Raw genomic sequence first — 532554 nt, 5'->3', positions numbered from 1 at the left:
GCATCACTGACTTCCTGGATAGTCTAAAGTGCAATCTGGCGCCATCAGATGGACCAAAAGCATAATATTCCAGAGGAAGCAGGAAGTCAATGGTATCGATTCCTTCATTCTCCAGGAAATATCTGCATAGTCTTGCCACATGAGGCTGGAAATTGTCATGCAGCAGGAGGACCCACTGTGGCAATATAGGAACATTAAATCTGCTTAGCCAGAGGTTGTTTGGTTTGGTTTGGTTTCCCCAATGTATAAATCCTGGCAATCCTTCTGGCACTTCATACACTATATTACTCTGTTTGTGTCGGGGGACCCGATCCTTGGGGTGGATCAATTTTTGGTGCAGCGTGTTTTGGGGTTTAAAAGCCACAGATGTGCTGTGTTTAGAAAAAATGCACCTCAACTGTGCCGATACTCCAGACACTATGGGATCACTAAGGGTTTTCAATTAGTAGTTGTCCTTCTCTCCTGGATCAGCTGGAGCTTTCTTTAGGTTCCTTCCCAGATATTTATACATCGGGGAAACCAAAAAACCTCTGGGGAAGCGAATGGCACAACACAGAAAAGCTAACTCTAGCCAGGACTCTGCAATCTGTTTACACCTACAGGCCAGTGGACACTCTTTCAGTGATGAGGATGTACACATCCTGGACAGGGACGAATGTTGGTTTGAGCGCGGAGTAAAGGAGGCCATTTACATGAAAAGGGAAATCTCTGAATCAAGGAGTGGAGCTAAGGGTACGTCTTTCAGCATCTTACAATGCTGTGATTGCAGCCATTGCAGCGTCTCTACCACCTCAGACGCTTGAGAGACTTCCAACTGCCCTCCAAGGTGCTCAGGAACTTTTACTCGTGCACCATAGAGAGCATCCTGGCGGGAAACATCTTAACCTGGTTCGGGAACAGCACCATGCAGGACAGACGAGCTCTACAGAGGGTTGTGCGGTCAGCTGAGCGCACCATCCGCTCCGAGCTCCCTGACCTGCACTCAATCTACAGCAGGCGGTGCTGGACCAAGGCCAGGAAGATGGTGAAGGACCTCAGCCATCCCAACAACAGACTGTTCTCTCTGCTGAGGTCAGGAAAGCGATTCCGCTCCCTGAAGACCAACACAGAGAGACTGAGGAGGAGCTTCTTCCCGCAGGCGATACGGTCTCTCAATCACACCACCACACAGTACTGACCCACACATATGGTTCTTACACACACACTGGACTTTCTGGACATTGTTTTCACTTCATCACTTAAATCACTTTAAGCATATTTGCACTGCACAGGACATAATGTGGATTGCACAACACTGGTCACTACATTCTTCATTTCCAGTTAATACTTGTACAGCTGCTGTTATTGTGTATATATTTATTTATATTTCTTCATACATTTTTATATAGTTCTATATTGTGTATTTTGTTGTACAGTTATTTTATTTTCAACTTTAATTTATATATTTTATCTTATTCTTTCCCAGTTAAATTTACCCTTCATTCTAATTTGTGTTGTACAGTTATTTCATTTTTAACCTTAATTTATATTTTATTCCTTCCTAGTTAAATTTACCCTTTTTAATTTTTCATATTTATTTCCTATCTTATTCATAGCCTTTTCCTTTTTTGTTTTCTTTAGGTCACGAGCAGTTGTCCAAGCATTTCACTACATATCGTACTGTGTATGACTGTGTACGTGACAAATAAAATTTGAATTTGAATTTGAATTTGAATTCCCCAACTCTCTGTGAATGGTACTCATGGCCATTGATCAATGGTCATGACAATTTGCATATTAATGATCAAGGAACTGACCTCACAGCCCACTGTTCATTCAGTGGGCTGGTTTCAGTTATTGTGCTAATGTACTGTGTATAAGTTTGTGTCATGGTGCTGGGTCGTTGACCCAGCGTTTTGTGTTTTATGATTATTTTCCTCTGTTCTAGTTATTCTGATTTTGGTATTCTGTGTCCTCCCCCCTTGTGTCCGGTTCGTGTTCTAGATTTCCTGTTTTATTCTGAAGGTCTCTGTCTGTTGTCATTGTGTTCAGCTTGTGTCCTCCAGTCATCATGTGTATTAGGATCAGCTGTTCTTCCCTCCTGTGTGTGATTACCCAATTACCTTGTGTGTGTATATTTAGTGGGTGTCGGTCTGTGTTCGTTGTTGGCTCGTCTGCATTTCTCTGTGTTCCATGGTGTTTCGTTCCTGTGGCTCTCTGCCCCGCACCCCTTTTGTATGCTCTTAGGTTTGTTATGTAGTTCTCCCAGTTTAGGTTTCTTCAGTTATTTGTCATGCCTCACTGCTTGCTTGCCACTATCCCACCTTGTAAATAAACGTCACACTCTTCATCAGTCAGCTGCCTGCATTTTGGGTCCTTTTCATTTCACTACACGACTGCTGCCCCAGCCGCGACAGTACGAGCCGACCAAACATGGACCCAGCAGCATCCGCACCTTCCCAGGAGTTTTGGGAGGAATTAATTGACTCTGTTTCAAGGTTGGTTAACCTGTGGCTCGAACGTGAGGGAGAGGAATTTCACCGCGTTATAGAAGCCAGGCTACAGCAATTACTCTCTCCTCACCCCTGGCTACTGGACTCTCTTCACCCGCTCGCACAGGACTTCATTCTGAACGAACTCCATCTTCACCCTCCAGCTGCTACCGCTTCCCGACCCAGCCCGGTGGTGAATGTTTTGCACCGCCGGCCGGGGAATCTGCGGCCCGGCCCGCCGGATGTGGAATTACCCGGCCGGTCGGTGCTATCCCTGAGAAGGAAGCGACGTTCACGCCGCCGACGCCCATTGCCACAGCCGGGTCCCGAGACTTCTGAGTTGCCGGCTGTGGTGAGTGGAAAAGGCACTCTTTGTTTCGCCAGACCTTGTGACTGTTTATACCGGGGCTGTGTGGTTTTTTGTTTTTTTTTTTTGAGTTAGCTGCCCAGCCGGAAGCTCCGTCAGCTGCCCAGCCGGAAGCTCCGTCAGCTGCCCAGCCGGAAGCTCCGTCACATTCAGCCTCACTACCCATAGCCCAGTTACAGTCACAGCCAGACTTATTACAAACTATGTTACAGTCCATTGCCCAGTCAATAGCTCAGTTGGTAGAGGAATCATCAGCCTTATCGTCAGCTCAGTCTCCAACTTCACCACCATTATTTTTCCAACCTTTTCCTCAGTCGCCCTCAGCTCAGCCACCTATTCAGCCATCATCTTCACCTACTCCTCCAGTACAGCAAGCTATGTCTATTCAACCCATAAAGAACTGTTCTACGACCTCTAATCCTAAGCAGAGAGACAAACCACACAATTTTGTTATCAGTCCTCAAAAGCTGGCCAGTTCAGAGACTGTGACGCACTCCAGGGCCCCCCCAGAGGCTGAGTTTCAGCCCTCAGCCCACTCTGGACCCCTGGAGGCTAAGAACCGAGCTGAGGACTGCACCCGGCTGTCGCTGCCTGAGCAGGGTCAGTGCTCCGTGCAGCTGCAGTCAGCCATGTGTGTGCCAGGGGGCCCTGTGCCCGCTGGTTCAGTGACTGTTTCCACTGTGGGTTCTGGAGAGCCCGGCCAGCCTGTCCTCGTCTCCGTCTCCGCTGGAGGGCCCGAGGGACCGTTCCGGCCTCCTGTCTCCGCTGGAGGGCCCGAGGAGCCCGTCCAGCAACCTGCTTCTTCACCTGCTTCACCCACATCGCCTGCAGCAGCAGCTGCATCCACATCGCCTGCAGCAGCAGCAGCTGCAGCTCCGGCCTCGTCCTCGCCTGGTCCAGCCTCTGCCTTGCCTGGTGCTGCGGGGGCCACGCAGCCTTTGTGTCCCAAACTGCCGCCTCGACATCGGCAGTCATCTGCCAGGCTGCTTGTTGGGCGTCATCGCCACTATGGGCGACCTCCAGAACGCCGCTGCTATCTTCCGCGCGGCCGGCCTCCGGACTTGCCGTTGCCGTCCGCACGGGTGGCCCCTGAAGATGAACTGTTCTAGACTCCTGAATTGTCAGCCTCCGGGCCGGCCTCCTGAACTATGTTTTGGGACCCTGTTCAGGGACGTGTGTGTGTGTGTGTGTGTGTGTGTGTGTGTTGGGCAATTCATTTGGATCACTGGAGCTTGTTTTTTGTTTGGTTTTGGAGAAGAAGAGAGTGAGCGAACGGCAGATGATTGTGGAGTTTGAGGAACATGGCGTATGTGGATTCCCCTGCCTGCACTTCATATATATCGTGCACATTGGTGACTGTAAATAAACCTTTGACCCTGAAAAGCCTGCGTTTGTGCCTGAGTCCGTTCCGTCCGCCTTGACAGTTACATGTAATACATTTGGACAACAATGTTATGTCATTAGATCCTCGGCTTGAACAATTTGTTTTTCTAGTAGTTTAACAAGCCCTTTTTCAGATGAAAATAATGGAAAATGTACATTTTTTCATGCAGTGTTGCTTCCTTGAAATGGCTCTGACTAGACCCTAACAGTTTGGTGTTACCCACTTCCACATCAAATATTTACAGAGAAAACTGGGCATTTACTTGAAGTGGTCTTTGCCCTTTGAAAGTCCAACATTCTCTCTAAGTTTAGCTCTGATTTGCTTCCCGTCAGCTGCTGAGAAAAACATCAGGCTCTTTACCTGATAATGTTCATCTTTCCAGCAGTTAATTTTTTACTTTGCCTGCCTGCTGTTTGCTCTGTGTTACAGTACTTTTATCAAATTTACTGGACCTTCCAACTGTTCCAACCTAATTTAACCCCGTTTCACTTTTTCACTGTACATAAATGCTCTGTGTTCACTTGGAGCTTTGCCACAAAGCTTGTTTTCAACATCTTGGATGAGCAGGCATTCCCTCCACTTGCGACAGACCGTCTATGCTCTTCCTCACCATTACTCAGCTGTGAACTCGGGTTCCTGGCTTCTTCCACCTGCTCTACGAATCATCCGAAGGTGAGTAGGTCCATCACATTCATCTCAGGGATTGGGACCTTCTTCAGGTAACTCAACACATCCTTCATCATCGAGCATCTCTGAAAAACCTCATAATTGGAGACTCACTTGTGAGGGATTTAAGAATAAAAGAGGTTTACTCTTTTCCAGTTTCAATGATTTTGCCACTTCTACACGACCTCTGTCATATGCTTATCATATCATTATATAATCATTTGGATGAAATGACAAAGACTTTATATACCGTGAAAAGTGATGCTCAAGGTAATGAAAGCACAGTGAATGACAACCCAGCTCTGAAATTACATTTCAAATTATTCACCAGGTGATCATAAACAGCACTCTAAATATCACAGTCAAGGTATAATTTGTGATAATATTGGTCTGTGTGAGCTGGGTTGCACAGTTTAATTTCTAGGAATCCACTGGGAGCGACTGAATCATGACACTTAATCCTGACGAAGAAGGAAGACGTCAGCGAACACAGGAAACCAGACCACATATTTGCAATGGACTTTAAATTGAAACAAAATTTAGACTCTGCTTTTAGAATAACTATGTACTGCAGTTAAACAATTACCATAAAATTAGAGCTGTATTCAATTTTTTCTGTATTCTGTCAATGATTCCATCGATTAATTTGCTAGGACACTTTGGTCTTATGAATTATACGGAGCCCCGCAAGGGACATGGGAGAAAAAAAAATTAAGACGGACTTTTGCGAGATCTCGCAAAAGTTGAATTCCAACAATGGTGGCAGCTACTTAGTTGTAATATTACTCTTTCTGGGTCACAAAATACACTTTTGAGATATTTTGAGGCATGAATGTAGTTGTGTAAACGTCAGATACCTGCTCTGTTTACAAGACATCACATATTTGCAAAAGTGCTCCGACGTTTTTGGAGATCTGACACCCACTAGCTCGAAGCTAACGGGAGGTCGAGACCTACTACAGCCGGGAGGAACACCGCTTTCCCGGCACATCGTGCCTCGACCTCCCGGTCGGCTTCGAGCTGGCGGCCTCCGAAGAATGCGCCTAAAACTTTTGCGAGATCTCGAGTTTGTTTTGCGAGATCTCGCAAAAGTCCGTCTTAATTTTTTTTTTTTCTCCCATGTCCCCTGCGGGGCTCCGTAGGATTACAATGATTCATGTTCAAAAAAGAAAATCGTCTTTGAAAATGAACTGCTCATTTAAAAATCTGTTTAAAAACAAAACCAACCATTTTGTTGCCATATTAAAATAATATTTTTAAACAAATTATTTTTTGTAAATGCAAAATAAATAAATAAATCACAAGTACAGTATTGACAAGAAAAGGTATACATACAACCTAAACTAGGGCATAAATTAAGAGCTGTTTCTCCCTTTTCGGAAGCCTTTCTTACATTAGCAGGAGGCTGTTTTCCATCCAGGGGCTGGTATAAAACTCGGGGCAGGCATTTACTTCCCCAAGCAGCCACAGAAACAACGTTTCTTTAAAAACCACTGTTGTATATATTATTCAGCAAATTGTTAAATTGTCATGCTGTGCCGAGGCCAAAATGGCACACAAAATAGAACTAAGCTTCAACACAAACTCAGATAATCTACCTCAAAAACACTGCTCCCATCCAGAGCATGTCTACAATAAATGGCTTAAAGGTGTTTTTGCTCTATTTTTTGTTTACATGCTGGATATGGGGGACAGGGGGAGAGAGAGAAACTTTATTCAAGCCTGTTGCCTTGACTTCTCATCTGATGAAGACCATGGAAAGGCTCATCCTGCACCACCTTCGGCCACTGGTGGGCTCAGTGTTGGACCCCCTGCAGTTCGCCTACCGTTCTGGAATTGGGGTGGATGACGCTGTCATCTACCTGGTACACCGATCCCTCTCTCACTTAGAGCAGGCGGGGAGCACTGTGAGGATCATGTTTTTTGACTTCTCCAGTGCTTTCAACACCATCCAACCCGCACTACTGAGAGGGAAGCTGGAGGGAGCCGGAGAAGGCAAACAGCTGCCTGCATGGACCATCGACTACCTTACCAACAGACCACAGTATGTGAGGCTCCATGACTGTGTGTCCGAGGTGGTAATCTGCAGCACGGGGGCACCACAGGGCACGGTTCTCTCACCTTTCCTGTTCAGCCTTTACACTTCAGACTTCTGTTATAATTTGGACGATTGCCATCCACAGAAGTTCTCAGATGATACAGCCATCATTGGATGCGTATCAGACGGGAATGATCAGGAATACAGGGGGGTCATCAGTGACTTTGTTGGCTGGTGTGAGACCAACGTACTCCAAATCAACGCTGGCAAGACAAAGGAGATGATCATAGACTTCAGGAGGAAGTCACCCCCTACAACACCAGTGAACATCCAAGGGAAAGACATTGAGATAGTGGACTCTTATAAGTACCTGGGTGTTCACCTCAACAATAAACTGGACTGGACTACAAATACAGACGTCCTGTATAAGAAGGGCCAGAGTCGACTCCACCTGCTGAGGAGACTGAGGTCCTTCGGAGTCTGCAGGGACTCTGTTATTCTATGACACTGTGGTAGCATCTGCCCTTTTCTATGCAGTGGCCTGCTCGGGGAGTGGCTGCACGGACAGGGACAGGAGCAGGATTGACAAACTGGTGCGGAGGTCTAGCTCCGTGCTGGGATGTCCCCTGGAGTCTGTGGAGGTGGTTGGTGAGGGGAGGATGTTAGTAAAGCTGACATCCATCATGAACAACCCACATCACCCACTGCATGAGTATGTGAGTGGGCTGAGCAGCTCCTTTAGTCAGAGACTGAAACACCCTCGCTGCAGGAAGGAGCGCTTTCGCAGATCATTCATCCCAACAGCAGTTAGACTTTATAACTCCTCAATCATGATGTCATGAGTCACTGGACACTGTGAACATCCACGGTCACCACTTCATGCATAATGGACCTTCCAAGCTATATAGTTTATGTCTTCCATATTTCCAACTATATCCATAATCACATACTGTGTATGCTACCATTGTGTATATAGTGTATTATCTTACTTTTTTTCATTGATTGTACTTATTTGTATTTTTGTATTTCCTTCATATATCTGTACCTGAGCTGAGGTGACGCAAAGATTTCCCCGTTGTGGGATCAATAAAGACTTATCTTATCTTATGTCCGTTTAGCTGGGCTTCTTGCATCTAGAGTGTGCGTCATACAGGCTCAGGTTTTTCCTGTTTGCTGGTGCTTGCCTGGGTCTGCCCTCCATCGATGGCTCCAGTGAGCCTGTACTTAAAGACCAGAGCTGCCATCAGTTCTTTGCTAGTCTGTCAGCTACCTCCTGTTCTCCTCGTCCAGTCTTCACTTTGCTTACCTGCAGTCAATTACCTGAACACTGGTTTTCTTGGCAAGATTTTCCAAACTTCTCCACAGACTCACCCTTGGCACGCAATTAATTACCTCCTTCACCTGCTCCTCCTGTCTGCTGTCTTCTCTGGATCGTCTGGAACTTAAAGTTGGAATCGCATTTTGTCACTCACCTGTCGGACGCTCCCTCAGCTGCCTCCCCTCTATGCTTAACAACCTCCACCTGCTAGTAAGCCATCAAGTCTCTCTTTCTGGTTCTCGCTCATCATCCCCATATCTAACTACACTATCCCTCTGTTGCAGAGCCTCATGTCAGTGATTCTCTGCCTCGTGCTCACGTCCCATCCTTCGCCCCCTCGTCATTGTTATTCTTGTGTTTGCAATAAAACTCATATATTCCATTGATGTCTTCTGTTTGGTATTTGCGCTTGGGTCCACTGCCATGTACTGGCTTCTAGGCCCTTAGTCCGCTCAGCAAACAGGAGTCAGTCGCAGGACTCGTCTATAAAATTACATGAATTTATTTTCAACTTGGACTAAAACAACAATTCAGATCCAGAAACACTGATTAACTCACCGCTAACCACGGAGGAATCTTGCCACAGGAATGTGCACACAAGAAGACAAAGGTTAGCTTTTCTCAACAGGATAAACCTTTAAACGCTAAACCGTCGCCAGTGACGGGTTAGGGCAACTCCAGGCCTCAAGGGCTGGTGTCCTGCAGCGTTCTTGTCAAACCCTGGTTTAAAGCGTAAATGAGGTTAGGGGTTAAAGGGATAAGGTAGAATAAGACAACTATAGTGGAGAAACGTGGTGTTGAACACTGACTGTAGTAGTTCAATAATCCAACAAAGACTGAAGTTCAGCCACTTTCTTAAGTAGGGGCTTCTGACAAGGTTAACAGAGAGAGGTGTGCAATCACTCACAAGTGTGTGAAGCCCAAGGGGGGGCACCTGTGGTAACGCCCACCTCTGCAAAAAAAAACAACCCACCAACACACGCAAGAGTGGAATTTTATCATTTTATACTTATACAATGATGATACTTCAGGATTATGCAATTCCATTATTATGACTTATGTCTCACTGTCTCCAGTTTGAGACTCACCACCGTCACAAAGCAGCATTTCAAAGACACTACAGTCCTGCAAATGAACTGCATGCTGTTTGTGCAGATGTTTGTACATGTTGGCGCTATTACCACTCTTTGTTGTGAGCAGTGTTGGCTCATTACTCAAAAAAGTTAATGTACTACACATATTATACAAAACGTACTTTTCTTAAAAGTCAAAAACTCAACGATCCAGGTGAGGAAATCCAAAAAGGTGATTCTGCTCATCTGGACGTAGCGTTTTCAGTGGCAGGAGCGTTTCGCCTGTCACGGTCCTGGGTCTTTGACCCAACGTTTTGGGATTTTGAGTTAGTAGTCTTTGATTTCATTGATATTTATAGTATTTGGTCTCTTGGTTTCCGTCACTGTGCTTCCTCTGTGTTCCTTGTGTCACATCTGATCTAGTTATGTGTTCATATCTGTGCTTCTCATTGTTCCAGTGTCAGTCCATGTCTCTCTGCCTGTTTCCTCTCGTCCTGTGTCTCATTCCCTCGTTATCCCTCTGTGTATTTAAGCCCTTTGTCTTCCTCTGTTTGCTGCCTGATTGTCTGCGTATCATCTACTGCAGGTGTGGGCAACTCCAGGCCGCAAGGGCCAGCGTCCAGCAGGTTTTAGATGTCCTTGATCTAACACAGCTGATTCAAATGGCTAAATTACCTCCTCAACATATCTTGTAGTTCTCCAGAGGCCTGGTAATGAACTAATCATTTGATTCAGGTGTGTTGACCCAGGGTGAGATCTAAAACCCGCAGGACACCGGCCCTTGAGGCCTCGAGTTGCCCATCTCTGATGTATTGCCTTTACCACATCTCATGTTTCTAGTTTCTTCCCAGTTTTGGATTTGTCAGTTTAGTCTCTGTTGCTTTCTGCTTTTCACACATCTGTCATAGAAGATGTGACTCATCCAAATGACTTTTTCAGTCTGGAGTATTTGGAGTGTGTTACTTAACCCTTGTGTGGTGTTCGTATTTTTGTTACTCAGCCAGTGTTCATGGGTCTGGTGGACCCGCTAGAGTTTTGGCTTTCCAAATTAACACTATCAAACAATTTTATGTTAAATTACTCAACAGATGTTTACTTCATCCCAATTACAAGACATATGAACAGCAAACATGGTTAATTTTTTCCCTTTACCTTTGTTAGATCACATTTATGAATTAATGTGCTTCTCGTTTTTCTTTTATATAAAATGTTATAAATAAATCAGTTATAATCAAGTGGAGTGAGTGGAAAGACACAACACATTTACACGTGAAAAAATAATTAATTGTTTAATTTTTCTTTTGAAAAAAACTGAACACGGGTCTCACAGACCCGAACACCATACAAGGGTTAATCACTCCCAGGAGAATTTCCTTATCCTATAGGATTAAAAAAAAGTAATGTGTTGAGTATACTCGTTGCATTACATTCGTGTTTCTCTGTAAAACAACATAATTAACAACAAAATCTCTTCTAAAAGTGATACCAGAGTTAAAGGATGGTAAAAAAGCTTTCAAATCATAATGTGGACTGTGCGTGGAATAAAAGCTGCAAGCTGAATGAAAGAGAAATATAAATTTTGTCTCACAAAATGAGTAAATTCAAAGTAACTTTGGAAAAATGAGCTATTATAACTTTTCATTTTTTATTTTATTAGCACACTGCTAATATGTGTGCTTCTCACTGCAGATGATTACTGTCAGAATATAGGAATACATGCTGCTTTTGATCCGACCACGTAGTGTTGGTCAGCATGGAGAGAGATCAGACTGCACAGAGAGCTGCTCTCAGACATCACATCACATTTTAAGACAGATCAAGTACTGACATTCTGTACTAATTTGGGAACAGATCTCTTTGGGACCTTTATGGAAACAAAGAGCATTTCGAGGGACCCGATGCGTTTAAAAATGACCCTGAACATTATACACTGCCTGGCCAAATAAAAGTCGCCACCTGTTGGTCAATTACTGCATTGGCAATTACCTTTCAGCTGGCAACAAGTTATTTAACCCCAGCTGGTGAAATGAGTTGCTTCTCATTTCATAAACAACCATGTCGCGAGACACATCACGTGGTCCTGGAAAAGATGTTAGTGTGTTTGAGAAGGGTCAAATCATTGGGATCCATCAAGCAGAGAAAACGTCTAAGGTTAAGAACTGTCCAATGCATTATTAAAAAGTGGAAGGATAGTGGGGACTCATCGTCTTGGCGGAAGAAATGTGGCCAGAACAAAATCCTGAATGATCATGATCGGCAATCACTTAAATGTTTGGTGAAATCAAATTGAAGAAAAACAACAGTAGGACTCAGGGCTATGTTTAATAGTGAAAGTAAGAGCATTTCCACACACACAATATGAAGGAGTGGGACTGAACAGCTGTTTAGCCGTAAGAAAACCACTAATCAGTGAAGCTTCAGTTTACTAGGGAGCATAAAGATTGGACTCTGGAGCACTGGAAGAAGGTCATGTGGTCTGATGAGTCCAGATTTACCCTGTTCCAGAGTGATGGGTGCATCAGGGTAGGAAGAGAGGCAGATGAAGTGATGCACCCATCATGCCTAGTGCCTACTGTACAAGCCTGTGGGGGCAGTGCTATGATCTGGGGTTGCTGCAGTTGGTCAGGTCTAGGTTCAGCAACAGCATGTGCTCCAAGAATGAGGTCAGCTGACCAGCTGCTATGGACCGCAAACGCCTGCAGAGAGTGATAACAACTGCGGAGAAGATCATCAGGACTCCGCTGCCCTCTCTGCAGAGCAGCTACCATCACAGAGTCCAGAGGAGAGCTGCCTCCATCCTCAAAGACCCCACACACCCCCAACACGGACTGTGCACACTTCTGAAGTGTGCACATCAGGTCATCCTGCATATTAAGCTATAGCTCTTTGCACACATCTCTGTTTCACACCTCCATATTTTGTCTCCTTTCCTGTCTTCATTTATTTATTTGTACTATTTGTATTTTATACGTTCTGTTTCTATTGTATATATTAATCGGCATCTGTGGGTGGACAGCAAAGAAAGGATTTCATTGCACAGAGAAACGCCTTTGAATCTTTGAATCTACCCGACTATACTGAATGACCAGGTTATTCCATGAATGGGTTTTTTCTCCCCTGATGCATGGGCCTATTCCAAGATGACAGTGCCAGGATTCATCGGGCTTAAATGATGAATTAGTGGTTCTGGGAGCATGAGACATCATTTTCACACATGGACTGGCCACCACAGAGTCCAGACTTTAACCCCATTGAGGATCTTTGGGGTGTGCTGGAGAAGGCTTTGCACAGTGGTCAAAGGAGCTTGCAAAGAAAAGCGTCTGGACTTCTTTAAGTTACTTGAAGACGTTTCATCTCTCATCCGAGAAGCTTCTTCAGTTCTAAGGTCAAATGGTGGAGAGTCCCAGATAGTCCCAGAGAGTCCCAGTCCCAGACCTCTACATTGGAGAGACCAAACAGCCACTTCACAAGCGCATGGCACAACACAGAAGAGCCACCTCCACAGGACAAGACTCAGCAGTCCATCTGCATCTAAAGGTCAAAGGTCACTCTTTCGAGGATGCCAATGTTCACATTTTGGACAGAGAGGACAGATGGTTTGAAAGAGGAGTGAAAGAAGCCATCTATGTCCACTGTGAGCGACCATCTTTGAACAGAGGCGGGGCTTACGACACCAACTCTCTGCCATCTATAATCCAGTTTTGAGATCCCTCCCCAGACGCCTTAACGCCCACTCACATCCTGGGCCATCTGACCTCAGGAATTCACATGATAAGGTGGGGCCAGGTTTCACAATGAACACACCCGAAACTCTGGCTGATTGGGACCCACACCCAGTTTCCCACCTTGGCTCAGGTGATTAGAGGATCATCAGGGGGTCCTTTTGTCCCTCTGTGGGGGGTCACTCCCACTAGGTTTATATCTGGGACTCTCCACCATTTGACCTTAGAACTGAAGAAGCTTCTCGGATGAGAGGTGAAACGTCTTCAAGCAACTTAAAGAAGTCCAGACGCTTTTCTTTGCAAGCTCCTTTGACTACGATGACCTGGATGACTGAGAACCTTCACAGACACTTTACACAGTGGGCAGACTCCACCATCATCAATTCAAGATCTTGGTGAATGAATGCAACACTGGATGGAAATAAATCCTCTGACATTGCAGAAGCTTACTAAACAATGCCACAGTGAATGCGCCAAAGCTGAAGGGCGACCAACAAAATATTAGAGTGTGTGACCTTTTAATTTGGTGGTGACTTTTTTTGGCCAGGCAGTGTATTAATGCAGAATAGCAAATTAGTAAATCTTTCTTTTAGACTTAATGAGAAATAAGTAGAAAAGGCTTTTTTTTTTAAAATCTCTCCAACATAGAACACAATAAATGAATGTTGATTGTTACAGCGAAGTCTTTGCTTAACATTTAATAGTATTTTAGAACAGAAGATTTTGTTCATATGAAAAAAAGTTTCAGTATGGAAGTATGCAATCTGTTATTTACGTATAAAACAAACAGTGTATAGCTTTGTGTAACAAATATTTGGGCATGCTGCAGCACACTCCTGCTAGCTGCTTTTAAATGTTTTCTATGTGATTTAGTATTTTAAATCATTTTTGTTGTCCAGTTTCACTAAAGTCCAAGTTGATCCCAGAGAGCAGTTCTCCTTCACAGGAACGGTTTAAAAGCTCTTTCAGAGTTTCATTCACGTTGTTGAAAGCTGAGGAGAAGCTGCAGTTGGGGTATCTTCTACCTTCATCTGTATGAAATGACCCCATGACATCCTGCACCCACTTCACCTCGTTGCTTAGTTCCAGGGCCAGGGCATCAAACCGGCTCTGTCTCTCCTGGAAGCGGTTGCTGATGGCACCGAGGCTGCAGCTGAAGGCTTGGATGTCATCCTGCAGGCTCCTCTTCAAGGCCTCCACCTTACGGAACTCGTAGCGGATTTGCGAGAGCTCGTGGCGCATGGCTTCATTCTCCTCCTTGTAGCAGGCTTCCTTTTCATTATAAATAGAGACCATGGCGTCTATATTTTCCTGCAGAGAGTCGTGGGCTGCGGCCAGGCTAATGAACGAGCTCTCCATCTGGTCAATGTCCTCCACAACCTGGGCAAAGCGCTCAAAGTTCACGTAGGTGTTGTTGGGTGGCATGCTTGAGTGGGACTTGATAGTGTACTCCCTCAGGCGCTTGGTCTTCAACTGGCGCCGCTCACTTTTCTTTGGCCCCCTGGCTTTATTCTCTTCCTTGTTCTCATTGGACTAAACAATTTCAAACACAGAGAGAGATTAACTGTTTTAAAGAAGAATCTTGGGATTCTTGAAAGGTGCTCTACAAATCCAAGTTATTATTATTATAAATAGTAGTGACTTTATTTATAAAGAACCTTTCAAAAACACTGTCAACATGTTTTTTATTCAAAGAATTAAACATTAAGTCAACATCAAAAGTTTGAGAGATAGCATAATAAAAATGTGAAAAGAAAGGATAGCATGCTCAGGTTTTTAAGAAAACTGCAGGAGATAACTGCAGCAGGCGCTGAAAGGACTGGGAACAAACAATTAGGTCTGCAAATGTGGGACAATTACAGTTTGTTTTTGTTTTTTTTTTGGGGGGGTAATTTTGATTCTTTACAATAAAAATATTTCTTTAAAAATTTCAGAGGCTTAAAAATAACTGGAGAACTGACAGTTTCGTGGACGGATGAATCCTGTTACCTAATTATTCCCAGAGAGAGGACACTAAGTAGATAAAACAAAAATTAATAGCTTTTCATGGAAACTTTCAATAACCGTTCCTGTTGGACAGTGACTTGGTTTTCCTCGTCCCTGTTCAGGATTTCCGTGGCTGCTTGTGAATCCTTGTTAGGATCCCTGGGGTTTGGACCCGGCGTTTTGGGGAAGGAATTTTGTTGTTGATTTTGGGTTTTATGATTTCTTTAGTTTCTGAGAATCTCTTATCTCCAAAAGTTGATTCTGTTCATCTGGACGCAGCGTTTTGTGGGAGAAACGTTTCGTCACTCATCCAGGTGACGTCTTCAGTCTCAGCTGACTGCAGGTTTCAATCTTATAAACAGGACATTTGCACAATGACTGAAACCAGCCCAGTGAGGGAACAATGGGCTGGGAGGTCAGTTCCTTAATCTTAATTATGCAAATTCTCATGACCATTGATCAACAACCACATTCGTGGTTGATTCGCTCTGTTCCTGTGCTACTGCCAGTGTAACTACCGCCCCTCCCCCCTCTGCTCAGCGCAAAGCGTCGTTCACGTCAAAGATCCGGCTCTAAGAGCCATTTTGTTCGTGACTGACACATCACTAGTGGATGCACAACTCTGTGAAAACAACTGAAAACGCTAGTGTGGATAGTTTTCAGAAGAAAACGCAGTTTTCAAATTTATCCGGGCTGGTGTGGACGTAGTCACAATGTTTTGTTTTATCTACAAAGAGCTCTTGGACTTCACGATTCAGTTTTTGTCCTGATGTGCAGTGTGAATTGCGTAAAGTCTCCTTGATCAGGTCATTTCAGAGCAACTCTACGTTAAGTCTGAATATTTTCCTAAATGAGAGATTTCAGTTTTTCATGCTCGAGTCTCCTGTTTCTCTGTAAATTTCTGAATTTATATCAGTGAAGTTTTTAAAAAGCGAAGAGCCCTAAGTGGTTTCTGAGGCATCATTTCTCTATAAAGCTCTCTGATAGCCATGCATTGCTCTGCGAACTGAGATGGCTTCAACAGAAGCATTACCTTGATCCATGGGTGATTGAGGGCATCTTGAATTGTTAATCTTTTCCTGTGAGACAAAAAAAAATCTTGCTAACTTTCATTATGTAAAAGTGGTGATGTGACTATAATGAGCTCTCCAGAATTAATGTGCGTTTTACTCTCCTGCTGTGGCACAAGTATCCTTCACTAAGCTATCCCTGAGCTCTTACTTCTTATCCTTCTCGAGTAGCTGGCTGATGAAGTTCTTGGCCAGCTTACTGGTGTGACAGAAGAACTCTTCATCAAACTCATAATTTATGGCTGAAATGTTCCCCAGTGTGTCCTGTTTTGTGTCCCCCAGGAAAGGAGAGGCACCACTCAGCCTGGAAGAAAACAATAAAAAAGTGCAGTTTATTATACTGCTGCATTACTATGTATATGATATTGTAGGAGATGCCACATTAATATTGGGCGAGGTTAACTTGCAGGATGTAAGTGATGACACCAATGCTCCACATGTCTGCTTCCAATCCAAGGGGCTCATAGTTGACAATCTCTGGAGCTTTACAGGCAACCAATACAAAAATAAATAAATATGCACATAAAACAGAAAGGTAAACATTTCCTTGTATTTAGATCTAATATTGCAAACCCTTTAATGCGTTTCTATTTTTAAAGACATGACAGTTCAAAACCAGATTGCTAACTGGATAACTGGGACCAAACTCCTTTAAAATGTCCATTGCATTGTAGAACTGCTGGCAGTAAACAATGCTTTTCTTTCTAGCTTTTCTTATTTCTATTATTTTGTGGATATTTTTTGATTATTTTTGTTTACCTTCGTCTTTGTCCAGATTATTTTCTGATCGTTTAAGCAAAGCTGAGAGTTGTGATTAAGTGGCTAGATCGACATCCCCTAAATCTTCAGGCTGCCTTTTCCAGAGTTTTGGGATGTAGTTATTGACTGCTGAGAGGTCAGAATCAGAATCAGTTTAATTTCCTGAGAAGACTTCAAAAATTAAATCTTAGACAGATTGGCAAGTGATGTAAAGATTTTAAAAATGGAATGAAAAAGATTGGGTGACTGTAGCTCCGGAGATAGAGCTCGGACATCTACTAATCGAAAAAGAAAAAAGTTCTGGTGTGAATGAGGTGTTGTACAAAGCAATAGGAGTCCCCAGGTAGAGCAGAAAAGCACTATATAAGAACCAGTCCATTTACCAACAGTGAAGGAATATGAGCTCTTTGCTACCCCAGTTTATAAATAATAATCTTACCTACAAACTCAGGAGTTCCAAAGATGTTCTTGAACTCAACTCCAGCTTCAATCTTATGGGCAAGACCAAAATCAATCAGTTTTATTCTTGGCAAGGGTGTGTTCTTATCCAAAAGCATTATGTTTTCAGGCTGCAGAAGACAAGAACATGTACTAAGCAACTTTGAACACTTCACATTAGGAGGTTCTAAAACATGTGAGTTGATTTTTTGATACAAAAAGGGAAGAAAAATTAAAAAAGGGAAAAATCATTTGTGGAAAGCAGTGAAAAATGGACCCATCATGTTTCTATGCACAGCTTAATTCATGAATTTACTTTATTTACTATATGCTCAGTGGCATTTTGGTCTACGAACAAGTTTTCAACTACGAGTGAAATAAATCATTTTATTGATTAGTACATGGGATACATTGTCAGATAAGTGATTGTTTCTAAATGTCAGAAAAATGTTGTTACAATGTTTTGTTTTTTTCACTTAGCACATTCAGATGTGTTGCTACATATGAAGACCAGTCAATCATTTTGGACACACCTGGTCTTATTCTTTTTTTCTTTTACAGTGTTTGAAATAACACATACTGATGTTTGAAGCAAAGAAATGTGTTAACTGTTTCACACTCTTTATTCTTTTCACTTCTTCAGTTGTTCTCTGTTTTCTTTACTTTGGTCTCTAACTTATCCCACACCCATCCTAGTTCAAACCGTACGGAGCGATGCTTCTTCCAGGAGAGCACCAGGTACGTGTCTGAAACGCTGCATCACCAATACAGTTTTAAGATAAGATAAGATACAGAGTTTAAAAAATTGATTGTTTTGTTGACTTAGATTGTTAGATTCTGTTTAGAAATACAAAAGCAGCTTTGTAACTGCAGGAATGTCTTAAAGACACAACGTCCTGAATGACCTCGAATTTTCTGCTTCTAAATTCAGATAAAACTGAGGTTGTTGCACTAAATATCTAAGAAATATGGCATCTGGATGGCATTACTTCAGCTTCCAGCAATACTGAGGAATCTTGGAGTCATTTTCCACATACAAAAAATCAGGCCTCATCTTATCTTAATGATCTAGTCACCCCATTAGAGCAATTTGCTCTCAGACTCTGGGCCTACTTTTGGATTCTAGTCTAGTTAAAAGTAGAATGGGAGGCAGAGCCTTCAGCTTTCGGGCCCCTCAACTGTGGAACCAGCTTCCAGTTTGGATTTGGGAGACAGACACCCATTCCACATTTAAGATTAGGCTTAACACTTTCCTTTTTGGTACAGCATATAATTAACGCTGGACCATGTGACCTTTCTGAATCCCTCCCTTAGCTATGATGCAATAGGTCTAGACTGCTGGGGATTCCCATGATGCATTGAGTGTTTCTTCTTCAAACATACTTTTTCACTCATTATCTGTTTATACACCACGTTGCGTGGTTCCACTTTGCATTTAATTATTTTTAAATGCAATGGTTCTCATCCACACTTTGCCCTGTCTTGATCCCCTCACCCCAACTGGTTGCGGCAGATGGCCCCGCCCCTCCCTGAGCCTGGTTCTGCCGGAGGTTTCTTCCTGTTAAAATTGAGTTTTTCCTTCTCACTGTCGCCAAAGCGCTTGCTCATAAGGGGTCATATGATTGTTGGGGTTTTTCCGTTTTCTTTGTATTATTTACCTTACAATATAAAACACCTTGAGGCAACTGTTTTTGTAAGTTGGCTTTGTTCATCATGACCCCTCAGAAGGGACTCGATCCATGAAACTACTGGCCAATAACCTGCCTCAGCACAACATGGAAGCTCCTGTCAGTTATCACAGCAGCTAAGATGGCACATTGATCAATACATGAGCAGGAAGGAATGGGTACAACATTAACTACTGGAAGACTTGAGACTATAAGACCAAACTGACAAACCAGTGAAACACCTGGATTGACAACAAGAAAGCCTGTAATTCAACAGAACCCTAAGAGCCTTCATCATGAACCCAATGCAACACACTAGAAGTCAACTCTCACAAGTCGCCATCAAGTGTGGGATTGACCAAGGAGATGCAGTATCTCCCTGGCTGTTCTGCATAGGCCTAAACCCCTCAGCCAGATCGTTAGCAAAAATGGCAATGGATACAGACTGCAGAATGGAGCTAATGTTAACCACATGGATAACTTCAAGCTCTATGCCAGGAGCGAACATTGATCCAGACCACTAGGATCTACAGCAATGACATATGTTTCGGAGGTGTTGTCCCTGGCTCAGCTGCAGGGGAGGAGTGGTGCAGTGAGCTCGAGGGGGTGGTACCGGGAGGCAGGTGAGCCACAGGTGGTGGTGACTGACTGATGACAGTGTCTCTTTCTGTTTCTCTATATAGTGAAGGCAAAGTTGAGCGGGGACGGAGAGAGCTGGACTGGAACGACTGTGTTCCCTGACTTCACAACTTTCAATAAAACGCAATTATAGTGAGCACGATCATCGTGTGCGTCGTGTACTTTTACAAGTGGTACCGAAACCCAGGAGTGGGATGTCTGACCCGCACGATGCGCTACCTACCCAGCCTGCACAGTTGTTGGCACAGATGCTGGTTGAATTGGCAACGATGTGTCAAGATCAGGCGGTGGCCCAGCAGGAGCGTCTGATTAAGCTGCAGGAGCACTCAGACCAGCAGACCAGGGTCCTTGAGCAGCTAGTTGGGGCTCCTGCACCGTCGAAGCCTCTGCCTCTGTCAGTAGTGATGCAAAGGATGGGGGACGGTGATGATCCTCAGGTTTTTTTGGAGGCATTCCATGCAACAGCGGAGGCGTGCCAGTGGCCACAAGCACAGTAGACCCCCTGATTCCAATACTGTCGGAGGAGTTGCAAACGGCAGCCCTGAGCCTACTACCGACCTCACAGAGCTGCGTCGCTGACATGAGCCAGGCCGTGTTTGAGCAGATGGGCCTCACCCAAGAAGATCATCGCCGGCGGTTCCGCGCCTGCAGGCTGACTGGGGAGGATCATCCGCTGCCGGCGAGACAGCTAAGTGGACGTGGACGTGGCGGTCACACTGGTGGAGGATCACCTGGCCGCAAAAGCAAGGGAGGACGCGCCACCCCCCGCCACCTGGAAATTACCCCCACAGGAGATTTCCCACTGGAGCATTCTCTTGATGACACTCTGCGCTCAGCCTTTGACCAAGTGATTGAGATTGATGGTCACGTGGTGCACCCTGAAGCCGTGCGGACCTACCCGCACTTCATGTTCGTGTTATTAAAAGACAGGTTATATTGAGTGAGTCGTGACACTCGCACGGAGGAGACACACAGCCAGTTGTTGGTGCCACAAGGCCGCTGGGAAATGATTTTCCAGGCGGCTCATTATAACCCCATGGCAGGGCATATGGGATGTGACAAAACTCTGGAGCAAATAATGGCCTGGTTTTATTGGTCGGGCATCTGGGTGGATGTTCACCGCTGGTGCGCATCCTGCCCAGAATGCCAGCTTGTTAACCAGCCAGCCATTCAAAAAGCGCCTTTGCGCCCACTCCCACTAGTGGAGGTTCTGTTTGAGCGCATTGGCATGGTTCTCATCGGGCCATTTCACCAGAGTGCACGTGGCTATCGCTTTGTATTAGTTCTGGTGGATTATGCAATGGGATACCCGGAAGCAGTGCCACTGCGTGACATCTCTACAAAGCGTGGGGCACAGGCACTGTTTCAGGTCATCTCCCGAGTCAGTATCCTGAAAAAAATATTGACTGAGCAGGGCACGTCATTCATGTCTCGCACACTGCGGGAACTGTCCAAATTGTTGGGCATTAAATCTGTTCGGATCAGCGTCTACCACCCTCAGACTGACGGGCTGATGGAGTGGCTGAATAAGACTTTGAAGTCCATGATTTGTAAGTTCATTCACGAAGATGAATGCAATTGGGATCGCTGGTTAGACCCTCAGTTATTTGCAGTTGCCGAGGTCCACCAGGCCTCCACAGGATTTTCTCCCTTTGAGCTGCTGTTCCGCCAGAAGCCACATGGGGTGCTCGACCTGATTAAAGAAAGCTGGGAGGAAGGTCCGTACGGAGCCCCGCAGGGGACATGGGAGAAAAAAAAATTAGGGAGAAAAAAAAAATTAGGGAGAAAAAAAAAATTCATACGGACTTTTGCGAGATCTCGCAAAACAAACTCGGGATCTCGCAAAAGTTTTAGGCGCATTCTTCGGAGGCCGCCAGCTCGAAGCCGACCGGGAGGTCGAGGCACGATGTGCCGGGAAAGCAGTGTTCCTCCCGGCTGTAGTAGGTCTCGACCTCCCGTTAGCTTCGAGCTAGTGGGTGTCAGATCTCCAAAAACATCGGAGCACTTTTGCAAATATGTGATGTCTTGTAAACCGAGCAGGTATCTGACGTTTACACAACTACATTCACGCCTCAAAATATCTTAAAAGTGTATTTTGTGACCCAGAAAGAGTAATATTACAACTAAGTAGCTGCCGCCATTGTTGGAATTCAACTTTTGCGAGATCTCGAGTTTGTTTTGCGAGATCTTGCAAAAGTCTGCCTTAATTTTTTTTTCTCCCTAATTTTTTTTTCTCCCTAATTTTTTTTTTCTCCCTAATTTTTTTTTTTCTCCCATGTCCCCTGCGGGGCTCCGTAGGTCCGAGCCCTGCAAAGAATGAGATTCAGTACGTGTTGGACCTGAGAGCAAAAGTCCATCATTCCCACCTCCCTCCATTGTGATGACCATCTGACACGCCCAGAGAGCGGGCAACAGCGCTTTGCGGATGTGTTCCCCCCCTGCCTGGCAGAACGTCTCTCATTGAGCATCGTTTTGAAACGCAGCCTGGCGTGACGGTGCGTTCACGGCCCTACAGGGTTCCTGAACATAAAAGGCAAATTGTTCAGAGGGAGTTAGCCAAAATGCTGAAAATGGGAGTAATAGAAGAGTCACACAGCGCCTGGCTGATATTGATCCCTTTGTCCTGTTTATTTTGGGCTCGTTCCTGTAAGAGCTCTGGGTCTGAAAGCTTGTACAAGTAGTATAGAGGCCTTTGGCGGTTATTGGGTGGTTTGGATCACTACATATAGGAGACATCTAATACGATTACCCTTGACAACTGTGCCAGAAAGCCTCCCCTGGCACTGCCCCCTGAACCCACTGCACCGCTGCTCCCTGGCAGCTGAGTCTCAAACCACACCCCACCACCACAAACATCTTATCTGTGGTGAAAAAAGAGACTGTGATATATCTTGTTTGGACAAACCTTAAGATCAAAGTGGGCTATCTTTCTGGCGTGAAGGTAGTTCACCCCCTCAAGGATTTGCTTGATGAACTGAGTAGCCTCCTCCTCACTCAGAGACTCCTTCTGGGCCAGGAAATCAAACAGCTCACCACCAGAGACTCTGAAAGGGTTAAAAAATCACTGTAAAAAATGCCGGTTTATCTCTTTTTATACGTTTCTCCTTCATTTCCCACTGAATAGCTTCAGGAACATACTGTCCGACAACCTTTCACACATTCAGTGAGCAGGCCTATCCGTCCACTGATGCTGGACGAGTAGGCCTGTCTTGCAGTCGCCGCTCTTCTGTCAGGTCATATTAGAACAGAAAGGACCATCTCCAAACTTTTCCCACACATTTAAAATTGTGAATATTTGGTAGCCAGAAAATGTTATGACTGGGCAAGAGCAATGCTATCACAGTCGGACGCTGGAACTCACTGAGCTCCTGAGAGCGACTTGTTCTCTATAGAAGCAGTCTGCATTCTGAGGTGCTTGATTCTGTGCATCTGTGGCCCCGGAAGTGACAGAAACACCGGAATTCAATTACATGGATGGGTGAGTGAATACTTTTGGCAATCTAGTGTATATACTTAATATCTAAAATATATAATATGGTGTATAGCTTCATATAGCAAATGATTTCTTTTTAAAGATTTTTTTTTCTCCATGTTTTGTAGCCTTTTTTCTCCCCGGTCATGTCCCTGTGTCTGTCTGGTTTCTCCATGTCCTGTCTCTGCAGGTTCCTGGTTTCCCTGCCATGGCTAGTTAATGTCTCCAGTTCTGGTCCCTGAGTTTCTCTTCCTGTCAATAGTCTCTCTGTGTTTCATCCTTTTTTCTTCCCAGTCAGTCATGTCTCCCTGTCTTTCTCCAGCCCCTTTATCAAGTTCACGTGTTTTAGTCTGGGTCTCAGTGTGTGTTACTTCCTGTTTTATTTTGATAGCCTTGCTTTCACTTATACAGTACCAATTTAATTTCAGTAGTCCCCTCTAGGCAACATATATTATAAGGACATGTTTCAACATCACAACCACATCTAAAGAACAGCAGGACTTACTCGCCTCACCTATGATCAGTGTTCATGATTCAGTAACAAGAAATGGGGAAAAAAGGTAGATTTCCAAGGTGAAAACCATTACTGACAAAAAAGAGCACAAAGGCTCATCTCATTTGCCAAGAAACATCTTGATGACCCTAAAAACTTAGGAGGAACATGTTCTATGGACTAAAAAGACAGATGTTTTACTTTTTGTAAGGTTTGCATCCTGTTACATCTCACATAAAACTAAAACAGCAAGTCATATAAGGGTATCAGCAAACGTGGTGGTGGTAGTGTGATGTACCGGGGCTGCTTCGATGCTTCAGGATCCAGACAACCTGTTATCAGTAATGGAGCCATGAATTCTACTCTATACCAAAAAATCCTGAAGGAGAACGTCTGATTGTCCGTTTGTGGATGTTAGTTAAAGTCTGGACTTGCATGTTCCCAAGAGTGGGACAAAATTAATACAATCAACCAAGTTTTAGGTAGGTACTTAGGTAATGGTAGTTATTTTCCATTAATAAATGAAAACACAATTTAGAAACTGTTTTACATTGACTCCAGTTATCCTTGTCTAATATTGATCTAAAACATGGAACTTTAGCAGACACGATAAAATGAAATCAAGAAGGTGTCAAATGCTTTTTCACAACACTTTGAGAAAATTGGACAAGTAGAGCAGAAAAGAAGAAATATTGGGCTTAAAAAACTATATACAGCAGACGAGCCGTATCTGAAAGTTACGTCCTTCAGAAAAATCCAGCAAAAAACTGTCTTATGATCCTTCAGTTGATCCTTCTGCAGCCTCATAAGAAATGGGCTCTGCAGACACGGTACCTTAACATTACTGAAGCACTGCGGGATGATCTTGACAGAGGACAGAACAAACCAAAGCCAATATCCAATAAATAGTGTTGAAATGACCTTCCTATTCTGTTCATGAAAACTCATTTCACATATTGACTTTCACACTTGTTACCACCAACTCAGAGTTTGCTATATTATGCATGCCTGTATTTTCATGCATATTTGCACATTTCAATGATTTGTGCACCCATTTCCCATCTGCCTGGCAAAATATAGAATATACATGAAGATTTTCCACTGTACTGTATTTTAGAGAAGCTAATTGGGATTACTCAATAATCTTTGAGTAATTATAGTAGTTATAATCAGCTACTCACAGCTCCAGGATAAGCACCACATCAGTGCGGTTCTCATAGACGTCGTGCAGCATGACGATGTTGGGGTGCTGAATCTGCTGGAGGATGTTTACCTCTCGCTCTATTTCGTCTCGCCGGACTCCACGAGAGCTGGCCATGCTCTGCCGCTTTTTGATAAACTTAGCAGCAAATTCCAAACCTGTAGTTTTCTCTCGACATTGCTTCACAATGGCAAACTGCCCACTCAAACACAGAGAGGAAATCACACAATCAAATGAAGATCATTGAAAAAATCACTTCCTAACTACCACACAGAACCATGAACATATCTGCAGGTTAGATGGAAACAAGGGTGCAGTCCTATTGACTGCACATAACTGTCATAAATATTTGGCAAAGTCTGGCGCACTGCAAAGTTTAAGCAAACTACAACATTTGTAGGTCGTTTTATTGACTGTGGAAAATTAGAGTTATTTTAAAATAGACCAATGAGTAATTTAGTTATTAGTTTGACTGTTTGACACTTTACTAACTAGAATGCACCCCACAAATTTCCTTATCTATATTGAAAATGACAACACAAACAACAACAACAACAAACTGCACAGTTACACCACAGGTCATGTACAGTATTTAACATTCAAATTCACTTATATGACCATGCAGATGCATCTATTTTTTCCTGGTTCACTTCAATGGTTTGTAAGCTGACACTCCACTTCCTGCAGCCAGGCTAAGAGCAAATATAACCTCTGCTAAATATAAACAAGTCCTTTAAAAAGCAGTTTGATGTGCATGACATTTGTCTCTCTCACACAACACACAGCAACACAAGCAAAGCCAAACATGCAACTTTGTTTCTCACTTCTCTCAGAAATAGAAACCACCTGATATTTAGAGAGTGTGTGTCAGCAATCATCAGCTAAAAAGGAAGCTGTGTGCAGCCAAAGACAAATAAAAGACTTTTCACTGGTGCAGTTAATGACCCAGTGTCATTTCCATACCGTTAGAGCTCAGAAATAACTCTGTGGAAGAGTAAATGTAAGTCAAGTTTGAAAAAGATCCCAGTGTATTTTGTGTAGGTGTCTACTCTGCAAACATGCCTTATATTTCCTACACCAGGATTACCAGTGATGAGCAGTTAAATGAACACAGGAATACACGTTGAAGTAGTTGGTGTTCTGGTTGGTGGTTGAGTTTGTAGTCAATCCATCCGTCTCACTATCTGCATTCTGATTTACATTAAACTAGCCGCTGTTACTCATTAAACTACATTTAAAGCAGATGCAAAAGCCGTGCGCGTCTGTACCTGCCAAGCTCTTCACCAATTTCATAGAAATCTTCCACTTTCTGTTGCTTGAATAGATCCATTACTGCCGCAGTCCCCAGTTTGATGTTATTTCTGTCTGTCCTGAAATGATAATTAAATAACACGTAAAAAGTGCTTTACTTAAACAACATGGCCCAATTTTAAAAAACCATCTACAAATAATAAAGGGAAAAGATTTTGAAGTAAGCCTGTCCCCGAAAATAACCAGTTTCCGATGTCATCTGGAAAAACAGATCACAGGAACTGCAGCGTGTCGTGCCAGACAGACGCTACACAACGATAATGTGTAGAAAATGTTTTTAAAACATACGTAACTCTGTGCTCGTGGACTTCCTCCTCGTCATGCCCTGTCCCCGTGTCCGTGTCCCCGTGTCCGTGTCCCCGTGTCTGTGGCTGCAGCGCTCTGCACAGATCACGAAGTCGGGCAGAAAAGTCTCACAAAATTCGTATAGTTGGAAACAAATGTCGTCGTTATATATCGATAAAACGTGTATTCAGAGAAACAGTTACAGGATCTGAACGATGTGTTTGTGTTTGGTAAGATTAACATGATTAAAATGGTGAAGCAGTAAAAACGGAGACGCTAACGTCGAATTTGTTGAATCACACATGTGACATATGAAAACAAATACACAGTGGTCCTGTTTCACGTTTATGAGTGGACTGTTTTAGCAACACTTCAAGTGTTACTCAAGAGACTTCTCTATAACGCGTGTAATCTTCCTCCTTACAATGAAATGCAGGTAATAATAGAACAAGAGGTATCAAGCAGTTTCAAAGGAAAGGAGAAAAATATGTGTAAATATTATGTGAAGGCACAAAGCAAACTGTAGTTATGGTTACTGTAGATGGTGTAGTTAAAGTAAGAACTGTTCATTAAGCTGTAGCTACATCCTTACCTTCAACATTCACCACGTCACCTATAACCTGCTGGGGCCAGGGTGACATGTGGTGGGTTGGTAGACTGGTAATAAATAATAAATGTTAGGAAATTACAGCATCAGTTGTGGGATATAATTGTTCTACCCAGATTTTGAATTCTCTCTTCCTGCAGTTTCAGTACTTGCTATTTTTAATCTCATATTTCTGTTCTGTTTTCAATAAGCAGTAGCGTATATAGATTTTACAAAGTAAAAGTCTGTTACAGGTAAAGAGAACAGAGGTAAGCAGGAGGCGTTGGGTAGGTATGTTGTTTTCTTTTCCTGTTTTATTTAGTAATCCCTGTTATCAGTGTTACTTTTTGTTTTTATTAGTCTTTCACTCTTCAGTCTGCTCAGTCAATTAGAGTCTAACTCTAGTTATTAAGCTCCCCCTTGCAAAAATGCTTGTGAAATCTTAATAGTCAGGCTTTCCAGTTGGTCTTGTATTCCTATGTCCAGTAAGATCCTCTTGTATGGTTTTTTTTTTGACCGATTCTCTTATTTTCCCCCTTTGCTGCATTTGCTTTTCGCTAATAGTCTTTAAAGTTTTATTATTGTTGACCATAGCACATGAACAATGTAACTTTGGACTCCTATCCTTTGCATGCAGTGCACATAATGTGCTTTAAGTTGTGACATTAGTAGTTTTATATGGGCTCAGTGGGAGAGAGTGAGACTGGGTGTGCTTAGAAACATGAAAAGGAACATGGGGGGAAGGTCATCTAAAGCTATATGTGTTTTTGTATAGATCTGTTAATCCAAGGTACAAACCAAATGAAATATTTACTTTGGGCCAAGCTGTTAAAGTTCAATCTGGAACAAGGAACACAGATAGTAAAATGAAAGTGCCTGTGCAATGTGAGGCAGAAAAGCTGGTGGCAGATGAACTAGATAAACTGCAACAATACCCCGATTCAGATGAGAGACAGAAGTAGTCAAATGAGGCACCTCTGCTTCCTTTAGAAGTATTACGTCAGAGCAGAGAGTATGCACACTGTATCACCTGTGCTCTGTCAGCAGCTCACATATGGATGTGGATGGAGAAGAGGTCGGGTGTTGAGCTGAATATGGAACCACAGGAAGGAGGGGGCCTGAAGGAGCTGGTGCTTCGATGGTTTACTGAGACACAGGCGCCGCTCGTCCAGCACAATGGAAACTTCCCTGATTGGTTTCAAGGCCTTGCTACAAGAAAGTAAGCAGCATACAAAAGACCTTTGCTTCAGGACACGTAGAGACTAGTGACGAGAAGATACCCAGAAAGCTGATTCTGTTCACCTGGACGTAGTGAAGAAGCCACTTTGATGACTGACCAAACATTTCTCCCACTGAGAACGCGACGTCCAGATAAACAGAATCAACTTTCTAGATGACTGAGCACATGAAAAAAATTAGGCTTTTTTATAGGAAGTTCAAGAATTTCTGCTTCACTGGGGCTTCATCACTTACTTGTGATTTCATTTGAACACTGTAAATACTGTAAATATCTCCCATCACTATTATGGTTTTACTGTCCGTGTTTGTGGGTAGCTACTGAGGAAATGCAGAGTTTGAATATCATTTTCATTCCATGCTACCTCATGCCTCACGTTAGGACTGCTGACTTGGTGTTAGACGAGGGAAGAACATATAGGTGAACGTATTATGTATTTGTCCGTTTCTAATTACTTTTCACTGATTGGGATAAAATAGAGATGCAGATAGTGTTGCAGCAGTAGGACATGCACTTAGAGCTTTTTTTTCTTATACTTAAACATGTTTTGCTGAAAGCACCCACAAACTTTTACCTCAATGACTTTTTCAAAGCAAAAGTTTAGCTACATCTGTTTGGGAGAACAGGAGTTGTATTCAGAAAATAAAAAGCAGCCAATATTCTGTTCCATATTAATCACAGCCAAAAACGAGGTAAAATATGAATTGTCTTTGCTCGCATCATACTATTCAGATTAAAGCTCCTTCTTAAAGACTGGCATTCGACATAAAAACGAGTCGAGAGCTAGTTGTAAGTTATAGCGCATTAGCTACAAGTCTGTTGACATTAATGACCAGAAGGCTCTTAATGAACGGCCGTGGCTGTGCTGAACAGAAGACGGCTGTCCCCGCTTCCAAGGAATTTTGCTTAGAGCGTTAAAAATGTTACCTCTGGATTCGGCATCAATAGAGCTCTGTTTTCTGAGTGATGTAAGAGTGAAATGAATAGTTTCATGGCGTGTTTCAAATCCAGTTTGACTGCCGGTTTGTTCAATTGGATCGGTTTTGTTTTCCGCTGCAGGGAAGCAGAGGATCTCCTGAGGGATAAAAGTATGGGCTGTTTTCTCATTCGTCTCAGTGATAAAGCCTTCGGCTACATCCTGTCCTACAAGTAAGGCAAAGCATGTCAACTGGACCTTGTTGAACTGTTTCAGTATTCTTCCTCATTCCTCTCTCTGCCTTCTCCCAAGGGGTAATGACAGGTGCCGCCATTTTGTTATCACCCAAAATCAAGACGGACATTTTATCATATCAGGAGACTCTCAGACATACGGCAGTCTCACCGAGCTGATCCAACACTACAAGGTCAGCGCCATCCAGCCCTTTGGAGAATATCTGACCTCCAGCTGTAATGAGGTGAGGCTGTCAGGGTTTATAGAAGTGGAACCCAAGCACAAGACACAGAAGGCAGATTGAATGAACCAAACAGCCATTTGATTAGGCTGGTGCAGAACAAAGAAGCCCCAAAGCAGTCGTCCCAGAATTAGGAAAACACTGGGAAGTGTGAACTATATGACACAGGAAATAACCCAAGAGATTACACTGCCACACAATGAACTGAGAGGCCCAGTAAAAAGATGCATGTAACCTGAACCACAAACCTCCCCAAAGTAATATGGAGCTTGACATTAATGCGTACTTCACTGTGACCTCAGACAGCCTCTGATAGATGTAAACCAGGGGTAAAATGGCCTGTATTTATAGCGCTTTACTAATCCCTAAGGACCCAAAGCACTTTACACATCCACACATTCACACACTGGTGATGGCAGCTACATTGTAGCCACAGCCACCCTGGGGCGCACTGACAGAGGCGAGGCTGCCGGACACTGGCGCCACCGGGCCCTCTGACCACCACCAGTAGGCAACGGGTGAAGTGTCTTGCCCAAGGACACAACGACCGAGACGAAACTGTCCTTCCGATTACAAGGCGAACTCCCAACTCTTGAGCCACGATCGCCCCACAACCAAGAAGGTGCACAACCGATTTCCTCACGGGGCCACACGAGAAACTGGGATTGTTGCCTTTTTGTCTTCTCTTTTTCTCATCTTAAAAAGAGGTTACAATTATGCATAATAAAAACACGAATTCTTTTAAGTTCTTGCTTTCCTGTTCTGTGAGAAAAAAGGAGTGTATAAAATCAGGTTCAGTGTCTGAGGCAGAAATGCAAATCTCCAGCAAATGCGAGATCTGCCTTCCGTTCTGCGTCTGAGAGCAGATCTGAAATATCTGGAATGTCTTTGCTTTTCTGCTCAACAATGAAATTCTCCTCTCTGTTCCTGTACTGTGTTTAGCTCACTGCCAGGCTGAAGAAAACTTAACCCTGAACTCTGTTTATTTCAGCAGCTTAGCTTCATACTATCACAGACCAGCATACGTGTCAACAACAAAAGAAAAGTATATTAAAAATTCTTAGCAAAAGAAAATTAGCAAGTCCTCTATATACAAAACCCCCCAAATGCTTAAACACATGTAGCAGACATATTTAACCTCGCTGCCATGTTAGATGAAGCTCAACTCCTTGTTTACTTTCCCTGTTTCTCCGTGTTTCATTTCTCTCTCTCAGTAACCTCTAGCTTCCTTTGCTGTTTTAGACTTTTTTTATTACCTTTCTGTAATTACGAGTGTAAAGCTCCAGTCAAAGTAAGACATTTGTTATTACAGGAGAGAAGGGAGCCGGAGATCGACAGACGGATTGGGGCTGCAGCTGCAGTAATGCGGACGCTGCACCGGTCCTGAGTGTAAAAGCGAAGCTCTCAATTTACCGGTCGATCTACGTCCCTACCCTCACCTATGGCCACGAGCTGTGGGTAGTGACCGAAAGAACGAGATCGCGGATACAAGCGGCGGAAATGAGCTTCCTCCGAAGGGTGGCTGGCCTCTCCCTTAGAGATAGGGTGAGAAGTTCGGCCATCCGGGAGGGGCTCAGAGTAGAGCAGCTGCTGCTCCACATCCAAAGGAGCCAGCTGAGGTGGTTCGGGCATCTGACAAGGATGCCTCCTGGGCGCCTCCTGGGTGAGGTGTTCCAGGCATGTCCCACCGGGAGGAGGCTCCGGGGCAGACCCAGGACACGCTGGAGAGATTATATCTCTCGGCTGGCCTGGGAACGCCTTGGTATTCCCCCAGATAAGCTGGAGGAGGTGGCTGGGGAGAGGGAGGTCTGGGCTTCTCTGCTTAGGCTGCTGCCCCCTCGACCCGGCCTCGGAGTAAGCGGAAGAAGATGGATGGATGTTATTACAGGAAGGCTCAAAACATTTATAATAAGAAATAACTGCATTTCAAAATTTACAAACCTTTACAGCACACTGCATTGGAGGCAATTTACACTCCCGACTATTTCATTTGATGCTGTACATGCATTGTAACTTGAAACAGTTTTTTACAGAACACTGTATCATCACTGTTAGTGAGCGCTCCAAGCAGTTTGCTGTTTATGATTACCGTGGGTTCGTACAATAGCAAAGTTACATTGGTTTCCTATGAGGAACGTCAGCTGCTTTCATTTCATTCTGGCACATATAAAACTGATTCCTTGGTCACACTTAATTTGTTGACTGAGCGCCATAGTGCAAAAAAGCAATGCAAACCACTGACGAGAGCATTGGTTGACAGATTCCATAACAGTTCAACATAAACAGCACAAGAGCTAAAGCATGTAAACAGCAGGGCGTATTTCTTGTGTTCCTCGCATCCCTGTTTGGTCTTGAATGGGCCGACCAGTCTACGCCACAAAAACTCAAAGGTGGCACCACAGTAAGTGGCGGGTGGGAAGGATTCCATTCGCTCTGTAGGGAGGTTGCTCATTCTTTTATCTTCCATAGGTTTACTTGGTCTCCAACAGACCACACACTGACAGCTGTGGGATGAAACCAACTGACTTAATCTTCATGAGCCAGTAGATGGTATATCACTGGAGGGGACATAAAACCATATAAAACCACTGCGTGCTATTTACAACCAATGTGGGAAAACGGTGTACTTCATTATCGATGTATAATGAAGCTCGGCACAGCTTTAGAGCTTGTCCAGAAGAGTGCTTCCACATTGCTGTAACACAGCTCTTACCTGAGCATGTTACTCACTGAGACTGAGACAGCTGCTGCTGCTGCTATAAGGCGTATATGATTTACTCATGAAAGTGGCCACTTTCATATATCATTTTAGTAAGAATCCAAAACATACAAGTTTCTTTTATATACTTTTTCTAGGGATATTATATCTGTTTTCACTCTTGTATGCTTTTCATACAAGTTTCACTCACAGATAAAAACTCTATAAGATTTATATGTATCTTTTCCATAAGGGTGATGGTGCTTGCATCTAAAAAAGGATGCAGTCCCTTTTTCATCCTTCAAAGCTTTCAACATCTGCCTATCCTTCTGTCTCTAGACTGGCAAAGTCCTCTCTCCATTGCTCCCACCATAGTTTCAGATGTTCAGGCAATGGGTCATCCCATCCTGTGCTTTGACATCTCTTGCAGGATTCTTTTTCTACTGAGAAGATGGGTAGTAGTACATCCCAGTGGGTTGTATGTGGATGCAATAGTGGACAATATTCCACACTGTATTACAGGTAGTCGAGGGATCTCTTATATACCAAGATGATGGGAGAAGGTCTTCACCATGTCTGTCTTGAAGGAAGATGATAAACCAACAACTGTGTTCTGCCCTAAATGTTTGAACAGTGTAACCCTCATCGTCTTTGCAAAGTATCACTCGTCTGGGTGCTAGTGCTCTGGGGCAGTTGCAGCCAATCAGGAGACCTGTTTCACTATTGAGGGGTTAATCTATGGTTGGTGATAGGCAGGAGGGAGGTGGGTGTGTGCTGCAGAGGTGTAACCCGTCACATGGAGACCAGATACTGTTTTACTGTGCTTTCTCACAGAAGTGTCACAGTGTTGACATCCTTCACACCTGACCTTGCTTTTACCTCCTAGGACCTGGCATCCACATACAGTGGGGCAAAAAAGTATTTAGTCAGCCACCGATTGTGCAAGTTCCCCCACTTAAAATGATGACAGAGGTCAGTAATTTGCACCAGAGGTACACTTCAACTGTGAGAGACAGAATGTGAAAAAAAAATCCATGAATCCACATGGTAGGATTTGTAAAGAATTTATTCGTAAATCAGGGTGGAAAATAAGTATTTGGTCACCTCAAACAAGGAAAATCTCTGGCTCTCACAGACCTGTAACGTCTTCTGTAAGAAGCTTTTCTGTCCCCCACTCGTTACCTGTATGAATGGCACCTGTTTGAACTCATCATCTGTATAAAAGACACCTGTCCACAGCCTCAAACAGTCAGACTCCAAACTCCGCCATGGCCAAGACCAAAGAGCTTTCGAAGGACACCAGGAAAAGTATTGTAGACCTGCACCAGACTGGGAAGAGTGAATCTACAATAGGCAAGCAGCTTGGTGTGAAAAAATCAACTGTGGGAGCAATCATCAGAAAATGGAAGACATACAAGACCACTGATAATCTCCCTCGATCTGGGGCTCCACGCAAGATCTCATCCCGTGGGGTCAAAATGATCATGAGAACGGTGAGCAAAGATCCCAGAACCACACGGGGGGACCTGGTGAATGACCTGCAGAGAGCTGGGACCAAAGTAACAAAGGTCACCATCAGTAACACACTACAACGGCAGGGAATCAAATCCCGCAGTGCCAGACGTGTTCCGCTGCTGAAGCCAGTGCATGTCCAGGCCCGTCTGAAGTTTGCCAGAGAGCACATGGATGATACAGCAGAGGATTGGGAGAATGTCATGTGGTCAGATGAAACCAAAGTAGAACTTTTTGGTATAAACTCAACTCGTCGTGTTTGGAGGAAGAAGAATACTGAGTTGCATCCCAAGAACACCATACCTACTGTGAAGCATGGGGGTGGAAACATCATGCTATGGGGCTGTTTTTCTGCCAAGGGGACAGGACGACTGATCCGTGTTAAGGACAGAATGAATGGGGCCATGTATCGTGAGATTTTGAGCCAAAACCTCCTTCCATCAGTGAGAACTTTGAAGATGAAACGAGGCTGGGTCTTCCAACATGACAATGATCCAAAACACACCGCCCGGGCAACAAAGGAGTGGCTCCGTAAGAAGCATTTGAAAGTCCTGGAGTGGCCTAGCCAGTCTCCAGACCTCAACCCCATAGAAAATCTGTGGCGGGAGTTGAAAGTCCGTGTTGCTCGGCGACAGCCCCAAAACATCACTGCTCTCGAGAAGATCTGCATGGAGGAATGGGCCAAAATACCAGCTACTGTGTGTGCAAACCTGGTAAAGACCTATAGTAAACGTTTGACCTGTGTTATTGCCAACAAAGGTTATGTTACAAAGTATTGAGTTGTATTTTTGTTATTGACCAAATACTTATTTTCCACCCTGATTTACCAATAAATTCTTTACAAATCCTACCATGTGGATTCATGGATTTTTTTTCACATTCTGTCTCTCACAGTTGAAGTGTACCTCTGGTGCAAATTACTGACCTCTGTCATCATTTTAGGTGGGGGAACTTGCACAATCGGTGGCTGACTAAATACTTTTTTGCCCCACTGCATGTGGACATCACATTTTAGGATGTCTGGATGAAAATATCCACCACTTATATTATACACTGTATATCGAAATTTAAAATGAATGTCCTCATATGTGGATTTTTTCTCAGAAACGAAAATCAGGTAGTAAAATAAATAAATAAATAAATAAATAAAAATCAGGTAATTCTTTGTTTTTACATTCATCAGGTCCCAATCAGCCCAAATAGCAAAGAGAAATTAAAAATGCATGCTGTGGAAGAGTTCAGGTCTTAGGAGGTCAAAAAGCCATAGCACAGCTCATTAGCCGTCAAATACGTCCTTCTGTCTTCTAGAGACCTTTTTATGAGGTTTGTGCAGTTGTGAAGCTGATGTGAGTTTGGTGTTCCCCATGTGATCTGGTTGATGTCTTGTCACAGTGTACATTTGTTTTGGTGCTTGGTCCTTTTAATGTCCTTTAGCTTCTCACTGTCGCTGCGTAACTTGGGCGAAGAGCAGAGTTGAAGGTAACTGGGTTCCAGATGATTTCCACAACAGGGATGACACTATGGCACTGAAACTGGGAAACTCTCCACTTCTATTAAAGCGTTTGTAACAGGCAGTTTCTGATTTTTCTCACTGTCATTCAATATTTCCAGGCCCTTTACATAAGGCATTGCTACCATTCATGGAGTCTGTAAAGTTCCTTTGGGATCTTTCGTCTGTACTTTTGACAGGTTTGATAGCTTCTCTCTAAATGCTCTTTGAAAAACAAATGCCTGACCGTATTGTTGATTATGTTTTTTCCAGAACATGCCTTGTAGACATTACAAGTGGGGCCACCAATGCATTTTTTAAATCAGCAGCAGAGATGCCCTATTGGTCTATCAGTGACATTAAGGAGGTTTTCTATTGGATTTGCTCACCACTGAACACTGTTGGTTCCGGTGTGGGTAGCCTGCTCAGCGTTATACTGTCCTAAACACTTTGTGCTAGTAGAGCAACAGCAGGAGATGGAGATCCCATGGATCTGTCACATGGGTGTGCTGCGCTCTTAGCAGACTGGATACGACCAACCTGTAGTCTTTCTCCATTATAAGCTTCTTTCTTATGCTCTTCTTCCAGAGTGATATCTGCACTAATATCTCCATCAGCACCTGTTAGCCTTTTATATGTGATTTTGAAAAAACAGTTACTGGCTTACATGCATCAGTGCTTTTGTCTCAAATCCACGTGACTTCTTATGTCAGCATAGTTTCATAATGTCAGTGTCATCCTTTCCTTTTATTTTTCTCTAAATTGTCTGCAAGTGATGACGAGCATGTTTCGGTTCTGTCTGACTTCAGCTTTTCTCTTGGTGATAAGGTAATACGTCTATTTTTTATTTGTTTTTTAAAACGTCTCCCTTGATGTTAGTAAGAATTTTTTCTGTTGACATTCTGTTGTGTTCAGAGCAGCAAGATTCATCTTTGGATGTTAGACTGCAGATATGTCAGCGTTTTTACTTATTATCAGTTGTTCGCTTTATACCCTCCTTCTTTGTTCACTTGCATTTTGAAGCAAGCTTTGTTCATTAATGTCCTCAGGACTCACTGGTGAAGCTTGTATATTGTCCATTTTCTGTGCAGCCTCCTCTAGTCTTTTGTCACTTCAGTTTTTAGAGCACGTGCTGCCACCTGCAGGCCGTCATGAATGTACACTTTGACATTTTGAGACACTTTCACAGCAGCTTCTAGCCAAAGAACACTTAAGCCTAAGCTGACGGATTTTGTTGTGTATAGCAGTTTAACTCACGACTGTCACAGAACAAGAGCTGAAGAAACTTTAATCAATAAAAGAAAAATCCATTCAAAACTATTAGCAAGATAAAAACTGCCATTTTTTCATGAAACTAAACTAGGTGTTTGCTGTCTGTGATTCAGTTAATGCCCTGAAGTATTTGGCCATTTTAGTTACATCTTCAACACCACTGTTAATTGTTAGCATTAACAAAAACTACCGAGTGCTTCTCAGTTTATTTTGTTGACTGGACAGGAACACATTCCCAAATGCTTCTTTTTTCTGAGACCATATTAGTGCAACAGAGTCTTCCAAACACTGTTTGATAAACAGAAGGGCCTGCTGTTTTTATTTCACCAAGTTTATGAGAAATCATAACGCTGGTCAGATGGCTCCATCCCTGGGTATGCAAAGCTTGGTTCAAAAGTTCTTGTTGCTAGCAAAGGTCCAGATGTTCATTCCCACTGCATCAGTCAAGTTCTTGCAATCTTTTGCATGTTTAGTTCCATAATAGCAAATTCATTCTTAAACCTTAATCTTGTCCAATGTCTAATCCTTAAATGCAGCAGTCTGGTCTCCACAAGCTAATCATACCTTAACATGTGACTGAATTTGATGTCATGTCATCAGATGATCTGTCTGGTTTTGCTTGTTGAAGCTCTTATTAGACAATAATGTTGCTTGTGATTTTCAGGTGGACACAAATGAACTGTATGATGTGGTGAACTATAACACCAAACAGATGTCTGGGGTGAGCGTGCAGGCACTGCGGACTCTGTGGGATCAGAAAAGTGATCATCACAGCCATGTGGGTACTAATCAAAGGATTCAGCAGCAAAATGACCCTCCTGCAGTGCAGCCACCCATACCACCGAAATCCACAGCCAGAAGGCTGACGGGGACGGTGTCTGTGGATGCAATGTCTCTTTCCCAGGTAAGCTGGACACTTGAACTGTCCTTTTTGAGGAATACAGAATTATAAGTGCTGTAATTACATAACATGTAATTAAAAGTGTGCATCTCACCACATACAAAGCTTTATAGTCAAAATACTTCTTAGGGAATTACAATTTTATATTTAATTTTATTCAATAGCTCAAGAATCATGTAGGAGAAAATTTGTGTAAAACACTGCACGTGCATACTTATGTGCAAATTATGCTCATGTGTGCAGGTATGCAACACAGTTTCACAATAATTAAATGTTTGCTTTCAGTGGCAGCATCCAACAGCAAAATCAGTTTAATCCAACTTCACAGTTAAAGCTCATTTTGTGCATCAACACAACAAAGATTGCAAAGTAACATAATATGAGAGCTATATTTCATATGTATATGATAAGAACTGCATTACAAACATGGACCAAAAATACAGTAATTCTTAACATTTGTGAAACCTGCATAAATATGACCTAAAATGTGACATGACCTGTAATACAGACAAATAAAGCACTGATCCAAAAAAAAAAGAAAATGATCCAGTGTTACATTTCTGTAAGAGAAAAGTGTGAACTTTTCAGTATCGGGTGTGATGCTTTTGAGCAGCAAGAACTGCAACTAAACAGTTACTGCGCTGTTTGTCTGGAGCTGAGAGCTGTTACACGTTTATGGCACGAACCACTCTCCTGATATTTTACTGTAGAATTTTCTGATAACGTTTAGAACTTATTAGTTTGTCAGTGATGGGAGCTATGCTTTCTCCTTACAGTCTTGCCATCCAGTATGAGAGAGGCCTGTATTTAATTTACTCTTACTCTATTACATGCCTTGCTGTTGAAGAGATCTTTGTTGGGCCAGGGTAACAGTGGTCTTGAATTTTCTGTTTAGCCACTGTGTATTTGAAGTACACAGAATCTGGTTTGGTGTGCTTTAATTAACTTCAGCAAACAGGTACAAAGGTTTACTAATGTGTGGAAAATGTGTTTCCTTACTCGACTCCACACACGTACAAAAACCCCACAATTTTATATATGACACAGAACGGTGTTTTGCAGCTTCCTGCATATGTACAGCCTAATAAGAGCACGCTTGAACAGCCTTTCATGGCCATAGAATTACTTGATGGAGACTTTCAGCAGGACAGTGCACCTGCATGTCACTTTTGCTAAAATCACAATTACATCAGAAAGTCCTGCCTGTTCTGAGGTCTACTCAGTTTTATTGAGAATAAAATCTCAGACTCTGTTTCAGTTTCACCCATAGATAATACTAGCTCTTTAGATGAATGTTAAATATGTTGTGTAATATCTACAGTTCCAGTTTGCTGTCCTGCCCTCTGGCAGATCCACTGTTAATTTTGGTGACAATTTTTTTTCGGATGAAAGCAAAATGATAAGTAAAATAAAAAATAATGCAGAAGGATAAAAATGATGAAATGAATTGACACATTTTTCAACGAGTGAAAATGAGATGAAAATATTCTGGAGAGATGAGAACAAATCATAAAGGAAGTTGAGTATAAACGTGACGCGAGTTTGGAAGTGATTCAATCAGAAGTAATCTCCTTGTTTGCTAAACTTTCACACACATTGATTTGCCTCAGGGAACAGTATAACCTTCCTATTTCCCATGCTCTGTAAAAACACAACAACATCTCAACACTTGAACGTTTAATGAACATTTGATTTCATGGAAAATAATTTGCTTTTGGAGCAACGTGGTCAAACTTGGACACTTAATATTTTTGTTAACTGAATCAACTTTAGATTAAGTCAACTATAATCTTACGATATTTAGTTGATCTTGATGCCTAAATTTGACTAAAATTCATTGTTGTTCGTCTTTTCATTCAGAAGACTAAAAGTCAAAATTTTATGTGAAAATGACTCAACGTCCAGTCAGTTGTTCTTCTTTTCCATCGTGCCATGTCCTTGGTAAAAGTAGATCATGTGATTCTTGGGCTTGGGTCTTCATCTTGCAAATATAGAGCATCTTGAGGCAAATATTGTTATGAATTGGTGCTAAATACAATAAAATCTAATGAAATTTATTTAATTTAAAGAAATGCTAGTGAATTGTGTAACTGGACTACTTTGTCACTCATTTTTATTAAGGGTATGCCTCCAGGACCAAAAAGAGGGATTCCTCTAGGATTTACCCTGAGTGGTTCCTTGCCTGATACAACTTCACATCCAAAGAAATCCCAGATGGACGCATACAGAGCAGATGGAATCATGGCAAACACAAATTCAGCAGTAATGTCTAACAAAGACTCGGTTGATGCAACTGACACAATGTACCCTGGTGATCTTTTTCCTGGCATCACAACCTCTCAGTCGACACAAGTAGAGAGCAGGAGCAAATCCCTACCACAACTGGACAACAACACCACAGAGGAGGAGTACTCCAACCAGCTCAGCAGCCTGTCTCTGACATCGCCTGTTCCAGGAAAGAGGGTTACCTGCCAAACCTATTCCCTCCACGCACCCCATGAAAGCGTGATCAGGTCAGAAGAGCACAATGATGACCAGGAAATATCAAGATCCAACCCTCTGTACCAGACCTCTGAGGGGTCTGAAAGCCGTTCAACCCAGCGAGGAGATGACATGTATGCTGAGGTTCCTCCGGTGACAACTCCTGCTAGGCTGCGAGATGACACCTACGAGCAGATCCCTGGTGAGGCAGCTGCTGTTCAAGGCAACACTTATGAGACGCTGGACGACATGAAGACCAAGAAGTCAAAGTCCACCTGGAGTAAAAGTGTAAGCCTGAAAGAATACTATGTATTCCAGTTCTTACTGTAAGCAGCAAAATATTAATATATGAACTTTTCTTATGTTCTGTTTGCAGAACATGAAGTGGAAGAAATTCCTACCTGACTACAAGAAGAAATAAATGCAGAATCTGTTGTGGAGAACCTCCTTAATATAAACGAGATGAACATTGCTCCTCCAGTTATTTGTTCTTATATGCAGATGACTGTGTGCTGTGAGTGACATAGGGATAGAGATAAAGTCAAGATAAGAGGCTTACACATAGGTAAGATTAAGAAAATCAAAGCTACAAAAAACCCTGAGCTGGACAGACGAGGGTTTTTTGGGACTGAACCCAATCACAAATGTTTTTAAATCAGAAAGGATTGGTTTTGTCTGAGGTTGGGTCCTTGGATATGAACAATGTCTAATCTGTAACACCTGCTGTTAAATACTTGGATTTTATTGTTGACAAGAATCTCAGCACTGCTGTCATGGATTTGAATGGGAAAAAGGTTTGAAATCATTACGTTAGGTCCTGATCTTAGCCCTGTTTTAACTCACATCATCAGATCCTTTGAATCAAACTCAGGGCTGTAACGCACAAAAACATCCATAAATATTCTTATTTACTCACAATTTATTACAATTACTTATTTTCAGCAGATTAGACCTGTGGTCTCCTTTGTCTCCGACCCTTATTGTGAAGCACTTTGTGGTTTTTATCCTGTGTAGAGTGCTCTTTAAATCAATAAAGTAAAGACCAACTGACAATGAGGCGGGTGGTTATGGGCTAACATTACAACAGCTAATATTAGGCTTCCGTGTCCTAAAAATCACTTTCCCTCTAAACAGGTTGAATATATTGTCACATCATGTCAGGATTAATTTTCCAGGTGTCTGAGTCAAACAATGTTAGATCAAAGTTTTATGAACGCCAGCTAACAAAACGGCAGCACTTACTGACAGAAAGATTCAGGATATCCTGAGCAACTCAATTCAGTATTGTCATCAGATAGAAGTGAGCTCTACTGATTGATCCACCCATCCTGGACAGATTTCTCAGCTTTACAGCCTTCTCCAGAGTAAATAGACATATTGACATAGTAAACTTGGCTATCTGAGTTGAAATAACAAATATGTGAAAACAGTATGCCACTTCCTAACCAATGAACAGACAACATTTTTCAAAAGGGTATCCACTCCAAGAAAGGAGGCGAGATGCTGAAACAAACTGATACGTACTCGGCCCTGGATCATTAAGGGCAACTGTGCTGCAGAGACAACCATACCTAAGTACACCCAGTACTTTGAAGAGCTTAGAAATGCTCCTGTTGTTATTTTTCTACGTGTCCTTTGGCATCAGTGTCTTGTCTTGTGGTTTTAGGTAAAGTAAACTGACAAACACCAGGGTAAAAAGTGAAGCCAGTGCAAAATCAACAAAACTCCAAATCCTACAGGGGGTGATTTTAAAAAGAAGTTAGTTAGTCAGTAAAAAATAAATAATAAAGTGTGCTAACACTTTATTATTTATAACTCGCTATAGTCACTAGCTATCTGTAGGTCTCAATTCTTTAATTATCTTTAATTATTGTTTTTTATGTAAATGGTTTACAGGCACCATGATACTGAAAAATGCAGCCGTACACTCTGTCTTACATCCACTTGTTGGAATCACTGTACTGATCTCATTTATGAGATGACCATGCTGTTTGTGCTTCTGGAGGTGTGGGACCTGATGGACCAACCAGAGGGCAGCAGGTCGAACATGTGGTGGGTGGGGTGCAAGGAGTCACCTGTGATTGCTTCCAGGTAAGCAGAGGGAAGCCAATGATTTTTTTGGGGCAGTTCTCAGTAGTGTGTACCAAACACCAAGGCAGCAGGAGAGCACGCTCTTCACTGAGGAGCGGTAGAAGGCCAGCGGCAGCTTCTAGGTTATCCTTTCTCAAGACACGGAGTAAGTGCAGCCAGTGCAGGTCCGGGGGGACAAAGATATTGGTTGGGTGGCTTGGGGTACAGTCATAGATGTATAGGGCACACAGTAGGGGCTGAGAGCGTAGTCCTGTGAGGAAATCTTTGATCAAGGAGCAGGTGGCAGGGGGGTGTGGAGGTGGTCTAATTTGGATTCAGGATGTCTGGGATTATAGTGCTGAATTCTGAGCTGTAGTCCATGAAGAGGATCCTTATATAGCTCTTCCTGTTTTCAAGATGGGTCAGCGCTCTACAGATGGGTCAAGGGATGAGGGTAGACAGTCCCTGATGTGCAGCGACACTATCTGCTCGAAGCACTTCATGACTACAGACGTTAGGGCTATCGGTCTGTAGTCGTTGAGCCTGTGTAGACCAGACATTTTGGGGATGAGAACAGTAGTGGAGGCCTTCAGAGAGTGGTGTGAGTCAGGGAGAGGTTGAAGAGCCTGGTGAGGATCCCCCCAGTTGGTCAGCACATTTGTAGTTGGTGAGGGCTTGGATGCCTCTCCACACCTGGTGCAGGTTGTTATCAGTTAGGAAGCCCTCTGTCCTCCTCCTGTAAACCTCCTTGGCCTGTTTGATGCCCCTCCTCATGTTGACTGTAGCAGTGCTGTACAGGTAACTGTCTCCTCAGCCTGAATTACAAGTTCAACACAATGGACTCGAGTGAAGTGGATGCAGGAGGGTGACGAGATAGCCTAAAACATAGTTAAAAATGAGACAAGGAAGCAAAACTAAATGCAAAACAGAGGAGACATCTAGCTGTGCAAAATAAAATGGGCAGTAAACTTGTGGAACAGAGAAAAGACACTGGAAAAGCTAGACTAACCAAAACAGAAAGGATTACTTAATCAATATAAACACTCCATGTAAATATTTATTTAAAAATATTAATTAAAAACACTCAATACAAATGCAGTTAAATCAGCACAACATTTATTTTCAAATACAAAGAAATACAAAAAAATACATATCAGCTGGGCACTTTTCTGCTGACTAATAAACAAGCATATTTCCATTACTTTAGCTTGTTATTTAAACATTTTTTAACTATGATAAGATTTAAATTTTATATATTTGGTTTATTTGAAACTTTAATCTTCATCTTCACTGACCACAGTAAGCACACCATCTTTGATGGAGGGTTCATGTCTCCTGGCATTAAAGGTTGGAGAAGGTTGGGGGAGGGGCATTTATAGATTGGTGTTGATAGATTTTAAATTTGTAAAATGTTAAATGCAATTACCCATGACCATGCCGGATAGCTAGTTAGCTAGCACATTTACTATTAGCTAAAGTGGTTTTTGCTGCTGCTACTGAAGCGCAGAACACATGAATTTGGGACTTCTGAGGGTGCAGTTGAGCGCTTGCATTCACTGATCTGAGAGGTTGTAACCACAGAGTTATAGCTGTAAGCAGTTAAAAAATTAAATAAATAAATGAGTAAAAACTGAATTGCAAACATTAATCTACACATTTATGTATATTTTCTCTGTAACTATACATTTAAAGCGCAAGTGAAAATACAAGTTTACATTTTTTTTTTACACATTATCTCTTTTTTTGACAGCTCTCGCATTTTGCAACGTATTTACTTCCATATATCGGGCCTAAAGGAAAAGTTGATAGTTGGGACGTATATTTTTGACCACTAGATGTCTGATGTCAGAATTATGTCGTTTTTCTGCGGCAGCGAATGAGAAGAAGAAAATACGGAAGTACGGCTCCCAAACACATTCCCGTTGGAAGAGTAAAATACTGCAGATTGCCGTATTTGCTTTGAAACGAAGCATATCTTGGACTAAATATTCAATCTCAATAAGACGATGGGGACTAGAGACGATGAATACGATTATTTATTCAAAGGTAAAAATGTGAATTTCTCGTTAGTGTCGTAGCTTTTAGCCGATAAGCTAAACAGGCCAGCTGGTCAGCTGTCAGGCTAACTAAGCCAGCGTCAACCTTTGTGCTGTGGTTGATTTTCACCGAGCTTTCAGGAAATTGATTTGAGGGTGTATACCTCTAAACGGCCTTCACTTGAGGGTTGGCGTTATAGTGCTATTTTCTTTACGTACGGTGTATTGAAGTGATGGGGCGAAAAGAAAAGAACATTAGCTGTTAGCTACTGTTAGCTTGTTGATGGTAGGCGCGGACACGCCTAGCGTTAACCGTTATCACGTTATCTTAGGTCGAGCTTGACAAGCTACAGGAACTTGTGTGAGGATTGGAAAGAATGCGTTAAGAGCTGCTTCATGAACACGTGACCACAATTTTAAAAGTGACCCAAATCATTCTTTTCGCCATTATGTTATTTTTAAAGTATTTTTATTACTGTGAATGTGTAAAATTTGCTTAAAAAGTCAGGAAGATTACTATTACTATTTTTGTGTCATAACAATGCTTCTTGGTAATAAGTCGTGTACTGTTGGAATGCCTTTCTATTACTCCTTAAATGGTATCGCATGTTTGGGTTGCACCCATGAAGAACTATGCCAATGTCAAACAACTATCAACTCTTGTTTTGAGCTTCTGGTACGCCAGGTATGGACAATCTGATGTCTGATTAGCAGGGCATGAACCTGATCAGTCAACATGTTTGACTGATCTGGATGAGATCCATGTCATAGGGCAACTTCAAGTTGGTGTTTTACAAGACTAAGTTTCAGCATTATTTTTGAGTGAGTCCTAGTGCCATCTCCACATTGAAGGCCAGGTCCCATATGAGGGTGGATATCAGAGACAGGCTGTGCAGTCGGTGTCCCAACAAGACAACATCACAAACACACTGTCAGTGTGGTACTCAGTCTTCTACAGATTTGCAATCAAAGTTTGGAGGACAATATTTCTTATGGTTTTGTAACCAGACAACCTGGAACAGACTGCCATGACTGCCCTTCACTGTTAGTTTCATTTAGTGTTGATAATGGGTGCAGTTGAACCCTGAATGTGTATAGCAATGAGTCCAGATTGTGCTTACTGCAGTTGGCTCATAGTGTCAAGTGTCAGAGTATGGAGAGGATGTGGAGAACCCTGTGCTGATTTATGCACCGATACGGTGAAAGCTTTTGGTGGAGGCAGTGTGATGGTGAAGAGCAGCATCTTCCTCAGTGAAAAAACAAAGCTTCTGGTAATCTCAGTGGAGCTAGATATCAAGATGAGTTTCTGTAACCAGTGGCAATCCATATCTCCACAGTCTGGGAACAATCTCTGTCCTCCAAGACGCTTAACCCACACAGAGTGGAGTTTATCAGAGACTAAATCCAGAATATAGGTGTGGAGAGCATGGAATGACCTGCCAGCAGTCCTGATGTCAACACAGCTGAATGCTTGTGGCATCAGGATGGAGGGTGCTAGTCCTGCCAGAGTAACCAACACAACCACACTGGCTGCCTTGTAATAAATATGGGTTGAAGAATAGGATGCAATCCCACAGCAGTGTGTGACCAAGCATGAGGAGAAGATGAGGCTGTCGTGGCTGTTTGGTTCTTCCACATGCTACTGAAGTCTCTGTTAAATGAATAAATTGTGAAATTGCCGGTGTGTCTTGTTTCTTCACATTTTCAATCCAATAACTGAATAACGAGTCAGCAGCAGAATATGTCTGACGTTGGCATTGGAAGTTTTGGCAAGTTGTTATTGGTGTAACCCACATACTCACCTTTGTTACTTAACCCACAACTCTGTCTTCCTTTCACCATCAGGCAGCATTTAAGGGGAAATAAACAGGTTCTTTAATGGTTTAAGATTTATTGCCAGGCAACATTCTTCCATTAAAGAAATAATGAACCGAACACTAATTTCATTACTTTCTGTGCTAAGTTATATATTTGTACCCACACTAGTTTCTGTGATAGGCCAACATCTTTATTTTTTAAAGATTTAGTGGCTTTTTTTGAACAACCAACAACCTATGAGATAAACAGCAGACTTTCACATATGGTAAAATTCACTTTAGATATTTGGGATCCCACCACTCTCCTCATTTTGCTGTCACATTCCTGTTTATAAAATTTGCCTTATCCTGCTGTGTGCTTTTGAGGTCCCAGTTGAAGCTGTCACAAAATTATTAACACGCTTTATGAGTTGTTTTTTCTGTATTCGTTGCAGTATGATGACTACTAACAAAGTTCAAGACAGACAGGCTTTCTCTGCCTTTGCTTGTTCAACAAAACCTCATTGAAGTTTTCAGGCGGGTGACCTCATACCTTTCCCTATTGAAGATAACAGGAATCACAGAGTTGATTATCAGCTTTCTCTGTTACACCGGGCTTTCTGCTTCAGGATCTGTGCATGCTCACAGAAAAATGGGTGTTTTGTAGGTTATGATTCTTCTTTTGGGTAGAAAAGGATCCCCAAGATTGCTGCCTGTGCTACTCAAAACATTATTATGACTTCTAAGGTGACGGCTGCACATTAGAGCGCTTTAAACTGAACATATTGTGTGAGGTTATATATGTGCACATGTCTGGGATCAGTCCAAAGTATCTACCCAACAGTCGTTGCATTTTTCTTTTATGTTCCTGTGGTTGGAACATGATTAACAGTGAAGGCCACCATAAAGGCCCTGCAGTGGGAAAACATCCTCATAACATCCCAGAATTTCATAAAACACGAACCGCTTTGTTCTCTTACAGTAGAAACATGGCTAGGCTTTTTGAAAATTGTTGTTTTTCTAATCTATGTGGGCCTATCGTGCTCCCAAAGACTGAAAATGAACAGCTGCAGATGTTTTTTTTGAATTTGTGTGCATCTGTTTTAGGCCTTTATCTGTAGTGGACTTGCTTATTGTCAGATTTCTGCTGGAGTAGGCTCTAATCCTACCGGCATCACCAGAAAACACTGATGCTAACTAGTTTGTAGAAAATGGATATGATGTTAGGCGTGGATATTACTAAAGAATATCACACAAGAGTAGTAATGCTAAGTTAGGCCTAGCAATTTAAAGACTTTTACAAAAGTTTACATTGTGTAATTTAAGGTAATGAATTAAAACCCAAATGTCAAATAGTTTTATCGCAGCTCTAGTTTTCACATAAGTGTAATTATTGGCTATGAGCTGTGTTTAGCTGATGAGATGAGCTCCAGGAATATTTCTGATGATTGTGTTATTTTATGCAGAGGCTGCATTGCAATTATTGCTGGGAAGGGTTTCATTTTAATGTGAAAAATACAAGGTTCATTTTGACTTAAATATTATTTCTTTTGTAACAGAAGTCAAACATGTACTGCAACATTACGTATATTGTTTATTTTAAATAAGTACAGTTTAACAGTGTAACTGTTTCTTCACCATCTCCCAGTTGAACTTTCACACTGCTAGACTGCAGCTACACCTTATGTACATTCTGTGGTGGTCATTTCATTTCTGTAATCCTGTATTTTCTGTATATAAGATTTAGATTGGTTATTATATTGTTGGTTTATATACAGTGGGGCAAAAAAGTATTTAGTCAGCCACCGATTGTGCAAGTTCCCCCACCTAAAATGATGACAGAGGTCAGTAATTTGCACCAGAGGTACACTTCAACTGTGAGAGACAGAATGTGAGAAAAAAATCCATGAATCCACATGGTAGGATTTGTAAAGAATTTATTGGTAAATCAGGGTGGAAAATAAGTATTTGGTCAATAACAAAAATACAACTCAATACTTTGTAACATAACCTTTGTTGGCAATAACAGAGGTCAAACGTTTACTATAGGTCTTTACCAGGTTTGCACACACAGTAGCTGGTATTTTGGCCCATTCCTCCATGCAGATCTTCTCGAGAGCAGTGATGTTTTGGGGCTGTCGCCGAGCAACACGGACTTTCAACTCCCGCCACAGATTTTCTATGGGGTTGAGGTCTGGAGACTGGCTAGGCCACTCCAGGACTTTCAAATGCTTCTTACGGAGCCACTCCTTTGTTGCCCGGGCGGTGTGTTTTGGATCATTGTCATGTTGGAAGACCCAGCCTCGTTTCATCTTCAAAGTTCTCACTGATGGAAGGAGGTTTTGGCTCAAAATCTCACGATACATGGCCCCATTCATTCTGTCCTTAACACGGATCAGTCGTCCTGTCCCCTTGGCAGAAAAACAGCCCCATAGCATGATGTTTCCACCCCCATGCTTCACAGTAGGTATGGTGTTCTTGGGATGCAACTCAGTATTCTTCTTCCTCCAAACACGACGAGTTGAGTTTATACCAAAAAGTTCTACTTTGGTTTCATCTGACCACATGACATTCTCCCAATCCTCTGCTGTATCATCCATGTGCTCTCTGGCAAACTTCAGACGGGCCTGGACATGCACTGGCTTCAGCAGCGGAACACGTCTGGCACTGCGGGATTTGATTCCCTGCCGTTGTAGTGTGTTACTGATGGTGACCTTTGTTACTTTGGTCCCAGCTCTCTGCAGGTCATTCACCAGGTCCCCCCGTGTGGTTCTGGGATCTTTGCTCACCGTTCTCATGATCATTTTGACCCCACGGGATGAGATCTTGCGTGGAGCCCCAGATCGAGGGAGATTATCAGTGGTCTTGTATGTCTTCCATTTTCTGATGATTGCTCCCACAGTTGATTTTTTCACACCAAGCTGCTTGCCTATTGTAGATTCACTCTTCCCAGTCTGGTGCAGGTCTACAATACTTTTCCTGGTGTCCTTCGAAAGCTCTTTGGTCTTGGCCATGGCGGAGTTTGGAGTCTGACTGTTTGAGGCTGTGGACAGGTGTCTTTTATACAGATGATGAGTTCAAACAGGTGCCATTCATACAGGTAACGAGTGGGGGACAGAAAAGCTTCTTACAGAAGACGTTACAGGTCTGTGAGAGCCAGAGATTTTCCTTGTTTGAGGTGACCAAATACTTATTTTCCACCTTGATTTACGAATAAATTCTTTACAAATCCTACCATGTGGATTCATGGATTTTTTTTTCACATTCTGTCTCTCACAGTTGAAGTGTACCTCTGGTGCAAATTACTGACCTCTGTCATCATTTTAGGTGGGGGAACTTGCACAATCGGTGGCTGACTAAATACTTTTTTGCCCCACTGTACCTTTGTGTGTGTGTGTATGTACACAGCGCTCCCTCGTTTATCGCGGGAGTTAAGTTCTAAAAATAACCCATGATAGGTGAAATCTGCGAAGTAGGCAACTTTATTTTTAGTTATTATCAGTTATTCTAGATGTTTTAAGGTGGTGAAACCCCTCACTACACACTTAATACACTTTTCTCAGACAGGCGTGAACATTTTCACACTTTTCTCTCTTGTTTAAACTCTCAAAGTTCAAACCAAAGGCTCCTGCAAGTGACGACGTTTTGTCAACATTGTTGTTTGTTAGGGAGAAAACGTACAAACATACAGTACAGCATTTCAGAGTTACACTGCCAGCCACTGAACAATTCTGTACTGTACAGGAGGCACAGCACGAGATTGATTGACAATGGTCTACAGTAGGGATGGGTATCGTTTAGGTTTTATCCAATACCGGTGCCAAACCGGTACTTTTGAAACGGTGCCGGTTAGGGCTGAACGATTATGGAAAATAATCTAATTGCGATTTTTTGCCCCAATATTGCGATTGCGATGCGATATGCGATTATTTTTTAAGGTCTTTGTCTTCTGTATTATTAAACAAAGACAAGCAATACATCATATAGTATGGCCAATACTATATTACATAAATTTTAAACTGTTCTTTCCTGGAAGACAGACCTCTGTTATGATGACATGAGGTGATGCATGAACTGATGACTGACATTTTTATTTAACTTCTTCAATCACAACAGTATATTTGAACATACACAATAGTTTATTTTTAGCTTACAAACATCTGAGCATAAAGTGCTGACAAGGAACCCTGGTGTAAACATTAAAATGAAAGTCAGTACAATGTGCAGATTGCAGAAATATACATAAAAAAAAATCAGTGGCTTTACCACACTCAGTTTTTCGACATCTGTGAACTACTAGACAGTCATTCAATTACAAAATAATATTAAATAAATAAAACTAATAAATAAAAAATACACACATCTTACTGATCTCTGCAGTCAGTAACATTACACATAAAGTGCAAACATAATAGCAATTGTATAAACACACACACAAACACGCCTTTAAAGTTTAAAGGCGTGAAATTGGACGGTCTAGTTCTGATTAGCGTCACCGCTGTCTCGGTGGAGTTTAATAAACTCGGCCGTCTGCTTCTTGCTATCTAAAATATAACCAGACACTGGTGTAAATTCTCGACTGTCTCATACTTCTGTTTAATAAGTTTTCTGTTTGACGTTTAGTCAGCTGTGTGAAAACCAAGGAGGAACCCACCCGGGGGATTAATAAAGTTTTATTTTATCTAATCTAATAACTTTAATCTCAGCCAAACCGATTTACTCACGAACAAACAAAACACTGAAAAAAGCCCAACAATAACATTTTTAGGTTGTCTAAGTGACTTATATATTACGTTTAACCCGAGCAGCGAAACTCCGCGGTGATCTGAAAATGATGTGCCGGGAGTTGTGCCGTTCTCGGCCGCATCAGTAACCCTCGAGCTCCCGGCTAGCTGTCGAGCTGGTGGGTAGCAGACGCCTCTGAAAACGTCGAAGCACTTTTGCAAATATGGGATATCTTGATAAACCGAGCAGATATTTGATGTTTACACAGCTACTTTCTCGCCTGAAAATATGTTAAAAGTTTATTTTGTGACCCAGAAAGATTAGTATGAGTAATTTTAAAACTTAGTAGCGGCCGCCATTGTTGGAAACTGGAGTTTGGCTGGGCCGCGCTATGAATTCTGGGATATGGTAGTAATTTGGACAGCCTTCGGCGCGTCGCTGTGACGTAATCGGTCTACAAATGCGGCCTCAGGAGGATGCAGCCCATGAATTTGGACATGTCCAGAGTATAATCGCAGCCTTTGCGGTTAGAAAATTGCACTTGATCATGTCGCGATATTATCGCAAATGCGATATATCGTTCAGCCCTAGTGCCGGTGCTCAAACGGTGCTCAAACCGGTGCTTAAGGAATGGAGAACACAAAATTGGTCCAAAAACCTCTCATGTTTAACTGTTTTCCACTAAAGCGCTATACAAATGCAGGCCATTTACCATTTTTCTTTGGTCATTTTAGCCTTTTTGGCCAGGGTGAAGCGAGTATCTGCCATCAAACAAGAGGACAGCCGCATGTAGCTATGATGATGTTTGCTAGTTCACCTTACATGCATTAATGTAATAACGTGGTTAGCCTACTCAACGTAAATTACACACGAACAACATTAAGCTACTCACGCAGACAAGAACGGCTGCTGCTGCATCATCATCCTCATCATTTCTGCTACACTGGCAGGGCTCTTGGGGGATGTTGCATAACAGGCAACCCACCCGCAGTAGATGTGCTCAGTGTGAGGTCTCGCAGCAAGCTATCAAATACGGCGCATTTCTCGGCTTTTAAAAAAAACTGCTATGCGTCGCCAGGTGTTTCATCGGATTCGAGGTGTTACCTCCTTTGACAGTATCACAGTATCAGCTTAAAGCACTTGTTGCTGCTGAGTTTGCATCTTTTGCTGTGAAGTACAGCCAGACTTTTGACCGCTTTGCCTTGGACATTTTTAATCTGTAGCTCTGCTCTAAAAGAACGTACGTACCTGGGCCCGCCTACTACGCTCGCAAAGGTAAAATGATTGGCTAGAATTCAAAGTGTATGACATCTCAGGGAAAAAAAGCACCGAAATGTGCGCTGCTTTTCGGTCTGGTTACTACCGTTTATGTCAGAAAACGGGATGGGTACACCGGTACCCATCCCTAGTCTACAGCCAACCGCGTTATAGCGAGGGACCACTGTGTGTGTGTGTGTGTGTGTGTGTGTGTGTGTGTGTGTGTGTGTGTAAAAACATGGATGGAATAAGTTCTGTGGACTTTATATTGACCATCTTTTATACCGGTATCATTTTACTGTTTTCTTGCCCAGATTCAGTTACGTTGCATTTTCTCCATTGTGTGATTCAGTGGTCCTTATTGGGGATTCGGGTGTGGGAAAGAGTAACCTGTTGTCCCGCTTCACCCGCAATGAGTTCAACCTGGAGAGCAAGAGCACCATTGGAGTCGAGTTTGCCACGCGGAGTATCCAGGTGGATGGCAAGACGGTGAAGGCCCAGATATGGGACACAGCGGGCCAGGAGCGTTACCGAGCCATAACCTCAGCGTGAGTATAACAGCGACTGCCAGAGGAGGATTCACGTCTAGATCTCTTGTTATATATCAGTGAATTTATTTTATTAAGTTAATAACCACCAGTGTTACTTATTTAATAATTCCATCAGATGAGTTGGATATTTCAAGGGAAAATTGTTATCCAAAAAACATCCACAGTTCTCCACTCTCAAAAACCAAGTAAATTTCTTGGAATATTAATATTTTTTTACTCAAAAAAACCCAAAACAAAGTCAATAAGTTGAGCTGATGTAAAAATCTTACAGTTTCTCGAGGAAATGATGTGTTGTGGGCTGATGTAGTTCAATGACTGTTCAGTTGTTGGAAAATCATGACCATAGCTAATATTGACCGAACAATAAACCACAGCCCTCCAACATACCCCTCAGCACCTGCACACACAGTGTTCAGGTTTGTTTCAGCTCTCACTGCGACAGTGTAATAACGAGTGTGTCCATGTGCACATGGCTCTGATGCAGATACTACCGTGGGGCCGTTGGTGCTCTCCTGGTCTATGACATTGCCAAGCATTTAACTTATGAGAATGTGGAGCGCTGGCTGAAGGAGCTGAGGGATCACGCTGACAGCAACATTGTTATCATGCTGGTGGGCAACAAGAGTGACCTGCGCCACCTCAGGGCTGTTCCCACTGATGAGGCCCGGGCTTTTGCTGGTGAGACATCCTTTTCTGTTACCTTGTGGAATAAAGTGTCTATTAAGTATCACAATTACACAGAAATCTCATGATAGAATACCCTAAATGGCAATTCTAGAGCCTGAAATCTTGTAAAAATTCTAAATATTAGAACTATGCTCTGAGGATCAATGCATTAGTGATACTAGTAATAAGACCCATCTTTCATTTGCTGTGCTACACAGTGAAGTAATTCTGTGTAACTGTGTGTGGTGCACACATTCAGATAAACCTGTGTAATGGCTCAGACTGACTCATTGTTTGTGAAAATGCTACATATATGATCTGTTCATAATGATTGTTCCGCTTTGCCCCGCAGAGAAGAATGGCTTATCTTTTCTGGAGACATCGGCTTTGGACTCCACCAATGTAGAGACGGCCTTCCAGACCATTCTGACAGGTGTGTGATGTGTGTGCACCTTTAGACTCCTGTCCTTTCACAGGTCACCATAAGGTAAAAAATACCCATCAAGTAACACACTGTTGGCCACTGATATCTGAGGGAATGCTGCCCAGTTGAACAGGTGTCTTTGTTATCAAGAGCTGTCACTTTTATGAGGCCGGTCACAGTGTGAGGAAGTTTGGTGCCAAGTGAACTTCTGCTGCTGGGAGTAAACAGAGTTGACCCCACAGCCTTTCTGGACTCACTTTATGTCATAGTGGGTTGTTTACAGTTTTTATGGGGATTATCCAGGCAAATATTTTGTTTTAGTGTGTGTGTGTGTGTGTGTGTGTGTGTGTGTGTCAGACTGTAAACTAGGGTTGGGCGATATGTAAAAATTTTCCAACCAACAATCATCAGTCCAATAATCGCTGATGGGCGATATGTTAACGCATGCGCAGACTTTTTGATGGGCCGAGCAATGTAATCATGCACAGACTGATTTGCAAACTGATTTCCCCCCCAAAAAATTAGGCCTGTCGGCATTAACGCGGTCATTGCGTTAACGTGATTACAATTTTCAACGAGCTCAACCCATCTGGAGCACAGACTGAACAAACTTTGGAGAAACTGCCGAAATCCGTTGACAGAGACATTTCAGGGATTTTGAGCCAGTCTGCGCTGCAGATACGTTAATTGTAAATCGCATCAGTCATGGCGACGGCGCGTTAACACTAAAAAAATATAAAGTCACCAATTTGGGATGAAAGACGTAAGCCTAAGGATGTAACCAAAGCAGCGTGTCACGTGTGCAGACGTATAGTGTGAGCAAAGTACTCAGACTAACCTGCACAGCATGTACGTGTCCACCATCCGGTGAGTATGCTAGGCTATCGCCCGCTTCTGCAGCTCCATCGACGAGCATCTGGGCGCACTCTGAGGAGGGGGCGTTTGCTCGCAGATGAAAGAGGGTGCTGTTAAAACAGCGCTGTTTTTTCTTCTGTTGACTGCTTCTATTAGCGCCATCATTATTAGCAAACTTACTGATGGGCAGACAAATAAATAAATCGCCTGTTTAAAAACAATCGTCGATATATTCGCCCAACCCTACTCTAAACATATTTCTGTTGAAAAGTTGAGCACTTTGATTTAGATTTGATGGGTACTGACTCTCTTTTGGCATCAGCTTCCAGTGGCCGTTAGAGTAACTGCAGTTTTCCATCGGAGATTGCTCTTTGGTTGTGTTCATACTTTAAATGTGTAATTGTACTTAAAGTGAACAACAAACGTGATACTCGGGTTTTAGATTTTTTTCTCTCCATAGAGTACCGAGCACAATGACACTCAGTGCTCTCTGCTAGAATCCAATCACAGTTGGTTTACTCTGATTAAATACTGTTTCGCCTTCTGTTTAATGTTTGCAGGTTGCAACTAACTACTTTTCTGCAGGAACATATTTGCACAGTGTTTTTAATAACATGTGACACTGGGGAATAAAATGCATGCATGGTATTTGTTAGATAACACTGTGTGATGACCAGAAAGTAGGTGTGATCTACATCCTGGTCACAGGACGACAGTACTTGGAAGAGGCGGAGCCAACATTTAAAGCTCGATTGATTTTCAGCTAGACACTTACGGGATGTTATGAAAGTTTTAAAAGAGTCTCTTTCAGTGATAGTTGTAGTAATGACTTACATGATGAGAAAAGTCGGCCATTGTTTTTTTGGCTGCCATGCTTCCTGTTAGTCAGCTGCATGGAGGAATTACACGCCTTCCATAAGAATAATTTGTTTTGTCACATGTCTATCATCTATCAACTTGACGCATTACTTTTCTTCTCCTCCTCGTCCTCCCATCAGAGATTTACCGTATCGTCTCCCAGAAGCAGATGTCGGAGCGCCAGGAGAGCGACATGTCTCCCAGCAACAACGTGGTTAATATCCAGGTGCAGCCCACTGAGAACAAACCAAAGATGCAGTGCTGTCAGAACATCTAGCCCAGCCTCAGATCCGCTACTATCTCTCCCCCCAATTCCCCCATTTCTCCCTGTCCTTTCCTCCCTCGATCCCCATCAACCTTAAGCCCCGCCCTCGGATAATAGACTGCCTCGACATACTGTTTGGCGTGTGGGGAATGAGCCGCAGCTTCGAAGCCGTGACCTGATCTCTGCACCTACCTCCTCCTGTTAACCCTATTCTTCCCCTTCCCCCGGTAAATATTATCCCAGTTTAGGATGAACCCATGTGGGGCGGCCCTCCCTAAGCAGAGCCCCGTTGTCTTTAGACTACTGCAGGACAGCAAGCAGCAGGCATTTCATATCACGTTAGATTTCATTACTGCAGATGCGCTGACATGTCACAAAAATGTCTTAATATATGAATGTGATTCGTTTTCTTCTTCTCAAGCTCAGTGCTCCAGTTGATTTCTCCACCTTTTTTAATGTCTTGTATCATATATCTGCTACTAAATCTGAATTTAAAGCTTTGCCTCTGTTATTTTAGCGCCCCTCACCTCCTCTTTAGTGCAATGTACTGTTTTGGAAACTACGTGGATGTATCGAGCACATTGCGGACGTTTGCTCCGGTAGTGTCATGCTGTTTGATGTGATTTCTGTGAAAATGACGCCGGACTCTTTTACATTTGTTGAGCTTCAGTTAGTGGAAAGGCCAGGGGAGTGTAGCTAGCATGTGGCGCGCAGCCTGGTAAACTTTGTCGGCATCGTCACTGCATTTGCAGCAGGTGACGGGTTCGTGACAGCGTGCCGAAGATGGACCTCTGACGTCCAGGTGGTTGACTTGAACTGGACTAAATGTGGAACACTATCATCATTTTAGGAACCCTGAACAGGAAGCCTGTGCATTTGAATCATCATGTTCTATTTTAAGTGGCTGCATACAGAGTTACTCATGCTCACGTTGAACGGGACTGAATACAGAATAAATCTAGCAGGCTTTTTTGCTCAGCATTAAGAAAACATGCATTAATTTCCAACATATTTGACCACTATGCAGAAACTAGCACATGGCTGTTTGGGTTTTTTCCTATAATGCGACTTCTATAGCAAGTGAAGGAAAAAGAAGTATGAGTAAAGTAGCTGATAGCAGTCTTGTATGACATTCCTATTATAGTCAGTAATCTTATAATGTGAAGTTTCCTGTTGTCTAGCCAATTCTGCTTTGCATGTAACCACAGTACTGTAGTTAAGACACACTGAGAAAGATGTTTTTCAAGGTTTGATTTGCTTACTAAATCATGCACTTAAGTGTAAGAGCTGATCTAGTAAACATGCTTACTTATTTAGGATTAGGCTTTTGCTGCACATACAAAATTTGGACCTCTTTTGCCAGTTTGGGACACCGGGTCTGTTTAAGAACCAAAAAGTGACGTGGAGTCTGAACCGAACCTAATTTAGTGTGAAGTTGCTCCTCTGGCAAACAACAAAAATCAGCGGCTTAAGCTTCTGGCCAACTTACGAATGCCTCCTCGACCTGTGGAGACCGCTTCTCATACGCTCACTAACAGCTCACCGTCGTGTCCGCCGCCTCATTAACCAAGCTTTGTGTGTCTCTCGAGGAGGAGGACAGCCATGTTGCCCCTGTCACATAAAGCCTACGCACACCAAGCTGCCTCTGACTTCAACACAATGCATGGCTTTGTGTACGACTGCACCTCCACATTGTATCGCCTTATGTAGCTAACATTGTCATTACCGTTTATGAAATCTTGATGGTTGGTTAGGCTTGGCTAACGAATACAACATGCTTAACGAGTTAGCTCAGTTTAATCCGCTAACTGGCAGGCTCCTGCTAAAAGCCTTCAAGCTGAAATTTCAGGTTATCGCAGACATATACAAAGCTCGAACTTGGTGTATGTGTCTAGCAGAAGAGGGTAAATGGGTAACTCCAGAATGTGTGAGCTTTAGCTGGCCGTGCCAATGGCGTTTTATCGAACAGACGGCACTGTCCACTGGGCCTCTCCAGACTTGACAGCAGGAAATCTGTGGACAAAGCAATTTCTTTCTTCTGACAATATGATTTCTTGTTTCATGTACCTTTGTCTTCATTTTTCCCTGTGTGTGTATGTGTGTGTGTTTCTTTGTTTTTTTTAAATATGTGTTTTGATTTCTTTCTTTTTTTAACTATTGAATTCTATAACTGACTGTAATTTCAGTGTAAACACATAAGTGAGAAATTATGTCATTTCAATGAATTTGGAGCGTTAAATATGAGAACGGGTCAAAATGAACGGTTTTGTTCTGTACAGATTGATAAATTGTACAATTGTGTCTATATCTTAAGTTATCAATTCATCTTAATAAAGCGCACCGGTCAAAAAGCTTTCTGGATTTTACTTTTTTTTTAATTGTAGATTTTTATTGTACTGTGAAGTCTTACTGCCGTCAGGTATAACATTATGGCCACTGACAGGTGACGTGAATACTACTGATCATCTCATCATAGTGTCAGTGAACATTTTTCCCTCAGAGTTACGTTAGAAACAGGAAAAATGGGTAAGCATAAGAATTTGAGCGGGTTTGACGATGGCCACATTGTGATGGTTAGATCTGTGTGACCTTTGAGCCTAGGTCATCAGCTACATGACTGGGCTTCCAAACTGAAGCTCTTGTGTTGCCAGCCAGTGGTCAGTATACTGACGTCAGATCTCAACGTTGGTTCTATGACATCGCCTGATATTGACTAAACATTGTTTCAATGTTTCCTTGCTATCTGTGTAGCTTTTTAAAATGTCCAAAAAAGGAACAGTGGTGGCGTAAAGCTTTTTTATGCATGTGAGGAGCAAAGGCTGGTGCAATTCAATCGATGAACTGCTCTGGCTCAAAATGCAGAAAAGTTATGCTGGTTTTAATCAAAAGCTGTCAGGACACACCGTGCACAGCAGTTTGTTGTGTATGGGGCTGCAGAGCCGCAGACCAGTCAGGGTGCCTGCGCCGAAATATCCACTGCAGAAAGTGGCAACAATGGGCACACGAGCATCGGGACTGGACCATGGTCCGAGCATTGAGGCCTGGGCTGATGAATCACACTTTCTTTTACTTCACAGGATGGCTAGGTGTGTGTGTGTCGCACACCTGGGGAACACCTGGCACTATGGGAAGAAGGCAAGCCGGCGGAGGCAGTGTGATTCTTCATGGCTTCGGCATCTTTCAGCAGGATAATGCATCTTGCTACGAAACAAAAAAGACAAATTCAATCCAGTTAAGGAAGTCCAATACATGGAGGCTCTACCTGGCAACTTAAAGAATCTGTTGCTAACGTCTTGGTGCCAGATACCACAGCATATCTTCAAGGGTCCGGTGGACTCCATGACTTGATGGGTCACAGCTGTTTTGGCAGTAAAACAGCCGTCTGTTTTTGCTTTATAAAGCATTTATAAATGAAATTGAAAGTACAGTTATTTTCTCAATAGAAAAATGACACAGACAAAGCACAAAGAGATGCAGAACATAAAAATATTTATTTCCAGATGCAAACAGAACACTGTAATGTAGGTAGGGTCAGAGTAATAATATGATCTCTCTCTCCAGCGTGTCCTGGGTCTGCCCCGGGGCCTCCTGGTGGGACATGCCCGGAACACCTCGACCAGGAGGCGCCCAGGAGGCATCCTTGTCAGATGCTCGAACCACCTCAACTGGCTTCTTTCGATGTGGAGGAGCAGCGGCTCTACTCTGAGCTCCGTCCGGATGTCCAAACCCCTCACCCTATCTGTAAGGGAGACACCAGCTACGCTTTGGAGGAAGCTCATTTCCGGCGCTTGTATCCGCAGTCTCGTTTTTCTGGTCCCTACCCACTGCTCGTGACCATAGGTGAGGGTGGTGACGTAGATCGACCGGGAAATTGAGAGCTTGGCTTTTACACTCATATTTATTCAATACAGTAACAATACAGTAACAGTTTTACAGGTTAGAGATTTTAAAATTCCATAGAAATGACCACTGAAGTATTAAGTTAGTAGTAAACTAAGGAAAGGAGACTAATTAAACCAAAAATAATGAATGTTTTAGTTTGACCCCAGTCCCATCCACTAACAAAGGAGGCTTGTCTGTGTTATTTTTCTGTTGTGAAGATAGCTGAGACTTGTTTGATGAAGAGTGAAGTATTTAGCCTTTAGCACAGTATTAACCCTTTCACGCATAGCGGTCACGACAGTGGACAGCTATTCAAAGGCTGTTTTCTTGCACTTGTGTCAGTGTTGATGGCATACTTGCACATAAACCACTACATTGGACATGTGTCACTCCATACCAGTGGCGGTCCTAGCCTGTTTGGCGCCCTGGGCGAACACTCCCTCTGGCGCGCATATTAAACATATTAAGGATTGCACATTAACATAAAACTGTTGTCGGAACCATACTGAATTTCACCAGAGAAACAAACACACACACACACACATATGAAGAGAGAGAGAGAGTATGCATAGTATGCAAACGGCTACCAAACAGCCATCATAATCTGTCATACAATGAGAACAGGACAAATCAACTGACAATGACTCATTAATATTGTGCTGAACACAGTCCAAAAGATTCAATAAGCTACATCAGTGTCTACTGTTTACTATCATAGCCAAGTGGCTAACGAATGTAAACGGAAGTTTTCGCTATCCCTACTAATTGATGTTATCTTGTTGTATCTGTTGTGGTCAGTGCCATCCTCTATGCTGTTGCATGCTGGGGCAGCAGGTCGAGGGTCACAGATGCCAACAGGCTAAATTAACTGATCCAGAGGGCCAGTAATGTTGTGGGGATGGAGCTGGTTAGGGTGGTGTCTGAGAGGCAGATGTTGTCCAAGATAAAGACAATGTTGGATAATACCTCCCACCCACTCCATGACATGCTGGCTAGTCACCGGAGCACGATCAGTGAGAGACTGAGGTCACCAAAAAGCACCACTGAACGACACAGGAAGTCATTCCTGTCTGTGGTCATCTCCCTGTACAACTCCTCCATCTAACACACTGTAAACACTGCAACAGTTTCACCCTTTTTGCACACACTCTTTTCTGCTCTGTAATATTCTTCTCAATTTTCTTGATATTTATTTATAATCACCTCTGTTAATCCTTGATGCTTATAATTGACTGATCTGTATATATTAGTGTTATTTCTTAAATGTGTAAAATCTGTAACATAATGTATTATTTGGAGTTTAGTCTGTTACTATTTTTTACCATTTCTTCTTGGAGCAACTGTAATCCACATCCTTTCCTTAGGGATTCATAAAGTAATCATAATATGATTCTGATTGTTTCAGGATGACCTGCCCTTATCCAATCACACGTCTGCTTACCTGCATCTTTTGCTCGTTTCTCTTCTTTTTTCTCTTTTTTCTAAACTGAGCACCTGATGGCTTTGAACTTTTCTTGTCCATTTTCCATTGGTTTTACTTTTGCACTCCAGTATCCATCCGCCAACCTAATAGACCTACACCTTAGTTCACAGAATCGCTTTGTCTATGGCTGGGGTCGGCAACCTGCGGCTCCGGATTCGCATGCGGCTCTTTAGTCTTCATACTGCGGCTCCAAGTGGTTTGGAAAAAAATTATAAGTATTTAACTGAAGTGTATTTTATTTGTGTTAGTTCTTTTTAAACTTGTAGTTCTAAATTGGAAGATTATTGTGATCTTGAAATACAAAAATAAAATTATATGTTTTATATGATCTCGGACATGTGAAAAAAGTATGTCCTTTTTGACCACAAATTCACTTTCATTTGGACATATTTTAGCTTTATGTCCCAGATTTCCGCATCGTGGGACATTCTTTTACTTGATGATCAGAAGCCTGGCAAATAAAGCATCTAGCCGCTTGGATAGATAACACGACCATTGTACGGGCCCAGAGAGATGGAATTGGGGATATGGATGAAATGTCCATCTTCATCTCTCCGAAGACGAACTTTAAACTTCCGTACCCATAATTTGTCCCTCGGTTTAATAGGTGGATGTAACACCTCACGATATCTTTTCAAATATAAGTCGATGCCATGATCAGGGATTCTTCCTGTCCAGAATTTGACCACAAGGGTGGTCATTTCAATTTGAAGAGATGATTCTACTGTCCACTCTTTCCATTTTGGTTGGCCAGAGTTTGAAGCAACAATCTCCATGAAACATCGAAGAGGAGCTTCCTGGAAAAAACACAGTTCAAAGTCCCTTCTGTTTGGGAGAGAGATGAAAGAGTAAATGTCCGAGGATTCACCCAAGAGGACTGAAAAAGCAATTCCTCCGCAACATAATCTCTAGTGGGAAGTTCTCCTTCTCCAACATATTTCAATCTGACTCATAAATTGCCAAACTTGGAGGCATAGGGTGCAGGAGTATAGGGCGGCATGATAGATTCTGAGACAGGGCACAGTAGGAGCAGATGGGCAAGGATAAACTAAGAGTTCCCTCCCTTACCCCTTCCACTCGTTTTGGCTGTTCAGAAACGAAAGGAACAAACTTCCTTACTAGACCCCCACCGTCTGTCTTACTGTATGAGTGTGAGACATGCTACAATCCAGTGGCACCAAGGCATTATACAATAAAATAATGTGATTAATACATAAATAAAAGAAATTCCTATACACGTATTTCATCGTAATTATTGTTATTTAACTCTGTCATGCATGAATTATGACAACCTCAATCAGGATTTTTTCTTAAGTATTTTTATTAATCTTTTCATGCCAGAATAAAAATACTTAAGAAAAAAATCCTGATTGAGGTTGTCATAATTCATGCATGAAAGGGTTAAGCATTTACCTTAGCAATGCTTACTAGTGTCACATTATAAAGTCTTACCTTTATTTTAAAGCTTTAGTTACTTATTCGTTTGCATATTAATTATTATATATCAAGCTGCAACATATAGGGAAGTAGCTCATCATCCCCTGGACCTTAGCTCTTTCACTCACTAATCACTAATGTCAATTGTCAACATGTATCAGCCTGAACATTTGATATTCAATTCAATTCAATTCAATTCAATTCAATTTTATTTATATAGCACCAAATCACAACATAAGTCGCCTCAAGGCGATTCATAGATACAGAGAAAAACCCAACAATCATATGACCCCCTATGAGCAGCACTTTGGCGACAGTGGGAAGGAAAAACTCCCTTTTAACAGGAAGAAACATCCAGCAGAACCAGGCTCAGGGAGGGGCGGGGCCACCTGCTGTGATTGGTTGAGAAGGAAGACAGGATAAAGACATGCTGTGGAAGAGAGACAGAGGTTAATAACAGATATGATTCAATGCAGAGAGGTCTGTGAACACATAGTGAGTGCGAAAGGTGACTGGAAAGGAAAAACCCAATGCATCATGGGAATCCCTGGCAGCCTACGTCTATTGCAGCATAACTAAGGGAGGATTCAGGGTCACCTGGTCCAGCCCTAACTATATGCTTTAGCAAAAAGGAAAGTTTGAAGCCTAATCTTGAAAGTAGAGATAGTGTCTGTCTCCTGAGTCCAAACTGGAAGCTGGTTCCACAGAAGAGGGGCCTGAAAACTGAAGGCTCTGCCTCCCATTCTACTTTTAAATACTCTAGGAACAACAAGTAGGCCTGCAGAGCGAGAGCGAAGTGCTCTAATAGGGTGATATGGTACTACAAGGTCATTAAGATAAGATGGGGCCTGATTATTTAAGACCTTGTATGTGAGGAGCAGGATTTTGAATTCTGGATTTAACTGGAAGCCAAAACAGGAGAAATCTGCTCTCTCTTTCTAGTCCCTGTCAGGACTCTTGCTGCAGCATTTTGGATTAGCTGAAGGCTTTTCAGTGAGTTTTTTGGACATCCTGATAATAATGAATTACAGTCGTCCAGCCTGGAAGTAATAAATGCATGAACTAGTTTTTCAGCGTCACTCTGAGACAGGATGTTTCTAATTTTAGAGATGTTGCACAAATGGAAGAAAGCAGTCTTACATATTTGTTTAATATGTGCATTGAAGGACATGTCCTGGTCAAAAATGACTCCAAGGTTCCTCACAGCGTTACTGGAGGCCAAGGTAATGACATCCAGAGTAAGAATCTGGTTAGATACCATATTTCTAAGCTTTTCAGGGCCGAGTACAATAACCTCAGTTTTAGCTGAATTAAGAAGCAGAAAGTTAGCGGCCATCCAGGTCTTTATGTCTTTAAGACATTCCTGCAGTTTAACTCATTGGTGTGTGTTATCTGGCTTCATGGACAGATAGAGCTGGGTGTCATCTGCATAGCAGTGAAAATGTATGCTATGTCTTCTAATGATGCTGCCTAAGGGAAGCATGTATAATGTAAACAGAATTGGTCCTAGCACTGAACCCTGTGGAACTCCATAATTAACCTCAGTGTGTGAAGAGGACTCTCCATTTACATGCACAAACTGGAGTCTATTAGATAGATATGATACAAACCACTGCAGTGCAGTACCTGTAATACCTACAGCATGTTCTAATCACTCTAATAGGATATTATGGTCGACAGTATCGAACGCTGCACTGAGGTCTAGCAGGACAAGCACAGAGATGAGTCCACTGTCAGAGGCCATAAGAAGATCATTTGTAACCTTCACTAAAGCTGTTTCTGTGCTGTGATGAGCTCTGAAACCTGACTGAAACTCTTCAAATAAGCCTCTGCAGATGATCTGTTAGCTGTTTGACAACTACTCTTTCAAGGATGTTTGATATAAAGGAAGGTTGAAGATTGGCCTATAATTAGCTAAGACTGCTGGGCCTAGAGATGCTTTTTGAGTAAAGGTTTAACTACAGCTAGCTTGAAGGCCTGTGGTACATAGCTGATCATTAGAGATAGGTTGATCATATTTAAGATTGAAGAATTAATTAATGGCAGGACTTCTTTGAGAAGTTTTGTAGGAATGGGGTCTAAAAGACACGTTGATAGTTTGGAGGAAGTAATTATTGAAGTTGACTCAGAAAGATCAATTGGAGAAAAAGAGTCTAACTTAACATCAATGGTACTAAGAGTAGCTGTAGATAATATTACATCTGTGGGATGATTATTGGTAATTTTTTCTCTAATGATAAAAATTTTATTTGTGAAGAAGTTCATGAAGTCATTACTAGTTAACATTAAAGGGATGGTTGGCTCAAAAGAGCTCTGACTGTTTGTCAGCCTGGCTACAGAGCTGAAGAGAAACCTGGGGTTGTTCTTATTTTCTTCAATCAGTGATGAATAGTAAGATGTTCTGGCTTTGCGGAGGGCTTTCTTATAAAGCAACAAACTATTTCTCCAGGCTAAATGATGATCCTCTAAATTTGTGACACGCCATTTCCTCTCCAGCTTACGAGTCATCTGCTTTAGGCTACGTGTTTGAGAATTATACCACGGAGTCAGGTACTTCTGATTAGAGACCTTAGTTTTCACAGGAGCTACAGTATCCAGAGTCGTACGTAGTGAGGAGGTGAAATTATTAACAAGATAATCGACCTCTGTTGGAGCAGTGTTCAGATAGCTGCTCATCTCTGTGTTGGTACAGGGCATTGAAGATGATAACAGTGGGTGGATTATATTCTTAAACTTAGTTGCAGCGCTTTCAGAAAGACGTCTACTGTGATAAAGTCTACTCTCCACTGCTGTGTAATCAATTATTGTAAATGTAAATGTTATCCATCAAGACTATCAAGGTTAAACTCTTTGTGCATGAGAAAGCCTTACTATGCCTTCAAGAATAACAACATATTGTTAAGAATATTGTGAGGCATTGAACCACAGGAATTGGTCTGTCCACCCACAGAACTACTATTCTGTATGGTCTCTCAGGAGCTGTGTGATGTCTCCTGTGGACCCCAAGTAGCCTTAGTGATGGAAATGATGGTATGATTATTCCTCACTAAGTACTCTGATCTAATAGGATAATCAAAAGATTCCCACTGACAGTTCCAGGATTTGTAATGTGGATAGCAGGATAAACTGAAGCAAATAAACAATAAACACAATGTGATTAAAATAGATCTGCAAATCATGCCATTAGAATAAATTACTACTAATAATTCAAATCTGGCCAATTACACCTTCAACTTTTATTAAAACCCAGCAATTCATTATCTTCCACCTACCATAGGCCAACAGGCAGCATTCACCCTGGACAGGTCGCCAGTCTAAGCTAACACAGACAGACAGACAACCAGAATTTGGGAATTTAGAATTAAAATAACCCAGCTCCACTAACTGCATGTCTTTGGATTGTGTGAGGAAGATGGAGTACCCAGAGAGAACCCATGTAATAACAGGAAGAACATGCAAACTCCACACAAGAAGACCAGATGGTGGATATGAACTCATTGGGCAGGCGTGCGGCCCCCTATTAAGACCTGATTAGCAAACGGAATCATTTTTACAGGAAAAGGAGGACTCCCAAACTTCTGGGTAAACATTAAACATTAAAAACAGAAACATTCCACCACATGACTGCAGCTTTATATCTCTGGATGAAAGGTGAAAACAGAGTTTGTTTGTTTTTTAAAATCAACATATGACACCACTCTCCTGAGCTGTCATGACTTTATTCATTTCAGGGTTTTCAAAAACAAAAAAACAAACACACACCCTCCCCCCCAAAAATGTAAGCAGCACTACATACACCTATACACATGAACTATTGTTTGGATCAAACATATCAAACCACTAAAAAAAACAAGATAAATCAGAGCAAATAGAACAAAAACAGGAAACCAAATCATTGGGATAGCAAACTGTACACATAAGATTGTCAACATGTCCTCTTATTGCTGTTTGCTACAGCTGAACTTTAGTTGCTTCAGACCCTTTTACTTTTGCGCACTTTGTAAATGCAAATTTATGATGAAACAATGTATTTGTAAGACAAAATAAAAATGTATTTGTGAATCCTTAATTCATTCCTTTGTGTAAGCAGTTGGTCTTCATGAGTTTCAGCCAGTTAAAAGCCTGGTTTAAGTCTTCAGCTTGTTTTAGTTAACTGGTTGGGTTAAAATAACATTAGTTGAACTCATTCAAACATTTCTAAGCATTAGGTGATGAATAAATATAACTGAAAATCTATCATTTCATCAATTATAGTGTAAATCTATAATCTGTAAAAAAGGAGAGCAGTCTGAATATTTAAAGTGATTGTATGTCTATCATTTTAAAGTTACTGCTACGTTGCATAACACATTTTTGTCAGAGCTACATGAAAACACATTTAATTGTGTTTAGTAACACAACTCTAGCGACTCTACAATAAAATCAGGGAGGGGGGAAGTTGCCTACAGAACTGTTATAACCACAACTTCCAACCTAAAATATATTTATATTTCCAAGAAGTATGTTCCAAATGGCATGTCCACAGTAGCATGGCAATTATCAGCAAAAGAGCTTAGCCATCTGACCATGATCACAATAAAAGCCAAAGAATAAGGGTATTCCTCACAAACCATTATGCCCTGAATCACCTTTTTACATGCATGTATAATAAGCTCAACATAAAGAAAAAAAATTACAACTATAATCACGAGGTGTACAGTAAGTGTACATCAAATACACCACTTTGTCTACAGTACATACAAAAAATAACGTTTCTGAGCAAAAACATGAACCCCAGCAGGATCTTTAAATATGTAAACACGAAATAAGAAACAGTGTGTATAAAATACTATACAGGTGCTGTAAGTCTGAAGATACTCCAGTTATCTTTTTTTCTGTCCTTTTCTCAGTCCTTTTTTCTGGGGAAATAAAAGGATAGAGAGCCTTTTCTTCGGAGGAGTCCATTGGATTTCTTTCCCACAGCACAACCGTAATGCCCACATGATGTTCATTTGGACCTAACATGCTAGTAAATAAAGTAGTCTTTGCAGATGTACAGTGGGCCTCAGTCCTTTCTTTGGCACAGCCATTGCAGTCTTTACGTGAGCAAGTCAGTTTCTTTTTTGACATTCATCTTCTGAGTCGAGATGTCTCAAAAACCGCTGAAACGAGTATATTTATGTGTATATGTACTTGTATTACCCCGCTGCTGGCAATTTTGGTGTGAAAATAAGAATATAAAGATGTACTGGTGACTGACACAAAACAGCTCAGACTGGTTGGTTGGTATATCATAGTAAAATGTCAAACAGCCGTCTAGCAGTCTGGACACTGCAAAACAAAAAGAAAAACAAACAAAACAAACAAATAAAATGCTACTTAGAAAATAAATAAGTAAGTATTAGTCCCAGCAACACATTTTCTCCATCCTTTAAATATCAACCTGTATTTACTCATCAGTGTCAAAACACTTTCTACTTTCATACTTCAGTTTCTTAGTTCTGAGTGCACTGGATCCTGTTGGGGGGCCCTAGAGCAGGGAACTGGTGGGGCTGCCGGGCAGTGGGGGACTGCAGCTGTTCAGGGTGAGGCTGTGGCTGTGGGAGGGGCTGGGGCGCATTGGCAGCAGGTCGTAGTGGCTCGGGATGTGGCTTTTCCTGGGGAGGTCGTATGGGTTCTGAGGGTAACTGGGAACCACTGCAGCACCACTTGCCGGCACAATACTTATGGTTGGTTCTGGGGGAACAAAAACCAAGAGAGTGGGACTTTTATTTCATTTATATAATTTACACAATCCGGTTGTTCAGTCTGACGTCACTAGCCGTGTCTGGGTCTAAACTCCGCTGCAGGTCCATATATCAAACGATCACTATGGCATTACTGAGAGTTGAAAAACTGTCTAAAGTCTTTCATCTTTAATAAAATGATCAGCGTTCTGCTCTACCAGGTGTAACAATTGAGTTTAACATCCAGGCATCCATGAAAACGGAATTTATGACATTTAACGGAGTTAGAAGTTAGCAGGAAGTTAGCTCGCTAGCTTCTATCTAAATACAATATAGCATGTCCTGACTGCGGCGGTTTGGAAACAAATTAAAACGTACAGCTCTGTTATCACTTCCAGCATAAATGAAGACAGAAAACTAAACAGCAGTGACGTTTGTAGGGTTACTGAAGTTGGGCTAGCTGGTATATAATGATGTGCTACGTGACCGCTAGCGACACAGCTATGTTAGCATAATATAAACAAGCTAACTTTTTTTCCACTCGATAAAAGTTAACGTGAGTGTTCTCGGTGGTCAGGAACAAATGTAATCGCATGGCAGGATGCTGTAAAAGGACCAAACTTTCAGCCAGGAGAACAACTGAGATAATCCATCCACAATACGAGGTTAGTCATTCATATACTGCTGCATGGGCTGGGCTGTAGTTACATCCTAAGGTTTTAAAAACTGAGCTTAAATAAATGATTAGTGGTAATAAAAGCCGAGGGAGGTCAACAGTGATCACTGACTGTTTTAGGAGCTTTTTGAGATCAAATAGAAGAAAATACATAACATTAAACATGTTAACAACACAAAAGCCATATTAAACGCAGACTACTTTAACCTACTACTTTAACTTTAACCTTAGTTAAAACCATAAATTTTCACTGTTATGCCGATGACACCCAGCTCTACCTTTCTTCTAAACCCAATTCATCCCTCCCACCTACCTCCCTCTCAGACTGTCTTATTGAGATTAGATCCTGGTTCTCCTCCAATTTCCTCAAACTTAACAGTAATAAAACTGAAGTTTTACTTGTTGGTTCACCATCTATCTTAACCAAATCCCACAGCTTTTCCATTAACGTTGAAAATTCTCCCACCCTCCCCTCCCCTCAGGTTAAGAGTTTGGGTGTCATACTTGATAATACTCTTTCATTCCAGTCTCACATTAATTACATAACCCGGTCTGCTTACTTCCATTTACGTAATATTCACCGACTCCGTCCCTTCCTTACTCCCCATGCTGCTGCCATCCTTGTCCATAGTCTTATTACGTCCCGTATTGATTACTGTAATTCCCTCCTATTTGGTCTCCCTAAAAGGTCCCTTCATAAACTCCAACTTCTTCAAAATTCTGCAGCTTGGATTATAACCCGTACTCCGTTAAGTGCTCATATTACCCCAGTTCTTCAGCAGCTTCACTGGTTGCCCATAGAAGCCAGGATAAATTTTAAAATCTTACTTCTTACATACAAGTGTGTCCATAAATCTGCTCCTTCATATTTGTGTGACCTGCTCCATATCACCACTGTTTCCCGCCCTCTTAGATCATCATCTGCTATTCATCTTTCTGTTCCATCCTCGCACCTTATTACTATGGGGAACAGAGCTTTCAGTCGCTCTGCTCCTCGGCTCTGGAACTCTCTTCCTCCTGCACTAAGAAATATTGACTCCCTCTCCGTATTTAAGACACAGCTCAAAACACATCTGTTTAAACTGGCTTATTCGCTTTAATGCTGATTTTATCTGTTGTCACGCTCTGTTTTGTAATTTTAACTTATTTTATGTATTTTATGACTACTGTTCCTTTTATTAATTGTGTTTTTTGTAAGGTGACCTTGGGTTTCTGAAAGGCGCCCTCAAATAAAATGTATTATTATTATTATTATTACTTTAGGCCCGGAATTAGGATTCGTCGCGTCATCACTGAACAACCAGATACAATGCTGTTGTCAACAAAGAAAATAAGTTTTCTTCTGCCTTATTTCAATCAAGTCCAAACTTAGTAAAATGTACTACAGGCATCAAATTCAAACACTTGAACCACAGAGTGTCATAATTCTGTGATAATGTCATGATCCCCCTGGTGTCTGGCCCCATTCCAGATTGCTTGAAAACAGCCAGTGTCTTTCCTTGTTAGATCCCACTGTTTTTATAATTATAGACCAATTTCCAAACTCCTGTTTATTTTCAAAATCCTTGAGAAAGTTGTTGTTCTTCAGCTCCTTCAAATTATTGTAGGAAACATCTTTGATAAATTCTCTTGTGGTTACAGATAAAACCACAGCACTAAAACAGCTTTACTGAAAATGATATTGTAATGCACTCAGATAAAGGTGAGCATTCCATTCAAGTTCTGCTCGACTGATCTGTAGCCTTTGATACTGTTGATCAAGCTACTTATTAACAGACTACAAAACTGGGTTGGCACCACTGGTACTGCCCTCAGATGGTTTTCTTCATACTTATCAAACAGATACTTCAGAATTTCTATTAATCAGTGTATGCATTCATCTGTACTGCTTGCATGTGGAGTCCCCCAGGGCTCAATCCTTGGACCAATTCAGTTTTTTTTAATATATGTTACTCCTGGGCCATCTCATTAATGGGTTTAGTTTAATGTAGATGACACACGGTTTTGACATACCCTTCTGTCAAACCCAACAACCTTAACAGCTTCCCCTGCCTCAACAAACGTTTCTCTGCCATTACTAATTGGATATGCTCTAACTTCCTCCATCGCAATTCTGGTAAAACTGAGGTTCTAGCACACGGCCAAGACACATTCTCCAAGGAGGTTAGTCAGTACATTAGCCCATGCAATCCTCCATAACCACAACTGTGCATTAATGTACAAGGATTACCTATAAGTCTGCTGATTGCTGATTGGTTGACAAGTGGGCTGGAAAAGGGAAGGGAGCAAAAGTGAAGATCACTAGGAGCAAAAAAACTTCAAAAATAAAAATATGTCTGTGAAGGTTCTCAGTCATCCAGGTCATTGTAGTCAAAGGAGCTTGCAAAGAAAAGCGTCTGGACTTCTTTAAGTTGCTTGAAGACGTTTCACCTCTCATCCGAGAAGCTTCTTCAGTTCTAAGGTCAAATGGTGGAGAGTCCCAGATATAAACCTAGTGGGAGTTTCCCCCCACAGAGGGACAAAGGACCCCCTGATGATCCTCTAATCGCCTGAGCCAAGGTGTGAAACTGGGTGTGGGTCCCAATCAGCCAGAGTTTCGGGTGAACTCGTTGTGAAACCTGGCCCCACCTTATCATGCGAATTCCTTAAAAATACTTGAAAGCACATGGTTCAGTTCCACCTGCTGAACTATACATTTTTCTGTGATCTAGTTTTATTAGTGTAGTGCGGTGACTCGTACAGAAAGGATAGCAAAGATGCTGTTTGTTGGGCTGCAAGACGCTAATTAAGCAATGAAAAAAATGGCAATACTCACTATGTTTTAATAGACTTCTCTGGACTGAATCATACGTGTTATTAACCTCTGTCTCTCTTCCACAGCATGTCTTTATCCTGTCTTCCTTCTCTCACCCCAACCAGTCACAGCAGATGGCCCCCCCCCCTCCCTGAGCCTGGTTCTGCCGGAGGTTTCTTCCTGTTAAAAGGGAGTTTTTCCTTCCCACTGTCGCCAAAGTGCTTGCTCATAGGGGGTCATATGATTGTTGGGTTTTGTCTGTATATATTATTGTAGGGTCTACCTTTTGGAGATTAAGTATTGGAATTTCAGTAGCGGGACCACACCTCCAAACACGCTCCTTCCGGTTCTCATCTCTATAGGTTCCCCCAGTTCTGCGAGCTGTTCATTCTCGTTTACGTGCCCCGCCTTCCGTCCCTCCTTTTTTTCAATTCTTTAACTTCTTCACTTCTATTTAGTACATGGGGATCTGCCAGGCCCGGGAGCCGTCACCAGTCCCCTTCAAGGCCTTGAAACCGCCGCTCGATTCATGTTCAAGCATTCACCTTTATCTACTAAAACCTAAATCGAGGACGTGGGCCCAGCTAGTGAAACAATATAAAGTGCCTTGTGGTGACTGTTGTGATTTGGCGCTATATAAATAAAATTGAATTGAACTGAATTGAATTGACTGACAACCTGACATGACATCAGATGCTGTAGGCTAAATTTTTGCTTAGTGTGCCTTTCACTCAACAGATATCTACACTTACAGACCACGTCATCAGTTACACCATCCCAGTCCTGGGCTGGACCCTTTGCCTTAAAATGGCTTAAATTCTCTGTGTATAGCTTTAAGAAGCTGCTGAAAAGGTAAATTTTAACATAACAGCGTGACATCGTTACATACCATGCTTTCTCTACATCAACTCTGTCTATCTAACATTGCCTCTGCATTGCCAATGCTGCTTCTCCACTTTATTCATCAATGATTGTGCTTTCCACATGATAAGAAAGGCCAGATGCAGCTTATAACTTGTGCTTTCTCCAATACTCTCTGCTGTCATCTCTCTGTTTCTTCTTCTGTCCACCTCTGCATTCTCTGTATTTTTCTCTCAAGATTTCAACTGGAATCTCCACTGTTCTAGCCAACAGAGTGGTCAGCTTCAGGGCAATCAGCTATTCTCTGAACTAAACAATGAGCGCAGCCTAATGTTGTTGCACTGCAGTCCATTGTCTAAAAGAAAAAAGTATTCCCAAAGGAAAAGACAAAGCAAAACTAGGGGGAAAAATCAAGAAAAAGAACAAGAGTAAGTTAAAAAATACCTGCAACAGGATGCACACAGGCTGAAACATGAGCACATATTGGACATAGGCAGGCTGCGTGGTTTGAACAATGGTAAAGTGGTCCAAAGGGGCCGTAGGTCTGACCAGAAAATATCCCCCACACTAGTACACTGCCAGGAGCCTGAACTGTTGATACAAGGCATGATGGATCCCTGCTTTCATGCTGTTTACTGATGCTGCTGTCTGAATATTGCAGCAGAAAGTGAGACTCAGCAATGTTTTTCCAGTTTTCTGTCCCCTGATTTTGGTGAGAACTGCATCCACAGTTTCATCTTTTTAGTTGACAGGATTGGCACCATTTCTGCCATGTGATTGGCTGATTAAATATTTGTGTTTAAAAGCAATAGAACGGGTGTATCTAATGAAGTGGCCGGAGAGTATACTTTAGTACAAAACAGTAAAACTAATCACAATAGTGGAATTATTAATGCAAACCTGGGGTTATATTATTCAGCCATACAAACACTGTGCTAATGGAACTCCACCTGCACCTCTGTTTGCTCTGCATGTGCACTTTGACTGTGTATCTCAAATGTGCCTAAAAATGTTCTTATTAACCGAAAACAGGAGACAAATGTAAAACACTGCAAATGTACCCATGTTGTAGACATTCTTGGCAGGCACAGTGGTGGTTGTAGTCGTACTGATGATGGCAGCAGAACAGCAGTGTGCCGTGTGTTCATGGTGTGCTGGTGATTTCATCTCCACGTAGCTGCTCTCTGAGTGCTTACATAGGCTGGGATTGTCGGTTATGGTGGCGTACGGGTTTTCACTGTTGAGGGAACAGGTGCTGGACAACGAACTCTTCACATAGTCTAAGGAAAGAGTGAGACACAGAGTGTTTAATCTTGTGTGGTATGACATTATTCAATGCTTAATTAATTAAAAAATTAAAAAAAAGCTTCTTCAAAAAGCTCTGTTTTTAAAAAAAAAATCATTTTTGATGATTTTAACCCAGCAGCACTCCAGCTTTTCATAAAATGATTTTTTGTGTGTGTGTCAAATCAGAAAGACGACTCTCTGCAGCTATTTCCTGCATCCCTGGTCATTATTTTAGTTACCATAGTGACCAAATTCTCCTTGGATAACTGATCACATCATGTACTGTTAAAAGAAAATGAGACACTTCACAGTGGTAAACACGTCTCTGTCACAACCTTTTTGATATGTGTTGCTGCCATCAAATAAAAATGCTGCAATATTTTTCTTATAATATTATTTTATTTTTCAGTTTAATATTTGATATTTTTTTCCTAGGTTCTACTGTGAATAATATATTGATTTCTTAGATTTGAAACTCATTCTATTTTGATTTACACTCTATATAGTGTCAGCTTTTTGGAATTCAGATGGTAAAAATATTAATTTGCATAAGAAAAACACTTTAATTTTTAAATTGCCATTGCTTAGGTTGCATTTCAAGACATTAGATGGCTGGAAATGTCCTAGTCTAATCCATGGACCTTATAGTGAGATATGCAGGTATTCTGTTCACCTTTTTGCTCAGTGTAAAGTAACTGAAGAGGGAAACAGACCAGAGTCAAACTCTAAAATGAGAAGCTGAGTGTGCCTGTATGGAGCTGTGCATCTCCTCTATAGCAACAGAGTGAGAGACGTTCAGTCCTTTTTAAAGCAATGAAAACATGTGTTAAGTAGGAGCGACAAAGAATTTAAAATAATCTGTATTCCTCTCTAAAATCAATACATATTCTGTGTAGTCTTTTAGTTGGATTTGTTGTAAAGAACAAAAAAGCTGAGGAGTTTTCCTTTAGGAAACATGGATGTTAGAGTCTGCATTGGAACACTTGACACCAAAGATTACATTTTAACACCAACATCAGCACTCAAGGGCAGCTGAGGTTAAAACCTGCAGATAAAGGAAATGTAAATCAAGGCACAAAGAGAGCATTCAGTTATAGAGAAGGAGAATTCTGTTTCCAAGGGGAGTTTTGGGGCTGATGAGGGTTAAAGCAGGAGGATGACTCCAGCAGGGAGGAAAAAAACACAGTGAGAAGAGACGTTGGGTTCACCCTGCAAAGACACAAACACATCTATGAGCACAGGCTGGAAAGGATCAAGAGGAACAGTGACAGTGGTAGTAAAGTAACACCACCTGTGTGGCATGCTGCACCTTTTTCTTCATCTACATGAAATCACACTCTGCACTGCGAGCAGCTCTGCGAGGCTGCAACTAAAGTGGTCAGACATCAGACGTTTTCCTATATTTGAATTTTTATCATTCTCGCAGGAATGATAAAAATAAAGATGTTAGCTTTATACTGTTGTTGCAGGGGTGGATGCTGATGGACAGCACTTGTGAGTCCAAAGTTCAGGTTCAGTTTCTGAATGTTTTATTTCCAAATCTCGGCTCTCGTCTAACTCACAGAAGAGACGACACCAGCTGCTGTTCAATTTTCTTTTTTGTCTTTTCCCTAAAACAAATATTTCATACGACTTAAAATCGCAACAATAAAAGCACATGCCTACACCTCACCACTCTATGAGCCCTGAAGGTGTCCTGTGTTATCAGACCCCAGATGGTAGCAGCAGATCTTTAGGGCCTGAAGTGATCAGAAGCCTCCAGAGATCTGACTAGAGCTTTCCTGCACATGACATTGTGGTTTTCTACTTGTCCTTCTCTATAGTGCTTTGATAGATATTAAGGGCAAGAAAAAATGGTTGCCTATTGCCTGTTGCTGGGCCGTGTCACGTTTGAAAACAGGACGGTGCAGTGTTACATCCTGGTCTAGGGGTACTGGAACGCAACATAAGGTTTATAAGGAAAATGACCCTCATCCCCAAAACCATACCCAGAAGCTGATTTACAAGTGAAAGGTGGTTTATTGTGTCTAAACTGAAGCTTAACTTAACTTAAGCTTCAGTTTAGACACATCAGCTTCTGGGTACGGTGTTGGGGACCAGGGCGGGGTCATTTTCCTTATAAACCTTATGTTGTGTTCCAGTACCCCTAGACCAGGGAGTAACATGCAGTGAACAAAGTATTAGTTATTACTAATAGGGGGTGTGGTAAAAGGCACGCCTTGTGGTGAAAACCTTTTGGAGTAGGTAACTATAAAGCATTTCTTTAACTCCACAAGAGCTGGCATTCTGGAAAGATCCAGAGCATTACAATTTATACATATCAGAGTTGCTGCCTTTCATGTTTCAAACACATCAACTTTAAGAAATAACTGTTCACTTGGAACTTGATCTAACATAAGATAAGATGATGATGTGCTAGATGATTGGTACATAAAAGGGTCATTTTAAACTGGACTTCCTGTAGAATCAGTATAATCAGCAGGTCTCCTGTTGTGTCACATGCAGTTTGGATATTTCAGCACAAGCCACAAGAAGCTGGGGTTTTAAATGCAAGAGAAACGGTCACTAGCTAACTGTTCGAGTCAGGTGACGAGAGCCCTGTGTGGCACAGTACCTCTGTAGCGTGGCTCCATGTGGTAGCTGTAACGTTGATTAATGCAGTAAACACCTGCACAAAGAAAAGAAAGACCACGAGATTTATATGATTATCATAAAGAACATTGCTAAAATCCTCTTAAAAATCTATTTATACGCATGAAATTTTTATAGTTCTTGACATTTTAGATGCTCTATAAATGTACAGGGAGTGCAGAATTATTAGGCAAGTTGTATTTCTGAGGAATAATTTTATTATTGAACAACAACCATGTTCTCAATGAACCCAAAAAACTCATTAATATCAAAGCTGAATGTTTTTGGAAGTAGTTTTTAGTTTGTTTTTAGTTTTAGCTGTTTTAGGGGGATATCTGTGTGTGCAGGTGACTATTACTGTGCAGAATTATTAGGCAACTTAACAAAAAACAAATATATACCCATTTCAATTATTTATTTTTACCAGTGAAACCAATATAACATCTCCACATTCACAAATCTACATTTCTGACATTCAAAAACAAAACAAAAACCAATCAGCGACCAATATAGCCACCTTTCTTTGCAAGGACACTCAAAAGCCTGCCATCCATGGATTCTGTCAGTGTTTTGATCTGTTCACCATCAACATTGCGTGCAGCAGCAACCACAGCCTCCCAGACACTGTTCAGAGAGGTGTACTGTTTTCCCTCCTTGTAAATCTCACATTTGATGATGGACCACAGGTACAAAGATATTTCACATTTTGAAACCTGTTTAACATATTGACACATTTTAGAAAATCTGCTGAAAGATTCAGCAGAGAAATCTCCAAAAAAGAATATTCAATAATCATGATCTTTGATGGTTTAGAAAGCACTGCATTAAAACATCCATCACTGCTCAGAAATACTTCTGATACTTATTATTGGTGAACATCAACGCATTCATAAATACAAGCTAAAATTCTACCAAATGCCAAAAATGCCAGCATGGATAATTAGAGGCTGTGTGGTGAATCAAAAATCCTAAATACTTGGAAATCAGTGACACCATAAAAAGAGCAAAGGGAATGTCTGTCTTATCAGCACAGATTTGATCACTGTCCATGAGCTTATGTAGAGTCCATTTGTGCACATCGCATGGGAAACTTTCACCTTCCATGGCAAATGATACTTAAGTGTAAACTTGGTTCATATTGGAGCAACAAACAAACAAACAGGCTTTAATCAGTTTACTCAGATTTGCTTCTACAGCATCCTGATGACATCATGTGGCAATCAATGTCTTTATTTTTGTCACCAACAATTTTTATTTATTTCATTTTAAACTTCAATAACAGAACTTAAGGATAACTAAATAAATAAATAGTTTAAAAAACAAACAAACAAAAACAAAAAAAAAACAAAAACCAAAACAAAGGGAAGTTATCCTATTCTTTCTTCGCACACCAATCCCCACACCACCACCCTGTCATTACTCCTGTTCTTCAAGTTACAGAAAGCCAGCTTGTAAAGGGGACCAAATACAATCATATTGATGCAATTTGTCTAATAAACCATAAGTCACTTTTTCGTAAGACGCCAACTTAGCCATTGTCTTTAGCCAGTCTTCATAGGGAGGGGGACTCTTTTTCCGCCAATGTCTTAGCAGCACCTGTTTGGCCGTAGTGAGAGCCAGAATAATCCATCTTTTTGTATAACTGGAAAAATCTCCATCAGAAAGTTCTGTGGTTATACCAAGTATGGACAGTTTTGGTGAGATACCAAATCTCCTTTTTAAAACACTGAAAATTACCTCCATTATATTTTCCCACCAATCCTGAAGTGCCGAACAGCTCCATAAGATACGTAAAATCGAAGCGTTTTGACCATCACATCTCCAACATTCGTCCGTAGAGGCCAGGTTCCATTTATACAATTGTTGCAGTGTTCGATGCCACCTATGGACTATCTTAAGTTGAATAAATCTACTGCCTGTTTCTTTATACGTAGTACTAACATTTTGAAAACATGAATCCCGTTCAACTGAAGATATGTCCAATGCCATGTCCTGGGCCCAGTAGCCCTTAACTTTAAGGAGAGGGTCAGCTGACCGTTCTTGCAATAAGTGATAAATCTTTGCGGTGATGCCTTTACCCAAGAGTGATCTTGAGAGCAGGACTTCCACAGGGCCGCCCACAGGACAACTCAAGGGGGTTCCCAGCCACTTCGATAATGAACTATGTATTTGGACATATCTCCAGAATTGATTACGCTTCAACTTATATAACTCCACAATTTTATCAAAGCTTAAAAAACATTTAGTCCCACAGTCAAATAAATCTGATACATTAAGGATGCCTGCTTTACACCACTGTAACCAGTCAACCGATGTCCCTCCAATTAGAATTCTTTTATTCCCTCATAAGGTTGCCGAAGGTGATTTAATAAAGTCCCAGCGACCTGCCCTATGTAATTTACACCACAATGTCTTTGCATTTGCAATTATAGGATATGGGACCAGATGGGTTTAACTGGTGCAGTAGGTAACCAAGCTCTAAGTTGTTTCACGTTCATCACCCAATAATACCATTGGAAATTAGGCAATGAAAAACCTCCTTGTTTTGCACTCGCTTGAAGTTTCTTAATACTTAAACGATGCGGTGAGCTACCCCAAAGAAAGTGCCGGATTAAAAAGTCCAGATCTTGGAAATACTTATCTGGAATGTGTAATGGAATATTGGATAAAATATAAAAGATCATGGGTGCAGTCATCATCTTAATACAGCTAATTTTACCCCATATTGTGAGACGCACTCTGGACCATCTACCAAATTCCATTTTTATTCTTTCAAACATTGGCTCCATATTTGCTCGAACCATCTTAGTGTAATCCGAGGGAATTTGTATCCCCAAATACCTCAAACCATTCACGGACCACCGAAACTCCCGCTGTTTAAATAAAGTATGGGGGCAGTGTCCTGACATAGGCATTGCCTCTGATTTATCCCAGTTGAGGCGATACCCTGAAAGCAGCGTAAAGCTTTCTATACATTCTAATAGGGCTGGAATTAACTTCCCAGGCTGGGTCATAAGTAACAACATATCATCTGCATATAATAGAAGCTTATGTTGACTATTACCCATCGAAATTCCAAATATATTTACATTATTTCTCAGTTTTTGTGCCAGAGGCTCTATAGCAATTAGAAAGAGCCCAGGGCTAAGGGGACAGCCCTGTCTTGTGGATCTCTGTAAAAGGAATAGGTCTGATATGAGCCCATTCGTCAATACTCGCACTGAAGGCGAATCACATAATATCTTTATCCACCTGATGAAATTATCACTAAAACCAAACTTTTCTAATGTCTTAAACAGATAATCCTTCTCAACACAATCAAAAGCTTTTGCAGCATCCAGCGACAGGGCCACTGTTGGATATACTGAGTCATATACATAATTTTGCAAATTAACCAACCGCCTAATATTATCTGAACTCAACTGGCTAAGAACAGTGGGTCATAAAACGAGGCTGAAGGTGCAGAAAAGACTGACCGAGCTCACTGAGGTTGCAGTAGGCGCCCCACTCTGGAGCGCTGTTCCTGTGTTGCTTCTTTGTCTTCATCTGGAAATTTCACAAAGACACATTAAAGGTAAAAAACAAACAAGACATCTTCTTAAAGAATGTTTCAGAAAAACTGTCTCGATCTTAAAAATGAACACTTCTATCAGCTGTAGACAGGATGATGTAACAGGGTACAAACATTCGAATTCAGCTGTAAATCAGTGTGTTGAGAGTATATACTGTAGAGTGAAATGGGTTTGTTTTTGAAGAAAATAAATTTAAAAAGAAAGTCCTTTTTTTCTTGAAGGGAACCATAAATGTGGAACAGCAAAAACTCATATAGTCCTGTGTGAAAATTAAGCACACGACCCATGACTCAATAGCCTGAAGAACCACTCTTAGCAGAAATAACGCAGTAAGCGTCTTCTGTATGATTTTATCAGTCTGTCACATCCCTGTGGGGGGATTTCGTCCCACTCGTCTTTGCAAAACTGCTTTAAATTATTGAGGTTTGCAGGCATTTGTTATGCACAGCATAAGATCCTTCCACAGCATTTCAATCAGGTTGGTGTTTGGACTTCCTGCAGCTTTTCTGGTATGCTTGAGTAACGGGGTTTTGACTGTTGGACAGATGGCTTCACATTTCACTCTAGTACACATACTTTGTATATGTTGGGTTCTTTCTATTTTTATTTTCTTCAGCAGTTTGCACAGTCTGACCTTGGGACCAGCAAAGTGCTTTTGATTTTATAGAGGTGATCACATTTGACTGGATATGATGCTGTTGTGCTTTCTTTCTGTTGTATCAGCTTTTTAGAGTTTGACAGTAAGATCTGTACTGAGGGCAATTTAGTTCAGGTGGGATTAAAAACGTCACATTAAGCTGGAGTTTCTTAGACTGAGATGTGGCAAAGGAAAGAAAAAGACAAAACAAATTGCACTGAAAATTTGGTCACCAATAAAAAGTTAAATCTTTATGGATTAACACTGGGTTGCTTTTTTCCCCTTAATAAATGAAATGATCATTTAAAAACTGCATTTTTATTTACTCAGCTTATCTTTGTCTATGATTAAAATGTGTGACAAATATCCAAAAAGTAAGAAATCAGGAAGGGGGCAAATATTTTTTACACAGATACCCATTAGCAAAAAAGTCTTTCTTCCTGCTAAATCATCCAACTTTGCTTCTATGTACCTGACCTACAGAGGTTAGCCTCAAAGCAGCACAGCCTAAGGAATACCTTTGAATTGTTTGTTTTCTTTTAAATAAAGACAGTTAATTGCTACGAGGAGGTACTAATCAGTTTGCGTTTTTCTAATTTGGGTGAACTGAACCTTAAAGTAGAAACTTATTTGTTGTATAACAAAAAAAATTGGAGTATATTTATTAGCAGCCCCTCATTAAACAAACTCTTAAAGCTTTCTGAGGGCAAAATATAAAAGGTTTTTGAACCCACCTTGGCGAAACTCCTCTTATCTGGCTTGGCATAGTGTGTGGCATAGGTGCAGGACCCCAGGGTGCGGTAGCTGGGGTTGGAGAAGCAGCCACCTAAAGAGCTGCTACTGGGAGAGGACTCTGAAGAAGAAAGCAGGCCTGTGCACTGCAGCCCTGCTGCCCCAACATCAAGACATGTTCTCACATACTGAGCTCTATGTGTCATACATGCATATATATGTACAGTGCACCTGATACAAAGTATTTAACCTTTAATTTAATCACCCAGATCTGAAAAAACGGATCATTCATTGTCTTTACCTGTTGGTTGTGTAATTTCCCAGCAGGTTACGATTACCATCAACTGCTCTGAATTCTGTTGTATGCCATTCTAAACATAAATAACACCAGTCAGATGAAAAGGACAGACACACGGATATCGTACCTGAGAGGGAGTAGTCAGTGGAGCTGATGTTCAGGGCAGGTGTATAGGTGACACTAGGCACACGGTGGCCTTTCTCTCTTTGTCGATAACGGAACCAGACCACCAGAGCAAGCATGGCCATGATCATCAGCAGCAGGAAGACGATGCCCAGGACAGCCCCCGTCGACTGCCGCTGCGATGCCAGAGCTGGGCTCATCTTGGTGTAGGGGTTCAGCTCCTCCATCATCAAGGCCGCTGAGGAGAACACAGATGAGTAACAGTGCATTTTAATGTTTGACACACTCACATCACCTGTACAGTGTAATCAGGCATTTTTGCTGAATGAGAATTTCAGAATAAAATTCCTCTCATTTCACTGAATTTATTGTGCTATTGACTTTTATTTTGGTATTTTGCCATGATACAAATGCATGTATCTACAAAGGACAGATAATGAAAGGCAAACAGTTAAGGAGTAGGGTGGGGTGATACCGCCAAACTGGCGGAGTCTGCAGTGACACGGGTTCCATAATCTTCTTTGGAGGTAAACAGAGAGCTGAGCACGAACATGAAGCTGTTGAACTACTTTTGGTAACCGAGTCAAGCATTCAGTCATCGCCAGATGCTCGCGGCTGCCATCTAGTGTGGATTCTGGTTTGATGCCTTGCATTAATCCCTCCCTCTGTGCAGATCTTGTGTACGCCCTTGGAAGCTTGCAATACCATGGCTGTGTCCCAATTAAGAGACTGCACGCTTGAAGTACGCGCACTACGCGTACTACGTACGGTGCGTACTATAAGTACGAGAAGTGTGGAAGTGAGAGGCTTGTGAAATGGGACGGTATACACTTCGTCGCGCTGTTCAGGTTGCCTAGCAACCATGATACTAACCGCGAGACATGTTTCATACAGCTTTGTTTGACAGAAATGAAGGAGAAAAATGTTTTGTTGGTCATTCATTTTTGTCATGACATCACTTTAGCTGAGTATCTGAGGCTGAGACCACAGGACTGTAAAACATGATTGTTGGGCTTCATGTCTGTGCTGAACAGTCATTTAAGATTAGTTAGTAAATAAGATTAGTTAGTAAATAAGATTAGTTAGTAAATAAGATTAGTTAGTAAATAAGATTAGCTAGTAAAGAAAAATTAGCTCATGTTGTTCATGAGACTAAAGTCATCTCACTGTGGCAATGTAAATATAATATGGCCAATATTATAGTATTGTCAGATTATTATGAGATATATATATATACACACATATACATATATCACTGACTTTCAGCTTGTTGTGTTTGTGGATATATGACTGACTTTAATTATTACACATTCGCACATAAATAAGTGACGTCATATTCAGTACTTTAGTTCACTCTTCGGCCGCTCCATCTTATTAGGGAAATTCCACATACATAAATGTAAATTTCAAAACTCAACCCCATCATTTAATTTGTTTTTGATTGAAATTGAATATTACTTAAACTCTCTTAAATTAACTTCCAATAAAAAAGGTTTATCATTGATTGAAGTTCATTCAGAAATGTTTAACGAATGAGCTGTCACAACTTTCAAGTACAAAGTTGTTATGAAGTCTGTCACATCCCCCCCCCCTTTTTTCTTTTTTTATCCTTTATTTATTTATCCTTCTCATTTCATTGTGCTGTATATTGTTACTCTTATTTGCCTTGTATGTCTACTGTACAAACTGAACTGGAATGACTGACTGTTCGCTTTATGATTTCAATAAAGTTTGAAAAAAAAAGAAAAGAAAAACCTCTTCGGCCGCTCCCTTCTGCCGTATTTTGCGGCAAATTATCCACACCCACCGCCGCGCTATGAATTGTGGGATATATGGGACCACGAAGCGTGCACCGGACCACGCTTGATATTTGGGGAAATCGACGGAGTATGCATTTGAAGCACACTTCGAATTGGGACAGCCGTCGTCACGTGGCGGTGACGTAACCGCACTTGAAATGCGTACTTCAAGCGTGCAGTCTCTTAATTGGGACACAGCCCATGACCGCACACTCTTGGAAGTCAAACTGACGACTCTGGTGCTCTTTGCTTGGGTGATCATGCAGCTGCTTAAGAGTATGTATTCTGTATTTACAGTCTTGCATGTCATTATTTTTGTTTCCACTTCATTTCATTTGGAGTATTTAAGAATTGCATATTTAGTATATTTTTATTTGCTACTGTGTTTCCCCTTTAACCAAAATAGTACAGTTATTCAATCTGCAGTCATTGTAGTGGTTTATACATTTACTTGGCAAGTGAATGGTTGCTGGTTCAGCTAAAGACCATTAATATTTTTTATCAGAGTACCATTTGCACTTGTCTGTCTATTCGAGAGGTCTTTGTACTTCCATCTTTTAGGAACAGTCTTATCTACTATTATATGAAGATTTGTCTGTATGAGTTTTGCAGATGTTCTGTTATTTTATATTTTATTATTCAACTGAACTGAGGGTACATCTAAAGAAACCAAAAGAATAAGTCAGATCATGTTCCATCCTTTCTCTTTACAGAGCCATTTGTTCTCACCCTGGTCACAACGGATGCCTTTAAAGCCGATGCTGCAGTAGCAGGTTCCGGTCACGTAGTCACAGGTGGCATTGTTCATACACTCACACAGCTGCTGGCAGCCGTAGCCAAATGTCCCTGCGGGACACTCTGGACACAGGAACAGGGATTTAAGACATGTTGAACTTTAACACGTGAATGTGCAACTCTCCTGCATGTAAGAACCACTAAACACACTCACTGAGCTCACAGCTGTGTCCTATAAAGCCTGTCCTGCAGGAGCACTGTCCCGTGATGTGGTCACAGTCTGCTCCATTCTGACAGCGACACACCTCAGCACAGTGAGAGCCGTAGAAACCTGCAGGACAGCCTGAAGGGAAACAACCACTGGTTTAAAAAAAATCTATATTATGCTTTACATGTGGACAAGAATTTTCAGTAGCAGCAGCAATTTCACTCTGTCACTCTGAACCCATCTCTGTGCAGAGACATGATCAAAAACGTGAAATGTCTTTGGAAGCATTTTCTCTGGGACGAGCTAATCACTTCTGTCACAGTGGAACCAAAGTGGAAATTCAACAAAACCCTCATTTCATGCAGACGTTTAACTGACCACACTCTCTCATGTAAATTTCTGGTGATGCAAAAACATGGAGAAACAGCTCCTATAGCAGACAAATCAAATGACATGACAGAAAACAAACTTGGCTGGTTCTAGGCTAGAACTGATACTAGTCAAAAGAAAATAACATACGGATTTGGATCCGTTTTTTTCTTTTGTGCGTCAAGCAAATGTACAGATACATGGTTACTGTGACTTATCAACTTTATAAACGCAGGACCACAGACTGAAAAATGAAGTAAACATGGAAGAGCGTAAAAAAGATGTTCTTTACATGGCCTTACAGCATGGAGTAACAATGTGTGGGAGTGTCGTTCAATTCAATGTCTTTTAATACATTTTAATACATCAATTTTTAATATAGCGCCAAATCAGAGCAGCAGTTGCTTTAAGGCATTTTATATTGTAAGGTACCCTGCAATAACACAGAGAAAACAGAAAACCCAACAACCACATGACCTCCTATGAGCAAGTGCTTTGGTGACAGCTGGAAGGAAAAACTCCCTTTTAACAGGAAGAAACCTCCAGGTGGGGTGGCCATCTGCTGGAGGCGAGGAGAGGAAGACGGGGCAAAAACACATCGTGGAAGAGAACAAGAAATTGATAATAAGTAATGATTAAATGCAGAGTGGTGTGAAAAAAAGAGGTAAGTGAAGAACAAATACTTTTTATCAAAAAGAAAAGTTTTAAGGCCAATCTCAAAAGTACAGAGAGGGTGTCCATGACTCGAATCGAAACTAGGAGGGGGTTCCACAGCAGAGTGGAAGCTGGAGGCTGCCAGGAGACTGTTTATTGTGTGCATTGAAAGACGTTGGTCAAAAAGTCCTCAAAGTGTTCCTGGAGACCAGGGTGATTCTAGCTTTGCAGAGGTTTTTTCTTTTTGTTTTGTTTTACAGGACAAAAACGTTTTTTTCAGGTTAAACAAAAATGTTCTAAATTAGTTAGATGCCGTCTCTTCTCCAGCTTACGAGTTATCTGCTTTAAGGTACGCATTAGTCAGGGGAAGAGGACGACTGCAGGTGATGGCTGTGGCACACACATCCGTTGTTTCAAAAGAGAGCATTAGGTGTTAGGCTGATGAGATTCTTTGGAGTAACACATACAAACTAGGACACATTAATACTGAAGCTGCAAGTTGCAAGTGTTCATAGTCCAATGCAAACAAAGTTAATTACAACTTTGTTTGATTGTTAACCACATTTTCTCAAAGTGACCTGCTTCGTTTGTTATAATATCTAATTTTCTGTAGGTGTAACACATGTTCTAATTCTAAAGATTTGAGGTGTCTCAGGGGTCTTCCAGTTTTTCTCGCTAACAGCATTGATAAGGAAATGAATGGCCTGAGCATCATAATGACCACTTACACTGTTTGAATCAACCCAGAATTAGGGTTGTTCGATATAACGATATATATCGATGACGATATAAAAACGTCTATCGTTTCATTTTACGCTATCGTTTGTTTCGTGGTGTCGCAAAATAAACTGTTTACGGCAATATTTCTTCATGGTTCTGATGTCACTGTAGTAAAGTTCTCTCTCTCTTATATTTAATATAACCACACTACGGACAGACAAGCACCTGTTTTTATGCGTTGTCGTTAGCAACAACGACGGTAACAGCATCGCGTGTCCGCTTGTTTATGTTCCACATAAACCTTTCACAATAAAGCTCAAGATCCTGTTGAGACTTTTCAAAATAAACTGAATCACGTGAAAGAGCAGATTTTTAGAATTTAAAAAAGAGCCGCCAGGTGCTAAAAAATAAACCTTAGACTCAAACGTTAGAGCAGGCTTTCCCCCGCAGCACGCCGTGTAATAAATACTCACAAAGAAAACGGCGCCGTTACAACTTATGTCTAAAAATGTGTCGTTTCATGCATCATTAAAACACTCGACTCCAGCTACATGACGCACAGCTGGAAACACTTCACGCAAGACGAGCTGCATTTAACATTTGACGGATAAGGTGTGCCAATAATGTGCTATATGCATTATAAAATGGACTGCTGCCTTTTTCCAGTGGCTTCTAAATCCACCACTGCCATATTGACCAGTTTAGAAAATTTACTCTTCCCTAAAAAAAAAAGAAAAGACAGAAAATGTCTACAGAGGCCTGACTGACAGAGAGGGGTTTGCTCATGAGCTTCAAAACACCTATTTGTGGTCTTTCTGTGTGGCCATCTTCATGATGACCTCCCTATTTTGGGGATAATGCTGCCCAACAGTGAGGGGCCAAGAACGTCCTACCGCAAGAGGTTTAGGGGCCAAGGAGTGATGTGCTCTTTCCACCAAACTCATTTCCCCTGAAAGTATTCAGACCCCAGCAGGAGATGGAAGATAATCTGAGATGAACGCAGTAGGCTTTCTTTTCTCTGTACCTTCTGGAATCCTCATAATATTAATGTTCTGATGCCTCAAGCAAGATTCGAAATCTGCCAGTTTCTTTTTTTTAAATATATATATATTTTTAAAAACTATTTGGTAACAGATCTGTAACAGGACTGAAACAGAAAACAAAGCTTTAGAGAGGGTCTCAGCTCTCTGTGCAAGTTACTGTGAAAGAGTGTGAGAAGAGAAAATTGTAACAATTTAAAAATAACATTTCTCAGCATAAAATTAAAAAAAGATTTGGTTATTTCATCTTCTACAGTCCATAATATTGTGAAAGGTCTGTGAGTCTTTGGACACTTTGTATTGTAGCCTCCAATTCTACTTTAAAATGTCCTTTGAACCACAAGTAAACCAGCAGCCTGAGAGCGAAGTGCTCCATCGGGGGGATTTGTTTCCCCTGCACAAACAGATTTCTCCAGATTCACAGAATCTTCAAATCAAATCAAATCAAATCAAATCACTTTTATTGTCACATCACATGTGCAGGCACATTGGTACAGCACATGTGAGTGAAATTCTTGTGTGCGAGCTTCACAAGCAACAGAGTTGTGCAAAATACAATAATGTAAACAAGCAAAATACAAGAATGGCTACATCTGAAACTAATAAATATATGTACAATATATAATAGTATATGCATTTATGGATGTGTATACTAAATATTTTTCTACGTGTGTGTGTGTGTGTGTGTGTGTGTGTGTGTGTGTACACATATTTTACAAATTAAATAGAGTAAACAATAAATAAAATATATAAAAATATACAGAGTGAGACATGTGCAAAACAGTGGCATTTATATACAGTATGGAGTGCATAATGTTGAAGTTCCAGTAGTGAAGCTGAGGTGTCTATGACGTGTTCAGCAGTCTGATGGCCTGGTGGAAGAAGCTGTCTCTCAGTCTGCTGGTACTTTGAAATATTCAAAGTTTTTGATATTTTACATTATTTTTTTTGCAAACTGGTAAACCCCTGCCGATCTTTCCTTGTGAGAAATTCTACTAGATGCTGTTTTTATATTTATATTTTTTTAGTATCACTTATGTTTCCTGTTTTTGTTGTTGGCGCTGTCCCCACTGAGACATGCTCACAACATTAAACTCAAAATGAGCTAATATTTTTCATGAAATAGTAAACTGTTTTCCGTGTTTTAGTGTGAATAAAACATGGCTTTATGAGATGCATTCTCATAAAGCCATCTCACAGCTTTTTTAGAATTGGATTTGTAGTTTTGTCTTTTTCTCCCTGCATTTTTCTTTTTCTCTTCTCTTTCCCTTCATCCTCCAACCTGTTGTGCAGACAGCTGTCCCTCCCTGTGCCTGATTTCTTCCCATCATCACTAAGTGGTCCTTAAGGGATCCTTGTAGGGGATCATCTGATTGTTGGAATTTTTTTCTCTAATAATTTAGGGTCTTTACCAAAGTACAGCACATGATTGATGAAAGATGTCAAAGATAGCAGAGGCAATACTATTGCATGGACATATATGGCTATCAGTGGAACTGGGTCACTAGTGTGATGTTTCGTCACTCATCCAAGTGACTTTTTCAGTCTCAGCTGACTGCAAGTTACGTAAAAAGGGAAAGACCATCTCTGAATCGAGGAGGGGGCCTAAGGCTACATCTTTCACCAACTTACAATGCTGTGATTGCAGCCAGTGAATGGTACTCATTGCCATTGGTGGGCTTTGATCTTACATTTGCATAATTCAGGGTTCATCAGCATTTTTCAGGGTCAAATTTAAGCACTTTTTAAGCACTTTCAAGGTCCATTATCAAGCTTTTCCAGCACATTACCAAAAACAGATTGCATGTTCCACTTTGCATCACCTCAGTAAGACCATGTAAAAATTAAAACAAATCGTCTTAGGTTGACTTAAATGTTCTTTGTTCCTCTTTTGTTAAAACAGAGAAAAATGCACCACACAAAAATACTGAAAAAGGAAATGGTTGTCTTATATGCATATAGTGCACAAACTCAAAAAACTCATTTCTCTCAAAAATGCAGATGTGCAAATGTGAACAAATCAACTTGTTAGAGATGCTCATCTCCACTTGGAAAAAACAACCACACAAAAGAAGAAATCTGCACAAATGAACAAGTCTGCTCATCAGATATTGATGCTTCTTTCCTACGGGACACAACAACAGGAGACAGATGTTTACTTTAACTAGTTAAGCAAGTTTGATAGCTAGCAAAATAATAATCATAGTTTTAAACATTAGCCTGTGTTATGTACACATACTCGAAATTATTTACTAGGACTCACCTGTCATGTGACTCAAATCCCGCCAGTGTCGTTTTCCATCAAACACTCATTAAAACAACAACGTCAACTTAGCGCACTCACCCCCGACTGTCCGGAGGGAGGGGCGGGGTCACACATTGAAACAGACTGACATGTGTGCGAGGCAGCCCAGGCGGAGAAATTTAGCTTTTACACTTTGCAACTCATTTTATTTCTCTGATAAGAAAACTATTCGGTCAGATAGTTGTTTGTGGTGAATGAAATATGGTTTCAAGCACGTTTAAGCACCACATCTGAAATTCAAGCACTTTTCAATCCTTGAAAAGACAATATTAAAATTCAAGCATTTTCAAGGATTTCAAGCACCCATACGAATCGTGATAATTATGATCAAGGAACTGACCTCCCAGCCCATCGTTCCTTCGGTGGTGCTAGTTTCAGTCATTATGCAAAGATCGGGGAAACCTGCAGTCAGCTGAGACTGAACAGAATCAACTTTTGGAGGTTCACTGATGATGTGACTGCTCATAGAAATAGCAGGATGAATTATCAAGTGAACGAGGCTATCAGCTTCAGTCAAATACTCCAAATTGGACAGCAATTTGCAGTGCAAATGGAGAAATTCAATCTTTTTCCGTGTTGAAACTAGAAACCACAAAGGAATTGAGGAGATAAGAAGAAGGGATTTCAAGGGTATGCAGTTTTTTCACCTGTCACTAGATGGAGTTAAAGGTTTGAGGTACTAACACATTGCAACTAGTGAGTGTGCATTAGTGATGAGCTCTCACAGCAGCCAGAGTGTTTTGCTTGGTCTGTATGTGTATATGAACTGCCGGTGTGTGTGAGAGAGACAGAAACATACGCTGAGTGCAGTAGAGTCCTGTCCATCCAGGGCTGCAGATACACTCTCCATCTGTAGCGCTGCACTGAGCTCCATTGTGACAGTTACATGTGTGGATGCAGTCAAGGCCCCATGAGCCCCAAGGACATGCTGCCAGAAGCACACAAAAATAAGTGCACAAAGACACATACAGTGCACAGAGTATGCAATAAAAGTCAGCACACTCTTGTACAGCAACACTATAATGCCCCATCACAGCAAGTCAAAGTGTCGTTACTAGGATTCACTTCTGCACATGGGCACTTTATTCTCTCCTCTTTTTTCTCTTTTATTCAATTCATCTAGACACGTATAAGTCTAGTAATATATAAATACATAATAATATGTCAAATGTTGCCACAGTGAAGACCAGACATACATTAGGATGCTGTGTGCCCTCATTAAACTTACAGATAATTGAGTGACTGTGGTAGATGCTCAAAGTAAGAAAGATAATTAATGTCAAAGCCACTCCAGTGACTGCCTTTAGGAAGGTTTTTTCTTCAGCTGTCTCTCACTGATCAACTAAAACACGTGGGGTGAATAACAACATACATTTTCTTTGTTCTTTTGTGAAACTGAAGTTAATAAATGCTACGGTACAAAAACGGCTATAAACGTTTCCTCTTACGCTTAGAACAGTCTTCGCTGGTCCATCCAGGGTAACACTGACAGGAGCCATCGATGGGGTTACAAGTGCCATTATTAGTGCACAAGCAGGTCTCGGCACAGGCTTTACCAAACTTTCTGCTGGGACATACTGTGGAGACACATGCACAGACATGATGGGTTCATATTAGATTAAAAGCAATATTCTGCCAATACTATTAACACAACCTGTATCTATGAAGCGCCTTGAGGCGACTTTTGTTGTGATTTGGCGCTATATAAATAAAATTGAATTGAAATTGAATTGAACCTCCTTGTATTTTGGATGTATTTGGATGTAGTTCAACAGTTTGACAGCAGACAGACAACAGCAAATAGAAGATAACTGGTTCAGATATCTGTTCCTGTTGTTTTTCATAATTCATTTGCTCAGCTTCTACCCATATGCCGCGAGTATGTCAAGAATGCTGAACATTCGAATCATCTCCTGTGAGATCACAAGGACGCGAGCAAAACTGCGTGTTTTTACCAAAAGAAAGTGGAAGTCTGGTGGATTTCAGTCCTGGTTAAAATGATGACACGTGTAGTAACTGGTGGTGCAAATGCAGTGTATTACTAATTGATACTTTTAATAAAGAAGCCGGGAAAAAAGTTCCTCTGTAGATTTAGCACGGTCAGTCTCTTCATGCAGTCCAAGAAACAGTGCACGACGCTGCCCTCAGGGCCTGACCTGATCATCAGTTGCAGTACAAACGATGATTCGTCATGGCCCTCTTATTTACATGTTTCTGTTTCTGGACACATACTTAGAAGTACTTCAGTATTCAGCTCTTCAGTATACCCATGAATGAAGAAGACAAGTAGATTGTTCTGATACTGTAGAAATAATACAGAAAGAAAAAAATACTCAGAAAAGTTCTGAGAATTTCAAATTCTGACATCCCTGACAAAGTAGACCAGTTCCCAAACTTTGCACAGTGCTGTACAAAGCAAAGCCTGTACAACATTCTTATACAATATACACACAATATACAAGAAAAGATCCAAAGTAGATATTTTATAAACACTACAACAAAAAAATATTCATTCATAATTTAAACATTCTTCATGATGGAAAAAAGACACAAAAAACTGAATAGAAACAAGAAATATTGAGGGAAGAATAAAGGGGCCAAATATACTTGGAAAATACAAGTGTGTGGTAATACTGGGAAGAGCCCAAAGGTAGATACTAAAAGGGAGAATGTGGATATGATCAATGAGAATTAAAAATCTAATTTCACACAAAAGAAAACATAGGTTATCCAAACTGGGCAACGATGACCTTCTGCTTCACTTAAATGTTCAGTACAAAATGATACTGTTAATTTCACTTTGTGCTTGTTTTTAATTTGATGGGAATTCCCATTCCAACACTTTCAAAGCGTTTTACTGCTGCTATGAGTTTGGACATGAAAAAGAACATCTCTAAAGCCCGAATGCTGGAACAAGCTTTATCCAAAACTGGTTGCTTTTGCTGACAATGGAGGTTTTGGATGCTATCAAATCCTATTTCTCAAGCTTTAAGTTTTCCATCTTCTTGATGTTGCTATCACTTGGTATTGATATCACTATCACTAGGGCCTTCTTCCTTTGTTTTTTCACCACTACAATGCCAGGTTGGTCAGCCATCACCAGTTTGTGTGTATATGGAAGTCCCACAGGATCTGAGCTCAGTTATTCCCGATCACCTTTGGGGGCTTATCCCATTTTGCCCCCGGAACTTCCAGGCCATACTCGGCACCCCCATATGTGCTTATTGTGAAGAATAAACCTGTGACCACAAGGAGTATTAGGAGGTATTTCCCTAGTGGAAATGCAGAGTTGCTCTGAGGCAACAGACTGGTAGGCGTTTTGTGAGCCCCACAGCGAGGAAATCAATTGGCCTACTGTGGAAGAGGTCATGCTGTAGCAAAGACGTCACATCCCAGCGGCACCGACTTCCCACATCACGAAGACCCTCGATCAGCTCCGACCTATAGTCAGGCCGCCTTCACTTTACTTACCAGCCCCACCTCATAGTGACGTCATCTACCTACTCCATCATGTCTTCACCAATTTGGACCAGCCAGCAAGCACCGTGAGGGTCATGTTTTTTTCCAGTGCATTCAACACTATCAGGCTGACCCTCCTAGCTCAACGACTCAAAGCGATGGATGGTGGATGCCCTTCTCGTGCCCTGGATTATAGACTGCCTGACAGGAAGGTCATAATATGTGTGTCTTCAACACTGTGTGGCTGACAAGGTTATCAGCAACACCGGGGAGCACAAGGGACGCTCCTCTCCCCTTTCCTATTCACCCTTTACATCACGGCACAGACACCTGCCATTTTCAGAAGTTTTCTGATGACTCTGCGGTAGTTGGATGAATAAGTGGAGGTGATGAAACAGACCACAGGGAATCAGTGGACATGTGGTGCAAGCAGAACCATCTGCAGCTCAATGTGACAAAGACCAATGAAACGATTGTGGTCCCCGTTTCCATCCATATAGTGGAGGACTATAAATAACTTGGAGTACACACTGACAACAAACTGGAGTGAGACAAAAACACCACTGAACTGTACAGGAAGGGCTAGCCCTGTCTCTATTTTGTGAAATGGCTGAGGGTTTTTTTAATATCTGTTGGACAACGCTCAAGATTTTCGATGAGTCTGTTATGGCAACTGTGACACGCTGCTGCATGGCTGAGGGTTCAGATATCTATTCCTGTTGTTTTTCATAATTCATTTGCTCAGCTTCTACCCATATGCCGTGAGTATGTCAAGCTACCATTAGCAAGTATATGTAATATAGTATATATATATATATATATACTACTATGACTACTATGGATCAAAGCATACAAAGAGCATATGATTAAGACCAGGAGAGTTCAGAGAGCATAACTTTCAGGAGAGGGACTGCTCACTATTTCCCTGTTGATCATCTATGAAATGAGCACACAATTAATTTTAATTATCTATGCTGTGGCTCTCTGGTGATGCCATTCTGTCCTTCTTTACAATAACTTGGTCCAGGGTGAAATGCCTGAGTGACTTCTTGAGGGATTATTCTGAAACTACAAAATGTACACATATTCATATTCCACACAAGAGTAATCCCCTGACAATATCCACCGAGTGCATTTTGTGAGGAACACGTGTAATTTCAAATGCATTGACTTGTTACTTTTTATGTCAATGTCTGAGCAAGTAGTGATGATGTAGCAGTCAATAATATACTGAAATGTTACCAAAACTCTGTCCAGTGTTTTGAAATATTACATCAGACAATTCACATGCATTAGTCTATACAAGCTCAATTAAAAGGATTAAAGAACCTCTGCATCACTCTAGAAAGCTATTGTTTTTAATGACTCCTTTGGCTCTAACAAGGGAGCCCTGGTATCTGTGCATTGTATGTCATGTACTTTGTGCAGCAGCTGGAGGAGCAGCATACACTGTACACCTGGATATCAGTATAAAGACAACAAAGATGACTTTACAAAATACAAATATTGTGTATTGCATTTCCACTTGGATATGATCCGGATTGGAAGTTCGCGGATGACACCACAGTGGTTGGACTCATCTCAAGGGGGGATGAGTCGGACTACAGAGATGAGGTCAACAGACTGACTGAGTGGTGTTCAGTTAACAACCTCCAACTGAACACCACGAAAACTAAAGAACTTATCTTGGACTTCAGGAAGGGCAGAGCAGACCCGGCCCCACTTTACATTCACGGGAGCTGTGTGGAGAGGGTACACTCCATGAGGTTTCTGGGCGTGCAGATCTCTGATGACCTCTCCTGGACTGCAAATACTACAGCGGTGGTTAAAAAGGCCCAGCAGCGTCTCCACTTTCTGAGAGTGCTCAGGAGGAACAACCTGGAGGAGAGGCTGCTGGTGACATTTTACAGAGCCACCATAGAGAGCATCCTAACGTACGGCATAACAACATGGTATGCAGGGTGCTCAGCTGCAGACAGGAAAGTACTGCAGAGGGTCATCAACACAGCCCAGAAGATCACTGGCTGCTCTCTGCCCAGCCTGGAGGTCACTGCAAACTCTCGGTACCTCAGCAGAGCTGGCAATATCATCAAGGACCACTCTCACCCCAGCAACCAACTGTTTGAACTATTACCGTCAGGCCGACGGTACAGGTCACATAAAACCAGGACAAACAGATTCAGGGATAGCTTCTTTCCCAGAGCTATCACCGTAGTAAATAAGCACAAAAACAACTGAACCTATTCCATACCGTCACTGTCATTATATTATGCTGCTATTCATACTGTCATCATATTAATGCTGCTATCCTGTATATATTGTACATACTATTGTTTGAGTACTTACGATTGTTTTTTTGTACTTTTTATATTTTACATTTATATTTATTATTGAAACTTGCACCAAGGGAGTGGCACTCCAATTTCGTTGTACTCTGTACAATGACAATAAAGGCTATTCTATTCTATTCTATTCTATTCTATCCAAGAAAGACAGCTGAGAGACAAAGCTGATGACGAAAATCAAACAATCCCTGCTGATGAATAAATAAAAATAACAAGTCCTGCTGATGTTGACCTCTAGCTGCCAAGTTCAGCCAAATTCAGCATGATGAACCTTGTTTGGGGGGATAAAACTGCGTTCTGTTTTTGCCTACTGTTAGCTTTATTGTGTATACATATAGTATACAGACATAAGCTACCATTAGCAAGTATATGTAAGACAGCATAGACATACTACAAATTTCTATTTGTAACTGTTGAGGCCTTTACAGACTAAACAGAGGCTCAAAGATGTAGCACACCTCTGCACACCTCCCTCAGCTTGTTCCTCATCTGTGGGTGAATAACTGTTGCTATAATTCTGGACCAGGCCGTCTCACTTCTTCTCAGTAGTAAAGATTATTGTGGGAGACAAGGCGGTGGCAATAATAAGGTAGAAAATGAACAAAGGTTGTTAGAGTTTCTATTTATTGTTGTAAAGAAAGGGAGAGGTTTTTCATCCTATTCTCCACCTGCATGCGTTAAGCAAGCGTCTGCAGTCTTACAAGTTTAAGATGCTAACACTTTTGAATGGAGTTGACTAAAGATACTGGGTTACAACAACTGATCTAAAACTACACTGACTTACTTTCTTGGTACAAGGGTCACCAAAGCAGGCATGTCCACATCTTTCATTTGGTACAGTTTCTTTTCTGATGCAACCAAGGGGGATTTATGCCAGTGGCTGGACTCAAACTGGCCCCCTTTCATTTGCCAAGAAACCTGCTTACTTTTATGTGGCTGTATACTTAGACCACAGCCAATTTGTAAGGTCTGCACTCAAAGTTGTAACCTACAGATACCAGGTTCTGCCTTTTGGGTTGTCTGTCACTTCTCAAACCCTCACCAAATGTTTTGAGGCAGCGTTAGTTCCCCTCAAAGACAGCGGTATTCCTGTCATTTGGATCAAGCTAGTGCAGGATGCTACAGAGAGAAAGCGGCAATGCAACTGTTGTTGGATCTGTCACACAATCTGGATTTCTCAGTGACCTTTCAGTAAAGCTTGCTACCCTGACTCAGTAGTTGTTAGAAATGTGGGCTCGAAATACGCTCACCTTTCAGCCACGTACATTTGCCAGGACACCGAGTGCCATGTTTCATGTCAGCCTCGCTTATTTTCAGTTGGGATGCTGATTGGGCTCCCAAAGGATTTTAGCTTTTTAATTTCTTTGCTGTTTTTCTTGCTGCTCAATCTTTTAAGCATAAGAATGTTTCAGTGCTGGACTGTCTCACACTATCGATTACCAAAACTTGCTTATTGGCTCTTCACGCTTCGAGGGAGCCCAGGCTGCTGAGCTAGGAGTCTGCAATTGGAAAGGTGTCTTTTTTTTTTGATGTTGAATTTCATTTAGTGTCTGAGCTTTTAAAACATGCATAAGAAGCTGGATTGTGTTGGCTGCCTAAGGGTAAAACGTCTTTTAAAACATGTTTTGAAGTTTTTCATTTAAAATGCAAGACTGCAAAAGAGGAGAATGTGTATGTTTCCTTGGTCCTATATTCATATTAAACAAATAAAGAGGCAGGGAACGCTGTTTGATTGCTGCTCACACTGACATTATGGACACTGAAATTAAACCTCTATTTCAAAAAAGCACTTGGTGTTATAACAATGATCAAAGGTTTAAATGTAGCCAGTGTGTTGCTGTGTATTAAGGTCCATTAAATAAGAAGTGGGTTTTTTCTTCTTCAAGCAGGACACCATGTGTGATATGAAAAATATGAGGTAAGTAAAACCTTTTTTATTCCTAAAGTTATATTTAGGACAATGTCTCCTGTAGTTATTACCTTGTGCCACATACTATCCACTAACAGAGTAGCTAACAGTAGGTTAGTAGCTAATGTTAGCTTAGCTAATAGTACTCAGAGTAGCCACAAAATTTAAGTAAGGTTGTCGTGACATAAGCTGAACATTATTATTGTAAATATGGATAGAGAACTAGATGCAGCACACACGCACACACACACACACACACACACACACACACACACAAATTCCCACAGTAATATAAACTGTCAGATGATGAAGTAAAATACAAATTATATCAAAGCAGCCATAAAAATAATAAAAAGGAGAACCAAAGTTCAAGTAATGCAGATACCTGTGAGTTGTAAAGTACTGAAGTACAGTACAGAGTAAATGTTGATCACCTTTTTGAATGAAAATGAGATGGAGACTCACCTAAACTAAGTGCTAGTTGATAAAAGCTGAGGTCAGTCTGCTTTAATATTTTTAATTATGCACCACACTGAGTTTTGTAGTGTGGAAGCGATATCTGCAGCAAACATGGGGTGCACTAGACCATATTGATTTAAAAGCTTTTGTGAAATAAGGTGAAATAATATAATAATGTATAATAAATATTGCATTAATTAAAATGTTCAAAGGTTGATTCTGTTCATCTGGATGTCGCGTTATCTGGGAGAAACGTTTCGTCACTCATCCAAGTGACCTCTTCAGTCTCACTTTGGAGATTTATTTTCCTGGATGATTGAGAATGCATCAAGACATTAATTAAAATGCATTAACATGTAAAAATCTTAAAACAAAAACTTTTTTACAAGCCAATAAAACTCTAGTCCACTGACCTTAGGGTTGTTAGGTTACTACTTAATTATTACTAATATTAATAAAGGTTTACACCATTGTAATGTCTTGTTTTCAGCATCACAAACATTTTGCATCAAAGTACAGGTCAAACTTCAGAATGATGATATGCTTGGGTGTTTTCATTACAGCCACTCATTCTCCTTTAAAGGCTTAAAGGCAACATCTCCTTCATTCACTTGCAGATTTAAAACTATTCAGATTCAGAAGACTTTATTGTTCCCCAAGGGGCAATTAAGAGACTGACCTTGCCGACCGTACAGACAATACCATCTATGTTGGAGACAAAACACTGTCAGTGCTCCTGTTACGATCAGCAAGCCTGAACACAGAGTACAGGTACATTTCAATGCCTTAGAAATTTCTATTGCATAGACATTTTATTTTATTTGACTTTGACCTTTGACTGTACTTATTATTTATGTATTTTTGCATTTAAAAAAATGTTTTCGTTCAAAAATATCATTTTAATATGGCACATAAATAAAGTCAAAGGGTTTAGTTTTTTGACAGATGACCACTTCCTTCTGTTTTTTCACTTTTTAATATTTTATTGTTGCCCATTAATAAAACAAAAGTATTTCTTATCCCATTACATGATGGAATAATTACTCGATTACTAAAATAATCAATAGCTGCAGCCCTACTGAAAAGAGCTTTCAAAGACTTAAAGGTGTGACCCAATACTTTTGTCTGCATAGTGTTTGTAGAATTGAGGAAAACAACAGTGGGAACAGGTTTCTCTCGGGGAATTACCTGCACTACAAGGGTATACTGTTATTTGTTAACACTTTCACATACGCTGTTCTTTTAAGATCCTACATATCCTGTTTTTTACATTTACCGGTCAATAACATATTTAGCTGCAAAAGGTTATCCAGCAAGAGAACAGGGATAGAGCTGGACTGGCACTTCAGGCAGTATAAAGCCTCAATGCTGGACATCTGATTTATCAAGCCTCACCCAGTTATCTATGGGCTGCTCAAAGATGCAGTGGCCAGCAGAATGGCTAATGTAGGACAGGGCATAACTAAGGCTGTCCTCATGTTTAATGATGATGAATATTTCAAAGCACACTCCTCCACTGCCTCTATTTAAAACTCGACTTAGCAACAGACCTTGAACCAACTGGGTTCACAGGATGATGAACACCTATTCAACCTACTGAGAAACCAAGCCAGACTAAGATATTGATGTAAAGGAGGAGGCAACAAAAAGATTATTGAGATAAAATGGTTGAATACTTTGCACTAAAAGGGACTAAGAATGAGTTCACTTGGTAGATTTTCCACTGAAACGCCAACAGTCAAGGGCTTTGCTTTTGAATGCAGAGCTTGCATTCTGACCTAAAGCTAATGAGGGATGTCAGTGTTTTACAAAAACGGCTGCGTTAATAATGTCAGGAGGCTGACTGCAGTGATTATATTGGACGCCAGCTCTGTTCTGGTGCTGTGCCTACGTAACCATTAAAACACTATGAAAACACTAAGAATACAGGTTTGGACAGCTTTCTTAATACATTTAATTCATTTTAAAAGCATATTTTATATTTACTCATGCTATCTTTGTCTAGAATAAAAATTGGTTTGATGATCGGAAACATGGAAGTGTGATGAATCTCCAAAAAATTTGAAATTAGCAAGGAGGTAAATACTTTTTGACAGCACTATGAACAGATAGATGAAGTTGCTAACCTCAAGAAATCCTCCCAGTGGCTAGAAAAGACTTATTTAAAAGACACTACAGATCCAGTGATCACGGTAGCACAAGAACAGCACCACATCCATAGGGGCAGAAGTCTACCACAGCTGACCTCTATCTTGGAGAACAACCACTACACACTGTCCATGTCAGTTTTGATAAGCTAGCAAAGTTTCATTTGTTTTCACCTTCCAGACTGTACTTAGTTTGTAATTGAAGTATAAACAGGGCACCAACTCTGAGAAAAAAAGACTATGGAACCCAATGACAGGTTCATCCATCCATCTTCTTCTGCTTATCTGAGGACGGGTCGCGGGAGCAGCAGCCTAAGCAGCTTGTCCGGGGGAACACCATGCTTTCCCAGGCCAGCCAAGAGATATAATCTCTCCAGCGTTTCCTAGGTCTGCCCCGGGGCCTCCTCCCAGTGGAAGGTGCCCGGAACACCTCACCCAGGAGGCATCCTTGTCAGATGCCCGAACCACCTCAACTGGTTCCTTTTGATGTGGAGGAGCAGCGGCTCTACTCTGAGCCCTCCCGGATGGCTGAACTGAACTGAAGGGAGAGGCCAGCCACCCTTCGGAGGAAGCCCATTTCTGCTGAACCCATCCCTGACCCGGAGTGGGCTCTCCACCCTTTTCTGGCCCAATGAAAGGTGCTATATGCACTGATGTGGACACTAAGTCAACATCAGTGCAATATCATCAGCAGAAGACAGCTACGATCAAAGCTGGAGATTCAAAGGCAACAGCACAGTGAAAACAATAGTGAGAATAATGGACAAACATTCTCTATACACACACACACACACACAACTATATATATATATATATATACACATATATAAATATATATATCGTATCAGGGGGCGTTGGGGCTTAAGAGGTTAATAGCATTGTTTCTTCCTCCCCTCAGCAAGTATTGCTAGTCTATCTATCTCAACTTCCTGTTAAGCACACTGCTTTTTGCTGTTTTCCCTCAGAAGCTCAAAATCTAGCGCTTTTCAGTCTGTGTCTAATCTATATCATTTCAGTCTATACCAAGCATAGAACAGCAGTTCCTTCATTACACATAAATGACTATTGTATAGAAAATATTGCATGTTAGTCTATTGCACACTGAAATGTGGATTGCATATAGAAATATATATCATACTGGATACATTTGATTTTGTGTGTATTTTACTGATTTTGTTTTTCGCCATCAGTCTGACTGTGGTGGGAAAGAAGCTGTTGTGGAAGCGTGTTGTGTGTGTGACAGACTGTCCACTCTGCTGCATCTCTGGCTGTATCCTGATTGTTTTGGTGCAAAGAGGGTGTGACCTGAAGCAACACATCATCAGAGACCTGACTATCTCTGATGATGTGTTGTTCTCTTTTCTTACAGCGCTCTGTGTCCACTGATGGAAGATCCGTTCATATAATCCTCTCTGCAGGCTTTATGACTCTCTGGAGAGTTTGTGGCTGTAGTGAGACTCAAAGTAGCCACCAACCAAGAACCCCCAGCTACCTGACAGAGTTTCATTAGTGGAAATGCTTGTAGATGTGAACACTGCTCTACGCACCATCCCCACTGGCAGTATCACTGAAATCTTAAGTACTTGGGTATTCCACAGGCCAGTGGGAATGATTCAAAAATACATGAAGTTCCACATTTCATGATGAAAAAAAGAGCATCTGTAAATACATCAGAAAGACGGCCCTCAGAGATTGCCTCAGACAGCTGAAGACAAATGGTGATGCTGAACAGGAAGAGGAATTCATGGACATGGACAACCAAGTCCCTGCATGGGATTACAATCAACAGATAGATGAAGTTGCTAAGATCAAGAAATCTGTCATGGTTTGTGTCTCTGTGTCTGAGGAGCGTGTGGGATGCCCCGGTGGCCACCCTCAGGCTGGGCCATCACCTTCACACCTGCATCCCACTCCAGGCGACTATTTAACTCTGCACAGACGGCTGCTCCACGCCAGTCCGTTAGTCACCCCTCAGTGGTAACTTGGCTCCCCGCAGAGTGTGTATCCAAGTGTTGCTTGAACTGTGTTAATTCTATCTCCATGTGCTCAGGTTACTGTCTGGTGTTTCGTACCTGCCACCTGCCTGCTTGGATCTCTGAGTGCACCACCTCAGAGTCCCACGGTCCGGCTCTGGCCAGATTGCTATAGCCCTGTCTTGTTGTGCCTCTCCCTTCCCCTGTACACGGACCTTTTCCCCTTTGTGTTGCAGCCTCCCAATGACGGCTTCCCTGTGTGCTTTGTCCTCCTGGTTTTCTTCAGTTCGGCGATTTCGCCTCCCTTGGTTGTTCCGGGTCACCTTTTTTTAAATAAATAAAACCTGTACTTGCTCACTCTGAAGTGTATTGAGTTTGCTTTTGGGTCCCGCTTGTGTGCACGACCTGCGGTTAATGACACTTATTTGTAATTATGAAGTGTTTCTACTTCTGTACTTCTGAATTACTTTTCAATGGAATCAGACAAACTGACCTTCATTGCAGAGGGAGCCAAAAAATCCAGCGAGACATTTGCAGTGGCCGGTGATGTGGTGGCATGCCCCATCGCTGTGGACACACTGAGGACACATCTGACTGCAACGATGGCCATAGAAGCCAGGAGAACATGCTGTGGAGGAAAAATCCACATTATGGCTCATCATGTGCACTCTGTGATGCTGTGTGTACTGGGAATAGCGTTCTAGCCATTCCCTCGTCCCATGGGTCAGCCTGTTAGCTGTATTAGTTTTGATTTGTTTTTCCTTCCCACACAGGAAGGACTCATAAGTCTTCCTCTGGCCTTTAATTTGCTTTAATTGACGTAACTCTAATTACTCTAACTGGCAAGGCAACCCTCTTCCCTCATGCTACAGGATTTTCCTCATTATGATAATTGTGTAAATTGTGAATCAAGAGAGCTTAAATGTATTACTCTGATGCCAAAAGAAGCAGAAGAAACGGTCATACAAACACACTCCATGTACTCACTCTATGAGCATCATCAGACTTGGGCTCGATTTCAAGCAGATGCAACATGAATGAGTTGCAGTTATTTTCTTAAACAAAATAAATGAACTTTAAGCTTCAGTTTCACTGGGCCATTACCATGGGAATTTAGACTCTTAATTTCAGAACACCAGCATCACCCATTAAATAAACCAGCGTGTACAGGTTAATATGCAGGGTGACACACAGATCCCTAATGCTAAAGTCAGTAAAAATGGCGATATCCTTGTGGTTATTTTCACCCTGACTGAAAACAAGCCTCAAAATGGATTTCTGTAAAACTCTGATGTTTTCTCCTCTGAATCTTTACAGAAGAGGTGGAAGTGCCAACATAACCCACAGCATCCCTCTGGCCAGCCACGAGGACTGTTTCTGTTTTCGTAAGACAAATGCTGCGATCATTAAATTTGCTAATTAGTTCTGAAACAAATTTTACACAGACTTTATTTCAAAGACCTGCGAAGAAGTTACAAACTGGAATAACAAAGATTATCCAGTAGAAACAGTGCACCAGGTGGCAGCTATCACTTTATTCTAGTGCCGTTAATCTCGTTAAAATGACGTTAACGGCATAACCGCATTAACGCGGTAAATCTCCGTTAGCAAGTTAGCGCCCCGTGCGTGGGACTGCACGGCGTCAACGCGTTAGCAAGGTTCACTCGTTAGCACGTTAGCGCTGTCCAGCCCCATGCACGGGGCAATCTGGGCTAACGTGCTAACAGAGATTTACCGCGTTAATGCAGTTATGTGGTTAACGTCATTTTAACGAGATTAACGCTGACAGCAGTATTTTATTCATTTCTCCTTTTTTACTAATTGTATAGGAGTCTTGTTAATAGTACTATTTGTAGTTTCTATTTAAAGCAAAATGTCAGGACTGCAGCTGTGGTCGAGTGAGTACAGTACACGACTGCAGAAACGTGGGTGTGAAAAATAATCCCTTACTTCTTCTGCAGTTGGTGCCCCGGTAGCCTGGAGCGCACACACAGGTGCCGTCCTCTGGAGAACAGGAGCCCCCGTTCTCGCAGGTGCAGCTGTAGGAGCAGTTGGGTCCCCAGCGACCCTCCTCGCACACACTGTCACAATGGACACCTGCACAAAATACACACAAACACACACAATGTAGGCTATAGTAAAGCAAACAGCTTTATTCTGCCGAGCGCTGAGCTATGAGCTCTTAAATAAAGTCAAACTGGTATTCCTAACACAGAGGTTCACATGTCACTTAAAGGTGAAAAGTGAGACAGCAGGGTGATAAAAAAAAAAAAAAAATCAGCAGAGATGAGTAGAGTTCTCACAGGAACTCAGCTAGCAGTTAACATAATGCTGTACTAGCAAACTGTGGGCTGTAGTAAGTAAACCTGGTCACCTTCACTTAATTGATGTCTTCCAATTGGCCCCCGATTGTGATATTTGTGATATCTGTTGATCGATGTAATGTTTAGACACTTATTAAGCATTGGAAATGTCAATAAACTGTTATTTAGTTCATTATATTATAATCAGGCTGTCTGCAGGTTTTTGTGTTGTGTGTGTTAGTCTAAAACAAAAAGATGGTAAACTGGTGTGCATGTAAAGGTGATAACTGGCATTGTGTTCAACAAAACCAAACATGCTTTTAATTATTTTGCTGTCTAAATATTCATTTGTGTGTGCACATGTATGAATAAATGTCAGTTTATATGAATAAACACATAAAATCTCACAAATACTACCCAAGACTTTTCCCTGTCTAATTCTTTGGTAAAGTGTCTCCGTCTTTCATCAGTCTTGCATGTGTGTGTGCGTGTGTCCTGAGGGGCAGCAGTCTGTCTGCACAAAAACTGGTCTGCACAATAGTTCAGAGCCCGTACGGCTCACAGGGGACAGTCTGACGGAATAGAAACAGAGAGTATGTGTAAATACAGTACACGTCTCACTTCAGCCTGCAGCTCATTAGAAACTTTCTTTGACATTTAACATTTCTTTCAGACATTATGATGCAATTAATAACATTCTAACATCTAAACTTAACTTAAAAAGTAAAGAAATGTTTGTTTGGTCGATTATTTCTTTGTTGTAACAATCCTTCTTTTCAATAGATCGTAGAGTGCTGCTGGAAAGTCAGTTTATTTCCCTTTACATCCCTAAGATCTCTTTAAATAGTAGAGTTGTGTATGTGAATTGCACCCCTGAAAAAACTGCCACCGAATCTTCTCAGCCAATGCCCAACAGCTTATTCTGTTATTGACTCTTGATTTTGAGCTGGTACTGCAGGTGCTGGCTGTCAGGTTCCTGATTGGCCCAGATTAACAGCACCTTTGAGCCCGGACTCAGCTTCAATGGTGAGCTGGTGTCTGCTTCAAACATGTCCTGTTTATAATTATATCTATGTACCTCTATCCTTCAACAATGCATTCATATGTAGTGGAATGGACAAATAAAATAAAGGATATTTTCTTCAATCTTTCATTTTTATAGTATGACTGCTTATGTTTATATATACCAAATTTTCCAGTGCTTGAGCCTACAATAATAATTAATCTTATCGTATGTTATCTTAAAATCACCCATTAGAATTATTTTTTCCGAACACTAAATCAGTCACAAAAATCAAATCAAAACTCCAAGTGCCAGCTGGACAACAGATAACAATAAACTGCTTTTTCAGTTATCTGTTGTCCATCGATGGTTAATTCAATCAGTTCCAGTTCAGTTCAATTTTATTTTATTTATATAGCACCAAATCACAATATTGTTATGTAGAGACAGTAATACAGAAAAACCCCAACAATCACACGACCTCCTATGAGTACGCACTTGACAGTGGGAAGGAAAAACTCCCTTTTAACAGGAAAAAACCAGCAGAACCAGTCTCAGGGAGGGGCGGCCATCTGCCGTGACTGGTTGGGGTTGACGGGGAAGGAGACAGGACAAAAGACATGCTGTGCTTCATAAGTTGAAGATTGCTGCTGCTGCTCGTCCGTCCTGTCTTGAGAATTCTGACAGGACGACTCGGGTGTGTTGATTCCTTTAAACTGACGTATTCATCCCGCTGTAACCAGGTTTCCTTCAGTCAGAATAAACTGATGTGTTGATCAGTTATTAAATCCTTTACTAACAGGGACCTTATGTGTACTGATCCACATTTAGGTGCTTTATCTTTGGTGCAGTTGAGGATGCTATATTGTTATTTAATTTCATTTGGAATTGTTTTTTTGTGAACAGACATAGTTTCTGCAGGGATGCAGCTCTGGATCATAACAGGAGGAAGGACGCTGCAGAGATGGTGTATAAGACTCTGCTTCCTGGTCCCAACTCTGGATAAATTTGGTCAGACTGCTCCATCTAAAGGGGGATGGGTACCATCTCTCCTAACAAGACCACGTTTTCCCCAGAAAGTTGTTCAGTTTACACTTTACTCTCTGCAGACTTTTTAAATTTGATCTCACTGAGTCAGAGTGTAAATAATCACAGGAGAATCTTTGGGGTCTTTAATTGATATGCACTGTATTATCTTTCAGCTTCACAGACTCTCACAAGTCTAATTGTCATTCATAGTTATTACCTGAACTGTAATTACACAGGCTTACTAATTTCAGTCTAACGCAGATATCTGGTGTTTCTTTGTTTCTTCAAACTTCATGTAGTCGTTAACTCTAAACTTTGATCTATCTATTCATCAATATGTTGAAGTTTCCCTCAATGTCAATTCATTATCAGTTTTCCCTCTGGCAGTGAATTAAAATGTCCTCTCCATATTCATCACCTCTCATATTGATCCTCTCTCACCACAAGTTTACTAATTGACAATTAGTGGATGAAACAAGGAGAGGTACAACTCGAACATGACAATTAATAAAGTAAACAAGGGCACGGTGAAGTGTAATATCACTGCTGAGGAGAATGTTTGTGTAAAAAGGCTCTCTTGAAAGGTGCCTTATCCGTGGGAACATTTGTAAAGTTGAATTATTGAAAACAGCTCAAACTCATCCAAGCTTGAACGTCCCTAGTTTTAGAATTATAGGTTTGAATCTGCTGTGTGTTTGTCATATCGATTTGTAGTCTGAATTCATACCTTATTGTTGTCTGCACCCTTCTCCTCTGTCTTCTATTCCCCATCCATGTTTTATTTTATTCTCCTCTACTGAATGTGTGTTGAGGTATTTTCCATAACTGCTCCAGCTGCCCTCATTTCAGAGGGTCTAGATATGGCCCATGATCCCATGTCCCCTGAAGAGGCCAAAGGTCAAACTAAAGTGCATTTTTTAAGCTCTTCTGGAGTGTTTTTGATGAAGATTCATCAGTTTCATTGGATAGTTTTCAACGAAGTTGTTCTTCTCTGAGACCATGTGACTATAGAGGCACATCTAAAATAATTTTTAAACCCACTCTCAGTATATTTATTACTTTGTTGTGCACCTTCGATTTGATCTTCCAAGGGCTGGTTTTAGAGAGACACGAGACGCACGACAGCTTAAATAAAACTAATACAGTGGTCGGATTTCAGGTAAATTCATCAGTGGTACAAAGTCACTATGTTGACTTAAACACCATTAAATGTACCAAAAAATGTAATTATTCAGTGCCATCAGCCAGCAAGTGTCATTGATTGCTACCATGGAAACACTAATGCCAGGGGAATGTATCATGGGTATGGCATAGGTCTTACACAATAAGCTGCAAAATGAAGAAGAAGCTTCTGAAGAAGCTTCTCGGATGAGAGGTGAAACGTCTTCAAGCAACTTAAAGAAGTCCAGACGCTTTTCTTTGCAAGCTCCTTAGACTACGATGACCTGGATGACTGAGTAGCTTCACAGACACCTGCCTGTGAAAGTGTCACACGTGGTTTATAAAGCACTTTGAGTGCTCGAGTAAAGTAACAATTTCATATAGTTCATATTCATATTGCACCAAATCACAACAACAGTCACCTCAAAGTGCTTAATGCTTCTATGTGAAGACTACAATAGTACAGCTAAACCCCAACAATCAGACGACCCCCTTTGAGCAACTTTGGTGAGACTGGGAAGGAAAAACTCCCTTTTAACAGGCAGAAACCTCCAGCACAACCAGGCTGACATAAGCTTTGTCCAAAAGGAACGTTTTAAGTCTACTCTGAAAAGTAGAGCTGGTGTCAGTCCCCCAAATCCAAGCTGGGAACTGGTTCCACAGAAGAGGAATCTGAAAGCTGAAAGCCTCCCAATTTACTTTTTAATATCCTAAAGAACAGAAGAAAGACAGCAATCTGAGAGCGGAGTGCTCTATTGGGGTGATATGGGCGGTATGGAAAGATGGGCTCTGATTACTCAATATTATTTGCTATATAAGAACCAGTCCGTTTGCCATTTACATAATGTTTCAGCACAAGATATATGTTACATTACTGTGCTCAACATTTGTCCCACTTTTTCAAAGATCATGTTTCAATCCTTCTGTTCACTCTTTAGCTGAAAAAAGTAAAGGAAAAGACAAATGTGATTTTTTTGTGATATGTGTATATTCAATGTTGGGTCAGTGAACTATACGTTATAGAATAGAATTCTATAGAATAGAAAAGTGCTATATAAGAACCACTCCAAATGCAATGCAAGTGGTGTAAAGCACCCAGCTACTGGACTCTAGAGCAGTGGAGATGTGTTAGAGCGGTTTCTGCAAGGCAGAACTTTTCATCCGGGTCTAGTCTGACCTCACAAATGTTTAATAGAATAGCCAAAAATTCCCATGAATACAGGAAAACTTTGCCACAAGACTGGAAGCTGTTATAGTGAAAAAGGGTGTCATTAAAGTTACTTAATACTTTTAATAATATAGCGTAGAAGGGTTATTATTGTTATGAATATTCAGTGAATGTAAAATTGGGAAAATGCTTTGAATGGCATTTTGTCAACAGACTGAAGCAGGCGTGCTGGTATGAATAAATATTCTACTGTACCACCAATATGCAACCAAAAATGCACAAATTATATCACAGTTGCCAAATGCTTGACTTTGAGGTCAAGGCCACTAAAATGTGAACTTGTCTTGCTGATATTTCTGTGGTATCAATCTGAACATCATAGGTGTTCTTTCTAATGTTACTGGATTCACAGCATTTTCAAATGTTGGCTCAAACTGCAGCTCCATAACTCACCCGTCCAACCTGCAAGACAGCGGCAGAAACCCGTAACTGGATCACAGCCATCGGAGTTAACGCAGTCACATTTCTCTCTGCAATCCAAGCCGTACGATCCATCCTAACAGCACCAAGACAAACATCAGAGAAAACACATTTTTTCTTTTATTAAGTAACTTAACGAAACATTAAAGAAGCAAAGTAGAATGCTATGAATGAATGCTATGAGCACTCACAGGACAAGGTACGTCACAGTATTCATCCGTCCAGCCTGGGGAGCAACCACAGGTTCCACTGACGGGGTTGCAAGCTGCCCCATTGGCACACTGACACGTCTGATTGCAGCTCAGTCCCCAGGTTCCACTGGAGCAAGGGATGGAGCAGTCGACACCCTGCCAACCTGCTCAGACGACAGATCATTTTAGTTTGTAATGGAACTTTACTCTGCAATTAAGTATTATAAGTTTTATATTTCCGTATGTTTGACCTTGTGATTTTGATTTATTTTATGACTTTTCTTCTAACTTGGTGTAATTGTAGTTTATAAGAATGTGGATCCTATTTTCTCTACATTATCCATCTTTGCTGTATTTGTTATAATGACTAAATACGTGTCAATACCTATTTTATAGCTGCAACAGTGTCCAAGAGGCACGAGCCGACAGACAGACATATTTACAGTTTAAACAGATTATCAAAAGTAGTTTATTTGGAGCAAAAAAAAAAGTCCCTTTCCCCATCTTTGATAAGTGTTTCCAACAAACAGTTTGAGTAATCGTTTTTCTGTTTAACTTCATTTCCTCTTCCAAGTAAGTCTGTCTGGTTGTTGTTTGAGTTTTTCCTGCAGTGACAAAAGTCATAGAAATAAGCCAAGCTGCAGGACACAGGAGTTCATCGTTACTAAGGGCTGTACATTGAATTATCAGAGCGTATGTTAAACATATATCCTGATAATTCAACTGTTCAGTTCAGTAATATTTTGGATTATTGTTTAAATGACTTTTAAAAATGTATTTATCTTTTTAAAGGCTTTGCTTAACTTGAATGTAAGTAATAAGAAATGTTTCTAATTTGTCATTCCCTTCCATCCTTCACCATTTCCTGGGCTTTTCCCACTAAAAACACTGAGCATATTAAAGTACATCAAAGTAAATTAAGTCATGGGTGACTAAAGAGAGAGAGTACGCGGGTTTCACAGGGTTCGTTCTTGTTCTAACCAAAGCTCTCAGGCCCTGGTCCTGTTTTCTGCTTCTTCAGATGTCTCTCTATTTTAATTACCTGTGGTCCCAACCACGTTCAGAGGTGTATAAACATTTAAACATGCTGATATTGAGAGATATTAAGCAAGCAGAAAAAAAGACCAGGTAAGGACTGGAGATTGTTACAGTTGATGTCTTCACATTTTTAGAGATGTGAAATTGAATGAATGGTGAAATTGGAGAAAATTTGGGGTTTCTGGTTTTCAAATGCAGGATCAAACAAAAACAGGGCTAGGAGATCAAGGCTGGAACTTTTTAATATCAAATAGTTTGAAATTTTCTCAATTTTCTTTAAGCGTTTAGAAAAGTCCGAAAGTGTAGAAAAGATCTGTCAAAAAAAGCTGCAAATAATTTCACTGAGTTACTGTGAAATATAACAAAGAAAAAGCAGCAAATTCCCAAATTTGTTTAGTGATCTTGTGGAATTAGCTAAAAACTTTTGTATGTGTACTAGAAGCACAACTTGAATAAAGCAAGAGTTTGGAAACATTATGTCAAGGCCATGTAACCTAACTTTTTTAAAGGTTTTTATCACACTTGACCTCTTGAAATAAAAACAAGCATTTTTATCTCCTGGTGATCACTGAAATTCAAGTTATACACCCTTCCCCACTCACTTCAGATAGGCCTGGTTTTCTTCAGATTCAAATAAATGCAACACCATCAACATTTAATTAATTTCAATAGTCAACAGAATATGTAGTACTTAAAATAGCAGTTTTTCAAGCTCTCGTCAACGATATGCTCTGCAGCTTCTCCACAGGAACATCCACATGTACATTTTTAGATTAGAAAGAAGTACCAGAGGCTCTGCTGAAAATGTTAGACATTCAGGGAAACACTACAAGTTACAGTGAAGACTGTGACTCCTTACAAAAACAATTTTGATAGTTGTTCCTCTTGTCCAATTCTAAAACATAATAATGAAGGAAATTTCAACACTCTGTCTTTAAGAGCGTGCTTGTAAAGCACTACCTTCTCTGCAGATGCAGGAACCATCAATGTGTGAGCAGGAGATCTCGTTTTGGCAGGAGCACGATGAGGAGCAGTTGATCCCGTACAGGCCTGCAAGACAGCTGATAGAGCAGTCGTCACCCTGGTCACACAAAAGGAGACAGGAAGGAACTGAAAAATAGTGGTAAAGGTAAGATAAAAGGCCTGGAGTTGATTTGAGGTGAAGTGCTTGCATTTGGAAGATTTTGCTGTGAATGGACAACAGGTGGTCAAATCAGCTCTCCGTGAAGGTGAAACAACCAATGCTTAAGCTCACAAAGACAGAAAAAACCCATCGGAGAAGTTGCTACTATATTAGGGTTGGACTCAGCAATGCAAAAAGACCTGGACGTCCACAGGAAGACAGCTTTCCAGGATGATCGCAGAATTCTTTCTATTGCAAAGAGAAACCTCTTCACAACAGCCAACCAAGTGAACAGCTCTCTCCAGGAGGTAGACGTATCGATATCCAAGTCTATCATAAAGAGAAGACCGCATGAAAGTAAATACAGGGTGTTCACTGCAAGGTGCAAGCCACTCATCAGTCTCAAGAATAGACTGGCTAGACTTTGCTAAAAAAAACACCCAAAAAAGCCAGCACAGATCTGGACAAACATTCTTTGGACAGATGAAACCAAGATCAACCTCTACGAGAATGATGGCAAGACAAAAGTATGAAGAAGGTGTGGAACAGCTCAGGATCCAAAGCACACCACATCATCGGTAAAACGCGGCGTCGGCAGTGTGACGGCTTGGGCATGCATGGCTGCCAGTGACACTGGGACACTCGTGTTTACTGATGATGTCACTCAGGACAGAAACAGACGAATGAACTCTGAGGTGACTGTCTGCTCAAATCCAGCTAAATGCAGTCAGATTGATTAGGCGGTGTTTCATAATACAGATGGACAATAAGCCACAACATACGGCCAAAGCAACCCAGGAGTTTATTGATGCAAACAACCTGATCTTAACCCAACTGAGCTGCATTTCACTTGCTGAAGATTAAACTTTGCACAGAAAGACCCACAAACAAACAGCAACTGAATGCCTGTGAGAGCATTAAAAAGGAGGAAACCCTGGGTGTTGATTTAGCTCACTGCGATGAGCAGGTGACCATATGTCGCATGGCTGAGACCAGCCGGCCCACATTCGATTCCAACCTTTTGCTGTATATCTTCCCCCATCTCTCGCCCTCCGCTTCCCTGTCACTCTTCACTGCACCCTGTCAAATAAAGCTGTAAAAAGGCCAAACGAAAAGGAGGAACCCAGCATTTGGTGATGTCCATGAGTTCAAGACTTCCGGTTGTCATTGCCTGCAAAGGCTTTTCAACCAATTATGTAGTAATAAACATTTTATGCTCAGTTATTTAATTTGACCAATTATTTTTGTTTAAAAATCCCTTCCTTTTTATGCAATCTTTTCTTTCAACTCACTGAATTAAAACTGAGTCTAGTCTGCACTTCAACTGCATCAGAATTGTTTCATTTAAAATTGAACCCCCTGTCTGGGGCTCTCCTCAGCTCTTTCCAGGAGGGTGGCGTGGCTGCCCCTCCGATGGTCCTCCTTGGGCTCTCACGCTCCTGGGGGCCACCAGATGTCTCCTCCATGCCTGCTTCATGCAGGCACATTACAAGGAGAATCCTTTTGAATACAAGTGCGCTCACGCACACAGGTGCTCACAGGCTTTCTTGCCTCCCACCTCAAAGCACATTCTGCGCTGTCAGTCTTGTGTGCTGCAAAATAAAATTCAATATTTAGTATTTACTGTTAGTTACACTTATCTAGGTTATTGCTGCAGTGCTGTTTTTATTGTGTTGCTCTCCTTTTACTTGTTTTCTTTTTTTGTATCAACAGGTAAACAGCAGATTTGTTTTTAGTGTCTTCTCTCACTGTCCCTCTTCCCCTCTGTCTGTCTGTCTGTCTGTCTGTCTGTCTGTCTGTCTGTCTGTCTGTCTGTCTGTCTGTCTGTCTTTCTTTCTTTCTTTCTTTCTCTGCCCCCAGGCATGTCTGTCCTATTTGTGACTTAAAATAAAATAAATTGAATAAATAAATAATAATAACAAAGGTCAATCAAGTGGACCAATATGGCAAAGCCATAATGATCTACTTAGTAAAATAAATCCATCTTTCTTGGCCTTCAGACAATAACTCTGATTGCTAAAGAACTGAAGAGGACAGGGGGGAAAATCATTGTGGTGATGTACAGAACCAAAATCTCTGTCCAAATATTTATGGACCCAACTGTATATGTGTGTTATGTGTTACATGTTAATGTACATGTATAAATATTTTTAATGTTGGAGAGTTCTGTATGTGTATGCAGCTGTCTAGAGGCAACCTTTTCAGAAAAATCTGAAACCTTCTAATTATAAATTAAAATCAAAGACCACTCCCAGTTCCCTCCAACAGTCCGTGTCAAGTTCTGCTCTCTTATTTTAAAATAGCTGTATCATTGTGGCTGCAATGTGTGAGCCTTGAAACATTTTGGATAAAGAGTCAGAATAGAAAAGGTTTGGCATCGGTTTAAAGTTCTGAGGCAATGACATACTCACTGACATGAGCTTCCCCTGGCATTCCATATGAATCAATATTCAGGCTTAAATGAGTCACAAGTAGGGATGGGTATCTGTGGTGGGGCGTGGTCTGCGGTGCCGTGCAGGGAGGGCGGACGCACCTGCACGGCATCCTTAATCACGCCCAGGGGTTTGGGTGTGTTGTGGTGTGACGTGAATTAAATAAAGATGGCTCTGAACGTTGCTCCATGGTCCCGCCGTGCCTTATTCACGCCACAGTGTCGAACCCCGGTTCTTGTTGAGAACCGGTTCCCACTGTCGATTCCAATCGCCCCGAATGACGTCACCACGTTGTGGAGCGTCATTTACCTGGCAGGAAACACGGCGCCTAAGCGGCTCAAACGCTCAAAAATTTGGTTATACTTTACGAGAACGGATGACAACAGGGCAACTTGCAATACTTGAATAGTGGATATTTCATTTAAGGGAGGAAACACTACGAATATGCAAAAGCATTTACTCACAAAACAACACGATGACCTTAAATGAATGTCGTGTTTTTAATTCCGCTCCGGACTCGTGAATCTCAACCCAGCAGCAGCGCTAACGTTTGCACGTCCTCTCCCGTTAATGCGGCAGGTAAATAATCAACAACAGTGCATATTATGTTAGCGCGATCTACCTTATTACAAACCTGCCATTACTGTGCATTTAGTGACCATGATGAGAGAGACAGAGTCTGGCTCAGATGCTGCCAGTTCTCGCTGCAGTCTACCGGTAGCGTCTCCTTTCAGGCCAGGATAGACGAATGTCACCGAGCAGTGACTCAGTTTGTGGTCAAAGGCTTGCACCCATTTGCCACAGAAGATGATTTCCAGTAAGTGAATGTGTTTAATTGTAGGCAGGGACATTACTGGATATTCTTGTGTAATTGCTACAGAATAATTTATGTTATACTTTGTTATTGCTACAGAAGAATATTTATTTTATTATTTTACATTTACATTTTTTTTCCTGGGGACCCTGTGACACCCCATTGAAGAGCCGTAGGCTGGATCTCTTAAGATCTCACTGTTCTGCTCTCTGGCAGCAGCACCATGCTCTCCCCCTCTCTCCCATGCACTTTAGAGCAACACGCAGCAACACTACACATGAGCGGGAGGAGGGAGGTATGGGGTCTTCACACACCCCCGTTTTCTGCTAGCCATCGGGGCGGGGGGGCTGGGAGGAGATGTTGGCTGTCCGATTGGCCTCCCTGCTGATGCGGAGCCTGGGACGGTCTGCTTGCCTCCACCCCGGGGGGAAGGGTAACATCTCTTGGGTCTGGGTTCTGTTTCCCCCTCTGGGGGCGAGGGTACCTGGACCCGGGGTATAGAGTATGTTTGGGGAGTGTGATTGTGTGTACATGTCCATTTATGTCAATCCCTACGTTGGGTGAGTGCTGAGTGTTTGTATATGTTTGTGTCTGTGTGTGCCTGTTTGTCTGTGTCTATATGTCAGGTCGGGTCTTAGACTCCACCTCTCTGGGAACTCCCAGGCCCTCCAAGGCCTATCTCCCCTCACCACACTCCCTGCAGGTGACTCCCTGCACACCTCTGGATGTCTGGGGCCTGGATCTCCTCCATGCCTGCTTCATGCCCTGGGGGACGGGACTATGGCTCTCTACATCCTCTAGCAGACCATTACATGTGGAAACCATTTGAATACAAGCGCGCTGATCCACACAGGTGTTCACTGTTCATGGACTTAAATAACACCTTTCTTGGCTGCTACTTCAAAGCACATTGTGCGCTGTCTGTCCTGCGTGCTGCACAACAACATTGAATATTGAGTATTTACTGCTGTTTACACTTAGCTAGACAACAAAGACAAAGATAACAAAGACTCCTGACTCTCAACTTGCCTCATCTACTGATTCACATAAGCATAAATGCTTTGTATGTAACATTTACTGATGAACACATGAGAGAGTAGCTAGACTGCAGACTAATCAATAAAGGACATGTCGTAGTGGCGAGACAGACAGCTTGGCATTAGCAGGATATCTAACCTTATCCTGTGCTGATAGCATGCTGGGAGAGCAAGCTTCACACATCTGAAATCTCAGGCACCATGACACATTGATTGGGACCTCCAACATATAAACTTTGCCAATTAAAATTGTATGCTTCAAACCTGCTGCCTTTAAATTGCTATTAATCTAATATTCACAAAGCTATCCAAAAGACAGGAGGACAAAGAGCTCTTATTAAATTTGAAACACTTGAAAAATAAATAAAATTGAACATCAATGTGTTCAGTAAGGAAAATCAACTGAATTTCCCAGGACTGTAAAGTCACCTCTTGTATAATAATTATGTACAGATTGGTGGATTAATGATCATTTGCTTGGCAACTTTGATTTAAATTTTTGTTCTAAAAGCCAGTTATTTTCAGTTTTTAAATCAAAGATAACAAAACAAAAATAATGTGTTTTTTACTTCATAACCCAAACACTAGCTGTGCAGCCTTGGAGGAAAGCAAAGAAATTTAACAACTCTACGTAGTCCCCTAAAATAAACAAATACCATCACTGTCACTATAGGAATGGAGAGACTGAGTATCAAACTGCTGCTTCTGTACTTGGTTAGCAGATCATCAACGACTGTGATTGCCTCTACACTACTAACAATTACAGGAACACTTGGAAAACGCATCAGATCTCAATAGGGGAAAATTGTGCCGGATATCTATACAGATATGGACTGAGTAATGTGTTAGCAACAAAAGTATGAGGCACTGTTTGATATTAAAATCATGAACCTAAATTCACAGACACCCTGAAAATTAAAGTGAAACATTTAATTGCAGCAACTCCAAATTGGTGCGTTTTAGTTTGTATGGCATACAGATACTTGTAATGATGCCTGACAATGTTGGAACAACATGTGGTGTTGAGGAGAATCCCCTATGTTTCTGTTCACCCAACAACATCAGGTCTTCTATTGGATTTAAGTCAGGTGAGTATGGGGGTCAGTCAGTAGTATCAATTTCTTCATCCTCTCATATCATTGCCACATGAAGCCTGGGATTGTTGTGCAGCAGGAGGAACCCGATGATGTTAAAGGGTTCTGCTGACCCTTTCACTTCTCTCATATGTGATCAGGGTGAGCCTGACCACACCTACGAGAGGTCATTTGTCGGGTTCTGGTCGTGCTCATCCTGTTCCTCCTTGCACAAAAGAGCAGATATTGGTCCTCCTCATAGATTAAGTGTTGCAGAGTGTAGCATTGTGGAAAAGAGTTGAGAGAATCCTCCACTAAACATTTTGGTTGGCATTACTTTTCATTTTTTTACTAATTGCATGCTTTGGTGTTTTTGTGTCTTGTGTGGGCCACACCCATGTGGGAGTGGAGATTCTACTCTAGTCCAACAGCCAGCTATCTGGAGTTGAGTACAGGGAGCAGTTGATTGGGAAGGATTTTAGGCCTTCTCTATAAAGGGGAGAGGGCAGGTTGTTGTTTTTTAGTAGGACACTGCTGGAGCAGGGAAGCCAGCTGACCTTGGAGACTCCAGGATGAAACATTTTAAAGGAAAGGATTTTTAACTTGGCCTGGTTTTGCTTTTAAAATAATCTGATGATGCTGGAGGGAGGACTCGTTTGAATTAGGATTCATGTGGATTTGCTGGGATAAAAACACTGGACTGGACACTATCTGTGCCCAAGGAAAGGAAACTGGTCAAGATTTAGAGAAGTGTGAGCTCCAGAGTGGAAGCCCCAGGATCTGGTGTAAAGACCCACCCTCGAACAACACCAGGCCTGATAAGGCTAACAATCCTGACCACGGCAGCTTTGGGCCTTGGATTCCAGACCGGAGTTGTGTCCTCAGCCAGTAGTCTGACTTGGAGGGGAAAAAAATGAACATTGTGTACACCATTGCAGTGTGAGTGTGTAGATTTCTTACTGGTCAGTATTGGAGCTTACTACGTTCTTGTATGGAGGAAGTTTTGAGCTGTACGTAACACAAGGACGTTCTACTTTTGTGTTCAGGTCTCCTAGACTAATATCCTGTATCCTTCTCCTGAGACTGTGCCTGGAGAGACAGCAAGGTGTCACTAGGTATCACCTCATAATACCACTAGTGACAATGACCCAAGCCAAATACAGAAGTAGTGAAAAAACTGTCAGAAAATAAGAGGATGGGAAAAATGTGTCATTTTGCCCCTCTAGTGCGCCTGCTGTTAACTTCATTAACACCAAAGCACCTGAAACTGATTAATAACTCCCTCTGGATCTAAATCCAGCAAAGGTGCAAAGGTTTTAAACTCTGAATATGTTAAGTGTGTTATTGTAACACATTAATTATTCAGTGACCTGGGGGGCTGGGGACTTTACAGGGAGTGCAGAATTATTAGGCAAATGAGTATTTTGTCCACATCATCCTCTTCATGCATGTTGTCTTACTCCAAGCTGTATAGGCTCGAAAGCCTACTACCAATTAAGCATATTAGGTGATGTGCATCTCTGTAATGAGAAGGGGTGTGGTCTAATGACATCAACACCCTATATCAGGTGTGCATAATTATTAGGCAACGTCCTTTCCTTTGGCAAAATGGGTCAAAAGGAGGACTTGACAGGCTCAGAAAAGTCAAAAATAGTGAGATATCTTGCAGAGGGATGCAGCAGTCTCAAAATTGCAAAGCTTCTGAAGCGTGATCATCGAACAATCAAGCGTCTCATTCAAAATAGTCAACAGGGTCGCAAGAAGCGTGTGGAAAAACCAAGGCGCAAAATAACTGCCCATGAACTGAGAAAAGTCAAGCGTGCAGCTGCCAAGATGCCACTTGCCACCAGTTTGGCCATATTTCAGAGCTGCAACATCACTGGAGTGCCCAAAAGCACAAGGTGTGCAATACTCAGAGACATGGCCAAGGTAAGAAAGGCTGAAAGACGACCACCACTGAACAAGACACACAAGCTGAAACGTCAAGACTGGGCCAAGAAATATCTCAAGACTGGTTTTTCTAAGGTTTTATGGACTGATGAAATGAGAGTGAGTCTTGATGGGCCAGATGGATGGGCCCGTGGCTGGATTGGTAAAGGGCAGAGAGCTCCAGTCCCACTCAGACGCCAGCAAGGTGGAGGTGGAGTACTGGTTTGGGCTGGTATCATCAAAGATGAGCTTGTGGGGCCTTTTCGGGTTGAGGATGGAGTCAAGCTCAACTCCCAGTCCTACTGCCAGTTTCTGGAAGACACCTTCTTCAAGCAGTGGTACAGGAAGAAGTCTGCATCCTTCAAGAAAAACATGATTTTCATGCAGGACAATGCTCCATCACACGCGTCCAAGTACTCCACAGCGTGGCTGCAAGAAAGGGTATAAAAGAAGGAAAACTAATGACATGGCCTCCTTGTTCACCTGATCTGAACCCCATTGAGAACCTGTGGTCCATCATCAAATGTGAGATTTACAAGGAGGGAAAACAGTACACCTCTCTGAACAGTGTCTGGGAGGCTGTGGTTGCTGCTGCACGCAATGTTGATGGTGAACAGATCAAAACACTGACAGGATCCATGGATGGCAGGCTTTTGAGTGTCCTTGCAAAGAAAGGTGGCTATATTGGTCGCTGATTTGTTTTTGTTTTGTTTTTGAATGTCAGAAATGTATATTTGTGAATGTGGAGATGTTATATTGGTTTCACTGGTAAAAATAAATCATTGAAATGGGTATATATTTGTTTTTTGTTAAGTTGCCTAATAATTATGCACAGTAATAGTCACCTGCACACACAGATATCCCCCTAAAATAGCTAAAACTACAAACAAACTAAAAACTACTTCCAAAAACATTCAGCTTTGATATTAATGAGTTTTTTGGGTTCATTGAGAACATGGTTGTTGTTCAATAATAAAATTACTTGCCTAATAATTCTGCACTCCCTGTAATATTAGGCTTTGTTTCTACAAATCTATGGGAAAATAACTGTTAAAACGTCCTTTTAACAGGAAGACACCTCTGGCAGAACTGGGATGGTCAGCCATCTGTTGCAACTGGCTGGGAATGAGGGGAGCAGACAAAACAAAACTGAGAAAGAAAACCAGAGATTAATAATAATTAACAATTTGATGTGACGTGGCATATAAACTAGACTCCAAATTCCTCGCAGTGTTACTGGAGTCCAAACTTATTCCATCCAGAGTAATTATCTGGTTAGACACATTGTTTCTAAGACTTTTCAGGACGCGTACAATAGCTTCTGTTTGTCTAAATTCAGAAGCAGGGAATAAGCAGTCACCCAGGTCTTTACATCTAGGAATGTATTTCAGTTTAACTAAATGATGTGCTGGGTATCATCTGCAAATGTGTGCTGTGCATTCTAATAATACTGCAGAATGAAAGTATAATGTAAACAGAATTGGTCCTAGCACAGAACCCTGTGGAACTATGTCATTAACGGCAGAAGAAGACTCTACGTTTACATGAAAAAATTGTGCTCTACTTGATAGATGATCTGCAGATGATCAGTTAATTGTTTCATAACTACTCTTTGAAGAATTTTTGGACAGTAGCTTAAATAGTCTATTTAAATATTAGTACTATTGAAAGTAGCTGTACGTAATGACAGGTTTGTCAGATGGTTACAAATAATTTCTCCAATGGTTGAAATTTTATTTGTGAAGAAATTTGTCAAGTCATCACAAGTTATGGTTAAAGGAAGCTCAACACAGCTCTGACTCTTTGTCAGCCTGGCTGCAGTGCTGAGAAGAAACCACCTTCAATCAATGATGAATACTAAGATGTCCTCGCTTCACAGAGGGCTTTTCCTTATATAGTGGAGCAAACTCTTCTAAATCAGTGAGATGCAATTTTTTCTCCAGTTTTCAGGTTGTCTGCTTCAAGGCGTCCATTGTGGATTTAACCAGGGAGTCAAGAACTTCTGATTCAAGGCTATTTTCAGAGGAGACACAGTATCCAGAGTCAGAAACAGTGAGGAGAGAAAACTATTAACAAGTTAATCGACCTCTGTGGGATTAGAGTTTAGGTAACTGCTCTGGACTGTTGCTAAATGACATTGAAGACGATAACAGTGGAGGAATTACATCCTTAAACTTCGTTACAACAATTTCAGAAATCATTTACTGCAATAAAACACGTTCTCCACTGCTGTTAAATTTAATATTCACTTGAATAGAACAGGAAACAATAGCCCTATATGGTAATTGTACATGTACAACGAAATTATGAGTGCTAGACGCCAACTCTGCAGGAATAAAATGTAAATAGTAAGACAGCAGCAATAAACTGGAGAAAGGTGTACAGTTAAGATGAATATATACAAGAGAAAGGCACAAAATAAGAAAAGGCACACATAGAAAACAAAGTGCTTGGAAGTAGAGCAAAGGACTTGGTCTAATATAGAGTCAATGTGTAAGTATAGTGTAGAGCAGGGGTGTCAAACTCAAATACACAGTGGGCCAAAATTCAAAACTGGAACAAAGTCGCGGGCTAACATTAATATTTACTGAAAAAAATCTTCCTCCAGATATAAGAATGAATCTCTTCTTATGGACTCAAACAAGTTTTGCTGAAAAACTGAATATGGAACAAGCAAAGCTTAATACTAAACAATATATATATTAGCTGTATAATACCAGTAGGCCAGCTCTGATAGTAATTTGGTATGGCTTCGCGGGCCAAATGTAATTAGGCTGCGGGCCAAATTTGGCCCGCGGGCCAGAGTTTGACACCTATGGTGTAGAGTAATGAGGGTTACTCAAACTGACCCACCACGGGTGGGCTTTCAGCGGATAGTGTTTGTTAATAGTCTGAACGGCCCAGGGGAAGAAGCTGTTTGTGAGTCTGGAGTTGGGAGACCTGACTGACCTGAGGCGCAGACCAGAGGGCGGTGGGTCAAACAGGTTTTGGGCGGGGAGCGAAGGGTCACCTGTGATGGTGGCGATGGTTATCTGGCAATGGGCTCCAGGGGTGGCAAATGACAGCCAATGATTTTTACCTTCTGCGCAGCCTTCCCATTTTTAGTAGTGGCCCCTGCGTACCAAATATCCAGGCAGCAGGAGAGCATGCTTTCCACATGGCCAGGAAGACCAGGAGAACTTCCAGTCCAAGTTATTGTAGTGGTAGTGCAGCCGCTGCTGGGCCTTATTTACCAGAGCGTTGGTGCTGTGGGTCCAGGTGAGATCGGTGGAGTTTATTATAAATTTAAATGTTATTAAAAATTATCAGAGAAAAAAGGAGTCTGTGTGTCAGAGGGGGTCAGAGTTTGATTGACTCTTCTTAGCTGCCTCACAGCATTACGCTTTCAGACAGCACAGCGGTATCTTTATGATAAGCAACAACCGCCCTGGTTCAAAGCGGCATCTACGCTGCTTCACAGAGTAAAGCACCTGTTTCTCATAAACGTAACTGGAATAGACTTCATGCTGACCTCCTGTTTTTACCAGTCTGTTTTGCATGCTTGGAACTGGACTGTTTTTATTGTAAAGATGGTAATGTAGAGGAGGCTCTACTTTACAATCCCTTGATACCAAGTATGATGCTCAGCACTGTTAGTGTTCAGAGGTTCCTCATAAATGCTGGCCTAACAAAGCTGGCGGGGCTGAGGACAGCAGGCCAGTGGAAAACAGCTGCCAAGCTGGCTTAGGAGACTGGAGTGAGATCTTTGTGCCTTCAGGAGAAGCTGGTGGAAGAGGTCATGGCTGGTCTTCCTGGACTCTTAAGGGCTGCACTGGGCACTCACTCTGCAGGTAACAAACCAATTTCATCTGACAGTTGGACGTCCCTGTACAAGCTTCCCATAGAGAAACGCAGTGTGGCTCTCCAGTGGAGAGTGGTGCATGGGGTCATGGCTATGAATAAACACGTGGAACATACAGGGAGTGCAGAATTATTAGGCAAGTTGTATTTTTGAGGAATAATGTTATTATTGAACAACAACCATGTTCTCAATGAACCCAAAGAACTCATTAATATCAAAGCTGAATGTTTTTGGAAGTAGTTTTTAGTTTGTTTTTAGTTTCAGCTATTTTAGGGGGATATCTGTGTGTGCAGGTGACTATTACTGTGCAGAATTATTAGGCAACTTAACAAAAAACAAATATATACCCATTTCAATGATTTATTTTTACCAGTGAAACCAATATAACATCTCCACATTCACAAATCTACATTTCTGACATTCAAAAACAAAACAAAAACAAATCAGCGACCAATATAGCCACCTGTCTTTGCAAGGACACTCAAAAGCCTGCCATCCATGGATTCTGTCAGTGTTTTGATCTGTTCACCATCAACATTGCGTGCAGCAGCAACCACAGCCTCCCAGACACTGTTCAGAGAGGTGTACTGTTTTCCCTCCTTGTAAATCTCACATTTGATGATGGACCACAGGTTCTCAATGGGGTTCAGATCAGGTGAACAAGGAGGCCATGTCATTAGTTTTTCTTCTTTTATACCCTTTCTTGCCAGCCACGCTGTGGAGTACTTGGACGCGTGTGATGGAGCATTGTCCTGCATGAAAATCATGTTTTTCTTGAAGGATGCAGACTTCTTCCTGTACCACTGCTTGAAGAAGGTGTCTTCCAGAAACTGGCAGTAGGACTGGGAGTTGAGCTTGACTCCATCCTCAACCCGAAAAGGCCCCACAAGCTCATCTTTGATGATACCAGCCCAAACCAGTACTCCACCTCCACCTTGCTGGCGTCTGAGTGGGACTGGAGCTCTCTGCCCTTTACCAATCCAGCCACGGGCCCATCCATCTGGCCCATCAAGACTCACTCTCATTTCATCAGTCCATAAAACCTTAGAAAAACCAGTCTTGAGATATTTCTTGGCCCAGTCTTGACGTTTCAGCTTGTGTGTCTTGTTCAGTGGTGGTCGTCTTTCAGCCTTTCTTACCTTGGCCATGTCTCTGAGTATTGCACACCTTGTGCTTTTGGGCACTCCAGTGATGTTGCAGCTCTGAAATATGGCCAAACTGGTGGCAAGTGGCATCTTGGCAGCTGCACGCTTGACTTTTCTCAGTTCATGGGCAGTTATTTTGCGCCTTGGTTTTTCCACACGCTTCTTGCGACCCTGTTGACTATTTTGAATGAAACGCTTGATTGTTCGATGATCACGCTTCAGAAGCTTTGCAATTTTGAGACTGCTGCATCCCTCTGCAAGATATCTCACTATTTTTGACTTTTCTGAGCCGGTCAAGTCCTTCTTTTGACCCATTTTGCCAAAGGAAAGGACGTTGCCTAATAATTATGCACACCTGATATAGGGTGTTGATGTCATTAGACCACACCCCTTCTCATTACAGAGATGCACATCACCTAATATGCTTAATTGGTAGTAGGCTTTCGAGCCTATACAGCTTGGAGTAAGACAACATGCATGAAGAGGACGATGTGGACAAAATACTCATTTGCCTAATAATTCTGCACTCCCTGTAAAGATCCAAGAACGGGGAGCCACAGTCTTTTCTGTCGGACCAAGGAAACACTGCAGCGCCTGTGGCTTGGCTGTCCCAGGCCTGCTGGCCTCTTTTCTTTGCTGTGACAGTGGCTTCCTGGGCTTAGGATTGTTTTAGAGGAGAGTCTCTTTATCCTGGGTCCAAAGTACTCTGTGGTGCAGCGTTGAAAGGTTTGCTTAATTAATTTTTCAATAGGTCAAGCTAAGATGAGTACATGGCTCACAAGGAGGAACAAAATGAAGGGGCAGGATCAGTTAATTCTGAAATTACGTTCAAGGGGATAGTAGGTGCACGTTTAAAAGCAGAATTCGTTTATTATGAAATGGTGTCTAACACTGAAGAGTTTGTCTCTGTTTGGGGAATCAGTGGAGTTTTGTGTAAAGTAACTGGAGATGTTTTAGTTTTAAATTTCTGTGAAAATCAAACGGACACCATCTGTTTTGTGTTCATGTGTGTTTATTGTGTTTTGGTTGGGTTTTGTAAAGATCTTAATTTGGCATTCATCTTCAGTTATGGTTGTAGTATAAGCATCGATATAATAAAAGGTGTGTCAAAGGTCTTCTGTCAACACTTATGTATTAAATTATAGAAAAACAGCTCATGGAACAGACGCCAATGAAACTGCTGATACAGACGATCAGCCTTGATGTGACTGTTTGATTTGGTTCTTGCCTCTGTGAGCTGACAATAACAGACAGCATTGAAAGACCAAAGATCCAAACAGGACACACCGAGGTAAGATCTCTTATAAGGATAATGAGGGTTTCATCTTAAGCATTACTATAACTCACTTAGTGTAACTGGAAAGACATTATTGGACAACCACATCATTGGAGCAAGTATAGGTCTCACAGCTTTATAGACAGTGGCACAGCTTTGGGTCCATCTTGTAAGTTTACGGCCATGCCAACTTTATTTATGAAACGCTACGTCCAACCACTGACCAAAATGCTGGACTGACTTCATGGACAAATGCTAATTTACTTTGTACAACTGGCAATTAGCATTGATAATTCAGAGCAACCAAAGCTTTCTAAATATGATGTAAGATTAGAAGGCAAACTAAACTTCACCTAAACTTACTCATCAAAATGGGAACAAGACCTGCTTAATAAAACGGAGCATACATCTGCACTAGTTACAGACAAATCAACAAGAGATTTTAAATATTACTGCATGCAAACCTTTAAGGTACTCTCACTGTTACATATAGGCAGAAACTCCACATACTTTTGTACCATCCTGGCACTCGTGCTCTCTTTGTCAAACATCGTACGAGTTGCACCTGCATTAGCCTTTCTGCTTTGCGAGCCACATTAGCTCTGTGTCTAAACCTGCAGAGTCAACAGCACCAGTTGTTAGAGGATGTCCTACGCCTTCTCTGTGCATCTTCTGCACACACTGGCTGTAAATACCCTCTCCTCAACCAGGTGGAAGTTGTTCATTATTTTTAACCTGTCTTCAGGTTAAATAATACTAGGAACCTCATTTACATGTGCAATTCTTTCTGAGGAAATCCTTTTGATTTCTTGCCGTTAAAGCCTCTGAGCCTGTGCTTTTTTCTTATGAATAGACCTATGGCTGATGCAATGCACTTAAACTTAAAAGTTCTGACAGATGTGGAGGATGTTAATTAGGCAAGTTTTAGTGAATAGCTGCATGCTCTGATCAAAGACATTATGCTTCTCTTAAGACTGTGGAATAGAATGGGTGGTGGTGAAAACTGAATTTCACTCTATGCTGTCCACGTGTTGTATCATCCGATAATGTAATGTAATATAATATAATATGATATGATATGATATACAGTTTTGATTGTAAAACAAACAGCAAATGTTTGAAAATACAAAATAAAACGTTTTACAAAATAAAAAATGCTGTTTTCTTGCAATCTCTGCACAGAGTATTCCAAAAATGATAAACACATGAATTGTGGCTCTTTAATAGAAAATAAATGATCTTCTCAAATATATATTGATTTGTGTGCAATTACATTGTCCAGCAAATTGAGGCATTCTCATGAACTTAGAATGAATCAATTAAAAACACACAGGTGAAATGGTAGAACGAGCAGCTTAGAGAAGAATCAAAGTATTTGCTTTGAGAGACGAGTCGTCTATTTGTTTCCATAGCACAATACAGTTAGGCAAGAAGCAAGGCAGCTGGCTCATCCTTTTCTGTGGGCTCCCTCTAGCTTGTAGATAGTTTGAAGATAATAGTTTGTTTTAAAAATACTCAGTGTTAAATCTTCCCATAATCCCATAATCTATATTTGGCAAGTTTAGAGTGAGACAAAACAAAAAGAACCAATAAAATTCCAATAACTGGACTGGGGGAAAAGGAAAGGGTTGGTGTTAAGCCACAGAAATCTTTTGCACTTACTATGTATCCTGGTGCACAGATACAAGCTCCAGTGATGCCATCACAGTAGGCTCCATTAGCACAAACACACAGCTCTCTGCAGCCCTCACCGTAGTAACCTGGTGGGCAGGTCTCGTCACAGTAAAGCCCAGTCCATCCCGCAGCACAGGTGCACTCTCCTGACAGAGGGTGACAGCTGAAAGAGCAGGAAGATTAGAAGGTTTTTTTGCAGTGTGTATATTGTTTTGTAGTTCTCCCATTTTGACCACCCTCGACACAAAGTTACTTTTATAGTAGGTTTAGTGGGAAAAGCAGAAATATGTGAAACAAAATATCAACTCCACTTTAACTAGATACAGTAATTCAAACATTCTATTCTACTGAAGTGTTGTACAGTAAGAAAGCCTGAGCAATGATCCAGTACCTGAGTGTGTTTGTGTGTATGCAGGGGCAGTATTTGTCACAGATGAGTCCATACAGGCCAGTGGGACAGAAACGATCCTGACAGCTAGGCCCCTTGAAGCCTTCGTTACAAAGGCAGGCGCCGTTGATGTGGTAGCATTTGGCTCTGTTCTGGCAGTCACACTTGTGAGCACACTGTGGCCCATAAGTGCCAACTGGGCATTCATCCTGGCATCTGGGTTGGTTTAAAAAACACGGAGGAGTTATTTTCCAACATTCTAAGCCTCTCTTCTAAAGGTGCCTGGGATTTTTCTTTTTACAAGTTAGAGTGAAAGAAACAGTTATTACTGCAGCATTTGGGACTTCTATTACTTCTAATCAACTTTGTTACCTGGAAAGACACAATTCAGAGATAATAAATCGAGTTGGAATACAATCCTTGAGTAAACACCCCGTTTTTCTGCAAAATGTTGAGCTGGTATTTGGGAAAAGGTAACCATAGCTGTTTAGACAACTTCCCCTTGGTTCCCGGTAGGAAAATAACCTGGGACCAGAATAAGAGCCAAAATATTTTCAGTGTAATTCTGCAAAGAAAGCTAGTTTTCTATTGCACTGAATTTCATCACAAATCATTATTTCCATTATTATTAATCCGAGTCGTGTATTGTTAAATTATGTGCTCTCTGTACATTTTGAAAAAAATAATTGTCTAAAGATAACACATTAGAGCACATGGATAAGAGACTGCAACTGTTCTGCACTTTAAATACAACGCACTAGACCACAGTTTTGAAGAAAAACACTGGATTGTCGACCCTTTGAACTATTTTTATTCTGCCTCACTCAGCAAACCTCCACAATAACAAATTAGTTTAAAAACTTCACAAAAACCAAAACACAAAGGTCTAGAATGACCAAATTTGTATCTCTACTTTTTAGCCAACAGATCGCTGTATGACTCAGAATGGATCGAATCAAGCTTGTTAGACGGCCCATGGCTGAACCTAAAACAAGCTCTCTGTGGACAAGTAAAGATCTCTGATTTGAAGTCCAGCCCACAAAAATGATTTACCCCAGTAAACTGAACTCAAATGTCTACATGGGCAACAAAATATTTAAAATATCTCTACCCCTAAATGGTTATCAAACACATATAAAATGTGTAAAATTGGTGATTCCATTTCCCATAAAACTGCAAAACGGGAGCAAGATCTTTCCATCAACCCATATCAAAACGTCTGATCCTAATACAGCAACTTACAACATGCAGAACTCTCCATAGAACACAATATACAGGACAAAGGATGTTCCAAATGGGCCTCACACACTCAGACATATGCACACACTGCAAACACCCACTGAAAACTATGTGCACGCTGTATGGTCTTGTACGCCTACGAGGGCCTGTCGGAGGACATGTGAAGACCTTTCCACACGGTTTAGTTGCCACACCTAAACTGTTCATGTTAGGTGACATAAGCACATAAATGGAAGCACATAAATCAAACATAGTTGTTACTGCCTCACGCATCGCTAAAAAAATTATCTTCAAGAACTGGAAGTCATAACTTTGTGCATAACTCCGGTTGGCAGGGCCATTCATGTGCTACCTCTACCACACCTTACTTGAGAGCTCACTAGTCTGTGTACACGGAAGAATCCATTACAGAGAGAGTGCGAAGAAGAACAAAAAGGGAGTGACAAGGGAGTCATGAGATAGGAGGCGCCACCATGCGGCAATACACTGCATTACAACGGCAGCTGTTACACTACGCCAGGCTTCCCCAACTCAAGGCCTCGAGGGCTGGTGTCCTGCAGGTTTTAGATCTCACCCTGGGTCAGCACACCTGAATCAAATGATTAGTTCATTACCAGACCTCTGGAGAACTTCAAGACATGTTGAGGAGGTCATTTAGCCATTTAAATCAGCTGTGTTGGATCACGGACACATCTAATAACTGCAGGACACCGGCCCTCGAGGCCTGGAGTTGGGGACCCCTGCACTACGCAGTGACCCACCTCTCCTTTTTAATTACACTACAGCTGTATCATCATATATCACCATACACAACAACGATGGGCGACCTTCTAAATTCCTTGTTAATACACGTGGAGCTCCTGGTTTTCTGGCCAGCACTAAAGCCTCCAGTTCATCTCAGGCTGTGGCAGCACTCGAGGAGGAACAATATGAAAGTAAATACGGAGCAAAATGTGAGAACCTGAAAACTAAAGTGTGAAAATGTATAGGAAAAAAGATTAAGCTTCACACACTTGTGTTTATCATTTTTACATATTTACACAAATATATGGAGAGCTGCAAAACTTGTAATTCAATCATTTTAATTTTTTTTTTTTACTACTCACAAGCACCACTCTGTGATTGCAACCTTTTAAATTAGTGAATACAACTGTTGACTTGCACTGATGACCAGTGTTGGGAAGGTTACTTTTAAAATGTATTCCATTACAGATTACATGCCCCAAAATGTAATCTGTAACGTATTCAGAATACTTTGGATTACTTAATATATTATCATGCTTTTTACAACTACGTGAATGTACTATTGCTGTGATTTATTACTGTTACTGAAGGGCCGCGACTCCGAACCGTAGTAAAGGGACCTCTGACTAATACGTCGGGTTCGTGTTGGTTCGTAGCCGAAAAATAGCTTTACTTTGTTGTGTGGGTCAACTTTTCTAGCCAGAGACAGAGAGAGGCGTTGAAAGGCTGCTCCAACGGAACTTATTGTTTCGGAGGAAAACACGAACACGGTGTACAGTCGAGTCTTAATAGCTTACTTACAGCTGGGCTCGTCAGGCTCTCTTCTTGGCTGCAGTGGTTATTATTATATTTACATGCTTCCAGCTAGAGCAGGGCGACATGACCAAAAATATTTATCCCAATATACATTTGAAAATTTGCGATAACGATATAACTGACGATATAACTGACACCAGACAAAATACTTTACAACTCCACAACTTTATTAGTGCAAAAAACCCCATCAATGTATTTTCACTTAAACAAGCAGCTGTTTTTTATGTCCATTAAAGTTATATAAAAATGTAACAGTGCAAATTCCTCGCTGACAGTTTAACCAAAAGGCATTTCCAGTGGAAACTGGCCGACATATCCTCAGCATAACCATGTATAATATCCACAAAACTTAAAAAGAGGTTACACACACAATACGGTAATATCATGTTGAGGTGCAGTACGTATCACTCCGCGAGGCGCCTGCCTACGATAGCCGTAATGCTCCGACAATCCATCGAGCGGTGCGGCTTTGTAGCTTAGCAAAGTCGCCGTGCACATAAAACCGTTTCGAGGTCAGTAAACACAACCAGAGTTCATACATAAGGCACACGGGATTATAAGGGGCTCTGTCGACTTTCAGAAAATTCAAAGGATTGATTTTAAGTGTGCCGTATTTTCCAAACAACACGGTAATAACGACGGCCCGCTAGCATGCGCTACCAAAAATTGTGCTTTGTTGTGTATCTGACGGATGAAAGCGAAACCAGTTCCAGACCACTGAAGCTGCAGCATTTTTACAAACCAGTTCTGGTTCATCCGTTTCATTCAACGATCCGCTCTCGCTCTTCTCTTTCTGCGTCGCTGCCTTGTGTGTATGTAAACACAGGCACTGCGCATGCACGTTTTACCCATATTCTATCGCCATATTTCATTTTCTTATCGTTGCCCAAAATTACACCGGTATTACTGTGAACGGTGTGATATAGCCCAGCCCTAGTTCCAGCTCCCGTTTTTGCTCAATGACAACTCGTACTTTTCCTTTTTCTCCCTCCTCGCGCTCACAGACACATAACGTGTATGGCAGTCCATTCTCCCTGCAGCACAGACTACACTGCCTATGATGCTATATTCTTTAGAGCTATACCTGTAGCATTAGTCATTACAAGAAGTGTTTGTGAACTAAAAATCAAGAATGTGGGATACTGTTTGTCCATGCGCGGACGGGGGGGCGAACATTTTTCTTGTAAAACAAAGGGGGGCCCAGCAAAAACAGTTTGGGAACCACTGCTTTAAACAAACAAAATGCCAGCACTCACTGAGTGTTTACTTTTAAGCGACATGAATACGTTTCAGCTATAGCTGTCATCAGTGCAAGTGAAGAGTTGTATTCCGTGATTTAAACAGCCCAGCGCTGCTCCTGACGGAGGGAAAACCAACCCTGCAGGGAGACCTACCTCGGCACTTGTGCAGGTGAAGCCAAAGGGAAGATTTGCTTCATCATATTTTCTAGTCTTTGTCTTAGAATGAAGTTGGTTTGGAAACATATTCAGCGATGCTTCATCTCCTACTTTGCATTTCTGTGGGTGCCCTGTGCTAGCAGTGTCCAAGTGTTTTGTTTTTTTCCCCCCTTTTCATACCGCGCCCCCCCTGCAATGGCTCTGCGCCCCCCTAGGGGGCGGGCCCCACACTTTGGGAAGGCCTGGTTTAAAGGATGGATAAGGGTATAAGATATAGAGTTAAGCACACAGCTTTTTGTATAATATCAAAATGGATCAAGTCGAAAACGCTGTCTCAGATGTAATCACTACAACTCTGCTTTATAGTCTCAACTTTCAATAAATGATTACTGTATGTGATTATGGCAGGGGAAACTCTTCTTATGATTCTAAAAGCCTTTCACAAGGTCTATAAAAGTATGTCTGCTTTTATAAACCTTGAGAAAGGAAGTGAACTCCAGTTGCTCTTAATAGTTAACTTCCATGTTTCTCATGTTCTTCAGTGTGTAATTGAATAGGAGTATATTACAAGCAACTAGTAAAAAGTCTGGACAAAAGATCAAGTATCTTGGAATTTAAAATAATGGTGCACAAAACCTTGTGGGGGGAAAAAAAGCCAGGTATTCTAACTAAGGCTACGTTCACACTGCAGGTCTTAATGCTCAATTCTGATTTTTTGATCAAAGCCGATTTTTTTGTCTCCTCGTTCACACTACAAATAAAATGCGACAGCAAACGCGCTCTAGTGTGAACGCTCAAAGCGGCCCGCATGCGCAAAAGAAGACGTCACACACAACGCGCTCTGTTTAGACCCAGAGCAAACAGTATTGTTTGACTGATGGCCTTAATATAAAGACTTCGGACTTTACGTTTCCCAATTTTTGCTTTAAGTTATTTTGTTATTTACATAATAATGTAAATAACCTAATAATGATCCTTATTGCTGTTTTAGAGGAGCGGTGCTTCAAAGGATAGTTGCAGATTTCTGTCAGAATCTGCAGATTATACAGTACAAATAAAATGTTCACGTTTCTCCAACGTTGTCTTCCCAACAGTTTCACTGATATCTACACGGGATGGCCAGAGAAGCGTTCGCGATGTCTTCTCTGGCGCTGATAATTGGCGTCTGTCTTGTGTCGGTGACGTAAAAGACGGATTTAATGCGACCTGACCTTTCACACAGCAGTCGCTTTCTGAAACATCGGATATGTATCGGATTCAGTACCACATACGAAAGTGACCCAGATCGGATTTGAAAATATCGGATTTGTGCCGTTCACACTGTCATACCATGATCGGATAGATGGGTCGCATAGGGTCAAAAAAATCGGATTTGATGCGCTTTCGCCTGCAGTGTGAACGTAGCCTATGATACACTGTTGAAGGTAAGAACACTTTAAACAGTATTTAAATAGATTTGCAGACTCAATCTTTTAGCAGTTTTTATATGTATGAAGCTACAAGTATCGCAGTCTGAATACGACACCCCTGTAATAAAGCCTCCCTTTACAAACGGTTTTATTGCATTCTGTTTTAGAGAGTTGTTAATTAAACCAAAAACCTTATATTTAATAACTATAAATATACTCTATATATTTATATTTATTTATATTTACTCTATAACTATAAATATGAACACATGACGTTCTAGCAGGACAGCTGTACAGTACTGGAGACAGACCTCATAACCTGCTAGCTAAAGATGGCGTGCTTTCATGTTCGTGCTTTCAAGTGTTCAGTGCTTTGTCTCAGTTTTGCATAGAAGTGCCGATGAATATCCAAGAACTACGGCAGATGCTCAGCTACTGTAGTCTCGAGAAAAGGCACAACTTGGTACATTGATGGAAACCCCAAATTGATTTGTAGTCCAAACTAAGTTTTAATATTTTATACATTTAAAGTTCAAATTTATACATTTGCACTGCAGTTTTATATTTTTAAACCTGTATTTGTGCAATGATTCTGAGCTAGAAAAAGAACACTTAAAAGTCCAGTGTTTCCTCTGCAGGTTTGTAGGGTTTCCTTTTAATCATTTGCTAAATACTAACATTCACAAACTACAGGATATAGCTTTCAGATGAGGTGCCATACAATAGTTTTGGCATTGCACTTTTTCTGCAAAATTCTACAAAAAAGGTTTTAATGCAACAGAAATAACAATGCCGTCCAAGACAGGTTGCTGGTGAACTGGTGGATATTAAGAGATTAACAGCCATAAAGTAATTAAATTGTTGTTTAGAATAATAATGTCCAGAATACTCACTATACCCTGAGTTATAACTTAAGCAAAGAATTGTCAGTCTGGCTTTTACTAATATAAATAAAAACTGAATGGCACTACTCTCAAAGAGAGTGTTCAGAGCTCCAACATCAGAATCACTCACACCATACGAAGGTCAACAAACTTCATCATAAGACCCTGAGTGGTGCGCTCAAGGTGAATCTTTCAAAGTAACTGAATGGACTCTAATAAGAGTGAACTGTATAGAAAATTCTATAAGCCGAGTCAAGGCTGAATTTAGACCTGCTGCATCATTCTTAACACGTCTACAAGTTGAAACCATTAAGAAACAGACAAATCACTCAATTAAAATGGCTCAGTGAGGATTTCTGTTTAGTGTCACGTTTAAATCATGCCGACTTCCTCAGGACTGTTATCTTGGCTAATTCCATTAGAACGTGGAATGGCTGGGAGAGAACTCAATCTAGGAATTATTCCATGTAGGCTAATTCACCTGTCTGGGGCCTAAATGAATGGAGGTAATTTGGCTCAATTGAGAGTAATGACAGAGAGGGTGAGAGGGAAAGAAAGACGGACAGGGTGGAAGCAGGAGAGAAAGGATAATTAAAGCAGAAATAACGAGTGGGAACGATTCAGAGCTGACCAACGGCAGATGAGGGTGCAAAAAGTCTTTTTCAAATAACAGACTCAGAAATTATGACGCTAATAAAGAAGAAAACTATTTAAAATGACTTGTTGTTCAAATGTGCCTCTTGTGGTGATTGTGCTTAAACAAACGTGGAAAAGTGTAGCAGTCTGAGTATTTGGGAGCAAGTGGATAAAGGCAGAAATTGCACAAGTATTTTCTAATTTACACTATGTGGAGTAATTTCTTACCACTGACTTCATTTTTTTATATCAGTATTATTTTGCCCTCACTGCGCAGACAGCACAGAAACAAAAATCACAGCTCAAACGCTGGAATCACGTCGTAGACACCTCATAACTAATGTGCAATTAGAAATCATTGTGTGTGTTTGCAACTTATGATATCGTGTTGCCTTTTGTTCATTTCTTTTTAAAGGCCACTATAGGTTTCTTGGTAGGGTATCATTGTAAGGTCTCTACCTTCCACTATAAAGCACCTTTGGGTGACTGATGTTGTGATTTGGCGCTATATACTGTAAATACAACTGAATTGAACCCACAATCTATTTTTGGATTTTATGAATCAGTGTGGTTTTCTAAACTAAAACTGCAGCAATAAACATCAGTTTCAAGTGCAGGCAGCTCGTTCTGTCACTGTGAATACTGATAGTGTTTTCGGGCTCTGACACAGAGTTTTAGTTTTGGTTTGGGAACCGGTGACAGCTGATGGAAGAGCAAGGATTGTTTTGGTTATGATTTCTCAGGAAAAAGTAAACGTGGCAAAAATGGCTGAGAAATAAAACAGTCTTGATAATTATCACAAAAAAGTCCTCTAATAATAATGATAAAAGCAGCATGATGGGAAGCCAGCCCTGCTCTTACTTCCACACCCTTACACTGCACCTCTCACTTTGTAAAAGACAAAAATATATATACACAGTTGCACAAGTGATGGCTTATGCAGTGAGGTAACCATGGGAACTGCCTGCTAAACTTTGATCATTTTTGTCCTCTGTAAAACAAGCTGTCCAACTTTTAAAATGTTGTTAAAATCATATGTAAAAACATTTATTTCAGGATGTTTCTACCAGAAGTGTTCTACAATCTATTAGTCATTGGGTGCACTATAGTTTTACACACACTGCAAAAACACCATCTCAACTGCAAATCATGGTGGCAGGAACATCTTCTGAGGCTGACCTCACAATAACTGAGGGAACGATATATTCCATACCGAAAATACAGGATTAGCTAAGTCAGAGAACCTGAATAGGGCTGTTCATTTCATTAATTCCATTTTGAAGGTAAAATGTTCAAAAATTCTTGTTCATTTCTTTTGAAAGTATCAAAAGCAGCAAAAGAAAATGCTCAGTAGAGTTTGCTGTTGGTAAATTACTGGCTGTTAATTACAGAATGCAACTAAGTAAGTTCCCATTTGTGCTCCATTCCAAAATTGTCTCATCCTATGAATACCACCCCACAGGGAGGTCATCCATACCATTTTCTCTGGGAAAATGTTATCCTCCATACATACATTCAAACATCCATCTTCTGTTGTTTATCCAGGTCCAGATCATGTGGGCAGCAGTCTAAGCAGAGACTTCTCAACGTTCCTTTGCTGGCCACCTCCTCCATTTTCCAGATGTAACTTCTCCAGCATCCTGGGTCTGGCCTGGGGCTTTCTCCCAGTTTCTCCCATGCCTGAACCACCTCAGCTGGCTCCTTTTGATGTGGAGGAGTAGTAGCCCAACAAGCCCCTCCCAAATACCAAGCTCCCTATTCTATCTCTATGGCTAAGTCTAGCCATATGCAGTCTAGCCTGCATAGGAAATTTCAGTCACCACCCATTATTCAGCTCTCTCTTCACTGGTATAGCATTTGTCCCACTGCTGTCACTCCACCAATCCTTCAGATCCCCACTCCTTCACTCACGAAGAAGACCCCAAGATATTTAAACTCCTCCACTTGCTATGCACTCCAGCGCATTGCTATGGACAGAATCGGTAACAAAGGCCAGCCCTGGCAGAATCCAACACCCACCAAGAACTAGTCTTACTTATTACCAGCAATTTAGACCAATCTTTCGTAATGGTTGTACAGGAAACGGCTAGGCCACAAAAACGGACCTAACACCTCTTTGGTATTTGATCAAACTTTAAAAAACACATGTAGACTGATTGGACAAATTCCCAATTAACCTCTAATATCCACAATCTCCTGATTGTGGATATTAGAGGTCCAACTAACAGGCTTATTCTCCTCTTCAGCTCCCTGGCATATCCAACCTGATGGTTTCCACCATCTGGTTCAGGTTTATTTTGTCATGACCACTGACCACCTTGCAGACAACTTCACACAACCACTCCAGCAATTGAGGTGCATAATATAGTCCATTTAGACTCAATGTTCTCAACCTTCCTCTGTTGAAGGACAGTCCAGCAACCTCTCCTGCCACCTAATCAAACTCATTACTAAGTGATGATCAGTTGATAGCTCTGCTTCTCTCTTCACCTGGAGGTCCAGAACATGTGGCTGCAGATCTGATGATAAATTTACAAAATCAATCATTGATCTGCAGCCCAAGGTTCCCTGGTGACATGTACACTTATGTTTGAATGTGGTGTTTATTATGGATAAGCAAACTGCCCTTAGCACAGAAGTCAAAGAATAAAACACCTCTTTTAAAATGTACAAATGTAAAATTCAAAAAACAGAGAGTACAGTCCAAAAGTCTTTAGCCACCCCCTATTTCGTTATATTTTTCCTGGAAAATGGGAAGTAGGTGCAGTAATTTATTGAAATTGCAAACATACACTACCAGTCAAACGTTTTGACACACTTTCTCATTTAATGGTTTTTCTTTCTGTCTTTTTTTTTTACTGCTTTCTACATTGTAGATACAAACTATGTGAAAAAAGATTTATGGAATTATGTAGCAAAGAAAAGATATATAACTCTAGCCGCCCTTTGCTTTGCTGAAAGAGCTGCAAACCCTCGGCCTTCTCCCAGTGAGCTTCATGATGTACCGGTAGTCACCTGAAATGGTTTTCACGTCACAGGTGTGGCTTGTCACAGCTCATTTGTGGAATATCTTGCCTTCTTAATGGGGTTGGGACCATCAGTTGTGCTGTACAGAAGTCAGTTTGAGTTAGCTGACAGCTCTATTTAACAACTGTTAGAATTCATATTATGAAATGACAGTCAGTCTGCAAAATCAAAGTAATCGAAGCAAAGGGCGGCTATTTTGAAGAATCTAAAACATGTTTTGAGTTATTTCACTTTTTTGTTTACTTCATAATTCCATGTGTTCATTCATAGTTTTGATGCCTTCACTGAGAATCCACAATGTCAATAATCATGAAAATAAATAAAAAACATTTAATGAGAAGGTGTGTCCAAACTTTTAACTGGTAGTGTACATAGAACTAGAGTATATAAGGCACAGTTTTTATAATTCTATAAAGCTTGAAAATCAATACTTCATATGAAAAAACGATGACACAGCCTGAATTCTCTTAGGCGAGCTTTCTTGTAATGTCTCTTTGGAGATTAATATCTAAATTTCAGGAGCAGGACCACACCTCCAAACGCACTCCTTCCGGTTCTCATCTATATGTGTTCCCCCAGTTCACTAAGCTGTTCATTCTCTCTTCCACAGCATGTCTTTATCCTGTCTTCCTTCTCTCACCCCAACTAATCACAACAGATGGCCCCGCCCCTCCCTGAGCCTGGTTCTGCTGGAGGTTTCTTCCTGTTAAAAGGGAGTTTTTCCTTCCCACTGTCGCCAAAGTGCTGCTCATAGGGGGTGATATGATTGTTGGGTTTTTCTCTGTATGTATTATTGTCGGGTCTACCTTACAATATAAAGCACTTTGAGGCGACCTTTGTTGTGATTTGCTGCTGTATAAATAACATTAAATTGAATTAAAATGCTATCAAACCCCAAATGAGGAAGTGGGCCCAGCTAGTGAAAAGCAGTCTTTGGAAATAGACCTACAGGTTTCTCGACAAATCTTCCCAAGCTCTTCTTAAGATGTTGAGTGTCTTTTTCTTTTTTTCCATTCTGATCCAACACTGTTCTGTTAATATTAAAGTCCGCGATGTGGGGAGATCAGTCGAAGACTGGCTGGAGTATTTTGTGTGTTTTTCAATCTAGATTTGCTTTTATGACATTGGCAGTTTGTATAGAACCATTGTCATTGACACAATTGACTAACCGCAAGCTATGCCAGAGCCTCCACTACGTTTTACAGATGACTGTAGAGACCTTTCTTGTAGTGTTTCCTGACTTTCTGCACATACTGAAGATGCTCTGCACCAAGAATTTCAGCTTTAGATTCATCATTGATTCATCATCAATAAGATTTGTTGCAACTGATTTTCAGTCCAGTCCTTGTGTAATTTGGCATACCTCAGCCCTTTCTCTCTGTTTTCTTCCTGAAGAATGGATTCTTGCCAGCCACTGTTCCATTTGGAAGCCTCATTTCTGATGAGGCTTCAACAAACAAACTGAAAGGCCAGATGTATCGGTCAAAAGGCTTCTATCAGGTCCTTGCTGCATTTATTACAGATGGTAGATCAATTTCAATTTCTTAACGACACGACTTTCAGATTCCATTCATCTGCTGTAGATGCTTTTTTTTCACCACTTGGGTATGTTGCTGAGTGGTGGTACGGTGATTAGCACTATTGCATCAGATCAAGAAAGTCCTAGTTCAACTTCACCACCTTACCTGGGCCTTTCTGTGTGGAGTTTGCATGTTCTCCATGTGTTTTTGTGGGTTCTCTCCAGATGCTCCGGCTTTCTCCCACAGTCTAAAGATATGTGGGGTTCGGTTAAGTAATGATTCTAAATTGTCCATAGGTGTGAATGTGAATGGTTGTCTCTTTCTACGTGTTAACCCTGCGACAGGGCGTATCCTGCCTCTCGCCCTATGGTACCTGGGATAGGCTCCAGCCACCCTGCGACCCTGCCAAGGATAAGTGGAACAGCATGGAATTATTATTATTGTAATGAAATATAATTAATGACACCCAGTTACTTCAATCAGAGATCACTAAAGTAAATTGGTGTGTAACATTACTAAACCAATGTCTGACTCTGTAGTTTTCTCTGGTACCCATCCCCCACCAATTGGACCAGAAGTGACATGTTTAGCTGCATGTTCTCCTTAAATTGCTGGCTGTCTAAGAGACTGGGTCTGCTCCTAGACCACCAAAAGTTACCAAAAAACATTTTAAAAATAAAAAAATCACAAAGAAAGAACAATAATTATCCACAACTACACCAAAGAGTAAAGCAGTGAAATGCTGTTTATTAAACATTCTCTCTCTCCGTCTTAGTACACGAGTTAATAATTAATCAATAAATCGATTTCCTCTGCCTTACAGAAACCTGCTCACAGCAGGATGATTATGTTAATGACAGCAATCTTCCTCTGCAGCTTATAACCCAACCAAAGATGCAGAAAGTTTTAGTTCATTTGAAAGCCTGACAGGTAGCTGGACAACTCAAAAACAGTTTTATTTGCTGTTATCTATTGTCCATCTGGGCCTTACTCATCTGGGTGATTTCAACATCCATCTAGATACTAAAAATGACAGCCTTAACACAATTTAATCTATTATTAGACTCAGTTGACTCAAAAGTCATTTCTGTGCTTGTCCTGCTACATCTCACTGCAGCATAATATTTTAATACAATGATTAGAACATGCTATGGGTATTAAAGGTACTGCAATGCAGTGGGCTGAACCATATCTATCTATTAGACACCAATTTGTTCCTGTAAATAAATTGTCCTGTTTAAACACTCAGGTTAATTATAGAGTTCAGCATAGTTTTGTGCTGGGACCAATTCTGTTTACATTAAACTTGATTCCTTTAGGCAGGATCATTAGAAAACACAGCATACACTTTTACTGCTATACAGATGATACCCAACTTTATTTGTCCATGAAGCCAGATAACACAAACCAATTAGCTAAGCTTTATGTCTTTAAGACATAAAGAGTTGAATGACCTCAAGGTTTCTGCTTCTACATTCAGATAAAACTGAGATTGTTGTACTCTTAAAATCTTAAATCTTAAATGATAATGAAATGATGGGCCCAATGATAACCCTGAGAAAAGAAAATCGTGCGGTCTCATTGGAGTTATAAGATGTTTTTCAGTTTCCAACCATGGGGGATCTGGATCCAACCAATGTCTAATGTGCTGTATGGTAAAAGACCAATGATATAGTTTGGATTTTGGTACTAACCAACCTCCTTCTAGTCTTTGTTTGGGGCGATCGTGGCTCAAGAGTTGGCAGTTCGTCTTGTAATCGTAAGGTTGCCGGTTCGAGCTCCGACAGTCTCAGTTGTTGTGTCCTTGGGTAAGACACTTCACCCGTTGCCTACTGGTGGTGGTCAGAGGGCCCGGTGGCGCCAGTGTCCGGTAGCCTTGCATCTGTCAGTGCGCCCCAGGGTGGCTGTGGCTACAATGTAGCTTGCCGTGAATGGGTGGATGACTGAGTGTGCGCTTTGGGGTCCTTAGGGACTAGTAAAGCGCTATACAAATGCAGGCCTTTTTTTTTTTTTGTAGCACTGTCCACTCTATATGTGAACAGCTGTTATTCCATATAAATTACTTAAACAAAGAGTCAAGTTTTTTCCAGTAATCAACTGGGGGAGGTAAAGGAAGCACTGAACTTTTCTATTTTTTTAAATAGTAGAGTAATTGTTCTTAAAAGTAGAAGCTACAGAGGACACTATTTGAATACCTAAATAATTTATATTATATATATATATATATATATATATATATATATGATATATATATATATGATATATATATATATGATATATATATATGATATTTATATATGATATTTATATAAATAGTTGCACAATGTTGACATCTAATTGGATATTGAGAGTCTGAATTAAGCAACATAGGGGCAGATTGTGTGAGGTTGATTTTACAACCTGACAGTTTGCCAAAAGTACCTATGATGTTCAACAGTGTGGACAAGGACAACTGAAAAGCCAATATGTATACTAAGGTTTCATCAGGGTATAATGAAATATGGTGTATATCCTACAGTACAAAGTGTGTGGGGGGGGGGAGTTCTAAGGTTTGTATGGAGCAATTAAAATAAGTAGTGAGAGTGAGCATCCCCGTCTTGTTCCACCAGAGTATACTAAATATAGATGAGGAAAACTCTAATGCAGATACTAGCTGAAGGGTTAGCATATACATTTTTATCATCTTAATAAATTTGGGACCTTTCCATAAATATTTCCACTCCAATCGATCAAACACAAAGAAGCATCAAAGAAGAAAAGTCCAGTCTGAGACTGGGACCTTCTGGACTCACCGATAACATTATGTTGTCAGAAGACAATCTTCCTTTTGTAAAGCCTGTTTGATCACTGTGAAGCAGTTTGCCCAGCACTGTCTCAAGGCATGCAGCTAATATTTTGGCATATAGTTTAACAACTGCATTTATTAAGTAAATGGGTCGGTAATTACCACACTCCTCCAGCATTTCTAAAAGTGTCAAATATAACTCAGGAGGTTTTCCATCAATACCTGATAAACGACCTTTGTTGGTAAGTTCGAGGGCATAATGCAGTTCTCAGAGAATCTCAGGATTTTACGTGTTCTGGAGAATGAACTGGAAGGTGAATATTCTTAAAGAAAGCTTCTGTTTCCTCCTCAGATAGCGAGTATTCTCACAAATATAGCTGAGCAAAGAAAGTTTTACAGGTATCATCTCTGAAGGTGAGGTAAATATTTTTTTATATATTTCTATTATTATTATTATTATTTATATATATATATCTCACATTCTTTGCATTTTTTGTAATAAGTGCCATGGTCTCTGTGCTTCCCTGGCTGGCTCAATGCCAGGCCAGATGTTTCTATTATTATTGTGCCCTCTCTTTCTGTCTCTCTCCTCCGTCAGAGCTCTGGGCAGAGCTCATCTCGGGCTCCCGCCCTTGGCCCATGCACCTGGCCTAATTACTCACCTGCCGCTGATCTGCCTGATTAGCTGGCCACTATTTAAGATGGCGGTTCAGTGCTTCTTGTCACTCTGGACCTGTTCCCATTTCCTGATTATCTGAGAGTGGATTAGTGGCGAGGTGTGTGTGTGGACCTTTTTCCTTCCTTCCCACAGATCCCTGGAACCCCGGCCCGCTGCATGTTGTGTATATTGCACTTGGTGTTTCTGTAAATAAACTGTTGACTTTCATTTTGAAAAGAAACCTTGGTCTGCACTTGAGTGCGTTCAGTCCTGTGACAATAAGAGCAAAGCTGCTTCTCAAGAAACCGTTAACGACAGCCCATACAAAGAAACCTGAATAAGAAAAACTGCCAATATAAATATTGATGACTTCCTCCAGTTTATGGCTTAACTGGTCAAAAATTCTTTGTTCCCTAAAAGTGTAACATTAAATCTCCATATGTTCGGTTTACACTGGGTGGGGGAAAAGTTAAACTGACTAATAATTGGATTATGATCAAATGGACTTTTTGGGAGGATATTAGCTGATTGAACACACTGAACCAGTTTAGCAGAAGTAAGATTATAGTCTATACTTAAAGACATTTTGTGGGGTGCAGAATAAAAAGTAAATTCTTTAGTGGCTGGGTTCAATGATACAGTCTGAGCTGTTGTCTGTGAAGGTTCTCAGTCATCCAGGTCAGGGTAGTCTAAGGAGCCTGGAAAGAAAAGCGTCTGGACTTCTTTAAGTTGCTTGAAGACGTTTCACCTCTCATCCAAGAAGCTTCTTCAGTTCTAAGGTCAAATGGTGGAGAGTCCCAGATATAAACCCCGTGGGAGTTCAATTCAAGGTTCAAGGTTCAAGGTTCTTTATTTGTCACATGCATAGTTATACAAGTATAACACACAAAACACACGCAAAAATTGGGGGGGGGGGAGTTTCCCCCCAAGAGGGACAATGGACCCCCTAATGACCCTCTACCTCAGTGGTTCCCAAACATTTCCCCCCCACAGCTCCATTGCTGTTTATTTCACACCTCAAACATTTAATAAACAATTAAGCAAATACAAGTAATCTGCAATAAATTACAGGTAGCAAGAAAATAAACTACTAACTCTTTTACGCTGCGTCCGCACCTACACGGGTATTTATGAAAACGCAGCTGTTTCGTCCACGTAAACGGTGTTTCGAATCACCGAAAACTGAGATTTTTTAAACTCCTTTTTTGCGTTCACGTGTGGACGTCAAAGGTATGTGCCTTTTTCACGTCACGCTGTGCACCACGTTATTGTTTACCTGAGATGAATTGCAGAATGGCAGATAGAGACGAAATACTGTTAATCTATCTTCAGTTTTACACGCTTACATATAAACACGCAGTTGCTGTCCCTCCATTTACAAAGGCAGAGGCGTCACGATGTGATTATTTTACATGTAGTTGTTTTTTTCCTCTGTAATAATGTTCAACATTGCTGTCAATACATTTTTCAAAAAATGCCTCTCTGTGCAAAATGGGTTCAAAAACATAAACAGCTGTGGGATCCTGTTCATCCCTGATTTAGACAAATCGTGGCAGGATCAGCCTGATGTTATTTGTATCCCACTGTAACTTTACTCTATAAAGAGCTCACATCTCCAAAATGTCAGCAGTAGTTAGTCATTAACTACTCATTAACTAGTCATTTTTCACACATGGTTGTAGTGCTTTATTGATAGAAAGTGTGGTTGGTTTGTTTGATCTGTTGTACCAAGTGTGAAATAAATAAATAAATGAAATGAAATTACAACAAGTGTTTGTGAACTAAAAATCAAGAATGTGGGATACCCAGGGGGCGGGCTTCACACATTGGGAAGCTCTGCTCTACCTAATCACACGAGCCAAGGTGTGAAAACGGGTGTAGAACCCACTATGAAACCTACCACTGTGAGTGGGCATCAAGGCGTCTGGGAGGGATCTCAAAACTGGATTATAGATGGCAGAGAGTTGGTGTCGTAAACCCCGCCTCTGTTCAAAGATGGTCGCTCACAGTGGACATAGATGCTTCTTTCACTCCTCTTTCAAACCATCTGTCCTCTCTGTCCAAAATGTGAACATTGGTGAAACAAATAAGGTGTGAGGTACACTCCATGGTCCTTCTACGTCACAAACCATGAAGTTGGCTCACTTTAAAATGCACTCCTGTGTTTATTTTGTTTTTGATTTTCTTTTTTGTTGGCTTGAAATGAAATCTCTCTCCTGGTACTGCAGCTTACTGCAACGTCTGCATGAGTGTCCATTGCAGGCATTGAAGAGACAAAGCCTGAAATGGACACATTGGACAAATGGACACGCACACACACACCCAACCCACCGACTGACTCACTCACACATACCCACCCACCAATGACACAAAGACACCCATGCACACATATCAACCCCCTTTGAAGTGCACCCCACCCCCCACTTCCCTCCCATGCCAGCAGCAAATCCAGGCCATACCCAAGTCTTGGGGCTCACCTGCACGCTGCGTCAAAGCCAATCACAAAAATGGGACAAGACAAACTGCTCTGAGTCTAAGACAAGCTACAGCTAGCAACAATCGATAGGTGTTCACATATCCTTTCCCAGAGCCTGTCAACAGGCATACAAGACCATATAGCATGCATGTAGTTCTTCTAATGACTGTCTATACAGTGGGTGCATATGTTTGAGTATATGACGCCTATTTGGAACATCCTTTGTCATATATAGTGTGTTCTATGGAGAGCTTTGTATGCCACAAGTTGCTGTAGTAAGAGCACATTATGTTGAACATGGCAGCATGCATTGTTTGAAAAACGTTGTAGTTATGAATTTTCTCTGCTAGTTTACTGCTAGAAAGCTTTAAAGTTAATAAAAACGCCCTCAGTTCTTAATGGAAGCCCATTAGCCATTACAATTTGTTAACATTTCAGAATTAAAGCCCTTATTTTGATACAGAAAGTTATTCTGTTAAGCATGTCTGAGTCAAATCTTCCAAATAAAAATCCTTGAATAGTTACAGTAAAGGAATTGAATACTCTCACTTTGTTAAAGGAAAAGCATTTGATTGCTTATTGAAAATATTAAATACTTTCATACTATCCCCCTTAAACTTTTTTAGGCAAACTCTTTACCTCTAGAGAGCAACAGAACAAGTCCAACATTAGCATCAGTTCGTCCAATTTCTCTAGAAATACTTCTAACAACTAAAGACAGGAAGATGGTCATAGATTAATAAATGAAAACACTTTCTGAATGCTTCATTTATAATGGTTTATGCTGCGTATGACTAATATACGCACACAAAGAAACCTAAAAAAAACTCAGTCAAAGATAACTGTTAAAATTTGTATTGCCATACTGTAGTATTTGTATCTGGCCACTGTATTTACTGTTTATTGCATGTTGCTCATCATTGTTGCTCATGTTTTTCTCCCTCTGCTGGTCTTCAAATAAAATTTTTACGTGCAACCACCCAATTTCCCCGTGGAGTACAGTAAACTTTCATCTTACAACCATCATTTTAGGCTGTACCTTTCTCCAATGTAGCCAGCTGTGCACTGGCACTGACCGCTGATATGGTCACATAGCCCTCCGTTACGACACGTGCACTCCTGGGAGCAATTAATGCCAAAAGATCCAAATGGACATGGCTGGGCACACACTGGACCCTGATGGAGAAGAATATATCACGTTTACATGCGCATCAAACATGTCTCGGAAGGAAGCGACATATCAAACATATTAATTATTAGCAAATTAGGTAATGACAGTAATGTCAACAGTATCCAGTGAGCAGTTTCAAACTTCTCTAGTCCAAGAAAAACCCTTGGTTCATGTTTATGGCCTGGATTTAAACTTGAATTTATGGAAAAAAAACCTCAAATTAATTTAAACTAAGACAAATAGTTTAATATATGCAACTTTACATTTCACAATTCTTTAAAGGTAGATTCTGTTATTTGAAAAACTAGGCTCTGATGTCTCATTTTTTCCATCTAAAGTAAAACAAGGAGCAAAAATCTCTGGAATCAGTCCAATAAATAGTAAGCAAGACTGTTATGACTGGATACCTGCAATGTAATCCCATGTGGTAACTACCCACTTCAAAGTAAAAGTACTTGGTGTCTGACAATGTGATGCAAACGACGACGTGACTAAGAGAAATGTCATGGGAGGTGAGCTGTTGCAGGAAGACATTAGTGTAAAATAGACAGATATATTACAGCCTACGCTCACTCCCAGAGCTTCACATATTGCAGGACAAAATACTGACTCTGGTTGACATATTTGTAATGTGAATATTTACCCCGGGATAAAAACAGGCTGCTGCATGGAAATCATAGCTTAATGTTAATTGAAACTAACTAAATCAAACTAACTTGCAATAAGAAAATCTAGTTCCTAATTTAAAATGTGGCACAGTAAAGTGCAACACTTGGTAAAGCTTTCAAAGACTACTGTGGGGGCAGGAACAGACTAAAGCTGTGGGCAACTGTACCACAAATAGATGGAAACACTCCTGTTTTCAAGTTCAAGTTACAAGAAGAGAGGCTTGCTGCAGAATTAGTGAAGCTAAATGTTAATCTTACAATACAGCAAATAAATGAAACTAATTTACCTTGAAAACTTTCACAGACACAGTATTTCAGCTCAAGATAGGACCAATGCAGAACATTTATGTACTGCATTGGTCCCATGTTCAGAATAATTTAGGCCCAAATGGTAAAACAGAGCCTAGGACACAAAAATACCAGAATTTTCTGCTATTGTAACATTTCCCTGGCAGTTAATTCAGATAAAAACAAACAAACAAACAAACATTTGACCAAACTATTACAAAATGAAGAGTGTGACCCAGCAGCCAGTGCCACATGTTGAGAAAATGATGACTGATAAATTTTTGTCACTTAAAATGTGGCATGAAAAAAGTTTTTTAAGAAGGTATATTTTATAATACAGTATCATGGCACTTAACTGTTGCTAATCCTTAAATATTCTTTTCGGCAGATTAGTTGTATGATGCTTATCTGCTTTTGCATGTGTCATGAAGTCCTCACCATCCAGCCAGCAGGACAGGAACACTCCCCAGTGACATGGTGACATGTTCCACCGTTCTGACAGGGACAGTGATGCTCACACAGGGGGCCATGTTTACCTGGAGGACAAGGTTCCTCACAGCTGGAGGGACAGAAAGCAGGAAGAGGTGTTCGCGTCAAGCGGTGAAGCTTTTAATCACTGACAAAGCTCAAAGGTTCGACACAGACAAGTGGAAGGTTAATACAGCTACACTTTAGGTTACTTCAGTAACTTATGAAAGAGTTTATCAGAAGAGAATATAGAAGAGCACTAGAAGTAATTTCAACTGTTGTCACTCTGAAGAAAATATTTATATCAAAACTTACTAACAAACATCTGAGAAAATAATGTCTGCTTAATTCTTTCTTTTCAGTGGCAGGAATAAGCTGTGATATGTTTATAGACTTCCCAAATCATCATTATACCTGACAGCTTAATGGCAAATCCTAAAAAAGCTGGAAAGGGGAAATGAGAGCATATGATACAGATCGATTTAATGACATGGAACATGACAATTTATTTACAGTACGATGCGAGGCTTGAGGAAGCTCTCATTTTCTTTTCTTTTTTATTTTAAAGTGGTCTATAACAAAGATAACACAATCTGACAATTCAATTCAATTGTGAACAGTTGCCTCAAAGTGCTTTAAACTGTAAGGTAAAGACCCTACAATGACACAGAGAAAAGAGAGAAGGCAAACAATCACCAACAAGGTGATTCTCAAAGGGCTGCTGGCCAAAAATTATCTCAGCATTGTGTGCAATGTGTCCTTAAGAGACTGAGGAATCTGAACAAGTCAATGATAAAAGAAGAAATGGCAGGCCTAAAGATGAACAATAACTGAAAGTCATGTCCTCCAGAAATAGGAAACAATCCAATAACACAGGACCTGAGATGCAGCTGACCTGGATGAACCAGATACTGTTTGCCGAAGCCTCATCTGGTCTTAATGTAAGGATGACACATATCGGGTCTATGGCTGCAAACCCTTGGTCTTCTCTCAATGAGCTTCATGATGCAGTCCCCTGAAATGGTTTTCACTTCACAGCTGTGGCTTGTCAGGGTTCATTTGTGGAGTTTCTTGCCTTCCTAATGGGGTTGGGACCATCAGTTGTGTTGTGCAGAAGTCAGGTTGGTACACAGCTGACAGCTCTATTTGACAAATGCTAGAATTCATATTACGAAATGACAGTCAGTCTGAAAAATTGCAAAAACTTTGAATGTGTCTCCAAGTACAGTCACAAAAACCATCAAGAGCTACAATAAAAGTGGCTCACATGAGGACCGCCCCAGGAAAGGAAGACCAAGAGTCACTTCTGGTGCTGAGGTAACAGCACCTCAGACTAGAGCACAGATCAATGGCACACAGAGTTCCACTAGCAGACACATCTTTACATCAACTGTTCAGAGGAGACCGCGTGAAATTGAAACACTGAAAAATATCACTTTCTATTCAATGACCTAAGGAAAAGCAACAAGCAGAAGAGATTTGTTTGGGCCAAGAAACACAAGGAATGGACTTTAGACCAGTGGAAATCTGTGCTTTGGTCTGGTCCAAATTTGAGATCTTTGATTCCACCGATCGTGTCTTTGTGCGACGCCAAAAAAGTGACCAGATGATCTCTACACCCATGGTTCCCAACATGAAGCACCGAGGAGGTGTGATGGTGTGGGGGTGCTTTGCTGCTGACACTGTTGAGGATTTATTCAAAACTGGAGGCAAACTGAACCAGCATGGGTACCACAGCATCCTGCAGCAACATGCCATCGCATCCAGTTTGCGTTTAGTTGGACCATCATTTATTCTTCACCTCCGGGCTGTGTGAGGGCTATTTGACCAAGAAGGAGAGTGATGGAGTGCTGCCCGGCCTCCACAGTCACCTGACCTAAACCCAATGGAGATGGTTTGGGATGAGAGGGACCGCAGAGTGAAGGCAAAAGTGCCAACAAGAGCTCAGCATTTCTGGGAACTCCTTCAAGACTGTTGGAAAACCATTTCAGGTGACGACCTCATAAGATAAGATGACTCTTTTTTTTGTCATTGCACAGTCTTACTTACTACAATAGTTCAGTGAAATTGGAAACTGTCCCATATCAGCACAAGTCAACACAACAAAACACAACACAGTGGACTTTAAAGTGGCTTTAAAAAAAGTGCAAGAAAGGTACGGGCAAAAACAGTAAGTGAATGTTTATTGCACATTATTATTTTTCCCCCAAAAAGTCCAACGAAGTAGCCAATCAGGTCAGCTCGTAGCATTGCCCTGTTGTAAAATCTGTCCTCGAGTCTGTTTGTCTGCGACCTCAGCAGCATGAATCTCCTGCCAGATGGCAGCAGCTTCAACACCCGGTGTCCTGGCTGTGTACAGTCCAGTAGGATGCTGCATGCCCTTTTGAGACAGTGAGTGCTGTACAGGTCCTTCAGGGAGGGAAGAGGATGTCCAGTGATTTTTTTGGACCATATTAATGACCCCATGAAGTGCCTTTTTGTGTGCAATGGTGCAGCTGGAGAGAATCCATTGAGAGAATGCCAAGAGTGTGCAAAGCAGTAATCAAAGCAAAGGGTAGCTTTTTTGAAGAGTTATGTTTTGAGTTATTTCACACTTTCTTGTTTACCACATAATTCCATATGTGTTCATCCATAGTCTTGATGCCTTCAATGAGAATCGACAATGTAAATAGTCATGAAAATATATTAAATGGGAAGGTGTGCCCACACTTTTGATTGGTAGTGTAGATTGTAATGCTGCTACATAATTTTCTGCCCAAATTTGAAAGTATGGACACCAAAGCATTGTTTTTACGTTTAGACTAGACTGAAATAGAAATGTGTAGAAAATGTGGATATGTTATACTGCTTTGTATGCTAATATTTAGATTTGTAACTGTTTAAAAAAATCATACGCATTTAAAACAGCCAAATGCTGTTTGTCATATTGAAAGACATGCAGCCCTATTTAATGTTACTCAACTCACAAGGCCCCAGTGTATCCAGGTGCACAGAGGCACTCGCCAGTCTGGTGATGGCAGGTAGCGCCATTAAGGCACTGGCACTCCAGCAGGCAGTCTTTGCCATAGAATTTGGGGTCACAGGGCTCCTCACAGCGCCAGCCCTGGTAGCCATCAGTGCAGACACACGCTCCTGTGATTGGGTTACATTTGGCACCGTTGCGGCACTGACAGCGGTTACTGCAGTGTGGACCCCAAAAGTCACTCTCGCAGCCTGTAAAGAAAAGGGACTGGATGAATCATTAAACATTATTTAAAGCTATAAAGTGTGAAGCCACACAACGGATTATTTACTTGTGGTTTTAATTTCCAACAGCAAATTCACAATTGCAGTGAGGGGTCAGCCGTGAAGCAAGGAACCTACTGCACTCATGGTGTCACAGCTTTGTCAGTCTTACATGAAACACAACCTGAGCAACTGAGCTTTATTATAAACTGAGCAAAATTAAAAAACAAAACAAAAACAAAAACAAAAAAACACAAAACAGACCAACTCAGTAGTACAGAATAGGCCTAAAATAGTAAATAATAAAAACGTTTTTTGCCACTGTAAAGGTGGAAACTGGCCTGAAACAGCCACTTAGTGTGCTATAGCAACAGAAAAGTCTTGAACAGATAAACATGTTGTGTACTTTTGCAGGAAACTACCAGGACTGTGTTCTATTCTTAGTCACAGTGTGGTAGCAATGATAACATGGACTGAACCACCACTCACAACCACCAGCACTTTATACAGCCTCTGTAGAAATTATCCACATATCTCACTTATCTTAACTGCACTACTGTATAGCTCTGTGTAAATAATCATTCTGTACATACGATAATTTTTAACCCTACAACTGTTTATAACCTGCATAGTTCACATCTCTGTATAACTGTATATCTCATCTTCTGTATAGTTTTTTTTATTTCATATTTATATCCTGTACATAGCTTGTACTCACTACAGCCTGTACATACTTATAGTTATAGAATATTCACAACATACTTCATACCGTGTACATTATAACATACCATAATAGACCCATTTCTGTAATATACTCACATATCTATATTATAATATATATTGTAATATATCTATATCATGGCTAAAGCACTTCTGGATGGATGCAAACTGCATTTCGTTGCCCTGTACCTGTGACATGTGCAATGACAATAAAGTTGAATTCTATTCTATTCTATTTTCAATTTAAAAAAAATGCTGGAGAAACTACAATAGAAATTTCACTCTCACTTCACCTGAGATAATTATGTAGCATTCACTCGAAACACTAATCTTGGATATATAATATTGGAAAGTGCATGGATGATCACAAAAACCACAGTCCGCATATATCCAATCAGAAGCCCTGGGTAAATAAAGCTGTTTGTGCCAAGCTAAAAGTGCGGACCTCTGCCTTTAACTCCGGGGATGCTGATGCATATAAAGCAGCCAGGTACGACCTCCGAAAGTCCATAAAAAAGGCCAGAAAGGACTACAGGGACAAAATGGAGTCCAGCTACCACAGCTTTGACACCAGGCGACTGTGGGATGGACTGCGCTGCATCACTGACTACAAGAAGGTCAACACAGTCAGTGTTCAGCCCGCTGCATCTCTCGCAGACGAGCTCAACAACTTCTATGCCCGTTTTGACGCAGACAACAGAGAGCAGATCCTCTACCCTCAGGAGGACAGTGAGGCTGCAACTTTAACTCTGAAAACAGAAGCTGTGAGATGGACCTTTAAAAAGGTCAATCCTCACAAAGCTCCAGGACCGGACGGCATCCCAGGCCGGCTTCTCAGAGCATGCGCCAACCAGCTGGCAGAGGTGTTCACCAACATCTTCAACCTCTCCCTGAGGCAGTCAGTGGTCCCCACGTCCCTCAAAGCATCCACCATCATTCATGTTCCCAAAAAATCAGTGGTCTCCTGTCTGAATGACTACCGTCCTGTTGCACTGACATCCGTCATCATGAAGTGCCTGAAGCGGCTGGTCAAAGGTCATATCTGCTCCTCCCTCCCTGACACACTGGACCCTCTTCAGTTTGCCTATCGGACAAACAGAGCCACGGAGGATGCCATCGCCCTGGCAACGCACACCACCCTCACTCACCTGGAGAAAGGGAATACATATGCAAGGATGCTCTTCATCGACTACAGCTCGGCATTTAACACCATCATCCCCTCAAAACTTGCCACGAAGCTCGTCGACCTTGGGCTGGGAACACCGATCTGCAGATGGATTCTAAACTTCCTCACAAACAGGCCCCAGGTGGTGAGAGTTGGTAAGCACACCTCCTCACCACTCGTCCTAAACACAGGAACGCCACAGGGTTGTGTGCTTAGCCCCCTCCTATATTCCCTGTTCACACACGACTGTGTTGCTAAACAAGAGTCCAACATCATCATCAAGTTTGCGGATGACACAACCATCATGGGCCTCATCACAGGCAACGATGAGATGGCCTATAGAGAGGAGGTGATGGGGCTGTACGAGTGGTGCCTGGAAAATAACCTGACTCTCAACATCAGCAAAACTAGAGAAATGATAGTGGACTACCGGAAACGACCAGTCAGAGAACACCAGCCCATCCACATCAACGGTGTCAAGGTCGAAAGGGTCAGCAGCTTCAAGTTCCTTGGAGTTAATTACTTAGTTACTTTTTAAAAACACGATTTACAACCTGAGTAGGTGATAAAGTGATAGATCTTTCAGCCCAATTCTACTTTTTCTACATAATCCATCATACAAAATGTAATCAAATGGAAAAGTCTCTTTTTTAAACTTGTTTTATTAGTTTTAATCTTTTAACTTCATGCATCAAGCAAAAATGTAATTATATGCAACATTCTCTGAGTTGAATAAATTAGTTTAACATTTAAACCTATTTTCTGCACATTCCAGCACATAAAATAAAATATTTTTTGTGTTTACACTCAGTCTTTCAAATAGATGCAAGTAAAACACAGCAGAAAATAAATAAAGTCAAAGACTCAGCGGTCCTGTTGCTCTATTTTCACCTGTAAAGCAGGAGTGGGGCAGGCGGAGGTTTACCCTGGTGCAGGTGTGCCGCGGTCAGTGGAAGAATCCGCGAGTTTCTCTGTGAGTTTCCCATTACGTCGTAGCTACTCGGTGCTTGTTGGAAGTTTAGGGGTTTTTTCGCTGTAAAAAGAAGTTTTCTTCCCACGCACAGCGGACACTAATGTTTTTGTCACTTTTTATGGAATCAAACTCAAAGTAAGGTCAGTACTTCCACGCTTTAAACGCTGCACGCTCATACTCTCTCTGCACTCGATATGTGATGCACTGTTGATCTGCACACAGCTGTTGTCACTAACGGCGCACTCGCTTACGTCACTGTCATGAGACATTCTCGCAAAAAATCACGGTTTTAGTAACGCAGTAACGCAGCGTTCCTACGGGAAAGTAACGGTAATCTAATTACCGTTTTTACAATAGTAATCCCTTACTTTACTCGTTACTTGAAGAAAGTAATCAGATTACAGCCCATCTCTGATTAACACATGAGTAAGCGTACCAACAGATAATGATTTGGTCCCCTGCTGAATTTAAAATTTGCTCACTTACTAAGAAATGAAGAGTCCCTAATTGACTTCTTTGGGCACTTTGGAACACCATACAACAAACTGGCACAGAAGACCACTCCCTAACAGGTAAATAGGTAATGTGTCTGACCCCAGATACTGTGAAAAGGACCCTCTGCAGGATTAACCACGTAAGACAGGTGGAACAGACAACATATCAAACACCATCTCCGCTGCTCTCCATTCTGCCCTCACCCACCTGAATACAAAGAACTCTCATGTGCAGATGGTGTTTCAGTTTCAGTTCAGCATTCAACACAATCATTTGGATTGTGACTCAAAACCAAGACAATAACACCTTCAAGACCATCACACTGAGCACTGGTCTCAACAAGGGTGTGTGCTCACTGTTCTTCACGCTACTGGCTCATGACTGTGTATCAACCTACAGCACCAGTCCCACTGTCAGCTTTGCAGACAGTGGGACTGGGATGTTTTTACCATAAACAATGATGAAGCCAACAACAGGAATGAGGGGAGCCATCTGGTCAACCGTTATAGAAACAATAATCACTTTAAATCAAGGCAGTTAATTCAAGCACCAAATTCCTGGGATTGCATATCCTGAGGACCTCTCCTAGTTCGATGACACCACTGACCAAAAACGCTTAAACTCACCTCTGCTAAAAAAAACTATGTCAATGTAAATGAGATATATACTTTGTTGCCTGATTTGAATAAATAAAAAAAAAAATTAAAAAAACTCACCTCTGCTTCCTATGTGAATTGAGAAGCGCACGAGTCCCACCTCCCACTATTCTACTGGGGAACCACTGAGAGGGTTCTTACTGGCTTATCACTGTGTGGTACGGAGCCTGCACAACCTCCTGCCAGAAGACATCATCGGTGACCCTTTTCCTTTTGATATGGACATTTTTACCGTCTGCCTCACCCATAGAGCCATCAGCAGCTCATCCCTCGCAGTCCTTCCTCAGTCTCCTGCCTTCGGGGAGCAAGTACCACAGCCTCTAGGCTCGTTCCACTAGACTGTTGAACAGCTTTATTCACCAAGTGATCAGGAGAAGCTGTGCTCACAAGCAGCATCATTTATTTATATTATGTATATTATTTATATGTATAGTACAGGGCAGCACAGTGGTGTGGCTAGCACTGCTGGATCACAACAAGATGGTCTTGGATTATATTCCAACATCTGGCTAGGACCTTGGGTTTGCATATTCTCCCCATGTTTATATGGGCTCTCTCTGTGTACTCCAAAACATGCAAATAGTGTGATTAGGTTAATTGGTGAGTCTAGATTGCCCATTGGTGTGAAGGGGTATGAATAGCTGTCTGACTGTACAAGGTGTACAGTACCCTGCCTCAGCTGGAAAAGCCTCCAGCTCCCCCCTGATCTTGAAATGGATAAGCGTAAGAGAATGACTTGATGTATGGACATATATTATATGTCCATGTACATATGTTACTGTGTCATGTTACTATATTTGCACTATTGTACATATGCTTGATTTTTTTTTAAAGATATTCCTTTTAGTGTCTTTTAATACTATGTTGAGACAAAAAGAGTCCAGGGATTCCCTTGTATGTCCAGTACTGTGAACTGATAATAAAGAAATAAAATCTTGACGCTTGGGTTTTCCAGTGAACATCCAAATGATGCAGAAAAGCCTTGGGAGAAAGGGCTATAAGCAAAATCGAGCTCTTTGACATTAGCTTGACCTGCTATGTTTGAAGGAAACAAAATGTATGACCCAAAGAACATCCTCGCAGTCAAGCATGGAGGTAGAAACATTATGCTTTGTGGCTATTTTTTTACAAAGGGTAGAGGTAGGGCTGTTCGATATAACGATACTGTGGGGCAAAAAAGTATTTAGTCAGCCACCGATTGTGCAAGTTCCCCCACTTAAAATGATGACAGAGGTCAGTAATTTGCACCAGAGGTACACTTCAACTGTGAGAGACAGAATGTGAAAAAAAAATCCATGAATCCACATGGTAGGATTTGTAAAGAATTTATTGGTAAATCAGGGTGGAAAATAAGTATTTGGTCAATAACAAAAATACAACTCAATACTTTGTAACATAACCTTTGTTGGCAATAACAGAGGTCAAACGTTTACTATAGGTCTTTACCAGGTTTGCACACACAGTAGCTGGTATTTTGGCCCATTCCTCCATGCAGATCTTCTCGAGAGCAGTGATGTTTTGGGGCTGTCGCCGAGCAACACGGACTTTCAACTCCCGCCACAGATTTTCTATGGGGTTGAGGTCTGGAGACTGGCCAGGCCACTCCAGGACTTTCAAATGCTTCTTACGGAGCCACTCCTTTGTTGCCCGGGCGGTGTGTTTTGGATCATTGTCATGTTGGAAGACCCAGCCTCGTTTCATCTTCAAAGTTCTCACTGATGGAAGGAGGTTTTGGCTCAAAATCTCACGATACATGGCCCCATTCATTCTGTCCTTAACACGGATCAGTCGTCCTGTCCCCTTGGCAGAAAAACAGCCCCATAGCATGATGTTTCCACCCCCATGCTTCACAGTAGGTATGGTGTTCTTGGGATGCAACTCAGTATTCTTCGTCCTCCAAACACGACGAGTTGAGTTTATACCAAAAAGTTCTACTTTGGTTTCATCTGACCACATGACATTCTCCCAATCCTCTGCTGTATCATCCATGTGCTCTCTGGCAAACTTCAGACGGGCCTGGACATGCACTGGCTTCAGCAGCGGAACACGTCTGGCACTGCGGGATTTGATTCCCTGCCGTTGTAGTGTGTTACTGATGGTGACCTTTGTTACTTTGGTCCCAGCTCTCTGCAGGTCATTCACCAGGTCCCCCCGTGTGGTTCTGGGATCTTTGCTCACCGTTCTCATGATCATTTTGACCCCACGGGATGAGATCTTGCGTGGAGCCCCAGATCGAGGGAGATTATCAGTGGTCTTGTATGTCTTCCATTTTCTGATAATTGCTCCCACAGTTGATTTTTTCACACCAAGCTGCTTGCCTATTGTAGATTCACTCTTCCCAGTCTGGTGCAGGTCTACAATACTTTTCCTGGTGTCCTTCCAAAGCTCTTTGGTCTTGGCCATGGCGGAGTTTGGAGTCTGACTGTTTGAGGCTGTGGACAGGTGTCTTTTATACAGATGATGAGTTCAAACAGGTGCCATTCATACAGGTAACGAGTGGGGGACAGAAAAGCTTCTTACAGAAGACGTTACAGGTCTGTGAGAGCCAGAGATTTTCCTTGTTTGAGGTGACCAAATACTTATTTTCCACCCTGATTTACGAATAAATTCTTTACAAATCCTACCATGTGAATTCATGGATTTTTTTTTCACATTCTGTCTCTCACAGTTGAAGTGTACCTCTGGTGCAAATTACTGACCTCTGTCATCATTTTAAGTGGGGGAACTTGCACAATCGGTGGCTGACTAAATACTTTTTTGCCCCACTGTATATATGGATGACGATATAAAAACGTCTATCGTTTCATTTTACGCTATCGTTTGTTTCGTGGTGTCGCAAAATAAACTGTTTATGGTTATATTTTTTCATAGAGTTGATGGACACTGTAGTGGCTATATTAATTTCTTAAAGTTCTCTCTTTCTCTTATATTTAATATAACCACACTACAGACGGACAAGCGCCTGTTTTTATGCGTTTTCGTTAGCAACAATGACGGTAACACCATCGCCTGTCCGCTTGTTTATGTTCCACATAAACCTTTCACAATAAAGCTCAAGATCCTGTTGAGACTTTTCAAAATAAACTGAATCACGTGAAAGAGTAGATTATTTACGGATGAGAAGTAAAAAAGAGCCGCCAGGTGCTACAAAAAAAACCTTGGACTCAAACGTTAGAACAGGCTTCTCCCCGCAGCACGCCGTGTAATAAATACTCACAAAGAAAACGGCGGCCGTTACAACTTATGTCTAAAAATGTATCGTTTCATGCATCGGTTAAAACACTGGACTCCAGCTACATGACGCACAGCTGGAAACACTTCACGCAAGTCGAGCTGCCCGAGTTTCACAGAATTGACAGAAAATGTTACATTTTTGTGATTTATATCGTTATCGGACGATAGATGTCTTATATCGGGATATGAGGTTTTGGTCATATCGCACAGCCCTAGGTAGAGGACCCCTCTTCCCCCTCTGTCCAACCAAAAACTGTACTCAGACAGACACACTATAAATAACGTTTATGTCAGACGATGGGTCGCAGGGTGTAGTTTGCAGCTCAGCTGCAGAGGAGGGACGTGGCAGTGGGTTCAGGGGGAGATACCACGGGTGGATGGTCAATAGCCGATAATCATTATCTAATCATGTCTCATCTGTTTAGGCAGCATGCCAGGACTGTGAGAGTGTGGAGGCAAAAACCCCTCTTGAGATGTATGCAGACCTCATGAGCATGGGCAAATGTACAAATTCGGCGGGGGTCAAATAATGATTTTCTTCACTGTAGATTGGTAAATATATGTATGTATAGGTGTTACTGTAAGAATCAAATCCACTGCATGGTATAAATAGACAGAAGCAGATTAACAAACAAATTGTAGGTTGAATGACTGTAAATGACTGAAGAGGTTATGCTCACATCCTAATCCCATATGTTTGAGACATTTGAGGAGGCATTGTCCTTGATGTAAATATGTAAAAATTGTGTATGTTTCTGTTCTGTGTGTTGTGGGACAACCAAAGGATTATTCTATTCTATTCTATTCTACTCTACTCTACTCTCTATTTGAGTCAGTCAGAGAAAGGAGGTCAATGCTCGTTATCATGAACAACCCATTACACCTGCTCCACAGTTCCGTTACCATGGTTACCAAATGATTTTCATTGATTGCTCACATGTCAACGATAAAATGGCTTCAAAAGCAGCTCATTGACAGCAAATGTATATAGCAATACAAGAATAAAACATTCAGTGTTTGGTTCCTTTGCATTAAAACACAAACTAGAATCTTTCTGGAACTGGACTGCGACACTGCTGTTGTTGGTCTGCACCACTGTATAAGTGGGTGTGTCTCACCAGCCCTCATGATGGATTCCAAAACAAAGTTGTCAATCCTCACTGGCAGAGAGCAGTTTGAGCAGCTGAGCACCTGAGAACCCTGAGAGAAGTAGATATGTTGAGTCTGCATACTATTGGCTCTGAAGGAGGTGGGGTGAATAACTGAAATCTGTAGCTAACCTTGCTGTATGGAGTTTACTGACACCAGTAAATTCAATACATCAAATTGCTGTTTACCAACCCAGCTGGTGTTTGAGCTCCGCATCCCGAAAGAAAAACCTCGCTGCAGCCAAGCCAAATCAGCTTTATTCATATAGAACTTTAAAATCTGCAATCTCATATACAATAAAGCACAAAAACTAGGCTTTTGGATTATTTTCAGCTACTCTGATACTGTTGGAAAAGAGCATTCGACTGCCTTGATGGGGCTACAGTAAGAATTCTGTCTCTAGCAAAAAGAAATAGGACAAACTTCTTACTTAAAACACCTATTTTTAACGATCAAATTAACAAAATTACACGAACACACATGACCTGGGCCCTGTTAAAGGAAGCATGTTCAACCAACTCAGAATTAAAAATAAACTCTGAGCTGATTAACTTTGATTTGGAAACTCTGCGTTTCCTGTTCCAGAACAGTAGTAAGTAAAGCTAATTTATCAAGCACTTTTCATAGACAGGTAGTCACAAAGGGCGGAACATTCAGGTTAAAATAAACAAAACATTAGGTACCAAAACAGACAATATAGACCAGCTGTCCCCAACCCCCGGGCCACGCACCGGTACCAGGCCACGAGTTGAGGCTCGGGTGTGAAATGTATGGTTTTCAGGGTTTTTATTATTTTTTATCATTATTTTTTTACATAGTTAACTCGGTTTCCCTGGGTCTTTTCCTGTGTGTTATGAATAAATCTTCTTTCTTTTTTTGGTACCGGTACTTGTTTTATTTTGTTGTATTTATCTGCGACAACCTAAAGGCCAGTCGTTGCAAATATTGTCGGACATAATCCGGTCCGTGGCGCGGTTGGGGACCGCTGATATAGACAATGCAAAAGGTTAAATGTAAAAAACAGCTAATCAGAGTAAGTTCAATCAGCTCTGAGTATGTTCACCCTGAGTTAAGTGCTGACCATAATATAATGACAGGAGGAACGAAGAAGAATTTTAATCAGTTTGTGCCACTTTGCCATCATCATAGATGAATTAAAGTTGAATCTGTAATTAGGGGTGCAACGATACTCGTATCGATATTGAACCGTTCGATACAGTGCTTGTGTTGAGTGCTCAGTGGATCTGCGCTCACAGTGCAGCCTAGGCGGAGTAGTCGAACGCAGATTCACTGAGCGCAGGGCAAGCTAGCGAGACAGGAGCTAAGCTCGTTGCAACATGGCAAACTGAACCTCCCCCACCCTCATTCAGATCTGGCGTTTGGAACTATTTTGGTCTTCATGTGACGTATGACCCTGAAGGTAAGCGAGTCATGGACTAAAGTAAAACAGTATGTTGGATGTGCCACGCAATGCTCAATTACATTGGTGGGAGCTAGTGTGTTAGCGCAGTTAGCTCGTTAACGTGTTGACGCCGTCCAGCCCCACGCACGGGGCGATCAAGGGTAGCTCTTTAATGGAGATTTGCTGTGTTGTGGCGTTAACGTCATTTCAGATTAACGCTGACAGCACTAGTGGGAACACAACGAATATGACTGCACATTTACTCCGACAGCATCCTAGTGCAAAGACAAGTGGAAGCAGACAAAAACAACAAGCACGCATGCTACAAACTTTAGCCGAGTCATTTAGACAGCCGTTAGCACAGGATTCTCCTTATGGGGACCTGATATGTTTAATATGCTGCTGAGAATATAGCCCAGAAGAAGCGTATAGTATAGCTTTTATTTTGGAAAGAGACATTTCTCTGTAATAAACTCTCTTTTCCAAAGATGAGTGATTTCTTGATCAGATAGATTTTTTTATTACTTTGTTGTTTCAGCAACATTAAATTTAAAAACTACTTTTGAGTTAAAATATATATTTAGAATTTTAATAAATGACAAATTAAAAAGGCATGAACATTATTTTGTATCGAAAAAATATCGAACCGTGACACCAAAGTATCGAACCGAACCGTGAATTTTGTGTATCGTTGCACCCCTATCTGTAATATATCAATTTAGTTTAATGTTCATGTATCATTTAGCTAGCTTGATCTTTGATCAGATCAAAAGGCTAATTTTACATTTGATTTTAAATCTAATCACTCAGGTGTAACCTGATATGACAGAATGTGGAGAAACTAATGGTCCTGGGAGAGAAGTTACCCAGATAACATCAGACTGTGGGCGGATCCACCCTCAGCTCAGTTTAAAAAAATAAAGCCACTATGAATGGATCCAAAATGGATCCAGACAGGATGAGCTGGGAAATGATCCGAGCTGAATCCTCTCAGAATTTGAACCTTCACAATGTTGTTTGACATCAATTACATTTCAGCATGAAATGTAATCAGATTACCAACGATTGTCGGCAGCTGCTTTTAAAACATCGTTTTAAATACATTTAAATAAATAATTTTCAAGATCTGTTACATCAGTGTGACTGTTTAACACATAAATAATAAATCGATGATATAATAGCTGTCACCATCCTTATTTCAGTGTTTGTAAAAATAAATCTTCTACAAATTAATTTTCTCCACTATGCACTTTGAAAGTGACTTTATGAATAAGAAAATTAATTCAATTCAATTCAATTCAATTTTATTTATATAGCACCAAATCACAACATAAGTCGCCTCAAGGCGCTTCATAGATACAGAGAAAAAAACCCAACAATCATATGACCCCCTATGAGCAGCACTTTGGCAACAGTGGGAAGGAAAAACTCCCTTTGAACAGGAAGAAACCTCCGGCAGAACCAGACATTGTCAGTCAGCTGGTTCAGCTGAGGAGAGTCAGTTATAAAGCACATTTTAAAAAATCACACATTGGCCAAAACGGTGCACAAAAACATGGATAAAAATAAACAAGGGGATAAACAGAAATTTGCAAAATACGTGTTAGGCTAAACATATTGTGAGGGGTCTGTGATCCAGCATTTTTGAGGTCGTTGTCTTTTTGTGAATTATTCATTTGGAATGTTTTAATTTTCTGTTAGTTACTATTAGTTATTTGTTTCTTTGGCTGTATGTTTAGTTTTATTTGTCTCCACATTGTCTCGGTTAGGTCTCTCGTCTCCCTTTCCTGTTTACTTGTCTCGTCTCCGGGCTCTGTTCCATGTCTCCACTGTCTGTCATGTGTATCCGTGTATGTTTCTGCAGCCGTTATGTCTCGTTCCCTTTTTCCATCTCCCGTGTGTTTAAGTCGCTCCCTCCCTCTTTCTGTCTCTTCTTTACGTCTCTCCATGTTTCCTGTTTTATTTTTAAAGTCTTGTGTTTCCATGTTCAGTGTGTTTAGTTTTGCTTGCCCTGTGGATTCATGTTCATTTGTGTCAGCTGTGTTTCCCCAAACGTCTGCACTTTCCTCATTACCCTATTTCCCTTTGTTCAGCATCAGTTATAGTTTAGTTTCGCCTCTGTTCACCTTTGCCTTTTGTGTTTCCCATCAGCCTAAATAAACGCTTTTTGTTACTCCTCAGTTTTGTCTCTTGTTCATCTGCTCTTGGGTCCGCTCCTCAAACACATTGCAATTCCAGCCATAGCACATATGTAACAGTGTTTCTGTGGTATTATTCCACTTGCCACAAATGTCAGTGTAATGGGGAAACAGCTCACTTTTCATTTGTTTAAAATTGTGTAAAACTGTATGCTAAAGCAGAATGCTAAAGCAGAATGCTAATACTGTGTGAGTGGTGTGCGGCTAGGGTTGCCAACCGTCCCTTAAAAAACGGAATTGTCCCGTATTGAGCTAATAAGGGACGCGCTTTGTCCCGTAATACAGTGAGAATCAAAAGTAGTCTATAAATGTTTATGGAATTAACGCTTTGTTTGAAAGCATAATTCCCAGCCCCTCTCCTGCTTTGTGACCAATGAGCTGACAGCACACTTATGACAATTCGAGTATGACAATTCAGATTACCGCTCATCTCATTGGTCGAGGAAAGGTCGCTTGCGGAGAAAATACCAGAAGACAACAGATGACCACAACAACAAGCATGGCCAACAGGGAAACAAACGCCGACACTGCGGTGCAAGTCTCGGATGACAGTACACCTAATGCTGGGCAAACACTGTGCGATTTTCAAACTGCACGATTGACTCGCAGGGGTTAGAAGTTCATAGGTCACGATGCAGGGTCTCACACTATACCGCCCGATGCTCTGATGCGACCTGAGTGCTCACACTGTGCGTCCATAAAATGAAGGTTATAACAGAAATTCTGTCGCTCGCTCTCCCTCTCTGTCTTTCACTCACACAGACACACCACCACCATCAACTTTGCTAAACTGCTAATGAAAAACATGATCAGGCAGCTGTGATTGAGCAGCAGTGTAGATCCAACTATTTTCACGGTTGTTGTGGTCGTGATAATTTTGTGAGGCCACATCGAAAAGGCTCGGATGAGCTTTCCAAAGTTCTACAAGTTGTGCCTCCATCGCTTGTGTCCAGATCACACGCTGCACAGCCGTGCTGCGCCGTCTTTTTCCCCGACGTTTACGTGTTTGTGCGTGAGCGGCTGTGGTGACACCCTCACGAGCGATTGATGATCGGGAGCTGGTCGTGAGGTGTTAACCGCTTCTCGTTACCCCACGTATACTACACGATGCACGATGAAGGCCAAAATCGGGCCGATCACCAAATCGGCCGCACGACTCAAAAATCGGCTCAAAATGGGCCAAAAATCGCACAGTGTGAGCCCAGCGTTAGAGCAGCAATGTTTGTTCGCTCAGAGAAAGGAAAAAAGGCTGCAAAAGTACAGGGAGGAATGGGAAAAGGAAAACACCTGGCTGGGAAAGTGCACGATAACACTGCACTGTGTGCCGGCGCACTTTTTCCATAGGCATGCTTCTAGTGGTGGGCACATGAAGAACATGAGGGGCATGAAAGCTCGGGGAACCCTTAACCAATTTCTTGTCCACCAGGCCACGGCAGAAGCAGATATGGTATGTAAACATTGGTTTGTTTTTTAAACCCTCTGGTTAAGGTTAATATGGGCATGTGCGGTGAATATCAGCGCTATGTGGCCAGAAGTGTGATAATATAATTTATTTTGTGTAATAAACAACTGCAAGGATAGATGATTACAACAAATAGATGACTAATACATAAAAGTAATACATAGATGAATAATGATGATGAGTTAAGATGCATAATCATGGGAACAAGCGGGTTTACAAACAGGAGCAGCCGATTAGCATTAGAAAAGCTGAAATAATACCTCAACTGAAGCCAATTGTACTAAATGCACTATATGTGCACTGTTACAAGAATATTTTTGTTCTATTGTTTTCTATTAATTTATATAATTTTAAGTTAAGCAGGACAGAGTTCTTTTAAAGAAAGATTTACTTATATCCTCAAAAGTTAAGCATGACAGGCTTCTGTTTAAGAAAGAGACCTGTTTTACTGTGTTAATGTTGTCATTTTGAGCTAAAAATAAATGGCTAAATGATCATTTGTTTCCCATATGGTCATATCACAAAGAATATGCATCTGCTTAAATCAAATTCAAGTCAAATGGTTAAAAAATAATTTCACACACAAAAAAAAGAGCTACCACACTGGGAAGGGTGAAGACAACTGGGTTGCCCGGCCCTGGCCACGAGGTGTCCCTTATTTATTTTTCAGGGAGTTGGCAACCCTATGTGCGGCAAGCCCTTTGCACTGATACAACGTTTCCATTCAGGACATAAAGGGGCAACGATCAACCAGAGACTACTTGTCTTCTTAAAAACACAACACATGCAGAGTCGAGGAGTCTGTTTTGGGCTGACGTGTTGCGGCGGGGTGAAGCAGAAACCGGTTACACATATACCGTCATGTTCAAAAAAGCCATATGACGTACAATGAGCAAAGAAGGAGACAGACTCAACTGCCAATGAATAAAAATAAGCTTAAAGCCTAGTTTAAAAAGAATCGATGGAGAGAGCAGATTGGACTGTGAGAAGTATGCTTTTCCATAGTTTGGGGGCAAATGCAAAGAAAATACAGTCTCTGAATATAAATCTAGAGCAGGGGGCAGACAGAGGGTTCTGATCAGGTTGCCAGAGGGATTTTTAGAATTAGATCAGAATCTTGGCGAGATTCAGTAAGGAGGCTTTTTTCTCCACCTCTACGTCCAGCCATTCAGAACAACTGGAAACATTTGGTAGCAATGCTGAACAAACTCGTTTGTTTAAAGCCTCCTGAGGCCTCAAGACAGGCTGCCCCTTAAGATAATTGGGGTTGAGACATGTGGTAAAACTCTACTATTGCTCTTCAATTATTCTGAGGTGACAAGATAACAGCTCAGAACAAAACACCACAAGCATCTTTCTGCAGAGTGAATATGATAGATGCAGGGAAGCATGCGATTTCCTCTACAGTCATCCCATCAGAATGAACAGCAGAGAATTTGGAATTTAGCATTTTAATTTTCTAGGCCAATGAATCCCAGGTATTCTGCTGAATAAAGTGGAGCTACCATCAGACAACAGATTATGATGCACGATTTCTCTTGTAATGCAATGGTCTATAAATACATTACTGAAGTACACGTAACAGATTTGGAGCTGGAGTATAATAAGTGGATAAATCAGAATCTGAAGACATCATCATCATTTCCTTAGGGATAGGGTAATAATAAAATGGCTTTGTCTAATCAGAATCAGTATTTTATGATTCTGAATCTGGCTAGACAAAAACAAACAGAGAAAACAGAAGAAATAACATATTGTTGTACATTACATCATCTTAAAAACCATAAATCAAAGCACCAATTATCTTTCTGACATATGCTTACAGACTAAACTGTCTTCCCAAAATGAGAAGTACAACACACAGAGTGTAGTGAGTTCGCTTCACAGTGCCAGCTGCTCTAAATGAGTGGCTAAAAAAGAAGAAAGGCAGAAAACAGGGGTGAAACAACCTGGAGGAGAAATGGGAAAAGTCATGCATATGTAGGCAACTTTACTAATCAAACGTGGGTGGTAGTTTCACAGATATTATAGTGTTAAATGTTTCATCAGTACTGCGGTGGACAGAGCCATGAGCAGACAACACATAAATCAGACTCGCACTCCCTCCCTCTCAATCTTTCTCTAATTTACTCTCTTTTCGTCTTTCAAGTCCTCCTGTCCTCTGTCTACCTCTCTCCTCCATGTGTCTCTTGCTCTCTCAAAGAGAGGAGTTATCTTTATTTCTCTTAACTAGTGAGCCAGCATAGTCAAATCCTTTATCCTCTCACAGCCTCAATTATTCAGGAGCAAAGAGTCCAAATCAAGAGACTAATGACTTTGATCAAGAGTGGCTCGCTGGCACTAAGCAGAACTTTCTGCACTAAATTAAGAGCTGCATAATATACTTTGGCAAAGGCCACTCTTTAAGGAATATTTCTAGGTCTGTCTATGGTATAGTTACTCTTTGCCAGTAACAAAATCAGAGCTCAGAGGGCTAGCTCTTCTCATTGTTTCTTCTGTTACAAAAGGACCCGAGCTCAGTGCAGGTGACCGATGCAGCTGCCAGATTGCCAAAGTGAGAAAAGGGCAAATTTGCAGGTGTCACAACAGCCATAACTTAATTAGTTATGATAAACTGCCCTATGCACAGAACACAGGATCTTTCAGGACCACAAAATAGCTCTGCTTTTCTACACAAGCTGTCACACAGACTCACAATTTTACAGTAAAATCAGACGCACACTGAGTCCTGAACTCCAGTTTAAAAACTTGAGAGTTTGTGGAAAAAACTTTACCAAAAATGTAGCGATACTGACTGAGTGGCGACACCTACCATGCGGCAGCTTCCTAGACCTTAACAGCGAGTCTAAAAACAAACGACTGTGAGATGAGGTTGCAGCGGTGAGCACAGCGACCGCTGCAGCAGCTTCACGGGGCCTTAATGTCGCCATTACTCTTGATTGGCCTGAGTTTTGCGCAGGCTGGGATGATGTCTTTGGACAACAGCACTAACCAAACAAACAAAGTGACCGTATGGTTCTTTCCAAAAAACAGGACATTAGAAGACTACCAATAAAACAGTGTCTAGACTACTATGTGAATTCCATTTATTTTAGGGGTTTTTTGTCTTGACATTCAGTTTTTATTGAAACTAATTTTTGCTGAAAACTGTTTTGTCAAAATTACTTGTACATAATTTTATAAAGTTACACTTTATAATAAATTTAGGATGTTGTCACAAAGTTTTCAGATGTCTCAACACCAGCTTAGTAAGATACTCTGGACTGCATACTTTTAAATAATAATAATAATAATAATAATAATAATAATAATAATCGATTGGATTGATATAGCACTTTTCAAGGCACCCAAAGCGCTTTACAATGCCACTATTCATTCACTCTCACATTCACACACTGGTGGAGGCAGCTACAGGTGTAGCCACAGCTGCCCTGGGGCAGACTGACAGAAGCGAGGCTGCCATGTCGCGCCATCGGCCCCTCTGGCCAACACCAATACAGGATTTGAATAGCAACTGGCAAGATCAGCAGATCAAAATCTGACCCCAAAACATTGATTCTGTTCATCTGGACGTAGAGTTTTTAGTGAAACAGTCTCGGCTGACTGCAGGTTTCCTCATAACTGAAGACCTCAAAGTCTCATGCATTGTAATAAATATAATATATTATTGTTCCATCCAATTAGAAAGCACAGTTTTTCCTTACATGCAGATAGAACATTGTGGCAAAAAGGAGAGAAGAATGTAGCAGCCCTTCAAAATTTGGATTTGGTTCATTGATAGACTGGATCAAAACACTGTATACCTCTCCAAATAGATGCATCAGACAAACATTCTTATTTGCCAAAGCTTCAGTCTACAAAGGGGCACCCCTCAGTGAGCACTCTGATCCTTATAGGAGGATATTTGGCACTGGTGTAGCCCCTCCACTGTCTGGAAGCAGTTTTAGGAGTCCATTACTCTTGAAATCATAAAGATTCAAGAGGAGAAAGAAAAAATTAACTGAGTGGTTCAGTTAGAATTCTGAGCTTTGGCTCATAGAGTTTATTTGTACACACTCTGACCTCATTGTGGACTAGAGGTTAAAACCAGCCCCACCAGTTCAGTTCATTTTTATTTCAAACATGTGCATTCACAATCATTACAAAATATCATTCCATTCTTTTGTTTGAAAAGGAGAAGGCAGAAGTATACACTTATTAGTCCCTACCCCCTCACCACATCGCATCTTCATGTGCACAGTGTTGGGAATAATGGAATACATGTACCAGTGTTACGTATTTAAAATACACAACATGAGTAACTGTATTCTGTTACAGTTACCGTTTAAAAAGGTGGTATTCAGAATACAGTTACTTTGTTGAAATAAGTGGATTACACGGCGGTCTCTTCCTGTTTCATATGTTAGGCTATGGCCTCTCTGTTTTTGGTGATTCCACGCCGGTGGAAACCCAAACAAACACGCAATAAGAGGATCTAATTCCTGTGTCTCGATCTCATGGCCCATGTCACCTCTACTTGCGGCCGCATAATGACGTGAAGAAATGTTCTTAAAAATTATTGTTCAATAAATTATTTAATATGAAGGCAATAAGAGAGTGTTACAGGCATAGCCCTAAAGAATGGAGCCTCATGGGCAGTGTAGCCCAGCTGTGAGTAAGCTGTTAAGACTCGACTGCACACTGTGTTCGTGTTTTCCTCTGAAACAATAAGCTCCGTTGCAGCAGCCTTTCAACGCCTCTCTCTGTCTCCCACTAGCAAAGTTGACCCAGACAACAAAGTAAAGCTAGTTTTCAGCTACGAGCCCGACACGAACCCGACGTATCAGCCAGAGGTCCCTTTACTACGGTTTGGAGCCGCGGACCTGTTTTATATACGCGAGGAATAGTTTTCTATATGAGATCGCTGCAAAAAGTGCAGCCTTACCTAATGTCCACCTACTGTTACTCATTTATATTAAGATTTAAACATCTAGTTGGTGTTGGTGTGGAGAGTAACCTTCAGTAATAGTAATAAATCACACAGCAGTAGTGCATTCATGTAGTTGTAAAAAGCATGATAATATATTAAGTAATCCAAAGTATTCAGAATACGTTACTCTCATTGAGTAATGTAACGGAATACATTACAAAATACATTTTGGGACATGTAATCTGTAATCTGTAGTGGAATACATTTTAAAAGTAACCTTCCCAACACTGCATATACATTAGTGATGTGTCGGTCGCAAACGAAATGGCTCTTAGAGCCGGATCTTTGACGTGAACGACACGAGCCGGCTCCTTATTGCGAGCCGTGGGTGTTTTTTCTTTCTCTCTCTCTCTCTCTCGCACTTTTTTCCCGCTTCACTCCGAACGCAAGCCTCGTGCTTTACGCTGAGCAGGGGGGGGAGGGGCGGTAGTTACAGGCTGAGTAGCACAGGAACAGAGCGGGAGGGAGAGAGAGAGCCAGGAACAACAACGTCACATTAGAAAGGTATAGTAATCATCCACAACTATATTCAGTTGCAGATGATAAAGGATTCAGAAAGTTTGTTCATGCAGGTCCATATGACAGAGAATATGCATCTTCTTTTTGTTTTCATATTTCAATTTATATTTAATTGTGTTGTGGTTTGCAGTGTTTTGTGTTGTTTCACTTTAAATTTGTAAAAGGAAAAAGCTGAAATTTTAAATAGTTAAAAGTTGAAATGTGAATAGTTGATTTTTGTATTATATGATTTATTTATTACATTTTATGTGGAGTGAATAAATAAAAGTATATTTACAGTGGCCCCTAGAGACAAAACACGTACAAAAGACAACAGAAGTGCTCCAGGATGCTAGGGGGCAGTGTGGAGCTTTTGTTACCTAGTGGCTACACAAGCCAGCAAGTACCAACGACCGGATTTGGTGTGTGGTAGTAACAGGTAAATGAACTTTTTTTTTTAAAATTATTTGAATATATATGAGTGCTTGTGTATAAATACACAAACAATACACACATGCTTTCAATTGTGTAATTTAAGTGATCTAGTAGCTCTGCTTTGAAGTTCAGTTAACGCTAGAAATTTGTTTTGGAGTTTGTACGTGTTTTGTCTCTAGGGGCCACGACATATATTTATATATAAACATATATAAATAAAACCACTTTTTTTTACGTTAGCAATTCCTTTTGTGCATAATTTTACATTATTGTTAATAATAAATTAATTAAAGCAACAAAACAACCTGAAGAGCCGGTCGGAGCCGAAAGAGCCGGATCTCTAAAAAGAGCCGGAAATCCCATCACTAATATACATGCCTTTCAGTAGAGACAGTGAACTCCTTAAACTTCCTGGGAACTGAAGTGCGAGCAAAACATCAGTTCACTTATCAACATGGCACAGTAAAGGATTTACTTCCAATGCCAACTGAAGAACTACAGCCTGATGGTGCAGTTTTACTCCTACATCTTGAAATCCATCCTCACTTCTTCCACCATCATCTGCCAATGCAAGGACAAAGGCAGATCTGCCTTCCATAAGAGACTTAGATACTCCCCTCTAGCAGGAACCTGTGGTCCATCAGAACCAATACCTCGGGCATATACACCCTCGTTCTGCCTTTATAGTCCCTGACACTGTCTCCCATTCCATGATTACATCATATAATAAAGAGACAATGACATAACAAATGCATCAGCCTACTTTATTGTGCTATACCTCTAAAAATTGTATATTTATATGCAACAAAACAGACTGCAGTTCAAGAGTTTATAGAAAGCACAGTTTCACTATAAAACTGTTGAATATTTTGGCTATAAATCTATCACATATAGCTTTCTGTTTCTATTAGGTGAAGCTGCTTTGTTTACTCACTTTGACTTAGTGAAGGGTAACTGCTACAGTAATGGTGTTACAAGTCATGTTGGCAGATCTTTACACGCTCAGCATTACTTGGTTGCAGAGAATTTTTTTTTTTAAGTCAATGATATGATTACACAGCAAAATTAGCATTTCATGGATTTGTTGGTCATGTTTCAACACTGTATTGTACTGCATTGGTTTATGCTGTTAGGTAATGCTTGCACACAATGTGCATGGCTGATTTGTGTCATTAAATCATCTGCTGTACCTACTTTAAATACTGCTCTGCTTTTTGTCTCCATCCATTTGGAAAAAGGAGAGAAAAGCTTTAGGGGTTCATTCTACTGCTTTTTCACGACACAGCAAAAAGTTATGCAAATGCAATAAGAATTTCTTAGTTACTACCAGTTCTAAGTGAGTTGATTTGTTCAAAGCCTGGACAAAAGAATTCAATATGCATTCCTAATTTTTTTATTAGATTTGATGACATGAGTGTGCGAAGAGCTCTCTCACTAAACATTTATTTATTCAGGAAAGTTAGCCTTTGCAGCATCCTTCTTCATGTGCATACCAATTTTGTGCAGCACTGTGCAGTGCAGTGGTGACTGAGGTAGCAGTTATTTATTGTTGCACTGGGGCCTGGGGCCTATTCCAAGAAGCAGTTTTAGTGAACAACTCTTTGGTTAACCCTAAGATGAAGGAAATTTGGGTTTTCTTTTACACACTATAAGGTGATACAGGTGCTCCTGGTGCAACGGACTGACACGTCAATTCATTTCATTCTTAAAGTCCTAATAAAGTTCATAGTGTAGTGAAATCATTTGCAGAAGTTTACATTTACAGGCACTAAAATCCCAGTTGGATGTTAATTTGAACATTAAGGTTACAGCAAAAAAAAAAAAAGATTTAAAATTCAAATATAAAATTAGGAGCTTCATCTAATGAAAATTCAAGAGAGCTCATATTTCTCCCATATTCCTTTCTCTTCACTGGCTCCCTGTTAAATCCATAATCAAGTTTATAATCCCTCTTCTCACATAAAAGGTCTTGAATAATCAGCCCCCATCTTATTTTAAAACCTCATATCATCCAATCATCAGACTGCAGGCTTACTTGTGGTTTCTAGGATATTTCAAAGCAGAATGGGAGGCAGGGGCTTCAGCTTTCAGCCGCCTCTTTTGTGGAACAAGCTCCCAGTTTGGATTCAGTTGACAAACACGTTCTCTACTTTTAAGATTAAGTTTACAACTTTTCTTTTGGATAAATCTTATAGTCAGGGCTTGGATCTGGTGCTGCTGATTCCTCAGTGAATCCACCGCTGTAGGTCTGAGTGTTTCTTCACTCGCCTTTTCTCTGGCTCTCTTGCAAAGTTTCTTCTGTCTTCCTCCATCACCCCCAAGTGGTCAATTCGTATAACAATGGTTTACTGGGGCGATCGTGGCTCAAGAGTTGGGAGTTCGCCTTGTAATCGGAAGGTTGCCGGTTCGAGCCCCGGCTTGGACAGTCTCGGTCGTTGTGTCCTTGGGCAAGACACTTCACCCGTTGCCGCCTGGTGGTGGTCAGAGGGCCCGGTGGCGCCAGTGTCCGGCAGCCTCGCCTCTGTCAGTGCGCCCCAGGGTGGCTGTGGCTACAATGTAGCTGCCATCACCAGTGTGTGAATGTGTGTGTGAATGGGTGGATGACAGGTTGTGTAAAGCGCTTTGGGGTCCTTAGGGACTAGAAAAGCGCTATACAAATACAGGCCATTTACCATTTACTTACTCAGCATGAGTCAGGCTTTCTGGGGCTGAAAACTGTCGATCACAGATTTGATCAACTCAGATCTTTTTCAACTCAACCATTTGTGAAAGCTGCAAACTGAAAGTGAAGCCTATGAAATAGCTATGAAGCAAAGTTCCACATATCGAGTGATTCTTTCCATTATCTGGGTGATTTTAGTAATTATTTTACCAGTTTTTAAAAATATGAGTTTTGTCTTTACAAACGCAAAGAAAATTCTCATTTGAATATTAACGGCCAACAACCACTCGCCAAACTGAGAATATCAACTTTTCCTCAGTGACCAGTTTGACGGAGGGTTGCTGACTGATTTACAGGCGTGTGTGACTGAGCTAATGTTTTTGCTTAGATGTTTTCTTAGGGCATGCAACACAATTCAACTTAACTTTTCCATCTGTAGTCTGGTTTATGTTAAACGGCTTGAGAGCAAGTAAAGAAAGAAAAACACTGAGGTCGTGAAGGATCTTGCAGGAATGGTGACGTTATTTTAAAAGTGAGTGATCAGTAGCTGTTGGGTTTGTCTTGAATAAAATTTGCAAGCAAGTTAGGTGTGCAGCATAAGTTACCATGGTGATATATCTAAGTAAGAAATAATCACCTTTTTAGGCCAACAAATTCCACAACAAAATAAAAAACAATTTCTTTTTCTATCATTTTGCACTCCGTTTAAATTCACACCGAGGCCACTGCACAGAGTACTGGATTACACATTCACCTAACTTCACCTAACCTAAAACAGAAATGACCTTGATCTGTTACCAGGCACCATTTAAATGAAACATTGTAACTAACTTTTCTAACTTTTTTCTGTTTATTTGTTTTATTTTGGGTTTTTTTTATGTTGATTTAAAGTTTTAAAGTTTTGTACTTATTTAGGAATTTGAATATTTCCGAATGTCATAATTTATTTATTTTCTCACCATTATGAGATAATAAATTATCCCAGAAGGCATCTTTTGCCCTCTCGGTCTAACCAACTAGAAACAACTGAATGAGAGTAATCAACAAGCAGTCTGAGGAACGCACAGGGAATAGCCTGCCAATAAGTGAGGTACAAAACACACAGCAGCAATCTAACTCCCCACTGGGTCATCTGTTAATCTATGGAGGAGCAGATATGACCATTGGTCTTGGTTCTGCCTCACTGATCACAGTGGGATCTGCTAGAGCTGAAATGTCAGTTTCATGTCAGTCAGTGTGTGTGTTAAGTTTAGCAGGGAACACCTGGAGGATGTGAAAGGCCAGCTTACATCCCATAAACTCACACATATCTTATTTTTTCATCGTAATGAAACATAATTGAAATCCACAGCTTCCTACACTTTTATCCAGGGAACAAATATATACATTCGCCCTATGACAGCTGGGATAGGCTCCAGCGCCCCCCGTGACCCTGAAAAGGATAAGCAGAAGCGAATGGATGGATGGATGTAATCTAAAGGGACTATGAAATTATCAAATTTTAGTATCTGCATGAGACTAATTTTTTACAATTTAATCAAAATTCTCATCTGTTTTTTTCTGGCAACCAACTGACAGCTCAACTACGTGTTTCAGCTATAAAAATATTTGTAAGCAGTAACAGCTTAATCTGTGTCAGAATCAAATGCTGACCCAGAGTTTAAATCTTATTTAAAGAGAGAGGTCATTAGAACTCTTCTCACTTACACCTGCACACACTTCTTTTAATGCAGCCTTTGTTTTTATTATGTCTGAGGGACCTATTCATTTAAAATTATTCTTTTTCAGTCCATCTATTAACATGCACAGTTCCTAATTTCATGGCCCAGGATACCCTGCATTTCTTACTGGCATGTTTTCAATACAACTTAAGACTTAGCATAATAGTGTATTGCTAATTGCCAGTGCTGTTGGAAGATATTTTTCTTTTTATTCATGCATTCAGTTTTTCTCTGCATTGCATTAGGGGAGGGGTGGAGCAGTGGGTTTCAGGTTGTGTCGCTGGCCTGCACTGAAAAAAGGAGACTGGTCATCTCTTGGATTTATATAAGCATCTTGGGTGTATTTAACACAACTGCCTCGTGTTTTAAAGTTAGGTGTAACTAAATAGTGTAGAACCTACATGATCTGCAGGGAGGGTACATTCATTTGTTCATATCACGTTCAATTTAAGTAAGTCAATAATGAAGCAATGCCAAATCTCACGATATCGCACGTGATTTCATCCAGCGTTGTTTTGATCGTGGGTGAGGAACGTTGCCATTTCAGTCAAGACGAGCTGCCCACCTCGACTTTTTTCGGTAAGTTGCTGCCTGCCACTCCTTTTTTTTTTGGTATAGGTTGATTTTCTGAATAACTATTTTTCATATCACAGCCAAATGTAGTTTAATGTCTAGTGTGTCACGATGTAACGCATTAAATAAAGAATTGGCACGTTTGCATCTGAATGTGTTTTTTGAACGGGAGCTGTAATGTCCCAATTAACTCCGAGGTGCTGCAAACATATTTGGTTTTGTGTTTGAATTAGTTTGCAAACTGACTGTTCAGTTACATTATTCAACAGTGTCAACTGCACCTTGGGGAGATTTTCTTATCAATGTCTTAAATGCATTTGTTGCAACAGTAAAAGATAAGGTTTGTTTTAAAACTGATTCTAATTACATTCTCCTATTCTTTCGCAACAGACAGTGAAGTAGGACCATGACAACTCAAGCTATTCTCAGAGTTATCCTTGGACCAGACAGTAGTCAGAGGGTGATGGTTTCTGCTGGTCTGCCTTCAGCTGTTACTGAACTGGAGGCTGAAGACTCAGTGCAAAATAATGGAACCCTTCCGACCACAGTTCATGGACACACTTTTTGGCAACGAGTTTGTGAACTTAACTTCAGTGGCAGAAATACAAAACTAAGCAACAATCAAAATTGTACACACATCCTGCCAACCTCAAGACCAAGGTGAAGACAGGTTTTCTTTTCCATCAACCAGTGCTCCTGATGACACATCTACTTCTGGTGACAGCACTGTGGGTCTTTCATCTCCAGAGTCTACATCATCACGGTCTTCTTGGCCAGATTTGTTCTGCATTCCCCGTTTCATATATGATGCGGAAACTAAGCTTGCGAAGGCCCATGTCGCATTTAAAGAAAATGGGATGCTGCTGATCCCTGATCCAAAGCTGAAGTCCGACATTTTGCAGGGTTTAATCCAGGAGGTAGTCAAGACCCGTCTACCTCACAGACAAAACGTTTGACCAAGTTGCAGAGGCACTCACCCTGAAGCATCCATGTTTGAAAGAAAAAGGCTCACCCGGTGGCTATGCGGGATGGAAAATGAGCCTCAAATACAAGTTAGCAAACTACCGCACACATCTCTGGAAAGCAGGATGTCCTGAAGTATGTGTGAATTCTTTGAAAAATAAGCCACCTGAGAAATGTTCTCCTGCTTTTGACGTTAAGCGACAAAAGAGGGGTGAAGTGGGTCACTGCCCCTCTCTTCCACTCGGAGAAAGTGAACAGTCCCTTTAGAAGATGAGGGTCGAACTCCTTTCAGATGTGAAGAAGTGCAACAACAGAGAGACAGTTATGGGTAAAATGAACAGAACACTTGCACTGAAGAAGACAAGAAGTCATTTTTGATGCTCCCATGATCTGCAATGTACAAGAGAGATGGCCGGCTCTTTTTCATCCAGCACAGGTAATGTAAGTGCTGAAAGGAGAACAACAATAAAAAAATGCCATGACTAGTTGTGTCATGTGTTGATGTGTAAAGGTAATGACTTTATTAGGAAGTGTGCATAGCAGAGCCCAGATGACTAACCATGCCTAGTACCTGCCATTATTTTAAAATAATTTCATGTCGTTTCAGATAAACGCAGAGTTCAAGCGCATCACAACCATGTCTTTGCAGTCAAGGTTTCTGTTGCAGCTTGACTATCTCTCTGAAAGTCTGCTAAAAGGCTAAAAGGACAAACAGCTAAAGGATATAGCTGCCATGATGACAGTAAGAATTTTTAATGACTTCTGATGACTGATTCAAAAAATCAAAAGTTTTTGTCTTTGATCATCATTTGATCCTTGTCTGACGAGGCCGGAATTGGGACTGGGATGCAGCCCTGGAGTATAACAAGTCCAGTTTGATCATGAAAATCATCCAGAAACAACAACTTCCAGGAAAATGAGGAGGAGAAATCAATCTTTACATCAGCTTTTGTCTGAGGGAAAAAAAATTGCCCAACTGTGAGGCTGAAAGAACATCTAAAATCTTCTGAGTGACCTAACCTGGCTGTCTGGTGGACCAGTGTAGGGATTTGTTTAAAGAGGAATCTTAAAGAAATGTTTTATCTTTAACCAGGACATGACTGGGGCCACTGCACTGAGTGCCATAGATATAATAACAGTGGGCATCTATGTCTCAGAGACACACCAGGCAATTACTCTTTTGATGTTGGCATCATCATCGAGGGTGTGCTGGTTCTTAAGGATCTGGATAACGTGGCTAATGCAGTAGCCATGCGCTTTGGACTGTTTTACTCTGTCAACATGAGTTACCCATCACAGCTCCGTTACACCTTTGAGGTGATTCAGAAGGTGGTAATGGGATTGGATGCAACTCAACTCTCAAGAAAAGCGCAAAACTTTAAGACAAAACTGCTCATGTCAGCAAAGTTCACTGTTGCTGTGCACGCAAGGTGTTTAGCTCTCTCACTGGTTCTCCTGCATTTTGGACGTTCAATTTCCAAGATAAATGATTGTTGTGTACTTTGTAACTGCCGTGTGAACAGGGCCTTATTTGTTTTTTTCTTTTCCTTTTTGCTCTCTGTACAAGTTTTCTAATTGGCAGCATTTTTACATTTTGGTTTATTTGTTTTCAGAAGTGAAGAAATGTAGTTGTTCAGCCTAAATAGTTCCATCATGGCTGTGTGAAACAGCATTTTAGGTTTCATTCAGCTGGCGTAAGATTGCTTTGATGGTTTCATGTGTTGAACCAAGATGTCGCAGTATGATCAGTGCTGGACTTCTTGACGTTCACTGTATCACTGTTATTTCTGTGGCTCTTCAATAAAGGTTACATGCAGGTGGTATTTTCATTTTCTTTTGTTAGTAATTGTGGTAAAATGCATAATGTTAATGATAATGTTAATAGGAAGGTGTTTGCCAATCCAGTAATTTATTTTAGTGTTAATGGTTACTAACATTACAGCAAATTATTTACATTTATAATTGTTAATTTGATCTTGACATCTTAAGCAGAATGTTTTGTATTGTTCTCTTTCAAGGTGGTAGCCTGTGTGGGGAAAAAAAGGTCTAATTTCTTTGCTGTCATTGAGTTGACAAAACACTGAAAAACTGACAATCCTTAACTGCGGATTTATATTTCAGTGAAGACATAATGTCAGTTCAAAAATTTACCTTCTGTCACTGCAGTGAAATTAGACATTTTGCTTTGAAAGGTTACTGGTGGATACTGGCAACCATCTGGGAAGGGAACAATACAATTTGTTAAACAGCTTCCATTAAAGAAATGTGTATTTGATACTACAACATAATACCAACTTGTTATACACTCAACAAAAGGGAAATTGGGTGGTTGTTACATTTACAAAAGTCTAACTTGTCATTTGAACAAAATAACGTCATGTTTCTAGGGTGAAAGCAATTAAATCATGTTGGATCTGCATCAAATTCAGCAACTTTATTTGTTATTGTTCAGATGACATGATACAATCTAGGAAGAGTGGTTAGTTGCCTGCCCTCACAACATTCACAAGATCACACGAGATTTCAAACCACAAGAAAATCACTGGAGTTATAAGAGGCAGACAACCATACAAACACCATGTGTATGGTGTTTCTATTTATTGTGGTTTAATCTGTCAAGGATGAAAACATACAGACAACTCTGCATCAAGCACAGCTTTCCTACTTTTGTTAAGTCTGGATGGACAGCTCAATGGCATGGTGGTTAGCGCTGTTCAGAGCAAGAAGGTCCTGGGTTCAAATTATGAAAAATTATGAAGGATCAAATATTCCAAGGGCTAAAATTACTTCATCCAAACATGTTTCATTCACATTGTAGCAACACATAGTGCACAGGTTGAATGAATATGGATGACTTGTGTTGATTTAACGCAATTTTTTAAGTTGCTGCCGAAGCAAAACATCTGTGTGCAACCAATGTCCATTACTGAATTGAGTAAATAATAATAATAATAATAATAATGGATAGCATTTATATAGTGCTTTTCGGGGCCCTCAAAGCGCTTTACAATTGCACTATTCATTCACTCTCGCATTCACACACTGGTGGAGGCAGCTACAGGTGTAGCCACAGCTGCCCTGGGGCAGACTGACAGAAGTGAGGCTGCCATATCGCGCCATCGGCCCCTCTGGCCAACACCAGTAGGCGGTAGGTGAAGTGTCTACACCAGACGGCTGACCAATGCAGCAAACTGGGGGCTGCAGCCCAGTCCTGCGAGGCTGGAGGAAGAAGTGACACTGGCAGAGGACCATTTGGTGCCGTGGCTGGCATCTCCATGGGGACAACTGGCGGTGGAGAGCCAGCCGGTCCCCCCGCCGAGGACATGACTCCAAGGTGTAGCCCTGGTATGGTCCACTACTGTGGAACAGCTTCCTGTCTAATCTGATTCCTTCTGCTCTCGCCACAGGTCCCGGTGACTACAGACGCTGCACGTCATTCACCGGGAGCTGCAGAAGCCCCAGGGCAGGAGCGTTGGGGTTGTGGGTGACCAGGACACATCGTCCAGGAGACATTTTTCACAATGACATATTTTTCGGTCAGTTTTGATTCGTTTTTTCTTCTCTTTATGATCTCACACAGAAAACTAAAATAGATAAATGTCTCTGAACATGAAGTTTTTGAATCCAAAACTTATATGACAGGAATTTTTACCACCACTCCACGCAATTCCTTCAGGTACAGTGTAGCTGCTACCTCAAGCCTTGTGGCTTATTACAGTAGCTTCCCCTGTTTTTATGAGCCATCTCCATTCAACCTTTTTAGACAATCTCTACAACCTTTTAGCTGTACCAGAGGCAAGCTACAGACCGACTTCAACAGTAGCAACAATCCTAACAATTTCTCCAGAAACTGCAGTCTAGTTATACTTGTTTCTTAAAAAAAAAAAAAAACATGTTCATGACTGTCCTGCTTTCCATTTTCTTTTACTACATGTTCTACATGTACTGCATGCAAAAATCTAACTTCTTTATACTGTATTTTGCTTCGAAAAGGCCAGACTTAACTGTCATTTTCTAAAGTAGTCTTGAGCTAAACTTCTCCAAGCTTTTTGAAGATCTTTCAAAGATTGTATTTGGACATTGCTTTATCACTCACTGTCAGTCCAGGCCTCATATCTGACCATGTTTTTTTTTCTTTCTTGGTAAGTCACGTAACGCTGACCTTATGGTACTAGCAGCCTGTCACAAAAGCACATAATGTATTGCTATTGCATTTATAGCATAGGTTTTCTGTCTGAGCTTTTCTTAATATTACGCTAAACATCTCTCAGCTGTCTTCTCTGGGCTTCTCTGACGGCTGCACCCATGAACCAAACCTGGGGTCATGGCAGGTGATGGATGAGGAAATTATATGCAGTCATCTCAAAGATGTTCATCATTGTAAACTAAAGCAAGTTTTTAAACTGCTGATATTTATTTAGATCTGTTTTCTAAACTAAGCTCAATAAAATCATCAGCAGACCCCATCCCTACAGCACTGCTCAAAGAAGTCTTACCATTAATTAACATCATACTAATAATTAATTAATAAGGAACTTTTGAACATGATCAATCTATCTCTGTTAACAGGATATATACTACAGGGTTTCAGGGTAGTTATAATTAAGCCATTAGTTAAAAAGCCTTTACTTGATCCAGCTTTCTTAGCTAATTAGAGGCTGACTTCCAACTTTCCTCTCATTTCAAAAATTCTTGAAAGAGCAGTTTTAAAACAGCTGGGTGATCATCTGCAGAAAAAAATCGTTTATCTCAAATATGTGGTACAAGATGGCGCCGGTGAGGTCGGCTGCCGTCACGACTGCTCTGACCACTTTTTCTTTGTCTTTGTTTTTTAAGTTAGTTTTCAGCGTTTCTAAATTGGCAAAATCATCACCATTGGGTACATTAGGTATGACAGTGACACTCTTGTTTCTATTGGTTTACAATGTACTCACAATTCGAAGTTCTTAACTCCGGATCCGAGCTGGCCGAGTGAGATCTTGAGGAAGAACAAAGGGAAGCGGCGGCCTAGAGGGAAGCGAGCCGGCGTCAGGAACAGGCTGAGAGCTCGTGCACACCGCACACCTCTGCCTAGCATCCTGCTCGCCAACGTCCAGTCACTGGAGAACAAGCTTGACGACCTCAGGGCCAGGGTAAAGTTCCAGAGAGACATTCGGGACTGTAATCTCCTCTGCTTCACCGAGACATGGCTGAACCCAGCGGTGCCGGACCACGCCATCCAGCCGGCCGAGTTCTTCTCGGTTCACCGCATGGACAGGACACGGGACTCGGGGAAGTCAAGGGGAGGCGGCGTGTGTTTAATGGTGAACAACAACTGGTGCAACAGTGCAAACGTTGTTCCTCTCACACGCTCCTGCACACCAAATCTGGAACTACTGTCCATCATGTGTCGTCCTTTTTATCTACCTCGGGAATTTACATCGTCATTATAAGTGCCATTTATATTCCACCACAAGCGGACACGGTCACCGCCTTATGCGAGCTGCAAGAGGCACTCACACAGCACCAGACACAACACCGGGACGCTGCGCTTATTGTGACGGGGGACTTTAATAGCGCCAACCTCAAACGCGCAGCGTCGAACTTTTATCAACACATCACCTGCCCCACCAGAGGTGAAAGGACACTGGACCACTGCTACACTACGGTCAAGGACGGTTACAAGGCACAACCCCGCCCCCCGTTTGGCAAATCTGATCACGCCGCCATCTTCCTCATGCCAAAATACAAACAAAGGCTGAAACAGGAAGTTCCGGTTCAGAGGAAGGTCGCGCGCTGGACGGATCAATCGGTGGCCGCATTACAGGACGCACTCGATGACGCAGACTGGGGCATGTTCAGAAACAGCTCCGACGATGATGTCAACGTGTTTACGGAAGCGGTTGTGGGATTCATCGGGAAACTAGCGGATGATACCGTGGAGACAAAGACTATCACAACGTTTCCCAACCAGAAGCCGTGGGTGGATAAAACCATCCGCGACGCTCTGAGATCCCGCACCGCTGCCTACAACACGGGACTCATGACGGGGGACATGGACCCGTACAAAGCCGCGTCATATAACGTGCGGAGGCCGGTGAAAGAGGCGAAGCAGCGCTACGGGAGGAAACTAGAGTCACAACTCCAACAGAGTGACTCTAGGAGCCTGTGGCGGGGACTAAGGACAATAACGGACTATAAAGCACCAACAACCGGTATGACAAACGCGGCCGTGACTCTGGCAGACGAGCTGAACACTTTCTATGCTCGCTTCGAGGCTGCAGCTAAGGACTCCAACGATGCTAGTGTTAGCGGCGCTAACGGCTGCAGACAGGAAGATACTGCCAGCACCGGAAACGTGCTCGTCATCTCCGAGCATGAAGTAAGGAGAGCCTTCAGAAGAGTGAACACCAGGAAAGCAGCAGGACCAGACGGCATCCCAGGTCGTATCCTCAGAGACTGCGCATACCAGCTAGCTCCTGTGTTCACTGAGATATTCAACATCTCTTTATCTCAGTCGGTGATCCCCACATGCTTCAAAGAGTCCATCATTGTTCCTGTCCCGAAGAAACCCCACCCTGCTTCTCTCAATGACTATCGCCCTGTAGCCCTCACCTCAGTAGTGATGAAGTGCTTTGAACGCCTGGTCAGAGACTTCATCATTTCTTCACTACCAGACACATTGGACCCACTACAGTTCGCTTACCGTCCAAATCGTTCCACAGACGATGCCATCTCTCATCTCCTCCACACATCACTCACTCACTTGGACACTAGAAGGGGGAATTATGTTAAAATGCTCTTCATAGACTACAGCTCTGCATTTAACACCATAATTCCCTCCACACTCACCACCAAGCTGGAGCATCTGGGACTCAGCTCATCTATGTGTCAGTGGATCTCCAACTTCCTAACTGGCAGACCACAGGCAGTAATGATGGGCGGACATGTCTCAGCCTCCACCACTCTCAGCACTGGAGCCCCCCAGGGCCCCCTGCTGTACTCTTTGTACACATATGACTGTGTGGCCACTACCAGCTCCACCACCATCATCAAGTTTGCTGACGACACCGTCGTGGTGGGCCTGATCTCTGATAACAACGAGACGGCCTACCTGAAGGAGATTAGGAATCTGGAGAACTGGTGCCAGAGGAACAACCTCCTTCTAAACGTCAGTAAGACAAAGGAGCTGATAGTGGACTTCAGCACTAAGCAGGAGAGGAACTACCAGACCCCCGTCATCAACGAGTGCCCAGTGGAGAGAGTGGACAGCTTCAAATACCTCGGAGTTCACATCACGCAGGACCTGTCATGGTCCTGTCACATCAACACCGTGGTGAAAAAGGCCCGACAGCGTCTCTACCACCTCAGACGCTTGAGAGACTTCCAACTGCCCTCCAAGGTGCTCAGGAACTTTTACTCGTGCACCATAGAGAGCATCCTGGCGGGAAACATCTTAACCTGGTTCGGGAACAGCACCATGCAGGACAGACGAGCTCTACAGAGGGTTGTGCGGTCAGCTGAGCGCACCATCCGCTCCGAGCTCCCTGACCTGCACTCAATCTACAGCAGGCGGTGCTGGACCAAGGCCAGGAAGATCGTGAAGGACCTCAGCCATCCCAACAACAGACTGTTCTCTCTGCTGAGGTCAGGAAAGCGATTCCGCTCCCTGAAGACCAACACAGAGAGACTGAGGAGGAGCTTCTTCCCGCAGGCGATACGGTCTCTCAATCACACCACCACACAGTACTGACCCACACATATGGTTCTTACACACACACTGGACATTCTGGACATTGTTTTCACTTCATTACTTAAATCACGCTGCTGTTATTGTGTATATATTTATTTATATTTCTTCATACATTCTTATATAGTTCTATATTGTGTATTTTGTTGTACAGTTATTTTATTTTCAACTTTAATTTATATATTTTATCTTATTCTTTCCCAGTTAAATTTACCCTTCATTCTAATTTGTGTTGTACAGTTATTTCCTTTTTAACCTTAATTTATATTTTATTCCTTCCTAGTAAAATTTACTCTTTTTTAATTTTTCATATTTATTTCCTATCTTATTCATAGCCTTTTCCTTTTTTGTTTTCTTTAGGTCACGAGCAGTTGTCCAAGCATTTCACTGCATATCGTACTGTGTATGACTGTGTACGTGACAAATAAAATTTGAATTTGAATTGATATGTCGAGCACTGCATACCGAAAAGTTATAATTCCAGCATATCTGTTGTACTTACATGTTGGACGGCTGTTGGTACCTTACAGAGATTAGATATGACCATTATCATGCTAGCATAGTTAGAATAGGAAAAAACTACGTTTCTGTAAAGATTTTACAGTGTTAAAGTCATTGCAGTTAGTTACACTTCAGGCACACATCTAAGTGTTACATGGTTATAAGCTGCAGGACTCGTGCTAATGCAAACAAAATGACAAAAAGTGCTTTCTTTCTTTTCTTTCTAACATTCAGACAGATTCATACTCCAATGGATGCATCGTGGAGCAACTTGGAGTTAGTATCTTGTCTGGCATGCAGACTGGAGCAGCCATGGATCAAATCACTAACATTCAGATTAGTAGATGACCTGCCCTAACCCCTAACATGTGCTGGACAAAACTAAATCATGAAATAAGGAGGGGGGAGGTGAGGCTGGCTGAATTTTATTCTTTGTTGACTGAACTTAGGAAATTAATTCGTTCCAGAGGGTCTTTCGTAAGTCAAAAATTTCGTAAGTCGAAGCACCGTTTTCCATCGCCTTTTGAGTGAGGTGATGCTGGCTGAAGACGTTCTTGGTGGAGGCTGAAGAAAGCATACGTATGCATGCATACATACGTACGTGTACATGTGCATAACATTATGGAATTTAATTCTAAACTTTAAAACTAAAACTTACATTTACGTTAATTAATGTACGTACGTACACTGTGCAATGATATTTTTTAAACATTTTTTGTAAACTCGCTCATATTTATGCCGGCCCCATTATGAATGAACGATAGGCTAATTGCAAACGAAAAGCACACGGAATAGCGCACTGCAACAACAATACGTCTTTCACGTGGAACAGCGAAACGCATTTCGCAAACGGGCATTTGTCGTACCACGGGCAAAAATATTGCCGTTAAGTGCCTTCGTAACTTGAATGTTTTGCGACTGCTTACCTTCCCCCAAAGAAACATAACCAAACAACAATCACTTACCTCCCTGACTAACTAAACAGAAAACTGTGCCCAACTGAAAAGGCAAGCCACCCCTACTTCCTCCTGGATCCACAAAGCAACACAGGGCACTAGTGATGGGTCAGTCGCGAAAGAAATGCGAAATGGCTCTTTGACGTGAACGACGCGAGCCGGCTCCTTATCGCGAGCTGTGTTTTTGTTTTGTTTTTTCTTTCTCTCTCTCTCTCTCTCTCTCTCTCTCTCGCACTTTTTCCCGCTTCACTCCGCACGCGAGCCTCGTGCTTTACGCTGGGCGGAGGGGGGAGGGGCGGTAGTTACACTCTCAGTAGCACAGGAACAGAGCGGGAGGGAGAGAGAGAGAGAGCCGGGGACAACAACGTCACATTAGAAAGGTATAGTAATCATCCACAACTATATTCAGTTGCAGATGATAAAGGATTCAGAAAGTTTGTTCATGCAGGTCCATATGACAGAGAATATGCATGTTCTTTTTGTTTTCATATTATAATTTATATTTAATTGTGTTGTGGTTTGCAGTGTTTTGTGTTGTTTCACTTTAAATTTGTAAAAGGAAAAACCTGAAAATTTAAATAGTTAAAAGTTGAAATGTGAATAATTGATTTTTGTATTATATGATTTATTTATTAAATTTTATGTGGAGTGAATAAATAAAAGTATATTTACGGTGGCCCCTACAGACAAAGCACGTACAAACTTCAAATCACGTACGAACCCTGAAGCACGTACAAACTCCAAAACATGTAAAAATACGTAAAAAAAACTCCAAAACACGTACAAACTCCGAAGCATGCACAAACTCCAAAACACGTAAAAACTCAGAAGCACATAAAAACTCAAAACACGTACAAAAGACAACAGAAGTGCTCCAGGATGCTAGGGGGCAGTGTGGAGCTTTTGTTACCTAGTGGCTACACAAGCCAGCAAGTACCAACGACCGGATTTGGTGTGTGGTAATAACAGGTAAATGAACTTTTTTTTTAAATTATTTGACTATATATGAATGCTTGTGTATAAATACAAAAAACAATACACACATGCTTTCAATTGTGTAATTTAAGTGATCTAGTAGCTCTGCTTTGGAAGTTCAGTTAACGCTAGAAATGTGTTTTGGAGTTTGTACGTGTTTTGTCTCTAGGCAAGGCAAGGCAAATTTATTTGTATAGCACAATTCAACAACAAGGTGATTCAAAGTGCTTTACAGAGACATTAGAAACAAAAACAAATAAAAAGCATGATTTAAAATTGATTAAAACAAGCAAACAAACAAACTAACTAAATACACACATTTCACACCTGTTCGCGCGATCTGAACCCTTATCGTAAGGGGAGCTACCAGTCCTTCTGTGGAAGAGCTACTTTCTATTTTAAATTCAGGGAATTTAAAATACTCTCTAGACCCAGTCTAGACCCAGTTGGGGAGCTACCCAGAGCTCTAAACCCACTTAACAAACAAACAAACAAACAAACAAACAAACAAACAAACAAAACAGTATATAAAATCAAAACAGATAAAATCAGAAATAGATAAGATCAGTAGTTAGTGTAAGTTTTGAAATTTAAGCTTAAAAGTGTGAATTTGGTGCTTTATTCAAATGCAGCTGAGAATAGGTGAGTCTTCAACCTGGATTTAAATAAACTGAGTGTTTCAGCTGATCTGAGGCTTTCTGGGAGTTTGTTCCAGATATAAGGAGCATAAAAGCTGAATGCAGTTTCTCCGTGTCTGGTTCTGACTCTGGGAACTGATAAAAGATCGGATCCAGATGACCTGAGGGACCTGGAAGGTTCATACTGGGTCAGGAGGTCACTGATGTATTTTGGTCCTAAACCATTCAGAGCTTTATAGGCCAGCATCAGAACTTTAAAGTCTATCCTCTGACGGACAGGCAGCCAGTGTAAAGACCTCAGAGCTGGACTGATGTGGTCCACTTTTTTGGTCTTAGTGAGGACTCGAGCAGCAGAGTTCTGAATGAGCTGTAGTTGTCTGACTGATTTTTTAGGTAGACCTGTAAAGATGCTGTTACAGTAATCAAGCCTACTAAAGATGAATGCATGGACTAGTTTTTCCAGGTCCTGTTGAGACATCAGATCTTTTATCCTTGAAATATTCTTGAGGTGATAGTAAGCTGACTTTGTTGTTGTCTTAATGTGTTTTTCTAGGTTTAGGTCTGCATCCATCACTACACCCAAATTTCTCGCCTGGTTTGTGGTTTTTAGGTGTATAGATTGAAGTTCTCTGGTGACCTGTAATCGTTTTTCTTTGGCGCCAAACACTATTACCTCAGTTTTGTTTTTGTTTAGCTGGAGAAAATTGTGGCACAACCAGTCATTAATTTCCTCAATGCATTTACCAAGAGCCTGTACAGGGCCTCGGTCTCCTGGTGACATTGTGATATATATTTGTGTGTCATCTGCATAGCTGTGGTAGTTTATTTTGTTGTTCTTTATAATCTGTGCCAGTGGGAGCATGTAAATGTTAAACAGAAGGGGTCCCAAGATGGAACCTTGGGGAACTCCACATGTGATACTTGTCTGCTCGGATGTGAAGTTACCTATTGATACAAAGTATTTCCTGTTTTCTAAGTATGTTTTGAACCAGTTTAGTACAGTTCCTGAAAGACCTGCCCAGTTCTCCAGTCGTTTGAGTAATATGTTGTGGTCAACTGTATCAAATGCTGCACTGAGATCCAGTAAAACTAAGACTGACATAGGGGCCACCTTATATATTTATATATAAACATATATAAATAAAACCACTTTTTTTTACATTAGTAATTCCTTTTGTGCATAATTTTATATTATTGTTAATAATAAATTAATTAAAGCAACAAAACAACCCGAAGAGCCAGTTCGGAGCCGAAAGAGCCAGAAATCCCATCACTACAGGGCATGTCCCAGCCCCAGCCGGTTGGGGTAAAATCGACCATGCCTCCAGAGCAGCATCCAATCCTGGCACACGATCTTTGGGATCCACCACTCCTGGAGGCGCACCTGCAGAGGTGTGAACTTGAGTCACATGACTTGGACTCGAGTCAGACTCGAGTCATTAATTTTATGACTTTAGACTTGACTTGAAAAAATGTTGTAAGACTTGTGACTTGACTTGGACTTTTACACCAATGACTTGGGACTTGAATTGGACTTGAACCGGTTTACTTGAAAAGACTTGATATTTTACCCCAAATATAAAATTTAACATGCATATTATATAGAGATTGAAAATGTGACGTCATTCACGGGTAGAACCGCAAAGGATTCTGGGAACTCGTGGCAAGCGGTACTAGCGCACGCAGGCTTTCAATTAAAATCAGTCACACAGCGATAAAAAGAAACACAAAAATGTCAAGAAGCTGTTGTATTATTAACTGCAATAGCTGGTCGCATGACAGCCACGGGAAGCCGACGGGTAAAGAGATCGGTTGTTATCGGATTACGTCGTTGAAGAGAAATTGTTCGAGCCATGTTTCCGAAGTAACAAAGGCGACTGGATTGCAGCCATTCAAAGACAAATTATAACGTCCCAGAACTCTCCAGCTCACAGGTTAGTCTGCTCCAAGCATTTACACGAAGGTCAGTGTTTTTTAGTAGTTAATGCGTCATTTTTATAACATAATTGGTGATATAGGTTACAAGCAAGTCTGGCGCTGAACAGAAATTGTCGCGCTATGCTCCTTTGTTTATTGTGCATAAATAGTGAATTGTCCTGACACAATATTGCGTTTCGCTTCTGTTATTATGGTACATTGACAAAAACATATACTTTTATTCACAGGATAAAACAATTGTTTTGTATCACTAATTGTCCAGTACGATTACAGCATACAGTATTATTGTCACTGCTACATTTCTGTGATGCGTACCAGAAATTATTTCCACTGCTAATTAATTACCATTGAGCTCAAAGGTCCTATTAATAAACGGTTAACGAATATGTATTTATGAAGACAATTTGTGAGACTGGTAAACTTATGATACGTACGATGGTCTTTACTTTCTACACGGTGCATTTCAAGGTCCTGTACCCATCCGGCGGTAAACTGTACCTGGGCTTGTTGCAGTGTCCTGAAGTTACTAAACTTCATGAGTGTATGCGCTCACAAGAACCGTATAATTATAAATATGCATATAAATATGCTACGATGAGATAGCTGACTTCATCTAACTAGCAAATGTTTTCCAGGCTACGTTGGTGATGCAGTTTTTTTTTTTAATGATATTTTTAAAAAAATATCATTTATTTATGTATGATATTTTTGTCATGCGATTTTAAAGCCGGTCCTACAACCGCATCCAAGAATAACATGCAGCTTATCTCAGAACTGTCGGTGAAAATTATTCTTGGAGCTAGGTTTAATTGAGCTGCATTTTAAAGAGGTGCAATTTCACAATTTGTGTATATTTTCTAAGTTCACTATTTTGTCATGTGTTGAGAAAAACACAGATTTAAAAACTACATGGTCTAATATTTACATTTAGCATAACTGCAACATGCTTTTTTCGTTTTTTTTTTTTTAAAGACTCGAAAGGACTTGAAATTCAAAATTTCAGACTTGTGACTTTACTTGGACTTTTACACCAGTGACTTGAGACTCGACTCTGACTTGCCTGACATTACTTGAGACTTGACTTGAGACTTGAGGATAAAGACTTGAGACTTACTTGAGACTTACAAAACAATGACTTGGTCCCACCTCTGCGCACCTGCACACTCGCATTCACATATCAGAACCCCAGCCCACGACGGCAGCCGCAACATAATAAATGAAGGCAGATTTAATAAGGCCTTTGCACTTTTAGTGCTCTGACCTAATAAACATACATAGACTAATTTGGGTTCAAGTGGTAGATTATTGCTAGTGATGAGCACTCATGGTAGGATAGGAACATATTCTCCTTTTTTTTCAGAAACCAGATTTATGTAAACAAAGTAAAGATTCCTGAATAATTGGGTCTAATAATCAAGAGTACAGTTACTGAACAAAATAATTGTGATGATGATTTCTGCCATATTTACAACCTCTCTCACTAGAATTGCTGCCTTGTTTGTCCAGTTTCATCAAATCAAGTGAAACATTTGTTTGGACACAAACGATCCTGCAGGAGGAGAAATGTTTAGGGCACAAACCACAATATGAGCTCACTGAGGTGCCAAGATGCATGTGAAGATAGGCTCGAAGGGAATATTGTCTCTTCAAGTTTGAATGTAAGTCAGCTTTTTATTTTAAAAATCTCCTATCTAGTGAAAAAACAGGTAAGGGTAGAGATGAATCCATGGAGCAAACCGCTGTGATGCAGCTTTCTTTGAGTCTGTTCTTTCCCTTAAACAAATAATAAATAATTAATTGTACTAAAATAGGCAAGTCAGGTTCCTCAAATACTTGCACCCTAATCTTTGTTCATAAATTACTGTAGCTGAAAAACAAGACACTATCAAATTGTTTTTTTGTCATTAATAGATACATGATGGCAATTAAATTAACTAACTGAAAAGAGAAATAAAATAAAAGTAAATTAAAAAATTACATAAATCCGCATTCCCAGGATACACATATATGCTACAAATATATGCTTTAAAACACACACAAATGATAAATATTACTGAACAGAGAGAACCAAATTGTTTGTTGCAGGGATGAATAAATGATTCTAAAATTGTTCTGTATCTGTCACCAAGCTCACCTTTGAGATTTCACCCTGTCAACATGTTGGGGATCAGTCCTGCTGTCAACCAGCAAATGCATTCATTGCACTCACGGTGTCAGTTAGGCAGAAGCCGTCCAATCAGCACACAGACAGCAAAATGTATTCGTATAGACACAGAGACACTTCAGCTCCATTCTTCAATATTAAATCAGTGGCCTTTGTGTCAAAAACCAGTGATGAGGGAGAACTGGTCCATAGCTTATTTTCCAGGACTTTGATGCGATCTTAAGTGATGGCTGCTTTCCTGTTTTGCATTTACTACAGACACTGGCCTGGTTTAATCTATTATTAAATGTTGCTCTCTTATTATATTTATTCCAGACAAATTATTATTGTTGCTTCCATAAACACAAAGTTGATAACTACCTGTGCAGCACAACAAAGAGTGAATCCATAACAGCCAAACAGCAAAATAAGAACTCTGAAAAATAATTAGTTAGTGGACTTATGGTTGCAGCAGGTTTAGAAGGGCTTTATTTATATAAGAAAACAAATATCCCCCACAGAATCCACAGAATCATTGAAGAGGGTCAAAGCAGAGGATAGCAATGAGTAACGAATACAATATGTTTACATTTCCAACAATTTCAGCTATTGCCCACCGATTCAGCGCTTTATTTGAGGCCATGCTGCTTGCATGTAAAAAACGATTTTCATCAGCACACTGTCAGACAAATAAGAAAAGAAGAAGCAGCAGCGGGGGCTGTGGGTATTTTTCTGTGAGCCACACCGACTTCCAAAAGAAACCCAACAAAGTCACCAATAACAACGCTTTGGAGGTAAGCGTGTGCTGCTAACTGTGTGGATTCTCCTTTCAGTCATACTTTGAAACACCGTGTATGTCAAGCAAAGTTGAGTTAGGAGACAGGTGACCCATATACAAACAGGCAGGCTTGTGCTTAATTCAGAGCCATTGATTTCCAATTTTCAATTAATAATTGTACTTAGTGGCAGCCTATTTCAGACTGGATAGGATGTGGGTCAGTGGAGGACAGGCCAGATGGATGATGCAATTTAATGCTCACAGGCCTGGAATAAAGTCTCACTTTAATGTGACACTAACTGACTTAATAACTGTTAGCATCTGCATTTGTTCGTGTGACTCACTGAGTTACAGAATAGTCTTTGAGTGAGTCCAGTTAATAAACCAGGACTGTGTTAATCAAAGCTAGGAAGTCTTTTCCATTCCTCGGGTAAATCTTCCTACATTAGTAGCTGACTTCTCTTTGTTGCACTTTTTGCATCGTAGTTCAAGACTAAATAATTGCTGTCATTAGTGGCTGTCAACAACTGTGATGTGGAATGATGCACGTGTTCATGCATCATTCAGTCTGACATAGTCTAGCTTGCTTTGTGTAGTAATTGCATTTTAATGACCTCCTTTTATGCAAACTTTTGGCATAAATCTGAGCTCATGCCACGGTCCTGGGTCTGTGACCCAGCGTTTTGTGTTTTGAGTTATCGTTAATAGTCTTTGATTTCTTTATTATTTATAGTTTCTAGTCTCTGGTTTCTGTCTCTGTGCTTCCCCTGCGTTCCTTGTGTTATGTTTTCATGTCTGTGCTTCTCATTGTTTCAGTGTCAGTCCGCGTCTATGTGCCTGTCTCGTGTTTCCTGTTTTACTTTGATAGTCTCGTGTGTTACGTTGGTGTTTTCAATTTTGCTTCCCTCCGGTCTCGGTGTGTGATTTCTCCCAGCTGTGCTCTCCTCCCGCGTCTCATTCCCTCGTTATCCCTCTGTGTATTTAAGCCCTTTGTCTTCCTCTGTTTGTTGCTGGATCGTCTGTGTATCACCTACTGCATCTCCCATGTCTCAGATCCATTCTTTATTCTTGTTTTTTAGGTTTCTCCTAGTTTAGGTTTTGCTAAACACCTGCTGTTGTCACCTTTTGCTTTTTTTGTAATCTGCTCCGCCGTAATAAAGCCTCACTCTCAGTTCAAGTCCGTCATCAGTGTCTGCATTTGGGTCCAATCTCTCTCCGCTCCTCGCCGTCTGCCACAGCAGAGGTGACAGCTCAGGTCTAATGGCTTTTGGCAGGTGGCTATCCTTCCACTGCTCCACTGACATATATGAATAGTAGAGATGTCCAGTTCTGACAGCCATTTGGTTGGGTCAAAGTTCAGGCCATGTGAATCTGGATGCAGGCCTAATCTCAGCCTGCTATCTAGGCTGGGCTCCTAGAAATGATTGCAACTGAAATGGAAGGTAACCCAGAAGTTAGAGCTACTGTGATTGGTTTATATATGATCCTGGAAGCTTTTTCAAGTTAAACCTAAATTTTAGATTTGAATTACAATACCCAAAGCCACTGGATCAGAGTGTGTTTAGGATCAGCAGTGTAATGTAACTTGGCCCATCTCCTCAGGAACTTTGGAAATGAGTAATTTAACATATTTGTATTAAATAAGTATTTCTGTGTTATGCTACTTTCTACTTGTACTTGATTGTACGCCATTTATTTTAAGGTGTCAATAAAAATCATCCAGTATATTCCTTTGCACTACACAACACTTTCCAGCAATATAAGTGATTATATTAAGTGCTGAAACATTAAAGAGATATGTACATATTACTTACCGTATTTCCCGGACTACAAAGCGCACCTGAATATTAGCCGCACAAGCTAAAATCAGGGGAAAATCCTGTTTTGTACATACATTAGCCATACATTAGACACACCCCTTTTATTAATATTTTGAAAAATAAGTTATGGGTACATATTTGCACATGTAGTACATAACAATAACCTACAGCACACCAGAAAAATAGATTCAGACTACCTTTTAGGCTCAGGTGCAGCGACACGGCTTTAACAAGAAGAAAAGTCAGTCATTCACCATCTTTCTCTTCTTCCTGCGCACTAAAACCACCAAAGTCCTCTCCTCCAGTGTCGGATACAAACAGGCTCAGGATGGCTTCGTCATCCACTCTCAGCTTCTTTCCTTCGTTGTCACTTTCAAAACCAAAGAAATCCTCGTTGTCAGTGTCAGAGTCGAACACCCTCAGAAGGGCCGTGGCGGTGTCCTCTTCTCCATCATGCAGCAGTCCAGCCCTTCAAAATCCGTTGGTGATCGTGGATGTTTTCACACTTTTCCACGCTGTCAGAGTTGGGCATAACTTGCTTTTCGCAAGTTTATCGCCGCTCGTCATCCACGCCTCCCGCTGAACGCGTAGCGCTGCTTTGAAGTTTGTTTTTCGCGCTACTTCGTACGGCACTACGTTGCCTGGCGGACGGACATGTGACTAACATACCACTCTTGAACCCCGATCCTTCCGCCAGGCAACGTAGTGCCGTACAACAGCGGAACAAACAAAACAAATCGTCTTACGATATGACAAAAATTATGGACAATCCATAGTAAAGTCGCACCTGACTAAAAGCCACAGGGTTCAAAGCTTGTGCAAAAAGTAGCGGCTTATAGCCCGACAATTACTCAATAATTACGATTCAGTACAATGTGTCAGATTCTGAAAATGGCCATCCTGCATAAAAAGTACTTTTTACTTTAGGAACTTTAAGTATAAGTATATTTTGATGTTAAAACCATAGACTGTATAAAAAAATTGAGTTTGTAATCATGACGTCATCCACTGAGTTTTGACTCTGCATTCTGAAGCCTCAACATGATCGTTTTAATGTTGAGCAACAGACTAATACAGTGTTATTGTGTAGTTGTTATATCAGCGTCCCTCACCTGGAACGCTACAACAGACAGAAGATGAATATATCTCCTCGTCTTCACCCCACAAACAGTCATAGCAGAGACGGCTCAAACCGACGACCACAAAGTTACTATCAGAAACAGAAAACGTTCAATAAGACCATCCAACATCATCCATGAGGTACTTTCATCAGTAACTGGGGGCCAATGCCCATGATTGTCATTGCAGGTACTGTGCTATTATCATTACAGATAAACCCCACAGTAGTATTCATTATGTCTGTTTATTAAATGATTAGAGATCTTCTTGAAGCACAGCGAGATTTGGGTTTGTGTATGGAGTCTATAAGGAAATTTGAGGCTCTGGTTTCTTTCCAAAGTCCAAACACATGTATATTAGGTGTTGTGCTCAGCTACATAAAGTGTATATAATGAACTCCATCAAGGGGTGAATGTAGCTCGCAGTGCACAATGCTTTGATTAGTCATTAGGACTACAAAAGCTCTTTATAGCTGCTCAGCCGTTTCTCTACTCTTAAAGTATAACTGTGTAAAGCTCTGTCAGTTCATATTGTTCCTAGTTTGTTTTGTTTTTTTATTTTTATTTTATTTACAGTCCTGGAAAAAAAATTCCCCACAAACGATAATTCTATTTCCAAACTGTGAGTACGCTCTGAGTCACAGTGCATCCTAGAGATCAACTAGCTTTGGGGAATCCTTTAGGAATCAACACGACAACTTCCCCACTCACTTTGAGGTCATACTGACTCCCCCCTGTATACCATGAGCTCCACTGAGAAAGGTCAAGATGTCCTGAAGTGCAAAATGACTGCTGGAGAAGTGGATGGTGCAGCTATGATTGTGCTCTTCTCCTCTGAGGAAATGTAAAATGGAGGAAGACGGCCGATGAATAATTCCTAACCATTTTCAAAGTCAAAATGAAGTCAGTCATGTGGAGAGGAAAAGGATCTATCATGCTGGTCATTTTGGCTGAAAGGTGGCAGTGGACGATAAACAAGTTTGTTTGGAAATTAATCAGAGTTCAGACGAAGAGAGAAAGAAAGAAAGAAAGAGAGAGGGAGAGATGAAGAAATGCCGAGAATATGGAGAGGGGAGCAGGCAGGAAACCAGCAGTGAGTAGCCAAGTCGTTAGATTCCTTAATGGGTTGTCTATCATGAGGTTTGGCCCGCGTGGGCTCACGTGGCACTGGAAGGAAAATGGGTAATCAAAAGGTTTCTGAGGTGAGATGTGAGTCCATTTCCCCCCTCACTCTCAGACACACAAGATTGATGCCATACAGAGAGGGAGAGAAAAGGACTCTCTGGATTTGATGGGAAAACAGCAGCCTGAAATTTATTTGCTGATCGAGGCTTTTTTCTCCATATCTGTTAACAGAGCCACTCAGAAAACAACTATTCACTTCAATTGCTTACATATCAAAGTCATAGAGAACTAACACAATGCTCATGCATTTGCATAATGAGCTGCAATTGCTGTTTAAGAAAGAAATGCCTTGATTAAACGAATAAATGCACACTAGAATATAAAATCAGAACAGGAAAGAGTAAAATGAAAATTTCACGACTCATTTAGCACTTACATTTTCCATGCATGAGGCAAAAGTCCATTTCGTTTCTTCAAATCCTGTTAAATCTTTGTACATTTTAAAGGTAGATAAAGTACTACTCAAAGTACTACCATAAATTAGCGATTAGAGGTTAGCACTGACTGCAAAACAAAACACTTCTTTTGTAAACACAGGGAATAACTTCACATTTCTGAACAATGAAAAACCAAACTACAGAAACATCATCAAACTATAAAACAGCCATTCAAAGTGTGGCGTCCGTGTTATGTCAATCTATCTCTCTGAGCAAGTCACACAATCTACCTGATTCTCCAATGATAATGTTCCACGAGTCAAAAAAGGAAAGATGAAGGAAGTAAAAACGTGCTCACTTACACTACACTGCAAAAAGTATTCACTCGCATAATAATTGAATTCAGGCGTTTCAATCATGGCCACAGCTGCATAAAATCAAGCATAGCTACTAATTATTCCACAGTCAAGTGTTAACAGTATTATTCAAAGTGAATGACAGCGACTCAGCCATGAAGTGGTGGGCCACATAAAATCATAGGGCAGGATCAGCAGAAGCACATAGTGCGCAGAGATTTTGGAGATTACAAACCTCCAAACTTAATGTAGCCTTCAGATTAGCTCAAGAACAGAGCATACAGAGCTTCATGTCATTGGTTTTCATGGCTGAGCTGCTGCATCCAAGCCTTACATCACCAGGTGCAATCCACAGTCTAAGATGCAGCGCAAAGTAAAGTGCATCTCCACCGAACTCTAGAGCAGTGGAGACATGTTCTCCAGAGTGACAAATCACGCTTTTCCGTCTGGCAGTTTGACAGATAAGTCTGGGTTTGGCAGCGGCCAGGAGAGCAGTACTTATCTGGCTGCATTGTGCCAAGTGTAAAGTTTGGTGGAGGGGGGGGGGGGCTATGGTCAGTAAAAGGAACTTTTAATGCTTCGGCATACCACAACATTTTGGACAATTTCAGGCTCCCAACTTTGTGGGAACAGTATGGGGATGCGCCCTGCACAAAGAAAGGTCCATAAAAACATGAGCATGTCTGGTGTGAAAGAACTTGACCACACAGAGTCCTTAACCTTAAATTGACAGAATGCCTTTGCCATGAATTAGGGGGTGCTATGAAAACTTTGAGAAGAAAAGACCCTAGGCCTGTGAGACCCAATAGAAACAGAATAGAAACATGCTGTTCATCAACTTGGCTGCTCATAGCCAAGTGAAAGCCTCATGGTTTCATCCACATTTACTAATACTTTAGAAAGAAATGTAGCTTGTTTGTAGCTACACTTGGAGACCAAGCTTAGTGAAACGGAGACCCAGCTCTGCAGCCTAAAAAAACCTGTAGCTAGCCAGCCTGTAGTCAGTGTGGGTGAATGATGTTACCACTAGCTCTCCTCCAGCAGATGGTCAAGCAACGAGCAACCAGGGAAAACAGGCTGGCTGGGTGACTATGAGGAGGAAACATGGTCCTAAACAGAAGTCCCTGGTACTCATTCACATTTTCAAATGACATTTCCCCACTCAGTGATACAGCCAGCGAGGAAAAACCACTGGATATTGATGTCTGTGAAGGTTCTCAGTCATCCAGGTCATCGTAGTCAAAGGAGCTTGCAAAGAAAAGTGTCTGGACTTCTTTAAGTTGCTTGAAGACGTTTCACCTCTCATCCGAGAAGCTTCTTCAGTGGATATTGATACTGTTTTGAAGAATGTGAAGCTAGAGACACCAGCAACCATAGTGAATTGTCTTCAAGGAGCCAAAGCAACCAGCTGAAACTGCTGGCTAAGGATAAATGTAGATTTCATAAAATAATAATTGATAATAATAATAATTGATGATTTATCAAACTTGTCATCTGATTTGGTACTCAGTTCAGACAACATGATTACTGTGGGTGATTTTAACATCCATATAGATGCTGAAAATGACAGCCTCAACACAGCATGTAAGATTTTAAACTCAATGGGCCTCTCTCAAAATGTGTAGAGGCCACCCACCACTTTAATCACACTCTGAATCTTGTTCTTAAATATGGCATAGAAATTTCTTCCTGAAAACCTCAGTGTTTCTCGATAACACAGCAGTGGTGAATGTATTTCATTACAGTAGATGTCTTTCTGAAAAGCGCACCTTAAAGTGTTGGGATGATCTGATATCCTCGTGTTGGTGTTGTTCCCAGACCATCATGAAAATGTTGTTCCAGGTTCAACATTGCAAGTGACCAATCACATTGTTGTGACGTTATTCCTTTGCGCGCCAAGCCATTCGTGCATTTATGAAATTCCAATGTTGCAAGGACAATATCAATTCTGCTTACTGTTTATTAAACGGTTAGGGTTAGGGTCAGGGTCTGTTGATCGGCAGACAGAGGCGGTTTCACGCAGCTTAAGTACAGTTTTTTGTTTTACGCCGGTTTTTCCCGAAGTCGCAAAAGTATGACGTCACAACATTCTGATTGGTCACTTGCAATGTTGATCCTGGACCAACATTTAGTATGATGATCTGGGAACAACACCAACACGAGGATATCAGATCAACCGTGTCACATCTCAGTAATTTAGAGGTTCTTCATTAAATCTGGAAGAATAATTTCTAGCTCCGTAAAGCTAGAACATTCAACTTCTATTCAAAACTACTGCTCAACAACTTCCTATTCTTCATGCCACTCCATCATGGTTTGGTAGTGGCTGAAGCGGAAGATTAGCAGGTCACCTACTAACTGAAAGGTTGGTGGTTTGATCCCTGACTGCTCCAGTCTTGCATCCTTGAGCGAGATACTAAGTTGTCCCCACTGCAGACAATGGAATATGAATGTGAATGTGTTAATGTAAGACAGAAAGCACTTAAGCATAGAAAAAGTGCTTGTGTGAATGGGTGAATGATGCATGTTGTATTAAGCACTCGGAGTGCTCCGGGAGAGTGAAAAAGTGTGATATAAGAATCAGTCTATATGCCATCAGGTTTCTCTTCACCACTACAGCCAGGCTGACAAAAAGTCAGAGGTCTGTTAAACAGAGAAATTCTTTAATCTTTACTAGTTATGGGTCCATAAATTTTAACAATTAGAGAAAAAAATTACACATAACCGTCTCAGAGATGTTACATTATGTACGGCAACTTTCAGTACTAGTGATATTTATTTAGAGTCTTTCTCTCTGACTGACTCTTCTGAGTTACCTTTAATAATCACTTCCTTTCATCAGCATGTTTATGAGATTCCAGTCTGTTCAAAGAAGAGCTAAATCTTAAATATGATCAATCTGTAGGGATGGGAATCAAGAACTGGTTCTTGTACAGAAATCAAAATTTCATATCAAATAAATGCAATATCAAACATCCTTGAAAGAGTAGTTGTCAAACCGCTAACAGATCATCTGCAGAGGTTTATTTGAAGAGTTTCAGTCAGGTTTCAGAGCTCATCACAGCACAGAAACAGCTTTAGTGAAGGTTACAAATGATCTTCTTATGGCCTCTGACAGTGGACTCATCTCTGTGCTTGTCCTGCTAGACCTCAGTGCAGCATTCGATACTGTCGACCATAATATCCTATTAGAGCGATTAGAACATGCTGTAGGTATTACAGGTACTGTGCTGCAGTGGTTTGTATCATATCTTCCTACTGAAACTGAATTTTTAATTCCCACTGTAACCAAAGTGCATGTTCATAGAGCAAAAAAATTGGGGTTTTTGTTTTCACTGTATTTTTGCATGGTCTTTATGTTACAATATAATGTACATCTGGGGGACTGTTGTTGTGATTTGGCGCTATAGAAACTGAGTCAATTTCTCCCATAATTACGCTGCAATAGGCTACTGCGGACTTTCCTTGATGCACTGATTAATTTTTATGTTGTTTTATGTTTTTCACTCACTATGTGTTTATACACCACTCTGCATTTATTCACCAGTTATTATTATTATTAATCCCAGGCTCTCTTCCACAGTGTGTCTTTATCTTGTCTTCCTCCCATCAACCCTTAATGGTGGTAGCAGATGGCTGCCTCTCCCTGAGCCTGTTCCAAAGATTGAAAGTTGATAAGAGTAGAAGCATTGATGTCCGTTTTGATGGAGAAGTATAGAGATGGTCAGAAAAGCATATGATAGCATGTCAAGTGAGCAACTGTGGTACTGCATGAGGAGGTTGAGAGTAGCAGAGAAGCACGTGAGGCTGGTAAAGGATGTGTATGAAGACAGAGAGGTTCAAGGTGGAGATGGGGTTCCATCAGGGATCTTCTCTGAGCTCCTTCTTGTTTTCAGTGCTGATGGACAGACTGACAGATGGGGTCAGACAGTAGTCTCCTTTGACTATGATGTTTGCAGTCAACACTGTGATCTGCAATAAGAGCAGGAAGAGGTGGATTTATGTTTTGGAGAGAAGACGAATGAAAGTGAATTAGAGGGAGAGAAGTGCAACAGCGGTAATAAAGTCACCTTAATTTAAATATGTGTGGTCAATCATCCAAAACAACAATACAAGAGAGTTAAAGAAGAGAGTGCTGGTGAGTTAAAGCAAGTGGAGACAGTGCGAAAGGGAATTTATCACTGAATGATAGCAGCAAGAGTCAAAGGGAAGGTTTACAAGATGGTGGTGCGACCTCTGTAATGTATGATTTGTAGAAGTTGGCACTGACATAAAGACATAGGCCCAAGAATTAGAAATGATATCAGAGGGCCAGCTCAAGTTGAGTGGTTTGAAGACAACGTTAGAGAGCCTAGATAGTTTTGATATGTGTAGATGTGGAATAGTGGCTAAATTGGACAAAGGATACTGATTATGGAACTGCAAAGTAGGAGGAAAATGGAAGACCACAGAGAACATTCATGGATGTAGTGAAGGAGGGTATGCAAAGGGCTGGTGTGGCGTGGAGACAGGTGATCCACTGTGGCAATCCCTAAAGCAGGGGTGTCCAACTCCAGTCCTCGAGAGCTACCGTCAGTGTTGGGGAGTAACGGAATACATGTACCGGCGGTACGTATTTAAAATACAAAATATGAGTAACTGTATTCTGTTACAGTTACAGTTTAAAAATGTGGTATTTAGAATACAGTTACTTTGTTGAAATAAATGGATTACACTGCGGTACTTTCCTGTTTCATTTTGTCGCGGGTCAGGACTGTTTGGGTTTGTTTGACAGCTACGTTCTGTTGTTCCAGGCGGCAGCGTTACGGTTGCCATGGTTACAGGGTGATGCGCGCTCTCTCTGTGACTGTGTGTTTCCTGGGTGAGAGAGCGCCTTTTTGTTGTTGTTGTGCTAAGCTAATAGGCAGAATGCTACAGGCATAGCTCTAAAGAATGTAGCATCATGGGCAGTGTAGTCCGTGCTGCAGGGAGAATGGACTGCCATACCCGTTATGTGTCTGTGAGCGCGAGGAGGGAGAAAAAGGGGAGTGGAAAGGTACGAGCTGTCATCGAGCAGAAACGGGAGCTGGAAGCATGTAAATATAATAATAACCACTGCAGCCAAAAAGAGAGCCTGACGAGCCCAGTTGTAAGTAAGCTGTTAAGACTCGACTGTACACCTTTCAACGCCTCTCTCTGTCTCTGGCTAGCAAAGTTGACCCAGACAACAAAGTAAAGCTAGTTTTCGGCTACGAGCTCAACACGAACCCGATATATTAGCCAGAGGTCCCTTTACTACGGTTCGGAGCCGCGGACCTTCAGTAACAGTAATAAATCACAGCAATAGTACATTCACGTTGTTGTAAACAGCATGATAATATATTAAGTAATCCAAAGTATTCAGAATATGTTACTCTCATTGAGTAACGTAATGGAATACATTACAGAATACATTTTGGGGCATGTAATCTGTAATCTGTAGTGGGATACATGTTAAAAGTAACCTTCCCAACACTGGCTACCGTCCTGCAGCTTTTAGATGCATCCTTGTTCCAACACACCTGAATCAAATGAATGGCTTCTTATCAGGCTTTTGCCAAACTTGATGGCATGCTGACGAGGTCATCCAACCATTAGATTCAGCTTTATTGGTGTCACGTCCGGTGTGGCAGACGTGTGGAATATATTAGGACCCAAAATGCGGCAGCTCAGGTGCAGGTGAGTATTTATTAAACAAAAGGAAATACAAACAACAATGGCACTGGGAACATAAAACTAGAATCTAAACTGGGTAAAACTAACAAAACAAACCAGAAACGAAGATGCAGGGAGGAAATACACACGGGGAGACGCAGGGAGACCGAGGGGAAACAACACAGACGAAGAAGCCACGAGGACGAGGTGACACACACTATAAATACACAGGCCAGGAATCAGGGGATGGGAAGCAGGAGGGGAACACACCTGGAAGACATCACAGCTGACGAGGCAGGGGGAACGTAAATAGAACACACTGACATCAGACAGAGACCTTCACAATAAAACAGGAAACACATACACGCAATGACACAACACACAAACTTCACACAAGCTGGAGAACACAGAACATAGGAACATGAAACGTGAACGTACAAGAACCCCAAAATGACCACAGAATAAGAATAACATAAACACGGAGTCACAGACTCCGGATCATGACAATTGGAGTAGGGACGCATCTAAAAGCTGCAGGACTGTAGCTCTCGAGGACTGTAGTGGGACACCCCTACCCTAAAGGAACCAACTGAAAGAAGAACCTTGTGTAAAGTATTTACGTGAGAAAGTGTTTTCCCCACAAAGTTGATTCTGCGATTTCAGTGTAAAGGCTGAACAGCCAACATTCAGATGTGCACAGGCAGCTTTCTGGGATTTCCTTACCTGCATGACTGAGTATGCTTCAAGACGGGAAAGTATTTGACGATTAATGAAACAAAAAGCTCACAATGCACAAAATCCTTTCCATGATCCATTTAAAAGAATCAATTTTGTTTATTTAAAATAAATAGGAATAAAATTCAAACTGGTGTTCCAATTTATACTTTGACTTAGATCTTCAAGGAAAGAAAACTCTGAGAACAGAAAGAATAGTTGACACTTGAATTTCATCACTGAGACAAATTTCTGATATTGTGTAGGTTCATTTATAATCTCCCTGTTATCTCAAGAAAAAAGATAAATATGATGAGAATGGAAAAAACCATTAAAGATCTTAAATTGGAAAAAAGATGAGGTGAAAGGAAGGCTGTTTCTCAGCGTCTGCTGAATTTAAGAAGTAAAAAAGGTTTCATTTTGATGTTAAATTGAGCTCAGTTTTGTCTGTTTGGGGAAATAGCGTTGACAAAAATGGTCTTATTTTAAATTCTGCTTTCCTTTAGAGCACAGCGAGATCGCAGACCATTATCTTTAAAGTGCAAAATGAACTTTAGACTCCTTTCTGAATTATTATAAAAAAATTAAGATAAGACCTCTGGAGATGCTTAAGTGCAATTGTGGTCATTTATTCAAAACCTCTTTCAAATTGTATAAATACTGCAGACATATATGACCAACTACTGAAAGTTACCATGAGTGCAGTGCTTTGATATTCAAACACTATGAGCACAGAGAGAGCCCGAGTTTCCAGGGGCCTGTTAATGTCTCCTGAATATCAGTATTTAACACACACAAAAAGCTTTCAGTGACATTTGAAAACTGTGCTTTTTAGGGGACTGTGGCTTTGATTGTGTTGTTCCCTGTAATTTAACAGGAAATGCTGAAGGATCATTTTTCTTACACTTGCAACAAGCGTGGAAAAAAGCCATGCTTCATTGCTTCGAGCTGAATCACTGCTCCCCACTGCAAGAGACTAACACTGCAGCACCAAACAGTGAATGCACAGAGCCGATCGCCCCTCGGGGTTTGTGGTGAAATTTGATTAAAAAGTTTGTTGGTAAATTAATTTTGACCAAACACAAGGGGCATGCTGATGCAGCTGAAGCTATTAATTGGAGTTGGCAGTGGGGCAAGTTCATTTGTCAGCATTGTGTGGATTTGTGTTTAAAGCTGTGTTCCTGTTGAGCAGGACAACCAGTGTCCCTTTAGACTGCGTGCATTGTCACTTCCAACTAAATGAAGTCCAGGATCATGAAGAGGAGGTGTAGCTACACACACTCGTGCAACAAGGACAACAGTGTGTCCTAGAGTCTGCGCAATGCATGCATAACCAGATTATTTACAACACACACAAAAGAAGTGAAGACTCCCGTGTGGTATACGAGTAAATTGTTACTTCATTTGAACTTATATCACCTGATAATATTATATATAATGTAACAAAGTTGACAATTTGCACATTTTTCTTCTGAACAATCAAAAGGTGACTTTCAGTCATTCAAAATAAACCTAACTGCATGAATATGGTCAGAAAATGACACGAACAGCAGAACTTTCTCAGTTTTTGGACCTATGGACTATATCGATCAGCATGACTGCACTGGGACCCCCATATTAAAAACTACTGCTCAACAATTTCACTTAACAACAACAAAAGAGACATGGATGGAGTAAAATGTTGCAAAGGTAATCAAGTTATAATCTAGCATGTAAACACCAAATAAAATTAAATTTAACTACAAAATCCATTAACAGGCACTAATGAGGAAGGAGGAAGAATAAAGGTGAGAACACAAGCTAACCATCACAATAAAACAGCAAGTATAAAGTCAGACCAAATGTCTTTGACCAAGACAGACAGCACGAGGCACAGCGAGGGAAAAACACAAAGGAAAACTTGTAGGAGAGAGCACAGGTTACTGCAAAGAACAGACGTTGTGTTTCTACAGCCTGTAACACAATAAATCTAAAGTAGTAGTTTATGTTTTGACATCAGAGGAAATACCTTACTGTTTAAGTTAGAAATGATCCAGTTACTGAATGAGATGTGATGAGTCTTTGACACTGGACATTTATATGAAATTAACAACCATATTTTTAAGACACACATACATTATGCTAACACTTGTTTGATATTCTAAATATGTATGATCCTCTCTCTCCCTTCCTAACCACAGTTTTTCATACAGTTCCTCCATGCCTTTCCATAGGAACTCATCACATCATCCCTGCAAAGCTGCACTTAATGACTTGCTGATACGCTTTATTATAAAAGGCCAGTTTTCTCCTGAATGAAGTTCAAAGCAGGACAAAACCCAGAAGACCCACTGGCTAATGGCTGCTGACCTCACAGTATCACCTCCTCCAACATGGGCAACAGTTATTAGCAGCCTAATGAACTTGATGCTAATGAAGAGCAGTGGGAGTTCAGAATCATCTACTGCCAGACAGAGCGAAGCTGACAGACTACATGATGCTGGGGAAGTGTGTGGCATTCACAATTCAGTGGGCATAGATTAAAACAAAGAGACAGAAAGAAACAAACAAAAAAGCATCATGCAATAGAAGGATACTGAGATCATAAAAGTAGAAAGGTTCTCACTGCGGGTTTGAAGGCAAATACGTTACAAAGGGAAGACAATAAATGCAAATACTTTGTTATTTTCATTTACTGGCTAATTTTGCTTCCATGGCATGTCTTCTTTCAGACTTGTGGAAAAAGTACCAGTCAAAAGTTTGGACACACCTTCTCATTTAATGGTTTTCCTTTGTTTTCGTGACTATTTACATTGTAGATTCTCAGTGAAGGCATCACAACTACGAATGAGCACATATGGAATTATGAAGTAAACAAAGAAGTGTGAAATAACTCAAAACATGTCTTATCCCAGCTATCATAGAGACCGCGTACACCCTGGGCAGGTCGGCAGTCTGTCGCATAGAGACAGGCAACCGTTCGTGCTCACACTAAGATTCACACCTATGGGCAATTTAGAATGACCAATTAACCTAACCCCACTAACTGCATGTCTTTGGACTGTGGGGGAGAACATGCAAACTCAGAAAAACCCCAGCCAGGTAGTGGAATCAAACTCACGACCTTCTTGTTGTGAGGCATAAGTGCTAATCACTGCACCACCGTGCTGCTCACGCCTAACAGCTATTTGACCATAAAGGTCTGATTCACACAGCTTGCTCTGAACAGTTGATGCAGATGTGTCTGCTACTGGAACTCAGTTTGCAGCACTGTCAGCAAAGCAAAGGGCGGCTACTTTGAGGAATCTAAAATATAAAACATCAGTTTTCTCTTTGCTACGTAATTCCATTTATCTTGTTTCATATATTTGATGTCTTCTGTTTGTACCTATAATGTAGAAGGTAGTAAAAATAAAGAAAAAACATGAGAAGGTGTGTCTCAGTGAAACGTAACAAGACGAATCAAGGAAACTTGAAATCTGTACCTTCAGCTGAAAGACAAAGCAGATAAGACTTTACCTCCGTAGCTGTGGACAACAGCTGTGATGTCCATAACACAGCCTACTATATGTGTATGTGGGATAACGACGTTTGAAGCAGATCAAGGATAAAGTGACTGAAATAAAACCAAAACTGAAATTGGTATTTTTGTACTGAGTTATACACCAGGAGGTGTTGTGTAAACCGTTGTTAAAAATTAACCTTGTCGATGTTTTCTGAGAAGAAAGCCAAGGACATACTATGTCTCTCTGATGCAGAACAAAAGGCAGATCTTGGATTTGCTCCAACAGTTAAGCTGACTTGAATTCACTTGTTCAAACCCAAAACTGGTAAGAAATCTATCACTGAACAAGAAGGTGCAGATGCAGTAATACCAACAGCACGAATAGCAATCACACTCCTAGTTATGCAATAGGACAATGATCCCAAGAACACCATCAAATCCACAACAGAAAAATCAAGACACCATGACCCAGTCAAAGTCCAGGTCTCAACCCAACTGAAATGTGGTGGTGTTTCCTTTCCTCTCCTGATATATGCACAGCTGTTAGAACACAATTACAATCTTTGCACACATTTCATGAAAGCAACGAGTGCTTGGGCTCCTACTTTTTGTGGAAGATGTTGAGATTGATGACAGTATTTCCTTATTTATGGAGCGATATAAATTAATATCCAAAATCTCATCTGTAAAATGCACCTCGAATATGCCAACACTGTAATATTTAAGTGTAAAATGCCCATATTTCTGCCCTGGATTTATTAGTAGTCGCCTCAGTTTTATGATATCTACTAGTTCAGTTATCACCCTTCTAATATTTATGTCTTTCAACATTACTTTTTTAGTGCACGTTAATTGTTTCTCCCAAACTCTACGTAGCATCTGTGTTAAAGGGAAAGATTAATTGCAGCATGTCTTAAGTGAAAAGACACAAACACTTCAATGTTCTTCGAAGCTAATTCTTTTTCAAGCATGGCTGAATTTTTCATGAGACCATCTACTAATGTCTGAGGTGAAAAGGTGTTCTTGGACATTAACCTGCCAGTCTGCAGCTGCACTGGATTATGGGACTGAGAAATGGGCCAAAGCATCTAGATAATGCAAATTTGTTATTCTAACAAAACCAACTTTACAGGGAACAGAAATGAGAAAATTAACAAGGAGGATTATTTAAGACAACATTTTAGTCCAGCTTAGTAAGATTTGTATCCAGCATTATATTAACAACACGATATTGTCTCTGGCCTTTAGAAACTATACCACCGCGGTTTACTTTTTAACAGCTCAAAGCCTGCAGCTTTCAGCAGTGTGCCGGCTGCTGACAGGGGAGCTTACATAGCATGAATGAATGAATCACTAATCATTCAAGGCCTTTCAAAATATTTTTCAGAAGTAAGAACAAAGTGTTAGATTTTTCATACTAACACATGGTGTGAACACTAAACACTGATTGCTGGAAAGGTTTGTCAGCGAGGCTGCACTGCACTCACTGTACAAAAGTGTAAAACAATGTGATATATGTATATATATACACATATGTATACAATGTTGCAAATGCCTGCATTTACAGTAAAAGATGGATATTGTAAACCTCTAACTAAAAGTAAAATAGCATAACCTGAACCTGATTCAGAAAACACAGAAAACAGAACCAAAAACTTAAAAAGCATGAACATAAATAATCTGTGGCAAAAAGGCTTGTAGAGAGTTGCTGACTGGCTGGGAACAAACAGAGGCGAGCAGAAATCAAAACCAGAAGCTGAGGCAGAGTTGCACTGCAGTGAATCCGTATGGATTTTGTGCAGCTGAGCTGAAGAGTGGCACCGGGAGATAAGAAGAAAGGCACACAAGAGGCAAACAAAAGAGTGAAAATGGAGAGCAGCAGCTGTGGGAAAGTGCAGGCTGCATTACGATGTTGCACACCTTGATAAGCTCTCTCAAACACGGAAGCCAGCAGGAAGAATTGTGCGAAACTTGGTTCTTACAGAGACTTGGCCCGCAAAGAGACAATGTATCACTGTGGGCAGTTATATGATTGAGTGTGAGATTGTCTACCCCAGCTTTTCTTTCACTGTGTGTGTGTGTGTGTGTATGTGTGTGTGTGTCTGGGTTTTATGTCTAGCATGTCTGGGCACAGTAGTGAGGTGACATGTGACCACGCTGGCCACTGAGAGCCACATGTCATCTCAGCAAACCTCACCAGACCAATTTGTCCTTTTACAGGAATATTTCTTGGTGAAAAACGAGGGCGAGACACCAGAAGTAAAGCAAAAACTCGTTAGGTAAAACACATCACACACAACAGGATTAACAGGTTCCCTATTTGCTATTTTTAAAAGTGATGTACAGATTTGACAAGAAAACAACAGTAAGTGGGTCAACTCGATGTCACACTGTCCAGAGGCAAAGCAGAAGCTGCAGTGCCAGCAGGGCACTGTCAACTCAGTATAACAGCCAAGAAGTTACTAGTGAGCAAGTATGAAGTACATTACAGGGTCCTTAATTACCAGAAATTATTACGTTAGGCAGGTAATATGTATTTACCTGTAATTTTGTTAGTTATGTCAGTTTAAACGTTTTCCCGTGATTATTTTCACGTTGGCCTGAAATAAATTATCTCCCTCTGTTCTGACTGCAGACTGAAACTTACTGCGACTTCTGCCTGCATGTACTTTTCGTGGTTTGGTGAGGCACCGTATTAAATGGACACAGCATCTACAAGTTTGCTCTGATCTGAGGTTTCTGAAAAGGATGATAAACTGGGAATCATTGAGTAAAATCTCATTGAAGCAAAACCAATTACAAAAGTTATTCCAGTAACGTTTCCGATAGATGCATCAATGTATTTATGCTGTGCTGTAAAATGTGCGATTACTAAGGATGTGTGATTTCCTACATTGCTGGTGTCACCGTATGTGATGCTCAGTGATTTGGTACTGTATAAATCAGGGGTGAGCAACTCCAGGCCTCGAGGGCCGGTGTCCTGCAGGTTTTAGACATGTCCTTGATCCAACACAGCTGATTTAAATGGCTAAATTAGCTCCTCAACATGTCTTGAAGTTCTCCAGAGGCCTGGTAACGAACTAATCATGTGATTCAGGTGTGCTGACCCAGGGTGAGATCTAAAACCTGCAGGACACCGCCCGTCAAGCCAAATAAAACTGAACTAAATCAAAGTCTGTATTATTTAAAGATGGCAAAATTTAAAAAGGAAAACCGAGCATTTGGCAAAAGTGTCCAATTATAATTGTACACAAAATTTGATTTAGCTGAAAGTGGCAGACGGTTTGTTTCAGAGAAAATAACTTTTGACAGTTTAAAAAGTTTTAAAGGGTTAAAACAATAAAAACAGAACCTAAAAGTAGAAGCTATTTTTCAGCTTCTGCTGAGCACATCTCTCAAATACTCAAATAAGTCTGAGGAAAAAGAAAATTGTGCCGACTGCATGTTTAAAGTAGAAATGAAACGACTGCATCTCAATATCAGTTTCATTTTAACCACTTGGTTCCACTCCCCAGGTTTGCATACTCTCACACTGCCCTCCCTGGTGCTGCCCAGTTCAGCATAAACCCCTAGCTATTAACATGTGCTGTTTGGGTGATGAGGAGGTTATTGGCACCTAATGAGCCTCACAGCCCCTTTAGCCCCCGTTTCTTATTCGATGTACTCCAGATTCCCCTTTTTTTACTGTTTTTATTGCTGCGCAAGAGCCAAGGGACTGAGGCCAAGCCAAGACATGGGTTAGGTAAATCTGCTACCACTTAAGCTAAAGGAAAGGGAGGATGAAGAATTGATGGCCCACTTGTGTCCTTGTTTAAGGAAGGGAGTGGAAGTAAACACAGGGAAAGTCAAACTCAATTTAATGTGTCTGGTTCTCTCTGGAAGTTTGGCTGTCTGTAACATCTCTCGACCTGTCTCTTTGTTCCTGCACTCATCTATGCATCTCCTTTTCCTCCCTCTTGTATATTTTAGTGTTAAAGCAAAGCTCTGCACAGAGCAGCATCACACCTTGCTTTGTGGATAACGTGGCTGTACGACAGGTGAATCTGAACATCGGGGAGTACATTTTTCTCCCGTGTTAGATTAAAACAGCTCAGCGTGAAAATTCTGCCTCCACACATCCTCGTCGTACAATTTGTCATTTTCTCATTACCTGTGGAAGGATGTAATTTGCTGTAAAGATGCTGCACCGTGAGACAGAAGCGTCTCTCCTATGGGGATGTCGAGCTCGTCCTAATGAGCAATGTGTTTGTTTTCTACATGCTTTTACACAATTTGCACAAAGAAAAGAATCCTGTGGTCACTTTTGTCCTACGCTGTTTCAAATCATATTACTTTCTAATACAGAATGGCTCAGCAGTGTCCTGTATGATGCACCAGCAACATGAATGAATTTAAAGGCTTAAATATCACCCAGCCACTTCACTTAATCTAATCCAAATCAGTAGAATTGACACAATTTCACTTCATATGTTACAAACCGATTCACTGGGAAAGTGCTGAACAATGATTCGGTCACGAGAACTCATATAACAGAGGCAGATAAACAAAATCTACTTTGTGACCTTGAATATCACTTCAACCTTCAGTTTGTTAAATAAAATGAGATTCATTTGCTTTAAATTTAAAAGAGAATGTATTTTCCTTGTATTATGTCAGATATATTGTGGTCAAGTGAGCAACATTTTAAATAAAGGGCTCAGTGTATGTAGGTAATCCCTGTAAGCAGAATGATCTGAACACTGTTTAACCCATTTTTTTAACCCAAAGGTCCTAAAGACCGTCAGTGTTATACAGTTTTGTTTGTGAGTACAGCAACCAGAAAACGTGATGTAAATTAAATAAAATAATGTTGCTCTGTGTGTAATCTGAACATGCTTCTTTAAATGGGTGAGGTATACTGTAACCCCCTCTTTCTCATTTTAAAGTAATTTTGATCAACAGCTGCTTTTACTGAAACACATGCTTAGACTTGCTGTCCCCAGCCAGGTGCCAGTTAGTTACTGGCAGTTCCCTTTCCTGCTTCTAAGTCGAGGTACTTTCCATCATGAACACGTTTCATGCAATGGCCTAGTGTCACCAAGAGGGGGCGCTTTCTTTGCAAAAACTTTGACTTACAGGGTTTTATAGCATTTCATGTTGAAAATATTTCTCTTGTCAAAATCTATTACACACGTTTTGCTCTGAACTACTAAATATACTAAATATAATATTGTATGCAGACATACTTTCCATGTGACTGTGATGTACATGTTTGTTGTGTTAGAAAATGCGTCTTATGTTTGTCGAACACAAGTTGTGACTAACAAGTAAGTCAAACTTCAAGTGACTAAAAACACTGAACAATGAAAAAGAAAGCCTGTGTTAAGTCTTCCTCTGCAGCTAATCAGATTAGTTTATGTAGCAATGTGTGAGCCTCAGCCACCTTCCCTTTCTAGAGCCCTGTCCAGGTGAAGAACTTTGTTGTTCTGCCAGGCAGCATAAACAGCTCAGACAAAGCAGGGCTGAAGCAGTGAGAGAAGGAGCAGGACGAGAGAAAGCAAAGACAGAACAGGGGACTCTGGGAGAAGCTTCAGAAGCAGTTAAAAGAGAAGAAATTAACGACAGATAAGGAAAAAGTCTGATGAAAATTATCATGTAATGCAGGGATTGTGATTATAATGACAAAGATTATCATGTGCAAAAAGGATCAGATAAAAAGAAAGAAAATGCTGCAAAGAAGAAATTTAAGATGATAAAGATTCTTTATAGAATCAGGCACATGAGAAGCAAACTGCTGCGTAGGCAGTTTCAGAAGTATATCATTTCAATCAACAGAGATTACTTCTGTGTAGCGAGAATTATTTTCCAGATGTGACACAGTTGCATCCGTTTACTCATAGCCTTTGTTAAGAACTATGCAAAAGATACATGAAGGCTAAAATAGTAAACACCAGAAGACTGCCTCGTGACTTGACTTGAATTGACTCGGTTTCTGTTGTTTTCCATTACAATGGCGTACCACCTCAATGTGCCCGGAGTCGTGACAGCAACACGGCCGAAAGTTCTGTGAAGAAACAGGACATGGAGGCAATATACAAACACCCCCACCATGGTACGAGTCTGCACCTAATAGCTGGACCATGCTGTGGGTTTTGGTGCAGCCATTTCCCTCGTCGTCGGGTTTCAAAAATGGCAGTGTTGACTTTTGTCAAGTCAACCAATCAGCACGATGCGGCCTGTTGACGTCACATTTTTGGATCAACTCAGATTGCTTGGAACCCCAGCAGAGAAAGTACTAACACAGTACTTGGTACCAGGTACTACCACCTAATGGAAAACCCTAAAAACCAAGTCGAGCAGACTCGACCCGAACCGAGTAGGTACTAGTGCAAAAGGGCTTTTACTTTTATTTTTGCAGAGGCAGACGGCGTGGAGTGAGGAGAAGGTAGACCCAAAAGCAGACGATGGAGGCAGAGTGAGGTGATGAACAGAAAGCGAGCCTTTTATTTGGCTGAATCAAAGTACAAACAAAAAGCACAGAATGACTAGGATGAAGCTAACGAAACCTATACTGGGAAAACTAAATATTGTATGAAACTAGAAACCTGAAAATTGGAAACACAAGGGAAGAAACACAGATGAACCAACAACAGAAGGAGGAAGACAGAGGACTAAATACACAGGAGGGTAACGAGGAAATAAGGAACAGGAGTGAACACAGCTGATCACCCACATGAGACAGTTCCTCCCTGTCAAAACAGAATACAGTAACACAGGACGCGGGACTGTCAAAGTAAAACAGGAAATAAATGAACATGGAAAGCAGGGTGCCACAATATTGCACAATATTAATAATTATCAGACCCAGGACCATGACAATTATTCTACATGTATGTCTAGACTTTGCTCATAATCTCATAATGTGTAAAATTTGTTGTAAAAATGTTTTAAAACCATTTCTTTCCATAATGTCTGAAAATGTGAAAATGCCTGCAATGTTACTGTACAGACAGGAAAGACAGAGGGTTGAAATGTTAGCTTTGCAAGAAGTTTGAGAATGAAATTGGAGCCTGGCTGTCCGCATCTTGCTCTTTTTCTGTGTTTGCACATTTTTAAAATAAACTTTTGGTTCAACTTTAGGATGTTCCAGCATCTTGAAGGACTTTACAGAGTTCTTCTGTGATTTTGGTTCCTTCTATCTTCTCAGAGGAATCCCAGAGAGATTCCATAATTCTGAGGGTATGAAGATGATTCTCATGTTTGGGGACCAAAAGAAAGACCCTAAGGCCAGCTCGCCTTAGGGTCTTTCTTGAGCTTGACCATTGAGCTTAATGGTTTAAATTCAGAATTCCTTGATGCAATGTGGCTCTCTTATCATATCTCTGGTATAACTTCTAGATTAAAAAAGGTGTTTTTGTCTCTCTGTTCTGCTGTGCATGATACAGCTGACAGAAGGATTTCAGTCACCTACAGGAAACGGCCTGTGATTATAAGGCTTTAAGTAACCTCACTTCTCTCGCTCCACAAGGTTGTTGGAAGTTAGGCAAAGTCCATAAAACACTGACGCCAACGATGAGGTTTCTTTGTGAGCTCTTCTGTCTGCATTGCATTATGGAACAGGCCTCCATTTGTTGTCATGGAAACAGACAATGCCTCTGACACATTACATTTACATGCTTTTTTACTGATGAGCTCTGAGTAGCTTTTTCAAAGCCAAAGCATATTTTAGCTGTTTGTGTCTCATGTAATGGTTAAACTTTGTCAGCCAGACATGGATAAAAAGTTTTTCTCTCCATAATGAGCGCGTAAAGACAAAAATCCCAGCACAGCTGAACATGCAGCCCAGCATCGTATATTAGACACACCTGTCAACAATGTCCACTTCACTCTTTACCTCTGGCTAAATGCACGGGACAGCAGCTTGTGAATTTGAGCTTTTTGTCTTATTTCAGTGTTATGTATTTGCATTCATGTTGCATGTGTTTCTATTTTCCTACATATTGCATTTGTATGAAGCTAAAGGTAAACGAAACAAAATGTATTGATTTGCACAATCAACAGGGATTGACCTCTGCCCTCTCGTGACATAAGGTTAATGCCAGCTGTCCCTTTAAACACATTGCCAATCTGTAATTTTATGCTGTGTCACTAATAGTTAAATGCTGCTCATGTTTTAGGCTGGATTATTGCAGGAAAACAAGTAATAGCCACAGATCAAAATCTAATGTTTTTAAAGGTTTCAAAATTGTTAGAAGCAATGATTTTTTTTAAATATATGTTTTCCTGGTATAATGGAATATATATATTTAAAAGGTTTTAATACACATCACCTGTTTTTATAAGATGTTTTAAATTATGTTACTAATTTCCGATCCCTTAGCCTTGTACCAAGCTACTGCTCAGAAATTATATTGGTCCGTATACCAGATAAAACACTCCTTTCACATGTTTTTATGCTGTTCAGCAAATCAACAAATACAACTAGCAATGGAAGCTTGTGCTACAGCAGCTTCTGCTTTAACATACAGATATAAATATAAATAAAATCATTAACATTAAAAAACATGACTGGTTGGTCTTCATGAAGTGTTTGATCATTTTGCTATTAACGTTCTGTGTCACCACTAGTTATTTACACATCAGGATTACAAATTCTGTCAGTGAAAAGTGAAGTAACTGAGAACTGGGGGTCATATAGATGAGAACAGGAGGGCGCGTGTTTGGAGGAGTGGTCCTGCTCCTGAAAGTCGGATAGTTTGTCTCTAAATGTTCTACAGTTATACAATGTTGTGTTATGTTATGCAAAGCCATGTAATGGTAAGTTATACTAAGAAATGCTATGAACTGTTATGTTCAAATATTACAAAACCAAACAGGTTAGAAAAGTAGACAAAAATAGAAAAGGATGAGGCCAATTTTATTTTTATCGACTGCGGTACTGTTGTTACTGTTGTTACTGTTGTTACTGTTGTTACTGTTATTCAAAGCTACATTATGCTACATTACGCTTGTAATGCAATGCTTTGTAGTAATGTTTCCATTTACTGTCTGTTTGTCTGCTGAGTACTCACCACTGGAGCAGTCCAGTCCTCCCCATCCTGGCTCACATTGGCAAGTATCAGGAGAGACACATCGTCCATGGGCACACTCTTCTGTGCACAGTGCTGAGAAGAAAGAACAACATTGAAACAAATGTCAAACAAGCAACTATAACACATAAGAAGTTATCAAGTTCTTTCTTTGAGTCATAAAACCTTACATCAAGTCCATTTGTCATTTAAATCATAATCCCCGTTCCCTCAGCTTATTTAATTCATGTTAATATCTTTCAATGTTACAGTCTTTAGTGCAAGTCTGACACTATCCACTCCAGCTTAGCACAAAGTCTGGCTTGGAAATTTTCTACTGAAAAGTCTGTTTGGAGAATAATGTCTTAATCTGATTCTTCTTCTCTTCTGCCCTCCAGCAGATGGTAATGTTCATCTCATAATGCATATTTTTGTGGAAAAACAATGGAAGCAACAACAAAACGCAGATCACTTTTAACAACCGGATATACAATGCTGACAGTGCAAACACCTGTAGAACTCAGATACACTCTCAGGTGTGAAGAGACATATACACTAACTGCTGGTAATACGTGGTGAGTCTTTAATATTTATTTTATTGGAGACTTTCTTTTAACTTTTGTTGTTTTTTACCTCATATTGTATCTTAGGAATGCATATTAGGGATATACTTTAATATGTTCCTACTAACCGATGCCATAATATTATGCCTGATTAGTGTATACACTAGCACTCAACAGTTGATTACACAATCCCTTAGTGCAATGAAGACACAATAATTACTACTGAAGATTTTTTGACACTGTGTGTTCATTTACTTGTAGCATCTACTGTAACGGACGTGTAAACACAGTTAGTAGTGCTGCTATTGCCTCAAGCTCCTGGGAATCTTACCATACAATTGTTAGACAGGGCCAGCTACGTCTCTTAATGCATGAAATTCTATTGAGTTAGAAGAAGTACGCAAATTAAAATAATCATAAATCACAGATTTTTCAATATTTTCATGCATTTGTTAAAAGATTAAATATGTTCTTCATACTTTATTATTTATTTTTATTTCAATAGACACAGTAACAGTGCTATATAGCAGCAGCCCCCAACCTTTTTTGTGCCATGGGCCGGTTTATGTTCGCCAACATTTTCACGGACCGTCCTTTTCTAGAGTCCCAGAGAGCAGCCATTTGGCTTTTCTACCTTTTAGCTAGGCTTTAGCTTCAGCCAAGTGGAAGCTAAATTGGCTAGTCATCAATTCATATGTAAATTAGGTTGTTACCTGAGAATTCTGGAGGGGAGTGGGGGTGTGTGAACGATTGCTGATTTCTAACTGCCAACTGCCTCTTTGTTTGTCTGGGGGGGGGCTGCTAAAAGCGGTGAACTTCCTTTTGTGGTCGTCTTGATGCATTCTCAATCATCCAGGAAAATAAATCTCCAAAAGTCACCAACTTGGAGTGTTTAGTTTCCTGAGCCACAAGGAAACTTGTGTTTCAGTTTGTCTTCTTAGGGAGAAATCAACACACATGGGTGTATGTCCTTTATTGATAAAAACAGTACAAAAACCCCAACCATTTGTACACATTTTTACAAATAATAATAAAAAGTGAGTGAGTACATTTCAACATTTTCAGCAATCACTCACAATCCTGGCACTGCCATGGTATCTGTAGTCTGCATTTACCACATGTGTATCTGTTGCAGTGAACACATCGCACAGTGGCATGATTGTTCTTGCATTTGAGTTTGACCTGACACATGGCTCTTTTTCCAGGACTAGGTGTGGAGGGTTGTGTCCAAAGCAACTGTTCTTTTCTTGCCCTTTTCCCAGCTACATGAGAGTGAGCCAACTCTCTTGCAAGCTCCACCAGGAAGTCCACCCGTCTTTCCTGCGTCACGGATGAATACAACACAATAAAACCAGTACTGGTACCAAAAAATAAGATTTATTCATAACACAAACCCAGGGAAACTGAGTTAACGGTAAAAAAAATATCGCTACATAATAAAATTATTCTCAATGTTTTGCTGTAAAAACTGAAGTGATTAATGTTTTTTTTTATTTATTTAAACTAGTGCTGCTGCGTTAATGTGGTTACGGTGTTAATGCCATTTTAACGAGATTAACGCTGACAGCACTAATTTAAACACATAAATATATTTAATATATATTACTATTCTTTTTTTCTTTAAGGTCATCACGCTATGAAGAAATGGAATTTGCTATGACGGCAGAGACTAGAGACTATTAACCAGTAAAATCATATTTACAAAAATATGAAAACAAAATCATTTTGCCAAGCTTTTAATAGAATAGATAATAGATAGATTTTATAGTAATTAATTAATTAAATAAATGAATGACATGAATCAATGTTAGTTTTCAGAAAGCTTACTCAACATAGTATAATACTATATATAATATATAATACTTTTAAATGAAGTATTATACCCATTATACCTAGTTTATATTGTAGGATGGAGGTATTGCTTCTCTTGTCTGTTGGTGTTCCAGTTGAGCTGTTTCTCGGTTGCTATTGTGTATTGTCACAATGTAAAGTTTTTATAAGACCTCAGTATGAATATGCATTCTTACAGCTAATGATAATATCCTAATAAATTAAACTAAGACCACGAATACACAGGCGTAGAACCAGTTGGCAACTGTGTGGCAATCACTGTTCACTAGGCGAAAATGAGTGTAGGAGCTAAAGTTGATTATCTATAAGACTGTTTTAGTTTCTAATACTACTTTGCTTCAATCTGTCACATCTAGTAGCTGGAACTGGTGTGCAAAAGACATAAAGGCAGGTGATGTTACTTGGAGGTGGAAGACACAGTATTTGCCCTCACATCCTCAGATCTGTCATGGAATCATGGATAATGTTTGTTTCTTTAAGGACATTAAATAACCACAACAATGACTTCCTCCTGGCCAGTTGCAAAGGTTGTTGAAGGTTGCTGGCATTCACTATGAAGCTGCTAAAGCCTCAGTCACGCAGCCCTGGAAACCAGTCAATGACTCCCTGGTAACTACCGGCCACTAAAAATAAAAAGGAAAAAAAAAAAGACAAAATCCTTGATAGTGTTGCTTTTTTGCCTCTGTTGAGTATCTGCAGCAAATTAATGAAGGTTTTTCTTAATTTACATAATTTGTGTCTATATTTTTTAATATGCAGTGCTGTGCTCTGTACTCCCAAACATGACATTACCAGTGCCTGTTTGTCATTTTCCCCTTAAAAATTCTCTGCACATCCCTGGCGTACTACTTGCTCTTTGACATCCTAATGTAACAGTAAGTCATAATATTTTCTACTTTGCTTAGATATGGAGATATTCTACCAGCCAGTCTAGCGAGCAAAGCGTATTATCTGCATTGTACAGCAAACAGATAAGGTAGTTCTGACATCTCCATTATCACCTTCCAACTGCTATAATATTTCATTGTGACACAACACTACAGTTGAAAGCCATCATGCACAATCTAAAGGTTAAAAAATGATTCTATCACAAAATAATAAATGATGCAGAGTTTTACAGGGCAACTGTGCGTCACTCTGGCATTATCTCATACAGCTATTAGCTAGAAGGTCAGAGGTGGTCACTAGCCAATGTTGCAACGAGAAGGACAAAAAGCAATGTGAAAAGGACAAAAAGACAAACAGTATGAGCAGTCAAGACAGAAAAACTGCACACTGAGCAGCTAAAACGAACTCTTAAAACACTATTTTAATGATTATAAAAAGTAATACATTAAACTTTAGATTAACCAGCACACTGAGATGTTTTTAATAGAACTTTGATATATCAGATAAGTGGAGCATTTTTCAGGAAACCTAAAACTCAAGGCCTCGGTTTGATGGATGAAAAATTAAGGGAAGAGACCTAAACCCTTGAGTCGGATACAGTCAAACAAGTTCTTGCAGTAATATGGAGTAATTCTAGCACGAAGTGAGAAAGACTGTTAAAGAGTTCCAGTACTGAGTACGATGTTTTATTCATCCGGCAGTTTTTGGTTAAAACACCAAAACCTAGTTTGTCATTTTGTGAGTTTAAGGGCACAACACATAGTACCATATTTTTCAGAGTATAAGGCGCACTTAAAATCCTTTAATTTTCTCAAAAATCAACAATGTACCTTATAATCTGATGCGCCTTATGTATGAATTCTGGTTTGCTTAGGGGTGGGTTTTGATTATCGATTTTCCAATTAAAATCGATTCTAGCTTGAATAACGCGATATCGATTCATTAAAATCCTGAATCGATTTTTAAATATAAATTATTTTTTCCTGAAACGCCAGAATCTCAGGTTAAACCTCACAAAATTTTGACACTGATTCTGCACAAGGATCTAAACAAAAAGGGCGGACCCGTCAACGCATCAGAATCAGTGAGATGTCGGCTTTCTCACCCGACTGCACGTACACGCCGTTGGGGCTGAAAGCCAACAGCTCACAGATTCTGATGCGTCGCGCTTTGTGTTCTGAAACTGCAGTTTTGTCTCTCTCCAACCAAATTTGACTGAACCAGCAGCAAAAGAAGATCCAAACTACACTTCACATTTCGCTTCACATAAACATCGTCATGAATGCCCTCTTACTTTTATTTTCATTTTAAATTTCACTGACTTCCAACAAAAGAGGCCTCATTTTTGCTGTTCAATACAAAAGAAATGTAAACTTTTTCAGATTATGCAAAATTGCAAAATGCTTAACTGTGTCTCTAATTAAACCTCTGTAACTTCGCTCTGCTTCACTTCAGCAGGATCAGGTTGATTCATGGTTTTCTTTTGTTTTTGTTCCACTGCAGAATATTTTTAAGGTGGTTATCTGCTATAAAAAGTCTTCAGGTCCCAAAGTCAAACAAACACTGCGGCATCACTGAGAGTTAGAAACTGTCTAAATTCTTTCATCTTTAATAAAATGATCAGCGTTGCTGCTTTACCAGGTGTAACAATTAAGTTTAACATTCAGGCATCGATGAAAACAGAATTTATTAAATTTAACAGAGTTAGAAGTTAGCAGGAAGTTAGCTCGCTAGTTTCCACCTAAACACGATATAGCATGTTCTGACTGAGAGATTTCTGAAGATCACTTCCAACATAAATGAAGACAGAAAACTAAACAGCAGTGACGTTTGTAGGGTTACTGAAGTTGGGCTAGCTGGTATATAATGATGTGCTACATGATCGCTAGCTACACAGCTATGTTAGCATAACATAAACACAGTGAAGCTGGAGGATGAACACTAACTTTTTTGCACTCGCTAAAAGTTAACATGAGGGTTCCCGATAGTTAGAGACAAATGCAATCGCATAGCAGGATGCTGTAAATGGACCAAACTTCAGTCAGGAGAACAACTGAGAAAATCCATCCACAATACGAGGTTAGTCATTAATATACTGCAACAACATGGGAATAGAGCAGCTGTGAGAGAATTCAGCAGTAATGAATCAATGTTACAGAAGTGGAGGAAGCAAGAAGAATGAGCTGAGTGAAGTTTGACTTATCTGACTGTTTTGTTTTGCTTAATGAGCCTTATAATCCCGTGTGCCTTATGTATGAAAACACACCTATTCATCGACAGTGCGCCTTATAACCCGAAAAAAAAAAGTTTGAAACATGTCCAAAAAGCATGAGTGACTGACTGAAGTCAGTTTTCATATGAAACAAAAAAACAAATATAATATCCCAAAGATTTGTTCTTGAGGTTTTATATATATAGTTGCAGCAAGAAAGCCATCGCTAAGACGTCAGAATAAGACAGAGGCTTGCCTTGGCCATGAAAAACCACAATTGGACTACTGAACACTAGAAGAAGGTATTATGGGCTCATCAATCAAAGTTTGAAATCTTCGGTTCATCACGTAGGATCTTTGTGTGCCATCAAGAAGGTGAAAGGATGGTTCCACAGTGTGTGCCATCAACTGTCAAACATTGAGGAGGAAGTGTGATGGTCTGGGGCTGTTTTGCTAGATCCAGGGTCGGTGACTTGTACAGAGTTAGAGGCACCCTGAACCAAAACAGCTACCACAGCATTCTGCAGCACCATGCAGTACCTTCTGGTGTGCGCCTAGTTGGTCAGGGGTTCATCCTACAGCAAGATAATGACCCACAACATAGTCTCCAGATTTAAACCCCATCGAGCTGGTTTGGGATGAACTGGACAGAAAAGTGAAAGCAAAGCAACCTACAACGTCCACACATTTATTGGAACTTCTGCAACAGATATGGGAAGAACTTTCTGAAGAATATTTGATTTCTATTTTAGAAAGAATGAGATGGATGTGTTCAGCTGTTATAAGCTGCCAAAGGTGTCTACTTTGATGAGTCAAAGGTTTAGAATACATTTTGGTCTATAAATTGATTCCACGATTTCTTTTTTAACTCTAATTGCTTATTTGTACTGTGCTTTCATTTCAGAGTGCAATGAGACATTACACAGCATAATTTTCAATAAAAAACTGGAAAAATTGGGGTGTTCAAAAACTTTTGACTGGTAGTTGCATTGAAGCATTGACATAACCTGGTCAAAAACAACTCCAACCATCTAGAGTTAGTATCTGGGTTGATATCATATTTCCAAGATCAAAATATGATTTTATATAGATGTACGCACAGCGGCGAAAATGAGCTTCCTCCGAAGGGTGGCTGGCCTCTCCCTTAGAGGTAGGGTGAGAAGTTCAACCATCCGGGAGGGGCTAAGAGTAGAGCCGCTGCTCCTCCACATCGAAAGGAGCCAGCTGAGGTGGTTCGGGCATCTGACAAGGATGCCTCCTGGGCGCCTCCTAGGTGAGATGTTCCGGCATGTCCCACCAGGAGGAGGCCCCGGGGCAGACCCAGGACACGCTGGAGAGATTATATCTCTCGGCTGGCCTGGGAACGCCTTGGTGTTTCCCCGGATAAGCTAGAGGAGGTAGCTGGGGAGAGGGAGGTCTGGGCTTCTCTGCTTAGGCTGCTGCCCCCGCAACCCGGCCCCAAATAAAGCGAGAGAAGGTGGATGGATGGATGGATGGATGGATGTACGCACACTACCCATCTATCTTTGAGAAAGAGCTTTCTCAAGTTATTGTTAATAAAACTTTAGGTCATAATAAGAGCTTGTAGAATAAAATCATGGTGTTGTTTCTGTGGGGAGGACACTCACAAACTCGGAGATGGGCACATTAATAAATAGCTGGTGATGGTAATGTTTCTACAGTCAGGTGTGATTTTTACTTGCCAGAGGAACAAGACAATAAAAATGTTGGAAATAAAAAACTCTCTAATTAACACATTTTTGAAACATTTATTCAAATTGGGGAGTTTTACTCAGAGTTACACTGTTTCACATCAATTTATTATTTTGTTTTCTATGCTGTAACCCTTTGTCAGCATGAGGATATATCTGTGAAAATCTCTAATTCCACAGGATCCCAAAACCAGTATGGTTGTGAATGGGGTCGAAGTGGCAATGTGCTGAGGGTGTACCCTGCCCAGTGCATTCCGGAAGATTCAGTAATTGTTCCTTTTTCTGCAAGTAAAGGACGCTAACGCCTATTCTTGACACATTCTATGACACACAGCAATTCAGTAATTCAAAAACAATCATATCTATAGTAACGGTAATTTAACCCATCACACTAAACACCCATAGTGCATAATGGAATAACAATGAAAAAAGAATCATATTTATCTTTAGTACAATGTGTTAAAAGTAAAATGTTGAATTTTATGTAACATCTCCTTCAACTCATTTTGTAGGATCAGAGTATGAATATTGCATCATACATCAGGTAGGGATTGTGCTGGAAGAAGATGGGCTGACAGCTTGGAGACTTTAGCTCCTCCATCACAGAGATATGATGTGCCATAGTCCTGGCTCTGTTTGCTTTCTTACAGAAGCAGGCAGCTTGACGTGCATATAAATGTGCACAGGAACAAATGAAAAAACAACCTCTCTTGCATAAAGTATTTCAACACTCCGACCTGTTTTTTAAGGCTACGAAGTGTTAAAATCCACGCAGTGAACACAAAGTGAAGTGCTGAGTTTGGGAAGTTGCAAAGAAGTGTGCAAGCAGGGAGCAAAATGTGGACAGAGTGGCTACAGGAGTTAGATCGGATTCTGTAAAGCTGGGTTTTATTGCATTTTAGTCCCAGAGGGGTCATCCTCTCTAAATTTATAGCAGCAGTGTGTTAAATTTTACAGCTTGTTTTGAATATTAGGAAAGAAATCCTTGCATCCACACCTACATAGTTCTCAACACAGACTGAGATTAGGATGGAGTTGCTGGTTGTAATACAGAAAGATGTGTGTGGTAAGTAAGGTCAAATACATCAACACAAATTCAGATAAGAATTAACTAAATTAATTAAATTCAAGCCTGTTAAACAAAAAATCACAACTTTATGAATGCACTATAAAAAAAACTGGATGATGAATGCTAAAGTGAGACTTTAGCACACTTCCCTATAGACTTTATGTGTTGACATAGCCTTTGCCTGCTGTGTACCTACAGCCCCCAATTCACACACCCACACACACATGCAACATCTACACACAGATGCAGGTGAAGAAAGCACTAAATTTTAGAGAAAGGTCCAATTCATATGCGTGCGAAAGCAGACAATCAAATTCTTTTGCCCATATAGTAAAACGAAGAGTCAGATAACACAGCACAAAAAATATTGCAAATAATTACATGTTTGAGTTTCTTGTACAGCTTTTGTAAAGTTAAAGTGCTGTGAAAAAAAAACACTTGAACTCCCTTCGTAATTCCTTTTTTTCCTGCATTTGTATTTGCCATACTTGCATATTTCAGATCATATTAGACAATGGCAACTGAAGAAAATGCATTTGTTTAATGATTTCATGTATTAAGGGGAAAAAGCTATCCAAACCTGCAGCTCTTTTTGTAAAAACGTATTTGCTGCTTAAACCTAATAACTGTTTGTGCCACCATTATGGCCACAACTGTAATCAAGCATTTGTGATAACGTGCAATGACTCTTTCACATTGCTGTGAAGGAATTTTGGCCCACTCTTCTTTGCAGAATTGTTTTAGTTCAGCCACATTCAGGGGTTTTTGAGCATGAACTGCTTTTTCAAGGTCATAAACCCACCCACCACTTTAATCACACTCTAGATCTTGTTTTAACATATGGCATAGAAACTGAACATTTAACAGTGTCTCCTGAAAACCCTCTCCTGTCTGATCATTTCCTGATAACATTTACATTTACAATAATTGATTACACAGCAGTGGAGAGTAGACTTTATCACAGTAGATGTCTTTCTGAAAGCGCTGCAACTAAGTTTAAGAATATAATCCACCCACTGTTATCATCTTCAATGCCCTGTACCAACACAGAGCAGAGCAGCTAACTGAACGCTACTCCAACAGAGGTCGATTATCTTGTTAATAATTTCACCTCCTCACTACGTACGACTCTGGATACTGTAGCTCCTGTGAAAACTAAGGTCTCTAATCAGAAGTACCTGACTCCGTGGTATAATTCTCAAACACGTAGCCTAAAGCAGATGACTCGTAAGCTGGAGAGGAAATGGCGTGTCACAAATTTAGAGGATCATCATTTAGCCTGGAGAAATAGTTTGCTGCTTTATAAGAAAGCCCTCCGCAAAGCCAGAACATCTTACTCTTCATCACTGATTGAAGAAAATAAGAACAACCCCAGGTTTCTCTTCAGCTCTGTAGCCAGGCTGACAAAAAGTCAGAGCTCTGTTGAGCCAACCATCCCTTTAACGTTAACTAGTAATGACTTCATGAACTTCTTCACAAATAAAATTTTTATCATTAGAGAAAAAATTACCAGTAATCATCCCACAGATGTAATATTATCTACAGCTACTCTTAGTACCATTGATGTTAAGTTAGACTCTTTTTCTCCAATTGATCTTTCTGAGTTAACTTCAATAATTACTTCCTCCAAACCATCAACGTGTCTTTTAGACCCCATTCCTACAAAACTGCTCAAAGAAGTCCTGCCATTAATTAATTCTTCGATCTTAAATATGATCAACCTATCTCTAATAATCGGCTATGTACCACAGGCCTTCAAGCTGGCTGTAGTTAAACCTTTACTCAAAAAGCATCTCTAGACCCAGCAGTCTTAGCTAATTATAGGCCAATCTCCAACCTTCCTTTATATCAAACATCCTTGAAAGAGTAGTTGTCAAACAGCTAACAGATCATCTGCAGAGGAATGGCTTATTGAAGAGTTTCAGTCAGGTTTCAGAGCTCATCACAGCACAGAAACAGCTTTAGTGAAGGTTACAAATGATCTTCTTATGGCCTCTGACAGTGGACTCATCTCTGTGCTTGTCCTGCTAGACCTCAGTGCAGCGTTCGATACTGTCGACCATAATATCCTATTAGAGCGATTAGAACATGCTGTAGGTATTACAGGTACTGTGCTGCAGTGGTTTGTATCATATCTATCTAATAGACTCCAGTTTGTGCATGTAAATGGAGAGTCCTCTTCACACACTGAGGTTAATTATGGAGTTCCACAGGGTTCAGTGCTAGGACCAATTCTGTTTACATTATACATGCTTCCCTTAGGCAGCATCATTAGAAGACATAGCATACATTTACACTGCTATGCAGATGACACCCAGCTCTATCTGTCCATGAAGCCAGATAACACACACCAATTAGTTAAACTGCAGGAATGTCTTAAAGACATAAAGACCTGGATGGCCGCTAACTTTCTGCTTCTTAATTCAGATAAAACTGAGGTTATTGTACTCGGCCCTGAAAAGCTTAGAAATATGGTATCTAACCAGATTCTTACTCTGGATGGCATTACCTTGGCCTCCAGTAACGCTGTGAACCTTGGAGTCATTTTTGACCAGGACATGTCCTTCAACGCACATATTAAACAAATATGTCAGACTGCTTTCTTCCATTTGTGCAACATCTCTAAAATTAGAAATATCCTGTCTCAGAGTGACGCTGAAAAACTAGTTCATGCATTTATTACTTCCAGGCTGGACGACTGCAATTCATTATTATCAGGAAGTCCAAAAAACTCACTGAAAAGCCTTCAGCTAATCCAAAATGCTGCAGCAAGAGTCCTGACAGGGACTAGAAAGAGAGAGCAGATTTCTCCTGTTTTGGCTTCCCTTCATTGGCTTCCTGTTAAATCCAGAATTGAATTCAAAATCCTGCTCCTCACATACAAGGTCTTAAATAATCAGGCCCCATCTTATCTTAATGACCTTGTAGTACCATATCACCCTATTAGAGCACTTCGCTCTCGCTCTGCAGGCCTACTTGTTGTTCCTAGAGTATTTAAAAGTAGAATGGGAGGGAGAGCCTTCAGTTTTCAGGCCCCTCTTCTGTGGAACCAGCTTCCAGTTTGGATTCAGGAGACAGACACTATCTCTAATTTAAGATTAGGCTTCAAACTTTCCTTTTTGCTAAAGCATATAGTTAGGGCTGGACCAGGTGACCCTGAATCCTCCCTTAGTTATGCTGCAATGGGCGTAGGCTGCCGGGGGATTCCCATGATGCATTGAGTTTTTCCTTTCCAGTCACCTTTCTCACTCACTATGTGTTAACAGACCTCTCTGCACTGAATCATATCTGTTATTAACCTCTGTCTCTCTTCCACAGCATGTCTTTATCCTGTCTTCCTTCTCTCACCCCAACCGGTCGCAGCAGATGGCCGCCCCTCCCTGAGCCTGGTTCTGCTAGAGATTTCTTCCTGTTAAAAGGGAGTTTTTCCTTCCCACTGTCGCCAAAGTGCTTGCTCATAGGGGGTCATATGATTGTTGGGCTTTTCTCTGTATCTACTGTGCAATATAAAGCGCCTTGAGGCGACTTTTGTTGTGATTTGGCGCTATATAAATAAATAAATTGAATGTCAAAGCATCTCCATGGGTTTTAAGATCAGTGGTACATACCTAGGCCACTCCAAAATCTTCCTTTTTTTGAATCACTCAGAGATGAACTTGCTGTTCATTCATCATTGCCTTGCAGAATAACTCAAGTGCACTTTGCCTTCAGGCCTGCATGAACTGATGGTTGGATATTCTCCCTCAGGATTTTCTTATTGAGAGCAGAACTCATGGTTCTGTCAATTATGACAAGTTGTCCAGGTCGTGAAGCCCCAGACCATCATGCTACTACCCTGGTTGACTACCCCCAAAGCAAAATTGGTATGGCCTGGATCTGGCCCACATAATGTGCTTACACATGGCCCACATACCGCAAAGAATGACGGCCCTTTGGTGGCCCAGATCTGGTTTGCCAGATCTGGCCCACACATGGGCCTGTTGCAGACACACTGCTGGTCCTGTGCTGGCCCAGAACACTTTCAGCTCTGGCCCCAGATGTCAGCCTAATGTGTACCTTAATCAAGCCATGTAATAACAACATGTGCTGGAACATAATAGCACAACAGAAACATGATGAAACCCATGTTCAGACAGCGAATGGACTGCTTCTTATATAGCACTTTTCTACTCTCCCAGATTACTCATAGTGCTCTATACAACATGCAACATTCACCCAGTCACACACTTTCTCTAAACTAAGTGCATTTATACACATTCACACTCTTGACAAGCAGATTGGAGGAGCCAGGGATCGAACCAGCACTAACCTTCCAATCAGTAGATGACCCTCTCTACCTCCTGAGCTACAGCCACCTGGTGGTAAACATAAGTAAACCCTCACTAGGTTTTGGATAAAGTGTACACTCACAAAACTGTGAAATCTGCATTTGGCTACCATAGCAGTATAATATAGTAACATGGCATTTAGGTCTTCTAACTGAAATAGGAAAATAAATAGTACCATCATTGCCAGACCTGGCCCACATCTGGTTGACAGACACCCTGCCATGACACCAGCCGGTCAGAAGTGCCAGCTTATTGCCGGATCCAGGCCAGACCTGTTTTCTATGAGCCTTGGCGAGATAAACCAAACCACAATCTAGCCAGATGTGTCATGCCATCAAATAAACAGTGCCATCTACACCAGGCCTAGCCCATATCTGAATGAAATACCACTTACCATGCCAGAAGTCAGCCAACAGTGCCGGCTTAACACCAGATCCAGATGATGTTATTTTACACCAGACGTAATGGGACCAAAGCTTTTGGAAAAGTTCAGCTGTCAGTCCACTGAATATTTTCCTAAAATATTTTGGGGATGATCAAAATATGAGACAAACCTTTGTTCTTGGATTTTTCTTCTGGGAACTCACCAATGGATTTTTCACCTAGTCTCTTTGTTATTGTTCATGAATCATGAACACTGACCAACACCTTTTTAAATTTCTTATGACCACAATAATAATATATTGACAATATGGTGTTGTTATCTGACAGCTCTAAGAAACACACAGGTTAAGCCTAGAAAATAACAAGTCCGTCGGTTTGTGTGAACTGAATGGCCTGGAATGAAGATAAATTCCTGTCCAGCATTATTGTTTCAGTTTGCATCTAGTGCTAATCCAGGACAGATAGCAGAAAAAGAGCGCTCTCAGAGAAAACAATATTAAACGTGTTAATGCAAATTAATCCGCCATCATGGTCAACGCGATTAAAATTTTTAACGCAATTAACGCAACTGCAGTGCAGAATGACTCAAAATCCCTGAAATGTTTCTGTCAGCGCATTTTGGGCAGTTTGTCCAAATAGAGTTACCCTCGCACATGTGCAAATGGGCAGTTGATCTGGTAGTGACGGGCAGCTGAACCAATCAACTCAATATGGAAGATGATAAACACACATTGGCCCTCTCGATGGGAAATTTCAGTATTAAAAAAATAACAAGATGGAACAGTCGACCGACATAAAGTATTTTGCACATTGTGCAAGAAGGAATTTTCTTTTCACCGAAGCACTTCCATCTTAAAATATCACATTGAAGCGAAGCCTACGTTAGTCAGGGATGCTGCTAGCACTTTGGCTAACGTGTCACCCAGCTTGCACCAAACCAATCACGGAGCATCGGGGGCTCGGTAAGTCGACCTCGGACATATTAATAATAATGGATTGGATTTATATAGCGCTTTTCAAGGCACCCAAAGCGCTTTACAATACCACTATTCATTCACTCTCACATTCACACACTGGTGGAGGCAGCTACAGTTGTAGCCACAGCTGCCCTGGGGCAGACTGACAGAAGCGAGGCTGCCATATCGCGCCATCAGCCCCTCTGGCCAACACCAGTAGGCGGTAGGGTAAAGTGTCTTGCCCAAGGACACAACGACCAGTACAGAGAGCCCAGGGATCGAACCGGCGACCTTCCGGTTACAGATGCGATTCCCAACCCCCTGAGCCACGGTCGGCCATATTAACTGACACAATTGCCAAGTGGATTGCAACAAAATGCAGACCTGTTAATATCGTTGAGAACACGCGCTTTACATCGCTTTGGTTCCTCGTCTCAAGGACTTGAAGCCTCCCGAAGAGTGACAGAGAGAGAGTGGATAAATGTTCACAGAGTTTTTTGTTTACATGAAGGTTCAAGATGTTCAATAAACAAGTTAAGTGCGTATATTTTCCCTCTTTTCTCGAGTCTGTTTGCTCATGCAAAATGAAGTAACCCTATAATGAATCTCTTTAAACATTTTCATTGTTTGACAGCACTAATATATATTATATATGAGTGTATACTTAGCTATTAGTATATAGGTTTTCAAAAAGTTGTATTTCACAGGAGAGAAGCTGTGTTAAAAGACTGAAGAAAACTATTGGATTTCTCTTTGAATTTAAGCATTTAGCATTCTTTGTGTTTATTCTCCATTTACCTCATTATGTTGCATAAATGTCAGTTACAAGCTTAAATATAAAGTTGAAATAATGTAATTGCAACCAGGCTATTGGTCAAATATTTGCAATTAATCACAATTAATTACAGAAAATTGTGCCATTAATTTGTTAAAATTTTTTTTAAATCTATTGACAGCACTGATATTTATATATAATTTTTATAGTCCTGCCTGTGTACACCACAACAGTTGATCATAGATCAACAGATAAGTGTGTGATTAAATTGCAGACCTTAGCACCAGCAGTGTTCCAAAAATGATTCATGAAATTTTTAAGAATTATAGCAAAGGATATTATTTACTCTTTTCAGTAGAGTCATGACAAATGAAGCAGACACAATATCTGATGTTGATTCAAATTGTTGAATTTGGAGGTCATCATTAAGCTGAAAACTCAAATAAATCTACCACAGTCAGCAAAAATGTCAGAAGTGCAAAATCAACACTATAATGCAAAGAAACATGAAAACACTGACCTGCTCAGCAACATCAAAAGTCCTGAAATGTCACAGAAGACAACAGAAGTGCATGATAAAAATGATTTTAATAGTTAAAAAACCCAACATCACACATCTAAATCAAACAGTGCCCTGTTTGCCTAGTTGTGTTTTGCAAATATTGCGGTGGGCACTGTATATGATCAGCCTCTAGCTTCAATCTTTATGCTATCCATCATATTTTCTGAGGGCGAGAGAGATAAAATGTTCCAAATTTTAATAAGATAGCAAACAAGCGAATGCTCTTGTAATCCTCAAGCAGAGCTGATAAATCTTTAAAGAGGTGGCTAATCCTTTCATCCTGTGGGCTGAAGCAGGAATGGCTACAAGGAGGATTACATCAACCATGGGTACAGAAAGATTAATATACTTCCAATTAGCTAATCGCTACCCAATTCTTGCTATTGTTTTAGCATGAAGAGGTGGTCTTTAGTGCCCTTAAATCTGCTCCTGCAGGAAGAATGAGAGCAGAGGTATGAACAACATCAGAGTTGCAGTGGGACCAACTGTAAGGGCACACCTGACATCATCCTCCACTGCCTGATCTGTCTGCACAGCTGTCAGTAGAGCAGATTGCAACATCCCAGTGAAACAGTTTTTGTCCTGAATACAAAAAGCTCTTTTAATCTTTCTCCTCTGGTGTTCTCAGCATTATATAATGTTCCTTTTTTGCAATGTTTGATTAAACATAGGGTAGATTTGTCACCTCTTTAAATGGGATTTTTAAATATTAGGGCTTGCAAAAGGAAATCTTCTGCAAGCCCTAAATTCATGGTAACTTCACTCATAAGATACTAAAACTTCTGACAGTCTTAGCATAATGCTAAAATGCAAATCCCTAAGTAATTTGCTGGTGACATAGTAGCTGTTAAGAGGTAAAATTCAATAATTATTTTTAGATTAAAGAAGAAAAACACAGATGACACAATTTAAATGCCCCTGGCCGCTTTGCTTCTGTCTTCTTTTTAAATGACTTCAAAACTTTGACTTCATAACTTGTTTCCAATGCAGAAAATAACAAGAACCCTTTTTTTATCCACTTCTATGACATTATTACTATACGATTAGGTCAAGACAGGAGTATGTCTCTGTAGTTTCTCAGTCATCGCGCTCATGGTAGTTTAAAGAGCTTGGAAAAAAAGCTACTGGACTTCTTTGTGAAGACATTTGTCTTCTCATCCACGAGGTTTCTTCAGTTCTTCAGTTGTTTTGTACATTGCACTTTCAGAAGTCCTGTTTGTCTGTTATATATCATACGTAGCACCAGGGTCTCAGACGAACGCTGTCTCATTTCACTCTGCACTGTACTACTGTACATGGTTGAAATGACAGTAAAAGCCACTTGACTTGATTTGACTTGAGTTTCTTCTTTAAACTGCAGCCCGATGCTGCTTCGTTTACGGGTGTCAGTCATATTTATAATAATGGATTGGCTTTATATAGTGCTTTTCTAGGCACCCAAAGTGCTTTACAATACCACTATTCATTCACTCTCACATTCATACACTGGTGGAGGCAGCTACAGTTGTAGCCACAGCTGCCCTGGGGCAGACTGACAGAGGCGAGGCTGCCATATCGCGCCTAGAGTAGGCAAGTAGGGTAAAGTGTCTTGCCCAAGGACACAACGATCAGGACAGAGGGCCCAGGGATCGAACCGGCAACCTTCCGGTTACAGATGCGCTTCCCAACCCCCTGAGCCACGGTCGCCCCTATTTATGTGTCTTTGCGACACACTCGCAGTCTCCTCCTCACTGCTGTCTACGGTCGCACTCACTGACTGATTTGCCATGATGTGCAACGCGATCCTGAAATACTGATACTTTCATTACCAGCATTTCATGTTACAGGATCAATTCCCATACAAAAATATCAATATTTCATTTGATTAAACCTTTTTAATCTTTTTTATTTTTAATCCTAAACATGACATGATGACAAAAGTAAAGTTGGCAATTAGCAGGATAGTCGGCAATACCCTGTTAACTACAATCGCCTTCCGCCTCTCATTCATGTGCGTGCACTTTTGCTTATGACATATCTTGAGGCATCAGCTTGAGGTGTGTGTGTATGTGTGTGCATGTATATGTGTATGTATGTGTGTATAAATAAACATTCATTAGTGTGTTTGGTTTGATTAAAGCTTCTCTGGGCCAAAGGTCAAAGTAAAAATCGTTCAGCATCTGGAAGACAGGACAGTAAGTTCTAACAAGAATGAAGAACAGGCTAAGCCAGGGAGAAATGACCCCAAAGAAAGATACAATGGCCTCAGGCAGAGATTTAAAAAGAGATTTGATTTTTTTTAAAGCACTGCAAGAAAAGAATCATCCATAAGTTCACCTAAAAAGGTATTGTAAGTAAACTTCTCCTGCACAGAATCACATGTTTATCTGAGAGATAAACTGGACATAAAAACAGAGCCAACAAAAGAGCCAGGAAACATAGGGAAAGCCCCCAACTCAAATCAAACGCTCCCCTTTCTTCTTCTTCTTTCAATTAGCTCAAGCTGTGTATATCACACAACAAAAGACCTGTCCCAGGATGTTAACGTTAGCAGACCAGGCAGCCATGTTTTTGTAGTTAAGAGCTAAGAATTAGCTTCCGGCATTCCTACTACAGCCAATGGGAGAAAAACGCTGTGTGTGTGTGTGTGTGTGTGTGTGTGTGTGTGTGTGTGTGTGTGTGTGTGTGTGTGTGTGTGTGTGTGTGTGTGTGTGTGTGTGTGTGAGAAGGTGGAGGATGTAGTGTCACACAATGGAGTCAAAGGGTATTTGTCTAGGCCATGCAGGAGAGACTAAAGTTGTTTACATGTAGATGTTGAATAAAAGACACAATATTCTCGTCTTTGTGCCCCCCTCCCCTTCAGGGAATCTCTTTCACGGCTTTTCATCAACAAGAAAAGAAAACACTGTGCTATAGAGTTTACCATCTGGGGTGGATAATTGGGTTCTCTTACCGAATAAATGCGGGTGTCCAGAAAAATACAAAGCATGGTCACTGAAATTTTCTTTTGTTAATGTTCACATTGTTGTGGACGTGTTTGAATGTTTTGAATGTTCTGAGTTACAAATTCGTGTAATTGTACATTTTCAGGATCTCGCTTCTATAAACAGTTCGATGGTTACTAAGAAGGTGTAAATGCTGCTTTGCATTCTTGCAGTTTTTAAGCACACAGGTAGTAGTAGTAGTTCAGCTCACTCTGGTCATGTGAGCTGAAGATTAATAATAAATCTAGAAGAAGTGCATTTCCACTGCAATAAATACTCTGACTACTCCTCTGCTGCTTCTTCATTGTATGAGCAAGTATCAATTAACATCAATCAATGGTGAAAACCTCATTTTTAATTGTGGTACATGAATAAAAAAAACAAAAAGCCAGTAAAACTGCTTGTGCTGCTAATGTTAACAGTTAACAGTCTTCATGTTACCAGTTTTATTTACTAAAGAACAAATTATACTGCAAATACTGTGTGTAATTAATATGTACCAATTTTAATGTCATAGTAGTCATTTTTGTAATGTATGTTCTGTACTATACAATAGTCTTAAGCCACAATTCATGACTTAAAAGAACCTGTTCCCTGAACACCAGCTGCATAGAAGAAGAACCTTTTTTAAAATGTACCTAATTATTTTGTTGCATCATTTCTTTAGTTGAATCTGCTAAAAATGTCAAAGATGCAGTGTGATGGGCATAGAATAGTATATTTACACTAACAACAGGGTTCGTGAAGGGCTTAAACTTGACAAATCTTAACATAGTGTGGAGTGTTTTCTTAAACAAAACTGAGGAAGCTGAACAATCGAACACATAAGAAGACGCGCCATCAAAAATATATATAGATGAACAGTATCTGAAAGACATCCTCAAGAAAGAGGAATTTCAGGTTTCAGTAGTTTGTAGTTGTTAGTTTCCTTTTGTACTTTATGTTGGAGGACTAGCTGCCCATTGCTTCAATCTGATCCTTGCTGACTTAATTCTTGGCAAACCAGTGGTTGGAGGATGAGGAGCCCACTCTGGGTCCCCCTCCACCAACTCCCAAGAACAGATGTTGTAGTCGTCATCCTGGTCCTGATGAGACTGTGAACCCTGTGCATCCCAAGCCTCCAGAGAATCCAAAGCCTGCCAAGTCCCCACTGCTACTCCAGCCACATGAACCTGAGACAATGAGCTCTGTACCACCAGAACCCACAGGCCCTCTCCAGGTTTTGCCCTGTGACTGGGCTGACCCTAGAGTCTAGGGTCAGCAACCTTTAACACCCAAAGAGCCAGTTGGACTCGGTTTCCACGCAAAAGAAAACACTGGGAGCCGCAAATACTTTTTTGACATCTAAAATCAAGATAACACTGCATATATTGTTTTTTACCTTTATGCTTTGTGTGAACAACTAAGGTGTTCTGCTTATGAAATCCATGAAGTGCTACAGAGAAAATGACATTTTATTTATGTAATTAACACATTTTGAACTCTTAAAGAAATATAACAAAAGGAAAGCTGAACTAAAATGATCCGTGTAGCAAACAAAAGCTACTGTGAGCCGCCACCCTCATATCTCCTCTGGGCTTTTGGAGCCTTGACCTGACTTTTAAAAAGTAATTGAAAAAAAGCTCTATGCTGCTAAAAGATGAAAAATAGATATTTGCAAAATTCTGCATAAATATGTATTTTACCTGGTTAATGTGTGTGGCGGGGCGTGGTGGTCAATAAAGAGATGCTGAAAAGCATGTTCATGCAAACATCGCCGGGTCTGCCGTGATATGTTTACAACGATACTTCTGCTCCTGAACCTCTGCGCACAGCGTCTGCAGGTCGGGGCTGTACGAAGTCACTTTATCTCTACAGGACTGTAAGCTGTCGTCTGTGAGGCGTGAGCGTGTTTGTCTTTAACATAGTTCACGGTGGAGCTGCTGACATAATGTGGATCCAAAGATCCATAACTGGCCTACCTGGGGTCGAAAGTCTCGATAAATGCACGGCGTTTCGTACACCGGCTTCCGCGAGTGTGACGCTTATTTGAGCGATGAAAAAATAATAGAATATAATTTTATTTTTATATTTCAATATCACAATAATCTTCCAGTTTAGAACTACAAGTTAAAAAGAACTAACATAAATAAAATACACTTCAGCTAAATACTTCTAATTTAATTTCCCAAACCACGCGGAGCCGCACTATAAGCACTAAAGAGCCGCAGGTTGCCGCCCTCTGCCCTACACAGTCGGCCGTAGTTAAAAACATATTAGGCTGAACGCTCTTTAAAATTGCAGAGGACTGGAAAATAATGGGCTCTTGATTTCTGCAAAGTCAAAGAAATGTGACTTTTGACTGTTGCTGACTGAATGACTGAATTCTTCACAGTGTTTTGATTACACACTGCTTTTCATTCTTTAAATACTATACTTTAATACATGCGTATTAAAGTATAGTATAGTATATATAGTATATATATAGTATAGTCTATTTCTGGTGCTGGGAAAATCATGGAGAAAGACTGATCGTATTTAAGATCAATACATTAATTAATGGCTTGTAACTTGTTAACTCAAAAAGATCACACCATGTTTGCTCTTACTGCACTGGTAGTGTGTTTGGGATCATTGTGATGAAAGAAAAGTCAAACTGAGTGAAGAGCACTCAGAGAGCGCTGTTCCTCTCAGAGGGGGAACACGATGTTTCATGATGCCTGTTCTTGTGTCACTGTGACTCTGTATTTAAAAAATGTAAAGTGTGTTGTACACCTCTTTCTGTGCCCTTTCATATGACATATTAGTCGATATGGTTTCTAATTTTTTCAAGTCAACTCTGAGCTTTAGCACTAACAATGAAGGTCAAGCCAACCTAGGTACTCATGTCCCCCGAGGCCTAAGATAAGATAAGATAAGATAAGATAAATTATTATATTGTTGTGAAGTTTGTCGATGTGAGTTTTTACTGATTTTCACCTGGGAACTTGAACAACACCTGATTTTATTAAATCAGCTCGAGCTATTATTGGTATCTGCCCTCACACAAACTTTGAAAATGATATGTTGAAGTGACAGTTAGTCTGCTGTTGGAGATTATGTATGGGAATTTCAGCAGCAGGACCACGACTCCAAACACGCTCCTTCCGGCTGCCATCTATATGGGTTCCCCCAGTTCTGCAAGCTGATCATTCTCGTTTCCCACCCTCCCTCCTTCCTCTCCATTCTTCAACTTCTTCACTTCTATTTAGTACACGGGGATCTGCCAGTCCTCTTCGAGGCCTTCCCCAAACCGCAGCTCAATTCATGTCAAAGCATCGACTTTTACCTACTAAAACGCTGTCAAACTTAAAATGAGGACGCGGGCCCAGCTAGTGAAACAAAAAGACAGACGAACAGATAAACTGACCCAATTTTTTTCTACTTTCAATGTGATTTATTCAGCTTCTGTTGTGTTTTCTGTGCTTTTGCAGCATTTTTCTATCATAGTCAGCCTCTGGTCTGTGTCTGTGTTTTTATTCTCAAAGTCAGAGACGTTCTCTGCTCTTTAGTTTGAAGACTTTTACACTCCCCGGTTGGATCACCTTGTCTAATCACCCCAGTCAGTTGAAGTACAAAATAGGTCAGCTCAGCCACTCAGACTTTACCAGCTTATCAGCTTGCTCCTTGTGGCAAACAGACCAGTCTCTTGGCTTATTTTGTAAACTACTGTCTTTGTTCCTTGTTCCAGTTTGTACCTCTGTCAGTCACAGGAGCTGACTAAACCCACCTTCTTCCATACAACACTGGAGATCTCTCACCATACCTGGTACCATCATAAGCTCCAAGTTGTTCTGTGTGTGGGTTTAATAAAGAATGTGCACCTGAGTTTCACTCTCTTGCCTTCGGTTTAGACACTCATAAACCGAAGGACCGGTTTATGCCCGACAATATTTTCACGGACTGCCCTTTAAGGTGTCGCGGATAAATACAACAAAATAAAACTAGTACCGGTACCGAAAAAAAGATTTATTCATAACACACGTGAAAAGACCCAGGAAAACCAAGTTAACGATAAAAACGATAACAAAATAACGCTGAAAACCGATAAAAACCCTGAAAACCAGACATTTCACACCTGAGCCTCGACTCTCGCAGCCCGGTACCAAACGACTCACGGACCGGTCCGAGGCCCGGGGGTTGGGACCGCTGATTTACACTGTTATAGAAACAAGGAGAAAATGGGTTTCAGAACAGCCACTGGACTTGGATAGAGTGTAGGACTGTGTGGTAAATGCTCACGTACTAACTGGACTGGGACTGCTATATTCTTATATATATATTAATTTGAAATAATTTCCCTTTGTGGTGGGGCGTGGTCTGCGGTGCCGTGTGGATGCACCAGCACGGCATCCGCAATCACGCCCGCCGTGTTAAAACACGTTGGTGTGGTGCTTGTGGTGTGGTTCAAGTGCGGCTGGCAGCCTGTGAGCTGCAGCCGCAGCAAGTAAAGATGGCTCGAAATAACGCAGAGCGTTCACGGGTTGCATAACGATATGTGGTCCCGCCGTGCCTTATTCGCGCCACACCCTTTTTCTTTTAGAGAACTGTTTAACCAGTTTTATTACTTTTAGTCATGTAATCTTTTCATTCAGTGCTACCTTAACTGTATATTTGTTTTTATTTCTGGGGAAATTACATTAATTGTTTCATAGCATTGTCTTTGCTCCCAGTCTGTTCTTTACACTGCTCTCTCCTCCTTACAACTAAAAGTTAATAAATTATGGAGCATTGTCAGGCCCTTTAAATCTAGGTCGAATTGTTGTTAACAGTAATTCTGCCACTTAGCTTGGCTTTGTCTTTACCAGTTGGCCACAGGTACACAAAATTAAGTCACTGCATTCTGTTAATCCTGGTGAATACTGCATGGCTTTAGTGGAGAAAAAGTATTTTAGAGTAAAATTAGAAAATTAGTTTATATATTTTATTTATTCCAGAACAAATAAGCAGTTTTGTTTTGCCATAGTTCCCCAGGATTTATAAACTTTCACACAGCGATGGCACTCTAATGCCCCTTTGAGGGCCCAGTTATTCTGCGGCCTTTGCTTGTTCACACTGAACTAAAGAAAGCTGTATATAGTAGTGCCACACTGCATGCAAATGGAAACAAGGCCATTTAAAAACCCCGGTGGAGATTATGCTTTGCTGATTACAACACTGTGAGGTTGCAACTTTTTACCCGGATTAATTAAAACATGTGAACACAATTCAATAAAAGTCTTTTTAGGATCACTTTTAATTGCATTTTAATCATGAAAAAATGTAAAAACATGAAGGATTTCAGTTGATTCTTTGTCTGAACAACTGTCAGACGTGATAACATAAGTAGATGTGTGACAGAACCAGGAGAGCATGTTGTGGGATTCTTCTTTAACAATTAAGAGCAGAAGCTTAATGAGACTGGATTCACACTTAAATAAAGAATCGTGCACATGTAGATCTGAAAACAACATCTGTTGTTTCATCTGCTCAGTTTAATTGTTTGTTTTTAACTGATTGAAGAGCTGTTATTTACTTTGACTGGCAAAGTTTGAGCTTCAGACAGAAATAATTGTGTAATGGACTGTTCCCATGAAGCGGGGAACACAGCTAGATGATAAGGCCAATCTTTTACACACATACTGAATGAAGGTTCTCTTCAACTTGAATGCAAAATTATTTGATTCACCTGATGAATTCATCCAAATGACCAAAGACAACTAACAAACGTAGCTCTGAAAACAGTTTGGATTTGCAGTTTTCAGAGCTGCCTGATGTCTAAAGAAACATTTTGCAGTTTGTTTGAGATTTTGCTCAGTGTCTTTCTTTTTCTTTTACCAGGTTTCCTTCCAGCTGCTTGTGGTCACACTTTGGGTAGAAATACATTGACTTTGTTACAGAGCTCGACTGATCTTCATTTTGACAGCAGATATAGGTAACTGTGAAAAGATAACTACTGTGATTGAACGACTGTTCCACAAGGTACACTGCAATTTTAACAAGCCTGCATACTGTGTGCGTGCATCAAGTGGAAAAAGTTTGAAAATAACAATGCATATGACAGGAAAATGGTTTTGTTTGTCACTGACACGTTATGCATAACACATGTTCTCTTGCGGTTGGAATATTAAGGAGAAAGCGCTGTCTGATAACAAACAAACATTTTTGGTTTTGATCAACCACAGTGTGTTTTTGTTGGGTTTTTATAGCATCTATATTTTGTGTCTAAGAAGAAACTAGCAGGAAAAATGTGACACATGTTCAGTCATTTATGTGGACTATAATCACTGATGGGAGTTTATACCAATTTAGCGATTGTGATTTCAATATCGATATCACTTATCGACTCGATTCGTTGTTGATTCTCTTATAAATTCTCATTGGGTTTTTAAAGGTCATGTATTACACTGAACGCTTTTCTTTAAAGTAATGCAGTATGTGACTTAGTTATTCACTGGAGACAGTAATTCATTATACTAGTCATTACATTGCTTTTACATCATGTTTCTCTGTAAAATGATATGAAACACACGGTCTCATAATTACCAATTAACAATATAAACCTAGAGGCCCCACACACCAACACAAATTATTAGGACAACCGTGTGATCGTTCTATGAGTATTTGGGTATGAACACAAAGCCGTCAGCACAAAGCAAAGATGAAAACCAACACAAAGAGTGTAAACTCGTCACCACAGTGACTCTACTGTAGAAAAATGAGCAGAGCCTGCAGTCTGACTGCTCATCACCACTTTTATTACCCGGTTACTTAGTGTCAGTATGCTCAGCTTTAACAGCACTCTGGGTTCTTGGCTAGCTTAATACCTTTGTGTTAGCATGTTAGCAGTTGTTTCTGTCCTGGATGAAGTTTGGATTTTACCACTGTGCGCATTCGTTTGTGGAGTAAAATAAATTCAAATATAATAAATAAAAATAAATCATGTCCATATCGACGCAGTAGACCATGGAACCCAAAATGCCGGATTCACAAACAGAGATTTAACTTAGTGCGCAGCTTTATTGCTGGAGAAACTCTTCATAGCAGTAAACGTGACAAAAACAAACCAAAACCACAAATGCAGGACTAAAACCGGAGAACAGGAACCTAGAAACTAAGAATACTCAGGACGCGAAGGGAGGAGACACAGCACAAAGAGGGTATAATGCAACGCAGAGCAGGGGATGACAGAGGACTGAAATACAAGACGGAGTAATCAGGAAATGGGAGACACAGCTGGTACTAATTACTCAGACAAGACGGGGAACAGAGGCTGAACACAGAGCAGGACTGTCAAAATAAAACAGGAAGCATGCGGCAGACACAGACTAGACACTGAACAGAGGGAACGCCGAGTACAAGGACAGGAAGGACATGAGACATGACTGACTGGGGAACAAGAGAATAAACACGAGGGCAGAACTAAACCTAAGATCTAGAAATCACAACCCCAGGAGAACTAGAGCTCTAGAAATGCAAAACAGAAACCAAAACCCTAATATTCATGAACCATGATGAGATCAAAAATAAATGTACAAAACTCAAAACACTGGGTCACCGACCCAGGACCATGACATGTCACAGGTAAATGGTGTGGCATCTATATAAAACTCTTCTAGTGTAGACTGACTTAGTCTGTTAAACACAAAAATGCACACTTTGAGTAGGGATGGGTACTGATAAGATTTTCACGATTCCGATTCCATTTTCGATTCTGTTTAACGATTCGATTCTTTATCGATTCTTTTTAAAAAAGGAGAACACTAAGGTCGATTAGCTTAGAACTTTGTTTTATATCTTCTCTTTGAACAAGATAGAAATTTAGGAGTAACATGGCCTTACAAACCCAACAGTGAGATCTTAAGAGATCCAGCCTATGGCCCTTCAATGGGGTGTCACAGGGTCCCCAGGAAAAAATATTGTAAATGTAAAATAATAAAATAAATATTCTTCTGTAGCAATAACAAAGTATAACATAAATTATTCTGTAGCAACTACACAAGAATATCCAGTAATGTCCCTGCCTACAATTAAACACATTCACTTACTGAAAATCATCTGCTGTGGCAAACGGATGCAAACCTTTGACCACAAACTGAGTCACTGCTCGGTGACATTCGTCTATCCTGCCTGAAAGGAGACGCTACCGGTAGACTGCAGCGAGAACTGGCAGCATCTGAGCCAGACTCTGTCTCATCATGGTCACTAAATGCACAGTAATGGCAGGTTTGTAATAAGGCAGATCGCGCTAACATAATATGCACTGTTAGTTGATTATTTACCTGCCGCATTAACAGGAGAGGAGGTGCAAACGTTACCGCTGCTGCTGGGTTGAGATTCACGAGTCCGGAGCGGAATTAAAAACACGACATTCATTTAAGGTCATCGCGTGTTTTGTGAGCAAATGCTTTTGCATATTCGTAGTGTTTCCTCCCTTAAATGAAATATCTACTTTGCAAGTATTGCAAGTTGCCCTGTTGTCATCCGTTCTCGTAAAGTATAACCAAACTTTTGAGCGTCTGAGCCACTTAGGCGCCGTTTCCTGCCAGGTAAATGACGCTCCACAACGTGGTGACGTCATTCGGGGCGACTGGAGTCGATAAGGGAATCATTTGCAAAAATGGCAAACGATTCCAAGGAATTGAAACAGTGGGAACCGGTTCTCAACAAGAACCGGTTTTCGATACCCATCCCTAGGTGTGAGCTAGGTTGTTTACAGACCTGGAGTATTTTGTCTGTTTATATCAAAGTGGTTCATTTTCACCCTTGGTTTGATTCATTTGTGTAGCTATGAACAAAGTAATTGCACTTAGGTCCAGACCAAACAAACCGGATAGTCTTGGTACAGTTTTATCTGGACTCCAGAGCAATTCGTTTACAGTGTGAACATAACCCAACCTTGATCTTCACCAACTAACAGGTCTGCATTACAAGTTTGAGCTAAAAAACATGCCTCGCATGCTTTGCATTCTCGATGTGGATAGGTACTGTAGATGTGCAAAGGACTGTATGTAGCCGTCTAATGAACGTACATTCGCCGTGTTCTTCAATAGTTAAGAACTCACCAGCTTCTTCCTCTATTTACTTTTGTTGCTCCCACTCCAGGCACATCTGCCCTGTGAGCAGACTGAACATTGTCATGTGGTTTGTAGTAATGAGTTTACAAACTCATTAACATCTGTTGTTGTGATTTGATTGTAAAAATAAAACTGAATTGAATTGAATCTGTTTGAGGTAACGTGATTTACTCCGGTTGTAGAAAAGACACAAAGGCTAAAATGGTGTTAAGGAATCTGCAGGACTTACGAACACACAGTTCTCCACTTTCATAGAAGCCTGGACAACACTGAGAGCGTCGTCTGTACATGGTCCTTACACCTCTCCTATAGGCGGTCTTGTAGCTGATCCTGTGCAAGTGACATAAACACAGTAAAGGTATTAATGTTAAAAGATGTGTGGCGCTGACCACACTGATGTATAAAACAAAAAATGTAAGCTTGCAGTGAATTATTTTCACAACAACAGAAAATGATCGTGTGAATGCACTTTCACCAGAACATCCCACAACAAGCCTTTGAACATGTCATCACTCAGCATTGTCACTCAAAGGTCGCTTAAGAACACAGTAGTCACTGCACTTATAAAGGATGAGCAGCACTTAAATGTTTAGGGGAGTTTCTCCACTCATTCAAGGACAAGGATGTTTTCTAATATTTCAGTTTAAGCTAAACGGATCAGCTCTTAGATAAACTAAACTAGTCGCTACAAAGCTTGATGTGGTCATCATGGGGCGATCGTGGCTCAAGAGTTGGCAGTTTGTCTTGTAACCGGAAGGTTGCTGGTTCGAGCCCCGGCTTGGACAGTCCTGGTCGTTGTGTCCTTGGGCAAGACACTGCACCTACCGCTTACTGGTGTTGGCCAGAGGGGCCGATGGTGCGATATGGCAGCCTCGCTTCTGTCAGTCTGCCCCAGGGCAGCTGTGGCTACAACTGTAGCTGCCTCCACCAGTGTGTGAATGTGAGAGTGAATGAATAGTGGAATTGTAAAGCGCTTTGAGGGCCCCGAAAAGCGCTATATAAATCCAATCCATTATTATTATTATTATTATCGAAGCTGATATGCCAACAGTTGCTCATCAGAATGTTGGGAAGTAACAGAATACATGTACCGACGTTACGTATTTACAATAATATGAGTAACTGTATTGTGTTACAGTTACCGTTTAAAAGGGTGATCATTAGAATACAGTTACTTTGTTGAAATAAGTGGATTACAAGGTGTTCTTGTCCGTTTCCTATGTTAGGCTATCCTCTGTCTAATTTTGGTAATTTCACGCATTGCCGTAAACCCAAACAAAACACAAAATAAGAGGCTCTAATGCAAGCTTCCTGTTAATTTTGGTGGCGTCAGTTACACAATAGACCCGGCGCCCACACAACAGAGCCAGCAGTGCACAGGCAGGAATGCATTTCTTACTGACCGTACAATGCAAACTCTGTTTGTCAGCAACCGAGCTGCTCTCAGCATCAAGAGACTATGACTATATACTGTATATATAAGTAGATGTGATATCTACTCATATCTAAAATGTGTTTTATATATAAAGCCATAAAGTAATGAGGTATTGACCAATGACTTAAAATGCAGCTGTTAGAAATGTACATGAGAAGTTTAAGTAATGCAGTGTTGCTGTATTTTATTTCAGTGAAAAACTAAATATCATATTTTCAATTTAAGTTGTTTCCAGCTGTAGTGGCTGTTGAATATACCTAAAGCAAACGAGGAGTGCCATTTAAACGAGCCAAACTACGTTCACTTTATTTTTGGAGATACTGATCTCACGGTTTATGGTGACCACACTTGGCAGATTTTTCACATAATACCAGATATTTCTGATAAGTTCATATATCTCACTGAAATGTTACTCTGTAGCTGATTGTGTCAGTCTGTCAGTTTAAACCCTTTTTTTAGAAAACATAAAGTCTCTCTTTGATTCTGACTGTGCTGTCGTGTTGCTACAGCAAAGATAACTGTCACATCTAAGGTGTGTAGCATAGCATAAATCCTGTTGAATGCAAATAAAACACTTGAATGTGTTACTATTATTACTTACCAGCAGAGGTGTAACGCGTTACTGTAATCCGATTACTTTTTTCAAGTAACGAGTAAAGTTAAGGGATTACTATTGCAAAAACGGTAATTAGATTACCGTTACTTTCCCGTAGGAACGCTGCGTTACTGCGTTACTAAAACTGTGATTTTTTTTTGCAAGAATGTCTCATGACAGTGACTTAAGCGAGTGCGACGTTGGTGACAACAGCTGTGTGCAGATCAACAATGGATCACATGTTGATTGTGGGAGAGAGTATGAGCGTGCAGCGTTTAAAGCGTGGAAGTACTGACCTTACTTTGAGTTTGATTCCATAAAAAGTGACAAAAACATTAGCGTCCGCTGTGCGTGGGAAGAAAACTTCTTTTTACAGCGAAAAAAACCCCTAAATGTCCAACAAGCACCGAGTAGCTATGACGTAATGGGAAACTCACAGAGAAACTCGCGGATTCTTCCACTGACCGCGGCACACCTGCACCAGGGTAAACCTCCGCCTACCTCACTCCTGCTTTACAGGTGAAAATAGAGCAACAGGACCGCTGAGTCTTTGACTTTATTTATTTTCTGCTGTGTTTTACTTGCATCTATTTGAAAGACTGAGTGTAAACACAAAAAAAAATTATTTTATGAGCTGGAATGTGCAGAAAATAAGTTTAAATGTTAAACGAATTTATTCAAGTCAGAGAATGTTGCATATAATTAAATTTTTGCTTGATGCATAAAGTTAAAAGATTAAAACTAATAAAACAAGTTTTAAAAAGAGACTTTTCCATTTGATTACATTTTGTATGATGGATTATGCAGAAAAAGTAGAATTGGGCTGAAAGATCTATCACTTTATCACCTCTTCAGGTTGTAAATCGTGTTTTTAAAAAGTAACTAAGTAACTAAGTAATTAATTACTTTTGAAAATAAGTAATCAGTAAAGTAACAGGATTACTTTTTGGGGGAAGTAATCAGTAATTAGTTACTGATTAATTAACTAATTAATCAGTAAGCAGTGTTGGTCAAGAAACTTGACCAACACTGCTTACCAGTATGGTAGCAATTGGTAGACAATTACTACCTAAGCCATGAATTATTGACTCAGTGACCTTCCTTAGCTCTTTGCTGCTGCTTCCAATCGTGATTCATCTTCTGACGAGTTTTAGACCCAGAAGCAACATCTGTCTCCCTATAGTCCATGTTTACAACTCAGACAATTGTCCCATAATGCAATTTGTTAGTGATATCAGAATCCTGAGCTTTGACTTAACATCAGCTACAGCTAATACGATGAGTTTAGTTTTGTTTAGTTTAGTCCAGCATTGTTATTCCTGATCAAAAGAATCTGATTAAAAGTTATTTTTAAGATTGTTTTTTTTTTTTTATAATTGAAGTCTTTATTTGTTTTTAACATTTCACAACACAAAAACAAACAAAACAACCAACAAACAAACAACAACAGAAAAAAAATATATATAAAAAATATAATAATAATAATAATAAAAAAAATAAAAAAATTAAAAAAAACTCAAATCAGTTAACTCAAATCTTTAAGTCATTCCCTTACTGAGTGCCTACACAAACAAACAGTGCAGCAAGCGTACAACATGACTAAAGATAATTGCCCTGACCAAATAAGTTCCAACCATCTCAGCCAAAAACACGTCCCCACGATTCGTCAAAACCCTCCCTATCATCATTAATCCTAGCCAAGAGCTTTTCATACGACACCATTTTCAGCATAGTTTCTTTCCACCTATTATATTCTGGAGGAGACGGTTCCTTCCATACACTGAGAATAACTCGAGCCGCTGCGATCACCCCCACCTTTATAACCACAAAGTCATATTTTGAAACCCCAGGTAATACTGACCGATCCCCTAATAAGCACAGTCTTGGTGACAGGGGTATCATCAAACCAATCCACCTTCCTATTTTGTCCAATACTTTTTGCCAAAAGGGATAAACTTTCCCACATTCCCAAATAGCATGCATAAATGTCCCTGGATCTGAACTACATTTCCAGCATACATTACTGGGACTAATTCCCATTCTGTAAAGTTTGGATGAAGTGAAGTACCACCTGTGTATTAATTTATACTGAGTAAATTTACCCCTGGCCTCTCTTATATATTTATCAGAGAATGACAAAATTCTGCGCCAGTCTTCTTTAGAAATTGCACAACCCAGATCCCTCTGCCATATAACCCTCAAGTTTTCACATATCTCTTTTTTTGGATTGTTAAACAGTTTGTAGAAAACCGCCGCCCTATGTGCTGTACTGGACAATTCTAAAAACTCCACAACCATATTCGAGCTTTGAGCAAATTTTCCTTTGGTAACACAATCCCTTATTTGTAAATATTTCCAAAAATTATTTTCTCTTGTCAAACTGTATTTTCGGGTTATTTCAGCAAATGACATAAACACTCCCCCTGAGTAAAGATCACTTATCCTGCGTATGCCTTTGACAAGCCATTCCTTCCAGAACACAGTTTTCCGCCCAATCCTTACAGCAATATTGTTCCATAGCGAGGCATAAGGTTGTCTTAGATGAGATGCTCCACACAACTTGTGCACCTCCACCCAGACAGCTTTGGAATACCTGAGCACTGGGTTATCATGAGAGTCTTGTCCATTAGTTGCCGCGCCCTGCGAGAGAACATCCAAAGGTGTGAAGGGGCTCGCTAGTTCCTGTTCGATCTTCATCCAGCTCAGCTCAGAGCCCGATCCTGTCCAGTATTTGGCCAGTCTTGACAATTCAAAAGCTAAATTATACAACTTCACATTTGGGAGGGCCATTCCCCCAATGTCTTTAGAGGCCCACATTTTCTTTATATTCACTCTCGGCTTCTTGTTATTCCACAAAAAATCTTTGATTAACTTCTCAATTTGACCAAATATGTGCAAAGGAATCCGTACAGGTAACATCATGGAAACATAATTGAACTGTGGGACCACCATCATTTTAATCACATTAATTTTACCCCATAGTGTAAGATTCAATTTACCCCATTTATCCAGATTTGTTTTTATCTTTAGGAGGAGAGGTTCCACATTTGAAAGCATAATATCCTCCAAGTCGGGTTTTAATAATATTCCTAAATACTTCATACCTGAAGGTGAGTACTTAAAATTGAATGGAGTAACGCATCCAGAATGACATGATGCTGACAATGGCATGCCCTCTGACTTGTCCCAGTTTATCTTATAACCTGACAACCCTGAAAATGACTCAACACACGTGAGTAGCGCTGGTAGAGACTGCATGGGATCCGTCAATACTGCTAAGATGTCATCAGCATATAGAAACAACTTGTGTTCCATACCCCCTGCATGAACACCTCTGACACCCCTGTTTGCTCGAATAGCCAAGGCCAGCGGTTCCAGAAATATTGTAAAAAGCAACGGGGACAAAGGGCACCCCTGTCGGGTCCCGCGAGTAAGATGAAAAAACTCTGACACCAATCCATTTGTCAAAACCGCTGCCCTTGGACTTGCATATACAGTTTTGACCCAATTACAAAACCCAGGCCCAAACCCGAACCTTGCGAGGGTCGTCATAAGGAAGCCCCATTCCACCCGATCAAAGGCCTTCTCAGCATCTAGCGAGAAGGCCGCAACCGGGGTTAGGTTAGATTCGCTTCTGTGCATGAGATGAAGAAGTCTTCTAATGTTATCACCTGAGGACCTATTTTTAATAAAGCCAACCTGGTCACCATTAATGATATCTGGTAATATTTGATCCAGGCGGGAGGCCAAAACCTTTGTCAAGATTGTTAAGCATTGCTTAGCATTATAATCTAAATGTCACTGAAACAAACAGCTACACTGAATGAAACATTTAGGATAACTGTTAGCAAAATCTGTTCATTTGTCCACTGGAACAAATGTATATATTATACCTTTAAGTCATTGATCACAGTTATTTATCAATGAGGAAGGTTATTTAGTTGTAGCTTTCATTTCTAGTATTTTTACTTTCACATTTGTAGTCTTACAGTGAAATAATTCTTTGTAATTTTTTAGACAGAACAAAATTAGCAGATGAAAAAGCTTCTTTTAAAATCCCTAAAATATTAAATGTTAAAGGAATTAAAACAGTAAAATACTGCAAACAAAGAGAGTTGCTTTGTGCATACCTGTGTCTCGTGCATTTGAACCAGTTGAGGATGTCGGTGCATCGGGTGTAGTAAACCTGGTCAAATGGATGGGCATAAGACTCCTGCACAGTCACTGCATAACTAGAGGAACAGGGAAAAAAACAGCTTGACAGGATGAATTTCTAATTCTGGATAATCTTGTGTCATTATCGAATACACGAATATTAAATGTAATATATTAAAATACGTTTTTGTATTAACTGCAAACATCAAATATAACATAAATGTAAGTCCAACTTCACAATAGAAACCTTTTTTCTTTCCTCAACTAGTCAATGATATCCAAAAGCAGGTTATTAGGATGTCAAGCACTGATCTCATTATAAATACAACGGTTAGAATAAATCTAATTTTTAAATATGAAAAACTTTTAATAGCCATTGAGTCATCTGGGGAAAAAACATTTACTCTCCTTAAAGTTCACAACCGCTCAGGTTGTTATCAAGAAACTCATCTTCCTTACCCTCCGTAGCTGGCAGCGAGCTCACTCTGTGTTTTCATTGTGTTGAACAAAGGTTACTGAACTGAGTCTAACCTTTAGCGAGAAGTCAAAGCTGTAATAATCATCAGCAGTAATATCCATTTGCACAATTCCTACTGATTACACAGAGACATTATCGATCACAGCACCTGCACTCTCCGTAGCTCTCATCAGAAACAGCATTGTGCTTTTACCCAACATACTGCTGAGTGCTGGGACCACTCAAGCAGTCACATTACCATCTCTTTGAATTTACAGCCTCGATATGTCCCCAGGAGTAAACCTTTTCCCTTTTGCATTTGATTATTGGCAAACCCTCAGCTTTGATTTGTGGCGGCAGTCCATTAGTTCACTGCAGTATTTCTTTTGTTAAATATCATTTTGAATATTGAAGAGACTCAACTGGGGAAACGTACCTCTCCCAGTGGCTGCACACATTGGGATCATCGGGGTTTAGGGGTGACACCAGGGAGCTCAAACCGCTCAGGCTGAGCCACAGCAGAGCTTGGGGAGAAACTCCATCGGTAGCCATCGTCCTCCTCCTCCCTTGGTTCCTCCTTCTGTCCTCAGGGAAGGAAACGAAAACAGTGAGGAACACGAGTTCACCATTTATACTTTATGTTTTGATAACTTTTAACACGTCTATGCTGCTTTTTATCTCTTCTGCACTGGATTTCAAAGAGCAACAGTTATAGAACACTACAGAGATTAACATTTTTTAAATACATAACTGACAAGTGTATATAATCTACACTCATTTCCACCCAAAATTTCAAATGATGTCATTCAACTAGCTGAGGCCCAAATACATGATGGTCTCAACAGCTCACTGTAACTGTGTAACTTACAGAAACACATGCGGACATAGCTTCTGACACACAAAGTGAATTTTATTATTTAAGGAGAATAATGGTGTAGTTCTGAGATTTTCCCTCCACCACGTACAGGGTTACACAAAACCACCCTCGTAATGATTTTTGCTGTGCTTGTTCTGAATCTTTGGAGATTGAATTGGGGATAAAATAGGCTCGTCTTAGCTGGGCTGGCTTGTTATAGCAATGGCAGAGAAACATGTTCAAATGAATGGTACGTAGCATATTGAGCAAAATAAGAACAGGTTTTCTGGGGTATAGGAAAGCTAACCCTCCTATTCAACGAGCAGCAGGGATTCCTGTAAGGGAGCCCATAAAGCCCAACAGTAACATATATAAATCAATCAAAAAACATGCTTTCTCAAACCCTAATATTGGATATAATAGGTAAGATACACTGGTGTCTGACTTGTAATTTCACTTTAAGCATGAGAAGGAGAAGACAGACACATAAAGAAAGGTTACTGTGTTACTGTAGCTCAGCGTTTTCACATATGATCACATAAACAGTCAGTTGGTTTTGTATCATTCAACTCAACTTTAACAAAGAGATTCATGAAAAACTTCAAAGACTGATGTGGCTGATTTTGCTCTAAAAACACCACAACTTCTTGTCTTTATGTATTTATGTATGAAAGTGAACATCTACCATTCACTCTTCCCTCTAAACAAAAATGCTTTGCATTGAAACAAACTAGTGTAATTACGATAAATATTTGTGACACGTGCTGAAAAACTGACACATGCCAGAATGACAACTCGATGTCAGATTCAGTGGACGCAAACAAGAAAAGCACAACGAGGAGTAAATACTAACATTTCTTAATAAGATGAGAACGATATAACAACCAATTCACAAGGTAGCTAAAATTGTGTTTGGGGCGATCCACTGTAATTTTCTGTACAGCACGGGAAAGACAGATGAATACATATCAAAAGAAAAGAGCGTAGAAATGCAGAAATCTCCTGTACTGTGCAAAAATAAATAGTAGAGCAAGCTTGCAATGCTGAGAACGCCATTGAGGAAACGCAACAACTCATTGTAGGGTTGTGTGTCTGTCACTACAACCATAAAGGAAACTGTCAATTATTCCCTAAAAATGCAGAAATTGCAGAATTTCAGTGCCCATAAATTACACTAACAGTAATTTAGTGTCATTTCTCACCGCTAGATGTATCACCTTTGTTATGCAATGGTACAATTCAATGCAAAAAAAGAATATCCAGCACAATGATTACCACGAGTTTTTCCTGTCAGTCTAAATTCTTAGCAGCCTGAGAGGATGAACGTCTCCACCCAGGAGCCTACATCCTCTGGGTGTTTGCACAATTAATGCTTTCTGGGAGCATTGTTGATGGCAGCTGTGGGATGATAGTGACATAAAATTCAACAGCAGACCCTTTCCTCATGACATCAGGCCTTTTCAGAGGCGCACACACTGACAGCCCGGGAAAATCACGGTGATGATGAATGGATAAATGAGTGACGGAGGTGTTGCAAACCAATTTCTCCCAGCCACGCTGTCATGTAAAAGAATGACAATTGAATGTTCGTTTGTGGACAACTGGTGGAGCGTTCCCATTAGTGTGATATGAGCCGTGCCATGAGAAGATGCTGAGAAGTCAGACAAGCAAGTTTGTGTTTTTTACAGGTGTCTGCTATGTGGACATTGTTGCAGACAGCTGTGACTACACCGAAACAGTGAATAATGAATGGACAGTGATGACATTAGTTTAATGTCCACAGCTACATCACTCACATCCGAGATGGGACAAATTGCTCGAGTGTAATAACAAGAAAAACATACGAACTTAAAAATGGATGAAACAACAAAGCTGAGGTTTTCTTCCCTGGTGCTGTTTTCTTTTGTAACATGGAGACACCTGTTCAGTAGGAGTGACTCTCATGCTACATGGGTCTGTCACCCAGTTTATTCCCTTCTGTGCTTTATAATCCCTCCATCATTCTGCTGGTAACATTACAGAAAAACACATAAACCCACTAATTACATTTTGTTACTCCTCATTCCAAATGGAATCAATTCATTTCACACAAAACTCCATAAGTTTTTTTTTAATTGCTTAAAATTGTTGCAAACGTATTAAAAATAAAAACAAAAATATAACACGTACATAAGCATTTCCAGCCTTTGCCATGACACTCAAAATTGAGCTCAGGTCCATCCTGTCTCCGCTGATCACCTGTCAGATGTTTCGCCTGTGACAAATCCAGTTGGTTGGACATGATTCGGAAAGGCATCTTTCTATATAAGGTCCCAGAGTTGACAGAGCATGTCAGAGTTCAAACCAAGTGATGAAGTATGAGGAACTGTTTGTAGACCTCCAGTACGGGAATGTTTCAGGACACAGATCTGCGGAACGATGCTGAAACCATTTCTGCCCTAAGCACACAGCCAAGATAACAAAGGAGTGCCCTCAGGACCACTCTGTGAATATCCTTGAGTGGGCGAGCCAGAGCCCAGACTTGAACCTGATTGAACATCTGTGAAGAGATACGAAGATAGCTGTGTGCTCCCCGTCCAAAATTAAAGTGCTTAAGAGGATCCATAAAGGAGAACAGGAGAAACTGCCCAAAAATGGGATGTCAAGCTTGTAGCATCATACTCAAAAAGACTTGAGGGCGTAACTGAAATTGGATTTTACCCCCCTACAAAACGTGATTATCCAGAGTAAAGACCAGGCAGCAGAGCAGAGAGTGGCTGGCCTCTCTTAGAGATGCGGTGAGGAGTTTGGCCTTCTGGCCTTCTCTGCTCAAGCTGCTACTCCCGCGACCCGAACCCGGATAAGAGGCAGAAAAAGGACGGATGTTTGTCCTCAAATATAAAAAGCACTGAAAAACTGCTGTGTAGTGATACTGTGTATCTTCATAATATTTTATACTCCTTTTCTTTACCAATATACAGGGAGTGCAGAATTATTAGGCAAATGAGTATTTTGTCCACATCATCCTCTTCATGCATGTTGTCTTACTCCAAGCTGTATAGGCTCTAAAGCCTACTACCAATTAAGCATATTAGGGGATGTGCATCTCTGTAATGAGAAGGGGTGTGGTCTAATGACATCAACACCCTATATCAGGTGTGCATAATTATTAGGCAACGTCCTTTCCTTTGGCAAAATGGGTCAAAAGAAGGACTTGACAGGCTCAGAAAAGTCAAAAATAGTGAGATATCTTGCAGAGGGATGCAGCAGTCTCAAAATTGCAAAGCTTCTGAAGCGTGATCATCGAACAATCAAGCGTCTCATTCAAAATAGTCAACAGGGTCGCAAGAAGCGTGTGGAAAAACCAAGGCGCAAAATAACTGCCCATGAACTGAGAAAAGTCAAGCGTGCAGCTGCCAAGATGCCACTTGCCACCAGTTTGGCCATATTTCAGAGCTGCAACATCACTGGAGTGCCCAAAAGCACAAGGTGTGCAATACTCAGAGACATGGCCAAGGTAAGAAAGGCTGAAAGACGACCACCACTGAACAAGACACACAAGCTGAAACGTCAAGACTGGGCCAAGAAATATCTCAAGACTGGTTTTTCTAAGGTTTTATGGACTGATGAAATGAGAGTGAGTCTTGATGGGCCAGATGGATGGGCCCGTGGCTGGATTGGTAAAGGGCAGAGAGCTCCAGTCCCACTCAGACGCCAGCAAGGTGGAGGTGGAGTACTGGTTTGGGCTGGTATCATCAAAGATGAGCTTGTGGGGCCTTTTCGGGTTGAGGATGGAGTCAAGCTCAACTCCCAGTCCTACTGCCAGTTTCTGGAAGACACCTTCTTCAAGCAGTGGTACAGGAAGAAGACTGCATCCTTCAAGAAAAACATGATTTTCATGCAGGACAATGCTCCATCACACGCGTCCAAGTACTCCACAGCGTGGCTGCAAGAAAGGGTATAAAAGAAGAAAAACTAATGACATGGCCTCCTTGTTCACCTGATCTGAACCCCATTGAGAACCTGTGGTCCATCATCAAATGTGAGATTTACAAGGAGGGAAAACAGTACACCTCTCTGAACAGTGTCTGGGAGGCTGTGGTTGCTGCTGCACGCAATGTTGATGGTGAACAGATCAAAACACTGACAGAATCCATGGATGGCAGGCTTTTGAGTGTCCTTGCAAAGAAAGGTGGCTATATTGGTCGCTGATTTGTTTTTGTTTTGTTTTTGAATGTCAGAAATGTATATTTGTGAATGTGGAGATGTTATATTGGTGTCACTGGTAAAAATAAATCATTGAAATGGGTATATATTTGTTTTTGGTTAAGTTGCCTAATAATTATGCACAGTAATAGTCACCTGCACACACAGATATCCCCCTAAAATAGCTAAAACTAAAAACAAACTGAAAACTACTTCCAAAAACATTCAGCTTTGATATTAATGAGTTTTTTGGGTTCATTGAGAACATGGTTGTTGTTCAATAATAACATTATTCCTCAAAGATACAACTTGCCTAATAATTCTGCACTCCCTGTAGTGTGCTTCCTTTCACTTTACATTCATTCATATTATTAGGGCAAGCACAAGGAGTCCTAAAGCAGTCGATCAATAAAATATTGATACAGGAACCAATACAATATATTTCCATACTGGTATTTTATCCTCTCCCATAATGCTAATGCTTATATGTGTCAAAGGTAAACATGACCCAGACCAATCAATATACAGAGCACACACACATGACCTCTAACTCTGAAAGCAACCAACACACTGTTTAAGTATTTTTATTTTAATATATACCCAAAGCTAAACAAAAAATAGCATAACAAGGGTTGAATTTTAAAGTATTGCCTCATTAGATTATTACAAATATCAGAATAATGAAGTGGTACCTATGGTGCTGCTTACCTTGAACAAGGCTGGGTGTGATGGATGGTGAAATGCTGTCAAACAGATTTCTATTACAGGAAAAAATGACCCACTATTGGAGGATGGTGAACGGACCTCAGAATGCCTGTTTTAAGACAAAGACATAAAAAAACAAATATTTATTAAATAAATGAAGTTGAACAGTGAGAAGAAGATTTCATTCATTTCCTTCTAGGAAAACAAGAGCAGAAAATGTATGTTCTTGTATGCTTCGTCTCTCACACTTTAGTTTTATCCAAGTGCTTCACCACAACGTCTTAATCATCACCTTGTAGTCAAATGCACCTAAGGACACCAAAACTGCAGAGAACTCACTTCCTCTAATTAATTCAATTTCAGCAGATACATTCGAGCTTCCATCTGATATTCCTTAGGATTAAACTGTAAGATAAGTCAAAACCCTCAAACATTCAGCCAGCAATAGTTTTACCTGAGCTCTGTCATATTTTATCAGTTTTATGAACATTAAAAACATCAGAACCAAAGAACTACAGTAATGTGAATTAGAATGTGTGTCTGCAGTAAGGCGGTGTGTGGATATACAGAGCTATGGGATAGTTTGACACACTTTCAGTAGATTCTTATTCCTCATGAAGCACCGTCATGTAGGTGTCTGATCAGCGCCGAATTCATTCTCCACACATCCGGCAAGATTTATATAGATTTGTCTTCAGCCAAAGGTACAGCGAGGAGTCTTAAAACAAAATGAATGGGTGTGCAGAACAGGATCGACTCCATGCCATGAATAAGATAGCAGCTAGTGGCAATGGCTAATAACAAAGCTAATGCTAGAGGTAGATGGAAAACGTTATCAGCCCTGTCCTGCCTATAGTGTTCATTTAATAGAATAACACAATAGTGTCTAATAATTTCTGTTTCTCTTAAAGTACTAGATTGAAACTGTGAAACAGTGTACCAGGAATTAGACAGAACCCTAAATTATAAACTGAATTTCATCTGCAGTAAATATACAACCTTTTTGGACTTTTTAAACTACCTAATATTTGTACAGCTAGGATTCCACTGAACTATCAGAAAAATGAGAAGCTAGCCGGGGCATTGATACTCGTTGCTATGTAACAATATTGTTTGTTTATTTGTAAGGAACCCCATTAGCTTCCACAACAGTGGTTCCTAGTCTTCCTGGGGCCCAAACCATCAAATACCACCGAATAAAATGTTACACAATAAGTTGGATGCAAAATGTCCACATAATTTGGCTCTTACATCCACAATAAGGTTTTACAATTCTGAAAATATAAGCATGTAAATATTAAAAATTGTAAAAAACACTCAAACAAAATACACAATTTCCATTACAAGTGACATTACCCTCTGACAATATTTACAAATAAATTTAAAAACTGCCTAAATAGGCTTTTAGGTGATTTTTAAAATTATGAATAGAAGCCAATTCTCTAATTGCATAAGGCAACTTATTCCACTGAAAAGATGCTTTAAATATAACAGAGTTTTTCAAAAAGTTACAATTTAGTAAGTCAAGGAGTTACTAAATTGTGGTTAGTTGAGAATCGTGTAGCATGATTATGTATTTCATCTGGATGCTGCAACTGAGCATAAAAAAGTGTGGTGTGTTTACCAGTATTGCTTTCTTTAAAAATACAAGTAAACCATAGTATAATTTAGCTTGTACAGAAAGCCAAGAAAGTTTATCGTGCATTTTATCAATATCTGTATAATATTAACCTTAACACCAATCTGGCCGCCCTATTTTGGACTAACTGAAGTCTGTTCAGATCTGTCTTATTAGCTGCTGACCAAATGATTAAACAGTACTCTAGATGAGATAATACTAGTGCATTAATGACATCATTAATGTCATTGTAATGACATTAACATTGTAATAGCCTTTGAAGGATTGTTGTTACTTTAATATGATATACGCACACATACACACACCCACATCGTGATACCGGTACTCAAAGTGTGTCAGAAGAAAAAGTAGTGTTCAAGACAATGTCTTTGTGCATCTACAGGCAGTCTGTGAGGGGCTGCTAAGAGAAAAACTGTGGTACTGCATGAGGAAGTCAGGAGCGGCAGAAGTATGTGAGGCTTGTGCAGGACATGTATGAGTGTGGTGGGGTGTGGGGCAGGAGCGACACATGGGTTTAAGGTGGGAGTGACTCTGATTGGTCTGGTTGATAGATGAGGTCAAAGAGGAGTCTAATAATTATGTTTTTCCTTCTTTCATCACAAAGGTATGTGATACGCCTTGATGACGGATACCCAGTAGGATGTCTTATATGCATCATGTTCCCTCCATTTAGGCTGGAATTGGTTTGATGTTTAAAGGCACACAGTGATGGAAAAACAACAACAACAAAAGGAACAAGCCTGTTTTGAAAATGTGAGGAGCAGAAAGTGTGCAAGGCGTAGAGAACATGAAGGTAGATGAGTTTAAATACCCAGGCTGAACCATCCAAAGCAAAGGACTGTGCATAAGAGACTTAAGTATTATTATGTGAAAGGGATGGTTAACAATGATGAACAAATGATTTGATGCCCCCTGGTGCCCCAATCCAAAAATCACGAGTCTAAAGTAATAAGACAGAAAACATGATATGCAAGAGAAAGAGAGCATATTTCTCCCGACTTGGTTTCTCTTCATTGGTTCACTGTTACATTCAATTCCATTTAAAATCCTTCATCTCACATACAAGGGCTTGAATAATCAGGCCCCATCTTATTTTAAAGGTCTCATAGTACCATATCACCATGATACCACAATTCACTCAGAAGCTGCTGGATACTTGTGGTTCCTCTGGTATTCAAAAGTAGAATGGGAGGCAGAACCTTCAGACGCCTCTTCTGTGGAACCACCTTCCAGTTTTGGACTTGGGATTTTGATCAGGTGATCCTGGACCCTCCTTTAGTTATGCTCCAATAAGCTTGGGCTGCTGGGGGCTTCCCATGATGCATCAAATATATTCAGTGGGGAAGCCGGTACTGGTCCGTGAGTCGTTTGGCTCTGGGCCGTGAGAGTTGAGGCTCGGGTGTGAAATTTATGGTTTCAGGGTTTTTATCATTAACTGGGTTTCCCTGGGTCTTTTCCCGTGTTGTAGTTGTGCGTCTTATTTTGAAAGAAATATTTACGCGTAACCATAGCGACCAGAGAGCATTAAGGGGCAGAGAGGAGGATGTTACTCTCAATGTTGTTGGTGCATTTCAGGAGGACGCTGCTAATAAAGTTACACAATTACACAGGGAATTCGTGTTTCTTACTATATTTACAAAATACCACAGTTTTGGTCGAGGTCGTATTATTTTATTTTGTAGAATTTATCGGCGGCACCTTAAAGGCCGGTCCGTGAAAATATTGTCTGACATTACACCGGCCTGTGGTGCACAAAAGGTTGGGGACCGCTGGCTTAAATGCACAGAGCTGTGGCACGTTTCCCCATGATTCTCAAAACTTCATATCGAGTGCTGCAGCTTCAAAAGCTGACATGAGAACTAGTTTAATGGCAGCAAGTTGAAGTAGCTTTTTTCTAATTGTTGCACTTTGAAATTAACTGAAATAAAAATGAAAATGACTCAATATATTGGTTTTGGAAGCATCTGCACTTTAGTTCTTAAATCTTCTGCATAATACATCACTGCCTTTTTTTCTGTCAGTGACATGTGTTGGCTTTGTTTTCAGTGGTTACTGTTTCTCATAACGACAAACTGAAAGTGACAGAAAAATCAATAAAAACACTGTTTTATTGTTTTGTAACAATATTCCTCCAGCCTTGATGAATGTCTCATCATGAGCGTTTTAAAGCGCAGCGCTGTCAGATAGTGAGGATACACAGAGTTGCAGAGAAGACTTACAGACACTAGTATTATGAGTTTATAGAGGAAGTGGGTCTGATTTATTATGCAGCACTGGGGAAACATTCAGGCATACACTGAAAATCACAGCTATATTTAGAGGTTTTTTAAGGATTATATTGAGAGACACATGGCAGAAACACTCATGTGTCATACATCTTTGTTCTTTTGCCATCAGATTCTGTAGCGTACCTTTAAAACACATAATTCGAAGATGCTGATCCTTATTCACCAAGTTTTTTGTCTGTGTTTGTCTGCTGCACCTGAAGCATTTACAAGTCATCCAGAGGACAACATTTGAGGTATGTTTATGATTTCTTTTTTTTTAAATGACCCAATTTTTTAAAAATGAAGAAACACTGGAAGCCCAACTCCAAAAACACAAACTGGGATCTCTACCTGATGCATCCATATAACTGTAATACCTGTCAGCATCCTGAAGTTCAATTCGGTCTGGAATGTTTTCCAATTATGGTGAAACCATGAATGAATGTCTGCTTTTGACTTGATTTTTACTTCTTTTCTATTCTAAAAATTCAAGTGGGACCTTGGTGGATTACTTTGTATAGATCAGTGACGACAGGGTCGAGGTTGTAAAAGCTGTGTATGCAGGTTTTTGTGGAGCATGAAATACAAGCAGGTTTTTATTGGAAAGAAAGAAGATTCTGTTACTGCAACTAGAGAGGAAACATTCACAGAAGAACACAGGACTCTTACGACTTTCATTTACTTAGCTGCACACAAACCAAACACGTCTTTGACAGTTTCACATATATTTTACAGAACAGAGCTGTTACTTTACTACGGAAGAGGATTAGGACCACTGGAAAGAAATCTGAGAAAAAAGTCATAGTATATATATATGAAAAAACACCCAGCACGCCCCTGCGGGCGGTTTATCCTTCAAGCTCGGGTCCTCTACCAGAGGCCTGGGAGCTTGAGGGTCCTGCGCAGTATCTTAGCTGTTCCCAGGACTGCGCTCTTCTGGACAGAGATCTCCGATGTTGTTCCCGGGATCTGCTGGAGCCACTCGCCTAGCTTGGGAGTCACCGCACCTAGTGCTCCGATTACCACGGGGACCACCGTTACCTTCACCCTCCACATCCTCTCGAGCTCTTCTCTGAGCCCTTGGTATTTCTCCAGCTTCTCGTGTTCCTTCTTCCTGATATTGCTGTCATTCGGAACCGCTACATCGATCACTACGGCCGTCTTCTTCTGTTTGTCTACCACCACTATGTCCGGTTGGTTAGCCACCACCATTTTGTCCGTCTGTATCTGGAAGTCCCACAGGATCTTAGCTCGGTCATTCTCCACCACCCTTGGGGGCATCTCCCATTTTGACCTCGGGACTTCCAGGTTATACTCAGCACAGATGTTCCTGTACACTATGCCGGCCACTTGGTTATGGCGTTCCATGTATGCCTTGCCTGCTAGCATCTTGCACCCTGCTGTTATGTGCTGGATTGTCTCTGGGGCATCTTTACACAGCCTGCACCTGGGGTCTTGCCTGGTGTGATAGACCCCAGCCTCTATGGATCTTGTGCTCAGAGCTTGTTCTTGTGCTGCCATGATTAGTGCCTCTGTGCTGTCTTTCAGTCCAGCTTTGTCCAGCCACTGGTAGGATTTCTGGATATCAGCCACCTCCTCTATCTGCCGGTGGTACATACCGTGCAGGGGCCTGTCCTTCCATGATGGTTCCTCGTCTCCCTCCTCTTTCTTGGGTTTCTGCTGCCTGAGGTATTCACTGAGCACTCGGTCAGTTGGGGCCATCTTCCCAATGTATTCTTGGATGTTCGTTGTCTCATCCTGGACTGTGGTGCTGACACTCACCAGTCCCCGGCCCCCTTCCTTCCGCTTAGCGTACAGCCTCAGGGTGCTGGACTTGGGGTGAAACCCTCCATGCATGGTAAGGAGCTTTCTTGTCTTTATGTCAGTGGCTTCTATCTCCTCCTTTGGCCAGCCTATTACCCCAGCAGGGTACCTGATCACGGGCAGGGCGTACGTGTTGATGGCCCGGATCTTGTTCTTACCATTCAGCTGACTCCTCAGGACTTGCCTGACCCTCTGCAGGTACTTGGTGGTTGCAGCCTTTCTAGCGGCCTCTTCATGGTTCCCATTTGCCTGCGGGATCCCCAGGTACTTGTAACTGTCCTCTATGTCTGCAATGTTGCCTTCTGGTAGTTCAATCCCCTCAGTTCTGACTACCTTCCCTCTCTTTGATACCATCCGGCTACACTTCTCCAGTCCGAACGACATTCCGATGTCATTGCTGTATAGCCTGGTAGTGTGGATCAGTGAATCGATGTCTCGTTCACTCTTGGCATACAGCTTGATGTCATCCATGTACAGGAGGTGGCTGACAACTGCTCCGTTCCGTAGTCGGTATCCGTAGCCAGTCTTGTTAATGATCTCACTGAGGGGGTTCAGGCCTATGCAGAACAGCAGTGGGGACAGAGCATCTCCTTGGTAGATCCCGCACTTGATGGTGACTTGTGCTATGGGCTTGGAGTTGGCCTCTAGTGTTGTACGCCACATCCCCATTGAGTTCCTGATGAAGGCTCTTAGGGTCCCATTGATCTTGTACAATTCTAGGCATTCCAGTATCCAGCTGTGGGGCATTGAGTCATAGGCCTTCTTGTAATCAATCCAGGCAGTGCACAGGTTGGTCAGTCTGGTCTTGCAGTCTCGGCTGATTGATGGTTACTGGACCCTGTTCAGGGAGGTCGCTGTGGTCTGCCCTCAGATCCTCTAGCCACTGAGCATTGCCGTTATGGGTTGCATCCTTCTCCCATATGCTCTTCCAGTATTGCTCCGTCTCCAGCCTTGGTGGTGCTGTTCTCTTATTGTTCCCTTGCCACTGAGAGTACACCTTTGCTGGTTCTGTGGAGAACAGCTGGTTTATTCTCCTGCCTTCTATCTCTCTGGTGTACCTCCTCAAGCGGCTGGCCAAGGCTGTGAGTCTTTGCTTGGCAGTTTCCAAGGCCTCAGGTATGGACAGCTTGCTGTATTTCTTATGCACCTTATTTGTCGCACCTTGCTGCAACTCCGTTAGTTGGCTAACCTCCCTCCGTGCTACTTTGATCTTGCCCTCTAGCCTCCTTCTCCATGGAGGGTACTGCCCCTTGTCGCTGTTCAACTTGTAGCCAAGCATCTCACTGATCACTGCTGCCGTATTGTAGATCAGCTTGTTAGTGTCGGTAATCGTGGTTGTAGGTATTGCCCGTAGTGCTGCATTAACATCATCTAGCAGACCTTCTGAGGGTACTTCACGTAATCTTGGTAACCGGCTACGGGGGATCCAGGTTTCAAGCTTGGCCATGATCCTATTTTTCAGGTCAGTTCCTCTCGCACTCAACGATCCTTCTCCTATCGCACTTGGGGCTATGTGCCCAATCTCGGGTGGGGGTGATGATATCTCCCCCCTGACCTGGCGTCCTGACTCCTCCTTGCCGTAGCTGTTAGATTTGTATTGTTGATTGTCATTTATGCTTAGAAATATTTAACCATATATGCTTAGAGGTGTATAATCATTTGTAGATTGAAAGAATGTCTCATCCTAGGAGGTCTGTAACAGCTCTGTGTAGCATGAAGGGGGAGTGCGTTCACTCCCTCTACAGAGTGTTCCGGCGTAGATCACACCTCCTAGGAGAGGTCGTATCTTTTCTTATTGATTTATGGTATAGCAAGCACACGTATATCTGTTTAAGTATAAGAGCCTTTTGTTCAGATGGACCGCTAGACTCCTGGCACCAGCTTTGGGGAGTCTTCACAGGGTCACATCTGGATCTCTCTCACACACACACACACACACACACACACACACACACACACACACACACACACACACACACACACACAGGCAAGGTACTCTTTGTGTGTATGTAGACGTCATATGTTAATGAACCGATGCATATTCATGCAACCTCAATAAAAGAACAGTGGTACGGGAGAACGGACGAGAGCAACTGGGGTCAGCCGAAGGAACGGCGCTTTGTCCGGTCTCTCCCGTGCACGAGAAACATGAAGAACTTTGCCTACTGGTGTCTTGCTTTGCAGTGTAATTATATTCAATTCAATTCAATTCAATTTTATTTATATAGCGCCAAATCACAACAAAAGTCGCCTCAAGGCGCTTCATAGATACAGAGAAAAACCCAACAATCATATGACCCCCTATGAGCAAGCACTTTGGCGACAGTGGGAAGGAAAAACTCCCTTTTAACAGGAATTGTCCTCAACGTTCCAGCGGATAGGTTCAAGCTACAAACCTATCAGTAGCATTTGTGTTGTACCTCGTCAATCTCTAGCTGTGAGAGCAGTCCCTTCTTTCGAATGTTGGAACACTGAGCTACTAGTTGTTTCGCCGTCATTGTGGATGTTGGGTATCGAAGAATCCATAGGTCCCTCATCCTATTCATGTAGCCCCTTCCGCCGGGGTTACTTGCGTAGTAGCATTCCAACAACGCCCTGTTTTCGTCCCTTGCCCACCGATGCCTTCTTGTTCCAGTATATATATATATATATATATATATATACTGGAACAAGTAACGTTTTTTAACGGTTCTCAGGGTTTTTAACGTTACTATTTTTTATCGTTAACTTGGTTTCCCTGGGTCTTTTCCCGTGTGTAATGAATACATCTTCTTATTTTGGTACCGGTACTGAATTTGTTTTGTTGTATTTATCCGCGACACCTTAAAGGCCGGTCCATGAAAATATTGTCGGACATAAACCGGTCCGTGGCAGAAAAAAGGTTGGGGGCCGCTGCTCGAGTTAACATAGACTTAATGTTCCTTCCTCAGTGTTCGCTCCTGGTCCTTCACTGTTAATTGTTATCATTGCTATTACTTTATTATCTCTGGGTGTTCCAGATTTTAATGATTCTCGCTGCCTGTGTTGTTTTGTTATCTTTTGTAGTCATTTGTCTCCTGTGCCTTGCATTTAGTTTTGCGTCCTTTGCATCATTTCCTTTGTTCTGTTTAAGGTTATTCTTTAATGTCCTCTTGTGTGCTCCCTGTTCTCCAAAAAAGTTTGGAATTTGCTGTTTTATTTTGCTCTCTGTGGGTATTCTGCACAGTTAGGTTTTAGTTCAAGCTTCTGGTTTCTAAATGCATTTTTATGCCTTTCATTCTACACTTTATGGCAGATCACAAACGCATATGCAAAAGTTGCTGCACAATAAAATGCAGTTTTAAAAAACATGCACAAACTTCCTGTTTGCAAACTCCCACTGTTTTACTGTTTTTATTGGTGATGTGTAAAATATAATGTAAAGTCCATATTTAGTCACTGATTATTAGTAACTAGACCAGGGTCTGCAACCTTTTACACCCAAAGAGCCAGTTGGACTCGGTTTCCACGCAAAAGAAAACACTGGGAGCCGCAAATACTTTTTGACATTTAAAATCAAGATAACACTGTATATATTGTTTTTTACCTTTATGCTTTGTGAACAACTAAGGTGTTCTGCTTATGAAATCCTTGAAGTGAGAAAATGACATTTTATTTATGTAATGAACACATTTTGAACTCGAAGAAATATAACAAAAGGAAAGCTGAACTAAAATGATCCGTGTAGCAAACAAAAGCTGTTGTGAGCCGCCACCCTCATATCTCCTCTGGGCTTTTGGAGCCTTGACCTGACTTTTAAAAAATAATTGGAAAAAAAAGCTCTATGCTGCTAAAAGATGAAAAATAGATATTTGCAAAATTCTGCATAAATATGTATTTTACCTGGTTAATGTGTGTTGCGGGGCGTGGTCTGCAGCGCCGCTGCAGGGGAGGCGGACGCACCTGAGCGGGACCCGCAATCACGCCTCGCCGCCTTAACGTCTGTGCTCTCTCTGCTGTTGTTGGTTTGTGTCTGGCTGCTCCTGAACCTCTGCGCACAGCGTCTGCAGGTCGGGGCTGTACGAAGTCACTTTCATCTTTACAGGACTGTAAGCTGTCGTCTGTGAGGCGTGAGCGTGTTTGTCTTTAACATAGTTCACGGTGGAGCTGCTGACATAATGTGGATCCGAAGATCCATAACTGGCCTACCTGGGGTCGAAAGTCTCGATAAATTCACGGCGTTTCATACACCGGCTGTGTGACGCTTATTTTGAGCGATGAAAAAATAATAGAATATAACTTTATTTTTATATTTCAATATCACAATAATCTTCCAGTTTAGAACTACAAGTTAAAAAAGAACTAACATAAATAAAATACACTTCAGCTAAATACTTCTAATTTAATTTCCCAAACCACGCGGAGCCGCACTATAAGCACTAAAGAGCCGCAGGTTGCCGACCCCTGACCTAGATGGATATCTCTATCCATATCACTCATGGGAGGGGTTGCCTCAATACAAATGATGATAAAAAAGTTATTACTATTATTATTATTGCTACTAATTTTATTTTAATGTAGAACATGTGTTAAAATACACAATATTTTATCTACATTTAAAACTAAAATAAATGCACAGAATATTTTTTTTACAGTGTATAGCTACAGTGCAATGTGCGCTGCACTGCACTCACATGGATTCATGTGGATTTTATGAGGCTGCAAGAAAGAAGCAAAAAGCACAAACACAGCTCAAGATTCTCAAACCAGGATCAGGCTACGCTCAGTGTTGAATCTAGGACAGGTCTGTGTGTGTCTCTGACAACTCAAGCGTTCAAAATGTTTTGTGGACTCGTGATGTAAAAGTGGAAAAAGCATACTAACTGATAGAGAGAGACCTTGTAGGGTTTTTTGAAATAGAATTTCTTTGAGCAAATAAAAGTAAAAACATGTGTCACATGCCAACCATTGTATTTGACTTTAAACTGTAAATTTACATTGAATACTTTAAAATTAAAGTTCACATGCCACCAAAAAATTTTGGGATGAAGTTTAATTCTCTCAACACAAAGAGAGTTCGTCCAGAAGCTGTGGTCAAAGCCTGCTCCTAAATAAAGGCTGTTTTTTCAGCTCCAAGTGAGAGTAAAGACAGAGTTGGACCCCTGAGTAGGAGATGAGTTTGTCTCAATGTTTTCTAGGTGTTTCTGTCTTTTCTGAATTTCCCATGATAAACTATTTCTGCCATTGCCTGACTCTATGCTTTGTTTAAATACCCTGTTCTTTTTACGTGTTAATCTTTAAGTAAAGCTCGCTTGTTGTATTTTTCCACACCGCTTACTGTGTCTTCTTCTGGGTCTTCTTCTGTGGACTGCCACAGCTCCCCTGTGATTGAAACTTACAGTTTCCTGACAGTGAAAAAAGACCAGTCAGCAGTCTTCAAGGGCTCTTTGGAGACCACTGGTACTTGGTAATTTAAAGTCAAATGATGGCAGAGCAGCACGCAGTTTACTACTAGAGAAGAGATGCTTTTATGTTGCAACAGCAGCAAGAATTAAAAAGCTAAACTACTGTCAGCTACCTAAATGACACAACCTAACATCCTTGGAGGAGACAAATATTCAAAATCAATACGAGCATGAAACGTATTTCACAACTAGAAACTTCTGTTCAGAAAAGAGATAAGACTTGTTTGTTGATAATAATATTATTAGTTGGGCATTTTTACTAATCAGCACTGTTAGCAGTTTGCTCCAGCTCTGCACGGACTGTCTCACCAAGCTGTAGTTTAAAAAATAATACACAGCTTTTACTATGATGGTGGAGGTGGTGTGTGGTAACTAAAGTGACCTACGCAGCCCGTCCTCTTCCTCTGTCGCTGTGCCTTTAAGTGCTAAATGCTAAACTGGCAATGCATCAATCTGTGAAATCACCCTAATCCACCCAATCACCCTTCATCTCGCCTTGATCAATGGTTACCTATAGACGAAGGGGAGCTAAGGATGGAGGGGGTGGTATTGATGGTGATGGAGCCCGGTCAATAAATTGATCACTTTAAGTCCCTTCTATCTTTAAAAGCCGCTGCTTTTGTTGATTAAGGGGTTCTTGCATTTCACTGCAAATGGATTTCAAATATTAGCTCTTATTAAACTTGCTAAACAGGCTGAACAACAGCACAGAAATCTCTATAGGTCACACAATCAACAACATGAGGAATATATCCATCCCTCTGGTGATCCTCTAATGAGCAAAATTACTTGAGGGGTAGACAAATCCCAGGAACAAAGTTCCAAAGACATCCAGCAAATGACCGCTTCAGCGATATCCTTCTTGACCTCATAAGAACTTCTCAAGATAATATACCAGGCTATTATTTTACATCACTGCATCTTGATGAAGGTTTCATCAATGAAGGAATCAGTGAGTATGTTTAATTATGGCAGCAAGATTTTCAGAAAAAAAATACCCCAAAACGTCTTTTCATAGGCTGAGGTTTTATCCTTTGGCTGAAACAGTTACTGGCTGAAACAGCTGGTAACACTTCCAAAACTGCAGGGCCAAAAGAACGACCCTGGAGTCGAATGTTTCGGGTCACAGACATCACAGGCTGCAGTGAGATTTAAAAACACTTCAGCATAAACTGAGAATTTTAGCTCTGTCAAAGCTTAAACTAGTGAGTAGAGGCTTAAACTAGAGGCTTGTAACAAAGGAAGCCAGTAACCTGTTATTGATCATATCCAAATAGAAAGGAAGCACAACACATTTTCTGCAGTATCAATATTTAAGTATCAGTTGCACTTTTTCGCCCTCTTTCCTTATTGGTAGTAAGCGCCCGCGCGCACGCGCACACACACACACACACACACACACACACACACACACACACACACATCTGTGTGACATTGTCTGAGGTTTTTGATCCAATCAAATCCCTTTTATTGTCACGTCACATTACTGGGACACTGGTTCAGCATGTGAGTGAATTTCTTGTGTGCAAGCTTCACAAGCAACAGACGTGTGCAAAATACAAGAAACATAAGAAACAAAGCAAAATATAAGAATAGGAATATGAGAATTATAAGAATAAATAAATGTACAAATATAAGAATGTATGCACATTACTGAATATGTCAAGTAAACTTCACAACCTCAAGAGCTTGTGAATAATTTATATATTTTTATTATACATCCATGTTTCTGGCTGACCCCTAAAGTGACCAAAGAAAAAGAAGAAAAGAATCACAGCAGAATTTACCGGAGTCATTTATATAATCCTCCCAGTTCATTTGGTCTTTGGGACATTTACTTTAATTTAGTGTATAATAAGTCATAGGAAAGCCATTGTTTGTAGCTCACTTTCAGTATCAAGGACAACGGAGTAATAGCTTCTTAGAAAGAACAGCATGCAGGGCAGAATCAGAACAGTGAGTGAAAAGCCTCTGTCATCTATGTAAAATGCAACACAATAAAACATCACAATGCCCTAAATTGGCACCGTAACACTGAGATAACCTGCTCCATCACATTCGAGAAATTCTGCTAGTGAAGCTGCATAAATACAGCCGGTAAAATGTTCTACACTGACAGCAGCTGACAAGGTTCGGAGACTCTGCCAGTGTCATTTCTCACACTCGTCTTCAAATATAATTCTTGACAGAAAACATAAACACTGTCTCAGGTTTTACGCTGCTCTGCTCTTCTTCACATTCTTAATAAGGCGGCACCGTTTTTAATTATGTTACAAATAAAGCCTGCCCTCGCAACATCATTCACTGTTACTGAAGCACAAGGGTCAGAAAGAAAGAATGAATCAGAAAAATAACAAATAAAATATTAAATAAGAAAAAAGGTGTATAAAGAAGGCAAAATACTATACTATGTATACTGTATATATAAATACAGAGGGTGTGAGTGGGAGAAATAATGCATTCACATGTATGTTTTAGACAGTTTAGCTTGACTAACATCTTCCTCTCATCCACCTCCTCTATGAAGTCAGGCTGACTGGCCAGTAGAGGACTCTTCAGTCTATTAAGCCCTTTCTACTTTTAAGATTGGGCTTAAGGTCTGGACAGGTCACCAGTCTGTCGCAGGGCTAACTCATGGACAACCACACTCACACCTATTTAGTGTTTTCAATTAACCTAACCCCACTAACTGCATGTCTTTGGACTGTGAGAGGAAGCCAGACTACCCGGGGAGAATCCAGGCAAACACAGGGAGAACATGCAGACTCCACACAGAAAGACCCCGGCCTGATGCTGGAATTGAACTCAGTACCTTCTTGCTGTGAGGCAACAATGTGAGCTGTGCTGACAGGATTTAATCACTAGTTATTTATCACTGCTACTCTTCTTCTTCCTCACTCCCGATCACAGCTCTGCTGGATGCTTCTTCCTCTTAAAAAAGGAGTTTTTTTTCCTTCCCACTATGCTTGTTCTTGAGTGTCAATAATAGAATATAGTTGGTTGAGGTGACTGTTATTTGTGATTTGGTGTCATATAAATAAAACTGAATTGAACTGACAGCTTTGAGCTAAATGCACATTGCAACATGCTGGCAATGATCATGTCATCATTACAATGTTTCGCTTAGGGTAAACTGTGCAATTAAGAATGCTTGAATGTAAGATGCTATTTTGACATGTCGCTGCTGCTAGATTGTCCAGACATTGCTTAGTCTGGACTAAAATGAAACAGAATCAACCAGACTGCTCTCAGACACATTTGGCCAAAGATGTAGTCACATACTGATTAGCACACCGGGTAATCTGACAGATTTCAGTAGGCACATGTTAGTGTCTAAACTAGACATTGATATTGATATTGATATACCTTTATTAGTCCCACAAGGGGAAATTTCATAAGGCTGCCGACCTATTGCACGCAGTGGCGGCGCCATCTTACCCTCCGACCATACATACATTACACAAACATCACATGGGGAAGACAGGTCAGAGAGGTATAACAATGGAAAATGCACCACATGAAAGATAAGGAGAAAAAAATAACTCCCCCCAGACTGAGCTCCAGCAGGGAGATCAGTTTGAGAACAGAAAAAAACACCTCAGCACATGAAAAAACTCTTAATACACCAAAGAAACACATGACAAGCAACAGGGGGGGTAAAGGGTGAGAGACAGCCAGTGTAGACAGCACATCCGGGCCTGCGTGCGCTGGTCTCCTTGATCCCCGTCAGCATCGGAAGGGAACAAGCGTCGAAGGCGTTTGGAAAGGGAGGGAGGATGAGTGTGTGCATATCAGTGTATATGTATGTGTGTGCGTGTCCAGAGTTCAGCTGAGACAGTGTCCTTCGCCCTGCCAGGCTAAGTAAACAGTCTTCCAGCCAACCCAGGTGGCCTTGCATGGAATGGGAAGGAACAGACTAAACACAGTCGTTATCAGGGAGTTTTTGTTCGGCTCCAGCCTTGAGACCGCAGCTGGCGCCAAAGGGGTATCCGCATGAAGTGATGGTGCTTTTTACTTTAGTGCGAACAGCTCATATGAATTTCAAAGCAGTTCTACAGTCCAACACTGGTCTCTCAATCTCCCGTTGGAGAGCCGCGAGCTTCGCCATACTTGCGTTCTGTGATGTTGTCATTTCTTGTGCTCAAGGAGCCGATTCTGAGAACTCACGGCAGTGTGCCTCCCCGAGATGTCATCCAATTGGCACCCAGAGATGTTATTCCAAGCGAGCCCTTCCGAGATGTATCCAGTCTGCAGTCAGAGATCTTATTCGAGTATTCACAGCAGCCGTAGCTTCTCCAAGATCTTATCCGGACTGACTCAATGAGCCCATTTTGAGAAACTCACGCCTCTCCCATCGTTCCAATCCCAGCGGGCAGCCTTGTGGGGGTTTGAACAGCTGGTTCCGCTTCCTTAATTCTTCGATAAGTCAGGGCCAAGCCAGCTCCGATCAGCAAGAACCCTGTTACCATGGTTCCAAATGGGTAGATATCTTCAGCACTCAGGCTCACCCGAGCCCAAACTTCTCGATGAGAAAGGGGTGTCAATTGCATTTAGGGACCAGTTGATCAAATCCATAATTCCTCTTTTAGGTTTTAGAGAACAGACTGTGTGAGAGTGTTCCAGGGAAAAGTAATACAAAAAACACGAGACTAGACAAGGACATAAGAGGCTAAGCAGGGAAACTGAGGGAGAGGAGGAGGAGGAGATAAGTGCGACCGCCTTCGTCAAGAGCAAGAGCAGAAAAAACTTGATATTACAGGTAGATTCTAGTATCATCAGTGGTGTAGGACTCATGAAAGGATTTGCCATGTGATTTTAGCTATCCGTTTGAATTTAATCTGATTTGTTTTTCTCCCTAAACCTAAAATTAGTTCAAATGAAACCAGTAAGTGAAAGCAAAACTCAAAAACACAAGATTATACCACAAGTCCCATTTAGCTGCATGTTCATGCAGTGCTTTATTCTATACACAGTTTGCCACATCCAACAATTTAGAACCAGTTAACCTTACATGTATCTTACTGGGTGGAAGCTGCAGTAATTGTGTGTGAGGCAGCGGTGCTGAGAAATGCATCACCGTGCTGCTGGTTCACTGTCCACTGCATTATAAAGTGTGTAAACCTGTTGTCAGAAAAAAAGAGTCTTTGGATATTGAACTATTAACCCTTGTAATGTCCTCCTGATTGCCATACTCCTTTTGTCCTCTGGGGTTAAAAATGACCCCCAGGACAACACGAGGGTTAAATGAGCCAAATAACTTTTTTAATGCTTTGTGAGTTCTTTATATTATAAAATCACAAGTCAAATATCTCACTTGCATTAGTGTTTCAGCTCCTCCTTTACTAAGCAACCGGATTTTCAAAAATAGTCTCTAGCCACTGAACATTTGACGCTTTGGTCAATCTGAAAGATTAGTGTACAATAGCACAGTTACCGTTTCCGTCATGCTTTTGTATGGGGATACAGTTCAACTGAAGTATGTTGTATGTAATGTTAGGTGTGCAGATATATGTGTTAAAATTAAACTGCAGATCACAGGTCACCTACTAACCAGAAGGTAACCAGAAGGTTGGTGGTTCAATCCCAGTTTGCTCCAGTCTGCATGCCAAATATCCTTGGCCAAGATACTAACCCAAAGTTGCTCTCTGATGCATCCATCGGAGTATAAATGTGTGTGAATGTTAGATAGGAAGCACAAAAAATGCTTGTGCAAATTGTTGAATGAACAAGTTGTGTAAAGCGCTTTGATAGAGTAGAAAGCGCTATAAAAGAACCAGTCTATTTAGCAAAATTTCATATATATGTAAATATCTAAAAAATGCATAGAGAAGTCACTGTTTACACCAGCCTTAAGTGGGGTACAGATTTTCTACCATTTGGAAAAAGAGTATCCCCACGAGACAACAGTGCGCTGAGAAGGACAAACAGACCCACATTCTGTAAAACAGCCTGCACAGACAAAGCCTCAATATTTAAATGTACCAAAACACATTAAAGCATTAAAACATTGTCTAGTTTTAACCAAAATACTAAGAGATGTCTAAATGCTTTAGTGTTTTAAAGCAAGTGTAGCTCTGCACGATGAAAGAGGCTCTGACTGAAGGTGGATATTTATAGATGATTTTTGCAGCTTATCTTCTGTTCATATGCTCAATTAAGCCCATTCAACATAACAGTGTTTGTACAACTGATGGCAAGTGCTGTACACCAGTAATGGTTCCTGTGGGAAGCTACAGTATCATCATGACACAGTGCCATCTCCTTCTTCTGCTCCCAGTTTGATGCTTTTTCCGGTGATTTTACCGACACTCAGGTTGGTCACAGTTCTGCATGTCAACACAACGAATTTGGGCCAGTCTTTCAGTTTTTCCATTCAAACGTATTGTTTTGTCTTGAACCAGTCTTAAAGCAATGTTTTCTTCTCATGAATAACTTTTGCATCTAAAGTCAGTTTGTGAGTGTCACACAGGGTGAATTATTACAAATCTGAAGTGCAGCGTGTCCAGCTCTGTCCATTTTGCAGCAAACTTTGTGAACACTTGAAGGTCTTTTAAGTCCTTGAACTTCCAACATTTAATCAGCTGAGCAAATCAGCTTTGCCCATCCTGTACTCACTCAGTGTGATGTGATTACCACCACTGCCTTCACATCATATGTCACAGTTACCTACAATTTAAAATGTTCACACATTTGCATCCTTTGGCCTCGTGTTTTATATCCTGCTTTTACAAATTTGAGGTCTGCAGGTATATTGCAAATAAATCACTCATATAATATGTTTCCAACTGGAGAGGCAGCACAGATCATTTCTATGCTGTTCCAAACAATCTAATTTTTACAGGTTAAAGCAAGAGAAATATAAGAAAACTCAAACTGAAGTGCAAACAGACAGTTTGTACCATCACCCCTACCATCATGACGAGAGAAAAAAATCCCCTCAATAATTGACCTGCTTCTGCAGATGACATATTGAGCATGATCAGTATGATGCATTAATGAAAACATCCAATCTTTCCAAGTATCTCGCAGTGTTAATTTATATACAAACTAGTACACATCTCGCAAATGAAAACAGGATCAATGTACAATACTGTATAATGAGCACAAGCTGTATAATGACTGCTGCTTACTTTTCTTTTGAACGTATGCCTGAATGAGGTTGCGGTCTGCAGATCATAAATAGTTGATGTGGTCTTAGTCTCACACATACACAATAAGGAGTTGCAGAAACACGGGTGCCCCAGTTTCTGCTTTTCTATTATGGAGACTCTCTCTTGACCAAAATTACTGAAGTGGACTGAAAGAGGCGTGGGCAACTTAAATCAGAACGACACATTTGGCAAAGGCTGGCAACAGTGACTGATATCACCTGTGTCTATCGCATATGGCCCAGAACATAAAGTGATAAAATCTCAGAGACCATCAGCGCAAGCGCTCTACACTGCAAGTTCCACCTTCTTTGTTATGCTACTGTATTTAAATCAGAGCACGCATCCCAGACTTAAAAGGTATTTATGTCAAAAGCTATAGAGAAGGAGGTGAAGGCGATGAAGGCTTTCATCAAGGTCTGCAAGTACAAACAACTGATGCAAACACTTGACATCCCAGCAGGAACTTTTCCCACAGGAGTGCTGCAATGCCAGCTGTGTGAATCATGAGTGAAGCCTGTCAGGCAACTGAGCCACTGTGAGGTATTTGTGAAACCCAGAGACCCATAGATCACACAGCTCACTCTCTCTAATCAGTCAGACAGGCTGGTCAGGAAGGAGGTTCTGCAGCATCCGGTCCCGTACCAGCAGACTGAGAGACAGCTTTTTCCACCAGGCCATCAGACTGCTGAACACGTCATAGACACCTCAGCTTCACTACTGGAACTTCAACATTATGCACTCCATACTGTATATAAATGCCACTTGTTTTGCACATATTCAACTCTGTATATTTTATATATTTTATTATTATTATTATTATTATTATTATTTTATTTTATTTTTTTACTATTTAATTTGTAAAAATGTGTATACACACACACACACACACACACACACACACACACACACACACGTAGGAAAATATTTAGTATACACATCCAGAAATGCATACACTATTATATATTGTACATATATTTATTAGTTTCAGGTTGGCCATTCTTGTATTTTGCTCGTTTGTGTTGTTGTGTTTGCACATCTCTGTTGCTTGTGGGGCTCGCACACAAGAATTTCACTCGCATGTGCTGTGCCAGTGTGCCTGCACATGTGATGTGACAATAAAAAGTGATTTGATTTGATTTGGTCCCCACCCTACCAACGTTAACATTGATTAGAAGCATAAGTATGGTGCTGATTAAGCACAAAGCTTTAAAGGTTCAATCAGGAATGTATCTTATCATATAGATTTTATGTAAAGCTGCATAGTATATCGTAAAGCTATTTGACTTTGAGTTCTTGTAGAATACCACTTTGGAACTTCCCCAGCTGATTATAACCTAACATGGCCTAGAGGTCAAATTTAGCACTTTTAGACACAAATCTTGCCCAACAAGTCATCACAAAAGGCACAATCACAATACACTCATTTAGCATTACACCAGTAATCAATTGATGAAATTCATTTTGAGTATTTATTTGGTCTTTTAGACCTGATTCCTACAGATCAGTCGAAGAGCTCCCAACATTAATTAATGCTTCAGTTTTAAATATCGTCAGCGTATCTTTCTTAATATGCTACGGTACCCTAAAGGTATGTGTACATACCTTTAGGGTAGCAGTAATTAAAAAGCCATCACTTCACCCAGCAGTCTTAGCTAATTATAGGCCAATCTCCAACCTTCCTTTCATATCAAACATCCTTGAAAGAGTAGTTGTCAAACAGCTAACAGATCATCTGCAGAGGTTTATTTGAAGAGTTTCAGTCAGGTTTCAGAGCTCATCACAGCACAGAAACAGCTTTAGTGAAGGTTACAAATGATCTTCTTATGGCCTCTGACAGTGGACTCATCTCTGTGCTTGTCCTGCTAGACCTCAGTGCAGCGTTCGATACTGTCGACCATAATATCCTATTAGAGCGATTAGAACATGCTGTAGGTATTACAGGTACTGCACTGCAGTGGTTTGTATCATATCTATCTAATAGACTCCAGTTTGTGCATGTAAATGGAGAGTCCTCTTCACACACTGAGGTTAATTATGGAGTTCCACAAGGTTCAGTGCTAGAACCAATTCTGTTTACATTATACATGCTTCCCTTAGGCAGCATCATTAGAAGACATAGCATACATTTACACTGCTATGCAGATGACACCCAGCTCTATCTGTCCATGAAGCCAGATAACACACACCAATGAGTTAAACTGCAGGAATGTCTTAAAGACATAAAGACCTGGATGGCCGCTAACTTTCTGCTTCTTAATTCAGATCAAACTGAGGTTATTGTACTCGGCCCTGAAAAGCTCAGAAATATGGTATCTAAGCAGATTCTTACCCTGGATGGCATTACCTTGGCCTCCAGTAACACTGTGAGGAACCTTGGAGTCATTTTTGACCAGGACATGTCCTTCAACGCACATATTAAACAAATATGTCAGACTGCTTTCTTGCATTTGCACAAATCTCTAAAATTAGAAATATCCTGTCTGAGAGTGACGCTGAAAAACTAGTTCATGCATTTATTACTTCCAGGCTGGACGACTGTAATTCATTATTATCAGGAAGTCCAAAAAACTCGCTGAAAAGCCTTCAGCTGATCCAAAATGCTGCAGCAAGAGTCCTGACAGGGACTAGAAAGAGAGAGCAGATTTCTCCTGTATTGGCTTCCCTTCATTGGCCAGAATTGAATTCAAAATTCTGCTCCTCACATACAAGGTCTACAAAACAATCAGACGATGTCTTATATTACCGACCTCATAGTACTGTATCAGCCCAATAGAGCAGTTCACTCTTGGACGGTTGGTTTGCTCGTGGTTTCTAGGCTATTTAAAAGTAGAAAGGCCAGCAGAGGCTTTCAGGCAGCTCTTCTATGGAGCCTGCTCCCAGTTTGGATTCAGGAGATAGACACCCCCTCTACATTTAAGATTAGGCTTAAAACTTTCTCTTTTTTGCTAAAGCGTTTAGATCACGTGACCCCAAATCCTCCCTGCTGCTTATGTTGTAGGTTTAGGAATTACCCCTGGCTACTTTTTTCAATAATGCAGTTTTGGTAGAAATTTGAATAAACATTCACTGCAGAGGATGCCATGCATAAAAAGGATATAGAATAAGGAATCATATGTTATGGACCTTTAAACGATTGCAGCTTTATAAAAATAAAACCGTTTCAACATCTGCAGTAAATCTGCATTTTGCAAATAATAATGCACAATTTAGGTGAAGGGTGAAAGAAGTCTAATGCATTCATTCCACTCAACATGCAACATAAAACAGTTATTAAAGCCCAAACAGCATCCTGCTGTTGTTCCAAATGCTTGGTAACACATTTGACCATGAAAATAACAAAGCTTGCTTACTATAGCCCACTTCAATTCTTCTTTACAATGAGGAATAACGAGAGTCTAATCCTCTTTTTTACGTTTCAAAGTGAGGATTTGTAGCTTAAACCCATTCGCTGGAACGTTCAAGACAATTCAGTTACACAGCAAAAAGCATTAAACACCAAGCAGCCAAAGTTCTTAGTGTTACCCATGCATGAGGGAGAGAACCACGACAAGCGCCGCTCCTTCGCTTGACCCCAGTCGCTCTCGTCCGCTCCCCCGTAACACTCCTCTTTATTGAGGTTACATGAATATGCATAGGTGTCACGGACCCGGTTCCGGGGACTCGGGGTTCGTGAACAGTGTGGACCTTTATTGTTATTAGTGTATTGGATGTATGTTTGCTGCACTGTGTTCTTGTGTTCAATGCTGGTGTGTGTATGTGTGTGAGGCTGGAGGATGAAGGACAGCCACCTGCAGGCCTGATGGGTGTGGCCCTGCCAGCTGCTGGTCACGCCTAGCTTACCACACACCTGCTTCTGATCAGGATCGTCGGGGGAGCTACTTAACAGAGCGATGGAGCTTCCTCCGGCGCAGGATCGTTGAGTTAGACTCCATGTCAGTGTTTCTAGTGTTGTTAAAGTGTATGCCTGCCGGAGTTGGTGCCATAACGGCTGTGTCTGTGTTTTTCCCCAGGAGGACAGTGGAACACAGGACTGCAAGACACACGGGGTGTGTGAAGGCACAGGGGCAGAGAGCACGGGATACCAGCACTTGGGAGAAGACACGTCACGGGAGTCGAGGGAGCACTTTTGGAGATTTAATGTGTGGTGTACATTTACCTCACTGTAAATAAACCCACTGTTCATTTCATTAAGTCCAGCGTTTGGGTCCTTTCTCCAACATCCCCCACGGTCTGCCCCCCAGACCGTGACAGAACGATCCTGCCACTATGGACCCAGCGGACTCACCGCGGAAGCGCAGCTCCCGTTTTGACGGGACCCGACTAGTGCTTGGAGGGCCTCCGTGCTGCCGTTCCTCGCTGGCAGCCTACCCGTCGGCCCACTCGTCTGTTTCCTCCCTGCGGACGCCTCGGTCTCGCAGAAAACGCTCCAGCCGGTCCCGGGAGGATTACTACGAGCCTGCCAGCAATCTGCTTACACCTGCACAAGCTTTTTACAAAATGTTAGGAATTATCATCGTGCCACCTGACTCACCCAGCATTTCCACATCACAGCAGGAGCAGCCACTTCAGAATCCGCCCTCGTCACGTTCCGCCAGCGACGCTCCCTCTTCAACAGGGAGGCAGCGAACACGCAGCCAGCACTCACAGCTCCAGCAGGAGCCAGTGATTCGGCTCAAACAACCGCCTAGGGTGAGTGACAGAGTCTCCCTTCATTCACCTTTCGTGCCTAGGGATAAACAGACTGTTTCCCCCAAGGCTGTGAATGCCAGCTCCGTGAACCCTAGAGCTCGTGTTTCTCCTGTTTGGGAGGATGACAATGTTAGTTTTGAGAACGAGTTTTTTCCTCCTGGTTCAAGAGACTGTGCTCCTGATGTTCCTTCGGACCCAGGAGTTAGGACCGTTTCGTCTAGAACTGTTTATTCTGGGGCTATGTTTATACAGCCAGCTGCCCAGCCTGTAGCCGTAGCACGGCCAGCTGCCCAGCCTCTCGTCTTCATCCTCAGTTGGAGGCTGATATGCCTGCTGGAACTACCCTGCCATTATGTCACCCGCCTGTTGTTTCTACATCGCTGTCCAGTCTACCACGAGTAGCTGCCGCACCATTATCACCTCCGCCCTTTGCAGCTACTTCTCCACCAGCGTCCCATCAGACTGCAGCGACCGCAGAACTCTCGACTTCACCATCCACATCACCCGCTCGACCGTCATCTTCGCCACCTGCAGCTTCCGCATCGCCATCTTCACCTCCGGATCAACGACCATCTATACCCGCGTCGCAGCCGGAGGAGCGGCTCAGCGAGCGGGAGGAGCCCGCGTCGCCAGCTGTGGAGCTCAGCGAGCCGGAGGAGCTCAGCGAGCCGGAGGAGCTCAGCATGCCCGAGCAGGAGCTCAGCGAGCGGGAGGAGCCCGCGTCGCCAGCTGTGGAGCTCAGCGAGCCGGAGGAGCTCAGCGAGCCGGAGGAGCACTGTGAGCCGGAGCAGCCCAGCGAGCCACCCACTGAGAAGCCCGCACCGCTGCTGGCGGACCTCAACGAGCCGGAGGGACCGGCGTTGCCAGCAGAGGAGCTCAGCGAGCTTGGTGAGCCCGCGCTGCCACCGGAGGAGCTCGGAGGTCCGGAGGGATCCGCTGAGCCAGAGCTGGAGGTCTGCGTGCCGGAGGGGCCGCCACGTCCTGCAGCCCGGCCGCCACGTCCTGCAGCCCGGCCGCCACGTCGGGAATCGTGGGTGGTGCTGAGGCGGGAGCAGCAACGCCGCCGCCACCGGACCCGTGGCCGCCCGCCGGAGCAGCAACGCCGCCGCCACCGGACCCGTGGCCGCCCGCCGGAGCAGTCACACTGTCGCCACCGGATCCGTGGAAGGCCGCCTGAAGCGTTCTGCTTCCATCACGGGGTTAGAGGTAGGCCACCTGAATTTTTTTGCCGCCACTGCCTAACCCGCAGCGGGTCCCGCTTGTTTTGCCGTCCTGCAGATCGGCCGCCAGAACTGTTTGCTGCCACTGGACCGGGGGATTGGACTGTTGACCTGTGTTTTTCTTTTGTTGCTTTGTGGTGGCTGTTTAGCGGAGTGGTTTTGGGGCCCTCCGTCCTGGACCCCCCGCCACCCGCCCTGGGTTGGTTGTTCTGTGGTTTTGTTTTGGGGTCGTCGGGAGTCGACCCTTAGAGGGGGGTACTGTCACGGACCCGGTTCCGGGGACTCGGGGTTCGTGAACAGTGTGGCCCTTTATTGTTATTAGTGTATTGGATGTATGTTTGCTGCACTGTGTTCTTGTGTTCAATGCTGGTGTGTGTATGTGTGTGAGGCTGGAGGATGAAGGACAGCCACCTGCAGGCCTGATGGGTGTGGCCCTGCCAGCTGCTGGTCACGCCTAGCTTACCACACACCTGCTTCTGATCAGGATCGTCGGGGGAGCTACTTAACAGAGCGATGGAGCTTCCTCCGGCGCAGGATCGTTGAGTTAGACTCCATGTCAGTGTTTCTAGTGTTGTTAAAGTGTATGCCTGCCGGAGTTGGTGCCATAACGGCTGTGTCTGTGTTTTTTCCCCAGGAGGACAGTGGAACACAGGACTGCAAGACACACGGGGTGTGTGAAGGCACAGGGGCAGAGAGCACGGGATACCAGCACTTGGGAGAAGACACGTCACGGGAGTCGAGGGAGCACTTTTGGAGATTTAATGTGTGGTGTACATTTACCTCACTGTAAATAAACCCACTGTTCATTTCATTAAGTCCAGCGTTTGGGTCCTTTCTCCAACATCCCCCACGGTCTGCCCCCCAGACCGTGACAATAGGTTCATTAACATATGACGTCTACATACAAACAAAGAGTACCTTGCTTGTGCGTTGTGTAAGTGTGTGTGTGTGTGGGGGGGGGGGGGGGTGTCAGTGTGTGACCCCATAAACGACTTCCCTGGAAGTCCAGCAGTTCATCTAAACAAAAGGCACTTAGCCTAAAACAGACACAAAGTCTTTGCAGACTATTAAGGATCAAACCTCTACCAACATGACATTGATTATACAACTCTAAGCATATATGAGTAGATATTTCTAAGCATAAATGACAATCAACAATACAAATCTAACACAAAGCACTAAATTGTTTTCAAGCAAACAGCACAGAGGCCTTGGACTGTTGAGTCTAAGTTGGAGTTAAGATAAAAATTACAAGTTCAGTTTTTACATTTAAAAGTGAATGTAAAAACTTAGATTAGAAATATCCTGTCTCAGAGTGACGCTGAAAAACTAGTTCATGCATGTATTACTTCAAGGCTGGACGACTGCAATTCTTTATTATCAGGAAGTCCAAAAAACTCGCTCCTGTTTTGGCTTCCCTTCATTGGCTTCCTGTTAAATCCAGGATTCAAAATCCTGCTCCTCACATACAAGGTCTTAAATAATCAGGCCCCATCTTATCTTAATGACCTTGTAGTACCATATCACCCTATTAGAGCACTTGGCTCTCGCTCTGCAGGCCTACTTGTTGTTCCTAGAGTATTTAAAAGTAGAATGGGAGGCGGAGCCTTCAGTTTTCAGGCCCCTCTTCTGTGGAACCAGCTTCCAGTTTGGATTCGGGAGACAGACACTATCTCTACTTTCAAGATTAGGCTTCAAACTTTCCTTTTTGCTAAAGCATATAGTTAGGGCTGGACCAGGTGACCCTGAATCCTCCCTTAGTTATGCTGCAATAGACGTAGGCTGCCGGGGGATTCCCATGATGCATTGAGTTTTTCCTTTTCTCACTCACTATGTGTTAACAGACCTCTCTGCATTGAATCATATCTGTTATTAACCTCTGTCTCTCTTCCACAGCATGTCTTTATCCTGTCTTCCTTCTCTCACCCCAACCAATCACAGCAGATGGCCCCGCCCCTCCCTGAGCCTGGTTCTGCCGGAGGTTTCTTCCTGTTAAAAGAGAGTTTTTCCTTCCCACTGTCGCCAAAGTGCTGCTCATAGGGGGTCATATGATTGTTGGGTTTTTCTCTGTATCTATGAAGCGCCTTGAGGCGACTTTTGTTGTGATTTGGCGCTATATAAATAATAATAAATAATAATAAATAATAACTAATTTGACCTCATGCACTGGGTTGTGTTTGGGCTGACCTAGCATAAAATAAACTCATCTCAGTGTTGTTGTTGTGTTTTTGTTGCTTACGTTAGCTTTCCATCGCAGGACTCGGTGCTCTGTTTATTGTTTTGGTTGCTTGCTTTTGGTTTTACAGTTTGCTACATTTGCAAACAGCCAGACACATGACAGCGGTCAGCTCAGGTCTAAAGAACTAAGGGAGGAGACATGGAAGACAGTATAAAAAAATCTAAGAAATAATTTTCCTCATTTGTTTTAATCATCATACAATTTATTGTATTTGCAGGGCAAAATGGTAAGAAAGAATTTTTTTGGAAACCCAAACCATAAACTTGCAGAATTAGCCATCTCCAAGTGTTGGCTTTATTGCCAGTATGAGAATAAAATAGCAGGTAAAATGTTATATGGTTGGATACGAGGCATTTTTGGACCCATGCTCTGTTGTTTCAGATCTTGGATCAACAGTCCCAAAGGCAACACTAAAGGAGTTCAACATGTCTAAACTTAACAGGTGTCATATTTCTACCCTAATCAGAATTTCATTAGTGATGAAGGATGGCAGTTTTGTAATTGGTCTATCCTCGACATGTCTTAGTTTTGTTGTGAAGGCAAACATCATCTGAAAATTAACTGTGACACAATGTCTTTGTTTTATGTGCTAATTTACACGTTGATTATTATCTTCTGGCTCGTGGTCGACTGAACGGAGCTGGGTAGAGACTCGTTTTTGGTTAGTGACCGACACAAAGAGAGTGGTCTGCATGATCCTCCTGTGGTCTGCACCTACATCACCCTCATTACATTGACTTGACTGAGGGTTGGTAAAATTATGTGTTTTGGCACATGCACTCCAGCCCTAAAGTTTTGTCTTTACTCTTGCAGATTCCTGGCATTGAATCTTTGAAATGTCTGACTGAACCAGTGTAAGACCAGCACAGGTAATTATTCAGAGAATAATAATGTCTGCTGCCTGCTGCATGCTTTCCCCATGTGCAACTACTGCCCCAAACCAAATTTAGTGCAGTAATAAAATTGGAATAAGATGGGGACAGGGCAATAATAGGGTTATAGAAAGTTATTACCACTGATTCAACTAGTGATATCAGAGTAAAATACAATTAATTCGGGGGTGGCAGGGTGGTGCAGTGGTTAACCCTGTCCCTGTACAGTAATCTAGTCTAATCCAGTCTGCGGGATTTGCATGTTTTCCCCGTGGGTTTTCTTTTCCTCCCACAGTCCACAAACAAGCATGACTTTAGGATAAGTTTTGGTTCTAAATTGCATATAGGTGTGCATATGAGCATGAATTGTTGACAGTCTGTATGCACTGGTCCTGCGGCAGATTGGTGACCTGTGCAGGGTCAGCTATTTGCATAGTACAGGTAATTTACTGGTAACTGGTGTTAACATCCAAGCGATAAAATGCTCATATCTACACATTTTGAATATACTGGCTTGTGACAGTAACCTCATAATAATAATCTAATATTGTTTGATGCTTAAGCATATTAGGATATGATTACACTGGAATTGAACCAACCTAAAATATCCTTCTTTGTCAGAAGGTCTAACTGTGGATATAACTTTAAATTTTAAAGCTTACTACCTGTAAACATATGTTTATCATGTCCATCCTATAACAACTGTTCACATAAGATGGTTACATTTATGTTACATAAATATTACTTTATAATTAAAAGGTAATAAGCCTCTATTACAACAAAAAGGCCCCAGTATCCTCACAGTACTGTAAGGGCTACAATAAAAATGTGAAGAATATGTTAAAGTCTGCCTTGAGCAAGCTATCCTCAAAATCTGAGTGTGAGTGCAAAGGGATCTAGTAGGCAAGGAACACCCTGTGGCTGCTCTCAGTAAGCAACAGCACTTTGGCAGAGTGGAGGGGGAAAGCATTTGCTGCTCCTGCCTTATGGCAAAGTGGGCTAGAGAAAGCTCTGTTCAAGAACCTTTAAAAGACCAAACATTTGGAAACAAAGTGGAAGAAGGTTTTGGGGGGAGCACGACAGCAGCAGCAAAATATAGAGATTCTCAAGGAAACCCCACTGCACTAAAAAGAGCTACATGGGTTCAACTGTTCTCTCTCCCAGTAAACAGCAATAAACTGATGACAAATATCTTTCAAGTATTTCCTGTTGGCTTCAAAACACCGAGGCCTGTAGTATGAAGAAGGATTTAGGATTCCTGAGCCAATTCCAGGTTTAATCCTGGGTTTTGGTTTCATGATTGTAGTTCACAGCTGGATGTGAAGATCATTTTGTTTACCATTTTCATTGTTACTTGTTGTTCAAATGCTGCCCAAAGAAAATGTATGAAGCAGAATTCGTTTAAAACCTTTCAAGCTTTTACAGACAGATCCTGTTTTTGTGCCGGGCCAATGTCAAATCTTTTCTTGCTGGTTTGTGCAAAATCAGTGGTTTGCAACATGTTGTAAACCCTCTGTATTAGATGCACCTATGTATCAATTTCAAGATCCTACGTTCCCTCATTAACAAGTTATTGCATTTACAAGATTTTAAGAAAACTTGACCTCTTAGGTAAAGATTCAAATTCAGTTTTAGTAGATGCACCTGTGATATCAATTTGAAAACTCTATGCTGTCATGTTCTTGAGTTATCATATTCATAATCTCAGGTGTTTATGCTGCCAGGCAGGCTGGCAGCATAACGACAATACACCATGAAAAGTTGTCCCATTCATCATAGAGGGCAAAGCAAACGCTTGAAATATCTGATTTAATATCACCATTATTTCAAGGTGCAATATCAGAAAGGGTCAGGTGTTTGTCCAAAAATTTAAAGGCCAATTGGCCAGGTCTACACTTTCCATGAGTTGTAGTTTTTCCCTATCAGCACAATTTTGCTAAACTTTGTAATTCCCTCTAAGCACCCGCCCAGACCTGTGCTATGAAGTTCAGTGTTCAGAGGTGGTCCACTCCTTTCTGCCTATTGACAGACAGTAAAAGGAGTTAAGCCAAGAGACTGCAGTCTAGTGGTGATATTCCTCTGGGTGAGCTGCACACATAAGAAGGCATATCAGCACTATTTGTAAAAAGTCACACACAGCCCTGCGAAGGACAGTCCACTTGAGATAAACTGGCTAATAATTGATCGTCACAGAAATGAATGGAGGGCACTGGGATTAAAGAAAACCCTGAAGTTATTTTGTGTGCGTGTGTCCTGTGATGGAAAGACAAGAGTTAGGTCAAGTTCAGACAGACTGTGGGATTTCTTTAATGGGAAATGCACTTTCTGCATAATAATGTGCGTATCGCTGAATTTACTCACAGAATCACTGCAGAGTTTTCAGCTCTATCTCAGTTTAAACTTTCTGAATGGCTCTGCTGTCAAAGCATATGGCAGGAGTTTACAAAGTACTTGTCTTGGCCTCATGTTAAAATTTGGCTTTGTCTTAATTTTTTGGAAAGATTATCCAGTATTTGAAAGCGCAGCTTCAAGTTTCAGCACCACCCATATGTAGTGAGAGATATAGTCTGCCTTTCATCCAGATCACATATGTAGCTGCAGGCTGTTAAAACAAACGTCAAAAAAGAAGCTAAATATGAATAAAAAATAATCATCAGTTAAGATCACTATAGTCAACTATAGAAGAGTTATTCATTTCCAGCCTATTTAATTTATATTTAGATGTTTCTGCTATGGTAGAGCACAGCACCATGTCTTTCCACATGCGTGCACGGAAAACCAGAGGGAGCAGTAAGACCTCTAGATAGAAGAGAGCAGGCAACTACAAGTGTCAACAATATAACACTGATTACATGAGACCCAGCATGTTTTACAGTACACTGATGTTATTTCAAAACATACATACAGTGAAAAAGAAAGTGTTGAGAGCCCTGTAAAAAACAGAGTTACGTTTTAAAAATAACCAGCGATAGGTAAAACCCGCGAAGTAGCCAACTTTATTTTTACAATGATTCTAGATGTTTTAAGGCTGGAAAACCCCTCACTACACACTTTATACACTTTTCTCATACAGGCATGAACATTTTCATACTTTTCTCTCTTGTTTAAACACCTTCATAGAAAAATAAGTCCAGTATTATAGAATGAAACCAAAGATCAAACCCTGTTTTCAGGTGCAGAACATGGGAACAGAGCAGCTGTGAGACAATTCAACATTAATGAATCAATGTGGTTTGACTAAAAAGTTTGACTTTGTTTCACTTGATGCGCCTTATAATCTGACAAATGCGGTAACCTCTACCTTCCTTTAGCATGTCCAGAAGTCCAACTTTGTGCGATCGTTAGCATCTTCCTCTGCCTTTTGGGTGCTAACGCAGCTGCCTTTGACGGTGCAAAAAGTTTAAACCACATTGTTGTGTTTGTTGGGAAGAAAACTTACAAACATACAGTACAGCACTTCAGAGTCACACTGCTAGTGATCGAAGATTTAGGTAAATTTGACAAACTGAACGCGTTCTGCACTGTTAAAAAAAAGATCTTAAAAAAAACGGTAATATTCCGGCAGCTGGGGCGCCAAAATACTACCGTAAAATAACAGAAAATAACTTTCCCATGAAAATACAGTAATTTTCAGTAATGAAAATACAGTTTGTTGCACTAATTTTACATGGGATTCTGCCTTTTCCAAGTGCGTTTAGACATTAAATTAGGAACATTTTAACGTGATCAAACAATGAAATTACCTATAAACAAGGTGAATACGTAAATGTACAGAAATATACAGTTAACAGTTGGTTTAAATAATAATGGATTGCATGCCCTGGGACAGAGGCGAGGCTGCCATATCGCACCATCGGCCCCTCACCAGTAGGTGAAGAGTCTTCACCACGGACACAACGACCGAGAGCGTCCGAGCCGGGGCGCAAACAGGCAGCCTTCTGATCACAAGGTGAACTGCCAACTCTTGAGCCACGATCGCCCTAAATAGCAATGATAATAATACTGATGTGATGTAACACAAGCTTATAGGAATCATGTTATATACTTTTCCATAGCATTACATTTGAATTCAACAGTTCGATCTTTGAAATAAGGACAGATATTTGTGAAATTATGATACATTTGTGAATGTATTTTAACAATCTAAATATGCATATGCACAGACAGATACATTTAATAATCATGAAATTTATGTTTATTACATTACAGTGATTTAACGTTAATTTACATTTGAAATGTGAAATCAGTCTATTTACGTAACTTTAATGATATTCTAGAACAGAGGTCGGCAACCTGCGGCTCTTTAGTGCTTATAGTGCGGCTCCGCGTGGTTTGGGAAATTAAATTAGAAGTATTTAGCTGAAGTGTATTTTATTTATGTTAGTTCTTTTTAACTTGTAGTTCTAAACTGGAAGATTATTGTGATATTGAAATATAAAAATAAAGTTATATTCTATTATTTTTTCATCGCTCAAAATAAGCGTCACACAGCCGGTGTACGAAACGCCGTGAATTTATCGAGACTTTCGACCCCAGGTAGGCCAGTTATGGATCTTCGGATCCACATTATGTCAGCAGCTCCACCGTGAACTATGTTAAAGACAAACACGCTCACGCCTCACAGACGACAGCTTACAGTCCTGTAGAGATAAAGTACAGCCCCGACCTGCAGACGCTGTGCGCAGAGGTTCAGGAGCAGCCAGACACAAACCAACAACAGCAGAGAGAGCACAGACGTTAAGGCGGCGAGGCGTGATTGCGGGACCCGCTCAGGTGCGTCCGCCTCCCCTGCAGCGGCGCTGCAGACCACGCCCCGCAACACACATTAACCAGGTAAAATACATATTTATGCAGAATTTTGTAAATATCTATTTTTCATCTTTTAGCAGCATAGAGCTTTTTTTCCAATTATTTTTTAAAAGTCAGGTCAAGGCTCCAAAAGCCCAAAGGCGATATGAGGGTGGCTCACAGCAGTTTTGTTTGCTACACGGATCATTTTAGTTCAGCTGGGTGTCTTTGCGTTTGTTATATTTCTTTAAGAGTTCAAAATGTGTTCATTACATAAATAAAATGTAATTTTCTCTGTAGCACTTCAAGGATTTCATAAGCAACACACCTTAGTTGTTCACACAAAGCATAAACGTAAAAAACAATATATACAGTGTTATCTTCATTTTAGATGTCAAAAAGTATTTGCGGCTCCCAGTGTTTTCTTTTGCGTGGAAACCGAGTCCAACTGGCTCTTTGGGTGTAAAAGGTTGCTGACCCTGGTCTAGAAGAACAGAACAAAACTGTAAAATACAGTAAAATACTTTTATATTAGGATTTTTTCCTACAGTGCAGCCATACCCGCAACCTTGTGGTTGTTAGTTCACATTCATTGGCCGATGCTTAGCGTCATGTTATTATGTGTCCCAACATCCAATGGCATGTCACATTGTTTTCATGGCCACACCCTCACCCCAGGTGCAGAGGCCTATTTCTGTTCAGGAATGTTGTGAATACTTTGAGATTTATATTAATTGCAATTCCTACCTCTACATTAATTTTTTGAAATATATAATTAGCACAGTGTGGCCGTGCAATGTTTTACATGTTTTTGTTAGTTTTTATTCCTATTAATTATATTTAATATACTTGTTACCTCTGAATTATTGAATCAGACCTAGATGACGTGAAATTTTCAGCAAAATTATAATTCAAATACTCCTTTAATTATTGATTATTCTCATTAATTTTCCATAGTATTACATTTGAATTTAACAGATCATTCTCTCACATAACAGACAAATATTTGTGAAATTATGATACATACATCTAAATATGCATATGTACAAAAAAATATATTTAAAAAACAAGTAAATTGTGTTTTAGTATATATACAGTGATGTTATGTTATTTTACCTTTGACATGTAAAATCACAGCCTACTTATGTAAATTTAATGATATTCTAGAAAGACAGTACAAAACTGTAAAATATACAGTACGATACTTTGACATTACTATTTTTTGGAACAGTGTGTACTGAACAGGAGACACGGCACGGAGGAGACTAATTGACAATGCTCTACAGCTGATCAGATCACAGAACACAATGCGCTGTTTTTAAAAAAAGCATGCAAAATTGCACACACAAAAATCTGTGAAACGGCGAGGCCAAGAAAGGTGAACTGCGTTATAGCGAGGGACAACTGTACACCAAAAGTTTTTAGAACTACCTTTGTCAGCAATTTCAGTCTGTCACATCACTGTGGAGGACTTTTGGATCCTCTTCTTTACAATGTTGCTTGAGCTCGTTGAAGTTTGAAAGCATTTTTCATGTACGATTCTTTGCATGTCAGCCAAGTGGCAGTCTGGACTTTGAGTCATTGATTTGCTAGTGTGCCTGGAATGACTGTCCTGCTGCGTGACCCAATTTCAGCCAAGCTTTAGAACGAGACAAGGCCTTGGTCAACATGATTACTGCAAGGTGTCCAGATCCTGTGGTTACAAAACAAGCCAAATCCTCACAACTCCACCACTGTGCTCGACAGTTAGTATGTGCTTAGTTTGGCTTTCACCAAAAACACCTCAACTTTGGTGTGGCCCACACAAAGGACATTGGTCCAGAAGTCTAATTAGGGTTGCCAACCGTCCCTTAAAATACGGAATCGTCCTGTATTTAGAAACAATACAGTGAGAATCAAAAGTAGTCTATAAATGTTAATGGAATTAACGCTTTGTTTGAAAACATAATTCCCAGCCCCTCTCCTGCTTTGTGACCAATGAGCTGACAGCACACTTATGACAATTCGAGTATGACAATTCAGATTACCGCTCATCTCATTGGTCGAGGAAAGGTCGCTTACGGAGAAAATACCGGAAGACAACAGATGACCACAACAACAAGCATGGCCAACAGGGAAACAAACGCCGACACTGCGGTGCAAGTCTCGGACGACAGTACACCTAAAGCTGGACAGACACTGTGCGATTTTTTCAGTCACGTTATTCAGCTCCTGCTCAAACTGCACGATTGACTCGCAGGGGTTAGAAGTTCATAGGTCACGATGCAGGTCTCACACTATACCGCCCGATGCTCTGATGCGACCTGAGTGCTCACACTGTGCCTCCATAAAATGAAGGTTATAACAGAAAATCTGTCACTCGCTCTCTCTGTCTTTCACTCACACAGACACACCACCACCATCAACTTTGCTAAATTGCTAATGAAAAACATGATCAGCTGTGATTGAGCAGCAGTGTAAATCCAACTATTTTCACGGTTGTTGTGGTCGTGATAATTTTGTGAGGCCACATCGAAAAGGCTCGGATGAGCTTTCCAAAGTTCTACAAGTTGTGCCTCCATCGCTTGTGTCCAGTTCACACGCTGCACAGCCGTGCTGCTCCGTCTTTTTCACCGACGTTTACGTGTTTGCGCGCGAGCAGTGTGAGCGGCTGTGGTGAGAACCTCACGAGCGATTGATGATCGGGAGCTGCTCGAGTTGTTAATCGCTTCTCGTTACCCCACGTATACTACACGACGCACGATGAAGGCCAAAATCGGTCCGACCACTCAAAAAGGGCCTAAAACCGCACAGTGTGAGCCCAGCATTAGAGCAGCAATGTTTGTTCCCCTCAGAGAAAGGGAAGAATGGGAAAAGGAAAACACCTGGCTGGAAAAAGTTAATATGGGCATGTGCAGTGAATATCAGCGCTATGTGGCCAGAAGTGTGATAATATAATTTATTTTGTGTAATAAACGACTGCAAGGATAGATGATTACAACAAATAGATGACTAATACATAAAAGTAATACATAGATGAATAATGATGATGAGTTATGATGCGTAATCATGGGAACAAGCGGGTTTACAAACAGGAGCAGCTGATTAGCATTAGAAAAGCTGAAATAATATTTCAACTGAAGCCAATTGTACTAAATGCACTAAATGTGCACTGTTACAAGAATGTTTTTCTTTCTATTATTTTCTATTATTTTAAGTTAAGCAGGACAGAGTTCTTTTAAAGAAAGATTTACTTATATTCTCAAAAGTTAAGCATGACAGGCTTCTGTTTAAGAAAGAGACCTGTTTTATGTGTTAATGTTGTCATTTTGAGCTAAAAATAAATGGCTAAATGATCATTTGTTTCACATGTGTTCATATCACAAAGAATAGAATATGCATCTACTTAAATCAAATTCAAGTCAAAGGGTTAAAAAAATAATTTCACACACAAAAAAAGAGCTAGAAAATTCACCACACTGGGAAGGGTGAAGACAACTGGGTCGCCCGGCCCTGGCCACGAGGTGTCCCTTATTTATTTTTCAGGGAGTTGGCAACCCTAAGTCTAATGGTTTATTCAGATGCAATTTTGCAAATCCAAGCAGTGCTCTCAACTTTTTTTTAAGAGAAAAGAAGCTTTTTTTTCTGTCAAACCTCGATAATATTCACAAAACATACTACTACTTGTACATGTCATACAAAAGAACTGCTATAGACATTATGCTAACAACGCTACTGATGAAAGTAAAATGTCACAGAGAGAGCTATGTTACAGTAACAAGAACAACTTGTATGTTGGAGCACTACTGTGCATGGCCTTAGAATGAATAACAGCCACCTCACATGCCACTCACTATGTGTTCACAGACCTCTCTGTATTGAATCATATCTGTTATTAACCTCTGTCTCTCTTCCACAGCATGTCTTTATCCTGTCTTCCTTCTCTCACCCCAGCCAATCACAGCAGATGGCCCCGCCCCTCCCTGAGCCTGGTTCTGCCGGAGGTTTCTTCCTGTTAAAAGGGAGTTTTTCCTTCCCACTGTCACCAAAGGGTTTGCTCATAGGGGGTCATATGATTGTTGGGTTTTTCTCTGTATCTATTATAGTACGATCTACAGTGCAATATAAAGCACCTTGAGGCGACTGTTGTTGAGATTTGGCGCTATATAAATAAAATTGAAATTGAGTTGAATTGAATTGAATGTACCCCTCCACTCGTTAAAACAATGCCCCTCACTGTGGCAGTGTACTTGTTGAAATAATGTTGCATCTGTGTAGGCACCAGGAAACGTGATGAGACTTCACATGACTGTTAAAGATTCTGAACTTTTCACAGTGGTCAAAAATGAGCCTAGACTCCTCCAACAAGACAGGCATGTGTTGTATATATATGATGCTGGTGTTGGTATAAGCATTAAACAACAAAGGAAGACGTCCAGAAGGCTGCAGCTGTAAATCTGCCAGCAGACATGTGGATTTCTATACATCTAGAATGATTAGATAGATAGATAGATAGATAGATAGATAGATAGATAGATAGATAGATAGATAGATAGATAGATAGATAGATAGATAGATAGATAGATAGATAGATAGATAGATAGATAGATAGATAGATAGATAGATAGATAGATAGATAGATAGATAGATAGATAGATAGATACTTTATTGATCTCACACGGGAAACTGTGTTATAGCAGCAGCCAGACGTCATCTCAGAAGATGAGCTCCGGAGAAAGCGAGAGATCAACAGCTGTCCAAAGCCTGGACTTATAATTTGGTTTGATATTGTTGGGCTTTTTTCGCCATGTTAGAGTCATTCAAGAGGATTTGGATTTCCACTGTTTTCCTGTGGATTATAATTTTGAGAAGATTTGGATTTCAGCTATATTCCTGAGGGGTTGAATTTCCAGGGGATGCTGCTCTCCTGTTGGATTATATCAGCACGGAGCACAGAGATAAGAGTTTCTTATTGTATATGACGTGTCTGTTCTCTCCCCAACCTCTCGTCTCTCAAAGATCAGAACAAAATCAGCATTATCTCAAAGCAGGTTCATTAGATAAGTATAATTCAACTGATTATTATTATTATTATTATTATTATTATTATTATTGATATTATCATCTTTTAACATATGGCGTAGAAACTGAACATTTAACAGTGTTACTTGAAAGTCTTCTCTTGTCTAATCATTTCCTAATAACATTAAAATTTACAATAATGGATTACACAGCAGTAGAAATAGATTTCATAACAGTAGGTCGATTATCTTGTTAATAATTTTACCTCTTCACTACATATGACTCTGGATACTGTAGCTCCTGTTAAAAAGAGAGCCTCAATTCAGAAGTACTTGACTCCCTGGTATAATTCTCAAACACACACACGTAAAGCAGATAAGTCGTAAGCTGGAGAGGAAATGGCGTGTCATAAATTTAGAAGATCATCATTTAGACTGGAAAAATAGTTTGCTGCTCTATATAAAAAAAGGTCTCTGTAAAGCCAGAACATCTCACAATTCATCATCAATCTTCAATATCATCAACCTATCTCTAATAATAGGCTTTGTACCACAGGCTGTAGTTAAACTGTTACTCAAAAAGCATCTCTAGACCCAGCAGTCTTAGCTAATTATAGGCCAATCTCCAACCTTCCTTTCATCTCAAACATCTAACAGATCATCTGCAGAGGCTTATTTGAATAGTTTCAGTCAGGTTTCAGAGCTCATCACAGCACAGAAACAGCTTTAGTGAAGGTTACAAATGATCTTCTTATGGCCTCTGACAGTGGACTCATCTCTGTGCTTGTCCTGCTAGACCTCAGTGCAGCGTTCGATACTGTCGACCATAATATCCTATTAGAGCGATTAGAACATGCTGTAGGTATTACAGGTACTGCACTGCAGTGGTTTGTATCATATCTATCTAATAGACTCCAGTTTGTGCATGTAAATGGAGAGTCCTCTTCACACACTGAGGTTAATTATGGAGTTCCACAGGGTTCAGTGCTAGGACCAATTCTGTTTACATTATACATGCTTCCCTTAGGCAGTATCATTAGAAGACATAGCATACATTTTCACTGCTATGCAGATGACACCCAGCTCTATCTGTCCATGAAGCCAGATAACACACACCAATGAGTTAAACTGCAGGAATGTCTTAAAGACATAAAGACCTGGATGGCCGCTAACTTTCTGCTTCTTAATTCAGATCAAACTGAGGTTATTGTACTCGGCCCTGAAAAGCTTAGAAATATGGTATCTAAGCAGATTCTTACTCTGGATGGCATTACCTTGGCCTCCAGTAACGCTGTGAACCTTGGAGTCATGTTTGACCAGGACATGTCCTTCAACGCACATATTAAACAAATATGTAAGACTGCGTTCTTCCATTTGTGCAACATCTCTAAAGTTAGAAATATCCTGTCTCAGAGTGACGCTGAAAAACTAGTTCATGCATTTATTACTTCCAGGCTGGACGACTGTAATTCATTATTATCAGGAAGTCCAAAAAACTCGCTGAAAAGCCTTCAGCTGATCCAAAATGCTGCAGCAAGAGTCCTGACAGGGACTAGAAAGAGAGAGCAGATTTCTCCTGTTTTGGCTTCCTGTTAAATCCAGAATTGAATTCAAAATCCTGCTCCTCACATACAAGGTCTTAAATAATCAGGCCCCATCTTATCTTAATGACCTTGTAGTACCATATCACCCTATTAGAGCACTTCGCTCTCGCTCTGCAGGCCTACTTGTTGTTCCTAGAGTATTTAAAAGTAGAATGGGAGGCAGAGCCTTCAGTTTTCAGGCCCCTCTTCTGTGGAACCAGCTTCCAGTTTGGATTCAGGAGACAGACACTATCTCTACTTTTAAGATTAGGCTTCAAACTTTCCTTTTTGCTAAAGCATATGTGAGGGCACATATTTACAACCCTTAGAAAACGGTCACGGGGTTGTTTACAGCCTGAAGCAGCCAAGAGGGAGTGACGTAGCGTGAAGAAGACGGACATGCGCAGTGGGAGAGAAGACGACCTGTAAAGACTGAAAATGTTCCTTTGGTGTGTCGGACATTGTAAATGATGTGATGAGACTGTGTCGACCATTTTAGACAGAATATTTGCTGTGTTAACTTTTACTGTTCTGCTGTGTTGTGAGTGTTTTTCCTGTGACTAGGGTGGGTTGTGTGGAGTCGAGGACTCCCAACTCTGGGTCTCACCAGTCTGTTTTGATTTATTTTACCTCATTTTATTTCTTTCATTTCTTTGGTCCTGGGGAGGCTCCTTGCTGTTTTCCCTTTGCTCTCCAGGGCCCTGTGGACATTGTTAACCAAGTTTGGTTTTTTTGAGGGCTCTCCAGATAAATAAAAAGAGCCACGTGGTTTAAAAAGTCGTTGTTGAATGCTTTTGTCCGACCCAGGTTGCCTTGGAGTAGGGGCACCCGAGTTATTTGGTTAGGTACAGGACGACGGAGTTAAGTGGGACCGTGCTAGTATTCCGTGTGCAGGCGCTGCTATCATTGCAGGTCCGGGCCTGGAGTCCTCCTTTTGTGCCTACTGTTGCCAGGTAACTAACCCCATTCTTACTGAAGTAAGTGTCCGGGTCAATCGCGCTAGAGGGGGGTACGGACTTAGATCCCACCACCCGCTAGTCGTTCAAGGCAGCCTGTGCGCCCTTCTACCCCTACATAGCAGGGCTAGTAGCCCCTCACACATATGCTGGGTAATACTCATAGGATTCAGAACCTTTCAAACAGAGACAGCTCCAGACCTTGCAGTATTAGGGGTGCCTGGCTGAAATCAAACACCAGCCAGTCAATAATAGCAGGCCATGGCTCTCTTGAGTGGGAGGGTCATGACATATTTAACTTGCCAACTGAGGCCTGTAGATTCTGAGAGGTAGCTCTTGGGATTTTTGCAATTTGTCTGAGCATTGGACAGTCTGACCTTGGAGAGAATTTGCTCTGACATCCACTCTCGGGAAGATTTTTGCATTAAACATTTGCATGCTTAAGATCAGCAAGCTGACAAAACCTCTGCTATTATAGAGGTGGACACACTGATGATCAGTTCAGCAACTGCATTGGATTCAGTGACTCGGTGACAATCACCTGTCCAGTAGACATTGTACCTGACTTTTATACACTTGTTCAAGCCTAAAACAGAACAAACAGAACAAGAACAAGAAAAAGGGGAACAGAAATGATGAAGTAATGAAATTAGAAGCCAAACAGGAAAACCTCTTTGTATAAAATTTGCAAAAACATGGACATTTTGTTTATTGTTGATTAGTGATAACGTGTTGGCATTTTTACTCTCTATTTTGATATTTTAATTCCTGAACTGTAAAATAAATCAATAGTGTTCATGCAAGTGACAGGGTGCTAGTTGAACAAGAATAATAACTTGAAGTCTGTGTTAATGTTAGAATTGCACACGGCAACAAATGCTTTTGACTTTGGCAAAGAGTTTTGTTTGACGGTGGACAAGGATTGGTTGTTTAATGCTTTAAACTAATAAAACACCAAATTTACACAGTAACACAGTATAGTGCAATACCTTCACTTTGTTTTTGGAAAAAAGCAGTTTGACAGCAGCTAATATGGTCAACATGTTCTGAGTGCATTGTACTGTAGGTGCTAATAATCATCTGGGGTGTGGCCTGCAGTCATCTACTGCAGGTAACACATCAACTGTGGATCATAAACTCTTATAACCCACTTCAAAGAAATATAAAAACTTCAGTGACAAGGTTACCCAGGGAAATTCTTATTTTAAACATCCAAAAGAAACATATACAATGGTTTCACTAAATTCTCCTGAAACAAGCTGCTTATAAAGAACGATCTAAGCAACTACATTTTTGTATTATGCATCATAGAAAACAGAGATGATATGGTCTTTGGGCTTAAAAATATTGATAGCATTCTTTTTTCCACATCAACCAGTTCACTCTGTATGAGATTTGGTAATTGGATGTAGACGAATAAACTGAGCCATCTGACAGGATTGTGGCGGAGCTTGACAAGGCCTTCCTAAGCTAAGGTTATGGTCAATTTAATTTCCTACCTAATGAATAGAATAGAAAATGCAGCTGAGGTTTCAAAGGACAGCAATGCGATGGAAAGTAAGCAGCGCTGATAATTCTTTCAAGCAATTGCTGTCTAATAAATTAAAGACAGTTGTTTTCAACAATCAATTAAAAATATATTAAAACTGTAGGAAACTAAGACATTACACAATGCCGCTTTCAACATCACTGTTATTTGTTTTGGTCAAGAAATACGGATACAGAAATCTGTAGACATTTCTCCAGGTGTGTTGCTGTTGCTAAAATACATCTTGTGCCTTTGCTGTGCTGTTTCCAGCACATCAGCTACTTTGGAGTGGATTTCTGAACACCTAAGTCTTTAGACATGTTCAGATTTGTGCATTTCTATTATTCAATTCAATGTTATTCATATAGAGCCAAATCACAACAACAGTTCCCTCAAGAAGCTTTTATCATTATGTGCAGGTGGATAAAGACCCAAATGCAGACTCTAAAGACAGACTGAATAAACAAAGAGCTCACCTTCAATGGTGGTAAAACAAATCCAAAGAAAACCAAACACACAATTAAAGTACCAGCAACAAACAACAGACATCACATCAACAGAACGCTGATAACCTGAGGCTACTTAAACACACAAGTTAAGGAGGGAAGTGCAGACTGCTGCGGGCAAACTAATACAGACGTTGATGACCGACACAATGAGGCAAGGGAGGAAGTAAAGCTAAACAGTAGAGGTAAAACACTATCAAAATAAAACAGGAACTAGAGACTAAATATGAGGAAATGCAAGAGGAACAGAAAAACCCAAAGTGATAAAACTGAATGAGAATGATAACATTAACCATGACAAAATTAAATTATAAGAAGAACTAGAGTAAGCATTTCCTAGTGAAAATGCAACGTGAATGTGAAGGTGAAAATTTGAAGATTTTGCCTGAAATGCTTAAAAATATGTGAAATATTCAAAAGTGAACTTGTTGAATATGCGTAAATATCAGCCAGCTTACATGTAAAAAAGCAAGAGTACCAAAAACTAAAAATGTGCTCAATAAAGCCCAAGTACCTAAAATAAGTATCTAAACTTAATTTGCTGAAATTCCTTCTAGACAAAAAAAAAAGCAAAACTTGGAGCTGAAGCTCATCAAAATGAATCAGAAGACTTTATTTATCCCCAAAGGGCAATTAACAAACAACAGAGCAGCATAACGTTGAAGATAAGGACAATAAGAACAGGCAATGAGAGTGAGATAATAAATACACAGAATATACAGTTTTAAAATTACAGTTTTAAAATTAAAGTGACTGAAAGGTGAATAAAGTGTCGGTGGTATAAGAAGAGAAGAGTGATTCTGGTGTGGGAAATGTTCTTATCGGCTGGAGTTAAAAAGCAGAGTGGTTTTGGGGACAAAGGTGGCGCTCCTCCTGTCAGTCCTGCAGGAAATGCAGCAGTGAAGAATGTGAGAGGGGTCGTTGATGATTTCGGCTGCCTGTCTGAGGGCCTGTTGGCTGAAAACCTGTGCCAGAGTTCTGACAGGCAGGCCGATGATTTTAGAGCACACTGATGCAGTGTGCAGGTGATGGAGAAGGTCATGATGCTTTCCAGGAAGGCGTAGTAAAAAGTCATCATGATGGCTGTGCTGACTCCAAAGGAGTTGAGTTTCCTAAGGAGGTATAGCCGTTGGTGGCACCTCCTGAGAACCTCCTCAGTGTTGGCAGAGAATTGCAGGAGGTTGTCAAAGATGGTTCCCAGGTATTTGTACTCCTCAACTATCTCCACTGGCTTCCCGTGGATGGTGGTGGTGACTGAAGCAGCCAGATCTCTCTGCCTACTGGAGAAGGTCACCACCATCTCTTTGGTTTTGCTCACGTTCAGTTCAAGTTTGGAGCTGTCACACCACTCTACAAACTCCTGCAGAGCGGGCCCGTGATGTTGTGAGGGGCCTGACAGCAGTGACAGGAGAACTGTGTCGTCAGCATATTTCACCAGGTGACAGTTAGGCTGTGTGGATCTGCAGTCATTGGTGTAGAGGATGAAGAGCAGGGGGGAGAGCACACAGCCCTGGGGGGAGCCAGTGGAGGTGGAACAGAGACCGGAGAGAGAGTTGTTGACCCGAACTTTCTGAATCCTGTTGGCCAAAAAGTCCAATATCCACAGGCTGATCATCAGGTGAAATTGGGTGGAAAGTTTAGAGGCCGGGATATGAGGCTGCAGAGTGTTGAACGCTGGTGAGAAATCAGCAAACAGAAGTCTGGTGGAGCAGTCAGGGAGCTCCAGATGTTTGTAGATGGAGTCCAAGATGAAGATTTTTGCATCATCGACACGTCTGCGTGCACAGTAAGCACACTGGAGTGGGTCCATCAGGGGGTCAGTTGCTCTTACGATGTACTGTTTTATGATCTTCTCCATGGCCTTCATCACCAGGGAGGTGAGGGCCACAGGACGAAGATCATTCTGTTAGGATGCCTGGGTCATCGACCCAGGGTTTTTGAGTTTATGATATTATTTATACTGTCTAGTTTTTGGTTTCTTTGAGTTCTGTCTTATGGCTTAGGTCTCTGTCTTCTTTAGTTGCTCTGTCTCCCCTATCACCTGCATCCCCTTGTCTAGTTCGCGTCTATGTGTATCTTAAGTTCCTATATCCCCGTGTTCAGTCAGTGTTTGTGTCTGCCCTGTTCCCACGTCTCTGTTCCCTTTGTAGTGCCTGCATGTGAGTCTGTGTCTTTGTTCAGTCTGTGTTATGTGTTTCCTGTTTTACTTTGAAGGTCTCCGTCTTTTCTCAGTATGTTCAGGTTACGCTTCTTTGGTCTCGTCAGTTCTGATTTGCCCCAGCTGTGTTTCCCTCCTGTTACTCATTCCCTGATTGCTCCCTCTGTGTATTTAAGCCCTGTGTTTCTCTGTGTCTGTGTCGCGATCTACCGTTTACCAAGCTGTGTGTTCTGTCTGTCCTCCGGTATTAGTTTATTTTTTGATCGTTTCCAGTTATGTTATATTTGAGTTTAACATTAAAACGGTTTTTGAGTTTACATCTGTCTCTGGAGTCTGCACCTTGGGTCCTTTTCCTGTCTGCACACAGCCGCACCTAACACATTCAGAGACTTTGTGTTGTTTCTTTTGGGGATGGGGATAACTGTGGAGTGTTTCCACAGCTGGGGGACGGTGTGACTGTCGATTGAGTGTTGAAATAGAGTCGGAACACACTTCCTAGTTGCCCTGCACAGGGCCTCAGAACTCGACTGCTGATGTTGTCAAGGCCGGGTGAGCTCCTCTCCCTGATCCTCCTGAGGGCTCTCAGCACGTTCTCCGTCCTGAAGGTGAGTGCAGAGCTGCCAGGTTTCAGTGAGGATCTGGACTCCTCAAGCTGGGCCATGTTGTCCGTCTCAAACCTGGTGTAGAACGCGTTGAGGTCGTCAGGGAGGGAGGAGGGGTTGCTGCCCTCCACCTGGATGGTTCTGGGGGTGGTGACCGCAGTATTCACAGAGGCCATGGTTTTGAGGCCCTGCCAGGCTGAGTGGAGGTCCCCTGTGGTATACTCCAGTTTAGCAGTTTTTATGGCCCTCTTCACCTCCCTGTTGACCTCCTTTTTGTCCAGAGCAGAGCCGGTGAAGAAAATCCTCTTTTTTTTATTAAGGATTTCCTTGAGTTCCTTGGTGATGCAGGGTTTGTTGTTGGGGTAGATGGAGACTGTTTTTGAGGGGATAATGTTGTCAACACAGAAGGAGATGTATGATGTCACCGTGTTGACTTGTTCGTCAATGTCATCAGAAGGAGACAGAAGGCTGTCCCAGTCAGTGGCTTTGAACGGATGTAAACCAAGATGATGAAAAGCTGTGGGAAATCTCTGGGGAGGTAGTAGGGGCGCAGGGAAACAGCCAGGAGCTCGATGTCTGTCGTGCACAGCCTCACAGTGACTGTAGAGCACCAGCTGTTGTTTACATACAGACACACGCCGCCGCCATGTTGCTTCCCGGTGCGTTCGCAGTCTCTGTCCAGACGAAGAGGTGGTGAAAAGCCATCAATGTGCAGCGCGCTGTCGTCGTCGCTGTTGTTTAACCACGATTCCGTGAATGCCAGAACGGCGGCAGTTCTGTACTCATGCAGGTGATTGACGCAGGCTTGCAGCTGGTCCAGCTTGGAGCGGAGAGACCGCACATTAGCGAGGAAAATGGATGGGAGCGCTCGTTGTTTGTGTGTCTCCCTCTTTACTCTGGCTCTCACCCCACTCTTCTTTAATCCCCTCCTGGTTACCTTGTTATTGTGAGTTTTTTGATTTCCGTGTCGGAGCGGAAAAGCCGGAGGCTGGGCTGCTGCTGTGGCCGCAGCTGGATGAGGGAGTCCCTGGTGTAGGTGAGCCTTGGGGTCATGTCGAGTGTTGAAAACAAGTCCGAAAAGTCACAAAAATGAGGAAAAAGAAAAGAATACAAATACAGTGGGGCAAAAAAGTATTTAGTCAGCCACCGATTGTGCAAGTTCCCCCACTTAAAATGATGACAGAGGTCAGTAATTTGCACCAGAGGTACACTTCAACTGTGAGAGACAGAATGTGAAGAAAAAATCCATGAATTCACATGGTAGGATTTGTAAAGAATTTATTCGTAAATCAGGGTGGAAAATAAGTATTTGGTCACCTCAAACAAGGAAAATCTCTGGCTCTCACAGACCTGTAACGTCTTCTGTAAGAAGCTTTTCTGTCCCCCACTCGTTACCTGTATGAATGGCACCTGTTTGAACTCATCATCTGTATAAAAGACACCTGTCCACAGCCTCAAACAGTCAGACTCCAAACTCCGCCATGGCCAAGACCAAAGAGCTTTCGAAGGACACCAGGAAAAGTATTGTAGACCTGCACCAGACTGGGAAGAGTGAATCTACAATAGGCAAGCAGCTTGGTGTGAAAAAATCAACTGTGGGAGCAATCATCAGAAAATGGAAGACATACAAGACCACTGATAATCTCCCTCGATCTGGGGCTCCACGCAAGATCTCATCCCGTGGGGTCAAAATGATCATGAGAACGGTGAGCAAAGATCCCAGAACCACACGGGGGGACCTGGTGAATGACCTGCAGAGAGCTGGGACCAAAGTAACAAAGGTCACCATCAGTAACACACTACAACGGCAGGGAATCAAATCCCGCAGTGCCAGACGTGTTCCGCTGCTGAAGCCAGTGCATGTCCAGGCCCGTCTGAAGTTTGCCAGAGAGCACATGGATGATACAGCAGAGGATTGGGAGAATGTCATGTGGTCAGATGAAACCAAAGTAGAACTTTTTGGTATAAACTCAACTCGTCGTGTTTGGAGGAAGAAGAATACTGAGTTGCATCCCAAGAACACCATACCTACTGTGAAGCATGGGGGTGGAAACATCATGCTATGGGGCTGTTTTTCTGCCAAGGGGACAGGACGACTGATCCGTGTTAAGGACAGAATGAATGGGGCCATGTATCGTGAGATTTTGAGCCAAAACCTCCTTCCATCAGTGAGAACTTTGAAGATGAAACGAGGCTGGGTCTTCCAACATGACAATGATCCAAAACACACCGCCCGGGCAACAAAGGAGTGGCTCCGTAAGAAGCATTTGAAAGTCCTGGAGTGGCCTAGCCAGTCTCCAGACCTCAACCCCATAGAAAATCTGTGGCGGGAGTTGAAAGTCCGTGTTGCTCGGCGACAGCCCCAAAACATCACTGCTCTCGAGAAGATCTGCATGGAGGAATGGGCCAAAATAGCAGCTACTGTGTGTGCAAACCTGGTAAAGACCTATAGTAAACGTTTGACCTCTGTTATTGCCAACAAAGGTTATGTTACAAAGTATTGAGTTGTATTTTTGTTATTGACCAAATACTTATTTTCCACCCTGATTTACGAATAAATGCTTTACAAATCCTACCATGTGGATTCATGGATTTTTTTTTCACATTCTGTCTCTCACAGTTGAAGTGTACCTCTGGTGCAAATTACTGACCTCTGTCATCATTTTAGGTGGGGGAACTTGCACAATCGGTGGCTGACTAAATACTTTTTTGCCCCACTGTATACCGAGTAGACGGCGAAATACAACAACGAAAAGAGCATTAAAGTTAGGATTAAAGACTAAAGTTAGCGACCCGGAACCGGGGGAAAAAAGTGCTCAGATAAATGCAGTACGAGAGAAAAAGACCTGAAAGAAGCTCAATGTGAATCCATAAGTCATATCGAAAAAAATCTTTCACCGTGAACAACGGCAACTTCCAGTCCCCAAAATACTCAACTTTCATGTTAACAGAGTTTATTATATGGACGTGGTGACAGTGTAATGACAGCCTGCCACTTTGGTTTTCAGCTGAAATTTGGGAGCTGTTTTAACATTGTCCTTTATGGGGAATGGAGGAGGCTCTGCTTTGGTGACAGGAACTGTAAATCCTGTCGATTCCTGATGACCTAACAGACACATGACTACTATTTTCAGGTTTTAATAAAAGCAAGTTTATATGTTATATAATATATTTATAATATAAAATGTTTATGGTTTTGTAGTATTACAATCTTCTTTTCAAAAGTACAACAAGCTAATTGCACAAATTAGATCTTACGTTCAAAGAAAACCATTAATCTGTAACTTAATCTAAGCAAACCCTTTAATGCTGCCAGGACGTTATCACCATCCTTATTAAATGATTGCACATCTATGTTTGCAGACCCACAAGCATTTTAAACCTTTGAAGATTGTCAGTCATAATTAGTATGTTTTGGCAGCCCTGCTGCTAACATTAAAGCAAAAGAAAGCAAATATATCAACAAAGTTCTGTCAGATATTCACTTTATAAATAATATCAAGGTGCTTTCAAAGCACCACAGCACATAGTAATCGGTACGTTCCTTTATTCATTAATGGCAACTACTGTGTTGAGAAATTCTTCATGAAAACTGCATTACATGATTTAAATGTAAATTAAGGAGATGCTCTTTTTAGAGTGCTGTCCAAAGTGACCCCGGCTAATGATCAACTATCATCTACATAAAGCAGAACGCATGATGCTTTCACTGGATAATTACAATTTTTTTTAAAAAGACATTGGGGAGCAGAGATAAAGAAAAGCCACAAAACAGGCTATAATGGCAGATCTGAACTGAGATCATTATGGTTCATGATCCAGCCATTAAGCTCCAGACACCTCAAACACAACAACTACGCAACAACGTATTTACTAACAAATATATTTAGTGAAATGAGCTGAAACACAATTTAGAAATGGTTCGATTTTTAAAGTTACTCCTGCTTTCAGAGCTACTATTGTCATGATCTTAACATCCAGATTAACAAGGTCCGCGTCAGGTGTTGAGGAACCAGGACACTCTGATGAGGAGTGGGCTACTGGAACAAGAAGACATAAGTGGACACGAGATAAGAACCGGGTGCTGTTGGAAGTAACCCCAGCGGAGGGAGTCACATCGGATGTGGGAACTCTGGAAACTTCGATACCCAGCATCTAGGCTGACAACTAGTAGCTCAGTAGGGGTGGGTTTAAAAAAAAGACTGGATTTCCCAATTCTAATCAATTGTAGTTTGAATAATACGATATTGATTCATTAAATCCCGGATTGATCTTTAAATATAAAGGTATTTTGCCAGAAACAACAGAATCTCAGGTTAAAGCTCACAAAACTATTTCAACAACCGCCCAACAGCTAAAACAGCAAATGAGAGCAGGTAAGTGGATTCCACACAAAGACGTAAACACAGCGCAGATCGTTCGAAACCTCTGTAATTTTGCTCTGCTTCGCTTCGGCAGCATCAGGTAATGTTCATGTGTTGATTCATGGATCATCTACTATAAAAAGCCAGGCCAGGAAAATCTCCTTCATGTTTTTCTCTGTTTCATGCTCAGTTACTTTAGCAAAACGGCATCTGCTGTGATGCTCACACCTCTGACGAAGTCTCACAAGTGTCAGCTTTGTTTTGATACATAGATATAAAAATATGGATATGTACCCTCCCCCTCTCTTCCCTTCTCTTCATCAAACAATCTAAGGTGAGCCATGTTTGCTTTATAAAGGAATAGCGTAACATTGTGAGGCTTATCTACCAATAATTTAGAAAGAAATTTTTAAAATGCAAATTGAGGCCACGCCTGGGAACTCTTCAGGATTCCTCCAGGTAGGGAGGTGGCTGGCAAGAGGGAAGTACAGGCCTCTCTGCTTAGCCTGCTGTCCTCGCAACCCAACCTCAGATTATGTGGTGGGGAATGGATTAATGTCCAATGAGTGTTTGTTTTACCTCCTAAATCTCATTTTATGGTCCTTTCTGACCATCAAATGAGTGCACATATGTAAAACAATCACCTGCAATAGGAATAATATAAGACATTGATTTAAAATTAGTCATTCTGATAGCTTTTTTTAAAATTACCGAGCATAAAACTTTTGACTAGGGTATTAAATAATGAAATAGTTGTGGTAAAAATGCATTCTGAAGCTATATATATAAACAAGCCTGAAGACACACGTCTTAAATGTTTCATGGTTCTAGGGTTGTCACAGTATTCTCTGTATTTGTTTCATGATTGTATTTTTCCCAGGATGCGTTCAAATTCATCAACATACAGGTAACAAAGTCCCTCTCTTATCCTCCTAGTGTTGCACTTCATGTGGAGATACACAGACTGCAAGAGGTTTTCCGGGAGATCTGAATTGCTCGAGCAGAACAAACTAAATCACAGACATAATGGACGGGGCCATTCGTATCCATGCACTTTAAGTTGTGCATCTTGATTCAAGACCTGGAATGTCTTACTGAGCCATTTATCAAGAAATCATCCAATCCAACAACCAGTTACCAAAGGCCTAACCAGAGTCACATGCTCCCTTTGTGATTATAATCAACTTTCCAATGAGAGAGAATTTCTTTCAACATATATTTCAACATCTGAAGAATAAGGAAACTGTCACATGTGTATTCAAGGACTGTGCTTATAAAACAAATATTTATGAAAACACAAAAGTGATAAATACAGAAAAAATTCTGACACTTGTAATGCATTTAAGTCTGGGATTAGTAAAAAAAAACAATTAGACTGCGTGGAAACAGAGGCTGAAGTACAAAATGGGAAACTACAGGACTGCTGAAATCACAGGGATGTCCAGAGTCTGTGAACTCGGTTAAATCCAAAGCTAGAGCTTCTGTTTTTCCTGCAGCAAAAATAAAGAAACCAAGAAGAGCTGAGTCAAAGGAGCTTGCAAAGAAAAGCGTCTGGACTTCTTTAAGTTGCTTGAAGACGTTTCACCTCTCATCCGAGAAGCTTCTTCAGTTCTAAGGTCAAATGGTGGAGAGTCCCAGATATAAACCTAGTGGGAGTGACCCCCCACAGAGGGACAAAAGGACCCCCTGATGATCCTCTAATCCCCTGAGCCAAGGTGTGAAACTGGGTGTGGGTCCCCCAGTTAGTGGGTTACTCCCACTAACCCCCCACAGAGGGACAAAAGGACCCCCTGATGATCCTCTAATCGCCTGAGCCAAGGTGTGAAACTGGGGGACCCACACCCAGGCATTTAAGTCTGGGATTAGTAAAAAAAAACAATTAGACTGCGTGGAAACAGAGGCTGAAGTACAAAATGGGAAACTACAGGACTGCTGAAATCGCCTGAGCCAAGGTGTGAAACTGGGTGTGGGTCCCCCAGTTTCACACCTTGGCTCAGGCGATTAGAGGATCATCAGGGGGTCCTTTTGTCCCTCTGTGGGGGGAAACTCCCACTAGGTTTATATCTGGGACTCTCCACCATTTGACCTTAGAACTGAAGAAGCTTCTCGGATGAGAGGTGAAACGTCTTCAAGTAACTTAAAGAAGTCCAGACGCTTTTCTTTGCAAGCTCCTTTGACTACGATGACCTGGATGACTGAGAACCTTCACAGACAAGAAGAGCTGAAGCAAACTTTTATCCATCCTTTCCTTTGGGAGAAACACAAGAAGGAATGGAAAAGGAGACTTGAACTGCTGACAGCAATCAAAAGGAGAAACAATGACACTGGAGACAAAAATGGCTCGTACATTTGCCTACAGGCGTCAGGAGGTGGTGAATGAAGAACCTGGCATAGAGGATTTTAAGGTGGTCTGCACTGTTCCAACAGGAAGAGGTAGTAATGCAGATTGAAGTTAAATGTCAATGTTTTTTCATTTTTGTGAATGATTGGTGAGTATTTACTGATTGTGGCTCAAGAGTTGGGCGTTCGCCTTGTAATCAGAAGGTTGCCGGTTCGAGCCCTGGCTTGGACAGTCTCGGTCGTTGTGTCCTTGGGCAAGACGCTTCACCCGTTGCCTACTGGTGGTGGTCAGAGGGCCCGGTGGCGCCAGTGTCCGGCAGCCTCGCCTCTGTCAGTGCGCCCCAGGGTGGCTGTGGCTACAACGTAGCTGCCATCACCAGTGTGTGAATGTGTGTGTGAATGTGTGGATGACAGGTTGTGTAAAGCGCTTTGGGGTCCTTAGGACCAAGTAAAGCGCTATACAATTACAGGCCATTTTTAAATGAATTTCTTTGTAACCAGTAAATGTATTTTAAAATATTTTTTTTGTTCAGATGATTTTTTCTTCCAGCACACTTTCATGGCTCGGTTAGACGGCTGATCAAAGTCATCCAGGCCAAAGGAGGAGCAACACGTTCAAAAGTGGCTTTCATTATGAAAAGGTGTGCATATCAACATTCACCCTAAAAAATTATTCAGGGGCTTAGTAAATATCATTATAATTCTAAGTTAGATGACCTTGATTAAATCTTTGAAAATCACAAAAGTGTTATCTTGAGTTGAAAATACTGAAAAGAATGCTTAAATTTTCAACACCAGTTTTTGAGTTGAACTGAGCTCTTTTGTTCAAGTTTATTTAAAAGAAAAAATTCTGTATTTGAAACACAGGGTGCATTATTTAAATCTACTCAATATATCTCATAGAAAGTACTCATAATAACTGAGACACTGGTATTCATACTTATCATTGTCTTTAACTTTAATTATTAATGGTTCAAAAATCAATATAATTTTGTCCCCCAATACTAACTTAAAACTTTGAGTAAGACTAATGACCTTTGGCATGTACCGCACGCGAGGAGCATGGCCTCATGGGAGATTTTCTGCACGTTGAACGAGACAGACACACATCCACTGCAGACTTGGTAACGTTTTCAGGTAAGTGACCAATTCTTACATTAGCTGTCTTTATCCACACCGTTCTTTTATAACATGTTCTGAAGAAAGCGTTTGTCATGGTGGCTCACTTTTCGCAGCGTGTTTGTGCACGTTAATTTAAGTTTTCAACCCGTCTTCCAGTCAAGGCGGCGGGAAACCGCGCCCTTTTATCCTTTTACGTTCTGAGTCGCTATCTGCGTTCCGGGTAATTTGACCGGAATGTCCCGGTACCAGCGACCTGACCGTTTAATCGGGGGCATTTTAGGAACCACGTGAAAGCAGGTGTGCTCAGACATTTCTAGAAAATGGCCCTGTTGAGTCGCGGTGCGGGAGCTGCGGTAGTCACGCGGCCTGACTCACTCTGTCAGGTTGTTCAGGAGATGAACAGACGTCATCAATGGCTTTGGTAACTAAGAAGATCTGCCCGTGGAACAGTTCATAGCAGTAACCATGCTGCTTAGCTTTCTAGTTCTATGTGGGGTCTTTCAGAGCATATAAGACGCTGCTTTCAGCTTTGTCCCGAACAGGGCCAGTTTTTGAGAGAACGCTGAGAGGACCGCCCGGGTCAGCAGATTACCTCATCCAGGGCCGGTCCAAAGTACTATGGGGCCTTAAGTAAATTTAGACTCTGGGCCCTACTTCCTTTCAGATCCCAGAAAATAATGAAAAAAAAAAGCTTTGGTCCTTTGGGTCAAGCCAAAAGTACCATCATTTCCAGTATAGTTACTCCCAATTTACATAAATAAATGTTTATTTCAATCCAAGCTAAAATTTCTTATAAGAGATTGATGTTATGGCAGATTACTCAGTGACATGTTTTGTAATGATAAAGTTTTGATTTGTATTTTTTCAGCACCATCTTCACCACCAGGAGAAAAAAATCTGCATCAACTACAAAGTAAAGCAGGTAATTTTACTCAGAGGACTTGATGTGTTAAATTTTGGAAGGATATGATATTGTTTTATACAAGCTGAGTAGTGGATGGTGATACCACCTAAATATTTATACTGGTTTTGTGGTGGGTCATACAAATGCCAAATCTAAATTTTGAGAATTTTTCAGTTCGGTAAATATATTGATGTGTTCATGGTCTGTCATCTAGTGTCACCATACTATCTTTTTATTTATACAGCATGGTGATGTGATTCAGATTATTTCAATGTGGTTAAGTATTGTACTTTGTTCCATGTTGACTTATTTGTAGGTTGTATCCTCCACCTGAATTGGTAGTGAGTATTGGTTATTCAATCAGTTAATCATACAAAAACTGTGTAAATATGGTTATACACCATTCTGTCATCTTCATACTGTGAGACATATTTTCTCACAATTTTTTAGGTCACAGGTGATGAGATGGCAGTGTAAACTTTGCAAACATGAGGAGTCATCAAAAGTGTCACTACTCAAACATTATCGAGTGAAACATGGTACATTAGGTCATGGCTATTCCATACCCTGTCTTCATTTGAATTGTCCTTGCTCTTTTAACTGAATGAGGAATCTGAATCAAAACCAGAATGGTTCTAATCAAAACCATTCCCAAGCCTAGGGAACAATGAATGCTAGTAATTTCCGTTCACTTAACTTGTTTTAGGCTAAGCTAATGTAACCTGATTGAAGAATGACTGGGCTGATTGCAAAGTGCCTTTGTCTCACTTATCTAACTCTGGAGCACATAACGACAGACTAGATTTTACTGAAGAGTAAAGAGTGAAGAGTAATTTAATATTTTTATGAAACGTTGGTTAAGTATTGTAACCCCAGATTCTATGAGTATAGGCGCAGCCCTTTAAGTGGGTATTCCCCTTGTGCGCGCAGCACTGAAGTATTTTAGTCCACGCCCACCTGCTGTGTGGGCCTCACCCTGGTCTAGTATAAGTTACGGTGAGACCAGGAAATCGGCTCTACCATTTTTCTTCAGCCAGCCAGAAGATGTCCAGCGAGACCATCCGTCTGTGTCCATCCTGCCAGACCGGCTACATCATATCGTATGACCGACATGCCGTCTGCGTGGGCTGCCTCGGTCCTCACCATGCGGACCTCGCCCTCACACCTTAATCCTATTGCTGTTCCTGTTAGCTCCTCCCGCCAGAGGAAAAGCAGCGGAGGTCAGCCTTTTTCAAGGCTGATGCTGAGGAGGCGTTCCCGCTAAGAGAGAGGTACTCGCTGGAAGAAGCCATCGAGTTCTTCGATAGTGGGCCGGAATTGGATGATTCCACCCACCGTGAGGAAAACGGCAGTGGTGGCAGCTCCACTGCCTCCGAGCTGGGCAGCCTGGTGACTGAAGGGAGGCGGATGAGCGGACGCTCATCCACCCCTGGCCTTCACATGTCGGCGAGGACGCCGCTCCCAGTTGTTGGTGCGCTGCTCCTGGATCTGCCTGGCATCATCCAGGAGGCAGCTGGTGAGAAGGGACTTCCCGTCCCTCAGCCTGCTCCACCCCCATCGGATGATCTGGAGGGAAGGTATGGCTCCGTTGCCCAGATCCCATCTGGCCTCAGTTCCCGGCGGTGATGACCTACCTCTCTGAGGCAGCAGCAGAGCCAGCGAAGATTAGAGCGCGGTCTCTACCTAGGGCTTCACAGAGGGCTTCACAGACCGGAGTTTTCCGCCTGTTCCCCCTCTAGAGCCGAGCCTCGCTTCAGTTTTCGGCACCAAAATGACCAAGGTCGTTGGACAGCGACCGGCCCATCCCGCCAAACTTGACCAGCTGATAGCAAGGTTCACTGATCACGCACATCAATGCACTGTTCAGTCAGCTGCAGTGACTAACAACACTGCGTTTGTCATCTCCAGGAAGGTGGAGGAAGCAGAGCTGCCAGAGGAGCTGAAAGGCTTTCTCTGTAAAGCCGCTGACGCGATTCTGAATATGTGCGCCACTTCAGCAGTGTGTTCCTCTCGCATCGCTGCCTGGCAGACGATGGTTCAGAGGGCAACCTGGCTCCGCCTCTTCCCTCCAAGATTATACAATCTCACAGGGAAATAGTGCAAGCAATTCATAACATAAAATTTAGAAGCTTAGTGGAAGATAATACTTTATGTTAAGGCTTTAGTCTGCATACTGAACAACTCCACTTATATGGATTTATGTCTGGATGAGTAAATTAATCTTTTGCATGTTAGAAAATAAGGTCCAGGTTGCAAAAAATGGTAGTTCCACTTAAAGATTTTTTTTTTGATTGAATCAGAATTTTGGCCTTCAGATTTTTTGTCCTTGGTTTTTTGTCCTCTCCCATCCAGGTCAGTGCAGAGTTTCATAGGATCACGACCCTGAACCTTGAACCAAAGTTCATGTCATCGTTGGACTTGTATTCATCCAAACTCCTGTCCTTGTTTCAAGCCAAGAAAGGTGCTGCTGGACAACGCCACAGGGCACAGTTAAACCTTCTGCTTCAGGTAAGGAAGATTGCATTTTCTAACCACAAAAACGTTCCAACACAGCATTGAAGAGGCCCTTCCACTAAAAACGGCTTTTCTTAGGTTTCTGTTCAATATTTTAGCTCCACAGGTGTTCTTACCTTGATGGTGGGTGTGAAAACAGGTCAACAACAGAAAAAAAATAGTTATGTTTAAGCTAGAAATGGTAAGTCATGTTTTAAATGTGCAAATTTTGCCTCAGTTGAGACTTCCTGTTTTACAGAGTGGAAATTCCATCGAGAAAAAACGAGAAGTCATCATCAGATGTCTCATTGACCATCTGGGAGAGGATCCAAGTGCCTTAATCAAAACCTTTGAGGTTGGTGCAATAAATCTGTTTTAGGAATATTAGTTTATTTTAGCTTGTGAGATCATAGAAAAGTTTTAAGATACTGTTCTAAAGAAAAAAAAACACTTCAAAGCATACAAAAGAATAGCATTTGCTCAAAGATTTTGGAGCACAGTGTCCACATATTATGAGTACCGGTGATGTCATACAAATGAAACTTTTCGTTTCAATGTTTGGAAATATGTGAGCTTAAAACAGTTGTTTCTCTTTTTAAAGGACGGTGCTGATGCTGTCTTTGTTGAAGAGGCTTTGGCTGAGGAGGTGATGAAGATTTACCTGCTGCAGAATCAAGACAGGTCAGGCGAACCTACTGATGTGGGTATTGTTATTGAAGGCGTTACTGTTCTGGGCAAACTTGGGAATCTGAGCAAAGCCTGTTGCTATCTTTTGGGACTATGCTATGCTCTGGATCTGAAGTACCCCAAGAATTTCAAATGCACATTTGAAGCATTTCAAAAAGTGTTCATGGAGCTGGATCCAGGAAACCTTTCTGTCAAGGTTCAAAGACTGAAAAATGACCTCTGTTCATTGTAGACAAAATTTCACAGGGCTGTTCTTAAAGTGTTAGACTTGTTAAGTGACATGTAATGCTCATCAAAAGGTTCAGTTGCGGCATTACATTGTGTTGACATTCCTGTTCATAAATAATGTTTGTACCATAAACTGTGTTTTTGTATTAACTTTCCAGATTCACATTAAGGTGAACATACAGAAGAGAGTATCTTCTGTATGTTTTTTTTTTGTTTTTTTTAGCGCAATCCTTTTTGAAACCTTTTTATTTAAATTATGGATGTTTTTTGGTCACTCTTTAGTTATAATCTTCCCAATTTTTTGGACTCAAAATAAGATGTTCAAAAACTATGTCACAGTGCAAATGTTTTTTTGTTTTTTTTTTCAGGATTTATATTTTTTTGGGATCTTAATTTTATTTTTGTCATTTAGATTAGATTAGATTAGATTAGATAGAACTTTATTAATCCCTCGGGTGGGTTCCTCTGGGAAATTAGATTTCCAAAAAAGCACAGCACCGACAGAAGTTACAGAGTTACAGAATATTATATATATATACACACACACACACACACACACACACACACACACACACACACACACACACACACACACACACACACATATATATATAAATACAGAGACAATATAAATAAAATATACGAAGGGGATAAATAGGAATAAAAATAAAAATACAAGTGAATTGCACATTTCAAGTATTGAGTCTATTGCACTGTTGACTATTTACAAAAAGTATTGCACAAGGTATTGTACAGTGAGGTGAAGAGGCACTACAGCTTAGTTGTTCCCCCCTCCTTTGTCCTCCTGTTTCCCCTCCCTCTCCCCTCCAGAGAGGAGTTAAACAGTCTGATGGCGTGTGGGACAAAGGAGTTTTTAAGTCTGTTAGTTCTTGTCTTGGGGAGAAGCAACCTGTCACTGAACAGACTCTTCTGGTTGTTAATGGCCGTGTGCAGAGGATGCCCAGCATTGTTCATAATGTCCAGCAGTTTCTTTAATGTCCTTTTCTCTGCCACTGTCACCAGAGTGTCCAGCTTCATGCCGACCACAGAGCTAGCCTTCCTGATCAGTTTCTCCAGCCTGCATGAGTCCTTCTTTGCTGTGCTGCTCCCCCAGCACACCACAGCATAGAAAAGTACTCCAGCAACCACCGACTGGTAAAACATCCTCAGGAGCTTCCTGCAGATGTTAGATGATTTGACCTTTTCTGAAAAGGTAAAGCACTGTGTTCACTTGAGCCACTTTTATTCTTTGTATGGCAGGTACATTTTTCTTGTTGTTAGCATCAATATGCCAGTTTTACAGAGTTTTATCAAGCATGCCAATTTGGATGCAATTTTATTATATAAGGCTGTTGTGACTGAAATTTTATCCAAGTTTTATCCACTGAATGTAGAACAGATTTCAGCTCACTGTGTTCAGAGAAGGAATCTGCTAAATGTGTGATTCACAAAAAAGCTGTTTAAAATAAATCATTGTGAACAATGTTGAACTGACGTGGTTCTTTTTTCCTGTGTGTGTGTGTGTGTGTGTGTGTGTTTTTGCTTAAGTTAACTTAAAAATATTAAGTCAATTGAACCATTATTTAAAAACAAATAATTGTAATGGTGTAGGTTAAATGTGCCAAGCATTTCAGCATTTCCTAATTAATATTTTATGTAGTTTGAACTTTTGGTTACTGTTGTTTTAACTTACATTTTCAATTGTATTTACTCAATTTTGTATGTTACTGTAACATCTTTAATTGTTCATAACAACTTATTCCATTTTAGTTGGATTTACTCAATTAATAAGGTGTATTTAAGAGATGTGATTGTTTTTGCATTTACTCATTATTTTTGAGTGTAAAAGTGTTGCACCAAAATATTTAAGTAATTATCAGTTTTAGTTCTTAGAGTGTTGGGGGTACTGAATGAACTAAGCTATGGCTGTTTACTTTTTTCTTTTTAAACAAAGAAACTAGGATAATTAGTTACTTTCAGATTACTTTTTTTAAAGTTATCAATAACGATCAATATTGAGCAGCACAGTGGTGCGGTGATTAGCATTGTTGCCTCACAAGCAAGAAGGTCCTGGGTTTGATTCAACCACCTAGCCAGGTCTTTTCTGTGTGGTGCTTGCATGCTATTTCGTAGGCAGGTGTGGGCTACTCTTTTGTTATGTCATTATCAATTAAGCAGAGAAAAACCCTGGAGTTGATTTGAGGTGTGGTGCTAGCATTTTGAAGATTTTATTGTCCACAGAAGACAACAGTGGTGGCTGATCGCAGAATAATTTCCAACCAAGTGAGCAGCTCTCTCCAGGAGGTAGACATATAGATATCCAAGTCTACCATAAAGAGAAGACCGCATGAAAGTAAATATAGAGGGTTCACTGCAAGGTGCAAGCCACTCATCAGCCTCAAGAACTTTCTTTCCACTTTCTTTGGTCAGATGAAACCAAGATCAACCTCTACGAGAATGATGGCAAGAGAAAAGTATGAAGAAGGTGTGGAACAGCTCATGAACTCTGAGGTGTTCAGAGACTGTCTGCTCAAATCCAGCTAAATGCAGTCAGATTGATTAGGCAGTGTTTCATAATACAGATGGACAATAAGCCACAACATACGGCCAAAGCAACCCAGGAGTTTATTGATGCAAACAACCTGATCTTAACCCAACTGAGCTGCATTTCACTTGCTGAAGATTAAACTTTGCACAGAAAGACCCACAAACAACCAGCAACTGAATGCTGCTGCAGCAAAGGCCTGGCAGAGCATTAAAAAGGAGGAAACCAGCATCTGTGTTCATCCATGAGTTCAAGACTTCAGGCTGTCATTGCCACCAAAGGGGTTTTTCAAACAACTATTAGAAATGAACCTTTTATTTTCAGTTAGTTAATTTGTCCTGTTACTTTTGAGCCCCTGAAATGAAGGGGTTGTGTTCATGAAAATACTTTAGTTACTCACATGTATGCAATCTTTTTGTTCAACCCACTGAATAAAGCTGAAAGCCTGCACTTCAACTGCATGTGAGTTGTTTCACTTAAAATTCATTGTGGTAACGTACAGAACCAAAATGACAAAAAATTGTTCTCTGTCCAAATATTTATGGACCTAGCTGTTGATTAAATTTCATGTCAGAGCATGTTGTTCTGTTGGTTAGCAGCTGCCACAAAATGGCCAGTAACTAACCCCCACGGAGACTGTTGACTGTCAGAAAATGAAGAGGATTGCTTTACATTGAGCAAGTCTTGCTGTGCTCTGCTGGACTTAGTATAATCCACTATAATGCTTCCAGCACCCAGTGTCTGTGATGACGGAAACTGGCAAAGCTGTTTAGCTTGAAGTCGACAACTTCTTATGAATGCTAAATCCACAGAAAAAGTAACTGCACACTAAGATGCAGAGGATAATTAAGGGCCTCTCTAATGTGACTGAGCAGTACTCTCCACATGTACAGTCAAAATAGTATATTATGCAACAGCAGAATTAAAACCCTTTCTCCCCTCAGTCCCTGCGTACCAGTGGGTCACAGCATGAACTCTGCTCTTACTTGTCTCACAGACCAGACAAGGTCAATATTCATTACCAGCAACATAGTTGTTCTAATTGTTTGTCTCCAGGGTTTTATAAAAAAAAAAAAAAAATTCCCCCCAAATCCTACTGCCTGAAATAGAGACTAAATGGAGACTAACCATCAGCAAACTACCATATTATTTTAGACTGAAAGTAGAAAGTATATTTGTAATTGCTACATGTTAATGCCCATCCTAAGCCTGCTTACAATCCATGTCATGCCAGCAGAACTACTGAGAACAACAACTGCAAAAGGAAAAACAAACAAGTGAAACTAAATTTGGTGATGTCTTGTGTTTGCTGTGTGTGTGTTTTTTTATCTATACATGTAGCTTGTAACTGTAGCTTAGGAGGCGGGGCAGGTCATCTACTGATCAGAAGGTTGGTGGTTCGATCCCTGTCTTAGCTCCCCCTGGTCCGCATGCCAAATATCCTTGGGCAAGCTAGTTACCCCAAGTTGCTCTCCGATGCATCCGTCGGTGTGTGAATGGTAGTTAGCAAGTACTTAAAAGCACAGAAGACTGTGAATGTGGCATGTTGAGCACTTTGAGCACTCCGGGAGAGTAGAAGAGCTATATAAGAATCAGTCCGTTTACCATAACAAAACATTAATGAACGTTTTTCTTGAATGGTCACATTTCTTTATTTTGTTCAGTTTACATTTTTTCTTTGGTCTTTTCCTCATTTTCATGTCCCCTAGTATACAGTCTGGAAAGACCTAAAAGAACGAATCCATGTACCAAATCTAAAATGTCAAAAATAAATGTGACAGAAATTCACCCACTTGCTTAACCACTTTCCACTGGAGCTGATAGCTCTGCAAAGTGGCAGGACAGGACACGGCACAAGTCCATCTCAGGGAAAAATGTGACAGAAAATGATATTTGTAATTACATTTTCTCCAAGCAAAATTGTTTCTCTAGACAACTCTTTCTGCCTCTCTATGCAAATGATCAATCTGTTATTTCAAGAGTGGTGTGGGGTTGAATTTCTGCCTTTTGGATAAAATAGAGACTTATAGCTCCTAGAATAGGACACATGCACATCAGTTTTAAAGCCTTTGATTGTAAAAACCTTTCTGCGCTGCGTCTAAGCTTAGATAATCCTGTAATATGTCTAACACGTCACTTATTACCAAACTGAACATAAATGAACCAAATGGAAATTGTTCTGTAGAAAGAAATGTTCCCCATCAGTGTTGTGTGGACCAGTATAACTGCTGCATGGGACAAAACTGAGTTCATTTATATTCTTCATATTCACAGCGATCTTATTCCTACTCTGTAACATCATGTTTGTGCTGGTTGACCTGTGAGGACAACAGCTGCCTTCAAACTTGGTTTAAAGACCTTTATTAGAAATAATTGGAAAATTAAAACAATTGCAGATGAATTAAAAGGCTTGAGCATTATGTGACACGCAAACCTGTCAGTGGCACATTGAAGTGTCACAGTATGGAGATGATTTTCAGCAGTAGGACGTGTGCAATCAAGTTGTAAAAATCTCTCACAAAAGATCAGCAGAAACAGGATGCACCTGAGTGTCGTGACAGAGGCTGCACATCTTTCTATTATTTTTATTTTTTAGAACAAATTTCAAGCAAACCTTTCTCACGTTGTCATTGCACGGTAGAATTTTGAGGTAAAAAAATTTATTGAATCCATTTTGAAATGAGGCTGCAACACGACTAAAATTTGGAACAAGTGAAGCACTGTGGAAACTTTTGGGATGCGCTGTATCTATCGTGGCTTCCATCACAAGCTGGTGAAAAGAGCCTCCTCTCCAAGAAAGCCTTTGCATGCCCTCAGCTAACACAAACTACACACTAGTTCCATTTTTCAAAGCATGTGTCAATTTGCCAGGTCACAGCAACCCCTGAAACCTTAGCGACCTATCCTGTCCTGCACTCGTACGACGCTGCTCTCTTTCTCTCCCTTCACGTGGGAGCCCTCCATCTGTTTTGTCTATAATGTGTTACTCGTGCATTTGCCCTAAGGACAGAATTCATGATGCTTTGTAATGGCCAGCCTCATCGCCCTCCCTCCTGTCCACTCTAAAGTGCCCACTAGGCAGAACCACTTAAAAATGTTTCATGTTGCTTTTCTTCCTGCTTGCTCGGCCTTTGTTGCATGATGAATAGGACGCTGAGAGCCGATGGGCTGCTGGCCTTAATGGTCTCTCCTTTTTACCTCCACCTTATGAGCTATTTGAATTGCATGGCTGATGTTTTGCCGTTGCCTCATCCTGAGAGAACAGAGCTCAAACTCTTAGACAAATTCTCTCCATAATTCATAGCGTCCCCCTACACCCACACACAAACCTTTTAGCAATCAACCAGTTATTCTAATACCATATATAACACTACTTGCTATTACATTTTCCTGCATCTTTTTTCTAATAACCAGCATAAGAAGCTCAGGCCACAAGAGCTGGAAGTCCAATATGACATGTCCTTGAGGAACAACAGCTAGCGTTCTCCCATTTATCAGCACTGATTACATGTATTGATCTGACAGAATATGTAGGATTCCCTAGAGAAAGGGGTCAGCAAACTGGAAAATCAGCTGCTGCAGCACAGTATCATGGTCTGTCCACAGTAAGATGGAGAGATCACATCAGATGCCAACCACCAGCAGCTCTTAGGTGAAAGTCCGCATTTAACAGCCTCCTGCTGCCAAATTTATTACCTAGTAAATACACAACAGTAATTCAGGGACATGGCAGCATCCCACCAATAATCTCGCTGATTTATCTGGTCATACTAATAATGTTAGTATACAAAATAAAGTAACAGGAAACTGGCTTTTTGCTGGCATGAAAGAAACGGACAACACTGCCTAGCTTTTGAATTTGACATTTGTGCATAAACTCGAACTTTCTTCCTGCCCAAACCGTTTATCTTTTTCAAACATTGCTTGACGTGCTAGATGATGTAAATGTATTTTCTCCCTTTCTCAAAATGAGCATGAATATAAAAAGCATTTTGTGCCAAAATAGGAATGGAAATGGAAAGTCTGGTTTAATGTGCTAGTAGACTGACAAACAGTACTTTCAACACGATGCACACACATCATTGAATTTTAGGGGCAAGAAAAAAAAATCTTCCACTTGTCCAGAGGAACAGCACTCTGCTTCCTCTGATTTTCCTGCTGTATACTCTGTACCAACTCAGGTATTTAATGGCTGTGATTGTGATTGCAAGGCACAGCGGACTATTTGGTTTGTATGCATGGGAGGGTATCTGGCCTACAGGAACTATTTTCTACTGGCGACACACTTCGGTACCCTCAACAGCCTGTTATTCTTTAAACACTGGAATTATGTTTACCATTTATGGACTAAATCACAAGTGCAGCAGTGCTGAGGGACTATTAAGATGCGGCCTATGGAGTAGTCAAAGTGTTGTTTGGTATGAGCTGAAGAACAGATTCTCAATCAGTGACTCCTATTAATACAGCCGAAGCAGTCATCTTTCTGTTGTTGTGTTCTTTTGTAATCTCCTGGATGAGTTGTCTATCACAGAGTAGTCATGGTAGACCAGCAACTCCTGGCAAGGTTCCCACTGCTCCAAGATTTCTAAATTTCTGGATGATGGCTCTCATCATAGTCAGTGACTTTCTTTCTTAGTCGATTCTTCAGATTGTAGCACGAGATGCTTTTAGCAACCTTTTAGCCGACTTCACTTTGTCAGACAGGTTTCAAGTGATTTCTTGATTCAGCTGGTGTGGCAATAATCGGGTGTGGGTGTTACTGGTGAAAGTGAGCTCAGCGTTCCAAAACTTACTTCCAATACATTTACACATAAGATCAGGTAGGTTTGGATAGCTTTTTTTTCCCTTAATAAATTAAAACACAATTCAGAATCTGCACTTTATTTTTTACTTGGGTTATCTTTGTTTAGTAATAACATTTCTTTGATGTTGTGAAACATTTAGGTATGACAAATATAAAAAAAATGCCAAAAGAGATAAGGAAGGGGGAAATACTTGTTCATAGTACAGTAAATACCACTGTAATGCTTTGGCTCTACTTAAAACAGGCTTGGCTTTGAACCATCTCTTCCAAAGTATTTATACTCAGACAGAAAAGCAGAATAGTGATCCAGTTGTTGAACATGGTTTTGCTATGATTTGAGAAAAGCTATAAAATAATGAACCCACAACAGCCTTCAAACTAAAGTGCATCACATTATTTGAAATTTAGAATAATCTTTGATCTAAACAGAAAAAATTAGATGTTTTGTAAAAGCACATCAGAGTTCATATTATATGATGACTGCGATAGATAGATAGATAGATAGATAGATAGATAGATAGATAGATAGATAGATAGATAGATAGATAGATAGATAGATAGATAGATAGATAGATAGATAATATGAAAATATCTATATCTACACAAGGTTCGTGCTCGAAGAGGATTGGGATGAAGTTTACACTTTTTCTATTCCCACCCCCTTTTTTCACATTCTGTTATTTACAAGTCAATATTCAGAATTTGGAAACTGAAATCAGAGGAAATCCGTATGTACTGTTACTACATAGCTGCAAGTTTTAGTTAATGTGGAAAAATGTGTTACATCTGCCAAGTTAAAATATATCATCATACAATGTAAAGCGCCTTCTGATTTGGCACTGAAACTGAATTCGAGTGAAGTGAATAGATTTCTGCTTGATGAGCAACAAACAGGAATTATTTTCTTTTTGTTTGAGGGAGGGGGAACTTGATAAATGAATTTTGTCAAGCTTTGCACTGGAAAAATGTATTCCATGAAAAGAAAAACAAGACCTCTGGGCTTTTTTTCATTTGTGTGTTTTATTTGAATCTAACAGAAATCATGAGATTTTTTTTTATCATTGTTTATTTAATGTGCACTTTTTCTCTTGGCAATGTGAATTGACAGGTGTTTGATATAATTAGAAACCTGTTCTCTCTTTGCTCATATATTTTTTCTTATATTCATTTTTTTTCTCTTAACTTTTTGTTATTTCTTTTTAAATTCAGCGTTGCGTGAATTGATCACTTAAATCGCAAATTTCAGAACATTATCTAGCCTGAAGACAACTGGGACTATATCTGCACATCACACTGCTCTCTCCTTTCTGTCAAACACTGATGCAACTCACAAGCCTGACAAGCTCCTGACACTGAGGTCTATTCCTAAGTGAGACTGCAGCCACCTGACATCGCTCTCGTTTACTTTGTTTTTCTCAGATAAATGCATTTTGGATTTCTTACAACCTTATCATCTTGCCAAAGCAGTGCTAGTGGTGCAGCCCTGACCTGCACATGGTTCTGAGGACTTATGGTCTTGAACTGTCGATGCCACCCACACAGCCTCATCTTAAAAAGTAAAACTCATTTAATTAAAGTAAGAGCCCGGGAGTCGTCAAAAGCTGCATTACTATTATTGCAAGGGCATGTTTGTGACAAATGCCAACCGTGACATATTGCATAGCACTACAGCTGCGCAATAAATGTTAACAACTTGAAAGGAGAACACAAAACAGAAATTGAAAAGCGTCTCTCTTAAGAACTTGCATGTTCTTTGTGAGGCTCTAAATTGATATATCTCTCTCTCTCTACTGACTTTGAACTTTACATCGTCACCGAATGCAAATATTCTATTTCTTTCAACCAGTGGATGTAACGTTCAAAGACACGCAACCTCCGCACACACAAAGCCTCGTGGAACACCTCCAGGTTTATGTGTCTTGCTCAAGATCGCCATCTAGCGCTGCAAGCTCGTTAAACTTTGCGTGCTTTCACTCCTCAGGCGGATTCGGTGGATGTACAACAACAGCAATAATCATTCTGTTGCCCAATTAATGAAACACGGACTGCTGAGGACCGTCTCAGTGCACAGTCACACCCTTTTAACACCAACAGGAGCTGACTGCAATGGTTCAGTAATTGATCAATCAGCTGCTTAATTTGTGAACTACATCCACGTGTAAAAGAGTCGACTGTGTTTCTGTTAGGCGATGTGAAGTTTAGCCGTGGCGCTTGTAAACTGAACAGAAAAGTGGGGAGATTAACAAAGAGCCGACTTGCGGTAAACAGGGCCAAACCGTACAGGGACGGGACAGCAGGACCGCTCAAAAATGAGTTATGAAACTAACTTTTGGGGGAAGCCAGCCTCATATTATCGCCAGAAAGACAACAGTTATTAAATCATGAAATCGCAAGAAATAGCAAGAGCTTATTGTGCTTATATGGTTCAAAATTTGGTTCAAAAGTGCTCATGTAGCACATATATACATACATACAGACACACACACACACACACACACATATATATATATATATATATATATATATATATATATATATATATATGGAGAGAGAGAGAGAGAGAGAGAGATTATTATTGATATTAGGAAATATCATTACAAACTGCTTCCTGCTGAATAGTGATTTTTCGATATCCCCCTTAAACGAATAGCTGTGCGTGTAGAAAAAAATGATAAAATCATTTTTAGTGCTTACCTTTAGCGGGGATGCGTCATTTTAAAACAGACTTTTTCAAACGATGCCGGTCCATGAACTCGAGTTAAGTCCTCAGCATCTGTGTCGGAGCACTTCTCAACTTGAGCGCAGAATCTGTGCTGGTGCTCTGCTGCAGCTCCTCTTCACAGCACAGCCAAAGAGCAGCAGCGGCAGCGAGAGGAATGCCCCACTTCGCCTGCTACTTTGCATTGCTTAACAACAACTTCCTCCGCTGTTTAACAACACACATTGGATCAACTTCAAATATTCCTTTTGAGCTGCAACAGCCTCCTGCATCTTCCTGCACTCCAGGAAGAAACCTGTCAAAAGTATTATAACGTCTATAGTCATCTAAATATTTACTATTAGCTGATAATAACAAGTGCTTCTAGCAAAAGTAGCAATAAAACAGCATGAAAACACCTCGTTACAAATAGAAGTTTAAGGTATTTCCCTTCTTTGTTGTGATCAGTGTCAGGGTCATTACTCCAAAAAGTAAAGAAAAGTAAAGTAAAAAATATACCTGACCTCTACCCACTTTGCTTCCAGCAATGCCTCAGGTCAAACCACGTTTTGGTGGCCCAGGGTCTGGTGGAAAGCCAATGCCTGGCCTATTACTGGTACACAGTAGTCTCTGCCAGACCACTTGAGAGTGTCCCACTTCTATTACCCAGTAATCCCAGAAAACACATGCTGACTGCCTACACCTTGAACACACATGGTCTGGTGCTTCTGTTGCCCCCCAGCGTCTGCAGCCACTCTGACCTGTGGAGACATTGCAGAAGACAAGGGATGAAGTGATTAGCAGTGATTCCCCCCCTGCCCCCCCCCCCCCCCTTTCTTAAATAGACAACCATCATATCTCACAGTACAATAATATTGAACGGGTTGCATTGTTGCATTTTGTCATGTTTCTCAGGTCTTTGTCTGAATGTCCTATGAACATTACCTGTCTTGTTCTCATGTTGTTGCTAAGGATTGTCTCATTGCACTGAAGTCACACTGGGTTAAATATTTACACTTGGGTTTTAAGGGGGTTTTTTTTGTTTTTTTTACGGGTTGCACGGAAGCCCCAAACGCAATTTCATTGTTCTTTGACAATGACAATAAATAAATACTTGACTTGACTTGAAACAACTCAGAGAAAAGGAGCATCTTACCAACAGTAAAATGTCGCTACATCGGTCACTACAACCATCTTCCTCTGCTTGTCCACCACTACTATGTTCGGTTGGTTTGTCCGTCGGTCTCTGGGAGGGGCCTGTCCTTCCATGATGGTTCCTTGTCTTGCTCCTCTTCTTTCTTGGGTTTCTGCTGCCTGAGGTATTCGCTAAGCACGCAGTGAGTTGTGACTATCTTCCTGATGTACTCGTGGATGTTTGTTGTCTCATATGGAGCGTGGTTCTCACACTCACTAATCACCGGCCGCCTTCCTTTTGTTTAGCGTACAGCCTCGGGGTGAAACCCTCCATGCATGGTGGCTTCTATCGCCTCCTTTGGCCTGCTTATTATCCCAGCAGGGCAAAGGTGTTGATATCCTGGATCTTGTTATTACCATTCAGGTGACTCGGCAGGACTATGGCAGTTCACACCTGGCATACAGCTTGGTGTCATCCATGTAGAGGAAATGACCACTGCTCCATTCTCCATGGAGAAAGAGCATTTCCTTGGTGAATCCAGCATTTGATGGTGACTTTGCTATTGGAGTTAGCCTCTACTGTTGTTTGCCACATCCCCATTGAGTTCCTAATGAAGGCTCTAGGGTCCTGCTGATCTTGTACAGTTCTAGGCATTCCAGGATTCATGTGTGGGGCATTGAGTCATAGGCTTTCTTGTGGTCATCCAGGCAATCCAGTAAACAGAATGGTTAGTCTGGTCTTACTCTTGGGTGACTGCTCTGTCTACCAAGAGCTGGTGTTTCGCTCCTCTGGTGTTTCTGGCCAGTCGTTGGCTGCTGCATCCATTCTGGGTATTTTACTGTCTATGCATTTACTCTTGGCTTGTAGTTTGGTATCAAAATGCCAAGACTGCAAGACCAAAAACACTCAGCTCCCTTTTTCAGTTTGGAACCTCACTATAGTGAAAAGTGAAGCCAGTGATGCTTTTGTATATCATGGTTCCATTAATTAAGTATAAAACAGGCAATTGTGACTGACAGTCTCAGTCATGCATGCAGTGTCCTCATATTTGAAATCCACCATGTGTCATATGTTAAATTAAAAACAAACAAACAAATAAAACCATACAAACAAAAAGTCCCTCAAACTCTAATCTACAGACTCGTGGGTGACATGACCATGTCACGGCTGCTATGTTCATCTTTAATACACATTCTGTCTCTCTCATATGTTTTAAGAACTTTTCTTTTACTTTGGTAGTACATTTAAATGACATAGAGATTAAAGTAGCACCAAAATTGTAACATTTACTGTTTTAGCACTAAAACACTGAAACTGTGCAATATAAATGAAGCCTTTATACACATCTGTAGTATTCCTTGATGCTTTGATATTAATGTAGTTTTGTTTAAATTTGTGGAAATCGTAAGGTTTACTATAATTACTTTTATGGTAGTATTGTAGTATAGTTGTGTCAGGAAGGGCACTGGGCGTAAAACTGCCAAATGAAAACATACAGACACGGGAGCAGCTCAGATTAGATTTGACTCTAACTGCCAACATGAAGATGAATTAAAGGCTTTAACGTTGCTTCATTTGGATAAAGGGTAATGCAGCTTGGGAGCCTTGAGAGTTGATATAAGTGTTGGCTCTTATATCGCTGATCCGAGTCAGTACCGAGGTCATCAAAAAGACGAATTCCCATTACTGGCCTGAGTGAGCGTCCGACAGCACTTGAACGCAGCAAGACGCGGTACTGCTTGGGCGTCATGACGTCAGCGGTCGTGCCTTTCCTTCCGTATTTCGCTGAACTTTGCCGTGAATGTTTACAACCGTGTCTTCCCGCGTCTTGGCTGAACAGCAAGTTAGCGAGCGCCGGCAGCTGTATGTGGCTCATTAGTGAGTGTGGACGATGATTAAAACGGAGAGAGTGCTGCATTTGAAAAGCTGCGTGGGGCGGAAGCTCCGAGTGGTCCGGGAACACTATCTGAGAGAGCGGGTCCCCTGCTGCAGCTCACTGTGTCAGGCCGACTGTGTAAATGGTAAAATCAGCAAAATGTCACATTCACAAAAACTGCTCTTTGTTTACTGCTATAGAAGAATCTAACGTTGCTGTTAACGCAGTGCTGGCAGGTAGGGGTTTGGGGCTGTACACAATCACATGAGGAAAATAACGTCATTTTTATTATATTATACTTTGCTTCACTGTAACATGAATCGTGAAATAGCAAAGTGCATACAGTATGACCCAAAGCTAGAATTACCTCGTATGACAGTTAAATGGCAAACCTGTGCACAGATAAGAGGCAAGGGTGCACCAGTCTGACTTTGTCTAAGATATAAAACCAAAAGGTATCAGATCGGTAGCTTGTGTGGGCAGAACAATGTTATGCGATATTCCTCACTGTGAGGAAGAAACTCTTTAGAGGCAGTCAGGATGCACTCAAAGATTCCTTTCCTGAAAAAGCATGTTTTTGTTTTCCCTAAATGTACTTGCACTAGTTAATTTTAGCTCAGAATCGTTATTGATCTGTGCTTTATGGTTATGACAGTTTCTTCTTTCACTGCTCTCAGTCTTAATGTAAGTGCACATCTTCATATGCATGTAATGCATGGAGTGGGGCTGATAAGAGACAGGTGAACTGGTGTAATATTAATCAAGTTGACACAACCAACAGTGCTATCGTAAGTTCAATAAAGTGTTCGTAGTAGTTGTTAAACCAGATATATTTAATGAGAACATGCAAGTGAGAGAGTAAAGCCAACAGGTTTGTAGAGCTTTTTAGTGACGTCCACTCACTTGACCACAGTTTGTTAGAAGCATTCAGAGAAAAGCTTTGGGCACAGCAGGTGTAAAAGGCCTGCAGGCTGCCAGCTCTTTAGCTGTTGGTTTCCTTCATGCTATGATCAGCTGGTGATCTGCTGCTGACAGTAGGGATGTAAACGCAGAACAGTGTAGAACTGGATTTGCTTTTTGAGTCTGGACTGCATTGATATGTGATCCAAATACTTGATAGGGTCATCTGTAGTAAAGAACAATCACTTAAGCTTGCACATTTGTGCTGCTGTTTAGTGTTTGAGATGAGAATGATCAGCACTTTTATGAAATATCAATACGAGTTCAAAAGGTTTTTTTCTGTGTATATTGTGTATATTGACTTCATCTTAATACAGATCTTCCTTGTGTTTGTAGGTTATACAGCGCCCTGAAAACATTGTGAGCAACACCTCATGTCTTTGCATTTTGCTTGGAAAATAGAAAATAGGTGCAACAATTTATTGAAATATCTGAAGACCTAAAAAGAAATCCATTGTATAAGACGTGCCAGGTTTATGTTTATATCAAGTTTTAGGCTAATAGTGCTGCAGATATCAGCCTGTTGGTGAAAAATACTATTTTATGAATGTCAGACTGCATTATCTGTGGCATTTTTCATAGATTCAGCTAAAGAAATTGGAAAAAGATGCAATTTATTTATTTATTTTTTCTGTGTTATAATGTCTAGATATAACCCTGGTTCATCCCTCGAGTTAGGTGTTTTTTTAAATGAATGATTCATAGGTTAGGCTTAACAAATTAAAACTAAATGAAAATGTTTGGTATAATAACTGTGAATGAAAAACCATCAAGTGTCCAAAGAAAGACTTTTAGAAAGCCTGGAAAACTGCTGCGAGGCTGCTCACTGTTAATATGATGGGTCATAATCAAGATAGACTGCATTACAATAACTGGTACTGAAATATATCAAAGTAACAATAAATTTAGTTTTTGCCATATAATATGCTGATGAACATCTGGTGTGCAAATAAAGTAAAAACAAGTATTTCAAAGAGAGTGATGTGTAAGCACAATAAACTCTTTATATGGGACATTTTGGAAAATATTTAAACGCATTTCTCTGGATGTACGTCGATTCCTGTCATCTGTGCAACGTTTAGTAGGAAACAAGCAAATGTAAAAGAAGGATGCTTTTAAGTGTCTTTTAGCACAGTTGATAAAATTTCCAATAGGAAATCAAGCAAATAAAGAGCTGTAGAAAGAAGCCTTTATCGCTGAACATTGATCTTCCCAAACAGATGGAAAGCTGCTGCCCGGAGATTTGACCCACTATGTGGTGCCTGATGTTGCTGTCGTGGTCGACTACCTGGAGATCTTGGAGTTCAGAGAGCTGCAGGGCATCATCTTCACCCAGACTGCTTGCCAGGCTCTACAGAGCAAGAATCGCAGGTACACTTGTTTGGGGTTTTTTTGTTTTTGTTTTTTTTTTGGGGGGGGAGTTTACTGGGAAGGAAACAGGCCAGTACTGATGTTCTTTTTTGTTATTTGTGGCTTTGTTACATGGAAACTGTTTCAGTTCTTCATCATGTAGGTTTTGAACAGTCATGTAATGTTGAAGAACACATTGACCACTGAAATCAGTAAATGCTGATCCATCCCTCCTGGGTATGTGTCAGCCAGTCTCACAGGACTAACACAACCATTCACACTCGCATTTCTGCATTCACACCTATGGGCAATTTAGTGTTTCCAATTAACCTGTCACCACTAACTGCATGTCTTAAAATGCAGTTAGTGGTGATGTCATTAAAATGAATGCAACTTGTCTGCGTTGTTAACTATCCCCAAACACGGCACCTGCTTCCTGAAATGCTCAGAGTAGCTCATCTGCAACCAGTAACCAGCCGTGCTCAAAGTCTTTTAAACGACTTTCCTCCCCATTCTGATGCTCTTTTTGAATTTCTGTTTGAAATGTTGAGTTGCATTCATAATCAAGCTGTTAGCTGTGTGCCCAGCTTAACCTAGCTACACATGTCTGTAGACATTGACCAGGGGTCAGCCTCATTATATCAGAGCTCTGCTGACAAAGCTGAAAGAGACGCAGCCTGTGACTTGAAATATGTGTCCAGCATAAACATGCAGGAGCGCTTTGGACAAACTTGATGAGCACTGTAAATAAGAAGTCCCACGTGAACTCGGGTTTCAGTCCAGTTTATTCCTGATTTGTGCTCACACAGCCATTTTAGAGTGTTGCATCATTAATGTGATGAGGCTTCACTTTGATAGTGGTGAAACATACAGAGTTGTCATACTGAATCACTACTTACTGTTTTCCATTGACTTTAACGTACACAGCAAAGAGAAAAAAGCTTCATCGTGGACTCTCTTTGCAGTTTCACCTTTGCAGAATCGCTGAATTTTCTATACATCATCTATATTAACTCAACTAATGATCGGGGCATTTGTAGGCCTTTATTTCTTATTTCATCTGTTTGATCAGTACAAGTGTTCATTTTTAGTGTGAAACAGCTACTACATGTACTCTGAAATGTGCCACGTTAAAGTTAGTGCAGTATAGTGTTCACACATAGTCAACATGTTTCAGAAAAAAGCAATCTGCTGCTTTAGTTCACCAACTGGGCTTTTATTGTGAAACTCAAAGGATAACAAAGCCAGGTGTCATCCTCTTTCAATAATTTCAGATCAGGATCTTATGTTTAGGTCTAATGCATATTATCTGACAGACAAGTCTTTGTTTTATTTAGATTTTTACAAACAAGAGTGAATTTAAAAAATGAGCCAAAATGAACAAAGGAACATAAATTATGTTAGGAAAAGTCAACATACGTTGGTCTATTTTTTCTCCCTCGTGCTTCAGGGTTAACGTTCTCCTAACATCCCCACCATTCTCCCAAACTAATGAGAGGCTTTCTTGAGTGTAATTTATGATTTTATTGAATGTACTTGTTTTTGTAATGTGCGTTTGTGCAGATATTACAAGCGGCTGCAAACCCTTGTCAAAGACCCTCGACACGACTGCGTGCTGTTTGCCAATGAATTTCAGAAGTACTCTTACTGTCCACGAGAGAAGGGCGAGAGCCAGGAAAAATGGCAGACCAGGTCAGTGCTCATTATTTACCACACTCACTGAAGTGTACAGTCAAGTTGCTGCAGCACATGTAGCATAGAAATAGAGTCTATAGAGTCTTTTCCTTTCTCATTTTTTCCTCTTTGTCATGTTTTTTCTTCTACTTATACTTCTTTGACTTCATTTTGTTTTTCTGGGTCAAAGTGTGACGTTACATGTTTCACTAGGTGAAATTTGTAAATCTCATTAATTATAATGGAGATTATGCTAATAAAACATATTCAGTTCTTCAGTAAAGATGAAATACTTGCACCATGGGAAGTCCCCAATCTTGCCCATTGCAGCGTAACTAAGGGAGGATTCAGGGTCACTCAATCCAGCCCTAACTATAAATCAAAAAGGAAAGTTTTAATCCTAATCTTAATAGTGAGAGGGCGTCAGTCTCCCGTGTGCAAATAGGAAGCTGGTTCTACAAAAAAGGGCATGAAGGCTGATGCTCTGCCTCCCATTCTACTTTTGTAAACCCCACAAATAAGCCCGCAGCCTGAGAGTAAAGTGGGTGTGTAAAAGGGGTTTGATTATTCAAGACTTTTCTGTGTAAGAAGATTTTAAATTAAATTCTGGATTTAACAGGGAAGCCAGTATGGGAGAAATATGTTCTTTTGTTCTTGGACTGGATTAACTGAAGGTTTTTCAAATGATGCTTTTAGGACATCCTGATAATCATCCAATCACACAAAATGTCTTTGACTGCACCTGCTGACTACTTCTGCTCAGCAACTCTTGAAAGGAAATTGTGTTTCTAAAAATGTTAAGTCTCTGGGTTTAAAAAATATTTTGTGAAAGTGACATAAATGTATAGTTCACACGTGTGCAAAATTCATCTGGGAGATTTAAAAATGTAAACATTACATTTGAACTTTCTTTCAAATTGTGCAACAGGCCAGCGGTGCAGATGCATATGGCACTTAGAGCACACGTACTGGCTAAGATGTCAATCGAGCATTCATAGTGTTTTGTCCCAATAGGGGTTCAATGGGTAAAGGGGTCATTTTAACATTTTCAAAAATGTTTTTCCTCCACTTCAGGTAGAAAACAAGTGCAGGAACAAAGAAGTCAGGAGGACTTGTGAATGGCAGCTTAAAAGTGATTAATATTTATACCAGTTTAATAGAGAAAAGCACCAAAAGGATTTAATGAGTGTTTTTAATAATAGAGACTTGGTTGTAATGTTAATCACGATCTGACAAACTTTTATGTTGTGCCAACAAATGAAGCTAGAAGTGCAGTGTGTTCTCATGAAATGTGTTTATTATATAGATAAGGCACTCAATTATTTATTTTTTATATTCTTTCTGTGGAAGCACCATTTGAATTACAAGTAGTGTGAAATCATAACTTCCACCTACAAAACAGCAAAAACTTAGTGGGATATGTTAAAGATTATTGCTTTAGCGGGCAATTTGCTTTCATGCATCTTATGCTAAACTTGTGAGTTCATTTAATGTGTGTGTGTGTGTGTGTGTGTGTGTGTGTGTGTGTGTGTGTGTGTGTGTGTGTAGGTGTGTGTACTCAGCTGCAGTGTGGTACTACAACCACCTGGCAGGAATGATGAATATAGTGATGATCACTGAGGATCCTGAGGCCGTAGCTCAGTTCAGCAGCCTGACGTCTGGAGTGTACGTCATCTCCGTCCAGGTATATGAAATACCTTTATAATACCATCTACTCTATATCGGCTTCTTATATGTAGCCACCTTACAGGGATTTATCATCATGCATTTAGAGAAACGCGTGGTTTGAACACCTAAAACTGAAAGTCAGCTCTTTGTGTTAAAGTCGTTGTGTTGGAGCCTATATGATGGAACAGTTGGTTGGTCTGTATTATTTCACTAATCTTCAGTGGGACTATTGTAGCATGTAGCAGGCATGGGTTTTTGAAACACTTACATTTTTGGCAGCAGTATTAGAACAGTCTCACTTAGAAGTGAAATTGGTGGTTGTTGTCAAACTTTCGGTCATTACACATGATTTCTTGGTTAAGTGACAAAATGTAAATATATGTGGCATTTAGTCTGTTTACATACGGAGAGCTGCACTTTGTTTTTCAATTCATGTCAGCCTAGCAAGCATGCTGTGGTTGTATAAAACACAGTGACAATGAGTCAGAAAACTATTAAACTAGTATGTAAATGAGAATTTCGCTAAAGGTGAAGGTCACAGCCTTGTTTGTAATTGCACTGATTGATCCGAGCTCTGTCAGAAAAAAACAGTTACACTTTTTACCTATTTGTCGATACACTGGTATCGCCATTTAAAATGGTCAATAAATGACAGTTAAAGTAAAGAAGAGAGGTTAGAAACAGCCTTTAGCCATGTTATGGGTATTGATATTATATGTTTGGCTTCACAGGTACTCTGCATCTTCCCTCTTGGCAACGTGTTTGGAACGCCGCAAACACGAGTCGGTCAGAGAGTAAACTCATTGCTCAATAAGGACTGATATCAAGTCTGATGTTTATTTAAAGGAAAAAGAGCAGTACATGCTAGTAGCCGTGAAATTAATATTACATCGCTTTCTATTGTGATACATTTTTGATACATTGCTGCCAGATTTGTATATTTTTATCCAAACATACGTACCCGGGTATTTTTGAAAACGCAGATTTTTCTATGTGTTTGCGCCTTTCGTCCACACGTAAACGGCGTTTTCGGTCACTGAAAACAGAGATTTTCAACCAGAATTGGTAGAATTCATTTAAATTGGTTGGTTTCCTAAAACGGTCGTGGCGTTTAAGCACGGTCCAACAATTAACAACAGGGTTGAGGTTGTTGCTTTGGGAAGCCCATTCCAAAAACTCGCTTTATTTATTCTGAAACCAGTTCTTATATCTATTTAACTATTATTGTAATACTAATACTGAGGACGTCTAACTGTATCAAAAGGTTTAAGCATCTGGCTGTTGATTTGAGGTGAATTTGAAAGATTTTACTCTATTTCTCTTTCTCGAACCTGATAAGGTTAAGTGGAAGAGGATCCAAAACTTAGGCCCTTGAAGGGATGTTACTGGAACTAAGAAGGCCAACTGAAGTAATTTATTTCTTGACCTGTGTGTTTTTCCTTTGCCAGGATTATTTGCAAAGCTTCTGGTCAGATCTGCAGGCAGCCCATGAACTGTTTAGCTCCATTTCTCAGGCACAACAAGAGACAGAGGGCGACGATGGGGAGAAAGAGTTTCCCGAACATCTTCCCGCTGAAGTCCTGGAGGCTGGTATAAAGTCTGAACGTTACATTCAGGTAAAAATGTACCAACCTGTTGTTGGGTCTAACGCTCAAACCCCGCTGACTCAGCGCTTTCTTTTACTTGCTGCAAGGGGAGAAGCTCTTCATCTGATCTTAGCCCAACTCCAGCCTTCCCTCAAAGCCCTTTTATTAACTTCAGTGGTCACACAAACATCAACATTAATGATGCGACAGATAAGACACGCACATGTGAACGTGTGTCTCTGCAAGAGTGAACATGTGATGTGTGTGTATGTGAATGTGTCTCTGTGAGCATGTGATGTGATCAGTGATGTGTGTGTGTAGAAAACAGAGGTGAGCATTCATGCTAAAGATCTGATCATCTTGTGCAATGACAAACATATTGATCCACAATTCTCTAACTCCTGTTTTAAGTGTACCGGATCTCTCTTTAAAACACGAGTTTAAAACAACTGCAGGAACAAAGTTTAAATATTTTAGTAGCTTTAAGCCTGTTCATTTTTCAGAGAAACTGCAGGTACCTTTAATACATATACTAATCTATACTAACTAAATACACTGATGAGTGTAGGGAGTGTGCTGAGGAGGTAGGAGTATTTGAGGGGCTGACGAATAAAGAAAATGAGATGAAGAGCAGGACTGTTATTGAATGAAGAAGATATGAACTGTCTCTAAGTTTTCTTGCAGTTTAATTTTAAAGGAGAGAGACAGAAAAAACACATCATTATTATCATTATTATTATTTTAAAAAGTCATAAAGGGATTGGCAAGTTACTTTCAGTGAGTCCCCAAGCAAAACATGGCTTAGTATTTGGGGTAGAGACCTTTGTTGCCAGTGGTAAGACTTTTCTTGGTATCAAGTGGAGTAGTCAGAGGGTGACGATGGGGAGAAAGAGTTTCCTGAGGCAGATGGACATCTGCGTCTAAAGGTCAAAGGTCACTCTTTCGAGGATGCCAATGTTCACATTTTGGACAGAGAGGACAGATGGTTTGAAAGAGGAGTGAAAGAAGCATCTATGTCCACTGTGAGCGACCATCTTTGAACAGAGGCGGGGCTTACGACACCAACTCTCTGCCATCTATAATCCAGTTTTGAGATCCTTCCCAGACGCCTTAACACCCACTCACATCCTGGGCCATCTGACCTCAGGAATTCTCATGATAAGGTGGGGCCAGGTTTCACAATGAACACACCCGAAACTCTGGCTGATTGGGACCCACACCCAGTTTCCCACCTTGGCTCAGGCGATTAGAGGATCATCAGGGGGTCCTTTTGTCCCTCTGTGGGGGGAAACTCCCACTAGGTTTATATCTGGGACTCTCCACCATTTGACCTTAGAACTGAAGAAGCTTCTCGGATGAGAGGTGAAACGTCTTCAAGCAACTTAAAGAAGTCCAGACGCTTTTCTTTGCAAGCTCCTTTGACTACGATGACCTGGATGACTGAGAACCTTCACAGACAGTTTTTGGTTGATATTCTATCGCTCTCCATTAAATGAAACTAACATTAAAGAAATAACATGAATAATTGTTCTTTCTTTGTAACTGAGGAAACCTACAAATTCAGCAGTGATAATTATTTCCCCAACTGTACCTGAGCAGGTATGGAGATGTCACAAAGAGAAGGCAGTGGAGTTTTTCACCAGATTGTTTAACACAACCTCAGTGGCAGAAGAGTAAATGTCTTGTTTCATTCCTTTTTACTAGGGTACACTGAATGTTAACAAGCATCGGGCACAGAACGAGGCTTTCGTCAGGCCGAAGAACTTCTCAACCAAGAGCACAGGTGAAAACGCCTTACATTTTCAAAACAGGTGGAACAGACACATTAAACTTATATTTGCTAGACGTTTCTGATCTCTTCTCCCGACTTTGACCCCCCCCTATCCATCTTAGATCTGACTTGGGATGTGCTTGTGTATGGTCGAAAAAATCGAAACAGAGCGGTGCATGGGGACGAGGTTGTGGTGGAGTTGTTGCCCAAGAACGAGTGGAGAGGGAGGGACACAGCCCTGACTGATGGGGATGAAAAAACTGGAGAGGACAATGAGAGTACACCTCTGCCAACAGGTGGGAATGTTTGTACTCCATTCATTCACATTTGATTTATTTTTGTATTTAATGATATTTTGTGTATTATATTTTCTGTCTGATTTGCCTAAAATATGTTCAGGATATCTCACAAATAAGTAATGAAAACAATGAAGCATCTTGATCGAACCACATGAATGGTTCGATCCGTGGCTCCCCGAGTCTGCAAGCCGAGTATCTTTGGGAAAGATACTAACCCCAAGTTGCTCTCCGATGCATCCATTGGAGTATAGTGAGTGTGAATGTTGCTTAGTAAGCACTTAAACGCATAGAAGGAAGTGCTTGTGTGAATGGGGTGATTGGGTGAGAGTAGAAAAGAGCTGTATAAGAATTAGTCCATTCACCATTCTTGTTTATATCACCTGCATGAAGCAACATTATAAGAACATATTTGGGTGAAATAACATTTGGAAGCTATTTTCTGGACAGGCATTCACAATTAAACTTTTTTTAAAGTTGCTACTGATTTTTATTACAGTTCTGGTGTAATTTGGCACAACTGAACCTCTTCTCCATGGTTCCATTCGTCAGGGAATAGCTTCTTGACAGCCACATTTCCAGAGATTCAAATAACGATGAAGTTTCGTCGAACAACTCAAGGGCCAAATGCATCTCTCAGGTTCTGTGTCACGTCTTTGCTGGTTTTTCCTGCTTTTTAATGACATGGCAGATATTGTTCATCTTCTGTAGAATTTTTTTTACGTCTGACACCTTTTCTTTCGTCCAATACAAAAGAAAGTTTTAAGTCTAGGAGACACAAATGGCAGGGAACGCATCCTGAGCTTCCACTAACATACAGTTCCCTTTACCAAACACAACAGAACAGAGACAGACGGGGCCCCGTAAGTTTGCCAGTGTAACCTCGCAAATGACAAAAGAGAGAAAGAAAGAAAAACACTAATTAATTAAGCACACAACTCAGGGCCCAGTATTCAAAAGGCGAGGAACACTCCTGCAACTATACACGTGGACTCGCACAAATAATCAATAATCTTTTCAGCTGTGGCAGACCTAGAACAGGGAGGGATAGTTCAGGTGCAAAAATACTGTTTTAGCTTGTCACACTTTTAATTTGGCTAACGGGAACACCCTGTGTTTTTACATAAAAAATATGCAACACATAAAATACATTTTAATCTAACTGGAGGCAATTGACCATTGTTAACCCTTCTTATTGTTATTACTTTTACACACGAGGTCCTAAGGACAAAAAACTTCCCCCCCCTGCGGGCGGTCAATCCTTCAAGCTCAGGTCCTCTACCAGAGGCCTGGGAGCTTGAGGGTCCTGCGCAGCATCTCTGCTGTTCCCAGGACTGCGCTCTTCTGGACAGAGATCTCAGATGTTGTTCCCGGGATCTGCTGGAACCACTCGCCTAGCTTGGGAGTCACCGCACCGAGTGCTCAGGTTACCACGGGGACCACTGTTACCGTCACCTCCACATCTTCTCAAGCTCTTCTCTGAGCCCTTGGTACTCTAGCTTCTCATGTTCCTTCGTCCTGATGTTCCTGATGATTGCTAAATCTGTCACTACAGCCGTCTTCCTCTGCTTGTTCACCACCACTATGTCCGATTAGCCATCACCATTTTGTCCGTCTGTATCTGGAAGCCCCGAAGCATCTTAGCTCGGTCATTCTCCATCACACTAAGGGGCGTCTCCCGTTTTGACCTCGGGACTTCCAGGCCATACTCGGCACAGATATTCCCTTTATACTATGCCGGCCACTTGGTTATGGCGTTCCATGTATGTCTGCTAGCATCTTGCACCCTGTTGTTATGTGCTGGATTGTCTCAGGGGCATCTTTACGCTTGTATCTGGGGTCTTGACTGACTGGTCTGGTAGACCCCAGCCTCTATGGATCTTGTACTTATGGCTTCATGTGCTGCCATTATTAGTGCCTCTGTGCTCTATTTCAGTCCAGTCCAGCCACTGGTAGGATTTCTGGATGTGAGCTAGTTCTTTTATCTGTTGGTGGTACTGTGCAGGATCCTGTCCTTCCATGATGGTTCCTCTTCTTGCTCCTCTTTCTTGGGTTTCTGGTGCCTGAGGTATTCACTAAGCACACCTGAAGCCCCTACCAGTCAAAAGTGTGGACACGCCTTTTTTTTAGTGGTTTTTCTGTCATGGCCTGGTACTTCTACATAGTAGATTCTCACTGAAGGCATCAAAACTATGAATGAACACATATGTAATTATGTAGTACATATGTATATACCGGCTCCCCCCCAGTGCTGCGTTCTTTCTCCTCTGCTCTTCTCCCTGTACACTAACTGCTGCACCTCCACCCACCAGTCTGTCAAGCTAATCAAGTTTGCAGACGACACCACCGCTATTGGACTCATCTCGGACGGGGACGAGTCTGCCTACAGGAGAGAGGTTGAACGTCTGGTGTCCTGGTGCAGCCACAACAACCTGGTGCTGAATGCCCAGAAGACAGTGGAGATTATTGTGGACTTCAGGAAGCACACAGCCCCACTCCCCCCCATCATCCTGACTGACACCCCCATCACCTCTGTGGACTCATTCCGCTTCCTGGGTACCACCATCACCCAGGACCTGAAGTGGGAGCCTCCGTCACCTCCGTCATAAAGAAGGCTCAGCAGAGGATGTACTTCCTGAGGCAGCTGAAGAAATTCAACCTGCCAACACGGACGATGATGCAATTCTACACTGCAATCATCGAGTCCATCCTCACTTACTCCATAAATGTCTCTCTGTACTGATGTCTGACATTTAACCCCACAGGTCGTATTGTAGGGATCCTGCAGAGGAACTGGAGAGACTACGTGGTAACTTTCCCCACTAGGGATGGGATTCAGTCCCAGAGCAGGAATTCCCAGCGGATACTGACCATACCTTGGGACCAGCGTATTCCTAAAATCCGCATCAGTACTCAACAGGCTGAAGCTCTGCAGGTCTGACTTGACTTACATCTATAGGTTGATTTTATTTTCATGATGTACATTATGGCTTAGTCACATGAGTAAAAATAGGACGGCACCTGCCTTGTAACAAAGAAAAAACGCTGCTTTTCCAGTGATTGCAGTGAATATTTTGCATTCAGCGTTCAATTACAAGTAGTTACGGCAACCAACTGGTCGATCAAAGGTTGAGAATACAACACTGTCAACCTCTGGATGAACGCTTTCAAGGTGATTGCCTTGAAAAGCAGGACTCTATCTCCAGACCATCTTATCACCATTTGATTGGTGTTTTGCACCCTTTAAATAAAAGTAACTGACTGAGAGTAGTTGCAGAATTAGTCCCCGTCTTCCAAAGAAGCATTTCAAAGCCAACAATATTGCAAATTCATTGCACATAGCAACACCGATCTTGTTTGCGCTCCAGTCTCTAGTGATACTATAGCATTATGCTTTTGTCTCATAGTGTGACCAGTGTTTACTAAGTGCTGTCTCATTTCTATCCCTGTCTTCTCATCCTCACCTAGGACCACAGAGTTGTGGTGCGCATTGATTCATGGGAAAGCACGTCATTCTATCCCAACGGCCATAGTGTACGGGTTTTGGGTCGAGCTGGAGAGCTTGAGACTGAGGTCCAGACCATCCTCCTAGAGAACTGCATCCATATTCTTCCTTTCTCAGACGCACAGGTGAGAGCACCTACGTTAGAGATAAATTCAAGTTTTTACATCTCTAAAAGGCAAATTCCACAAGCCTATATAGTATGTTTCACCTTTCGTATTTAGCTGTTGTGAACCCATCAGCAATTATTGTGAATATAAATATTATGATAAAATGTGATTTTTTTTTATGTCTATAAATTGCAATTAAACAGTTAAATTCAACCATAATTGACGCAAATGGTGGCAAATACCCATCTACACAGTTTGGAAATACTTTGGTGAGTAATTTGCTTCATCCTGTGTGATAAAACTTGCAGGATTCTAGTAAGTTAAGTAATTTCAGAAAATATGTTTTTGTTACTAATTCCCAGCTCTGGTTGTACTTTGGATGTAGGTTTTTGATTGTTAAGGATTAATAAGCTTCAGAATTGTCCAAAAACAGCTGGACATTATTAAAACATTATTACCAAATCACCAAGCAGTGAAAGAACCCTAGCAGCTCCATATACCAAAAGCTTGGGGAAAAAAAGAGTCTGGACTTTTTCTTGAAGATGTTTCACCTCTCATCTGAGAGGTTTCTTCAGTTCTAGGAGAAACTGGTGCAGAGTCCCAGATTTTAAGCCCTATGGGAGTGTCCCCCAGGAGAGATGGACCCCCTAATGATCCTCTACCTAATCACACGAGCCAAGGTGTGAAAATGGGTGTGGGTCACAATCAGCCAAGTATTCGGGTGAACCCACTGTGAATCCTAGCCCCACCCCATCATGTGATTTCCTGAGGTCAGATGGCCCAGGATGTGAGTGGAAGCGTCTGGGAAGGGATCTCAAAACTGGATTATAGATGGCAGACAGTTGGTGTCGTAAGCCGCTGCCTCTGTTCAAAGATGGTCGCTCACAGTGGACATAGATGCCTCTTTTACTTCTCTTTCAAACTATGTCTTCTGACAGCTGAGTCTTGTCTCATTTTAAGAGCTTCCTTTACATGTGTGTGTTCCCTCTTTTTTCCTTCAGGCTTAGAGGGAACATGTTCTGCCCGGTGGTGTAGGGTCCTGATTACTCAAAGTTTGTGTTCCAGAGGGTGATGGGAGTCAAACAGGAGGTACTGGTCCGTGTGTGTGGGCTTCCAGTAAACTTCATGTTGAGGTTTCCGTTCTCTTTAATGCGCACGGCAAAGTCCAGGAATGGCATACTGTTATCCTTTGTGTCTTCCCTGGTGAACTTTGTTTTTATCCACAGCGTTGATGTAAACAGTGAAGGATTCTACTTCCTGGGTTTTGATTTTGACCCATGTGTCATCAACATATCTGTACCAGTGGTTAGGTACTGTCCCTTTAAAAGAGCCAACATACCGGTACTTTTGAAACTGTGCGGGTGCTTAAATGGTGCTCTAACCGTTGCTTCCTTCTCTCACCCCAACCGGTCGCAGCAGATGGCCCCGCCCCTCCCTGAGCCTGGTTCTGCCGGAGGTTTCTTCCTGTTAAACAGGAGTTTTTCCTTCCCACTGTCGCCAAAGTGCTGCTCATAGGGGGTCATATGATTGTTGGGTTTTTCTCTGTATCTATGAAGCGCCTTGAGGCGACTTTTGTTGTGATTTGGTGCTATATAAATAAAATTGAATTGAATTGAATTGCTTAAAGAATGGAGAACACAAACTTTGTCCAAAAACCTCTTATGTTTTTATTTTTAGCAGTCTCTTTTTTCTGCAAAATGATAACAATGTTAGCCTTTTCTTTTGATACAACATACCTACTTTGTTTGGAACCGGTGAATAATGGAAAACATGTTTAGCTGTTTGTTTTTTTTGTAAAAAGATAATGGTGTTAGCTTTTTCTGCAGCTACAGGGCATGTATGGTATCACTCTATCAAACAAGAAGACAGTCGCATGTAGCTATGATGATGTTTGCTAGTTCACCTTACATGCATTAATGTAATAACGTGGTTAGCCTACTCAACGTAAATTACACACGAACAACATTAAGCTCCTCACGCAGAGAAGAACGGCTGCTGCTGCATCATCATCCGTCTGCTACACTGGCAGGGCTAGGGGCCAGGACTCTCCTCTTCGGGTTTTTGGGGGATGTTGCTAACTCCAGGTCCAATAACAGGCACCACACCCGCAGCAGATGTGCCCGGTGTGAAGTCTCGCAGCAAGCTATCAAATACGATGCATTTCTCTGCTTTTAAAAAAACGCTATTGCGTCGCCAGGTGTTTCATCGGATTCGAGGTGTTACTTCCTTTGCACAGTATCACAGTATCACCTTAAAGCACTTGTTGCTGCTGAGTTTGCATATTTTGCTGTGAAGTACAGCCAGACTTTTGACCGCTTTGCCTTGGACATTTAATCTGTAGCTCTGCTCTCAAAGAACATACGTACCTGGACCCGCCTACTATCCTCGGAAACGTAAAATGATTGGCTAGAATCCAAAGTGTATGACATCTCAAGAAAAAAAAAAAGCCACCCGTATCCGGTATACCCGCACCCAATGTTCCCTCTAATTTTTCATGTGTCTGAGCGAACGCACAAACTCCCTGAGCGTCCCTTGGACCACTGTGAGCAACAGCAGACGTGTGCACTGTGGTGACGCCAGCATTGAATCCATGCAAGTTACATGGTTTATTAAAATAATAAAATTACAGCATTTACATTTATGTTAGACTACTTTTAATTAACTATTTTAGCCCACTTACAATGAAAATTTAAAAAAACAAAACAAAAAAATCTTGTTCATGACCTGTGTAGCATGTTAACACTATTGGAAGTAAAAATAACTTGAACTCCAATTTTGAAAACACAAGTTTCTTTTGTTTTTTTTTCATAAAGCTCTGACTTGTATTATGAGTCTGTGGTCTGGGAGAGAGTCTGTAACTCTGTCTGCAAAATACAGTAAATAATGACCAATGTTGGGTAATTAATTATATAGTTAGTTCTTCAAAAAAGTTACTGAGTTTTGCAAACAACAAAGTTTTTTGCAGCTGTTTACCTAAAAATGCAGCCAAGGCGTTTTTTTAAATAAACATTTTAAATTATTTAGAGAACAATCATCAAATTGCATCAAATCTGATGCCACACAAATTATTTGTGCCACTCCAAAAAATAATTTCTGTCCACTATGAGATGAAGGAGAACAACAGCCTGATACCTGCAGGCCTGACAGCAGCAGATGTGTCACTGCTGTAACACCTGTAACACTCAGCAGTCGCCTCATTGTTCTGACACACACTAAACGTCGCCACGCCGCTTTGCTCGCTAAAACACCGGTGTCGGCACATAAGGACGCTGTCAGAGCCTGTCAACGACATTGATTAGCTGCGTATATACGAATGTGAATCGCATTACTGGCTGGATCCCATACGGGAGCAGCCAGTCACTGACTAACACTGCAAAACAGACTTGTTAAAGTATTGATTTTAATTTCAATTCAGGTTAGATTTTTTTTTTTGTGCGCAGAGACCGTGCCAGCAGTGCGCAATTGTGCACACACACAGCTTCGAGGGAACATTGCCGGTACCCATTCCTAACTCTGTTCCACATGTGTTATGTTTCCTTCAGGATTAGCTAAATAAGAGAGGATTATTTTCCATTTATTAAACTGCATTTAGCTACTCTTTCGTATCACATTTACTTTGGGAATGCACCAATTGGTCCACATCCTGTTTATGCAGGGCCCACTTTTAAACGGTAAATTGCTGAAAATGTAGCCATATATAGCGCTTTTCTGTGTCTTGCACTCCTTTGCATAGATTGAAGCATCTGTGTGTTCCTGTTTTGTTGAGTGTATCTGTCTGTGTGGCTGTTGAAGGCTACTGAGAGTGTGACCTTCACAGTTCACCAGAGGACCATCTATTACATTTGTTAGGTTATGCGTTTTTGATATTATTGCATCCTCACTGGCACACTCAGTCCTTAGTGTGGGCTTACCCTGCTCCATACCTTCTTAAGGATAAAGAACTTACAACCTGGAAGTAGATTATATCTCCCATAGTGAGATACAGAGAATGTTTGCTTACCAGGGTAACTCTGGTTTTCTGAAACCCAGGTGATGTTTGGTTTTCACCTCCAAACAATCGCAGTCAGAGATCAGGTGAAAGAGGAAAGAGCAGAGAGCGTCAAAATAAAAGGGAAATTATGGGAGCAAACACCAGAGTTTAACAATTGTTCATCACTAAATACAGTACAGATATTTTAATAAGGAGAGGTTATTTGAAAGAATGAAATTGATTTACTGATGAACAGAATTTAAACAGGTGATTTGCCGTTAGACTCAGATGGCCTATCTCAGCGGAACAGAACCCCGTCTGTGAAAAGGATTAGAGCAGGAGCCCCGAGAGCCTGGAAGCTGGTGGTGGAATGGTTGAATGGAGCATGAGTGATGAGATGAGGCGTGCACAAGGAAGAATAACCGAGGACACAGCATGAATGCTGATTGGCCTGGAGAAGGTGGTTGGACTAGACCACTTCAGGAACGCCTTTAGCCACACCTCACCAGGTGTAGACAATCGGCAGTTAAACCTAGGCAACACCTGAAGACAACTGCATTTCCACTGTAAGGAGTGTAAGGGTTGCAATGGGCTGTAACAAAGGACAAGCACAGATGAGTCCACTATCATAGACTGGAACATCATTCATAACTTTTTATGTTATAAAGGGGGTGGCAGTAGAGCTTCTGTGATTGGTCACATCAGAGAGTGCTTGGTTATCAGAGAGTTACCATAGTAACCAAAGGTTTTAAAGATTGCAATATAGCTATTGTTGTCCAGAGGGGCCGATGGTGCGATATGGCAGCCTCGCTTCTGTCAGTCTGCCCCAGGGCAGCTGTGGCTACAACCGTAGCTGCCTCCACCAGTGTGTGAATGAATAGTGGCATTGTAAAGCGCTTTGGGTGCCTTGGAAAGCGCTATATAAATCCAATCCATTATTATTATTATTATTATTATTATCAAATCAACAAAATATTAAAGAATCATTAAATATGTGGAATAGTTCATTCTTTCCTTTTTTCATCAGTGGTTTACACACTGGCTTGCAGGCAAAATGTCACTGGTTCGATTGCAACCGGAGATACAAATCAGGGTTGTGCCTGGAAGGGCATCTGGTATAAAACTCTGCCGTATCAAAAGATGCTGAGCTATCAGGTGTGGTGACCCCTTGTGACAAGGGAGCAACTGAAAGTGAAACACTGTTTTGCTTTGTCTTTGTGTAAAGTGTCCTTGAGTGTTTTGAAAGGCGCTTAATAAAATGTATTATTATTATTATTATTATTATTAATGTTTTGTATAGAATCATAACAAAATGTGAAAAGTTCAAAAGACTATGCGGCTGTTTAGCTGTGCCTGTCCGTCTGCCATCAGCTGAGAGAGATGCCGGTCAACTCTCTGGAGAAGCCGTGGACGGTAGACCCCTCTGAGGTGGCAGAGCGGCGGGATCTTAGGGACAGTCGCCTGGTGTTCAGCATCGATCCACGCGGCTGTGAAGATGTAGACGACACGCTGTCTGTACACAAGCTCCCCAACAGAAGGCTGGAGCTGGGAGTTCACATTGCTGATGTCACTCACTTTGTCAAAGAGGGTTCGCTCACAGACTTGGAGGCACGTTCAAGGTGAGGAACTGGTTGGAGTGGTTGGGTAGAGTAGGTGGGATATAAAAGGATAAAAGAAAATTACAGCATCTTGCATAAGTGTTCAGAGGAACTTTCAGAAGTACAAAGAGGCAAGAAAGTTGTTGCCTGAATTAATGTTGCATCAGCAGCATGCCTTGTAGCGCAATTATAAATAACACAGAGGGCCACCTTAAATAAGGCTCGTGTCTGATGTGAAGCATTAAGCCTTAAATGTCTATCATTTAATCACATGTAGAAGGACTTCACAGGGTCCATGATGGCTTTGAAAGTATCACTGGCACCAGGAATTGAACCAATGGTCAGCACGTTGTTGGTTCAATCCCTGGTGCCTTCGGGCTTCATGTTAAAGTCACCTTGCACAAAATACTTAACCCCCAAATTTCCCTGGATGCATCCATTAGTGTGAGTGTGCATGTGAGAGAAAATGCTTAAAGGTATAGACTAACGCGCTGTATGAATATGTGTGCGAATGGACGAATGCTGGTCGTGCTAAAAGGTGGTTGGGGTTCTCACAGTAGAGAACTGCTACACACAGAACACAGTGGTCCATGTTGTTACGAAGAACTTGTGCTCATTTTGAGTACGATGCCATTAACAGGACAGGGGAATGTTTCCGCTGTGGGAAAGCCTGAGTGATTTTCACTGTGGGACATGGCAGCCATACTTGTACACAACATTCAACCAGAAGGTCATGCAGCAAAAAAAGGAAAAATGAGTCCGCTTCCAACTAAATTAGTTTTATTCTACTGAGTGGTAGAAGTAAAGAACAGTGTGTCACACATCATTTGTTTTCAGATCCCCTTTGTACAGTTACGGGTGTCAGGAAAACACCGGAGGTCACATGATGGCATGTGACCTTGAGTACCTGATGTTAATGGTTTGTCTATAATTGGCTTTCAGTGCATCTTATTAATAAAGAGGATGATGATACAAGACAGTTGAACCACAGTAATAGAACAAGAAGATATTCATCTGTGTTTATGTCCAGATATATGCACATGTTCTGATTTATTTATTTATTTTGTGCTGTATTGTACAAATGAATAAAACTGAGTTTAAAATATCTGCAGTAAATGAAGTGAAGGTCGGGGCTGCAAAAGTAATGCTTGCACTTGATCTCCACAAATTTTCCTTCCTGGGAACATGCAGCGATGACACCATGTGACAGGGAAGCAGCACAAAAAAATTTGTGTCACAGCTGAACGGCCGACAAATCTGCAGCAAATGCATTCTGCTGTCATCTCGGTGTAATCTCGCTATAATCCAAAATCTCTACGGAATTCTTTCAGCACCTTGTTGAGTCTTGGAAGTGAAGAAAGGAGTGTTCAGAAGGCAGAAGTGTCTAACCCAGTGCTAATAAAATGTATCTGATAAAGTGTAGTCTGCAGATAAATTAGTAAGAAGGTCCATGAAGTGCATGTCGTTTTTTAAAGGCAGCAGCAGCAGCAGCAGCAGCAGCAGCAGCAGCAGCAGCAGCAGCATGTACAGAAGATGATTGAGAGCCGAGTGAGGAGAGAAACTCCGTGTAGACTGTTAACAACGTGCACTTATAAAATAATACTGAAATCTTACTATATATTTTTTATGTTGTGATTTTTAATGTCGTTTTGGTCCTCTGCTTTCTCTCTGACTTACTCTAAAATTCCATTTTACATTTCATAGCTGTCCACAAAGCAGCGTGCAGATCACCCACCTGTCCAGCTCGCCTCCACACTTTAAAGAAGTAAATTAAAATCTCATGATTGTGGTTTGAAGCCTTAAATTCTATTTCAGAAAATGGGGAATATTTATTAAATCATAAGAAAAACATTTTGCTTATTTATTTCATCCTTCCTGACTTATTAATAAACAGAAGGATGAAAATGACAAAGGTGGAACAAACTCTGAATATTTAGTACTTATTTTCAAATTATGTCTCACTTTTGATTAGAAAGAAGATGATAAAGCTGCTGCTTTGATCTCATTGCCTTTTTATATTTATTATGTCACTTCTTAAGGGCTACAACCTACTACCTGGCAGACCGCAGGTACGACATGCTGCCTGCTATTCTCAGCGCAGACCTTTGCTCACTGCTGGGAGGTGCTGACAGGTTAGTAGACTTCCCATCACACGTTTCATTTTCATATGCTTAAAATGCATGCTAGTTGTGTAACTGACACTTTCAAATTCAGGTATGCAATGAGCGTGCTTTGGGAGCTTGACGCAGAATCCCTTGAAGTCCAAGAGGTCTGGTATGGTCGTACACTCATCCGCTCCTCCTATCAGCTCCACTACGAGCTGGCTCAGGCGCTCCTCAACGGAGAACAGGTTGAGGTAGCGGAACTGGCCAACCTGGGTCCTCAGGAAAAGGGTTCTAAGCTAGCTCAACTCACTGAGGCACTTGAGATGCTCACACATGTAGCCAGACATCTTCGGGCAAAGAGGGACAGAGGAGGAGCGCTGGAGCTGGAAGGAGTGGAGGTATGATTGGTTTCTTGTATCTTCATAGAGTATTTTGTGTGTTTTGGTAATGTGTGTACTTAACAGTAAGACTATATAAATAAAGACTGCAAACATTTAAGGTTCATGTTCTTAATTGAAAGCGTAAGCATGTTATAGCTGAGTGTCTAACCCTAACACATCGTCATTACTGACGTCTAACATACGACACAAAATGATTCAATGAATCTGAAGTGAATCAAACAAAGTAAACCATGCACATAGCTTCAGTGGAGAGAAATCCATTCTGCACATTAAAAACTGGAACCACTATCTTTCTCGCACATTTCAGCTGCAGAAGATTCTCCCTTCTAAGCTTCTGTCTAAGTGAAAGTTTGACTTAACCTCTGTGTTTGGTCATTTTGTCAGATGACATCATGGTTAGAAAATTCAGTATCAGTCACCCCGAGACACTTCATACAGCCGAGGGGAGGAAATCAGGTCAAAAGACACCTGTGGAAAAGGGCCAGGGATTAATGATAACTAATGATTAAATGGAGATTGGTCTATAAACATGTAGTCAGTGATAATGATGACAAAGAGGTGATGATGATGTTCGGCGTCATCATGAGAATCCCCCAGCAGCCTACGTCTATTGCAGCATAACTAAGGGAGGATTCAGGGTCACCTGGTCCAGCCCTAACTATATGCTTTAGCAAAAAGGAAAGTTTGAAGCCTAATCTTGAAAGTAGAGATAGTGTCTGTCTCCTGAATCCAAACTGGAAGCTGGTTCCACAGAAGAGGGGCCTGAAAACTGAAGGCTCTGCCTAACATTCTACTTTTAAATACTCTAGGAACAACAAGTAGGCCTGCAGAGCGAGAGCGAAGTGCTCTAATAGGGTGATATGGTACTACAAGGTCATTAAGATAAGATGGGGCCTGATTATTTAAGACCTTGTATGTGAGGAGCAGGATTTTGAATTCTGGATTTAACAGGAAGCCAATGAAGGGAATCTGCTCTCTTTCTAGTCCCTGTCAGGACTCTTGCTGCAGCATTTTGGATCAGCTGAAGGCTTTTCAGTGAGTTTTTAGGACTTCCTGATAATAATGAATTACAGTCGTCCAGCCTGGAAGTAATAAATGCATGAACTAGTTTTTCAGCGTCACTCTGAGACAGGATATTTCTAACTTTAGAGATGTTGCACAAATGGAAGAAAGCAGTCTTACATATTTGTTTAATATGTGCGTTGAAGGACATGTCCTGGTCAAAAATGACTCCAAGGTTCCTCACAGCGTTACTGGAGGCCAAGGTAATGCCATCCAGAGTAAGAATCTGCTTAGATGCCATATTTCTAACATGTTCAGGACTCAGTACAATAACTGAATGAATTTAGACGCAGGAGTCTTCCAGGTCTTTATGTTTAGTTTGGTTTTTTGCTGTGTTATTTACAGAATTACAGATGGATACCATATATTTCTTTTCATCGATAATAAATTATAGTACGGTCTAATAGAGACGTTATTTTTAAAATCAGGCGTCTAAGCAGAACACGTTCCTCAGCAGAAAACATTTTATCAGAAAGTCATTTCAGTGAGAATATTGGAATAAAGAAACCAAGCACTCCACTGTGAAACCACTGACAGTTTTCACATTAGATCACAGCCATTTATCTACAGCGGCTGGTCGGCCATCTGTTAAAACCTCATATGGACAATTCCTGTTGTTCTATAAGATGCTCTCTAATAGGATGTCTTGGATTTATTTATTATTCAGTTATTGCATTCCTGTTATGGCTGTACGCACACAGAATATTGATATGAAGTAAAAATGATTCTCTCGGGTTGCTTCTGGGATAGTGGAAAAACCAATATATTTCTAAAAGTGTGTTTAATGATTGAGCTGCCACCCAAAAATCAAGTTCTTATCTTGACAAAGCTGGATTATTGACCGCTGGTGAAACATCTGTTGTCCTGAAGGATAAGGACAACAGATGTTTCATCTTGATCTATTATATAAAACGGCCAAAACTGTGTTCAAATCCAAACTTTCTGGCTTCTTTTGGTTCCTGCTGAAGTGCTTTGGGTCCCCTCAGTTCATCCTTAGTCTGAGAAAAGTTTTGTTCTCTCTTTAAGGCACATTTCCTTTGAGCTAACTTAAACTCTGATTGGCTGTCCACTATAAACAAAAAGCATGAACAGCAGATCGGTGGAGTTTCTGTGCCCATGAGCAGAGCTGTGTGCCTGTTAGGGATATGTGTTCTTACTGGTATGATAGAGAGCTGAACGTAGGAAAGACAGTAGACTGTTTTCAGGTTGAGATTCATTCACATTTGGTTCTCCGTGCAGCATTTGTTCCGGTGGAATGGTGCATGTTCAACTGAGTTAAAGTAAACTGTAGTAAAATGTGGCCCACTGATGCATTTTCATATTCTTTTTCATTGAAGTCACGTTAGAAGCATTTTCCCTTTTCAGGTGGGTGCCCAGCTGGATGAGGAGAGGAACATTACGGCCCTGGTCCCTCGTCAGCCCCTGGAGGTCCATGAGACCGTGGCAGAGTGCATGATTTACGCCAACCACTGGGTGGCCCGCAAGATCCAGGAAGCTTTCCCCAACCAGGCCCTTCTAAGGTGTCACCCACCACCACAACAGGAGCTATTCAACCAGCTGGTGGACACTGCAAAGGCCAAAGGTTTCACCATTGACACCAGGTAATGTTTTTGACTGTTCAGTATAGAAACTGAGGAAATGCATATTGTAGTCCAACGCACATCATGTTCAGACACACAAGTGTGTGAACCTGAAATGTTTGATAACACGGGGACACACTCAGGTGTCACATGAGCAGTCAGACAAGAAGAAGACATGTTCCTTCAGCTCAGGTTGAGGTTGAAGCCAAATATGCTTCCAAACCAAAGACTAGAACATATGATGAAGCATATCTTGCCTTTGGCTTCAGCTTCACAACAGCTGTCGTGGCAAGGTCGGTCTCCCCGACAGAATTAGTTTCCCCTGCGTCGGGAGCACACGCTGGGCTGTCCAAATCACGGACAAACAGGATCCCACATTCTTGATTTTCAGTTCACAAACACTTCTTATAACGACTAACTACTCCTGAAACTTTGGAGGTTTTAGCTCTTTACACAGTAAAGTTACAGGATAAATATAATTATCAGGCAAAATGTCCTTCGTTTGTTAAAATAATCCCGTCTGATACCACGAGAGGACAATAAATATTTCATTTTCTGTTGTAACCCTTAAACTGAATGGTAATGTAACGACACTCAGGTTTCACTTTTTTACAAAACTAAAACATCACTACTTCCACGTCTGACTGTTTGTAATGGAGGCGGCGTAACCTGGATCCACACTCCGTGCCCAGCGAACGCTCGCCACGCAGGGGGAACACATGCTGTCGGCGATGCCGACCTCGGCACAACGCTGATCCTGCCGCAGTTTGTTCCCCGGTTCAAATCCCGGACAAACAGGATCCCACAGCTGTTTATGCTTTTAAACCCGTTTTGCACAGAGAGCAGTGTTGAATATTCTCACACGGGAACAAAACAAACAACTCAAATAATTAAAGATGGTTTGTTTTTCTGTTTTTTAAAAGAGGCAGTGATTTATTTAATTACAACCTGTAATCTATTACAGTTAACTTTTATTTGTTTAACTGTTTACAAAAGGTCTGAGGATCTGAGGCGTGGAATGAACTGCAATGGAGTTTGAAAACAAAATATGAATGTGCGGTTGGAGGATTGTGGGGGGGGGGGGTTAAACCAACAGCAGAACCGGTCCCAGGACAAGAGACATGGTGATGCAAGTAGCTTTGTGTCACTGACTGCTGAGATGAGAGGCCTCACTCATCCCTGGTTTCTGGCTCTGTTCCTTCAGGTCCAACAAGGCTTTAGCTGCCTCACTGGACCGAGCTGTGGACCCACAGGACCCCTTGGTGAACAGGTTGTTCAGAATGATGGCCACCACTGCTATGTCACAGGCTCTGTACTTCTCCACTGGTGCTCATCCTCAAGACCAATACTACCATTATGGTACGATACCGCTGCACAGCTTTTATTGGCTGCACTAGAGTTTCAGTGTGACTGTGGGTCAGTCCATCCATCACACGTCTGCACACACTTGTCCAACGTCTGTTGTTTGTGAAGAATTATTCGACTGAGAACTAGAAAGAAGGCTAACGTGCTGATATTTGCTTCGTTGTCGTAGGTCTGGCTCTGGATCGCTACACACACTTTACCTCACCCATCCGTCGGTACGCAGACATTGTCGTGCACCGCCTTCTTACCGCAGCCCTGCACATGCAGAGGGGCGTTGTATCTGGTAAAGCACCAGCCAGTAACAAAGAAGTGGAGGAAATGGCTCACCATGTCAACAGCAAGAACAGGGTCAGGGGTGTTTTATTGTTTGTGTTTTTCAATGATTCACCTCTTACTCTATTAACAGAAGCTGTGCTGACGTCTGTGTTTCATTTGCAGGCAGCACAGGCAGCCCAAATGCGATCCACAGCACTGTTTCAGTGTCTGTTTTTCAGAGAACGAGACCCTCAGACAGACCCGTGCTGTGTGGCTGACGCTGTTGTCTACTCCATTCGAGACAACGGTGTCTTGGTGTTTATCCCAGAGTAAGAACCTTCAGTCCTGTGTTTTGTTCTGCAGTCTTCTTCTTTTCCTTTGTTTAATGGAGCTGTACAGCAGCTCACAGACGGCCAACCACTCGTGTATTTTTAATAGACGAATTCAAAGTTTATGACAATGAATGAATTTGTTGGAAGATGTAATTGCACGCTAATCAATGTATATTTAACAGTATACACGCTAGTTTTATTTTCTCTTTAAAAAACCTCAAAATGAGTTTTAAATTGTATAAATTTACTAAACGAATTCCTTAAACATTTATTGTGAGCAGGGAAAATCGGCTAAAACCCCGAATCTTTTCTCTACCAGGCTTTAAATAAGTTAATTGCATTGCTGAAGTTGAGTCTGTGGGGAGGGACGGTGCTTTGGAGCCAGCCTTGTGTTTGTGGCACTTCTACGTTAGCTTAGCTAACCTCTGGAGGTTGCTGCTTGTTTATTGCAAGGAAAGTGTAATTTAATAACATCAGTGTTCTCCATGCTTGTGGTGTTACAGGGATATGCAATATTAACAGTTTATTAAAATGTAACCTGTGGTCATTTTGAGAAGGCTGTAGAATCCATGTAATGATTAAAATCACAGGGCGCAAAGCAGGTTGAGTAATATCACTGAGTAAGTAAGGCTGCCTCTGACCACAGCCATGTTGTTCACAGGTATGGTGTGAGGGGGCCTGTGTATCTGAAGAACAAAGAGGGCCTGGTGGTGGTAGCGGGACAGGACGGCAGCTGTGATTGGCAGGGTGGCACTGTGCGAAAATACCCGGACCGCATTACCACCACCTCCAGCTGTGGCACCTCCACCTTCAAACTGTTTGACCACATCACCGTAAGTCACAGAAAACGCTAATCAATCATTTTAGAAGGTTTCCAGCAATGCAGCGCCTAAAGGCGACGATTCCAAATATATATGCATGAGTGTATATGAATCACAGGTTCATACGACTACTGGATCTTTTGTGGTCCAACATTAAGAGACGTTTTATGATCTTGTTGTGATAAAGTGTTGTGTGGTTGCTGCTTTGTTAGCTAATCTCAAGGTAACAAAACGTCAGTAAGATGAATGAGACGAAAATGATTCCTGAAAATAAATCATTTAAAGTTATTCAGTTTATTGTTTTTAAATATTATATGAAAACAAAAACATAAGTGTGGGGGGGGGGCTCTCCTCCAAGACAAGAAATGTAATGCTTCCAGTTTGTGGCGTTTCTACACAAACATTTTGTAAAGGGAGATAAAAAATGACAGTGGGCGGTAATTGTTTTCACATAAACGCCTTTAAACGCTGCACGGTCGCACTCTCTCTCTCGCACTCGATAAATGATCCATTGTTGCTCTGCACACGTTTGTTACCACAAACGTCGCATGCACTTATGTCATTGTCATGAGACACTCTTGCAAACAAACTCACGGTTTAGTAACACAGTAGAGCAGCATGTTTACGGGACAGTAACAGTAATCTAATTACCTTTTTTGCAACAGTAATCCCTTACTTTACTCGTTACTTGAAAAAAGTAATCTAATTATGCGTTGCTGCCCATCACTGGCGTCAAGTTATATTAAGTTCAGGCATGTTACACACGATGATTGTGAGGAATAAGTGCATGTGAGCAGGAAACATTACCCTAAGGTTAGCTAACAAAAAGAAACTGAAGTAACGGTGTGTTATTCTCACATCTTTGGCTTTAAGACATGAAAAAGTGACAGAGTACTGCTGCTTCCACTGTTATCAACATCTTTTCTTTCTTTCATGGACTTATCCTGGGGTCATAAATGCCAAAGGGCAAAGGCAATGCTAACAACATAGCTTACTGATGGATGATGATGGATGACACATGTGGCCAAAACAAGATAGAAAGAAACATTAGCCCAAACACAAGTTGTCCACCACAGCATTGACTGCTGTCAAGCTATGATCATATCAAACAAAGAGATGATGATGATATTCAACAAACAAATCAACAAAACAACAACCTCACTGTGACACTTGACCGAGGTCACAGTGTTAATGAATGTTTTTCTCCCCCTCTGCTCCAGTCTCCACGTCGTGTGAATGTTAGAAAGCACAGTAAAGAAAGTTCGTGTACGGATGGATGAACGTTTGTTACATTGGATACGTGTGTGTAACATACGTATCCAATTTATCCTATTTATGAACAAAATTGTGGCACAGTCGGAAACTTCTCCACTCTACACCACTGTCTACTTAGCTGTGACGCTGCGCACAGTGCTGAGAGGACTGCTGTTATATATTACGTCACAAACCTTAAGTGGGCCTGTCTTTGCATAGCATTCCATTAGACTATTTTCAGTAGGTGCCATTACTGTGTAGTGATCGAACTGAGGAATACTGTGACTTACGTTCTCTGCTCTCTTCAGGTTCGTATTTCTGTCCACTCTTCAACTTGCCACGCTGACCGTCTAAACCTCGAGGTCATCAGCAACAAGCCTCACCACAGTGCCAAGTCCCAGCAGCCCAGCCCTCAGGGCCGCAGTCAGCTGGTCAAAGAGGTGGTGCGTCAGAATGAAGAGGCGCTGGCTCAGGAGAAGACAGCCCGGCGCCCCAAACTCTCCAAAGAGGAAAGAGAGTTTCGTCAGAGCAAAACTCCCAGTCTGTACTCTATTCTGGAAGAAATCAGAGAGTTGGCTCTGATGGATCTGGAAAGGGCTTCACGCCTCCCGGCAACAACAGCATAGAAACGCTGTAGCCCAGCTTTACCTCCAAGCAGACACTTGTGAGAACTGCACGCTGTGCGCTAACAGAACGGTGATCATTGAAGATCACTCGTGCTGAGTCATCCAGGTCATTCTTGTAGCTCCAGATTGTGTGTGGACAAACCACACGAGTGTGTGAAGTCACAGGAAAGCAAACACAATATTAAGTAAAAACATGTCCCGCCATCTTTTTAGAAACCAGAGTCAAACCGAATCAGTGGATACGTTTTGTAAAAGTTAGTTTTTAAAATCACATCAAGTTAAACTTAGTTGTAAGGAGGATAGGGAACGTGTTAATGCCAGTGAAGTGTCAGCAGTTACTTTGACAAGACCTAGTACTCACTGCAAATGTGGTTCAATCCTGCAGGAAACTAGTCAACTGCAGCAGGTTAAAGAAGTCTGGTAACAAAAGGCTTTTCTCTCAGCACCAGTGATCTCAATATCTCACTGGTGGGATCAATGTCTTGTGTTATAGAACCATTTTTGGTGAGTTCACACATATTGTACTACCTGTGACCACTTCATACAAAACCCAGCACGAGTATTGTTCTGGAGATGATAAAACGTCCACTCGTCCATTTTCTTCTGCACGTCCTGGAATCTGTCCCAGCTGTCATAGGGTGAGAGGCAGGATACGCCCTGGACAGGTCACCGGACTGATAAAACTTCATGTCACTCATTAGCAGACTTTAAAATAAACCCGTAGAGTAATGAACACACCTGAGGTTGGTTGTGTTGGAAGTGATGTATAAAACTAGGATGTATTTATCTTATAGTTTGTATATCAAGAGCCTGTATAGAAGACACCAACACCAAGGACATTTTTATTGTTTGAACTGGTAAATAATCAGAACCGTTTTTTGGTTTGTGGATTTTAAGATTGTTTTCTAGAACTACCAACAGAAATATGAACTGTACATAACTATTTCAATATGTGTGCAGTGGCCTGTAATTAAAAATGGTGTTTTCATTAGCGCAGATGGAGCCACTTCATCGTGTTGCGTTTCATGTCCCTGCAGTAGCTTAAGAAAGAACTGTTCATAATTGAACGAGCACTTAATGCTTGGAAGAGGGTGATGGTCAGTTGACAGCTCTCTCTCACACACACACACACACACACACACACACACACACACACACACACACACACACACACACACACACACACACACACACACACCCCTTTTATAGAAACATGTTTGCAACCAAAATTCTGCCAATAGTGAAACTGGAGAAAGAAGATGCATCAGAGCAGGAACTGTGGATCAGTTCAAATATTTTTCTGTAACAGATACCAACACATGGTAAATACGTTTAGGATTTGGACTTTTAAAAATAAGAAAAACATTTATTTCCATTGATTATAAATGTCTTTGCTAACCCAAAGCTGACGTCACAGTAGGAACATGTGCTCAAGATATAAACCACCAGAAATGCACAACATTACTCTAATGAGCAGGCACGAACATTGGGAAACCTTTAAATCTGCTCACTGCCAAAGCTTTTCAGCAGAAACTGCTGCACGTGAACTTTAATCCCCCTCTACACAGTCGTTGCTGAGCTGTTGCTCAGGGCTGAGGCCGGTCTCAGCCTCAGCGGGCTCAGAGTCTTTGGGGGGAAGCGGGCTGGTTTGTTGCGTGGAGGTGTTGTTGGAAGGCTCGAGGTCAGGATCTTCTACAGTTTCATCTCCATCAGTAGAACCTTTGATGACATTTGGTGAGGATGCAGCTGGAGGTTTGTCTCCTAACATGGCAGCAGTCTGAGAGGCTGAAGGGCCTGAAAGGGTTGAGAATTAGAAACAGTGATGGTTTCAGTCAACACAGACACACTCAGTCTACTACGATTTATAAAAGACAGGCAAAGCTGAGATAATGAAAAATGAAACTGTAAACTGCAGGGTTCAAACTCATTGTTCAGGGTCAAATTTAAGCACTTTAAGCACTTTCAAGGTCCATTATCAAGCTTTTCCAGCACATTACCAAAAAAACAGATTGCATGTTCCACTTTGCATCACCTCAGTAAGACCATGTAAAAATTAAAACAAATCGTCTTAGGTTGACTTAAATGTTCTTTGTTCCTCTTTTGTTAAAACAGAGAAAAATGCACCACACAAAAATACTGAAAAAGGAAATGGTTGTCTTATATGCATATAGTGCACAAACTCAAAAAACTCATTTCTCTCAAAAATGCAGATGTGCAAATGTGAACAAATCAACTTGTTAGAGATGCTCATCTCCACTTGGAAAAAAACAACCACACAAAAGAAGAAATCTGCACAAATGAACAAGTCTGCTCATCAGATATTGATGCTTCTTTCCTACGGGACACAACAACAGGAGACAGATGTTTGGTACTTTAACTAGTTAAGCACCCACACCACCAAAAATGAAACACTAGTTAAGTGTCGGACTAACGATTAAAGCTTTCACTTGAGTGAAGTCACTAATATTACTGCTACTGCTAAGTAATGTTAGCCAAGTTTAAAGCACACTGCATAAATCACCATGCCATAACTAACTGCTGTGCTAGCACTGCCGTACTCTATCACACTCAGTGCATTTCAATCATTTCTCCAGCAAGTTTGATAGCTAGCAAAATAATAATCATAGTTTTAAACATTAGCCTGTGTTATGTACACATACTCGAAATTATTTACTGTCATGTGACTCAAGAGTACAAATTCCTTCAGTGTCGTTTTCCATCGAACACTCATTAAAACAGCACGAACCCTGAAACTGCTTATTAAAATAATATGTATGTAAATAATAGTATGTTGCATTATAAAAAATTAAGCTTTTGACTGCCCTCCAAACTTCACGTTAACTTCAGATCTCTGGAAGCTACACTACCCGAACGATGTCAGCTGTTTAGTTTCTATACTGGACAGAAAAAAAAAAAAGGGGGGGGGGTGGATTGGCTCCTCTTAAGGAGGACTAACAACTAAAATGTGAAAGTTTAAAGTCGATGAGTAAATCATGCTCGGGTAATACAATGGAAACGGTCTCATATCACCATCTAGTGTTATAAACTGTAAACATTTTTATGGGTGAAGGCTCATAATAGAGACCGATCAACAGGTCATTTTCTTTTCTATGGGTCTCATTTAAATCACATTACATCATTTCTGCGGTAAATGAGGACCCTGAAGAACGATTTAATGTCACTGTTAAAGATTTGTAGACAATAGATCGCAGACAGCTGGCTCCGCTTTAACTAAAGAGGAAGTAAAAACAGTTGGGATCACAAGTGTAAGGCAAAAACAAAAATACTACGCCTAATTGAAGCTGACATCAGACAGGCAGTAAAGAAATCAATGTTTTCTACATGCTTTGCCTCTTATTACCAAACTCCACACTAATGTGAGGAATCTCTGGTGGTTTGGACGAACTGTGCAATAGGGGAACTCGTCACTCGACCTTCAGGGTTTCTGGTGGATATATACACTAGATCCACTTCACTATATTGTAAGGAGTATTCACTCACCACCCATCATCCAAATCATTGAATTCAGGTGATCCAGTAACTTCCACAGCTGTATAGAATCAAGCACCTAGGCATGCAGACTGCTGCTACTAAGTGGAAGTGTTTGGGAACGACAGCAACTCAGCCATCAAGTGGTGGATCACGTAAAATCCCAGAGTGGGGGTCAGTGGATACTGAGGCGCACAGAGGTTGCTAATTTTCTGTGGAGTCCATCGCTCCAAACTTCACGTGGTCTCCAGATTAGCTAAAGAACAGTGCACAGAGAGCTTCGTGGAATCCATTTCCATGGCCGAGCAGCTGTAGTCCAAGCCTTACATCACAGAGTGCAACGCAAAGCAATGGGACACAGGAGAGATGCAGTCTATGGAGCGACGGATCACAGTTCTCAATCTGGAAAGCCGATAGACAAGTCAACTTAGCAGTTGCCAGGACAACAGAGCTCCAGGTTTGGTGGCAGGGGGATTTCGGTGCGGGGTTGTTTTTCAGAAGTTGGGCTCAGTCTCTTCGTTCCAGTGAAAGGAACTCTTAATGCTTCAGCATACAAAGACATTTTGGCTCCCGACTTTAAGGGAACAGTTTGGGGATGGCTTCTTCCTGTTCCAGCATGACTGGGCACCAGTGCACAAAGCAAGGTCCACAAAGACATGAACTCTGGCATGGGAGTCCTGACCAGAACACCACTGGGATGAATGAGAGCAGAGACTTGGAGCCAGGCCTTCAACATCAGTGTCTGACCTTACAAATGGTCATAAACTCCCATAAACACTCCCAGAAGAGTTGAAGCTGATATAGCTGCACAGGCGGACGTCGTGAATGGGATGTCACTCGAGTTCATATGAGTGTGGGGGCAGATGAGCAAACACTTTTGGCAATATACTGTACATTCAATGTTTTGCTTTTTGTATTTTCATATAAAGTTAATACACCAATGAAGCTAGATGATCCTTATGAACCTTGGCTGGATGTTTTGTAGCAGAATCATTAATTATTTCTGTTATATTGTGTCCCAGCTGTATGATACGTTTTTGCCATTCTTACCAATTTGCTGCTGGCGTGCGAGCCTCTTTTCCAGGGCCCGCTGTCTGTTCAGCTCAATGCGTTTCTGCTGCTCTTCGGTCAGAGAGGGAGTAGGTGGGGGAGCGAGGGCTTCGGCAATCTGCCCTTGGGGAGCATTAATAAAACTCTCTCTGAACAGATCAGGATCCCCAAATGTTTCCAGTTCACGTTGTACCTCTTCGTCACCAGCACCTGAACACAATTTCAAGCAGTGCTGATAATTAAGTCCTGTGGAATATGGCAAGTATTATAACAGTGACATTAAATCGTGCACCTGCAGGTGTGAATCCACCGTAGGGCTGTTCGATACAACGATATATACGGTTTGATGATATAAAAACGTCTATTTCATTTTACGCTATCGTTTGTTTCGTGGTGTCGCAAAATAAACTGTTTACGGCAACATTTCTTCATGGTTCTGATGTCACTGTAGTAAAGTTCTCTTTCTCTTATATATAACCACACTACGGACGGACAAGCGCCTGTTTTTATGCGTTGTCGTTAGCAACAACGACGGTAAAACCATCGCGTGTCCGCTTGTTTATGTTCCACATAAACCTTTCAGAATAAAGCTCAAGATCCTGTTGAGACTTTTCAAAATAAACTGAGTCACGTGAAAGAGCAGATTGTTTACGGATGAGAAGTAAAAAAGAGCCGCCAGGTGTTAAAAAATAAAGCTTAGACTCAAACGTTAGAGCAGGCTTTCCCCCGCAGCACGCCGTGTAATAAATACTCACAAAGAAAACGGCGCCGTTACAACTTCTGTCTAAAAATGTGTCGTTTCATGCATCGGTTAAAACACTCGACTCCAGCTACATGACGCACAGCTGGAAACACTTCACGCAGGTCGAGATTCACAGAATTGACAGAAAATGTTACATTTCTGTGATTTATATCGTTATCGGACGATAGAATTCTTATATCGGGATATGAGACTTTGGTCATATCGCACAGCCCTAGTCCACCGTATCCCCATCAGTAATGATTTTTCTTCTTACCATCTGTACTTGTAAAATCTTCATGTGTCAGGGGCATGTCCAGTCGTATTCGTTTAAGACATGTCTATAGAAGAATGAGTAAAAAATTACAAATTCTGAACATTAGGAATCCCACACGCTTGCAGGAAATATTCTACTGCTTCCTCTCACCTGCACTTCCTTTTTGCTGCCGAGCCTTTCCACTTTGTCAATAAAATCTTCAAATTGCAATTTGGGGTACAACCTGTGGGCCCAGTTCTCCATCTTCTGCATCAGCAGCCGCAGGTCTGCAGCCTAATGGGGCAAACATCAAAAACAGCGAGTAGTGATATGAAAGAGGGCTGTGTGTGATAGGACGCTTCTTCTTCCCACTAAAAAATGACTTCCAGTCATTGGAACAACAGACATCTTAATTTGGTAAACCAACCTCTGGTTCCCCTCACTCATTTTTGACCACGACAGAAAGGACAACTTTTGACCTTTTAGTCTCAAACCAAATTTAGGACATCTAATTAAAAGCTGACAGGCCAAACAGATTTAGCTCAAAAACCAATGTTCATTCACATCTGGTAATTGGTGGGACAGATGTTATCATATCCTACCTCGTGTCCTTTGCCTTTGAACTGGATATTGTCAAAGAGAGTGCCCAGAGCTGGAAGCCCTCGATCTGATATCAGCCTGGGGAAAAAATATTAAGACTAAGTTAAACCATTAATGGATTACAAGCAGGGTTAGCAGCACATCCAGGCGTATTTGGCTTATCCAATTCAGGATCGTGGATGGCTGAAGCCTATCCCAGCAGCCAGGTCGCCAGCCTGTCACAGGGCCAACACAGACAGACCCTCTGAATGGAAATGTCAGTGCCTTCAGATGTACCATGTTCAGAAGGCAGTAGCTTGTTGGGGGGGGGGGGGGGTAGGGTGTTTGGTTTTCAGGGTGCCCACAACCTTTCTTTTCCCACCTGTTTGTACATAAGGCAGTATAATGAGAAATAGTCAAATTTCTCCATCTAAAAAAATAAAAAATTGCTATATATATATATATCTATCTATATCTATCTATCTCTATATATATCTATCTATCTATCTCTATATATATATATCTATCTCTCTATCTATCTATATATATATATAATCTATCTATCTATTTATAGCAAAGTTGCAATTAATTTGAATATTTTATCAAATGAAAATCTATGTTTTTCTTTAATACAGCTTGCAAGTTTTATCCTAAGTATAATCGACGTTCTTACTTAAAAGCTTATTTAACATCCTTTGATTTAGTATAACTTAGTTCTGTCCAGGAACATTGTGAACAGAACAGTAACAGAGGAGTGCCACTGGGACACCCACTGGGAGACTACTGGGAACGAGCCTGACTTATGGTTGGCAATACTAACCAGGTTCACACTATAGGTGTACAGAGACTGGAAACATCTTTCTCACACACATCCAGGGATGTCTCCAACGCTCTGACAATTTTCAGTCTGGGAATTTTGCCCATCCAAATGATGAAAACAACAATGGTATTAGAGTCTTTCTTCTTTAAATGACTGGCAGAGTGAAGCTGCACCATCATCACACAGATGCAGTCATTTGTACCCGCCGCTAAAGCGTAAGAAGACGCTGCAGTACTCTGCGAAACGACAGGTGTCGCCACTCAGATAATATCACATCACTTTTTTTGTGCAAAGTTCTTTCCACAAACTTACGTTTTCAAACATTTGCAACAACTCTGTGTGTCAGTGTGTCTCTGAGCCTCTGTGCACGATTATTAGTGAAACGGTGATAAAAACCAGTGCAGTCACAGACTCGTGTTCAACCTGGCTGCAACACTGACAGTCTGCACACGTCAATCAATGATTTTGGCCTCCTTGTGTCCCAGCTCACACAAGATGACATCAAATTCCTATTTAAATGCGCATTTTAATGCATTTCAACCCTCTGTCGTGATATAAATGTCTTTGCTACCTGTGGGAGTCCAGCTTGGGTTGGGGTCTCTTCACGCCTCTCCTTTTAGCAGTAGGGACATCAGCCAGCTGTGATACCTCACCTTCATCTCCTGCATTGAAAACACATGACAACAGGATGTGTTTCTAACTCATTCTGTTGGCAGCGTGGCAAACTTCAAGCTTATCTTTAAATCCAGACAAATTATAGACTGGAGGTTACAGAAGAAATGTGCTGGTTTGAACAGTATCTGATAGGTTTCATTTGCTCACGCAAACAAAAACATGTGTGTTGTTATTGTTAGAAACATCCAGTCTCAGAGAGATGCTGAAAAACCAGTTCATGCATTTGTTAATTCTAGGCTGAACTAACAAATTCATTATTATCAAGCTGTCCCAAAAAGCTTTGTGGAAGGACTATGAGAGGTTGTATTTCTCCCACATTAGCCTTTTTTCCTGAATCTTATTTTTCTATGATTCTTCATTAAACCATGAATTTAAAATACAAAGTTCTGAATCATCACATCTTAAAGACCTCATAGTAATCCTGTAAGAGCACAGCAGCATCTACCATCTGCAAAAGGGTCTCCTTCCTCCTGGCCTCCCCGGCCTGGGGAGTGTGGTGGTGGGAGTGGGGGGAAAGCTTCATCCTCTATGCCGTCATAGTCAGGAATGTCCTGCGGGCTATTTTCCTGTGGGTCAACCATGGTGAGTCGGTCCTGGAGACAAAGTAAAAGACGTGTGAGCCCCAGTCGTCAACAGCATCAGCATTAAGTTACATGAATTTAACTGCAAGTTGAAAAAATGACATTTATTTCTGTAAGAGTAATTCTTTACTGTGTTACAACATCAACATGAAAACCTAAAAAACTGGCATTTACTTTTTTCTTTTTTTACATCAACAGGAGGAGCTGTACAGACACTCATCCCACCTGGAATTATACCCCAAATTCAGAAATGTACTATTATGATACATTAATGGTCCATTATGTTTGTTTCACAGTTATATACATAATACAATTTATAGATTTGTATATATTTACATTCTATCAGGGATGAACTGGTTGTGAACCTTTGGGCTGATAATGACATTTAAAAGTTACAATTTGGATGAATTATTACTGCGATACTTCTTTTGGACTCTGTAGTACCACAGAAATATCATTAAAGTAACAGGTTTGTTTTAAAGTCTTTCAGCTGTTCCGTAAGCATCATCGTCATCATCATTTATATAGCACTTTAAAAACACACCTGGCAGACCGAAGTGCTGCACAATACAAATGTAGTAATAAAATAGCAAAAAACAAACATAGCAATAAAGTAAACTCGAGCCAAAATGATGTGACACAACTAGGGCTGCCACAAACGATTATTTTGATAGTCGACTAGTCACCGATTATTTATGCGCTTAGTCGACTAATCAGATCATCATCCACTGGACGTAAAACTACAGCTTATTGCACCAGCAGCATCTGCTCTTATATAACGATCATTAGCTTACAGCTTTAAGCTTTTAAGGTGCTAACTAAAAATAAAGACAAGATGATAGTTTATTCAATTTTAATGAAATTTGCAGATTGTTTCGGTGAAGTATAATAAACTCCTTGCTATCTAAAATATAACAGGACACCGGAGTATATTCTGGAGCATCTCACACTTCTGATAATCAGCTGTCTGCTTGATGTTTATTCAGCTGTGTAAAAACTATAACTTTAATCTCAGCCAAACAGATTTACTCAGGAACAAATAAAATACTAAAAAAAAAAAAAAAAAAAAAAAAAAAAAAGCCAAACAACAACATTTTTAATTTATCTAAGTGACTCATATATATTTAACCTGAGTAGCGAAAGATGGCGGTGGGTTTGAAAACAATTTGCCGGGAGTCCGGTGTTCTCACCGTGCTAGTGACCTAGCCCCCGGCTAGCTATCGAGCTAGTGGGGAACAGAAGTCTCCAAAAACGTCGGAGCGCTTTTGAAAATATGCGGTGTCTTGATAAACTGAGCCGATATTTGAGGTTTACACAGCTACATTCTCGGCTGAAAATATGTTAAACGTTTATTTTGTGACCCAGAAAGAATAATAAGAGTAATATTAAAACTAACTAGCTGCCGCCATTGTTGGAAACTGAGCTGGGCCGCGCTATGAATTCTGGGACACAGCTGCTTCTTCTTCTTCTTCTTCTTCGGGGTTTAACGGCAGCTGGCATCCTTGTACATGCAGTGCTGCCATCTTCTGTTTCAGTCCGTTATTACACTCTTAAATCCTGCCACTTATTCCTGCGTCTTTTGCGATCTTACAAAGCTTCAAACGACGCGTCGACTATTAAATCAGTCGTCGACGATTTTGATAGTCGACGTAATCGTGACTAGTCGACAAATCGTGGCAGCCCTAGACACAACACAGACACAAAAGGAAATCTTCTACATTGTTTTGCTGTTCACACAAGTTCTAATGCTACCCTTTGTTTCTGGAAGGAGACGATTTTCTGTCCAGTATTAAAGTTCAAAGAACAGGGTATCCGTCTCCAGTGGGCTGCTAAACAAGTTTACCAGAAAAATCAGACCCACGGTCATGTTGTGTCACTTTGAGTGATTAGTCAGCAGCAATAACAGGGAATGACAAACTGACAGACTTTGGATATAAAACAAACAATTTAAACATTTAGAAGTTAAACATCTTCTCGGATTCCTTTTGCTGCACATGTCTATGTATGTATTTGCTGTACAGTGTCATTTGTTTGGAACATTAATCTTGATGTATACATAAACATTTGATTTAAAAAACGTGTTTAAAAATGAACACTGACACAATTAAACACAACACTGGTGCACGGTGACTGCAAACAGAAGCAGCTGCTTGTATCCTCCTGTGGATACAAACCAGCAAGAACTCATCAGATCTCTGTCACTCACCATTAATGAAGTTTGGCTTTTATTAATAAACAGAGAGCACGGATATCGGGCAGGTATCACTTCGTCTGGGCCCTTAATGGGGTCGTCCGTGAAGCGGACACGTCAGTAGCTCGCAGGCGCAGCCACAGGAAGGTGGCAAACTAAACAGGCTGCTGATCGGACCCAAACCGCTCGGCTCTGCAGGATTTCACGGTCAGAGCCGCAGCAGCAGGACACCATGATGTTAGCGGCTACAGTTTAGACAGAACCAAACTGAGAGACTTTGGGTAAGCTATGAATAATGTAAGCTAACTGCTGTCAGATGAAGGAGCTCTAAAGTGTGACAAGAACATGACACAGCAGCTCTGTTTAAAATGAAAGGAAACGTTATTGTCATACCTGTTATGAGCAGTCGACAGAGAAACACGACAACTTTCAGCTTCAGCCGCTGAGATGCGCCTTTTTTCCCTCCACAGGAACGAATGAACGCCTCCTTCCTCGTGGTTGTTATTAGCGCTCAGCAAACAGCAACATGGTGCATTAGCGCCACCAAATGGACAAGTCAAATTCTGTCAAACAATTTCGCCTGAAAAATGAAATATGGCCTGATAGCTTTCACCCAGGGGCGATTCTAGGATCAGAGCTTTGGGGGTGCTGAGCACCCAGAGAGCTGCCCAACCAGGCAAGATCAACTTTACTCATCACGATGAGTCGTCTTCCCCGTCTCGTCAGTCCCTGCATCCCTACATGTCTCCAGTCGTCCTCTGTCTGTCTCCTCGGTGCATTTAAACCCCTGTACCTCGCTGTCCTCATCGTCTGTTGTCCTCGCCCCATGTCTGTGCAAGTCTGCAAATTTCTTTATTAAATCACAAGATTCTTAACTTCATCAAGTCTCTCTGTGCCTGGGTCCTCGTCATGATACATGACATCACTGTTTTGCAACTTTGCCTATGGTACAATGGATGAAAAGATCTTTACTGCAGATACTACTATGGCTCTGTAGATTTTTTTACATTTTATTTTCACCTATGTCGCCTCACCTTGACTGGCACATCTGTCTATCACTTTTTGGTAGTCAACTCTCTCAAGCAGTTAAACGGTTTCCGTTGTGCCTGTCACTGCTCCCTGTCTGTTTGCTTACCTGGTTCTTCCTGACCTTGTACTTTCTCCTCACGTTCCCCTCTTTCCTCTGTCCCTCTTTGGACTGACAATCATACACAAATAGATTATATTCAATTAGATGAACAAATTACATTAATATGAAAAAAAAAATACTGTTAAGATCACTAATAAAAAGTCCTCTCTCAGTGCGTTTTCACCACAAGGCAAATAACCAAACCACGTGTTCATCTAATAAAAGATGTACATTTGTCCGCAGGCTATGGACAATTTTAAGTTTTACATTTTAAATATGCTATATAAAATTCAACGGGAGCAACAGGACGGTCAAATGTCACTGATTCTACTACAGAGTAGGACGGGTTGTAGGGTTGCAAACATCGTGAGAAAACAGTTTCAACACTGCAGGGGCGCACCTTGGACCAAGGGCAGGACACCTGCTATGAAAGGATGCTGAGAACCACAGGTGAGGCCAAATCAAAAGAGGAAAAATCCGTGGAAAGCAAGTCCACAGACACGTCGCAGCAGGATAACAGGCACCTTTATGATACGTAGCTGCACAAAGTAATATGGAGGTCACAGACATAGCGGGCTGGGAAAACATGGAATAAAACACGAGGAGGAGAAACGAGGCATGGGGACTGGCAGATACACAGAGGGGACACACAGGGGGTGAAGTCACGAGGGGAAATCAAATAAGCAACATCTTAACAGAACAACCGAGGGACCCTAAAACTGACATCAAACAACAACAATACAAGACACACAAAAAACCAGGTAGAAGTCCCGGGACCATGACATGCAGCTGGTTACATATGGTTAAAATGATTCAAATGCAGTAAGTGTGCACGTTTCTCATATCAATATAGTCCATAGCTTGATTACTGTCTGTAGCCCACATGATTAAACACTTTACTTACACAAAACATGTGAGTTTAGATTCTATCTACTGTATAGTAAATAAATATGTAGCCCAACAAGTATAAAATCCAGAAAGCTACACAACATGGGGCGGTTCATTTACAAACACAGGTCTAACTTGAGTTTCACACAGTTTTTATTAGAAAACAATCAAATTGTTAAATGCTTAAAGTACACAAAATGTCAGAAATCTGCACCGTCATGAACACAAATTTAAAGCTAATTTTTCGTGATTTGTTGATTAACCCTCCGAGGTCTAAATCCCACGTTGTGCACATCAACATCACACATTTGTACAAATAAAGTTTATAACAAAGACATGTTCAATATTAAGCTCTGGAAACAGCTTGTTGTTTTGTTGCCATAGCGATGCCTCCAGGGAAAAATTAGGGAGCAGAGCAAGAATGAGAGCATATTAGTGGATATATGCTTGATAACTTTGCCTAACAACCATAAAGAAATGTTTTATATTTTGTGTGCGTGTCCTCATTATTGAGCTTTAATCCTGCATGAAGGCCGAGATGAATCTCTTAGAGTAGAACTTTACAGGAACTATCAGAATAAATAAAAATAATAACACTTTGACTGCTTTAGTCTTTTAGATTCACTTCTGTCTGTTTTGTTTTGTCTCCATTTAAAAGATATCAAACTCTGAGCAAATGTAAAAAGAATCTCTGCACATTCCACAGTCTTTGCTGCTAAAGTGACATCACAGCATTTAAGCATGTTTTGAATGAAAACATCAGCATATGAACACAAAACTGAAGAGACACTGCAACCGTATGAAAGCAGACCACTATTTAGTGACATTTCGACGTTTCCCTGAGGATTAACTGCTCTGTAATTTACCAAGAACTCAAGTAAGCTCAAATTTCACTTTATAAACTTAAGAGCATTTACTTAAATATATAAATGCCTGATTTTCCTGCCTGCCAGGACAGTATTTATGTACTTTACATTGTGCAAGACTAGACTATATTTTCCATCATAGAGAGGATGATGTGGATCTATTATTCAGGAAAACAAATGTACATAAATGAGAAAATGTTCTTAATCATATCTCAGAGTGACAGAAGCTCTTTTTAACACGATTATTTCTGAGACTATTTTGTTCATTTAGGAAAATAGAGAAGACTTAAGTTTTGTTCTCAAACTATTAGAATTTCTGAGAACCTGAGGCTGCGTCCACATTTCTGAAAGCGCAGCTTTGTCTCTGCATTTGGGCCTTTCTTCCACACCTAAACAGCAGATTGAGTCACTGAAAGGTGAGATTTTTAAAAACGACGTTTTTGTGTTTAGGTGTGGACGAGGAAAACGGACATTTACTCAGGTAATGTCAAAAGTGTGCGCCGCTGTTGACGCTGTGGCCACGTTAGTGTTTACATGAGATCAGTTTCTACAATGGCAGCTGTAGACAACATACTGTGTCTGTTCATCTTAGTATCTGCAGTTTTGACACACTTACATATACACACAGTTACTGTGCCTCCATTTAGAAACACAGAGGCATCAGACGTGGCTTCTACATTCAACACAGACGCTCTCCCAACCCAAATCCTGACGTCGGTTTGGAATAAATGTCATTTTAAAAAAATGACATTTATGTATGCTGTAAGATTTGGCGTGTTCTTGACAGCGTTTCACTTTGTTTTTAGCGTTTAGATGTGGAAGGAGATGTTTTTTCAAAACTGCACATGTGGACTGGATTTCTTTTAAACGAAAAAGGAAAACGTGCGTTTTCAAACATAGGCGTGTACGTTCGGACGCAGCCTAAAGTCATCACAAAAAAAGCAAATTCTCTGAAGATTCTTAGTTGAGGTTTACTGATCATTGTTGTTTTGTGTTCCTTGTAGTCAAAATGAGTGCAAGTGGAGACGGACCACAAAATAACCAAAACGGTAAGCACATGTGCTCAGTCTAGAAATTGATGAAAAACTGATTTTCAGCAGATAGTTGTGGATGTTAATTAAAAGATTTAATGATCTTGCAGGCCAACAGGTTAACCCACAAAGGTTTGCAAATGGAGATCAGCAACCTGCTAATGAACCAGTTAATGGAGGCTTCGTGAACAATCTGTATCTCGCTCTCCGTGATATTCGTTGGTTTCTGCATGAGCTAATAGCTTCAGCACTGGGACAATATGATGACTTCTACGGTAGCGATGACGATGACGATGACAACAATGTCAACGCTCAAAATATTAATGTGAGGGACAATAATGCCAATGCTGACAACAATGAACAGCACCAGGATCGTAATGCTGTGGTTGTTGGTGGCATTGAAAATGAGGAGGCATTTGAAGACCGTGTGGATGTTCACCAGTACATCCCAGAAGAGGACCCTCAGCCAGGTGTTTCCAGGAGGAGGTCTAGAGAGCTGGATGAAGAAGATGTGGAACCAAACAAAAGAATCAGATGGAGCGATGATGACTCTGACTTCTTCTCTGCCTCTGACACTGATAGCGAGGGCTGTCCTCATGTTGGTAATATTGCCGATGAGGACATCAATCAGCAGGTAACAGAAGAAGCACCGCAGCCTGGTGGATCCATGAAAAGGTCCAGAGAGGAAGATGTTGACGAAGAAGGTCGTAATAGCAAAAAATCCAGGCTTGCACACTCTGATTCGGGGACCAGCTCAACTGTGTGCGACCACTCTGAGAGCAGCAGTGATGGACTTTTTGAAGATGCGCACGAAGAGCTTGACAACCATGAAGCTGGAGGCTCGAGGAAGCGTTCCCGAGAGGACTTTGAGGAAGAAGAGGAATACTTGCCGGCATGCAAATTTCAGAGGTGTTCAAATGAGTCCAGCAGCAGCAGTGATGAAGACTAACACTATTTCGACGGGTTTCTTCAGTATCCTTTTAGTAGGCTGATGGCCTACTCAGGTGACCCTGAATCCTCCATGCTTCAATAAGCTGGGCAAACACTGTGCAATTTCTTTCAGTCGCGTTATTCAGCTCCTGCTCAAACTGTACGATTGACTCGCAGGGGTGAGAAGTTTGTGCCTCCATCGCTTGTGTCCCGATCACACGCCGCACCGCTGTTCTACTCCGTCTCTTCGCTCTCATTTCTGCGTTTGCGCGTGCGCGGTGTGAGACGCTGCGGTGACACCCTCAGGACGACCCACAGGATTTCAAACAGGTTTGATTTTCTTACGATTTCTTACGACCAGCTCCCGATCATCAATCGGGAGCTGGTCGTGAGGTTTTAATCGCTTCTCGTTACCCCGTTACCCTCGTTATGTAGACGATGCACGACACACGATCAAGGCCAAACTCGGGACGACCTCCAAAACGGTCGCACGACTGAAAAATCGGCTCAAAATGGGCCAAAAATCGCACAGTGTATGCCCAGCATTAGGCTGCTGGGGGATTCCCATGATGCACTGGGTGCTTCTTCTTCACCCACTATGTTTAATAGACCTCTCTGCACTGAATGGTACTTGTTATTAACCTCTGGTTCTCTTCCACAGCATGTCTTTATCCTGTTTTCCTTGCCCCTCCCCAACCGGTCGCAGCAGATGGCCGCCCCTCCCTGAGCCTGGTTCTGCCGGAGGTTTCTTCCTGTTAAAAGGGAGTTTTTCCTTCCCACTGTCGCCAAAGTGCTTGCTCATAGGGGGTCATATGATTGTTGGGGCTTTCTTTGTAAGTATACCTTACAATATAAAGCGCCTTGAAGTGACTGTTGCTGTCATTTGGCGCTCTATAAATAAAATTGTAAAGCGCTTTGAGGGGTCCCGAAAAGTGCTATAAATGCATCATTATTATTATTATTAAAATTGAATTAAAAATTGAATAGATGTCACTGTGATGATTTCTTGCCTCCATAGAAAGCTTAGACCCAAATGCAGATTCAATGCACAGGGTTAAACTATTTATGAGACTTTGTTTAAAGAGAGGGAATGGAGAACGTGGCTCGAGCTAGGAGTGTCAGCAGAGAGCAGGAACCAGAGGAAAAGCTATCGAGAGACTGAACACCTGGCTCCTGATGGGAACAATCCAACGGGAATTCTGCAACAGAGGGAGAAGAAGTTGCTGGACGGGTAAGGGAGTTTGAGGGTAGGATGAGTATGTTGGCAGAGGAGACCTAAACACAGGGAAAACAAGGGGGAACACAGGGAAGCAGCATGCCAGAACTGGAGCAGAGGGGAAGCCTAGTTACCACTGGAGATGGCAGAACAAACTGGCGAGGAGTAGCAGGCAGCGCTGGTTTAAGAAGCCCTCCTGCTGATTGTTTGCAGATGAGGCCCAGGTGAGATGCTGGAAACTCCACCTCTGAAGTGTGGACACAGTATCCCGATTCCAAGTGGAAAAGCCCCTCAGACACTTCCATGGTGCATGACAAGAAGGATGAGGAAGCATTCATGGTCCATCCATCCGTCCGTCAGCGTAATGCCTAAAAGTTTATTCAGATGTAAATATATTACATTTTTAAATAAAGATCGTCAGTGTTTTTAATGACGCTGCATTTCATTCTTGTGTCTCTATTGGACAGTGTTGTAGAAGTCACAGAAGACAGGAATCAGTTCCAGCTTGGCCTGACGTTTGATCACTAGTGATGTGCGATACCACTGATTTCCTTTCCGATCCGATACCAAGTAAAATTCAGGGTGGTATCGATGATGCTGATCCGATACTTTGTACAAAAACTTTACTCTTTTATTGTATCTCAAATTATAGCGTCATAATCATTACAGGACATCAGATTACTTGTTCTTATCACGTAATAATGCAGAGTTCATCATATAGAAATACAAACCTGAAGTTGTGCACTATGTGAACACCTTGCCTGCCTGCAGCACTAAAGGACTCCGTGAGAGACGTCTGTCTCACCCTAGCAGCACCAGTCCTTCTCCTCCTCTTCAGTTCGCCTCAACATAAGCTCGTCATATTCTGTGATATGATTTACTCTGAGGTGTTTGACGAGGTTAGTGGTGTTGCCACAACACCTCACTTTCTTGCCACATGTATCGCAAACCACGTCTCGGCTGTTTGTGGATGTAAAATACGTGCGCACATGACTCCAGTTACGCTCAGCCATTGTTGTGAGTGCGCGCGCCACAGGCTGCCACACATTTATACAGCCGTGTTTCACACATGACTATAAAAGGCGGAAGAGGGAGTAGTTCTTTCCAATGTAGACAATCTGAATGATAGTTTCTTTCCACTGTGTTCCTGTTAATGAAAAACTACAATTTCACCCAAAATGATTAAAATATCAATATTTTAATGTGGAAACCTGTTTCCACATCTGGACTTTCTGTTGCTGCCCACGCAGGTGAAACTTTCTTTGAAGTGGCTTATTGAAGTTGTAATTGATAATCAATTCCCACACAATGTGAGAATCCAATCAATTTGTTTATCAGGGGAAAGGTGTGATTTTTTTAGGACACTGGAGCCTAACATTAACCAGTTTAATCTTAGCTTATTTCCATAAGAAGAAAAACATACTGAGAAAGAGATCACCAAAATATACATGTACAAATGTGAAATGGTCAAATGTAGTGTGAAAGAGCTATTTGACATCTTTAAATTCAAAGTAATGTATAAATCCACTTACATAAAACATGAAAAGGCGCAGCAGCGATGCCCATCTCAGCCAGTGTATGATGGTGGGGCAAGATGGCAGCTTCCACAACATGACGCCAGCTCCTATGTATTTTTAGTAGATAAATGATACGTTTATGTATCAATTTGTTGGAAGATGTAATTACACCTTAATTATGTAATTAGAAGCAAAAATGATTTTTTTTTTAATCAAATCACCTCAAAAAATTACTGTACTTACTTTCTAAATCATTCTTTACCTCTAAAAGGGGCGGCTGTGGCTCAGGAGGTGGAGCAGGTCATCTACTAATCAGATGGTTTTTGGGTCGATCCCTGGCTGCTCCAGACTGCATGCTAACTGTCCTTGGGCAAGACATTAACCCCAAGTCACTCTCTGATGCATTCATCAGAGTATGAATGTGTGTGAATGTTAGATAGAAAGCACAGAAAAAGGGCTTCTATGAACAGGTGTGAATGAGGCAACCTGTATAGAGCGCTTTGAATGTTCAGGTAGAGTAGAAAAGCACTGTAAAAATGTCTGTGTTGATTTCTTTTGGACCTCAAACATTACTCACCTTGTTGCAGGTTTCTTTATTAATGCTGAAAACCCAGAATGGAAACTGACCTTACTGCTTCCTTCCTTTCCAAACTATTGCGGCTCCTCCAACCAACGGCCGCGGCAGGCTAAACATGAGGACACAGATGACGCGCAACAGTAAACACATGAGATACACCTCTGTACTATTTGCTACTTTTATTCCACATACAAGTGTCCACTATACAAATCGGCACACGGGCTCAAACCATTAAACAAATGCACAGACTGCACAAATAACTGCACCATTTACTATGCCAAATTTCAACATTGGCCTATTGCATAACTTAGTGAATAAGTATACATAAACCATCAAGTTGAAGTCAAAAAGTGCATCAAAATGATTCAAGCTGCACTCAAGCTGCAGTCAACAGAAGGTTTTGCCTCATGCTCACCCTACCTTTCTGCTCATTAACATCAGGTGCCGTGAACAGGTGAGTGCAACCACATTTATCACCTAACACACCCATGAGTCACGCCCCACACCCGTGTACCAATACAGTGAGTGCATTTAAACTATTCTGCCCTCACTAGGGTGTGAAGCTGGTTTCTAGCTTGGCAGATAGCTAACAGGTCCACAATAAACATCCAGGAGTCAGCGGATACGTTTTAGATGTTTACTGTTGAAGCACTGTAAAACTGGTACAGAAACAAAAATAAAATTGCATTTTCTTTACAACATCAAACATTAAGCCATGCACTACAATGTATATAACACATAAACACAAACTTATCCAAACCCTTTCACTGGTTATTAGGCCCACGCATTTAGCGATTAGCTTAATGCTAACATTACATGGGAAATCCCATAGACGGGCTAACGTGTTAGCATCGCGGCCGTTTTTCCTCACAAAAGAAAGTTTTCCACACAAACCTCTAAACTGCTACACAAAACTATCGCGGGAAAGCTTACAAAACAGATAGCAACTACTTACAGGCATGTGCTCTCTCAGGCTCAGCAAGAAAAAGTGAACAAAAAGTGGAACAGACAACAGTTTGGCTATCCGGTTGTTCAGTCTGACGTCACTAGCCTGTCTGGCCTAAACTCCGCTGCAGGTCCATATATCAAACGATCACTCAGCATTACTGAGAGTTGAAAAACTGTCTAAAGTCTTTCATCTTTAATAAAATGATCAGCGTTCTGCTCTACCAGGTGTAACAATTGAGTTTAACATCCAGGCATCCATGAAAACAGAATTTATGATATTTAACGGAGTTAGAAGTTAGCAGGAAGTTAGCTCGCTAGCTTCTATCTAAATACAATATAGCATGTCCTGACTGCGGGGTTTTGGAAACAAATTAAAACGTACAGCTCTGTTATCACTTATCAGAAAATGTTTGGCCCAATTAATTTAGAAAGTGTTATTTAAAGTAGAAAAGTCTAAGACGTTAAGCCCACCTGATTCGTACTTATTCATCACAACAGTTTTTCTAATATAATGCGTACGGTTTTTCCATATAAAATTAAAGAGCATACGGTCAATATCTTTACTAATTTTCTTATCCAGGTGTAAGGAGAGAGCAGCATATGTTCATCGGGATATCCCTTCAGCTTTAGTAAGTAACACCCTACCTTTCAAAGACAAGTCCCTTTGCAGCCACTGCTTGAACTTTTTTAGGGTTTTAGCTTAACAATGCTCGCAATGCAATGATGCAAGTATTCAAGTAACAGTAATCATCACATAAAAAAGCACATGTAACAGATTACGTCCATCGTTTTTAAGCAAGAAAAAAACAAACAAACTGAAAATATTGACAAAATGTGGCAATGAAGTAGATGCAGAATAAACGAGCCGTGTTCCTGTACACTCTGTCATGTAACGGTGTGTGGCAGGCAGGAAAATAGCAGAGGTGGGACCAAGTCATTGTTTTGCAAGTCTCAAGTAAGTCTCAAGTCTTTATCCTCAAGTCTCAAGTCAAGTCTCAAGTAATGTCAGGCAAGTCAGAGTCGAGTCTCAAGTCACTGGTGTAAAAGTCCGAGTCAAGTCACAAGTCTGAAACTTTGAATTTCAAGTCCTTTCGAGTCTTTAAAAAAAACGAAAAAATAATGTTGCAGTTATGCTAAATGTAAATATTAGACCATGTAATTTTTTAATCTGTGTTTTTCTCAACACATGACAAAATAGTGAACTTAGAAAATATACACAAATTGTGAAATTGCACCTCTTTAAAATGCAGCTCAATTAAACCTAGCTCCAAGAATAATTTTCACCGACAGTTCTGAGATAAGCTGCATGTTATTCTTGGATGCGGTTGTAGGACCAGCTTTAAAATCGCATGACAAAAATATCATACACATTAAAAAAAACTGAATCACCAACGTAGCCTGGACAACATTTGCTAGTTAGATGAAGTCAGCTATCTCATCGTAGCATATTTATATGCATATTTATAATCATACGGTTCTTGGAGTGAGTGCATACACTCATGAAGTTTAGTAACTTCAGGTCACTGCAACAAGCCCAGGTACAGTTTACCGACGGATGGGTGCAGGACCTTGAAATGCACCGTGTAGAACGAAAGACCATCGTACGTATCATAAGTTTACCAGTCTCACAAATTGTCTTCATAAATACACATTCATTAACCGTTTATTAATAGGACCTTTGAGCTCAACGGTAATTAATTAGTAGTGGAAATAATTTCTGGTAGCATCACAGAAATGTAGCAGTGACAATAATACTGTATGCTGTAATCGTACTGGGCAATTAGTGATACAAAAAACCTGTTTTATCCTGTGAATAAAAGTATATGTTTTTGTCAATGTACCATAATAACAGAAGCGAAACGCAATATTGTGTCAGGACAATTCACTATTTATGCACAATAAACAAAGGAGCATAGCGCGACCATTTCTGTTCAGCGCCAGACTTGCTTGTAACCTATATCACCAGTTATGTTATGAAAGTGACGTATTAACTACTAAAAAACACTGACCTTCGTGTAAATGCTTGGAGCAGACTAACCTGTGAGCTGGAGTGTTCTGGGACGTTATATTTGATCTTTGAATGGCTGCAATCCAGACCATCCATCCTCTTTGTTACTTTGGAAACATGGCTCGAACAATTTCTCTTCAACGACGTAATCCGATAACAACCGATCTCTTTACCCGTTGGCTTCCCGTGGCTGTCATGCGACCGGCTATTGCAGTTAATAATACAACAGCTTCTTGACATTTTTGTGTTTCTTTTTATCGCTGTGTGACTGATTTCAATTGAAAGCCTGCATGCGCTAGTACCGCTTGCCACGAGTTCCCAGAATCCTTTGCGGTTCTACCCGTGAATGACGTCACATTTTCAATCTCTATATAATATGCATGTTAAATTTTATATTTGGGGTAAAATATCAAGTCTTTTCAAGTAAACCGGTTCAAGTCCAATTCAAGTCCCAAGTCATTGGTGTAAAAGTCCAAGTCAAGTCACAAGTCTTAGAACATTTTTTCAAGTCAAGTCTAAAGTCATAAAATTAATGACTCGAGTCTGACTCGAGTCCAAGTCATGTGACTCGAGTCCACACCTCTGGAAAATAGGACCCAAACACAAACTCACAGGAAAACAGGACTGAACTCAAAATGCAGCTTTATTGCTGACAGGTGACAAACGATAACAGTGATACCAAAGCAATGCAAAACTAAACTGGGAAGAGCTAATTGTAGTGATGGCCCGCTTGAAGCTGACGCTCCGGAGCGTGTGTCGAAAAAAACAACACACTGGTTCAGAAGCACTGTGTCGAGGCTTGCTTCGTTTGGCAAAAGTCACGTGACCAGTGACGTCCGAAGCTTCATTACGCACGTAACTGCTTCGGTACCTGATTCAAACGGATATAAGGAAGTGAATTATACACCATGCAGCTAAAACAGTAACTGGGAGCAGGTTTACGGATTCTGCATACAAACGTAAACACAGAGCGCGGACCCGACGCGTCAGAGTCAGATTTTGGTGCGTCGTCGGGTCCGCGCTGTGTTTGCCTCTTTTTTTTTCCGCTGGCTTCTGCAGCTGCAGGTTTCATAACTCTCTGTTTACATCTCTAATTAAGTCTCACATGTGTCAGCTTTCTTTTAATAGATACGAAATTATGGATATATACTGTTAAATGATCAGACTTGTAATATTTCTGACTGAGGCAAAACTTTCCAGATTCCAATCAAATTGAATCGGATCCTGTATCGAATCAAAAATGATTCTACAAATCAGTGACGATGCAGCCGTACTCAGCTCCCTAAGCATTTTCCCTTTCCAGTTCACAATCAATCCCACCCCTAGGTCAAAAATATGTATAGGACAATTGGCCTCATCTAATATTTTGTATGAACCTGTCCAGCTGTCCAGTGATTAAACGACAAGTAGATGGAGGCAGGACTTCACAGCAGGGGCATACTCCATAATGTGCTGTGCATTCTCATATGTATATTATATATATTGCTCACTTATTGTATTTACCAACATCAAGGAGTTATGAGCAAAGAAAGGCCACACCATAGTGCATGTTTAAATAGGGAAAGTTTATTGATCAAAATGTATTACGCAAATACGCATTACATTTTTTTCAGCCCCCCAATCGAGAAAACAAAACCAATTACATGTTCAAAGCAACGGAACGGTGGCCCAATATCAGAGAGAACTCCACTCTTGAGTGAGCAGCGATGATTGAGCAGTCCGTTTTATTTTGCAGATTCAAGCTGCTCTTCAAAATTTTCACCACCAGATGTCACCGGAGAGGACTGTGTTGAAAAGCTTCGAGTAATGAACCGTTTTTCAATACAAGCTTCAGTGCTTCGGAAAGCTTCATTTGGCCATCACTAGCTAATTGTAACACATACCAGAAGACACGGGGAGACTCACACACAGCATGAGGGACGACACGACACTGACTCAGAGAAACACAGGGTTTAAATACACTGGGAAGTAACGAGGGGAATGAGACACAGAAGGAGGGCACAGCTGGGAGAAATCAGGACTGACGAGACAAGCAAAGCAGGACACATTTACATAAGACACGGACCTACAAAGTAAAACAGGAAGGATCACACAGAGACGCGAACTTGACACAGTGGAGACAGCAACTAAGAAACACAGAGACATAAACCATAAGGCAGAGGACTCTAAGAACAGAGAGGACACAGAGAAACATGAAGGGCAAGGGATCGAAACTAGAAACCATAGAATAAATCACACACATAAGTACAATAACACAAAAACCACAAAGAACTAAAAACGCTGGGTCTCCCGTGACACACACCTGTTCACCTGCACGCGAACACAAATATCTCATCAGCTGATCACAGAGACGCAGGTCTGTGCATTTAGGCACGGTTAAGATGGCACGCTGAAGTTCAAACCAAGCATCAGGATGAGGACGTATTTCAGAAGCTGATGGAAAATAGGAAGAAAAGAGTAACTCAGCACTTGTTACAACAAAGGTGTGCAGACGTCCAGATGTTAAACCCTGAAGCAGATGAGTTCAGCAGCAGAGGCCAAACTCAGTGTTACTCCTGTCACGTAACTTTCCAGTTTATTCAGAAGCATGCGTTATATTTCACAAAACGAGAAACTGGGTTATGTGTAAAATGTGAATTACAAAGAATTTTATAACTGTAATTTAATCTCTGTGTAAACAGCTGTCAGTAAAGTGCACTGGATGTTACAACACGGAGGGAGAGAGTTTATTTTCCATAGGTAATAAACTTTGTTGTCATTTGATTCACAGTGAGAGCAGGTGTGTGATTCCAACACAAAGGTCAGAGTTACTCAATACATTACCCAACTTTAGAATCTTAATATATCTAACAAAGCTTATCGTGAGTTAAAGGATCATTTTCACCCTAAAACAAAGAAAAAAGTCATTTTCAGAGCCTTCAAAGTTTCATTTGAGATACATTTCAGGTCACGTGTTAGCAAACAGACAGTGTTCAGGTATTAAACACACAGCACCTCGTGCACGTTTGTAACCATGGGATCCACACATTCAGCAACACAGTAGTGTTATTACTGTTTTGGGTGGGGGCAGCTATAGATTAGAATCACGTGTGACCTCATGCTGCTGATGGATGCGTTGCAGTCACATGATCCAATCATGCTGTGGAGCAATGAAGTCAGGTGGGTGCAGGAAAATGTCTAGACCGGATTTGTTTGCACTATAAAGCAGCTCAGGATAACGTTGCCACTGGGCCACACTGGCCCTGTTTATCTGTGGGGAATCGTGCACGGGTTCACGTGTGAGTGACTACACCTACAGCACCTACAGCGCAGCGTCATTTTGTAAATAAAGGCGCGTTTTCTTTGATTTGCGGTTGTCTCGAGTGCATGCTTCCACAGCCATCACACATACTGCTGTCATATTAAGAAAATGTTTGCGACGTCGAAAATAGCGACGGCCATCTGGGACTTTCTAGTGGACGACTTCATGGCTGTGCCTTCACCTGGAGACTGGCGGTCCATCACAGAGGGATTCCAGGAGCGCTGGAACTTCCCTCTGTGCTGTGCAGCTCTGGATGGGAAGCACGTCCAGACAAAGGCACCCCATATATCATATAGGAGACACACACTTTGATATACACTAAATATTTATTGCATTTCTTTTTTGTGGTGCCCAAATTTATGCACCTGCTTGATTTTGTTTAAACAATTATTGCACACTTTCTGTAAATCCAGTAAACTTCTTTTCACTTCTCAAATATCACTGTGTGAGTCTCCTGTATGATATTTAACTGACATTTTTTATTGTAACAACCAACGATTTATACAGGAAAATAATGTCTATTAACAAGGTTGCCCAAACTTTTGCATCCCACTGTATTAGTATATTTTGTCATTAGTATAATATGAAATAAATTCTACATGTGTCAAGTCGTGTGCCAACATTTGCTGTGTAGTAGAACTGAGACATTAGTCATTATAAAAATTTATTTGAAATAATATTAAAATTCTCAAACAGAAAAACATTAAACATAAATATATAAAATATAAGTATTTACAGAGAGACAGGAATAAAAAGGACCAGCTGCTCTCCAGAGCTGGAACAAGGCTGAGGAGGAAATGCTCCATTGGAGACTGGTGTGGTCTCTTCAGGGACTCCAGGATGGCCAGCTCCACCGCCGATGGACCGTCCTGGGACCCGTCCCTCATCTGCCTCGGAGCCGTCCTCCTCTGTGGGCCTCTAAAACAGCACAAAACACAAAGAAATGAGAAGACTGCTACTAGATTTTAATTTCAACAGTGAAAAAAAACAAAAACAGGATATAATCAGATTGGTTGTAGATATTTAGTAAAGGTGATCACAAGGCAATCCCACCGACTAAAAAGGTATCAGTGCTTGCTGTACATACCTGTGGGTGCAGCAGCAGGAGCTCAGGGACTGGGGAGCCAGGAGAAGCAACAGGGGATGCTCTGCTGCAGAACCAGTTGGCTCTATCAATACAGTATTAAATGCTAACAGGTTGAATATAATCAGAGAAAGTATATACAGTGGTCCCTCCTTTATTGCAGCAGGGGTTCTCAGAATAACTAGCCCCTGGCCACGCACTTTATACACTGTTTTCCCCACACACATGAACATTGGTCACAGTTCTCACAATTGATTCTCAAAGTGCAAACCTTTGTAGATTGCAAAACGTAAAAGTATTATTATGCCGCGTTTTGTCTTCATCTGCCCGCCACTTTCGTGCGCCCTTTCCCCTCGCGGTGCAGGTGTCTATTTCCGAATGAGGCTCATAGTTATGGGTGTTTTTGTGCTGTTTTTTCTATTGGACGTGATGGTTATCAAAACCAAACATGATAAATTTGGTAAGCGCAGGAGACACGACACGGAGCAGATTTGTCAATCAGGCTGCAGAATGCAATGCTGTACGGTGCAAAAAAAAGAAAAGAAAAAGAAAATCAGCGGAAAAGCGAAGCAGTGACAGCGGGACCACTGTGTGCTGCTTATTAATAAAGAAAATATATTCCTATATGACAACATGCATGAAAGCAGAACGGTATTTGTACGTCAGTGGGAAAATAGCGGTGGCTTGCTAGCTTTTGTGCGGCTTCCCCGGGTCAGCGAAAACTTAAGAGAAAACTTAAGAGAAATGAATGAACCAGGTTGCCCTTCACATATCTTCCTCCAAGCTCGGTCCTTTATATTCCTGTCTCGGTCCAGAAAGCAGCTGGTGTCGTACAGCTCCAGGTTGTTTGCTACGGCGTTGATTAGCCTTCCTTCCATTGAAGAATGAAGGGGTTTGGCTGGATCTGCCCCTTTGACCTAGGTCACAGCCACGTCACCAGGCTCCTGATTGGTTGTCGCGGCACGATTTGACGCTGGAGTTCAAATCTGCTTCCGAATTTTCGCGGGAGCCGCAATCGCGGGTCATCGCGCTTTTCCATTGACTTTACATGTAAACCTGACGCTCTGTTCGCGTCTATCGCGTTCGGTGTGAACACACCGTAAGAGCTTTTTATAGAATAAATTGCATGACTGCAGTGAGAAAGCAGTAACATCACGACAATGTCAGTAGGGAGTGGGGAGAGGGTTTTAGGAAAGATTCGAGTGCCCGGTCTTACAACTGCAGCACAGATCATAATAAAATTGCTATTTGCTTGGGTATTACCTTCATGAATGACATCCATATTACTAGGAAGCAAATTCTGCATCTTCAAGTTAGGATTTTAAGGGGGATAAGGGGCGGGGACACCAACTGATGTGCAACTTCTACTAAAGCTTTAGCATCATACTAATGATTCTTGACGCCAGCGAGGCTGACAAACTGCTGATACATACTTAGGTTTCTGAACATTGAACTTGTTGCTGCCTTTCATAGTGTGTAACTTGAAGGCCCTGAGTACTTTCTCTCACACTGAAAACACTGGGATGATAACATTATTTGAACATTACCTAATAAGACTGATTCAGCACAGACAGTTATGTTAAACTTTCCTAGCAGTCCTTCACAAACAGGGAACAGTCTGTCTATTCTCTCCATCTGTCAGCTGCTGCTGGCTCTTCCTCCTCCTCTTCCTCACACACTGCTGAGTTTGTCCTGGTGGATCATCAGGGGTGCAAAGCCTCACAGATGATGTGAGTCTGTCCTCACTCTGGACACTTGCAGTTGTCACACATGGAAATGAAATGTGCGATAAGCTGCAGGATTCAGACACAAGTGTAACTTATAAACACACGTTCATACTTTTATTCCACAATCAGAGAGAAAGAAACAGAGAGAGTGCAGGACAGACAGACAGGTGACAGTCTCAGGTGTACACACTGCTACACAACAGCACAAAAGAAGCAGGATTTAGTGTTTGTGTTATTACGAGTGTAAACAAGAAGAGTTCCCAGATGGTACAGTGGACACATGTGTGACTGCTGTGATTAAAGCATCTTTCTTTCAGCTTAACGAGTGAACAATAGTGTGTTTGGTCCTTTATTTTATATCAGTAGGCACCTTGTTTTTGTGTTATACTAATTTTCTTTGCTCATACTTTAAGTTAGTGTTTCGGTGTCACAAGACTTTTACTACCACAAACATAAGCACCCTGGGCGCAGCGCCCAGTCATGAGCTACACAAGCACCAGCTTTAATTTGACTGATTGTTGAATCTCTCTTTATGGATGTGCCTTCCTTTGCTGCACCAAATTTCACATTTGGGCTCCTCGTCAAAGAAACAGCGCCTTCCTCTTCTGGCCTATTTCAACATCATCTTCCTGTCGCTACTCTAACTGTGATCAACATAGGTGGTGCATTTTGTCCTAATCCAAACTTGGCCTCTCCTGAGACGACCTTCTTGGAACCTTGGGAAATTTTGATGCCATAAGAAGAGCCTGAGTAGGGCTGGGTATCGTCACTGATTTCTAGAATCGATTCAATTCCGATTCACAAGGTCCCGAATCGATTCGATCCACGATTCGATTTAATTCGATTCGATTTAAATCTGGGAAATTTTGACAGTCAGAAATATTATAATTCAGATCAGTACATTTACATATTTTTGTATCAATCAAAAGGAAGCTGACACACGCAAGACTTTATCACAGGTGTAAGCGTCACAGCAGATGCTTTTGTGTCAAAGTAGCTGAAGATAAAACACAGAAAAACATGAAGGTGATTTTCCTGGCCTGGGATTTTATAAAAATGTTCTGCAGTACATCAAAAATGAAAGAAAACCATTAATCAACATATGAACATCACCTCTGACGTTACAGCGGTTTTATTAGAGACACGGTTAAGCGTTTTACATTTTGAATAATTTTAAAAAGTTTTAATTTGTTCAGTATTGAACAGCAGAAATGAGGTTTTCTTTTCGGAAGAATGTAAAAGGGAAAAAAACAGCGGCCGACAGCCTGTAAACAGCGGTAGACTTGTGCATAACAAGCAAGCGAATAATGAAGAAAGGGAAACTGTTCTTGAAGTACAGAGAGAGGGAGAGAGAGCTGTGCATCGCGGTGGAAGCAAAACAGTAAAAGTCAGAGTGAATTCATGATGATGTTTATGTGAAGCGTTTGGATCTTCTTTTGCTGCTGGTTCGGTCAATATTGTTTGGAGAGAGATCAAACTAACAGCTTTAGAATCGGCTCATAAAGGGCGTGAACACACAGCGCGGACCCGCCGACAGATCAGAATCAGCGAGCTGTCGGCTTTCAGCCCCGACCGTGAGAAAGGCGACATCTCACTGATTCTGATCCGCGGGTCGCGCTGTGTGTTTAAGTCTATGTGCAGAAGCCGTGTTCCTGCTCTCATTTACTGTCTTAACTGTTTGGTGGTTCTTGAAATTTTGTGAGATGTCACCTGAGATTCTGGCATTTTGGGCAAAATAAATTTATATTAAAAAATCGATTCAGGATTTTAATGAATCGATTTTACGTTATCCAAGCCAGAATCGATTTTAATCGATGAATCGATTATAAAAACCCACCCCTAAGCCTGAGAGTCCAGAATCCAGAGCCTAAGATGACCCTTTTGTTTTGGTTGTTTGTAGTCAGATGTTTGACTTGTGTTTTCCATATATACTAAATAATTTCATCTTTAAAATTGTATCCCAGGAGAGGTATAATGTGTCATGCTTATTTGTTCCTGTTTTGTTTTTGGCCCATGAAGGTTTCTAAGTGCAATCCAGGCTCCTGGCTAATGTTATAATGCTTCTCCGTTCAGTGAAGGACTAACTGTTAATATTTTAAGATTTTTTTTAAGGCCACTGCAAAGTTTAGTGACCTTTTTATCAGCAAGTGATGTCAATGACAAACATTGCTCCTGATAATAATGAATCTGGTCTAAATGTTTGTTTTTTGTTGTGACCACTAGGATTGGGTCTCCCACCAGAATACCAGCCTTCACATCGAGAACTGCAAACTTCTGCGAAAGCAGTCAGTCTTTCTTCTCTGTACTTCGTGATTATGAACCGATATCTTTGGGGCAGCGCAACCATGGTTGTGCCGAAATGATGTCGGGGTTGTAATGCTAGGATAGCTTCCTAAGAACTGTTCATTTGTATTTTTTCATTTTTCTTTGTCATATTTGTTGCGTTCCTGTAAAGCACCTTAATGATTTATTGTTAAAAGGCTGAATACATTTCTAAGTTTTTGAATTAATGAACAATAATATATTTTTAAGGACATTCTACCTGGCAACATCTGACAAAAATGTACCTGTGTTTTTCCACAGATACCCAGAGTGGAACGGTGAAATAGCATCACCGCGAGGGTAAATATCTTCATTTGAAGTCATTTGGCGAATAAAAAAACATGCCAGCATTGGAGCCTTTCATTTTCTTTCATTTAACTGTGCTTTTCTTTTTAATGCACTTGTTAGTGCGTCAGGTGCCAAGCCCTCTCCCGCAACGTCTGCTGAGACTTCCCAGAAGAAAACCAGACATGAGAGTCGTTCCCGTTCCTGCAGCCCCCGCAGTCATCGTGACTCGGAGCAAAGCAGCGACAGGCGAAGAAGGCTTTCCCGCTCTCGCAGACCCCGCACTCATCGTGACTCGGAGCGTAGCAGGGACAGGCGAAGCAGCCATTCCCGCTCCGGCAGCCCACGTCGCCACCGTAAGTAAGTAAAATTTATTTATATAGCGCTTTTCACAGATAAAAATCACAAAGTGCTTTACAACACAGAAAATGGGAATATAAAACAATATAACAGTAAATAAAACAATGTAAAACAATAAAACTATAAAAACAGCATAAGAAGAAATTAATCAAATGCTTTTCTAAATAAAAATGTCTTCAGCTGTTTCTTAAAACAATCAATGGAGTCCGTGCAGCGAAGAGACAGTGGGAGAGAATTCCACAACCGTGGTGCCACAGTCTGAAAGGCCCGATCACCACGAGTTTTAAAACGAGTGCGTGGTACCACCAACAGTCTCTGATCTAATGACCTTAAAGCCCGAGAAGATGTATGTGATTTCAGCAGGTCAGATAAATATTGAGGAGCCTGACCATGCAGGGCCCTAAAGGTTAGAACTAAAATTTTAAACTGAAACCTAAAATTTACAGGCAACCAGTGAAGGGAGGCCAAGACTGGAGTGATATGCGATCTTCTCTTGGTGCCTGTTAAGAGACGTGCTGCAGCATTCTGCACAGTCTGAAGACGATTTAAGGCTGATTTGTTAAAACAAGTAAAAAGGCCATTACAATAGTCTAAACGAGAAGAAATAAAAGCATGAATAATCATCTCAAGTTCAAGCTTTGATACCATTAGTCTGAGTTTAGAAATATTCCGTAAATGATAAAAACAGTTTCGGACCAGCTGCTTAGAATGCTGCTCGAGCGACATCGAGCTGTCAAATAAGACACCGAGATTTCTAAGGCTTGATTTTACGTAAGGGTCTAAGAAGCTGATATGCTGTCTAATTTCTGGGACCATATGGTCTGGAGCAATAATTAGAGTTTCTGTTTTATCAGAGTTTAGTTGGAGAAAATTGTCATATAACCATTTGTTGATTTCTGTCAGACAATTACTTAAATTAGACAATTTATAAAACTCAGACATTTTGAAGGAACAGTATAGTTGGATGTCGTCAGCATAGAGATGATAGGAGATATATTTATAGCGCTTAATAATCTGGCCTAGGGGAAATACATAAAGTAAAAAGAGAATTGGACCCAGGACAGATCCCTGAGGTACCCCACACGGCAAAACTGTTGATTCTGATGTGACATGATTCATGCAAACAGTAAAAGATCTCTCAGACAGATATGATATAAACCATTTTAAAACAACACCAGTAATCCCAAACAAGTTCTCGAGTCTGTTTATCATGATACTGTGATCTACAGTGTCAAAAGCAGAGCTGAGATCCAGCAGGACCAGCACTGTGTATTCTCCGTGACTTGCAGAATAGGAGGAACAGTCATTCCTGTTCTCAATTACGCAGCCGCCGAAGGGAGAGACACAGAAGCCAATCACGATCTCTGTACAGGTCCAGACGCAATCGCAGGTCTGTCCAACAAACATTTTGAGAACTAGGATCAATCAAGAAGATTTAGCTCTCCAGTGGATTGTTAAAGGGTGAAATATAACATATATATAAAAATATCAACTTGAAAAAACTTAATTGGTGGACAGCATTTACCTTTTGTATCCATGCTGGGTGTGTGCTTTGAGATGTTTCTGAGTTATTAAGTTCTTTGATCCATACTTTTTTCAGGTCCCGGTCTCATTCTGACTCCTCGTGGTATGACCGTCCTTCCTCTTCACGATATCGATCACGCTCAAGGTGCCGCGAGAGACGATCCTCACTGAGAAGAAGAGATGAGAAACGTTCATCACCGAGGAAAAGCTGGGAGAGGCGATCGTCGACTGAGAGGTCATCTCCGAGGCGAAAGAAGTCAAGCAGCTCAAAGATCTTGGCAAAGAAACTGCTGGAAACATCAGGTTTGAAAATTGCTTCATGTTTTATTTTTTTGTATGTACTCATTAGTTTTTCTAAGATCAAAGTTCTCCTCCCCCCTCACAACCTTAACTTTACTAATGTAAAGGATAAATAAAGACCAGTGCCACCAGAAATGTCAGCATAGTTTTTTCTACTATTATAAAACTTTCAGAAACGGTAGATGATTTTCGAGACTTGGCACCCACCAAAGTGTGAATCTCTTTTGCACCTGTGGTCTTTTAGCTCTCCAGTCCTTATCAAACCAGTCTGACCTGGAGACTGTCGTCAAAACTTTGGCTCCTGCCCTGCTGGCTGAGCTAGTCAAGATGAAGTCGTCCCCATCAACATCATCATCATCGTCCTCACGTTCTGCATCTCCAGAAACAACTAAAGGGACGCCTAGCACAGAGAAGACAGAGGTGACTTCATATTATGCCTTTTTTCATGAATGCACAGTTTTGGACAATTTATAATGTGATCAGTGACAGATGACGTGATTGTTGATGCCACACAACCAAGATTAAATCTTTCAACACAGATTTATACAAGCAGATAGTTTGAGTCAAGTTGTCATGATGAAATCTGCATTTGGTTTGTTCATAATTTTCTTCCCTGTGTTTCCACAGGCTGGCAAATCTTCCCCTCCGACCATGGTGAGGCTACAAGGGACTGTAAGTAGTCTCTGTCACAGTGATGTGATTTCTGCTATGGAGAAAACATTTTGAAAAACTAAGTCAGTTGTTTTGTTTAGGTCAAAATTACAGGTATGTACACTGAAATTTGTTCACTGTTCAGGGGCGGATCTAGAGAAATTTTCTTAGGGTGGCAAAGAAATCAAATAGGGTGGCAAAATCGAAGCCTTTTTATTTTTCAAACACATATGCAGGTGGTTACATATGGTTAGAATAATTCAAATGCAGTAAGTATACACGTTTTTCATATAAATATAGTCTAGAACTTAATTATTGTCTGTAGCCCACATAATTACACACTTTAGTTACATAAAACATGTGAGTTTCTGTATAGCCTGTATAATAAATAAATATGTAGCCCAACAAGTATAAAATCCAGACACACTGTTAGAAAACAATCACATTGTTACAGCTTAAATGACACAAAATGTCAGAAATCTGCACTGTCATGAACAACAATTTAAACCTAATTTTTCATGATTTGTTGGATGAACCCACTGAGGTCTGAAATACAATCGGCCATTTTTGACTCCTTTTGAGTTTACGTTTGTATTTCACCCTCAGATTGTTTCATTTTATTTTGTTCCCCTTGCCTTGTTTGGTGTCATTCTTTTCAGCTCAACTGAATTTAGTTGTTTTTTTCACTGACATACTGCATTAGTATTACTGATCTGAAACCACACAAAGAACTTAAAATCCTAGTAGTATGTTTTTACTGTAAAAAAAAAACACCACAGTATATTTTTATAACTTGAAATGCAAATATAAATTGTACATTTTGTAAACATATACAACTATTTATCTAAAAATGCAGCCGATACACCTGCCGTTTTTTTTTTTTTTTCATTTTGTATAAGAATTTAAAAATATTACTACAACTAAAATGAGAGAACAATTAGGTGTCGCACTAAGATGCCCCACAAACTATGTGTGCCAGTAAAAAAAAAGTTTGTCCACCAAAAGACAGAACAGCACAGGGACAAACCTGCAGGCCTGATAACAGCAGCTGTATCACTCCGCTGGTTTTCTACTTAGTGACAGTGTTTACATTGCAAATGTGCCTTTGTGACATTCATTAGTGCCCTCACTGACACACAAAACAAAACGACTACACAACAGAACTACACAAGACAACACACTAAGTAAACACTCCACACTAAACGTCACAAATGTCCCACATCTAAAAACTCTCTCTCTCACTTGCTTGCTCTGTCTCGCTGCCGTTACCGTCACTCCTAAAACGTTTCCCTCTTCCTAAACAATCAAATCCCACGCGTTGACTGTTTTTTTAATTGGTCGACATGGTACATTTAGGAAGGTGGTGGCTTTTTTTCTTTCTTTACTGTTTTCGTGCTGTCCTTACAAAACGCTTAAAACACACACACACAAAAACGTGACGACAGTATTTAGAACAAAGCGTGGCTTATATATATTATCATAACTCTGGATTTACTGGCCTGTAATTAAAATTTAAAAACTTTGAAGTCCGAATTTTCAATGTGGGCTGAAATAGAAACTCAGCGTGGCTGCAGCTTGTTGCTGTGTCAGCTTACATCAGTCATGTGATTTGGAGGTGCAGCGTGTCCGTGGACCACAGAGGGTTAATAACACTCACCTTCCTTCCATTTCCAGAGTGTAACATCCACCCACCTGTGTAAAAAGCGAAATTCCCATGGTGTTGTTCAGAATGTGCTCTGGCACAATCATAAGCATCGCTTGCTACTGAAAACAAGAAAAAAGCCGGTCCTGCTATGGGCTGAACCATTTGTTAATGGTGGAGGGGGGAACACTATGCAATATTTTCAGTTTTAGCATTTATATTCACTGTTGACTGTAACTACGTTCAAACTGTTAATGCTGTCTTATTTTAATAAACAACACTGTCATATGCAAAACTGGGGTGGCACTTGGGGTGGCAAGGGATCATTTTAGGGTGGCACTTGCCACCCCATGCCACCCTTCTAGATCCGCCCCTGTCACTGTTATAGATGGATGAGTTCATTGACCTACTTGTGAATCGAGAGAAAGTTCCTCTCCTGTTTGTCTCCTGGTTTGCTTCTGCAATCTAAGATAGATATTTATGCACCGTAGCTACAATTCTCTATAAATATACTGTCCGTTCACGGTTGTAGTCCTGCATTCATTATGCGGTTTAAAGTCAGTTGGTTATCCTTACATTTCTTCTACAGTCTCGCACCCCTCAAATTCATAGTTACTTTGGATTATACTGAGCTTTTATATAGTCATCCCCATGTCAGGAAGCTTCCGCTCAAGTCTAATGCTATGAAAGCATACACACTGTACTTTGTTTTTATTTTGCTGTGTTGCATTATGCATTTTTTAAATCTATATATACACATTGCACTGAAAACATCCTTGGAATCGCACTGGTTGCTTGCAAGTTGCCACAGTTGCTTGTGGTTTGCATGGAAGACTCCAACTTGTCTGTAAATACTTGTAAGCTCATGACAAGTGCTCATGTATGATTCTTAGTGTGAATGTAGTAACTTAACAGTTTTGGTAGTAATACAAACTAATGTATGTTCGTTGTGTGTGTGTTTGTAAGGAAGCTGCGGTGGCACCTAAAAATACAGCCAAGGCTACGGAGGCTCAAGTAGGTGTAAATGTAGAAAAATGTTAAAAATTCACTAGGGATGTCGCAATACCAGAGATTTTGTAGTCAGTATAGACACCAATAGAATTGCACCATTCTTGGTTACCAATTTAGTATTGTAATAAAACAATTATCTCATGTACTAACACATACTAAAACTCCTTTATTGAAAAGCTAGTTTAACATGTTCAAATTATATGCACAGTCAACCAGGACATGGTGGTTTTGAGTGCTTAAAAAGGTTTTTCCTTCCCAAGTTTGACATGTGCAATAGTGCTGTTTACACATTGCCTTTTGGGAATCAGTTATCACTGTTTATGGATCCACCTTAAATGAAAAGTACTTTCATAGCTGACTCTTACTGCCTTTTTTGTCAGTGAGTCAAGGTAGAGCTGCACTACGTGAAACAAAGAAAGAAAAAAAGAAGTAAAGGAAAATTAGCATCAGAAACATTTTGTAATAGGTACCTGATTGTGTTCATAGTTGTAGACAGTGCTCAAAGTGAGGTTTATAAGTTAATGTTTGCATTTTTCAGATTTCTGTCTGGAATTTCTTCCATTGCAATTGTGAACTGATCCTGAAATTCTTTTCGTTTGCACAGCTTGTTTCGCTTGATTACAAGGTGCTGTTAATAAGCAACCTGCCAGAGTATCACGATGGCTGTTACGCAGAGGAGGACATCGCCGGTCTGCTCACTCGACACCGATTTGAGTATTACGACGACACGATCTACGTTATACCACAGGCACGCATGGTAAGCACCAGTTTGCATTGGGCTGGGTTATGACCTTCATTTTAATGGCGCTCTAAATCTCTTTTCTAAGACGACCTAACTAACATTTAGTTAGTTAATACATATTTTGTGAGTGCCTGTCTTCATGGTTATTCAGTAAAAATCAGTGTTTGGTTGTTTGTTTTTCCTTCAGGCTTTTGCCCTCATGCCGACAGCAGTGGCAGCTAAAAACATCGTGCTAGCATCAGAAAATCACGATTTTATTCTCAGTGGTTCTAAACTTCGACTGCAGGTTGAGAAGGGCAACATTTTAATGACGCCGGTAAGCACTGTGTGTAGATAATGCAATCTACTGTTGTGACAGATGTTATTACAATTATTTGAAAATATTTGTTTCTGCTTGTTTATTTAAAGTGTGATTATAAATGTAAAAAATATTTCTTTTTGTAGAAAAAAATACCTTTAAGCTGAAATAAATCGAACCGAATCCGAAGTGATGTAATGATTTTGAACTGTTTTTTTTCTTTCAGCTTGAGTTTTATAAGTCTCTGATGAAACGGCTATGCTATGTAAGTAACGCACATATCTCAGAAACAAAGACTGCACTCGAATACCTTTAGATTTATTGGTCAGAGTATAAAGTCATAACTGGAAGCACTCACATCCAAGTCAAAACACCTTGAAAAATGGGGACATACCCGTTTTTTCAGATATTCACACAGGGCTAGGAAAGGTTTGGAGAACTCTTTTCCTGGAATAAATGAAATCCTCATTTAAAAATGCATTTTGTATTTTTTTTAAACATTTGTTTAACGATTTGAAACTTGTGCAAAAAATTAGGAAATTGGGAACGAGCCAAATGCGTTTTCCACGGCACTGTGTGTACATTAGTTTAAATACTTTTTCAACCAGTGTTATCAAAAACAGCGAGAGCTGCAATTATAAATTGTTTGGAAAATGAAGATAGCTGCCAGGGTGCATACCTGCTGTGTGAATATAAGTGCAAACTTATGGCCTTGATCTTGGAGCTGTAGTATAAGAATGTTTGGAATGTCATACTGTTTGTGGGGTTGTTGTTTTTTCACGTTAACCCGGTTTTCTCGAAGCAGCAAGTGACTGACAATGGAGCACGATTAATCTACATCAGGAACATCTCGCCAGGCGAGTCCCGGCATCTCAGAGAAGCTTTGAAAAAAATGGATTGTGTAAGAAACTACCTGCCTCTTCTCAACAAGGTATAAACACACTCATAAATGCCAACAAGTGCATGTGTTAGAAGTCTGTGAAAGGCTGTGTGAGATATGTGCTTGTGTAAGTGTAATCTTAACCATACAGAAAAATTGACAGATTAACCGCTTGCACACCAAACTAAAGGACGTGCACCAACCTTCATAAATCCATCCTTCAAAAGAGATAATGTGTCTAGATTTGGATGCTACTTATCTTGAGGAAAGCACAACTGCAAAACTATAGCGATAGTAAAGAGAGACTGCCGATAAGCTGCTCGCTGAGCAATTCTTCATATGCTCATGCGCACTAGTATTTATCACATTACAGCATTAGTGCAGGGGTCATGTTGAGCATGGCTCCAGTGCATCATTGAGCCAGGATTTCTGACTCTTGAATCCAGTGAACTCCACAATAAAGCTGTACTTAGTTCACTCTTTCCACGTGTGCTTAGCACTTGTTTTCTAACATTTACAATGTGAAGGTAAAATGTTCAGAATACATTTTCTTTCTTGTGTTTCAGGTGTTTATCGAATTTCAGTCTCTTCGTGATGCTGATCGCCTTGGCGTTTGGTACAGCCTTCTAAAACGGCCCACCGGCCACAAATTGTCAAGGCTGAAAATGTCATGGTCCCCGTGCCTGCCCAGCCGGCCTCACAAGGCTACACTTGTGTTTTTTTTCTCTTTCTCCCCCTATCTCTCTGCCTGGGCGGAGCTCACAGCTGGCTCCCGCCCTTGGCTCTCACAGCTGTTGGCGATCAGCTGATTATCCGTCTTCTATTTGAGGCTGGGTCACAGATCCTCTCATCGCGGGATGATTGCGCTACTGACGTTAGTCTACCTTTCCAGCTCCCGTGGTCTTACACCTTTATGCCTTCGTGATTTGTGAGTGATATCTCCCTTTCCCTGTTCCAGCTTATCTTCCCGGACCTGTGACCTCCCCGCGGTACGAACGTGTGTGAGGACGTGAGCGAGCGTGAGAGAGAGAGAGCCTTCCCCTAATCCCCTGGAACCCTGAATTTCCCGTCACTGTATATATTATTGCACGGGTGTGTAAATAAATTGTGTTTTGAGACATCAACCTGCTCTGCGCTTGAGTCCCTGCTTTCAGCCCGTGACAGAAAATACCACAGTGTGGATGTACCTCACTGCGTAAGTGTTTTTTAAATGGGATTTTAAACAAATATGCTTTAAACGGAAACAAAAAGATGGGTTAAGTTAATGGAAGGTCATCTGGTAAGACCTTTCTTTCGCTTTCTGTTTGTGAAACACTCATGAATAGATTTTTCAGGTCTCCCCTGGGCTGTGGATAAAGTGCAGACAAAACTGCTGATTTATTGTTGTTCACAATCAATCATTGTGACACATTCCCTCAACTTTTATCCACTAACACTGTGATTCTGGTTCCCACAAATCCTTTGATGCTCATTTGCCTTATTATCTCTCTGACCTCTTTTCTGGCCCCTCCAGAAATCTTTGCTCCATCAGTGGTCAATTTCCTTCTGCTTGTCTCTGCCCCAGACACATGAGCCAGAGCCATTACTTAAACTGCACTTTTTCAGTCTGGCATTTGATCTAACCCACTAATCGTTGTTTTTCTGATGTCTATGATACCTTGGGTATCTGTAAAGGTGCTTAAAGTTCAAATAAAAGTCAAAACATTGATATTACTGGATCATTGTAAACATTAAAAACCTGTTTTGCACCACTCGTTTTTCCTTTTCTTTCCCCCACAAAACTTTTAACAAAACTTATTTTTGCTTGTGCAGCACCAAGATTGCCAGACAAAGCTTTGCCAGACAGCGAGGTTGCTGTTGATGGTGCAACTGTCCCAACAGAAGATATTACCATCCCACAACGCAGCACTTCACCATATTGGATCACAATGACAACTAGTCCCTTTGTGTTCCCCACTGTCTCTCCTTGGTTCACACTCCCAGGTGAGAGAAACAGCTGGAAACTAAAATTAACCTCCAGATATAAAGTGTTGACTGTTACTAACTGTGTCTGTTTTACACTTCTAGAGTATTTAACTGTCAGTGAACCTGATGACATTGAGGTGAGTGCATCTTATAAACCCAGGTTTCATGTGTTAAACAGGAATCCTTGAGTAAATACCAAGAGGTGTCCATTTTTCCAAATACTCACCTCAAAAACCACATTTCTTTTTTTCTGCTAAACTTGGTTTCATTTTGTCTTCTCTATGTGCTCAGTAATAATAATATATTTTTTAAAAAGTACCGCAAAGTTTCTCTTCGAATAAACTTTGGTTCTTGAACCTTGTGTCTTGCAGAAAGCCCAATCTCAAGGTTCTACGTTCTCCACCATCATGTTGACCGGTTTGCCAGAAGGAAACTACAGACAGGAGGATGTCACCAAGCTGGTGTGGCGTTACGTCCCTGATCAGACTGTTCAGACTCTGTACTACAAAATAATCGTTTTATCACTGCAGAGGAGGGTGAGGAGTAGACCCAGCAGGCTGATACAGAGAAATTTGCATTTGCAAATTGAATTCAATTTAATGATTGATATTGAATGTTTCCTCTGCATCATTTTTCCCCTCCAGGCCTTTGTGTTTTTTAACAGCTGGGATGCGTGCTGCGATTTCGCCAGGGATTACCTCAAAAATCCAGTTACTGTTGGAGAGTGGACGCTCAGAATCCACATTGTTTTACAAGACATGCTTCCTGGTACAAGTGAGGTATGAAAATGGAGCAATCGGGGGCTGTTAAATCGGGGGCATGCTCCTGTTTCACTCAAACTATTCAGATCCCAATCAAAACAGATTTCTCCTCTAAGGAGTGAGCACAGCATCATCCTTCTCTGGGCTAATATTACTAGAATGAGAATACTCAGAGTACTTTATTGATCCCTGGGGGAAATATATTGGTTACAGTACAAACAGTAACACAGACAGATACAAGAAGTAAGGAATAGCACAATATATACAATATATACATACATATAAGTCACTCATTGATAAATATCTGAATAAGAAATGGAAAAACTAAAAATATGCATGAATTTCAAATCAACTATTTATTGTTACTTCGTCTGTATTTGTTCTAGTGATGGGATTTCCGGCTCTTTTTAGAGATCCGGCTCTTTCGGTTCGGCTCACTAAAAAGAGCCGGCTCTTTCGGCTCCGAACCGGCTCTTCAGGTTGTTTTGTTGCTTTAATTAATTTATTATTAACAATAATATAAAATTATGCACAAAAGGAATTACTAACGTAAAAACAAGTGGTTTTATTTATATATGTTTATATATAAATATATGCGGTGGCCCCTAGAGACAAAACACGTACAAACTCCAAAACACATTTCTAGCATGAACTGAACTTCCAAAGCAGAGCTACTAGATCACTTAAATGACACAATTGAAAGCATGTGTGTATTGTTTGTGTATTTATACACAGGCACTCATATATATATTCAAATAATTTTAAAAAAAAGTTCATTTACCTGTTATTACCACACACCAAATCCGGTCGTTGGTACTTGCTGGCTTGTGTAGCCACAAGATAACAAAGGCTCAACACTGCGCCCAGCATCCTGGAGCACTTCTGTTGTCTTTTGTACGTGTTTTGAGTTTTTATGTGCTTCTGTTTTTATATGCTTCTGAGTTTTTACGTGCTTCGGAGTTTGTACGTGTTTTTACATGTTTTGGAGTTTTTACGTGTTTTGGAGTTTGTACGTGTTTTTACGTGTTTTGGAGTTTGTACATGCTTCAGAGTTCGTACGTGATTTGAAGTTTGTATGTGCTTTGTCTCTAGGGGCCACCGTAAATATACTTTTATTTATTCACTCCACATAAAATGTAATAAATAAATCATATAATACAAAAATCAACTATTCACATTTCAAGTTTTAACTATTTAAATTTTCAGCTTTTTCCTTTCACAAATTTAAAGTGAAAAGAACACAAAACACTGCAAACCACAACACAATTAAATATAAATTATAATATGAAAACTAAAAGAACATGCATATTCTCTGTCATATGGACCTGCATGAATAAACTTTCTCAATCCTTTATCATCTGCAACCGAAAATAGTTGTGGATGATTACTATACCTTTCTAATGTTGTTGTCCCTGCCTCTCTTTCTCTCTCTCTGGCTCTGTTCCTGTGCTACTGAGTGTAACTACCGCCCCTCCCCCCTCTGCCCAGCGTAAAGCACAAGGCCCGCGTGCAGAGTGAAGCGGGAAAAAAGTGCGAGAGAGAGGCTGAGAGAAAGAAAAAAAAAAAAAAAAAGCAGCAGGCTCGGGTCTCCCTGATCTTAACGCTGGTTGTTTTTCAGCATGTTCCAGAGTCGGAGTCTCTGGAGGACCGGCTGCTGAGTGTGGAGGTCTCCGAGGTGAATGTGGACCTTGTCATGATGATCATGGAAGTGGTGGCGTCCATCGCTGCTTTTGTCAGATTCTTGCCGCTTGCCAACAGGGTACGATTTCATAAACACGTGCAACTGTTTTATGTTTTACAGAAGGCTGCAAGGCTTGTCATGGTGTCTGCTGTTCTTTTCATATTGAGAAACATTTTAAATGAGTCTGAAGGAGACTTTGTGGTTTTTTAACACGAGTTGAGCAAGTTTAAATATTCCATGTACAGACAGTCCCTGCGGCAGGCAATCTGAATTACACATGCCTTTGCAAACACTGGTGAAGAAGGACTGCCTGAAATGCACCAAGTTCTCAACCAAGTAGTAATCTTATGACCTGTTCAGCCTTTTGTCCTGGCCCATCGAGCAGGGGAGATCCCTGCAGTTTGAGGCAGCGCTAAGTTATTCTTTTAGTGTTTCTTGCTCAGTGGTTTTATTGTTCAATCAAAACTTTGCAAAAGTATAGAAATATGTTTGCACTTATTTCCCATTTGCAAGTTTAAAACTCCAAGATTTTTTTTTCTTTGCCTTGTACTATCGTACAGGGCAGTAAAGAAACTCGCCAGGACAAATTCTTTATCGCCCTGTACAATACAAATCGTGCCTGTAGCACACCCATTGAGTACCACTGTGTTGCTCAAATATCCGTTCTGTTCTCTCAGATATGCATTGAGATGGCCGAACCTGGTGGATTAACACAGGTGATGGAGAGCAAAGTCACCAAGGACTATTTATCTGCTTGGTAAGTGTGTCCCACGATCAGAAGTGAGAAAAAGAGGAAATTTATTTTACACTGTGTTTCTTCATTTTCTTTAAAGTGTCTTCATGTCTGTCTGACCTTGTGCTTCTTTCTCTCCTCTTCATAGCAGTAAAGCTGGACGTATTGAGTCGTGAGTATCTTTCTTTTTCAGCTTTAGTGGCAGAGTCAAATATACCATACGCTCCTCAAGGTCGTCTGTAGTAAACAGTTCCCAAAGATGCAAAAAGAGCAGCATGTGATTTAGATATAAGCAACTCTAGATTAGGAATTTGAAATGGAATTTCTTATTTCACATGAACATTTTGTGACAACAAACCTCTTTTCGTGGTAACCTACTGGCATCTTTGCTTTCAAATTCAGTTTGAAGAGCCTGAAACAGCGTCTGCAAGACTCTGGTGACAACCTCAAAATGAAAACCAAGAAGACCGCAGAATCGACTGATGCAGTGACCAAAGGTGACTGCCAGGCGGAGAGCCAGAGGACCGAGGAGGAAGCAGGGACCCAGCCCGATGCTGCAGCCGCCCCTGCTGGACAGCAGCCAGAGCCCAAGTGTCCTGATGACGAGACACAGGAGGGAGAGGAGAATGATGGATGGAGCATGGGCGACATTAAAGGTACAAAGAGCTGCTTTAAATCAGCAAAATACACCGCTCTGACAGCCAAAACACAGTAAAGTGAATATAAAAAGACAAGTTGTGATATTTTGTGGCTCTGATCTCATATTTGTGCTCCTCACTGTGCTACAGACATTCAGCCTGGTGGTAGTAATATATTTTATATATGTGGTGTTTAAGAAATGCTCCGTTGGTGCGATGACTATGTCCCACACCATCACCAGCCTGAGATTTTGATACAAGGCAGGATGGATCCAAGATTTCTGACCCTACCATCCTAATGTCACAGCAGAAACTGAGATTCAACAGACCAGGCAGCGTTTTTATTTTACAGCGTTGCTGAGCCTGTGTGAATTGTACCCTCAGTTTTGCGTTCTTAGCTTAGAGAAGTCGAACCCAGTGTGGTCTTCTGCTGCTGTAGCTCATCTGCTTCAGTGTTGGATGTGCTGTGCGTTCAGAGATGCTCTTGTGCATTGTAATAAGTGGTTGTTTGGCTTGCTCTGGCCTTCCGGTCAGCGTGAAGCAGTTATTTCATTCTCCTCTAAACTCAAAAATGCATTTCCTCCAGGGAACTGCCACTCACTGGATATTTTCTGTTTCAGACGGTTTTATGTAAACCCTAGAGATGCTTCTGTGGGAAAATCCCAGCACATCAGCAGTTTTTGAAATGCTAAGCTCAGCAAACATGCCACGTTTAAGTGACTTAAATTATTTTTCTTCTTCATTCTGATGCTCAGTTTGAATTTCAGCAGGTCACCTGACCATGTCTACATACCTAAATCACTAAGTTGCTGCCATGTGATTGGCTGATTAGAGAGTCGCATTAATGAGCAGTCAAACAGGTGTACCTAATAAAGTGGCCGATGAACGTTTCAGCTTTTCAAGTAAATCGAAATCATTTGTTCAATTATTATTGAGTTATAATTGAATGTTTAAATATGTTATAAACCCAGTGGCTCCTGTAGCAGATTCGTTGATGATTAACGTGTCGCTCTTTTCATTTTCAGTTGTGGCTAAACGCAGGAGGGAGCTTGTCGGAGCTGAGGCAAAGCGATCTCGCTCTCAGTCTCCGTGTGTTGTAGCAGATTTCAGACTGCCTCAGTTCAACCCTAACAGCCCCATCGGTCAGACACACACACTCTAAATTCAAATGTGTTGTTAATACTTGTCTAATTTTCCTGTTTCTGCTTCTCTGCAGGTCAGGAGTTTGTGGTCCCTAAATCAGGATTTTTCTGTAACATCTGCTCTGTTTTCTGCCTGAATGAGAAGACCGCCAAGGAACTCCACTGCTGCAGCCAGAAACACTACGACAACCTGCAGGTACGCACGCACATACATATACACGATTCAGCACACAAAATCACACTGTTGGCCTAACGATGTTTGTTTTCTCACTTTTCCCTTTTTTTAGAAATATTATGAGGAACGTCGACAAAGAGCTACAAAAGCTTTGTCTCAGACGTCTCCAGGCTCCGTTTCTGACTGATGGACCTGATCTACTGTATTTTTAACACATAACTGTGCAGAGTGTATATATATGTGTGTCCTGGATGACTGTGGATATGTTTGCGGTTTTGTGATTTGTTTCTTATTTCCTGTTTTACTTTGAAAGTTCATGTCTTATGTCAGTGTGTTCAGTTTTACCTCTCCCCTGTCTCGTTAGCCTGATTTCTCCCAGCTGTGTCTCCCTCCCTCCCGCCCATTCCCTAATTACTCCCCTGTGTATTTAAGCCCTGTGTTTTCCTGGGCTCCCTGTCGCGTCGTACCTTCAACCTGCTGTGTGTTTGTAATGTCCAGTCCTCCAGCACCTCGCTTTAGAGTCTTGTTTTCCTTTTGTAAGTTTTATTTTGTCAGTCATTCTTCCAGCAATAAAGCTGCGTTTTCAGTTTATTCCCGTCTCCAAGAGTCCTGCATTTTTGCGTCCACCGCTTCTGCTCGCCTGCCACACAGCCAACCATGACAATAGCAGAATCTAGTATAACATGGAAACACCTACCTGAAACACAGACTTTATGTATTTTAAGTACTTGAGTAAATGTTCCCACTACTATCTGCACTCACTTCTGAAGATATTTAGACTAGTGAGAGAACTCTGAGCTCCTCCGCTTCATGTGAGATTCACTTTCCACTGTTTCCTTTCTTTCTTTCTTTTTTTAAAATCCCTTTCCATTGCATTAATGTCTTGAAATACCAGGAAACCAAGCATCTGCCTCTGGAGACTTTTGACTCAAAAGGCAATAAAAACCAAAACAAATGTAAAAAAATTAATACAGGAAAAATTCCATTTTCACAAATGTCAAAACATTTTTTAATTAAAATTAATCTTTTTTTCCTATTAAAAAGTTGTAAAAATGAGTCCAAGGCCATGATGCCATAGCAGAGGATGTACTTCCTGAGGGAGCTGAAGAAATTCAACCTGCCAACACGGGCGATGATGCAATTCTACACTGCAATCATCGAGTCCATCCTCAACTCCATCACCGTGTGGTACGCTGGAGCCACTATCAGGGACAGTGGCGGTCCTAGCCTGTTTGGCGCCACGGGCGAACACTCTCTGCCCAATGGTGTGCTTGGTTATCCTTTCATGAGTTATTTACAAGTTTCTCTTTGTTCACAGCCATTGATATGTCGAAGAGGTTAACATGTTAGGAGCGGATCGAAATTGTGTTGATATCTGGTGAACGCAGTAACCGGGTCATTGCAGCAGATTTCAATGCAAGACACCCTACGAGACCACCCATCTCCCATGCTACAGTCAGCAAACTGCTCGCTAAGTTTTGTGAAACTGCTTCAGTGTTTATTTTGCGAAGCAGCAGGCGCACCTCGCAAACGGAGGGCGCCCTTACTCCCAGCAAATGGGCGATAGAAAACCGATCGGTGCCTGTACCATTCCCAATATGCGCCGGCTGATGTCGGGGCAGCATGAGTACGAGCAATTTTTTTTTTTTTTTTTTTTTCGCCGATGCCCGTGATGCCGCCCCCCACCACGATGCCGCCCCGGGCAACCGTTGTGCGCTCTGCTGAGAAGGTGATTGGCTGCAAACTCCCATCTCTGCAGGACCTGTACACCTCCAGGACACTGGGGCGTGCAGCTCAGATCACAGCTGACCCTTCTCACCCTGGACACAGTCTGTTTCTGTTAAGAAAAAAATATACCATCTCAAAAGAAACACAACTCAAACATGCACACAACAAGACAACACAGCCTGTTCCCCTACAGCACAGCAGATTTCAACATAAGCCACAGCACTATAACCCAGCTCAGTGTCTTCATCAGCAGAAATATCTTATTTTAATAGTTTTTAAATAGAGTGTTTGACAGCTTCGCGTGTCATTTTTCTACAATGCCAATCCGATTACTCATATCATGTGAGGATGAAGACAGCACTGCTTGATAAGATTGTCAAGGTGTGCTGTGTTTTGGTGAATATGTGCCCCAGTGTGGTTGTCAAACCAGGGCCAAATGTAACTTGCTCTTGTTGAATATTCATAAAACTGCTGTGTTGCATGTACAGTTCATTGTAAACAATTGTACTTTGTGTGGCATGAGTGTAAGGTAATAAAGGGTAATAAGAGAGATGTAGAGCGGGCGGAGGACTTGGCTGGAGCAGGAAAAGGCAAAAAGGAAACGCGAGTGCGCTTCCCCGCTACCCGCGCAGGGCCGTGGCGGTGAGTTCGTGGGGGGTTCGAACTGGCGGAGTTCTGTAGCAGGGTGCTCCGCCACATGTCATGCGCCAAACGGCCGGCCGAGTGAATGCTTAAAAAAAAAGCACATTTATCATTTCTTCTTCAGACACCTTTTTTTCCCCATTGTTTTTACAAACTACACATTAAGCTTCTTCTGCAATAACACACTAATTACACATGCAAACCTACCTATTTCTTTCTTCATTGGAAACAATTACACTTTATGGAAAGTGCTTTCAATAAAACACAAAACAAAAGTACCTTTTCTTTTACATTTTTTATTCAACATCTCTTCACATGTACTTAGCAAGAGTCACTACACAGCGTTAAAAAATCCTACTTAGTGTAGTGAGGAAGGCCAAAAGCAAAGAGAGCGTATGAAGGAAGTGGTGAAAGGCAAAGGCATGAGTGTAAGCCTCATTGGGATTTTCGGCTAATAAAAGGTAATGAGAGAGATGTAGAGCAGGCGGAGTACGGTGGCCCCTAGAGACAAAGCACGTACAAACTCCAAAACACTTACAAAATCCAAAACACGTGCAAAATCCAAAACACTTACAAAATAAAAAACACATGCAAAAGACAAAACACGTAGAAAATATAAAAAACATGCAAAATCCAAAACACGTACAAAATACAAAACACGTGCAAACTCCAAAGCACTTACAAAATCCAAAACACGTGCAAACTCCAAAACACTTACAAAATAAAAAACACATGCAAAAGACAAAACACGTACAAAATACAAAACACATGCAAAAGACAAAACACGTACAAAATACAAAACACGTACAAAATACAAAACACGTACAAAATACAAAACACGTACAATATACAAAACACGTGCAAAATACAAAACACGTGCAAACTCCAAAACACTTACAAAATACAAAACACATGCAAAATACAAAACACGTACAAAATACAAAACACGTACAAAATAGTGATGGGATTTCCGGCTCTTTTTAGAGATCCGGCTCTTTCGGTTCGGCTCACTAAAAAGAGCCGGCTCTTTCGGCTCCGAACCGGCTCTTCAGGTTGTTTTGTTGCTTTAATTAATTTATTATTAACAATAATATAAAATTATGCACAAAAAGAATTACTAACGTAAAACAAAGTGGTTTTATTTATATACCGGTATGTTTATATATAAATATATGCGGTGGCCCCTAGAGACAAAACACGTACAAACTCCGAAAAACATTTCTAGCATGAACTGAACTTCCAAAGCAGAGCTACTAGATCACTTAAATTACACAATTGAAAGCATGTGTGTATTGTTTGTGTATTTATACACAGGCACTCATATATATTCAAATAATTTAAAAAAAAGTTCATTTACCTGTTACTACCACACACCAAATCCGGTTGCTGGTACTTGCTGGCTTGTGTAGCCACAAGATACCAAAAGCTCCACACTGCGCCCAGCATCCTGGAGCACTTCTGTTGTCTTTTGTACGTGTTTTGAGTTTTTATGTGCTTCTGAGTTTTTACATGCTTTGGAGTTTGTACGTGTTTTGGAGTTTGCACATGCATCAGAGTTCGTACGTGATTTGAAGTTTGTATGTGCTTTGTCTGTAGGGGCCACCGTAAATATACTTTTATTTATTCACTCCACATAAAATGTAATAAATAAATCATATAATACAAAAATCAACTATTCACATTTCAACTTTTAACTATTTAAATTTTCAGCTTTTTCCTTTTACAAATTTAAAGTGAAAACAACACAAAACACTGCAAACCACAACCCAATTAAATATAAATTAAAATATCAAAACAAAAAGAACATGCATATTCTCTGTCATATGGGCCTGGATGAATAAACTTTCTGAATCCTTTATCATCTGCAACCGAAAATAGTTGTGGATGATTACTATACCTTTCTAATGTCACGTTTTTGTCCCTGGCTCTCTTTGTCTCTCTCTCTCTCTCTCCATCTGGCTCTGTTCCTGCTACTGAGTGTAACTACCGCCCCTCCCCCCTCTGCCCAGCGTAAAGCACAAGGCTCACGTGCAGGCGAGAGAGAGGGTGAGAGAAAGAAAAAGAAAAAAAAAACCCACGTGACGGCTCGCGATAAGGAGCCGGCTCGCGTCGTTCACGTCAAAGAGTCGGCTCTAAGAGCCATTTCGTTCGCGAACGACCCATCACTAGTACAAAATACAAAACACGTACAAAATACAAAACGCGTGCAAAATCCAAAACACGTACAAAATACAAAACACGTGCAAACTCCAAAACACATGCAAAATACAAAACGCATGCAAAATACAAAACACGTGCAAAATACAAAACACATGCAAAATACAAAACACGTACAAAATACAAAACACATGCAAAATACAAAACACGTGCAAAATCCAAAACACGTGCAAACCCCAAAACACGCGCAAACCCCAAAACACGCGCAAACTCCAAAACACAACGGAAGTGCTCCAGGACGCTAGGGGCAGTGTTGAGCTTTTGTTACCTAGTAACTACACAAGCCAGGAAGTACCAATGACCGGATTTGGGGTCTGCAGCCTTAAAGGCCGCATTTTAAGGCTGATTATGTCACAGCGACACGACAAAGACTGTCCCAATTCAAAGGCTGCTCGAAATGCGGCCCTCAAATGTGTCCTTAATTTCCCTGAATTTTAAGGATGGGTCTGTGTAGCCTTCATGGCCCAACATATCCCAGACTTCATAGCGCGGCGGTGGTTTGGATAATTTTGCCGAAAAAAAACGGCGGAAGCGGAGCGGACGAAGAGTAAACTTCCAGAAGTAAGTACTGAATATTATGTCACTTATTTATGCGCAAATGTTTTTATAATGAAGAACATTAAAACATTACTGTTGGCAACATGTCGGGAAAGTTATGTGACATTAGCGACGTTTGTACTAACTTGGTTTTAAAGCCTTCACTTCAAAATATTCGCCGTTCAATAGCTGACTTTAATCTTACAGAGAATGTGATGATTTTATGCGTAATTAAAGTCAGTCATGTCAGTCAGCTGACGGTTCACTCGTTAAGCTGAAAGAAAGATGCTTTAATCACAGCAGTCACACATGTGTCCACTGTACCATCTGGGAACTCTTCTTGTGTAGCACTCGTAATAACACAAACACTAAATCCTCCTTCTCTGGTGCTGTTTTGTAGCAGTGTGTACACCTGAGACTGTCACCTGTCTGTCTGTCCTGCACTCTCTCTGTTTCTTTCTCTCTGATTGTGGAATAAAAGTATGAACGTGTGTTTATAAGTTACACTTGTGTCTGAATCCTGCAGCTTATCGCACATTTCATTTCCATGTGTGACAACTGCAAGTGTCCAGAGTGAGGACAGACTGAGGGACCCACTGCTGCACATCATCTGTGAGGCTTTGCACCCCTGATGATCCACCAGGACAAACTCAGCAGTGTGTGAGGAAGAGGAGGAGGAAGAGCCAGCAGCAGCTGACAGATGGAGAGAATAGACAGACTGTTCCCTGTTTGTGAAGGACTGCTAGGAAAGTTTAACATAACTGTCTGTGCTGAATCAGTCTTATTAGGTAATGTTCAAATAATGTTATCATCCCAGTGTTTTCAGTGTGAGAGAAAGTACTCAGGGCCTTCAAGTTACACACTATGAAAGGCAGCAACAAGTTCAATGTTCAGAAACCTAAAGTATGTATCAGCAGCAGAATGGAGCTAAAAATAAATGTTTGTTTCAGTTCTATGAAGCTTTGAGTATTTTGGATCAGTAGCACTGCTGTGTTTGTTGCATCATATTGCTGTAATTGTTTATATGCTTTATATATTCTGAGCTAAGTTGATCTATAGTGTTACATCATATTCTATAAGGATGTTATGTGTTTGTAGACTTTCTGCCCAGTTTGACCCATTTAGCAGAAGTCAGCCTGTTTAAGGCTCTGATATCTATTCTGTATGACTTAAAGCAGTTATGACATGGTCTGATTTTCTCACCCAATAAAGGAATATTTCATGTATCAGTCTACTCTTCATTCTATCAGACACAGTTACCACAGCTCGCACATTTTCTTTTTACACATATATGTAAGCATTGAGCCAAATTTAGTAATGCCAGCATATTAAACGAACAATATTTGTCTTTTCTATATGATACATCTATATACACACTGTCAAACATACTTGTCTTTGAGTGAAGATTTAAGGAGATAGGAAATATAAATAATTGTAACTTGAATCTTATGGCGTTATTTTTGTGCCACTATTCTGAGCGCAAGTAAAAAGAATTTGAGCATAGTGGCACTAAAATAACGCCATAGAATCTTTACTGAAGCTCAGTATTTGACACAGAGTTCGAACTCACTGCTGTGATAACTAATAATGATTAAGATAATAACTATCATATTGGCCATATTATATTTACATTACCAAAGTAAGATGACTTTAGTCTCATGAACAACATGAGCTAATTGTTATTTACTAGCTAATCTTAAAATGACTGTTCAGTACAAAAATGAAGCCCAACAATCATGTTTTACAGTCGTGTGGTCTCAGCCTCAGATACTTATCACATCACACAAAGCTCATGTAGAAACAAATGAACAAAATATGTTCTACTCCGTTTCTGTCAAACAAAGCTGTATGAAACGTTTCCCGCTTTTAGTATAACGGTTGATAGGCAACCTGGGCAGCGCGAGGGAGGCTAGACCGTCCCATTTCACAAGCCTACAAGCCTGTTTTTGTTTTCTTTACAACAACTCGGTGTACATACCGTGCTTTATATGTGTGTAATCCCTTTGTTCTGGTGTGCTCAAATGTATACTCGCAAAAAACTTCTTGCAATCTACAACTTTGCTAACGGAAAGTAAACGCTAAACGGTAGCCAGGTGACCCAGCGCAACGATTTCCGTTTCAATGGGCTGCCTTCAAAATAAAAGCACGAACGGAAACGGCAAATTTCAAGATACTGTAGTAATTCCACTAAAGCATATTATTAATGTTTTGCTTTTATTCCACTTGTTTTGTAGTGTATTGCATTTATAAAATGAGGTTGCTGTTGTAAAATGTGTGACTTTGGGATATCCTTTAAGTGTGTGAGCTCTCATAAAAAGAAAAAAGAAATTTGTGGGATTAAAATATAATTACATTTTATCATAAGAATCAAGAATCGCACTAACTGTGACATAAAAAATGTGGCATTTTACCCAGCTAACTATTTTAATTGGAATTATGTTTTGTAAAATATATTTTTTGTTTTTATTTTTTGTTTTTGAAGGCTCTGATAGGATAAATTTCTTAGACAACCAAGAAATTGAGGCACTAGTAGCTAACACTGTATTTTAAGCGAAAGCATAATTCTGGCAACCACTACCAATCAGCAATCAGAAAACAAAAATAAAAATAATGATGAGGAAAATGCAAATAGTTCGTCCAATCTGGGAATCACATCAGCTTTAAGTAAATCATGCTAGCTCACTGCATGTGACAATCCCACCACCTCCTAACAAGATTATGTTGCTGTCATTAGAAGGACCACATTGTGTGATTATTTCATCAAGTGTCTGAATAAAATTTGACCAACTAATTTAGTTTGTGTGGCTATTTCTGTGTGTATAGATTAATAAAATGATTAGGTTCCATTCAGTAATCCAAATCAAGTGAGTAAACTTTGGAAATAAATCAGGAGAGGATACATACACATAATTCGGTAGTAGAACGACTTTTAGCAGCTATATCTTGAAGTAATCATTTTCTGTATGGCTTTATCATCTCACATAACTGTGGAGGACATTAGGCCCCTCTTTTAACAAAAGAAACTGTTTATTGGGCTTGATTGCTATTTAAAAGTCGGTGCTATAGTTCGGATATTTTTTCTTTTCTTGTTGCATTACACAGTTTTACTAAAGTAAATGACTCATTGTCTTGATACATGCTCAATCATCCAGGTAAGTACACTGAAAAAAAGGGATTGGCCAGCTCTTGGATTTACGTAAGCATCTTGCGTGTATTTAACACAATTGCCTCATGCTTTAAAGTTAAGTGTAACTACATAGTGTAGAAACTACATGATATGCAGAGAGGCTAGATTAAATTGTTTATATCATGTTCAAGTGAAGTAAGTCAATAATATGTCAATGTTAAATCCCACGACACTGCACGGGTTTCAGACTCGCGCTCTTTAGATCGTGGTTTCAGGAAGGCATCCATCTCAGTCAAGTCGAGCAGCCACCTCTACTGTTTTTTACCAAAAAAAGTAAGTTGGGTGGTTGTTACATTAAAAAAGTCTAACTTGTAATTTGAACACAATAATTTCATGTTTCTATGAACGTAATTAAATCATGAAGAATCTGTACGAAATTCAACAACTTAATTTGTTCTTGTTGAGATGAGCTGATACAATCTAGTGAGAGTGGTTAGTTGCTGAACTCATGAAATTCACAAGATCGCACAAGATTTCAAACTGCAGGAGTTATAAGAGGCACTACACACGCACCACGTGCATGCTATTGCTATTGCTATTTATTGTGTATTATTACAAAACAAAACAATTCTGCATCAAATACAGGAAATCATAGCTTTCCTACATTTCCTAGATTGTTGGCATGGTGGTTAGTGCTGTTGCAAATGGTTGTTTGTTTCTATGTGATAGACTGGTCAGCTGTCCAGGGTGTACCGTGCCTTGTAACCTATCACTTCAGGGTTATTTCCCAGCCCTCCTGCAACCAGGATAAAGATAGAAGGATGGTAGTTGTTGAAGACCCATTCAATTTTTATGGTAACCAGGATCTAGACTTTGTTGAACATTATGTAATATGAAGACAGCATGTAGTATTTAAGTGACCAAGTAGTATTGGGGTAAAAGTTATTGAATACTGTTGAAATAAAATGACAAAATTGTGAAGGATTAAAATATTCCAAGAGCTCAACTTACTTCATCTGAACATGTTTCAATCGCATTTTATGAACACAAAATGCACAGGTTTATTGAATATGAAAAAGTTGTGTTGATTTAACTCAGTTGTTTAAGTTTCTGGTTTGTAAAAATGCTGCAGCTTCAGTGGTGTGGAACTGGTTTAGCTTTCGTCCGTCAGATACACAACAAAGCACAATTTTTGGTAGCGCATGCTAGCAGGCCGTCGTTATTACCATGTTGTATGGAAAATACGGCACACTTAAAATCAACCCTTTGAATTTTCTGAAACTCGACAGAGCCCCTTATAATCCCGTGCGCCTTATGTATGAACTCTGGTTGTGTTTACTGACCTCGAAACGGTTTTATGTGCACGGCGACTTTGCTAAGCTACAAAGCCGCACCGCTCGATGGATTGTCGGAGCATTACGGCTATCGTAGGCAGGCGCCTCGCGGAGTGATACGTACTGCACCTCAACATGATATTACCGTATTGTGTGTGTATAACCTCTTTTTAAGTTTTGTGGATATTATACATGGTTATGCTGAGGATATGTCGGCCAGTTTCCACTGGAAATGCCTTTTGGTTAAACTGTCAGCGAGGAATTTGCACTGTTACATTTTTATATAACTTTAATGGACATAAAAAAACAGCTGCTTGTTTAAGTGAAAATACATTGATGGGGTTTTTTGCACTAATAAAGTTGTGGAGTTGTAAAGTATTTTGTCTAGTGTCAGTTATATCGTCAGTTATATCGTTATCGCAACTTTTCAAATGTATATCGTGATGAATATTTTTGGTCATATCGCCCTGCTCTATTTCCAGGTCATTCTGAAGCAGCTGGTTGATGCTGCGAAGCACCTGGAGGATAAACACATCTTTCACCGGGACATCAAGAGTGAGAACATTCTGATTGAGACCGGCTCAGATGTACCGCGTGTTCGTATCATCGACTTTGGACTCAGCTGCTTTTTTAAGGAGCGGTCGCAGTACCGCCTCTTCTATGGTAACATATTCTGCTCTTGCTCTTCACAGATGTCACAGTTTTCGCCTTTTGTTTTAGAAGAAATTGCAATTGTGTCTGTTTATTAGGTACAGAAATTTACTCCCCTCCCGAGTGGTACGGGCGCAGTTGCTACAGGTGTGGACCCACCACGGTATGGCAAATGGGAGTGGTTCTGTACGAAGCGCTTCATGCGGGGGACTTTGACACCACGAGCTTCCTCAAAAAGCGCCTGAAATTCAAAAGACATCTGTCCAAAAGTAAGAAAACGTCACACTTCAAGACTGACTGATGGCTTGGACCACTGGAACTATCATCTTCATGTTTTTTCTCTTTCCTTTCTTTCCAGACTGCCGGGATTTCTTGGACGCGTGTTTAACCAAAGTCCCGGAGACGCGGCCGACGCTGGAGGACCTACAGCATCACACTTGGCTGAGATAAGCCTATCACACACACACAAACACACACAATTCAGACGTTATCATTTATGTGTGATGTATGAATTACCTTTCTTTTTTTCAGGAAATAATTTTTTTAATTGGCCCACTTTAAATTTCAGTGTTTTGGAATTCCTGTAACCCCCCCAGCCATCCCAGGAAAGGGGATCTCTCTTTGAATGGGCTTTCCCGAGGTTTCTTCCCGTCAATCTGGCCCCCCCAGGGGAGTTTTTCCTCGTCTTCATAGAGAGCTTGGGCTGGCTCAGGAGCTCCATCAAAACTGTCTTTATTTAATTACTCAAATGTAATCATATACTTTAAAGTAATCAAATAAAAAACAGTAAAAATCTGAAGACTTGAAGTAAACTTCCATTAAAATAAAACTTGTTTAATTCATCTTTGCTGAGGATACTGTGTTATTACTATTTCAAGGATACCAGTACCAGTATCCGGTGCCATTATGGCACCGGATACTGGTACCCATCCCTACCCATCACTAGGGAACAGAACAAACCAGACATCAATTACAACAAAAATGACACTGACCCAGCCAGCATGACTCGTCTGCCTTCAGAAATGTTTAGCAATATTACAAACTGGGTGATATGCCTTAAAGTAGCTTGTCATGTGTTCAGCATTGTCACAGGCTACATTTTAATTAAAACCACAATCTAGTAATGTTCTGTCTTTAACCTTCCTAATTTGTTTTTTGTCCTAACCTAACACTAAACTGCCAGTGAAAACAAAAGTTACATAAATAAAGAAAATTACGGTCTCACACAGGAGTCAAACCCTAGTTTCTAAATGATGTCAGTAATAGGAAATTCTATCTTTAAAAAAAACCAAATTGTTACACCACTTTGTCAGCCTCGCTGGCGTCAAGAATCATTAGTATGATGCTAAAGCTTTAGTAGAAGTTGCACATCAGTTGGTGTCCCCGCCCCTTATCCCCCTTAAAATCCTAACTTGAAGATGCAGAATTTGCTTCCTAGTAATATGGATGTCATTCATGAAGGTAATGCCCAAGCAAATAGCAATTTTATTATGATCTGTGCTGCAGTTGTAAGACCGGGCACTCGAATCTTTCCTAAAACCCTCTCCCCACTCCCTACTGACATTGTCGTGATGTTACTGCTTTCTCACTGCAGTCATGCAATTTATTCTATAAAAAGCTCTTACGGTGTGTTCACACCGAACGTGATAGACGCGAACAGAGCGTCAGGTTTACATGTAAAGTCAATGGAAAAGCGCGATGACCCGCGATTGCGGCTCCCGCGAAAATTCGGAAGCAGATTTGTGTCGCCAAAACGCCAAAACGCCTGAAACGCGCGTCAGTCTAGCGCGTTTGGAGCGTTTGACTCGCGAATAAAACCACGCGCGTGAGTTTTTGTGTTGCATTTTGTGCATACGCGCGTTACGCGTCTACCTGGAGTTGGAAAAATCTGAACTCCAGCGTCAAATCGTGCCGCGACAACCAATCAGGAGCCTGGTGACGTGGCTGTGACCTAGGTCAAAGGGGCAGATCCAGCCAAACCCCTTCATTCTTCAATGGAAGGAAGGCTAATCAACGCCGTAGCAAACAACCTGGAGCTGTACGACACCAGCTGCTTTCTGGACCGAGACAGGAATATAAAGGACCGAGCTTGGAGGAAGATATGTGAAGGGCAACCTGGTTCATTCATTTCTCTTAAGTTTTCTCTTAAGTTTTCGCTGACCCGGGGAAGCCGCACAAAAGCTAGCAAGCCACCGCTATTTTCCCACTGACGTACAAATACCGTTCTGCTTTCATGCATGTTGTCATATAGGAATATATTTTCTTTATTAATAAGCAGCACACAGTGGTCCCGCTGTCACTGCTTCGCTTTTCCGCTGATTTTCTTTTTCTTTTCTTTTTTTTGCACCGTACAGCATTGCATTCTGCAGCCTGATTGACAAATCTGCTCCGTGTCGTGTCTCCTGCGCTTGCCAAATTTATCATGTTTGGTTTTGATAACCATCACGTCCAATAGAAAAAACAGCACAATAACACCCATAACTATGAGCCTCATTCGGAAATAGACACCTGCACCGCGAGGGGAAAGGGCGCACGAAAGTGGCGGGCAGATGAAGACAAAACGCGGCATAATAATACTTTTACGTTTTGCAATCTACAAAGGTTTGCACTTTGAGAATCAATTGTGAGAACTGTGACCAATGTTCATGTGTGTGGGGAAAACAGTGTATAAAGTGCGTGGCCAGGGGCTAGTTATTCTGAGAACCCCTGCTGCAATAAAGGAGGGACCACTGTATATACTTTCTCTGATTATATTCAACCTGTTAGCATTTAATACTGTATTGATAGAGCCAACTGGTTCTGCAGCAGAGCATCCCCTGTTGCTTCTCCTGGCTCCCCAGTCCCTGAGCTCCTGCTGCTGCACCCACAGGTATGTACAGCAAGCACTGATACCTTTTTAGTCGGTGGGATTGCCTTGTGATCACCTTTACTAAATATCTACAACCAATCTGATTATATCCTGTTTTTGTTTTTTTTCACTGTTGAAATTAAAATCTAGTAGCAGCCTTCTCATTTCTTTGTGTTTTGTGCTGTTTTACAGGCCCACAGAGGAGGACGGCTCCGAGGCAGATGAGGGACGGGTCCCAGGACGGTCCATCGGCGGTGGAGCTGGCCATCCTGGAGTCCCTGAAGAGACCACACCAGTCTCCAATGGAGCATTTCCTCCTCAGCCTTGTTCCTGCTCTGGAGAGCAGCTGGTCCTTTTTATTCCTGTCTCTCTGTAAATACTTATATTTTATATATTTATGTTTAATGTTTTTCTGTTTGAGAATTTTAATATTATTTCAAATAAATTTTTATAATGACTAATGTCTCAGTTCTACTACACAGCAAATGTTGGCACACGACTTGACACATGTAGAAGTTATTTCATATTATACTAATGACAAAATATACTAATACAGTGGGATGCAAAAGTTTGGGCAACCTTGTTAATAGACATTATTTTCCTGTATAAATCGTTGGTTGTTACAATAAAAAATGTCAGTTAAATATCATACAGGAGACACACACAGTGATATTTGAGAAGTGAAAAGAAGTTTACTGGATTTACAGAAAGTGTGCAATAATTGTTTAAACAAAATCAAGCAGGTGCATAAATTTGGGCACCACAAAAAAGAAATGCAATAAATATTTAGTGTATATCAATGTGTGTGTCTCCTATATGATATATGGGGTGCCTTTGTCTGGACGTGCTTCCCATCCAGAGCTGCACAGCACAGAGGGAAGTTCCAGCGCTCCTGGAATCCCTCTGTGATGGACCGCCAGTCTCCAGGTGAAGGCACAGCCATGAAGTCGTCCACTAGAAAGTCCCAGATGGCCGTCGCTATTTTCGACGTCGCAAACATTTTCTTAAAACCCTACCTCTGTCTGGAACTTTATACCATATTTTCTCTCGTTTTGGTGGCTTTAATTTTACTTTAAATTGTAATTACAATGTTGAGAAACTCCCTGTAAAGCTTTCATCCTTCCATAAGCAGGTCCTCTTAGCATGGACCCTCATTTATAAACACAACTTCTCACCTCACAAATACCTCATCTGGAACAACAGAGAGATTTTATAGAAAAATAAATCACTTTTCCTGGAAACTTGGCTCCAAAATGGGATCCTATTGGTGGCTCAGCTGGTTAGTAAAGAGGGACAACTACTTACTTACAACGACTTTATTGCACTATATAATTTTCCAATCAGTGTTCAGGAATTCTCAATGGTGCTTGGTGCCATACCCTCAGGGACTTTAATGTTATATAAAAACACTGACAGCTCGATCTCTACCTCAGTCACTCTCCCTGATCCAGCTGAGTCACCAATAGGAAAAATCTGCTTTTCACAGGAACTTGGTAACAGCAATAAGAGAATACGTAGTTTATTCCAAGAAGATATCGTCTCTCTCCCATATATAATATCTTATTGGAACCGATATGTTCCAGATATCAAGTGGAAGATAGTCTGGATGGTCCCCCATAAATATTTGATTGTAAATAAGGTGAAAGAAGTCTCTTTTAAAATTCGACATAAATGTTATCCAGCCAGTCACTACATGGCCAAATTTAAAAGGGACATAAATACTAATTGTACTTTCTGTGGGGATCATCCAGAAACTGTGACACATCTTTTTTGGTACTGTTCTTTTACACAGAGATTCTGGAAGGAATTTAGCAGCTTTGTTATTGTCCATATTTTAAGGGAGTTTTCTTTACGATGGGAAAATGTTTTATTCTGTTTCTTTAAGTTCCCCAAGAAGTATGAGAAATGTTTTTTTATGATAAATTTCTTAATACTTTTAGCTAAATTTTTGATCCATAAATGTAAGTTTACTAACAAAACACCATATTTCTGTCATTATTTTAAGGATGTGCACATGCACATACAATCAATATCAGACTGCACCAACAAAAAGGCTCAAAACAATATATGTATGTGAATTTTTGCGTGTATTCTTATAATTGTTACCTTTTTCTTTTACCCTTGGCTTTTATATTTATTTACGTATTTAAATATGATTTTTTTTTAAAGTAATGTTGCGAGATGGACAGTTAAATAAAGGTTTCATTGAATAAAAAAAAGATTTAAAGATGACTGGTGGCGGAAGCAGAGCACAGACTGTCTGTGAGAATCTATCGCCATCGTGTGGTGCAGAGATATATTGCCATTGAATTTAGACAACGAAAGCTTGGCTCACAGAGCAGCTGCAACAAAAAACATTAAATAGCAACATGATATATTATATTATATTATATTATATTATATTATATTATATTATATTATATTATATTATATTATATTATATTATATTATATTATAGTGCAAACAGTGCAGGCTTCAGCTCTGGGGAAGAAGCTGTTCCTCAGTTTGGGTGGATTCCGTCACTCACAGCGTTGTTAGCCCTCTTGTGCGTGCAGACTGCAACCCCCCCACTGTGCTTTGCCCTGATATCTGCAGTGTGAGGTTGGATCGCTCATTTTCATCCTCACACTGATGCCACTTATTTCGGTCTTTGTTTGACATAAAAGGGCATATTTGTCACTTTATTGCAACTATATTTGCACTCTTGAGCTCCTTCATTCACTGACTGATCATAAAGTTATTACTTGCGTTATGTATTCATCCTTTTGAACATAATTAATGAAGCCACATGTAATCACTAAAATTTGTATTTTGGGTACAATAAGAGAGTTTCGGATGTAACGCTGTTTTGTTTTGTTTAAATTTCACCAACTTGCTGATGCCCACGGTTGTGAGTGCGGCTTCTTGCTGTACATGAGTGGATGGTTGTAAATCACATCACAGATGCCAAAAACCTCTCAAACCAAGCCCTCTTGCCGGTGATGCTGTGCGCAACCTCGTGACAACCACATCACTGATACTAACTCCTGAGCTGACCGTATGTTAACATGCGCCACAAATAAGGGTCATATTTGGATTTAAAACAGTCACCGAGAAGCTTCCACTGAATGCTGCTTTCCCCTGCATGACACTGAAATCATTAACACATACTAACCCTCCATACCCTGTAGGAAACTCACTTCCTTGGAATAACATTTCAACAGGGAAAGAGTTGAGAGCAAATGTCCTTCTCTTGAACCTTCTGTCAGTCAGACAAGTGTAGCTTGAGCTTTTGTTTGCACAGGACAGGATTAACAATGGCGACATAAACGAGCTAAGGAAGCATAGAAACTGCAGAAAGGGCGTATGGCTCCTGTGTCAGTGAATCCAAACTACCTCTATGTTTGAACAATCCAGTTACACAGCTCAAGAAAATATTACTCTGACAGAAGGAAAAGGCAGTATGTGTCTCAGTAGTACTAAAAAGCTATTATATCAAAACGTAAAGGGAAAACAGTTTGATGAGCTGTATAGTGAACTGAAACTGAAACAAAACGAAGCCTATCATTAGGAATACTGACTTTTTACAGCTTCAGTTCTTTTTTCACTCAGTAGGTGGCAGCAAACTACAAACAATGGTTGCATTTTACACTCATCCGTTTTCATTAGAGGCAGAAGCCAGAAGCACATCCAGGTTTAGGTCTGCTGCTTGGTGCTACACAGAAACAGGCTGAACAGACTGAAACTCACATGAATTTGGACGAATCGAAGTAAGAATGTCACTTCTGCTCAATTGAATTGATTATCATGACCCTCACTAAGAGCCACTTAATAAGTTAGGAGTAATGTGCCAAAGTAGTATAAATATTTGAACTTTTGGCAAATCCAGCAGGTTAATGAAGTGATTTCACATCATGTGTTCAAACGGCTTGTCAGTTTTTAATATATCCCATGTGTGCATACTTAAGCTTTAAAAAAATACAGTCCAATGACCTGATAGATGTTTGCTGAACATTGTGGTTTACATCAGCACTTAAACTAAAACATAAAGAACCTGTTTTGTGCGGGCTGTTCGATACCATGAAGCAAGACCTCTGAACATCTCAGTTTTTACACACACACACACACACACACACACACACACACACACACACACACACACACACACACAACAGGAGTTATAAGGTTAATGGGCATCCAGTCAGTTAGCTAGTAAGTACTTTGGGTTTAATATTGACTCCAAATCTCCCGAACACTATGTCGATTTGAGAATGCAAGACCGAAACAGCGAGACCAAGACCGAGACCAAAGTCAGTCGAGACCAAGACCACGTAAAAGTGGTCTCGAGACCAAGACCAGTCTCGAGACATCCAACTCTAGATAATATCTCTTGGGTGGTATGGGAACTCCTTGGTGTTCCCCTGGACAAGCTGGAGGAGGCAGCTAGGGCAGGGGTGGGCATTCTCAGTCCACGAGGGCCGGTGTCCCTGCAGGTTTTAGATCTCACCTTGGGTCAACACACCTGAATCACATGATTAGTTCGTTACCAGGCCTCTGAAGAACTTCAGGACAGGTTGAGGAGCTAATTTAGCCGTTTAAATCAGCTGTGTTGGTTCGAGGACACATCTAAAACCTGCAGGGACACCGGCCCTCGAAGCCTGGAGTTGCCCACCCCTGAGCTAGGGAGAGGGAGGTCTGGGCTTTTCTGCTTAGGTTGCTACCCGGCCCCAGAGAATCTGAAGAAAATGGATGGATGTATAGATGTTCCAGGTGTGTCGCCATGTGGGGAAAAATGCTTCAACACATGGTTGGGTTGGTAGTGTACCGGGGGCTTCTATTTAGGACTACGCTTCCTCCTCACCATCACTCAGCAATCATGTTTTCCCAACTGCTCGGGAAAATCCGATGGAAGAGAACTGACGGGGCCTCCGGAGCTACAAACAAGCTACATTTATAACAAGTATAGTTATTAGTAAAGTAGGCCAAGGGGTAACTAAACATCTGAGCAGGAAAGAGTAGGAGAGACAGGTGAAGAGCTAATGCTAAGCTAGCGAATCCCTAAAGACACAGTGACTGAACACTGTAAATATAATTAGTGGGTGATTCAACAGAGTGTGCTTTGGATAAAGCGCAGGAAGATTACACTATGAAATAAGACGTTATCTATAAGTTTTTAATTAAATTGGCTACACAGATAAGCAATGCAAAAATACCACTGTAAGATAGAACAGGAAGTGATACTCCAGACTGAGACAACACCAAGAAGTATTTTGAAATGACCTTGAGCAAGATACTGAACTCTGAGTCGCTATTGATAAATTTGTGCAAATGTGTGTCTGGTACTTAAGTATAAGAAAGAGCATTTACATGAATGTTTGTGCGACTGGCTAATAAGAATTTTGAGTGCTCAATTAGAGCACAAAAACACTGTATAAGTGCCAGTCTACTTGCCGTTTTTCTGCACCACCTTTAGTTTCCAAACCTACTACTGCACCCATTTGTGCTTAAAGGTTGAGAGGTTTTCAAAATTCAAACAAAATGTAACTGTACTATGAAGCTGTCTCCTCCTCAAATAATAATTATATAAATAGAAAAAGTTGGGACAAGCACAAAAACCTGGAATCCTGTTAACAAACAAGCAGAAAAACCAACGTCACTGGGGTAAAACGTGTTTGAAGATCAAATATGTACACAAAACTGACATTGGGTGATGCAAAATGGAGGGAAGAGGAAGCAATTTCTGTTTGGTATTATTGTCTATAGATAATAATATGCTTCAGAATATCATAACCATGAGAGCATGCTTATTTAATTATCTGCTTTGTGTGCTGAAGACCTTAAATTCTTTCAACCTATCTGCTCAGCCCCCGGCTTACTTTTCTACCTCCACTAGTTTCACAGAACAATCATGGAGACTAGTAAACACCAACATAGATATAGTACATCAAACTGTTCATCAAACTCAGATGTTCATGTGGTGTCTTAAAGAAATGCAGCAGCGTTTAAAGATTTCTCTCTGTTTGTTGTTTGACAGGCTCAAATGTGCCCATACCTGTGCAAAGGAACAAGTTGTTCTAGAAAAAGTAAGTAAATAAGCTCGGATGTTTTCGAATTTTGTTTACTTCATTATAATAGAAAATCATGTTCCTATACATTTATTTTACCAATTAAAGCTTTGTCAGGATAACTTTAGTGGAAACATTTGGTTTAAAACAAAAAACAATGAAATGTCATATATTTTAATTGATCAGGGTCAGAAGCATGTAGCTGGGATGAGTGAAAGGCATATAAACCAGAACACCAGACGAACACATCTCCTCAATTTACAGCCTGTGTTTGTGATTTTTTTGTGCAGATACTACATATGTGTAACATCTTCTTTCTGTTTCCACAGACAACCAAGAGATGGGAGAGATTGATGCAGCTTGAATTTTATGCTTTTCAAATTTGCCTGAAATAGCTTTGTTTAAAATGAGAAATGAAAATGTATCATTGTCTATACTTTTCACCTGTCCGTTGACTTAATCCCAATCACGCTTGTGTAATTGCTAGTCAGCTGTATGAAATACTAAAAAATGAACAAAAATAAACATTCATTTTCATTTCTAGTAAGTTTGTTTCTTTATTCCACAAATCCTACAAGTCTACAGGTCAAAAATACACATTTAACAAGTAAAGATATGAACTCAGTGTTGTACTAGTATTTTCCTGACAAAAAGATATAAAACCAAAGGTTAATCTACTTAAGTAACAGTCAAACAGAGTGGAAATGGCTTTCAGTGAGAAAAACAATATTATTTTCCCAGTATTACTCTCCTCAAAGTAAGAGTAAGGCCAGTCAAAAGAGTAAGTGAAATGCACACCGCCTTCGCTCCATGTTGCTTTACTGTTGACTGAACTGCTAACTTGGGGTTTGCTCTCTCTGTTAGTACAAGAATTAATAATTGATCAACAAATTGATTTACTCTGACTTACAGAAACCTGGTTGCAGCAGGATGATTATATTAGTTTAAATAAATCAACCACCAATCATCAATCAAATGTGTTATGTACTGCTGTACTTTATTCACAATGAGTAAATAAGAATTTCATTAAAATGACTTTATTTTGGACTGTCACTTTAATTTTGTTTATACAGTACCAAATCCAAACAACAGTCGCCTCATGGTGCTTTATGTTTAAGATAAAGACCCTACAATAAACCCCAACAGTAAGATGAGCCCCTGTTAACAAGCACCTGGAGTCAGTGTGGAGGAAGAACTCCATTTTAACAGGAAGAAACCTCCAGCAGACCACGGCTTAGGGAGTGACAGCCGGTTTGAGGGGAGGACAAAGGGCAGAGAGGCAAATATTAACTTCATGTGGCCTACAGATTAGCTCGACAACAGTGCATAGAGGGCTTCACGGAATGGGTTTATATGGCCAAGCAGCTGCATCCAAGCCTTACAACATCAAGTGCAACACAAAACATCAGATGCAGTGTTGTAAAGCATCATTGTGAGGGGCGCTTTTTGTTAGGAGCTGGGCTCTGTCTTAGATCCAGTGAACTAGTGTTGGTGTGAGGGTCTTGGGGTTTGGGGTCTGGGATGCAGGGGGCCTGCAAGGAGTATGGAGCACCAGTGCCCGGAGTCGCCAGTTTCATGGTTTGGTCTCTCCATGCGCAGGGGGGGTCCACGCCTCCGCAGGGAGGTCCACGCCTCCTCGGATGCACTATCATGTGGAGCGAGCTGGCCCATGTTGGGAGGTACGATCTGCGCTTTAGGGAATCTCAGGAACCTCAAGGACCTTTGGGGGAAGCAAAATCCCACACCTAAGCAGCAGGCGTGGGGCATTTTGGGTAGGTTAGGGGCAGCTTGTCTTGTCCTTTCTTTGTGTGTGGATAACTGGCATGGGATGCAGCACATGGAAATCTGCAGCAGTGCAAGGCTGTTGTTACAGCCCTTCTAGGTAAACACAGTTCAAGTGCTGCAGTAGAGAAAACCTGACAAAATTGCACGGCAAAAAAAAAAGAAATAAATAGAGAGCAACTTTCCCCTGGCTGCTACACACCTATCTTTCATTAAAAAATGTAAACCATTATGTGACTCACAATTCAAATCATGTAATTTTATTTATAGAAAATAACATTTTTATTTCTTTAAATAAAGAAAGTTTTAACAAAGCTAACACAATAGCTCGATGATAAGCATAAACTTGTTGCCGTCACATTACGCAGCACATTTTAGGAGAGCTGGTCTGGGAGTTTGCCTTCTGTCGGATGAACTCTGGATAACAAACCAGAAGAGGAAAACAGAGAAAAGAAAAAAAAGTAGACACATTCCAGTGAACAAACAGAAAAACAGTCTTACGGCATTATTGGTCTTTCTGTGGAGAAATATTGTTAACTAATATTGTATGACTGTTAAAACTGACAAATAGTCTGACCAGTGAAAGGAAGTGACCTCCCTGATTAGCTCACCTGCCAAATCTGTCCGGGAGATTTCCACCAACCCCTCATAGAGGCCTTTGGTAGGGTTTTCTCCAGCTACGAGCACTCCATGAAGCCAGATTAACAGCATCCGGTGACCATGATCTTTGAAGCTTTTCTTACCTTCAATTTAGATTTATATCAAGCATTATCCATCTGAACTTTTAGTTAAACACAGTCACTGTAGACAGTTCTTATACCATCAGAACATTTATAGAATCACAGTAACTAACTAGTTCATATAGTCCACTGGGTCTGTATTGTAACCACAGACCAGCGTTAAGCAAGCGAGGTACTTGGCCAGTAAGCAAAGCTGAATGACATCCTGATATCTTACATTTTAAGTGCTCCAACAAAATGAAACAATATTTTATTTTATATAATTTAATATTTTATTTAAAGTTCAACTTTAAATTAAAAAAAAGGTTCAACAGGTTAAAAGTCAAATAGAGTTTAAAAGCAAGGTGTCAAAGATCTGGCATTTGGAATTAAAGAAAAAAGCTGTGCCCAGAATGTAACTCTTGCAACAGTGTACAAAAGCTGAAAAACTTATTACAATCCATGTTGCAAACTGCTGTCATCTTGGAGAGACTGCTCTTGGTTGGAGGACCAATCTACCCAAAGAGAAAGATTAGCAATTATATCCAACTATGTCCAACAAGGACAAGTGTGGGTTTGGATGGACGGAGGTACAGTATCTACCATTCAGGAGGAGGGCAATCTGGTGGGCAGTTTAGCCAAGTTATTGGCCAGTAGTTGGATGGGACCGGCCCCTTCTTGGGATCCTTGGGGATCAGGACAGCCTTCGGTTAGACATTCCGGGTGGGTCTCAACCATTAGCACCTGGTTCATTTGTGCTGCAGGATGCTAATGGAGTTAGCTTGTTAGCTTCCCTATCCAGTAGGTGTTAAACATGGCAGGGAATGGTGCTGTCCAATCCCTCTGCTTGACATGTCTGCCACTGTGATGGTTACTGGATCCTTTCAGGGAGGTTGTTGCAGTCTGCTCTTAGATCCACTAGGCACTGAGCATTTCTGTTATGTGTTGCATCCTTCTTACATATACTCTTCAGTATTGCTCTGTCTCCAGCGTTGGCGGGGCTGTTCTCATTTTGTTCTGCTGCCATTCAGACTATACTTTGGGTAGTTCAGTGGAGAACATCTGGTTTATTCTCCTGGCTTTTATCTCTCTGGTTAACCAAGATTCAGGTATCAGGTATAGGCAGTTGTAGTTGTGCTTCAGGTCATCATTATAAGACAAGATATTGTATGATAATAGACGTTTTTCTACAAAAAAGTGATGTTGTAAAAAAACCAAAAGAAAAACAACACCATCTGCTCTCTGAAATATTAAGGATTAAGCATCCATTTACTCATGTCAGACTATCCATATATTCTAAATAGATCTGTAGTTCATTTGTTGTAGTAGAATTGTAGAAAGAATTCTTGATCTGGGTTAAAATTGACCTAGACCAGAGTTAATCACCTCAGGTACTCAGAATGCTGTAGAGTGAATCAGTCAGTGCCAAATTTGAGAATTTATTTTCAATAAAATCACTGGACCCATGAAACAGTGCTTCTATGGTTCTGGACATTACAGGCCTTATATTACAGTTTTTCAAACTTGTATGATTTCCTGTGTAAAGATTTATATATATATATATATGAAAAAACCCAACAAGTACAAAAAAGGTAATAAAAATAGCAATAAAACTGTCAATAATTTTTTTAGGAACTCAGCACTGCTCACCTGTCCACTGTTGTTCTATAGCTTGTATATGTGCTTCACTAAAGTCCCAATGCTGAGCGAGAATCTTCCACTCCCCATAACACAGATGCTTTGTGGCGAGGGTCCATAAGACAGAACGGAAGTGCTGTGTCTCTGGCTGATGGTCCTGTTTGAAGCTCAGAGGTCTTCTTACCTGCTCACATCCCCCGTGATCCTGAATTCAACAGGGAGAAAGTTTTGTGAGTCGTTCGAAGTTAAAAGGATGTTATCACGTTTTATGCATATGATGTACAAAGAAAACAAACTCTCAGTACCTCTTGCTTTTAAAACTAGCACAAAGAATTTACAAGATACTTAGCTGGTTTGTTAAATACCTTCTCCAGGAACAAAAGGCAGTACACAGCTGTTTTACACCTTAAGCTTCACACTCCCTTGCTACCTCCAAAAGTCATTTCCTTCTAAACCTAATACGTGGTTTTGTCATCTAGCAAGAACTGCAATCAAGCATTTGCAATAACTAATAAAAAAAGCACTTGGGACAATTGTGTTGGTGACAGCTTTTGTTATAATATCAATAATATTCATATGAATATGGGATACTGTTACATGTTTGCATAGACTTTTGTGGAATATGGAGACACTCCTGGCATTATATGAGCAAAGTGAGACTCATTTTTTAGGGTTGGTGGAGATGAGTGTGAAGATCCAAACAATCCCTGTCAGTGATGGAGAAGCTTTGATGGAAATATTTGGTAAAAAGTTCACCAGCATGAAGGTGTAGCTGTCGCATTGAAATGTAATTATTATGTGATTGCAATGTTCAAAATTTGGTGTTTAATCTGGATTCATGTTGTGTTGTCGCCACCTACTGGTGGGCCTGAGTGTGGCGCTTTGTGGTGCGCATGCTTTGGGGTGAGGCTCAATTAAGCGCACGTGTCACCAGAGACTGAAGGCTCGAGCCAGAAAGAGAATGCTAGCCTGTGCAAAGGGTGGAAATATAGACGATATGGACTACAATTGCTCATGAATGTTCAGTAGAAAGGCGCACACGGTATGTTGGTGCATTTACTTTGTGTGTATGTTTTATTTGAGTTGTAATTTTTGTTCTGCTGATGTAATATCCGTGTTTTTCATTGATCATTTCACCATAGTTTTTCACGGTGTTTGCTGGTGAAAAGAAGATTAAAATACTGGCTGAACATCAGTTGGAGCATGGCCCTTTATTCTACTTCGAACATGAAAAACCTTCAGGAGCAGTTACAGTGAAAAACGTGGCCTGTTATGGAGCGAGCAGCCAGAGCCCTGCACGCCATTCTTCCAAGACGGCAGCCCATGTGGAAGAGTAGACTGTGAGTTCTTACATCAGCGAAACGTTTGAACTGCATAAAGAGATCTAAGAAAAAGCCAAAAGTAAAATTGTATGGTGTAGATATTGTACATCTGTTCATTTATTGAAAGTTTATTACTGTGCTGTTTGATATTTAAGGTAGTGTACTCTGGGTAAGTTTCCTTTTATTGTCCTAAGTTGTTGGTTCAAAACATTGTAATGGAGCAGAGTACACAAGAAACTCATATCCTTGAGCAAATACTTATAGCCTTAGAAGATGAAAAGGCACAGTTAGAAAAGAAATTAGAAACTGAACTTGAAGATGCAGAAAGAGAAGAAGTTGAAGCACGCATAGGAGAAATTTATGGAGACCTTGAAATACACAAAATAGGGCTGCCTCAGCCATCATCTAAACCTGACGCAGAGGTGAGACGGACAGACCGTCAAAGGCAACTAACAGAAAAAATGCGTGAGTTTAAACAGACAGAGATAACAAGCAAAGAAAGAAAGTTTATGTCAACATATTTAAACTTTAAGGCAGAAATTCAGCTCACTAGGTCCAAACTTAAAGAAGAATGTTCTAAAGCAGAATTAGCTGAAATGATCAAGTCAGTAGAAAAATGTGAGTTAGACCTACAGCAAGATTATGTAGCTTTACGTGCACTGACTACACCATCTCAAGATATGAGAAGAAAGATGGATAGCTGTACTTCAGTTTCTGCTGAGATGATGATACTTCTGAAAAGGCGTTACGCAGATGTTGACAAAGAGTTTGATGCAGGAGCTGTAAAAGAATCACTCCTTCAGTTACTCCAAAGAGAAGGTGCAGAATCAATTTATGGCTCAACTGTGTCTAGAGCTGGAAGAAATAGCCAGCACAGCCATAGTCAGCAAGGAAGTCATGTATCTGCAAGGAAAGCAGAGGCAGCAGCACGACTGGCATCAAAGCAAGCTGAAATAAACAGAGAAATGGAAATATCTGCCCGGAGAAAGGAGATATTAGCTCAACAAGAGCAATTGAAAATGTTGGAAAATCAAAGAGATCTTGAGGTCATTCAGGCAGAATACAATGTATATGCTGAAGAGGAATCAAAAATGAATGCTGAAATAAGAAATTGTGAAGTAAGGAGTACTTTGTCTTTCAGTCAGCTTCCTAAACCACTTAACAGTCCCCCATGCACCCAAGTTCCTCAGAGCACTGCACCTCCTCACTCTGAAGGTAAATTCATCCTGACCTCACAAAGTGTTCACGCCCCTCAATATGATACTCAAGTGGTGCCAAAAGAAAGTGAGCTCTCTCTGGTGCAGGCATTAAAAGAGTCCTTAGTAATGTCTAGACTCCCAGTGCCAGAGCCGTTTACATTTACAGGAGACCCACTTAAATTTGTTGAGTGGAGCACTTGCTTTAAGGCGCTTATCGAGACCAGCTGCACAGATTCAGCCCATAAGCTGTTCTACTTGAAGAAGTACATTGGTGGAGAAGCTCTCTGTGTTTTAGAAGGGACATTTTATCGAAGTGACGAGGAAGCTTACAAACAAGCTTGGGATGCTCTGAACAAACGCTATGGACACCCATTTGTAGTTCAAAGAGCCTTTAGGGGAAAACTAAGCAGTTGGCCAAAGATTGGTCCAAAGGAGTCACTTAAGTTGAGAGAGTTTAGTGATTTCCTCATTTCTTGTAAGAATGCTATGCCTCACGTCCAAGGCCTCAAGGTTTTAGATGATTGTGAAGAAAATCAAAAAATATTGCTGAAACTTCCTGACTGGGCCACAACCCGCTGGAATCGTTATGTCACAAAATTACTGGATGAAGAAAAGGCATATCCAGGGTTTGCAGAATTTGCGGACTTTGTGGCTGAAGAGGCGTGTATAGCATGTAATCCTGTTTCTTCTCTGTTTGCCTTAAAAAACACATTTGAAAAACCTGAGAAAGAACAAAAACGTCTGAAGGCCAGTGTCCTGGTGACATCAGCAAATGGGTCTAAAGATGTGAAGAACACAACACCAGTTCAGAGCCAAAGAAAATCAAAACCCAACCCTTCCTCAACTCAGAACAAACGGAAACTTGAATGTATCTGCTGCAAGCAAAATCATTTTATCTATAAATGTGCAAAGTTTACAGCAATGCCGCTTGAAGAAAAGAAACAGTTTATTAGGGACAACAATATGTGCTTTGCTTGTCTGCGAGTCGGCCACATTTCCAAAAACTGTCGACAGAGAGCAACATGTAATGTCTGCAGACGAAGCCACCCTTCTCCTCTCCATGAAGATCCTCCACTGGGAAATGAACCTGAACCACCATCAGAAGAGGAGAATGCAGCCACCGTATCGTGCAGTGTGAGAGTGGGCAACAATGATTGCACTTCAATGATCGTTCCAGTGTGGCTTTCTTCATCAGCGAAGAATCAAGAGACATTGGTTTATGCTCTGCTAGACACCCAAAGCAGCAACACATTTATTGACCAAGATATTTGTGAAAAGATACAGGCAAGCAGGGAACCAGTGAAGCTAAAGCTGACAACAATGACTGACAGGTGTTCGATTGTACCTAGTCAAAGAGTGGATGGACTGAGGGTAAGAGGGTACAACTCAGAAAAGTACATTGACTTGCCACCAACCTACACTCAAGAGTACATTCCATTGGAGAAACACACTATTCCAACTCGAGAGACAGCAAAGAAGTGGCCCCATCTACTTAGCATTGCAAATGAAATGCCAGATCTCTTGGACTGTCCTATAGCTCTTCTCATCGGTTACGACTGTGCAAGAGCACTAAAGCCAAGAGAAGTCATACCAGGAAATGATTATGATCCCTATGCAATAAAGACAGACTTAGGGTGGAGTATCGTGGGAGCCATTAAGCCATGGAAAAGTTCGATGGAAGCAGCAGGGATCTGTCATCGTGTCACAGTAAAGGAGCTGCCATCTGTCACACCTGCTTCTGTGATTAAAGCACTTGAAATTGACTTTCTGGACACAAACCATAAAGAAGGGAGTGTATCTCAAGAGGACATTCAGTTTCTAGAGATGCTGAATGAGAACATTCACTACAATGAGGAAGGCCATTTAGAAATGCCTCTGCCTTTTAGAGAACGCCCACAGCTTCCAAATAACAAGCAGCTTGCAATGTTTCGCTTGAAACGTTTAAAAGGAAAAATGGATAAGAACCCAAAGTACAAGGAAGACTACATCAAGTTCATGAATAGTGTCTTTAAAGATGGTGATGCAGAGGAAGCAGATGGCACATCAGGTAGTAACACATGGTACATTCCGCACCATGGCGTGTATCATCCCAGGAAGCCAGAGAAAATTCGAGTTGTTTTCGACTGCTCTGCTAAACACGAAGGCATCTCTTTAAATGACCACCTACTCACAGGCCCAGACTTGATTAATGCTCTGGCAGGGGTTTTGTGCAGATTTCGAGAGCATCAAATAGCAATTATGTGTGATGTGGAAAAAATGTTTCATCGTTTTCATGTCAACCCAGAGGATCGAGACTTCTTAAGGTTTCTGTGGTGGAAGGACGGGAATACAGATACTGAGCCTAAGGAGTATCGCATGCGAGTGCACATTTTTGGAGCGGCATCATCACCGGGATGTGCTAACTATGGCATGAAGTATCTCGCCAGGGAACAAAAAAAGGACTACCCGCTGGCAGCCAGATTCATTCACAAAAACTTTTATGTGGATGACGGGCTAATCAGCATTGATTCAGTCAGGGAGGCCAAGCAGTTGGTCTGTGAAGCACAAGAGGTCTGTGCAAAAGGGAAACTGCGCTTGCACAAATTTGCATGCAACAACAAGGAGGTCATGAGCATTATCCCAGAAACAGAACGAGCCAGCAAGACCAAAGATGTAAACCTGAACTACTCTGTAATTCAAATGCAAAGTGTGCTAGGAGTAAAGTGGAACATAGAGGCTGACGTGTTCTCATTCAGTGTAGCCCTCAAAGAAAGGCCAGCCACACGCCGAGGAATTCTAGCAACAATTGCTAGTGTGTATGACCCGTTAGGTTTTCTCTCACCCTACATTTTGACAGGAAAACAAGTACTCCAGGAAATGTGCAAGCGCGGAGTGGGATGGGATGATCCTATTCCCCCGGCACTAGAGACCAAATGGAAAGCATGGCTCGGTGACTTGGAGAATCTAAAAGGGATTGAAATACCAAGATGCCTTGTTCCTGAGAACTTTGGCAAGGTCAAAAAAATTGAGCTGCATCATTTTTCGGATGCCAGCAGCAGTGGCTATGGACAATGTTCATACATCAGGATTGTTGCTGATAAGAACGTGCATTGTGCACTGGTCATGGGTAAAGCCAGAGTGGCACCCACAAGAATAATCACTATCCCACGCCTTGAGCTCACTGCAGCTGCAGTTTCTGCAGCTGTAAGTAACTTCCTCAGGTCAGAGCTCGAGCGGAAAATTGACGAGGAGTTTTTCTGGACAGATTCTAAAGTGACGCTTGGATACATAAAAAATTATGCTCGTCGCTTTCATGTCTTTGTGGCAAATCGAGTTCAGAAAATAAGAGACTCTACTGATCCGAAGCAATGGTTTTACATTGAATCTGATCAAAATCCAGCTGATCACGCGTCTAGGGGCCTCAAGGTGGCAGATCTGCTAAGCTCGAATTGGCTCACTGGACCTAAATTCCTATGGGAAAGGGAAATTGTCACAAACCAACATTCCCCTGATCTTCTTGTTGGGGACCCAGAAGTAAAGGTCCTGAAAACAAATGCCCTTGAAGAAAACAGCTTTCTTGAGAGGTTCTCAAGATTTTCCAATTGGGATACAGCTCTTAACGTTGTGGCAAGAATTAAAAGACTTGCAAGGAGAGATAACTCAGGACCCATTAGTGTAAAAGAAAGACAAATGGCTGCTTTTGTACTCCTCCAGGCAGCACAGAGGGAAGCCTTTAAAGAAGAGCTCAAATGGTTCAGTCAAAACTCAGCTGGACTACCAAAAACTCATAAAATGTATCAACTTGATCCTATTTTGGTAGACAACCTGCTTAGGGTTGGAGGAAGGTTGAGAAAATCCTCAGCATCATTTGCATTGAATCATCCAGTAATCCTTCCAAAGGAAGGCATTGTCACACAACTCGTTCTTGACCACTGTCACAAGAAAACGCAACACCAAGGCCGAGGCCAAACTCTGAACAAACTCAGGGAAAGTGGCTATTGGATCATAGGTGGCAGTAAGGTAGTGGCCAAATACATTAAAGGGTGTGTCAATTGTAGAAAAGTGCGTGGGCCAGCTGAAGAACAACGCATGGCTGACTTGCCATTTGACAGAGTGGATCCTTCGCCCCCATTCACCTACACTGGAGTTGATGTTTTCGGCCCCTTCTATACGAAACAAGGTCGAAAGGAATGGAAGAGGTATGGCCTTTTGTTTACGTGTTTAAGCTCGAGAGCCGCGCACATTGAGATGTTGGAGGATCTCTCCACTGACGCATTTATAAACGCTTTAAGATGCTTCATAGCAATCAGAGGCACAGTCAGACAGATTCGTTCTGACCAAGGGACAAATTTTGTCGGAGCTAAGAACGAGTTCAAGAAGGTTCTGTTGGAATTAGACAAGGAGATGATTTCTACTTATCTAGCTAAAAACCAGTGTGACTTTCAAATGAATGTTCCTGAAGCTAGTCACAGAGGAGGCATTTGGGAACGACAGATCCGCACTGTTAGGAATGTCATGAGTTCTGTCCTAGCCCAAGCCACAGGGAGGTTGGATGACACCTCATTGAGAACTTTCTTCTATGAGGCCATGTCAATTTTGAACCATCGTCCACTCACTACTGATACAATCAACGACCCCAACAGTGCTGAGCCTTTGACGCCTAATCATTTGCTCACAATGAAAGAGTCTGTGCCACTTCCGCCTCCTGGTAGATTTGTAAGAGAAGATTTGTACGCCAGGAAGAGGTGGCGGAGGGTGCAATATTTAACAGAGTTGTTCTGGAGCAGGTGGCGCAAGGAATACCTAACCAGCATTAGTTTAAGACAACGATGGCATACTTCTAAACAAAATGTACAGGTTGGAGATGTAGTGATTTTAAAGGAGGACAATATTCCAAGAAATGAGTGGAAATTGGCAAGGGTGGTTGAAGCCAATGAAGATGATGATGGTTTAGTGCGGAAGGTTAAGATCCAAATAGGGCAAAAGGATCTGGGAAAGAAAGGTGAACGTTTGAAACAAGTCTCTTTTCTTGAGAGACCAGTTCAGAAACTAGTGGTACTAGTTAAAGGGTCTAAACTACAGTGAAGTAGTACATGGGTTAAGAGCACAAACATAATATGTGATCTATAAGTTTATTTAAGAAGTGTTTTTTTTTGTAACATAAGTTGATGTTTGATTGTCAATTTATTAAAAATTACAGGATTTAATTTTGTTTAACACTTGTAAATAGAAATCCTTTGTAATTTTGGTGGCAGTGTAGCTGTCGCATTGAAATGTAATTATTATGTGATTGCAATGTTCAAAATTTGGTGTTTAATCTGGATTCATGTTGTGTTGTCGCCACCTACTGGTGGGCCTGAGTGTGGCGCTTTGTGGTGCGCATGCTTTGGGGTGAGGCTCAATTAAGCGCACGTGTCACCAGAGACTGAAGGCTCGAGCCAGAAAGAGAATGCTAGCCTGTGCAAAGGGTGGAAATATAGACGATATGGACTACAATTGCTCATGAATGTTCAGTAGAAAGGCGCACACGGTATGTTGGTGCATTTACTTTGTGTGTATGTTTTATTTGAGTTGTAATTTTTGTTCTGCTGATGTAATATCCGTGTTTTTCATTGATCATTTCACCATAGTTTTTCACGGTGTTTGCTGGTGAAAAGAAGATTAAAATACTGGCTGAACATCAGTTGGAGCATGGCCCTTTATTCTACTTCGAACATGAAAAACCTTCAGGAGCAGTTACAGAAGGAAATGAAGTTTCAAACTTTCCTTAGGAGGAGCCCAGCACGCCTGCTTAAAGAAAAGTGAGTGTGGCGATGTGGATGCTTGCAGCGACTGCTGTATAGAGGCCATCCTGCTACACATGAAACACATCAGAGTCATAACTGTTATTTTAGTCACGTGTTTGTTTATTATCCTTATTGTTTTATCTGGGACTGTTTGCAGACATCTCAGAGAGAGGAGACACCAGCATCTGAACAGAGACTCAAACCAGCAACCTGCAGCTCCCTGCTTGGCTGCTCCAGTTTTCTCCTCACTCATGTTGCCCACCAGTGATTTCTAGCTGCCCACCCACACAGCAGGCTAGAATATGCGCTGAGCCTCAGCACCCAATACTTGGACATGTTTTCTTTATTAAATAATGAACCAGACCCCAAAAGTAAACAGCTGTTATTGCTAGGCAACGGGAGCAGCCTTTGGCGATGCAGCACCTGACATTCCTGACCATGTGGGCGGAGCATGCATGAAATGGAATGTTCAGTAGAACTGTGCAACACAAGCACTTAGTTCCAGCATGTTTCATTGTATCCAGACACAGCTAGAGACACATCTACAGCAGCATCTCTGTGCAGGACAAACGACAGTTGACGAAGAAACATCGAAAACTTCACTTCACTCCTCTACAAAACGTTGGCTCCTTTGTTTAAAAGGCCAAAATGAATCAGGGGAGAACGAGAAGAGGATCGGCGAGTGCTTCACCTCACAATTCAGTACAGCTGATTAACCTGCAAGAAGAACTTCAAATGATACAGGCTGAAAATATCAAATTAAAAGAAGAGGCAGAAAAATCAAGAGGAGAAGCTAAAGATTCAAAGTTTGAAACTGATGTAGTATTGCAGGAATTACTGCATGTGGGTCTCAAACTTAAAGGAGAGAAAATGGGAAAACAACAGGCAGAAAAGGAGAATGAAAAGATGAAGAAAGAACTGTTGGAAGCTCAAAAAGCATTGGAGGAAGAGAAAAGCACAGCACAAGAAGCCAACAATAAATATCAAACTGCAAAGAAGGAGGCAGGAAATGTGATGCAGGAATTACAGGAGGTGCAGGAAGCTTTTGAAGAGGGAAAAAAGAAAATGCAGTTGGCAACTCAAGAAGCTGCAAATGTAACAGCTGAAGCTGAAACACTAAGGAAGGAATTACTGCATGTAAAGCAACAACTTGAAGAGGAGAAAAGACGTAAAGATGAGGCAGAAAATGAGATTGAAAATTTGAAGAAAGAATTGTTGGAAGCTCAAAAAGTGTTGGAGGAAGAGAAAATGAAAATACAGGAAGCAAAGAAAGAAATGGAAGATACAAAGAGTCACACTGAAAACATGAAGAAGGAACTGATGAAAGTACAAGAAGAACTTGCAGAAGAGAAAATTGAGGTGAAGGTATTCAAGAAAGAAATGACGGTGACCAAGAAAGACTGCAAAGACGCACTGAAAGAAATGCGAAAGCACAAAAAGGAAGCTAAAGAGCTCCTCAAACACAAAGGGAAACTGGCCAAACAGCAGCTGAAAGAAAAATTTAAAGATGCCGAGGAGCAGCTCAACAAGACCTTAAACGAACTGAAGGCAAAAGAAAAAGAAAAGCAAGCTGAGGACAGGAGGGGATTCTGGAGCAGACTGCTGAGAAAGAACTGACTCAGCAGCATCAATAGTTTCTTCCTCCTAATGTTAAAATCTCCACCTTTCTTTCACCCCATCCTTCTTCTTGGGACGTTTGCTTGTTTTTTAAAAACTGAAACACACAAATAAAATTGCCATAACTTGACCTCATGTTGCCTGCTTCTTTTCTTGTGTGTCTGTGGATGTAAAACAGTAACACACTTTCTGCTCTGTGTGTCTTTAATTGTAAATAAATGCAATATGTTTTCATTTTAAAATGCAGTGCAAAAAACTTCTGCTCTGAATCTTTTTTTTTAGCAAAAAGCTTTTTGTTGGCTGTTGTGGAAGTTTTCCATTTAAATAAAGCCTGCAGACGAGCGGTGAGCGGTAGCTAACATTCTTTAATCAAACACACAAAGAACAGACAACCAAGCTTGATGAAGTCCCTGCATGACCGCGGGACAGACGGTCAGCAGAGTCTGAGCCCAGCATGGCTCTCAGTTAAATATCTCCAGGAACAAAAGGCAGTACACAGCTGTTTCACACTCCCTTGCTGCCTCCCAGAGTCCTCAAAGACACAAAAGACTCTTCCTGTGGAGTCGTCTGCTTCCCCCAACTTCCTTACTACACCCCCACCATTTGTCTTACTGTATGAGTGTGAGACATGTTAAAATCCAGTGGCACCAAGGCATCATACAATAAAATAATGTGATTAATACATAAGTAAAAGAAATTCCTTTACATGCCCCTTCCTGATTTCTTATGTTTTAAGCATCTTGGAGACCTAGTCATAGTGTATGCTCTGAGTTGTTCTCGTTCTTTATAACTATGCCTGTATGCCAGGATTTTTTTTTTATTACAAAATCCAAAACAATTAATATGTATATAATGTGAAAAACTCAACAGGACATGGGTGCTGATACGCTGGAAAAGAGTGAAAATGTATTTATCGAATATGAGCACAGATTTCATATAAGGAGAGTGTATTTAGTATTAATATAGCGTTAGCAACACTTACCTTCTCCCATTTAGAAAAACGGTCAGCTTTAATTATCATGTCCACCAGGACGACATGGTTTCCTCTTGCTGCCACTTCCAGACATGTTTTTCCCTGCTGTGTACATTAGATGGCCAGAAAAGCATTGCTTTGTTAGAAGACACAGCTATGAGTGTCATAGATCTGAATCTATACTAAAACAGTTATCATGATGCTGTGCTACAAGATTAACTTTGTCCGGACAAAGAAAAAGTGAACTACGCATCAAGGTTTCAAATGGTGTGAAAAAAGATAAATATTCTACTTAAGACTAGCGTAACAAAGATCTTAATTAATATGATATAGAAGGATCAATGCACCAACTGAAAACTGTTTTTATTTGTTAGTGTACAATGTGAAATACACAGCTCAAAAAAGTAAAAGAACACTTGATCATCAACCACAAGTTAAACTTTACGGATATCAAGCTGTCGTCTTCGGAAGTGTAAGTGAATCAATTAATTTCACCTTTTTTTGGTGCAAATCAAACAGGTGTACTGAAGACGTTCCAAGACAAACCTTACTGTGTTATAGCACCACTAGAGGGGGTTGCCCTACTTTACTAAGGAGGTGGCAGATGACATCAACAGGATGTACAGCGTTGGTAGGGAGGCATTACAGTATTCACATGCAGGTAAAGGGGGTGTGAGTGTGTATATGGGTGTGTGTGGTCATACAGGAATGCAAGTAAATACGTTATCCTCCGACACACCTCTCATCTGTGCAGAACTGCGCTGAACACGTTCCCAACCGGAAGTACAGATACCGAGGTGCATCATGGGTAACGTAGTATAAACAGTTACAATGAACAAGCGGACTTTTAACAACTGTAGTAGTTGGGGGAGTCTCGTAGTGGGTGTGTGAGTATAGTGTGGCAGCCATTACATGCTTGTGTGTCTGTTCTGAGAGAAACCATACCTTTGTAACGGGCTGGCGCCGGTGACTACCCATCTCCGCACATGTACGTACGGACAGAGTAGAGCCGTGGAGACTTGGCTTGTATGGTCTTATGTTGCTAACATCAAATAAATGTGTTGTTCGATTTAACTGACTGACTTTGAGTTATCCAGCTAACCTCCACACCACATGCTCGCTGGACCTGCTAGCTGTTCTTCCTCGCCAAACTGCTCTTACAGTTCCAAGACAATCTCCATAAAGTAAATGATTCTGCAGGTGATGGGACAGACCATTATTCTCTCCTAGAATTGCTTTTTGATATCCTCGTCAGTACTGGTTTGATGAGAGAGTACCTGCAGCACATCCAGGTTACACTGTGGCCATGTCCACACTGAGACGCCGTTTTCGGTGAAGGAAAACGCAGCGTTTTGAAAACGCTATCCAAAGCCGTTTTCGTGTTGCAGTGTGGACAGCGAATCCCGAGCCTTTTCAAAAACGATGACACATTTTAGTGATGTGATGCAGTCATGTGACCAATCAAACTAAGATAGCGGAGGGCATTATACAGCGTTTGTTTTGTTTGCTCTCAGTTTTGACAGCGCTATTAAAGATTAATATCAGTCTGTACGTGCTCCAGAGCTTTTCTTCAAATTCTTTAACTCTCACTCGCTTTTGCAACTTTGTACTTTTGTGTTACTCGCAGCAACAACTCCAGCTCATTGTTAGTCCATTTAAAAAACTCGGTGCTTTTCCTCAACATTTGCCGCGACGTTTCAAAGAGCCGGAAAAGTAAATAAATGGCAGACGGAAATGAGGCAGGCCGAATCTTCTTGCGTTTCACGCATGCGCAGGACTGGAACGGAAGCGTTTTCGGCTGTTTCAATGTGGACGCACAACTCTGTGATAACGACTGAAAACGATAGTGTGGACGCGGAACGTTTTCAGACAAAAACGCCATTTTCAAATTTTAGTGTGGACGTAGCCTGTGTTTCCCAGCACAGTCTGAAGAGTGAGGAGCAGATAGTAGGAGACAGGCCAGAGCTGAAAGTTCATCGCAGTGTGAATGCTAGATAGAATTGTGTGTATGCAGGTTTGAATTGGTAAATTATGTTGTGTAAAGCTCCTTTATCATTAACCATGCTAGCCAACAGTACCCTGTACTGCTGGGATGAAATCCTCAGAGCTTGTCTTAATGCACTCGGTCCTGGGTTTGTGTTGCAGGGCAATACCCAGTGACCTGGCAATTATATAATGATGAAGACACTGATGTCACTGCCTGGCCCTCATGTTTCACACACCTGAATCCCTCATCCAAATCTGGGAGGAGATCCCCCCACCACCATCCACCATCTCATCCAGCCTTCAAAAGGCTGATGATTATGGTTTTCACTGACCTTTGTGACCCCTGACCCCTTCTTGTTTTCAATGAATTTCAAAACGTACGTCAAAGTAACATGAATATTTTTTAAGGTCTGATGTGTGACTTTAGTACTCCATTTATTGTTTTGAGCAGTGTACATAATATTCTGTGTGAAGCTGTGTGTGGTACCTTATCAGTTAGACTGAGACTAACTCTAGAAATCAGCATCATCTCAGCCAGGTCATGCCAGCCATGTTCTGAGGCAATGTGTAGTGCGGTCTGCTGCCTCTGTCGCCCACATGACAGACAACCATTAAGTAAAATTACTGTATTATAGGACATTTTATTATGCATTGTGTTCATGTGGCTGTGGAACTTTGTACTTACAATGTCAGTGGCATTCAGGTTGCTGCCAGCATCGATAAGCAATCGTACAACTTTTGTGTGATTGTTGAAAACAGCCAGGTGGAGTGGTGTGCAGTGTTGCTGTTTCAAAGAGAAACAGGTATTAAAAAGCTGCTCTCTATGATATTAACTTTTAAAACGTTTACAAGTGTTTACTGCCTAATTTTAGATTTCTTCTTCATTTTATGCACCAAAATGCTAACATGCTAACATACCACTGTGTAAGAATACCCATATGGAAAAGATATATATAAATCTTATAAAGCTTTGTGTTATGTGAAACTTGTGTGAAAAGCATACAAGAGTGAAAACAGATATAAGATCCTTTGATAAATTATATAAATGAAACTTGTTTTGGATACTTACTAAAACAATATATGAAAGTAATGAGAAAGTGGCCACTTTCATGAGTAAATCATATAAGCCTTATATGAAGTAAGCCAAATCTTATGCAAGTCTTTTATAAATTTCTTCTATTTCTTTTGCATATGGGTACTTTAAAAGAATTATCATAATTATTTTTTTCCGGAGATAGCTAACAGTGCTTACATTGTTTATAGCATCTACATTGATTCCTGCCTTCAGCAGCAAGCTGGCCTCTCTGTCATGACCATGCTGTGCCACATAATGGAGAGCATTCATTTTTCTCTACAGACAGAAGATAAATATTAATTCATGAAAATAACACTGCCAACCCACTCTTGAATTGCATATTTAAGTAAACAAGCATACATTAGTTTGTGCATTGACATTACAGCCAGAATCCAGCAGAAGTCTAATGCATTCATAGTGACCTCCGTCAGCTGCCGTGTGCAATGGTGTGAGATCATCCTACAACAACACAATACAACAGGTACAATCAAGGTCAAAGGTTTTTACAGTTTAAAGCTTATTATTCACAAGCATGAAGAAATGTGTTTTTTCAGGTTCAAAATGCTTGAGTGATCCCAAGAGTTTGGTGAGTAGGAATCATTTTTGCTTAGAAGGGTCTTGCAAGGCCAACAGGTCCTGGGTCAAAGGGCCAGGCTACTTGAAACTAGAGAAATCGCTGTGATTAGGAGTCAGCTACCTCACCCAGTTTACTGAGGAAACCACATAAACTAACATTACTAATAGTTTTTCCCCATGCTGTGAAAGTTCTTTTATTTTTTGGCAAATTCAAATCTGGTCTTCCTGTTCTTGAGCGTAACCAGTGGTGTACACCTTGTTGTAAACTGTCTGAGCTGGCTAGTATATTCCTTCTGGTTGAAAATGTCCCAAATGTTATTTTGGCTCCTCATAAAACTTTTTAATCTCTCTCTGATATGTTTATTTAGTTTTTCATTTAATGATGGCTTCTGTTGCTTCATCAACATCTCCTTAAAACTCATATTAAGTGTTCCAGTAAACAGCTACCCAATGCCAAGTGTAAATGGTTGTCTGCCTCTCTGTGTTAGCACTGTAACAGATTGGCAGACTGTTCAAGGTATACCCTGCATCTCTCCCCATGGAGGTGAGATAGGCTCCAGCCCATCAATGACCCTGAATGGGTGAGTGGATGGCTAAAAAGAAAACAAGAAAAATGCTTCAGTGGCAGGACCCACTGATTGATAGGATTCACCCTTCTTTAAGGTTCTGGACATCATAAGGCTGCTCTGGTCTGCAACACAACACACAGTTAGGTACACAAGTGTTTTGGCAATTACAATTTCTGTAATTTGTTCAATCTTAGCCTTCGCTTGTGTCAGCATCTCTTTGGACCTCATACAAAGGGTTTCACTGGACATCTACTAAATGTAAGTTCAACACTTATCTCTATATCTCTGCTTAATTACTGATAGAATAATTATGGGAAAAGTCTTAAATGGCCACAAAACTGCTTGGCAGCCATGTATCCAAATGCTTTTGAGCCTCAAAGGTTTAAAAGAGTATAAAAATTTCTATAATTCCTAAACAATTAATGCAACACTTCTGTTAAACCCTTTATAACAACCCTGTTTCCTGCACCCTGTCCAGAGGTGCTGGATCTGGGGGGCATCCGTTCATCTGGGTCTATGGCTTGCAAAGCCTTGCTCCCTGTGGGACGCTGTTCTTGATGGTGGGATTGGTTTGGGATGGCAGAATGGGTGGCTTCAGGGGTGGGCACACGGTTGTCATAGAGATGTATGGGCTCTTTCTTCGGTACTCTTAGGGGTGCATAACAAGTAAACTATCATGGTAACGGTAAATGGTAAATGGACTCACACCCATTCGCACATGCTCTTTGGTAAATGGTAAATGGCCTGTATTTGTATAGCGCTTTCTATGTAAGTCCTTTTTATCTAATGTTCACACACATTCTTCGCGCGCTGGATGCATCTGAGAGAAACTTGGGGTTACTATCTTGCCCCAAGATAATTGCCATGCAACCTTGTTTGGTTTCCCAGATGTACAAATCATGGCAAACCTCCTGGCACTTAACAGCGAACACTATATTATTCTATTTGTGTTGGTGGAACCAATTTTTGGCACAGTGTGTTTTGGGGTTTAAAAGCCATAGTAACTCTGTGTTTAGAAAAAAATGTGTCTCAATTATGGCCTGGCCTGTATTTATAGCGCTTTACTAGTCCCTAAGGACCCCAAAGCGCTTTACATATCCTGTCACACACACATTCACACACTGGTGATGGCAGCTACGGTGTAGCCACAGCCACCCTGGGGCGCACTGACAGAGGCGAGGCTGCCGGACACTGGCGCCACCGGGCCCTCTGACCACCACCAGTAGGCAACGGGTGAAGTGTCTTGCCCAAGAACACAATGACCGAGACTGTCCAAGCCGGGGCTCGAACCGGCAACCTTCTGATTACAAGGCGAACTCCCAACTCTTGAGCCACGATCGCCCCAATTGTTCTGATACTCCTGATACATACGGGATCACTAAGGGTTTTTGCTTAGACGGCAGTTTCACCTTCTTTCCTGGATCGGCTGGAGCTTTTTTAGGTGCCTTGGATGAGTGACAAAACATTTCTTCCACTGAAAACACTACATCCAGATGAACAGAATCAACTTTTTGAAATTTCCTTACCTGGATGCTGGCCTTCCTCGTGAGTTTATCCAACCTCTTCCTCTCAGCTGCAGATAAACTGCTGCTCCAACAAACCACACTGTAAAAAATGACAGATGCCACCACAGAGTCATAGAAGGTCTTTAAAAGCGCTCCCTGGACTCCAAATGACCTCAGCCGCCTCAGCAGGTAGCGTCTGCTCTGACCCTTCCTGTAAAGAGCATCAGTGTTGTGACTCCAGTCCAGTTTATTACTCAGGTGAACACCCAGGTACCTATAAGAGTCCACTATCTCAATGTCCACTCCCTGGATGTTCACATACTGTGGACGTCCTGTGAGGTAGTCCAGTATCCACTGGGACATGTGGTGGTCCACTCCCAATAGCTCCAGCCTGTCTCTCAGAAGTCGTGGCTGGATGGTGTTGAAAGCACTGGAGAAATCAAAGAACATGATCCTCACAGAGCTTCCAGGCTTCTCCAGGTGAGTCAGAGCTCGGTGCAGGAGGTAGATGATGGCGTCCTCCACCCCGATGCCAGGCTGGTAAGCAAACTGCAGCGGATCCAATGAAGACCTCACCAGGGAGCGCAGATGGTTTAGAACCAACCTCTCGAGGGTCTTCATCAGATGCGATGTCAGGGCTACCGGCCTGTAGCTGCTGAGGTCCTTGGGACGGGAGGTCTTTGGTAGCGGTACCACAGGAGGTCTTCCACAGCTGTGGTACTTTCCCCAGTGACAGGCTCAGGTTGAACAGATATCCTAGGATGCCACACAGTTCATCTGCACAGCATCTCAGGAGCCTGGAGCTGACGCCATCTGGACCTGCAGCCTTCTGCACCTTGATCTTGCGAAGCTCATTCCTCACTTGAAGTGCTGAGATAGAAAGAGTGGATTTTGGGGGAGGGGTGTGTATGTTGGAGTCCACAGAAGCCTGGGGTGGGTGTGATGGCTGGGAGCTGAGAGGTGTGAAGTCCTGAGATGAAGGACAGGCGGTCCCTGAAGATGAAGGAGATTGCAGCAGGGGGGACGATGCTGTGGTGGGCGTTTGATCAAACCTATTAAAATATTTATTTAGGTCATTCACCCACCCCAAGTCTCCTGCAGCCTGGGAGGTTGGTTTTTGTCCTGAGATTGTCTTCAGGCTGTTCCAATTTCATCTTCAGAAAATGAACAGCATGCTCTGGTTAGTCACTAGGAGAGTTTTGAAGCAGTTGGCTAAATGTTAGCAGAGTATAAGGCTGTAAACTTAAGAATTCACCCTATAACTTCTATCAGCAACCACATCTTCAGTGAACACTGACCCCGTGCCACTAACAGCCGCACATACATGCCTGTGCCATAACACTCCTCCACCATGTTTGACAGATTTAAATACATTGATGGTAACTATAATATTTGGACTGTGACATAATATAAAGACAGCAACAGCCTTTTTGTCTAATTTCATAATATGTTGAAACAGACGTGTTTAAGTAACAACTGTCATTTTCAGTTGAGTAATGAGTACTGGTTGAACAGCATGCCATATTAGGACAGAATTCAGCTGGCCTTTCTAACTATATAAGCCGAACACTTGTGTTTTCAGCAGGTATTTTCTCAGTCGGCTGCTCTTCTTCAGTAACCAGCCATGATCCTCCAGGCGGCTGTGCTCAGCGTGCTCTTGTGCTTCGCCCACACTTTTGTTATAGAGGTAAGCGTTGTAGTTAAGTATGCAGACGTAGATTTCCTCTCTGATTTGACCAAGATGTTTTATTTTGTTAAAATGGAATACAAGCTTTCTTCAAAACAAAACATAAGAACACAAAGAGAATACTTCTGTTTTTCATTTTATTAATTTATTGTATAAATTGGAATTTGCAATTTTAATCTTCAAGCATTTTTGAACTTGCAAACAAATCAAATACTAGTCCTTATAAACCCTTTTATCTTATTACAGGCACCTTTTAAAAAAAGTGTTGAAAACTCCGGTAAGACTTTGCTATTTTTTACATTTAGCACTTGTATGTCATCACACTATGAGATATGCTCTTATTCATGTTGATTTGTATTCATTTATTTATTTATTATAATTGGTCCATATTGGATTTGCCTGACTCCTTGACATGTCTTTGTGATGTTGTAACATGTGACCTTGTCCTTATAGAACAGTCAAACATATGTGCTTCATATTGAACAGGAAACAACACTGAGGGTGATGATTTCAGTATCTCGACACTGCTGGAGAAGGCTAATGCTAATCTTGGTATGTTCAACTTCACTTCAGTTCCTATTCATCAGTAGTAAATATACAGCTTTAGTAACAACATCCAGGGGCTAACCTTAAAAACTGAGTTGATGTGTTAATGAAACCATCGAAAGTACACGGAAAATATGTTTTTCTTTCCATACTTTACAGGAAAGAACTTGGATGAACCTCTGGTCATATTTGGAGACATAGCAGTGCCAACAGGTCTACAGAACGCTGATCCGTGTACGGCTCGAGGCTGTTTGTGGCCTAAAAACAATGGCAGAGTTGTTGTACCTTATCGAATCTCCGACCAGTACTGTAAGTCTAGATACATGGAAACATTCCTTTTTATTGAGCTTTCTGCTAATTTTTCAGGTTTAACTGAAAACTATTAGAATGATTTTCTCCGTCTGTAGGGTTTGTTTTGGGGTTTGTTTTTTTTTCCATTAGTGGGCAAAGCTGCTTCCCAAACCTTTTCCCTCTGAGATTCCACATTTTAGTGTCCTCTAAATACAAAGAGAAATCAACGGGTTCTCATCTCAGGGCTTCAAATACAGCTGTTTGGTCAAAAGACTAAACACTAAACAAGTATTTTAATGACATACAGAAAGGTTTTTGTGTACAGAGAATACAAAGAGTTTAAAAATACTACCAAGGAAACTGAAAAGGACAGTTTATTAAAAAAGGAATTAGTCAGTTACACATAAATTTCCTCCGATATATAAAAAAAAACAACCTAAATATACATCAATCTGTATCAGATAGATGTAATATAAAATTATATATAAAGCTTTGCCAAAGCTTAGCATGGAGACTGATACAAGATATTCAGTCGCAATTTTGAAGACCTTAATGTTGCAGATAAAATTGCTGTTTTCTCGGTTCTAATGCCTTTTTCCTTCCATTGTGCTTTTGGCTCAATCCAACCCAAGAGGCGCTCTTTAATTCAAAAGTGCAGGAACTAGTTAGAGGAAACTACAAATAAAATTTACACCTTCTTCCAGTGTCACAATCAAAAAAAATGTATTTATTTTTTTTGGCAAGTTTGACAAGTTTTCTCCAGGGAATTACCTGACAAAGCATCCAGAGTGCCACAGACATTACACTGGGGGTGTCTTGTTATTGAACCTATGATATATCCCAATATAATAACACTCAAAGTTAGTTATAGTTAAGATATGTAGATAAAATGGGACAGATGTATTTTACCCTGAAAATTTCTGTTAGCTATGCCACATCAAAGATACTGGGGGGGAGCAGTTCAATGTTATGACCAATCTTTACAAGCTTCAAGCCAACATAATGAAGAATATTTTATGCTTTCTATAAATTCATTAAAGTTGTACAAAAACATCAGCTGATTTTGAGGCAGTAACATAGATTTGATTGATTTATAGGCCAGTGTAAGTAGTAAGCAGTTACTCAGGAGTAGCAGCATTGTGCTCAGTCTTAGTTGAATATAATGCCACAACAAACTAGAACCACAATACATGTTTTTCTGTGAAGCCCGCAGGGAACGTGACGTCATCGAGCAAGGTCTGAGGTCATTTGAAGCAGCCACGTGCGTCAGCTTTAGGCCCCAGAGCGGAGAAAGAGACTTTCTGGACATTCAGTCTCGTGATGGGTAAGTCCAACACAAAGTAGGCATTTATACTTGAATTCTACAGGCAAACTTTTCATCTAACGCAGGATGTTCTGAGTGAGGAAGCTGTTTTACTGGTTTGTCATAAAATTTTTATTTACCGCTCTTTTTCAGGTGTTACTCTTTTGTTGGGCGTCGTGGGGGTGGCCAGATAGTGTCACTGAGTCGCCAGGGCTGTGTTTTCCACCAGATAGTCCAACACGAGGTGCTCCATGCCCTGGGCTTCGACCATGAACAGACGCGTTCAGACAGAGACCAACATGTACGCATCTTGCTAGAGAACGTCATCCCAGGTGGGTCACATGACAAACAACAGCCAGAAACAACAGTCAGAAAAAATCTTTAAGTGGTCAGGATGACAAAAAAAACTTCTACATAAATGACAGTTCATTTACCAACAGTAGAGCAATAATCATGTTTTTTTAGAATATTTCAAACAACCCAAAGTACAAACAATGTAGGGCAAAATGTGAAACATTCACAATAATCAAATCTGTCTGTGGAATTCTTTTATTTATTTATTAAATTTATTTATAAGTTTGAGACTAATCTATTTGAATTGGAAGAATGTTTTGTTCCTCTGTGCTTTTCAAAAAAAGATGTATGTATATGTGTGTGCAGCACGGTGGCACGATGGTTAGCACTGCTGCCGCACAGCAAGAAGGTCCTGAGTTCAATTCCACCATCAGGCCGGGGTCTTTCTGTGTGGAGTTTGCATGTTCTCCCCGTGTTTGCGTGGGTTCTCTCCGGGTACTCCGGCTTCCTCCCACCGTCCAAAGACATGCAGCTTGTGGGGATAGGTTAATTGGTTAATCCAAATTGCCCATAGGTGTGAATGTGAGTGCGAATGGTTGTCTGTCCCTGTGTGTTGGCCCTGCGACAGACTGGCGACCTGTCCAGGGTGTACCCCTGCCTCTCGCCCTATGACAGCTGGGATAGGCTCCAGCGCCCCCCGCGACCCTGAAAAGGATAAGTGGACGCGAATGGATGGATGGATATGTGTTGTATATTAGTCTTTTGACCTGCATTCCTTCACTCACCCCAACCTGTCACGGCGGATGGCGCCCCTCCCTGAGCCACTGTCGCCAGAGTGCTTGCTCAAAGGGGGTCATATGATTGTTGGGTTTTTCTCTGTATGTATTATTGGAGGGTCTACCTTTCAATATAAAGTGCCTTGTTATGCTTTGGTGCTGTATAAATAAAATTGAATTGAATATTAACAAAAAGTATTAAAGTTAACCAAGTCATTTTATTGTCCAAACCTGAGTAGTTTTTGTATATTAACCCTGTCATGCATGAATTATGACAAACTCAATCAGGATTTATTTTCTTAAGTATTTGTATTCATCTTTAGGCATGAAAAGATGAACACAAATAAATCCTGATTGAGTTTGTCATAATTCATGCATGACAGGGTTAAATAATAAAATTACAATGAAACATTTCATACATCTATTGTAACATTAAACGACCAGTGGGTGTGACACATCAGTGTGTAATGGTTTATTTTGCAAGTATACCATCAGCAGTGACACAAATACAAGAACACAGCCTTTAAATAGCTGTAAACTGTAGCAACCACCATGCGTGAAAGGGTTAACATAGGCAAACATTATTCAAAATGGAAGTCAGCAGCAAAAGAAGTCACACCTCTTAAGTGTAAAAGTAGCATCAAAATAAATGCACAAGTCACTATGTGGAAGCGCAAGGTGAAATGACTTACAACTGTCCCAGCCCTCCCATGTCCATATGGAGAGCTCTCTCTTTAAAGCTGGAAAGCTCTTGTGTCCATGGACACAAATCAATAGATTTCTTTGTTTTTGTGCAAAGGAAAAAAGTTACCCAGGTGCTCTCACACAGCTGTAGGGTGAACTGAACTTTTGTGACATTTTAATGCTCAGCCTGGAGTAAGAGACAAACATTGACTGAGTTGTTTGAACCCCCACAGGGATGGAGCATAACTTTAGGAAAATCAACACAAGGAACCTTGATACTCCCTATGACTACAACTCTGTTATGCACTATGGAAGGTAAGATATCAGTTCACTCCCTGAACATGCTTCAAATGTATATTTATTTAAAAATTATGTCATAATAACACAGTTTTATTTGACACAGTTTTATCTGTTTTCAGTCCTTTCATTTTCAAGATTTTAATTTTCTACATCCTGTGTACATGTGTGTTGTAATCAACTTCTCTTACCACACTGGCCATTGAGAAAACCAGTAATTCAAACCAGTATAAAGCTGTGGTAACCAATGAAACAGTTTACACATTGAGTGCTATAACAATAATAATAATAACAATAATAATGATGATAATTTTATTATCAGTAATAATATTGCAGCTGCCTACAACGCACACATTTATAGACAAAAGCCACATTAGCTCGTCACAGAGTGCTAGCTTGCTGCCTAACGAGCAAATGCTACATGATGGACAATAATGGCGTGCAGGACTTTGCCTTTGGGCTCTTTTTGGGCAGATGATAAACCTTGAAACATTTATATCCCATTCTGTTAAATGTTTGAAATGGCAATAAGGACTCTGTTTGGCAGAGTCAATTAGGTAATAATTAGGTAGATAATCCTCTTGACTGACCTTTCCCTGCTGCATTGCTCAAGCTGAAGCCCATATTATAATTTCATGTTTTTAGCCTTCTCTTTGTAGTTGTTATAATGACACTTGTTTGAGACTACAATCACAATTTGCCTTACTACTGTGTGTTTGCACCCCAGGTTTGCCTTCTCAAGAGACAGGGAGCCAACCATCGTTCCCATACCCGATGAGAATGTAGCCATTGGCAGAGCTACAGAGATGAGTGCCAATGACATCCTTCGTGTGAATCGCCTTTATACCTGCAGTATGTACCTCGTTTCTTTTCGTTTCTTTTTCTTTCCTTTTTTATAAAGAAAAAAGGAAGCTGGATTAACAGTTGGAAGGTCAGTGGTTCAGTTCTTGGCTACTCCACTCTAAATTCAATTAGTTTAATTCAATTTTATTTTTATAGCGTCAAATCACAACAACAGTTGCCTCAAAGCACTTTATATTGTAAGGTAAAGACCTCCCTCCTGTCTTATAAACAAGTAAACAGAGGTCATGGCAGCCATCTGCTTCGACCGGATGGAGGTTGCAGGAAGTGAGTTTTAGTTTCTGCAGCACTTGGACAGTATTGGACAGTATTTACATATAAATAGTTATTGCACAGTGGTGGTTTATAGAGGGAATCCTTGGAATGTGGGTGGGACTGTGTTTATCAGTGCATGTGTGAGTTCTCTAAAAACTTTAGATAATATCTTTAAAATGATAGCGGCACAAACGAAAATTTTTGTAGCACAAACCAGCAGAAATGTAGCACAATTGATTGACACCAATTTTGTTTGATTTTGTTTGGAGTGGTTAGCACCAGAGTGTGAACAGACAGGAAGTCAGAACATCCAAGTCTGAGGCTCTCGATTTACTGGTGGATTTATGTCCCTGCTCTCACCTATGGTCACGAGCTTTGGGTAGTGACCGAAAGAATGAGATTGTGGATACAAGCGTCAGAAATGAGCTTCCTCCAAAGGGTGGCTGCCCTCTACCCTAGAGATAGGGTGAGGATTTCAGCCATCCGGGAGGGGTTCAGAGTAGAGCCGCTGCTCCTCCACATCGGACGAAGCCAGTTGAGGTTGTTCGGGCATCTGACAAGGATGCCTCCTGGGTGAGGTGTTCTGGGCATGTCCCACTGGGACAAGCCCTGGAGTAGACCCACTGGTGAGATAATATTACACTTGTAGTCAAGACCGCCTAATCCGAGACCAAGAAATAACCAAGTTAAGATGAGACAAAGACCGAGACAAAAAAAGTCTTTAAACTGCAGCCAGATGCTGTTTCGTTTACGGGTGTCAGGCATATTTATGTGTTTTTGCTTTCACACAGCCCTCCTCACCGCTGTCCACTATCTTACTCACTGAGAGGACAGACGCACGCTCCACGTGACTGTCGCGTCTCTCACCCTCTCTGTTTTTCACATAATGATATTATCCTATATCCTCGCATGTGATTGGCCGCAGTATGGAGGGATTGGAGCATAGCTGAGCCCCTGTGTGAGAGCCGAGCAGCTCTCACACAGGAATTTAAGGAAATTAGGTGAGGGTAGAAATGACTGAAAGATTATCAGGCTCTATTTTGAGTTTTGTTCAAAAAAGAATGACTTCATATAGGAAAAAAAAATCACATATGCAGGACACCTTAAACTATTTTTTTAATTAAGCAGCAAGGCAGAACAAAGTCGGGGCTGCATCAAACTGTCTGTATTTCTTAATTGCAAATGGCACCAAATTGTATTCAAACTGAGCCACACTTATGGAGCTCCACAATTCTGTTCCTGGTGTTTTGGTTGACATCTCCTGATGTTCCCATGTCACAGAAACAGGCTCTGTGTTTTGCCTTATATGCATCCACAGCTGTGCCACCAGTTTACTCACATGGACTCTACGAACCAATCAGAAGCTTCTTCAGCTCAGAATGGAATCGTCTGCAGTTTTCTTATTAATTAACAATAAACTTAGTGTATGTGTACTCCTACATTTGATGAAAGTGATAAAAATAGAAGCTCTGTCTCTCTTTATTCTGACATTTAACTAATTCGAAAGATATTTCAATATTTATTTATCTAAAACAGAAGTTTACTCTAAACTGATGTTTAACAGTAAAAAAAAGTTTTTATGTTTTTTCCATAAAGTGTAAACATCTGGTTTCAACTGTGAATATCCTGCTGTGTATTGAAATCCCTCTTGTTTTGCATAGATATACTGAACAACATCCAAAGCATAATATATAAAATAACATCTACCAGAGTTTTTTCTTTGAAAGAAGCTCCTTATGTCCATTGTTGTGTTCATCAGTACACAACTGAAACCGATTGAGAGGGTTTGTTTAGCCGTGGAGGGAAACAACTGAAAATATGAAATGAAAGCTAAGACTCTAAAAAATCAGCGTTGCTGTTCGGCTTTTTATTTGTCTATTTGTTGATTCACTCGAAGAGCAAGTAACGCAACCAAGTGATCAGTTTGATATCAATCTTTTGTGATACACCGTCATATTTACATTATTAGTTCAGTATGAATGATTTGCTTTGGTACCTGGTCAAACTTAAGCTCTCCTCTGTCTGCAGCAAACTCGCAGGCAGCAGCTTCTCGCTCACATGTGTGCTGTGCTCAGTCGCCTAGTGCCTGAGCTCGGATCATATCAAAATTAGGGGGAATTTACGACGGTGCGCTCTGTGCTTCGTGTAGAGATGGCACGATACCACTTTTTTATGTCCGATACCGATATCATAAATTTGGATATCTGCCGATACCGATATGAATCCGATATAGTGTTTTTTAATCAACAAAACTGTTTTTTAAAATATCTTGCTGCATTTTGCAAATCTGCAAGTTCATACTCAAGTTTAAAACAACAACTACACTAAAGCTATTCTGTTATACCTGTATACAAAAAAAATATTTCATAGTTCAGCAATACTGATCAATCTTATAAACTTAGACCTGCACCATCCTCCCTATTCTGGTATTTTAAAGAGTACTTAGCGTAAATATTAAGCAACCTAACTAATAGGGTTCCAACTCCCAGCAACAACAAAAATAAATAAATAAAAAATAGGGAACCACCCCTCACGCTCCACCTCATGATGCTTAATCGACGTAATCAACCTTAATTTGATGCAGTGTGAAAAAAAATGCACAGAAATCAATTATTTTTCAAGAAATATTAAATAGATTCAACATCTTTCTTCAACAAAATTGCAGACTGCACAGATGGTACCTTCCCAAAGTAAAAAGTACTATAGCTTACTAGGGTATATATTAGACTTAATAGTCACTATATACAGTAATTGACTTCTATTCATTTTACATCAAATTAAAACTTTGGGTGTCAGATAATTATTTATTAAAAGCTAGACATTTTAAATGAGAATAAGAAAGAAAAGCATGTCTTTGTGCCCCCTTTTCCCTGTTCATGCCCTATCGGCCCCCCTGGCTAAACTTTGCTAGATCCGCCCCTGCACAGTTACCAGCCGTCAGCTACATAGAAAAAGATCCTCGAGTAGAAAGTAATAATAAATAAATTCTAACAACAGCTTATCAAGCTTAAACCTGCTGCTGTTGTTCAGCCGCTGGTTTCCTCTTTCTGGTGCAAAGTGGGCCAAAAACAAACAAGAGAGACGGACTCGCGACAGAAAAGCCGATCAGCTGATCATTTAAGCAGTTTCATGATTGAAGTAGCAGCCGGAGAGCGAGAGGCAGTCGCTTGTTAAGCTTAACGCAGGAATGCTTTACAAACATTCAGAGATGGACTTACACACTTGCTTTACTTCTCTCGGGATAACTTTGTCGGAGATGAAATGCCAGGTTGCTAGCGAAGCTCCAAATGCTATCCAGACCACCGACAGGTCCCGCATGCCACAGCTGCTCTATCACGTGATGCATACTGCTCCGAGTGCTAACGTTCTGAGGTGAGTTACGGCGTGTTGCAAGTTTTGCGAGGTGCTTTCGTGATATTTAATGGATCGGATTACATTTTTTATTTTTCTCCGATATCCGATCCAGTAATTTAGGTCAGTATCGGACCGATACCGATACGTAATATCAGATCGGTCCATCTCTAGCTTCGTGTGTTGTTTTTGTTTTATACAGTTGTCAGTCAGGCATCTAACTAACAAATTACACTCCAAAAGACCCCATGCTTCTGAAAAAATGACCCGGGCTTAAGCCCAGTAAGCCACCCCCCCGCTCCGCTGATGGTTGACTCCAAATCTCCCGAATACTATGTCGATTTGAGAATGCAAGACCGAAACAGCGAGACCAAGACCGAGACCAAAGTCAGTCGAGACCAAGACCACGTAAAAGTGGTCTCGAGACCAAGACCAGTCTCGAGACATCCAACTCTAGATAATATCTCTTGGGTGGTATGGGAACTCCTTGGTGTTCCCCTGGACAAGCTGGAGGAGGCAGCTAGGGCAGGGGTGGGCATTCTCAGTCCACGAGGGCCGGTGTCCCTGCAGGTTTTAGATCTCACCTTGGGTCAACACACCTGAATCACATGATTAGTTCGTTACCAGGCCTCTGAAGAACTTCAGGACAGGTTGAGGAGCTAATTTAGCCGTTTAAATCAGCTGTGTTGGTTCGAGGACACATCTAAAACCTGCAGGGACACCGGCCCTCGAAGCCTGGAGTTGCCCACCCCTGAGCTAGGGAGAGGGAGGTCTGGGCTTTTCTGCTTAGGTTGCTACCCGGCCCCAGAGAATCTGAAGAAAATGGATGGATGTATAGATGTTCCAGGTGTGTCGCCATGTGGGGAAAAATGCTTCAACACATGGTTGGGTTGGTAGTGTACCGGGGGCTTCTATTTAGGCCTACGCTTCCTCCTCACCATCACTCAGCAATCATGTTTTCCCAACTGCTCGGGAAAATCCGATGGAAGAGAACTGACGGGGCCTCCGGAGCTACAAACAAGCTACATTTATAACAAGTATAGTTATTAGTAAAGTAGGCCAAGGGGTAACTAAACATCTGAGCAGGAAAGAGTAGGAGAGACAGGTGAAGAGCTAATGCTAAGCTAGCGAATCCCTAAAGACACAGTGACTGAACACTGTAAATATAATTAGTGGGTGATTCAACAGAGTGTGCTTTGGATAAAGCGCAGGAAGATTACACTATGAAATAAGACGTTATCTATAAGTTTTTAATTAAATTGGCTACACAGATAAGCAATGCAAAAATACCACTGTAAGATAGAACAGGAAGTGATACTCCAGACTGAGACAACACCAAGAAGTATTTTGAAATGACCTTGAGCAAGATACTGAACTCTGAGTCGCTATTGATAAATTTGTGCAAATGTGTGTCTGGTACTTAAGTATAAGAAAGAGCATTTACATGAATGTTTGTGCGACTGGCTAATAAGAATTTTGAGTGCTCAATTAGAGCACAAAAACACTGTATAAGTGCCAGTCTACTTGCCGTTTTTCTGCACCACCTTTAGTTTCCAAACCTACTACTGCACCCATTTGTGCTTAAAGGTTGAGAGGTTTTCAAAATTCAAACAAAATGTAACTGTACTATGAAGCTGTCTCCTCCTCAAATAATAATTATATAAATAGAAAAAGTTGGGACAAGCACAAAAACCTGGAATCCTGTTAACAAACAAGCAGAAAAACCAACGTCACTGGGGTAAAACGTGTTTGAAGATCAAATATGTACACAAAACTGACATTGGGTGATGCAAAATGGAGGGAAGAGGAAGCAATTTCTGTTTGGTATTATTGTCTATAGATAATAATATGCTTCAGAATATCATAACCATGAGAGCATGCTTATTTAATTATCTGCTTTGTGTGCTGAAGACCTTAAATTCTTTCAACCTATCTGCTCAGCCCCCGGCTTACTTTTCTACCTCCACTAGTTTCACAGAACAATCATGGAGACTAGTAAACACCAACATAGATATAGTACATCAAACTGTTCATCAAACTCAGATGTTCATGTGGTGTCTTAAAGAAATGCAGCAGCGTTTAAAGATTTCTCTCTGTTTGTTGTTTGACAGGCTCAAATGTGCCCATACCTGTGCAAAGGAACAAGTTGTTCTAGAAAAAGTAAGTAAATAAGCTCGGATGTTTTCGAATTTTGTTTACTTCATTATAATAGAAAATCATGTTCCTATACATTTATTTTACCAATTAAAGCTTTGTCAGGATAACTTTAGTGGAAACATTTGGTTTAAAACAAAAAACAATGAAATGTCATATATTTTAATTGATCAGGGTCAGAAGCATGTAGCTGGGATGAGTGAAAGGCATATAAACCAGAACACCAGACGAACACATCTCCTCAATTTACAGCCTGTGTTTGTGATTTTTTTGTGCAGATACTACATATGTGTAACATCTTCTTTCTGTTTCCACAGACAACCAAGAGATGGGAGAGATTGATGCAGCTTGAATTTTATGCTTTTCAAATTTGCCTGAAATAGCTTTGTTTAAAATGAGAAATGAAAATGTATCATTGTCTATACTTTTCACCTGTCCGTTGACTTAATCCCAATCACGCTTGTGTAATTGCTAGTCAGCTGTATGAAATACTAAAAAATGAACAAAAATAAACATTCATTTTCATTTCTAGTAAGTTTGTTTCTTTATTCCACAAATCCTACAAGTCTACAGGTCAAAAATACACATTTAACAAGTAAAGATATGAACTCAGTCTTGTACTAGTATTTTCCTGACAAAAAGATATAAAACCAAAGGTTAATCTACTTAAGTAACAGTCAAACAGAGTGGAAATGGCTTTCAGTGAGAAAAACAATATTATTTTCCCAGTATTACTCTCCTCAAAGTAAGAGTAAGGCCAGTCAAAAGAGTAAGTGAAATGCACACCGCCTTCGCTCCATGTTGCTTTACTGTTGACTGAACTGCTAACTTGGGGTTTGCTCTCTCTGTTAGTACAAGAATTAATAATTGATCAACAAATTGATTTACTCTGACTTACAGAAACCTGGTTGCAGCAGGATGATTATATTAGTTTAAATAAATCAACCACCAATCATCAATCAAATGTGTTATGTACTGCTGTACTTTATTCACAATGAGTAAATAAGAATTTCATTAAAATGACTTTATTTTGGACTGTCACTTTAATTTTGTTTATACAGTACCAAATCCAAACAACAGTCGCCTCATGGTGCTTTATGTTTAAGATAAAGACCCTACAATAAACCCCAACAGTAAGATGAGCCCCTGTTAACAAGCACCTGGAGTCAGTGTGGAGGAAGAACTCCATTTTAACAGGAAGAAACCTCCAGCAGACCACGGCTTAGGGAGTGACAGCCGGTTTGAGGGGAGGACAAAGGGCAGAGAGGCAAATATTAACTTCATGTGGCCTACAGATTAGCTCGACAACAGTGCATAGAGGGCTTCATGGAATGGGTTTATATGGCCAAGCAGCTGCATCCAAGCCTTACAACATCAAGTGCAACACAAAACATCAGATGCAGTGTTGTAAAGCATCATTGTGAGGGGCGCTTTTTGTTAGGAGCTGGGCTCTGTCTTAGATCCAGTGAACTAGTGTTGGTGTGAGGGTCTTGGGGTTTGGGGTCTGGGATGCAGGGGGCCTGCAAGGAGTATGGAGCACCAGTGCCCGGAGTCGCCAGTTTCATGGTTTGGTCTCTCCATGCGCAGGGGGGGTCCACGCCTCCGCAGGGGGGTCCACGCCTCCTCGGATGCACTATCATGTGGAGCGAGCTGGCCCATGTTGGGAGGTACGATCTGCGCTTTAGGGAATCTCAGGAACCTCAAGGACCTTTGGGGGAAGCAAAATCCCACACCTAAGCAGCAGGCGTGGGGCATTTTGGGTAGGTTAGGGGCAGCTTGTCTTGTCCTTTCTTTGTGTGTGGATAACTGGCATGGGATGCAGCACATGGAAATCTGCAGCAGTGCAAGGCTGTTGTTACAGCCCTTCTAGGTAAACACAGTTCAAGTGCTGCAGTAGAGAAAACCTGACAAAATTGCACGGCAAAAAAAAAAGAAATAAATAGAGAGCAACTTTCCCCTGGCTGCTACACACCTATCTTTCATTAAAAAATGTAAACCATTATGTGACTCACAATTCAAATCATGTAATTTTATTTATAGAAAATAACATTTTTATTTCTTTAAATAAAGAAAGTTTTAACAAAGCTAACACAATAGCTCGATGATAAGCATAAACTTGTTGCCGTCACATTACGCAGCACATTTTAGGAGAGCTGGTCTGGGAGTTTGCCTTCTGTCGGATGAACTCTGGATAACAAACCAGAAGAGGAAAACAGAGAAAAGAAAAAAAAGTAGACACATTCCAGTGAACAAACAGAAAAACAGTCTTACGGCATTATTGGTCTTTCTGTGGAGAAATATTGTTAACTAATATTGTATGACTGTTAAAACTGACAAATAGTCTGACCAGTGAAAGGAAGTGACCTCCCTGATTAGCTCACCTGCCAAATCTGTCCGGGAGATTTCCACCAACCCCTCATAGAGGCCTTTGGTAGGGTTTTCTCCAGCTACGAGCACTCCATGAAGCCAGATTAACAGCATCCGGTGACCATGATCTTTGAAGCTTTTCTTACCTTCAATTTAGATTTATATCAAGCATTATCCATCTGAACTTTTAGTTAAACACAGTCACTGTAGACAGTTCTTATACCATCAGAACATTTATAGAATCACAGTAACTAACTAGTTCATATAGTCCACTGGGTCTGTATTGTAACCACAGACCAGCGTTAAGCAAGCGAGGTACTTGGCCAGTAAGCAAAGCTGAATGACATCCTGATATCTTACATTTTAAGTGCTCCAACAAAATGAAACAATATTTTATTTTATATAATTTAATATTTTATTTAAAGTTCAACTTTAAATTAAAAAAAAGGTTCAACAGGTTAAAAGTCAAATAGAGTTTAAAAGCAAGGTGTCAAAGATCTGGCATTTGGAATTAAAGAAAAAAGCTGTGCCCAGAATGTAACTCTTGCAACAGTGTACAAAAGCTGAAAAACTTATTACAATCCATGTTGCAAACTGCTGTCATCTTGGAGAGACTGCTCTTGGTTGGAGGACCAATCTACCCAAAGAGAAAGATTAGCAATTATATCCAACTATGTCCAACAAGGACAAGTGTGGGTTTGGATGGACGGAGGTACAGTATCTACCATTCAGGAGGAGGGCAATCTGGTGGGCAGTTTAGCCAAGTTATTGGCCAGTAGTTGGATGGGACCGGCCCCTTCTTGGGATCCTTGGGGATCAGGACAGCCTTCGGTTAGACATTCCGGGTGGGTCTCAACCATTAGCACCTGGTTCATTTGTGCTGCAGGATGCTAATGGAGTTAGCTTGTTAGCTTCCCTATCCAGTAGGTGTTAAACATGGCAGGGAATGGTGCTGTCCAATCCCTCTGCTTGACATGTCTGCCACTGTGATGGTTACTGGATCCTTTCAGGGAGGTTGTTGCAGTCTGCTCTTAGATCCACTAGGCACTGAGCATTTCTGTTATGTGTTGCATCCTTCTTACATATACTCTTCAGTATTGCTCTGTCTCCAGCGTTGGCGGGGCTGTTCTCATTTTGTTCTGCTGCCATTCAGACTATACTTTGGGTAGTTCAGTGGAGAACATCTGGTTTATTCTCCTGGCTTTTATCTCTCTGGTTAACCAAGATTCAGGTATCAGGTATAGGCAGTTGTAGTTGTGCTTCAGGTCATCATTATAAGACAAGATATTGTATGATAATAGACGTTTTTCTACAAAAAAGTGATGTTGTAAAAAAACCAAAAGAAAAACAACACCATCTGCTCTCTGAAATATTAAGGATTAAGCATCCATTTACTCATGTCAGACTATCCATATATTCTAAATAGATCTGTAGTTCATTTGTTGTAGTAGAATTGTAGAAAGAATTCTTGATCTGGGTTAAAATTGACCTAGACCAGAGTTAATCACCTCAGGTACTCAGAATGCTGTAGAGTGAATCAGTCAGTGCCAAATTTGAGAATTTATTTTCAATAAAATCACTGGACCCATGAAACAGTGCTTCTATGGTTCTGGACATTACAGGCCTTATATTACAGTTTTTCAAACTTGTATGATTTCCTGTGTAAAGATTTATATATATATATATATGAAAAAACCCAACAAGTACAAAAAAGGTAATAAAAATAGCAATAAAACTGTCAATAATTTTTTTAGGAACTCAGCACTGCTCACCTGTCCACTGTTGTTCTATAGCTTGTATATGTGCTTCACTAAAGTCCCAATGCTGAGCGAGAATCTTCCACTCCCCATAACACAGATGCTTTGTGGCGAGGGTCCATAAGACAGAACGGAAGTGCTGTGTCTCTGGCTGATGGTCCTGTTTGAAGCTCAGAGGTCTTCTTACCTGCTCACATCCCCCGTGATCCTGAATTCAACAGGGAGAAAGTTTTGTGAGTCGTTCGAAGTTAAAAGGATGTTATCACGTTTTATGCATATGATGTACAAAGAAAACAAACTCTCAGTACCTCTTGCTTTTAAAACTAGCACAAAGAATTTACAAGATACTTAGCTGGTTTGTTAAATACCTTCTCCAGGAACAAAAGGCAGTACACAGCTGTTTTACACCTTAAGCTTCACACTCCCTTGCTGCCTCCAAAAGTCATTTCCTTCTAAACCTAATACGTGGTTTTGTCATCTAGCAAGAACTGCAATCAAGCATTTGCAATAACTAATAAAAAAAGCACTTGGGACAATTGTGTTGGTGACAGCTTTTGTTATAATATCAATAATATTCATATGAATATGGGATACTGTTACATGTTTGCACAGACTTTTGTGGAATATGGAGACACTCCTGGCATTATATGAGCAAAGTGAGACTCATTTTTTAGGGTTGGTGGAGATGAGTGTGAAGATCCAAACAATCCCTGTCAGTGATGGAGAAGCTTTGATGAAAATATTTGGTAAAAAGTTCACCAGCATGAAGGAAATGAAGTTTCAAACTTTCCTTAGGAGGAGCCCAGCACGCCTGCTTAAAGAAAAGTGAGTGTGGCGATGTGGATGCTTGCAGCGACTGCTGTATAGAGGCCATCCTGCTACACATGAAACACATCAGAGTCATAACTGTTATTTTAGTCACGTGTTTGTTTATTATCCTTATTGTTTTATCTGGGACTGTTTGCAGACATCTCAGAGAGAGGAGACACCAGCATCTGAACAGAGACTCAAACCAGCAACCTGCAGCTCCCTGCTTGGCTGCTCCAGTTTTCTCCTCACTCATGTTGCCCACCAGTGATTTCTAGCTGCCCACCCACACAGCAGGCTAGAATATGCGCTGAGCCTCAGCACCCAATACTTGGACATGTTTTCTTTATTAAATAATGAACCAGACCCCAAAAGTAAACAGCTGTTATTGCTAGGCAACGGGAGCAGCCTTTGGCGATGCAGCACCTGACATTCCTGACCATGTGGGCGGAGCATGCATGAAATGGAATGTTCAGTAGAACTGTGCAACACAAGCACTTAGTTCCAGCATGTTTCATTGTATCCAGACACAGCTAGAGACACATCTACAGCAGCATCTCTGTGCAGGACAAACGACAGTTGACGAAGAAACATCGAAAACTTCACTTCACTCCTCTACAAAACGTTGGCTCCTTTGTTTAAAAGGCCAAAATGAATCAGGGGAGAACGAGAAGAGGATCGGCGAGTGCTTCACCTCACAATTCAGTACAGCTGATTAACCTGCAAGAAGAACTTCAAATGATACAGGCTGAAAATGTCAAATTAAAAGAAGAGGCAGAAAAATCAAGAGGAGAAGCTAAAGATTCAAAGTTTGAAACTGATGTAGTATTGCAGGAATTACTGCATGTGGGTCTCAAACTTAAAGGAGAGAAAATGGGAAAACAACAGGCAGAAAAGGAGAATGAAAAGATGAAGAAAGAACTGTTGGAAGCTCAAAAAGCATTGGAGGAAGAGAAAAGCACAGCACAAGAAGCCAACAATAAATATCAAACTGCAAAGAAGGAGGCAGGAAATGTGATGCAGGAATTACAGGAGGTGCAGGAAGCTTTTGAAGAGGGAAAAAAGAAAATGCAGTTGGCAACTCAAGAAGCTGCAAATGTAACAGCTGAAGCTGAAACACTAAGGAAGGAATTACTGCATGTAAAGCAACAACTTGAAGAGGAGAAAAGACGTAAAGATGAGGCAGAAAATGAGATTGAAAATTTGAAGAAAGAATTGTTGGAAGCTCAAAAAGTGTTGGAGGAAGAGAAAATGAAAATACAGGAAGCAAAGAAAGAAATGGAAGATACAAAGAGTCACAATGAAAACATGAAGAAGGAACTGATGAAAGTGCAAGAAGAACTTGCAGAAGAGAAAATTGAGGTGAAGGTATTCAAGAAAGAAATGACGGTGACCAAGAAAGACTGCAAAGACGCACTGAAAGAACTACGAAAGCACAAAAAGGAAGCTAAAGAGCTCCTCAAACACAAAGGGAAACTGGCCAAACAGCAGCTGAAAGAAAAATTTAAAGATGCCGAGGAGCAGCTCAACAAGACCTTAAACGAACTGAAGGCAAAAGAAAAAGAAAAGCAAGCTGAGGACAGGAGGGGATTCTGGAGCAGACTGCTGAGAAAGAACTGACCCAGCAGCATCAATAGTTTCTTCCTCCTAATGTTAAAATCTCCACCTTTCTTTCACCCCATCCTTCTTCTTGGGACGTTTGCTTGTTTTTTAAAAACTGAAACACACAAATAAAATTGCCATAACTTGACCTCATGTTGCCTGCTTCTTTTCTTGTGTGTCTGTGGATGTAAAACAGTAACACACTTTCTGCTCTGTGTCTTTAATTGTAAATAAATGCAATATGTTTTCATTTTAAAATGCAGTGCAAAAAACTTCTGCTCTGAATCTTTTTTTTAGCAAAAAGCTTTTTGTTGGCTGTTGTGGAAGTTTTCCATTTAAATAAAGCCTGCAGACGAGCGGTGAGCGGTAGCTAACATTCTTTAATCAAACACACAAAGAACAGACAACCAAGCTTGATGAAGTCCCTGCATGACCGCGGGACAGACGGTCAGCAGAGTCTGAGCCCAGCATGGCTCTCAGTTAAATACCTTCTCCAGGAACAAAAGGCAGTACACAGCTGTTTCACACTCCCTTGCTGCCTCCCAGAGTCCTCAAAGACACAAAAGACTCTTCCTGTGGAGTCGTCTGCTTCCCCCAACTTCCTTACTACACCCCCACCATTTGTCTTACTGTATGAGTGTGAGACATGTTAAAATCCAGTGGCACCAAGGCATCATACAATAAAATAATGTGATTAATACATAAGTAAAAGAAATTCCTTTACATGCCCCTTCCTGATTTCTTATGTTTTAAGCATCTTGGAGACCTAGTCATAGTGTATGCTCTGAGTTGTTCTCGTTCTTTATAACTATGCCTGTATGCCAGGATTTTTTTTTTATTACAAAATCCAAAACAATTAATATGTATATAATGTGAAAAACTCAACAGGACATGGGTGCTGATACGCTGGAAAAGAGTGAAAATGTATTTATCGAATATGAGCACAGATTTCATATAAGGAGAGTGTATTTAGTATTAATATAGCGTTAGCAACACTTACCTTCTCCCATTTAGAAAAACGGTCAGCTTTAATTATCATGTCCACCAGGACGACATGGTTTCCTCTTGCTGCCACTTCCAGACATGTTTTTCCCTGCTGTGTACATTAGATGGCCAGAAAAGCATTGCTTTGTTAGAAGACACAGCTATGAGTGTCATAGATCTGAATCTATACTAAAACAGTTATCATGATGCTGTGCTACAAGATTAACTTTGTCTGGACAAAGAAAAAGTGAACTACGCATCAAGGTTTCAAATGGTGTGAAAAAAGATAAATATTCTACTTAAGACTAGCGTAACAAAGATCTTAATTAATATGATATAGAAGGATCAATGCACCAACTGAAAACTGTTTTTATTTGTTAGTGTACAATGTGAAATACACAGCTCAAAAAAGTAAAGGAACACTTGATCATCAACCACAAGTTAAACTTTACGGATATCAAGCTGTCGTCTTCGGAAGTGTAAGTGAATCAATTAATTTCACCTTTTTTTGGTGCAAATCAAACAGGTGTACTGAAGACGTTCCAAGACAAACCTTACTGTGTTATAGCACCACTAGAGGGGGTTGCCCTACTTTACTAAGGAGGTGGCAGATGACATCAACAGGATGTACAGCGTTGGTAGGGAGGCATTACAGTATTCACATGCAGGTAAAGGGGGTGTGAGTGTGTATATGGGTGTGTGTGGTCATACAGGAATGCAAGTAAATACGTTATCCTCCGACACACCTCTCATCTGTGCAGAACTGCGCTGAACACGTTCCCAACCGGAAGTACAGATACCGAGGTGCATCATGGGTAACGTAGTATAAACAGTTACAATGAACAAGCGGACTTTTAACAACTGTAGTAGTTGGGGGAGTCTCGTAGTGGGTGTGTGAGTATAGTGTGGCAGCCATTACATGCTTGTGTGTCTGTTCTGAGAGAAACCATACCTTTGTAACGGGCTGGCGCCGGTGACTACCCATCTCCGCACATGTACGTACGGACAGAGTAGAGCCGTGGAGACTTGGCTTGTATGGTCTTATGTTGCTAACATCAAATAAATGTGTTGTTCGATTTAACTGACTGACTTTGAGTTATCCAGCTAACCTCCACACCACATGCTCGCTGGACCTGCTAGCTGTTCTTCCTCGCCAAACTGCTCTTACAGTTCCAAGACAATCTCCATAAAGTAAATGATTCTGCAGGTGATGGGACAGACCATTATTCTCTCCTAGAATTGCTTTTTGATATCCTCGTCAGTACTGGTTTGATGAGAGAGTACCTGCAGCACATCCAGGTTACACTGTGGCCATGTCCACACTGAGACGCCGTTTTCGGTGAAGGAAAACGCAGCGTTTTGAAAACGCTATCCAAAGCCGTTTTCGTGTTGCAGTGTGGACAGCGAATCCCGAGCCTTTTCAAAAACGATGACACATTTTAGTGATGTGATGCAGTCATGTGACCAAGCAAACTAAGATAGCGGAGGGCATTATACAGCGTTTGTTTTGTTTGCTCTCAGTTTTGACAGCGCTATTAAAGATTAATATCAGTCTGTACGTGCTCCAGAGCTTTTCTTCAAATTCTTTAATTCTCACTCGCTTTTGCAACTTTGTACTTTTGTGTTACTCGCAGCAACAACTCCAGCTCATTGTTAGTCCATTTAAAAAACTCGGTGCTTTTCCTCAACATTTGCCGCGACGTTTCAAAGAGCCGGAAAAGTAAATAAATGGCAGACGGAAATGAGGCAGGCCGAATCTTCTTGCGTTTCACGCATGCGCAGGACTGGAACGGAAGCGTTTTCGGCTGTGTGGACGCACAACTCTGTGAAAACGACTGAAAACGATAGTGTGGACGCGGAACGTTTTCAGACAAAAACGCCATTTTCAAATTTTAGTGTGGACGTAGCCTGTGTTTCCCAGCACAGTCTGAAGAGTGAGGAGCAGATAGTAGGAGACAGGCCAGAGCTGAAAGTTCATCGCAGTGTGAATGCTAGATAGAATTGTGTGTATGCAGGTTTGAATTGGTAAATTATGTTGTGTAAAGCTCCTTTATCATTAACCATGCTAGCCAACAGTACCCTGTACTGCTGGGATGAAATCCTCAGAGCTTGTCTTAATGCACTCGGTCCTGGGTTTGTGTTGCAGGGCAATACCCAGTGACCTGGCAATTATATAATGATGAAGACACTGATGTCACTGCCTGGCCCTCATGTTTCACACACCTGAATCCCTCATCCAAATCTGGGAGGAGATCCCCCCACCACCATCCACCATCTCATCCAGCCTTCAAAAGGCTGATGATTATGGTTTTCACTGACCTTTGTGACCCCTGACCCCTTCTTGTTTTCAATGAATTTCAAAACGTACGTCAAAGTAACATGAATATTTTTTAAGGTCTGATGTGTGACTTTAGTACTCCATTTATTGTTTTGAGCAGTGTACATAATATTCTGTGTGAAGCTGTGTGTGGTACCTTATCAGTTAGACTGAGACTAACTCTAGAAATCAGCATCATCTCAGCCAGGTCATGCCAGCCATGTTCTGAGGCAATGTGTAGTGCGGTCTGCTGCCTCTGTCGCCCACATGACAGACAACCATTAAGTAAAATTACTGTATTATAGGACATTTTATTATGCATTGTGTTCATGTGGCTGTGGAACTTTGTACTTACAATGTCAGTGGCATTCAGGTTGCTGCCAGCATCGATAAGCAATCGTACAACTTTTGTGTGATTGTTGAAAACAGCCAGGTGGAGTGGTGTGCAGTGTTGCTGTTTCAAAGAGAAACAGGTATTAAAAAGCTGCTCTCTATGATATTAACTTTTAAAACGTTTACAAGTGTTTACTGCCTAATTTTAGATTTCTTCTTCATTTTATGCACCAAAATGCTAACATGCTAACATACCACTGTGTAAGAATACCCATATGGAAAAGATATATATAAATCTTATAAAGCTTTGTGTTATGTGAAACTTGTGTGAAAAGCATACAAGAGTGAAAACAGATATAAGATCCTTTGATAAATTATATAAATGAAACTTGTTTTGGATACTTACTAAAACAATATATGAAAGTAATGAGAAAGTGGCCACTTTCATGAGTAAATCATATAAGCCTTATATGAAGTAAGCCAAATCTTATGCAAGTCTTTTATAAATTTCTTCTATTTCTTTTGCATATGGGTACTTTAAAAGAATTATCATAATTATTTTTTTCCGGAGATAGCTAACAGTGCTTACATTGTTTATAGCATCTACATTGATTCCTGCCTTCAGCAGCAAGCTGGCCTCTCTGTCATGACCATGCTGTGCCACATAATGGAGAGCATTCATTTTTCTCTACAGACAGAAGATAAATATTAATTCATGAAAATAACACTGCCAACCCACTCTTGAATTGCATATTTAAGTAAACAAGCATACATTAGTTTGTGCATTGACATTACAGCCAGAATCCAGCAGAAGTCTAACGCATTCATAGTGACCTCCGTCAGCTGCCGTGTGCAATGGTGTGAGATCATCCTACAACAACACAATACAACAGGTACAATCAAGGTCAAAGGTTTTTACAGTTTAAAGCTTATTATTCACAAGCATGAAGAAATGTGTTTTTTCAGGTTCAAAATGCTTGAGTGATCCCAAGAGTTTGGTGAGTAGGAATCATTTTTGCTTAGAAGGGTCTTGCAAGGCCAACAGGTCCTGGGTCAAAGGGCCAGGCTACTTGAAACTAGAGAAATCGCTGTGATTAGGAGTCAGCTACCTCACCCAGTTTACTGAGGAAACCACATAAACTAACATTACTAATAGTTTTTCCCCATGCTGTGAAAGTTCTTTTATTTTTTGGCAAATTCAAATCTGGTCTTCCTGTTCTTGAGCGTAACCAGTGGTGTACACCTTGTTGTAAACTGTCTGAGCTGGCTAGTATATTCCTTCTGGTTGAAAATGTCCCAAATGTTATTTTGGCTCCTCATAAAACTTTTTAATCTCTCTCTGATATGTTTATTTAGTTTTTCATTTAATGATGGCTTCTGTTGCTTCATCAACATCTCCTTAAAACTCATATTAAGTGTTCCAGTAAACAGCTACCCAATGCCAAGTGTAAATGGTTGTCTGCCTCTCTGTGTTAGCACTGTAACAGATTGGCAGACTGTTCAAGATATACCCTGCATCTCTCCCCATGGAGGTGAGATAGGCTCCAGCCCATCAATGACCCTGAATGGGTGAGTGGATGGCTAAAAAGAAAACAAGAAAAATGCTTCAGTGGCAGGACCCACTGATTGATAGGATTCACCCTTCTTTAAGGTTCTGGACATCATAAGGCTGCTCTGGTCTGCAACACAACACACAGTTAGGTACACAAGTGTTTTGGCAATTACAATTTCTGTAATTTGTTCAATCTTAGCCTTCGCTTGTGTCAGCATCTCTTTGGACCTCATACAAAGGGTTTCACTGGACATCTACTAAATGTAAGTTCAACACTTATCTCTATATCTCTGCTTAATTACTGATAGAATAATTATGGGAAAAGTCTTAAATGGCCACAAAACTGCTTGGCAGCCATGTATCCAAATGCTTTTGAGCCTCAAAGGTTTAAAAGAGTATAAAAATTTCTATAATTCCTAAACAATTAATGCAACACTTCTGTTAAACCCTTTATAACAACCCTGTTTCCTGCACCCTGTCCAGAGGTGCTGGATCTGGGGGGCATCCGTTCATCTGGGTCTATGGCTTGCAAAGCCTTGCTCCCTGTGGGACGCTGTTCTTGATGGTGGGATTGGTTTGGGATGGCAGAATGGGTGGCTTCAGGGGTGGGCACACGGTTGTCATAGAGATGTATGGGCTCTTTCTTCGGTACTCTTAGGGGTGCATAACAAGTAAACTATCATGGTAACGGTAAATGGTAAATGCACTCACACCCATTCGCACATGCTCTTTGGTAAATGGTAAATGGCCTGTATTTGTATAGCGCTTTCTATGTAAGTCCTTTTTATCTAATGTTCACACACATTCTTCGCGCGCTGGATGCATCTGAGAGAAACTTGGGGTTACTATCTTGCCCCAAGATAATTGCCATGCAACCTTGTTTGGTTTCCCAGATGTACAAATCATGGCAAACCTCCTGGCACTTAACAGCGAACACTATATTATTCTATTTGTGTTGGTGGAACCAATTTTTGGCACAGTGTGTTTTGGGGTTTAAAAGCCATAGTAACTCTGTGTTTAGAAAAAAATGTGTCTCAATTATGGCCTGGCCTGTATTTATAGCGCTTTACTAGTCCCTAAGGACCCCAAAGCGCTTTACATATCCTGTCACACACACATTCACACACTGGTAATGGCAGCTACGGTGTAGCCACAGCCACCCTGGGGCGCACTGACAGAGGCGAGGCTGCCGGACACTGGCGCCACCGGGCCCTCTGACCATCACCAGTAGGCAACGGGTGAAGTGTCTTGCCCAAGGACACAACGACCAAGACTGTCCAAGCCGGGGCTCGAACCGGCAACCTTCTGATTACAAGGCAAACTCCCAACTCTTGAGCCACGATCGCCCCAATTGTTCTGATACTCCTGATACATACGGGATCACTAAGGGTTTTTGCTTAGACGGCAGTTTCACCTTCTTTCCTGGATCGGCTGGAGCTTTTTTAGGTGCCTTGGATGAGTGACAAAACATTTCTTCCACTGAAAACACTACATCCAGATGAACAGAATCAACTTTTTGAAATTTCCTTACCTGGATGCTGGCCTTCCTCATGAGTTTATCCAACCTCTTCCTCTCAGCTGCAGATAAACTGCTGCTCCAACAAACCACACTGTAAAAAATGACAGATGCCACCACAGAGTCATAGAAGGTCTTTAAAAGCGCTCCCTGGACTCCAAATGACCTCAGCCGCCTCAGCAGGTAGCGTCTGCTCTGACCCTTCCTGTAAAGAGCATCAGTGTTGTGACTCCAGTCCAGTTTATTACTCAGGTGAACACCCAGGTACCTATAAGAGTCCACTATCTCAATGTCCACTCCCTGGATGTTCACATACTGTGGACGTCCTGTGAGGTAGTCCAGTATCCACTGGGACATGTGGTGGTCCACTCCCAATAGCTCCAGCCTGTCTCTCAGAAGTCGTGGCTGGATGGTGTTGAAAGCACTGGAGAAATCAAAGAACATGATCCTCACAGAGCTTCCAGGCTTCTCCAGGTGAGTCAGAGCTCGGTGCAGGAGGTAGATGATGGCGTCCTCCACCCCGATGCCAGGCTGGTAAGCAAACTGCAGTGGATCCAATGAAGACCTCACCAGGGAGCGCAGATGGTTTAGAACCAACCTCTCGAGGGTCTTCATCAGATGCGATGTCAGGGCTACCGGCCTGTAGCTGCTGAGGTCCTTGGGACGGGAGGTCTTTGGTAGCGGTACCACAGGAGGTCTTCCACAGCTGTGGTACTTTCCCCAGTGACAGGCTCAGGTTGAACAGATATCCTAGGATGCCACACAGTTCATCTGCACAGCATCTCAGGAGCCTGGAGCTGACGCCATCTGGACCTGCAGCCTTCTGCACCTTGATCTTGCGAAGCTCATTCCTCACTTGAAGTGCTGAGATAGAAAGAGTGGATTTTGGGGGAGGGGTGTGTATGTTGGAGTCCACAGAAGCCTGGGGTGGGTGTGATGGCTGGGAGCTGAGAGGTGTGAAGTCCTGAGATGAAGGACAGGCGGTCCCTGAAGATGAAGGAGATTGCAGCAGGGGGGACGATGCTGTGGTGGGCGTTTGATCAAACCTATTAAAATATTTATTTAGGTCATTCACCCACCCCAAGTCTCCTGCAGCCTGGGAGGTTGGTTTTTGTCCTGAGATTGTCTTCAGGCTGTTCCAATTTCATCTTCAGAAAATGAACAGCATGCTCTGGTTAGTCACTAGGAGAGTTTTGAAGCAGTTGGCTAAATGTTAGCAGAGTATAAGGCTGTAAACTTAAGAATTCACCCTATAACTTCTATCAGCAACCACATCTTCAGTGAACACTGACCCCGTGCCACTAACAGCCGCACATACATGCCTGTGCCATAACACTCCTCCACCATGTTTGACAGATTTAAATACATTGATGGTAACTATAATATTTGGACTGTGACATAATATAAAGACAGCAACAGCCTTTTTGTCTAATTTCATAATATGTTGAAACAGACGTGTTTAAGTAACAACTGTCATTTTCAGTTGAGTAATGAGTACTGGTTGAACAGCATGCCATATTAGGACAGAATTCAGCTGGCCTTTCTAACTATATAAGCCGAACACTTGTGTTTTCAGCAGGTATTTTCTCAGTCGGCTGCTCTTCTTCAGTAACCAGCCATGATCCTCCAGGCGGCTGTGCTCAGCGTGTTCTTGTGCTTCGCCCACACTTTTGTTATAGAGGTAAGCGTTGTAGTTAAGTATGCAGACGTAGATTTCCTCTCTGATTTGACCAAGATGTTTTATTTTGTTAAAATGGAATACAAGCTTTCTTCAAAACAAAACATAAGAACACAAAGAGAATACTTCTGTTTTTCATTTTATTAATTTATTGTATAAATTGGAATTTGCAATTTTAATCTTCAAGCATTTTTGAACTTGCAAACAAATCAAATACTAGTCCTTATAAACCCTTTTATCTTATTACAGGCACCTTTTAAAAAAAGTGTTGAAAACTCCGGTAAGACTTTGCTATTTTTTACATTTAGCACTTGTATGTCATCACACTATGAGATATGCTCTTATTCATGTTGATTTGTATTCATTTATTTATTTATTATAATTGGTCCATATTGGATTTGCCTGACTCCTTGACATGTCTTTGTGATGTTGTAACATGTGACCTTGTCCTTATAGAACAGTCAAACATATGTGCTTCATATTGAACAGGAAACAACACTGAGGGTGATGATTTCAGTATCTCGACACTGCTGGAGAAGGCTAATGCTAATCTTGGTATGTTCAACTTCACTTCAGTTCCTATTCATCAGTAGTAAATATACAGCTTTAGTAACAACATCCAGGGGCTAACCTTAAAAACTGAGTTGATGTGTTAATGAAACCATCGAAAGTACACGGAAAATATGTTTTTCTTTCCATACTTTACAGGAAAGAACTTGGATGAACCTCTGGTCATATTTGGAGACATAGCAGTGCCAACAGGTCTACAGAACGCTGATCCGTGTACGGCTCGAGGCTGTTTGTGGCCTAAAAACAATGGCAGAGTTGTTGTACCTTATCGAATCTCCGACCAGTACTGTAAGTCTAGATACATGGAAACATTCCTTTTTATTGAGCTTTCTGCTAATTTTTCAGGTTTAACTGAAAACTATTAGAATGATTTTCTCCGTCTGTAGGGTTTGTTTTGGGGTTTGTTTTTTTTTCCATTAGTGGGCAAAGCTGCTTCCCAAACCTTTTCCCTCTGAGATTCCACATTTTAGTGTCCTCTAAATACAAAGAGAAATCAACGGGTTCTCATCTCAGGGCTTCAAATACAGCTGTTTGGTCAAAAGACTAAACACTAAACAAGTATTTTAATGACATACAGAAAGGTTTTTGTGTACAGAGAATACAAAGAGTTTAAAAATACTACCAAGGAAACTGAAAAGGACAGTTTATTAAAAAAGGAATTAGTCAGTTACACATAAATTTCCTCCGATATATAAAAAAAAACAACCTAAATATACATCAATCTGTATCAGATAGATGTAATATAAAATTATATATAAAGCTTTGCCAAAGCTTAGCATGGAGACTGATACAAGATATTCAGTTGCAATTTTGAAGACCTTAATGTTGCAGATAAAATTGCTGTTTTCTCGGTTCTAATGCCTTTTTCCTTCCATTGTGCTTTTGGCTCAATCCAACCCAAGAGGCGCTCTTTAATTCAAAAGTGCAGGAACTAGTTAGAGGAAACTACAAATAAAATTTACACCTTCTTCCAGTGTCACAATCAAAAAAAATTTATTTATTTTTTTTGGCAAGTTTGACAAGTTTTCTCCAGGGAATTACCTGACAAAGCATCCAGAGTGCCACAGACATTACACTGGGGGTGTCTTGTTATTGAACCTATGATATATCCCAATATAATAACACTCAAAGTTAGTTATAGTTAAGATATGTAGATAAAATGGGACAGATGTATTTTACCCTGAAAATTTCTGTTAGCTATGCCACATCAAAGATACTGGGGGGGAGCAGTTCAATGTTATGACCAATCTTTACAAGCTTCAAGCCAACATAATGAAGAATATTTTATGCTTTCTATAAATTCATTAAAGTTGTACAAAAACATCAGCTGATTTTGAGGCAGTAACATAGATTTGATTGATTTATAGGCCAGTGTAAGTAGTACGCAGTTACTCAGGAGTAGCAGCATTGTGCTCAGTCTTAGTTGAATATAATGCCACAACAAACTAGAACCACAATACATGTTTTTCTGTGAAGCCCGCAGGGAACGTGACGTCATCGAGCAAGGTCTGAGGTCATTTGAAGCAGCCACGTGCGTCAGCTTTAGGCCCCAGAGCGGAGAAAGAGACTTTCTGGACATTCAGTCTCGTGATGGGTAAGTCCAACACAAAGTAGGCATTTATACTTGAATTCTACAGGCAAACTTTTCATCTAACGCAGGATGTTCTGAGTGAGGAAGCTGTTTTACTGGTTTGTCATAAAATTTTTATTTACCGCTCTTTTTCAGGTGTTACTCTTTTGTTGGGCGTCGTGGGGGTGGCCAGATAGTGTCACTGAGTCGCCAGGGCTGTGTTTTCCACCAGATAGTCCAACACGAGGTGCTCCATGCCCTGGGCTTCGACCATGAACAGACGCGTTCAGACAGAGACCAACATGTACGCATCTTGCTAGAGAACGTCATCCCAGGTGGGTCACATGACAAACAACAGCCAGAAACAACAGTCAGAAAAAATCTTTAAGTGGTCAGGATGACAAAAAAAACTTCTACATAAATGACAGTTCATTTACCAACAGTAGAGCAATAATCATGTTTTTTTAGAATATTTCAAACAACCCAAAGTACAAACAATGTAGGGCAAAATGTGAAACATTCACAATAATCAAATCTGTCTGTGGAATTCTTTTATTTATTTATTAAATTTATTTATAAGTTTGAGACTAATCTATTTGAATTGGAAGAATGTTTTGTTCCTCTGTGCTTTTCAAAAAAAGATGTATGTATATGTGTGTGCAGCACGGTGGCACGATGGTTAGCACTGCTGCCGCACAGCAAGAAGGTCCTGAGTTCAATTCCACCATCAGGCCGGGGTCTTTCTGTGTGGAGTTTGCATGTTCTCCCCGTGTTTGCGTGGGTTCTCTCCGGGTACTCCGGCTTCCTCCCACCGTCCAAAGACATGCAGCTTGTGGGGATAGGTTAATTGGTTAATCCAAATTGCCCATAGGTGTGAATGTGAGTGTGAATGGTTGTCTGTCCCTGTGTGTTGGCCCTGCGACAGACTGGCGACCTGTCCAGGGTGTACCCCGCCTCTCGCCCTATGACAGCTGGGATAGGCTCCAGCGCCCCCCGCGACCCTGAACAGGATAAGTGGACGCGAATGGATGGATGGATATGTGTTGTATATTAGTCTTTTGACCTGCATTCCTTCACTCACCCCAACCTGTCACGGCGGATGGCGCCCCTCCCTGAGCCACTGTCGCCAGAGTGCTTGCTCAAAGGGGGTCATATGATTGTTGGGTTTTTCTCTGTATGTATTATTGGAGGGTCTACCTTTCAATATAAAGTGCCTTGTTATGCTTTGGTGCTGTATAAATAAAATTGAATTGAATATTAACAAAAAGTATTAAAGTTAACCAAGTAATTTTATTGTCCAAACCTGAGTAGTTTTTGTATATTAACCCTGTCATGCATGAATTATGACAAACTCAATCAGGATTTATTTTCTTAAGTATTTGTATTCATCTTTAGGCATGAAAAGATGAACACAAATAAATCCTGATTGAGTTTGTCATAATTCATGCATGACAGGGTTAAATAATAAAATTACAATGAAACATTTCATACATCTATTGTAACATTAAACGACCAGTGGGTGTGACACATCAGTGTGTAATGGTTTATTTTGCAAGTATACCATCAGCAGTGACACAAATACAAGAACACAGCCTTTAAATAGCTGTAAACTGTAGCAACCACCATGCGTGAAAGGGTTAACATAGGCAAACATTATTCAAAATGGAAGTCAGCAGCAAAAGAAGTCACACCTCTTAAGTGTAAAAGTAGCATCAAAATAAATGCACAAGTCACTATGTGGAAGCGCAAGGTGAAATGACTTACAACTGTCCCAGCCCTCCCATGTCCATATGGAGAGCTCTCTCTTAAAGCTGGAAAGCTCTTGTGTCCATGGACACAAATCAATAGATTTCTTTGTTTTTGTGCAAAGGAAAAAAGTTACCCAGGTGCTCTCACACAGCTGTAGGGTGAACTGAACTTTTGTGACATTTTAATGCTCAGCCTGGAGTAAGAGACAAACATTGACTGAGTTGTTTGAACCCCCACAGGGATGGAGCATAACTTTAGGAAAATCAACACAAGGAACCTTGATACTCCCTATGACTACAACTCTGTTATGCACTATGGAAGGTAAGATATCAGTTCACTCCCTGAACATGCTTCAAATGTATATTTATTTAAAAATTATGTCATAATAACACAGTTTTATTTGACACAGTTTTATCTGTTTTCAGTCCTTTCATTTTCAAGATTTTAATTTTCTACATCCTGTGTATATGTGTGTTGTAATCAACTTCTCTTACCACACTGGCCATTGTGAAAACCAGTAATTCAAACCAGTATAAAGCTGTGGTAACCAATGAAACAGTTTACACATTGAGTGCTATAACAATAATAATAATAACAATAATAATGATGATAATTTTATTATCAGTAATAATATTGCAGCTGCCTACAACGCACACATTTATAGACAAAAGCCACATTAGCTCGTCACAGAGTGCTAGCTTGCTGCCTAACGAGCAAATGCTACATGATGGACAATAATGGCGTGCAGGACTTTGCCTTTGGGCTCTTTTTGGGCAGATGATAAACCTTGAAACATTTATATCCCATTCTGTTAAATGTTTGAAGTGGCAATAAGGACTCTGTTTGGCAGAGTCAATTAGGTAATAATTAGGTAGATAATCCTCTTGACTGACCTTTCCCTGCTGCATTGCTCAAGCTGAAGCCCATATTATAATTTCATGTTTTTAGCCTTCTCTTTGTAGTTGTTATAATGACACTTGTTTGAGACTACAATCACAATTTGCCTTACTACTGTGTGTTTGCACCCCAGGTTTGCCTTCTCAAGAGACAGGGAGCCAACCATCGTTCCCATACCCGATGAGAATGTAGCCATTGGCAGAGCTACAGAGATGAGTGCCAATGACATCCTTCGAGTGAATCGCCTTTATACCTGCAGTATGTACCTCGTTTCTTTTCGTTTCTTTTTCTTTCCTTTTTTATAAAGAAAAAAGGAAGCTGGATTAACAGTTGGAAGGTCAGTGGTTCAGTTCTTGGCTACTCCACTCTAAATTCAATTAGTTTAATTCAATTTTATTTTTATAGCGTCAAATCACAACAACAGTTGCCTCAAAGCACTTTATATTGTAAGGTAAAGACCTCCCTCCTGTCTTATAAACAAGTAAACAGAGGTCATGGCAGCCATCTGCTTCGACCGGATGGAGGTTGCAGGAAGTGAGTTTTAGTTTCTGCAGCACTTGGACAGTATTGGACAGTATTTACATATAAATAGTTATTGCACAGTGGTGGTTTATAGAGGGAATCCTTGGAATGTGGATGGGACTGTGTTTATCAGTGCATGTGTGAGTTCTCTAAAAACTTTAGATAATATCTTTAAAATGATAGCGGCACAAACGAAAATTTTTGTAGCACAAACCAGCAGAAATGTAGCACAATTGATTGACACCAATTTTGTTTGATTTTGTTTGGAGTGGTTAGCACCAGAGTGTGAACAGACAGGAAGTCAGAACATCCAAGTCTGAGGCTCTCGATTTACTGGTGGATTTATGTCCCTGCTCTCACCTATGGTCACGAGCTTTGGGTAGTGACCGAAAGAATGAGATTGTGGATACAAGCGTCAGAAATGAGCTTCCTCCAAAGGGTGGCTGCCCTCTACCCTAGAGATAGGGTGAGGATTTCAGCCATCCGGGAGGGGTTCCGAGTAGAGCCGCTGCTCCTCCACATCGGACGAAGCCAGTTGAGGTTGTTCGGGCATCTGACAAGGATGCCTCCTGGGTGAGGTGTTCTGGGCATGTCCCACTGGGACAAGCCCTGGAGTAGACCCACTGGTGAGATAATATTACACTTGTAGTCAAGACCGCCTAATCCGAGACCAAGAAATAACCAAGTTAAGATGAGACAAAGACCGAGACAAAAAAAGTCTTTAAACTGCAGCCAGATGCTGTTTCGTTTACGGGTGTCAGGCATATTTATGTGTTTTTGCTTTCACACAGCCCTCCTCACCGCTGTCCACTATCTTACTCACTGAGAGGACAGACGCACGCTCCACGTGACTGTCGCGTCTCTCACCCTCTCTGTTTTTCACATAATGATATTATCCTATATCCTCGCATGTGATTGGCCGCAGTATGGAGGGATTGGAGCATAGCTGAGCCCCTGTGTGAGAGCCGAGCAGCTCTCACACAGGAATTTAAGGAAATTAGGTGAGGGTAGAAATGACTGAAAGATTATCAGGCTCTATTTTGAGTTTTGTTCAAAAAAGAATGACTTCATATAGGAAAAAAAAATCACATATGCAGGACACCTTAAACTATTTTTTTAATTAAGCAGCAAGGCAGAACAAAGTCGGGGCTGCATCAAACTGTCTGTATTTCTTAATTGCAAATGGCACCAAATTGTATTCAAACTGAGCCACACTTATGGAGCTCCACAATTCTGTTCCTGGTGTTTTGGTTGACATCTCCTGATGTTCCCATGTCACAGAAACAGGCTCTGTGTTTTGCCTTATATGCATCCACAGCTGTGCCACCAGTTTACTCACATGGACTCTACGAACCAATCAGAAGCTTCTTCAGCTCAGAATGGAATCGTCTGGAGTTTCTTATTAATTAACAATAAACTTAGTGTATATGTACTCCTACATTTGATGAAAGTGATAAAAATAGAAGCTCTGTCTCTCTTTATTCTGACATTTAACTAATTCGAAAGATATTTCAATATTTATTTATCTAAAACAGAAGTTTACTCTAAACTGATGTTTAACAGTAAAAAAAAGTTTTTATGTTTTTTCCATAAAGTGTAAACATCTGGTTTCAACTGTGAATATCCTGCTGTGTATTGAAATCCCTCTTGTTTTGCATAGATATACTGAACAACATCCAAAGCATAATATATAAAATAACATCTACCAGAGTTTTTTCTTTGAAAGAAGCTCCTTATGTCCATTGTTGTGTTCATCAGTACACAACTGAAACCGATTGAGAGGGTTTGTTTAGCCGTGGAGGGAAACAACTGAAAATATGAAATGAAAGCTAAGACTCTAAAAAATCAGCGTTGCTGTTCGGCTTTTTATTTGTCTATTTGTTGATTCACTCGAAGAGCAAGTAACGCAACCAAGTGATCAGTTTGATATCAATCTTTTGTGATACACCGTCATATTTACATTATTAGTTCAGTATGAATGATTTGCTTTGGTACCTGGTCAAACTTAAGCTCTCCTCTGTCTGCAGCAAACTCGCAGGCAGCAGCTTCTCGCTCACATGTGTGCTGTGCTCAGTCGCCTAGTGCCTGAGCTCGGATCATATCAAAATTAGGGGGAATTTACGACGGTGCGCTCTGTGCTTCGTGTAGAGATGGCACGATACCACTTTTTTATGTCCGATACCGATACCGATATCATAAATTTGGATATCTGCCGATACCGATATGAATCCGATATAGTGTTTTTTAATCAACAAAACTGTTTTTTAAAATATCTTGCTGCATTTTGCAAGTCTGCAAGTTCATACTCAAGTTTAAAACAACAACTACACTAAAGCTATTCTGTTATACCTGTATACAAAAAAAATATTTCATAGTTCAGCAATACTGATCAATCTAATAAACTTAGACCTACACCATCCTCCCTATTCTGGTATTTTAAAGAGTACTTAGCGTAAATATTAAGCAACCTAACTAATAGGGTTCCAACTCCCAGCAACAACAAAAATAAATAAATAAAAAATAGGGAACCACCCCTCACGCTCCACCTCATGATGCTTAATCGACGTAATCAACCTTAATTTGATGCAGTGTGAAAAAAAATGCACAGAAATCAATTATTTTTCAAGAAATATTAAATAGATTCAACATCTTTCTTCAACAAAATTGCAGACTGCACAGATGGTACCTTCCCAAAGTAAAAAGTACTATAGCTTACTAGGGTATATATTAGACTTAATAGTCACTATATACAGTAATTGACTTCTATTCATTTTACATCAAATTAAAACTTTGGGTGTCAGATAATTATTTATTAAAAGCTCGACATTTTAAATGAGAATAAGAAAGAAAAGTATGTCTTTGTGCCCCCTTTTCCCTGTTCATGCCCTATCGGCCCCCCTGGCTAAACTTTGCTAGATCCGCCCCTGCACAGTTACCAGCCGTCAGCTACGTAGAAAAAGATCCTCGAGTAGAAAGTAATAATAAATAAATTCTAACAACAGCTTATCAAGCTTAAACGTGCTGCTGTTGTTCAGCCGCTGGTTTCCTCTTTCTGGTGCAAAGTGGGCCAAAAGCAAACAAAAGAGACGGACTCGCGACAGAAAAGCCGATCAGCTGATCATTAAGCAGTTTCATGATTGAAGTAGCAGCCGGAGAGCGAGAGGCAGTCGCTTGTTAAGCTTAACGTGGGAATGCTTTACAAACATTCAGAGATGGACTTACACACTTGCTTTACTTCTCTCGGGGATAACTTTGTCGGAGATGAAATGCCAGGTTGCTAGCGAAGCTCCACATGCTATCCAGACCACCGACAGGTCCGGCATGCCACAGCTGCTCTATCACGTGATGCATACTGCTCCGAGTGCTAACGTTCTGAGGTGAGTTACGGCGTGTTGCAAGTTTTGTGAGGTGCTTTCGTGATATTTAATGGATCGGATTACATTTTTTATTTTTCTCCGATATCCGATCCAGTAATTTAGGTCAGTATCGGACCGATACCGATACGTAATATCGGATCGGTCCATCTCTAGCTTCGTGTGTTGTTTTTGTTTTATACAGTTGTCAGTCAGGCATCTAACTAACAAATTACACTCCAAAAGACCCCATGCTTCTGAAAAAATGACCCGGGCTTAAGCCCAGTAAGCCACCCCCCCGCTCCGCTGATGGTTGACTCCAAATCTCCCGAACACTATGTCGATTTGAGAATGCAAGACCGAAACAGCGAGACCAAGACCGAGACCAAAGTCAGTCGAGACCAAGACCACGTAAAAGTGGTCTCGAGACCAAGACCAGTCTCGAGACATCCAACTCTAGATAATATCTCTTGGGTGGTATGGGAACTCCTTGGTGTTCCCCTGGACAAGCTGGAGGAGGCAGCTAGGGCAGGGGTGGGCATTCTCAGTCCACGAGGGCCGGTGTCCCTGCAGGTTTTAGATCTCACCTTGGGTCAACACACCTGAATCACATGATTAGTTCGTTACCAGGCCTCTGAAGAACTTCAGGACAGGTTGAGGAGCTAATTTAGCCGTTTAAATCAGCTGTGTTGGTTCGAGGACACATCTAAAACCTGCAGGGACACCGGCCCTCGAAGCCTGGAGTTGCCCACCCCTGAGCTAGGGAGAGGGAGGTCTGGGCTTTTCTGCTTAGGTTGCTACCCGGCCCCAGAGAATCTGAAGAAAATGGATGGATGTATAGATGTTCCAGGTGTGTCGCCATGTGGGGAAAAATGCTTCAACACATGGTTGGGTTGGTAGTGTACCGGGGGCTTCTATTTAGGACTACGCTTCCTCCTCACCATCACTCAGCAATCATGTTTTCCCAACTGCTCGGGAAAATCCGATGGAAGAGAACTGACGGGGCCTCCGGAGCTACAAACAAGCTACATTTATAACAAGTATAGTTATTAGTAAAGTAGGCCAAGGGGTAACTAAACATCTGAGCAGGAAAGAGTAGGAGAGACAGGTGAAGAGCTAATGCTAAGCTAGCGAATCCCTAAAGACACAGTGACTGAACACTGTAAATATAATTAGTGGGTGATTCAACAGAGTGTGCTTTGGATAAAGCGCAGGAAGATTACACTATGAAATAAGACGTTATCTATAAGTTTTTAATTAAATTGGCTACACAGATAAGCAATGCAAAAATACCACTGTAAGATAGAACAGGAAGTGATACTCCAGACTGAGACAACACCAAGAAGTATTTTGAAATGACCTTGAGCAAGATACTGAACTCTGAGTCGCTATTGATAAATTTGTGCAAATGTGTGTCTGGTACTTAAGTATAAGAAAGAGCATTTACATGAATGTTTGTGCGACTGGCTAATAAGAATTTTGAGTGCTCAATTAGAGCACAAAAACACTGTATAAGTGCCAGTCTACTTGCCGTTTTTCTGCACCACCTTTAGTTTCCAAACCTACTACTGCACCCATTTGTGCTTAAAGGTTGAGAGGTTTTCAAAATTCAAACAAAATGTAACTGTACTATGAAGCTGTCTCCTCCTCAAATAATAATTATATAAATAGAAAAAGTTGGGACAAGCACAAAAACCTGGAATCCTGTTAACAAACAAGCAGAAAAACCAACGTCACTGGGGTAAAACGTGTTTGAAGATCAAATATGTACACAAAACTGACATTGGGTGATGCAAAATGGAGGGAAGAGGAAGCAATTTCTGTTTGGTATTATTGTCTATAGATAATAATATGCTTCAGAATATCATAACCATGAGAGCATGCTTATTTAATTATCTGCTTTGTGTGCTGAAGACCTTAAATTCTTTCAACCTATCTGCTCAGCCCCCGGCTTACTTTTCTACCTCCACTAGTTTCACAGAACAATCATGGAGACTAGTAAACACCAACATAGATATAGTACATCAAACTGTTCATCAAACTCAGATGTTCATGTGGTGTCTTAAAGAAATGCAGCAGCGTTTAAAGATTTCTCTCTGTTTGTTGTTTGACAGGCTCAAATGTGCCCATACCTGTGCAAAGGAACAAGTTGTTCTAGAAAAAGTAAGTAAATAAGCTCGGATGTTTTCGAATTTTGTTTACTTCATTATAATAGAAAATCATGTTCCTATACATTTATTTTACCAATTAAAGCTTTGTCAGGATAACTTTAGTGGAAACATTTGGTTTAAAACAAAAAACAATGAAATGTCATATATTTTAATTGATCAGGGTCAGAAGCATGTAGCTGGGATGAGTGAAAGGCATATAAACCAGAACACCAGACGAACACATCTCCTCAATTTACAGCCTGTGTTTGTGATTTTTTTGTGCAGATACTACATATGTGTAACATCTTCTTTCTGTTTCCACAGACAACCAAGAGATGGGAGAGATTGATGCAGCTTGAATTTTATGCTTTTCAAATTTGCCTGAAATAGCTTTGTTTAAAATGAGAAATGAAAATGTATCATTGTCTATACTTTTCACCTGTCCGTTGACTTAATCCCAATCACGCTTGTGTAATTGCTAGTCAGCTGTATGAAATACTAAAAAATGAACAAAAATAAACATTCATTTTCATTTCTAGTAAGTTTGTTTCTTTATTCCACAAATCCTACAAGTCTACAGGTCAAAAATACACATTTAACAAGTAAAGATATGAACTCAGTCTTGTACTAGTATTTTCCTGACAAAAAGATATAAAACCAAAGGTTAATCTACTTAAGTAACAGTCAAACAGAGTGGAAATGGCTTTCAGTGAGAAAAACAATATTATTTTCCCAGTATTACTCTCCTCAAAGTAAGAGTAAGGCCAGTCAAAAGAGTAAGTGAAATGCACACCGCCTTCGCTCCATGTTGCTTTACTGTTGACTGAACTGCTAACTTGGGGTTTGCTCTCTCTGTTAGTACAAGAATTAATAATTGATCAACAAATTGATTTACTCTGACTTACAGAAACCTGGTTGCAGCAGGATGATTATATTAGTTTAAATAAATCAACCACCAATCATCAATCAAATGTGTTATGTACTGCTGTACTTTATTCACAATGAGTAAATAAGAATTTCATTAAAATGACTTTATTTTGGACTGTCACTTTAATTTTGTTTATACAGTACCAAATCCAAACAACAGTCGCCTCATGGTGCTTTATGTTTAAGATAAAGACCCTACAATAAACCCCAACAGTAAGATGAGCCCCTGTTAACAAGCACCTGGAGTCAGTGTGGAGGAAGAACTCCATTTTAACAGGAAGAAACCTCCAGCAGACCACGGCTTAGGGAGTGACAGCCGGTTTGAGGGGAGGACAAAGGGCAGAGAGGCAAATATTAACTTCATGTGGCCTACAGATTAGCTCGACAACAGTGCATAGAGGGCTTCACGGAATGGGTTTATATGGCCAAGCAGCTGCATCCAAGCCTTACAACATCAAGTGCAACACAAAACATCAGATGCAGTGTTGTAAAGCATCATTGTGAGGGGCGCTTTTTGTTAGGAGCTGGGCTCTGTCTTAGATCCAGTGAACTAGTGTTGGTGTGAGGGTCTTGGGGTTTGGGGTCTGGGATGCAGGGGGCCTGCAAGGAGTATGGAGCACCAGTGCCCGGAGTCGCCAGTTTCATGGTTTGGTCTCTCCATGCGCAGGGGGGGTCCACGCCTCCTCGGATGCACTATCATGTGGAGCGAGCTGGCCCATGTTGGGAGGTACGATCTGCGCTTTAGGGAATCTCAGGAACCTCAAGGACCTTTGGGGGAAGCAAAATCCCACACCTAAGCAGCAGGCGTGGGGCATTTTGGGTAGGTTAGGGGCAGCTTGTCTTGTCCTTTCTTTGTGTGTGGATAACTGGCATGGGATGCAGCACATGGAAATCTGCAGCAGTGCAAGGCTGTTGTTACAGCCCTTCTAGGTAAACACAGTTCAAGTGCTGCAGTAGAGAAAACCTGACAAAATTGCACGGCAAAAAAAAAAGAAATAAATAGAGAGCAACTTTCCCCTGGCTGCTACACACCTATCTTTCATTAAAAAATGTAAACCATTATGTGACTCACAATTCAAATCATGTAATTTTATTTATAGAAAATAACATTTTTATTTCTTTAAATAAAGAACGTTTTAACAAAGCTAACACAATAGCTCGATGATAAGCATAAACTTGTTGCCGTCACATTACGCAGCACATTTTAGGAGAGCTGGTCTGGGAGTTTGCCTTCTGTCGGATGAACTCTGGATAACAAACCAGAAGAGGAAAACAGAGAAAAGAAAAAAAAGTAGACACATTCCAGTGAACAAACAGAAAAACAGTCTTACGGCATTATTGGTCTTTCTGTGGAGAAATATTGTTAACTAATATTGTATGACTGTTAAAACTGACAAATAGTCTGACCAGTGAAAGGAAGTGACCTCCCTGATTAGCTCACCTGCCAAATCTGTCCGGGAGATTTCCACCAACCCCTCATAGAGGCCTTTGGTAGGGTTTTCTCCAGCTACGAGCACTCCATGAAGCCAGATTAACAGCATCCGGTGACCATGATCTTTGAAGCTTTTCTTACCTTCAATTTAGATTTATATCAAGCATTATCCATCTGAACTTTTAGTTAAACACAGTCACTGTAGACAGTTCTTATACCATCAGAACATTTATAGAATCACAGTAACTAACTAGTTCATATAGTCCACTGGGTCTGTATTGTAACCACAGACCAGCGTTAAGCAAGCGAGGTACTTGGCCAGTAAGCAAAGCTGAATGACATCCTGATATCTTACATTTTAAGTGCTCCAACAAAATGAAACAATATTTTATTTTATATAATTTAATATTTTATTTAAAGTTCAACTTTAAATTAAAAAAAAGGTTCAACAGGTTAAAAGTCAAATAGAGTTTAAAAGCAAGGTGTCAAAGATCTGGCATTTGGAATTAAAGAAAAAAGCTGTGCCCAGAATGTAACTCTTGCAACAGTGTACAAAAGCTGAAAAACTTATTACAATCCATGTTGCAAACTGCTGTCATCTTGGAGAGACTGCTCTTGGTTGGAGGACCAATCTACCCAAAGAGAAAGATTAGCAATTATATCCAACTATGTCCAACAAGGACAAGTGTGGGTTTGGATGGACGGAGGTACAGTATCTACCATTCAGGAGGAGGGCAATCTGGTGGGCAGTTTAGCCAAGTTATTGGCCAGTAGTTGGATGGGACCGGCCCCTTCTTGGGATCCTTGGGGATCAGGACAGCCTTCGGTTAGACATTCCGGGTGGGTCTCAACCATTAGCACCTGGTTCATTTGTGCTGCAGGATGCTAATGGAGTTAGCTTGTTAGCTTCCCTATCCAGTAGGTGTTAAACATGGCAGGGAATGGTGCTGTCCAATCCCTCTGCTTGACATGTCTGCCACTGTGATGGTTACTGGATCCTTTCAGGGAGGTTGTTGCAGTCTGCTCTTAGATCCACTAGGCACTGAGCATTTCTGTTATGTGTTGCATCCTTCTTACATATACTCTTCAGTATTGCTCTGTCTCCAGCGTTGGCGGGGCTGTTCTCATTTTGTTCTGCTGCCATTCAGACTATACTTTGGGTAGTTCAGTGGAGAACATCTGGTTTATTCTCCTGGCTTTTATCTCTCTGGTTAACCAAGATTCAGGTATCAGGTATAGGCAGTTGTAGTTGTGCTTCAGGTCATCATTATAAGACAAGATATTGTATGATAATAGACGTTTTTCTACAAAAAAGTGATGTTGTAAAAAAACCAAAAGAAAAACAACACCATCTGCTCTCTGAAATATTAAGGATTAAGCATCCATTTACTCATGTCAGACTATCCATATATTCTAAATAGATCTGTAGTTCATTTGTTGTAGTAGAATTGTAGAAAGAATTCTTGATCTGGGTTAAAATTGACCTAGACCAGAGTTAATCACCTCAGGTACTCAGAATGCTGTAGAGTGAATCAGTCAGTGCCAAATTTGAGAATTTATTTTCAATAAAATCACTGGACCCATGAAACAGTGCTTCTATGGTTCTGGACATTACAGGCCTTATATTACAGTTTTTCAAACTTGTATGATTTCCTGTGTAAAGATTTATATATATATATATATATATGAAAAAACCCAACAAGTACAAAAAAGGTAATAAAAATAGCAATAAAACTCAATAATTTTTTTAGGAACTCAGCACTGCTCACCTGTCCACTGTTGTTCTATAGCTTGTATATGTCCCAATGCTGAGCGAGAATCTTCCACTCCCCATAACACAGATGCTTTGTGGCGAGGGTCCATAAGACAGAACGGAAGTGCTGTGTCTCTGGCTGATGGTCCTATTTGAAGCTCAGAGGTCTTCTTACCTGCTCACATCCCCCGTGATCCTGAATTCAACAGGGAGAAAGTTTTGTGAGTCGTTCGAAGTTAAAAGGATGTTATCACGTTTTATGCATATGATGTACAAAGAAAACAAACTCTCAGTACCTCTTGCTTTTAAAACTAGCACAAAGAATTTACAAGATACTTAGCTGGTTTGTTAAATACCTTCTCCAGGAACAAAAGGCAGTACACAGCTGTTTTACACCTTAAGCTTCACACTCCCTTGCTACCTCCAAAAGTCATTTCCTTCTAAACCTAATACGTGGTTTTGTCATCTAGCAAGAACTGCAATCAAGCATTTGCAATAACTAATAAAAAAAAGCACTTGTGACAATTGTGTTGGTGACAGCTTTTGTTATAATATCAATAATATTCATATGAATATGGGATACTGTTACATGTTTGCACAGACTTTTGTGGAATATGGAGACACTCCTGGCATTATATGAGCAAAGTGAGACTCATTTTTTAGGGTTGGTGGAGATGAGTGTGAAGATCCAAACAATCCCTGTCAGTGATGGAGAAGCTTTGATGAAAATATTTGGTAAAAAGTTCACCAGCATGAAGGAAATGAAGTTTCAAACTTTCCTTAGGAGGAGCCCAGCACGCCTGCTTAAAGAAAAGTGAGTGTGGCGATGTGGATGCTTGCAGCGACTGCTGTATAGAGGCCATCCTGCTACACATGAAACACATCAGAGTCATAATTGTTATTTTAGTCACGTTGTTTATTATCCTTATTGTTTTATCTGGGACTGTTTGCAGACATCTCAGAGAGAGGAGACACCAGCATCTGAACAGAGACTCAAACCAGCAACCTGCAGCTCCCTGCTTGGCTGCTCCAGTTTTCTCCTCACTCATGTTGCCCACCAGTGATTTCTAGCTGCCCACCCACACAGCAGGCTAGAATATGCGCTGAGCCTCAGCACCCAATACTTGGACATGTTTTCTTTATTAAATAATGAACCAGACCCCAAAAGTAAACAGCTGTTATTGCTAGGCAACGGGAGCAGCCTTTGGCGATGCAGCACCTGACATTCCTGACCATGTGGGCGGAGCATGCATGAAATGGAATGTTCAGTAGAACTGTGCAACACAAGCACTTAGTTCCAGCATGTTTCATTGTATCCAGACACAGCTAGAGACACATCTACAGCAGCATCTCTGTGCAGGACAAACGACAGTTGACGAAGAAACATCGAAAACTTCACTTCACTCCTCTACAAAACGTTGGCTCCTTTGTTTAAAAGGCCAAAATGAATCGAGGGAGAACGAGAAGAGGATCGGCGAGTGCTTCACCTCACAATTCAGTACAGCTGATTAACCTGCAAGAAGAACTTCAAATGATACAGGCTGAAAATATCAAATTAAAAGAAGAGGCAGAAAAATCAAGAGGAGAAGCTAAAGATTCAAAGTTTGAAACTGATGTAGTATTGCAGGAATTACTGCATGTGGGTCTCAAACTTAAAGGAGAGAAAATGGGAAAACAACAGGCAGAAAAGGAGAATGAAAAGATGAAGAAAGAACTGTTGGAAGCTCAAAAAGCATTGGAGGAAGAGAAAAGCACAGCACAAGAAGCCAACAATAAATATCAAACTGCAAAGAAGGAGGCAGGAAATGTGATGCAGGAATTACAGGAGGTGCAGGAAGCTTTTGAAGAGGGAAAAAAGAAAATGCAGTTGGCAACTCAAGAAGCTGCAAATGTAACAGCTGAAGCTGAAACACTAAGGAAGGAATTACTGCATGTAAAGCAACAACTTGAAGAGGAGAAAAGACGTAAAGATGAGGCAGAAAATGAGATTGAAAATTTGAAGAAAGAATTGTTGGAAGCTCAAAAAGTGTTGGAGGAAGAGAAAATTAAAATACAGGAAGCAAAGAAAGAAATGGAAGATACAAAGAGTCACACTGAAAACATGAAGAAGGAACTGATGAAAGTACAAGAAGAACTTGCAGAAGAGAAAATTGAGGTGAAGGTATTCAAGAAAGAAATGACGGTGACCAAGAAAGACTGCAAAGACGCACTGAAAGAACTACGAAAGCACAAAAAGGAAGCTAAAGAGCTCCTCAAACACAAAGGGAAACTGGCCAAACAGCAGCTGAAAGAAACATTTAAAGATGCCGAGGAGCAGCTCAACAAGACCTTAAACGAACTGAAGGCAAAAGAAAAAGAAAAGCAAGCTGAGGACAGGAGGGGATTCTGGAGCAGACTGCTGAGAAAGAACTGACTCAGCAGCATCAATAGTTTCTTCCTCCTAATGTTAAAATCTCCACCTTTCTTTCACCCCATCCTTCTTCTTGGGACGTTTGCTTGTTTTTTAAAAACTGAAACACACAAATAAAATTGCCATAACTTGACCTCATGTTGCCTGCTTCTTTTCTTGTGTGTCTGTGGATGTAAAACAGTAACACACTTTCTGCTCTGTGTCTTTAATTGTAAATAAATGCAATATGTTTTCATTTTAAAATGCAGTGCAAAAAACTTCTGCTCTGAATCTTTTTTTTAGCAAAAAGCTTTTTTTTGCCTGTTGTGGAAGTTTTCCATTTAAATAAAGCTGCAGACGAGCGGTGAGCGGTAGCTAACATTCTTTAATCAAACACACAAAGAACAGACAACCAAGCTTGATGAAGTCCCTGCATGACCGCGGGACAGACGGTCAGCAGAGTCTGAGCCCACACTGAAAAAAAGGGACTGGCCATCTCTTGGATTTATATTAGCATCTTGCGTGTATTTAACACAAGTACCTCATGTTTTAAGGTTAGGTGTAACTATTTAGTGTAGAAACTACATGATATGCAGAGAAGGTACATTAATTTGTTCATATCACGTTCAAGTGAAGTAAGACAATAATGAAGCAATGTCAAATCTCGCGATATCGCACGTAATTTCATCTTGCGTTCTTTTGATCGTGGGTGAGGACTGCCGCCATCTCAGTAACGTCGTGCTGCCCGCCACTACTTTTTTGGTAAGTTGCTGCCTGCCACTACTTTTTTTTTGGTATATATGTTGATTTTCTGAATGAATATTTTCAAAATTACACCCAAATGTGGTTTAATGTATAGTGTGTCACCATGTAACGTTAACGTTAAATAAAGAATTGGCGCGTTTTCATTTGAATTTTTTTTTTGACAAGGAGCCGTTAAGTTGCAATTAACTTAACTCTAACATTGTTTGGTCTTGAATTTCAATTAGTTTGCAAAATGACTGTTCAGTTACATTATTCAACAGTGTGTATTGCACCGTGGTGAGATTTTGGCTACGTCCACGCATACACGGGTATTTTTGAAAACGGAGATTTTCCGTTTTCGTTTTAAAAAATAATCCCGTCCACACATAAAGGCAGAAATGAAGGAAAACGCTATTATGAACATCCCAAAGCAGCAGGTGGCGATATATGCCTAACCGTGCAGAAATGTTGGCCAATCAGAAGTCTAGAAGCCTCGGTGGGAAAAAGTAAACAAAGCTGGGGCATAGAAGCGGAACCAAGTCGTATGTGTGGAGGGACAGTAACTGTGTGTATATGTAAGCATTTAAGCACTGCAGAGAGTAGAATTAACAGTATTGTAGAAATTCATTTCACCGAAACAATAACGTGGCGCACAGTGTGACGTAGCCTTTGACTATCAAACCACCTCTGCTAATGTAATCGGCGGCATTAAGTTAGCTTACGCCCCTCAACGCCTTTTTTTTTTTTTTTTTTTTTGCTGCAGATTGAGAGACAAAGTCTATTCGCATTTCACTTGAAGTAAGCTGCTGGATCGGGGGTTTGAGTTGTTGTGGTAAGAACGTGACATTGTATTTTGTCAAAGTTTTCGTAATTAATTATGATACCGATAATATGCAAATATATGCAGTACAGTACACTCAAGCACTATTAAATATATGAATTCTAAGTACAGCTATCATTTATGCAATCTCTTTGCAATCAGTAATTTGTTTAACTCTGTCCAAAAATTGGGTTATTAATATTACACTTTGTGAATTGCTTGTCATACGTAATTTAGAGAGTCATCATTAGATTTAAGGGTTCATCCTTTTACTGTTGTGTATACCTTCCCATTGTTGTTCTCTTCATTCAATAATGCATCCTTGAAATATCAAACACCATTTTGTCCTCACTACACCTCACTCCTTCTTTATTTTCTCTTTTACAGTGAATGGTGCTAGAAGTGTTGCAGTGACATAGTAAATGTGGCAATGTAAGACCTGCCCTTCAGTTTTTCCAAGTAGGTCACATATTCTGAAACATTATCGAGTGAGACATAGGCACTTTGGAAATAATAATCGTATTCCATGTGTTCATGCAAGCTGTCCATGCAGTTCTAAAACATGGAATGCACTATTAATTCATTTGAATAGATGCCACGCTGTTAAAAATAGTCATCAGTCACAGGGATGTACATTTAGCTGTCATTTGTGTTCTTGTAAGGATCTTGTGTCTGAGAGAGATTACTGGACTCACATTAATGCACACTTGAAGAAAAATGAGGTTGTAACTTGTATGTTTTTGGACTGCAAATTCAAAACAAACGTCTTCGGATCTTTTAGATCCCACAAGAGTAGGAAACACAGGTGTTATTCAGTAAAAAATCTTAAACCAGGAATAGTAGTATCAGACACAGTTGCTTATCCAGAATCTGCCTCCAGTACCTTTGATGAACACATTGGTGAGGGTGCTCAGCCTGGTAGCAGTGCTGATGCTTCACATAACCTCCCCAATGTAATTGAGCACAGTTTGGCAGCAGCTTTATTAAAATTGGAACATTTTTCTAATGTACCAAGCAGAGCAATTAATGATTTTTTGGTAGAACTTCATCACTTAAGCGACTGTCTCTCAAAATCTCATGCTGAAGGTGTTCTAGTGGACATTTTTAAGAAGAACAACCTTCAAGTTGACAGAGCTGTCATAGAGGAAATCACTACTTCTCTGTGGTTAGCAAATCCTCTAAATAAGGCCATAGAAAAGGGTGGGCCATTGAGTTCTTCATATCAACGTAATCAATATTACAAGGAAAATTTTAATGTTGTTGAACCAGTTGAATATATTTTAGATGTGAAAGAAAACAAAACATTGCAGTATATTCCCATCCTAGAATCCCTGCGAGTGCTGCTGAGTAGGAAAGATATTGTGGACAAGATAGTTAGAATTCATGAAACACGAAGGGAGACTTTGATAGGAAAATAAATATTGTACAGGTCTTATAAGGATGGTCTGCATTGTAAGGAAAATACTTTGTTTTCAGGGGAAGAGCTAAGTTTATCCATAACTTTGTATGCTGATGACTTTGAGGTCTGTAACCCTTTGGGCACCTCCCGCAAAACTCACAAACTTTGTGCTGTGTACTGGGTACTGAATAATCTACCCCCAGATTCTCATTCTAATTTATCCTCAATTTTCCTGTGCATTTTGTGCAAAACTGACAACGTAAAATCATTTGGGTATGACAAGGTATTAGAGCCCCTATTACACGACCTAAGGTCTTTGGAAGTTGATGGAATTTTTGTCCCTCAACTGGACAAATCTCTGAAGGGGACAGTGCAGATTATTGCTGCTGACAATTTAGGAGCACATGGAATAGCAGGCTTTGTTGAGAACTTTACAGGCCCCTTCATTTGTCGTTTTTGTACAGCAACTGCTTCAGACATTCAATCACATGAGGTCAGGTCAGGAACTTTCATTCTCAGAACAAAAGAAACACATGAAACCCATGTCAGAGCAGCCATAGATAGTGGCACTAGCTATTTTGGAGTTAAAAGAGGCTGTCCTTTTACTGGAGCACTTTCTCATTTTCATGTTGTCAGTGGCTACCCTCCTGACATTGCCCATGATCTCTTTGAAGGCATTGTGCCTGTTGAAATAGCACATTGCCTCAAGTTACTGATATCAAAGAAGTATATCTCCTTGGATGATATAAACAATTCCATATTGCATTTCCCATACAAGTGGACAGACAAAACCAATAAGCCTCATACTTTGCCACAAAATCTTTCAAGCAGGAAAACCATAGGGGGCAATGCCCATGAAAACTGGTGCTTGTTAAGACTACTCCCATTTCTGATAGGCCCCAAAATCCGAACATGAGCCAGTATGGCAGGTCTTGTTGGATCTAAAACAGATTGTTGAGCTAGTGGTTTCTCCAGTTCACAGTGAAGAGTCTATTGCTTACCTTGAGAGCAAAATTTCAGATCATCGACAAAGGTATCAAGAGGTGTTTCCTAACAACAAATTGCTGCCTAAACACCACTACATAGAGCATTACCCACAACTAATTCAGCTTTTTGGGCCTCTCGTGGGACTTTGGACCATTAGATTTGAGGCTAAGCACAGTTTCTTTAAAAAGATTATGAAACACACCAGTTGCTTTAAAAACGTCCCTCTGTCTTTGGCTGTGAAGCATCAGTTTATGATTGGTTATCACCTGTCCTCTCCAAGTATTGATAAACCACTGCTGGATGTGTCAGAAGCATCCACTGTCCCATTAGATGTTTTAAAGGAAGAGCTAGCTCAAGCTTTCAAACAGAGAAATCCTTTTGTATCTGAAATACACATTGCAAAAAATGTTTGTAGGAAGGGAATACAATACAGGCCTGGTATGATAGTGGCATATGGTTCTTGTGGTGGCTTGCCTGAATTTGGGGAAATCCATCAAATATGCATTTTGCAGCAGGGACTATTTTTTGTGTTAAAACTGCTGTGTGGATGGTATTGTGAGCATTATGGAGCCTTTCAGCTGACTCCATCTCCGGCACGAGAACTTGCTCTTGTGGAAGTCTCGGAACTGGCTGATGAATACCCACTGGCTGCCTATGCAGTTGGAGGTATGCAGATGGTGACCTTGAAGAGATCAATCTGTGTCTTTGGGTAAGATCATTTAAAAACAATTGTGCTGGGTGATAAGTATGTTGTACCTCCATGTTTAACCTTGTTTGCGTGGGAAATCGTGATGGAATTGGTAACATCATGCACTGGTGGATGTGATTAAAGAAAAGGAAGGACTGTTGAAAAAGTGTGCACGGTGCACGGTGCTGTCACATATAAATGTGTATGGGATACCTTGGGCACACTAACTGGTGTTGTTTTGTTTTGTTTTTTCTCAGAGTTAAGTTGTATTAGTGTTATAATGATAAAATATGAGGTTTGTTATAAAACTGATTGTAATTACATTTTCCTATTCTTTCCTAACAGACAGTGAAGAATGAACATGACAGCTCCAGCTATTCTCAGAGTTATCCTTGGACCAGACAGTAGTCAGAGGGTCATGATTTCTGCTGGTCTGCCTTCAACTGTTGCTGAACTGGAAGCTGAAATAAAGACTCAGTGCAAAATAATGGAACCCTTCCGATTGCAGTTCATGGACACACTTTTTGGCAACGAGTTTGTGAACTTAACTTCAATGGAAGAAATCCAAGACAAAGCGACAATCAAAATTGTATACACATCCTTCCAACCTCAAGACCAAGGTGAAGACACATTTTCTTTTCCATCAACCAGTGCTCCTGATGACACATCTACTTCTGGTGACAGCACCGTGACTCTTTCATCTCCAGAGTCTACATCATCACGGTCTTCGTGGCCAGATTTGTTCTGCATTCCCAATTTCACATATGATGCTGAAATTAAGCTTGCGCAGGCCCATGTAGCTTTCAAAGAAAATGGGATGCTGCTGATCCCTGATCCAAAGCTGAAGTCCGACATTTTGGAGGGTTTAATCCAGGAGGTAGTCAAGCACACAGTCTACCTCACAGACAGTAAGTTTGACCAAGTTGCAGAGGCACTCATCCTGAAGCATCCATGTTTAAAAGAAAAAGGCTCACACAGTGGCTATGCGGGATGGAAGTTGAGCCTCAAATACAAGTTATCAAACTACCGCACACATCTCCGCAAAATAGGATGTCCTGAAGTATGTGTGAATTCTTTGAAAAATAAGCCAGCTGAGAAATGTTCCCCTGCTTCTGCCGTTAAGCGACCAAAGAGGGGTGAAGTGGATTACTGCCCCTCTTTTCCACTTGGAGAAAGTGAACAGTCCCTTGAGAAGATGAGGGTTGAACTCCTTTCCGATGTGAAGAGGCGCAACAACAGAGAGACAGTCATGGATAAAATGAACAGAACATATGCATTGAGAAGACAAGAAGTCATTTTTGATGCTCCCATGATCAGAAATGTACAAGAGAGATGGCCGGCTCTTTTCTTCCCAGCAGAGGTAATTTAAGTACGGAAAAGAGGACAGCAAAAAAAAAAATGCATTAACCCTCTCAGGCTCAAATTAAGTTTTTGTTGCTAATGCACAACCAAGTCCCGCAGTGGTACTTCTGAGTAAAAAAAAAACCTCATAAAATATGTATGTGGGGTAATCAGGTTGTTAGTTTTTAACTGTTGCAAATCGGCAACGCCTGCCTCAAGAGGATTAACTAGTTGTGTCATAGATGTGTTAATGTGTAAAGGTAGTCCATATGGAAAAGATATATATAAATATTCTAAAGTTTGTATCTGTCTTTTGTGAAACTTGTATGAAAAGCATACATGAGAGAAAACAGATATAAGATCCCTTGAAAAATTATATAAATGAAACTTTTGGATACTTACTAAAATAATATATGAAAGTGGCCACTTTCATGAGTAAATCATATAAGTCTTATGTGATTTACTATATCAAGCAAGCCAAATCTGATGCAAGTCTTTAATAAGTTTTTTCTATTTCTTTTTCATATGGGAGTGCTTGACTTTATTAGGATGTGTGTCCATATATTGCATAGCAGAGTCCAGATGAAGAACTATGCTCTATACCAGCCATTATTTGAAAATAATTTCATGTTGTTTCAGATAAACGCAGAGTTCAAACGCATCACAACCATGACTTTACAGTCAAGGTTTCTGTCGCAGCTTGACTATCTCTCCGAAAGTCTCCTGAAAGTGTTTGCAACGCGATCAGGGGAGCAGGGCAGGAAGATAAAGGATGTAACTGCCATGATGACAGTAAGAACTTTTAAATTATTTAACTACAAAGTGTATATGCATTGCATTAGGTCAGTAAAAGATTTATACGTTGCATCCTTTGCAAAGCTCAACTTTTACTTGTGAGTACCAATTCTACTGAAAGGACCCTATCATTTTCGTCATGCATTTAGTGTCCCACTGTGAAAAATTGATCTTTTTTATATGATCTGGAAACTATTTAGTCCACTCCCTAAAAATCATGTCAAACTTTTGAAAATTGTTTTGCTGGTGTTGCATGTTGATGACTGGTTCAAAAACACTGTCTTTGATCACTTTCTTCTATGCTACTGAAAATTTATCTATTTTTTTTCTTTGTTATAATTCTTAAGGATGACATTGATGCTCGAAGGGAGTCCCTCATCAAAGGACTGTGCTTCTATCTGAATGAAAATCCTGACATCTTGGTGCAGGAGTACATGGTGAGTGTTTTATGAGTAGATTGTGGCTTTGCAACGTTTTTCAAAATGTATTCAGATAGCCATTTAATTCTCCTTGGACTAGGCAGGCCTAGTAGTCCTCTTTAATAATATGGCAAAGAGATTCTAACACTGAGATTAAAACAAAAGGTTAAACTTGTTCGCTACATCGCTTTTGTTTGGAAAAAAAATTGCCCAACTGTGAGGCTGAAAGAAAATCTAAATTCTTCTGAGTGACATAGCCTGGCTTGCTGGTGGGCCAATGACTTTCTAACAAAAGACTAATGTAGACCTTGAATGCCCTTCATTTGAAATAAAAAAAAAACAAAAAAAACTTTGTGTGTGTGTGTTCTATTTGTTGTTGTTGTTTTTTTCGTTTAGAAACAGATCATGAATGGCAGCATGACAGGGCACTGAATGTAAAAAAGAGGATTTGTCTAAAAAAGGAATCTTAAAGAAATGTTTTATCTTTAACCAGGACATGACCGAGGCCACTGCACTGACTGCTATAGAGAAAACAACGGTGGGCATTTATGTCTCCAGAGATACGCCAGGCAATGACTGTCCTGATGTTGGCATCATCATCGAGGGTGTGGTGGTTCTTCAGGATTTGGATAGTGTGGCCCTTGCAGTTGCCATGCTTTTTGGACTGTTTTACTCGTTGAACATGAGTTACCCATCACAGCTCCGCTACACCTTTGAGGTCATTCAGAAGGTGGTAATGGAATTGGATGCAACTCTGCTCTCAAGAAAAGCCCAAAATTTAAAGACAAAACTGCTCATGTAAAGAAAGTTCACTGTTGCTCGGCATGTGAGGTGGTTTGCTCTCTCACTTGTTCTCCTGCATTTTGGAGGTTCGATATCAACGACAAATCAGTGTTCACTATTGTGTACTTTGTAAATGCCATATAGATGGGGCCTGGCTTGGTTTTGTTGTTTCCTTTTTGCTCTCTGTTCAAGTTTTCTAATTGGCAGCATTTTTAGATTTTGGTTTATTTGTTTTTAAAAGTGAAGAAATGTAGGATTGTTCACCCCAAATAGTCCCATCATGGCTATGTGAAACAGCATTTTAGGTTTAATTTAGTTGGTGTAAGATTGCTTTGATGGTTTTATGTTTTAAACCAAGATGTTTCAGTATGATCATTGCTGGAATTTTTGAAACTTTTTTTGTATTTGTTAATTTTTTTTAAGTCACTCTATCACTGTTATTTCTGTGGCTCTTTAATAAAGGTTTTGACTTGCAAGTGGTATTTTTTTCTTTTTTTAGTAATTAGGGCAAAATGCATAATGTTAATGATAAGGTTAATAGGTAGGTGTTTCCCAATCCAGTAATTTTAGAGTTAATGGTAACTAACATTATGTTAAATTATTTACAATTGTAATTGTTCATTTAATCTTAAAACCTTAAGCAGAATTTTTTGTATTACTGTTCTCTTTCAAAAAGGTAACCTGTGTTTTTCTGTGTTTTGTCAAGTCAATCATGGCATAGATATTAGACCTTTTAGTTTATTTATTTTTTCTCCCCACTCAGGTTACCATCTTGAAAGAGAACAGTGCGATATGTTATAAAGCTTACATTAAAAAATGTGTACTTGATACTAGAATATAATAACACATTGTTAAACGAAGATAACGTGTAGTATTTAAGTGACCAATTAGTGTTGGGTAAAAGTTACTCAATAGTGTTGGATTAAAGTGAGAAAATTATGAAAGAATAAAATATTCCAAGACTTCAAATTACTTCAACAGAACATGTCTCAGTCACATTTTATCAACACAAAATTTATAGGTTTATTGAAAGTGAATAACTTGTGTTAATTTAACACAATTTTTTCATTTGCTGCCAAAGCAAAGCATCTGTGTGCAACAAATGTCCACCATTGAATTAAGTAAATCCAACAACATATTTTTTTCAGTGCAGCATGGCTCTCAGTTAAATATCTCCAGGAACAAAAGGCAGTACACAGCTGTTTCACACTCCCTTGCTGCCTCCCAGAGTCCTCAAAGAGACAAAAGACTCTTCCTGTGGAGTCGTCTGCTTCCCCCAACTTCCTTACTACACCCCCACCATTTGTCTTACTGTATGAGTGTGAGACATGTTAAAATCCAGTGGCACCAAGGTATCATACAATAAAATAATGTGATTAATACATAAGTAAAAGAAATTCCTTTACATGCCCCTTCCTGATTTCTTATGTTTTAACATGTTTGTTACACTTACATGTTTCCAATTTCAAATGTTAACACAGATGTTCAGAGTAAATACAGATTGTAGTTTTTCAAATGATGATTTAATTTAGTTTGGGGAAACAGCTCCAACTTTACCTCATGTAGAAAAAGTCATTTCCTTCTAAACCTAATACGTGGTTTTGTCATCTAGCAAGAACTGCAATCAAGCATTTGCAATAACTAATAAAAAAAGCACTTGGGACAATTGTGTTGGTGACAGCTTTTGTTATAATATCAATAATATTTCTATGAATATGGGATACTGTTACATGTTTGCATAGACTTTTGTGGAATATGGAGACACTCCTGGCATTATATGAGCAAAGTGAGACTCATTTTTTAGGGTTGGTGGAGATGAGTGTGAAGATCCAAACAATCCCTGTCAGTGATGGAGAAGCTTTGATGGAAATATTTAGTAAAAAGTTCACCAGCATGAAGGAAATGAAGTTTCAAACTTTCCTTAGGAGGAGCCCAGCACGCCTGCTTAAAGAAAAGTGAGTGTGGCGATGTGGATGCTTGCAGCGACTGCTGTATAGAGGCCATCCTGCTACACATGAAACACATCAGAGTCATAACTGTTATTTTAGTCACGTGTTTGTTTATTATCCTTATTGTTTTATCTGGGACTGTTTGCAGACATCTCAGAGAGAGGAGACACCAGCATCTGAACAGAGACTCAAACCAGCAACCTGCAGCTCCCTGCTTGGCTGCTCCAGTTTTCTCCTCACTCATGTTGCCCACCAGTGATTTCTAGCTGCCCACCCACACAGCAGGCTAGAATATGCGCTGAGCCTCAGCACCCAATACTTGGACATGTTTTCTTTATTAAATAATGAACCAGACCCCAAAAGTAAACAGCTGTTATTGCTAGGCAACGGGAGCAGCCTTTGGCGATGCAGCACCTGACATTCCTGACCATGTGGGCGGAGCATGCATGAAATGGAATGTTCAGTAGAACTGTGCAACACAAGCACTTAGTTCCAGCATGTTTCATTGTATCCAGACACAGCTAGAGACACATCTACAGCAGCATCTCTGTGCAGGACAAACGACAGTTGACGAAGAAACATCGAAAACTTCACTTCACTCCTCTACAAAACGTTGGCTCCTTTGTTTAAAAGGCCAAAATGAATCAGGGGAGAACGAGAAGAGGATCGGCGAGTGCTTCACCTCACAATTCAGTACAGCTGATTAACCTGCAAGAAGAACTTCAAATGATACAGGCTGAAAATATCAAATTAAAAGAAGAGGCAGAAAAATCAAGAGGAGAAGCTAAAGATTCAAAGTTTGAAACTGATGTAGTATTGCAGGAATTACTGCATGTGGGTCTCAAACTTAAAGGAGAGAAAATGGGAAAACAACAGGCAGAAAAGGAGAATGAAAAGATGAAGAAAGAACTGTTGGAAGCTCAAAAAGCATTGGAGGAAGAGAAAAGCACAGCACAAGAAGCCAACAATAAATATCAAACTGCAAAGAAGGAGGCAGGAAATGTGATGCAGGAATTACAGGAGGTGCAGGAAGCTTTTGGAGAGGGAAAAAAGAAAATGCAGTTGGCAACTCAAGAAGCTGCAAATGTAACAGCTGAAGCTGAAACACTAAGGAAGGAATTACTGCATGTAAAGCAACAACTTGAAGAGGAGAAAAGACGTAAAGATGAGGCAGAAAATGAGATTGAAAATTTGAAGAAAGAATTGTTGGAAGCTCAAAAAGTGTTGGAGGAAGAGAAAATTAAAATACAGGAAGCAAAGAAAGAAATGGAAGATACAAAGAGTCACAATGAAAACATGAAGAAGGAACTGATGAAAGTACAAGAAGAACTTGCAGAAGAGAAAATTGAGGTGAAGGTATTCAAGAAAGAAATGACGGTGACCAAGAAAGACTGCAAAGACGCACTGAAAGAACTACGAAAGCACAAAAAGGAAGCTAAAGAGCTCCTCAAACACAAAGGGAAACTGGCCAAACAGCAGCTGAAAGAAACATTTAAAGATGCCGAGGAGCAGCTCAACAAGACCTTAAACGAACTGAAGGCAAAAGAAAAAGAAAAGCAAGCTGAGGACAGGAGGGGATTCTGGAGCAGACTGCTGAGAAAGAACTGACTCAGCAGCATCAATAGTTTCTTCCTCCTAATGTTAAAATCTCCACCTTTCTTTCACCCCATCCTTCTTCTTGGGACGTTTGCTTGTTTTTTAAAAACTGAAACACACAAATAAAATTGCCATAACTTGACCTCATGTTGCCTGCTTCTTTTCTTGTGTGTCTGTGGATGTAAAACAGTAACACACTTTCTGCTCTGTGTCTTTAATTGTAAATAAATGCAATATGTTTTCATTTTAAAATGCAGTGCAAAAAACTTCTGCTCTGAATCTTTTTTTTAGCAAAAAGCTTTTTGTTGGCTGTTGTGGAAGTTTTCCATTTAAATAAAGCTGCAGACGAGCGGTGAGCGGTAGCTAACATTCTTTAATCAAACACACAAAGAACAGACAACCAAGCTTGATGAAGTCCCTGCATGACCGCGGGACAGACGGTCAGCAGAGTCTGAGCCCAGCATGGCTCTCAGTTAAATACCTTCTCCAGGAACAAAAGGCAGTACACAGCTGTTTCACACTCCCTTGCTGCCTCCCAGAGTCCTCAAAGAGACAAAAGACTCTTCCTGTGGAGTTTTCTGCTTCCCCCAACTTCCTTACTACACCCCCACCATTTGTCTTACTGTATGAGTGTGAGACATGTTAAAATCCAGTGGCACCAAGGCATCATACAATAAAATAATGTGATTAATACATAAGTAAAAGAAATTCCTTTACATGCCCCTTTCTGATTTCTTATGTTTTAACATGTTTGTTACACTTACATGTTTCCAATTTCAAATGTTAACACAGATGTTCAGAGTAAATACAGATTGTAGTTTTTCAAATGATGATTTAATTTAGTTTGGGGAAACAGCTCCAACTTTACCTCATGTAGAAAAAGTCATTTCCTTCTAAACCTAATACGTGGTTTTGTCATCTAGCAAGAACTGCAATCAAGCATTTGCAATAACTAATAAAAAAAAGCACTTGTGACAATTGTGTTGGTGACAGCTTTTGTTATAATATCAATAATATTCATATGAATATGGGATACTGTTACATGTTTGCACAGACTTTTGTGGAATATGGAGACACTCCTGGCATTATATGAGCAAAGTGAGACTCATTTTTTAGGGTTGGTGGAGATGAGTGTGAAGATCCAAACAATCCCTGTCAGTGATGGAGAAGCTTTGATGAAAATATTTGGTAAAAAGTTCACCAGCATGAAGGAAATGAAGTTTCAAACTTTCCTTAGGAGGAGCCCAGCACGCCTGCTTAAAGAAAAGTGAGTGTGGCGATGTGGATGCTTGCAGCGACTGCTGTATAGAGGCCATCCTGCTACACATGAAACACATCAGAGTCATAATTGTTATTTTAGTCACGTTGTTTATTATCCTTATTGTTTTATCTGGGACTGTTTGCAGACATCTCAGAGAGAGGAGACACCAGCATCTGAACAGAGACTCAAACCAGCAACCTGCAGCTCCCTGCTTGGCTGCTCCAGTTTTCTCCTCACTCATGTTGCCCACCAGTGATTTCTAGCTGCCCACCCACACAGCAGGCTAGAATATGCGCTGAGCCTCAGCACCCAATACTTGGACATGTTTTCTTTATTAAATAATGAACCAGACCCCAAAAGTAAACAGCTGTTATTGCTAGGCAACGGGAGCAGCCTTTGGCGATGCAGCACCTGACATTCCTGACCATGTGGGCGGAGCATGCATGAAATGGAATGTTCAGTAGAACTGTGCAACACAAGCACTTAGTTCCAGCATGTTTCATTGTATCCAGACACAGCTAGAGACACATCTACAGCAGCATCTCTGTGCAGGACAAACGACAGTTGACGAAGAAACATCGAAAACTTCACTTCACTCCTCTACAAAACGTTGGCTCCTTTGTTTAAAAGGCCAAAATGAATCAGGGGAGAACGAGAAGAGGATCGGCGAGTGCTTCACCTCACAATTCAGTACAGCTGATTAACCTGCAAGAAGAACTTCAAATGATACAGGCTGAAAATATCAAATTAAAAGAAGAGGCAGAAAAATCAAGAGGAGAAGCTAAAGATTCAAAGTTTGAAACTGATGTAGTATTGCAGGAATTACTGCATGTGGGTCTCAAACTTAAAGGAGAGAAAATGGGAAAACAACAGGCAGAAAAGGAGAATGAAAAGATGAAGAAAGAACTGTTGGAAGCTCAAAAAGCATTGGAGGAAGAGAAAAGCACAGCACAAGAAGCCAACAATAAATATCAAACTGCAAAGAAGGAGGCAGGAAATGTGATGCAGGAATTACAGGAGGTGCAGGAAGCTTTTGAAGAGGGAAAAAAGAAAATGCAGTTGGCAACACAAGACGCTGCAAATGTAACAGCTGAAGCTGAAACACTAAGGAAGGAATTACTGCATGTAAAGCAACAACTTGAAGAGGAGAAAAGACGTAAAGATGAGGCAGAAAATGAGATTGAAAATTTGAAGAAAGAATTGTTGGAAGCTCAAAAAGTGTTGGAGGAAGAGAAAATGAAAATAGAGGAAAGAAAGAAAGAAATGGAAGATACAAAGAGTCACACTGAAAACATGAAGAAGGTACGGTGGCCCCTAGAGACAAAGCACGTACAAACTCCAAAACACTTACAAAATCCAAAACACGTGCAAAATCCAAAACACATGCAACTCCAAAACACTTACAAAATAAAAAACACATGCAAAAGACAAAACACGTACAAAATATAAAAAACATGCAAAATCCAAAACACGTACAAAATACAAAACACGTGCAAACTCCAAAGCACTTACAAAATCCAAAACACGTGCAAACTCCAAAACACTTACAAAATAAAAAACACATGCAAAAGACAAAACACGTACAAAATACAAAACACATGCAAAATACAAAACACGTACAAAATACAAAACACGTACAAAATACAAAACACGTGCAAACTCCAAAGCACTTACAAAATCCAAAACACGTGCAAACTCCAAAACACTTACAAAATAAAAAACACATGCAAAAGACAAAACACGTACAAAATACAAAACACATGCAAAATACAAAACACGTACAAAATACAAAACACGTACAATATACAAAACACGTGCAAAATACAAAACACGTGCAAACTCCAAAACACTTACAAAATACAAAACACATGCAAAATACAAAACACGTACAAAATACAAAACACGTACAAAATAGTGATGGGATTTCCGGCTCTTCGGTTCGGCTCACTAAAACGAGCCGGCTCTTTCGGCTCCGAACCGGCTCTTCAGGTTGTTTTGTTGCTTTAATTAATTTATTATTAACAATAATATAAAATTATGCACAAAAAGAATTACTAACGTAAAACAAAGTGGTTTTATTTATATACCGGTATGTTTATATATAAATATATGCGGTGGCCCCTAGAGACAAAACACGTACAAACTCCGAAAAACATTTCTAGCATGAATTGAACTTCCAAAGCAGAGCTACTAGATCACTTAAATTACACAATTGAAAGCATGTGTGTATTGTTTGTGTATTTATACACAGGCACTCATATATATATTCAAATAATTTAAAAAAAAGTTCATTTACCTGTTACTACCACACACCAAATCCGGTTGTTGGTACTTGCTGGCTTGTGTAGCCACAAGATACCAAAAGCTCCACACTGCGCCCAGCATCCTGGAGCACTTCTGTTGTCTTTTGTACGTGTTTTGAGTTTTTATGTGCTTCTGAGTTTTTACATGCTTCGGAGTTTGTACGTGTTTTGGAGTTTGCACATGCATCAGAGTTCGTACGTGATTTGAAGTTTGTATGTGCTTTGTCTCTAGGGGCCACCGTAAATATACTTTTATTTATTCACTCCACATAAAATGTAATAAATAAATCATATAATACAAAAATCAACTATTCACATTTCAACTTTTAACTATTTAAATTTTCAGCTTTTTCCTTTTACAAATTTAAAGTGAAAACAACACAAAACACTGCAAACCACAACCCAATTAAATATAAATGAAAATATCAAAACAAAAAGAACATGCATATTCTCTGTCATATGGGCCTGGATGAATAAACTTTCTGAATCCTTTATCATCTGCAACCGAAAATAGTTGTGGATGATTACTATACGTTTTTGTCCCTGGCTCTCTTTGTCTCTCTCTCCATCTGGCTCTGTTCCTGCTACTGAGTGTAACTACCGCCCCTCCCCCCTCTGCCCAGCGTAAAGCACAAGGCTCACGTGCAGGCGAGAGAGAGGGTGAGAGAAAGAAAAAGAAAAAAACCCCCACGTGACGGCTCGCGATAAGGAGCCGGCTCGCGTCGTTCACGTCAAAGAGTCGGCTCTAAGAGCCATTTCGTTCGCGAACGACCCATCACTAGTACAAAATCCAAAACACGTACAAAATCCAAAACACGTACAAAATACAAAACGCGTGCAAAATCCAAAACACGTACAAAATACAAAACACGTGCAAACTCCAAAACACATGCAAAATACAAAACACATGCAAAATACAAAACACGTGCAAAATACAAAACACATGCAAAATACAAAACACGTACAAAATACAAAACACGTGCAAACCCCAAAACACGCGCAAACCCCAAAACACGCGCAAACTCCAAAACACAACGGAAGTGCTCCAGGACGCTAGGGGCAGTGTTGAGCTTTTGTTACCTAGTAACTACACAAGCCAGGAAGTACCAATGACCGGATTTGGGGTCTGCAGCCTTAAAGGCCGCATTTTAAGGCTGATTATGTCACAGCGACACGACAAAGACTGTCCCAATTCAAAGGCTGCTCGAAATGCGGCCCTCAAATGTGTCCTTAATTTCCCTGAATTTTAAGGATGGGTCTGTGTAGCCTTCATGGCCCAACATATCCCAGACTTCATAGCGCGGCGGTGGTTTGGATAATTTTGCCGAAAAAAAACGGCGGAAGCGGAGCGGACGAAGAGTAAACTTCCAGAAGTAAGTACTGAATATTATGTCACTTATTTATGCGCAAATGTTTTTATAATGAAGAACATTAAAACATTACTGTTGGCAACATGTCGGGAAAGTTATGTGACATTAGCGACGTTTGTACTAACTTGGTTTTAAAGCCTTCACTTCAAAATATTCGCCGTTCAATAGCTGACTTTAATCTTACAGAGAATGTGATGATTATATGCGTAATTAAAGTCAGTCATGTCAGTCAGCTGACGGTTCACTCCTTAAGCTGAAAGAAAGATGCTTTAATCACAGGAGTCACACATGTGTCCACTGTACCATCTGGGAACTCTTCTTGTTTAGCACTCGTAATGACACAAACACTAAATCCTCCTTCTCTGGTGCTGTTTTGTAGCAGTGTGTACACCTGAGACTGTCACCTGTCTGCAGGCCCGGCCCTAACCAATCTGGCGCCCTAGGCAAGATTTTAGGTGGCGCCCCCCTACATCGGCAGTGTAGTGTATGTACTCACAAGAAACCGAATAGCTTTGTCTTTGACCTTTTTTTTTTTACTTAAAGAAAGCAAATTCACAATCAGAATAATTAACAAGATAAAAAAAGATATGAATAAATAAATGAATACAAAAAATAAAAAATGAATATATGAAATACAATAAATTTTACATACATAAACACAATAAAACGTGTCAACAAGTTGGATAAAATAAATTAAAAATACAATATAAATAAGGCAACAGGAAGACCGCTTGATGCTGCTGCATCATGGCTGGGTTGTGCTGCTGATGCTGCATCACTGGTGGGTTGTGCTGCTGAAGTGGAGGCAGCAGCGGTAGATGTGGTAGATGGCCCAGGGGTGGGATTTAGAAACTTCAACAGTGCATCTGAAGAGAGGAGTATGTGACACCACTGAGTATTAAAGTCTAATAATAAAAACATATGATTCCAGGAATAAAATGAAATGATATAATATAAATGAAAAACCAAAGAGATATATGTATGATGTTAACTCTTATGCAAATTAGATTAGATTCAATTTATTGTCATCATTACAGTGAAATGCTGAATAGCAGAATGCAAAGTAACAGTATAATATCATATGAGAATGTTATGTTATGATTATCTTTGACCGAATCACAGCAGTGCTCATATTAAAAAACAGCATTCCCTCTCATGTGATATTGCTTAATTAACATTAATGATGTGCACTTTAACAACTAGGCTTACAACTATAATATATACAGGGGTGGAAAAGTGACTATTACCTGCAGGGTAAACGTTAGCTAACCAGAAGGCAATAACAATGTAAACAAAAAACACCTGCTTAAAAGATGAATACAAATGAGGAATGGTGGGAAAGGTGGGAGTACTGTAATTACCTAACGTTACATTATTATTTTCCATAACAATTTAGCCCCCTCCACAATATTAACTGACGTTAAAACAGTTAACTAGCTATTTATTGATTAGCAATTAGCGAATCATGTAACATTAGCTTAATCCTAAAAATTTAGGTTACTATCACATTCAGACAAATAATTTCATGTAGGCTAACGTTACCTACCTCTGTCTTTTTCTCGTTTCTCCTCCTCTTCTTCTCTCTTTTTTCTTCCCTGGGCACCTGACAGTTTTGGCCTTTTTGACATCTTGTGTTGATTTTTTGATGTGGTGACGTCCAAAAGGAACCATGATACGGGAAGGGAGGGGGCGCACCGTGCGGGGAGGGGGGGCATAATGTTGTAACAAATAATGTTTCTATTAAATAAGCTTTACTTTGCATTTTAATTAACGTGGGATTATTTTTTGTATTTAGAAATAATAGTACCAACTTTTTTTTTTTTTTTTTCAACATTTATGGCACTGGCGTGGCGCCCCCTGATGGACGGCGCCCTTAGCATTTGCCTATACGGCCTATGCCACGGGCCGGCCGTGCCTGTCTGTCCTGCACTCTCTCTCTGTTTCTTTCTCTCTGATTGTGGAATAAAAGTATGAACATGTATTTATAAGTCACACTTGTGTTTGAATCCTGCAGCTTATCACACATTTCATTTCTATGTGTGACACCTGCAAGTGTCCAGAGTGAGGACAGACTGAGGGACCCACTGCTGCACATCATCTGTGAGGCTTTGCACCCCTGATGATCCACCAGGACAATCTCAGCAGTATGTGAGGAAGAGGAGGAGGAAGAGCCAGCAGCAGCTGACAGATGGAGAGAATAGACAGACTGTTCCCTGTTTGTGAAGGACTGCTAGAAAAGTTTAAAATAACTAATTGTCTGTCCTGAATCAGTCTTATTAGGTAATGTTCAAATAATTTTATCATTCCAGTGTTTCCAGTGTGGGAGAAAGTACTCAGGGCCTTCAGGTTACACACTATGAAAGGCAGCAACAAGTTTAATGTTCAGAAACCTAAAGTCTGTATCAGCAGCAGAATGGAGCTAAAAATAAATGTTTGTTTCAGTTCTATGAAGCTTTGAGTATTTTGGATCAGTAGCACTGCTGTGTTTGTTGCATCATATTGCTGTAATTGTTTATATGCTTTATATATTCTGAGCTAAGTTGATCTATAGTGTTACATCATATTCTATAAGGATGTTATGTGTTTGTTTACTTTCTGCCCAGTTTGACCCATTTAGCAGACGTCAGCCTGTTTAAAGCTCTGATATCTATTCTGTATGACTTAAAGCAGTTATGACATGGTCTGATTTTCTCACCCAATAAAGGAATATTTCATGTATCAGTCTACTCTTCATTTTATCAGAAACATATATATACTATTATATATTGTACATATATTTATTAGTTTCAGATGTAGCCATTCTTGTATTTTGCTTGTTTACATTATTGTATTTTGCACAACTCTGTTGCTTGTGAAGCTCGCACACAAGAATTTCACTCACATGTGCTGTACCAATGTACCTGCACATGTGATGTGACAATAAAAGTGATTTGATTTGAAACAGCTCACAGCTTGTACATTTTCTTTTTACACATGTATGTAAGCATTTGAGCCAAATTTAGTAATGCCAACATACTGAAGGAACAACATTTGTCTCTTATATATGATACACCTATGCACTGTCAATATACATTTTGAACCAGCTGCAGATGTCAGAGTAACAACTGACTGACCCCCACATAAAGTGCGTTACAGTTAGGGTTGCCAACTCCCTGAAAAATAAATAAGGGACACCTCGTGGCCAGGGCCGGGCGACCCAATTGTCTTCACCCTTCCCAGTGTGGTGAATTTTCTAGCTCTTTTTTTGTGTGTGAAATTATTTTTTTAACCATTTGACTTGAATTTGATTTAAGTAGATGTGTATTCTTTGTGATATGAACACATGTGAAATAGTGATGGGTCGTTCGCGAACGAAATGGCTCTTAGAGCCGGCTCTTTGACGTGAACGACGCGAGCCGGCTCCTTATCGCGAGCCGTCACGTGGGTTTTTTTTTTTTTTTTCTTTCTCTCAGCCTCTCTCTCGCACTTTTTTTCCGCTTCACTCTGCACGCGAGCCTTGTGCTTTACGCTGGGCAGAGGGGGGAGGGGCGGTAGTTACACTCAGTAGCACAGGAACAGAGCCAGAGAGAGAGAAAGAGAGGCAGGGACAACAACATTAGAAAGGTATAGTAATCATCCACAACTATTTTCGGTTGCAGATGATAAAGGATTGAGAAAGTTTGTTCATGCAGGTCCATATGACAGAGAATATGCATGTTCTTTTAGTTTTCATATTATAATTTATATTTAATTGTGTTGTGGTTTGCAGTGTTTTGTGTTGTTTTCACTTTAAATTTGTGAAAGGAAAAAGCTGAAAATTTAAATAGTTAAAACTTGAAATGTGAATAGTTGATTTTTGTATTATATGATTTATTTATTACATTTTATGTGGAGTGAATAAATAAAAGTATATTTACGGTGGCCCCTAGAGACAAAGCACGTAAAAACTTCAAATCACGTACGAACTCTGAAGCATGTACAAACTCCAAAACACGTAATAACACGTACAAACTCCAAAACACGTAAAAACTCCAAAAACACGTAAAAACACGTACAAACTCCGAAGCACGTAAAAACTCAGAAGCATATAAAAACTCAGAAGCACATAAAAACTCAAAACACGTACAAAAGACAACAGAAGTGCTCCAGGATGCTGGGCGCAGTGTTGAGCCTTTGTTATCTTGTGGCTACACAAGCCAGCAAGTACCAACGACCGGATTTGGTGTGTGGTAATAACAGGTAAATGAACTTTTTTTTTTAATTATTTGAATATATATATGAGTGCCTGTGTATAAATACACAAACAATACACACATGCTTTCAATTGTGTCATTTAAGTGATCTAGTAGCTCTGCTTTGGAAGTTCAGTTCATGCTAGAAATGTGTTTTGGAGTTTGTACGTGTTTTGTCTCTAGGGGCCACCGCATATATTTATATATAAACATATATAAATAAAACCACTTGTTTTTACGTTAGTAATTCCTTTTGTGCATAATTTTATATTATTGTTAATAATAAATTAATTAAAGCAACAAAACAACCTGAAGAGCCGGTTCGGAGCCGAAAGAGCCGGCTCTTTTTAGTGAGCCGAACCGAAAGAGCCAGATCTCTAAAAAGAGCCGGAAATCCCATCACTAGAGAGCAGGAAAAAGCAAAAAGGAAACGCCAGTGCACGTCTCCCCGCCCCCCAAGTGAGGCACTGAAACAGCCGGCCAGAGAGGGCTTGAAAAAAAAGGACATTTATCATTTCTTCTTCAGACACCTTTTTTTCCCCATTGTTTTTACAAACTACACATTAAGCTTCTTCTGCAATGACACACTAATTACACATGCAAACCTACCTATTTCTTTCTTCATTGGAAACAATTACACTTTATGGAAAGTGCTTTCAATAAAACACAAAACAAAAGTACCTTTTCTTTTACTTTTTTTATTCAACATCTCTTCACATGTACTTAGCAAGAGTGAGTACATACAGCCCTGGTTTGACAACCACACTGGGGCACATATTCACCAAAACACAGCACACCTTGACAATCTTATCAAGCAGTGCTGTCTTCATCCTCACATGATATGAGTAATCGGATTGGCATTGTAGAAAAATCGGCGAAAAAAAAAAAAATTGCTCGTACTCATGCTGCCCCGACATCAGCCGGCGCATATTGGGAATGGTACAGGCACCGATCAGTTTTCTATCGCCCATTTGCTGGGAGTAAGGGCGCCCTCCGTTTGCGAGGTGCGCCTGCTGCTTCGCAAAATAAACACTGAAGCAGTTTCACAAAACTTAGCGAGCAGTTTGCTGACTGTAGCATGGGAGATGGGTGGTCTCGTAGGGTGTCTTGCATTGAAATCTGCTGCAATGACCCGGTTACTGCGTTCACCAGATATCAACACAATTTCGATCCGCTCCTAACATGTTAACCTCTTCGACATATCAATGGCTGTGAACAAAGAGAAACTTGTAAATAACTCATGAAAGGATAACCAAGCACACCATTGGGCAGAGAGAGTGTTCGCCCGTGGCGCCAAACAGGCTAGGACCGCCACTGTCCCTGATAGTGGCTCCAGCGTACCACACGGTGATGGAGTTGAGGATGGACTCGATGATTGCAGTGTAGAATTGCATCATCGCCCGTTGGCAGGTTGAATTTCTTCAGCTCCCTCAGGAAGTACATCCTCTGCTATGGCATCATGGCCTTGGACTCATTTTTACAACTTTTTAATAGGAAAAAAAGATTAATTTTAATTAAAAAATGTTTTGACATTTGTGAAAATGGAATTTTTCCTGTATTCATTTTTTTACATTTGTTTTGGTTTTTATTGCCTTTTGAGTCAAAAGTCTCCAGAGGCAGATGCTTGGTTTCCTGGTATTTCAAGACATTAATGCAATGGAAAGGGATTTAAAAAAAAGAAAGAAAGAAAGGAAACAGTGGAAAGTGAATCTCACATGAAGCGGAGGAGCTCAGAGTTCTCTCACTAGTCTAAATATCTTCAGAAGTGAGTGCAGATAGTAGTGGGAACATTTACTCAAGTACTTAAAATACATAAAGTCTGTGTTTCAGGTAGGTGTTTCCATGTTATACTAGATTCTGCTATTGTCATGGTTGGCTGTGTGGCAGGCGAGCAGAAGCGGTGGACGCAAAAATGCAGGACTCTTGGAGACGGGAATAAACTGAAAACGCAGCTTTATTGCTGGAAGAATGACTGACAAAATAAAACTTACAAAAGGAAAACAAGACTCTAAAGCGAGGTGCTGGAGGACTGGACATTACAAACACACAGCAGGTTGAAGGTACGACACGACAGGGAGCCCAGGAAAACACAGGGCTTAAATACACAGGGGAGTAATTAGGGAATGGGCGGGAGGGAGGGAGACACAGCTGGGAGAAATCAGGCTAACGAGACAGGGGAGAGGTAAAACTGAACACACTGACATAAGACATGAACTTTCAAAGTAAAACAGGAAATAAGAAACAAATCACAAAACCGCAAACATATCCACAGTCATCCAGGACACACATACACACACATATACATATATATACACTCTGCACAGTTATGTGTTAAAAATACAGTAGATCAGGTCCATCAGTCAGAAACGGAGCCTGGAGACGTCTGAGACAAAGCTTTTGTAGCTCTTTGTCGACGTTCCTCATAATATTTCTAAAAAAAGGGAAAAGTGAGAAAACAAACATCGTTAGGCCAACAGTGTGATTTTGTGTGCTGAATCGTGTATATGTATGTGCGTGCGTACCTGCAGGTTGTCGTAGTGTTTCTGGCTGCAGTAGTGGAGTTCCTTGGCGGTCTTCTCATTCAGGCAGAAAACAGAGCAGATGTTACAGAAAAATCCTGATTTAGGGATCACAAACTCCTGACCTGCAGAGAAGCAGAAACAGGAAGATTAGACAAGTATTAACAACACATTTGAATTTAGAGTGTGTGTGTCTGACCGATGGGGCTGTTAGGGTTGAACTGAGGCAGTCTGAAATCTGCTACAACACACGGAGACTGAGAGCGAGATGGCTTTGCCTCAGCTCCGACAAGCTCCCTCCTGCGTTTAGCCACAACTGAAAATGAAAAGAGCGACACGTTAATCATCAACGAATCTGCTACAGGAGCCACTGGGTTTATAACATATTTAAACATTCAATTATAACTCAATAATAATTGAACAAATGATTTCGATTTACTTGAAAAGCTGAAACGTTCATCGGCCACTTTATTAGGTACACCTGTTTGACTGCTCATTAATGCGACTCTCTAATCAGCCAATCACATGGCAGCAACTTAGTGATTTAGGTATGTAGACATGGTCAGGTGACCTGCTGAAATTCAAACTGAGCATCAGAATGAAGAAGAAAAATAATTTAAGTCACTTAAACGTGGCATGTTTGCTGAGCTTAGCATTTCAAAAACTGCTGATGTGCTGGGATTTTCCCACAGAAGCATCTCTAGGGTTTACATAAAACCGTCTGAAACAGAAAATATCCAGTGAGTGGCAGTTCCCTGGAGGAAATGCATTTTTGAGTTTAGAGGAGAATGAAATAACTGCTTCACGCTGACCGGAAGGCCAGAGCAAGCCAAACAACCACTTATTACAATGCACAAGAGCATCTCTGAACGCACAGCACATCCAACACTGAAGCAGATGAGCTACAGCAGCAGAAGACCACACTGGGTTCGACTTCTCTAAGCTAAGAACGCAAAACTGAGGGTACAATTCACACAGGCTCAGCAACGCTGTAAAATAAAAACGCTGCCTGGTCTGTTGAATCTCAGTTTCTGCTGTGACATTAGGATGGTAGGGTCAGAAATCTTGGATCCATCCTGCCTTGTATCAAAATCTCAGGCTGGTGATGGTGTGGGACATAGTCATCGCACCAACGGAGCATTTCTTAAACACCACATATATAAAATATATTACTACCACCAGGCTGAATGTCTGTAGCACAGTGAGGAGTACAAATATGAGATCAGAGCCACAAAATATCACAACTTGTCTTTTTATATTCACTTTACTGTGTTTTGGCTGTCAGAGCGGTGTATTTTGCTGATTTAAAGCAGCTCTTTGTACCTTTAATGTCGGCCATGCTCCATCCATCATTCTCCTCTCCCTCCTGTGTCTCGTCATCAGGACACTTGGGCTCTGGCTGCTGTCCAGCAGGGGCGGCTGCAGCATCGGGCTGGGTCCCTGCTTCCTCCTCGGTCCTCTGGCTCTCCGCCTGGCAGTCACCTTTGGTCACTGCATCAGTCGATTCTGCGGTCTTCTTGGTTTTCATTTTGAGGTTGTCACCAGAGTCTTGCAGACGCTGTTTCAGGCTCTTCAAACTGAATTTGAAAGCAAAGATGCCAGTAGGTTACCACGAAAAGAGGTTTGTTGTCACAAAATGTTCATGTGAAATAAGAAATTCCATTTCAAATTCCTAATCTAGAGTTGCTTATATCTAAATCACATGCTGCTCTTTTTGCATCTTTGGGAACTGTTTACTACAGACGACCTTGAGGAGCGTATGGTATATTTGACTCTGCCACTAAAGCTGAAAAAGAAAGATACTCACGACTCAATACGTCCAGCTTTACTGCTATGAAGAGGAGAGAAAGAAGCACAAGGTCAGACAGACATGAAGACACTTTAAAGAAAATGAAGAAACACAGTGTAAAATAAATTTCCTCTTTTTCTCACTTCTGATCGTGGAACACACTTACCAAGCAGATAAATAGTCCTTGGTGACTTTGCTCTCCATCACCTGTGTTAATCCACCAGGTTCGGCCATCTCAATGCATATCTGAGAGAACAGAACGGATATTTGAGCAACACAGTGGTACTCAATGGGTGTGCTACAGGCACGATTTGTATTGTACAGGGCGATAAAGAATTTGTCCTGGCGAGTTTCTTTACTGCCCTGTACGATAGTACAAGGCAAAGAAAAAAAAATCTTGGAGTTTTAAACTTGCAAATGGGAAATAAGTGCAAACATATTTCTATACTTTTGCAAAGTTTTGATTGAACAATAAAACCACTGAGCAAGAAACACTAAAAGAATAACTTAGCGCTGCCTCAAACTGCAGGGATCTCCCCTGCTCGATGGGCCAGGACAAAAGGCTGAACAGGTCATAAGATTACTACTTGGTTGAGAACTTGGTGCATTTCAGGCAGTCCTTCTTCACCAGTGTTTGCAAAGGCATGTGTAATTCAGATTGCCTGCCGCAGGGACTGTCTGTACATGGAATATTTAAACTTGCTCAACTCGTGTTAAAAAACCACAAAGTCTCCTTCAGACTCATTTAAAATGTTTCTCAATATGAAAAGAACAGCAGACACCATGACAAGCCTTGCAGCCTTCTGTAAAACATAAAACAGTTGCACGTGTTTATGAAATCGTACCCTGTTGGCAAGCGGCAAGAATCTGACAAAAGCAGCGATGGACGCCACCACTTCCATGATCATCATGACAAGGTCCACATTCACCTCGGAGACCTCCACACTCAGCAGCCGGTCCTCCAGAGACTCCGACTCTGGAACATGCTGAAAAACAACCAGCGTTAAGTTCAGGGAGACCCGAGCCTGATGCTTTTTTTTTTTTTTTTTCTTTCTCTCAGCCTCTCTCTCGCACTTTTTTCCCGCTTCACTCTGCACGCGGGCCTTGTGCTTTACGCTGGGCAGAGGGGGGAGGGGCGGTAGTTACACTCAGTAGCACAGGAACAGAGCGGGAGGGAGAGAGAAAGAGAGGCAGGGACAACAACATTAGAAAGGTATAGTAATCATCCACAACTATTTTCGGTTGCAGATGATAAAGGATTGAGAAAGTTTATTCATGCAGGTCCATATGACAGAGAATATGCATGTTCTTTTAGTTTTCATATTATAATTTATATTTAATTGTGTTGTGGTTTGCAGTGTTTTGTGTTCTTTTCACTTTAAATTTGTGAAAGGAAAAAGCTGAAAATTTAAATAGTTAAAACTTGAAATGTGAATAGTTGATTTTTGTATTATATGATTTATTTATTACATTTTATGTGGAGTGAATAAATAAAAGTATATTTACGGTGGCGCCTAGAGACAAAGCACGTAAAAACTTCAAATCACGTACGAACTCTGAAGCATGTACAAACTCCAAAACACGTAAAAACACGTACAAACTCCAAAACACGTAAAAACTCCAAAACATGTAAAAACACGTACAAACTCCGAAGCACGTAAAAACTCAGAAGCATATAAAAACTCAGAAGCACATAAAAACTCAAAACACGTACAAAAGACAACAGAAGTGCTCCAGGATGCTGGGCGCAGTGTTGAGCCTTTGTTATCTTGTGGCTACACAAGCCAGCAAGTACCAACGACCGGATTTGGTGTGTGGTAATAACAGGTAAATGAACTTTTTTTTTTAATTATTTGAATATATATATGAGTGCCTGTGTATAAATACACAAACAATACACACATGCTTTCAATTGTGTCATTTAAGTGATCTAGTAGCTCTGCTTTGGAAGTTCAGTTCATGCTAGAAATGTGTTTTGGAGTTTGTACGTGTTTTGTCTCTAGGGGCCACCGCATATATTTATATATAAACATATATAAATAAAACCACTTGTTTTTACGTTAGTAATTCCTTTTGTGCATAATTTTATATTATTGTTAATAATAAATTAATTAAAGCAACAAAACAACCTGAAGAGCCGGTTCGGAGCCGAAAGAGCCGGAAATCCCATCACTAGAACAAATACAGACGAAGTAACAATAAATAGTTGATTTGAAATTCATGCATATTTTTAGTTTTTCCATTTCTTATTCAGATATTTATCAATGAGTGACTTATATGTATGTATATATTGTATATATTGTGCTATTCCTTACTTCTTGTATCTGTCTGTGTTACTGTTTGTACTGTAACCAATATATTTCCCCCAGGGATCAATAAAGTACTCTGAGTATTCTCATTCTAGTAATATTAGCCCAGAGAAGGATGATGCTGTGCTCACTCCTTAGAGGAGAAATCTGTTTTGATTGGGATCTGAATAGTTTGAGTGAAACAGGAGCATGCCCCCGATTTAACAGCCCCCGATTGCTCCATTTTCATACCTCACTTGTACCAGGAAGCATGTCTTGTAAAACAATGTGGATTCTGAGCGTCCACTCTCCAACAGTAACTGGATTTTTGAGGTAATCCCTGGCGAAATCGCAGCACGCATCCCAGCTGTTAAAAAACACAAAGGCCTGGAGGGGAAAAATGATGCAGAGGAAACATTCAATATCAATCATTAAATTGAATTCAATTTGCAAATGCAAATTTCTCTGTATCAGCCTGCTGGGTCTACTCCTCACCCTCCTCTGCAGTGATAAAACGATTATTTTGTAGTACAGAGTCTGAACAGTCTGATCAGGGACGTAACGCCACACCAGCTTGGTGACATCCTCCTGTCTGTAGTTTCCTTCTGGCAAACCGGTCAACATGATGGTGGAGAACGTAGAACCTTGAGATTGGGCTTTCTGCAAGACACAAGGTTCAAGAACCAAAGTTTATTCGAAGAGAAACTTTGCGGTACTTTTTAAAAAATATATTATTATTACTGAGCACATAGAGAAGACAAAATGAAACCAAGTTTAGCAGAAAAAAAGAAATGTGGTTTTTGAGGTGAGTATTTGGAAAAATGGACACCTCTTGGTATTTACTCAAGGATTCCTGTTTAACACATGAAACCTGGGTTTATAAGATGCACTCACCTCAATGTCATCAGGTTCACTGACAGTTAAATACTCTAGAAGTGTAAAACAGACACAGTTAGTAACAGTCAACACTTTATATCTGGAGGTTAATTTTAGTTTCCAGCTGTTTCTCTCACCTGGGATTGTGAACCAAGGAGAGACAGTGGGGAACACAAAGGGACTAGTTGTCATTGTGATCCAATATGGTGAAGTGCTGCGTTGTGGGATGGTAATATCTTCTGTTGGGACAGTTGCACCATCAACAGCAACCTCGCTGTCTGGCAAAGCTTTGTCTGGCAATCTTGGTGCTGCACAAGCAAAAATAAGTTTTGTTAAAAGTTTTGTGGGGGAAAGAAAAGGAAAAACGAGTGGTGCAAAACAGGTTTTTAATGTTTACAATGATCCAGTAATATCAATGTTTTGACTTTTATTTGAACTTTAAGCACCTTTACAGATACCCAAGGTATCATAGACATCAGAAAAACAACGATTAGTGGGTTAGATCAAATGCCAGACTGAAAAAGTGCAGTTTAAGTAATGGCTCTGGCTCATGTGTCTGGTGCAGAGACAAGCACAAACAGAAAGCGAAAGAAAGGTCTTACCAGATGACCTTCCATTAACTTAACCCATCTTTTTGTTTCCGTTTAAATCATATTTGTTTAAAATCCCATTTAAAAAACACTTACGCAGTGAGGTACATCCACACTGTGGTATTTTCAGCCTTGACAATTTGTGGCCGGTGGGCCGTTTTAGAAGGCTGTACCAAACGCCAAGGCGATCAGCATCACGAAGAGACTGAAATTCGATAAACACCTGAAACACAAGAAAGAAAATGTATTCTGAACATTTTACCTTCACATTGTAAATGTTAGAAAACAAGTGCTAAGCACACGTGGAAAGAGTGAACTAAGTACAGCTTTATTGTGGAGTTCACTGGATTCAAGAGTCAGAAATCCTGGCTCAATGATGCACTGGAGCCATGCTCAACATGACCCCTGCACTAATGCTGTAATGTGATAAATACTAGTGCGCATGAGCATATGAAGAATTGCTCAGCGAGCAGCTTATCGGCAGTCTCTCTTTACTATCGCTATAGTTTTGCAGTTGTGCTTTCCTCAAGATAAGTAGCATCCAAATCTAGACACATTATCTCTTTTGAAGGATGGATTTATGAAGGTTGGTGCACGTCCTTTAGTTTGGTGTGCAAGCGGTTAATCTGTCAATTTTTCTGTATGGTTAAGATTACACTTACACAAGCACATATCTCACACAGCCTTTCACAGACTTCTAACACATGCACTTGTTGGCATTTATGAGTGTGTTTATACCTTGTTGAGAAGAGGCAGGTAGTTTCTTACACAATCCATTTTTTTCAAAGCTTCTCTGAGATGCCGGGACTCGCCTGGCGAGATGTTCCTGATGTAGATTAATCGTGCTCCATTGTCAGTCACTTGCTGCTTCGAGAAAACCGGGTTAACGTGAAAAAACAACAACCCCACAAACAGTATGACATTCCAAACATTCTTATACTACAGCTCCAAGATCAAGGCCATAAGTTTGCACTTATATTCACACAGCAGGTATGCACCCTGGCAGCTATCTTCATTTTCCAAACAATTTATAATTGCAGCTCTCGCTGTTTTTGATAACACTGGTTGAAAAAGTATTTAAACTAATGTACACACAGTGCCGTGGAAAACGCATTTGGCTCGTTCCCAATTTCCTAATTTTTTGCACAAGTTTCAAATCGTTAAACAAATGTTTAAAAAAAATACAAAATGCATTTTTAAATGAGGATTTAATCTATTCCAGGAAAAGAGTTCTCCAAACCTTTCCTAGCCCTGTGTGAATATCTGAAAAAACGGGTATGTCCCCATTTTTCAAGGTGTTTTGACTTGGATGTGAGTGCTTCCAGTTATGACTTTATACTCTGACCAATAAATCTAAAGGTATTCGAGTGCAGTCTTTGTTTCTGAGATATGTGCGTTACTTACATAGCATAGCCGTTTCATCAGAGACTTATAAAACTCAAGCTGAAAGAAAAAAAACAGTTCAAAATCATTACATCACTTCGGATTCGGTTCGATTTATTTCAGCTTAAAGGTATTTTTTTCTACAAAAAGAAATATTTTTTACATTTATAATCACGCTTTAAATAAACAAGCAGAAACAAATATTTTCAAATAATTGTAATAACATCTGTCACAACAGTAGATTGCATTATCTACACACAGTGCTTACCGGCGTCATTAAAATGTTGCCCTTCTCAACCTGCAGTCGAAGTTTAGAACCACTGAAAATAAAATCGTGATTTTCTGATGCTAGCACGATGTTTTTAGCTGCCACTGCTGTCGGCATGAGGGCAAAAGCCTGAAGGAAAAACAAACAACCAAACACTGATTTTTACTGAATAACCATGAAGACAGGCACTCACAAAATATGCATTAACTAACTAAATGTTAGTTAGGTCGTCTTAGAAAAGAGATTTAGAGCGCCATTAAAATGAAGGTCATAACCCAGCCCAATGCAAACTGGTGCTTACCATGCGTGCCTGTGGTATAACGTAGATCGTGTTGTCGTAATACTCAAATCGGTGTCGAGTGAGCAGACCGGCGATGTCCTCCTCTGCGTAACAGCCATCGTGATACTCTGGCAGGTTGCTTATTAACAGCACCTTGTAATCAAGCGAAACAAGCTGTGCAAACGAAAAGAATTTCAGGATCAGTTCACAATTGCAATGGAAGAAATTCCAGACAGAAATCTGAAAAATGCAAACATTAACTTATAAACCTCACTTTGAGCACTGTCTACAACTATGAACACAATCAGGTACCTATTACAAAATGTTTCTGATGCTAATTTTCCCTTACTTCTTTTTTTCTTTCTTTGTTTCACGTAGTGCAGCTCTACCTTGACTCACTGACAAAAAAGACAGTAAGAGTCAGCTATGAAAGTACTTTTCATTTAAGGTGGATCCATAAACAGTGATAACTGATTCCCAAAAGGCAATGTGTAAACAGCACTATTGCACATGTCAAACTTGGGAAGGAAAAACCTTTTTAAGCACTCAAAACCACCATGTCCTGGATGACTGTGCATATAATTTGAACATGTTAAACTAGCTTTTCAATAAAGGAGTTTTAGTATGTGTTAGTACATGAGATAATTGTTTTATTACAATACTAAATTGGTAACCAAGAATGGTGCAATTCTATTGGTGTCTATACTGACTACAAAATCTCTGGTATTGCGACATCCCTAGTGAATTTTTAACATTTTTCTACATTTACACCTACTTGAGCGTCACCTGACAATGAGATATAACTACAAACTTGTAAAACAAACTGAACTATTTCAGATCAAAACTTAACCACTTTGATAAAGCATGTTTTTCTTACAGGTATAATTGAAGTGTTTTTTTAATGTTACCTTTGAATTGGGAAGTTTGACTGTCTTGAGACAACCTGTGAAGTGCAGAGCAAAAGAAAAACCAAAAAATAATTATGAAATAGAAAATATCTTCACATTGAGAAATCTTTCATACAGATCTTTGGGGATTTCTTACGGATTCTTTCTGGACGCAGTTGCTCTTGTATCCGCTCCCAAAATGTTGGGTGGGTAACAGCAACCGGCTGATCCTTTGAGATCTTCTCTGCAGTCACAGAGTCTTGGAATAAAGGAAATGTAGTTAAGTTCAATAGTGGTAGTTTAGATAGGATGCAAATTACCTAGCTGATCTAAATACAAATCTGCGTGGTTGAGGCCGTTTCTGCTTTGGAAGCCAAGACTTTTGGCTCACCGTCAACTGCAGCACCTTTAATTGGTTCAACAGCCTCCGTAGCCTTGGCTGTATTTTTAGGTGCCACTGCAGCTTCCTTACAAACACACACACAACGAACATACATTAGTTTGTATTACTACCAAAACTGTTAAGTTACTACATTCACACTAAGAATCATACATGAGCACTTGTCATGAGCTTACAAGTATTTACAGACAAGTTGGAGTCTTCCATGCAAACCACAAGCAACTGTGGCAACTTGCAAGCAACCAGTGCGATTCCAAGGATGTTTTCAGTGCAATGTGTATATATAGATTTAAAAAATGCATAATGCAACACAGCAAAATAAAAGTACAGTGTGTATGCTTTCATAGCATTAGACTTGAGCGGAAGCTTCCTGACATGGGGATGACTATATAAAAGCTCAGTATAATCCAAAGTAACTATGAATTTGAGGGGTGCGAGACTGTAGAAGAAATGTAAGGATAACCAACTGACTTTAAACCGCATAATGAATGCAGGACTACAACCGTGAACGGACAGTATATTTATAGAGAATTGTAGCTACGGTGCATAAATATCTATCTTAGATTGCAGAAGCAAACCAGGAGACAAACAGGAGAGGAACTTTCTCTCGATTCACAAGTAGGTCAATGAACTCATCCATCTATAACAGTGACAGGGGCGGATCTAGAAGGGTGGCATGGGGTGGCAAGTGCCACCCTAAAATGATCCCTTGCCACCCCAAGTGCCACCCCAGTTTTGCATATGACAGTGTTGTTTATTAAAATAAGACAGCATTAACAGTTTGAACGTAGTTACAGTCAACAGTGAATATAAATGCTAAAACTGAAAATATTGCATAGTGTTCCCCCCTCCACCATTAACAAATGGTTCAGCCCATAGCAGGACCGGCTTTTTTCTTGTTTTCAGTAGCAAGCGATGCTTATGATTGTGCCAGAGCACATTCTGAACAACACCATGGGAATTTCGCTTTTTACACAGGTGGGTTGATGTTACACTCTGGAAATGGAAGGAAGGTGAGTGTTATTAACCCTCTGTGGTCCACGGACACGCTGCACCTCCAAATCACATGACTGATGTAAGCTGACACAGCAACAAGCTGCAGCCACGCTGAGTTTCTATTTCAGCCCACATTGAAAATTCGGACTTCAAAGTTTTTAAATTTTAATTACAGGCCAGTAAATCCAGAGTTATGATAATATATATAAGCCACGCTTTGTTCTAAATACTGTCGTCACGTTTTTGTGTGTGTGTGTTTTAAGCGTTTTGTAAGGACAGCACGAAAACAGTAAAGAAAGAAAAAAAGCCACCACCTTCCTAAATGTACCATGTCGACCAATTAAAAAAACAGTCAACGCGTGGGATTTGATTGTTTAGGAAGAGGGAAACGTTTTAGGAGTGACGGTAACAGCAGCGAGACAGAGCAAGCAAGTGAGAGAGAGAGTTTTTAGATGTGGGAGATTTGTGACGTTTAGTGTGGAGTGTTTACTTAGTGTGTTGTCTTGTGTAGTTCTGTTGTGTAGTCGTTTTGTTTTGTGTGTCAGTGAGGGCACTAATGAATGTCACAAAGGCACATTTGCAATGTAAACACTGTCACTAAGTAGAAAACCAGCGGAGTGATACAGCTGCTGTTATCAGGCCTGCAGGTTTGTCCCTGTGCTGTTCTGTCTTTTGGTGGACAAACTTTTTTTTTACTGGCACACATAGTTTGTGGGGCATCTTAGTGCGACACCTAATTGTTCTCTCATTTTAGTTGTAGTAATATTTTTAAATTCTTATACAAAATGAAAAAAAAACAAAAAACGGCAGGTGTATCGGCTGCATTTTTAGATAAATAGTTGTATATGTTTACAAAATGTACAATTTATATTTGCATTTCAAGTTATAAAAATATACTGTGGTGTTTTTTTTTTTACAGTAAAAACATACTACTAGGATTTTAAGTTCTTTGTGTGGTTTCAGATCAGTAATACTAATGCAGTATGTCAGTGAAAAAAACAACTAAATTCAGTTGAGCTGAAAAGAATGACACCAAACAAGGCAAGGGGAACAAAATAAAATGAAACAATCTGAGGGTGAAATGCAAACGTAAACTCAAAAGGAGTCAAAAATGGCCGATTGTATTTCAGACCTCAGTGGGTTCATCCAACAAATCATGAAAAATTAGGTTTAAATTGTTGTTCATGACAGTGCAGATTTCTGACATTTTGTGTCATTTAAGCTGTAACAATGTGACTGTTTTCTAACAGTGTGTCTGGATTTTATACTTGTTGGGCTACATATTTATTTATTATACAGGCTATACAGAAACTCACATGTTTTATGTAACTAAAGTGTGTAATTATGTGGGCTACAGACAATAATTAAGTTCTAGACTATATTTATATGAAAAACGTGTATACTTACTGCATTTGAATTATTCTAACCATATGTAACCACCTGCATATGTGTTTGAAAAATAAGAAGGCTTCGATTTTGCCACCCTATTTGATTTCTTTGCCACCCTAAGAAAATTTCTCTAGATCCGCCCCTGAACAGTGAACAAATTTCAGTGTACATACCTGTAATTTTGACCTAAACAAAACAACTGACTTAGTTTTTCAAAATGTTTTCTCCATAGCAGAAATCACATCACTGTGACAGAGACTACTTACAGTCCCTTGTAGCCTCACCATGGTCGGAGGGGAAGATTTGCCAGCCTGTGGAAACACAGGGAAGAAAATTATGAACAAACCAAATGCAGATTTCATCATGACAACTTGACTCAAACTATCTGCTTGTATAAATCTGTGTTGAAAGATTTAATCTTGGTTGTGTGGCATCAACAATCACGTCATCTGTCACTGATCACATTATAAATTGTCCAAAACTGTGCATTCATGAAAAAAGGCATAATATGAAGTCACCTCTGTCTTCTCTGTGCTAGGCGTCCCTTTAGTTGTTTCTGGAGATGCAGAACGTGAGGACGATGATGATGATGTTGATGGGGACGACTTCATCTTGACTAGCTCAGCCAGCAGGGCAGGAGCCAAAGTTTTGACGACAGTCTCCAGGTCAGACTGGTTTGATAAGGACTGGAGAGCTAAAAGACCACAGGTGCAAAAGAGATTCACACTTTGGTGGGTGCCAAGTCTCGAAAATCATCTACCGTTTCTGAAAGTTTTATAATAGTAGAAAAAACTATGCTGACATTTCTGGTGGCACTGGTCTTTATTTATCCTTTACATTAGTAAAGTTAAGGTTGTGAGGGGGGAGGAGAACTTTGATCTTAGAAAAACTAATGAGTACATACAAAAAAATAAAACATGAAGCAATTTTCAAACCTGATGTTTCCAGCAGTTTCTTTGCCAAGATCTTTGAGCTGCTTGACTTCTTTCGCCTCGGAGATGACCTCTCAGTCGACGATCGCCTCTCCCAGCTTTTCCTCGGTGATGAACGTTTCTCATCTCTTCTTCTCAGTGAGGATCGTCTCTCGCGGCACCTTGAGCGTGATCGATATCGTGAAGAGGAAGGACGGTCATACCACGAGGAGTCAGAATGAGACCGGGACCTGAAAAAAGTATGGATCAAAGAACTTAATAACTCAGAAACATCTCAAAGCACACACCCAGCATGGATACAAAAGGTAAATGCTGTCCACCAATTAAGTTTTTTCAAGTTGATATTTTTATATATATGTTATATTTCACCCTTTAACAATCCACTGGAGAGCTAAATCTTCTTGATTGATCCTAGTTCTCAAAATGTTTGTTGGACAGACCTGCGATTGCGTCTGGACCTGTACAGAGATCGTGATTGGCTTCTGTGTCTCTCCCTTCGGCGGCTGCGTAATTGAGAACAGGAATGACTGTTCCTCCTATTCTGCAAGTCACGGAGAATACACAGTGCTGGTCCTGCTGGATCTCAGCTCTGCTTTTGACACTGTAGATCACAGTATCATGATAAACAGACTCGAGAACTTGTTTGGGATTTGAAGAAAATATAATCTGATCAAACATTATTCAGCTTTAAATATTGTTCAGCTTTAAAGTTACTGTGCAACTGTGTAATAAAAATGTGTTCACGACTTTGGCCTTGAGAGCGATAAGAAGCGATCGCCTCATCCTGCAGGTGCAAGATATCTGCAAGCGAAGAGACTAGAACACCCAAGGCCGATTTCCTTTTATGGAGTTGTTTTTCTGCTAATGCAGCACTTTCCTCACAACCCCCTCCTGTAAGTTTTAGAGAATATATACCCATCCTCACAGCAAATCTGAGGAATCTCCTGATGTGAGCTGTGTTGAGAGGTTGTCTCTGTCTCAATAAAAGTTCACTGATTCCCCATCTGCTGCAGGTGTCCGGTTGTCTTCATTCTCCGCCAGCCTGGTTAAGTCAATTCCTCCTTAACATCTAAAAGAACCTATTTAATGAAGGAAGACGGGTTCACTTTGTGTTTAATATTATTCTATTGCTGTTGTTGTTTTTTTGTATCCTTCAATTGGCGTCACGAACAGGATCCGCTCCAGGTCAACTGGAACGGATGGGAGGACTTCGGCCGTGGTCTGAGTGAACGGAGTTTGGACAAAAGCTGTGTGCACACAAAAACAAGGTAAGCAGACCTTTTATTTCTGCTATATTGAACATTATAAAAATACTTAGTGTCCAAACTCCTAGTAATTCATAACCAAAATTGTCTGGCTTACTTAAGGCTTGTTGAGAATCAGACAAGTGAATAAGAAATAAGTGAATAAGAGATAAGTGAATAAGAAATAAGTGAATAAGTGAATAAAGATAAGAGTGAACTGAGGTCTGACCACGGTTGCAGCCGACGGGTTGCTCTCCGGTGTCGGATACATACCTCAGTGCAGGTCTGGGACCTTGAAAGGGTTTATTAGTAACGCCTTTCTAAACAAATTAAAAGGTTAAAGGCCTTGAGAATATTTTTTAGTAATATTCTCTAAACTACAGAAGGGTTAGGAAGGCCCAGAGGACTTTATTAGAAAAGATCCTCTAAAACTTAAAAAGGAGAAGTACTGGTTGGAGTCCAAAGGAGGGGTCCCTTTGATCAATAGGAGAAAACGGATCTCTTCTTAAAACCCCGATGATTTTAGTGTTTTAAATGTTTTGATGTTCTGTTTGATATTGGACACACATAAATACACGCTGAATGCTTGCTGTGGAACACTGGGCAGGACAGTTTGGTTCTCCGTTGTTCACAGATTACACAATTAAAGGAACTAGGTTCCTCTTTTGGTTAAAATAATACACCACACATAGAATTTTTTTTTTACACATTTATTACATACATAAGGAGGGTAATGAGTGACTGCAGGTAATGTATGAAGTGTGAATGAGACGTGTGAACAAGGTGACAACCAACTAGCACCCCTATCAGGAAGCTCTAGGCAAGGTTACCCGCCAGACTCCGGTTTGGTAGAAGCTTGGTAACACCTGAAGGGATATTTCAGTGCTGACTCACCTTTAAAGCAGCGCCCCAGCTGTTAGTGCCTAACAGAGGCAGAAACCCAGCTGGCCCAAATTCTCCTTTAAAATCAATAAAAGAACACTCCTCCATTGACAGTAAAATGGATGGAGAATTAGATCGAGAAATTAATGATGATGGTTGGGGTCCCGGTGTTATTCTTAGCACATTGGGAGAACAATTAACATGTGTTGAGACAGTCATCAACTCCACACACCAGCCTAAAGAAGCAAAAAAGCAGAAAGAGTCATTGAGGAAAACAGCTGAAAGGTTAATGAAAGAAAAGGGAAAGGACGAGGGGAGTAGTGGTAACTGGGGAATAATTTGGCAGAATAAGGCTATGCAGGCAAAAGAGAAAGAGGAAGAAGCCAACTCAGCAGCAGCAGGTGCAGGTGTGATGAGCGGGGTGAGACACAGAAAGGAAGCAGATAAGCACGCAGGCCGCAAAGCTAAATTTAATCACTGGGTGTGTTTATGGGAAACTGCAAAACCACACATGAAGAAAAATAGGTCTCAGCCACCTCCCTATTCTGCCTCAACTCCTCCCTCAGCAGGCATATATCCGGTACTTAATATCTCTGGTGGAATAATGACTATTGGAGAAGAACCGCCCGTAGCTCCAACTCCCATAGATACCAAGCATTTTTGCCCAGGAAGCTCCTCTCTGTCGGCGACATCCTCAGCTAGTAGTAGAGCCCCCTCTTCTATGTCCCATTGTTTTGGAACCGGATCTGAGGGCCTAACTGACCCCCCTGCGAGCGCACCATTTGCGGTTCGAATGAACAGACAGGAACCCACTGAACAACAATTAACTGATCAAGAAGCAGCATTACGCAGCTGCTTAAATGAACATAGGTCAGTGGTCCAGGTGAATAATCGTGTTGCGTCAGCCCCTCTTTCCCGGTCCAACCCCTTTGCCAGCACTCCTGTCGCTGTTAAAGGAGATCTGACCGCTACTGCAAAAACTGAGCCTGGCACTTCACCAAATGTCACAGTTACCATGTCTTTGGTGGGCCGTCAGGATCCGGAAACACAGATGAATTTAGCCCACGTTTTTGCTGACACTGCTACCCCACCAGGCGGGGAAGAAACTGAGGATACTGATGATGAACTCAGTGACCTTAACAATACACCCCCCTCTACCCCTCCCAGTTTAGGATATCAGACTAGATCTAAGGGCCCTGTGCCTCAGCCTCCAGGCATATTTCCCCTGGTCCAGACTAAAGCGGAACGTAGACCAGTGTATCAACCTTATTCATTCGGAGATGTCCAGGCCCTAGTGGACAAACTCCCTGACATAACGGAGGGAGGGAATGCCTGGTTGGCTGGTTTGGATAAATACACAGCTGGACAGGACCTCGCACTGGGAGATTTTAGAGCTATTATAACTAGGTGCACATCCCGATCTCAGGCAGCGGACCTGGAACAAAATGCGGGTACTACCATGCATGAGAACGAGGTGCCACTAATGCAGGCCTTGAGGTTTATTGGACCGGCCCTGCGCAAACAATTCCCACCCAAAAATCAAGGCACCTTACAGAAATTTAAATGGGAGGGAAAGCAAAATCCCACCCATTATCTAAATCAGGCTGTTGAAGACTGGGTGAACCATACAGGTCATCACCCCAGTAGGACTTGTTCACAGAGCATGTGGTTTAGAAGGGCGGTGCTGAGGGGCATTCCGGAGTCAGTAAGCCAGAAAATGGAGGATAATCCTGATTTGCAGGACTGTGACTTTGCAATCTGGAAGAAACATTTGATTTTTAATCTTAACAAAGTGCAGATTAAGTCTGATGATAAAGCGGAGAGCGTCGAAGATTTACAGTTGCAACTGTTGAAGGTTCAGCTGCAGAAAGCTAAAAACGACCTGGGTGGAAAAGGTGACAAGCCTAAAAAGCAGCTTGTGGCCGCTGCGGCTCCCCCTCCTGGTCCAGTTGCCCCTGATTTGTATCCGAACCCATGGCCAACTGATCCACAGCCCCCCCAGTATGGTGCTTATCACTCCCCGGCCCCTTATGGGCAGAGAGGTTCCCCATTTGGAGGAAACAGAGGTGGTTTCAGGGGAAGGGGTCAGATGGGAGGTGGTAGGGGAGGCCAGATGTATGTTTGTTTCCGGTGTGGACAACCTGGACACTGGGCTAAAGCGTGCCCTTTGAACCCGGCTGCTGGAAGAGGCAGGGGAGCCCGTGGTGGGCCCTATCAGCATCCTGGCCACAGAGGTGGACCTCGTGGTGCTGTAGTTGGAGTGGCCCCACAGATGCCTGTGATGGGGTGGGAGTACTACGAGGGTGGTCCCCAGCTATAGGACACCCCACAGACTGCCCAGGACGGTGAAGGGACAACGGCGGACCCTATGCTGTCCATAACTGTAGATAGAAGAAGAAGCAGCTTTTTAGTGGACACTGGAGCTACGTACTCCACCATTAAGGATGTTGCTCGTGAAAGACTTACTGACAGAGTGATTACAGTGGTGGGCATATCTGGGGAACCTAAAACTCTGCCTTACACCGTGCCCCTCCCCACAACGGTTGGAGATCAGACCTTGTTACACAGCTATGTTTGTTCAAAACAGGCGCCTGTGAATTTACTGGGAAGAGACTTGTTGATTAAATTAGGAGCCACAATACTCTGCTCTTCACAAGGCCTAACTGTGACTCTCCCTACTGGGGTTGTACTTCCCTGCTCTGATGGGCCAGAGGGAGGTGGTCAGTTTCTGCTGCAACCCTCCTCCTGTTTGGCGGACTCTGCTGACATCTACTGGGCATTATTGGAAGTTGAAACACCTGCTGAACCAGGAGTTTGGACTGCTTTTCAGCAATGGCGGCCGTGGCTCTCACTCCTACATCCTTATGTCCCTCCCCCTGACCCACCTCATGTTACACTGTTTTATGACAGGCATGACACCACCTGGTACCAGCACATGTTCCAAAAGCAGTGTGAGGGGCGGGCTTGGTCTCTGAACATGTCGTGCATTTTTGCGGCACCGGAGGGAGTGGCAGCAGCGGTTACTTTTACAACAGATCAATTACAGTGGTACATGATGTCTGATGAGGCAGCTCCCCATGTGTCACTGGCCTTACATCCTGGACACCAGGCTAAGGAGCTGGGTGGAATGGTTAAACGTTCCCTTGCGGCCACTGACTGGACACCTACAAAACTCCCACAGGTTTTGTTTTCTCCATCTACCAAGACATACCAAATTTTAAATGATTGCTTTAATTCCTCAACACTGCAACATGGACTGGTCAGCGGGTCACATGGAAGAGAACACACAGACCACTGTGATGCTGCGCCTTTACTCGACTCTCTTCCAGATTGTTTGTGGTCCCTTGGACCCACAGATGTAGGTTTAGTTGATGTGGAGCCAGTCTCTTTTCAACTGTCATCTGCTACCCCTTTGTGGCAGCCTCAGTACCCACACAGACCGGAGGCTGAGGCTGGGATTGCAGAAACAATTTCTGGTTTGGTCACTGCCGGTGTCTTGGAGCCCTCCTGCTCTAAGTGGAACACGCCCATCCTACCCGTTGAGAAAAAAGGCACGGGGAAGTTCAGAATGGCACATGATTTGAGAAGGATTAATGCCTTACTTGGCACTCCTACTTTGCCTGTGCCTAATCCTTATGTTGCCTTGACCAACCTCCCACCATCTCATGCCTGGTTCACCTGCATTGACTTGGCTAATGCCTTTTTCTGCCTCCCACTTCGTGAGTCACTGCGTGACATTTTCTCATTTACATTTAGAGGCCGACAATGGCGTTACACTCGCTTACCACAGGGATTTGCCCTCTCCCCAGGACTGTTTAATCAGTGTTTGAAAGAACTTTTACAAACCAGCCCACTACCATCTGACTGTATGTTAATACAATATGTGGATGACCTTTTGCTGTCTGCCCCCACGGCTGACATCTGTTTGGAGGCCACCAGAGTGGTACTTCACCACCTGGCCAACACAGGTTTTAAAGTGAGCAAAAACAAACTACAGATTGCAAGAAAACAGGTTTCTTTTCTAGGCCGCATGGTCTCACAGTCCGGTATTTCCTTGTCCCCAGAACACAGGAACTCCATTTTGCACCATCCAAAACCTCTAACTGTAAAAGACATGTTGTCATTTTTGGGCCTGACTGGTTACAGCAGGACCTATGTCCCAGACTATGTTGGCCTTACTTCCCCTTTGCGCGTTTTGGTAAATGAACAAGGCATGAGAAACCTCTCTGCTCCCCTCTCATGGACTACAGAAACAGAACAGGCGTTTATAAAGTTAAAACAACAGCTTTCTGTCGCCTCTGACCTTGCTGTGCCAGATTATGCTTTGCCTTTTCATCTTGATGTTTCTGGAACTGGAACCCATATCAATGGTATCCTGTTCCAGAAAAAAGGGGGAGAGAGAAAAGTGTTGACATATGTAAGCGTAATGCTTGACAACACTGAAAAACGCCACCCACCGTGCACACAACACGTTTCTGGACTTGCAAAAATCATTCAGAAAACAGCACACATAGTGATGAACCACCCACTAAAAATTTTGACATCACACAGTGTGGTGGCCTACGTCTCCTCACAGGCCTTCACACTCACTTCACTCAGGCAGAGACGCCTCAGTACCATTTTGGAAGCACCACACATCACCTACTCACATGAAGGCATAAACATGGCTGATCACATGGGATCAGGGGAACCACATATGTGTGAAGAGGTTGTGCAGGTACAGGAGAAAATCAGGCCAGATTTGCAGGCAGAACCTCTAATGGATGCAGAAAAAGATTGGTTCACAGATGGATGTTGTTTCAGAACTGAAAGTGGAATGTTGAAGGCTGCATGGGCAATAGTGGAACAGACAGACATGAGATGGAAAACAGTGAAAGCAGAGCAGTTGACAGGACAACAGTCTGCACAGAGAGCTGAACTGAGAGCGGTGATTGAAGCCTTAAGGATGGGAAAGGGACAGAAAGTGAATATATACAGTGATTCAGCTTATGCTGTGGGAGCAGTGCATGTGGAGCTCAAGCAGTGGCTAAGAGCTGGTTTTTTGACAGCCAGCGGAAAGCCTATTAAACATGAGATAGAAATGAGGGAATTAGCGGAAGCACTGTTGTTACCTGTTAAGGTGGCAGTGGTAAAATGCAAAGGACACAGTGCCGGATTGGACTTAGTGGCATTAGGTAACAAACAGGCCGACTTAGTAGCTAAGCAGACAGCTGGTTACTTACCCTCCCTGATTATGGTAATGGACCCAGAAGCCACACCCCCTCCAGAAAGACCACCCATACAACTAGGCCTAGCCACAATCAGAGAGTTACAGGACAAAGCCAGCCCCCAGGAAAAATCATTATGGGTAACAAGAGGGGCCACAAACACAGATGTTTGGCGTGGCCCAGATGGAAGGCCCATTCTACCGCCAGGGGTCAGACAGACAGCAATGGAAGAGGCACATGGAGTGGGGCATGTGGGACCTGCACAAATGATGAGGAACTTAGCCGTCTGGTGGCACCCTTATCTAAAAGACATGACAAAATACATGGTTAAAACCTGTAAGGAGTGCAACCAATTTGGAATCAAGCCCGCCTTCAAGCCAATAGCAGGGTACTTCCCCATCCCACTTTGCCCAGGGAAAGAAATAATCATTGATTACACAGACATGGTGGACAGAGTAGGTAGTTACAGGTACCTGCTGGTGGCTGTGGATGCATTTTCAGGTTGGCCAGAAGCCTGGCCGACAGCAAGTGAAAACAGTGGAACTGTGGTGAAGTGTCTGATTAATCATTATATACCACAGCATGGGTTTCCCGAGGTCATAAGGTCGGACAATGGTTCACATTTCAGGAACCACGATCTGCAGAGGGTTGAAGCCGCATTAGGTTTGAAACATAAGTTTGGCTCAGTTTACCACCCCCAATCCCAGGGGAAAGTGGAAAGGATGAATCAAACTCTAAAAACTAAATTGGCTAAAATCTGTGCACAGACCAAATTAGATTGGGTTAAGGCATTGCCTCTTGCATTAATGTCCATAAGATGCTCAGTAAATCAAACCTCTGGTTACACTCCATTTGAGTTGGAGCATGGCAGGCCTTTTCCTGGCCCCTCCTCTCGCCTGTTAATGTCGGATGAAGCTGATTCAGACCTCGATCCGAGGACATATTATAACATGCTCCGCAGTTTTGTTGCCCAGTATTCCTCACAGGTCGCTGAAAGAAACCAGCAAGAGCTGAAAGAGGCGGCTACACCTGGAATGGACTACGTCCTCCTGAAAGTCACAAAGAGAAAGTGGGCTGAGCCTCGCTGGACAGGCCCTTACCGCATAACAGAGCGGACCTCCCACGCTGTCAGGCTCGAAGGGAAAGGTGACACCTGGTTTCATTACACACAGTGCGCTGCTGCCACCGAACCAGGAAGAACCTTGAGAGAGGTGCAGAAGGACCTGTCAGAAGGAGCTGCAACAGCATCACCAACCACTTGAGGGAGCCAAAACTCAACCTACAAGCCGGCTGGTTACAAAAGGGGGTGTTCTTCATACTGAACTAAACATTTTTATTTTTCTATTTTTAACATCTTTTATGACTTTGCTTTTATATTGGCTTGAGTTTTTAAGATTTACATTTTACATTGCAATAGTTTTAACCGCTGAAAGCTCATTTAAAGTTGTGTCACTGATACTTTTTGTTGCTCTTTAACTCCTAGAACACGCCCTTGGCGAGGTGGGGGGAACTGGACCACCTTTCTGTGCCCCATCATCCTCTATTAGAAGACATCCAAGAGACTGATTGTTACAGCTCTCACTCCTGAGGATAAGGATCTCGCCCGGCAGATGCCTTTATTGGCTAGTCAACTTCCCACCTCCTCGCCAACGGATGATGAAAACTCTGATCGTGAGGGTGACGAACATTATCGTCTTTCTCTTGTTTAAATGCTTCTAGAATGGTTGTTTCTCTGTGGTGTTTTGTATTAGGCTTGTTATTAATTGTTTCCCTCACCCACTTCCTCTTGAAGGATATATCTGGTTGAACTGTGTCTGGTCGGGTTGTGAGGGTTAAGCGATGTTCTCAGGGTCTCCGGACTTAAGCCTGAGCGAATGTGTACTCCCACCACTGGATATAAATTGTTTTTTTTCCACACCCCTTCCTCACGTTTTACCATATTCACTTTTGAATGTCCTTAGCAGTTACCGTTCTGGGTTTATTTTACGGTTGATTTATTCTTTCACATTTTCACGTTTATATCTCTCATTATTATAGTATACTCTGTACTCTCCACGTTTTTATCATTACTTATGCTTTTTGGTTGCTGGGTTACGGGAACTGTTAATTTTGTGTCACTACCCTGGTTGCACTGACTCGTTGTATCCTTGGGTGCAGGACAGCTGTTACTGCTTTCGTCGGGAACCGAGACTGCTTGCAGCCGACCCCTGGGCAGGGTGGTGCCTGGACTCTTTTCTCCTCATCTGCAATGACAGATAAAGACAAATGATAAGACCCGAGGAGTTTTTCGAGCCAGGCTTCGACACGTCTCTGTGTTCCTTTGAATGTTACTTATTTTTGTGTGTTGACCCATTTAAGATGGGTCAAAAGGGGGATTTGAAGAAAATATAATCTGATCAAACATTATTCAGCTTTAAATATTGTTCAGCTTTAAAGTTACTGTGCAACTGTGTAATAAAAATGTGTTCACGACTTTGGCCTTGAGAGCGATAAGAAGCGATCGCCTCATCCTGCAGGTGCAAGATATCTGCAAGCGAAGAGACTAGAACACCCAAGGCCGATTTCCTTTTATGGAGTTGTTTTTCTGCTAATGCAGCACTTTCCTCACAACCCCCTCCTGTAAGTTTTAGAGAATATATACCCATCCTCACAGCAAATCTGAGGAATCTCCTGATGTGAGCTGTGTTGAGAGGTTGTCTCTGTCTCAATAAAAGTTCACTGATTCCCCATCTGCTGCAGGTGTCCGGTTGTCTTCATTCTCCGCCAGCCTGGTTAAGTCAATTCCTCCTTAACATCTAAAAGAACCTATTTAATGAAGGAAGACGGGTTCACTTTGTGTTTAATATTATTCTATTGCTGTTGTTGTTTTTTTGTATCCTTCAGATTACTGGTGTTGTTTTAAAATGGTTTATATCATATCTGTCTGAGAGATCTTTTACTGTTTGCATGAATCATGTCACATCAGAATCAACAGTTTTGCCGTGTGGGGTACCTCAGGGATCTGTCCTGGGTCCAATTCTCTTTTTACTTTATGTATTTCCCCTAGGCCAGATTATTAAGCGCTATAAATATATCTCCTATCATCTCTATGCTGACGACATCCAACTATACTGTTCCTTCAAAATGTCTGAGTTTTATAAATTGTCTAATTTAAGTAATTGTCTGACAGAAATCAACAAATGGTTATATGACAATTTTCTCCAACTAAACTCTGATAAAACAGAAACTCTAATTATTGCTCCAGACCATATGGTCCCAGAAATTAGACAGCATATCAGCTTCTTAGACCCTTACGTAAAATCAAGCCTTAGAAATCTCGGTGTCTTATTTGACAGCTCGATGTCGCTCGAGCAGCATTCTAAGCAGCTGGTCCGAAACTGTTTTTATCATTTACGGAATATTTCTAAACTCAGACTAATGGTATCAAAGCTTGAACTTGAGATGATTATTCATGCTTTTATTTCTTCTCGTTTAGACTATTGTAATGGCCTTTTTACTTGTTTTAACAAATCAGCCTTAAATCGTCTTCAGACTGTGCAGAATGCTGCAGCACGTCTCTTAACAGGCACCAAGAGAAGATCGCATATCACTCCAGTCTTGGCCTCCCTTCACTGGTTGCCTGTAAATTTTAGGTTTCAGTTTAAAATTTTAGTTCTAACCTTTAGGGCCCTGCATGGTCAGGCTCCTCAATATTTATCTGACCTGCTGAAATCACATACATCTTCTCGGGCTTTAAGGTCATTAGATCAGAGACTGTTGGTGGTACCACGCACTCGTTTTAAAACTCGTGGTGATCGGGCCTTTCAGACTGTGGCACCACGGTTGTGGAATTCTCTCCCACTGTCTCTTCGCTGCACGGACTCCATTGATTGTTTTAAGAAACAGCTGAAGACATTTTTATTTAGAAAAGCATTTGATTAATTTCTTCTTATGCTGTTTTTATAGTTTTATTGTTTTACATTGTTTTATTTACTGTTATATTGTTTTATATTCCCATTTTCTGTGTTGTAAAGCACTTTGTGATTTTTATCTGTGAAAAGCGCTATATAAATAAATTTTACTTACTTACGGTGGCGACGTGGGCTGCCGGAGCGGGAATGGCTGCTTCGCCTGTCCCTGCTACGCTCCGAGTCACGATGAGTGCGGGGTCTGCGAGAGCGGGAAAGCCTTCTTCGCCTGTCGCTGCTTTGCTCCGAGTCACGATGACTGCGGGGGCTGCAGGAACGGGAACGACTCTCATGTCTGGTTTTCTTCTGGGAAGTCTCAGCAGACGTTGCGGGAGAGGGCTTGGCACCTGACGCACTAACAAGTGCATTAAAAAGAAAAGCACAGTTAAATGAAAGAAAATGAAAGGCTCCAATGCTGGCATGTTTTTTTATTCGCCAAATGACTTCAAATGAAGATATTTACCCTCGCGGTGATGCTATTTCACCGTTCCACTCTGGGTATCTGTGGAAAAACACAGGTACATTTTTGTCAGATGTTGCCAGGTAGAATGTCCTTAAAAATATATTATTGTTCATTAATTCAAAAACTTAGAAATGTATTCAGCCTTTTAACAATAAATCATTAAGGTGCTTTACAGGAACGCAACAAATATGACAAAGAAAAATGAAAAAATACAAATGAACAGTTCTTAGGAAGCTATCCTAGCATTACAACCCCGACATCATTTCGGCACAACCATGGTTGCGCTGCCCCAAAGATATCGGTTCATAATCACGAAGTACAGAGAAGAAAGACTGACTGCTTTCGCAGAAGTTTGCAGTTCTCGATGTGAAGGCTGGTATTCTGGTGGGAGACCCAATCCTAGTGGTCACAACAAAAAACAAACATTTAGACCAGATTCATTATTATCAGGAGCAATGTTTGTCATTGACATCACTTGCTGATAAAAAGGTCACTAAACTTTGCAGTGGCCTTAAAAAAAATCTTAAAATATTAACAGTTAGTCCTTCACTGAACGGAGAAGCATTATAACATTAGCCAGGAGCCTGGATTGCACTTAGAAACCTTCATGGGCCAAAAACAAAACAGGAACAAATAAGCATGACACATTATACCTCTCCTGGGATACAATTTTAAAGATGAAATTATTTAGTATATATGGAAAACACAAGTCAAACATCTGACTACAAACAACCAAAACAAAAGGGTCATCTTAGGCTCTGGATTCTGGACTCTCAGGCTTAGGGGTGGGTTTTTATAATCGATTCATCGATTAAAATCGATTCTGGCTTGGATAACGTAAAATCGATTCATTAAAATCCTGAATCGATTTTTTAATATAAATTTATTTTGCCCAAAATGCCAGAATCTCAGGTGACATCTCACAAAATTTCAAGAACCACCAAACAGTTAAGACAGTAAATGAGAGCAGGAACACGGCTTCTGCACATAGACTTAAACACACAGCGCGACCCGCGGATCAGAATCAGTGAGATGTCGCCTTTCTCACGGTCGGGGCTGAAAGCCGACAGCGCGCTGATTCTGATCTGTCGGCGGGTCCGCGCTGTGTGTTCACGCCCTTTATGAGCCGATTCTAAAGCTGTTAGTTTGATCTCTCTCCAAACAATATTGACCGAACCAGCAGCAAAAGAAGATCCAAACGCTTCACATAAACATCATCATGAATTCACTCTGACTTTTACTGTTTTGCTTCCACCGCGATGCACAGCTCTCTCTCCCTCTCTCTGTACTTCAAGAACAGTTTCCCTTTCTTCATTATTCGCTTGCTTGTTACGCACAAGTCTACCGCTGTTTACAGGCTGTCGGCCGCTGTTTTTTTCCCTTTTACATTCTTCCGAAAAGAAAACCTCATTTCTGCTGTTCAATACTGAACAAATTAAAACTTTTTAAAATTATTCAAAATGTAAAACGCTTAACCGTGTCTCTAATAAAACCGCTGTAACGTCAGAGGTGATGTTCATATGTTGATTAATGGTTTTCTTTCATTTTTGATGTACTGCAGAACATTTTTATAAAATCCCAGGCCAGGAAAATCACCTTCATGTTTTTCTGTGTTTTATCTTCAGCTACTTTGACACAAAAGCATCTGCTGTGACGCTTACACCTGTGATAAAGTCTTGCGTGTGTCAGCTTCCTTTTGATTAATACAAAAATATGTAAATGTACTGATCTGAATTATAATATTTCTGACTGTCAAAATTTCCCAGATTTAAATCGAATCGAATTAAATCGAATCGTGGATCGAATCGATTCGGGACCTTGTGAATCGGAATTGAATCGATTCTAGAAATCAGTGACGATACCCAGCCCTACTCAGGCTCTTCTTATGGCATCAAAATTTCTCAAGGTTCCAAGAAGGTCGTCTCAGGAGAGGCCAAGTTTGGATTAGGACAAAATGCACCACCTATGTTGATCACAGTTAGAGTAGCGACAGGAAGATGATGTTGAAATAGGCCAGAAGAGGAAGGCGCTGTTTCTTTGACGAAGAGCCCAAATGTGAAATTTGGTGCAGCAAAGGAAGGCACATCCATAAAGAGAGATTCAACAATCAGTCAAATTAAAGCTGGTGCTTGTGTAGCTCATGACTGGGCGCTGCGCCCAGGGTGCTTATGTTTGTGGTAGTAAAAGTCTTGTGACACCGAAACACTAACTTAAAGTATGAGCAAAGAAAATTAGTATAACACAAAAACAAGGTGCCTACTGATATAAAATAAAGGACCAAACACACTATTGTTCACTCTAGTGACAAAAGACAAAAAGGGGAACTTTTACATTCAGCAACAGTTCCAGGAAAAGCAAAGCTGAATGAGCACTGTGGAACAGTAGCCCAAGGACAGAGACAAATGAAAAAACAGCCATCTTCCAACATTTTCTGATGCACAGGTTCTTCATGCTTGCAGATTCTTCCTCATCACGTCATCTGAGGCCTTGGCTCCATTGTTAGCAAATGCCTTGAATGTCTTCGCATGGGTTTACATCAAGTCAAAAGACATTAAATCTATCAATTGCAAGTACAGACCACTGAAGTTTCTGAAGGTCTCTTTGAAGTAGTTTTTTAAATTACAACATCTGGTAGACATATAGTTAAGTTTAGTCTGGACTGTAATCCTTCAAAAGTTCTGTTACAGAATACTGAATTGCAGAAATATGGGAAAATGTGTCCAAATGTTTGCAGTCCAAGTTGGTAGTCTTCCTACAGTCATCATTATGCAGTAATAGTGAATAAAACAAACCAAATAAACTTTAAAGTAGCATCCATGAAGCTTTTTCAAAACCAAAATCCTATAATGGCATTCAAAGTCAAATAATTAAAAACAATCCCAAAACAAAACAAAAAACATTGCATTTCAAATAAATAAAAACTGACTGAAAGCAAAAACATCGAACAATCTTCGACTTACCTTCATCTGATTACATTCCTTGTTACATAGAGAGCAGGTATGCGGAAAGACCCTAGGTGAAGTGGCAGTGTAGTCTTGCATCTGGGCCAGCACTGGGATATCCTCTGTCACTTGTAAGGTAAAAGGCAGGTTGTCAGGAGTGATCTGATCTTCAGAGTATGAGATTGGATGTTCCAGGTCCTCTTTTTCAAGTCCAAATTGCATAAGGATGTTCACAGCTGTTTCTGAAGTAGACTCTGCAGAGCCCACAGGTTTGGACTTCTTTATGTCCTCTTCCATTGAAGTCTTACTCCCTTCTGGCCTGCAGCTCATTGGCATAGTTAGCAGTGATGGGATTGTTCCTCCAGATTTTGCAGGAGACGCAGATGAAACTCCAGAAGAGCTAAAGCTGGACCCAGGCCCAAGATGAGGAGGTGTCTTATGAGAGTCTCTCTCTGCCTGCATACTCGACTGTCCATAGCGCCCCTGGGCTGAACTTTGTTTCCCAGAGGCATAGGGGTTATATAAGGGATGGGACATGGTGTTAGCAACCTTCAGAAGGTTTAGTAGACTGATGGCTGCAGCTGTCAGGAAAGGGGGGTGTTGTAGATATAAATGGGGCGCGTGTATTGGTTCGGCCACCAATAGCAATGGCGTTATTTATCTGTGTCAACGCAAGGCGGGCTTTCAGCTGAGCCAGCCGCAAGCATGCAGCTTGCTGTCCGATCAGTAAAGAGCTCCCTGGGAACCTACCATGTAGGGGGCTCTGTTTGT

General features: G+C 41.0%; 18 protein-coding genes, 4 long non-coding RNA genes and 2 pseudogenes across 36 annotated transcripts; 16 read left to right on the top strand and 8 right to left on the bottom strand.

Moving 5' to 3' along the window:
- Positions 1-2412: 2412 nt before the first annotated feature.
- Positions 2413-3947, top strand: LOC147339569 (uncharacterized; annotated as a pseudogene).
- Positions 3948-13343: 9396 nt separating this feature from the next.
- Positions 13344-26646, bottom strand: dapk2a (death-associated protein kinase 2a). 3 transcript variants are annotated; one of them, XM_086296037.1, is made up of 9 exons: positions 26364-26646; positions 26033-26134; positions 24745-24966; positions 22504-22642; positions 17294-17423; positions 16503-16578; positions 16247-16399; positions 16059-16104; positions 13344-14572 (listed from the first exon to the last, which is right to left on the bottom strand). In XM_086296037.1, exons 2-9 carry the CDS (start codon positions 26092-26094, stop codon positions 13922-13924), a joined length of 1479 nt encoding a protein of 492 aa, XP_086152163.1. In that variant the 5' UTR covers positions 26095-26134; positions 26364-26646; the 3' UTR covers positions 13344-13921. The 3 variants fall into 3 exon arrangements, with proteins under 3 accessions (XP_086152163.1, XP_086152172.1, XP_086152180.1); XM_086296046.1 differs by having other exon boundaries at positions 26033-26646; XM_086296054.1 differs by having other exon boundaries at positions 24745-24959; positions 26033-26645.
- A 1334-nt stretch (positions 26647-27980) lies between these two features.
- On the top strand, positions 27981-40937 carry sh2d7 (SH2 domain containing 7). The gene is made up of 6 exons (XM_086296081.1): positions 27981-28165; positions 29243-29332; positions 29412-29577; positions 37210-37449; positions 39568-40215; positions 40304-40937. Exons 1-6 carry the CDS (start codon positions 28005-28007, stop codon positions 40346-40348), a joined length of 1350 nt encoding a protein of 449 aa, XP_086152207.1. The 5' UTR covers positions 27981-28004; the 3' UTR covers positions 40349-40937.
- A 2915-nt stretch (positions 40938-43852) lies between these two features.
- Positions 43853-57783, top strand: rab11a (RAB11a, member RAS oncogene family). The gene is made up of 5 exons (XM_086296094.1): positions 43853-44043; positions 52164-52359; positions 52847-53040; positions 53381-53461; positions 55306-57783. Exons 1-5 carry the CDS (start codon positions 44004-44006, stop codon positions 55440-55442), a joined length of 648 nt encoding a protein of 215 aa, XP_086152220.1. The 5' UTR covers positions 43853-44003; the 3' UTR covers positions 55443-57783.
- Positions 57784-65932: 8149 nt separating this feature from the next.
- Positions 65933-321470, bottom strand: LOC147339562 (multiple epidermal growth factor-like domains protein 11). 3 transcript variants are annotated; one of them, XM_086296014.1, is made up of 26 exons: positions 321245-321470; positions 254622-254727; positions 249309-249452; positions 248391-248492; positions 242460-242560; positions 214897-214989; positions 149928-150174; positions 146932-147052; positions 145406-145542; positions 126779-126991; positions 126376-126550; positions 111004-111124; positions 109006-109169; positions 108788-108890; positions 103621-103767; positions 102164-102298; positions 90827-90955; positions 90178-90306; positions 84297-84425; positions 84077-84205; positions 81553-81786; positions 81130-81248; positions 79663-79732; positions 76170-76223; positions 73330-73548; positions 65933-67947 (listed from the first exon to the last, which is right to left on the bottom strand). In XM_086296014.1, the coding sequence occupies exons 3-26, from the start codon at positions 249422-249424 to the stop codon at positions 67742-67744; spliced, it is 3393 nt and encodes a 1130-aa protein (XP_086152140.1). In that variant the 5' UTR covers positions 249425-249452; positions 254622-254727; positions 321245-321470; the 3' UTR covers positions 65933-67741. The 3 variants fall into 3 exon arrangements, with proteins under 3 accessions (XP_086152140.1, XP_086152129.1, XP_086152149.1); XM_086296003.1 differs by having other exon boundaries at positions 81130-81281; positions 321245-321469; XM_086296023.1 differs by lacking the exons at positions 76170-76223; positions 79663-79732; positions 81130-81248 and having other exon boundaries at positions 321245-321469.
- LOC147339565 (uncharacterized) lies at positions 175356-213126 on the top strand (annotated as a pseudogene).
- On the top strand, positions 277911-279602 carry LOC147339564 (uncharacterized). The gene is made up of 2 exons (XM_086296067.1): positions 277911-279386; positions 279466-279602. Exon 1 carries the CDS (start codon positions 277938-277940, stop codon positions 279078-279080), a length of 1143 nt encoding a protein of 380 aa, XP_086152193.1. The 5' UTR covers positions 277911-277937; the 3' UTR covers positions 279081-279386; positions 279466-279602.
- LOC147339563 (uncharacterized) lies at positions 306459-312795 on the top strand. Of its 2 annotated transcripts, none has more exons than XM_086296117.1 (5): positions 306459-306904; positions 307758-307811; positions 310246-310301; positions 310546-310641; positions 310888-312795. In XM_086296117.1, the coding sequence occupies exons 1-5, from the start codon at positions 306838-306840 to the stop codon at positions 311203-311205; spliced, it is 591 nt and encodes a 196-aa protein (XP_086152243.1). In that variant the 5' UTR covers positions 306459-306837; the 3' UTR covers positions 311206-312795. The 2 variants fall into 2 exon arrangements, with proteins under 2 accessions (XP_086152243.1, XP_086152235.1); XM_086296109.1 differs by having other exon boundaries at positions 306840-306904; positions 310146-310301; positions 310888-312792.
- Positions 321471-324153: 2683 nt separating the features above from the next.
- On the top strand, positions 324154-353654 carry dis3l (DIS3 like exosome 3'-5' exoribonuclease). 2 transcript variants are annotated; one of them, XM_086295917.1, is made up of 18 exons: positions 324154-324404; positions 326440-326590; positions 328133-328261; positions 329792-329927; positions 331360-331527; positions 333202-333280; positions 333391-333564; positions 336330-336499; positions 337033-337194; positions 342518-342765; positions 344784-344876; positions 344959-345247; positions 347678-347913; positions 349097-349251; positions 349427-349605; positions 349696-349841; positions 350506-350677; positions 352228-353654. In XM_086295917.1, exons 1-18 carry the CDS (start codon positions 324275-324277, stop codon positions 352543-352545), a joined length of 3135 nt encoding a protein of 1044 aa, XP_086152043.1. In that variant the 5' UTR covers positions 324154-324274; the 3' UTR covers positions 352546-353654. The 2 variants fall into 2 exon arrangements, with proteins under 2 accessions (XP_086152043.1, XP_086152052.1); XM_086295926.1 differs by having other exon boundaries at positions 324264-324404; positions 329806-329927; positions 352228-353631.
- Positions 353361-364127, bottom strand: LOC147339560 (TIMELESS-interacting protein-like). 4 transcript variants are annotated; one of them, XM_086295950.1, is made up of 8 exons: positions 363319-364127; positions 360599-360746; positions 360050-360140; positions 358682-358757; positions 358251-358373; positions 358101-358164; positions 357085-357294; positions 353361-354339 (listed from the first exon to the last, which is right to left on the bottom strand). In XM_086295950.1, the coding sequence occupies exons 2-8, from the start codon at positions 360732-360734 to the stop codon at positions 354095-354097; spliced, it is 945 nt and encodes a 314-aa protein (XP_086152076.1). In that variant the 5' UTR covers positions 360735-360746; positions 363319-364127; the 3' UTR covers positions 353361-354094. The 4 variants fall into 4 exon arrangements, with proteins under 4 accessions (XP_086152076.1, XP_086152066.1, XP_086152086.1 ...); XM_086295940.1 differs by lacking the exon at positions 363319-364127 and adding an exon at positions 362941-363255; XM_086295960.1 differs by lacking the exon at positions 363319-364127 and adding an exon at positions 361925-362216.
- A 951-nt stretch (positions 364128-365078) lies between these two features.
- Positions 365079-368850, top strand: LOC147339559 (uncharacterized). 2 transcript variants are annotated; one of them, XM_086295981.1, is made up of 3 exons: positions 365079-365819; positions 366813-366857; positions 366950-368848. In XM_086295981.1, the coding sequence occupies exons 2-3, from the start codon at positions 366818-366820 to the stop codon at positions 367786-367788; spliced, it is 879 nt and encodes a 292-aa protein (XP_086152107.1). In that variant the 5' UTR covers positions 365079-365819; positions 366813-366817; the 3' UTR covers positions 367789-368848. The 2 variants fall into 2 exon arrangements, with proteins under 2 accessions (XP_086152107.1, XP_086152115.1); XM_086295989.1 differs by lacking the exon at positions 365079-365819 and having other exon boundaries at positions 366818-366857; positions 366950-368850.
- A 13659-nt stretch (positions 368851-382509) lies between these two features.
- Positions 382510-390999, top strand: LOC147339558 (uncharacterized). Its single transcript, XM_086311102.1, has 12 exons — positions 382510-382517; positions 382731-382769; positions 382878-383114; positions 384715-384941; positions 385183-385358; positions 385566-385610; positions 388198-388245; positions 388847-388999; positions 389172-389300; positions 389509-389547; positions 390088-390213; positions 390729-390999. The coding sequence occupies exons 1-12, from the start codon at positions 382510-382512 to the stop codon at positions 390969-390971; spliced, it is 1470 nt and encodes a 489-aa protein (XP_086167228.1). The 3' UTR covers positions 390972-390999.
- An 18-nt stretch (positions 391000-391017) lies between these two features.
- LOC147339557 (uncharacterized) lies at positions 391018-398145 on the top strand. 2 transcript variants are annotated; one of them, XM_086295906.1, is made up of 12 exons: positions 391018-391357; positions 391975-392145; positions 392230-392264; positions 392499-392663; positions 392772-392906; positions 394507-394647; positions 395247-395326; positions 395454-395474; positions 395705-395958; positions 396966-397082; positions 397157-397278; positions 397370-398145. In XM_086295906.1, the coding sequence occupies exons 2-12, from the start codon at positions 392091-392093 to the stop codon at positions 397442-397444; spliced, it is 1200 nt and encodes a 399-aa protein (XP_086152032.1). In that variant the 5' UTR covers positions 391018-391357; positions 391975-392090; the 3' UTR covers positions 397445-398145. The 2 variants fall into 2 exon arrangements, with proteins under 2 accessions (XP_086152032.1, XP_086152024.1); XM_086295898.1 differs by having other exon boundaries at positions 391024-391357; positions 395451-395474.
- Positions 398146-405290: 7145 nt separating this feature from the next.
- Positions 405291-408336, top strand: LOC147339556 (serine/threonine-protein kinase pim-2-like). 3 transcript variants are annotated; one of them, XM_086299890.1, is made up of 4 exons: positions 405291-405533; positions 407325-407505; positions 407592-407762; positions 407852-408336. In XM_086299890.1, the coding sequence occupies exons 1-4, from the start codon at positions 405498-405500 to the stop codon at positions 407941-407943; spliced, it is 480 nt and encodes a 159-aa protein (XP_086156016.1). In that variant the 5' UTR covers positions 405291-405497; the 3' UTR covers positions 407944-408336. The 3 variants fall into 3 exon arrangements, with proteins under 3 accessions (XP_086156016.1, XP_086156023.1, XP_086156008.1); XM_086299897.1 differs by lacking the exon at positions 405291-405533 and adding an exon at positions 406158-406363; XM_086299882.1 differs by lacking the exon at positions 405291-405533 and having other exon boundaries at positions 407261-407505.
- Positions 408337-418024: 9688 nt separating this feature from the next.
- On the bottom strand, positions 418025-434859 carry LOC147339555 (ankyrin repeat and death domain-containing protein 1A-like). The gene is made up of 8 exons (XM_086295886.1): positions 434822-434859; positions 434639-434737; positions 434072-434170; positions 433874-433972; positions 431410-431505; positions 420537-420729; positions 418779-418910; positions 418025-418584 (listed from the first exon to the last, which is right to left on the bottom strand). The coding sequence occupies exons 2-8, from the start codon at positions 434729-434731 to the stop codon at positions 418523-418525; spliced, it is 774 nt and encodes a 257-aa protein (XP_086152012.1). The 5' UTR covers positions 434732-434737; positions 434822-434859; the 3' UTR covers positions 418025-418522.
- A 3876-nt stretch (positions 434860-438735) lies between these two features.
- On the top strand, positions 438736-450162 carry LOC147339554 (hatching enzyme 1.2-like). The gene is made up of 10 exons (XM_086295857.1): positions 438736-438798; positions 439045-439075; positions 439285-439350; positions 439504-439653; positions 440842-440959; positions 441092-441270; positions 442926-443007; positions 443717-443841; positions 449568-449616; positions 449928-450162. Exons 1-9 carry the CDS (start codon positions 438736-438738, stop codon positions 449609-449611), a joined length of 858 nt encoding a protein of 285 aa, XP_086151983.1. The 3' UTR covers positions 449612-449616; positions 449928-450162.
- A 1066-nt stretch (positions 450163-451228) lies between these two features.
- LOC147339553 (ankyrin repeat and death domain-containing protein 1A-like) lies at positions 451229-461162 on the bottom strand. Its single transcript, XM_086295870.1, has 8 exons — positions 460550-461162; positions 460367-460465; positions 459800-459898; positions 459602-459700; positions 457144-457239; positions 453750-453942; positions 451992-452123; positions 451229-451797 (listed from the first exon to the last, which is right to left on the bottom strand). The coding sequence occupies exons 2-8, from the start codon at positions 460457-460459 to the stop codon at positions 451736-451738; spliced, it is 774 nt and encodes a 257-aa protein (XP_086151996.1). The 5' UTR covers positions 460460-460465; positions 460550-461162; the 3' UTR covers positions 451229-451735.
- A 3246-nt stretch (positions 461163-464408) lies between these two features.
- LOC147339552 (hatching enzyme 1.2-like) lies at positions 464409-475888 on the top strand. Its single transcript, XM_086295844.1, has 10 exons — positions 464409-464526; positions 464773-464803; positions 465013-465078; positions 465232-465381; positions 466570-466687; positions 466820-466998; positions 468652-468733; positions 469443-469567; positions 475299-475347; positions 475659-475888. Exons 1-9 carry the CDS (start codon positions 464464-464466, stop codon positions 475340-475342), a joined length of 858 nt encoding a protein of 285 aa, XP_086151970.1. The 5' UTR covers positions 464409-464463; the 3' UTR covers positions 475343-475347; positions 475659-475888.
- A 1526-nt stretch (positions 475889-477414) lies between these two features.
- Positions 477415-479493, bottom strand: LOC147339551 (uncharacterized). The gene is made up of 3 exons (XR_015129896.1): positions 479463-479493; positions 477703-477834; positions 477415-477508 (listed from the first exon to the last, which is right to left on the bottom strand). It is a non-coding gene; the product is annotated as an uncharacterized LOC147339551 (long non-coding RNA).
- A 3591-nt stretch (positions 479494-483084) lies between these two features.
- On the top strand, positions 483085-487065 carry LOC147339550 (uncharacterized). The gene is made up of 3 exons (XR_015130316.1): positions 483085-483411; positions 483787-483858; positions 486819-487065. It is a non-coding gene; the product is annotated as an uncharacterized LOC147339550 (long non-coding RNA).
- A 135-nt stretch (positions 487066-487200) lies between these two features.
- Positions 487201-491179, top strand: LOC147339549 (uncharacterized). Its single transcript, XM_086299862.1, has 4 exons — positions 487201-487833; positions 488454-488606; positions 488957-489046; positions 489522-491179. The coding sequence occupies exons 1-4, from the start codon at positions 487291-487293 to the stop codon at positions 489828-489830; spliced, it is 1095 nt and encodes a 364-aa protein (XP_086155988.1). The 5' UTR covers positions 487201-487290; the 3' UTR covers positions 489831-491179.
- Positions 491180-504140: 12961 nt separating this feature from the next.
- Positions 504141-511973, bottom strand: LOC147339548 (uncharacterized). Of its 2 annotated transcripts, XM_086295813.1 has the most exons (14): positions 511968-511973; positions 511302-511427; positions 510660-510786; positions 510111-510281; positions 509992-510026; positions 509593-509757; positions 509350-509484; positions 507655-507795; positions 506976-507055; positions 506828-506851; positions 506344-506597; positions 505220-505336; positions 505024-505145; positions 504141-504932 (listed from the first exon to the last, which is right to left on the bottom strand). In XM_086295813.1, exons 2-14 carry the CDS (start codon positions 511338-511340, stop codon positions 504858-504860), a joined length of 1485 nt encoding a protein of 494 aa, XP_086151939.1. In that variant the 5' UTR covers positions 511341-511427; positions 511968-511973; the 3' UTR covers positions 504141-504857. The 2 variants fall into 2 exon arrangements, with proteins under 2 accessions (XP_086151939.1, XP_086151947.1); XM_086295821.1 differs by lacking the exon at positions 511968-511973 and having other exon boundaries at positions 506828-506848; positions 511302-511677.
- Positions 511974-512572: 599 nt separating this feature from the next.
- Positions 512573-513598, bottom strand: LOC147339547 (uncharacterized). Its single transcript, XR_015130314.1, has 3 exons — positions 513539-513598; positions 513403-513437; positions 512573-512668 (listed from the first exon to the last, which is right to left on the bottom strand). It is a non-coding gene; the product is annotated as an uncharacterized LOC147339547 (long non-coding RNA).
- A 2906-nt stretch (positions 513599-516504) lies between these two features.
- Positions 516505-517793, top strand: LOC147339546 (uncharacterized). Its single transcript, XR_015130313.1, has 3 exons — positions 516505-516897; positions 517238-517403; positions 517537-517793. It is a non-coding gene; the product is annotated as an uncharacterized LOC147339546 (long non-coding RNA).
- Positions 517794-532554: the final 14761 nt, after the last annotated feature.

Source organism: Aulonocara sp. 'chitande type north' Nkhata Bay, linkage group LG1 (genome assembly GCF_057382095.1).
Source record: "Aulonocara sp. 'chitande type north' Nkhata Bay isolate Kocher_YH1m ecotype deep benthic linkage group LG1, A_spYH_male_GT1.1, whole genome shotgun sequence".
Classification (NCBI taxonomy): Eukaryota; Metazoa; Chordata; class Actinopteri; order Cichliformes; family Cichlidae; genus Aulonocara; species Aulonocara sp. 'chitande type north' Nkhata Bay.
The sequence above is the reverse complement of the archived record's forward strand: the minus strand, read 5'-3'. Positions and strand labels throughout refer to the sequence as shown.

Excerpts from the sequence above, each read along its gene's own strand:
- dapk2a (XM_086296046.1), bottom strand. The coding sequence starts at position 26,094 with ATGGATCTATTCAAGCAACAGAAAGTGGAAGATTTCTATGAAATTGGT. Across the intron at positions 24,967-26,032 it reads ATTGGTGAAGAGCTTGGCAG|TGGGCAGTTTGCCATTGTGA; the intron begins GTACAGACGCGC and ends TCTGTGTTTGAG. Across the intron at positions 17,424-22,503 it reads TAGCCCACTTTGATCTTAAG|CCTGAAAACATAATGCTTTT; the intron begins GTTTGTCCAAAC and ends TGTCTTCTGCAG.
- sh2d7 (XM_086296081.1), top strand. The coding sequence starts at position 28,005 with ATGTGGATGGAGAAGAGGTCGGGTGTTGAGCTGAATATGGAACCACAG. Across the intron at positions 29,578-37,209 it reads TGACCTCCAGCTGTAATGAG|GTGGACACAAATGAACTGTA; the intron begins GTGAGGCTGTCA and ends TGTGATTTTCAG. Across the intron at positions 37,450-39,567 it reads ATGCAATGTCTCTTTCCCAG|GGTATGCCTCCAGGACCAAA; the intron begins GTAAGCTGGACA and ends ATTTTTATTAAG.
- rab11a (XM_086296094.1), top strand. The coding sequence starts at position 44,004 with ATGGGGACTAGAGACGATGAATACGATTATTTATTCAAAG. Across the intron at positions 52,360-52,846 it reads TACCGAGCCATAACCTCAGC|ATACTACCGTGGGGCCGTTG; the intron begins GTGAGTATAACA and ends GCTCTGATGCAG. Across the intron at positions 53,041-53,380 it reads TGAGGCCCGGGCTTTTGCTG|AGAAGAATGGCTTATCTTTT; the intron begins GTGAGACATCCT and ends TTTGCCCCGCAG.
- LOC147339562 (XM_086296003.1), bottom strand. The coding sequence starts at position 249,424 with ATGGCTACCGATGGAGTTTCTCCCCAAGCTCTGCTGTGGCTCAGCCTG. Across the intron at positions 214,990-242,459 it reads AAGTGGAGAACTGTGTGTTC|CACTGTGCACAGAAGAGTGT; the intron begins GTAAGTCCTGCA and ends CTTTCTTCTCAG. Across the intron at positions 81,787-84,076 it reads AGGCATCCGTTGTGACCAGG|CGGCCTTGATGATGGAGGAG; the intron begins GTGAGAACAAAT and ends TGTTCTCCTCAG.
- LOC147339564 (XM_086296067.1), top strand. The coding sequence starts at position 277,938 with ATGCCTGCTGGAACTACCCTGCCATTATGTCACCCGCCTGTTGTTTCT.
- LOC147339563 (XM_086296117.1), top strand. The coding sequence starts at position 306,838 with ATGGGAGATTTTCTGCACGTTGAACGAGACAGACACACATCCACTGCA. Across the intron at positions 306,905-307,757 it reads AGACTTGGTAACGTTTTCAG|CACCATCTTCACCACCAGGA; the intron begins GTAAGTGACCAA and ends GTATTTTTTCAG. Across the intron at positions 310,642-310,887 it reads CCTTAATCAAAACCTTTGAG|GACGGTGCTGATGCTGTCTT; the intron begins GTTGGTGCAATA and ends CTCTTTTTAAAG.
- dis3l (XM_086295917.1), top strand. The coding sequence starts at position 324,275 with ATGATTAAAACGGAGAGAGTGCTGCATTTGAAAAGCTGCGTGGGGCGG. Across the intron at positions 326,591-328,132 it reads CTACAGAGCAAGAATCGCAG|ATATTACAAGCGGCTGCAAA; the intron begins GTACACTTGTTT and ends GCGTTTGTGCAG. Across the intron at positions 329,928-331,359 it reads TGTACGTCATCTCCGTCCAG|GATTATTTGCAAAGCTTCTG; the intron begins GTATATGAAATA and ends TTCCTTTGCCAG.
- LOC147339560 (XM_086295940.1), bottom strand. Across the intron at positions 358,165-358,250 it reads GCAGCAAAAAGGAAGTGCAG|ACATGTCTTAAACGAATACG; the intron begins GTGAGAGGAAGC and ends ATTCTTCTATAG. Across the intron at positions 354,340-357,084 it reads CGCACGCCAGCAGCAAATTG|GCCCTTCAGCCTCTCAGACT; the intron begins GTAAGAATGGCA and ends CAACCCTTTCAG.
- LOC147339559 (XM_086295989.1), top strand. The coding sequence starts at position 366,818 with ATGAGTGCAAGTGGAGACGGACCACAAAATAACCAAAACG. Across the intron at positions 366,858-366,949 it reads ACCACAAAATAACCAAAACG|GCCAACAGGTTAACCCACAA; the intron begins GTAAGCACATGT and ends ATGATCTTGCAG.
- LOC147339558 (XM_086311102.1), top strand. Across the intron at positions 384,942-385,182 it reads GAAACTGCTGGAAACATCAG|CTCTCCAGTCCTTATCAAAC; the intron begins GTTTGAAAATTG and ends GTGGTCTTTTAG. Across the intron at positions 389,000-389,171 it reads TTATACCACAGGCACGCATG|GCTTTTGCCCTCATGCCGAC; the intron begins GTAAGCACCAGT and ends TTTTTCCTTCAG.
- LOC147339557 (XM_086295898.1), top strand. The coding sequence starts at position 392,091 with ATGACAACTAGTCCCTTTGTGTTCCCCACTGTCTCTCCTTGGTTCACA. Across the intron at positions 392,907-394,506 it reads TGCTTCCTGGTACAAGTGAG|CATGTTCCAGAGTCGGAGTC; the intron begins GTATGAAAATGG and ends GTTGTTTTTCAG. Across the intron at positions 397,279-397,369 it reads AACACTACGACAACCTGCAG|AAATATTATGAGGAACGTCG; the intron begins GTACGCACGCAC and ends CCCTTTTTTTAG.
- LOC147339556 (XM_086299882.1), top strand. The coding sequence starts at position 407,274 with ATGTATATCGTGATGAATATTTTTGGTCATATCGCCCTGCTCTATTTC. Across the intron at positions 407,506-407,591 it reads GCAGTACCGCCTCTTCTATG|GTACAGAAATTTACTCCCCT; the intron begins GTAACATATTCT and ends TCTGTTTATTAG. Across the intron at positions 407,763-407,851 it reads CAAAAGACATCTGTCCAAAA|ACTGCCGGGATTTCTTGGAC; the intron begins GTAAGAAAACGT and ends CTTTCTTTCCAG.
- LOC147339555 (XM_086295886.1), bottom strand. The coding sequence starts at position 434,731 with ATGAATGCTCTCCATTATGTGGCACAGCATGGTCATGACAGAGAGGCC. Across the intron at positions 420,730-431,409 it reads GTTTTTCTAAATGGGAGAAG|GATCACGGGGGATGTGAGCA; the intron begins GTAAGTGTTGCT and ends TGTTGAATTCAG. Across the intron at positions 418,911-420,536 it reads TATAGAACAACAGTGGACAG|GTAAGAAAAGCTTCAAAGAT; the intron begins GTGAGCAGTGCT and ends TCTAAATTGAAG.
- LOC147339554 (XM_086295857.1), top strand. The coding sequence starts at position 438,736 with ATGATCCTCCAGGCGGCTGTGCTCAGCGTGCTCTTGTGCTTCGCCCAC. Across the intron at positions 439,351-439,503 it reads GAAGGCTAATGCTAATCTTG|GAAAGAACTTGGATGAACCT; the intron begins GTATGTTCAACT and ends CATACTTTACAG. Across the intron at positions 440,960-441,091 it reads GACATTCAGTCTCGTGATGG|GTGTTACTCTTTTGTTGGGC; the intron begins GTAAGTCCAACA and ends GCTCTTTTTCAG.
- LOC147339553 (XM_086295870.1), bottom strand. The coding sequence starts at position 460,459 with ATGAATGCTCTCCATTATGTGGCACAGCATGGTCATGACAGAGAGGCC. Across the intron at positions 459,701-459,799 it reads ACCTGAATGCCACTGACATT|AGGCAGCAGACCGCACTACA; the intron begins GTAAGTACAAAG and ends TGTGGGCGACAG. Across the intron at positions 451,798-451,991 it reads CTCCCGGACAGATTTGGCAG|AGTTCATCCGACAGAAGGCA; the intron begins GTGAGCTAATCA and ends TTTGTTATCCAG.
- LOC147339552 (XM_086295844.1), top strand. The coding sequence starts at position 464,464 with ATGATCCTCCAGGCGGCTGTGCTCAGCGTGTTCTTGTGCTTCGCCCAC. Across the intron at positions 465,382-466,569 it reads TCGAATCTCCGACCAGTACT|CCCGCAGGGAACGTGACGTC; the intron begins GTAAGTCTAGAT and ends TTTTCTGTGAAG. Across the intron at positions 468,734-469,442 it reads TCTGTTATGCACTATGGAAG|GTTTGCCTTCTCAAGAGACA; the intron begins GTAAGATATCAG and ends TTTGCACCCCAG.
- LOC147339549 (XM_086299862.1), top strand. The coding sequence starts at position 487,291 with ATGCTGCTGATCCCTGATCCAAAGCTGAAGTCCGACATTTTGGAGGGT. Across the intron at positions 487,834-488,453 it reads CTCTTTTCTTCCCAGCAGAG|ATAAACGCAGAGTTCAAACG; the intron begins GTAATTTAAGTA and ends ATGTTGTTTCAG. Across the intron at positions 488,607-488,956 it reads ATGTAACTGCCATGATGACA|GATGACATTGATGCTCGAAG; the intron begins GTAAGAACTTTT and ends ATAATTCTTAAG.
- LOC147339548 (XM_086295813.1), bottom strand. The coding sequence starts at position 511,340 with ATGGATTGTGTAAGAAACTACCTGCCTCTTCTCAACAAG. Across the intron at positions 510,027-510,110 it reads TCCTTGGTTCACAATCCCAG|AGTATTTAACTGTCAGTGAA; the intron begins GTGAGAGAAACA and ends TTACACTTCTAG. Across the intron at positions 509,485-509,592 it reads TTTTATCACTGCAGAGGAGG|GCCTTTGTGTTTTTTAACAG; the intron begins GTGAGGAGTAGA and ends TTTCCCCTCCAG.